This window comes from Nesoenas mayeri (assembly GCF_963082525.1).
Source record: "Nesoenas mayeri genome assembly, chromosome: 5".
Taxonomy (NCBI): Eukaryota; Metazoa; Chordata; class Aves; order Columbiformes; family Columbidae; genus Nesoenas; species Nesoenas mayeri.
The window spans coordinates 53,437,164-53,957,358 of record NC_137548.1 but is presented as its reverse complement, the minus strand read 5'-3'; the positions used below and the strand labels follow the sequence as shown (position 1 = coordinate 53,957,358).

The 520,195-nt window shown below is 42.4% G+C and overlaps 7 protein-coding genes across 21 annotated transcripts; 6 read left to right on the top strand and 1 right to left on the bottom strand.

Moving 5' to 3' along the window:
* Positions 1–71,795: 71,795 nt before the first annotated feature.
* PTPRJ (protein tyrosine phosphatase receptor type J) lies at positions 71,796–147,228 on the top strand (the record flags this gene model as incomplete). The annotated part of the gene is made up of 24 exons (XM_080345454.1): positions 71,796–71,876; positions 121,546–121,564; positions 122,588–122,755; positions 123,389–123,655; positions 124,205–124,471; positions 128,574–128,840; positions 129,477–129,743; positions 130,854–131,114; positions 132,306–132,572; positions 133,483–133,749; positions 135,507–135,797; positions 136,048–136,182; positions 138,651–138,861; positions 139,006–139,124; positions 139,687–139,774; positions 140,841–140,882; positions 141,812–141,899; positions 142,999–143,089; positions 143,927–144,000; positions 144,144–144,278; positions 144,689–144,808; positions 145,578–145,738; positions 146,211–146,346; positions 147,070–147,228. 24 exons carry the CDS (start codon positions 71,796–71,798, stop codon positions 147,226–147,228), a joined length of 3,981 nt encoding a protein of 1,326 aa, XP_080201580.1.
* An 18,180-nt stretch (positions 147,229–165,408) lies between these two features.
* Positions 165,409–346,282, top strand: OSBPL5 (oxysterol binding protein like 5; the record flags this gene model as incomplete). The annotated part of the gene is made up of 22 exons (XM_080346065.1): positions 165,409–165,423; positions 282,507–282,663; positions 288,656–288,729; positions 298,462–298,542; positions 299,200–299,301; positions 300,902–301,105; positions 307,536–307,620; positions 319,856–320,027; positions 325,174–325,393; positions 328,803–328,987; positions 330,404–330,485; positions 331,115–331,213; positions 332,171–332,267; positions 333,210–333,308; positions 334,555–334,652; positions 336,650–336,739; positions 339,468–339,604; positions 342,302–342,487; positions 343,026–343,164; positions 344,266–344,395; positions 345,015–345,117; positions 346,147–346,282. 22 exons carry the CDS (start codon positions 165,409–165,411, stop codon positions 346,280–346,282), a joined length of 2,691 nt encoding a protein of 896 aa, XP_080202191.1.
* A 4,249-nt stretch (positions 346,283–350,531) lies between these two features.
* LOC308040897 (uncharacterized protein) lies at positions 350,532–359,509 on the top strand (the record flags this gene model as incomplete). The annotated part of the gene is made up of 9 exons (XM_080345277.1): positions 350,532–350,661; positions 351,478–351,609; positions 351,834–351,945; positions 352,533–352,606; positions 353,300–353,392; positions 354,370–354,404; positions 357,040–357,375; positions 357,845–357,893; positions 359,214–359,509. 9 exons carry the CDS (start codon positions 350,532–350,534, stop codon positions 359,507–359,509), a joined length of 1,257 nt encoding a protein of 418 aa, XP_080201403.1.
* Positions 359,510–360,138: 629 nt separating this feature from the next.
* CARS1 (cysteinyl-tRNA synthetase 1) lies at positions 360,139–394,461 on the top strand. Of its 3 annotated transcripts, XM_080345683.1 has the most exons (23): positions 360,168–360,208; positions 365,969–366,214; positions 369,083–369,174; positions 370,023–370,111; positions 370,388–370,484; positions 370,942–371,040; positions 372,022–372,171; positions 373,424–373,564; positions 374,313–374,401; positions 375,505–375,626; positions 377,527–377,639; positions 378,165–378,293; positions 378,500–378,629; positions 378,945–379,048; positions 380,057–380,154; positions 381,577–381,766; positions 382,287–382,355; positions 385,240–385,321; positions 389,729–389,809; positions 390,191–390,258; positions 391,610–391,669; positions 392,966–393,049; positions 394,141–394,461. In XM_080345683.1, the coding sequence occupies exons 1-23, from the start codon at positions 360,187–360,189 to the stop codon at positions 394,273–394,275; spliced, it is 2,490 nt and encodes an 829-aa protein (XP_080201809.1). In that variant the 5' UTR covers positions 360,168–360,186; the 3' UTR covers positions 394,276–394,461. The 3 variants fall into 3 exon arrangements, with proteins under 3 accessions (XP_080201811.1, XP_080201809.1, XP_080201810.1); XM_080345685.1 differs by lacking the exon at positions 365,969–366,214 and having other exon boundaries at positions 360,139–360,208; XM_080345684.1 differs by lacking the exon at positions 391,610–391,669.
* Positions 394,462–401,535: 7,074 nt separating this feature from the next.
* Positions 401,536–430,211, top strand: NAP1L4 (nucleosome assembly protein 1 like 4). 13 transcript variants are annotated; one of them, XR_013922169.1, is made up of 18 exons: positions 401,536–401,633; positions 402,295–402,372; positions 403,556–403,596; positions 405,841–405,872; positions 407,097–407,158; positions 408,703–408,802; positions 409,735–409,876; positions 410,004–410,090; positions 411,554–411,679; positions 412,396–412,467; positions 415,960–416,099; positions 418,184–418,329; positions 419,797–419,819; positions 420,448–420,567; positions 420,856–420,885; positions 422,119–422,196; positions 423,349–423,386; positions 428,940–430,211. XR_013922169.1 is itself a non-coding variant. In XM_080345044.1 (18 exons), exons 4-17 carry the CDS (start codon positions 405,859–405,861, stop codon positions 423,352–423,354), a joined length of 1,125 nt encoding a protein of 374 aa, XP_080201170.1. In that variant the 5' UTR covers positions 401,536–401,633; positions 402,295–402,372; positions 403,556–403,596; positions 405,841–405,858; the 3' UTR covers positions 423,355–423,386; positions 428,940–430,211. The 13 variants fall into 13 exon arrangements, 11 of the variants coding, with proteins under 11 accessions (XP_080201170.1, XP_080201167.1, XP_080201160.1 ...); XM_080345044.1 differs by having other exon boundaries at positions 422,140–422,196; XR_013922168.1 differs by lacking the exon at positions 423,349–423,386.
* Positions 430,212–448,147: 17,936 nt separating this feature from the next.
* PHLDA2 (pleckstrin homology like domain family A member 2) lies at positions 448,148–448,546 on the top strand (the record flags this gene model as incomplete). Its single annotated transcript, XM_080345682.1, has 1 exon — positions 448,148–448,546. The coding sequence occupies one exon, from the start codon at positions 448,148–448,150 to the stop codon at positions 448,544–448,546; it is 399 nt and encodes a 132-aa protein (XP_080201808.1).
* Positions 448,547–451,019: 2,473 nt separating this feature from the next.
* On the bottom strand, positions 451,020–512,317 carry SLC67A1 (solute carrier family 67 member 1; the record flags this gene model as incomplete). The annotated part of the gene is made up of 10 exons (XM_080345523.1): positions 451,020–451,207; positions 456,327–456,447; positions 460,164–460,265; positions 469,907–470,007; positions 475,255–475,365; positions 475,854–475,969; positions 506,384–506,516; positions 507,282–507,427; positions 510,065–510,162; positions 512,135–512,317. The coding sequence occupies 10 exons, from the start codon at positions 512,315–512,317 to the stop codon at positions 451,020–451,022; spliced, it is 1,299 nt and encodes a 432-aa protein (XP_080201649.1).
* Positions 512,318–520,195: the final 7,878 nt, after the last annotated feature.

The window sequence follows — 520,195 nt, the reverse complement described above, 5'->3', positions numbered from 1 at the left end:
GGTCTCTGAGTACAAGACAGAGACCCTTTACTACTTGTGAAGGACTGCTGAATGTGTCACATCTACCCCACAGCAGGGCTAACCAAATACATAATATGGAGACAGACAGTCCATCATTGCCTCAGAGACTGTGTCCAATACAGCCACTCAGCCAAAGCATAGCAAAAACATGGAGGGTGTCATGCACGCATGCAGAAAGAAATTCACCTCTAACAAACTGCAAGGACTTTTTTATTTCTTTACACATTCTGCTAATGGAGGGGTCAGAGGTGTATTCTTTGTCCAGATAATACCATGTTCTACCTCCAAGGCTTATATGATTTGTTGTCTATTTCTAAAGCATCTCACACTAAGAGCATCAGGCCAGTCTCATCCAAAGCCCAGAGAAACCAATGCAACTCTCTCTATTGATGCTAACACTTTATTGTCACAAACCCAATCAAGAAGTCTGCTGAAGAACAAGAGTATAAAGGGCTAAATCCTGAAAGTACCCCCTGTTGAAATCACAGAGAATTGACTTAACCAGAACATGATCTTTCCAGTTTTTAACAGGCTAATAAATCAAAGACCATCTAGATACTCAGACTTCAGCACTGGCACTGGGACATGATGTCACTACTGCATGAAGATAAGCACACCTGCATGTTAAAACATACTTAAAAGTAAATCACATTCTTAGAAGACAGCAAGATACAATAAGACAGCATCCAGGTAAAAGCAAGTCAGCAGAGTCATATGTGAAGCACTCAGAAAGAAGAAAAAAATCACCTCAACCAAGGTAGCACATTTTAGCACTAAGCAATCTTCTGCTACCCAGGACAAGAGACTACTGAGTCAAGGGATGCAACTTGCTATAAAGGCCTGGATAAATGCTGTGTATCTCACTTGTAATACAAACATAGTATAGAGGAACTACATAGGTCCAAGAATAAGAAATACTGTCTGTGTACACAGTGTGTGTCAAAACATAATCCAAAAGTTATTCTTAAAACCAGAAAAATCAGGCATAAAGCATACAGATGGTATTTATACTTTTATAGCCACTCAGAAACACCTCTCCCTCCCTCGCAGGAAAAAATGACAACCAATTATTTTCAGCTAGATGTTTTTATTAAGTTTGTTTTCTGATGTGTTTTCTTAAGTCTAAGCTCAAACTCAGAAAAGATGTCTTGCCAGTAAGTCCCAAGGGGAATCAACCTTCTTTTACAGAGCAAAAAACCAACTAACAATACCATAAAAAGATGATGCTGATAGTTCCAAGTCCACCACCAGCACCACCATTGCTCCACTGAAATTTCTGGCGATGACATAATCAGCAGCTCTGTGCAACCATTCCCGAGAAACAGGCTTCGCAAGGCGCTCATTCCACTCCAGCAGCATGTCCCTGAGGTGCAGAACCAAAAAAAACCCTGGATTTCATAAGTGATTGCTACTGGAAAAAAGGAATTGGTGCCTCTTGAATCACTACTGAAGGCCAAACTATAACCCCAAATTACACCAAGCGCTCTAATAAAAGATACTATGGCTATCTGTGCAGCTCTCCTTATCTGTTACCTTGTCTTGACACGAAGGTTTCTGGTACCTGAACAGGTTACCCCAGTATATAAAGTTATTAGTTCTGTTAAGTGGAAGTGTAGTTGATGCTGGATGGTCTCAGTCCAACGCAAACAGAAGACAACATTACTAAATTCAAGCCAGGAAGTGCTTAGTGCCTTTACAGAAGCAGGCCACAAATGGGTACACATAGTTACTGTGGCTCAGCTGATAGATTGTATCTTGATCACACATCTTAGTTTTTAACAGAAAGCTCTTTGCAATGACATCCCCAAATGCTGTTCTTTGACCTTCCTAAGTGCCTGCAGTTCATCACAATATTCAAATGCTGGTATAAAAGTGTTCTCTTTACACACACCAGTGTGCAAGGAACTTGCTATCATGACATTTCCAGAGAGGCCAAATGAATAAGAATTGATGCTGAAGCTGTAGGGACAAAACCCGGATCTCTAGGTCCTTGTAGCTTCTACACAGAATTACCTCTTCCTAAGCTATATGCAACTGTGGCAGTCTGCATTCAGTACAGATGCCCTGTCAGACTCCATAATTAATCCCTTTCTCTACACTGCCTATCAATTCAAACATTTCTCCTCTGCCTCCCCTTTCCCCCATCATGTAACTTAGGGACAAGTGTCACTTTAAACTGTTGAAGGAATCAAGACCATCTATTGCCTAACATGCCCCATCTTTCTGTCTCTGCATGTAAACGATCAGAAGAATATACCTACTAAAGGACTGACAGGAATCACTCCTGCCTCTGAAAATGGACAGAGTCTTATTCTCAATCACCTTACAACTTGCAGTTCTTACCAATGCAAAACTGATGTGAAAAAATATTCAGAGTTGATAGCGTTTTACATCTATTTTACATTACAGAAGAAACATGCTGCCATGTGCCCATGACTATGAGGAAAACTTTGAAAGCAAAGTAGTTTTACAGGAAGCTAGTCACCTTAAACAATAAAGGCAATGCAACTGCATAACCTTGTTTCTAGAACTGTTGCATGTCCTTCGTTATACTGACATGAGCAGCTAAAACCAGTCACAGGAACACTTGCTCATGTGCATAAGTGCCAGCAAAATCAGGCTTTGAGTTAAGAGAAGATTTCAGCACGTCATTTTGCTCTGTGTGGAGCCTCTAAAGGATGTGTCACAGAGGACTGATAAGCAAGTTCAAAACCCCTGGTACCAATACTAAGCAGCACATTCAGACTACTTCACTGGAGTAAGTGTGACTTTATCTTGTGCTCTGTATGAGCAACATTCCGTGTTTTTAAGCTACCAGGTTAATTTTTGCTGAAAATGCTGATATAATCTGCCAAGATGCAAGCAAAAATTGTGTACACAGTTATCTAGATAAATACTGTAGCACTGACAGAGCAGCAAAGCAGGTTAATGTGCAAAAGCATCATCACAGAACAGTAACACAAGTCCAGAGGTTGGAACGCAAAATTATGAGATGTTTTATTACTGTTCACTTTTTCCCTGTTCTGGAAGGACACAGAATCTACTTCAAAGAACATGTCATTCAGGCAATTTGTAGTAATGTTACTTTATAAGATGTTCCCTTGCTCTATCTACAACCCCAAGTCAGACAAAGTATTTGCCTGAAAAGGGACTACGCAGAGCCACACACTGTCCAGACTTTTGTCCTTATATTCCCTTTTCTCCATCTTAAGAATGGACCTACCTGAAGACAGAGCCAAGTCTCCTGAGACAGAGGAATAAACATGTTATTAAAATAGAGTGTGTACATAAGTGGTTTCTGCCTTGGGATTTGAAAATCAAGTTTAATTAACCAGCTGAGTGGAAAGCACAGTTTATATAACGCAGACTACCTGTGGACTCTGACTCCAGTCATTCCACAAAACACAACTCAACTGCTAGTCCACCTAATAGCAACTTCTGATGGTAAAAAAAAAAAAAAGTAACGGGGATGAGGGATCTAGATGCCAACTTTCACAGAGATCAAGAAGAAACAAGTGTTTAAAACAGAGGAAATAACGACCAATCCATATTACACAGGCTACTAAATAGTTCTCCGAGGGAAATACAGCTTCATTGCTTCTTGAAGTCTTAGAAATTAATTTGTCATCAAATAGAAAGTTATTCAATGCTAAAAGGATTTTGACAGTTTATGCCACTATCAATGAAAGAGAGGCCTGGAAAGAGCTGGAAACTTCTCTCTCTCTACCTGTACTTCAGAAGTCTGCTTTCTGAAATATTGTATGCTTATGAGACAAGCTAGTGAAAAGTGTGATAAACTTGGAAAAAGTTTAGCTCTGAGAACAACATAGGTCTGTCCATTGAACACCTGATCATCTGGTTGTCAGGCCACAGAGCTGTAACTGGGTGGTTTGTGATTTCATCTTTGGTTCCCAGTGCCTTCATTTTTTAAGATTCAGCTCAAGAGACTGTCTCCCATTCTATTTTTGCAGAGTTAGCTCAGTGGGTCCTTAATACTTCTCAAGGAATTTAAATGAGACTACCATTTAAAAAACTAACACTTAAGGTTAGCTTCATGTTGCATTTAAGATGATCTGATCTTACACTGCTGCAGAGAGGGGTTTGTTTCATCCTGTTAACTCTCCTCTATTGCATCATACCCATCTATCTTATCTATGCAGCAACAAGGCTGCTGCTTCATCTTGCAGAACTGATGGAAAACTAATTAATTTTGGGGGTGGATTAGTCATCATTGGAGGAGTGAAAAGGGGACTATTTTCAGTGGAAGGTCACTGCTAGATTAAATGCAAAGCTGAACTGAACGCTGTTTACAGGGATTTATGGAACTTCCCTGACTGTTCCGCTCAGTAGTATCTGCATCTATATTTCAAAACTATGGCTAAGCAAGTATCAAATGGAATCCAGCTCCTTTGTTACCACATGCTAATTTTTGTCAAAACCTCATACCAATTTTATTAAAGAAAGAAAAATTAAACTTCAACCAGGGCAGTTAAATACAAAACTTTCCAACAGCATCCTCACTGGAAAAACAAAAGGGTTTTTCCAGCCATTAAAAAAAGGTAAACTCAGATGATTACATATGATATGCAGGGCTATCCTAGTGAACATTTATAGCAATTACTTGAAATTCTGATATCACTCACAACAGATACATCAGCTGGTAGTTTTAAAAACTTGATCGTATATTAAAAACTATGACCAACATTGTTTTCTGTGCATAGAGATAAACATCCTGCTCGAAGATCTGATCTCCTATTTAAAAACAAAACCAAACATTAAGAATAAAAAGCACTCAGTATGGTTCAGAGACACATATGTGGCTGCATTGCATATTCCCTGCCTACACTGACAGTGTGGGAGCTCTGTTAGTCATCTAATGCGCATATTTGCTTGGCACAATGCCATTACTTTCTTATGCAGGCAAGAAAGATGATCACCAATTTATTGTATTCTTACATCTTCCTTGCATGCTCATCAGTCAGTATCATCAGGCCTTCTCAATTGAAACTACAAGCTGTCAGGAGACAGACCTGTTCCAAGTGAAGCCCAAGGACTGGAAGGTTGTTAAGCTTGTCTGTAGAGACAAGGGTGCCATTTTAGATTCATGCTGCTTACACACAATTTTTAGTGAGACCTAACAAAATGTTTATTTTATGAATAAGGGCCTTTTATTGAACAGAAGCCTAATTTGGTTCTGCTTTCAATCCCAACAAAGATCTGTTTACTATCTTCAAGGGCATGAGAGGTTCTCAGTTGGCTTGCTTTAACTGTCCTCCTCTGCCTCCATTCTGGAGGATGCTGAAGCAGAATCTGAATTCAGTTTTCAAGTAAGGCTTTCATAAGAACTCCTTGCTCAGACTACAGCAGAATCACATGGAAACCATTCTTCTGGCATCCCAATTTCATGTAAACCATACAAAACACATACAAGAAAGGTGTGCCTTTTTAGTGTAATGTTGAGGATGAAATCTGAAGAGGGAGGCAGAATTTCCAGGCACCTCAAATGTTGTCAGACCTTGAAGGAGTGACTCTGGTCATTTCCCTGCCCAGTGGCCTTGGATGCTGCAAATTAGTATTTTACCATGAGATACTTCATGGTACAATCTGCTTTGTATAGAATTAACAAAGCACAAATTGAAGTGGTTTCTGACACACAAGGGAAGAAGTGTTTTGAAGGGAGGCAGCTCATGCTGCTTCTTAGATATCTCAGTGGTGAACTCAACACTGACCACTGTATTTATGTAAAGGAGAAGACTCACACTGCCCTGCTCCGCTGCAGATAACTGGTAAGGCTAGCCTTCAAGGGCAGTCTGGGACTGCTTTGTAGGACCCTCTTCTAACTTCTTCCTCATTAAGTGCCTTAGGTAATACAGGCTGCCATGTCTCTGCTGGTTTTGTCCCAGGTGTACACAAGTTTGGATTCCTGAGGACTGCAGTGCTCCAGTGTAATGTCTGCTGACTGTGCTCAGTGTCTTAGTATCTAGTTGAAGGGAACAACTTTTGACAAGCAGGAGTTCAGAACAGGTAAGATCTGGTCTGATCTAGTGGAGCTCTTCTTTCTTTAAATTCTATGATGGTAAGACAGAAGAAATATGTGGGAAGCATCCATAATAATCAACAATCTCAACTTAATTAGCAATTAATTTAGTGAGTTACTGAAGTCTAGCAAAGAAAAATTCTGAGAGATTTTGGTCACAGGTTACCCTGATGTAAATCTAGATTAACTCCTACAGAGAACATCAATCTCCATAACAGCTATTTCAGATTTACACACAGCTACTCTGAATTTGTACACTTGTTTTCAGAGCCTTGTGGGGGATCTGTCTCAACACAAATCAGTTCTGCTCTCCTGCAGATTTTGCAAGGTACACAAAGTTACATTTCTGTAAAAATCTAACCTCAGTGAAATGGGGAAATAGAATTCTCTGCTCTAATGAAGCCTAAGCCTCCCACATAACAGAAAAAAACCCTGCTACAGAGCCAGCCACTACTAGTGGTCACAATTTCCTCCTCAGCGCTGTCTTCACACAGTAAGGATTATTCCCTCTCACTGGATTTCATGAAGCCTAACAGCAAGCATCAAAATTACTACATTCTTCTGCCTAGGATTCTTACAAGTATTAAAAATACCAGATCCACAGAGTTTTGAAACCAGTCTCACAATCCTACAAAAATCCACATAAGTCTTTCAAGGTCATCTTTCTAAGAGGCTAAAGAGGGGATAAACACATTCTGGTCATTAGCACCACTCCGTGTGATACACACTGCAGCTGCATCAAAGAAATTTGATATTGAAAAGGAGTTCTTGTCCTAACACACAGCGCTTTCCTCTTCTACCAGTTCTACTCAGTTCTGCCTCCCTACTGCTGCACGGCCATCACTTCCCCCTTCCTTTACCCCTTAAGCTTACAGCTGGATTAAAATAATATAAAGTCCCTTTCCACCCACATGAATCTCAATCCAAATCATACAGCACTGCTCATGAAATTCTAAGTTGATTCAGGCAAGGAAACAATTGTATGCTTCTGGGTGAGCCACAGTATAGGTCATAAGTAACGAAGAGCAGAAAAAGATCACAGGCAACATACAAATGCAAGTGCTGTAATTCTGAATTCAACATATGTCCAGAGAGCTTGTTAAATGGTTAGTGGAAACATCATGAAGAGATATGTAGAGCTACTTTTGCTAGATGGCTTACATTCACATTAAAAACTTGCATCAAACTCATCTACATAGGGATTTTCTAAGGCAAACTATAAACCTCCCCATTCCAGCCTAACTTCAAAAGAATCATACACATTCTTACCCCCATCCACTGACAATTATGCTCACGCTGCAGATCATAACTCCCACACCTAGTTATATCCTTTGCAGGAACTGGCTACCTGAAGGAGCCCAGGATCTGCCTGCTATTTCTTTGTTTCATGCTGTAAGTGTGGTTGATAGGGTCACTTAAGATAATCCAGCAAGCTCAGAGCACAGTCTTCATGCATTCATAAGGACGCTGTAGAGCTTGATTTCATATTTTTTTCTGCACTCATGCAATATTGCACTGAAGACTGTTTTGGCATTAAATATTAATATTAGTGTGGATTCATGATCTCTCACCATTGAGTCTCCCATCAAAACAGTCTGATCAGCTATGAGCAAGTATCATACGAGCAAAGCATATGGCATGAGTAATGGTAGCCAAAATTTTCATGGTTCCTAGCATTTGTAGTGTTCGAACAGTATAAGCCAAGTACATCTACAAGTCAGTCCACTCACAGTAGAATAGACAGAAGAATACATTATCACTAAATAAGCTATTGTCTTCAGTAGTATTCTATTTTTTTTTTTTTATTCAGTTATTTTCACGGTGAATTCTAGATTGGGGGCACTGGCGGGGATAATTTGAAACTATAACATCACTTGAAAAAGGACAGTCATTTTAGAGAAGCATTTTAAAGGACACGTTAATTCATGTACTCTCACTCTTTTCTTTTTTTAATTATTTTTTTAAAGATAAACAGCCAGGTTTTTACCAGAAAGATAGATTAATTCTCACTTAAGCATTTAAATGAAGCGGCTGGAAAGTATTTGGCAACAAACAACTTGAAAACAAAATGGTAAGTTTTAGGGCAGTAAACTTTCAAAGGTAGTATACAATAGCTAAATAAATTATGATCTTTATGAAAGATGACATTTCAGCTAAACAATTCTACACAAAATAATTTCTTCTACATGGGTCACTTTGGATCTTATAATTAGACCTCCCCAACACTATTAAACTGTTACAAACTTGTCTACAGATACAAGTTATGTCATAGTATGGTAGGATGAGTATTTTAAAAATAGCTATTCCAGAATGATTATGTCCATACATCAAGCTGCTTAGAAAGTTATTGCACAGAGATGTTATAGGGATAACCTGTAGCAGAGAGTACTGTAGCATCCCACAAACCAAAACAATTCAACATTTTTCTGAGATGAAGCAAACTGGCAGTGGGGCACTGGAGGATCTCCAACAGAGCATTGTGGCTCTGTGTCCAAGTGAGAGCAAAATGGTAACAGGGTCCCCAGGGCCACGCCTCAGTCTCTGCTGCTTGGGCTCTGTCAGCTCAGCATTGATTACTACGCCCTCAAAGTATCTACCCATTGAAAAAACAGTATGTGTCTTCTGAAGTCCAGCTCTGTGGTTCAAAAGGCAATGGCAGTCTGTTATGACTTTTCTTAAAGAGGAAGCTGGATACAGTAACTCAGGTCCTAGGTCAGGACTCAGGAGCTGCCTACCACATGATAAAAGACTTCCCACATTAAGTATTTGGACACTACAAGCTACAAAATGCCCATACATATACATGAAACATATACTCAGGTTTGAAAAGGTTATCCATTCACAACGTTAAAACCCTCCAAGTCAACAATCAAGACACTGATCCCAACTAGCAATTACTGATTAGAAATCATAGTGTAACTTAGAACCTTGCTTTTCACACACTGTTGTCTCCCCGGTGAGTGCCCCTCCTGGACAATTTCTCCCTTTCTACAAACAGGATAAGTCTATTAGCATGGTAAGTCAATCTTAAGCAGGATTTGATCAGAGAGCAGACAATGCTCTAGAAACAGAACAGTTTTCTGGTTTCTACCATTGTACCAATGGCATCTTCCTATTCATTTAACAGCTGCCTTCTCCTGTTAAATTGCCCCATTGATCTCAGGGTGCCACACATCACTGAAGGGAACAGAACTTGTTATCCCAAAAGGATGAACACAGCACCTCAAACCATCAGTGTATCTCTACTATATCCATTTAACCTATTGCTGCCACAGCCTTAAAAATTAATGAGTTCTCCAGGGAATATACAGACAAAATGCTCAAAGCAAAGGAAGTTGCTGCCAATACTGTTTTCCTCTCCCTAGATACCACTTCAAGTCAAAGGAGAATAGCAGCTTTTGCCACCCAGCAGAGCATCAAGATCCTTTCACACAGAAAAAAAATACCTATGCTTGTGTGGATGGGCCTTGAAATTTCACAGCCTGCAAGCCATCCCCATTTAGTTTGATCTTGTTCCGTCCACCACCTGGGGGATTTCTGCCATGAAGTTCAACATGAAGAGGAATTAAGCTTCATTTTGGAGTAACTTCTGATGTTATCTGGGTCCAAGTTTTGTGATGATACTAAACCTCGCATAAAAATAATGACCTGCATACAATTAAAAGGATTGCTTAGTTTCTCCAGCTCTAGCACTGACTTGATGTATTGCTTTTGCTTTCCTGTACAGCTGTTAACAACACACCCACAGACATGATACGGCATATACAGAGAAACACAGGTCAGACAAGTTATTTATGTAAGGTCCGTTCTTTAAGGAACTCTCACACAAAGAGGAACCTCAGCAGATGGGGCTCTGCTTCTGCTGCATATTCCTCAAAGATTAACACCTGGCAGGTGTACAACGGATAGGAACAATTGCTCTCTCACCCTTTCCAGCCCTTGCTTTTTGTGGCATCACTGCACACACAAGATACAAAAGAGAAAGAGCTGCTTTTGCCTTCCAATCCTTTTGCTTCCCCAAAATCACTCCCCACGTCAACCAGTGTCACTGAGAAACGATGTGCCAGAAAAAGGTTTAGAAATCTTCACACAAAATGGGTTAAGCATTCAGAATTATCATCAATTGACAGCTCCAAAATGACACCATAAGAGATAAGCACAGCGGATCAGCTTTAAAATTTACACTGACCTAAGGTCTAAGATCAGTTCCTTAACAATATGATCTCAGATTTCTGCTCATCTCTATCTCTGGTAACTTATGAAGCATCAGCTCCTAAAATCATGAAGCAACTGAAAAAGAAAGCTGGCAACCACAAGCACGTAGACACAATCCTTAAGTTCAATATTTCAAGAAATGGCCTAGAAGCAGCTACATTGATTAATATGGCATTTTCCAGGACCAATACTGGTTTCAAAATGGCACTTCCAAATCCCCACTGTGTTCTCAGAATCAGAGAGCATGATGTCCATAGCAATCACTAGCAAAAGAGGAAAAAAAAACTAAAGCAAATTATTATTTTATGTACAATGTAGTGGTGACCATCAGCTCATTTCAATCCACGATAAAGTCCCTTACAAACAAGGCATTATATGTGTGTATGTCCCCTATTACTGACAGGGAATTCTCAACAGCCAGTCCATTACCAGCTACTAACATTCTAGGCTAATTGCCCATAATAAACTTGATCCCAAGGGTACTGAATGTCATGAAAGCAAAGTTAACCACCAATACTCCTCAAAAGGCTTTTTGTCCAATTCTAAATAAGATCTAGAAGTTACTACTGCTGTTACTGGTATATAAGGCTCTAGAAGACTGTTATCAACCTGTGAAAAACTGCCACTAACTCTCAAAACTTACTGGAAATCCTATCCCTTCCAAATGCATCGAATACCTTGCTTAAGAACAAACACACAACAAATTGTAACAAAAGGACTAAAGAAATCACAACAATGCAGTATCTATCCTAACCTACCTCACAGTATTTCCTCCATTCAAAAGGATAAAAATAGATTAATTTTTTCAAAAAAAAAATCGTGTTAGTTGCCAAAACAGCTACTGTGTTGAAGCAACCATGGTAAATATTAGTGGAAAAAAAGTACAAAAAATATTTTAAGCGGCTGCATGCAGTAATTTCTAGATAATCTCCCTGGTTCTAGCTACTTATATATCATCTTTAATTATCTGGGGTGTGTTCATCTGCAGGTCATCACATATTGAACCCCTTTGATTTACTTCAGCTGAAATGGGTAATTAGTTCTCCAGAGGTTTGGAACTTCTCATTATCACTCATTTTTTTGCCTCAGCTACTTGTTTCTGCTGAAGCGCTCAGTTGCCACTAATTTTATGCTAAACAGAGACTTCTCCCAGCTAAGTTGTTCACTAGATTTACGGGCAACTTGCTGCATGCTGTGTCTTCAGAAATTATGAACGTAAGCGATTCTATAGCTTCCAGGGAAAAGCTGCTTCTTTCATACTTTGACAACATCAAACAGAAGCTGCTAATCTGAGAGGATGTAGTGGACAAAGAGGGCAGTTTGCACTTCCTTGCTCTGAAGCCTTTGTGACAGAAGGTTACTCAGCTCTTTGTGAGAGAAAGAGAGATAAATACATAGATAGAGGAGATGACACTTGGGCTGGAGAGGTGACAGACACAGATGGAAAGGATGAGAGCCATGTGCAGAGCAGCAGACTGGTATAGGCTGAAAAAATGAAGGAAAAAAAAAGCTTGTAGACCCAGATAGGAAATTTTATATTCTGAACTGGGATAAACATCCAGTTTCAAGGACAGTAAATCATCTTAGAGATCTGCTCTCAATTTCTACTTCTCTTCAGTATCAACAACCAACGGAGTAAGTGGGATGCCTTAATAAAGCAAATTCCAAACTTACAGCAGACACTATTTCAGCTAGCTTTGGACTGCCTTCTCTTCCCAGTGTAATCAGCAATCTCATAGGCACAACTTTACAAATCCCAGGCCTCCAGATAAATGCCAGTAGTGTCTGACAGAACACAGTAAAGCCAGAGACACTGACAGCAGGACCTGACTTTAAGCAAGCTCACCAAGCAGAAGAGAATCTTTTTCTAAATCCTGAGTACCCAGATAAACGTCTCCTCTGTCCAAACACAAAAACCAGCACCATGCCTGAATCAGTATCTTACCACTGGCACAATTTTTTTGGGTTAAATAAAACCTTTATGAAACATTAAAGTCATGCGCAGGACTAACACAAAGCAGCAGCTCTCAGTTTAATCCAATGCAAACTAATATATTGTAATCTAATCCACTCAAGGATAACAGACTGAAAACTGATGGTCTGAGCTGCACAGAATACACTGCAGATAAAAGATATTATTGCTTAATTGCTGGTTCTCTCATTACTTAGTATCACTACAAAACTTCATAGCACTGAATTTCCATTTGTGATCTGCTGCCCACTGGCACCATGCAGAACGGCGGCAAATGGCCAAGACTATATTCAGTAGTAAGATCTACAGTGTTTCCAATCAGGAGTTTGAGGGGTTAGGGTGCCAGAGAATGCATATGAAATTCAAAGGGACAATGTTTTTCCCTAAAAAATTCAGGACACACACTGTTGTACACAATGCTTAAAGTGCAAAAGAGATACAAGTTAAAAACAAATGGCACTGCCTACTTTGGGGAGAAAATACATAATTAAGAATCTAGAGAGGTTAAAAAACATACATAGCATGAAGAATGTTACATATGCTTGCAGGAATTTACCACTAAGAACAGAGCACTTAAGGTTCTGAAAACATGGCTTAAGACATGGGCTAAAATACACACAGCACTTGGGCAGTCATGTCCTTATGTATGTCATTGCAAGTCAGGCATCATGTAAGTATGTGAGAAGTCCCCCTCTAATGTGAAAGAGAATGTTAACTATTTTAATTATGTGGCCATTCTAAACAGGCTCTGAAGTGCAGAAACACTTAGCAGCAGAAAAAAAAATAGCCATTACATGCCTTTTAGTCACAGGATTTTTTACAATAATTCACAAAGCTCACAGCAGCTTCATAACAAAGCAGTCACATCTGCAGTTTCACAGAAATGATCATGTCTGTGCCAATGTTTCATCTTACAAATGTTTGCAGGCTCTGATTTCCTTGTTTAGAAGAGGACTGAAACAAGCCAATTAGTTAAATTATTCCACCTCTCTGGCTTGCTATTCTCAAACTTAAGGAGCAAACACTTCAGTCAGTGTAATGGAATGGTGGCAGTGATCTGTACTGGCAAGGGAGGCCTTGCTCCTAAAGGAGACAGCTACAGCCAAGCCCCAGGCTGGTAATATGCACTGTTACTGAGACTGAAAATGAGGGAACAGATGCTGTTGGAGTACCAAATGGAAAATGTTATGGAAAAGAAAATAAACAAATCTAGCCATACTCAACAAGTCAAGGTACAAGACGGAAGCAGCAAGTCTCTGTTCCTAAAACAGGCTCCACAGAACCATCAGGAAAAAAAAAAGTAATGCCTGATAAATAAAATGGGTTTGCTTTCCCAGAATCTCTGGACGATGCTAGGAAAAAAAAAAAAAAAATATTCAGCATGTTTTATTTACCTGTATTAAAACAAACAAACAAACAAACAACAAAACAAAAAACCCCACACACACCAAAAAAAAAAAGCCAAACAAAACTAGGCAAGTGTAATTCTGTGAACTGACAGTAAATTCAAAAGTGGTATCATATACCCAGGGCAATGCTTTAAATAACATCTCTGGCAAAACAAGTATTCTCTTAAGAGACACTGAATCAAGATGCCTAGCTTGCTTGTAAGTGTCCTGACTAAACGGTATGACTTAAACCTAGCAAGAATAGAGAAAAATGAAACCTCAAGCCCATAAGGACTCTGCCATTAGCACACCTGCAATAGTCTGCTTTCCTTATTATTTTATGGAAGTATACAGAGAATCATAGAATCTCCTAAGTTGGAAGGGACCCACAAGGATCATCGGGTCCAAGACACCGCTATGAGACACAAAATTTCATTACTGATTAAGAAACACATGGAACACATCCAGGGTGATCCAGCTGCCTGCCTCCTGAGTAGGTATCTACCCAACAGCAGAATTGTAAGAGTAGATCTCCAAGAGTGGCTGTATGGAAAAGCTGGTGCTCGAGTGTTATCATCACAGCTGCACATGACAACTATCAACCTACAACCCATAGACTGCTGGTGACAACCCAGTTTTCAAAGACCAGCTGAGATCAGTGAGCAGGTTCAATGGGCTGTTCTGCTTCCCAGTACTTTTCTCAACCAAAGAACAAATGTCACAGCTCCTGTCCTCATCCCCTTATCAATCACTTACAATTGTCATTCTATAAGTGAAGTAAAGCTGTGGTCCTGGCAAGGTGGTAAGAGGCAGGAATGAGGTTACAAAACCCAACTGAAATTAGGTAAGAATCTGCCTGTCAGGGAAAGGGAAGAAAAAAAGGCTAGTTATTGTTGGTTTAGCCCACCTCAGCTTTTGGAATCCTGCCTTCCAAAAGGATTCAAAGCCTGTTATACTCCAATGGAGCCCTCCCTTACCTCACATCCATATAATATTCACCATTACCTAAAAAAGTCTGCAAAGCTGTTGGTTGCTGAAGATCTCCTGCCATTGGAGCAGTGGGAAGGGAAATAAGGTAGTAATTGGAATGACCTGCTTTTACAGACTGCAATTCATCTATTATGAAAATAGTTATTATTTATAGTACCTGAGAGATACAGCTCAGAACAAATACCTTCAGCATGCAAAATTGTGAGCTTTTTTCAGTAGTTTTGGTTATTAAATGATATCTGAAAAAACTTTCTGCATCTTTGCAAAATGCTACCATTTGTATTTCCTAACAAACTCTTAAGATACCATTAGAGGCTCACGATATCACTGGTGTTACAAACAGAACGTGTTCTCCCACTGAAGAGGAGTAGCAACTCACTGCAGGGAAAAAGGAAATGTTTGTCTCTCAGGGTAGAAACCATAAGGATTGCCACTTTCTGGGGTATGGAATTAGGGAAAAAGTGAGATACAGCCTCATTTTGAAAGTGAGGTACACATTTGTTCAAATGAATTCATGATCTAAGCTGCCCCTGCTAAGAGATGAAATCAGCAGAGAACTATACATTAAACAGTAACATAAGTAGTATTCCGTAGTTTCAATGATGAACGAATGTAGGCACAAACTTAATATTAGTAAATACAAATGGTCCTATAGACTTTGATTGAGTCTTTAAGGATGGGAAATTTTCCAGTTTCTGCATCTAAGAATATCAGAAACAATACAGGTACATTACAAAAATAAAACCAATCCAAAGGAAGTATAGATGAAATAATGGAAGGTAACCAAAACATTCCAAATTATATTTCCTCAATTAAAAAATGCTTTCTAAAGGAGTTCAAATTTAAATTTTAGTTCAATTACAATTTTAGAATATTTTTAAACTCATGGGCTAATACTGAACTTTTTGCAATACTTCTTTTGTCTCCTATTTGCAATGATTTAATAGTCTGATATTGTCCTACAATGCAAGTACTCCACTGTCAAATACTTAGGAGCTTAACAGGAAAAACATAAATTACAACTCCTGTAGTAAAAAAAAATCTAAAATACTTACTGATTTTTACCAAAATCCCTGTAAATAATTTCCTTTCTCTCTTTTTTAAAGGGCAATTTCCTTCAAGCATCTCCTTTTGTTGTTTTGCATGCATCAACAGCTCCCACTGTCCCATGTCTACTCCTTTGCCATTTATTCTGAACAATTTTATACTTTAGTGACTTAAGTTTAGAGATTAGTGCTATTCTTACACCAACTTTCAACATCTAATTTGTAATGACACGTAACACAAGTTATCTTTACCTGTACCCCTTGCATGTGAGGACAGAGTATATATATCCAGACACATAGAGCTCACAGGATCTAGGGAGATTGTGATTTCTAGGTATAATTCTGATTTCAGTAAACATGCATTTCAAGAAGTAACAAATGTCAGAGTCACTTCTCTGCCGCACTAGTAGTACAAGATGCATCATTACCTGAATAAACAGCTACAACTGTAAATAGAAAGTATTACCCTAAACAGAAGTATTCTGTTCACTATACAGATACAGACCAAACAAGGGAGTGGACTCCTAAGAGGACATTTAACCTTAACTTCTCACATTGGGCTTACAGGTTAAAACACAGATTTTTACCAAAGCGCATGTACTTTGAAGATCTTAGTGCTTTTGTTACACTTCGGCTTCATTGTTATTGGGCTCATTTTGTCGTTTATTCTCCTTTAGGTTTAGATATGATTTCAACAACTTCCGCAATAGTAATTTATATCCAAGAGTCTGTCTACACAAGGGTACCTACAAGAATAGCCATTTTGAATATTTAGGGATATACATTTCCATGTTCACAGTCTGCTTCTGTAAGAGGTGTACATGTGAGGAAAATAAGGTTGGTGCACTTGCGTTAGCAAATTTCCATATGTAAATTAGTTTCCCATTTCCCAGTGAAATACATCAACCTCCTGCATCTCTCAGGGTCAGATAGAAATGAATGAAAGAATTTGATCACCGACTACTTATAAGTAGAAATATACTTTGCAAGACTATTTTCTTACAAGAACTGTGCAATGAAGGCAAAAGGAAATGGAAGATGGAGATAAGATTATTCCACTTTTTGAAATGAAAAAAATCCAAGTCCACTGACTTGTCCACTAAAATACCCACTAATATTGATCCCACCCCGAGCAATTATCCATCTTATATCTGCCAATTATAGTGTTATTTTTGTATTTAACATTGGACTTACAACCGTGTAATGTATTTCAGGCACAATGTACAGTGTTAGTGTCCCAGCCTCCTGACCTGTAACCTGTTTCCTACTGATAGGACCTTGTACTGGAATAAAGGTCTCAGTGATAAAACAGACTTTACAAGGGTCTTCGCAAAGACATCATTCACATGAAATATTTTGCACGTTTCATGGCATCAGTGATTTCACAACCTCTGTCAACTGCAGGTACCAAACAGACTTCTGCAAACGAACCAACAACTTTGGAACATGCAGCTTTTGAAACTCAAACTCCTTTGGAGCCAGTAGTTTCAGTCATGCTGTAAAGCTTACAGCATCCATTTCCTAGATTTCCTAACAGTGCTAGAAACAAAGTAATTCAGAAATTATGGGTGCAGATCTCAGGTTCACCAGGGTAAATAAAATTACTTCTTCTAATGTAGAGGGATTAAATTCACACTGACATGTAGAGAAATTCTAGTTGGTCCACAGTCACTATAACTTAATAGAAACAAATGCCATCTACAGAGGTCCCAAAAGCAGACTACAGCCCACTGAAGTTTCTTCAGCACAATAACTTCTTGTAAAGTCAAGGACATCTAGTCCTCCTTAATACTTACAGTTTCAGACTAGACTACGATGCCATCTTATGCTGTCAGTGTCTGCCAACAACTCTGGGGTTCTATCCTCCATCAGCTTCTTTAAGGAACATTCTTATCTTGCACAAAACTGCTGTCTTCAGAGTCCTGGGAGCTCATCAGCACTTCTAATGAAACATGATCTGTGGACAAACAAGCAGTAGAACAATTCTAGCAATACATGAATTACAGCATTTGAATAACTTAAAAAAAGCAGTGTAATTATGATCAGCCATGTCATAGCTTACGCAGTGTAATGAAGTGGTGTAGGCACACAGACATCAGTTTGGATAGTGACATGTCAGCTGCATATGTCACAGTGGGCAAAATTAGCGAGCAGACGCTGCATACCGCAGCTATTAGTAACTTCTCATTGAAGCATTCAAAATCTGTCTGAACCTTTGGCACATCCAGAAGTACCAAATTTGCACACACAGGATTATGAAGATAGGTATCCTCCTAAACAAATTCATACACATGAAAGATATCACATGCAGTTGTCACTCTTCCTAGCACTCATTGCTATTTGAACCCAGCATCACATATTCAATTCTTTTAGAAAAGATGGTCTAAATGGCTTTATTATACTGCGGTGATCAACAAGGATAGTCTGAAGGTGTTTATCTGGTGATATATAAGTGGGATCACAATCTTCCTGCATCTTAACCGAGTTGTTTGTGCCTGAAGGGTGAGAGTTTGTGTCAAAAACAAGAGCTCGCATTAACACTTGCAGTTGTTTGCACTGCTATAAAAATGCAGGTTGCACCGTCTAGCTGTTATACCCATAAGCACAGTAGTAAAACACAGAATAAAACTAGTTATGATAAGGAATCACAAAGAAAAAAATAAACTTTTTTTTTTAAAATGCTAGAACTCTGCCTCTTAAAAGTATGAAATAGTCTGGGCAGCTACCTTTGACCTTAAGCAAGGGTCAGGCTGTTACCTTCTGCTACACCAGCCTCTTAGAGCTGCAAACAGGGATTTGAGCCACACTGCAACAAGTTACGAGACGCTGCTCCTGCCCCAAACAAGTTAGTAGTCAGGTTACATGCAGCAGATCACTAAGCAAGGCAGGGCTAGGAGGAAAAAAGAACATACAGAACCACTTACTATAATTCTAGCTGGTCACAAATCAGGAGTCTTACAATACAGGAGCTCAAATCTGACTTCTAACATGCAAATTAGTACCATACTAGCTCTTTAAAATGTTGCTGAAAACCACAGGTCAGGTTGGTTCCATATCAGTAAGGGATGAGTCTGTAAAGACCCAAAAACAGAATTACTGTGCCTGAGCTCCACAGTGAGATGGTAAACCCTGTCACCTTCCAGACACACGCAAGACCCCCGCCCTTCTTGAATATCATAGCTCGCTCACTATGCCGTAGCACACATGCATATAGCATACACATACCTGGCATCTCTTCTGGCCTTATTCTGCTAGAGATGCTTTAGTACAAATGAGCTCTTCAGTTCTTAACTTTCATGTTTTGTTTGCAGGGAGTCTCAAATATCCTCTAAAGTAGAAACACTTTGTATCTGAAAACTAAAAATAAACTCCTTATAGCGTCAGCTTAAACCAAGAATCCACGTGCTATCATAGGTTGAATCTTGAGTGCCAGTCACACTTTGCTGTGGTCTACACAGAATAAGAAGCAAACCAAAAGAACTGCGATAGCAAAATTCGCAGCGATTTTAGGGAAGATGGGGTTCTGTAATGCAGCTTTCAGAAAGCTATAATGCACTAAGCCTCTTCTACAAAAGCCTACAGGGTTCTAGTCTCCACTGCTTCTTACGCCTTTTGACTCAATGTTCCACAGGACAGAGTGATCTGGTCAAGCAACCAAAAACACCTAGGAAAACTCCGTGACAATTGTGAGGTAGAGCCAAGTGAGCGGAATTCTTTAACACAGTCTGTTAGGCAAAGTTAGGCATTTTATTCTATAAACAGAAATTTCCTAATTTGTACATTAACTTCACTCCTTCCGTTGAACAAACTTAACTTCCTTACCTCATCTCTTCTGTTGAGAAGTCCAAAACAGAGTTAAATGGCTGATCTTTTTAGGCAGAGGCAGAACATCAGTACAGTTTGGTTTTTTTTTTTTCCTTGTGCTGCAAATCAGTGTAATTGCTGCAGCAACATCTGCCTTTCCAGATACTGAGAAAGTAGATACTGGAAAGCATCCTGCTACATAATGGAATTTTGAGATCCAGAAAACAAAATAAATGCTTATAAATAACTTTTCTTCCCTCTCTCCTCCACCCCTTTTCTTTTTAAGCATAAAGCACATAACAGAAAACAGCTCTTCCATTTCAAACCAGTTTAGGTACTTAAAAGTTGAATGTGTTTAATTGCTTTTCTGCTTTGTACCTTATCAATATAAAAAGATGCATGCTATAATCACTCAGACTTGCATTCTTGTTGGTGTTCTACCATTTATCACACTAAATTGTTACTAAATTGATGGTCTTGCTATTTAAAGGCTCTTGTTCTAGTTTCACATCCATGACATCCAGTTGGCAACTCTGCAGTGGAGCGACAAACATTTTAAAGCTTAACCCTTGAACCACAACAATAACACTAAGTGAGAAGTAAAAATAGATAAATAACCCAAACAAACAACAAAACATTACAAAGAAAAATGCCCAGTCAATTATAACAAAATTAATTATACAAGGTAACACGATGTGCTTACCTTCCTGTACGTATCTACTGAAAACACTGAGACTCATATACGAATGTAAAATAAGAGTTCTGGTGTCCATTTTATTCACATTCAAGTCAACATGCTAAATTTTCTCTCAATGGGTATGTACCAAGCCCTGAACTATCTCTGGCTTCAGATATACAACCCTAATTCAAACGCATCAATGAAAACATTAGCAACGGCATTGCCCTGTGGTACTCCAAGGGAACAAATTGGAAAATAAGTATAGGGCAAGTGGAGAGAAAAATCTGGACTTGAAATATTCCATACAGTACAATTCAGCGCTCTGTGATGTACCACACAACTTCGTTTCTTTTGAGTCCGTAATTTCTTGCTCTAATGCAAGTACAGAGTCTGATTCTCAGCTGTAAATCTTTGCCAATTAGGTGACAGCCTAAACTTGCCAATTATGTGTATCCAAACCTCAGAAACTTCATCAATAAGGCTGTAATACAAAGGCTTAACTTACTAAATTTGTTTTTCCTTTCCAAATATAAGATCACAGTCTTACTAAATCATAATTGCATAACAAGCTAATCATGTGTAAAGTTTTAAAAAATCCTGTTAATTGCAAACAAGCTTACAGGGCACATGTGAAGCCTCTTCTGCCCGTAACTCCACCAAAATCCAGCTGCACATAGGTCTCCAGCTTCCCAAGACTATTACCTACAACGCCAACTATCCTGTTCTCAGCACTGCCATCTAGCAGAAAGCGGCAGCGTACCACGGGCTGTCTGTCACATCAGCTCAAAGGCAGCAATATTCCCGGAAAGCATCGCAAAGCTGTTGCTGCTGCTAAAATTTTAACTGCAGCCAGTAGTTAACTACCGACTACGCCAGTCTGAACGCAGCCTCCCCTAAGCCTCCCGGTCCTTCCCGAGCGAGATCCGCTAAGCGCATACACCAGCGTCTGCTTCGCTTATCTTGGCATGTTCTTTGGCGGGGGAAAACGGGGAAAATTCATATCGCGACCACCCAACCTTGCGCACGCCGGCACCACGCCCCGGGCCCGGCTGAGGGAGGGCGGGGAGCGGAGCGGGCGCCCCGGGGGCGTTATCGGTGCCGGCGGAGCCGGGCTGCCGGCCGCCCTCAGCGCTGCTCGCAGGTTCACGAGCAGCTGCGTGGAGCCCAGGAGAGCGGGCACGCACCGCCGGCTGCTCCCCCCTCCCCAGCCCGCCCCTACGCGCATCGGCCGGGCCCATACGGCTTGCCCACCTTCGAGCACCGTCCTTCCCTAGGGGACCGGGCAGCTGCTGTTGCATCTCTCCCCGTGCAGTGGGATGAGATGAGAAGCGGCTGCAGGAAAAGCCAAGCAAGAGACCTGCCCGCCGCCCCCGCCTCCGGCCGAAGGCGCAGCCGCCCCCCACAGCCCCGGGAGCGGCCACCGCAGCACGGCACAGCCTTACCTCCCCTCACTGGCTCCGGGGATCTGCCGCCGCTGTCTACCGTGCCCGCCCCCACCTGCGCCGTCCCTCCCAGCCTCGCACTCAGGTGCGGAGGAAGCACAAAGGCAGAGCCGCCCGCTGCGGCGCGGAAAAGCGTGGCGGGGGGCAGCGGGCCCTCACAAGCCGCGCCTCTCCCCTGCCGAGCCCCCAGCCCTGCTGCGCACTGCACCGGTGCTCCCGCCGCCGGCAGCCGCCGGCAGCCGCCCGCACCGCTCCCCGCCGCCCAGCGCCCTGCCCGCCTCAGCCCGCTGAAGGGCGCGCGCCGGCCGCCCCCCCGCAACCGTTACGACAGTTAAAACCGTTACAACTTGCCCCAGTGCCTCTCCTCAAAACCTTCTCACTCCAGCCCCTGTGGTGCGGTTGGTACCGGGACTAGGAAGCGCCCCTTAGCCTCAGGAAGTTCGCCAGCCCCGGGGCGACCTGAGGAGGACCCACCGCCCCACGTACCCCGCTCCATTGACACACACACTGGGCGCCCCCCGGAGAGCGGCAGGGGCAGGCAGCCCCCTCCGCCGGCGCGTCGCCCACGCAGTCCCCGGCAGACACGTACACGAAGATCGCCACAGCGCCCTGCCTCCTCTGCGCCGGAGGCACAGACCCGTCCGCTCGGCACTCCCGCCAGACAGAGCGGCCGCCGTTCCCCCTGCCCCCCCGCAAGTCGCCGCTGAGTAGGTGTGTGCGGAGGGGAGACAGGTGATGAACGGGCAGGAGAGGAGCCGGCCGGCCCCCCCGCTTCCTCCCGAGGCGGGAAGGTCTCCGCAGATGCCCCCGGTAAGGGCTGCGAGGCTGACAGCGACAACAGCCGCCCCCTCCCCTCAGAAAGCTGTTCTCCCTCCTTCTCCCTCGCTCGCCTTCTTTGCAGCTCGGCCGCTTGACTGACAGGGAGCCTTCCAGCGGCCGCCCACGCGCGCTCCCGTTTCCCCTGAGTCGGAGAGAGAGATGGCGAAGGAGAGAGCATGAATGAAACAGCCAGGCAGCGGGTGGGAGCGCCCGGCGGCGCCCAGAGAGCGGCCGGCCCTGACCCGCGGGAGAGCCGGAGGCGCCGCTGCCGCAGGGAGGCCGCAGGGAGGCCCCAGGGGGCGGCCGGGCTGCCCCCAGTAGGCCCTGGAGGGTAGGACGGCGTGCCGTGGTATCCCTGCGGCCCGGCCTCCACGCCACCAGCCTCCCCTGGGAGTTTCAGATCCCTGAGCCAGGGGAGCCAACAGCCGCAGACTGTCAACTCCTTCCCGCCACCCCCAGTCTGCTCAGAGGGGGCGGAAAGGCCATTTCAAAATGCAGCGAACCCTCAGGGGTTTGTTCCTGCCATTTGGCCCCCAAATTCCTGGGGCCACATCTGAACAGTGGCTAAAGCACATTTGCTTAGTGCAAATGTTTTAGCTAGTGTGACTCTGTGACGAAGTGGGTGAGGAGCATGCCTCTTGTCAGCTCAAGTTTGGATGAAAAGACTTGGGGCAAAAGGTGGAAGGTTGATACCTTCTCAAACCAGAGCCATGATCATGGCCTTATATGTAGGCAGCATGGCTGATTCTGCATCTCCTATAAACCTACTTTGCCTCACCAAAGGCAACCCATTTTATATTGATTAAAACCCGGCACCTAATCCCTTAACTCTAGGACTCTTGTCCAGAAGTAATAGAAGGGAGGAAAGGATCTCAAAGATTACTTCAAACCCACTTGTTTTTTCCAGTGATTACTTGTTACTGTGGGGTAGCTTTGTGATCCTTTTGCTTTTCAGAGCAGTTGCCCCTAATAAGGTTTAACTTGTTAAAACACATACTTTACAAGCTCTGCCTGGAGACCAGAGGTTTTCCCAGTGCTTTGGCATGAACATTGTTGAGTTTGATTTGAGATGTTACAATACTTCTCCTAACCTAACTTACTGGAAAGTCAAAGGAATAAATATTCAGGTAATGGGGTCCTACTAAGTCAGTGGAATTACTTCAGTATCCATTCTCTGAAAGTCAGTAATTCCTCTGAGTTACTTAATATTTTATATTTTTCCTTAATTTTACTTATTGGAATCCTTGATTGGAAGATCCAATAGTATTTATCTATTTATCTAAGTCTTTCCTACATATTAAATCGAAGAAGGCATTTTCCACTTTTGATTATGCATGGACTATTTTGTTATATGCTGTTAGATACATTGCATGCTGCACTTGAGACATATCTGCATTTGCAGTTACGTAATCTATAAACATGGGGTTTCGGCCAATGAATCTAGAATCAGATTGAGCCGTTTTAAACCAGTATGCCTCCACAAATGTAATGCCTGCCAGAAGATTTATATCAGCTAAAATTTTAGCCTCTGAATTTAAAAAGCTGCTTGGGATTCATATGATGAGAAGTGTCTTAGTAACTTTATTTTTTAAATTTTGCATTCGTGAAAACTGAGTGCTCAATAAAACATCATCAAGTCCTTTGCGATAGAATAACAAATGTAAGATTATAATTTAGGTAGGTCAGTGCAATTCTTTATGCATTTGTTTTATAAGGTTCTTATGTTTGTGCTGATAGTTCAACATGACTCACCTACAGTACATATCACTGCCACAGCTGTTGTAAACCTTCTTCTGAGTCAGAGAATGACTTTATGACCCAGAATTCTGTCAGTGAGTACCAGCCCAGTGACTTTCCCCAATTAAGAGAGAATTGCGAGTTGGTATCAGTGCAGGGTGAGTCAGAGGTTGATGTAAATGGCAAAACTGGACTCATCAGTTACTACTGGACTAGCTCAGTATCCTCTTCCCTTTCAAAAGTCAGTGGCATGAAAACCTGGAATGAGCCTGTGATGGGAACTCCTCTTGGAGTTCAGGAAGACTGCAGTGGATCAGAGAATTAGCTCTCCTCAGTGCCAAATGCTCCTAACTACTGTACCAGTCATCTGCTGCTCGCTGCTGTGGGGTGCACAGTAGCTTTGTAAGGGGATGGGGCCAGCAGCAGTAAATAGTTGAGAGGCAGCAGGGCTTCTCTGGTTTACTGTGAGAATTCATTTTGCTTCTTGTGCTTACCAGAATGCAGGAGGTATGACATTAAAATCACATGTGCCCAGAACAGCCTAAACTCGCCCCAGCTGATTTTGAATAGAAAAATTTGGGTACCCTGTACTCTGCCAACTGCTCACTGCAGAGAACATGTTGGAATCAGTCAAGCAGCTACTCTTTGTTAAAATTATGTCAGAAGAAAAGGGGTCAACATTTTGGGTTGGGTATATGGCTGAGCCATGAGGGCATCATGAGCTAGAATTTAGGCTGGTTGCAGTCTGGCTTTAGGGTTTATTCTGGTGTTTGTCACTCTGCCAGTCATGGTCTAGCAGGGTTAGGGCCTGGCTTGAGTCTGTGGAGATCAGTGTGGGGGTAGGCAGAAATCACTAGCCTACCACAATTAGGAAGAGTTTAAGTGTGAGACTGGGTTGAGGTTAACATCAGATACAAGGCTGAGGGTGAAGGTTAGAGATTCAATGACCACTCGGCTGAGTTTATTGTCAGCTATGCTGGGCACTTCAGTGTTGACTCTCACAGCAGCTTTCTCCTGGGCAGGCAGAAGTTGCTGACTTAGGGTTATAGCTGGGATCAGGGTTGAACTTTGGGTGAAGCATAGCTGATGAGCCAGGTTTGAAGTAGTGTTCAGAAGGTGCTACATAAATTTTGGAGCATCCACTGTTATGGTCATGGAACAGATGCTAAAGCTGAAATTGGGGTTAAAGTTTGGTTTTGCTGGGAGTGAAGCACTTACACTAAGCTGGGTCTGAGGCAGTTCTTGGAGGAGGTAAAGGATCCTGGGTAAGGGTTGAGGTAGGAATAGCTGGGAATTTGTAACATTTGAAGTTGGTGCACTGCTGTATTTGTGTCCTTGTTAATGCTGTATGTCCATTTGATCTTGTGGCTCAGGACGTCATTAAAAATCAAGTCCAGCTGGTTTTTAAATGACTTTGTTTTTTATTTCCTTTTTGTCCTTCCAACTGATCACAGCAAAGAGCAGTCAGGGCCTTAACAACATGCTTCTTAATTGAAATTCCTGTTAGTGGATGAGGGATGTGGGTTGACACTGCTCTCTGGGACTGCTTTTGATACAGGGGTATATGTGTATATATATATATATGTTTAAACCTCAAGTTCTTAAATGCAAATCAGCCTTCTGGAAGTAAAATGTCAGTGAAGGTTTTAGTTTCATGACACAGTAGACACAGTGAGGTTAAAATGTTATCTGGAGTGCACCGGTGAGGTTGCTTCCTTTCACTGCATTTCATCTGCAGCAAAACAGCCAATCTACCCTAGCAACCATGACTTAACACCAGCCCAGTTCTCCTTAGATGTAAGAGCAAGCCTTGTGGAATCACAGACACCATTGTGAGTAATCTTTGTGGCATTTTTTGAGGATTTGTGGCTTGAGAAAGTAGGAGCAGCTTTCTGCAGCAAAAGCCCCCTCCAAAGACCAAGGTGATGCCTTCAGAAGAATGATGAGCTGTTCAGCTGTAACTCTCACACTTCTTATTGCCAGTGAGTTGTTCCTTTTTAAAAGAGAAGGACGGTCCCATTGACAACATAGTAGATAAAACAACAGTCCCTAGTGGACTTGCATTGTCTTGAGGGAATGTAGCAAAGTAGCAGTTCATACATAATGCAACAGCTCTGGGCCTTGCTCCCAAATGGCTCAGTTCTATTAAATTAGTCAGACCTGCTGCATTTGTGTTGATACATGTAGACCACATTTTTTTTTTTTCCCTCTCTTTTCCCCACTTTGCAGTGTAAGGAAAGGATTAATCCTGTTTCCAGTTGCAAAAGTCCAGTGGAACTCAGCAAGATTTTGTATTTTTTTACCCTCTCATGGTTACTTCAGCCTATGTCTTCTTTTAAACAGGACAGATCTCAAACAGAAATGGTGGAATAAAGGAGGCAGAAGGCTAACCAGAGATGGCAGAGAATGCTGATGAAGTCCACTTTACACTGATGGCAGAAACGTTACCAGCGTAGTTTTGCATCAGGTATGTGAGGTCATACAAAATGAACATTTCCTTATGGCTTCTCTGCACCATATTAGGGGCAGCTTACATTTGGCCCCAAGTCGAGTGGCATCTCCCCATCACTTCCCTATCCTGAGGCAAGGCAAGGAAGAAGTGACGGAGATGGACTTACTCTGTGTAAGTATCCTCAAACTACCAAGAGCAGGTTCTTCAGTGATGAAGGGTCAGTTGTTTTTTGTTCGGTTTTGTTTTTTTTTTCTACAAGAGGTTATTCTAAAAATTCTGAACTGCGGCATATATAGTTTATTTATTTATTTATATAGTTTATTTTGACTTTGACCTGTGCCCTACTATATCTGTTGTATTTTTTACAGGTTTACCTTTCATATAAAAATATCTATAAATAAATGTTCACGGGACCAAGATGCATCTAAGGGTGCTGAGTTGTTTACATCAGTACAGAGCTGCTTTCTCCTGTCTTTGAAAGGTTGTGGCAACTAGGGGATGTCCCTAGTGACTGGAGAAAGGCAAATTTGAGTCCATCTTCAAAAAGGGCAAGGAGGAAGATTTGTGTTACTGCAGGATGTTTGGTCCCACTGCGGTCCCTGGGGAGGTTATGGTGATTTGCCTGGAAACAATTTCTAGACATGTGAAAGAGAAGATAGTAATTGGGAACATCAAGAATGGGCTGACCAAAGCCGAATCATATGTAACCAGTCTGGTTGTCTTGTATGATGAAAAGTTTAGTTCAGGGAACAAGAGGAAAGCAGTAATGCTGTTTACCTTGACATTAGCTAGGTTTTTGACTTAGTCTCCTATAGGATCCTTGTAGACAATTGGGGAGGTATGGAATGACAGGTGAGCTTGCAAGGTAGGTGAAAAATTGCCTGAGCCCCAGGGCTTGAAGGGCAGTGGTCAACAGTTCAAAATTTATCTGGTGATTTGTTGTGATGTTCGTCTGGGGCTGTTGCTGTTTAACATTGTTATCAAAGACCTAGATGAGGGGAAAGACTATACCCTTGTTTCACAAGTGAAAGCAAGTTGAGGCTTGCATTCATAGAAGTGTCAAGAAGCTGAGGGATGGAATGACAGAAACTTTGTGATGTAAAGCAAATATAAAGTTTTGTGCTTTTGTGTGAAGTCTTGTATTTTTGTACTGTATTTTTTTTTATTGATGGAGTAATCTCATGTGACAGCACAAACTGGGTGTCATCTGGCCAGAGAGCGGTTTTGCAGGAAAGGATGTGGGAGTCCCAGTGTATGACAACTTGAACCAGAACCAGCAGCATATCCTTGCAGCAATGAAGGCCAACTGCATACCAGGTTATAAAGCATAGTCAGCAGTTGAGGGAAATGATTTCTCACCTCTGTGGGGTATTCATGAAGCTTCATTTGGAGTTCTCAGTCTCCCTGTACAGAAGAAAGACTAACTAACTGGAGAGAGTCTACTGAAGGGGTCCCTAAGATGGTTAGAAGTGTGCTGCTTGCTGCTGCAAAGAGAGCTTGAAAGCACTGAAGTTACTTTTTTTTTTTTTAACCTGAATAAGAGAAGGCAAAGGAAGGATCATAGTGCTGTTCTTCACCTGCCTAACAGTGAGTAATAAAGACAGAATCAGACTACAAAGCAAAAGAACAGGAGGGAAGTGCTCTTAAGTTGTAGTGAGAGCTACATTCTGACCAGATATAAGGAAATTGTGACTACTTTCACAGTGAGCATGATTAAAAACTGTCACAGGCTCCCCAGGGGGATTGTGGTATCTCCATACTTGGTGGTACTCAGAACTCAGCTGGACAACACCTTGAGCAACCTTATTTAACTTCCAAGTTCATCCTGCTTTTAGTAGGAATTGGACCAGATGACCTCCAGAAGTCCCTTCCAGCCTGAATTATTCTGTGTTTTTAGAGGGAATCTTTGCACTTAGCCTTTGACAATGATTCTGTATCCTGATTTTCCGATAAGCAAGTATAAGGTTAAGGCAAGGAAACAGGAAGGACTCTGTGAAACAGTGGGGTAAAAGTCAGGTAGTAGGTACTAAAAAGGGGCTATACTAGAAACTTTATGGGCAGAAGGTTTAGATTCTGGTTACAAGAGGAAGGAAATGTATGTGAACCATCTGCAGAAACTCACTTGGGTTGATGTGGAAACATTTTGTTAAATGGGCACAAACCAGGGAGCTTTGTATGAAGTGCTGCCTGCTTAGTTTGCCACTTTATTTTGTAGTACCCTCCATGTCTTCCCCACTGACCACTTTTCTTACATCTGTATGCATGATATAAATCAAGATAGCTTTATTGAAGTGAACAGTGCCACACCACATTTGTTTTGGTTAAATGTGAAATTAAAATTAGAGGGTTGTTTTCATGCAGTAAACTTGGTAGGAGCATAAGGAAGAAATGCAACTTAAAATAGCATTTGGGAAGTATATATAGCAAAATGAACAAACAATATGCAGTGAGTCATGTCCAGCGGTTCTTGCAATAGAAGAAAGAGGAGCTTCTCTGAGGAAACTAACTGGGAATAGCTTTTGCTTATCTGAAGCTGAAGCTACCCTCCGGGTACAGCATTTTGGCAGTGCCTTTTTGCCCTGTAGCAATGGAGTGTGCTGGCCCCAGGGGAGAGTAGCCCTTGGTGTTCCCAGCAGTCAGACTGATGGTAGTGGTGAATCTGAACTAAAATCTGAATTGCCAGCACTCAGGAGCACTCATAGAGATGGATCGTGTGAAATTGAGTCACAGTGCTGTCTTGAGTCTGGGTACCTGTTTCAGCACTCTTGTCCTGTAACAGGCTGGGTGTGGTGCATCTCAGCACTTAGCTAGTACCCCCTGAAGCCAGTAGATCCCTTCATGGGAACAAACCGCTCTCTGGGCAAAGGTTATTGCAGCACTGGACCACAGACAGTCATGCATTGAGATACCCTGCATAGGTTAGCAAAGATATCTTCTAGCACAGTTAAGTAAACATGATTTAAAGTCTGGTTTGTCTGGTAAGCAAAGATAAAGAACAGCTATTTTAAACATCGCTAAAGGCTGTACTGCAGTATGGCCTAGGGACATGACAAATGCCACTGTCTCAGGGGAATCTACTACAACACAGTTATCCTCTTAGCTGGCTGCTGTGCAGACTTACCTTATAAGCTAGTGGCACTACTGCCCTGAAGCAAAACAAGCTGTGCTAAGGTGGAAGGCAGCAGCACAAAGCAGCTTTGCTTTTACAAGCTTTGAAACCCAAGTGAAGACAGTATAGAATTGGCCAGGCCAGGTGGCAGCAGTTTGGCCATCTCTCTTAGATACAAAACTCAACACACAGCAGAGAGAATGGGCTCTGATGACACCATTTCAGCTTTGTTCTCATGGTAACCATTATGTCATCAGGATACCATGGTTACTATAATACTCCTTATATTTCAAATGTTAAAAAAGGCAGGAGAAAAAAAAAAAACAAAACAACAACTTTCCCAAAGTTGACAAAGAAATGCGTTTATTCAGAATTAAGTTGTCATAAGGAAGGTTTAAACAGCAGTTGTTAATACTTAATGGAAAAGCCATTTTGAAACCATGGAGAACTGTTTTAATTAGTAATTGCTGTTTCTCCTACTGTCCCTGTCACCATATGGTGCATGTCCTGGGGTTTCCCCTCTCTCAGCTTGTGTCTCCAGCAGCTATTTTGATAAATGCACACTTCAGAAGGCTAACGTGATCATATTCAAAACTTTGGAAGCATAATTTCTGCTTGAGGTAAAAACCACAATTTGCACAAAAGTCAGAAATAAAAAATCCAAAAAGGGTTTTGGGACTGTGGGCTTATCTCACTTTAGAAGTTCAAGAAAAGCAAAAGAAGTCTTGGCTTGGATGCTTTCAAGATGCTGAAGCATATGGCTCAGAGGAAATCAGAAAGACAACTTGCTATTCCTTGTTTGAGGATAAAAAGTACCCTGATGGCAGTGTACCTGCAGAACTCTATGGCTACAGCATGGAAGATACCTTTGCTGAAGGAGAGAACTTATGCTCTGATACTGTGAGAATGTATTTCACAATTTTGAAAATGGTCTGATAACGAGAAATGGAAGAGCTTTAGACCATTTGATGTATGAACATGAGAAGAAACAAAAATCAAACAGACAATTCATGTATTTTCAAAAGCAGTTGGAGTTGGTGTTCACGGACGCACTGGCATTAGTAACTGCTCAACTTAAGACCGCTTAAGAAAATTGGTGGGAGTTCTGTGCACTGACAGTATCAAGACATAATTCACAAACACAGCGCATTTAAAATTTCAAAATCACTTTTGGAACTCTTGTGAGTTTAGGATTGCTCAGTTGGTACAAGGCTGATTTTGAAACAGTAGAAAAGAAGATTAACAAAATATTAGGTATTAAGGTTTAATGGAGAAATTCTAAAATCAAAATTTTGTTAGTTTCTGTAATTGCTTGATCTTATTCACCTGTATTGTTCTTTCTCCATTTTCCCCTGATATTTTTTATCACTGATTAAAGTATCTTTTCCTGAATTGGTTAGTAAATTCCTGAGGCCAGGATTGTAGTTTTCTACACCAACTCAACAGGGCTCAATCATAACAAAGCAAGTGAGACTTTTACAAAAGCGTGAAACTACACAGGCTGCATTTTCAGTGCTGAAAGACATCCTATTTTGCAAACAGAAATGCAATCCAATGAGAAGTACAGTATGTCACATATATGTATACATACAGCTCATGAAAATTTGTTGTATTAGCCAACAAGAAAAGGACTAATGGCTGCCGTGGAAACCTAGCAGAAATAAATCAATTAGTTGTATACAGTTGACCCTAAAGTGTTGCCCTTTAGTACACATCAAGCTTCCCAAAGCATTAAAGTACCTCAGGTATCCCTGGATTCATTTGACCTCTGCAGGATCCCTTCTGTCCACATCTGGAATTCAAAATATTGGCTCTACATGGTTTTGCATTCTTGCTGTTGTATATTTTACATAGAAATAGTCAAACCACAAAAGTTTTGACAAAACCAACAGCAGTCAGGAGCCAGATCTCCCTATATGTAAAAATCCATAGTCTAGCCTCAGCTGCTGTGATTTCAGGGGAAACAAAGGGGGCCAAAAGCACAAATCTGAAAGGAAAGTCTCTCACTATAGAGAATATTGCCTCTTGACTATAAAAATTTCCATGCCAGCAAACAGCTAACAGTGTTGCTAACAAATTCTCTCTCTCGATTAAGCAATCAGCTGCCCTTTCTTAACGTTCACTGTAGCCTAGCTGATTTTGTACATCTGTTGTACTCTTGCAAATATTAGTAAACATGCATTTTGGAGCAAGCATTGCTGCTAAGCAGAATTGATAGACACTTGAGATAGCTGAAGTCTGTCTATATAACTGAGTATGGCTAAAGATTTTTACATGTTTATCTCTCTGATTTAATACTCTTCTTGTTCCACGCTGAAGAAAATTGATGTCAAGAATCAGCCTTGAAAACAGAAATACAAGCACCGGTAGCAGGAGACTGCACGTACATTTGGTCCAAGAGTCCCATAGAAGGCTGTTTTATAGAAAGTATCTTCTGACTTGGAATAGTCCCACGAAGGTTAGAAATATTTGAAAAAGTGAGATTTCAGATAACTCGTTCAGAAAATAATAATTTCAGTGATAAGCTTTCCACGTGTCTGGGATAAATAAATATCCTTTGCTACTGAAGTTCATTCATTGCCAGTATATACCAGCAATTATGGCTGTACAGATACTTGTATATGAATGTGATGTACATGAACAATGTGGCCCCAAGGGATCACCATATGGCAAACCAAAATATTAAACCAGGGAAGCCAAACTGATTTGGGCCTTATGGTCAATACCTTGAGCAGAGTTAAGTTTGGTATTGGATTTCTAAGAGATTTCCACCATAGATAATTTTTTGATTTTTTGATTTTAAGAGTATCTTGATGTCTTAAAGAATGCTTTCAGTGTATTGGAAAAAAATAAGATTTTTCTCTGGTTTAATTAGGTTTCAGATCATAAAATCAGCTAAGAATTTTAACTTATATGTCATGGCAGGTAACGTAAAAACAAGATAAATATCGCTTTGCTGAAAATAACTTGATTAAGAAACCAAGGACCTGCATATTGTATGTAGTCGTCAGAAGTTGGCATATGCTCTGCAAGACTGCTTTGTCTGGCACCTGAAGCTGTTTTCAAGCTTTTTCTTTGAATTCTTCTAGTTGGTATTCATTCCCACTCTTGTTGTCACTTAGCATGACTGAACTGCCAGCAGCAGCAGCGCCCTTTCTTTCTGCCTGTTTTGACAAAGCCTAGTTCATCAGGCAGCGCTCAAAAGTTACTGCAAGTTCTGACTTATGGGATCTTATGACTTAAGTTTTCCCCATTTGAAAAATATTAATAATGAAGAATGACAACAAAAAACCCCCTGAATAGTAGTAGCCTAGGTCAAGTGAAAGTTTTCTAATGCAACTTTGGCATTATTCTTGCATAGATACTCCTTTTGCAGTAGATGAAACTTACTGGTTTCTAGAATGCTATTTACAGATTATATGCAGGAACCCATTGTTGATGTCACCAGTCTTCTTGATGCATGCATTTATCTCTAATTCTTAGCCTGTTTTTGTTGTTACAAAACCTATTTCTGCACATATAACCATCTGACTTACTTTCAGTTGGAAAAATAAAAAAGGAGAGTATAAATATACAATTTCAAGAGTACTTTGATTTGCCTCTCCTTTACTGAAACTAAACAGTTGGGAGTAACTGTCTTTGAAAAGACTTATTGCTACTGCTTAACAGTACTGTCTGCCATGTAATTTTGTATCTCTCTACATGCAAAATATGAATGCTGTTAAAGTTTATATACTGCAAGAAACACAGAATTTTAATTTTATATAATAACCATTTGAGAAAGTAATAAGCAATTTCCGTTATTTAGTGCTTGGGTAATGCTTACCAGTTGATGTGTATGATATTCGCAGTAGGAGTAGCTGACATAGAATCCATATGGCACTCAAGCATAGAATTCATCAAGAGAAACTGGAAGGTCATCCAAACTGAAACTGGAAAGTAAGCTTCATCTTAAGAAAAAAAATTACCTGTGGCCAACTGTTATATCACTATATATAGTGGTATAACACCTATATCCCTACTCTGCATCTATCTTCCTACCCTGTTGCTGTGTCTTTTTAAAATGAAGTGGAGGGTGAACTGTCATAGGCCTTCTGAAGAGGAGGTAAGAAATAAACAGGTATTATTAAAGAAAGCAAGTGCACTTACTCCAAGTTATATAGCTCTGACAGTTACAAGTTGTGCCGCTTTTGGCTGGGATAGAGTTAACTTTCATCACAGTAGCTAGTATGGGGCTGTGTTTTGGATTTGTGCTGGAAACAGTATTGATAATACAGGGATGTTTTTGTTATTGCTGAGCAGTGCTCTCACAGAGTCAAGGTCTTTTCTGCTTCTCACACCATCCCACCAGTGAGTAGATTGGGGGTGCATGAGAAGTTGGGAGGGGACACAGCTGAGACAACTGACCCCAGCTAACCAAAGGGATATTCCATACCGTATGATGTCATGCTCAGCACATAAAGCTGAGGGAGAAAGAAGGAAGGGAGGGATATTCAGAATGATGGCATTTGACTTCCCAAGTTACCTTTACATGTGATGGAGCCAGGCTTTCCTGGAGATGGCTGAACACCTGCCTGCCAATAGGAAGTAGTGAATGAATTCCTTATTTTGCTTTGCTTGCCTGCACAGCTTTTGCTTGACCTCATAAACTGTCTTTATTTCAACCCATGAGTTTTCTCACTTTTACTCTTCTGATTCTCTTCTGCATCCCACTGTGGGGAGTGAGCAAGTGGCTGTGTGAGGCTTAGTTGCTGGCTGGGGTTTAAACCATGACACTGTCTGTCATGTTTCATGGTACTGGCTTGTGACCATGTGGGTCAGGTAAAGACTTTTCTTAGAAAAGTGGTGAAGTCCATGGCACTGAAGAAGGTAGATTATTCCCTCCCCGCCTCCGCCCCCCGCCTTCTTTTCATGTCCTCTTTTTGAGCATTCTGTAGAAGACAGATACAGAGGCAGGATTCAGAGCAAACTGGGCTGTTGCTCTATTCCTGAATGGCAATACTAGTTACATTTCATCTTTCCATCTATTTCCTGTATGAAATAATGTAATCTGAACAAAGAAATAAACAAGCTTGAGAACTGTGAGTAGTGGTCATTAGGGCCTATTGCAAAGTGCTTCTTTGTCAGGGAAATGGAGCCTGATTAATTGAAAATGGGCTGTTGAAAACTTGTTTTATTTGTTTTACCTGGCTTGTAGATGTCCACCTGACAGCTTGGTACTGCAGGAGAAAAGGGAGGGATTCATTTCAGCACGGTAGCTCTTAGCTATTACTTGTTGAGAAAAGTCTCCCTCTGACTAGAGCTGTCAAAGGGAGAAGCTGAAGATGTAGCAGACTCTGTCCCTGGGGACATAGCTTGACTTCACCGTAGTGCCACCAAATCCCTGTGAAGATTCAGACAAATAGCAAAAGGTGCTTAATAAATCAGTGTGCTCTCAGACTTTATCAGAGAGGGACCCCGACAGGAGAACTGACTGGAAACCCCTCTGTCATTCTTCAGGCTTGACTACCTACTTTTTTCCTCCACATAAATCAGGTTGTCAGGTAAAGAAGACTGAGAAAATACCACCTGCCCAGGTAACAACTCAGCCTGGAGCTGGGAGATTGCCAAAGTTTGCATCTGGAGCATGGAGAGGGGGAATGATCTTGAATCTTAATCTCTCAGCATATCATTATTTTATCTGTGGAATAGTGATGAAGCTTTACCTCAGAAAAGTGTTGCATTGATTAGCTGTTGATGTGAGAGGAATCTTTGTGCAGAGGTTGTTGCCCTACAGGAACTGCCTGGGAGAGAGGTATTTCCGTGAGTCAATACTTGTCATATGATGGAGTTCAAAGGCAGTGTCAAGAAACTGCAAAATTTTACTGCAGGTATGGAAGCATTTGATGCTGTTATGGCTAAACTATAGCTACATTGAAAGAATCATAACTTTTAAAGTAAAAATATTTTTTTCTCCTGGTTCAAGTCTTAAAGGACCAAAATCCAGAAGAACAAAAAGAACCACAGTTCATTATTTTAAATATTTGGGGGTTTGTTTGCTTGTTTGTTTGTTTCAATTTGATTTTTTTTTTCTGCCATTATAATGGTTTTGGATTGCATGGTTACAGTGAAACATGAGACCAAAATTTAAGTAGGACAGAAAAATAAAACATCAGATGTGACTCTCATTGTATTAGCATAAGTTTGGCTAACTCTTCTTTTAATGGAATGCTTTCAATCCTGCAAACTTCAGAAAGGTTCCACAGCTGTAACAAACAGCAGCATTTATCCATGGATTCTCTAGTCTGAATAAGGCATAATGGCAGAAGCAAGAGGAGGTATAGGAGGTAGTCAACTGTAAATGGCAGAATTAAGTATCCTGAATCTAAATGTATGTGATTTAAAACAGTATGAAAAGGACAAGGTGTCAGCACTTTGTAAGTATTGCAGTATCCTTGTATTGTGTTCTGCATGACCCAGATTGATCCTACTCTGATTGAATGTTTACAGATTGTCTTTCTTTTGCCTCCTGTGCTAGTTCGACTGAAATAGCATTCATTTTCTTGATGCAGTTAAAAACTTTTCACTCTGGGATACAGTTAATGTTTTCTCCAAGTAGCTTTTCAGGGTTTGGGATATGGTATGAAAAGAATGTAAGAACTCGTTGATGTCTTGTTGTTGCCAAGCGGACAAAGGACTTTCCAACTGACCAGCTGCAGGTGCAAAATAGCACCGAGGAGGACCAGATCCAGGACAGCTGATCTGACCAACAGTAGTATTCCATACAATGAACATCATGCTCGATATATAGGCAGGAAGTTGCTGGGGACTGCCCTCTTTCCTCAATGGCTGCTGCCCAGGATGGTTCTTGCTCCTGTCCCTGCTCCTGACACCTATTCTGATCTCTGTGTTTTTACTGGACTTGCTGTGCTAGCAGTGTCCCTCTGGCATTCAGTGCTGGGAATGCATGTTCCAGCAGCTGAGTATTGCGTCTGATTACTGTTTTGGCCACTGCCAGGGCTAAATGGTGGTTAACACCTCCCCGCAATTCATTCCCTCTAGATCTTATGTCAGGCTCTGGACTATCTAAGAGAGCCATTTGGCCTCTCAGGTCTAACAACAAGGTGGTGAAGGAACTGGAAATGGCTGTTTTTCTTGGAATGTTCCTCCCTCTTCTCAGTAAAGTTCCAGAGCTTCCCTACCTGTTGGGGCAGTGGCTACCAGTGGATGCCACGGTGTCACAAATGAAGGAACGGTGGAGGGTTGTGGTGAAGCACAACATGTAAGGAAGCAGCAGCTAGAATGCGGTCATTGTGCTGATGTCCCTGATGAGTAGATTTCAGCTTCCTGCAAGATCAGTTCTCTGTGGAGTGGATGGTATATTTGGGAAAAAGGTGTCCTCATAGCCTGGAGACTCTGTCTCATTCCTGGTCTGGAGAGTCAAGATAGGGCATTGTGTGATGCAAGTGCAATTTCATTTTGTTCTTTAGTGTCATTGAAGATGCAAATATATCAACTGAAGTAATAGGAAAATCCTTTCTAAACCTAACTGATAGGTCAAAACTATTAAATACTGGAGTTTCTTGAATTCTTCAGAGCTTACTTTACTTTGAAATTTCATAATTTATTAAGATGGTATGGCTATGGACAAAGCCTGCCTTACAGCCTCCTTAACCTCTTGCCCCCAGGCCCTAGCTTCAAAGGTGCTATTCTGAGCTCATACCTGCATATATTTGACTTGGTATATAAAATAAATATGCTCCAAGGTCACCTTTGTCCATGGCATAAGGCAGGACAATTATTTTTGAAGCTGATTCGAGTTCTGTCTGCTTATATCCAGAGTGGACTACATCTTAAAAGGCCTAAAGCTTGACTTTTCTCTTTCCATGTTCTTTGTGTGACTGGCTAGAGCTGTTTGAATTCAGGTAGCTATTGGAACACTTCGACAGCTGGGAAACAAAAGAGTTAAGAATAAGTTTTTGTTTATTTGCTAAAGTATCAACAGAAAACTCCCTTCCCATTTTTCATTTCAACGTAATGATGAGAGGCTCACCTAAAGCAGTACTGAGGCATGACTAGATCTAGAATATATTTCAAAGTAAATTCTACCTGAGATCCATTTTGCTTGTTAAATTGACAGCATTTTAATTCATTCATTTGGATGTTAATTCTCTGGACATTAACTCTTACACAACATGGAATTCCTCTTTATATTTATTGATGCAGTGTCCCTGAGAGCAGGAGAGCAACAGAAGGGTGACCTTCAGTTTCAATTTAATGCCACCTAGGAATCAAGCAATCTAATACCCCTCTTGCTGATTCAGAGTAGTGGCATGTATCACTAATACGTTGCATTCACACATGAAAGTAACACAAGAGATGCTCTTGCTTGAGTTATTACTCACTTCCTATTTCTAACTTAAGAACGTGTTAGTAAGAGTGTTACACAAACTGTTGTGATACTGTTTTAACAAGAAGAAATATAGTACAATGTATTGTAGGAGTATGGAGTGATACAGTTTTCCTGTGTGGGCTGGAGAAAGTATTTTTTAAAGTATCCAAATTACACAGTCTATATATGATTAGCCTTCTTGTCACCAATTACAGGTGTTCCAACGCCCACCTTCTCCTGTTATATGGTTTTTATCATGACTGACATCATCATTCAGTCATTACAGCAGTGGACAAAGAGTCAGAATTCCTGGCTCCTGAGAGTAATTTGGGTGATTTACCCTTTTTTTGTCCTTGGATCAGTCAGAGTTCAGTCTCTATATGCCTCCATATTTTCATTTGAAAGCAGAAATAATCTGGAGGTTGATATGTTTATGGTTAGGATTCTATCCCACTCTGCAGTAGAAGAGCAAATAAACGTAAGCATTTTGTCCCACATGAAATTCTGTTATGTGAAAATTTGTGTTTATCAGGAATTGGGCCAAACATGATAATACTGATATGTTTTCCTTTTTGTCGGTTGCAAAATTACAATAAAAGCTGGCTAGGAAATGGAGGCCTTAGATATTTCAGTAGTCCCAAAGTGAATTTGTTTTATTATGTTTCCTGAACAGTAAAGGAACATTTTGGTTTGAATTCAGTTTGACTTATCTCTGTGTCATCTAAATAATTTGGGATGTCATGCCAACCCCTGGGATTCTCTAAATTACCTATGATCAGATGAGTCCCAGGGCATATTGTATTAATTGCTTTACCTTGTGCCCATTCAGTATCAACAGGAAACCTCAGATAGCTGGGACGAAAGGGAAAAGCACAAGGCAGCTGTACTGCAGTTCATGTAAGGCACCACAGCAGCAGACATGTGCAAATTAACATTGATTTGACTTGGAACCATTCCAGTTTGGTTTACCAAGCTGATGTTTATTGGTGAGAGGGAGCAAAAGCCAGGGCATGTGGCGTCAGAAGGCTGAAGCAATCCCTTCATCCACTATGTTTGTGTAAACACTAGTGATGTCAGGTGGAATCCAGTAGAACATATGGCAAAATGCAAAATATGAAAGAACAGTGCTAATATGAGTTTGGAAACCTGGATGGGGTGAAATGGTTGTGCCTTGTGAGGGAAAGAATGGTTAACATAGAATTCCAGAAGGCTGCAATTCTGTCACAGGCTTTGGTGCAGACCCATGGTGTAAGTGGTTCATGATGCCTGAAGCTAGTCTGTATTCTTAGCAGAAGAATGCCTTTCAAAATCTAAATCAGTGAATTTAGCAAATCGTCCCCATCCTCCTAAGGGGGAGTTTGTCATCAGTTCAGACATGTTTAGATAGGTCTAATAAGAGTAAATTCAGTGAACCTTTATGTTGTCCCAATATTTTCCAACACGTCAAATGCAGAGACATTTCAAAAAGCTTGCTTAGAATACACAAAACCTACAGAAAACACTCTGGGTCTCCAAGAAAACAAACTAAGGAGAATATGAAATAGGACATGATTCTCGAAGAAAACAGTAGTGTATTTTCTTCCAGTACAAGGTTTAGTCTTTAACCGCCAACTTGGCTGTAGAAAGGAAAAGAATTGCAACTGGAGTGGCTGAGATTTCACTGGGATGTGTTTGAAAATGAGTTCTCAGTTCCTGCCTCCTATCTGAGAAGGGCTGTAATCTTGTGTCCTGAGGCACACCGTGCATGCCCAGCTCTCAGCTGCCCTGCCAGTGGGGTGTTCTAAACCTCCTGGTTTGTACTGTCTGCATCTAAATGTCACAGTTTCCTCTGAAAGCCACTTAAAGCACTTCAGGAATACTCTTGCAAGGCAGCTGTCACCTCCTGGGAGATAACAACATCCTCCAGTGAATGGCACTGGATTATTTGAAAAGCTTTATTAGGAGAGGGAGGGGGTAAAGACATCCGTCAATGTGGTGTTGTTGTTGTTGTTTTTCCCAGCATGATATTCAAGTAAATGATTGCATCTTGTGTTTGAGTATCGTTGTATTGGGTCAGAACAGAGACTCTGAAGTTGCCATATCCCTGTTACTTTTAGGAGCATGAGCAAGAAAACGGAGCCAGAGAGGGGTTTTTATATAGAGTTGTTGATACTTATGACCCATAATGTGGAAATTGCTTAGGCTTTCCAGGTTAGAATTTTCATTCAGTGGTCAAGAAAAATTGCTGTTAATTTTTTATTTGCACAGATAAGCCACATTCTGGGTGTTCCAAGGACCTGCTCTGTGATAGTCATAGGACTTGACCTGAGTCCTTCTACCCTGTCTTTGTGCAGAATTCCCTGGTCTGTTGTGATTCAGTCGCAAGTTAGTAGTTGGCAAACTCCAGGGCTTTTGGAAACATGGCTCTTTCTTAGTGTGTAATGTTGGGCTTTTGTTTTTGTGGGTTTGTTGTTGTTGTTTGGGGGGTTTTGTTGTTATTGGGGGTTTTGTTGTTTGTTTGTTTGTTTGTTTTTACCCTGGGTGTCTGGATATTCTTCCTGTTTCATATTACTCTCTCACTTTTGATGTAGGCTCTAAGCAAAGGTTGCTGCTGTGTGTGTCTACTTGTTTTGTCTTTCTGTTATGCTGTGCTTTTAAATAATCATCAGGATCACCTAGGGCATAGGATGGGCACCTTTCCCATCTGGTTTTACAAGTATAAATAAATACTTATAGAAAAGACAGCTGTGGCAATCCCTCCTCTTCTCTGATAGATCTCTCTTCAAAGCTGTGGATCAAAAAAGCATTGCAAATATTCAGCAGCAGGGACCATGACTGAGGACTGGCACAGAAGAGTCACACGTGAACTTCTAAGCCTGCATAAGTAACCTTCCAAAACACAGGTTGAGAAAATAATAAACACCCTTATCTTGCCAGCAGGGAAAGAAAGTGCCTCCTGTCACTCAGATCAACTCTGAGGCATTGCAGTCATGTATGGAAGCTGAAGGAGGCCTGAGGCCGGCTGCCTTCAGAAATGTGACAGAAATTCAAGTCAGCTTTCACTGAGACAATAGAAATGGCACTGCCGAGACTCAAGAGATCTAAATTAAAATTCCAGCTCTGACACAGACTTTTGTAGCGTGTGAGCAAATTACCATGTGCCTCAGTTCCTACTGGTGAAAAAAAAAAAAAAGGATGGCAGTATTCTCTCTGACACTGCCTTGTAACAGAGTATCAGACCAGGACCATTTCTCACTAAATAGGTGTATTGGAACCCCAGCTCTCCTGGGGCAGCTAAGCAATAAAAATAGAAGTAAAAATAGTAGTTAATAGGTAAATAAGTGATTTCTAACACCTTGGAATTAATGTGGGATGTCCTGTTATTGATTTTATATACTAAATAAGTAACATTTATCTGTTTATTAAGATGGGTGAGCTTTTATTGAACAACATAAAACTTGCCTGAGAGACAAGCAAGTAAATAGATTTGACTGTAGACAGCTGTGTTTTTTCTATAAAACCAATGAGGCAAGATAGAATTTTATAACTGCATATGGTCTCCAAACAGCTCATCCACTGTTCTGTCTTTAAACCTAGAGGAAGATCGGTAAAGAGAATGATCACTAACTCCCAGATTTTACTGTTATGCTCCCGATTTTGTTCTTTTTCTTTCCATAGCTCATTCCAGCATGACTTTGGATATCAAAGGTTGATAGCAACAATACATCTGCTGCTGTCCTGAAACTACGTTTCTTGTTGGTAATAATTTCTTTGTTTCATTAAACTTGTTTACTAAAACTGGTATTTTACAGTAGAGAGTATATCTCCTTCTCAACCAATATTCATCACTGATTTAGACTAAACTAGCCTGGTTCTTCACTGTCTGTCTATTCACCTGCAAAGAATATTTCTTAAAAAACTGTAAACTAATCAGGCAGGATTTTGCAGTGACATAAATAAATGTGTGAGGCAGTACAGGACAACAAATAGTCAGACTGGTGTTTTAAGTGTGGAATCCCACATTGCATAAAGAGCTGTTTCTCAGCCTGAATGACTGAGGAAAGTGAAGGGCAAAGGAAACTGCAGTAACTCGGCAGCTCTATAGATGTCACCAGCCTTTCACTCAGCCTTCTCCAGCTGTTTTCTGGTTGGTACCTATCTCTCTCCAAGCATTTATTTTGTAGCCCCAGAGGGACTGTTGTTTGGATGATGAAATACTGCATAGTATAAATTAAGAGCTGCCAGCAGTGAGCTGTGCCTGGACAGGAGATACAAAATGGAAAATGTAAATGGTAACACAGTACTTTTTCAGTTACATCTTAAGCAAACATGCTTACTTACCAGAAGTCAGAGAACAGTGTGAACTTCTTTTTAGATATTGCCAGCTAAATCATTATGGCATTTCCTGAGCTTTGTTTAAAATGATTTATGGAGGCTATTTGCAATATTTCCCCTTCTCCTGGAATTCTCATGTAAAAATCCAAACCACATAATTTCCGTTCACATAACACCCACAGCAGGCATGCACTGTTCTCTGTAGCTGGGAACTTGTCTGCAAAATGGCAAGGACAGTTCCAAAGAAGGGAAAAAACAAACAGCTACCACCAACCACCAAACAAAACCCAGCAACAGTACAGAAGGAAAATGACACCCTTACCTCCTCACAGAGGATGACTTAGGTCACATAAGGAGCCAAAGTTATGAAGACAGGACAGATGGGAGGGGAACAGAGAGCAAGGAAATGAGTTTGCTTGTTGAAGTGAGCTTTTTGGAACATAACATAGCCTTTTAAATTAACTATTCAATTTGGATGCTCTACAGTAACACCCCAGCGATTTCAGGTTTGAGTCCCAAGCTGTAGCTGCACTGGAGAGGGTGACTGTGTGTTGGCTGTGCTACTGTGCCATCACACATACTTCCACTTGGTTATACTGGTCATCTGTTGCCTCCTGTAATCAGTCCCAGGAAAGCATTTCAATGCAGGCTTCATTTGATCCCTACTTGAGACTTAGTTTCGAGACTGCCCCAAACAGTGGTACTTTCCCAGTTTTAAGTTTAAGTAAGGCACAGGGAGGAGGATGGAGAAATCAGAGACAGAGATTAGGAGAGGGGCAGGTCGTGGTTGGGCTTTTCTGGCTGGGAACAGCAAAGTTGTCTTTTGTGCTGAGCTCTGAAGGTAGAAGGCAGCAGAGATCCCATATAGTTTCAATGGTTTGACACAGAGGGCAGAACAACACAGTGACTGAAAATGGAGCTTGTTGATGGACAGCCACAGAGAGCTAGTTCACTCTGTTCTCTTGCATACAGTCCAGGGAGGTGTCCTGGGACTATTCTGGACCACTGCTTTCTGAACAGGATACTTCCTTTTTTATGTGCAGTGATGCTTGGAGATGGAGATAGGCACATATGTGTACAGAAAAATCACAAATTATTCATAGCTGTCTACATATTTAAACAGCAGAAGAAAATAAGCTTTTCATATCCCTTATCTCAAGAAACAGAGTTCTTGTCTACTTTTTTTATGCAACTTACTAATGAGAAGACAAAAAGTCTTATATACTATGTGATTGAAAAAGGAAGCATTATTTCAATTAGTTACACCAATCATTAATTATAACATAGTTTTAATTGAAGTGAAGGGAGATTCACATGAATATCCACTGCATTAATCAAGATGAGACGTATTGCAATGAATACTGAATGGATAATAATGAAACACCAAGAATAAAATGTCACCATTTAGAGATATTATATCTTAGCTCTTCCACGTACTAGACTATCAGAATTAATCAAACCAGTGCAAAGCTTTATGGCTAGTGGCATATTCATTGTGCTTAAAAGGAATGAAAGTATAGGTGTGACCTAGCCCATTTATCCAAAACAGATTCATCTAGAACTTGTTACAAAACTTGGCTGATTAAGTTTTCTGAATCAGTTTTTCCAGTTGCCAGTTACAGTAGAGTGGATCCATCTTCGTTGGATACTCTTATACCACAGTTCATTAGAAGTAAACATGGTTGTCTGAGAACACATAAACAAACATTTACAAACTACATTATTTGTTTGGAGAGAAATATATGTCTTTTTGATGAGAAAAAAAATAAAACAACAAAAAAGCCCTAGCTCACAGGCTTTGTAGGAAGAGATTATGTGCAAATGAATCTTTGATATGACCATTATTTATTTTGAATTTCCAAGGCCATACTTTTTTGCAGAGAGAGGCAGATGATTTATGGTTGATATATGATTTATGTCCATCTCCTGCAAGCTGGCTGGAATCTTAAGTGGGATTAATGAGCAGAAATGCAAAAATAAAACAAAAATGTTGAGGTCACAGATTTTGCCTGTAAACTAGGTTCAGTCTTGGTTATCCAAAATCACAATGCAGAGCAAAAGTATTCATTCAAAAAAGGCAATTAATTCACTTGTATTATAACCAGTTTAAATGAGCTAATGTGAATTTGAAATGATGTGATTATACCAGCAGATGATGATTATGAAAATAATGAAATTTGAATCTTGCATTGCAAGCATTTACACTAAAAGCTTGGTTCATGTACCAACTTGAGAAACAATCATGCAGAGCACAATTCTCCCTTTATTTGCTCTGACTGTTACAGATTAATAAAATTAAGAACCAGATTGAATAGTATGCTCTCTAATCACAGACCATAGACTGCTGTCCTTGCAGTTGGCTTTGTGTGTCTCACTAAAACACAGTCTGCACAAAGCAGACATCCAGTTTGGGCTCAGAAAATGGAGAATCTGCTGCTTCCCCTGCTAGTCTGTTCCAATGGTTAGTCACTCTCACTCCTAAAAATGTGTTACTTATTTACCATCTGTCATCCAGATATGGGAATGTGTGTCAGAATAGCTCTGCTGACTTTACTGTGCTACTTCTGATGAGAAGAGAAGCAGGCCTGAGGTCTGTTTGCTCCTGATCCTGAATTGGAGAACCCATTAGTGCTACAGGTCTGAGCACTTGATGCCAGCTATTCCAGTCAGCAAGCTGGGATGCTTGTTACTGTCCTGCTACTTTCTTCTGTTTGTTCCACTAAGTGAACATCTGTTCACTGAGTCAGCCCTTGTATGTCTGTCCTACCCACTCCTTTTTTCCCCTTCTCCCCCAGTGGAGAACTGTTGCAAAGTACAGTGATGCAGTGTCTGCCATTTCCATGAGCAGGACAGGAGTTCATTCTGCCCATTCAGAAGTTATTCCTACTCTTTGAAACACACATGCACATGCAAAAACATGAGCAAATCCACTCAGAATATGTCTCAAAAACTCCTGTTGAAAGCTGTCATCCACACTGAGGTAACTTCACTTTTAGTCTTTTAAAGGTCAAATCTATCCCATTACAGAGCATCAGAAAGTCAGTGTGTATCAGATGAGGCAGTTGCTAGAGAGTGATAAAATTTTCATTTTAGATCAATAATGATATATTAAAGTGTCTAGGTAATAATTTTAACACTTCTACTAAAACATGATTTTGTGATATCACTGTTAATCTTGTAATTACATCGCCACCTGGTGCCTGCTAACATCGTACACCAAGCTGCAGAAAATGCAGCGTTTCTATGACAATTTCTGTAGAAAATGCTGTGGGTTTGGGCTTGAAAGGTTTCTTGTGAGAAGGGTGGGATGGGTACAGTTGACACCAAAATGCTGGAGCCCAGGTGTCTGACTTTTTTTGAATATGCTGCTTGCCAGAGTTCTCACTGCCGTTTGTAAACCCAGTATAACCCTGTAGTTTACTGCAGTGGTGGGTCTCCTGGGGGACACTGAACTGGTGGCTTCATCTCCTGTTACCACTGTGCGCTACAACCTGTGCTGCAGACCAGTGCACTGGCAGTACCTCTTCACCCTCTTCATCTCAGTATCCAAGAAAACTCCTGATTTTTGAATATTCTGCAACTGCAGAAGAGTTCCTGTTTGTTTATTTTGCTTTGGTGTCAGAGGGAAATTGAATCACTAATTAAGAGCCATTTTCTGCATCCATTAAAGTGAATCTGTTCTTGGTCATGGGAGAAGTCCACAAGGTTCCAGAGCTAGGATTTACCCTTTGCTATACTGCACATACAATGAAGGAAGTGGGACATAGACCTTCAGGACAGCAGGTAGTATAGTATGGTCACTCTAGATATGCTGTACAGATCACACCTACAGAGCTGATTTTATTCTATAATTCTATTTCATGGCTTAGGATCACCTCCTTGTAGGCTCAATACAGAGAAGACTCCATTTCCATGCCCTAACGTGCTGTGAAGCCTGCACCCACACCAACCTGGCTAAGGAGTCTGTGCTGCTGTGACAAGCAGCTCTCTTCCTTCTGAGTCAAGGGAGTCCTGGAACAGGCTCTTCCTCACATCTTCTCTGCACGTTGTCTTGAAGAGAACGCTTCTGGAAGACACCCGGACACTATCCCATGCTGTGCTACAGTTTCACAATTGCCTTCCTGTGCAGAATGGAACCAGGAACTTGGCCACAACCATTTCCTAAGCTCCTTACACTGCGCTGTGGTTTTCAAGAGCATTTGTGTCCTGGGCCAAGTGGAGGTGCCAGCCCACCCTTCTACCCTAAAATGCATGCTTCCAGCAAGAGAAGCATTCCCCTGTGTCTTGCTTCCTGCTGCCACCACCAAAAGCGTGGGTAGCATGAGGCCATATGATGTCATGGGAAGGATGAGCAGGGCAAAGGGGTGGGTTGTTTGCTGGCAGCAGGGAAAGGTGGGGCAGCTAGCAAGCCTGGAAGAGCAGGAAGTCCTAGAGCCATATGACTTTTTTCTAGTGGGCTTTCTCCAGTCAAAGAAGAGTGGGTCAAATCAAAATGTAGAAGGAAGAAGGTTGATCAGCATTGGGAACTGTAGTGGAGGGATTAAGTTGGGGCAGATGACAAGTTCAGTGCTCAAGGGTCAACTCAGAGAGGATCTGCTCCTGAAAACAGAGCTTGGTTCTTCACATCCTACATTCCCCTTTCCCTCATAGAGTATGCCATGGGGAAGGAGAGTAGCACTATCTAGCCCCACCAAGACCTTTTCAGAATTTGTGTTGCCCAGCTGTCATACCAGCCATGCTCTGTCCACAGATGCAGGCAGACCTTACTTCCAGATGCCGATTGCCATCTTCATAGCAATTTTTCTTCTTTTCCCATTCCCCAACATACTCCACGTGGAAGAACTGTACTCCTGCGACTTCCTATGCTGGGTCCTGCAGATGCACTCTTACCTGTGTAGGTGGCCCCCTCCAAATAATCAGTTGAGGAGGGGAGTCACCCTTGGGCTCACCTCTAGTTATTTCTTTATGCTTTATCCTGGGTAGAGGTCAGTGCTCAGCACTTCTTAACTTCCTGCATCATTTGTTCCTCATCATTCCACAAGTAACTCTGTTCCAGCTCACAGGGCCTGTGTTTAACCTGGAGTACATCTCTAGCCAGTTAGGGCACTAAGTAAGAATCAGTGGCACTATATGGTCCCCAGACCTGAATTTCAGAGGTACTAAGTACTTGCAGATTTGATTGAGTTTGTTGGGAGCTGCTACAGGTCAGGAGTTTGGCCACCAGTTTTCCAATGAATAAACCAATGCATCCAGCCAAACCTGAGTGTACATTCATCAGCCAAGGGAAGGGAATGGGGTATATTGACACCAGATGAGAATCTGGCCCTAAAATATCTGTAAGGCAAAGAATGGAAAACAGGGAAAGCTTTCATAGACATTCCATTTAATGTTTTGTAAACTTTACTGCTATGTTGCTAGGGTGATTTTAATACATTAATGCATTTAAAATAGGTCTCAGTGAGATGTTTGAAATAGGAGCCAATTCGCCCCCTGCTCCGAACTTCCTTATTGTTCCTGTCACCATTTCAGCTCTCTCCAGCCTGGAAATGCCGTCTTGCTGACCCACTTCCTGCCCTTGTAGGAGTACCAGGTACTGCACAAGGAATCCTTGTTTTACTTTGCTTCAGACGCTGACATTGCATTTTACAGCTAGCCAGGCTTCATCTGGAGAGTATAGTTCTTGTGTTTCCTGATGTGAGTCAGTTGTGAGGAAAGTGTTTAACCTTTTTGTCAAAGGTTAAACATATAAAAGGGAAATGTGAAGCTCTTGTATTCCTGTTGTTGCCACATTAAAGAGAACAGCTTTCATGGTTGAGCTAAATCTAACTTTTTGGGGTAAATATTTCTTCCTGTATCCAATTCAAAGCTGCAGTATACTGCACTTGTTAAGGTAAAGTGTATGTTTGAATGGGAATGTATGATGAAGATCATTCATTGACTGTTTCCATTGCTTTTTTCTTCTTATAGCCCTCTCTGCATCTCTCAATGGATTTGAAAAGGCTTGGACAGGCATTTGTATTATGTGAGCCAATTAGAATTTTTCAAAACGGTCTGTTTCTGTAAAATATAAAGAACTTCAGAGGAAAATAAATAGCAAGCATTCTTGTGCTTGAAAGCAAAATAATTTGCCCTACCTGTTCCTACTGACACCATATTATTTTAATCCATCTTTCTCCACTGCTCGGCTGTTTTCTTATCTGTAATTACCAAGACTGATGACTTAGCTATGTTACCTATAGTCACATGCCTCTTCCCACTGACTAGATACTTAATGACATACTCTTGTCATGATCCAGATGACTGTCAGAGAGCTCATTCCAGTTTTACTGTGTGTTTGGGCTGTCCTTTGTGAAGCATAGGAACACCTTTATTTTTGTTTGGAGACAATTCCACAGGTGACCTGCTGGTTGTTCTGCACCAATGGCACCACTGATAATTTGTTGATGTTTATCTTTATGGCTGGGTCTGAAATACCTGATTGTGATCAATTGGCAGTGGTTTTCCAGTGAGTCTGTGAGAAAGCCAGGAACAGTCTACAGTAGCCACTAACTGCAGGCTTACTTTTGAATCTCGGTTGCTCACGGCCTCCATTCTAGTGGATAATTAGATTGTTCTTGCCTGGTCTGGGTTCTTCTGCAGCTCTCTAGGATTGTGCCATAAGTAGACAGCTCCAAATGGTTTTGCTGGGCTGGAAAGATATAGTCTTGAAAGGGAAAAGAGGATAAACAGTAAACAAAAGATAAGGAATAAAGAAAAATTAGAAATGTCATTCCCAATGGAGTGTTCCTGACAATTTGTTAACTTTTCATTGGTGTATTCATAACCACTTCCAAAAAAACCCACAAACTCTTAGCAGAGCAGCTTGAACCTCTGCTGATGAATTGTAGGAAATTTGTTCTAAAGAAAATACATCACATAAAGTTAACCCACAATACTGGATCAGCCAAAACCAACACCATGGAACAGGAATTCCTTGAGTTTAACAATACCGTAATCTCATTGCATGCTGAGCAGTAATATTAGAAACTGCACAGATAACACCTTCCCTTACAATTGAAATTTGGCAGTGATGACTTTTAAAAAAAAAACCCTAAACCCAACCTTAATCTTCAGCCTGGTTGCACTTGTTTGATTAAGGGGATTTATGAGTCAACCACTTATAAAGCCAAATCAAAATACTGTTAAGATTCCTATATTTTATTCCAGGCATATAAATAATGTGTTATTCAAAATACACTACAGAATAGTTCAAAGTTGACACTGTGAGTGCTTCACTGCATGAAACATGGAGGAGTGCTGATTTTCCATCATTCTGTTATGTGCTTCAGTCACTGTAGTCTCCTTCTGCAAGGCAGACTCCATCTGACTGTGCTTTTCTTAATTACATCACTTTCATTGAAAGGGCAAAAGTAACCACTGTGAATCATGCTGTCAAATACCTAGGCACCACCTTCCATACTTCTTCATTTACATTATAATTAAATGCCTTTTGCTAGGGTAAAAGAGCTCTTTGTGAGGAGTTCCTTGGCTCAGGAATTAGTGGTGATACCATGTTATTGCAGAGAGCAAATGCATGGTCATCACCACAGCTCCTGGCCTGCAACCATAGCTTTGACCTCCTGTGTGTTCCTCTGTGGAGGGACTTTGAGAAACGGATCTGATTGCAAATCAGCAGGACAAACACAGACCTTGGGCACGCGACAGCTTTTGCTGTTTGCCTGCTACAGAAGGAATCGCTGCACCAATATGTGCAATTCCTGCACTTTCTGCAACTCCCTGGCATATACTTGGCCTGGGATTTGTTTCATCTAACTGAATGAGTTAGGAGTGCAGTAACACCAGGCTCTGTAGATTAATGGTTCAAGATGTCATGAAAATCTTCTACAACATAGATTCTGTGATATTTGTACATCTTTTGGGTGAGGGGCTAGTGAGGAGCAGGAGCAGGAGCAGGAGCAGGCTGTTTATTTGAGCAGGGATCATTTCTCACTTTCTCCCTCCCTGCTCAAATCTCCCCACTGCCCAGCCAGGTCTTGAGATACTGAACAAAAAAAACCAAAACAAAACAAAACCAAAAACAAACAAAACAAAACAAACAAACAAGCAAACAAAAAAAACCCAAAAACAAAACAAAAAAACCACAACCCACACCCAAACAACAACAACAAAAAGACAAGACAAAGAAAATGGGTTCCAAAGGTATTTTTCTCTTGTAAATCTCAGATTTGTAGAAACCTGGTTCAGGCATTTTGAAGATAAAAGGCTGCTAGAATGACAATAAGTTGGGGGTTATATTTGCGAAGGGAGAAGAAGGATGGCAAAACCCAAGCCATTATTTTCTCTAGGACAGGAGGCTTCACAGGGAGAGAAGTCTGTGTGAAACAAGTGACTGCTTCTGCTTCTATCACTCTGAACAGTGCAGGCTGTAGCAGAGCCTCCACATGCATTCAGCTTAAATAATAATTTAGCCTTTCCATTTGCAGCATCAGTACCTCCTCCTGTGTTTAGCCAGAGACTACTAAAACCCTGTGTATTAGTCAGTGACATGGACCTTTTTTCCCTGCAAACACAGGACAGTTTCCAATCCATTTCAGAAAGAAAGATGAATTGGAATTAGATTTTAAATGAGACAACCTGGGCTCATTTCCCAGCTCTGCAATGTACATGTTGCAAATCTTAGCTCTGTCTATTCTGAGCTATTTGGGGCAGGCACTTTCTCATTTGCTATGCATACATGCAGTGCTTAGCACAAAGGGGACTCCAACCACTCATGAGTAACCAGTGAACAGATGGTAAGTTGTCAGTGTGACTAGGTATTCCCACTCTGATAATTTTTGTAGCAAATTTCATTTCTTAAAAAACCCTACCAATAGGCCCAATCTAGGGGATATGTAGAAGAAAAATTAAATGAAAGACTCCATTTTCAAAATATCTCTCTCCCAGCTCTTAAAATATGTAAAGGACTTTCCACTCTAGGAACTGAGACACGTTGGACATACTGGCAAAGTCCTCTTAAAGCCAAATGTCAATGCCGTGCTTAGTTAAATCCATGGTAAACTTGTCATTTTGACTTCCAGAAATGGAGTAAAGAATTCTTTTGGGCCAGATATTTCCTTAATCTCTTACTTGCATTCACTAAGATGAGCTTTTTACAATTAGGAGTTTCCCCGTTTGGCAATATTTCTGCACTGTCACAGGCAGAGATGACATAATGAACTACTCTTATGCATATTCTTGAGCTCTTCTGAGTAAAAATAGTGACCCTCAGCTTTAATCTTCAGAACTTTGCATCTCAGTGCAGCTATTCTGATGACAAGGGTGAGCAGATCTGGCTAAGGCAGGAAACAGATGTATCCTCTTATTCTTAACATAAATTTGGGGGGTTTATTTTTTTGTTAGCTGCAGTCCTAATCTCACTTTTGATCGAGTGCAGAGGAAAAGAGTAATTAGTGAAGTATTAGTGTTATTATTATTTCCTGACATTAACTCTCCTGCTACTTGTCCATCCTTTTCTCAGGCCCAGCAAAATGGTGTGTGGGTTTAACAGCCGAAGAGCGTTTTTTATTGATGGTTTCTCTCTGCACTCTGAAGTCATAACACATTCACTCTACTGAGGTAGTAAAAAAAACTACTTCTACTGAATGTGGCCACAGTTACGTGGGTGGTGAGTGCCTTATAACAGTATAGGTTATACAGGCAGGAGAATATGTTTTATTAGTCTAGTTTTTGTAGTTGAAGAACTGTTTTCCAAATGCACTGTTTTAACTTCAAAGCAGATAAAAATATAGCTTATAACAACTATATTATTACGTAGCAGCATATAATTAATATCTATTAGTATGACCATTTGATTTTTAAATTAACGATTCATTATTTTTAACATGGCTCTTTATGTTAAAAAAAAAAAATCTGTTTGGCTTAAGCCAAGTGCAAGTGTCCGAGGCACAAAAAGAGATGAGTTAATTTACCAAACATCACAGCGAGGCATCTCATCTTCTGAAGGTGAGACCTACAACCAAGCACAGGAGTTTCTTCCTCCACATTGACTTGAGCATGAGCTCCTCACTGTTTCTGACACCTCTTTACCTACCCTATTGAAACGAGCACAGTCCTTGTGTCATTTGTTGTGCAGTAGGCTGTACAAACACATCCTTCCCTCCTAACATCTGGTCTGGATAGATACCCCAGGGACCATGAGGAGATGCAGAACGTTCTTTTTTTCTCCCTTTCTCTTTCTTTTTTTTATTTTTTTTTTTTATTTTTTTTTTTAAACCTATTACATAATAGTTGATTTTTTTGGCTGCTGTAGTTTTCCCTGGTGAAACGTTTTACTTCCCTAAACAGTAATGATAGTACTTTGGGCCATATTGCAGACATTTATGTATTTTTTTCATACAAACCTGCTATATGTATACCTTTTTAGTTACTGTGGTTCTCATTCTCAGTATATCATAACTCCACAGCATAAGGTAGTTGTGAGAAGATATCCCTCCTATATTTTTCATCCTCTTAAGAACCCCAAATATTTTCAAGGCAAGATTTTCTCAGACAGACAGACTTTTATTGAAAGTATCTGTGTATTCAAGCAGAGATAATAATTCAAGAGACAATCTAGTCAACTCTTTCAATCTTTCTTCATCATATTTAAATTTGTTTTCATTGCAATCAGCTGCTTTTAATGTATTTTGACACTTAATTTAAAACCCACGATTACAGGTTAGAATCATTATGGCCACTGAGGCAAGTCAAGTTCTGAGGCAAGTTCAGTGAAAATCAATGTAACAGGGCGATCATACATGCCTCCATCATTTCTGAATTTTTACTTGCCAGCACCAGGGCAAGACCCAGTAAGTGCTCTGCTAACAGGCTGTGGCCTGCATGTGGTGAAGCGGGAAGTGCACAGCGGTATGGCTGTCTGTGCACAGTGCAGCAGCCTCCCCTGGGAGGCACTGTGACTTTCATAGCATAAGTGCATATTCCTCTCTCTCAGGCATCTGGATGAGCAGTGTTGAAACACGGAAGCTGAGGAGTAGCTGAAAAATAGCTGCATACTACCAATTACTATCATTTCTTAGGCTGTTGAACAGGAAGGGAAGCCACCCCCTTCCACGCTTGCATACATTTTGTTATGTTCATTGCTCAGAGATGTATTGCAACTCATAGTTAATCTTTCCAATCTCCTCTGTCCCCATGGAAACTTTGGATACCAGAAAATAATGGCACGATATGATACAAGTTGCTATATTTGATAGTGCTGACCAGCAGGCTAGTTGTATGCAGCCTCCCCATTTTTCTTACTTTTCTCCCTCCTTTTGAACAGGAATATTGAATATGACAAACAATGCTGAATTAAAAATGAAGCTTTCAAAGGAAACTTCTATGCAAATCATTTTGTTTAAAAACAAATCTGAAACTGTTCAACTAATCCAGGTATTTTAGTTTAGATCAAATCCATCTAAACTGATTCAGGAGACCCATCCAAAGGACCCACCCAGTGCTATAGCCATAGTTTTATAGAGGAACTCTGATTTTTCAAATGAGACATCTCTAGGAGAGGCAAAATTTTGGGGATCAGAATGTGCTGTTATGTTTTCTATAAGTTTGTAACATTCACAGCATGCACTGTATTTTAGGGGTGTGATAACAGTGACACAGATTGGAAAGACCTCATGTTACATCATCTTTGGTGATTGAAAATAAAAATTCTTGAAATGGGTGGAGAAAGAATTGTTACAGTTCCCTGCCACTCTGAAATGATAAATTCTTGGAAAAGTCACAGAATGTTATTAAAGTGCCTAAAGAAGTAAATATTTATTATGCGCACAAATCTTGTGGATCTGTCAGTAGCTGAATTTGATGATTCTTATGTTGGTTTCTATTATTTGACTGGGTATTTGTAGACAGATGGCCTCTTGTAGTGTTAATAAAAACAACTTATGTAGAATGATTGGGCTGTGTAGTAATTGGGGAAATACTGAGGGATTAGGAAAATGGATAGCCTGCCAAAACCTGGTTTCTGTTTATACACATTTAATTCCTTCTTCCAGCAAATTAAACTTTCCTTCTTCAGGCATGTTCAGTTACTCTGATCAAGTAAGGCTAGAGTTTGGGATGCTGAGAAATTGAGGTTTGTAGGTCAAACTCATCTTCCTGTGACGTTTCACTGATATAACTAAGAAAAGTGTATTTTTCAGTTGCTTTTAAGAGCTAAACTCGCTATACTTCTGAACATGAGCCAGCAAATCTCTAAAATGCTATGAACTCCAGATGATGCAAGAAAAGCTGGGAAGGGACTGAGTTGTGAATAGAGCTGACCAAAAGACAACTAAATTTCTGTGCCCTGACCATTTTTTTTCACTGTGTATTGTTCTCCCATCTACCTTTTGCTTTGTAGTGTAGCATTCACAGAACTTCTGTTCCTTTAAGATCTTCTTAATCACAACTGTCATCCACTCTTATTTAGTTAAAAATGTAACTAGGGAAAATTTAACAAATATCTAAAACAGTTAAAACTTTCTTTAAAAAATCGGAACAATTGGTGAACTTTACCAAAATGCAATCTTTTAAACTTGTTGAGAACTTACAATGTGAAAAAGCTCTGCTTTTTCAATAATGCCATCAGTTGGTCCCCCTCTTCCTTGGGGGAACATATTGAAAAATATGACCAGCTTTCTCTGCTTTAGGTTTTTAGGCAATTCTTGAATGAAGATGCAAAGTTTGTCCTATGAGTATAAAGCATTTTGAAACACACTGATACAGTTACAGCAGGGGGAACAGAGAAGCCTCCTCAAGCCTACCGTGGCAAAGACATTTATTAGCCTAGAATTGGGAGAGAGAACTGAAAGTCAGATTCTTCCTTCCTGACCACAGAGATTTGCTGTGTGGCTGTCTACACCTCAGCTAATTCTCTGCACAGCCTTAAAAATCAGTGCAGAGAAAGAGGCACTTTTAGGCTGCTGACTGCCCAGCTGCTTGCATCAAATGAGCTGCACTGTGCCAACTAAGTAGCCTTTTATCTCTGCAGGCAGTTAAAGGAGCATGCAGTGACTACTTCTGACATAGTTGCCCGCACTGCGTGTACCTCTGCTTGGTCATCTGAATCCCATCCCAGCTGCCTGCTCTTTGATCGTGGTTCTGAATACCACAGCTCACTGACTGCAGTACACTGATACTTGTGCTGAAGCAGACGTAGCTCCCTGGGCTAAGTGGCTGTTGATGCTGAGACAGAATGCATCCTGTGATGAAAGGAAAGCATGTACAATGCAGTTCAAAGTATCAAAACTGTTTGCTGAGCTGGCAGGAAATTTAATTTATCACATGGGACTTAATGCTGCAACGATTAAATGTTCTTATTCCGATGAGAACGAAAGCCTTGTGATTGCCTTATCAGCTGAACCATGTGTAGGGCTTCCAGTCACCAGGCCATAAAAGCACTGATATACTTGTGCACATTGCCAAGGTCTTCCTAGTCCTTCCTCTTGCTGCTCTGAAAGTGATTCAGCTAAGACAGGATGACTGCCTGTACCATCAGCATTATCTCACCTAGTTTGCAGTTTACTATATCACTGATACCAATTTAGCTCAACAGGGTCAAACAGGTGGGAAGCAGACAAGGGAATATGAGACCAGGCCAGGCCGGGAAGTTCTATCTTTCTTGCTTTTTAATTTATTTTTCCATAAAATTCTCCAGCCCCTCATCAAATTATTCTGGTATTTATAAGTCTGAATTAACTTTTGAAGAAAGAAACATCTGTATTTTGATCCTTGATTAATTGTGTTCTTTCCCACAAAAAAGCATCAATGTCAGGGTCCAACCATGTAGTTGTAGATTCCTTTATCTTTACATCCCAGAGCTGTGAGCCGCAGATTGTTGGATGCTGGAGACAACCTGCCGGAGAGACTGGGAAACCATTACTACATGCTTAGAATGCTGTGATTCTCTTCTCTTTTTATTCCCTAGGCTTCTGCTATTGGCCACTGTCATTTACTGGGTAGTGGGCTAATGGGAGATTTGATATCATCTGTCAGGTCTCACTTCCCGCATAACACAAGTACTTGCCATGATAGCAGAGCTGTCACTATTCACCTGGTTGAATTCCAGTGTGGCCAGTCCTACTGAATGTCTCGAATCCCAAGCAACACAGCACTGTGGTGGCGTGACACGGTGCCTCGACTAGCAAGGCAGGCTGGCTTGATGCTTAAGTGGAGAGAGTCAACTTGTGGACAGTTTACTCAAGTAAGGGCAACACTAGCAATGTTCATGAGACTGAAGAGCAGGAGAGTTGCCCCTTGGGCAGAAACAAGAGCTCCCACTCACTGAAGTCCTCGTAGAGTCCTGTGACAAGTGGGGTGGGTGTCTGTGCTCAGGTGCTCAAAATTCTCTTCTTGCCATTACCTGAGTGTGCTTATGTAGTAAGGGTCTGTATAATGCTACTTCAGTAAAAACTCATAGAGGAAGATAATACACAATATTCCTAACAGAATATTAATCAGAGAACATTAACAATATTTATAAGGGTATTAAGAATAGCCATGGAATTTCCACTTTTCATAAGAGCTCAAACCTTTTTCAGAGTGCTTTATGAAGTCAGCCTGGCATAATTTTCCTGTTGGGAAGTTAAGAACAGCCTCTGTAGGCAAAATATAGAAAGCCGAGTGCCCTGCATTATAGTTTAGAAGATCAATAGGTCCCTTTGTTTAGGGATCCTGATGCTGAAAGAAGAAACCTCTTGTTTATGTGCTGCCTTGGCCTATTAGCCATGGTTGTTACTAATAAAAGTTCTTTCAGAGCACTCTGAGTGATCAGCATCCTGAACAACTTTCCATAACCACCAAAAGCATCAGATAGGAAAAAATAGACGAGAAAAAGCCTCCTAAAGTCTGCCGTTCTACAGGCAATGTGTCTTTGGGTATAGATTTCAGAGTGGGTAGGGAACACATTTCTGCTTGGCATGGAAATATATACCAACTGGAAAAAAAAAATCCAGGAAATATTCTTAGCTTATCAGTTCTATGGGCGTATTAGCAACTTAGATGAGAATAATTTTCATGATGAAAAGTTAATTGTGCATGCTTCTGAACTGTTATTGCAAAATTAGAGGAAGGGGGAAGTTTAATAACTAATGTTTTGGGTTGGGCCTTTTTCTGTGCTTTTACATATCTTTTAGCAGCTGTGGGCAGGGGAGCATGAAGCGGACATGTTTCTGTTCTCAAATGGAAAAAAATAACCTTCAGAAATTTTCGTTGGACAACATTCAAAAACTAAGAGCATTTAGATTTTTTCCGTAGGCAAAAGAGGCTATTTTGTGAGAAGACAAATTGTAGGAACCACCCAAACAGACCCAAATTTTCAAGATTTTTTTTTCTAGGTTTGTTTTAACATAGTCTTAATTTTCATACCCAAACTATTGGTGGAGTTAGGAAGCACTACATTTTCAACTTTTAGATAATATTTTAGAGGAAGGTCAACATTTTACAAATGTGAACGTCTAAAGTTATGTTAATAAATGTTTAGGTTTAGCCTCCTATGAAGGACTATATTGCTTTTACGTAAGTTCTGGACATGTACAAATCCCATTGGAGATGAGAACAGATGCTAATTTGAAAGTCAAATTACTTTTCTAGAAACTTATATATGGATTCTAACACCCAGATTTTCATTCTAGAATGTGCAAAATCAGTGTTATCTGAGCTCCTAATGCATTTAGACCTTTTAAAAAAAAGCCTTCCTCATGGACACAAACCTTTAACATTCAAGTTCAAAGTCTGTTTTTCTCAAGAGTCCACATTGCTGCTATCTCTCCCATCAGAGCTGACATGGACTGGTGGGAGATGTTTAACAAAAATCTATCCTAGGTAATGCCAGCAAGGCTCATTCTTGCATTTTTGGAAGTACCTCAAGACAGCGGTATAGTAGAGGATTTATTTTGTGTGTTACTCTCCAAGCCCAGATGCAGCCACATTGCCTTCAACTAACTGCTTAAATGCTGCAAGTTAAATAGCTGTGAGGATTCTGCCAGATAAGAGGCTGATAGCAGAGCAAACAGTGAAACACCTGCCAGCTGGAGGCTTTTTCCTCCACTGTGGGGCCTTCTGCCCCACCTTTGTTTCTTTGTTTACCATCCTTTGTCCTAACAGCTCTTCAGTTCCCAGAGCCCCCACAGAAAGCATCAAAACTCTTTAGTGACTGAAGGAGCTATTTGTTTGCCTTTTGTAAGCAGACATGAAGAACTGTGCAATGTGACAGTGCTGACGTTTCCGCAGTCCTCATGGGAAGCCCTGCTTTGCATTATTTTGGTACCATATACGGGTCTTAATTTTTATAAAGGTTACTTTTGGACACTGGATTTCTTGCTAATTCTTGCTAATTTCAGCTGGCTGGGGCTGATGCCAGTTTTCTGCCTTGTCTGACCTCCTGTGAAGAGGAAGTGAGATGATCCTTTATGTTTCCCAACCAGTCTCCAGAGGATGAATTCTCAATTCCATCAGCAGTGCTCTGCAGTGTGATTCCCTCCTGCTGACCTCCTCCCTCCTCTCTTTGCTGTAAATTGCAGGGCCTTCACCATTTAGCTGAAAGCCTCCCTTAGCATCTACCTGTACCTGTGGCAGATAGGCAATATTTTCACATAGCTCTCTCCAGATTTATGAATTTGGCTATGAAAACTTTGAACAAGTGGAAGAACTGTGGAGGATGGGTAGAACTGCTGAAATTGCCCAAAGCAAGGAAGTCGGATGCGCGAGAGAGAACAACAGCAGCACCACGGTGTCAGCTACTAGTGAGTCATCTCCCTGTTGGAACTAAGCACAATGGTGACACTGCCCAGCAGTGACCCAGAAGACTAGGCCACTGCCTTTCTTGCAAATAAGTAATTTATTTTCCACCCTCTGTAAGATAAAGGTCGTCTTTTCTTTAAGCTAATGAAACCACTCTCTTGTTACTGAATTCAGGCAACTTATGTGTATTAAATCACAGCCGAGCTCCTTGGCATTTATGCAATGGGAAAAAATTCAGATGAGTAAACTCGTGTTTTATGACTCAGCAGACATAGTCTCAGTTTCTGTCTCTCACACAATTTCTTTCTGTAACCTCAGGCAAGCTACTTAATTGCTTACTGTGTCATCTGTAAAAACCCTGCTCTTCTCTGTGTCTCCTACTTTATCCATCATCTCTTTGTATAGGTCTTACCAACAAAGGAACTTTGCTCCTACTAACCCCTGGGCATTGTTGAAATGAAGAGTAAAGTAGTATTAATATCTGAGCAATCAAACAATGCCATTTCCTTATTTCAACCTACAGTCCTTTAACATGTCCTCTGGATGACTTCCAAAAATTGCGAAGCTAGAAACTAAAGCACTAATAAGAATGCATCTCCTGTCATGTACTTTGGCTACAGTTTCTACAAATAGGGAACTTTCAATGCTGAAAGACTGAGAACATATGCCGCACCAGTGGTTCTTCCTCCTGTAAGACATCCCCAGGTACAGGTCAAGGAAGGGAAAGGTGAAATGCTCCCTAAAGAGCTGTCTTTGGAGCCTGAGGGAGGTTACAACACATGATATACCATGAGGTACCCTCTATACCTGTGTCATCAATAAGCACACTGCCAAGTAACTAAAAAGTAATTCTTCTGAAATTTAGGCAAATCTGACAGTAACCATATTAATAGGTTTTGAAAAGAAATAAGTGCTAAATGAGTGAATAAAAGAGAGGAGATGTGCATATATATCCACCAAGCTTCCTTCTCAACCAGTTTCAGGTAAGCCAAATTTTGCCACTCTGGTCTCTTTTGGCATTACCTAAGGACTTTATAAGTGTTTGTGAGGCAGCAGCTCCCTGTTTGCTCTGTTCTCATAAGCCCACAGGGAACATTTCTATATCAAGAATGAGGAAATTCTTCAGCCCTGCAATGTCTCCTGCAGCATGAAGTAGCTCTCAGAATTTCCCTGCAGCAATCTGTGTTTCCATATAACAATCTGATAAGCTATGTGGGACAATTCTGCTTATGAGCTAGCCTGGGTTTTTGTAAAAGAGACTAGAAGATAGCAAAGCCTTTCCAGAGTCTTGCTCCAGTTGGAGGGAGGCTTCTGTGGTCTGTTATGAAGTGCTGGATGTTTACATTTAGCTTTTCCTGTCGGAAGAAATAGATCTGGCAAACAGCCAGCAAGCTATTTCTGGAAAACTACTTTCCTAATAATTAAAAGCACCTGGGCAGACTTTCCTTGTCCAAACAGCACTGTCTAGCCAGGCCAGGCCTTTAGGGTCAGAGCTTCAGATGCTGAATGGCTTCAGCTGTGGCAGGAATCTGGGATTTCAAGGTGCTCCTTCTTTACCTTATGCATCTTGAATGTCCATTTGCAATCCAAGGTAAAAATGACAAAGGACTGAATGGAAGTCTGTGACCTCTTAAGTGTCAAAAGCTCCTCAAAAGCCAGACTCATTCTGGTTCTGCCAGATGTTCAGAGATCATGAGATGAACTTAAAAATCATATGCTCTTACCCTCCCCGCCACAACACTGCCCTCTGGGTTATGATCCTTTAGGGAGCTCTTGGATCATGTTTCCAGGCCAACTCCTGCAATCAGGAGGGATCCAAACATCTTTAATTTTAAAGAAAAGCTGTGAGTGTTTCCTGCTTGTGAGGCAAATGCAGGTCCTTCTGCAAGGGAAAAAAAACCCAAACACTGTCATGAGGTTGGCAGTCCAACTGTTAAAGGTGGTGGTGCTGTAGTTGAAGTGAAATGAAATCAGAGAAACTGAGATGACTGCAACTATTTATAGTTGGATGGAAGCAAGATCAGACTTTGCATTGCATTTAGGCAGCTTCTACCTCCTTACCAGCTTTACTAGTCAATAGGCGTCCCTTAGAAAATACACTGTGTCTACCTGATATTTTCTGGGGAGGGAATGGGGACTGGCAGGGCATCCTTAGGGCAAGGTTCTCTGTTGGCTAACAGCTGGCTTCCAGCTTATTCTGCCAGAGCCTAGGTGAGGCAGTAAAGCATTTGCATGGCTAAAGCATGTTCTCTGGTTAGTGGGAGACCAGGAAGGAATATGGACCACATTTGTGGATGAGTTCTAGAAGTAATAGGCCACGTACAGCAGTCTTCTGTGTCCAGAAGATGAGGGCAGAGGAACAAGGGGAGACAAATTAGGGCATCTACTTGGCAACTACGGTCTAGAAAAGAATAACACAACCACTGACTGCTAAATAAATTTCCCATCTCTTCTCTTATAGCTGTTGCTTTTATTTTGTCTGTGCATGCCTTAACCTCTACCTCAGCCCATGCTTGTATACAGTGTCCCAAACTCCAGTAAAACATGCCAGAGAGGTCAGTTCCTACAAGAAAGGGAGGAATCACTGCACCAAACTAAGCAGATTATTTACCTTCCTATCTTAAATCCAGTAAAGAAAAATCTAAATGATCTCTCTTAACTATAAGGCTTGTTTAGGAAATCAAAACCTTTAACAAGCATGTAGACAGCAATCAAGATTAATCCTTGTGTCTCTCAAGACCTGGACAAACTAAAGCCTGAGGACCTCTTCAGGAGAGGGGCAAACAGAAGTTTTGATACTTAATCAGAATCTCTTGATTACTGACATCAACATAGTTATAGCTTTAACTTCAATTTTTAATCTTCTACCTTTAGACAAAGAATTGTTGCACCCTGGAGATACATTACTTCCTGTAGAATCAGAACTAGCTAATAGGCTAGGTAAAATCAATGCTAGGACCAATCATTTAAAAAAATGGATCATATTTATCTCACCAAACCATATATTAGTAGTAAAGGCAAGATCATGTTCTGGTGCAGAAAGAATATGCTTTCTAAAAGAGAAACATAATCAGATTTATTCCCTAGATTAATTAAGTATGCTGGTTATAGGAAATGAATTAATTGTGCAAATGCTCCATTATGATTCCCTCTGATAATCACTAAGAAGCACAAGCACATCCTCCATTATCTCCTGCCTTCCTGAGCTGCAGGGATTAGAAACATTCTGTGATTCTGTGAAGCCTCTCAAAAGGACATACCACCTTGAAACTACAAGACACCCACCTGCCTGGGACCCAGGCAAGGCTGGTCAAATTGCTGTGGTAGACAGGCATGGCAAGTGTTCTCATGACAAAGATTTTTCCCCTGTATCAGTTGTTAAGTGTCCCTCTTAGACTGGATTAAAGCAAAGGAGCCAGAGACTGAGAATGAAGAGCTTAGTCCTAGCAGAAAGCCTCAGCACTGTCTAGTTTGTAGAAGATGACAGCAGAGTCTGACAGAAAAGTCATGCAATGTGTTTACGGCCACTTGTGCTGTGCTTGCAACTACAGACTGAGTCCTACCTCTACTTAACTGATGGTGCAGCAGCAGCAATGCTTCTTCAACAAGAAAAAAACAAGTTTCAGTGTTTCCCTGCTTTTGACTTGCTGCTTTCATATTGAGGTTCTGGACAGTTTCATTTGTTCCTGGTCTGTTGCTTCAAATTTTTATTTCCTTGCTTTGGTATCACCTGGAGGTATGACTTTTGTGGAGAAATAAGGCAGTAATTTTCTGCCATGCCCTTGATATCCGTTTCCCACTCACCCTACTCTTCCTGTTTCCTTTCTCCTTGGCCACTGCTATTTCTTGCCAAAAAGGAGTGTTTTTACAGTGACACAGTTAATTTGAGTAACTGTACTGCTGTAGACCAACACATAGTATATACATGAAAGGAGTGTGTGCTTAATCTCCCAACTAACAACAGAGGTGACAGGAACAGCTCCTTAGCCAGTCACTCATGGGAGCTAAAAGAGAGAACAAATCCATTTCATTTCTGGCAGAGAATATAGTCTGCAGAGCCACTGCCTTTCTGTACTAGCTTGCTTTGGAGTTATTCTGCTCTGCAGCAATTAGCAAGGAGGACAAGTATAGAAAAAAAAAAAAAAAGATTGCTTGTTTTCATATCCTGTAAAGCTGCTGCAACAGCATATTTCTGTGTAGCTGCACTTTTGGAAGTTCAGGATCTTTAGGAAAATGGGAGTTTTCCATTTTAAGAGAACAGATTATTTATCCAACCTTTTAAAGCTGTCAGCTGTAAAATTAACTTGGACTGTTGCTGATGAGTATCTATTGAAGCAGACTGAATCTAATCCAGGAGTTTTCAAAAGGATCTGTACCTCCCACAGAGTTTCTTGTTAGTTGTTGATGTGGCTTCCTTGCCTTTTGGACCCTTGTTTTCTTGTGGAGCAGAAGTATTGTTCAGAACAGCCTGTTGTTTAACTGAGGAATTGCAGGTGGAAGCATCACACATGGAAACTGTGCAATCTGCTGGTGTATATTTTTTATTCTTATACTAGTGTTAGAACATGGGGAACGGCAATAGCAATACTTCATTATTTGATCTGTAGCTTATTTCACTTACCAGTGTTTAGTGAGCATAAGGGCTTTTCGCAGTAGCATCAGGAAGTTGTACAGCACTGTTTGTTCAAGTGGTAGTTAGCAGGGAGTTTTTAAAAAACAGGTATTTTTTAAAATGTTATTGAAAAACAGAGTGTGGGATTTTTTAAATGGATGTAAGCAAGCTAGGCACTCAGCTGTCATTGAGAGTCGAAAGACCGGCATTAAGAATTTGGCCAGCTAAGCCTCAGTTTGTCTTAAAGGATATTTAGGGCTGTGGTGCCACAGTAAATAGGTTGTTGGCAAAACATCCTTTCCAGTCAGACAGGACAAGTAAATGAAAACAGATCAGAGCCCTTCACCAGGCATTAGAATTGCAAGTGCAGGGATGCAAATTCAGAGCCAGGGAGCTCAGCCATGCTAGCTGCAGTGGGAACTGATAATTTTTGATGTCAGCTTTTGTTTTCTTCCCAGACAGATGTCTTCTAAGCCTTCTTCTCATCTTGCTTTTCAAGCTCAATTGCTAGGTGTCACTGCCAAGATGCTTGCAACCATCCCAATTCAACCACAGTGGTTTGAGTGCAGTAAATAGGAACTGATACCCACCAAGAGGAGTCTTAGGATATCTTGCTGATCTTGGTCTCTCAGTACTGGATACCAACAGTCCAGGGATTCAGTCTCACCTCCTCCTCACTTTTTGATTTTTTGCTTCCTGACATGTCTTGCATATCTTCGTAAAAAGCAAAAGATGTTTAGCTTAAAGCAGGTATTTGTGCAGGAGAATACTGGTAATATGTAAAACAGGCCAGTTGTGCTCCAGCCAGTAGTTTTATTGCTCAGATACCTGCTTCTCCCACTTTATTACAGTATTGCCAAATGTAAATGGCTATGAAAATAGTCCATGCTTCAGTACCATGTGCAAAATGGGTACAAGAAGATGCATCTACATCACTATTAGGGGCAATCTCTGCAATGGAGCAAGAGTTAAATGACCCTGAAGACTCTTAACTATTCTCCTAGGATATCCATAAATGGTCCTTTCCTGATATAGTATGTATCAAGCTTGGAAGACAGCTTCAGTCTTGCATAATTTCTCCACATTATTATGTATATTTCTTGGGGGTTAAGCAAAACACATTATAAAAAAACAGTATTCAGACTGTGCCTACCCCCTAATTGGTAATATTAGAAGAAATGGAAAAGGAGGCTTAGTCATTTTGTCAAAGATTTCAACATATTTAATTTTTAACCTTTTAATTTGTTCCTTCTGTAATGGACATCTGTCACTTAGGGATGTGAGCAGTCATCTGTGATTCTAGAGACGACAATCCTCTGATGTGGAAATCTTGGTGCTGTTAAGTATCAGTGGTTTTGCAAGTGGTCTCACAGAACCATGGGTTTGACAACAGGTTTCTTAAGCTTTGAGTTCTGAGAGGTGGCAGGATGTGTTGTAGGAGATCATGGCAGGTGGAACTTCAGGACAGTATAAGATGTCCAGCCACTCCGTTTTCCACTGCCCTTGACAGAGGTCAACATCATATACACAGCTGATAGTTTATACTAGACAGGTGACTTCATTCATTCACTAGAGCAGACTCAGCTATTGTAATGTTTTGTAGTACAAGTTTAGAAATTAGCTTGGTGTTATTCGATTTGGATTATATAGTGTCATTTTGGGGACTTAAATAGTAATTGAAAGTGATTCCACTGAAGTTTTATATGCTGAAAAACATCCATGCTTTTCTTTAGTGAGCAGGGAGACAAGAAAAAAAAAAAGGCAGGTGCAGAAGAGGAAATCTTGCTGCCAGCTAAACAGGCTGCCAGCTGCTTCTGGTAGTTCCCAGAATCCTGATAGTCACTGCTTCCTCTTGCTCTATATGCCACCTCAGACCTCTCTCTTTTGTGTGGGGCAGCTGAGCTATGGTTGTGCCCTTTGGTAATCCCTAGAGAGGCTGCCTATCATGAACATCACTTTCCTCCTGCCATTTCTATGGGTTTGAGTGAAACTCTGATGTATATTTGTTGTGCTAGAGCCTTTTGGAACCCATGACATTGCTCTTGGCTGAAGCCTTGTGATTACATGAGAACTTGCATTTGTGCAACAAGCTATAGGACCATGACCTGTTCTCTGCTCTCACTGAGAGTCCATTCATTGCTGTGTAGAAGACAACCTGTTTAAAAGTCTGGTGTCTGTTTGAACTTGAGGCACTTAAAAAAATGTTCTGTCATGTTGGAAGTAGCTCAGGTGTTGCAGATGCTTTGGAGTGTGCTAGTCTGTGGGGTTTTAATGCATATTTTCCCTTCAATTATTATGTCAAAGTTATCCTCCCACCCACTCGCCTTCCCATGCAGAAGAAACTGGCCACTGAATAAGCATAATAGATTGAAGGTGCTACCCACCTTCAAAAGTAGTTTTCAGTTACTTCACTTTGAAGTCCTGTTGAAAGTTAGGTAAAAATCCCACAAAAGCTTGTTTTCAGTTTATTCTCTTTGCTAGCCCCACCATGACAACAAAACCTGTCTTTCCTCCTCCCCCTCAGTCAAAATGAAACCATCCCAAACCTGGCTTAACCAGAACTCAAGTTTACTTTCTTCTAGTTGTAAAAAGTGACGTGTTAACTTTGAATATCCTGTCTGCTCGTGTTTTACCCTCCATCTGAAAGATGACTCTGACAGCAGCTCAATACACCTTTAATTACCTGTGGGGAGCTTTAGTGGGGGGGGAGGGTGGGGGGGCACGGAAAGAAGAGTCCTATTTAGCAGTTAAAATACCACCCAGCAGTCCCCAGCCAGTACCTCCTGCAGCTACAGGCCGTGGAGAGCTTGTATTAGCAGAAACCAGGTTAGAGCCACATCCAACACTTGAGACGTTTCTGCATCCCTTCTAGTGGCAGGGCCATCACCAGAAGCGGTATTTAATCCCTTTCTGCTTTTTCACAAAATCTGCTGCTGAGGCTAGTGTAGTGTTTGCTGTAAATTCTTTAATTTCTGCCTGCAGATTGACACTCCAGGAAGGTCCTCAGCACTCATGAAGGCATTCATCTCAATAACCTTTCCATGAGTGTAACATCTTTTCCATGGACTGCTCTGATCTCAAGGAGGATTTCTAATTTAATGCCTAGTATTTAACATGTCCCCGATGAGCTCAGGCAAAGAGACTGAATTGTGTGCTGTGATCTTCCATTTGAACTATGAACATATGAACCAAAATATATTTGTACCAATTTATGTTCTATTTTGGTACTACTTTTGTGTATGTAAAACAACAACAAACAAAACAAAAACCCTTCTGCTATCAAGACCTTTAGTCAATCATTTTAATTTCAAGTGTGTTTGAAAAGTAGTAGAACTGCATTTACTCTTGGGACAACACTGTACATGGTGCTCATGTACAATTTAGTTTATTCTCACCTCATTCCTCTGTTGCAATGTAAAAAGGGCTTGTAGTCCTGCCTTGTGAGTTGTTCCCAAGCGACTAGTCTCTGAGTTCAGTGGTACATGGAAGCCCCAGGGACTCTCTTGGTGTCAGAAGATGTCGGATAAATAAGAGCCAAAGCAATGTCCCTCAGAAAGATCACTTTGGGCTTACATAACGTCAGGGCACTGAGCAATGATGGACAGTTGTCCATCTGTCATTCTGGGTGAGTCACACAGGTCTCATCTTGTCTGAATCTGAGGACTTGCAATGGCATGAAAACACACACAGCGCATTTTGGACCTCAGTCTGAAATCATAACACAGGGTGCTTCCTTTCTTGTGAAAATAGTAACATGTAGTTTCCTTGCCATTTTACCTGTCTCGCTTACTGAAACAGCAAGTTGATGCTAGCAGATTCGTTTCTTGCTATATGCTTATACAGTACTTTGTACAGCGAGGCTCTGTTTTTGACATTGCTACTGTCAGCAGCTAAGAAGTACCCTACTTGGTCAGACCAGTGGTCCATCCAACCTAGTATCCTGCCTCTAGCAGTGGCATTAGGATATCCCGTTTAGGAAGTTCAAACAAACCAGACTGCTATCTGAGGTACATTCTCAGCATCCACAGTCATCAATTAGGGAAGTTAAAGACTCATCTCTGCCTTTTTCCTGTTTACAGACATGCTGTTTGTGAATCCGTCTACCCCCTTTTTGAACTGCTCGTATTGTTTGCCTTCAAAACCTGCTATGACTACATAGTCTACAAGTTCATTGCCTGCTGTGTAAGAAAACACTTTATTGTATCTGTTCAACAAATCTCTTATTAGTGTTAGTGGAGCAAGTATTTAATTCATCTTATTTCCAGGTAGCCTTATCCTCTCTTAATTGAAAAGTCTCATCTTTTTAGTCTTCCCTGGTAAGACAGCTGCACCATCATCCGCATCATTCTTGGTACATTCTCTTGGTCCACCATGTCCTTCTTGCAATGCTGAGAGCAGTGGCACACATTAATCAGGATGAGGGTGCACCTGGATTTTACGCATTGGCAAAATGGTGCTCTCTGCATTGTTCTCAACACCCTTCCTGATGATGCTCAACAATTTGATGCCTCTTTTGTCTGACACTGCACAGTGAGCTGATGAATGAAACTGTGAATAACTAATGAGAATATGCTATTGTGATCAAGGCTGGCTATGGTATGCAGTTAAATATAGGCATACTGATTTTTTTTTAAACTATATTTAATTGCCAGTCTCAGTGAAAGACAAGTGTTATCAGCTGTTCCAAATTAGACAGCTTTGGGTCACTATATTTTTTCAGTCTCCCCTTTCTCTCTGCCCAGAGCACTAGTACTATACCTTACTGCATAAACTAGAGCACCCATAAGTAATATGCCTGCACATTCTTCTTGTATTTGTGTGCAAGAGCCCAAGGTGACTTTTAAACTTAAGTTTCTTGTCCAAAAACTCGAGTATAAGGATGTGGAAACACTTCTTTCTGACACTTCCTTTTGAAGAGGTTTTATGACTCAGATGCACAAATTAACTTCCAGATGAAACTCTAGTAGAAGCTTTAGCCAGGAGCAACACCTACCCAGTTTTATAATCCTGTCACACATATAGCTTTAATAAAAGCCTGTAGTATAAACAAAACTTACCTATAGAAACAATTAGGCAACAGCAGTTGTAATTTAGGGAATTTCCAGCAGATTAGTAACAAACTGTGAAGAGCCTGTGGCCTGAAATGCAACCTTGAACTTTTAATTCCTAGGAAATTATTCGTGTTGTGATGGTTATTGCTGCTGAACAATCAACACCTGGAAGACTTTAAAAAATCTGGCTTTTAAAAAATTTCTCTTTTCCATTTTCAGTATGTGAAGTCTCTGATTCTGGTATGAATCACAGCTCTTTGCCATCCAGCTCTTCCCTGAGGTTCGCATGGCCAGCAGTCAACCAGAGCATGCTGTAAAGAGCAGAGGCATTGATCCAAGGAAGCAATCAGGTATGTGTATGACTTTTTTTCCACAGAGCTCTCAAAATCTAATCAGAAAAGCTTTTTTGGGACATTCCTCACAAAATTTTAAACAATCTGGGGGAGACAAATATGTCAGCAGAATCTGTACATACATACCAAAAAAAAAAAAAAGTTGATTGCTACCAGTTCTTTCTTTTTTTTAATTAATGAAATGGAAATCACACTTCTGTTTTACATTAAAAAATAATTACACTTTGTAGTGCCCTTTGTTTTCATGGCATTATTTTTTTATTTTTTGTTGCCATCTTCTTCAGCATATCTGAGCCTATTCAAATGTCTGTGAATCTTGGTAGCTCACCCCTGCAGTGCAGGCAGCCCCATGTCCCTCACTGCGTACTTCCTGCGCCCACGGAATGTCTCTGCAAAGGAATTAGTCCTTTCCTTGAGGTCTGGTAACAGTCAGTCAGGAAGACTGGGAGAAGTGGCTGGACTTGATGGTCTTAAGGGTCTTTTCCAACCTAAATGACTCTTTGATTCTATGTACCGTAAAACAGTAACAAACCTTCTATGCTCTCTTTGTGCCAGCTTAACCTACCATGTAAGAAATCCTACTGATGACTGACACTCATTATGGTAATAATTAAAGATATGCATTAAGGTAATTTTATACAATAGTCCTAGACATATTCTGCTTAGTTATCTCTACAAGCAAATTTAATGCAGTCCTTTACTATTTTGGATGCTCTAGAAATGAGAGTGTCTCACAGAACTTCATAGGCCTCCTGGTTCAGGTACTTTTGACACACGAGTAGTTGTGTTGTCTCAGCCACAAGTGTTATATGAGAAAGTAACTAATCATAGATTCCTTGTAGCTTGTATGTGAAAAGCTCCACCAGCAATACCGGATCCAGACAGCCATGGTGTGGTGAAAGTTTAGCTTCCTTTAATCGTGATGTAACTGCCCAGTTGCTCCCTGAAGCAAGGAATTAACATAGCCTGAGAAATACACTGTCCCTTGCTTCTAAGCTCAGTTATGTGACCTATTAAGGAAAGAAGAATGAGTGAACTTGAGAGTCCAGGGACATGTAGAGTCTGAGGATGGCAACATCAGCTTCAAGACACTTATAAATTTGAACAGGTCAGAATGCCACTTCTTCCTGACTCAGTGCATTTTTTTTTTAATTTCTTCCCTCAGGGCTGGCTGCCATTACTGCTTAAATCACTGGAAAGATTCCCACTGAATTTCAGGGGTAACTGGATTAGTTACTAGGTTGGCCTACTGGAAAGGCATGCAATTAGAAAAGCTGTGCTGTTCTCACTGACTTGGAGCCAAAGGTGACCAAGTATAATTGCTCAAGTGCAGCGTAGCCCTGATCTGCCACTATGAAGGCAGTTGGTTGCATTTTAGATGCAAATGAAACCTGGTCTGGTCAGAAGCTGCAGTTTGGCAACTTAAACACACTGGGGCTCTGCCCAGGCTTGGGAAGTCTCTGAAAAAGTAAGGTATGCATATGCCCCCTCATTCTTGTGAGTCTTCCCATGAACTCCTGTGGAAATAGTTGCTTCCATAACGCCATGCATTTGTTTTGAGGGCTCAGGAAAGACAGGGAAATTACAAACATGTGAGCTCAAAACTTTTGAGAGAATTAAGTGTTTCCATAATTAAAGATATGCTTTGTAAACTGATGATGTCTTTTCCCTTATCCAAGATGAATGAAATGTGAAATAGTGCATTAATCCTGGCAAGTAAGTTAAGGTTATAAAAGTGATGCCGTTTGATGGCGTCATGTCCTTTTTGATGACATGGATAAAACATGTCCAAACCAGTGCATGGAGAGGGACAAGAGTTTTGTGGGGAACTGCCTAGGGGTGATGAGTGGTGCAGTTGGTGGATCCATTCACAGCGGCAAAACCACGATCCCCTCCGCCGGTCCCAGCAGCCCCTCACACCCACCCGAGATCCCGAGAGGCCACGTGGGGCCGCGGCCGCCGCTCCGCTCCGCTCCCGCCGGCGGAGCGGAGGGCGGTAGAGGCCCCTGAGGCGGGGGTTAACTTCGTTTTACCACCGACCCTTCTGCTTACCGCCCTCCCCCGAGCGCCGTCTGAAGGCCGGGACAGATGGCGGGGCACACCCGGGGCGCCGCTTCCCCCGGGGTGCGCAAGGAGGCCGGGAAACTTTCGGAGGGAGCCACTTCCTCGCCCAGCCCGGCGGGGGGAGATGTCAGACGCCGGGAGGGAGGAGTGAAGGCGGGGAAGCTCCAGCTGCAACCCCTCCGTTCGCGCTGCAAGACGGCCATTTAAGCCCCAGGCGAGGGGCCGGCGGGAGCGGCGGCAGGGAGGAGGCGGTGAGGCCATGGGCCGCGGCGGAGGAAGGTGACCGGCCTGGCCCTCCCGCGGCCGGCCGGCTGTCCCGCTCTCCGCCCCACGCAGGGCTTCCCCCGCGGCAGCTCTAGCTACCCGCCTTTCCAGTCACGGAGCGCTAGAGGGAGTGGCGGGGGAGTGAGGCGCCGCCGCCGCCTGTGAGGGCGGCGAAGGGGTGGGACGCCGGGCGGTGCGGGGCGCGCAGCCCGGCTATGTCTCCGGGGGAGGCGGCGTTGGGCTGAGCGGCCGTGCGCGCAGCGGAGAGCGCTCTCCGCCACCATGAGGCGGCTGCTGCTGCCCATACCCCTGCCCTGCCTCCTGCTGCTGTTGCCGCCTCTGCTGCTCATACTGCCGGCCGAGGTGAGACCGCGGCGCGGGGGACGGAGTAGGGCGCGGGAGGCAGGGGGTTCCTGCGCCGCGGCCGCTGGCCGCCGCACCTGCCCCCGCTGGAAGGTGCCCTGGCGGAAGCACTCGCCGGTCTGGGAGGAGGCGTGTGTCCGGCGGGGCAGGTGTGCGGCCGGAGCTCGGGCTTTGTCCCGCAGCGGTTTCGCTGGTGCCGCCCAGGGAGGGAAGGGGAGGCTGGGGGGGACGGCGGCGTGGCCCGGCGGAGGCGGCGCTCACCTGGAGCGGCCGCCGGCCGGATCCCCGGGGCCTCGGTCTCCCCGGTGCTCCCCGCCTGCCTTTCGGGGGTCTGAGCCTCCCGCGACCGCTGGGTGGATGGCGGCCCGGGTCAGTACAGGCGGGGATGTGGTGGCAGTATGATCCTATGTCTGCTTTCGGGGCGTGAGGCAGCCCCGGTTGTTTACCTCCCTAAAAACCGCCTTAGGTAAAGCGGGGACGGCCCCCGTCTCCCCACTGAGTATTGTAGCCTGCCCTCGTCCTATTGCTGCTGGTTAATTAGTAACACGTCATTTGCACATTGCCCGTGCTGGTGGTGCACATCACCCGCTGGGTTACAATCTTCTGTAGCACTGTGGAGTTTCCATGGGAAAATCCTGCTGTCTTGTAGGACTGCAGGTCAACAGGAGGCCTCTGCCAGCACACTTGTGTTTGAAACCTCCCTCTGTGCCTTAGCGTGTCGCAGGAGGTTCTTCCAAAAGCACCTTTTAGTGATGTAAATCAAAATAATTTTCCAGGCAACCCACTCATCACATGCTGGCATAGACTTTCACCCCATGCTTTTCTCAGCTACCAGCTTCCTAGGGTTTTTTGTAGGAATGCTTTGTGACTGCTGCGAACTCTTAATGTTTTGAGGCTTGCTGAACTTTTGCTTCCAGACATACCTGCTTGGCCTCTCTGCCTCAATGGTTTCTGCTACAGAAGCACGGTATGGACCAAGGTGCTCAGTAATCTGTGGTGACAGTTCTGCCTGGCCTGTGTTTCAGTCCCACCCTGAGAGCTGCAGAGCAGAACTGTACCACTGCTTTAGATTTTTAACTATTTTTGACCTCACCTTACATTGGCATCAGCTTTTGATTACAGTTAATGGCTATTGTAAACCTTTGCTGCTTCTTCCTTTTGTGTCTTATTCAGTTTGGGTGGCCTTGCAGTGTTTTGTCGTTCCATCTCTGTTTGCTGTTCTACCAAGCCTAGGTTTAAAAATCTCTACCTGAATAAGAGCTAAGATTGATTTAGGAATCAAAGTATTCCAGCATTTTGGAAAACCTTAGGGCGGGCCTGGGTTGCCCTTGGCTATAGCTTTGCAGGCTCACTCAGGCAACAGGAGCCTTGTGTGGGCATGTGGCTCGCACTGACTTCTCTTCCTTGAAGCAGAGAAGCCTTTGTGTGATGATCTGCCAGCCATGACCTCTATTGTGTGTGGTTTCTCTTCTCAAGCAGGGTATGAAATCTTGTGATGTAATGGTCTACTTGTCTTCTAAGTCTGGCTTTTAGTTGTTGTCTAATATGATAAATGATAATACAAAAATTTGGACCCTCTCCTCAGTTACATGTAGTTACATCTATGCATTCAAAAAATTCTTCCCAGAAAGGGTTGTCAGGCATTGGAACAGGCTGCCCAGGGAAGTGGTGGAGTCACCATCCCTGGAGGAGTTTAAAAGGCATTTAGACAAGGTTCTTAGGGACATGGTTTAGTGCTAGAGGTAGGTAGAGGTTGGACTTGATGATCTTGAGAGTCTCTTCCAGCTGAAATGATTCTGTGGGAGCTCCTCAGCTCATGGTGTCATGGTCTGAAAATTCAGAAGACTACAGTTTTTGACAGTCTCAGTTGTGACTTTAGGCATACCTGTGAATATGAAGGCCAGTGCAAGGAAGTCTCCATGCCACCAGACCTCTTAACTGGTGCTGGTCGGTACCTTGTGGAGTTATGAACAATTGGAGCATTTGCATGATCTACAGAGGGAGTTGGGGTGAAAGGCCCCTTTAGGAACTTTCCTCTTAGAGGATTAGAATTTAAACTGAGTCCTCGCTGATAGTGTCATTCTGTAAATTCTTTACTCATTTGGAATAACTGAATTTCAGTGTGGCCACTTGTGGCAGGTAGGGAGGATAACTCATGTAAGGAAAGTGTGTTAGGCTTGTATAGGCCATTAATGCCAGCAGTGAAGATGCGGAATAAAGCCTTGCTTGGAGGGAATGCTTGCTTTAAGCACAGTGATCATGTTGCCTGTTCCAAGTAGTGTTCACACAGTCTTGCTCTATAAAATCAGAATGGTCTCTAATAGGGAACAATTTTACTCTTTGTTGTGGGTTATTTGCACAGCTTAAGGCAGATGTTAGAGTTGTCTGGTGTGATTTGTTTGTGGTGTGGCATGTGTGCAGGTATGGGGACATGGCTTGGGACTATCTGGTGAGATATTTAGCTGGTGTAAGAAGCTTGACAGTCTTGCCAGTTGCTGCCATCATAAGCTGGACTTTGTGCATTGCCCGTAAGGATTATTGCCTCTTGTCTACAGTCTCCCTGGTGGCTCATGTGAGGAAAGGCAGCGAGTCAGGTGTAAGTGGCTCTTGGCTGGATCTGGCCTGTATGCTGCCTTTTAGATGACTGTGGGATCGGTAAGGGGACGGCAGTTCTAACACAGACAGTGTTGTCATATCAAACGCATGCAAGGGCTGGGAAGCATCCTGAGCTGTGGAATGGCTGTGTCATGGCAGCTCCTGGGTGGTGTGACAGGCATATGATCTTCCTGTGGCATCTTTTACTCAAGGATAAGCATCTTCCTTATTTTTAATGAATTACAACATAGTGGCCAAGGTTGGAGTTATTAAAAAAACACACAGTGAGTTTTGTTATTTATGGGAGCTAGTGACTTGAGAATGATCATGTAAGTGATATGACAATACAACATCTACTACTGAAGAGCAGTGGACTTCTAAGCTCCAGTATTTTTGTGCTTGGAGTTATAAATGCTTTTTATATGGACCCAATAGCTTGTCCTCACAGCTTATTGCATGCACAGAACTCCTACTGATACTGTGTGAGTCAATTGTATAGCTTTATGACTTAATTAGTGATATGAATTTCCAGCTGAGGAGTTTAAATGAAGCAACATCATATCTGAAATAGCGGCTTGCCATGTGTGTATGTTGCATTTCTGCTAAACATTGGCCATTGTTAATCATCCTTGTTGATTTTTTTTTTTTTTTTTTTTACATGAAAGAAAAAAGTTAAAAGTAGATACCATTTAATAAAAATGTTTTGCAAATACTTTGACATAGGTCTACATATACCTTATTTAGATCTTTTAAGAAAAATAAAGTTTGAGAAATGTGAGGCTCCCTTGCTGCTACTGTAATACGCTTTTGGGGTAAAGCCTTTAATGACCACCTTTAGAAACAGGTGTGGGCATCACTGATCTGGAGACCTTAGCAGGCCTGAACTCGGCAGCATAGACCAGAAGGGGAAGCTGTGGCTGTGAGCTGAGTTTGCTTGTGTCGGAGGAGCTTAGGAGAAAACTTCTCCTCTGTCAGGACAAGTTATTTTTCTGTGATGACTGATAGTTGATGCTGAAATGCAAAGGCTTTCATTTTTGTTTAAAACTTCAACACAGTTAATTTTTGCATGCTTCTTATGTTCATTCCAAGAACACACAACATGAACACCTTCTGCAGTACTCAATAGATGCTTTGTTTTCAATGTGGCTTGGATGTGTGTAGTGCTGCCTTAATGGCATAGGCTGACTGCACGCTGCAGCACACTTGGATGTTTCCAGTACTTTGATTTTAGTCTCCAGCCAGCAACACACAACAAAATATCATCTTCTGCATGTTTGAGATCAGAATTCAGGCCCACAGTGGAAATGTTGTCTGTGCAAACAACCATGCTATTATTAGTACTTCCTCAATTATGTGAGCTACATGCAAGTCTTTGTTGAGGATTTTCATGGCATGTAAATTTCTTTGGTTGGAGATTCTAAATTTGGGAGAGAGAAATTGCTACTGTTTTAAAATCTTTAGTTGTTTATTATGTAGGGCATAATCCATACAATTTTAATTTATGCATTTCCTTCTTCATCTTAGAATTACAGTGTGTCCATAGAGTGAGCATTTAAACAACATTAGAGAGTGGTTGGAAATTGGCAATTTGATGTTTGTAGGTATAAAGTCTGTCTCATGTCATTTGTTTGGAGTTTTTGCTTGCTTGCTTGAAAGAGGATTCCTGATAAGAGCAAAGGAGAGAAAGACTATTAAAACAGTCAGTGGCTGCACATCTGGTTGTTAGCCTGATGTGACTGCTTTTAGTTACACTCCAAAATTTGAATGTACATAGTACCTTGAACATCAGGAAAGGTTGCTGGAAGTGTAGGAGGAGCTAGTTGATTTTTTTTCTAGCAGAGAGGGCCTACTGCTGTGTAGGAAGGGGAGAATGAAAGAGAACTTTGCCTTAAATGGGGCCATCAGTAGGAAATTAACTTTCAGTGGGGATGACTGTGCAGGGGAGGACATTAATTGTGAGGGAAAAAGACAACTAAGTGTAGGTGAGCATGTGCTAATATGAAACGTTAGAAAGGAATGTGTGGAGGGGAAAGAATGATCAGGCATATGCAGGAAGAGAAGAGCAAAACAGATGCACTGCTCTGGAAGGCTGCACCAAGGCTTTTCTCTGAGTGCTTTCCAGCTGTTCCCAAATGTATCTGCACATAAACAGGCCTCCTGGGGCTATTAATCCAAAATTCCAGGGGAAAATACAAGATGTGGGAAAGGTATTTCTGTAATCCATCAAAGAATGGGTATGTACATGTGGTCCAACCAGAACTGGATTGATAAACTTGTGGCCTCAGTTATCGTCTCTGCCATTCATGGATATTTAGTGGAAAAGGTAGGGCAACATAGAGCAATGTCTGTATCTTTCCATGAATGTCAGTATCTGGCACATCACTGAATGTAAAGGTTGTTTTCCTACCATCACCAGGAAATTGGAAGAACCCTTTGTATTAGAAACCACACAGTCCAGCCATCGTTATTTTCCCTCTGTGATTTATCTGAGACCCCTGGGGCCACATATGAAAGCGTCTTTCTCCACCTGTAGAAATGTAGTAGGAGACAAGGAAAGTCTGCTTTTAACTGTTTCGGAATAGAGGAAATTGCAGCTACAGCTACAAACAGAGGAAGGAATGATGTTGGCATCTGCTGTCATACCAGACCTATACGGTCTGTAACTGATCTTGTCTTTACGTGGTGCTCCAAACCCAGTTGGTGTGTGTTTGACACAAGTCCTGCTTTGCGGAGGAGAGGGGACCACTGGAAAGATTACCTTTAAGCTCTCTTAGACAATGCCTAGAAATCCCTTTCTCTCCAGTGCTGCATATCTGCTGGTTCTTGGTTTCTTTTTCTGATTCTTCTTGTACCTCCCATTTGTTTGGCACTCTTCTGAGTTTTCTCATTGTTTGGTACAATTTTAGCCATACTAAACAAGTAAATAAATATCTAGTACGTCTGGTAAGTTGTGGTGGGGGTGTTTTAAATGTGGGGTTGAGTGTTTTGTTTACTGGAAAGTCTGCATGGGGTTTTGGTTGATTGGTTTGCCTTTGTGGTGTGCAGGAGGATGCCATCTACATACTGTAGTACTGTTTTCTGTTTACTGTGCATCATATGGGCCAGGGAATAATTTGTGTAAACTTCATTGCTGTTTCCCCCACTGAAGGCAAGAAATTTCTGCTTCTGAGACTACAAAATCATCAAGTAAAGAATTGAACATCAGGTCTGGAGCTTTACTGTAAATTACAGTCTGTTTGTTGTAGCCTGGTAAGCAGATGCAATCTCTTACTGTATCTGTGTTGGAGGCTGTAGATGTTTGAGAAAAGGTGAAGGTGACATCTGGTCCTGGCTCTGTGAGTGGGTCTCTTCTGAGGCTGAAGGTGCTGGAGCCCTCTCTCCCATCACAGCCCAGGTGAGAGGAAGGACTCCAGTGTCTGGGAGCTTTTCCTTGTTAGGATTTTATAGTTTGTATCTAAAACACAGCTGGCTCTGTGATGAGGTGCATTCTCGGATTAATTCCTTACTTCCTTTTGGCGATATTTTGATAGTGGTTTGTTTTTTTTTGTCTGCCAGCTTGTAAGGAATTGGGTTGAACTGAGCCTGAATGGGAGTGTTCCCTAAAGAGGGGTTATTTGTGCAAATCAGCTTTGTAGAAGCCCTGCCTGTCCCTAGTCACTGGGGGATCGTAGCTTGGCATGCTCTGACGGGTTTCAATGCATATTTAAAAGCCTCTGCTTTTACTAGTTCAGTGTGTTGGGTGTTTGTTTTTGTTTGTTTGTTTTTTTTCTTTATTTTCTTTTTTAAGAGAGTGTAGCAAGATGAATAATTCATGGTTTTAGGACATTTTGGTACATGGGTGGTAAGAAGACTCATAGCCAAGGTTATGATGTTTTGTCTTGCGCTGTGTGCTGGTGGTTTATGTCTGCAGTGGGAGATGGCTCTGGGCATTATTTTATTGTAGAAATGCCAGTGACTTTTGTTTTAGCATTCTCCATCGTGGTGGAGCTTGGACTGAGCTTTCCCTCCTTATTTCCTTTTGTGCACTTGAATTGTCTTAAGTTAGAGCATTTTTAATAAGTTTCCTTGTTTATTCTTATATACACATATAAACAGGTCACCACTGGCAAGTCTGTTTCTACATATCTGCTTTTGAGTCCTCATTTTCAAATTGCAATTTCTGCTACCTCTGTCCATGAAAATAAGGACAGAATCATGCAAAGGGCAGAGGGTGCCCAGCCAGAGGGTTGGCTTGGGAGCATTTTATTGCCTCGTGAGGCTGCAGGATGCTGCAAAGGATGGGGCAGAAGGCCATGGCCTGAGAAAGGTACAGCTTCATCTTTGGGCAGGCCAGCCTACATCTGCGGCAAGGTGTGGGACCATTTGTGATACTACAGGCTGTGAAAGCTTTCTGCTGCCTCCCTCTAGTACTTTGTTGTGCCTGCAATGTCAGTAGTCCCTGCCAATAAATGGAGGTTGCTTCTTCTTGCTGCCTGTCCTCCTCAGGGCTTCCTCATGCCCAAAGTGGCTCAGCTAACTGATTCCCAGAGCATTCCCTTGAAACTTCGAACTTAATTTTGCCAAAGATGTCATGATATAGAGGGGCAAAGGGGAAAATTATGAGAGTTCACTTAATTTCATCTGACTGCAGCCTGTATCTGCTTAAAGACAGATGACTTTTTAGTTACTGTCTGAATTCATAGTAATAGTGATTGCCTCTTTGTCTAAACTTGCTCTGCTGCTTGTCTTTGTGCAAGGTGCCCTATGCGTTTTGAAGTGGAAAGGGCAGAGAGGATACTAAAGTGGTGAATAGTGTCCAGCTGAGAACAGAAGAGGCCTCCACCACTCATGACATTTGAAACTGGAAGAATAGCCCTGATTGGAAAGGGCACCTGTTTTATGTGCTGGTAGGGATTTGGGGCAAATGAGCTCTCTCTGAGACCAAGATAGAGCTTTGTCTGAGAAGAAGTCATTACCTTCTGGGATGCAGGTGAAAGAAACACATTATTAGTTTCACCATAGCAGAAAGTAGCAGTGTGGAACCATCACAAGAAACTGACTCAGCCTTGCCAATGGTTTTATGACAATATTAGGCGTGCCATGGTTTTGGTGTACTTTTTAAACATTAGAATGTGACTTGTTACAAAAAACAGTGTGAAGGGAAAAAATGGGTGCCTGTGGCTGGCATCAAATTTACATAGGCTATGTTGTATTGTGTTAATAAGGGGTTTTCCTCCTTTTGTGATCATGCTCAGTTGTTTCCTCTGATTCTGCAGGAACTTCATGTACTTATAAATGCCTCAAACCAAGGGAGGAATGAAATGAAGAGTGATGAATTTGTAGGGTCCTTTTGGCTCATCAAGTTTCGTTTTAATTATTTTTCTCCAGTAAAAGCAGTTATGGGAATTCTAATGCCTTGACACTGCAAATATTATAATCATCCATTTATAATCAAATTTGGATTTGGGGAATTGACAGCTCCTGGCTTTCCTGCTACACGAACTATGCTTTCTAAATTCTAGTGTTCTTTCTGTCTCCTTGTAGGATCAGGCACTTCTTCTAATTCTAGGCTTGGAGTTCAATACCAATAAAAACATAGTTGTTCTGGTCAATTCTGATGCAATTTTTTTGCAAAGCAGGCTGTGACTGGTTAACTGAAGTCTTTGGTGGTTTCACCTTCTATGGGTTCATACTTTTTTTTGTAAAGGAGATATACAAGAAGTTTAGCCACAGTTTCCTTCCCGCAGTATTTGTGAATGTGTGTCTTCAACAAAACTGTAAAAAAGAAAGAAAAAAAGTAGGGGGGGGGACGGGGGAAGCAGCACGCTGTTTTTTGGGGGGGAAGTTCATTGTCTGTGGCTCAGTTTGCATAATTCTTTGAGGGGAATTCACCTCTAGGGTCTAGTTCCGTGCAGCTGTGCATTAGGGAGCAATGAGCAGCCCAGCTTTGAGGTCAGGGTCTGGCCTTTTTAGCTGACATACTGTGGGTGCTACCAGCACAGCCTGGTATCTTAAATCTAAGCGTTCCCAATAGATGTTACATCTGACAGCTGAAGAAAGGAGACTGACATAATCTTACATGAGATAAAGGGGCAGCATTAACATCTGCAGAATGAAAAGACTTTTTTTTCAGTATCTCTCTGCAGTTCGAAATCCTATTTCTGGGAGTATTTCTGAGATGGAAGAAAAAAAATGGGAGTTTTTCTGGAAGTTTCTTTTGCATGATGTTTTTTTAAGTGGCTAATAGGCTAGCCATTTATTCTTTCTAATGAACCTTGTACTAGTTTTAAGACTCTTCTTACAACCAACTGAAAAAAATGTGCTTTATTGGTACTATTAAGTTGAATGTGTTTGCTTGAATGATCACTGATAAATGTATTGCCACATCCACATTAAAATAATTGAAACTATCACTAAGTACATGCCAAGTATTAGTAGATCCTGGTACTGTGAATGTGTTAACTGAAATCCAATTTTAAGACATAATTATGGGAAAGGACAAGGCTGCAGGATCTGGAATTAGATCTGTTGGCCCTTTGTCCTTTAATCTCCATAACAATGCAGGTAATTGTGTATATATAATACATCTCAACAATACTCTCCTTTGTCCCTATTAAAGGAAAGAAAACTTTCCTTTGTCTGTAACTTATCAAGGACTTGCATTTGGAGATGTTTAAATTTCTACAAGATAGTTACAAGTAAAAAAGCCAGCCAGCTCATGGAAGCAAATAAAATTTAAAGAAATTCTTTTATGTTCTGAATCCATTTAGGAACAAGCATCTTTGTCAGCTTAACAGTTACAGACGAAATGTTGTTATGAAGTGTTTAGCTGTTCTTCATAAGATAAGCCTTTAATGGTAAATGTCCTCCAGCACCATATCAGTGCATTTTTATCTTCTTGTCATCTTTCTCCACCTGTAATGATTTTTCATTATTGCTGAAAGGTAGTTGATCTAAAATACAAATATCTTAACACAAAGTATCTTTTTGTGTGGATTTGCAACTATGTAATGAAAGTGTAATTGCTTCTGTGTTTTCATTGTGTATGCTCCATTCCTCTGTGACATTGTAATTTCTGAACTCTGCTGTACACTGGTAGTAAAAGATTCACATTAAAGAAGCTAATAATTAGTTTTCTATAGTCATGAAATGGAAAGCTTAAAATGCATTAATAAAGCAGCTGTATCCTTAACCAACTTTAGAATCATAATGTGCTTTAAAAAAAAAATCCCACCAGTGAGGCATTATGCTTTTGATGATTAAAGCATATAATTAGTTTATTGCGCTCTGCATTAACCTACCTTTCTTTTTCAATATTTTGCAAAGTACTGACCCTGCTAGTTGTTCTTGCTCTCTTCCAAATGAATTTTTTTTTTGGACAAAACGGGGAGATGAAAAAGAAAACAGATGTCTTGTGTGCAGATGTTTATTCAGAGTCACAGCTACATGCGGTATTTGTTCACTACTGTGTTCAGATTGCATCAAAGTTCATTCCAGCTACGTTAATCAGAGATTTGCAGTGAAAACTGGTCAGCTGAACATCTAGTCTTCTGCTGTAGAAATGTGTGAAAAAGAGAGAAGATACTGCCGAACTTGAGTTTCCTTTTGAGTAAAAGCCTCTTTTTGCTCTCCTGTAGTCAGGAATTTGCTGCTCTGTCTTCCAGGGAGTCTGTGGGATTTCCAAAATCCTGCTAGAGTTTTGAAGATTAAGTTAGCGACTGAGAAGTTTTACAACTTGCAGTAGGTTGTGCTGTCAAGGTTTGTCTGAGGATGCAAGAGCTGCTCACCTGCTGCCCCTCATATCTTTTCACACTCTTTGTCCTCCTTGCACAGGTTGTGGTTTTTGGCCTAGAGGTTGTAAATGCCATGGGACATTGTATATTTGTACATGGCTAATACTAAAGGAATCGTGATGGGGTTAGGACCTCTGGCAATGAGTTCAAAAAAGAAATCTTTCTCAGGCCCCAGGTGCATGTAGGAAGCCAGCATAGTGCCCCATCACATCTGTTTCCACCAGGATTCAGTTCTGCTCACAAACTGTCAAAAATGAGAGGTTTCCTTGCACAACTTCCTGCATTTTGTGAATACAGTATTCCTTTTTGGTCATGAATGCATTAGAAATCAGACAAAAACTGGGTTGTAGGGTCTTGTCCCTTTATTCTCTAAGTGAACTGGTTAATTCTCGCTGAGTTTGTAGATAGGAAAGGTGTTCCTTACATCAGGCACAGAGCAGGAAGCATTTCTTGTGCTGTGAGATAGACACTGACCTCTAGACATGGGGCAGCCTGTGGTAAACCACTCATGTGGACACTGACCATCCAGAATGAAATTTGCTGTCCTGCTAAATGCCTGCCAAGGACAGCAAATTTCATCCTGGATGCTCAGTGTGTCATGGAGCAAGTCTGAGTTTTGACACAGCTCCTTGGAGCAAGTAGGGGTAGCAAGAGGGATTGGGATGCTAGGGAGCAAACTGTATCTGCGACTCTATGACATGGCTGTGCAGATCCTGCTGAGAAAACAGGGCTGAAGATTACACTTGTTATATTGAAATGGTGCAAAAAATCAGTGTGGTAGTGAAATGTCCACTTTGTAAACAGCTAGCATCAGGCTGTTGAAGCTCCAAACTGTGCATATTGTATATAACTGAAACAAACCTGGCTGTTGCCTTTGATTGCACAGCAAATGCTGCTTTCTGCTGAGGAAGAAAACCCACAGTTTGTTTCTGGATGTCTCATAGTGCAGTGACTGGTCTTGTGGGTAGTCTGTGGTTTATATGTATTGGGTGGTGTTTGGAGGACTCTAATTAGAGATGTTCCTAACCCTGCTTTAATGCAAGGAAAGGAGCTAAATGAGAACCGTGTGTGGGTACAGCTGAGAAGGACATAGAAAAGCAAGCATCCGAGGCTAGTTGAGCTTAGGGCATAAGCACTCTTTCATCATGTCCATCTCTATGAAACCAAAAGCAAAGACAAGTTTCTAAAGAAAAGGAAGTTGTTGGGAAGGATGATGAGTAAACACAGAGTGTACATGGGGAGCAAGACTGCTGCAGCCTACGTAAGTTAACAGTGTGTATAAATTATTGAAGTGGTGCCCAAGTATGTGCCATTTCATTACATAGAGCTGAACCATATTTGTCTCTGAAATAAAACTGACCAGTCCGCCTCCTTCTTTTTAATTAGATCCTGTTGGGATGAGACATCCCTTCCTGAAATGAGAGAAAGGTAAAATTCAGCTCTCTCCTTCACCCCCCACAAGACCTTTGTGCACTTGACAGCTGTGATAATATGACACTATCCCTTGTGATTTGGATACTGCTTAAAAGTGATAAAAGGCATTTCTAGACAGCTAGTATTGAACTTGCAGGCTCTTGCTACATGAGGTTACCAGCTGTATGCTGCTTACAGTGAGGTGATGATAATTGGTGTCGTCTGATGGTCAAAACCATGATTATCTGAGAGCTTAAGGAATGAGCCTGACTGATTCATCTGCTGCACTACACAGTAGTCTCCAATCTCTACAGTTACCACTGTTGAGAGGAGGATGTGATAGGTATTACTGTTTGCTTATATGTATACTTCAGGGTATTGCTCAAAGCTCCCTGGCTATGAGTGGGGTTACCTTGCTTCTTGTGAAAATGCATATGAAAGCAATCTCTGTTCATATCTGTTCTGAAATGCCTGATTTTGTGTTATTTTTAAGCATGCACATGTGCAAATGCACAGTCTGTATTTAAGGAACACTTCTATGGCTGCAAAATCTGCCTCTGAAAAGCAAGGAGGTGTTGGAGTTAAAGCTCCCCATTTGACAGTAATCTGCCCCTTTCCATGGCAGTGCAACCTTGTCTGGTACAGCCTCTACCTCCTGCTGTGCTATCCTGCTGTGCTGTCCTGCTCAGCTCTCTGCACCTATTTCCCCACCTTCCCAAGCACCTTCCTTACATTGTCTTCTGACTATTTCACCTAATTTTTCCCCATGCTTCTTCTTCCCCTGTCTCCCTCTCCTATGTATGGGATGCTTAGGGTTCTTAGAGAGCACCTTTGAGTGCTTGATTTAGTTTTTCTCGAAGTAGCATTTTGCTGCGTTTATTCCTCTCTGCTCCAGTAGGTACAAGTCAATTAGGGCTTTTTATTTTGATATCCCAGATATTTTTGATGTCAGTGAGTTGTTTTTTCCCAGCAATAGCAAAGGCTACCATAGGACTGAAAGGGTCGGGGGAAGTCCATTTCTTGCCAGACTTCAGACCATTGCTGTAAAGCATGAGGACATAAGAAGAAAAAAGGTCACCAGGGTGTTTAGTATGGGCACAGCAACATGTTTTCCCTCATTCTCATTTTCTCAATATTTTAAAGCATTTTGGCTGCAACGTTTCGTAATTAAGTAAATATATTTAGCGAAATCATGACTTGTAGTCTTAAAAATTTCCCTCCAAATTGAAGCACTTGAGGTAAGTTACAAGCCAAATGAGAAGGGGTCTTCTGTTAGGAAATCCTGGGCAATGCTACATTACACCCTGTGCTATTACCATTCAGACTTCTAATTTAACTATTTGGCCTTGATTTTTCTAGAGCATCACCGCCTTCCTCCCTTCCATACAAAACCACTCTTCCTACTTCTGCCTCTCATCTTGCTGCAGGCATTTGTCCCAGCCAGGCTCTGTGGTTTTGGATGCAGTGTGTGTGGGTGTCCTCAGCTGTAGCGGTCACTGTGGAGACGCTTTGGTGACATCTCCAAGTGCACTTGAGAGGGGCTGCCCTGGCAGAGCTGCGTCTCAGCCCAGTGTTGCAACCTTTCCTCCCTAAATTCTCCCTTCTCTAGGCCAGTTCCTGTTGTAACTTAAAGTAGGTGAAGGCTTCACTCATTCTGTAAAATCTTTGAGCTTTCTTAATGCAAGTGAGGATGGTCTTTCTCATAGCGATCTATTTGTTTCTAAATCAAATGTATATAGTTTTCTAAGTCTTCATGCATCTTCACTATTGCAATTTGTCAGTCATTTGGGCTGCAAATCCTTCCCTGATGGCCCCATATTTTACACTGTTCCCTGTTATTAAATATTATTTTAGAAACATGTCTGTATTCATATTTTAGCCTTTTTATCAATATGAAACTTGAGAGTATGATTTCTCTTTTAAAAGTTCTATTTCTAAAATTCAGGCTTACTCTTTATACCTTTATCTTTCCTCCTTTCTTGCTTATACCTCAAGGCAAATTTTACCTATGTGGGTGGAAAGGCTTTAAGTAACATGGGGGGAACAGAAAATAGTGTTTGTTACAGAACTTGGATTGTAATTGTATATGGTATATGGCACAGGGTCCACCCAAATTTTGTCATGCTTGTCTTCATTTTTGCATATACATGTCACAGAATAGTTTGTTTTTAATTTGTATTTATTTAGTTTGCCTTGGAGGAGGAGGGTGTCTTAATTGAATGCTAAAATTCCTGTAAACCATATGCCTCACTTTTCAGTCAGCTCTAATTAAATTTCTTTTTCCTCCCTTATTTCAAGTTCTTTTGTGTGCATGAGAACTTATTTGGGAGATCCCCATCATTGTTATCATGTCACAGTCCTGTTTTATGATCTCATAGTTTCCTCTGTGTTAGTCAGAAATGTTACCAAAGATTGTGATTACGAACACATTTAGTAGGTTAACTATTACTTCTGTAAATCCTTTGATCAGTATTTCAGAGTGATAATGAAGATCAATGTATTGAGCCCACCAGTAGAGCTTCTGTTCATAAATGTAGAGAAAAAGCATAAGGGTCTGAAGTAATGCAGTGAACTCATGACACACAGCTCAGGCTTTCTGAATTTCAGTGCTGCTGTCGAAGCGCAAGAGGACCCTACTCTTGCCAGAAAGTAATTTCTAATACTACTCAGCTTTTGTATAACTATAAGGTACTGTGATACTTTTAGTACTGTTAGCCAGTTCAAATGTGTGTGCATGTGTTTGTGACTGTGTATACGCACCTGTATATATGTATGTGAACAGGAGAGAAGAAATGAGCATTTAGTGTGAAATAATTTATTTTGGTATTTAGTTTTATTTGTTTAGTATCAAGTATTGTTTAAAAGAGGAAAAAGAACTGTGTGTTGAGATAAGCAATAGGAGAATAAAAAAAAAACACTGAATAGACATATACTTGGCTTAAATGATGTCCAGACTTACTGTGATATTTTCCAGGCACTGGTGTTTTCCTTTTTTGTTAAGATTATAAACAGTTGAGTTTTGTTGAGTCTGCAAAATAACAAAAAAGAGCCACAATATTAATACATTTAACTGTCCCCAAAATATGTATTCGAGTGCATTGTTTTACTTGTCCTTTTTGTTTAAAGATGAATCTTCTTGTAGCAATTTTTAACTTCTATGATTGGTTAAGGAACTATTAGCTTTACAAATGACCATATGATTAATTGCAGGGGAAAAAAATATTGATGAACTGAATAGAAAAGTACTTGGATGCTTTCACCTTAGGCACTTAGAAGGAATTTTATAATAGAACATGCCAGTGTTATTGCAGTGGCTCTTCTGTTTCTGTTCAATCGATCTGGAGCAGGATGTCTTTTCACAGGCATTTGGTGTACCTGCATCTCTGCAACTGGTGGAAAAATCAAGGGCTTATTCCAGCGTCAGCATCACTGGTGTTGATGTGGCTGCGTGGTAAAAAGGGCTGGGGAACTGGTGGGGACACTGTAGTGCTGTATATTTGCAAGTGTGGGTTTGACGTGGGCGTTTATGAGCTCAGCCATCCCTTGCTAGGCTGGTGTGCGTCCGGTCCGGATCCTTCTCTGGTGTCAAGTTTACGTGTTGCAGATACATCTGAGTGTGGGGATGGAAAGATGGGGTGAGTTGCAAGGGCTTCAGCACCAGCACTGAAAGCTTTCCTTGCTAAAGTGGAGCCTAGCGGCTCGCTTTCCATCCAGCCCATCTGATGGAGGATTTGGGTTTCTCTAATACCCAGGCTCTGCTGCTTTGGGTCCCAGGGGCTACAGCTGGTTATGTGTTGGCTCAACAAGGTGTCACATACTTTTGGGCTCCACAAAACTGTTCTGTGAAGCTTTTGGTCACATATCTCTTAGTCAGCATTGCTGTCTGGATGATAGCACTGTGAACTTCTCACTGCAAGCAAATGGTTCCTGGAGAAAAGAAGAAATTGAAGAAAAAACTTGATGGATTTTATACTTGCAATCTGAGAATGTCTTTTTCTATGAAAATACAACTTGAAATCTGAGAATGTATTTTCCTTTGAAAATACAATCTATGGAATTCTAAGTCATAGTCTGCTATGACATGGTAAAAAATGACTTATCTTGTACTGTTAGAACTCAAAGAGCACACTTGCCAAGTCTGAATGTCTCCAGATATATAAATAATGCCTTATTGTCTTGTTATGGTCTAGGCATATATTGCCTTCAAAAAGGAAAAATACATAATATTGCTTATTTTAAAATCTTTCTTTTTGAAGGCATATGGCAAGAAGCAGTGTGCTGGGGAATAAGTTCAGTTGTAACTGGAGAATGTTTTTTGGTAGCAGAATTGTTTGTGAATGAGCAGTGGAGATAGTGACCTACAGGGTTACAAAATGTGGGAATCTGCCTGTCTAGCCAGCACTATAAATAAATGAGAAAAGCTTTTGAAAGACTTTTGTCAGCTCAATATACATTATTTTGTTTCAGCAAGTCTACTTTTGCTTCACAAACTCTGTTCTGTGTGTGGTGCTATTTATAAACGAGTGGAGGAAGAGTCTCTGGGAGTGGGCGATTCACAGACACAAAATAGGGCCATAAACAATGTTAACACTGTGGCATAATCTGATAAAATCAGAAACTTGGACAAAGAGTGCAGTGCTGTTCCTCACTGGGGCTGTTGTACAGCAGCCGTTTCTCCCTTTCCACTGACCTTCTCTGACTTGTTGAAAATGCCATCTAGTTTCGTTTTCACAGGGGCCTGACACTGAGTTGCCCAAGGTTAACCTGAGAGCAGCACTGTGGCTCGGTCTTCTGCATGGAGACTCTTGTGCCTGACCCATCTGAGGAGTGTGTGTCACTGCCGGTTTTGTGGGACGGGTCAGAGGAGTGTCTGAGGGCTTCCTGGTAGCTCAGTGACTGGTTCGCCTGCACCCTGGCCACAGGTGGCTGCAGAGAGCTTGTGGTCACAGCAGAAGGTATATCAATGTTCAGATCACAGCCTAGGAGCTGGAGTGATGTGTGTTTGCTCCCGCCGTGTCTATTGTGAGCTCTGGCAGAGGAAATGGGATGGAGGATTTAGCAGAATCTCCTGGAGCTTGCCTGTGACCGTATGGAGGGAGAAAGGGCAGAGCAGACAGGAGTTGGTTTTGTATACTGAAGCAGTATTTTGAGTGTATCCCTTTCCTGTATAGGTAGCTTAGTTACCTCCAGGAATAATATATGTACTTCCTTGTGCTAATTAAAACACTGACAAAGTCCAAGATTAGTTACTGGAAGAGCAGAAAGCAGAAGTTTTGTGAAGAGAAAGGTTGTAATCATTACTGCTTCTATGTGGCAGTACTTGGAGCTGTTATCTGAGCTGAACTTTGAGGCACGGCATACCCTGTATGCGTGTACATTGTCTCCAAAACCATTACAGTCTGTTGGAGAGGAAGTGATTTGTCAAGTTTACCCAAGTACTACATAGCAGAGCTCATCCTAAAACTCCGTACTCATAAGCCGGATAAGGTATGTACAGCACTGTGGTATGTCCCAGTATGCCCAGCAAATAATTTGGTGAGTCACATAGGAGAGGAGCACATGAAGAGATGAAGGCAAAGACTGTGGCACGGGAATTGAAGATGAAATTTGCCTGTGCTGGTGGGTGGAGATCCCAAAGTGTTTCCTGCTCAGAAGCCTGTTTAAAAAAAAAAAAAGCAGAAATATACTTCTGAGCATTCAGTCCACAATGGCAATGAAAAGCACATAGAGTTTAAAAAAAGAAGAGCAAGTCCAACCAAATAAAAATATGCAGATGAAAGTGTGTACCCATCATAGGCAGGAAAAATCCTATCTTTTGCTTTCTCCTGTTATGGGAGGGGTCATTGTTTCTTTTTCTAGTAAAAGAATCCTTTAAAAAAAAAGTCTGTGGGAAAGGAGAATAGTCTGAATTGAGTCTTTGAGATGTTGCATTACAGAGAGTCACAGAAAATGTACTATGCAAATGACTATCTGCCTTATTAGATGCCTCAATAGAGTTCATTGTCTCAATATTGCTATTATTGGAGATGGATGGACACTACATGATTTTACCATCAAGCTGAAAAACTTCAGTGTTACAGTCTCATTGCTAGGGTAATAGTGCACTGACTTAAAGGAGAGAATTGAATTAAGGGGAGTGAAAGATCCATTGCTCTGTCCATTTTAGTTTGTCTTTTGTAGACTGTGCATCTTTTTAGGGGTCGTAACAGGGGGGTTTGTTCTGCACGGGCTTCATTTTGTTCATCTTTCATTGCTAATAGAAAGAAAGCCCTTTTATGGGGAGAAACCCTCTAGCACCTGCTGTGATTTTGCTTGATTACAGTTGTAGGGATGGTGGTGTTGCTGGCCAGTGGCAATGCTGGCACCTTTCTCAGGTGGGTGCTGGCCCTGTACCAGCTTGGTGTCCTCCTGGAGGAAGAGAACCTACTTCTTTGCTCCCTGGTGTCAGGAACTCGTCACAGTACTGCTCTTCTGTTAGCTGGCTTCTTATCTGTGGGACTGCTCATGGGGTCTTCCCTGAGCTTTCATGTACTGCCTGGGGCAAAATCTAAATCCTGAGAGCTGCTGAAGTCAAAATCTATCCAATGTCAAAATCTATGCATCAACAGTGTCTCCCTTAAACCTGCTTTTGAGGTCTTGCTTTGGATGTAGTGGGATGCCTTACAAGCAGACAAGAATACTTCATAGGTCAGGTGCTTGAAATTACAGTTAACTGGTGTTTTGTGGTGTGTATTGGAGTTTGTGTGGGTTTTTTTTTTTTGTAATCCAGCTTCTTAAGGAGACATGGCAGCAGGAACTTTGGCTATGAAGTTGTTAGAATGAATGGTCAGCGATAATTTTTAGGTTTTATTTTGTTCTGGGCATCATCTCGTGTGTTGGATCTGACTACCTTACAGAATGGGAATTTTCAGAGAAAACTTTGTCTCAGGGACTGCATGTTTGCTGTCTCTGGGGCCTCATGGCCATAGTAAGGATCCATCATTGAGTTTTCAGTTAGGGGCTGAGCTATACTGCTGTTGTCTGTGGAAGGAGGCATCTCTCCTAACCAATTCTGTTTCTTCTAAACCTACTGTTTACTTAATTTGCTTCTTGGTTTGGGGAGTAAAACCACCCACTTTCTGTCTCTCTTGTATTGTTTGGTTAATATGTGTGAAAGTTAATGAGTAACTAGAAGAACTACAGGCAAACTGGAAAACAGTAACCTTACTCAGTGTTTGCTTTTCTTCTGTAGCTTTTCAGTTGTGGAGGGGGTGGGGAGGGACCATTACTCATTAAAAGAAGTTCTCAATAGCCCCCAGCACTTCCCCCCAGATAACCAACTGCCTCCCTTTAGTCCTTAAAAGTAGCACCTGTCATGCAGTACTTTCTAATATGAATTAATAATCAGGGATTGCAATGACTGCGTGCTGTGTGAGACAGAGAAGCGCTCAACCTACCAAACATACAGAATATTATTCTGAACTTGGGAGCTTCATTTTGTATGCTTCGTTCTTCTAATATCCTAGTCTACATTCTGCAGCCTCTCCATGTGTCACCTAACACAGGCCAGACATAACCCTGATGTAAATGACAGCAAGAAACCACTCAGCTGAAATCACAATCCTGTGACGTGAGCTTAGGCACTGCCCTGTCCTTTCCTGTCCCCTCACCAGTGCTAACGGTGAGGCTAGTGGCTCTTACCTCTCCATTTCACCAGAGCTGTATGTGTGCTCTGAGCTCTGTGATTGTAGAGTTGGCTAAATCTGGTCCTTAGTTTTCCTTAAAGATTGATGGTAACTTCCTTCTCCGAGTGACAGAGGAGCCAACAAAGAGAGGTGCTATGCTGAACATTGTTCTTGATAAGAAGGAGGGGCTGGTGGGGAATGTGAAACTCAAGGACAGCCTTGGCTGCAGTGACCATGAAATCATGGAGTTCAAGATCCTTAAGACAGCGAGGAGGGCACACAGCAAGCTTACTACCCTGGACTTCAGGAGAACAGACTTTGGCCTCTTGGGGATCTGCTTGGTATAGTACCATGGGATAAAGCCTTGAAGGGAAGATGGGCCCAAGAAAGCTGGTTAATATTCAAGGATCACCAAGGTCAGGTGTGATGGCGCGCAACCAAGAAGTTGGGCAAAAACATCAGGAGGCCTGCATGGGGGAACAAGTCGCTCCTGGCCAAACTCAAACACAAAAATGAAGCCTACAGAGAGTGGAAGCAAGGATGGGTACCCTGGGAAGGAATATAGACAAACTGAGCAGCCAGGGATCAGGTTAGGAAAGCTAAAGCCCTGATAGAATTAAACCTGGCCAGGGATGTCATGGGCAACAAGAAAAGCTTCTATAGGTACATCAGGGATAAAAGGAAGACTAGGGAAAATGTGTGCACTCTCTAGAAGGAAACAGGAGACCTGGTTACCTGGGATATGGAAAAGGCTGAGGTCCTCAGTGACTTTTTTGCCCTGAGCAAGTGCTCTAGCCACACAGCCCAAGTTGCAGAAAGCAAAGGCAAGGACTGAGAGAATGTCAGAATGTCTCATAGGAGATGATCAGGTTCAAGACCACCTGAGGAACCTGAACGTGCACAAGTCCATGGGACCTGATGAGATGCATCTGTGGGTCCTGAGGGAACTGGCAGATGAAGTTGTTAAGCCACTATGCATCATATTTGAGAAGTCACGGCAGTCTGGAGTTCCTACTGACTGGAAAGGGGGAAACAAAATGCTGATTTTTGTAAAGGGAAAACAGGAAGATGCAGGGAACTACAGGCTAGTCAGTCTCACCTCTGTGCCCAGCAAAATGATGGAGCAGATCCTCCTGAAAACTATGCTAATGCACTTGGCAAATAAGCACATGATTGGTGATGGCCAGTATGGCTTCACTACGGGCAAATCATGCCTTACGAATTTGGTGGCCTTCTGTGATGGATTTACAGCATTAGTGGATAAAGGAAGAGCAACTGAAATCACCTACCTGGACTTGTGCAAAGCATTTGGTGCTGTCCTACACAACATCCTTGTCTCTAAAATTGAGAGATGTGGATTTGACAGATGGACCACTAAGTGGATAAGGAATTGGCTGGATGGTTGCACTCAAAGAGTTGTGGTCAATGGCTCGATGTCCAAGTGGAGACCAGTGATGAGTGGTGTTCCTCAGGGGTTGGTATTAGGACCGGTATTATTTAACATCTTTGTCAGGGACATGGACAGTGGGACCGAGTGCACCCTCAGCAAGTTTGCCAATGACACCAAGCTGTGTGGTGCTGTTGACACAACTGAGGGACAGGATGTCATCCAGAGGGACCTTGACAGTCTTGAGAGGTAGGCCCATGCAAACCTCGTGAAGTTCAACAAGGCCAAGTGCAAGATGCTGCACATGGGTCAGGGCAATCTGAAGTGCATATACGGACTGGGCAGAGAATAGATTGAGAGCAGGTCTGAGGAGAAAAATGTGGGGGTGTTAATACATGAGAAGCTCAACATGACCCAGCAATGGGCACTTGCAGCCCAGAAATCCAAATGTATCCTGGGCTACATAGAAAGAATTCTGGTCAGCAGGTCAAGGGAGGTGATTCTCTCCCTCTACTCTGCTCTTGTGAGACCCCAACTTGAGTACTGCATCCAGCTCTGGGACGCCTAGTATGAGAGGGACATGGACCTCTTGGAGTGAGTTCAGAGGAGGGCCATGAAGATGACCAGAGGGCTGGAACACCTCTCCTATGAAGACAGGCTGAGGGAGTTGGGATTGTTCAGCCTGGAGAAGAGAAGGCTCTGCGGGGATCTTATAGCAGCCTTCCTATGCCTAAAGGGGGCTTACGGGAAAGCTGGAGAGGGACTTTTTACAAGGGCATCTAGTGATAGGACAAGGAGTAGTGGCTTTAAACTGGAAGAGTGTAGATTTAAATTAGATCTTTACTGTGAGGGTGGTGAGACACTGGAACAGGCTGCTCAGGAAAGCTGTGGATGCCCCATCCCTGGAAGTGTTCAGGGCCAGGCTGGATGGGGCTTTGAGCAAGCTGGTCTAGTGGAAGGTGTCTCTGCCCATGGCATGATGTGGAACTAGATGATCTTTAAGGTCCCTTCCAACCCAAACCATTCTAAGATTAAGGAAATATTAAATATTAAGGTACACATTTTCCTTATAATTATTTATGAAGAAATAGGTAAACTGCAGAGTAAGACATACTCCACTCTTACTATGTCATTCAGCTTGGGTTATGTGCTCTAGCTTGCAGTATTTCCGTGTTGCTTATGAATGTTTAGTTACCTTTCCTTCCTTTTGGATATATGAATACATGATTGGAAGTTCTCTATTTCACTTTTTCACTTCAGTTTTCCATCGTGATCTCGATTTCTATTTACACTTTTAATACAAATGTGTAAATAGAAAGACATGAAGATATCGGTGACTTTTGTAACTCTTGCCTTCATGTTTTCACAGAAGTTTTGGATCTATCTCAGAACAGTTACAGTTTCTGAGGGTTAAAAATTGCCACTTGGTGTAGTCTGGGGGTTCTTCTGGGGAAGGTCTAATCAGTAACTTAGCCTAAATTCCTCTAGCACCTAATCCAGCAGACATTATGAGGTCATAAAGCAGCAGCTCTTCTGATTTTATTGATTTTTATAATACTTTTCTACTGGTTTGACCCCTGACATGATGACTACTGGAAGCTCTTCGAAAACACAAAACCAGAAACAACTTCAAAACACGTATGTCCTCCTGTTGATTCTGGCAGCATCTTAGCCAAGTCACATCTCCTCTGTGTATTCAGTCATGTTGCATGTGTCAGCCATAGAACAGGAAAGGAAAAGGTACTGTAGGAAACAGTAAGTTATGTCTGTAAACCCAAAAGTCTTCATGGATTATCAGGAATAAACACAGTACCTGAAAATAGTCTTAACTGCTTAAAATGAGAAGTTCCAATTAATAGTGCAGCTTTTAGGCTAAAATTCCGTTTATGCCGGTTTCAGTGAATGTAGGGTTAACTTGTATTTTGCCTCTATCAATAGAGAGAACTTAAGAACATGTTGGATAAAGGACCACAGTAGTATGATTTTTTTGGCTTTTACAGCAACAGAAATTCTGCTTCTGCTCATCAGAAAGGCTCAGTGTACAAGGTAGTGTACTGTTTTGCCCTGAGCTTTCTGTCTAATCTTTAAATGGGTACGTGGCATTTTGCATTGCTTGAATATATTCTGTGATTATACATGAAAAAAAGCACACCTAATACTGATTCTGCCATTGCATTTGTTTTGAACATTGTGACTTGTATGCAACTTCTCTTTTTGTCGTATGACTTCTTTGTATTTTTTTCATTCACTTTATTGAAATAACAGGGAAAACATTCTCAGTATCTCACTTAAGAAAGCATGTTATGCATTTTTTTGCCTGGTTCTGTACAATTCAATTACCATTTCATAAAATGGCTCATAAAGCTGTGAAGAGCTCCAAGGTCATTATTTCCCCCACCCTCTTTTTCTGACTCCCTCACTTGTCTCAGAAGGGCTTTAATCATTTATCGTGTCCTTCCTCTTAGAATTTATATTGTATTTTCTGCATCACCACCTGCCTCAAGTGAAATTTCCGCCCTTCCTAATGGAAGACTGAAGGTCTGGTTGTATGGTGAAGCGAACCCTTAGGCCTTTTGGGTGTTGATGATGGGAAGTGAAATTGTGGCCTGTGACCACTTAGCTCTTCCGACATTTCACTTGCCAGTTCCCTTTCTATGCCAAAGGAAACGAGGGTGTTCTCTGGTGCTGCTAGCTTTGCATTTCTGCATATGACTTATTTTGCAAAGCTGGGGTTTTGTTAATTCTTAAGTGTGGCCTGTTTAATTGTAGCAACTTTCCTGAGTCTCCTTGCCAGAGAAGCAGCGATTTGGAAATGACTTCTAAATCAGGGAAGGTTAAATTATCTCACTTTGCCATTCTTATGGTTTGGGCCCTCCATGTGCACCACAAAACATGAATTCCTTGCTGGGCCTTCACTGGACCATGGAGTTTTTATGGTGGGCAATTTCTGTAGATTCATCTTTCAAAAATGCGTTGTGGGAAGTAGAACTAATGGCAAGGGGGAAATCCTTTGCAAATGCCAACTACCTGAATGACCCTACAGTATTACTGTAGTTAGGTTGGAAGCACAATGTGCAGGAGCCATTTTTGCCAGATGTGAGCGCAGTTCTCAGCAGAATGGTGCCTGGGTTGCTGTTTCTAGGTGTTGCTGAAGTGACAATACATGCAATTTGCATGAAGAGGCAAAATAAAGGGTGTTAAATTTCCTCCTGCTTTTTTCAAGTTCTGCTGTTCTGAGCTGCTGTATTTGTCTTATCTACTAATGTTATTGTATAGAAGGAGGATAGTTTATTTAAAACCAAGTATTTCATAGTAGTTAATTTGTGTGATATTTATAGCAATTACTTGAAGAACACCTGTTATCTTTTCTGTTGTGAATAAAACTGTACTAAGCTCTACTAAGGAGTAGTACAGGTTATCTAATTAAATACTTTGCTTCACGTTGTTCCCAGTTGGTTCATTCATTTCACTGTTGGTGCTGGCTGAAAGATGATTTATTCCTGCTCTGTAAGAATTATCTCTCAGCAAGTGCCTTATGCGTCACAGTAATGATAACAATAAAGTATACCTGGAATATTGAGTGCTTTTGAAAAAAATCTTTTTAAAAGCATGTGCTCATGTCCAGAAAGATACACTGTTATGGCAGAAGGTCCTTGATCTGTGTGACTGTTAAAGAAGTCACTTGCTCCTCTTGTAGCCTTCAACGGGGTCACATAGGCAAAAGAAAGAAAACTAAGACAGGCAGGTAGGGAATGACTGGACTGGAGAAGTGATGCTTTTGAGGTGACCTTCATTTTTCAGGCAGCCTGTAGAGCTTTCACTGGATAGAAAGATAAGCAAATTATTCTGATTACTTCCTTCACCTCATTGAAATATGTCACCTCTGTGAAATGTCTGTTGCTGGCGGAATGTGAGCATTTTCCTGCCTCATTTGCCACTGAGATGGATAAGCTCTAGATCTTTTCCTTTGTGTTTGCACGAGGGTGAGGCTTTATGAAACAGCTGAGCCAATCTCCTGGCCATCTACTTCCTCACCACCACCCAGTGACGTGAGCTGCTCCCATTCACTCAGCTGGCCCACATCTGACCCCGTGTTGGGCTGGGTGAGATAGCAAAACTGGTAGAAAGCTATTCCCATTATTCTGGCGGAGTAGTTTGCTGCCAAATTAGCTCCTTCAACAGATTGGCTGTGTAGTCAGGTGAGTGATGGTGCCTCAGTAAAGGCAGCCTGAGGAAAGGAGGTTATGACTTGCTCCTTTTAGCAACAACCGAACTTGGGTAGGGTTGACTTCATTCTGTAAATAGTAGCAGAAGTTATATTCATGATGTTTTAGTTTCTTATGCAGTGTTATATCATCCATCTCTGTAAACCTAGAATCAAACACTGATTTTGGAGCTAAGTGCCTGAACCATTTTAATAGAGCAAATCAAAGCCCACATGATGGTAATTACAGTACACTGAAGATCAATGAGTTTGCTTCAGATTTCAAATTTTTCTTTACAGCTGTGAAGACAAGAACATATTTCAAACATAGATCAGTTTTCCTTTTTAAAAGCGTTACTGCACCTGTTTTTTGCAGGAAAATAGAAATAACATGGTGGTAATGTTGCTCACCTTTGCAGCAAAGCAAGTCTTTCCTATCAGCCAAAGCAAAATGAGCTTACCAACTTTTTCTGGAGAGTTGTCTGCTACTAGCCATGTGATATTGAGAAAGCAAGTATTAGTATGTGTTTATGCCTTGTTGAACCTGAGATTAGTGGCAAAGGTTAATTTCTTAATTGTTTAGAAATAACCCTCTTCAATAAAATCATGTAGTATAATCTAGACGTGGTATTCTTAACTTTTATTCCAATATTTGTGCCACTTTCACACCAGCTTGTCCATGCTAACTTGAGTAGAGTTATTGCTTGTTAATACTACATGATGGCAAAACACCTACTTTGCTGCAGGTCTCATGTAACTTTTCTATACATACAATGGGTGCAGCTGGCCTTTGTTACTTATTTCAGCATGAGCTGGAAAAAATCCACACATTCAAGGACACTAAAATAGTTCGAATATTTGTGTCTCAAGGCATTTTCTTTTGGCATGGATACAGGTGATTATGCTAAAACTAGTTTTAACACTGAGGTGCAATAGGTTTTTTGAGTACTTGATGCTTTTAAATCAAACTGTTTTTTCCTGATAGTTTTGCTAAACCCTGATAAATTTTGTGCAGAAACCTTTGCAGAAGAAATCAGGCCAGGGGCTCTGAGGCTTTGAGTGTAGAAGGTCTGTGACTTGTATGGCCCTAAGTACAATACTTGCAGTGAGGTATTTTGGCAATGAAGTGTTGCAGCTTTGTGCTGTGGACGTTTTTATTCAGCTGACTTGTGCTTTGGCTGCTTAGCAAAAGTTGGAAGGACTGGGATCCTTCAGTATCTTCCTATGCACTTTCCGTTCTTGTTGCTGTTAGAAATTGCAGACGGGTTACTTAAGGTTCACACAGAGGTCAGAACATGGGAATCTACTGGCAAATCTTTTTTCTTCCTCCTCCAGTTTACATTAGGGGATTAATTTTTGTTTCTTTGTTGTTTATTTTACCCAAAGGCTCTTATCTGTATCCTCAAACACATTTTGTTTCTTTTGAGGCTTAATATTAATGTTGTCTGAGACATTTGTTACATATTTTAACAGAAAGTGATTTTATGTATTTTATGCTGGCAAGGAATTATTTCTAGTAAGACGACCAAGTTTAAAGCCTATTGGTTTTTACCAGTTAGTAAAAGCTAAGAAGCATCCAGCTCCTCTCTCCAGCTCTGACAGTCTTAAGCTTCTGTTGCCACATGATTTTAGTGTAAATGTTATGCCCTTGTGGGTCCACTCCACCTTTCTTTTGTGTTTGTCTGTACCCATGAACAAGGGCTCTGTGGAAGTGATGATGTGAATGTGGATAGAAATACTGTATAATAAACTTTCTTCCATGTGATTTTTGTGCTCTTGAATTTTAATTTGTGGGAACAGCATCATTTAAATCATGATGCTAGTAACTTTTTGAACAAGATTGGTAGGAAAAATGCATCTTGGCTTTTGAGTCTTGGTGTGATGGAAGATGGTTGAGGAGGGATATGAGGTGAGGTGAACCTGGGGCTCTTTTTGTGGTACAGTTTCCATTCCCAGGCTGTTGTTGCAGGTGGCTCCTGAGCTGAGACTGGAGTTTGGGCTATGTTGGACAGAGGGGCCAGGCAGAAGGGATTCTCCTAGCGATATGAAAGGTCCTTTGACAAAATTTGCCCTGGTGATTTGAGATATTGCTTGCCTTGCCTGCCAGGGGCTGAGTTAGTAGCTGGGCTCCTTAATATTTCAAGCTTCCACAGTAAAACTCAGGACTCCACAGCTTGCCCACATCCTGTACCTGACACAGAGTGGCAGGGGAGCAGAGCAGAGGTTTGCAAGGGGCACTGTGTGGGTGGGCAGGAATCGGAACCTGGCAGATAGAGCACCAGCAGGCTGGCTGCGAGGACAGCACTTGTAGGAGTGTGATGTGTAATCAGGAATGGAAAGCAAGCTTTCTCCTTCTCTGTAGTTTCCCACAGAGAGAGGTGCTTGGTCCATTCATGCAGAGCAGACCTCAAAATGCAAACTTTGTCCCTTTAAAAAAGACCAAAATAATAATCACATGTTGGAGTGGGAAGAGCAAAGCTGAAGAGAAGTTCTTTTCTCCTATCCGCTTGCCATCTCGTCACACTCTAAGTGCCCAGCCGAAGTGTTAGAACTGAGCTGATGCAGAAGTAGGACCTACAGTTGTTCGTAATATAAGGAAGCCTATCTGTATGTAGTTAGATGTAGGTTACCAATTTTCATCTATTGGAGGTATTGTTTACCATGTTTTAATTATGACTTTCCACCTGATAAAAAACCACATGAGAGAATAAAAGTAATCTGTACCTGATTTCTTTTATGATCATGAAAGAAAATAATTAAAAAGGCAGCAGAAACCTCTCTTCTAAATATACACAGATGAAATGTTTTGATATAGGGAAGTTTACACACAAATTTAATGATGAGAATCAGTTAGTCATACAAACGCTTGGATGTTTACTCAAAACCAGGGAAGCAAACAGCAAGCACAGTTCCCAGCTCTGCTGCAGCTCTTTCCTTATCAAATTCAACCCTCCTCTTCTTTGCTGTTGCCGTATGGTGCTTTGGAAAGCACAAGATGGTTTGGCATTCCTCTGTGTATTTTGGGAATTCTTGTACTAAAACTACTGCTGTTTCCACCCCCCACCCGTATTTTTTTTTTCCTCTTCTGTCATTGCTCTTTGTAAATTCAAAATTATTTTGGAAGTGATGAACTGCTATCCCCACTCTGCAGCAGAAACAGTGAAAAAGGGCAGGCATGTGTGTAATGACCCATGAAAGCAATAAACCTTGTAAGCAGTTCGTTGTGAAAATAGTCATGTCTTTTATTTTGAGTGTTCGGGGTGATCCAGAAAGCATATGCAATAGGAGAAAGTCTGTCAAAACAATTCTTGCTGACCCTCGTGTATGCGTCAGAACCTGAGCAGCTGATCTGAAAACATGTTTGGGAGCTACTGTCAGATCCATTTTTTGAATGAAAAAGACTTAAGATAGTCAAGTCTGACCATTAATCTAGCACTGCCACAATGTGCAGTGATTAGCCTTCAACTTTTTCATTCATGTGAAGTTTTTTTCTTCAGTATGAAGGTTTTCCCAAAGGTTTGCAACCTTTGTTCAGGAAAGCACTGCAAGCTCAATAATAGTTTTATAACTGATATGTTGCCTGGCTTTATCACTCATCTCACAGATTGTCAGGAAAAAAACTGAAAATTTAAAGCTGCTGCTGCTGATGTCATTAATTGCCATGACTTGTTGAGGTTTAAAAGCTTATTGATTTGTGGTTGCTGATTAGAGTGAATAAACAAATTTTAAGTTGTTGAATTGTAATTTCAGAGCAATTAATAGAATGTATTTTCAGAGGCTTTCTTAGTATTTCCAAAGACAACAAGATTTGACTGTTGACTGCTTAAATAAACTGAAATAAAATACAATGAAGCCTTTAAAAACAAAGCATGGAAGGAAGGGGCAGCAATTTATTGGCTCATTGTGTTGATGACATGCTAAATACACAAGCACAGAACAAGTGACTTCAGGGGCTTAGCTCAGGGTCTAGTTCAAAGTCTTTTCATTTATATGTAATGATGTCCTTAGGCAAAATGAATTCTAAGGTCTGGAGGCTGTCTTAGAGACCTTAGTGCTAAGACCCCTATCTTATCTGGTTAAACACTATTGAAACTGAAAGCTATTAAAATAGTACTAAGTGGTTTTAATGTGATGTTAACTGAAGTTACTTTGCATGAAGATCTTCATGTCTTTAGTATCTGACCATGGCCAGCCAGCCAGTTACATATATTTTTACTTAATTAATTTGCTGCTCTGCTTAACTTTGAGTCATTTCTTCTTCCAGCAATATCATTGTAATATTTCTTCATGTAATGTCTTGCAAGTCATGCTTTTGTAGGCAAGTAGATGAGAAGGGTTCCTAAAAGCAGCTCAATGGAACTATTAAGTAATTTCAAATTGCAGATCTTAAGCAATTAACTTAAAAAAATAATAATAGTTTAAAAGAATTAAAGGAAGAGGTTTGAGTCATACTGGTAACTTCTCTTGCAAACTTTGCAAATTTAATGTACAAATTGCCAAGCCACTAATGGGGTAGAAACCTGTTGCACTGTTTGTAGCAGCCTTCTAAGAACTTTACACTCAAGGCTGTACAATAAATGCTCCATCATTTTTGTCCCAGGGGAATGTTTTCAGTGTGAGACTTTGCTGCTTTGTGTGTTCTGATGTTCCTTTTTGGACAGTATGTATACCCTAAAGCTTAACGTGTTAAATGGCAGACTGTAAAGGAAAAAAACAACCCTTTTTAAAATTTCAAAACTTCAAATTATTTGATTTAGACTGTTGCAGAAAGCCACAAAATTAGCAGAGCAAATAAAGAGGAAATGGTGTTGACAGGTTTTTTCCTTATCATAATAATTAAAAATACTGGCTTGTAAAAAGGCCTGTGAGTAATGGTTATAAAATGCAGCAAGCAAACCTTAACACAAAGAAAATCTTCATCTATCCTCTTGGTTGTTATATGCAGCTGGTCATGGACTGAATGGAAGACACTTCTACAATAAGCCCTATATTATGAGGGAAATGGGTTGTATTTAAAGAATGTATAGCTTTTGGGAAAGGCCAAACAGAAGCAATACTTGAGTATGAGCAGACTCAGTGTCCCAACATCTCAGGCACTTTGTTTCTGGTGCAGTCTTCTACATGCATCTGGATTGATTTTAACTTTTTTTTTAAAGAATCAAAACCTGTCTAACACTTCCATAATTCTGTTGCCTGAAGCCTGTCTGCTTGCTGTGCCCGATTCCTTAACCCAGTGCAACAGAAACTTCACTAATTTCAACCAGTTTGTTAACAAACTGTCTGGCTATGTGTGTTCAGCACTGCAGTTAACTGCCTCTGTTTGTTCCCTTGGTTCTCAGCCATCATAAGGAGGATGAAATGTTTCTAATGTGTAATACTTTCACCTTTTTTTTAAATTATCATGTTCCTTTGCCGCTTTCCCAGAGATCAGCACCCTGCAGATCATGGTTGCTTTCAGGCAGATTGTTACTTTAAGTCTTATTTCTTCTCACCAAAGTTGTAACCTTTAAAACTACAGGCTGTGAAATACCAGGTTACATACTGAAAATGGGGATCGGAGATGTTCTTTGCAGACAGGTTCCAGAAAAGTTCAATTTTAAATGGCTCCCACTCTTACTTGTCCCTGGGAAAATCAAACCTGCATTATATGCTGCTTTTGTCCCTGTAGCAGAAACACTGCAGGGGACTTGGGGGGATTTTCAATCATTTCTGCAGAAATATGCACAGTGGACAGTTTTGGTGAATAGTTCAGTCCTATCATACATGTGTTTTATTGGGGGTATGATATTTGCAGTAGTAGGAGAGACCTAACTGAACGTACACTTCCATATCTTGTTACAGTTCTTGAAAATTGCAGTTCAGCCCACTGGTCATCTTGTAAACCTAAGTTAGGATTGAAGTCTCCTTTTACCTGTAAAAGGAATGATGATTTTTAAAAAAGTGCCCATGTATCTGCTGAATTCACACTTGACTTGGACTCGACTGTGTGGGAATCAAAGCTGCCCAGCCGGCCCCCCAGCTGGCCTGCTCCTCGCTCTCTCCAGTTCAGAGCCACTTCTGGCCAACTTCAAAGAATTTACTTCAAAGGCTTTTGGCAGACACAGAACAGCACAGGCTGAGGTTGTAGCTTCCAGCTTCGGCAGAGCTAATGAAGCCTTGGATTCTTGGGAAGTCTTGTTTTATTTTCCTGTTGTTCATTCAATGCACAGCAAAATGCTAACTGCTTTTCTGGGGAGCATGCAGGCTGGCATTCACCCGTCACTGGAGCTGTGTGGCGAGAGAGGAAAGTGCTGGTGAATGGTAGATATATCCAGCTCTGGCAGAACAAAAGAACTTAAAATTCAGCTCTGGAGAGAAATTCCATATTAGTTCCCCATCTCCCCTGAACATAACAATTGTCCTTTTAACTGAAGTGCAAGCTTTAATCCTGCCCTTTAGGGATATCTTTTTTTTAGCTATCTTATTACAACTCTGGAGAGTTTCTTAGTCTCACAAAACTCTGGTTCCTCTTTTCTGCTTCCTGAGATCTTACTTCCCGGCAACTTCCTGTAACAATGAGCACCACAGAAATAGTGTGCATTGCCTGGAAATTTGCTTTCATTTTTATCTGGAAATGTGCATTCTGGGTGTCAGGTGTCCACTTGCACAAGGGGAGTCTCCTCCCAGAGGCTGGGGCAGCTACGTCCCTCTCGGAGTGAACCCCTCTGCAGTGGGATGGGACCTTGGTCATGCAAAAAGATGTGCTCTGTGCATCTGCCTGCCGTAACATCATGAAACTCTATGTATCAGGTTTTTTGGGGGACAATCCTCCCTCCCCCAAACCCCAGGGGGTATGTCCTGTTAGCTGCTGTTCTTGATTAAAAGCTGTCGTGGCTTCAGGAGAAGCCAAGTAACAGTGGGGCTGGCAGAGCTGCTGAAAAGCCTCTGTCCACGAAAAATAAAATGGGGTGGGGGGAAAGCACCTGGTGCAGCATTTTCATGAGAGTTACTTGGTGTTCTTCAAAAGTAGATACTGAAATATGTCAAGTGCAAGCCTAATCGCATTCCCCATGTCCCTGGGTCTTTTAATATTAGTTTCCTTTAAGACAGTGGCCCTAAGTTGGGGTGTGGTTTATACTACACACTTGCCAGGCTATTTATATATTTAGAGTCTTGCTCTTGCTAGTGGGGGTGGGGAAACTGTGGGGAAAAAAAAACGCTAGAAGTCATGATTTTTTAATTTCCCTTTTATTTTAAAGCAGCTCTTTTTTGTGTATAGAGGCATAAGAGATGCCAGTGCCTGCAAAAAAGAGGTTTGCTGCTTGGGCAGAAAATTAATCCAGAATCAATAGCAGAAAAGGTATCTCAAATACTGTTCATTTTTATTAAACCATACAAACTTCTACATAAATAATAAACGTACATATATATAACTTTTTTTCCCCCACTGCATTCTGCAGTAGCTGTTACTAGAGTGGAAATTTGAAACTGAAATTCTGATCCTGACAAGAACTGAGTGTCCTCCAGTTAGAGCAATGAATGTCTGCATCTCCCCACCCCAGCCTGCCATGTGCCACAGCCTGGGAGTTGCACGCTGGAAGGCATTATCAGACAGGAACTTTTGATTCATTTGCACATACACACACACAAACACAAAAAAAGGCAATTTTGGCTCCCATCATATCACTGAGATCTTTCATTGTCTCAATCTTGTTTTTAGAAGTCTTGATGCTGAGTGGCGATTGAAAAAGCGGTGCTGTAGGGTGGAGGTTTTCCTGTGCTGCTGCCTGGTCTCCTGCGCAAAGGGGCTGCTGATGCACCTGCTTGGGACTGGGAAATAGGGCTGGGGGTCCTGCCAGCCTGGCCAGGTGTCAGAGCAGTGGGTGGGAAAAGCAGTTCACAGAAGCTGTCGTATGGGAGAAATGCAAAACTTGCCTCAACCATAGCACCTGGCTCTTTTTTTATATTTATCGATTTACTTTTCATTGTTGTTAGAGGGTGTTGATTGTCAGATCTATCATAAAGATGCAGGAGATGGGCAAGCTTGGGTAAATGGGCGAGTGTTTTCAACTGACTGCAAGTTTGTGTCCAAAGCCATAGAGCTGAAAACATCCAGTCTCTTGAGTAATCACCGACAGCATCCCTGCTGGTACATAATTGGGTATAATGCCGCATGAAAGCTGTGTGGGTACTGAAAAAGTAGTTTTGTGAATGAATGGCTGCTTTCTAGGTAAGAAACTACACCGGCAACGCAGTATTTTCTCTCCAGTAAGGATATGATTCTAAGATAGTAAAAGGAGCTGTTTGGGCCTATTGCTGAGGACTGGGAATGCTGCCATCAGAGCATGTATTAGAACACAGATTCCCCAAATACCGCAGACTGGAGATTCCTGCTTTGCTGTGTGTACATTGACTTGCCTTTACTGATGTTATGCAGAGCATAGCATCATGGTCTCTCTGCTGTCACGTTGTAGTGTTGACCTGCCCATAACTTTGATTAATTATATGACTTTGGGGTCTAACTTCTTACTATTTTTCCTATAAACAAAACCAGGATTAAAGGGTTCCGACTCCTCCCTCCTCAGGATATTAATTTCAATGAATGTATTATAGATGTCTCTATCTGATATACAGGCTTGTTGAGTAGCATTTAGTCCCACCCTAAGTAATAGGAAATAATGAATAATGTTCTTACCATTGTACTCCAACTGCTTTTGAATGAGGGGAATGTACGGAGTGGCCTCTGATAGAGGAACTTAATGCTGTTCCTCAAATTACTGCTATTCAGTGGGACTACGCAGAAAACTAAACAGAAAGGGAAAAGAACAATTTATGCCCGTCATTTATATTCTGCTGCCTCCCCACCCTGACGTGCAAACAGATGCCTTTCCCCCGTGCTTCCTTTTAACGTTTATTTGTTGTTTTTACAGTATTTTCTGCTCCCAGGGCTGTTGGCCTCTAGGTGCTAATGAAATGTGAATGTTTCCTAGACTCACCCTCTCCTAAGTATACGCAGTTCTGCAATGGCCAGACTTTTTTTGTATAACAAAAAGGAAAACAAAGATCTTCATCTTTATTTTTGCATTTGGTGGCATAGATAGGGGAAAATAACTTTCCTTTTTACTTTTTCTTTCCCCCCACATTTTTCAAGGGGAAAAAAGTGTGGCAATTCAGCCAAGTGTTGTGGGGGAGAGGGGAGATAGGGATGGCAGGGAAGCTGTACAGAAACACAGAAAAGCCCAATTTGGCTAGTTTCAAGTTAATTTTACTGTTTGGCATAACCTCATGTTTGAGTAGTTTAGCTTGGGCTTCTTGCCTGTGTGGTTTGTGTTTTAAACCAAAGAGCCACAAGGGAAGGAGGTAGGGGGAAGGCAGTGGGAGGGGAGGCAGCCCATGTTTTCCCCAGTGGCACATCCCTCTGTCTGCTGTTGAAGCCCTTTTTCCTCTTTGGGGTTTGACCTCAGGTCTCCCTTGCAGCAGGAATGTGTTTATTGCTCAGTGGTAATTAAGGGCAACTGGACACATGGTGGAGGACAGGTCTTGGCCACATGGATGGCTCTTGGAAGGGGAGCTGCGGCCCTGCTCTGCACTTTCCTGTTGCCTTGGTGGGCCAGCGAGCGGGTGGCCCTGCAGCCAGCCCAGCCTGGCCGAACCGCGGACCTGCATAAAGAGGAATTAATCTGTTGGCGAGGCAGTGAGGAGTTTTCAACCTGAATCTACTGTGTGCCAGCTGAGTGCTGTAACCATTTGGCTACTGGGAGCTACTTTCACTCTATTACGGCTGAATGTAGCCCTTTGTTGCCTTGGCTTTTATTCCCCGTGCCCAGCATCTGAACGTTTTTGTCATGATCGAAATAGTTCATTTCGATCTCCAGCACTGGTTTCAATGCAAGTTGGAGGGGTTTGTCCTTGAGTGAACCCTTCTGTAAGTTCAGCCCAAATTCATGAATAGTTTAGTCTTCCCTGAAACTGTGTTTTTAAATGAATAAATGATTCAGCAAGGGGAAGAAAAAAGTTCCATCCAGAAACAGCAATAATAACATCTGCTAGGCCTGCTTCTTTATTGTTACATGTTGGGTTTGTTGTGAGCCGTGTGGATTCAGTTTAGTCGATGAGCAAACTTGACTCCCTCAGACAAGTAAGGGCATTTGTTTGTTTGGATTTTTTTTTTTTAAGCCTATAGCTTTAAAAAGAGAGCTTAGCACCAAAAGCTGTGGTACTGCAGTAGAAGGAACTAGCTCACATGGTAACACAAACAAGATATCTAAGAGGCAACATAAACTCTATAATAATATAGGAAACGATTAGTCATTTTAAATTCATCCTTATTCAAAGCTGTTCTGGCTTTTAGGCATCTGTTCAGTGTTTGAAATAAAGGAGGAAGCTCTGGTGCTTTATTGGAAAAGTTGTTTCTGCAGAAGATCAGCTCAGTTGGAAAACGATGTTTTGGTCTATTTTGGGTCGCGTAGCTGTGTGGGCACCGTGTTTCTGGGGTGACTGAGCTACCATTTACACCCAGCTTTTCTGACACTTGCTATAAATGCACTCTGTGTTCTGTTGATGGAACTGCAATAAAATTTATACTAATGAAGTTAATGGAAGAAACCTCATAGGCTGCATATTATAGACACTAAGACTTAATATATATTGAAGTGTTCCTATGACATGGGAGAGGTGTGTGGAAGAACAATATAAGAGCTTAAAATGTTGCTGTCCTAATATTTGAGAATGGGGGTTCTTCATAAAGTGTATGTTGAAATGAGGTTAGAAGGGTATTGAGAACTGGCAATACCCTTTCAGATGAAATTCTAGTTAAATCAGGATAAAAATTAGAAGGAATAAAATTCTCTTCTCCAGTTGTTTCACTCTACAGTCACCAGTGTGGGTAGTTTGACTGTAGGGTACAAAGGACATTATTCACATAAAACAGTTTCAGTAAACCTGGAATATAAATTCTTTGAGTGAGAGTTAACAACACCACAAATGCAATTCATCATCTTCCATTTAAATATGAAGGTTAAATTCTGATAAGTCATATAATCTAACTCCAGGTTTTGATAAATTGGCTGGGAGATATTCAGTGGTAGTTGGATCAAAAATGTGGAAGATGTTATCAGAGACTTTCCCTTTTAATTACTGCCTTTTACTGTAGTGCTTGTGACTTTCAGTGCAGGATTATTGCTGGGCTTAATGACTGACTGTGCCACCTACTTCTGTCAATAAAAGGTAATTATTTTGTGTTTTTCTTCTGTGCTTGCATTGTCTCTGCTGGTACTGGATTCCTGTCTCTAGAGTAATAGCGTTTGAATGAAAGTAGGTAACTTCATATTCTCACATCCCATATAATGAAACATGGTTGTTTGAAGGACACAGAGTGCAATATTTTTTTTGGCACCTACAAAACCCTACCTACTTGCTTCTTATAGGTTGCTTTAATCTTGAAATATTTTCTAGAAACATGTCCCTGATTTTTAGAGCTATCTCCTGATAAGACATTCTAGTTGATGGTTGGTTTTTTGGGGTACATAGGAGAAAAATAAGTAAATAAATAAATACAAAAACCACCACGAAAGTCCACACCACACAACACTCAACAACCTAGAGATTATCTTGATAAATGGATTACAGTGTTTCTTCCTTCTTATATGCGACATCACATATAATCAGGACTTATCTTTTTGGTAGCCTGTGGCTGAAACCCCTGGGTAACACCCACTTGCTGGTCTCCCCTCTGTTTTAAAACAAGAAGGAAACCCCTTAGTTATCCAAACATTTTTCTGTTTGTTTGGCTTACTTGTAAGGAATGTGCTTTGGTAAGTGTCTTTGAGAGACAGAACAGGGACTAGGCTCTAAATCTCACAGTTTGGATTTAAAGCAGGCTCTGAGCACAGCCTTCGCATAGAAGCAGCATAGAGATAAAACCTGTATGGTGCAGGGGAGAAAGTGTTAAAACAGTGGATTTTAAATGGTTATGAGTCATACAGACAAAATACAGCACTAGAATAGGACAAAATGTCTTTATAAATAAAGTTCAGCCTTTAGGGGTTGTATAGACATCTGCCTTCAGGCCTTTTGGCATCTGGAGGCTTGTATCCCAATACATGGTATTCCCTTCTCTGGGTACATGTCTGTTTTTGTAGCTTGAGTCAGGTGATGGATCAGGCATATTTCTGAAGTGGGGCCTTGTCTGCACTGGTGTATTCAAGCTCATGTGTTTCTCAGTCATTTGAAAAGTCTTTTAACTTTGCACTGGGCAGTCTGGGTGCAGCAAACAGTGGTCTTTAGTTTGACTTGGCTTCGTATGCCTTTAGTCTCATTTTTATGGATCATCTTAGCTGAGTCTTTCATCTCGATAAAACTCTTCCCAGTTAGTGTCTGCAAGATGCCTCCTCACTGATGCTGACACACAGGGTGGGGGTTCTGCCATGCAGAGAAAGGATCAAACCCTGCTGGGTGTAGATCAAACCCTGCTGGCACCTCTTGCCGATAAGAGAAATTGGTCTGAAGTGCCTCTTCTTGTTAGTTTGTTTTCTGCAGTTAAACTGCTCTAATGTAGTTGCTATATGCACTGATAAAGCAGCATCTCCTAGAGATGAGGAGAGGCTGCAACAGCCTGTGAAGGATGCGCTGCTTTGTTCTGGTATGTAATCACACTTAGGAAAGCTTTACATTCTTTATTCAAACTTCTTTTTCAGGTAGTCACGTTTCTGTCAGTGTTATGTAACTCTGATATTTTTGACTATGTCTGGTGGTGGGTGAGGGGTGAGGGAATCCAGCTTTTGTGAATCACTCTTGGTTTAAACCTGGTTGGCAGGTGGGGAAAAAGAGCACAAGGCCAGGAAGGAGGCAGTTCAGGGAATGTGGTGTGGAAGTCTGCACAGCCACATCAATTAAAAGGTACAAGATACAAGGTTTTAGCAGCTGGAATGCAATTAAATTCCTCTTCACTCTTATCTCCCTTAGCTGCACATTTCATGCAGGTGAACAGCCACATGGCAGGTACCAAAGGCCAATTATTTATGGCACCTGACACAAGGCTTTGACTTCTGACTCAGCACCCTGCCTTCTCATGTGTTTTTTTAATGTGCTAAACTTTCAAGACTGAAGACCCCACCCAGCTGCGTGCTGCTGAGTGCTTAAGGTTTGCATATCTCCTATTTTATATTCCTGCTTTACAAGCTTTACTGTTGGCAAGCAGCACTTTATAGATGGTTATAGATGTTATCCCCCTAATCTACGGGAAATCTGGCTATTACGTGAGCAAATACAGTAAATGTGACTTGCGCATAAAACGTGATGCAGGCATGGAAGACTTGGTTTCATCTGTCTTGAAGTTTAATGTGGCTTTAGTATTTGAGTGGAAAGATGAAGCTTTGCCCCATGTGTGCACAGTGAAATGTGTAACAGTGAACTGAAGAGCTTCTCCTCCACCCCTCCATAGTTCCTGCTCCAGACATACAGACACATTTACATGGGTTTTCTTCTTTTCAAAGCTGTGGTACTCCTCAGCCTTAAACATGGAGATGAGAAAGTTTAGAAATATATCTTTAACTTTTTGTCTGTGTGTGTGTTTTTGTTTGTTTTAGCAAATAAATAATATCAGTAATTTTTTTCTCTATCTGGTTTTGTGTATGTGCTTGTTTCCTCCCCAAATATTATAGAGATGTTATACTTTACCTATTGCAAAGTATAAAAAATTAAACACTAAATGTCAGGCTAGATAGAAATATCTCTGATATGGAACTGGTTTTGCTCCAATTTGTTATTCTTTTGGTTGGAAATGCTTTACTACAGTTTATTGTAGGCATTGTTTCATCTTTAGCATGTGAAATGCATACAAACCTGTATGTATATAAATCATAGAGTTCTTGTCCTTCTAGGCTTCCAAGGCATTTATGGTGATGCAGGGAAACTGTTTCTACAGTTTAACTCAAGGTCAGAAAGCTTCTAGAGAAGAAGCAGTGATGTTTTTCAGTTTCTGTGATTGTGGTTTGTTGAGGACATAGGAGCAAAAGACAATACATCTAATGTTTCAAAGACATTGAGCATATAATCACGGTGAAATAAAATCAAATCTAATCTTGTGACTTTCAGTTTGAGTCAAAAGAATAGTTAACTGAAGGAACTGTTTAGGAGGATGAGGAGTTGTGATTGATTCTAGTACCTGCTACTCTTCTTTCATCCCACCATACTGTATGTAAGTATTAAGACTTGTCTGAACTACATTGAGGATACCTGGGGGACATCCCTAGACCTGAATTTCTATCCCAAATATGCTTTTAAAAAATAATTTGACTAAATGGGCTAATAACATAGGAAAAAGAGAGATACTGAGGAAGCCCTCTCCTACCCCAGTCTCTTCTGCAGTGTTGGTGCAGTATTAGTTCTTTTTTAATATCTCACTGTTTCTTTGGCCACAGTTGAGGCAATAGTTGCTACTACAGACTCTGCCAAAGTGACATCCTGCCAAAGTGTGTGGAGGATGGTACTGCACTTGCTGCTGCCCCCTTCTTGTTTGACAGTGTTACCTGTAATGGCAAATGTTGTGGAGGCCTGTGTGACAAAATTATTCTTAACAGTGCACCACTATTTCTAATAAATCTTCAAAGCGCTTTTAAAACATTTTGCCAAGGCGATCTGATAGACAGGAGTCTGCCTGTGTATAAAATATATTTATGTGCCTTCAAAAATGTAACTTTTATATAATTTTTCTTTTTAAAATCTTGTGCTCTTAAAATTTGCAAGAAACATCTTCAAGTGGAAGGTGAATTTCTGATTGAAATAATTTTGCTTCATCATTAAACTTGCTGGTAGTGGATATTCATTTAGTGGCAGTTGAAATCAGTTGGGATTAAATTGGGTAAATTTAAGGAATGTTTGTCTCTCAATTGCATTTTTTAAAGGTTATTTTCAGTAATCTTTTATGAAAACTTTGGATTTGTCTGTTAAGCCCATGCAATGGAAAGAACCATACTTTTGTATTCTGGTGATATAGATAGCAGAAAATCCCTAATTGTAGGGAAATAGGAAAGGCTATGGGAAGCCATATCAGTGATATTGTTGCTCTAAGTGAACAATGACCAAAATGTTGTAAAAATTGAGTTTCAAAAGCTTCCTCTGTTTCTTGTTTCAAGTAACATACAAGGCTAAGCAATCACTGCACCCTGATACAATATACAGGTTATTTGAAATGAACATGTTTTGAGACTCATCGTAAATAATATAAACATATCTTCCTCTTATATTTAAGAGTTTGAAATGAGGTAGGACCTATTTGATCTGTATCAGAGCTAAGCCAAGCATACAGATCAGCAGGAACTCCTTCATGTGTCTTGGAAGCAGAAAGAAGCCATGGATATTATTTTTTTAGAATAAAAAGTTTGCAGCTGGCCGGGCTGCAGTGTCAGGCTGATCTCTGGTTCTGACCCTGCATCACCCAGCCTTTTTCCACCATAGATGGTCCTCCCAGATGGCCATGAAGTTGACCTTTGATAGATGTGTCTGTTGACTGGTGAGAGAGAGCCCGTGTTGTTGTCAGTGAATAACTTCTCATGCAGCCCCAGTGTATTCATAGAGGCGAGTCTGGCAATGGGGTGCTGGCTGAGCCAATTCTCATTCCTGTTTCTATGAAGCTTCTGTTCAAAGAGAAGGAGAAGAGAGACTCTATCAGAGCCCTAGATGAACTTACTGGAGCTGTACAATGAGATCTTTTGTTCTCTCTCAGGAGTACTACTACATGTTTAGATCGCTTGCAGTCCATTTGTCTTTTGCTACAGTTCAAATTCATTAAAGGATTAAATGGGCTGACAGTTGCAGGCAAACCTCAGGGGTATCCCCCCATCCCCAAGTTGCTGCGTCTGAAAACAGCATATGGGAAAACATTGTTTGTTAAATCAAATTGTTTGTGATAATTTGATCCATGTAGAACAGCCAGATCTCTGACTTGAGAGTTGAAAAAGGTTTAGCACCACATTTTTTGCTATGAGGCAATTTTCTTTAGTTTTGAAGAAGTTAATCAAATGGTACAATACAAAACAATGCAGCTGAAAATGCGAGATATGGTAGATAAGTGCTGTGAAGAAGTTCTATGGTCCAGCCAGTAATTTATTGTATAAAATTACTTCCCTCATAACAGGTTTGTGATGCTTGAAGATGCATTAAGCCTGCCTTAGCCAGAACAGCATGGTGTGATTAGTTCCCATGATCTGCATCTGAGCCAGCGTTTACATCTACATCCATACTTCATGCTCTAGTGTGGTCATCCTTAGCCTTGTACTTTCCAGAATATGTCAGCTTTTATGGGAATTTAGGCATATTTCATTGGTCTTAGTCACTCAGGCTGAAGTTTGACGGTTTTATTGGGGCCTCTAGTGGTATCAAGACTGCATTACCAACCCAGAGCTGCTCTTTGGGGGTGGTGAGAAGGGGTTGCTTTTCTCCCTCCTGCTGAGTAGATTTACCCAGCTATGGGGCATGGGCAGTGCTGTACAGGTGACGTATTTGGATCCTAATGGAGCATTTTATGTGGAGTTGGAACTGAACGTGCTGAAGGATCATAAATAAATGGCAATAAACAGTAACAGACCGTGAAGGAAGAGATGAAGGTTAGCGTGAGAGGTCTGTGTGTCGGGCAGTGGTCACAGGCTGGTTTCCCCCAGCTGCACACCTCATTGCTTTGTAAATTAGGAAGCTTCAGGACCCTTTGAAGGGAAAAAAGATATAAACTGTCCTAAGAAAAGTAGAGAAGTAAGGCAGGAAACAACAAGGCTTGTATGTGCCAGCGTTAAGACTGCAACAACAACAAATATTTTCTGTCTAGCAAGACAGTTTTGAGCTCAGTGTGAGCAAGCTTTCACGGGCCATGGTTCTCCTGTTCCCAGACAGGGTGTCATAAATCAAAAACTTGGTCTTTGTTTTCTATGCAATCATCTTTCTTCATGTTGTATTTGAGCTTTTGTGTAAGTTTTTTAATGCCTTTACAGCTAGTTTTGCTTGGAAAAGTCTCAAACCAAATCCAACTTGATGTTGTTCTCCTTGTAAAGTATCTTTTAACACTTTCCTGAGCTAAGACCGTGTAGAGTATAAAGTGTCAGGCTCAGGAAAGTGAAATCTACTTGGGATAAGAAACATAAGTCTCAGTTGCTCTCATCTGAGCAGATCTGAAATAGGGCCCTGTGAGGAAATGCCCCTGATTTTCATGACTGAGCTGCAAGGACCAGGCAGCTGCTGGCTCTGCTGTGTGTTTTCCATCCACGGTGCCTGGGTGGCCAGCCCTGCTGGTTTGGGGACAGTTAGCATTGTGTCATTGCCACACGAGTCTTTTATTTTTTTCTTCTTTTTTTTTCATTGTATCCTGCTTCTTCCAGGGTGTGCCTGAGTAATGACTCAGAGTGAAAAAATAGTGCTGTTAGGCTGCAGGCAGGAATGTGCCTTGTGCACATGAAATAAAGGTTGATGTTTTCTTAATTTTGGAAGAAAATGACTGGCAGTGATAACTGAAAACTCCTATTAAAAGGGGAGATTTTTCAGTTCAGGCATTGCTCATTACACACCCAGCTGCAGTTCCACTGATGTCAATATGATATACAGATCGAATAGGATAACAACTTGGGTTTTACTTAAGTAGTTGTTTTAAATATTACTCATCGCCATTCTCAAGGAAGCACACTGTTCTATCTGTAAACTCCTTCAGCAGGATCATCTCTGAAGAGAAATTACGTGTAGGACTTACTGGGTTATGCGAATAATTTAAACTTGTTGAAACTTTTCAGCCTTTCTCCAGGATGGAGTTTTGTTGTTGTTCTCTGGGTTGGAAGACTGCAGGATGCTTGGAGATAGGCTGCTGAACTGCAAGGTGGTTTGCAGCACCTGCTGCCTATAGTTCATCAGGAGCTGCATGTTTGGAGGAAACAGAGAACTACTGGGTTGCACAGCAAAGTTTTAAACTGATGTTTCATCTGAAAGCCATTGGAATGTCTGATGGTGCTTCCTAGGGTCACTGGTGAGAGAGCTATCGGTTGCAATGCAGTTGTGTTTGGTGTCTGGGCCTTTTATCGGCCTGTTTCCCACCAAACCCTGTGCTGCTTGATCGTGGGTATTTCGGTCGCTTGTTTATTTTCTATGTGGATGGGTAGGTGAATCACTTCCTTGTATCAAACCACAGCAAAACTTACCCAAGAAATCTTTTCTTGAAGGTAGGAATGAGGAAGGGGAAAACAGATCTAATGCATGCAATTCAGATGAGATCCATTCTATGGGTTTTGAAAATTCATTTTGGATATGTTGCCCAGAAAACTCCACGCTCCCAGGCTGGCCATCTGAGAGGCAGATACAGGTAAAATTTTGAGAAAAGTCAGGAAAGGAAGAAACAAATTTTTCCAGGTTGTTTCACCACAAATTTTCACCCAGTATCTCATTTTGGCTTTCCTACAAGGCTTTTCTCTTCTGCAACATTTTTAGTTCACTGGAGGTACTGCACAAACCAGAATCTCCTCATCTGTTTTCATAAAAGCCAGCGGAAAAAATTATATTTGGTCCCTCTTTAGAGAAAAACTTGCTTCAGGAAAGACAGAATTTAGAAATGTCAGGGGGTAAAATATAAATACATGCAAAGTGGAAATAGGCTTTCCTCTTTCACATAACTGCATAATAGCTCGAAATAGCTTGTGTGCAGTTTTGTAGGGCTGTTGACTGTTCTGGGTTTTGTATAGCTTCCTAATACAGTGTGGTGTCCTAAGCCAGGCCAACCCTACCCAATTAATAACAAGCATCAGCTCATGCTTCTTTCTTCTGGGTTCTGGATCTCCATCTGATCCCATGCAGTCTTGTTAGTGGAGCTGCTCATTTAGGGTTAAAAGAAGACTCCAAAGATCTTGCAAAAACTTAGTGTACTGCTTCCAAAATTAGAGCTTTTTTTTCCCCAGGATAAACCCACTTAAACCAAACATTCTGTGAAATGTTTTCTTGTGGATGGGCTGTGACTGCCTGCTTAAGATACCAGAGGGAAAACACGCGATGCTGCCATTTGCCGCAGCATATTTTCAGTTCTCCATTGGAAGTGAATGTGTCATGTTATTGAGGTCATCTAGAGTTAATCTGAATTGAAAAACCTGTTGTGGGTTACAGTTAAAATGAATTTAGCAGAGCCAATATACACTGGAAAAGGAAAAAAAAAACCAAAGCAAACAAACAAAACCCCTAGCACCAAATTCCGAAAGTAAATAATGCTAAATGAAGCTATCTAACATAGCTGAATATTAGCTTCTGACTTAGCCTCCTATTGACTATTTCCTCCTTCACGTAGTAAGGACTTGATACAGGAGGGCTGAGTATTCACAAATGCTGCTGAAATGTGTAACTGAATTGTTAGCGTACCTTGGAGCAAATCTACAGCACACAGGCTTAATCTACATTATCTTTTTTTCTTTTCATACAATTAGCACAGAGGAAAACTCTTGCTTTTCTTGGCTTCACATATCTTTAATTATGCATTAATGTGTATGCATTTTATAATAGTATAACAGTACAATGATTTGTGCATAGAAGTTGTCTGCTTAAATGCAGAGAAATGCTTTGCAACTGAAGATTTACAACATTTTAGGAAGAAGCTAGGAAAAAAGGCAAAATAGTACACAAGTATGCTTGTTCATTTTCCAATATAATATTTTTTTCACCCCAAGCCCAAGAAATTTCCCAAGAAAGACTCGAACTAGGTTCATATAGGTTTAGGCACATAGTTGTATGCCCCAATTTGACTGATCTAATTTTTCTTGCCTGGTGCTGTAAGCCTACAAACTTCATTAATTTGGACATAGTGTGGAAATGAATGAGGTGAAACAGTCCTGAGATGGGTTGCAAGAGACTGAAACATTTCATCTTTCCAAACCCCATCCTGTCTCTGAGACTGGTGTCTCCTGCAGAAAGGTGTCACTCCCTGCTCATTTAGACTTCACGCTCCCAGTGAAGTGGGAAGATGTCCCCAGCTGGAATAGCACTCAGTGCCTTACAAATCCTAGAAAATCAGCAAGTATTGGAAAGCTCTATCGGGCTGTGAATGCAATACCTGGGCAATCCCACTTCCGTTGTTGTGAATTCCAGGGTTTAATTTTCACTTTGTGACCTTGAATAAAACCTTCCTGTGCCAAGTGTGAAATATGAGGTGACAGAGCAGCCTGCCAGTGGCTGAGTTACAGCATCTTTGCTGGTTAATGTTTGTCAGCTGAGCAGCAATGACTGAATGTCTGCAAAGCGAAGCTTGGAGGCTTAAAACCTTTGTGATGGTTGCAGTGTGGTGATTTGCCCTACAGCCCATAGTTATGGATGTGGGACAACTAATGGTAGGTGAGCATAGCAGGAAAAAAAAAGTGAGACCAGAGTAACTTGGACAGTGATCTTAATTATGCTTTTGTGAAAGTGTATTGAAAAAGAATTTGGAGACCACTGTGACAACTTGGTGGTATTTTTGTGGAGCTCCTCCAAACTGAGAGTGCTGGGTGGAAAAGAGATCTGAAGGTACACATGTGAAACATCGTTAGCTTTGAGAAGGGTGTGATTAATTTCCTGGCTTTTTGCATCTGAGTCATGAGGCACACACAGGGGTGAGCACACAAGAAATAGCAGCCTCAAGTAGTGTTCTCGGAAAGGATTTGTGGCTAAGGGGGTTTTTTGGTTAAGATTTTTTGGTTTGCTCACTTTGACTGTTTAGCCAGCTTCTTACCCTTGTATTTACATGAACCAAACCCATGTTGTTTGTTTTGGAAACTGGAGCACCCCAGGCAGGTGGGCTGCTGTTGACGAGGGTTTTCCTCCAGTGCAGGAACCCTGACTTGATTGGCAGCAGAACCAAGCTGATCTGGAGTCTTGAGGCCAGCAGAAGGGGAGATGCTGCCCTCGCCCCTGCTGGTGACCACCTCCTGTGGCTCTCCCAATCAGTGTGTACAAGGGGCACATTTTAAACCCTGCTCTTGAAAATATCTAAGTCTTATCAAATATCAGTAGAATTTGGGCTTCTCTGTTACTTAATATTTTTGAAGATGTTTTCCTACAGTACATCTTATTTCTTCCTCTATAAGATTACCTGGGAGACTAATAATAATAATTCCTCAGTTAGGTAACCAACTGTATAACAACTGCATGTATTACACATACCACCAGCTCCTGGTAAACAATAAACTGCACACATAAGGAGCACAAGACAAAGCTTGTGCGAGTGCAGATGAATTATTCCGCTCCTCTAGAACATACAGTTCGAGCCTGATAAAAGGCTGTGGCTGTGTGACACACGAGAAGATTCATTTGCCGTAGCTGATGACAGTGCCAAGTTTGTGTATACATACCTCTCCTTTGTTCAGTTGACATGTTCAGTGTTTTTGTCTTTTCTTGATAGGTTATTTTCTTGGGGAGGGATGTTCCGCTCTCACCCCAAGATCTAGATTTTTGGTGAAAAAAACCAACCCAACTCTATACATGAATAATGTGGATTTGTGTGATTGGAAAGAAAAGCGGAAATGGCAAGGCTCCTGGTATACTAGATGCAAACACAAGGAGAATCAGGTGTTCAGCACAAATATCCTCTGAAATAATAAACAAATGTTTTGTATAAATAGCATCTCATTAAGTAATAACATAAGGCTGGAGAGCAGTTCAGTTCATGGCTTGTGTTGAAAAATACAGCACGGAATGACTGAGTCAGGCAGGCTGACGCTTGGGAATGGGATCATTTGTTTTGTGTGGTTTTGTGTTTCAGGAGGAGGCCTGCCTGCTGCTGACACGATGTGCTTTTTTGAATTTGGTTTGCACATAGGGTTCTGAAAAGTCAGAGGGGTATTGTTAAGGGTATTGCCAAAGTGTGTGATAAACAAAAGCAAGTAACATGATGGGAAGCTGCTCATCACGTGACAGGAGTTTTAACATAACTGTCCTTCTGTTATTTGGTAGTTGTTAACAAAACCCACACATGACAGTACAACCAAGTTTCTGGTAGCTTGGTAATAATTTGCCATTAGATCAGGTGGCTGTAGCTGGGGGTGAAACAGGAATCAACATGCTGCTTATTTGAGCTGGCAGGGAAGAAATGGGGAGGTGAGAAACAGGGGTGTAGGGGACTTGGCAGTGTCATACCTGTTTCTCAGTCATGATGTCTGTCCTGTTGCTCTGGAAGGATGCTGTGCCTTTGAACCCAAGATGTGGGCAGAAGGAGATTAGGAACTTTGTCATCTTCAGGCAGCTTTACAGAAGATAAAGTAACTGAAGGACAGGCGTGAATTATATCAGGCTTCTGCTGTTTGTCTGTAGAGCTGCGGAAATCACTGTGACTTACTCAGTACTGTGGTGGTTTTTGTTGGTTTCATTCTTTTTTGCAATTTCCCTTTCTTATTAACCATAGCATCTTTTTGGCTTTGGTTTTGGATTGCCCAGCTTTTCAGGGAATCTCACCTGCTGCTCATCATTCAGCACCTGTTTCTATATAGCTTAGCGCTTGTACTCTGAGCACTGCATGGTAGTGTTTTCCTGTCCTAACAGTGGCTTTTTCCTTTGTAGCCTCTTCTTCCTTGGACACTTCTTTGTGAAAGAATACAGAAGGGCTCTTGACCTGGGTACGGACAAACATTTCCTTGCTTCCCAGTAGCCCTGCAGTTTGGCTGGCTCAAATATTCAGAAAGGTTGAGGAGAAGCCTCACACTTGTATGTAGGACGTCTGTGTCCCAAGTAATGTCCTTTGTGTCCTGAGTTGTCAGTAGGACTGTGCTAGAGAAGACCAGGCGTTAGTTCTGTGATGCTGACAAGTGTTCTTTTGCCTAGAAAGTGTGCCCAACCTCTTCTTGGTGTGGCATCAAGACCATTGCAGGCTGGAAGGGGGTCTCTCCACTCGAAGCTGGCTTCTGCTACATTTCTCATTCCTGTAAAGCTGGAGAGGTTGCTTCTAGTGTTGCTCGTAGTCAGCTGGCCTGCATCACCTTTGAGGAGAGTGCTTTTTGGAGTCTTTCATATGGAGAACAAGATGATTTAATGGTATCTTCTGACTATTTTTTGAGGGTCTGTCTGCTTGGGCCTGTGACTGTGATGTGGGGAGGTACTGCTGACAGAGCTACTTGTGGTACCAGCAATATGAGATCTGGGACATGAGTGATTTGGGATTCAAGGTTTGGGTTGTTGTGATATAGCTGCTTATTTTGAATTAGCTTGTGGAATTGCAGAAACAGCTAAGAAACTGTCTAAGACGACAGGGTGGAAAGAGAAAATGAGACAATTTCAAGTACATGAGATAAATGTGTCAACCTCTGCAATCAGCAGGCTTGGTGCATTGTGTGGGTAAGGCACCATCTGTCATAAAGCTAGTCTGGGTTTTCTAGGAGCAACACCATATAGAGTCCAACCAAAGGACCAGCCCTTCTGCAGGTGGTGTTAGCGCAGCCAGGGCTGGAGATATGTCTCTGCCTGCACCCATCGTGATGCCAAACCAGACCCAAAAGGGCAGGGGCAGAAACCTTCTGTGCTTGCAAGCCTCCCTGGCACAAAGCACTGTGACCTGGGGACCTGCCTGTCCATGGGATGTGTGTATCTCTGTATGCTTGTCTTCACCATGTCGTGTGTAGCTTTTTAAGGTGAATCATATTTAATCTCTAATACAATTGCTGAAGTGATCTGTTTGTTACATGACAAAAGTGGCTGCTGCAGTCGGTTGGCCTCAGCTGGCTACCAGAGTCTCAGGGGTTTCAGGAAATCAGAGTTTCCCTCTCAAGTGCCTGCAGATCTCAGTCTGGGGCTTTTATTTCGCTCCTTCAGGAGCATTTTGTGCTGCCATCTGGAGAGAGATGAAGAAAACAATTTCCAGGCCAGTTTGCACACTAACAGGAAGGGAAATGGCTTCTTAGGAGGTAACAGCATAGAGCTGAAAGACTGAAAAACACTTCCAGAGCAAAATTCTGGTGTGCTTGTCAGTATTACTAGCATAGTAGTTTCAGGTTGCACTTAAATGACAACTGCTGATACTTTGTGATATGTACATATATGTAAACTAGATTTCAGAATATATACTAAATGTTCTGGACTCTTACTACACAGAGTTAGTTTCAGAAAATGCAAAACATTTATTTTGTGAGAAGTAATAAAGTTTATACTGCAATAGGAGGAAAGAAAAGTTCTTAGGAATTAAATCTAATTTGCATCTGCGGCTTTTTGTGGGATAGAGTTGAAGTGTCTTCTAACTAAAATCTTGTAGGTTTTGGTTTTAAGTTTATGTAGAATCATACGGTCACTTAGATTGCAAAAGACCTTTAAGATCATTGGGTTCAGCTGTAAATGTAACACTGCCAAGTCCACCACTGATATGTGCAAAATAACCAGCATATATTTTGCAAGCTGGTTTTGTGACAAAATAAACTGGTTGGTTTAAAAAAAAAAAAAAAAAAAGAACGTGGAAACTACCATTTTAGTAGCATGTATGTCATGTTTGTTTCTTCTCTCTAATAGTTTGGTATAATTTTGGTGTTATTTTTTATGTCAGTAGATTTTTAGGTATCTCTTTTGCAGGTTGAAAAGTCTGGAATGCAATAATAGATATTTTTTTTTTCACTGATGCTTTTTCTCCTTCTGTGTGTTAATTAAACTCATCCTTATTTTAATTGAGCTTTAATTTCTACTTTTTTTTTTCCAGGTCAGATGTACAGTTGCCTGTAAGTATAATTCTGTTAATTATATTTTCTTTTGTATGTAACTCTCATTATCTTAATTTCTTTTAAGAAAGAATGAACAGTATCAGCTAAGTATTTAAAAAAAAAAAAAACTTCCTCAAAAGAATTTTTAGAAATAGCATTCAAAAATATTAACTTGCTTATTTTAGTGACTGTAATTTCTGCAGTGCATTTAAAGATATTTAAAGATATAAATGTGCGCTTTAATCTCTTTGCTTTTCAGTTTGTAAAGAGTTCTAGTAAAATCAAATACAAATGTGTGTGCTTTGAAAGACTGGGAAGTGTACTTAAAGGCAACACAAAACAATCCAACCCCAAAACAAACAAACAAAAAAGACACTCAAAGTGATGCTTTAAGGATTTTCTGAAGTGAGTACAGCACCTGCTGTACTTGCCAAGATGACAAGTTTTCATGTGGCAAAACTTTCCAAAAGTGCTTACAGATGAGTTCTGCCTTGATACCATCAGAGTTGCATGAGTTAGCCTTTACACTTCTGGGCCTGAGTCAAATCTCTTTGGGCTGTGCTGTATCTACCTGAAGTTGTTTTCTGTAGGTACACCGGGTCTCTTCCTTCCTTGTGGGAACATGAGGACTTTTTTGCTCGTATACTGAGGGGAAGAGACAAAGTTGCTATGGCAGGTTAAGTAAAGCAGCTGGCTTCTGATCATGCGTGAGGAAGATACACACTGCCAGTTTTGTTCAGTTCTCTTCAAACAACACTGCACTGACAAAAAGAACAGATCATGGTTGTTTTCATCCAAACCATGAGCAGAGTCAATGAATGACCAAAATAATGTGGCAATCTCTTAACCTAATTCAAATCAGCTGAGAGAAATAAAAAGTGGTGAAACCAGGAAATGTGCGGTGAAATCTCTGTAGGAGAATGAACTGGGAAAACAGAAGTGATTGCATGTCTGTGCATTTTTATAAATAACTGTATTTTAGCAAATGGGAAATGCAGAAGTTTTGCAAAGATACTTATTGCTTTGTGTTCTTTCTTTCAGGCACTGAGGGTTGCAGCTCAAATAATGAAACTGAAGAAATGGGAACCAGTATTAATGATAACTTATCAATAAACTTTACCAGTGGGAACAAAACCTATGGAGGTGTAAGGTCATCCAGGGATGTGTCACAGTTCGACAGGACAACAACTGATGAGAACAATGTAATAGGTAAGTGGGTCAGAATGTAACTGGATTGTGAATCTTCAGGGTTTTTTTGCTTTTATACTGTGTTAGCGTTTTAAGCCCGAACTCTAGTGCAGAGTGCAAAGAGCATTGCAGGGGTGTGGATCCACCTCCTTTACTGGACTAGAGAATGAGCTGCAACAGTTCAACCGTACTGTGAGATACAGATTTGAAATACGTATGTAACAGAGCACAGCTGAAGTACACTACCTAGTACAGAGGGTGCTGTATCATGTATCTAGAGGAGAACTATGTGAATCTTGCAGCTAGAAAGACCAGCTTAGGAAAAACTAGCAACAAGTTGTGTGGTTCAGTCTTTCTCAGCACCCTGCATGAAGCTAACAGCTGCGGCAGGATGATAATCACTGCTGCACCTAGATGGTTTTACTCCTTGAGATGAAGAGAAACTTGAAGTTAGGGGAAGAGTATATTGCAGAGATAGCAACTGCACTTTGCAAAATATGAGGATGGCTTGATTATTTTCCCAGGCTGATTACTGTTCTACAGAGATCTGTTGTCTGGGTAGGGCAGGGGAAGAGTGCTTTACGTGTTTGTCAGAAAAAATATTTTAATCTGCAAGAACATTTGTTTTTGTTTTGTTTTGTTTTTCTCTTACAGAGCCCAGATTGGTTTTTGATCTCAAGGCAGAATATGTTGGCATGACTTCTGTGAACTTAATATGGGCAGTGAACAACGCTACTTTCAACTCCTCCATGTACAAGATAGAAGTTGGAAATGGCACGTCTGTTAGGAACCTGATGTCCAATGCCACCGAAGCTGAAATTACTGAGTTAATCCCTGGCACAATGTATAATTTCACAGTATTTGCAGTAGTGAATGATAATGAGACAGAAGGAAAAGGGATATCCATAAGCCTGTATACAAGTAAGTCACAGTTGCTCGCAGTGCTGTTTCTGATGGACTGTGTTTTGCTGTGCAGCTCAGGGCTCTGCCTACATATGTGAGGACTGTAATTCCATACTATTGTGTATAGACATGATATTTTAGTCTTGAAGTCTGATATGGACTATATGCAAAGGATGAGATGTTAGTGTGCAGCAGAAACATAGCCTTGATGTTTTTGTTTTGTTTTTAATTATTGTCCTTCCCCACTTTCCCCTGCATCATCATCTCTTTCCTGCCTACCTCTCCAGACTCCCAAGGGAAGCCCTGGGAGTGCTGGTACAGCACTGACCTGTGCTTCAGCTTCAGGCTGTCAAAGAGAGATGAATCTCACTTAGCGTGACTTTTCTTCAGTTCTCTCTTGCTGCCCAGTGATGCAAAAGCCTCCAAGAGCATCTGGTGATGATGTTGGGGTGCTCCTGCTCTCTGAACAATGAGTGATGTAAAAAGAGTGTGTGGGTGTGTCTGTGTTCCTTCTGTCCATGTCTGGGAGCAAAAGTTCTTGACAGGTTGTTGTCTTGCCTTTCACAGAGCCAAGTCAAGTCCATGATCTCAAGGCAGAATATGTTGGCATGACTTCCGTGAACTTAACATGGCCAGTGAGCGACACTGCTTCCAACTCCTACACGTACAGGATAGAGGTTGGAAATGGCACCTCTGTTAGGAACCTGACGTCCAGTGCCCCTGAAGTTGAAATTACTGAGTTAATGCCTGGGACGATGTACAATTTCACAGTATTTGCAGTAGCAGCTGACGGTGAGACAGAAGGAGAAGGATTGTCCATAAGCCTGTATACAAGTAAGTAACAGTTTCTTGCTGCCCTATTCTGCTGGGCACCTCAGAGCTCTGCCTACCTGTCTGAGGGCTGAAATATTGAACTTTGGTGTATAGATGTGACGTTTTAATCCTGGAGCCTAATTTGGGCTGTCCACTATGCATGGGGTCTTAATGTGTGGAAGAGACATCCCTGCTTTACAAATAAAATAGACAGACAAACCCCACCTTCATTCCTTTCCATCCTCATATGGGAGATGAATTCCTGTCACATTGTCACATACTACCCACAGGTATGGGTGGGAGGAGAGGTGACTGGGATTAGTCTGTCCCATTGGTTGGAAAAGAGTATACAGGATATTTAAGTTCTGTAAACAAAAGCCTTTTGTTTTGCAGCTTGTTCCAAATTGGCAAATGATTTGATGGCAGAAGGATTTATGTTATTTAGGCACAACTGGTAAACATAAAATGTATGCGGCATGTGGGGCTGTAAACCTTATGTTACTATATTACTTACAAAAAGGAAAGCAAAAGAATAGAAATATAGGAAAGAATGAGAGAGAGAAAGGGATTTCACCACCCTTATAGCTCTGTGATGTGTATGATAGGGTTGTAGTCTCAGATCCAGTGGTGTGCAGTATCCTCTAGTGTCTGGTTCAGTTCCTGCAGTGAGCCTGGTGGGCAGAGGAGTCCTCAGGATGATGAGTGTGCTACCAGTGCTTGCACAAGTGGGCTTTTTATAGACGGCTGGATCACCTGCTTGCATCATCTTTTGTGCAGGCGTCAATGGGGGGTGATTGTGAAAGACCAAAGAGTCCTGAAGGGTCTCAGGCGTTCTGGGGTCCTCTCCCTTAGTGCCATCAGAGCATGGGGCTATGTGTCCTTCGACATGCCCTCCACCTCCGTATCAGCCAGCCTGCCTTTGTCTGTGGCTCCTTAGCTTGTTCTTGACATGTAAATTGCAATTCACCATATTGTGATCTCTGGTCTGCTGCTCCTAGTTATGTCCCATCTCCTGTGGCTGGATGTTGCAGAACCGGTTTTGCCCACAATGTTTGAGACATTACCCTTTTAGTCTCATGCACATGTACTCAGTGAGCCAACTAGGAAAGATGTCCTTCTAGACTTGCTATTTGTGAATAGAGGAGGGCACAGAGGAGATGCATCTGCTTCGGCCAAAGTGATCGTGAAACGGTTGAGTTTAAAATTTTCAGCCTAATAAGAAAAAAGAGTTGCTATGCTGGACTTCAAGAGGGCAAACTTTAAGCTGTTCAGGGAGCTACTTAGCGGAGTACCCTGGGAATCTGCTTTTAGGGGCTTAGAGGTCCATGAGTGCTGGTCAGTTTTTAAGAACCACCTTTTAGAAGCATAGGAGCAGGCAATTCCATGGTGCAGAATGTCAAGCAAGCAGGGCAGACCAGCTTGGCTGAGCAGGGAATCACTCGTGGAACTCAGGAAGAAAAAGAAACTGTATGATCTCTGGAAGCAAGGTCAGGCTTTGCAGGAAGAGCACAGAGCTGTGGTTTGTATGTGCAGGGAGAAGACACAAAAGGCTAAAACTTATTTAGAGTTGAAACTGGCCAGTGTTGTGTCAGATAAGAAAAAGCTTTTTAAAGTATGTTAATAGCAAGAGGAGGTCTTAAGAAAATGTGGGACTGATACTTGAAGATGGTCACCTGACTAATGGGGGTGAATTCAAAAACGAGACATTCAGTGCTTGTTGGTTGGGTTTTTTTGCCTCGGTCTCTAATGATGTGGTGAAACAAATAAATAAACTTAACAGCAGAGTCAATTATACTGTTAAGCAGGCATTCTTTATTCTATTGGCCCTGGGGAACACTGAGGATCATCCTCCATAAGTGCTGCAATGACTAGATGCTCTTGCATTGCTTATATTCACATAATTATTCCACATTCATTACAATTTTTGGAAATTTTTAACATGCAATACATCTATACTAGGAAGTAATTGGTAAAGTTAGTTGTAATTGGTTAGTTTCTTACTTACAGTACATCTATTAAATACTGATTAAATATAAGCTAAGCACTCTGCTTCTAAACAATGTATTACTTAATCTTCTGTCTCCCTCTTGTCACACAGAAGGATCTAAAACTTGAAAAATATCCCCTTGTTTTGCAGGTGGTTAGAAAGCATTTATCATGTCAATTGGTTAATGATGGGTACATCTTTTGTAACTTAATCACAGTATACGTTAATTTAGCAGCTTCTCTTCAATGGGTAGACCTTGGGCTATGGGTCCCCTAAGCTGGAGGACCACAAATGCAGGAACAGTGATTTTCCATTTGTGGACACTGAAACTGTAAGGGACCAGCTGTATCAGCTGAATGTTTACAAGTCCATGGGGCCTGATGGGATTCATCCCAGAGTATTGAAGGAGCTGGCAGACATTATGGCAGGACCCCTCTGGATTATCTGCCAAAGGTATTTGGAGCCTGCGGAGGTCCCTCCTGACTGAAAGCTACACAGTGTTATTCCGATCGGCAGAAAGGATGTGAGGGAAGAAGACCCAGGGAAGTAGCCCTGTTATTCTAACCTCAGTTCCTGGAAAAATTATGGAGAAGATCATACTGGTTGCTGTCGAAAGGCATTTAAAGAATAACGCAATTATCAGGCATGGTCAGCATGGGTTCACAAAGGGAAAGTCCTGTTTAACTAGTTTGATATCCCTCTATGAGAAGGTCATCTGCCTAGTTGATGAAGGGAAGGCAGTGGATGTGGTTTATCTGGATTTTAGTAAGGCTTCTGACACTGTCTCTCACAGCACCCATCTGGATGAGTTGTCCAACTGTGGGATGAGCAGGCTCACATTGTGCTGGGTCAAGAACTGGCAGAGTTCAAAGTGTTGTAGTGAATGGGGCCACATCTAACTGGTGGCCAGCTGCTAGAGGTGTGTTCCTCAGGGTTCAATTCCAGGGCCAGTTCCGTTTGATGTATTTCTCAACAATGTAGATGCAGGAGTTGAATGCACCATTAGCAAGTTTGTTGGCAATACCGAACTGGGAGGTGCTGTTGACTTTGAGGGACAAGAGGCCTTGCAGAGGGATCTAGATAGATTGGAGCACAGGGCAATGATTAATGGCATGAAATTTAACAATCCAAACATGGGGTTCTACACCCTGTGATGGAGTAATGCCAGGCTCAGGTATAAACTGGGAGAGGAGTGGCTAGAGAGCAGCCCGCAGAAAGGGATCTGTGGGTGATGGTTGACAGCAGGCTCAGTGGGAGTCAGCAGTGTGTGCCCCAGCAGTCAGGAGAGCAAACTGCATTCTGGGGTGCATCAAACACAGCATAGCCAGCCAGTCAAAAGAGGTGATTCTACTGTATTCAGCCTTGGTGTGGCCTCACATTGAGTACTCTGTGCAATTTAATAAGGATGTGAAGGTTCTTGAATGTGCCCAGAGGAGGGCAACAAAGCTGGGGAAAGGGCTGGAAGGAATGTCCTGTGAGGAGCAGCTGAGGACTTCAGCCTTTTCTAGATTGGAGAAAAAGCTGAGGGGTGACCTCATTGCTCTCTGCCTTTCTGAGGAGAGGACATGGAGACGGAGGTGCTGATCTCTTCTCCCTGGGACCAAATGACAGGATATGTGGGAATAGTTCAATGCTGTACCAGGGGAGTTTTAGGCTGGACATTAAGAAGCATTTCTTGACAGACAGGGTGGTCAAACACTGGAACAAGCTTCCTAGACAGATGGTCAATGCCCCAAGCCTGTCAGTGTTTGAGGCATTTCAACAATGGCTTTAATATATGCTTTAACTTTTGGTCAGACCTGAAGTGGTCTGGCAGTTAGACTAGGTGATTGTTGCTGGTCCCTTCCAACTGAAAAGATGCCATACCCTGCCATACCGTTCTCTTTCCTGCCAACCTCTGCATTCCTAAGGGAAGCTCTTGGAGTACTTTGGACCATCAAAGGGAGATAAATCCCACTTAAGATGACTTTTCTTCAGTGCTCTCTTTTTTGTCCATTGGCGCAAAAGCATCTTGGAGTGTCTGAAAATGTGGCGAGGGTGCTCCTGTTGAAGAGAGTGATGTCATGATGTGCCTGTGTCCCTTCTGTCCATGTATGAGCAGATGTTCTTGACAGGTTGTTGTCTTGCCTTTCACAGAGCCAAGTCAAGTCCATGATCTCAAGGCAGAATATGTTGGCATGACTTCTGTGAACTTAACATGGGCGGTGAGCGACACTGCTTCCAACACCTACACATACAGGATAGAGGTTGGAAATGGCACCTCTGTTAGGAACCTGACGTCCAGTGCCCCTGAAGTTGAAATTACTGAGTTAATGCCTGGGACAATGTACAATTTCACAGTATTTGCATTAGCAGCTGATGGTGAGACAGAAGGAGAAGGATTGTCCATAAGCCTGTATACAAGTAAGTAACAGTTTCTTGCTGCCTGGTTTCTGGTGGGTTGTGTTTTGCTGTGCAGCACAGGGTTCTGCCTACCTGCCTGAGGGCTGAAATATAACACAGGCCTTACCTGGGCTGTCTACTGCGAATGGGGTGTTAACATGTAGAAGAAACATAGCCTCAATTTCTCATTGTTTTATTTGGTCTTTTTGGTTTGTTTGTTTTTAAACACTAAATCCCCTCCTACCTCCCTCTCACCCCAAAACAAAAAATCCCTCACAACAACAAAACCTAAAACCAGTGATCCAAGAAAAAAAAAAAAACAACCCTCTGCCTTCCCCTCTAACCTTATCTCTTTCCTGCCCACCTCTCTCTGGACTCTCAAAGGAAGCCCTGGGAGTGCTGGCACAGCATTGACCTGTGCCTCTGCTTCAGACTGTCAAAGGGAGATGAATCCCACCTAAGATGACTTTTCTTCAGTTCTCTCTTGCTGCCCATTGAAGCAAAAGCCTCCAGGAGCATCTGATGATGTTGTTGGGGTGCTCCTGCTCTCTGAACGATAAGTGATGTAAAGGGAGTGATGTGTGGGTGTGCCTGTGTTCCTTCTGTCCATGTCTGGGAGCAGAAGTTCTTGACAGGTTGTTGTTTTGCCTTTTACAGAACCAAGTCAAGTTTATGACCTCAAGGCAGAATATGTTGGCTTGACTTCTGTGAACTTAATGTGGGCGGTGAGCGACACTGCTTCCAACTCCTACACATACAGGATAGAGGTTGGAAATGGCACCTCTGTTAGGAACCTGACGTCCAGTGTCCCTAAAGTTGAAATTACTGAGTTAATGCCTGGGACGATGTACAATTTCACAGTATTTGCAGTAGCAGCTGACGGTGAGACAGAAGGAGAAGGATTGTCCATAAGCCTGTATACAAGTAAGTAAATTGTGCCTCTCAATTCCACGTAAACATGCAGTTTGTACCAAATTGCCTTGTTTTTTTACCTTGGGTTTCCAACTTTGTATTCTTTCTTATTGCATTGCTCCATGTGCCTGAGAGCATGAGTATCAAGCAGTCTTTGGTAAAAGGGAAAATGTCTGAGATTGTGTGTATTGCGTGGAAAGCAGTTATTTGAGTCAGCTTGGCTGCACAAGTCTATGCAGAGATTCAGCTGCTACAACAATATGATTTTTCTCTACACTTGAGGGCTGAACGGGCCCCCTAAAATGCTTCTGAGAGCAGATTATCACAGCTTATACCAAAGGACCTAGTGTGCAGGGATGTGGTGGCCAGGTTCACAGAGGCTTTTTTTATCTTGAAGCTTGAGTTCTTTGCAGAGTCCCTGGCCCTGGGGTTTCCTGTAGGCTGTGAGGCTGTCTAAGGCCACACTGTCGAATGAGCTGCTGGTTTTGTCCATTTTGTGTCATGGCACCTCTTTCCCAAATTAGAGGGACAGATGGGAGGAGATATTTTTTGTGTGTTTGATTTAGAAGGAGAAAGGAAATAGGCAACACCCCTACAAAGCAATTAGAAGTAGTGTGTCCTGGTGCTGCTGCTGAGAAGATGAACTTGTCTAAGCTGCCTGAGGTGAGTCTTGTCTGCCTGGTGTTGATGCTGAATCAGGCTTGCAGACACAGCCCCTGGGGTGGGTCAACTGTTGGACCTGCTCAAGGAGCCCATTTCTTTCTGCTGGTGTTGGGTAGAGGCTGATCTGAAGGACTCAGACTCCTGGGTGCAATTTTGAGTTAACAGACCAAAATCATGCTACACTCTCCTTCCTTCCCTGATTTCCATGTGTGTCTCTGTCTGGAAACCCACTGTGCAAAGAAATAATTTTAGCAAGTGAAATGAAATAAAGAGCACATATCCCAGAACTCCTGTGGCCTTTCCAGAGATGCTCCAGCATGAACGTCTGAAAGCGGGCATTGATACTGTAGAAGTGCTGCTTGGCTACAAATAATGCTCATTCTGTGTGGAACAGGGAAATGTCTGTGGCTCTTCTTCCTTAATTTCCGTCTTGACAGGCTGTTGTATTGCCTTTCACAGAGCCCAGCCCAGTTCTTGATCCCAAGATTAAATACATTGGTGTGACTTCTGTGAACTTAACATGGACAGTCAGCGACACTGCTTCCAACACCTACAGGATAGAGGTGGGAGATGGCACCTCTGTTAGGAACCTGACGTCCAGTGTCAATGAAGCTGAAATTACCGAGTTAATCCCTGGGACGATGTACAATTTCACAGTATTTGCAGTAGCAGCTGATGGTGAGACAGAAGGAGAAGGAGTGTCCATAAGTCAATATACAAGTAAGTAACAGATTCGTACAGCCCTGTTTCTGGAGTATTGTATTTTGATGTGCAGCACAGGGTTCTGCCTACCTGCCTGACTGTTGTAACTTAGTACTCTTGTAGGCAGAGCTGATGTTTTGGTCCGGGAGCTGGCCAATGTGCCAGGCACGGAATATTAAAGTGCAGAAGCAGCCTTGCCCTGATAGAAAGCTGTTGGTGAAGTTTGTCCCTGAGGCTGACAACTCAGTGACTGTTCTCTGAGAACCTCTGTCTTCCAAATTTGGGAAAGGTGGTTTGTTTTAATTTCCTAGAGTATGGGTGCCTCAGACCATTATTTTAAGAGGATCTCACACAGAGCCTATTGCACCAAGGGAACTTATGTGATTTGGGGGCTGATAGGAGCTATCAGGTTGCAGCAGTAGAGTGAGATTTAGGCAACGCTCGTTCAGGGGAACTGCTTTGGCCATCCAGTACCTGCTGTGCTGAGTATTGAAAGTCTCGGTGTGGTCTTGGAGGGATCACTTTGGAGCTGGCCTGCAAGGCTATAGCCCAGCCTGGTCATTCCATGGAGTGTACTGGAAAGGAAACAGATGCCTGTTTTTGTAATTTGCATTGTCCTGAAGTGTACCTGCATGTGTGCTCCTACCTTTCCAGTGCATTCCCAAATGTCTCTCCTGTGCTGCCTGGCTGTAATGGCTAGTTGCCCTGTTTTGAAGGTGCACAGAGAATAAGGTGCTGCAGAGAGGGTTTTTGATACGGTCTCTCTGCCACAGGAGTGAGCTCAGGGCATGAGTTGGAGAAGTAGCACAGTGCCTGGGTCATCACCTCTGTTCTGCTTCTAGTGATACTGGATGTTCCTTAGCTCTTGCTATGCAGAGATACACCACTGTTTTTCCCCTCTACTCTTTTTTCCTTCCTGCCCACCTTTCTGGATTGCCAGGGTAAACTCTGGAAGTTCTGGCACCATGATGACTGAGGCTCTTGCTTTTGAATGGGAAAGGAAGATGAATCGCACTTGAGATGCCTCTTTCTTATTTTTCTTGTATACAGCCATTGGTGCAAAAGCCTCCATGAGCATCTGGTGATGTTTCTGAGGTTCTGTTGCTCTCTGAACAATAAGTGATGTAGTGATGTGCCTGTGTTCTTCCTGTCCATGTCTGGGAGCAAAAGTTCTTGCAACTTGACAGGTTGTTGTCTTGCTTTTCACAGAGCCCAGCCAAGTCGATGATCTCAAGGCAGAATATGTTGGTGTAACTTCTGTGAACTTAACATGGACAGTGAACAACACTGCTTCCAATGCCTACACCTACAGGATAGAGGTGGGAGATGGCACCTCTGTTAGGAACCTGACATCCAATGCCACGAAAGCTGAAATTACCGAGTTAATACCTGGAACGATGTACAATTTCACAGTATTTGCAGTAGCAGCTGATGGTGAGACAGAAGGAGAAGGGATGTCCGTAAGTCAATATACAAGTAAGTCACAGATTCTTACAGCCCTGTTTCTGGTGGGCTGTATTTTGATGTGCAGCACAGGGCTCTGCCTACCTGTCTGACTGTTGTAATTTCGTACTGCTGTAGGCAGAGGAACTGTGCTTTGACTCTTTGCAGTCAGAGATGTTTGTGGGAAGCAACACAAGGCTTTTTTGAAAAAGTAAAATAAAACCCCTCAAAAATAGTAGTTGTTAAAGGTGGTCACCAAGGCCTTTTACACAATGAACTCTTCCCTAGAGCCTGTCTTCCTGGCTTCCTGATTTGTGTGGGTGGTTTTGCTGCCTTCACTTCTTGCAGGGTGGGGGCATCACACCCTTATTTTAAAGTGCTCCCACAGAGAGAGTAGTGGAGAGCACAGGGAACTTTTATGATTTGGGGGCCTGTGGCTGCCACTGGGCTGCAGCAGGAGAGTGTGAGCTTTGGGTAGTGCTGGCTCAGGAGTGAGCTCAGGGCGTGAAGGGTGGCAAAGCAGCAGAATGCCTGTGTCATCACCTCTGTTCCTCTTCCAGTGATATTTGATGTTCCTCACCTTTTGCTGTGCACAGATACACCACCATCTTCTTTGCCCACCTTCTCCTGCAGCCTTTTATCTTTTCTGACCACATCTCTGAATTCCCAAGTAAAATCCTGGGCGTGCTGGCACTGTGGTGACCTGTGGTCCTGCTTTGGAGTGTCAAAGGGAGATGAATCCTACTTAAGATGACTTTTCTTCAGTTCTCTCTTGCTGCCCATTGATGCAAAAGCCTCCAGGAGCATCTGGTGATGTTGTTGGGGTGCTCCTGCACTCCGAATGATGAGGAATGTAAACAGTGATGTATTGGTGTGCCTGTGTTCCTTCTGTCTGTGTCTGGGAGCAAAAGTTCTTGACAGGTTGTTGTCTTGCCTTTCACAGAGCCAAGTCAAGTCTATGATCTCAAGGCAGAATATGTTGGCATGACTTCCGTGAACTTAACATGGGCAGTGAACAACACTGCTTCCAACTCCTACACATACAGGATAGAGGTGGGAGATGGCACCTCTGTTAGGAACCTGACATCCAGTGCCCCTGAAGTTGAAATTACTGAGTTAATGCCTGGGACTATGTACGATTTCACAGTATTTGCATTAGCAGCTGATGGTGAGACAGAAGGAGAAGGATTGTCCATAAGTCAATATACAAGTAAGTCACAGATTCTTACAACGCTGTTTCTGGTGGGGCTCTGCCTACATGCCCGAGGGTTGAAATACAATATTGTTTCAAGCAGAAGTGCCGCACATGGCCTGCCTACAGTCAGAGATGCTCATGTGTGGAAGGGAGTTCTGTGGGAGGTTTTGTTGCCTTCTCCCTGTAGATGAGGCCCTCTGTCCTTATTTTGAAGGGCTCCCACACAGTGCATTGTGCATGGGGGACCTCCCCCACTAGAGGGGCCTGTGGCTGCAGCAGAGCTGTGGGCAGCACTGTGCTGTGTGGCGCTCAGCTACGCTGCTCTGCTGAGCTCATCAGCAAAGAGGAGAAGGTTGAGGTGCTCCTCTGTTCCTCATGCTGGCATTGTGACCATTTTTCCACCTTCTTGCAAATATGTGCTGCTGTGTCCTTTGTTTTGTCTTGTTTCAACTGAGGTGAAGTGAATCTATCCTCAGTGGAGTTTCCAGAGGTGCCACAGGATGAACCCATTAAGAGAGTCTCTGGTACTGTGAAGGTGCTATTTGGTTACTTACAGTGCTCATTCCTTCCAAAATGTGGAAGCTTGGCTGTGCCTCTTCTTTTTCAGTCTCTGTTTGTCAGCAGATATTTGTGAGCATTTGTGGAGTCTTGACCTTCACAGAGCCCAGCTCCATTTTCCATATCTGGATGGAGTATGCTAGCCTCTGATTTTTCCCATGGAGCACAGATGACACTTCTAACTACACCTACAGGACAGAGATCCAAAGTCATGGTTTCTCCTCTAGAAACCAGATATCCAGTATCACCAGAGCTGTTACTAGTTACTACAGATGTAAACCCTGTAACCTTCTATAATTTGGCCACGTTTGTAGGACTAGCTGACAGTGTTACTGAAGGAAAAGAAATATATATACATTTCAGTGAAATGTGTCCCAGTTGCTCATATCTATCTTTGAACTAATTCTGTTACATCCTGTACAGAATTCTGCTTCTCCTTAGTTTCTTAAAAAATACCCCTTTTAATAGCAAAATAATCCATGAGCCTTTTAACACTTTATTTTGAAGTATCAGTATTTCTTTATCAAGAGAAGAAATAAATTTGCCATGTATTACAATTGTAGAATTTATAAGAGTTTTCATCTTGAAGGCCAAGTCTTTAAGATGTTTAGTTTAGAGGGATCTTTCTTCTCAGTGTTACTGCTACGCTGACTTTTTAAATATAATTTTGTATGTGGTCACAGGGTTGCAATTTTTATATTGTGTTCTATATGACTCTATTGAACATAAACCGACATGTTGTAGTTGCTGCTCTGAGGGATGGCTACCACTGTGCTCTTAATGCACAGACCTTATATCCATTTTCTTATCTGTTGGCCACTAAGAGTTTTACATAATTATACAAGAGGTTAGTGTCAGTCTACATACTACTTTAAAATGTTCTTAGAGTAGTATGTTTGACGGTTGAACAGTGTTTTGAAAACTTTGATCTTGACAGATACTCACCCTACATTTTCTCAGTAAACCTGTCTGCAGAGGAGTTTGCACAGAAGAGGTCTGTGTACTTGGTGTGCTAAATACTTCTCTTTCTCATAAGGTAGCAAGTCTTATAGGCAGTAGCCTCATGTTTTTAAAAGTGGAAAGAAATACTGTAGTTTTACAAACATTTACACACAGAACTTACAAATAGACAGCTTTTTCTATTTACTACAATATTTGATTTCTTACTCCTCTTTTTCTATTATTACTTTTTTTTTTCCTTCTTTTTTATCCAGTTCCTGCCTCGGCAAATTTATTTTGGTGTGAACCAGTGGCAAATCAGTCTTTCCTAATGCTGAAGTGGGAATGTCCTTCTGGTAACAACTCTGGCTTCAGAATTAAAATTCAAATGTCTAATGGCACATGGAAAGAAGAGGAGGCTCCATCCTGCATGAGGGAAGGCTCAGAGGAAACCTTCACGACAGCACCTTTAGATTATTTCAGCACCTATACTGTTAATATTACAACTCTTTCAAATAATTCTGAAAGCCCTTCAGTGTCGAGAACATGTAACACAAGCATTACTGGTAAGCATTAAGATTTGAGAAGGAAAGATATTAATAAAATTAAAATATTAACTTTATGATTGCAGAATACCAAAGTTGATATGCAGGACGTTTATCAGCCTACAGATTATGAATGAAACACTACATTCATGCAAAATCTAATATGACGTGCAATAAATAATACGTTATATGAACAGCATCAGTATTACAGCATTTTCTTGTTTGGAAAACTTTATCAATCATTAAAGTACTAACAAGTATTTGTTTGTAGATCCACCTCGTCCAAGCGAAGCTCCCTTAGTCAAAGCAGTCAGTCACAGCTCGTTGTCTGTTGAATTCTCTGACTTTGAGTCAAGGAAGGGACCATTAAAAGCCTATGCAGTAATGATCACAACAGAAGACGAAGGTAAGATGTTATGATATTATCTTGTAGCTATGCGAAACAGTTTATCACACAGCATTGTTTTAAGCACTAAATAGGCGTTAAATGGAGAGAGAAAATGCTGTCTCAGTTTTTTTAATCACCATTCAAAAATCGTGAGGCAAATAACTTGTTTTATTGAAGTCAGATTACTCCTTATTTTCAGAAAGCTACTCTTTTCACTCAGCCTTTTCCAGCCTGACTTACCCTTGTATATGTCTTGTGTGCTGCCACTGCCGTGTTGCCATCTCAGTTTACCAGTAATTCCTGCCACAAGATTGTGTAGTATCCTTCCAGCCCTGAATAATTGTTCAGAGTTGCTAATATAAGCAGCTTTTCCCTCTCCCTTTTTCAGTTGGAAGATATCTGCAGTAAGATCTTGAGACAGAGAGAGCGCTTTCCTTTTGATTTGACTTAAAACACTTCATTAACTGAGAGAGATGGGTGCAGGTGGAGGGCTTGAATAACATTGTCAGCATTACATGCCATGGGAGGTTGAGCACCAGGGAAAGCTAAAGGGTAGTGTATCAAATTCATCTCTTTAAAGCATCTAAACAGAGAAATACTTTAATTGGTGAATATCTAGTGATAAATCATAAAATTAAGGAGTTTACCTTTGCAGCACAGGTTCTAGTTGAGCTTCTTTTCATTTCATTTTGCCAGTGTACTGGAGGAATAAAGCAGCTGATGGAGATATCTCCCACTTGGGGGAAAACTGACATTCATGCTTATCTTTTGTCTTAACACTGGAAATTGATCTTGCAGCACTTTGTAGATCTTTCTTCTATTGTTTGCCATACAACATATGTCCAAGAAATGCCTATATATATATAGTACATCAGTGCAGAAAATTGCTATCTTTCAAATGCCTATGCAGCTGCCCAGGAGTTGCTGTTTAGAACATCAGTCTCTTGCATGCAGCAACAGCTCTGCTTGTACCTTCTGCCAACCCTGTTCAGTCTTGATGAGATTCAGTGTGTTCTTCGGTGTGGTTTTAATTGCAAGGTATTAAAGAAGGAGGACTTTCAAGATGTGATTGAGAGAAATAAGGAAGGAAGATCACCTGTATTTGTAATAGACTCCAAGTGCTTTGATAGGAGCAGAAAAACGTCCTTATGGACAAGCGTTGCTGCAGGTTTATAGTGTGGACATTGCATTAATATGCTTGAGATGCTTCTCTGTCTTTAGGCAGAAGGGACTTTATTAAATTGTGTAAGCGATGGTGTCTAAGGCTGTTGGAGATGTCCTCAGGTGATATCCAAGACATCCACAAGGAGCTGCAGATATAACTTGGGACATACATCCTTTAGAAATGGAAACTAGGGACCAGAAGGGACATAAATGTATCTCAGGTAGTATTGAACACCCATTTCTAGGCAACTGAGTTAATTGCAATATCGGTGGCTTTTAATAAATGAGCACATTAGAAGAGCTGTCTTGCACCCTGTTCCTGCACAGTTACAGTTGACGAGAGCTTTTCTGCTGGTGGCAGATCAAACCTTGTCTACACAGCTGTAGAAAATTTAGTAGTGCATTTCCACCTTTCAGAGCTGCTGTAAGGCTTCTCCTTTTTAAAGGTGAATTCAATGCTATATCTAGTTTTAGAAGGAGCTTTTAGCTTTGTAAAGGCAGTCAGTAGAGACCAATGTATGTACACTTCAGTCAAATGAGCAAGACTCTTTTTCCTCCTGCAACACTTTGAATATTTACATCAGCTTGCTTGCTCTTGAGTTGCTGGACAACTGGTAACCTGAGCTTGTTTATTACCTCTTAGTCACAGGTGCCTCAACTGTGAAATTTGCCTCAACTTTCTAGGGTTCATTTTCTAATGACAGACACTGTAAACTGATGCTGTTCTGTAGATGGTGTCCTGTTGGTCACTGTTTGACTGTGGTAGCCTGTTCTTCTTGGTCTTTCGAAAGAGAAACTGTTCTGATGACTGGTTCAGTGCTTATCTGTGTCAAGAGAAGGCAGAAATGGACTCATCTCTTTAGGCATAGGTGTAAGACTTCTTGTAAGACACAGCAAGGAAGTATAGGTCAGGACAAGGTTAGTGTCACCCCAAATGAGGCTGTATGCTGTTTGGGTAGCACAATGTTACCAAATACCAGTTGACTTTTTCTACACTGTTTGCATAGTACTCTCTGCATATGTTAGTTGATAGAGTGTGTATATACCTTTACAGAGAAGCTCTACGATACACGGTAGGAGTAAAACTGAAAGGATTTTAAAACAACACTGGGCAGTAGGGAGGTAGTTCAGTAAATTGTATTGCAGTAGAAGAGATTTCTGAGTTTGTCTGTTGCACTCAGCATTTCATATCATGCGGTGTTTATGGAGAAAGGACAACTGTGGTTAATGTGACACACTGTATTAGCATCTCAGCCATTGTGCTGATTGACACAAAATCAGTGGATGATGTATACCACATATATCCTTGTTTTTTCCTGAAGGTTGTGAGTGTTTGAAGTCTAAATTGAACAACACATACAAAGATTTCAAGAAGAAGATGACAGACACCTATGTAACATATGTCATAGATACAGAGCAGGCAAAATCACCTTCTTTCCATTCTCAGAGTGGTACAAACATCGTTCATGTAGGCAAGGGAAACACAATGTATGGCTACGAAAACGGACCATTGATTCCACTTCATTCATACAGGTATTTATCTCAAACTGCTGTTTGCTTAATTTTGCTGCGCTTGAAATCTTAAAGATCATCTAATCAAAAGATTACAGATGTTGCTTAAGGCTGTTAAAACCATGTAAAGTACCTGTTTTCTTTTTTCTTCTCCCTTATCAACAGGGCATGTGTTGCAGGTTTCACTAATATAAGCTTTACTATGGCTGACATCATTGTGGGGGAAGATAGTTATGTATCGTTTTCACCCTGTTCTCAGCTGGTTTTGCTACCCCAGGATCCAGGTATAGTTAATGTTAAATACAGGACTGGTTTGTTTGGCACATACAGTGTGTGGAGATTCCTTAATTATGGCAAGTTTCATAATAACAGCAAAACACCTGTTAGTTTCCCTGTGATGGGCTATTTCTTTGTAGCTTTGCAGTGACACTGCTCTGTAAATTCACACCTTAGTAGTTTTGTGGGTGTCCTCTTTTTTGCATGTATGCCTTCCACTGTGGAAGTAACCAAAAGCTGTGTTACGCATAGCATGCTAAAAGGGATTGGGTCGCACACAGAGGCTTTGGTACAGAAACAAGTAGCGAAAAGTATCTAATGTTCTAACAGTTCTGGTAAATTAGAAGCAGGTCTATTGAAATGCAAATACTGGTCCCTTGATCCCATTTTTTTATTAATTTATCATTCTTGGCTTATTATTCTTAACAAACTTTCAATACTGGTACTGCCAAAGGACACAGTATAACAACATGTTTGGTAGAGCAGAGTGTTCTTGTAGCATGTGGATTGAGTTAGATCATTACCAAAGAGGTAAATCAGTAATGACTAATAGTGTTTCTCTTTTATCAGGGGTCATTGCTGGAGCCGTTATTGGATGCCTTTTAGCTTTATTGGCTGTAGTTGCTATCGGGGGTTTCATATTCTGGAGAAGGGGAAGGTAATGCATGTTCATTATTGTATTTGTTGGGATAAGGAACACCAGCTATTTCACTTCAGTATCTTCTCCTAAAAAGGTGCCTCTACTTTATCCACTTCTGTCATAATGCTTTAAAATACATTCCATTAAAAATGTTATTGGATGTTGCAGATTAGAGTTGATGTATCAAACTAGTTTAATTACTTTGTTCAACCCTATAGTTACGAACTAATGAGTTAAGATTTGTTTTGTTTAGCTTTTCTGAATTCATACACTCTGAAATAATTCAGTTAGAAGAGAGCAAACGTCACAAATTTTTGTGCTAAAAGACATATGTAATTGTATCGTAGATGGTTTTATTTTAAATTATCTATTAATCACACTTTTTAATTGCTTGATGGCCTGTCACATGAAACTTCCATTCTGGAGTTTCCAGGCGCTGATGAGTTGCCAGGGTTTGAGCTGATCTTTCTGTTTCCAGTCTTTTCTGAATAATCTGGGACTTAAGAGCCCACAAAGGCTTTTTCTTGCTTCTGATCATGTGGTACATCCTTTCCAAAGAGTTAGCTGTAGTGCCTTAGGTCCAGTTTTCTTAGTTTCTTCGATTAACTGCTGTTATTTTTGCAAGTGTGTCCGATAGCTGTGGACACTAATGAGCTTCCTTCAAAGTTAGTGACACTTATTTTCATTTAGCTTCCACTTTCAGTACCACTGATACATCACTGTTGAACATTTAGTGTAGGTATTCTGGGAATAAGTTGCAATTCCCTGGAGATGTTAGCTAGTGTTGCTGATCCCTCGGGTGTACTACTTCCACCAAACCATGTACTTTGTATTCAGATGTTATCCTCTGCTTCCAGCAGAAAGAAACAGTCCCACTGCATAAAATCACTGAATGAAGGATGAAGTATTTTATTCTTACTCCAGGTGTAAGGTTAGCTCCAGGAGGGGTTTTTTTGGACAGAATGAAGTGCATAGAAAGAAATTGTTCTGAACAGCCACAGGAAATAGCTGTCATCAGAAATCTCATATGAATTCCATTAAATTCTACTATGAACGTATTATGTTGTTTTCTTTCACCTTATAGGAAAGATAAAAGAAATACTGAAGTGTCCTTTTCTCCAATTAAGTAAGTCCAGATCCTTTCATGCATTGCTTTGTGAGCTCAAGTGATATTTGCAAAACTCACTCTGAACCCTGATACTTGTTTTCTGTGCAGTTTTTATAGTATTTTGCAGTATTAATTCCTTGTGGAATGTCAAGACTCCACCCTGCAGACTAAAAAGAATCATATTGAGACTTCTAGAGTTGCCACAGGGATTTGAGTGCTCCCTTCATGAATCTCTATTAGACACACAAATGCTCCAAGTAGTCTTGAAAAAGAGGATGTTTGAATGAGACACAGGCTTCCATGCACACTGAGGAAACAATCCAAATTGTGCAGAAAGTGCACACAGGCAAAATTCTGCGCTGTGGCCTGAATTTTCCTTTGTTTTATGACTTCTTTGTGCTCAGCCATTCTGATAATGTTGAGAATGTAAAAGCTGTCAATGGGAGGGTAACCACATTGTATTGGAAGTCACAGGCAGTGCAACTGAATCACATCATTGGTTCTTGCACCAATTTTTGTGCTGATGGAAAGGCATGGTCGGAGTGTCCTATGAAGACCTGTGTAGACTTTGACAGCTGACTTAAAAGACACCAGGGCATGGGGCCAATCTGATGGGAGCACAGAAGTGGCTGACACCTTCTGTGATATTCTCTTCCTGAAAGATGTGCTCTTCTCTCCTTGGTTTAACAGATCAGTTAGGTGCTGTGCTTGACATCCTGACCTCTGTAAATGCTCAGTTTTGTGGCTGCTACTAACAGTCATGCTTTCATTCTTAGATTCACATAGTGAAAAATACAGCTGCATGTTTCTAATCAACCTTTTTTTCTTCCCCCCACCCTCCCCTGAAGAGTCAAGAAGTAAGTAAGATACACTTTCTAACGCATTAACTGAATTCATCATTTATTTACCTAATACCAGTTACCAATACATGGCTTTTCTCATTTTAGATCAAAAATGATTAAAGTGGAGAACTTTGAGTCCTACTTTAAGAAACAGCAAGCTGACTCCAACTGTGGTTTTGCTGAAGAGTATGAGGTATGTGTCCTCAGTGGAGAGAGCTTCATGACAAATATTTTGGGAAAGGCAAATTAACATTCCTCTGGAGTGTGAGGCTTAGTGAAGGAGAAGAGTCCTTTACTATAAAGATTAAGCTGCATGTATATTATCCTTCCCTTCCGTGATTCAGCTCCAAATTTAGTTGAAGTGCATGGTACATATTTCACATCTGAACCATTATCTCTACCTGTGAGCTTCCAGCATGGCTGCTGCTCAGAGCTCTCACCAGAGCCAGGATTTCTAGAGTCCTTGCCCGAGTTAGCTAAGGGAAAGTTATTTAACTTCTCTGCGCTTTGTTTTTTTAATCTTGTTTTTGTACAAAGCAAGACAGGTTTCTTGCTAATATCACTGACTCCTTGAATGTGTAGGTGTGATTTGCAAACCACACCTGTGAACAGCTTGAGGAGCAGTCAAGGAAACAGCAATTAGGATTTCCTTAGTGACCGCAACTGTTTTCCTATTAAATGCCCTAAAGCACAATTGTTCTATGGTACAAAAGACAGGAATTGAGTGTCAGTAAGGCTTCTATTGTCATGTCTGCTGTTAGATTATATATATATATATATTTTTTTTTTTTTTTTTTCTCCAACTCCTCGAACCTATTGACTTTCTTCTTTCCAGATCCAATTCTGTCTCTTTGATTTTTACTTTACAGGCTGGTGCTCTGCCCTTGCCTTCCTCACAGATATGGCTTTCTTCAGGCCTTTCATGATGTACTTGTTCCCTTTTTCCCTCTAATGTCTGCAAAGCTTATGCCTCGGGGTCACAATGAGGGTGCAGTTGATGTCCCTGTCATATATTTCTGCAGAACCGTTTCCACGCTTTTAAAGCTCATCTCTGGGTTTTAAACACACTACTATTCCTACATTGTGTATTAATCCCTTCTCTAGCTGGTTTGTCACTGTCACACTCCCACTCTGTAAAAAGCTGATTTTTATTGTCATTTATTCCAGTTTAATATGGCTACTTTTACAGCAAAGGCCAGGAGTGTATGGAGTATTTGTATTGTTTCAGTTTTATTTCTGTAAGATTCCTAAACTAGGACCAGGTGCTCATGAATCCCTTTTTTTTATTGTAGGAACTCAAGTCTGCTGGTGTTCATCAGCCCAAATTTGCTGCTGAACTTGCTGAGAACAGGGGAAAAAATAGATACAATAATGTCTTACCATGTGAGTTGCTCTCTTAGGTTTTGCATCTTCTACTGGTTTTCAGGTGAAAACCTTGGGTTTGGCTAATCTGGCTTTAATAGTACCCAGAGGTTTCAAAGAGGGATTGATGTCACTTTCCAAATAGATGAATTTGGGCTGCTGCTTTCCCAGAATCACTATATAAGCAAACCTAAAGAGCTTTCTCTTGAGAACATTCCCTAAAGTTCCTAAACTTTCCCTCAGGAAAGCTCCTTGAAGAACTTTCCCTTGAAATAAATTTAATTTTCCATTTTTGAGAAACATGCAGTCCCGATAGAAAAAATAAGAGGCTCATGGTTGACTACAGACAGACAGGTGTGCAGAGCTATGAGAAATACTAAGACCCTGCGGGTCACCTTCGCAGATGAACCAAGATCCTAAGCCCTGCCAGGCTGTCTGTGGGCATCCCAGCGTGGCGGAGTGGAAGATGGAATTGAGCGCAAGGAGTGGTGGGTGTTTAGGGATGCTTTGGAGGGAAAACATCAGCTGCCATGGCAGCAGGAGACAAATTACCTATTTTTCTCCAGTAACTAAAACTATAGTAAATTTCATAAATTTGCAAAACCAAACTATGTTTTAAAAAAATAATAATTCTCTGACTATTCTGTGTTTTTATTCTGGTGGCTCATTTTGCTGAAGTCTTTCATTATAAAAATTTTAAACTACTGCTCTGTATGATCCCTTAAGTTATATTCTTGTTAAAACGCACATTGTTCTAAACTACTTCTTATTTAGAAACCTTGCAATAGATGAAGCAGTATATTTCTGAAAAGCTCTGGTTCTAAAATTCATAATTTTCTTTCTTTTGTCTTTCTGCAGATGATATTTCTCGTGTTAAACTTTCAGATCAAAGCTCTGCAACTGATGATTATATTAATGCAAACTATATGCCTGTAAGTTGCTTCATTAGTTGAAATGGAATATAACATGTATTTTTATGATGCAGGTTTAACACATCATAATGTTTAAAATCAGCTTTACATGTCTCATTGGTGCAAGTGTATGTGTCTATATATATTTTATTTTTTCTTCTTAGGGCTATAACTCAAAGAAGGCATTTATTGCTGCACAGGGTCCTTTACCCAATACTATAGAAGACTTCTGGCGCATGATTTGGGAAAAGAATATCTACTCTATTGTTATGTTGACAAAATGTGTTGAACAAGCTCGGGTATGTTTTTATTAGACCTGAATGGTCTCTTTGAGGACAGCTGACTCTTTCTAATTTTGCTGTTATCCTAGCAGGTTGGAGACAGACCACTTTCTTCTAACAATCATCCACTTCCTGGAAAACTGTTTTCTGAATTAAATAAGCCACATGTTTTTAGCTTTTTCCCGTTTTTTGTATCTGCTGGCTACCAGAATAGATCATCTTAAGAGGGTTGTGGAATCACTGTCTTTAAGGGTGCGCTCTTCTCCCTAAAGAATTATTCTGGTAGAGCTCCTCTTGCCTTGTGACAGGCCACTGGGAAGGGTGATGTGCTTTCTAGCCTTGCTTCAAGTGGTGTATGATTTAAAACTTAACCGTCAGCTGCTTCACTGCTGTGTGTAATGTGTCTAACATTTTAACTCTCTTCTTAGACAAAATGTGAGCAATACTGGCCAGATAAACAACCCAAGAGCTATGGTGACATTATTGTGACAATGGTCTCAGAGATTGTCCTTCCAGAATGGACAATAAGAGATTTCACTGTAGAAAAGGTGAGTACCCCCTCAGTTGTTAGTGTATAAATATCTGTAGAAGTGGTTTATTGTATCACTGTGACTTCATATGTCAAGCAACCCTGGAGTGACAGAATGTAATAATTTCACTAAAACTTAATGGAATTCATAGTTATCTGAGGGGAAAAAGGGAAAGAGTGGTTTATTTTAACTTGAGGCTTTGAATGTATTGGTCTGCTTTCTGTCAAAAGTCTTTCTTAAAACCTTTCACACTATGTAGCAACGAGATTTCTGTGTTCTTTCTGTATATGCATTTGTTCATAGGCCCTGGCTTCCCAAAACAGTGTTAGTAACATATCCAGAGGTGGGAATAAGTTGTCAGTAAGACCCTCCCTGTGGCAGAAAGGGATGTGCCAGCGAAATGCAGCCTGCTAATGGGAATTGCTGATTGTCCCATCAGTGATACTGCAGCTCATGTTTCCCTGAGACTTGCACCAAAACTTTTGTTTATGTAGATAATTGTGATATCTCCTAGACTTAACATTTAGCCCCATCTTTGTCAACAAATGTAATGCAGGAGAGATGATCTTGGAGCACATCTTGGTCTAAAAGGAAGTTATTTCAAAGTATTCTCTATCAGAGGAGATGGAAGAGGGAAACTGAAATATCCTTGGTCAAATGACTGCGCAGTTTATAACAAGCATCTTTAATGAAGCTGAGCTTTGCCCAGTACATACGGCAGTAAGCCCAACTGGTGCTCCTCTGAAGTCAGTTTTCTCTCTTTTTTTTTTAATGTATATTCCTCTAGTCCAACACACCAGAGAGCCACACAGTGCGTCAATTCCATTTCACCTCCTGGCCAGATCACGGAGTGCCGGAGACAACAGACCTTCTCATCAACTTTAGACACCTTGTTCACGAGTACAGCAGTCAAAATCCAATTGACTCTCCTACTCTGGTGCACTGCAGGTAGGAACAACTTAACATGTTTGTATTACACATACTGTTATCTTGTGGCTTTTTAAAAAACAATTCTTTTTCAGTGGGGCTGGGGAGGAAAAAGGTCTCTTTTCTTAAGGGTTCACCCTGCTAAATGAAACCCTTTTTCTCATGGTTCAGAAACATAGTAGTGCTATGTAGGTAGCAAAGTACACAATACAGAAGTTCATTAGAACAGACTGTCTCCCCTAGCCTGCAAAACTTGCCTTTTCAAGTGCTTTTTTCTGTAATCTTGTGCATGTGCAAGGCTGGGAAGCCCAGAAGTGTGTCCTCCCTCCTTCTTGGTGGTGTCAAGAACTACCCCTCTGGACTGCAGAGACTTGTAACACCTGTGCCGCAGAAATAACAGAAAGCATCTTACTAGCCTCACTGTCTTTTCATCGGGCCACCAGTGAGCAGGCGATTGAGAGGAAGCAATAACTAGTTCTCCATGTCGTTGCAGTGCCGGTGTCGGGAGGACAGGGACGTTCATTGCCATTGACCGCCTGATTCAGCAGATTGAAATGGAGAACACTGTGGATGTGTACGGAGTGGTGTACGATCTTCGCATGCACCGGCCTTTAATGGTGCAGACTGAGGTGGGGCTGGCTGTCACCCAGCAGCATATTTTTCCAAAGTGCTTAATAATCCAGGAAGAGTGGACTCAAGATGTAGCTCAGAATTACAGGAAAATGAGATATTAACGAGCAACCTGAAATTGTTTTTTATTTAGCTTCCCTCTTTCCTGCCTCATCTCTCTCTGTAGCCACAGTTGTAGCCAGGGGCTGTGATATGTCTAAGCAGTCCCTTCACAGAGTACTTTGTGGGACTGGCATTTCCAGCTGCAAAGAATCAAATCCTGAAGAAGTTCTTTGCAGCTTGTTTTACCTATGTCAGTCTCATCTTTATAGCTGTGAGCCAGAATTATCTTGAGTCAAGTGGTCTTGGTGTGCTGCTTTTCTTTTGTGTTCTGTGGGAACACACGTGTTCATGCTGAAATTATCACTTTGATCCAAGGAAGTGTGTGGATTAATTCAAACTGATTTGGAAACAGCTGTAAAATCTTCATCAAGAAAGTGTAAGAGTTTTTGGCATGACAGTAAATTTGATCCTAGTTTTTTATGGAGGGTGATCAGATGACATCATGAAGTCCCTTCCAGCCCTATTTTCTGTGAACTATGCATACAACTTCTAAAAAAAGCTCTCTGATAACGTTTGCAGTGCATCTGAAAACCAAAACCTATATTCAAGAGCAGAATTACTTCCAAAATCAGGTATTTTCTAGAAATATATTACCCTCCTTTTTCTTCTTCTCCCACCAGGACCAGTACGTCTTCCTAAACCAGTGTGTTATGGATATTATTAGATCCCAGAAAGACAAGAAAACCGATCTTATTTACCAAAACATGACAGCAATGGCAATCTATGAAAATTTCACACCTGGATCAAGCTTCGGGAAGGCCAATGGCTACCACGCGTAACCTGGCAGGAAGGCAGCGTCTCCAGGAGGTGTTATCTGCACAGAGCAAAGGGAGATGTTCTACTCATGTTTCCTGGGATTGTGTGCAGTGTCTCACGTCTGGCTTCTGCCATTCTCTCTGCATTCGAAGATGTGATCTACAGGAGGAAAACCACAATGCTGGCAGAAGCTGCAGACTGATATTTAAAAAAAAAAACAAAACAAAATCACGCAAAACTATTTAAATTTAACACAGGAATCTTGCTTTTTCTTGGGAATATAACAGTGCTGATAGGCAAAATAGCATTTGCAGTATGAACAGTGAACTAGAATTTAAATATTAAAATAATAACACAAAGTTTTTATTACAATTTTATATTATTTCATTTTACAGACACCAGGCTTGTGGGCTGTTTTAATATATTTAAGTTTCAGGAACATATTTTATCTACTGTATCTGGTTACTTAGCTAATAGATATGTGCCTCTTTGATTTATTTTTTTTTGTGTTCCTTTTTATTTAAAAAGGAGTACAAACAGCTCCTTCAAATGGACATTTGTACTTGGAAATCGTGCCTTTTCTAGTTGCTACTCTAGGAAAAAAAAACAGCAGAGATTCTATTTTTGTACTGAAACTCTTAATGAGAACACAGATTTTTAAATAAGGCTTATGTCAAATGTAACTGTAGTTGCACTGTTGGCAGGACTTTCCAGAAGTTTGGAGGTGAGCTTTGTTTTTGCGTTTCACCACAAATATCACCTGCCTTAATGTTTCAGTGCCTCTGCTAGAGGAAAAGGAGTGTGGTCTGCACTCCGAGCTTTAACTATAGTAAAAAAACTGAGCAAGTGAATATGTGAATGCGTGTGCAGGGTTGTGTGTGGGTGTGTATGAAGGACAGAATAGCTCCTCCCTGTTTCTGGCTGGTATTCTGGTTTTTGTACAATTTATAAAGATTTATTTGAAGGTGCAATATATGATTTACTGAATAATGATCACTCTATTCTAATAGTTTTACTCAGGTCGGTGTCTTTTCATCAATGTTGTTGTTTTCCTCAAATATATAAATCTGTGAAAATGTTGAACTAAGGTTCCAAGTGTCCAAGTACTCCCAAACAGATTGAATGGCTTTACTGTTTCTACCAAAACAAATTGCACAACATTCTGCTGTAAAGACCAATTATTCTGTTGTTTTAGCCATTCGAAACTGAGATACATCTTACCTGCCTGCATCTCATTGATCTAATGTAATTTTTTAATAATTATTTGCAATATACTGCTGCTGTTGTTTTAACTGGTCCTTTTAAAAATGGAAGAAACAAGCAGAAAACCCCTTGTTGCTGTGTTACAAGTCAGGGATTAGATTGGCTTTATTTTGCTGGTACATAACTGTTAGACTTATGAAGGCATTACCAATGAAGGACTTCTTAAGTAGCTTGGGGGGGATGTTTGTTGGTCTTCGGATCATTGCACTGGATGCATTGCAGAGGAATATGAAGTTTATGAATAATGCTATAGAATAGCTATAAAGAGGTGAAAATCTTATGAAGGTTTAATAACCAGAGTTCCTTGAATTCTGCTGCTTTTTTTTTTGTTTGGGTTCTTTTTTGGTTATTTGTTTGTTTTAGCAGAGTTGTCAGAAAAAACTACAGATGCTAGGACTATATGTGGCATTGCAGTGGAACATGACAACCTCACAGGATTCACTGTCAGCTGAAAGAAAACATAGGAATTCCTGGTGCACAACTGTAACCTTACAGATATCCAGAGGAACCTTTACAACGTGGTGTGCTCTGTGAGCAAAACTGGAGGACAAACCACAGTGCGCTTCAGCTTTTTTTGTAGCAGCCATTTGTGTGTTCTTGAATATATATTTTTTTGGTCTTTCTCTGAAATACTTGTAAATAAACAAACAAAATGATTCTTCCCAACTCCATCCAAACTGGCAGTCCCCACAGAGTGGATCTCTCACCTGGCATTCTTCCTAAGCTGCTGTCAGATGACACACAAAGATAAACCACTTGGACCAAACAGAACCATTCCAAAGGAACTGGGAGGGGAAGACAGCTCGCCCCTTACAGTCACATTATTTTTTTTCCTCTTAATCTTTTAATTACTGCCCATCTGTGTGGAGCATAGAGCCAGTATTTGCTATTCCAGGTCTTCCAAGAACTTGCTGCCTTAGGGTGGCAAATGCTTTCTTGCTTCAGAAGGCCCTTGTTTAATATAGCACAGAAGAGAGGAAGATGAATCTTCTGTGCTAGATGGTGTCTTTGCGTTATATTGCAGCAGAACATCAGAAAACCAGCTCGAGTGGTGTGTTTCTGCCTAACCACTGCCCAGATACTGTTGCAGAAAACAAACCTCCCTGTCCCATTGGTTTGATGTTGGAAGCAGGTGCCAAATTCTCACTTGTGTCATCATCTAATGATTATCCGTTTTTAATATAACTGTATGCATGTGTTTTCCCAAAACTGACTCATTGTGAGAAGGGACTGAAGTTTGAAGTAAATGACCTGCTGATCCCAGGTATAGGTGGAAGCAGTTGTTAAGGCTTGAAATGTTGTAAACATGAAATTGCCCATAGTGTTGATGTGAATAAGTGGGATGTGCCTCATAGGTCCTCTCTCCAGGAGGACTACAGGTAGTGCTCCTACTACCTTGTGGATCTACCTGGTCAAGATGACTTGAATTCCTGCAAATATTTTTTTCCCTGCCTTCTGATGTTCTCTGTGTTACAGCTGCTGAGATGTCTCTTTGGTCAGTGTTTTCTCTCATTGCTTATCTAAAACTTCTCGGGCTGAAAGCTCCACTGTGTGGCAATTTCATCTCCTGCATTTCTGTTCTACTCTTTTTCCCATTTGGGGCCTGCTTAAGAAGGGAAAAGTGACGTGTTTCAAATAAGTGACTGTTGAATATCTTGAAATGATGTACAAATTTTATTGTTTTCATATTTGTTGTACAGGAAATTTCAGCACATGTCTATAATGTTTTTAATGGTTTGATTTGTTTTTAAAGATATAAAAATAACAATTAAAAAGCATCATCCTAGAGCACTTTCTGTTGTCTTGTTGTTTTGTGGGTTTTTTCCTGTCTTGTCCCTTTCTTGGGGTTTTCAGTTCCTTTTGAATAAAATTAATTTGCCAAAATATAACTTCATTTAGATTGGCTCTAGAATGGATACAGAAAGTGAGCTGCCATCCTCCAGGGTGGCACTTGAGTTGGATTTATATTATGGTCACTGGGACTCCCTGCGAGGGTGTTCATTTATCACTGAGACCTGCCTGGCAGGACCAGGCCTAATGCTCATGTGTTCTGGTGGTTGGTGGTTTAGAATGTTAGAGATTGGAAGGGACCTCAAAAGATCATCGTGAGGAGCTTGGTACTAGTTAAAGGAATAATACCTTGATCAAAAGTCAGTCAAAAGATTTCCACTCACTGAAATAGCTTTGGTGGAGAGCCAGTGTTTCTATGACTCATTTACTTCCAGAAAATCAGGAGTGAGGACTTTTTCATCTCTTGAAGGAGATGCTCTGTTGTCAGGGGGCAGTGATACAAGGGGGTGCAAAAGTATCTTTGTATGTTCTAGCTGGTTTCTTGATTACAGTTCACCTGACTGCTGATGCATATAAAATTACCTTAGTTAAGTTCCTTTCTTCTACAGTTCTTAGTTTCCATTCCTTGCTGCCATCTGAATCACTCTCAAGGAGGATCATGTGCCTGGAGGGTGATACTGGCACTCAGCAGCTCTCCAGTTTGTCACATGGTGCTGACATGTTCTGTAGAATCTTGTGATCCTCCATGGTAACTCTGCTGCATCTGCTGAAATGACTGCGTGGTGAGATGGGCAGAGCAAAGACTGGTTGCCTTATCACCTTCCATTGGGAGCATGTGGCAGCCACAGGATGGTTGTCTGAGTGCTCTTGGTGAGACTTGTGCTGCAGAAGCAAAGCTGTGACAATGAACCTCCCAGTGCATGGCCTGCAGCAGGTGACCACCACTGCCAGGGGCAATCAGCCTCAGGGAGACACAGAGCAAAATTCCTTTTTTTTTTTTGTTTTTTCCCTTAAATCTCATAGGTTTAAAATAATAAAACTCAGTAAAGCCAGCTGTTCTGGCTGTCCTTTGGACTGTTAGTCTGTTTGGGTGGGTAGAGCTGAACCTGTCTGGAAATCGTGTTCTGTACCTAGTCTTGTCATTGACTGGTTTTACTGCCTTTGAGACTAAAAAGGTGGAGGTCAGAGAAGAGAGGATGTAACATTTCTGTCCTGTTCTTTGCTTCATAAATGGGATGTGGTCAGAAATACTGCTGCCCTTGGATGCCCTTCCTGGCTGGGTGTTTTCAGGCAGTGAGTGGAGTTTGGAGATGAATAGATGTAGATGTGCTTGCAGAAGAGGCTCAGAAACAGGAGGCTGGAAGGGAAAAACACCTAAAAACTTTACACATGCTTTTTTTCTCAAGTAAAAACAAAAAGCCTCTTAGTGTTAGGGAAGATGCTAAGTCTTAACAGCTCCTGGGTGATTTGAGTAAAAAATAATTTTAAAATGCAGATGCAGTCACTTTTGTCCAGCAGCAGAATGAATGGCATGCAAATATCAACAATTTACTTCTGAGGTACGCAGGCAGTGTGCTCTCCCACTTCTTATCCCCACCAGAGAAGTTACTGTACTTCCTTGTTCCAGTTACTGTGGCTCTGCTTCAGGGAGTCCCCTTCACCTCTTCACATAAGACATCATGTTGTTGAAACTTCTGGCATTAAATGGTTCCATTTTCAGCACTTTGCAGAAATGTTAATGGAGTTGGTAGCAAACAGTGTCTCTCTCCAGTGCTGTGCTCTGTTCCATTCTCTGTTGTGGTGGGCAAGCTCTTTGCCCATGCCAGCCTCCTGCCTGGGAGGGAGGAGGAGGAAAACAAAGCAGAAAACCTGACTTGGAATCACCAGGAGGAGCTGCTTCCTGCCTTCATTGCTGGCAGAAGGGAAGGAGCTGTTTGTACATCTCACAAGGGGGAGAGACTGGGAGCCCCTCTCAGACTATCAGATCTGAAGAAAAAGATTCATGACCCAGGCCTGTTCGTCTCTGTTCCTGTTACCTGGCAAAACCCCATTTATTCATTCAAGTTGTTTTTCCTGGGTTTATTTCATTTTAAATTGATCTCATCTCCCAACAGCCAGAGCAAAGCCAGCAAATTAGCCCTTCTCATTTAGAAAACAGTCTGTTTTGATCTAAAGAGAGTTACTTCAATTCACGTTTTACCTCCAGCTTTCCAAGTGACCAGGGAGAAGCCAGATTCTTTGGAATGATATTTTGGCTGTAACGCTTGTGTTTCGCAGACATCCCTGGTATATTAATAGTGCTTACAAGAAGATTGCTAGGGTCACAAGAGCTGCATGTTCAGTGTGAGGGACATAGTGCTCTCCACGCACCATGCCATGTCTCTGCCCTTGTTTTAGTGCAGGGCAGGATGGGCAAGAAGTCACAGAATGACAGAATCGAATGGGTTGGAAAAGACCTCAGAGATCATCAAGTCCAACCCTTGGTCCAACTTCAGTCCATTTACTAGATCATGGCACTAAGTGCCATGTCCAATCTCAGTTTAAAAACCTCCAGGGATGGTGAGTCCACCACCTCCCTGGGCAGGCCATTCCAATGCCTGACTACTCTCTCTGTAAAGAGTTTCTTTCTAATATCCAGCCTAAATTTCCCCTGGCAGAGTTCAAGTCACGGGCACTCTGGAAGAAAAATTTGGACTCTTTTTTTATTTTTTCTTCACTCTGGTGGTTTTCTGATGTGGTATTTCCAGCATTGGGAATGTACTATCAGAAGGAAAACAGGTTCTGTGATAAAGGCTGACGTAATGTCAGCTCTGATTAAGGCATGTATCTACCTAAAAGGTGATGGCTGTCTATAGAAAGGAAACCAGCCTGTTCGTTTCTGCTTTAAGCCTCCAGATGGCACATGATACCGCTGTTCTTTCCAGGGAGAGACTTTCCAGCCAGGCTGCTCGATTTTTTGCTGCCTGCCCAGATTCTCACAACCTTCCTCCACCCCATGTGCTGTTTCCCCTCTGCTCCCGCCGCTGCAGGTGCACAGCCTGTCTCCTCTAGCCCCGGCCAAACCCCTGCCTGCCTGCTCCCCAGGAGCTGGGTGCAGAGCCCTGTACACCTCATCACATTACTTTTTTCACAAACACTTCAAGCCCAGCAATAGCCTGACAATGTCAAACAGTCCTTTGCTTCCTTGGGAAGCGCTCTTACACTTGAGTCTTGTTGATATCTAGACATTATCTGATGGTGCACGTAGTCCAAAGTGTAAGGGCTCTGGCTGGGACCAGCCTGGGGCTGGTTTATTGGCTGTGTTCTCATTTCCCAGGTTATCAATCTGCTCTGCAGCTGTTTCTGGCAATAATGGATTTATAGGATGCTGAACACAGTGCAGATACATCAACAGAGACAGCAAACAACAAAGTGCTTGCTCATACTGCTCAATATGTGTAACAGTTAAAAGGCTATTTCAGTTAATGGATCTGTTTATGTGTGTGTGTGTAGCACTAACTGTGATTTTTCTGGGCCTTTTTTTACATAGGTCCTTAGGGAGGTTTTAAATGCACCTTTTAAAGCATCCGGCAACATCTGCTGAGTTACTTTTGGCTTTTTCTGTCTCCAGACTGAAATACAGTGGGATTTGAATGCAAAGCTCTAATGATAGATACATATTTTTACAAGCACTGCCATAGTGGATATGGGTGTGTGAGGGAGCTTCAGCAAATGCTCTCAATCTCCTGGAAGGCGTATCTAAAACTGCTCAGCTTGCAAACCCTTCCACCTTGGAACGAGGAATAAATCAAAACCAAAACTAACACTTAGGCTGAACTAACCAGAACTAATACTTAGGGCTACAAATTTGGTGAAGGGTTTGGAGAGGAAGCCATATGAGGAATGGTTAAAGTCACTTGGTTTATTCAGCCTGGAGGAGACTGAGGGGATACCTCATGGTGGCTACAGCTTCCTCACAAGGGGAGGAGGAGGGACAGGTGCCAAACTCTTTAGTGACCAGCAACAGAACCTGAGGGAATGGCAGGAAGATGTGCCAGGGGAGGTTTAGGTTGGATATTAGGTAAAGGTTCTTCACTCAGAGGGTGGTGGAGCCCTGGAACAGGCTCCCCAGGGAGCTGTCACAGCCCCAAGCCTGACAGTGTTCAAGGAGAGACTGGACAACACCCTCAGACACATGGTGTGAACTGTGGGGTTGTCATATACAGGGACAGGTATTGGACTCGACGATCCTTGTGGGACATTTCCAACTCAGGACATTCTATGATTCTATGACTTCACATCCAAACTTCTCGTGCTCTTATATCAGCACCGGTCCTGTGGAAGTCATTCTCTGAGCAGGGCCTGGTGGGGCTGAACGGCTCTCAGCTGCTGGCCCCAGGCCTGGGTGACGCTCCCAGCACTGGCAGTGACAGGCCATGGTGGCACAAGCAGGAGGAAAGCTGAGCTCTAGAAGCCATTTGTAGCTTGGTTACCAAAATCCTGAGAAAAATTTCTGAACAAGAAAGATCAACCAAACCTTTAAAACCATTGTAATTTAATAATAAGCCATGTCTAAAGCTATCAGACTGTTCTTCCTCTGCATGATGGTCTCCTAAAAGGTGACTGAGATGCCAGCAAAATATATTTCACAGTGTTAGCCGCAGTGAGACCATCAATATTTTCATTTGTCAAGCTCACTGCGAACATGCTAGTACCAGTCATGTTATTTCTACTAAGACACTTGATATTGCCACTTGGTATTTTGAAAATGAGCTTTTTAGAGTTTTAGAAAGCATTGCCTTAAAAAAATGCTACCAAAGATTTGAACAGTTCCACAGTAACTGAAAAAAAATCTTTGTGAAATTATTTCCATTTTATTTTTTCACTGTTTGGACATTTTTAAAAGATGAACAATGACTGTTTCAATCACGATTAAGAGTATATTGTATTTTTGTTTCTCTACAATATGTTTTGTAGCAAGGGAACTGAAATACTGAGAAATCCAAAGAAAGCACCGATTTCAGTCACATGTGGAACATGACCTTAACCCTGCACTGCTACCCTTGCAAGATGGACAAGAGAGAGAACTGAGGCGTACCCAGAGCAAGCATCTTGCATAGGCCCTTTGCAAATCGAGTTTACTTTGGTTTTTTGAGCAAAGTAAGAACCCGGTTAGAAAATGTGGGACAGAGAACAGGGAATCTGAATATATATGGATATCAATCAGCAATATCCCTCTAAACTCTCTGCAGATGGTAACCTGAACAATCTAGAAGGGAAGACAAATTACCGTAACAGTGATGGCTCTCCTGTATGCAGATTTTAGTATTGAAATAGGTCAATATACATAAGATGCATTTTTTCCACAGTATTCTCTCACCTGATTTATAGATTTGAGTCAGGGCCTTCTTCTAAGCAGCTGTGGAAAGTATATGCTTTTTCCTGAAGAGGGTTGCCCTGAGCCATCCACTGTGTGTATTTAGGTACTCAACTTTCCATTTCACAGACAGAAATTAGAGGATGTTTCAAAATTATTTTACCTCTAACCAACTTATTCCAATAAGTAAGTGTGCATGGATGAGTAAGCTGAAATTTTACAAGTCGGTCTGAGGAAAACAAAATGTTATTACCAAACCAGAGCTTTAAGGTGCTCTCAAAGTCACTGACCTGAAATTACATTAGAGGTACATGGAAGTATTAATTCTATTCTATAGAATGTAGCCAGGTGGTTCCAGATGAAAAATGATTGTAGCAGCAATTTACTACATGAAGTGATCAATGTGTTGTAAGTGCTTTTACTAGGTAGAGCCAGAACCTATGTGAAAACACAACCACCAGCACCACCGTCTGCAGAGGCTGCTCTCACTGTGCAACACTGCAATTTTTCCCAGAATTGGTCTTCCACTCAGTGAACATTTCAACTTTCAGGGACTTCACTATTTAGTTTAATTTTGCAAAAGGTAGGATGGCTCTAGGGGAGTCAAGCTGGCTGCCTTCTGGGCTGCGGACAGAGCTGCTGAGGAGTGAAGGGCCATCTCCTGATGAGAGTTTGTAATCAATGACGTGACCCAGGGCAGGAGATAAATATAACCAGCAGCTGAATGAGGTGCAAGACAGCAGTGTGGTGAACATGGTCACCCTAATAAGCAGCACTTGCAATTATCTACCATTTTCTGGACTTCTTAGATACAAAATTTTTCTGAGGCACTTGAAGACAGTGTTGCAAAATGTCCACAAGTAGTTCCTTTCTGGAAAATGGGTGGAGGGAGGTTAAAATCAGAGGAATTCGTGGGCGTTTCAAAGCCCGGACAATGACTGCTGGTATCATTAACAAAGACACACAGCCACCTATGAAATACCATGAAAAGGACTGGCAAAATGAACTGACATCTTCACCAGCAGCTGCACTGTGGGGCTGAACTGCTTTCCTGTGCATTGGGAGAAGCAGAATGAGTTCTTGCTGTGCTGGAGCCGAGGGGCTGTGATGGGGAAAACCTGTGTGTTTCGCTGCAGGTGTACAGCGCAAATGTTTGCAGAAGTGAGGCTGTGGTGCCTCTTCTTGTTTCATGCAACACAGAAGGGAAAAAATAAAGAATTTCCACATAGTTAAATAATTCCATAACAATTAATATAACATCGTAATAACCTGGGACTGTACCAGAAACCAGCAGGCAAACAGCAGGGTGAGATTAGCGTGGAGTCTCTCATCAGCCTCCGTAGGGAAGGCATCACGCTCTAAGCTGACAGAGGCCTTTTAACTCTGCTGGCATGTAAGGAAAATTCTTACATGCTAATAGTCAAATTATGATTTCCCATGATTGAAAGGCAGGAGCTGCTAAGCATGACAAAGCGAGCCTCCCCTGCTCACCAGGACATCTGCCAGCGCTGTGATCAAATCATGGCTTTCCTTGGCCCACAGTCAGGAGCAAACTGCATATTCTTGATCAAAAGCGCAGTCTGCTTGGGTGGAGACTGTTTAATTATTGGTGACAAATCTGACAAAAGTCCTCTGAAGTGACAGTCTCGGGATGGCTCAGTGTTTGCATATCAGAGAATTGACTAATTACAGCAAAATAACCTCAGCAATGAAACCGAAATATAAGGTGGGAGTCAGAGCTCTGCAAAGTCACAGGCAGCAGGTGTGAGGGTGGTCAGGCTGGGGGGCCTTGCGGGTGCTAAAGGCCATGGGGTAGAGACATTTGGGGTAGATCAGTCATCTGAGGATGTGCCTGGCTTCTTGATCTGGTTCTTGCTACGCAAAATCAGCTGAGGAGCCAGCCCAAGAAGTTGCAGTGGCGAGAGCAGCGCTTCACTGTAGAGCCTTGCAAAGAACTGGCAGGGCTCTATCTATCTGCCCATCACAGGCCAGTTCCCAGGAGGAGCCCAGGGCCCCCTGTGCCAAGCAGATCCACGGCACAGGAACCCAGGAGACACAACAGGGCTGCGAAGGGTGGGAAAACCCAGAATAACTCATGCAGTTAACTGAAATGCCAGCTACTCCTAAGTAACTTCACAGCAAAGGCAGAAAGCAAAGAGAAACCATGGTGATGATTAGAGTCTTGCTACACCTGGGCAAATCCCCCTGCCCTGGAAGCTGGCTGGTTTAGCTCCCAGGAAGGGTTTATGAGCAGCTCTGCTGGCAAACCAAACCCAGGCAGCACTCTGAGTGCGGCCACAGGCCTGCTGCCCGTACCGCGTGTGGGGAGGACTCATTTCAAAGGGTGGAAGTCACAGCGCCCAGATGGATTCCCCTTTGGCAGCAGATGAAAGCTGTGTGGTTTCAGAACAAAGAGCTCCATTTTTGCATGTAGGAAATTAAGAGATCAGCTGTATAATGTTATGGAAGCTGGAGGGGAAGCCTTAAAAGTTAAAAAAAGCACATTATACTTGATGCATGTGCTGGTGATGCTGAATGAGGTGTTCTGTGCTAACTGAACTTGCAGCACAGCGCAGGTGAGGGCTTCGGGCCAGCAGAACAGCGGTCACAGCAGATTTATACCTCTCTACAGGGCAACACACCACTGTTACTGAAAGGAGAAAAAAGGGGTTTTTAACAAAAATCTGTTTGTGGCTGTTTGGAAATGGGGGCTGGAATAAAACACAAGCAATGGTATCTGGTACTTAAACTACAGAAGCCAGTAATAATTTCTTACTTTTCCTCAGTTTGGCTGGGTCTATGGACTTGCATACTGGAGAGCTGATTTGGAAGGACAAGGCTGGCATCAAAGGTTTTCTTCATGGCTCCCATGCACGATCCTACTGAGCACATACATGAGATAAGCAGGACTCCTGTGGCACCAGCAGTTGAGAACGGCTTTTAAGATGGCTCACGGAAAAAGCCATTGTGCTGTACACAGCAGTACCTTATTCCATGGGTTTATACATAAGAGCACGGTGAAAACAGTGGGCTAATTTGCAGAGGTGGTTCTGCTGTGGAAAATGTACCTGTGACCCTGAGGGAACACAGCTGGAGGCACGAAGATGTGGGGAATCCAAAGTGGACACAAGAGAGTGAAACACAAAGGAAAATTGTCCATGTTGCTCCAACTGGACTGGGGAGAAAAGGAGATAAAAATCCTGTGGGCTAAAATAAAGGCGGGGAGACTGCCTACCAATTACTGCCATGGGCAAAATGGCTGTTTCTCACTCTCAAAACCTATTTTAGTCCACAATACATTAACTTTCCCTAAATAAAGACAAATTAAAACACCCTTCACTCCAGGCTCACCTCAGCTCCTTCCCCCCAGCGCCGCTGCCCGGGAGGCGCAGGGTGAGCGCAGCGGGGCCGGGGCCGCCACAACGGTCCCTCCCGCCACAACGGTCCCTCCCGCGCTCCCGCCTCCCCACAGCCCGGGCGGCGGGAGGGGGTTCCCGGCTCCGCTGGCCCGAGCTGCCTCGCCCTCCTCCCCTCCGGCGGGGCTGTTCCGCACACCGTTCCCCTCGCTGCCTGGGTGGCACAGGGCTCCGTATGGAGAACGTTACCCGAGGAACCACCAGCTCCCCTGCCCGGCCGGGCGGTGACCGGTGGCGGAGCCGTGTGGAACCGGCTGGAACCGGCTGTCCCGCTCCTCACAGCGGCCGCCCTCGCTGCCAAACCCGGGAACCAACACCCGGTGTGGACCTTCTCTTGTGTCACCCAGCGTGTAGGACCGCCTCACTCAGACACGTCCCTCAAGGTAGAAATGGAGATGTTGCTGATGGAAACACAGAGGCCCATCCCCGGCGAGAGCGCCCTCAGCGGGGCGGGCGGGCTGAGGGGAGGTTGTTCCACCCTCGCACCGCGCTGTCCGGGGCACATGTAGGTGGCTGCACCACCGCACCTTTTAGGAGTACACGCGGCTCTCCCCGGCCCGCAGCATCTGCTGAAGGGGCAGGAGGATTGTCGGGGAGCCCACAGGGATGCGGACATTTCCCTGCAGCAGCCTCCTGTGCTAACACAGCACTCCTTCACCTGCCCGAGGTCTGAACCAGACCAGGCGGTAAACAGGCGGGATTTGGGTTTCTGTGGCAGAAGTTTCCAGAGCCCAGAGCTGGGCCAGGCCCTGGGCTCACACCCTGGAGGGGCTGAAGGGCTTGGGGTGATGAATCGTGCAGATTGATCCTTGTGCAAAGGGGAAGGGGGCGAAGGTGGAGGGATTAATGAATAATTAAACACTGAGACAGAGCAACATACATAATGCATGATAAATAGTCCAAGCGCAGCAGAGGAAGCATGGGTAAAGTTTGTTTCAACGAGCATAAAATTAGATGTGACTAGGTATTTATGCCAGAACAGCTGTTTGTTAAAGTTTTTCATTTATTTATACAGTTTTCCTCCCCCTCACAGTTAGGGGTTCTGCCCAGGGTAGGACAGGAATCAGCAAGTGAACTGGAAAATAAATTGGGTTCCTGCTGTGTCCTAGGCCAGCACGCTCCCTGCCTGGAAGATCTCCCTCCTTGCTCAGTGCTCGGCTTTCCTATTTGATAATCTGATGCAATATTTCGCGTGCTGAGAGTCAGCCTGGTTGTTTGGGCTGCAGTTTGATTGAAGTTAAGGCGGGTAGGATAATGCTCATAATTCCATGGAAACCGAAAGGCCCGTGTTGACTCACTCCAGCCTTTTCTGATCCCAGTTTCCCCAAATGCCTTCTTCCTTCCAAACTGTGTTTGCTGTTACAATATAAATTATTTAAGGTTTTAGATGCTCCATTTGTTACAGATGGTAATGAGACTGCCAACCAGAGGGCATTAATTCTATACTGCAGTGTCAAACTGATTTAAGGGGGGTGTGTGTGTAAATAAAAATCCAGTCCTTTCCTTTGTTTAAACAAACCTGGTAAGTCTGTTCAAATTTGGTTTTCCTCTAAATAACACTAAAGGCCAAAAGCTGCACTGTTAGACTTGCAAAGTCGCTTCATCTGAATTGGAGTTCTGAGCAGTGGGACTTTTTTTTTTTCTCACTGTGAATCACTTAAGGTCTCCTTTCCTGTGTTAACATATAAGCTGGTGTTTGTCATGATAGATCACAGGACACCGTACACAGAAGGTGTTTATTACAGACAGCTGGCATAGCAACTCTGACACACAAAACCCCAGCTCTGACAGAGCTGCACCTGGAGTAGGATTGTGTGAAGCCACCAGGAGCTGAGCACTAAGCCTTTCCTACCACTGCTGTGCCCTTCACACACAGGCTTACCGAAACACCTGTCCTTCGATGTTGTCTCTCCTTCCAGGCTCTGCCCACGCCAAAGCAGCCTCACTCCTTAAAGCAAGAGCTGCTGGGTGTGCCTGCTGACCTGCCTGCTCTGAGAGAGGGTATCCTGCTTCTCACAGGTGTAAACAATACACAGGGAAATAGTTTTCTGTTACTCTCCCCTAGGACTGATGCCTGCTTTCTGGTATGTATTGCAGTTCTTTGCCTAGGGACTGAACTTGGATTTCTCTATGTTTCTGGAGGTGACAGAATAGTAACCTCAAGCAAGGACTGCTTAGATATGAGGTGTAGAAAAAATAGTCTGAGTTCTTCTAATTGTTTTAATTTTTTTTTCTTGTACATGTTCTTTCATCATTCATTTCATCATAGGTTGGGAAATTACATATTACAGAGCAGTGTAGGGGAAAGGGACCTGGGGGTCCTTGTGGACAACAGGATGACTATGAGCCAGCACTGTGCCCTTGTGGCCAGGAAGGCCAATGGCATCCTGGGGTGTATTACAGGGAGGGTGTTTAGTAGGTTGAGAGAGGTTCTCCTTCCCCTCTACTCTGCCCTGGTGAGACCACATCTGGAATATTGTGTCCAGTTCTGGGCCCCTCAGTTCCAGAAGGACAAGGAACTGCTGGAGAGGGTCCAGTGCAGGGCAACAAAGATGATTAGGGGAGTGGAGCACCTCCCTTATGAAGAAAGGCTGAGGGAGCTGGGTCTCTTTAGTTTGGAGGAGATTGAGGGGTGACCTTATTAATGTTTATAAATATATAAAGGGTGAGTGCCATGAGGATGGAGCCAGGCTCTTCTCAGTGGCAAACAATGATAGGACAAGGGGTAATGGGATCAAGCTGGAACACAAGAGGTTCCACTTAAATTTGAGAAGAAACTTCTTCTCAGTGAGGGTGACAGACACTGGAACAGGCTGCCCAGGGGGCTTGTGGAGTCTCCTTCCCTGGAGACATTCAAAACCCACCTGGACATGTTCCTGTGCGACCTCACCCAGGCGTTCCTGCTCTGGCAGGGGGATTGGACTAGGTGATCTTTTGAGGTCCCTTCCAATCCCAAACATACTGTGATACTGTGATTCCTTGCTAGAGAAATTGAAACTTTCCCACTGTCACTTGTGCACAAAGAAAGCGTGAAAGGCTGACTACAAGGCAGGTGTCCCACAAAAATCAGTATGTTCTCTTTGAACATTAGAGGTCATCTGTGTAATTAAAAATACATCTTTTAAAAAACATGCAAATGCTGGGCCTATGAAATACGCAGATGCAGGGCATTGCTGTTAAAGGTCTAAGATTGCACAAGCCCTTCGCTGAGGACATGCTGATGAAGCTGTATATGCAGGTGCTGGAAGGGATGGGGAAGAGGGAAGCAGCTTTTGATCTTTTGTTACAGAGAAGCCCAGTGCAGTTTGAAAAGCCTTAGCTGTGACTACAAAGATATGCCTTCAATTCCTTGAAGTGCCGGAGGCTTCCTGCGTGCTGCTGGGCTACCCCAGTAGCAAGAAAGTAACGTAACTTTCCCAGAAGTAATGTCCTACTTCACAAAGCCATCCTAAGGATAAATGCACTGCACAGAATAAAAATGGGCTATGGCCAAGCAAAGCATAAGCATGCTATGGAAACTCCTCAGTGAGCAGGTTCTGCAGGTGAGCAGAGTTCTGCTTCTTTTGGTTGTTTTTTTTTTTTTGGTAGAGATTTTCCCCCTCAGCTTTTGCAGTGACTCACTGATTTGCATGGCCATTCATGTTATGGTTTCTGAAAAGCTTTGAGCACATGATTGTGATGATGAACTGCCCTGTCAGCCAACTCTAATTTAGTTAGATTGTTTTCTTTCCCTTCTCCTCCTTGTACCTTGATCTAGATGTGCCTTACCACTTTAAAAGTAAAGTGGGACACGGGGATGTGAGAGAGGAAAGGAAAATTTCTGAACTCCCTGCCCTGTTCCAAATTAATTAGAGCCAAAACCACCTCAAATATGTGAAGAAAGCAGCTTAGAAAATGGTCTCCATTACTGCATTTAAACAGTGCAACGAAGTTTGTGATGAATGATAAACCAAATCCCGTGTTTGCAGCTCGCTGTGCAGTTTGACCACACTCCAAATACGCAGGAGGAGAAAGGTAGGTATTTACTGTGTTTCTAGCTCAATGTAACTTGCCACATAAATCAATCTAGTGCTTGCCAGTGGGATGGGAGACCAGCACAGCTGCCTGGCCAATTGATTTATTGGCTATATGAAAATTACGAAGTTCCTGGAGGCAGGCTGCTGTGGTACCCTGCTTGGTGTCCCCCTCTTTCGTATGCCACTGGTGTGGGCCCTGGCCTGCTGCTGACCTTGTGCTCTTTTTCCCAAAGGTGTGGGGGCTCCTCACTTGCTTGTCATGTTTCCTTTAGTTTCCTTAAGACAACAGCTTGCAGTAAGGATATGTCCTGCTCCTCTTTGCAGCCAGGACACTGTTTTGCTAAGCTACTACTCGACAAGCCTCTTTCCACAGCACCGAGACCCCCTCTGAGGGAGCACCCAGCATGTAATTGCCTTCAGGGTGGTGTGTGCTCCCTGCCCAGCACTGCCATTGAATGGGCAATATGGCAGCGTACAGTTGCTTCAGATAAAACCTCACGTTTTCCAAAGATACCAGAAGATTCCCAGCTGGAAGAAAGCCTGTGTGAATTGGCGTGGGTCTGTGCCAATTTACATCAAAGGAAAATTGAGATCATAAATGCTTGCACATGTAGCTTTCTAAGATCAGAGTACAAAGTCCAGGCTGTTGAATTCAGCAAGGCTGTGTGTCTGTGCTGCCTGATTTTAGCACTGTGGCTCTCTAGGAGCCTCTTTTCCAGCTCTAGTGTAACACAGCCTTCAGAGCTCTGGGGATAATGTCTTTTGGTTGTGGTCCACCAAAGAGTTGTAGAATCAACATCTAAAGAGAGTAGAGGTAGCACTGTCTCGCATAAATAAGTAAAAATACATCCATATCAAAACAGGAGATTAAAGGCAATGGCACATGAAAGGAAAAGTGGTTATTTTTAATGACAGTCTTCTGACCCTATGCTAATACAACCCTTTTTTCCTTACCATTTGCTTTTTCATTTTTATTAAGAAACCTTTCATTTCAATACACAGTGTAGCTTTTTGCAAAGTCTTAACTTTCCAAGAGGTTGTCTGCACTACAGACAACTTCGTCCTCCTTCGTCCTCTAATACATGCAGTTGAGAGTATGTAATGTTACTGGTGACAACTGGATGGTATTTGCTTTTCACTTGTGTCAGGAGACGGGAATAAATCTTGCTGGAAACGTGAGCCTTGGCCTGGTCTGCCCTCAGACTGGGTGGTGCGTCAGCTTTGCAGATTAAGCACCTTGGTGCAAAACTTATGTGGAAACGAGTCCAAATAGTTTTTACCTCAAAGAAGTTAGGAGGGGTAAATGCCAGCAAGGGAGCAAAACAGTGTGCAGAGGCCACCTGTGCCATTTCATAGCAAAATGGGTAATCTACTGTCAAAATATGCATTTTCAGACAGATGACATATAGTCCTGGTCTTCCTCCTAGTGTTAATTTTGAAGTAAAGACCTCCTAAGGCTGTTCCTGACCTGATAACATGCAAAACTGAGACAAATACCTGGTCATCTTTAGGATTTGCTGTAGGTTAGCTAACACATACTAAGACTGACTTGTTTTTTGTTTTCTTAGTAAAGACAAGACCCACAGTTCCCCGGATGTCAGCCAGCTGTGACTGCCACCTCTGCGAAGTTTTGTTCCATGCTGGGATATTTTGCTGCTGCTGTAGGACTGGCAGGGTGAAATCAAGGGCTCTTCCACATGTCAGTGAAGTCCAGGATGAGCACGTGGGTCCAAGGACAGGACAGCATCACACAACCACTACAGCAGGTCCAGCTCTGGAAGATAAAATAGAGGTAATATTTCAGTGGTCTCCATACTACCTGCCACGAACAACACCTCTGTCCTTAAGCGAATGCTGAGTTGTTTGAGCAGTGATTCCCACCACCCTCTGCAAAGCTAGGTCTGATGCGATACCCACACCAGCAGTGGGAATTCATGGCTCCGGATTTTGCTATATTGCTTCCCAGCACATGAGGCAACTGCTTGACTGATTTCTTTACCCTTGTCAGTGTTCAGAATAGCTGTGCATCTATTTTAGCCAAGCAAGTCAAGTGCAAGTTGTTTTTCATGCAGGATGACTGCATACGGCAGCACAGGCAGGGGGAAGCTGGATTTTTGGAGAGCAGACCCTTAGTATCGCCCGCACTCTGATGCTGATTTTCTTCTTTATTGGCTGCTCCTGAGCCTGCAGCCGGAGGAACAGTCTCCTGTGGAACGGCAGCTTTAGACAATTTTATTGGCTGATGAATCTGATCTTGCCTGGCCACCTTCCAGAAACACTGACTTGCCCAAGATGAGAGTGAGAGGAAGGTTGCTCTGCCTGAGGCTGTAAACCAATTGTTTTGAGACCAACGTAACACCCATGCCTTGCTGCACAGTAAGTATATAAAGATAGGTCCGTATACACACATATGTATGTATAAAGTGCTTTATAATTGAATTGCTGACACAATTAAATGTGCAGCTCTGGCGGATTGCGTCTCATTTGCTGCTTAGTTATGTGAAAATGTACTTGGTAAATTGCTTGCTGTCACAAAATGCTCAGTTAACTGTTGCAATGACCTAAGTTGAATCACTGCATTTGTCTCCTCTTCTGATTATTTCCTGTGCTGCAAGACATTGATTTAAGCTTTTTGCCATGAGAGAACAAAATACAGCTGCGAGATGTTGATCTTAAAATGTTTTTTTCAGCTTTATTCTTTTGCTAGTGGAAACTCAAAATACCAGAGCTGCTTGCTAGTATTTGCTCAAGTCTTCTGATAATTGCTGATAATCTTTCCCTTTATTTTTAAGGATAACTTCACTGAAGTTTGATGCTATGGATTGTTTTGCAAGTTGTGCTTTGCAACAGAGCAAAAATAGAGCAGAGCTAAGGAAGCTAACATTTTTTAATGTAACCCCCAAAATGTGTGATGCTCAAAGTGGCAGCCTACTGCATTGCACCTACATCAGTTGGAAACAGCTCTCCAGATGAACATTTCTGGAAGAGCTTCCAAAACTATTGCTACCTAAGGAATTGATGGTTGACTCTCAGCACTAGAACAGATTGAAGAAATGCAGCTTTTTCGACTGCAGCAGCTATGTAATATTTAAAGATGTAGCTAATCCTGAGAGCACAGCCTATCTGCTGCTTCAGAAGTACTACCAAATATTTTAAGTTTCACTCTAACAACCTGCAGTGCCCCTAATAGCCAGGTGGAGTCAGAAAATGTGACTTTTGACAGCACTGGGAAACAACCTTTTATCATGGTACTTGTTCAAAACACCTCTCTCTAATATTTCGTCATTCTTTGTTAGGAGAGGTGGGGGAGGAAGTGGGGTGGCAGAGTTTCCTGCAAACATCCCACTGAGCATAGTGCCGGGACAATATAGCATCTTCAGGGCTAAGACAAATTATTAAATTTAAGATGAGTAAAGTTATACACAGTCCCCAAACACTTAGTGAGCTAGAACTTTCTGTACTCTTGGGCTGTGCTTAGTACAACTGTGTTGATGGCAACGATGCTTTTCTTTGTTCTTCCTGAGCACCATGGGGGAACCTGAACAGCTTCATGACTTGCCTTGGCTGGAAGAGCTTGCGGTACCATGCTGGCCTGGGATGCAATGGGTTGCTTAAGGAGCCAGAAATAGATGGAATTGTGCTGGCTATAGCCTCTCAAAATCACCTGCACTACAGCTGCCTTTCCAAGCTGCGGCGCTGTTATGTTTTGAGAACTACGGGAAGAGGTCGGAGTAGGAGGGCCAAGTTTTCCAGGTGGAGGAGAGACATGCTCTAGTTGTAGGGAAGAGTTTCCCCATTATTTCCAAGTAGGGAGGATGGGTGGCCTCATTTGGTGCAATTCCTGGCTGTATTTCAGCTGCAGGAGGAAATGACCTTGTTGAACTGGCTCTCATGACAAGGGCAATGGCAGTATAGGAAGTCATGTAGCTCTGTTTTTGGTTGTGGTTATAAGAGTGAAATAAAGCTTTATCTTAATGAGAAATTATGTGGCAAATGTGTTTTAGTATTACTTCAGTGCAATTGTGCCAGGTAGCACTGACAAACTTTGGTGGTGTGTCTTCTAAACATTCGTTTTGTTGGCCTTGTAAATAGTCGAAACTACTTTTCTGCTTGCTCCTGTGTTTCTGCTCTGCTTCTGCTCCCATTCTCACTGGCTGAGGCTTCCAAGGGAGCCATGGGAAGCTGACATTCATACTCATTTGATTTCAAACATCCCTTCTAGAAATCACAGGCACTGCCATTAAATGGAAGGTGAGACTTCTGTAGAATGCAATCATCTAGTTTTAGAGATGTGTTTGTGATTTCCTGTGATTTTGTTGTGGAGTTTCAATTAGGGCTTCTTTCAGGTTAAGATTTATGTTTAATATATGTGGAAAACGTAGTATTGACATACCAGCTCGGTACCTGTTCACCTTCCTGGAAAATTTCTTTCTCTGAATGTCAGGCATGCATCTGTGAAGTTGTAAGCTGTGGCTGTTGTATTTTTACTAAAAATGAAGGAAAAGGGAAGGAAACTGTCTATGAAGATGTGAATTCTGCTAGTTTTAGGTTTAAATGAGAAGAATTTGAAAGCAACCTGTGGTAGAAATGGTTCTTTCACGCTAAGCAGGATGCAGCTTACCTGGAGGAGGATGCATGGTCCTCTTGAGTCTCCAGAGGGCTCCTTGATACCCTGTTGCCGGCATGCTGCTGGTGTGCTTCTGCCAGACAGCAATCATGCAAAAGCTAAATGCAGGCTGCTCATTTATTTTTTGAGCATTTGCAATAACTCTAGGTGCCACAACAGTTAAAGTGCTGGTGACTTCTGTCACTGTCAAGCCAAAGGTAAAGGTGACCTTACTTCAAGCAGCCATGGAATGGATATCCATTCCTTGTGCCTGTGCTGTGCTGGTGGCCTCTGTCAGGAGTCCCTGGGAGCGAGGGTGGCTCAGGGCCTTGTGGCAGGGCAGGGGAGAAGGACAGGTCACATTGGATGCGTTGCTCTTTCCTGGCCTGCCCCACAGCTTGTAGAAGTGTGAAGGCCACGGCTGCAGCCAGCCTCAAAACAGAGTGGCAGATTTTGGCTGTTCTGCTGTCAGTTGTCTGCTGTGGTGCTCTGCACCTTAGTTGCCTCCCCCAACCTTGTAAATGTGCCAGGATCCTGATCTCTCATTTTTCTTGAAGTAGATAAAAGATAAGGGCAGTCTAGGTGCTGTCCTGCTGGTCACCCTCCCAGCTGCTATTTGCACCTGCAGCTGGGAAGTTGAGAAAGTCCTTGGTCTCCTGGGCAACAGCCAAAACATCAGTAACTCCAAAACACAGTCCAGTAACCAGAAGGAAAATACGAACTCTATCCCAGGGAAAAAGGCTGTTATCATATTATTATCATACTAAATCCAAAACAAAAGACTGTGCTAGCTACTGAAAAGGAGAATAAGGAAATTAACTCAATCTCAGTAAAACCAGCACAAGGTGCAAAATAATTGATTTGTTTTTTGATGGTTAAAATAGCTTTTGTGTAATGCTTTTACAATATGGTGATTAAGTATGTGGACTTGCAAATTACAGTAGTACTGTAAAGTGCTTGAAATTCAAAATGACACATGAACTGACTGCAATTATTTAATTTTTGTCTTGGTTGGTTTTGTTTTAGTTTGGATGTTAATTTATTTTTCTCTATATGTATATAAACATAATCCTATTAACATGTATGTAAGTAGGAGGCTGGCAGGCAATGTCTTTACATATATATCAGCATATTATTGCACCATAATATGAAATATTTACTACCAATCCCCATTCGTAAACCTGACGTGCTGTGAATTCATGCTAGGAGTAATAAGGCAAGAAACTGTTTATGCTCTGTGATACAAATAGCCAGATCAACAATGGAAATGGAAACTGGAATATTGTTCTTCAGTTTTAATTACAGCCTGGCAAATGGTGCTTTCATTTTTCATTGTTAATAAATGGCCCATATGGCATCCTTTGATCACATGCTCTGCAGCTTCTGCAACAGTAAGGCATTTATTTTCAGGGAATACAAAACGTAACATTTAATCTGGGCTTTCTGAGCAGAAGATTGTCTGAGTGAGAAAATGGACACTACCAGGAGAAGGTACCTGAGGTAGCTCAGAGTTTTCCAGTCTGAAGGCTTGGTGCATGTCACATGGACCTCAGCAGCAGGGTCAGCAACTTCTTCATATTCCAAATCAAATGGGGTAAAACCAGGAAGGATTTTGCCCCACCAGCAAATTTAATTCTTTCACAGAATGTGTAGGGATGGTTTTTCCATGGCACACAATCCAGATTCCAGGATGCCTGACATGCAGGGACAGATGAAAACTAACCAGAGAAGGGGGCTTTGTTTAGAAAGCAAAGCAAAATCAGAATTTCTTTGTGTGAGAGAAATATGCATCACAAAAAACAACCCCAACCCAACCTTCCTCCCCTGCTCTTTACACCTTGAAATAAAGACAACCTATTTGCTTTTAATCACAGTATTTATCATACCTTTTAGAAGCAAAACTAAAATCCATAGCTAGGACACCAACTGGAGACGTTCCGGAATATCTCCATGGAAATACCATCTTGGAGAGCAAAGCTTGCTGAAGTTTGCTCATTATTATATTCAGAGCATTGCTGTTGGGGAGAAAACAGGAGCTAGGCGACAACTAGTTTTAGTGGGTGTTTTCTACACCCACTGTCACAACAGATGGATGGGTGACAGGATCTCTCCAGAGCAGCTTGTGTCCTCCCTTACAGTGTAGCTCTTGTAGCTACTTTGATCTGAGTAGGCAGCCAGTGACTGGGACCTTCCTGGGATGTTTCTATCAAAAAATTATACAGATTTTACAAGACTCGTATATTTAATGCAATCTTATGTGTTTACAAAGCATGCCTGTATGTACTCTTCTGTTTCCCTGAGCACAAGAGGTTTCCTCCTTCATAGTTTTCATGTGATCCTTCTGAGGCAAGGAGATGCGGGGAGAAGGAGAGGGGAGAAAGCCAACTGGTCTCCCTTTGAGAAAGCTTTATCAGTAAGACAGCGACCTACGACCACTTGTAATGTGCTGCAACACTGTCAGCCCCCTTAGAGTAGTTTGAACTTCTGAACTGACAGTAGCAAATGATCAAACTGCACAAACTCACCCATTGCTCCATACAGGCAAAGATTTGTGTCCCCTTAACCTTTTGCAAATGATGGGTACAACATGATAGCTTAAAACCTCAGGCAGATGGTGCATTTCCGTACCATGCATCATTTCGTGTGTGTGATGAAATGTGGCTGGCTAAGTGTGTCCAGATGGGTATTGCTCCTTTGATGAAGGAACCACTAAAATGTGGCAATTTGTGGGAATCTAGGCTAAAATAAGCTCTCATGTGGAGTGTTAGTACAAGGCACAAAATTGAAAAAAATCTTTCTCCACATATGGAACTAAAGTGGGGGGAGGAAAAACATTAAAAGATTGCGTGATCATTTAAGTTACTGCTTCATGGAACTCAAATATAAGGGACTTAAAACATTGTGAAAACAAGAGTGTTGTGAACTTTCAGCCAGTACTCTAGTGTTAATATATATAATGCTTCCCCAACATACCTGTTTTTTTCTTTCAGCTGACTTTTTAGGAGGGATTTTTGAGGAAAATGTTCTATCTGATCTTACATGTCTGTAATTTTCAGGCTAGACTACAGAGGGATTATATACTTGTTATTTTGATTTCCCTTTAGAGAGTTCTGCCGTGTTTCATAAATCCAGATGACCAGTGCATGTTTAAGGGAATATGTAATTTGCCATATGGAATGTATGCTGGTCACCACCTCTGTTCTTAGAGGAGATGGCAGTTAGAAAAAATGATGTCTGACAGGGTGTTTCAAACTGTGTGGTCTGGCACCTCCTCAGGTCATCGTAAATTGCTGTAGTTTAAGATCAGAGTGAAATGCTTGAAGTTGTCCAAGGTGGCTTTAAAGCCACTGACTTTCTAATTTTTTAAAGTGGTTTAGATAGGGGCTTATGCTGTTGAATCATGGAAAGACCTTTGAAATATCTTCTAGTCCATCTTCCTTGAATGAATAGAAAGTTGTTTGTTTTTTCTTTTTTTTACCAGAAGTAAAAAATGCTTAACTTTGGCTACAAAGCATTGCTTATTGTGAACTTGCTGAAATATTATTTGTAGGAGTAAAATTTGGAAGTGACTTGCTCAATGGATAAAATTGTCAGGGACAGTAATATGTAAATGCTTCAACCTTTGCAATGTAGATGATTATGTTTGAAACTAAGGATGCGGGAAACTGCACTTGTGTCAGGAGACGAACAGTAAGCACTTGAATTATTTTTCCTTCTTCCAGAATCCATGCCAGAAACAGGAACGTCCTCAAGACATTCCATCACAGATTATTAGGTTTTTATATTAAATATTACTGCCTGTGCTGCAAACCAAACCTCATTCTTCTTGCCCTTATTTAATATGGTGGACATTAATATGAAAAATGAAACATTTAGTCAACTTCTTATCTCTTTTTTTGTGGTACAAGGCTCTGCCTGGTTGGAGGAACAAAGATATGATACATAAAAACATGACTGATTTGTTTTCAAGTTTATGTCTTACATTGACACCAATATGTGGACATCACACTTTTCATCAGAGTATCACAGAAATGCCATGAAGACCCTGTATGGATGGTGATTTCTGCATGAGAGTGAAGGTAACAAATTTGACCCAGTCAAGTCTGTGATATATATAGACACTCACTGCAGCAACTCGCACCAACACAAGCTGTGAGTCTCAGGTCGGGCAGGCGGCTGTGTCTCAGCACTTAGTCCCCACTTCACACTGCAGATAAGCTCCACTGGCCGCTGAGAGGTTATTGCATCTGCATCAGGCATTTGCATTGGTTTAACAGCTGCCTTTCAGGCTTTCTCCAAATGCCGCAAAAACACACCAGCTGGGCCCAGAAATGGTCTTGTCTGGTTGAAGTTTTGAAAAAAGGGAGTTAGGTTTCTGAAAAAATAAAATTAAAAGGGAAGTAACACTGAGTAATCTAGGAGATGTGTTTCCACCCAGGCTTTATTAATGATCATTTCCTACTGTGGTTATTTGTGTACTTTTACTGACCCCAACAGAGCTACTTTCCTTGCTCTGGTTTAGTCTCATAAAATTCCAAAGTATAGAGCTGTCACTCATGCTTGCCAGGAATGAAGTGTTGGTGTGATGTAATTTAGCTATAGGCAAGGTGGCTTAATTAACATTTATAGTTTGTCTTTAATACGCAGGCTTAGGATCTGTGGTTTTGTTTTGTAGTAATTTTCCATTTTTCTTTTCCATCTTTCCTTTTCTACTGTAGCAGTAGAAAAAGACCTGGTGTGCTCTTTATCTGTCATATGACCACGCAGCTCCACAGAGGGACAGGGAGGGCTCTGTTCAAGAAAAGTCAATGTATTTGGGACAGGACTAACTGGGAGGCTGTTCTTCTAAAGGCTGATTTATGCCAACAAGGACATCCTCATTCAGTGCAAAGCAGCACTGCGCTGATCTCAACAGAACTACTTTGTTTGGTGGGGGTTAAAAATCTGGTCCCATGCGTGTGATTCTCTCCTTATGATGATGTGATTACCACCAATGCGCCTGGGAAAGGCTTTGCCTCTGTCTTGTTCTCTCCTCTTTTTATGGCCTAATATACTTACAATGTGTTGTTTATCGCCATGTTTTTTGGAAGGTTATCCATGCTCAGGTAGTGAGCTGCGTTTCTGGCTGTGTTGCTACTTGTGTGAGCTTTGATGCCATGGGCTTGGTGGCAGTGGAGGCACAGCAGCACTGGCTTTGCCGCAGCATTACTGCCTGTGGTGGGGCCCCAGGACCTGGTTTGACCAGCTCTGCCCATGCAGCCAACTCACTTTCTGCTCACTTTGTCTGCCTCCACATACCAGCAGTGTGCTTCCCTCCCTGCAGCACCACACATTGAGGAGGGAGGAGTTACTCTGAGATGTATGTATTTCCCAGGCCAGCAGTGGCTCTGTTGTGCTATATTGTACTGGTTTGCTTTTTACGCATGGCAGCAGGAAAAGCCTGTCCCTATGCTGCTGCTACTGCTTATTTTATATTTTTAAAAGACATGGTCCATTTGACTAGCACTCCTTCTGTGTTTGTAGGTTAGACACAACTCCCTGTGGGTTCACTTTACGTCTTCAGCTGTAAATGTAGGTCAGCTGGCTGCCATGCATTGTGTTCCTTAACCTTAAAAGCACAGGTCCTCACACGCAACTTCACAGCACATTGCATTTTCTTGTCTTGTAAGAAAGCTCATTTCACTCATGTAGCGAGTGGTTCAGCTGCCCTTGTGACATTAGCAGTCCTGCCAGCATGGTAGCAAAGTATTTTTCAGTCTAGGTGTTGCAGATGCATAATGAAAGCATTTTCTGCTGGTTCACTTGAGGGTTTTTCTGACACTTTTTTGGTAAGGAGATCTCAGGGCTGATCTCAGCCCTGTTAATGACATTAATTATTATAGGGTTTGACAGTTGGTGCCTATAAATCAAATCAAGTCCTTCAGTTTTTCTGCTGTGCTAAGGGTCTGTCCCTTCTGATGCCAAACCAAAGATTTGTCCATTCCTGCGTCCTAGAGAGCCCATCAGAGGTTTGAAGTCTAAATGTGAAAGAGATTCTCATGAGCTCATAAACTGGGTTCAGTTATACTGCTGAAGGACCTGCTTTTTCCTTTAGAGCACACATTTGGTTTCCATATCCCTGCCTGCAGAGACTAATCTTAGATAGGATACTTAATATGCTTTGAATATTTTTTAGCCTAGTTTCCTGAGAAGTTGAGGTTTGTGCAGTCCTTATGTGAAGGCAGAGCCCCAAAAGGTTTCCCAAAAAAGGCAGCACACACCAGCCAATGGGTTCATGAATCATAAAATTTATTTTGAGTTGTTTCACACAGACGAAGGTCAGTGGTGTGGAGCTCCCTTTGTCTACAACTGAAGGAACCCTCAGGTGCCTGTAGGATCATGCCAAAGTGCAGAGAAGGTGGATGGTGCAGGGCTTCCTTTGTCAACAGCTGTGGGGACTGTCCAGCTGCTCGTAGGACAATGGCATGGTACAGAGTGGGGCTCTGGATGACCTCCAGAGGTCCCTTCCAACCTTAACCATTCTGTGTTTCTGTTTTTATTGTGTAGTATTAACTTTCCACCAACATTCAGCAGAGAGGTACAGCTCTTGAAGGCAAGCACATTATGACAAGCGTCTGCACTGAGGGGAAGGCTGCAGCTTGGATGGGGTGGTTGGATGTCTTGATTAATATGAGTATGGTTGGACTTCCCAAGTGTTCACAATCCCCCAGAGTCACCTTTGAAAGAGGTTGTCATTCCTGGAAGACTTGCAAAATAAGACCAATAGCTAAACCTTTGGAAAAAAGTAATCTCAGACTTTGAGGCAGAATTATGCCTTGCACCATTCGGTGGGGTGCTGCCAAAAGCAGCCGAGTTCACCGCCCAGCAGGGAACCAGCCCCATGGGCAGGTATCAATGACATTCATTGGCCACTTACAAAGACAAGTGCCATTCAAGCTTCATTCAACTGTAAGTAAACACATAGTACTTGCTGAGAAATTACCATTTTCCTGCAGCAGAAAATCAGGCAATTTGGAACTTTAACCAATTTTCTTGAACAAAATTACAGGAAAATAATGTAGGGCTTCATAATTGAAATGATGTAGCATTAAATATGGATTGTCTGTTGCCTTCTCATAAGAAACAAAATACATTTTGTATCTGACAATAAATGTAAAAACAGTATTTTTTTCCTCATTTCCCTAATCACAAATAACAAATCTTCAAGAGTAACTCTATGTATCTTATTCCAGCTGGGAAAGGAAGTGTTGCTGGTGAGATGTTACAGCACTTTCCCATGAAAAGGTGGGGGGAAGTCTGATCAAGGTCCAGTTGCTGAGAATATATTACCAATCTGGAGGTGTGACATGCTGCTCAACCTGCAGTGGAAGGCAGAGGCAAGCCTGTCCAATTTGGTCCTCCATCAAAAAATCACTGACAGGATTCATGGCAGCTTTCTGCTTTGATGCTCCTTGCTCTGCCAGCCAGGGATTTGGTTTTCCCTCTGCCCCTCTTGGTACAGCAGGATGCAGTCTGCCAAGTTCATCAGCTGCTTCTGGAAAAGCCATTTCTGGCCTGGCCATGGATGGATGCAGAATAAGATTTATCTGTGCGTTGCCAGAGCTGAAATGACTGAAGACAAGTATTTGCACCTTCAGGGAGAGTCCCATATACTGATCTTGGCCCAGCCTTCATCTGCTGGACCACATCCCCAAAATCTCTGGGTTCAGTTATACTGCTGAAGGACCTGCTGAGATGTCAGGAGGTTCTTCTGTTGAAAGTTTCAGTCCTCTAGAAATGCTTGGCTGGAAACAGACCTGTTATTATAATCTGCTAAATATTAGCTAGACTTCATTAGGAGTTTTGATGTGTCTAAGCAGATTCAGGGCAGCAATCAGATTGATCTAACCAAATCTGTCTCTTCTTTTACTCCTTCAGTAACTACCTGAAGTTGATTTGCTTTCATTAGAGAAGTCTATTTGGGCAGCAGTGAGGATGGGCAGAGAGTACATGTTCCGTGAGCAGCAGAAACGAGAAGGAAAAGGCTTTTTTCCAGTGGCTGCTGTAATGTTCTTGAGTAGTGAGAGGGAAGGCACCTGAGCTTTTGTTGTTACTGCAAACATGTTCATGTGGCTGTCAGCTGAGGGTCAGGCTGCCGGCAGCAGACGCTACAGAGACGCTACAGTGGCTGCTTTAAATCAGACTGTGTCAAGGTTTTGGAGGTGGAGGGAATACGCTTTTCAAGCCAGGGCAGTGACCTGGAAGGAAGCAGCAGAAGCGCTGCTGACACTGGCAGCAGATGACATGTGGGTCAGAGGCGGCACGAAACAGAAGATGGTTGCTGGGCCAGGGCTGTCTGGCTCGGCTGGCGGTGGGCGCAGGAAGCAAACTCTGTTTCTGTGTGGCCACATCTTTGTGCTGTGAATGTAAGAGGAGGGGGAGGAGGGAGTCTCCTCAGGCATTTGAACCAGGCAAGGGAAGCACAAGGAGAGAAGTCGGGTGCAGCTGGTTTTTGGAGTCTTCTTACCACAGGCTGCGGTTTGGGGAGGACAGTAGTGGGTGGCTTACGAACTGTCCATCTTGCCTCCTGATGACGCACCAGGAGGAGCTCCTTTCCTGTGACATCTGGCTGCAGCCTGTGGGCGTCTGCAGCATGAGAGGACGCCACACAGGGACACCTGAACTGCTTCCCCTTGTCTTTTTCTGGGTACCAGAAGCAGCATAAGTCCCTTAGCTCAGCCCCAAACCTGTGCTAGTTGAGCCTGCCTTGCAATGAGACTAACTCAGGTGGGGAGCAGTGCCTAGAGGCTCTGCCGCTGTTTGCACTTGACTTATCCCAGCTGTCTTTGCCCAGCACTGCGTCCTGCTGCGGGGACCTCTTATCAGAGACGACTGCATGTCAGAGGCTCTGCTGTCTGGCAGTCAGCACTGCGAGCAGAGGATAAGCAGATAAACATAATCTTTACATGAAAGTGGTTAATCAATCACTGGAACAACTTACCAGTGCTTGTTGTGAGCTCTTCATCACTTGCAACTGCTAAATCAAGACGATGTATGTTCTTTAAAACAGAAAATACATATGTATGAGTGAGTTCAGTGACATCTTCTGCCGTGTTCCAAACAAGAAGCCAGACTGTAATCACAGTGATCTTTTCTGGCCTTAAGAAAATTACTGTATGCATAATTTATAACATTAAAATGAATATTAGATTTATATTATTAATTTTATCTTGAAAGATGTCTGCTCTTATGTCTGGATCCTGCTTCTGACACACAAGTACATTTAATAACAAGTTAGTTCTTCATAGCTATTTAATGTGACCTTCATTTGTTCTGGCATAAAACAACTAACATTTTTCCAAGAATTTCATAATCACCTTGTACAGTTAAGTACAGAAAGCTGAAGTCTTGGAGTTCAGAACTGCCGAAGGACTGAGGACCCAACGTGGAAAAAAAAAAAGTCTCTTTAACATTAGCAGAGTTGAACATGACCAAGCATGAATTTTAGTAAGATTAGTATTTATGTAAATTAAGGGATTTTGAATATGGAGTCAAAATCCACTTAACAGACTGGAGGAGCTTCCCTGGAAGAGGTTTTACCATGTTTCAGGCCCATTAGGTTTCTTGCTTATTTTCCATACACCTGCTCATTGCTCCCTGTTTTGACCATCAGCAGAAGCAGTTATTTTTAATTATGATAGGCAGTATTTTGCTGGGATCTATTATGTGTACATTACTAGAGATTTCAAGGAGGTAGCTCGCTGGGGCTGTTTAGAGTAGAGTTGGATCTGGGGTTTCTGGCATTCTGGTGTACCCAGCTGCTGCCTTCCCAAGTGCCTCAGCAGATGTGAGATCAGAACCAGGCTCTGCTTTGGAGGGCACTATCACTGGCAGCAGGGCTGCCCTGGGTGCCAGCACACCTTGCAAAAGGAGCAGGAGGGCCAAAGGTTTTGAACATTGGGACAGGACAATGTGCCGCAAGTTGGGAGCACACTTCTGCATGGCCTTGGCTCTGCTGTCAAAGAAGTTCATGAACACCTTGTTCGTGGTTAAGTGTGTTGTCTTGTTCATGTTTGCCTCATGGAAGAGGGGCCAGTTGTATCCCAAAGTCAAATACCTTTATTGGGAGCTTTGCAAATTAAATTACTACTTTACTTTAGACTTTTTTTCCAGTTACTGTGAATTCCTTGGAGATGCTTTGCTTTATTAACAAGAGAAGTGTGTGCTCTGCCAGAAGCTGAGAAGAAATAGGTTACTGATTTCCGGAGGATAGGATTACAAAACCCTTAGCAACCACTACGGTATAGTTTAAACAATTTCTGTAAGAGCTTTGCAGGTGCTATGCTTGCCATGTTGGCTTCTGGCCTAAGAATGTCAAACATCAGCTCTCTTACACCAATTTTTTGCCTTGTGGTTTCCTGGTGTGTCCACAGAGGGAACACACCACTCTCTCGCGCTCTGATATTGGTCCCAGTGAAGATCCAAACATGCAAATTTGTGTCTACTGCAAGCGTTTTGCAAAAGCTCTTATAAATTCACTATAAACATGAACCATTGTACTGAAATGATTTCCAACGACTTCAGGATTTATGCCAGGCATAGATAAAGCCTGCAATGTAGTAAATTCAGAGAAATGGAGTTCAATTGGTTTTAGTTTGGGCAACAGAGCCCTTCTCTTCCATCAAACAAAAGATAATTCACTCTTTAGTTGTTTCTGGACATGCCCGGGGGCACTAATATTTTTGCAGCTTGATTTTTAGCTTCTTTTCACCTCATATTCCCTTCGCTTTGAAGAAAAATGTACCCTTAGCCTTGAGTTTTAAACTGGCAACCCTTTTCTCTGGCCTCACACTAGAATTATTTTTATTAGATGATATTTGGCAGTGCTGTAGTTTACAAACTTCATTTTGGCAAACTGCAATCTCAACCCTAGCATGACCATGTGTGCTCCGTGGCTCTGTGCAGTCTCCGGAGGGAATGCAAGGATAGCTGGTCCCAGTTCATGGCAGTCCTGAGACTGCAACTGGGATACCAGCTACTCAGGAAAGAGAGGACCCTGCCAAGGAGGTTTTACCACTGATTCTCGGTGCCTTGGTCAGGATTGAAGAGCTGGCTGTGGGGGAATGTCCTAGAGCAGGTAGGATGGGGAAGAGGGAAAAACTCTACCAACACCCTCTCAGGAATACCTGGCCAGTCCTTATCTCTTCTCAGATAACTGTTTTAGAGGCTGAATTTTTATGTATGTGTGTGTCAACACTGGGGTAAGAATGATTTTTTTAATCTTTTTTTTCAGTGTGTTAAGTGAAAAGCTAGCTTTATCTTGTTTCTGTGATTGTTTTTAGGATGGTAAAGAAGTCTTTGGCATGAAAAGGATGATTTTCCAATTGAAATATAAATTTAGGTCATATACCTGGCTCCTTCTCAGTTGGCTGTCGCTCTGTGCAATAAGGTGCTGGGCAGTGTTGCCTGGTGTCTTGCTGGTAAAAAAAGGCAATCAAACTAGTTTCTGAGTGCTCCCCTTTTGAGGAGTTGCTTTAAGCCTCTTCAGTTAACCAAGGTTTTCTTGTGGAAATATGAAATCTGATGAACCTCTGCATAAAGGCCTTAGGATCCAAGATGGTATCTTTTAGTATGGTTTGTTTCAGACCAAATTAATCACTGGAGGAAGCTCAGCTCTCTTTCTGATAGCTCACCCTTAAAGATCATTGATTTTACACTTTAATATAATGACCATAACATTCTTGAAAGTTTTTGTATTGATGAGAATGTTCTCCCATTGAAGTAAACAATAAAATGATCTTTATTTCAGTGAAAACAAATCTAAAATGCCATATCAGAAAAGCCTTCCGGGCAAATTTTAACTCTACAGAAGTTATTTTACCTTGTCAGACTAGCTGAGGGACTTTTTAATTTGACTTTAGTTAGACTGCTGTTTAGTAGGAATCTTCAAATAGTCAGTGGAGAGCGAGCATTTCCAGAGGGCAAATCATTGTACCCTTCAGTGATGCCCTTTGTACAGCATTAACTACACTGTGAAGATCTGGGTCACTATGCACTGACTGGGGCAATTACACCATTGACTACAGTTGCCTGTAGTTCACTCCAAGTGTTTATTCTTATCCTTAGGTACTTAGAAAAAGAGTTCAACTTAATCAGTTTTTCCCTGTCAAAATGTGTGTATATATAGTTACAGTTCATACTAGCAGTGAATTTAATTTAAAAGAACTCAGATTATCCATTCTTTAAAAGCCTAGAACTTGATCACCTTGACTGTGGCCACATTTCTAGGCAATGAATGCAAATAATACTTTTATTTCTGCTTACATTTCGCTTACACGTTGCCTTCATTACTCAGTTATTTTTCTGGGCGTTTTTGTTTGTTTGCTTTCTCATGTATGCTCCCAGAAGGCTGTAAGCTCTTGCAAGGCAATGCTGGTTAAAGCTTCATGAAATCACATCTCAGAAATTTTGGTCTTAAAGACCTGTAACATGGTGTTGTGACTGTCCCTGGTGCTAGTGCGAGTTATGAACTCAAGTATTGCATGCCTTTTTGAAAATATTGGAGCGGATTTAGTCTTTTAGGGCATATTGTACTTCCTTCATTTCTTGGATGATTTCCATTTCTGAACAATGTGCTGATTTCTGAGTGTTTAAACCATTTGCTGTAGAGAGCAGCAGAAAGAAGCAATTTCCTGTAGTTACTCTGTCATTTCCATTCTAGTCAGCAGTAGAAGTGGTTGAATCTTGTTCAGCAAAAAATGCAAACTGAAAATCAGCAAAACACTTTGAAAATTTGTGTGGATTTTGCAATAGTTCAGGGAGAGAAAAATTTTTTTTCTCAATATACCCCAAATCTTCTTGGACAGTATATCCTTTCTTATTAGGCCTTTAAGTTACCTGTAGACCTTAATGATTTTCTCTGGTCAGGGACATGTTTTTCAGTCGTCTTGATTTTTTTGTTCATCTGCTATGTATGAGAGACCCATTATGACTTCAGTGAAAGCTGAGGCTATCTCTACATGCTACAGCATTGTGCTGGATAAAGATAGCAAGGTGCTTGAGGTACCCTGAGTGCTGGAGCAGTCATAGAGCCATGGCGAATGATGCCAGTGCATCCTTGTTTTCAGCTGGGTGGGCAGAAAAGCTGGATTGCTCCTACATGTTGTACCGCAAGACAGATTTGCTGTTTTCTGGCTAAAACACAGCTCCTTGCCTCAGTACTCTTGTAGCCCTCATAAAATGGCCAACACAACTCAAAAAGGCTCAAGCTTTGTCCTGGAACAACTTCCACAAGCAGGAAGCCAACCCTTACAACCCTTAAAGACACAAACTGATGTGCACACACCCATTGCTAATTTGGGCACAGCAAATACTGTCCTGACACATCTGTTGGCTTTCTCTGCCACTCTTTCTGAAGAACACGAGGACTGCAGCACAGGTTTAATGGACAGTGTTTCTAGCAGGCGAATTAAATGCTTCAGGGCTGCAGAAAAACTAGTCACATCCCCTTCTCAGTACTAAAATTTCTATATAATCCTACTGAAAAAAGAAATACATGAAGGTATAGTTCTGGAAATATATCTAGAGGTAGGCTCCAAGGGGAAGATTCTTTAACATTATTTTTGTTCTTATAATCAGATACCTGAGGAAGCAGGAAAATCTCTCTCTGGAGCATAAAGTGCTTGCCAGCTAATGAAATGGAATCAATATCAGGAATTTTAAGTGACTACATTATGTTCTCCATTAATTCGCTTTGCACACATTTATCTTGAAGCCTCTTAAAAGAGATAGTGATTGAAAAGACATATCTCTTGGAAGTGTAAGGATTTATTCTTGAAAAGCGTCTATTGTTAACAGTCCCATGTGACAACCATCTAATTGTATTGCTGTTAGCACTGGGGTCTCATTTATCTTTTTTTAGTAATTCCAAGGTTTAGTTACATTGGCTTCTATTTGTACTAGTCAATCTCTTTGGGGCTGGAATAATACTTCCTCTCTAAAAATCTCTTTCAGAGAGAAAAGGGCCATAGGGAAAATGAGAGAGCTCTGTATTCTGGGGACACATTTATCTCAGTCCTAAGCCTGGCACAAAGCTTACAAATCTCTTAAACTCTCCCTTTAAGCCTTCCCAACAGAACCCTGACTCTGAACATTTCCAGGTGTGGGTTCCCTGTGTTTCACTGCATAGGGCATTTCTAGAAGATGTGTCCACAAGAAAAGCATTAATGTGCAAAAGTAGCACCTTTTCCTTTTATTTGCTTGTTTTTTTCATGTTGCCTCCAAAATTTTGTGGAAGTCAGGTGTGGTATCTCTAAACATGAGACAGGCAAAATCACTATGATGAAGCTGGCTTAAGGCGAAGCTGTGGTGCAAACCTGACACCCAAGGGAAATGTCTAATAAAGATAAAAAAGGCACATAATTTACCGGGTAGAAGCAGCATCTTAAGCAGAAAGTATTGTTCTCTTATATTTCCAGCACCTGAGCAGCCCTCACACTGGCCACATGTTGGGCCCAGCCCTCAGCTGGTAGCCAAGGGTTGGGCTTTTCCTTCCACTTTGCTAAGTGAGCACCCAGCTCAGGGTGAGCAACAGCCCTCAGAGTGCCTTCCTAGGAAAGATGTCCTGCAGTGCTCTGCACGATTCAGAGAGCAAAGCTTTGTCCAGACTTCATGCTAGGCATTTCTTGAGTGTTTCTGATGGCTGGTCTCCTGGTTCTTTTTTTATTATTATTCCCTTTCTCTGCAGAGCTTTGTACTAGACTATAAAGGATCCAGAAAAGGTTAAGCACAGCATTTTTTCCCCTCTCGGGATGGGGAGACATGCCAGCAGCCTGCAGGCACTTTACCTTAACATTTATTGAAACAGTACAGCTTCAACAGCTCCATGTGTGCCTGTGCTGAACCAGAAGTGCTCAACTAATTTTTTACAGGTGGATAAATGAGGTGCCTGAGTGTGTGCACATGTGCCTGATTTATTGCAACCTGCACTGTAACGTATTAGCTTGAGCCGTAGGTCTTTGTTCCACGCAAGAAAGTGAGGTAGAATAAATGAGTGCAAAGCACTGATCCTCCTGAGATATAGATTTATTCTAGCTAGCTGGAGATCAAGTGGTGCTGAAGCAGACTTCATGCTGCAGGGCAGTACAAGCTTGTCCAAGACTCTGAATACGTAGATACTGAGTGATTATTTCAAAGATTTTACAATGTGAAAAGTTACAGCTGGGAATAGGCAGACTTTCCATCTTAAAGTCCCAGTACAATGTCATACCTACCATGATTTTTATGAAGAATGAAGAGTGTGACAAAACTAAGAGTTATTTTCCCATGTCAGTGGAGTTTTGGAATGATTTTGTGCACAAATACATTAGTGGTGACTCCCATTAACCAAGATAGTTACATATGCTGAGTTTCATCAAGGCTTAATGGCAAATGCCATGAGCTAATCACTATCTTGTGTCTGTTAATTGTTAACAATTATGTTTTCCACTACTACCTGCTTGCGTACACCACTCAGATGCACTAAGGTGTGTGTGTCCTCCTTGCCCACCCACATTACCTTCTCACTTCTCTTCATCTCACGTGTTTGTTTTCCTCCCACGCTCCACCAAGCAGCTCCATGGTGGTTAGTACAGTAAAAGCAGAGAACAAAAAGTAGGTCCTTTCCAGAGCATGGGTTGGACAGACAGGGAGATCTTGAGGTGTGTGCAAGGGGATTTGAAGAGACTGTGGTCAACATGGGTCTTCAGGCAGCGTGGCATCAGCCAGACGTGAAGCTAGCCTAACTTTTAAAATAATTTAGGCTTGAGTTGCTTATATTAGCCTTCCTTCCTCCCTGAATGGTGTCAAGGGAAAGGAGATTTTTATTTGGCTTTTTAAAAAAGGGACAGATCCTGGATATGGAAGGGTTTTGGGGTGTGTGTGGTTTTTTTCCCTGTAGAAAATTCATTTAGGATTTTTTGTTTTGGAGAATCAGAAGTTGACTCACTTGACTGAAGAACGACAAAGGGAAAACAAAGTGAAGATATGTAACAGTGGGTTGCCAAGAAATTTTCTGGCATGCTAATTCTGTAAGCATCCTGTTAGAAACTAGCTGAGAAACAAGTTGTGGATCTTTTTATGTTCTTGACTTACAGGGCAATTTAAACATTGAATGATTATTTATTCTGCCATTCATGATGTTCTTATGAATTACTGTGCTGTTTTTTCTAGCAGATAAAAATACTGAAATTGTCTTTTTTTTTTTTTTTTTTAAAATATGGATTTCTTAGTTATTGCTTCAATTCTTGTAAGTTCCAGAAGTTGGTGTGGTATTCTTCACCGCCTCATAACAGTGTGTTTTCTAATCTCAACTCTACTTCCATGAGAATGAAATAACATGTTGAAGTATTTTGCTGTATTGCCATATTTATGATTTAGACATGCAATATCTGTTCTGATGTTTTAAAGTAAAAAAGAGTGTAAGAATATCTAGTGAGCCTGATTAACTCTTAGGTATTGTCAGCTGCTGCATTTATCTGTGGAATATGGAATCAGTTCATGTCATTCATTAAGTATTTTTGATTGTTATGCACAAATTTTGCTGCATTTTAGCTTTTGTTCCAAGAATTCGGGCTGTATTTTGGCCTCTGATTCCTGCAGGAGTCATTGTCATCTGATGGGAACCAGAGTAGGAAATGGCCAAAAAGACAAATTCTCTTTGTCATAACATAGCACAGTGTAATTTCTTGGTAAAAGGTAACACGATTTGTTCTAACAGCTCATCAGCAGTAGCAATTTATCTTCCACCCTGGAGTATCTGATTTTGACCTCTTACACCTCTTTTATACCAGTGTAGTTTTAAGAGCCTTTGTAGACTTTTGATTTAGGCACAAATGCAGCAATGTGATTAAACACACATTTATTTCAATCAGCACAAAGCCTGTACTTAAAGCTAATTATGTACTTGCATATGCTGCTGAAGATGAGTTTTCCGCTGATTTATGCAAGGGGAAAACTGAGCCCAAAATACATATGAAATAACACAGGTATCTATTTCTTTTGAGATACCATTTCCTAACTCCTCCTCTTTTCCCTGTTTCTCTGTACTAAAAGACTATCTTATTTTTTTTTATTATTTCCAAAGATTTTGATGATGGCTTGCATTTTCTGCAGCTATGCTGATGTCCCCACATTTATACCAATAAATCTAGTCCATATACTTTCCATCTTTCCTTAGCAGTCTCACTAGACCTACAGTAGCTGTTAAAGGAGTTTTGCTGCTAAAACTTCTATTTAGCTTTTCTTTTTTGTTGTTGTTGTATCTTTTGGAAAGATTGATGTCTTCAAAGACTTTTAAATCTTTGGGTTTCTTCAGCCTTTTAATTAGTGATGATGGGGCACTTAGTGCGGTCACAGAGCCTCTGCAGGATGTACCAAACCTGCCTGAGCTCAGCAAACTCTCTGCTTACCGGTACCTTTGTGAGAGCTGCCACCTCCTCTGCTCCGAAGATGTGGAGTAACAAGAGGAGGCCAAAGCCTTTGGGTTTTCCCAGCACACTCTAGTATTGGGGCACTTTACCTGTTTTCCACTGCTCCGATGTTTTCCAAAGCGCAGGGCCTGACCCAGTGTAGGCAGACTGGGAGATCTGCTTAGCTGTTGCTAACTGGTGTAAAATTCAGGTGGTGCTTCCAGCCTGTTCCTGCCTAGGACTCAGTTTCTAGGATTGCTGTTCTGTAGTCACTGCTGCTGGTAGTGGCAAGAGGCCCTCTTGCTGGCAGTTGCCGTAGAGCACCTGCACAAAGCCCAGGGAGCATTTTTTCTGTTTATTTCCAATCATGTTGAGGATTTATCTGACTTTGTGCCTATTCCAGGCTAGTAAATAATACCTCATGGTAAGATACGGGAAGTCTTTCCCCATGCCAGGTGAACTTAGGATCCCTTACACTCTACAATTGTGAAAGATAACCTTTGCCCAGAAGTCACTGGACTGCTATGATCAGGACAGTTTATCCACCCCTTATCTTGAAGTTTATTAAAAATACACTGCCTTTCTTGTTAACCAGTGATAGCCAATCGCAAATACTAACCCAAAAGCTGTAAATCAAAAACATACCCTCTGGCACACTGCTTGATATGTCATGCTGAGTGCGGCTGTAATTCTACCCGAAGTCGTGGTGTTTTGCTGCCATGCCCTTGAGCAACTTGTTAGTATCTGTGCAGAGTGCCTAAAATATGAGCACATTGGAATATGCATTGATAGCCAAATGACACCAGTAGCACACACTTCACTGGGTCCACAGTGAGTGTAGGCACCTCAGCTGGCTTTGTCTGGTCACACTTTTTGTCTTCCCAAGGCCAATGCGTCCCTGCAAGTGGGGCAGAAGGGCACATTACACCCCAGGCTGCCCATGCCACATGCACAGGAGAGAACCTACAGCTCCTTCAGTACATTTACACTTGGGGACAGAAGCGTGCTTACTTCCTGAACAGGTATTCTGGACAGCAGAAAGGGGATCCCTTCTAAGTCATTTGCAAAAAGAAGGCATCACCTGGTTTTGAGGGTGAAGATACCAAAGTGCATGACGAGAGGCTCTGAGATTGGTGCTCGCCAGCCCTTTCTCTGGAGCTCTAACCCATAGCTGTGCAGCTCCCGGTGAAACAGTGCTTCCAGGGGAACAAGGCTGGATGTAGCCTATGGCAAAGATTGCTAGTAAAAGAGTTCTAACAGGAAAATATGCGGAGTCCTTGAGGACAGCTGAGAGCAATTTTTAAAAAGGTCAAACATTAATCTTAATTTTTTGCATTGGAAACCTTCTGCTCTCATGAGCTACTTTCTTTCTGTGTCTGCACAGAAACAATCCAGCTTGTTGGGGCCTCAATTTGGGTCAGGCTGCCGCAATATAGTGAGTGAAGAATAATTGGAAGATCCTGTCTCTTTAAAGTAGAAAATATTCTTACTGACCATTCTCGTTATCATAGAGGTTTACAATTTATGTGGTATTTGTCTTTTAACCCTGAAAAAATTTGTGACAGCAGACCATTTTCAGATGCGCAGATAAGCTCTGATATACTGCAAGAACCCAATACTCTGAAAAAGCTCTCTGTGGCTTCTAATATATGATCTTGCCTAAGAAAAAAAATCAGACTTGTGTCCAGACTTGTGTATTTGGGGATTTATAGGAGGGAGACAATAATACTCTAGTTTGAGAGGGAAGCAGAAAAGTTTTGAGGGGTGGTGTTTTCTTCAGTGTCCAAACCAAGAGCCATAACAAGAGAGCAACTCCCAGACCTGGCCCCATCTGTTTGGCAAGAACTGATCTACTTAGGACCCGAGCACTAAATGATACTGGTTGAAACAATTTGCTTATGCAGTGGTGAACACACACATACAACCCTGTTCTTGGGTTCTAGACACTTGGATCTTCAGGTGACCAGGAAGGAAGAACATGAAGATCTCTTCTCATCTGCTCCAGAGCCACAGGATGAGCACAGATACACAGGGAATTCTCTCCTTTATTTTCTACTTTGTGATAGTGTACTTAGCAGCTCTTAACATTTAGGCAAAGAGCTCAGCCTCTGGCCGCTGCAGAGAAAAAATGAAGGGAAACAACAGTATAGTTATTCTTTGGTTCTCTTTTCTTTTTAAGCTATACATGATTTGTGGGCTATATTAGGGTCCTTCCAGCAGAAGGACATGGGTCATTAATGCACCAGTCCAGAGATGTTCTAAGTGACAGCTTTCTGCATTGATTACACAGAATCACAGAATCACAGAATCGACTGGGTTGGAAAAGACCTCAGAGATCATCAAGTCCAACCCTTGGTCCAACTCTAGTCTGTTTACTAGATCATGGCACTAAGTGCCATGTCCAACCTCACTTTAAAAACCTCCAGGGACGGCAAGTCCACCACCTCCCTGGGCAGGCCATTCCAATGCCTGACCACTCTCTCTGTAAAGAATTTCTTCCTAATATCCAGTCTAAATTTCCCCTGGCAGAGTTTAAGCCCATGCCCCCTTGTCCTATTGCTGACTGCCTGGGAGAAGAGACCAATCCCCACCTGGCTATAACTTCCCTTCAGGTAGTTATAGAGAGTGATGAGGTCACCTCTGAGCCTCCTCTTCTCCAGACTAAACAACCCCAGCTCCCTCAGCCTCTCCCCATAGGTCTTGTGCTCAAGTCCCTTCACCAGTCTTGTTGCTCTTCTCTGGACCCGCTCCAGCACTTCAATGTCTTTCCTGAACTGAGGGGCCCAGAACTGAACACAATACTCCAGGTGTGGCCTCACCAATGCAGAGTACAGGGGAAGGATCACTTCCCTTGTCCTGCTGACCACGCTATTTTTGATACAGGACAGGATACCATTGGCCTTCTTGGCCACCTGGGCACACTGTTGGCTCATGTTGAGCTTCCTGTCAGTTAGTACCCCCAGGTCCCTTTCTGCCTGACTGCTCTCCAGCCACTCTGCGCCCAGCCTGTAGCGCTGCAGAGGGTTGTTGTGACCGAAGTGCAGCACCCGGCACTTGGCCTTATTGAACTTCATCCCATTGGATGAAGATTCCATTGTTGATATTACATACTGCCAACCTTGTCTGTGGCTCTCGTCTGTGCGGCACTCCCCATTTATAATAAGTAAATTCTTCAGGCTCTGATGTGTCATGCTGGATACACCCTCCTTTACAAGAAATCCCCTACCGGTTCAGGAAAATGTGCATTGATGAAAGCAACCTGCGTTGGGCCAGCATACAGAAAAAGTTACGCAGAGCAGCTTAACTTGTCAACACACTAGAGCAGGTCACAGTGATGTAACTGCGACCGCTGACCCTTTGCCTTTGGGCTTGGAGCGCAGTATCTATGTCAGCGTTGCAGTGCTGCCAGCTGCCCTGGGTGGTGAGGATACCCTTCTCCTGGCTCACCTTTTGTTCAGGTCAGATGAAAGCATGTGTGTGTCAAAGTTGAAGAGCATCACAGGTTTTTGAGTCATTTTTTTCACGCACTACATCTTCTCTTCGCAAAACAGTAGCTGCACAAGGCATGAAGAGCTGTTACCGAAGGTGCATGTTTTGACATTAAAAAGTTATAGATCAGTAAATTACTAAAGATGCCAGGGACAGGCAGACTGAAAATGCCAAAAAGTACCAGATGGATAATTGATGGAGCACAATGTGATCAAAGGTAAATTTATGTGAGACGGAGTATGCACTTAGGAAAATCAGATATTTCTGCTGTTCTGAGTAACTGTAAATTTGCACAGTATCACCAAAATCTGGGCTTGTACATGTATGAGTGCTCAAGATCAGACTGCTTTGCTAAATGTGCTCTCTTTGTCAGGGAAGATCCAGCCTATTCAGTAAATTAATTCCCTGCCTAGCACAGCTTCCTTGTCCTCTCAGCATGTTCCCCTGAGAGTGAATGAAGAGGTGCATTTCCCCCTGCGGTTAGGGGACCCTCCCTGTTTGCCCCTCTGCTCTGTGACTGGGGTTGCATGGGATTGGGAATTGCAGCCCAGCCCTTTACAGTGTTTCTGTCACAATGAAATGTAAGTGTTGTGCCGTGAGGTCATCTAAAACTTACCCTCAAGCCAAGATGAGATCACTCTCACAAATAATAGAATATTTTAAAACTCCTACCTTCATCTCTACTGCTCTTACAGGGAGGATCTAGCTCTTCAAGTGAGAATTCTTCCCTCTCAGTTAGCAATTTCAGGAAATCAAAATACGTGTTGGGAGAAGTGAAAGCTTACAGATCTGTGGCCATCTGGGATTCATCTCCTGCCCAGTCATCAGAGAGATGGCACTTTTCAGGGTGCTGCGTAGAGGCAGCTGCAGTGTACTGGGTAGCATTTCTTGTGTGCTCGCCATTTCTTGGGAACTAGCTTCCAAATATTGCATTTGACTCCTACACGTAGGTAAAAACAGCTGCAGAACTGGCTTGGTCTATTTTTGTCCCAGAAGGTGTCACTGAAGAGCTGGGAAAGGTGCAGATTTATTAATACTTGTAACTGAGGTCTGAACTGAAGTGGCGCCTGGAGAAGGTTAAAAGCAATTTGGAACCAGAGATCCCTGTGGCTACTCAGGGGTTGAGATCTGAAGATTTTTGCATCAGAGAGTGAACACCCTGAAATTTGCAATGCTGTGTTATTCCTCAGCTAAGTCGTCCTATGGTTTGTAAGAAAACTAGATGATTCTTGGGAGGTGGTGGGAAGAGGTTCACATGTTTGGAAGTGGTTTTTTATAAGATACCTTTAAGGGAATGTGTTTACCTTCTTGCTTTTCAATTCATGCCTGTTGTGTCAACATTAAAGTGCAACCATCATGCTTTTTGCAAGGTCTTTTTTGCAAAGACTATGTCTTTAGGACTGTTCTTAAGGAGAAGAGGAAGAGCTGGAATTTTCTGTCTGATTGCTTTGCTGTGATTTGTTATGCATTACTGATAGACCCAAAACTAGCACAGATTTGGCAATGATGTAAGAGGTGTTGAGGTGCTTGCAATGTGAATTCAACCAAGAACAACAATTTACACATGGCAAGCTGGGTATCCCCCTCTGCATTTGGAAAAAACTGGTTTGAGTTACTGTTTTAATAGTCTTTTCTCCAATTTTAAATGTCTTATGAGACTTGATCTGATACATAAAGCAAAGAATTTAGGGGACCTACCTCATCATTAACATAACCAGAGTAGAAAACCCTCTGAAAAGGCTATTAAATACCCTGGTTTAAGCCAGTCTCTTAACTATTGAAGACCAGGCCGTGATCTGATGATCTGTGGAGTAAGATTATCCTACACCAGCCTACTGCATGTTGTTATTTCCTTCCCCAGGAACATCTGCTACTGTCTGAGGAAGATAGTGGACTAGATTATTGCATCTATGTTGCCATTCCTGTGCTTTAAAGAGAGTAATTGGAGGATCTTAAAAAAACCCCACCCAAACCAGAGGTTTAGTTGATATTTTGAGCTATATAGCTGGTACACGCCTCACCAGTTCTCTGCTCCTTAGGGTACTGATGCTGCAGATCTCATCCTTTTCTCTCAATTTCCAAAAACATGCCCTCAGCCAAGTGGGTTTATCTTGCCTGTAATTTAATAGGCCACAGATTTTTGGCATGTTTATTAGCTCTCTGAGGTGAAGAACAAAAAAGGGAGACTGTTTAAAGTTTTTCCCTGACTGCCAGAGCTGTGCCAGGTTCATTGCTCCAAAAGACTTCCAAGGTCTGAAGGAATATAGAAAATAGTCCCAAATTCTCTAAAAAGTGTGTCTTATTTGATAAAAGCCACTCAAAATTTCATTTAAGTGAAAACTGAAATACTTTTCCTAGCCTCCTCAGCATTGTTTGAATCATACTGTGGCTGCAAGTGCATTTAATGGCATAAACTCATAGGAATGTATAAGAAAAAGTGTTATTGTTGTTTCAATAAAAAGACAATAAGCTGGGAAAAAAAATAACAACATAGTAGAGTCTACATAGTGACATTCTGCTAAAAAGATATATGGTCACATTGAGGCAATCCAGCAAAGCAGAGTTGTGAGTCTCAGTGCTGGAATTTTGCCATTTAATCTTTCTTCTGGCAGATTAGCACAGAGATTACATAGCCTCTGTGCATTGTTATCCACAGAAATTAAACCTATAAGAGTTTGTTCACCCACATTCCCCACTTATTTATCCATTTTTATTTCAGCCTCTAATCTGCTACGGATTTCAGCCTTTAGCTCAGGGTTATCAGAATGGCATTGTGAGTGGATAACATCTGTTTTAGCTTTCATCCATCTAGAACACAATCATTAATCACTAGAAATGGAGTGTGAAATGGAAAGATGAGTTAAATGCACATTTGATTCTGAATGCTCTTAGAGAAAATATCTTTCAGGATCTGACCAGAGGGAGAGCTTCACCGTGCTACAGCTGGGGTTGCCAGTGCAGCTCGCATGAAAAGCCGCTCATACTATCTGATATAAATTCTTCTTCTTTCAGTTTGCTTTAAAGACACAAAACCCACTTGTCCTGTCTATTTTAAAAGCAATGTTAAAACCAACAAACACTCAAACAGCGCACCTGTTTAGTTCAATTTGGTTGTGGTTATCAGAAAGCTTCTCTTTCCAGGCTTTCTGTGCCCTGATCACCATCTCCAGCCCTTGTGCTGCAAATGGGTACCTGTGGCCAGGCTCCCCTGGAGGGGGTGAAGAAAATATAGCAAGGGTTAGGAACAATACTGGAGCAAGACACAATGGGCTGACTTAATAGGCCTTCTTCATCCAGAGTTAGTAGATTTTCATGAATCTGGACAAGATATGGTAACCATTGATTTTTTTCCTGGTCTGGGATGTCTCACGGTAATAACTTTAAGAACAGGCGCCAGCCCTGCCTTTGTGGGAGCCATAGGCATGGGACACCATGAGACTGCTTAATTTTCTCTCCAAATCCACTTGCTATTGGACATTTAAATCTTTTTTAGCAGACTTCATGTCTAGTCTACCCTTCCACCACACTTTCTCTCTGGCAAAGATTTGCCTTCCTAGCTAGAAATATTCGTCTCAAAAGGCAGCACTGTTGGATGGAACATATAGTGAGTAAATCACTTTTTATGTGATGTCAGTCAAACAGCTACTGCAGAGAGCCGTCCTGTTTCTTCAAGGAGGTTTGTGAAGGGCCATAAGATTTACTCCTGTAAGCAAATTTTTGCAACTATGACCCTCACTTTGGGTTGTTAGTTGGGCTTGTGGCTGACTGTGTGTACTTCTCCAACAGTTACATGGGGAACTTTTACAGCACAATGGGCTGAATTTGCTCCATTTTGTGAGGATTTATGTGTACCAGCTACCCTCTCTGCAATGGAGGATGTGTTGGGTGTTGTGGTGGCTCTGGAAAGCTGGCGGTGGATGACAGCTACATTCAGACCCAGCTGGTGGTATATGTTTTGTATTTATGCCCTTTTGCAGAGGTGATTTCCAATCTTGCTTCTTACATCACGAGATGCTCAGAAAACTGGCAGTAAATATTCTCTGATACCCTCAGAGAAGGCTTCTCACAGAATTCCTCCAAAACCACAGAATATGATTCATCCAGAGCAGTCAATACTACTTACTTCTGTCATTATAAAACCTCATTTTGTTAACGGATTTTGTCAAGGCATAATATCTATGCAGTGCAATTAATTCAGGAGACTGCCTGTCCCGTTTCCTTTTTCATTCCTGCTCCTTGTCATACTTTGAGATAAACTGTTCTTAGCATCTTAAGCTCTAGAAGTCCCTGGAGAAAGCCACTGAAGCTCATTGAAAACATTCCAACAACCCTCCAACAACCCTTGCCCACTCATCAGGTCAGTGCTACACCTCGGGGGGGCGGGGAGGGCGGCAATGAAAGTGCCCTGTTTCCAGAGCCTAAGTGTGTCTCTCTGGGAATAAGAGAGAAATTAGTTAACAAGAGTATTGTTTCTCTAACATTTCAAAGCTGAGCCTACCTCTAACCACTTCTAGAAAAATGACTTCCTTAGGTGCTCTCCCCCGATTTCCTTGCAGTTTCACTATAGGTAGACTTAAATATATTCGTCTTATGCACACCAGCAGCCAAGTTCTGTATTCTTCAAGTTTTGTATTCTAGGAAGTGTTCTGCAGGCCCACGGCCTTTGGTCCTTTGATTTCCTTGTGTGCTTTGTTGAGAAGTGAAATAGTTCATGTGTATTAGCATTAGAGCTACAGTACTTATAAGCTGAGTTGGCATCTGTTCAAGTGAAGGTGAATATCATGCAGCAGAGCAATCAGCTCAGTCTGCCTTCAAACTTGGCTTATTGACATGGGATAGTTATAACAGAAATGGAAAGGGAGAGAGTTTCAATCTCTGTAATTAAACCAGCAGTAGTTCCCAGGAGGACGCTTTGTGTCTAAAATCAAGGCCTGCCCTTTTAATTTTGTAGGGCTGCATGAATTCTTTAAGCTATTCTGCACCTAAAATCAGAGTGTCCACCCTGGTCTAACATGAGCCATTTAGTCAGACCAGTAAAACCAGGAAAAAAAGTCTACATGGACAAGCTCACAGGTATCTATTTATATTCACTCTGTGTTTAGAAAGGTCTCTTCCCATTTTAACAGAACAGAATTTCCTTTTACATGTGAGCTGAGTGCCTGCCAGGCAACTGCCAGACATTGGATCCCTTGGGTTTTCTGGAGCTGCTGCCATTTACCTGCAGTTTGGAACAGAATTAGGAGTCTGCTCCCTCCGCAGACAGCACTATCCTACCTTTCCATCCCCAGCCTCTCTCTCCATTACCAAGCACTCTGCTCCCATACCAAGCAAGCTTTTCTTTCTGTTAAAAAAAAAAAAAAAAAAGGAGAGAGGAGAGGAGAATAGAAATTTGTGGCGTTACACTTTTACAGTGATGTTATTTAGGGTATATCTTACTGGCTGTCTTACGAATAAAGGCATGGAAAGACCTTTATTAGGTTTTATTTCTAGGCAGGCAAGAGCCTAAGCACCAATAGGGACACCATCTCTGACTGATTTGTATCTTCTCTAAAAGTAATTTTTCTTCTTTGCAGGTCCTTTTAGCTTTGGAAAATAATCTTTTTGATTCCAAAAACTCATGGGCACTTTCAGAAACTCCTTGGGCTTTTTAAGAGAAAATCTGGCAAACCCACAGGAAAACAATAGAGAAGAACAATCCAGTGACTGTGTTTCTCTCTACAAATGATAAAGTGCAATACTGAACTGAAATAAAATATTGTTATTTATGTCAGAATATGAGTAATTGCAGTTCTAGGCATGGTAGGTAAGATATCCACTGACATCAAGAATTTAAAGTGTAAGTAAACAAAGTCTGTAGGAAAGATTCAATCCTGCAGATGAAGAACTGTGAGCAGTTAAAAGGTTTGCACGGAGAAATTCAGTAGCAGTGTCCAGAACTGGGATCTGGCCTTATGAGGACGTTATTTTCCTCACCAGGCCCTCCTTTCTTTCCTTTGGGTTCTATGCTTTGTACCAGCTCGCAGAAAAGGCTTTTTGAAGCTATTTAGTATTCATCACAGATGATAGTCTGTGCTTTCGTGAAGAGCAACATCTGTTCAGGGAGAAACTGTGTGTACATGCATAAGCAGGTTTCTAAGACACCTATTTGAGAGAAGAAGAAAAAACAGTTTTGCTCAAATATCCCTAAAATATACCAGCCTATTCGACATCATGCAGTGACCCAAGCTCAGAGCAATCTTCTCAGGTCGGGAAAAAGAATAAACAATGATCTCCAAACCCCCAGCTGACATCAAATGGCATTGCTCCATTACAGATCCAGTCTGCTATGTTTCTGTTAAAAAACTTGCCCACCACTAGCAAATGAAATTTTTCAAAACCAATCTATATGCTGGACTTCACTCTGGCTCTAACCAGCAGAGCTTTGTATCTGTGCTGCCGCTGATTTAAGTCTCCTACAGGCTTTCTGACTGACTCCAGAACTGCTGGAAAATTTTACAGTTTTGAGGAGCACAAAGTTCTGCTGCAGAACCACAAGTGGGCTGATATGCCTGGCACAGTTCTGATGAAAACAGGCTGAACTTTAAGGTTTTAATATCACCCCACACCCAGGAAGCTTCTTTTGGATTCTACTCTGCTTAAAAAACTCTTTTGCCAAGGGTTACTTAACGTACTTTTGCAGAGTACTACAAAGTTAGCTCTCCATATGCAAATGCAATTATTTGTCTCTCTCTGAGATCAGCTAAAGAGAATAGTTTATTCTACTCTTTATTCTACTCTCTCCTTTGTACCCAAGGATCTAATGGGAAGCAGGACAGGGATTAATTGTAGGTCATAGTGTTCCAGAGGGTCTCTTGTTCTGCGTAGCAACAGATCATTGATGGTCTTGAACTGTGCCTGAAATATACCTGAAACATTACTTCCCTAGTCCTGTAGTCATGCAAATGTAAATACAAGTAATAATGCTTTAAACTAACAAATTTTGTATATTTACTGCAATTTCTCAGTCTATGTAACCACATATAGGATTTGTTGTTCCAAACTGTGATGTGTTTTTCACTGACTGCCATTTTAAAAAGGCATCTCTTCTTAGAAGTTGGTCTTGCTTTTAATCCCTGTATTTTTACCCTGAGAGTTCAAAGTGGATGGCTGCTACTTTTAACATGGTTCATCTTCAAAAGACTAGCGTAAAACTGTGTCACCATATGACGGTGGCTGACTGAAGAAAGCAGCCTGTGGCCCCATGCGAGGCTTGCACGCAGTGGAGGCCTGGGTGGAATATGGGGCTGCAGTGCTCCAGCTGTGGGTGCTGCTTCCAGCGCTGCCGCAGTGGGCCAGCTGCCCCACGTGCTGCACAGCTGTCCCCCACAGGTGTGAAGTGGGGACAAGTAGCCCAGCCCTCACGGCCAGGTAGTAATTGAGAGAGCGTATGATAGAAGCGCTGAGCAATGTGTTCCAGGGCTTATACAAACCTAAGGAGCTACTAACAGACAGTAGATAAGGCGACATGTTATCCTAAAATCTGTCTCTTTTTACATTCAGCAGTATTTTTTCCACCAGTATCTGTTTCTTCAGTCAGCAGCCAGCTTATATCACAGATGTGTCACTTCTTTTATTTCAGAGAGATCAGCAATGTGGTTTTGAGGTAAATTTCCAGATTGTCTTTATTTACTGATAGCAAGAGCAGTATCGGAGTACATACACCTGGATTCCCTTTCAGGGAATCAGCATGGGAAGATGTACTCTGGAAGCACACCTAATTCGCTGTAGCTGCTGACAGAGGCTGACTTGGTGGCACCAGATTAAAGCCAGTCCAAAGCCAGCTCTCTGAAATGCAAATAGTGTGGATGTTTCATCCTCACTACTAATTTCTTCACCCTACAGATCCACTCCTGCTTGCTAATGTAGCAATAGCCACACAACACAGCAAGCCTGATTTCACTGTATGAGGAGATCAGGAGGCATAATAAGTGGCAGTAGAACAATGGCTGAAAACAGCTGGGGCATTAATAATTTTATTGGCAAAATGATGGAGCAAATATCTCCACTTCTCTATGGTCACCATCATTCTTCCCAAGCTATTGTTCTTCTATTCCAAGACTCAAATAGTAGCTAAATCCAGCCATCCTCTATGAGACTGCCTTTGTGTTTGGACTTCAATAGCACAGGTATCATCAGTGACTGTGGGATCAAATGAGGTCCTCTATGGCATAAAAGAAATGGATGTTTTGCTCTGGAACCAATCTTTGTGTGTTGCCCTTTTGGGCTGTAAGTCAGAGCATGTGTTAGATCTGTTCTGAGGAAACAAATTTTTTCATCCAGGCTTCACTCTTTAGTGGTTTACATCTGCAATTGTAATTTGTGACAGGAACACGTGACAGGTCTCCCTGTTTAAAGCAAAAAGAGGAAAAAAATATTGGCATCCCTCTGTGCAGACAAACCAATAAGCCAGCTGCCATTCAGCAGTAGCAGAAAGTATTACTGTACTTTCTCTTCCTGATCTCCTTCAAGTCCCTGTGGCAAGCGCAGGCGTCGTGTTCATGGGAGGCATCAGCAATAACTAAGAATCATTAAAATGAATTGTAACAGTCAAGGAGACTTTGCTTGATCATGAATGGAGACAGAAGATGGATTTCAGAGAAAGGAGCAAGAGAGAAGCTGTGAGAGGTTCCATAATTTATCAGAGATGAGCTGGCTGCAAGAGAGAGTCAAGAGTCAGGCAAAATAAAAGGGGTCAACTATGAGAACAAACACCTCCTGTAATGTTTGGAAGCAGCTGCAAGCTGGGAATATGATATAGTGTTATTACAAAGCTACTAATAGATCAGATTTGTGACTCACTGGTCTGAATTCCAGATTAATAGCGAATGTTTGGTGTCAGGAACTAGATTCACTCATCTGTAAGTTAAAATGCCCCTCTCTGGAAAGGATAAAGTAATGAACAAAGCAGAACTAAGCTGTGGCTTTCTATCTGCCTAGATCCAGATCTATGTATGGACAGAATATCAGTCAATAAATAAATAGATATGTGTAGAGAGATTGGTACTGGCCTATCCAAAGATCTGTGTGTCTATGAGTCTGATAATGCATTCCTCGATAGAGAGACGTGTTTATGTTTCTTCTCACTGTAATGTTTCCTGTATGACAACAGCACTCAGTCCAGACAGGTTAAACATGCTGGCCTCTGTTCCAAAGTTTTTCTAGTGCAGGAAGAAAAATAAACTAAGAAGCCCTATCTGTTTATAAAGTTTGATTTCATATGGACATTTCCCATCAATTATTGAGAAAATCTGTGATCATTCAAAAACATGTCAGCTATCCATACTGATGTGGATGTTCCAATCTTATCCAGCCATGCAAAAAGTTCATTCACATATATTTGCATGTATGCATATATTTACATATACATGTATGTTTTAGTTTTATCATTCAAGGCTTTATAACAGCTAGCTTGGTTTGCAATTAGCTTGAAATATGACCAAGAACAAGGGCTATTGCAATGTTTTTGAATAGCAAATTGGTTTCATGTCATGTCTTATCAAGGGTTTTGAAATCTAGCCCAGATTTCACTGGACAGTTTGTCAGATCCTGAATATCTTGGCTGCTTTCCAGCCTGCTGCTAGCTGCAAAGGGAACCTTGCTCACCAGATCAGCTCAGTGTGTTGGGCTGCTCTCTGAGATGAGACTTTGATCTATTTTTCAGACCAAAGCCACAATGGCAGCATTCAGCTTAATTTGCTGTTGGACACCTAGAGAAAAATAAAACAGGTTCATGGTGCTTGATGTGAACAGCCTTCAGATGAGCAATAAGAAATGAGGACCTAAGGTAGTCCTCATTTGACAACTAAACCTCATTTAACTCCAGCTGTAGGAAGACCAAGGTGCGTGGAAGTAGAGTCTTACCTCCCAACACAGACCTTAATCTAGGACTGCTGAGGGTGAACCCCCTTGAGACAGACGTTTATGTTAGTGAGGATGCAGGTTAGGGAAGGTGAGATCTGCCCAAGAAGTCTTGTTTAATCTAAGGTCCCAAGAGGTCTTGTTTAATCTAAGGTACCTGAGATCATAAAAGACCTCTCTGGGATGAGGTCTCGGTAGAAGTAGTTGAAATGGCACTATGTTTAGACTCCTGAGAAACATCCTTGGTGTTAAGGTTGTAGAAGGCAGGGCACCATCCAAGCATACGACCGGTTCTATAGAGAAAACAAAGCAGGTATGAATATCTATGATCTTTTAACTTGTTGCTGGCAGGGCTTTAAAACTGGGTCCAAAGCCTCTGCTGCAACCGATTGCTGGGGGCTCTTTCCTGAAAGCTCAAACCCTCTTTTACAGAACATCAGAGCTCTGAGTGGCTCATGAGCCCTTTGGAGGCTTAGCCCACTGGGTGAAGTTCCTAGCTAGGTAACCTCTTTGCTGCAACCCAAAGCCCAAATGTGGACATTCGAAAAATCTTCTGATCGCAGCGTGTGGGTAAAGAAAGACCCTCAGATTGTTTATGTACTCTGTCTTCTCTAGTACTGCTCCAGGCAGGGAGCATGGTGCTAACATGGCCAACATTCATCATTCACGCTAAATGTCTCCTAAGCTGAACTCAAGGCAGGCCACAGGGACTATTGCAGGTAGAAAATAACACAGCAGAAAAGGAGATGAAATACAGAGCAGCAGGATCTAAACAATATCTTATTATAGAATTGTGTTATCTACCCATCTCAGCAGCAGACTGACAAGAAGAAGGATGGGAGCTGGCCTGTGTTACTGTACAGTGAATATATTAGCCAGGAGAAAAGTTCTCGCTAGCGAAACACTCAGGAAGAATTACCTCTACTAACAAAGGGGAAAAAAAAAAACAACAAACCAGCTAACAGACAGGAGCTACTAAAGTAAACAGTAGCACCGTCTGCAGTATCAAAACGCAGTGGCATTCTGCTGCTTTTGATGCTTGCCCACTGCCAGCTGTGAAGTCTTCACACTGCTGCTTTTATGCTCTGCAATGTGATGTGGAACTCTGCAAAGCTGATACTCCCTGGATCTGTTACTCACCGTGCAGCCTCCTGTGTAAAGCCCCAACTTTCAGCAGTCATCAGCTGCTGAAAATTTTCCTCTACCTTTTGCCAGAAGACGACTCCAATCTCCAGCAGCTCCCAGGCAGACGTTTGTGGTTTTTTGTAACTAACTTCCCCAGAGACCTGTTTTAGCAAACCTGCAATTAGGAACCTGGTTTAGCAGCAGCTCTGTTTTTCAAAATGTAAAATAAGCAAACATGTTTAGCTGTGGACTTACTTTTTTTGAGCTCTAGGCAGATGGACTACTATTTGTTAGCAAGAAACTCCTGCTCTATCCAGCTATGGCATTAAATATTTTTGCTAAGGAACTTTGCACTGGAAAACGCATGCGGGTAAAAGTTTTTTTCTTATCGTTAACTGTATACAGCTGTGTTGAAGCTTATGGCTAATGATAAAGACCCATGTTTAATAACTTCTTTTTAAACTCATTGGTTTTAAAGCTTCCTGCTTCTTGTCTTGCTATCTGTTATAAGCTTAAGGGCAAGTATCTTGCAATGCTAACAACCGTTCATATGATGTCTGATTAATGCAGTTATGGCTATAGTACTAATTATAATGATAGGAATATGATTGTTCCTCTCAATTTCCACTTTAATAGAGGCCAATAAATATATCTGATGGCTTTTATGGTATTTAATAACCTTTCTAGTCATAAACGGGAGCTTGTAGAACAGTTGTAGATGTGTTGTAAGATACAGGAAAGCATAAAATCCAAGTCTTGTGGGCACTGCAAAATGACTTTGCATTTGCATTTCACATAGGTGGGGTTTGATGTCTGTTGTGGGAGAAGAGGAGCTCAGCAGTTAGCAAAAGGTGAAGGATTAAAAAAGGAAGATGTAAGGGAAAGGATTGCAATAATTTCCTAGAGTAAAGGGCAGGCTGCTGACCTGGTAGAACGGATTTATCTGTTGCTGAAGCTTACCTCCCTGTCTCCCTTTATCATAATTTTTAAACAGCACTGATACTGTGTTATTGCACGTCTCCTAGGGTTGTCATAAAAGGACATTAGATAATGTTTTTAAGCATCCATACTATTAAGCTCTCTGGGTTGTGTTATTGGATGGTAAGGACTGGAGTAACACAACTGAATCACTCTTACTTCACTCTCACAGCACTGCAATTACAGCTTATTGTGCTTTGCTGTTTTTGTTACCCTTGCTTAAGATAGAGTTCACACCAATTTACAGGCCCTCTTAAGACAGAGTTCTGTTGCTGTGGTGAGAAAGGTAAGCCTTGCAAACACTGGCAAATGCCAACAGGAAATATTACAGCTGCAGACCCCCTAAAAGAAAGGCTCTTTTCTTGCAAAGGAGAATTGAAGCCAGAAGGAACCTCAACCCTAACTGCCAGGTATATCTGTCAGAAAGCTTTTGTCAAAGGGATAGGTCATATCTGGGGGCCACTGATGAATTAGCTTTAAGCTAGGGATCTCAGGTGGTGTTAAGACCGAAGCTGACACACACAGCAAACCTCACCCCAAATGCAGGGTTGGGTCACAAGCTTTGTGCTCCACAGCTACCCTGTCAGGGTTTTATGGGCAGCTCAGATGCATCTGCATGAACTGCAGATGGTGCAGGCAAGGTAATGATAACCAGCAGAGCCCAAGCAGATGTGCCGTCTCCTGAATGGCTGTTAACAGAAGAGACACTAGAGGGCCGTGGAAAATAGTCTTTGAAAATACTAGTGTTTGTATGATTCAGCTTCCCCTCATTTCTGAAGAGGATTTATAAGGGGGAGAATGGGTCCAGGTCCTGTCTGACAGGCAAGGAAATGATGGATGTCACTCTTCTTGTCTAAGTCAGCGTCAGAGGACCCATCTGGTGCAAGCACAGAAATCCAATTTCAGGACTCCCTGGACCACATCAGAAATGCCATGGCTACACGATGCAAATCATCAGTCTGATGTAAATTTTCTCTGATTATTCAGTTTTACTTACAAAATATTGAATGTTTAACTGGCAAGCCTTTTGCTCTGTGTAGCCACATCACTAACATCATATGCACTGTCCTAGAACACACAGGAAAACATAAAGTATTATTCTTTATTAGGGTCTGTAACTATTTTGACAGGAATGTTTTTGAATGCTCAGTTTTTTATCAAATCAGCTTTGTATGGCAATGTGGCAGTGAACAGATGAAATAATAATAATGAAATGTTTGGCTGAGCAGATAATACTTTAGTGGAAAACTGTAGCCAAAACACTTTTAAAAGAGTTTTACAAACTTTTAAAACAGAAGTCCTTGGGAAGTGGACTCTGAATCCCACTGTGTTTTGTGTAGGGATTCCAGAAACCCTAGATCTCCATACCAGAGTAGCTGAGGAGCCGCTTCTGTTGCTATGGCTGGACAAAGCCAATCTGAATGCAGACAGCAGGAGCAACTTCAAGCCCACAGTTTAGTGAAAAAGCCATTTAGACCAGGCAAGGTGCTGGCAAACTACCTGGCTGCATTCGAGGGAGCCAACCCTAAAAGCAGAAGGGTGAAGGGAACAGAGGGCACAGAGAGGAACCTGGTGTCACCTTGAGCAGACACAGCAGGAGGCAGCGAGGAGAGGGAAAGCCACTAAGAGCCAGGGTTAGTTGCTTCTGCCTCCAACATGGTGGCTCTGCCTGGCAGTACCCTGAGCTAGGGTGACGAGCGGCCTTGGCTCATGCTGGTCCTTGCATCTCTATGCAGTGCTCAGCCACATTGCATGGTACATACAGGTTTGCCCTCAGGGTAAAATACTGGTGAGGATTAAGTCAAAATCGCAACGGACTTGAAGGCAGCTGGAATCATGACAACTCTCCACACCTTGCCGATGATCACGCAAGTGATTCTAGGGCTTATTTAACAGGTAGAGGGGCCTGTTGTGATTCTTAAGTAGCAAGGACAGCTTAACCTGTTGTGTTCTGTTTCTGGTTCTGCTTTGTACTGGAACTTCTAGAAGTGAGAAAAAATAGATGGTGATTTTTATCTTCAGCACAATGCTGTATTCCTAGCTAGGTATAGTGCATATTACTCTATGTCCCACCAAGCTCATTAGGAGTAAATCAGCTAATGCTAGTGGCTAACGTTTGGTATGTTGATGTAAGTGATGCAGAGTGAAGCCTCAAAGTCTGTGGATGGGCTGTAGTTGTCAGGAGGTGAGAGAAATTGTGTCCTGGTCTAAGTTGAGCTTGTAGCTTTGGATGAATTCAGTATTTATTTTCTTAGATCTGTTGCTCTATAGGGTTGGAAGCTGGCTTCCTGGGTAGCATGAGGAACATCAGAGCTGGTGGATCTTCGTCTTGGTTTAGAGGTTGCACACAGTAAAGAGAAAAAGGATCTAGCTTTTTCTGTGAAGGGGGTGGGGGTGGTAGCAGAGCACTTGAAGAATCTGGTTTAACACTTCTGGTTTCAGAGGCGTGAGGCTGAGCTCCCTACTGTGTTTTGCACCGAGGTCTCAGCTGTACATGGGTGATTCAGAACTGATGATGAAAGTCAGACACACATGCTGGTCACATTTACCAAATCATGTGATTTTGTTTTCAGAAAGTTTGGGGTGCTTTTTAACTCTGCTCTTCCAAGTCTGGGTAGACTTCTAGCATTGCTTTTCCCCACAGCTATGAAGAATGTGTGAAGTCCAGCTTGGCTGCCTGTTCTTGGTTCAGTGTTGAACCGTGGGACCTCTAGGGTGTAGAGGAGAGGAAGCAGCAGTTAAATGCGTGTGGCTGGGTAGTTTTCTGCTCATGGCATTTTACTAGATATTGTACTGCCTGTAAACACATGACTCCCCCAAGGGGCAGGCAGGCTGTGGCCAGGGATGCGATGATTGGACTGTCCTCCTTGTCTGGAGGAGCTTAGATACCCGTGCTTGCCATGGGATTGATTTTTCACTCTGGATGTACAGACGAAGCTGGGAGCGTGCACAGCTGCATGTCAGAGCTGCGTATTGCACGGGTGCTTTTGAGTCGATGTCGGGGGAGGCATATGGCTGGATGCTGAGACAAAGTGCTCCTGCAGCTGGAGGGCTTCAGCGTGGTGATTTCCCCAGGTTGACTTTTCTCCATTACCTTTCACATGGTGTCAGTGAACCCCAAGGATGTCTAGCTGCTTGCGCGGGGGGTCTGCATGGTTTTGGTTTGGGGATTTTTTTCTTTGCTTTATTTGCTCTGCCTTGGCTTCAGCCTCTCCCTGTGTCGAGGAGAAGAACGAAACAAACTCCAGGGGGAAAATAACAAACCAAACCGAGCCGAGCCCCAGCCGGGCCGGCGGGGAGAGCCCGGGGCGGTCCCGGTGACGCTCCCGCGGTGCGGGGAGCCGAGCGCCGCGCCCGCTCCGCGCCGATCCCGCCCGGATTTTGCACGTTTCCTTTCTTTTTTTTTTTTTCCTCCCTTTTTGTTTTTCTCCTCCTTCTATTTTTTCCTCTATTCCCCCCCTCTCTTCCCTCCCTCCCGAGCGTTGTTGGATCAGTCTTTTGGTATTTCCTGCTGCCGCCGCCGCCTCCCCCGAGCAGCTGTCCGGCCGCGGCCCGCCGCTGTGCGCTTTGCCGTGGGGGCAGGGGCTCCGCGGGGCCCACGCGTGTCCTCCCCGCCCCATCCCACGCGTGTCCTGGCGGCGATGCGGGCGGCGCGGCGGCGGGCCGCGCTGTGCTGAAGGCGGCGCGGGGGGCTCGGCCGCCCCGACAAGGTAAGACGCGCCGGGCTCCCCCCTTCTCCAGCCTGTGGGTCGGCTGTCTCCGACCTCTTTGCTCCCCAAAAAGCCACTTCCCTCCCCATACCCCCAAAGGCCATCCTCCTCAAAATAGTCTTTATAATCAAATACTTCCCCCCAATTAACCCTCTAAATCCATTAGCCACCCACGCCAGCCCTTCTCCCTGTCCCTCGCACAGCCCAGCTGCTTGTCTTTAAATGTAACGTGGTACCCCGGAGTCATCTCATGAGCGGAGTGAATTCAGTTAGAGGCTGAGCATTGGCAGCTCCGGGAAGGTAACCCGACTACCTCTGCAAATGCTTTGTGCCCAGGTTGTGTGTAGCAGCAGTTTTTACTGTTTCTGTGTGCCTGTTGCGGTTTGGGGTTTGACGGTGGGGGCTGCGGGGTGCCCCCCATCACCCTGGCATGCCTGCATGGCAGGACTGGATGGCTGATGCGTGGCTGGTATGGCATGGAGGATTGCAGGCTGTCAAGGTGACATCGTTTCTTTAGATGTGTGGGCCTGTCTGGTTGGTAGAACCCATTTGCAATGAACTTGTTCCAGGATGGTGAGGAAATAGGCAGGGGACTGTCTGCACTGGTATTAATTGGCTATGTGTAAGTGACGATAGTAATTACCGTTCCTATAGGTACTAGTACTGATACCATTCTGGAGACCATTTGCATTGCTGTCTAAAAACCATACGTGAGTTTGGAAATGCTTTTAGCTTGCACTGAGTGAAGCGAAGCAGCATTCCTGGAGAAATAAATAAATAAATAAATATAAGCACATACAACTGTCTACTGGATCAGAAATCATGTTTTTTGAGTGCTAAGCAAACCTGAAGTGCTGTAGTGTGAAACAGTTGTTTAACTTCAGTGAGGAGGAAACTTCTTTAAGCTGTGTAGTCACCTCCTCACTTCATCCAGCTGCAGCAGTATCTTTGTAAAAATATTCCTTTCTTCTCTTTGCACTGATGCACAAGATAATAGTATTGGGCAATGTCTGTACAGCAGAGAGCAGTCACGGCATTGTGTGTGTCCCCAGCTGCCACCTTTCCTCCTTGGCAGCAAGTTTCCAAAGAGGTGTGAGTGGAGAGGGAGGGAGATAAGCCTCAAGTTGTGCTCTGTGGCAGCTTCCCTTCTGTGCGTGGTAAGTTTCCTTGCTGAAAGTGGAGAACGGATGTCCTCTGCAGAGTGTGAGGTGGGTGGTGACCCTGACAGTACACTCACCCCAGCCTGGTGAAGAGGATGGCTGAGCTGCGCTGAAAAGCTGTGGGGACAGCAAGGGAGTCTGATTCAGCACAAGGGTTTACTTTGTGCTGCTGTTGATCAAGGTAGGGATGGCAACTCTCCGATTCAAGGGAAAAAATGCAGGCCTTAATCCTGCCCGCAGCCTGTTTTGGTCTGAAGTGGACAATGTGAACTTAAGGACTGATTTAATCATGGTGCTACGTGGATGTAACTGAAAGGCGGATCTACTGCTGTAATCTTTTCATGGTACTTAATTTAATTTCCATGTGCTTTATTGCAACACTGATTCATCAGGTGAGTAGGAGGGAGGCTTGTACAGTACAGGTGGCTCAGTTTCTATTGCTGGGTTAGGTATTTATTAAAAGCAAGGTGCTTCCTTGGCTACAGCTGGGGAAAAATGGCTCTGTTTCTGATATGGTGCTGCAGTTTGCAATCTGGGAGACCTCTAGGGAAAGGCCATTTCTGTAATCTGTAATGGGCAGAGTTTGAACTCAGTGTGCTGTATTCAGAGCAAAATTCAGACTCAACTAATTCATATTGTGTCCATAGATCATAAAAAAAAAAAAATTAAGCACATCTGAATTGGGTTAGACTCGCTTTATGTCCAAGGGACTTGTTATCTGCTGGAGGCAGTCGTGAGATTGTCAGTGTTGCCAGTGGTGAAGGTCTTTTAGGGCTGGATCAGGAGATTCAGAGGTGAAAATGAGAATGCCCTGGAGTGTGTCAGCAGGGTCCTGCTGCTTCTGAGCCATGGAGCACAGACCTCCCTCTGCAACTGCACAGATTTGTGCTATTTGATCTCCTGTTTTGTTTGGGAAAAAAAGTTGCATTTCATGTTTCTTCTCCTGACCTCCATGCCTTTGGAGCATTAATAGCACAGTGTTTTCTCAGCCAGAAATGCTGCTCCTCACGCCTCCGCTCCTCAGCATGAGATGTCTCTGGCAGCACACTGTAGGTGTTTGTGCATGCCTGCTGTGGTTACTGAGGTAAAGGGAACACAAGAAGCAGCTCAGGGAATGGGAACAGACAATCCGAATGCCAAATGCGTGTGGGTTTGGGCAAGAATGATGGTGAGCTGCTTCGCCAGCCTGTGTCAGTGTGGGGCTGGGCTTGCTTACTTCTCTTGCAGGCTCCTGATTGTCACTACTGGTGTTTGTGCTGTGCTTTCCAGAGCAACCAGCTTCTGAGGCTGAGCAAACTCCTCCCAGCTGCTGCCGTGTGTGGAGCTCGCTGCCCTCCTTACGGAGCAGTGTGGTTGTGGTTCATTTAATTGTACAGGGCTGTGTCTAAATCACAGGTTCTGTTCCTCATCCCAGCCCCGCCCTACCACTGTGGCTCTTTCTGGCCGTGCAATGAAGGAGGAAGGAGGCAATCATCCTGATAAACACCCTTTTGATAAGCAGTTGCTGAGCCTCTGTGGAGGGCTAAGGAGCAGTGTACCTCCTGCCCAGACCTTCCCACTTGCTGCTTTGTTACTGCAGAGGATGAGTTGCTGAGGACTTTCTCCCATATCCTGAGGGGTTCTCCTCACACCTATCTACATGCTGCCCTGGTTTTGCAGTCTCGTCCTCCTGTTGTCCCTGCCTGCTTTCTTCATGTCTCCCCACCATGGTGATGGGTTACTCTTCAGGAGCAGTTTTCCTGTCTGCAGGATTTACTACCCATGTGCTTCTGCTGTGATACTAATTGGACACAGCACACTGTATATTTTAAGCCAGCCTTCAACTAGTAGCAGCTTTGAGACTCCTTGTTGAAGTGCTTCTGTCCATTGCTACTCTGGAGGCAGTGGTAGCAAAATTCATGGGTGCTCTCTCCCAAGGTTGGAATGTGAGATCAGATGAGGCAGGAAATAGAAAAACCTTCCCAAAATAATACCTGCTGACCAGGAGTATTTTTATCATGGACACATTCAAAAGCCAAGACTACCTCGATAATTTCTGCATTTCTGAATTACTGGAATACTGTTTCAAGGTACAGGGGTGTTGTGCTTGCATCAGGCTCTAGGTACTGTATATGCATCTGTGTCATATGAAAAGATGAAGGGATTAAAGGAGAATATTGGGCATAATGGGAAGCAGCTGACAGCAGGCTAGTAAGAGTACATTTTAAATTGTTTCTGCCCATCACAAAAGGAGAGATGTGAAAAGTAGACTTTTTCTCTAGGTTAGAATAGTCCAGCTGCTTGTGTAGGTGTTTTTTGCTTGGTTGTTTTTGGTATTGTGTGTGCTCCTTTTTTTTTTTTTTTTTAATTTTTGAAACCTAGATAAAAAAATATGGGCATACCCTTTGTTCTCTAGTCTCAGATGGTTTTGTTTTGTATTTGTAGAACTACAGCTGAACTGTTGCCATTATTTCCCCTACACTCCTTTTGGATTGAAGTATTTATGGATGTGTAAATCAAACTCTGGACTGAAAAGGCTCTTTTCTCCTCCTTGTTTAATAAACAGCTAGGTGTATACCTAAGCTTCCTTTTTGAAATGTGTCGCTGAGGTCTGTGCTATGAGGCAATATCAATAACTGTATTGTGCTGGCAGCCTTCTTGATAGTTTTTGTGTTTTATTAAACTCCAAGCCAAGCTCTGACTTCTTGAGAATTGGCTGTAGGGCTGTGTGAATTTGGCTGTTTTGGCAACCTAGTTACCATTTGCATGATTATAGTATCAATGTCAAATTAAGCAACTAAAGGCAAAAGAGAAATACACATGTCCTTAATAAGCTGGGCTTATGTGCAGCTATCCTGGGGTGGGGTGTGGGGAACCCTGGCAGCGGGTCTGCCTGCTTCAATTCTATCTAATCTGTCACTGAATCGATCAATGTGAAACTGTACTCCCAAAGAATAATGTAATAGCTACTTTTTGTGTATTCCTGAAATGGCATGCTACTGTGGTAGAGTCCCAAAGGGTATGCTATCTAAATTGATCAGTAGAGGCTGAGATAAAAGCTGACTTGCTGCTTATCTATAAGATGAAGACAGGTGTTGAGTGATGAAATGTCTAGTTCTATGTTGAGCAGAAAGCTTGAATGTGGACTTGGTCCTTCTGCATCCCAGCACTTTGAGCACAAAAGCAGTGTCCTGCTGACTCTCCTTCAGTTTTCTCACTGCAAAAACACAAGATTGCTCTAAAAGACAAATTAATTTCTATGGTAATGCAGTTTGTTCCAGACAACCGTTTGTGATGTTGCTCCTTTCCACTTTCAGCGCTGCAGAGACGGTTTGGCTTTTGTTACCTGTGTTGTTTGATGCCAGTTAAGAGTGCGAAGCCCACGCTAGCATTGCGCTATTCAGTTGTTTAGATCATTTCTCAGATTATAATGACAGGGAATTCTCTCTTCACAGCAAAAAATTGCCACGTCCCAGTGAGTAGAAAAGGGAACTCTGCTGCATTGCATGATGTGGGTAGCTATTAGTCACTGTGGTTAATCTTGGCAGAATTAAAAGAAATTTTTTTTTTTAATCTTTCCTTTTTGCTTCTTTTTCTTTTTGGTATGACTTTCAGCATCAGGAGAGAATCACTTTTATGTAGTAATAGGAAGTGATGGAGGCTTTTTAACACTTTATCAAACATTGCACAGTTCTCTCAGGGAGCTGCTGCTGCCTTGTCTGTAAAATCCCTGGAAGCTGAATGTGAAATTGCCACTGGAAGTAATGCTAGGTGGGGGGGTTATTCTGGTAAGCTCCTGGCATGGATGCAAATAGATGAGATTTCCATTTTATAAGATGAATCTTTCTGCCTTTTCATGCTGTGGTGTTTTGAAAAGAACCTCACACAATGCTGCAAGCCTCACAGCTGCTGATGCAGTGAATATTTTTTCCCCCTTACCTTACTATGGAAACAAATCTGGATTCGCAGATCATTTCATGACCTTTTATTTCATATGTGGGTCAAAGATAGTTCAGGTCTGAACGATGTAATTTTTTTTTTCCAGAAATTTGTAAATCCTTACTTGGATTACAGAGGCTTTCTGTGAACACTGAATGCACCATATGAATACAGCAGTAGTGGGGAAGGCAGTAATTTAAGCCACCTTCCATGGAGCTCTCGTTTATTGTCAGTCTAGAGCAGGACACAGGTGTGTTAGGTATGAAATACAGTCTTTATTGTTGAGTTTGGTTTAAAATAGATTTTCTCCATTCCATTTTAATATCTGTTAATTTGACGCAACCTCCTTGTCTTGCTCTTTGTTTTAATTCAGGTTGAGTGGATGCAAACCAGGCCCTGTATTTTTTTGACTGATGACACACTCAGGCTTTGTTGCCTGTAATCAGACTGCTGTTACCACCTGAATTTCTCTCTGGACTTCAGGTCATAGGAGGCACATGGTTATACTGCACTCATTTATTCACACATCTGTGCATTGCAGTAGGCTTGGAGCTCTAGTTGTGGACAGGGCTGGAGGCTGTGTAAACCAAGCCCAGACTGTCAGGCATCTAACCTATTTTTTTTCCAAGCTGGTATTCAAGTTCTAGCTTGTGGAAACCCTCAGCCCAGCTGCTGAAAGGTTTCTTTTCCAAGAGGGTGAGGTGTGCTGAGAAGCTGGGAGGATCCCCCAGCCATGAGTGTATCTGAGAAGTGTGGTGTAGGGTCTGCTATTCCTGAGCACTCTGAAAAGGTATGTGGCCAGGGTGTGCTAACTTCAGCTTCCCATGCTTTTTTCATCTTAAGTCTGCTTGGATTACGTGTTCTGTGATGCCAAGGTCTATTTTTTATTGTAAGTTCACACATTGTCTAGTCAAGTGTCATCTTGGCTTCTGCTGGACTGTTCTACTAATATAAATAAAAATAATCCTATTGTGTAAGCAAGATACTGAATAACTCCTGTTAATTGGCTAAAAGAGTGGGTGTAACAGTACCAGTTTTATTCTCTTCTCCGAACATAGAATAATAGAATTGTTTAGGCTGGAAAAGAGTTTTGAGATCATAAAGTCCAACCATTAACCTAACACTGCCAAGTCCACCACTAAAACCATGTCCCTTGAGTGTCACATCTACACATCTTTTAAACACCTCCAGGGATGGTAACTCAGCCACTTGCCTGGGCAACCTCTTCCAAGGCCTGACAATGCTTTCTCTGAATAAATTTTTCCTCACACTCAATCTAAACCTCCCCTGAAGCAACTTGAGGCCGTTTTCTCTTGTCCTGTCACTTGCTACCTGGGAGAAGAGACCAACACCCTCCATGTTACAACCTCCTTTCAGGCAGTTGTAGATAGTGATGATAGTCTCCCCTGAGTCTCCTTTTCTCCAGGCTAAACTACCCCAGTTCCCTCAGCTGCTCCTCGTAAGACTTGTGCTCCAGACCCTTAACCAGATTTTTTGCTTATCTTTGGATACACTGCAGCACCTCAGTGTCTCTCTTGTCCTGAGGGGCCCAAAAGTGAACACAGGATTTGAGGTGGGGCCTCACCAGTTCCAGTACAGGGGGGTGGTCACTTCTCTAAGTCCTGCTGGCCACACTATTCCTGATACAAGCCAGGATACTGTTGGCCTTCTTGGCCACCTGGGAACACTGCTGGCTCATGTTCAGTCACTGTCAACCAACACCCCTGGGTTCTTTTCTGCCCGGCAGCTTTCCAGTCCGTAGTGTTGCTTGGGGTTGTTGTGACCCAAGTAAGTGCAGGACCAGGCACTTGGCCTTGTTGAACCTCATACGACTAGCCTTGGCCCATCAATCTGAACTGGTGCATCCTCATGAGGAAATAAAAGGTAGGTAGGGACCAACTGAGAAACATTGAGCAACTGGCTGTGACTCATAAGCAATTTAACCACAATAATCCCAGCAATGCTAAAGATTCCTTTTCCCAGAAGTGCACAATATGCTGTTCTCTGCTATAAAGCTGTTGTCCACTGACATCATGGTGTTAATGTAAGCTTCGCTGTTATCCACAAGATGCACAGTTAGCAGAGAGCAGTTGTAGTGCCCGCTGCTGTTTATTGCTAATGTTCTCACAATTGTTGAACAACAATATAATAAAGATATTTTCTTCTTAATGTTTTATTCCTGATGGCTGGTATGCTTCCATTGTGTTAAAAATATTGCTCCTAATATCAGTTCAAGTATTATCAAGCTGGTATTTATTTATGAGAACGCAGAATGACCATTAACCAAGAGTCTCTCCTGGATACTTCTTGTAGTTGCTTTGTTGTCTCTCCCCTCCACCCCGAGTAGCAATAGAAATAAATTGCTTTAAAGAGACTAAGCTTTTAGGAAAGATCTGTGTTTGAGATTTTCACATCCTTCCATGGTACAGATGTGAATAGGTATGAAATCTTGAAATTTGTGTCTGCACTTGGTCCTCACCAATGAAACCACTTTGACTGCAATGACATGGACTCACAAAAACAAGTCCCTATTTAGGGCAGTGTTTACAGAACTGGATCTTCCAAGCTTTTACTGCTTATCACTGTATATTAGAAGGTGTATAAATGCACATGGCTTCTTATGTGATCTCCTGGCCTCTGTAGTTTGATCTCTCCTGCGTTGTGTTTGACATCCTGACCCTCTTGAAGTTGGTGTGTTTTCCTGTTGATTTCATGGCAGCCATGTGTGCTTTATCCTGTGTGTCTCTCATAGAAATCACACTAATAGCATATCAGTAGCCGTAGAGAACTCTTGTTGAAAGCACACCAAGACAATAATTTGCCTTGTTATTTTGTAAAATGTATTTTTTTTCCTCATATTAAAAAAAGAAACTTTGAGGTGAATGGATAACTGGTGCTTAAGTACTGCCTCCACAATGCAAAAGAGACTTTGTGCTATCGTTATTGAAGTTCTCCTGTTTTCCCTTGGAGATGTGGTATTGAATTTGGAAACAGAATTTGAACAATTTTCAGCTGAACATCTCGCTTTCCTGCTCTCTGAATAGATACAAACCCTTACTGTTTAATAGCTAGATTCACTTTTAACTGATAGAGTTTCGTAGAGGTAAGATAATAGGTGTGAAAAAGTAAGACTTTTTTCTAGATGCTATTTAATTTACCATAATTGTATTAAGTGCTAAATTGAGAGAGGCTTTTCTCGTTTAGATGAGGATAATGAATAGTTGTGCATTATTACCATAGCCAGGATGGGGGAAGAAAGATTTAAGTTTTGCTCCAGAGAGAAAGAAAATCTGTATCAATGTGGTCCTTAATAATTTATTTTCCTATCTCTATTGCTGACTCCCAGGTTTTGCTAGAAGAGCTTTCTGCCCTTTGTACCTCAGGGAGGCAGCAATTTTGGAAAGGAAACAGCAGGCACTCCAAGTGAAAATAGGTGTGGAAATTGAGTGAAGGAACAGATTGCACCTTCAAGCAAAGCCTGGAGCTCCACAAGGAGGGCACTGCTAGGAAAACGCTGTTGTGGGAGCCAGCTCTGAAGGCACTGGCCTGTAGCAGAGTTCCCTGCGGGCCCTGCTCCCTCTGTGCGTTGCCCATGCTGCAGAGCAAGGTGTAGTTTGCTGCTTGTAGCAAGTTGCAACAGCTCAGGTTGCTGGGCTGGTTGAGTGGGTGCACACCAGCACCTGCCTCTGCTGCTCTGCCCTGACTGGAGCTGCAGGCAGCTTGTGCGGGCGCTCGCTTCCCTCTGGCTCCCTTGTTTGAGGTGTGCAGAGTTGTGTATACTATTTAAAACTCACCAGCTCTTTGTTTTTGTGCATGTTTTGTTGCAAATGAGAATGGTCTCTTTATGCTTTGAATGTGGAACTGCTGAAAGCAGACCCTGCCTCTCCGTGGGATAAAAGGGATTTATTTGGGACAGGATTTCACTGGGTCTTCAGAAGCTGAAACTGTCAAGGGGAAACAAAAGCTTGTTCCCTCATTTATTCACCTGTGTACCCAGGGGTCCAAGACACCACTTCTCTGCAGTGTTCCCTCCACTGGCTTCTCTTGCTGTCCTGCTAGGACTGCTGCCAAGGTAATCCACAGGGACTTTTCCCATATGAGCATTTGTCTTCTGGGAATTGCACTCGGGCTGTTCTCTTACCTCTCAAACTCTATCAAGAGTGCACATGACTGTACTTGACACTTGTAATCTGGGCTGGATGTGAACTCCCGGGGAAAGGCAGTGTGTGAATTATTTAGTCTCTTGAGCATTCCAGTCCCCTGTCTAAAAAGCATTAAGCAATGTGGGGCTTTTTGCTTGATTTATAGAGGGTCTGTGCCTCACCTGAACTTCAGAAGGTTGAGTGTTTTGAGCACTAAAAGTTGATACCCTTTTTCCAAATTCCTTGGACTGCAATATGGGAGACTTAACCAATGGAAGCAGTGTTTGCTTCTAGGTGGGTCAGAAATATTCCCAATAAATGTTCTCTTTTCTTCCCTCCCCCAGTAATGTGGTACTTCTGGATTCAGACAGGTTGAGGCAGTGAAAGTAGGATAATTGTGTGGTTAAGGCTTTGTATCCAGGAGATCAGTGTTAGTTCCTGCTTCCATCACAGGCCTTGTGTAGCTGTGGGGAGGTTGCTTGCACCCCTGTGCCTCTGGCTGCACTGGAAAAATAATGAACAGAAAGTAAGTTTTGGGGTTGGGTTTTTATTTATTTTCCTGTGCTGCTGACCTACAAGACTCTGTTATGAGGGTGGGGAGTGGAGCTGATCTCTTCTCTGGGTTATTTGGCCTTCTCTACCTGTCCTGTCCCAGCCAGAGGATGCCTGTTTACTCTCTGGATAAAGCTAGTGGGAAATCTTCAGGCCCATCTTTTTTCACTGCCGCTTCGTCATCGTGCTCTTTGCTTTCATTTAACGTCAAAATTAAATGGTGAGTTAAATAGCGTAGCTCTTAATAATGTTTTGAAAATGAGCTGAGCTGCACACAGACGGTGCCTGTAGGAAGCCTTGAATTATAGCATAGTATTTTTAATGGGCAATCCTACTGTGCTCTAAGCCATTGGTTCAGTGAGTCTGTCTCATCTCTAGATGAGATACAGATGAGACGCCCAGTACTGTAAATATATGTACCATTTAGTTTTGAGTACCAGAAAATGAAACAGGATATCAAATAATAAAAAGGTTTATTTTACTGAAGACAGTAAAACAATTTTTCCTTAGGCTGATTTGGAGATGGACCCTAGAAGAATTAAGTGAAGAATAAATGCAGTGTTTAGGGGCTAAAAGTGTTTAAAGTGCAGCATGAGCTGCCTGTCGCAGGCTGCCCTGCTGCTTGCTTACAGCACAGCGAGGTGCAGCACTCGGGCAGCCTGGGGAAAAGGCTCCACAGCAGCTGGCACAGTGATCTCGTAAGGTGCTCATCAGGTGAGTAAGTGGGCTCAGGTAGGAAGGCTGGAGTTTGCTTTTTGGACAATTCAGTTTTTCTTTGCATTCTGGATTTTAAAGCCAGAAGTGTCAGTCCTATTGATCTAATTTGACTTTGCACCTGCGAGCCACAAGATTTAAGCCTGGGATTCTTACCTTATATATTGTAACTTATGGTTGAATTACAGCATGTGTCTTAGGCATGCAGTGCATTTCAATTTTTGTTGGTGGTTCTTTCATGCTCTTCATCAATGTGTGCAAAGGGTAATTATCTTTACAATAAAAGATGTGTACTTCCTCTCTAATCTGGCTTTTTTCTAGCTTCATTTTTCCAGCTTTTTGACATCTTTTCCCTCAAAGTAATTGCATTCTATGATCAGGTGATGCTTTAAGTGCCTTTGATTAGTTAAGTAGGTTCAGCACCTTAAGTCTCTCATTGCAGTTGATTTAAGACCTGGTGACAGCCTTGTGTTTTTTGGCTGGGTCCTTTCCAAATTTTCATGCTGCTCTATTTCAGGTGAAGATAAAGATTGCATGTATTATGCCATCAGTGGTCTTGCAGCTGCCACGCACAGAAGTAAGGCTGCATTCTGGCTCTTGCTTTTTTTTGTTCCTTCCGTTCCTTGTTTATGTTTCCAGGAATTGAGCAAGCCCTGTTCACCCACAGTATTACACTTGGCATTCAGATTCTACTAGTTATCTGTAATTCTTTATAAATCAGAGCCATTTTGGAAAACTGAGGTATATGTTTGGACAGAGAGGAGGGGGTGTTTGGGTCTGGTATGTGGCAACACAAGGTTATTTATCATAGATTGTGCTCTCTGCACTTTAATAATCTGCTGACATTTTGCCAGTAATAAAAAGGTCAAGGAAAAAAAGTTACTTTCTACAAATCATGGCATTTTATTGTTCTTCTTATTAAACAGAGCATGGTTTCCTTGCAATGAAATTTCAGCCATCCACAGCTTTGTAAAAGATAAATTACCAGCTGGTACAAATATATTAAAATAAAAGTTAGAGCAGTTTTCCCAAGAATCCTTTGTATGCCACTGGCCCCCGTTCCAGTGATTTGTCTTTTCCTGAAGCAGGATATAGGGAAGATACACAGAAGCATTCCTTGAACGCTGAATACAGTAGTGAAAATAAATGATCGGAAGATGATGCTTGGAAAATGAGACATTACGTTGATTTAAAAGGCTGCTAGGATAAATCTCTCAGCTTTCAAGTTCACAAGATCCTGTATATTCCTCATTTTTAGCAGTGGTTTTCCATGTTACCTATTAACAATCCCCTGTTATGTCCAAAGTACAGCAATTCAGTGAAATACAACATTGCATCCTTTATTTTCCTTGCCTCCAGTCTTCCCTATTGATTTTTGTCTTTGAGATGCCTCAGTTTGAAACTGCGTTGCTGTTTTTCTTGCAGCCCCGAACGGGCCTTATTGATACCGATATCATACTGTTGGGGGCAAGGCTGTGGCTCAAATATAGCAGTAGTGGTTGGGCAGGAGATGAGCGTTGGCAGCGGAGCTGGAGATGCTGGAACACCAGCCATGATCAGGACCTCGGGTGGTGTGTGGGAGCTGGGAGGGAAGGGTGCCAGCTTTTTGCGGGCTGCTGTTTGTGGAGGCAGCAGGCACTTGGTGGCAGGTTGATGAGTATTAGTGCTGCGAATTAGGGTAGTTTGTTGTTTTGCACAAAAAGGCAACAGAGCCGGTATATTTCTGGTAAAGGAAATGAACAAAAGTGTCTCGCAAGGGAGTTCTGGCTTGTTGCTCTTGTAACAGGGCGTTTGCTGCTACCCCTCCTTAAAGCATCTCTGTAGATACCCAAGAACGTGTGCCTAGAAAGCTGAGTTATAACAATTATATGGCTACGGTGGACAGAGGAATTGTGTGCTGCAGTTCCTACTGCCAGCCACCCTCAGGGTGAATTAGAATGTAAATACTTTCAAAAAATGAAATGTTGAAATGTTGGGGAAAGCAGCATGTGTACTCTCTGGATAAGTGAGTGGGGTTTTTTCAGTGTTTTACAGTGCCATTACATAAAAGTCCACTGGGCAGAGGCCGCATATTTTGCTGTCCAAAAATTCAATATTGCTATTAATTGGTGTCAGAAACAAGCCAGATCTGCTTGAAATGGTTTTATTTCAGAAAGTGCTGTTTTGCCATTTGAATTACTTCACTTTCAGGCAACTCAGTGGGTTTTACATTTTTACAGAGCATTGTATGTGTTGGGACTCTGCATGTTTTGGTCCTGACAGTGTCTGCTGCATTATAAAGTGCTAAAATGGGCTGGAGCAAATGACTGGCTGTGTGAGGGCTGAAGGAGCATTCCCAGCTTCCTGCCATCCCAAGGGACATGAGAATCACATTCCTGCCTGCATTTCTAACCTTTTGTATTTAAATGTTTTAAAAGCTTGTCGTGCTTGTGCGGAGAAACAGTGTGTTGCTGTACTTGTTTTCTACTGAACAAACGTGTTGCTCTTCTTCACCCAGCAAATGTGTTCAGGGTGAACATGCTTACTAGAAAACCCCTGAGGGTTTATGTTTAGCACACAAAGTACAAAAACCTTAAGTTTATTTTTAAAGTATATTTCCCTTAGGATGACTTACATCTGGAGATCATTCTTTCCTCTCGAAGGTCATTTCTACTGTAAAAGAGGACACAGAAGGTTTCCCTGTGAAAGCATCCGGCATCGCTATGTTTTGGGTTTGTGTACCGGTCCTTCTGCTCTCTGGAGTACATCTCTCTCAAAATACAGTCATTTCCGCTCCTAAATTCTTTGTTTAGGCAGCACTGTCTTTAGGCAGGCTGAGAGATAAAGGTGGAAACTTTGAATGAGACTGGAAAAATTGTTCCAATTTCAGGAAGGTTCGAGCTGAACAGGAAGGGAGCAGGTGGGCAGGATGCTCTGGGGCAAACACATTGTGTAACATCGGTGTCTGTATATGCAGGACAGTGCTATCTTTCTTACAAGACTGTCTGATCAATGTTACTTTTCTTGTTAATCACATACTAGTGTTATCTCATCCTGGGAATTTCTGCGGCTCGTCTCCACCCCAGGTTAAAATTGAAGTTAATGAGCAGCTTCTGGAAAGTGGGGAATGAAGTATGTCATCGTCTGCCACTATTTTCATTCACAGCTGATTTACTGGGCCTTTTATTGATATTTTCACTAGTTCTTCATAGAATTTAAATGGATTAATAACAAAAAACCCCAACCAAACAAAACAAACAAACAAACACAATAAAAACAAATGCCAAACAAACAAACAAAACCCCAAACCCATCAGATTGTTAATAAATGTAATTCAAGGAAATGTCTCCCACTTGTATTCAAAATATAATAATAAATCAGGCAGCTATGCAAATATCAGATGCCATCTCAGTGGTCACAGAAAAGAAAGATGGAGCCAAGGAAAAGCAGGCAGGGTAATACCACAGCATTTGAAACACTTTTTTGTTTTCATTCAGATATTTTTAGCTAATGGTGATTTTTTCCCTTTATGTGAGTTGATGTGTTGTGTCAATGCTAGAAGCTGCCAGTGTAGATGTCTGTCCCAAGGAAAAGATACCGATTGACATTCAGTACATTCCAGGGACTGCTGGATAAAATGATGTTAAGGAAACATGAGGAATGCTTCAGCAGTTCTCCTTATTACTAGTAACAAAATCCAGATTAAAAATTGCAGCCCCAGTTAAATCAAGATTTAATTAGAATTAGAAGAAGTAGTAATTCATAGTCCAGAGTCTTTGCTTTATTCCTACAAGTAACATTCTGTTCTTTCAGACACCCAACTCAGGTGGGCACATATCTTACTGTCCTTTTTTTGATGCAGCCCTTCCCAGGGGAGATGGTCTAAATGCTTTAAAAGAAAGCGATAAACTGTTTCCCATCTCTCCTTAACTTGAAATGGATTTTTTGGCTTCTATATATCCATTTAGGCCCTGATCTAAATCCCATTGAAGTCATCGGGGAGTGGGGAGGCACAGAACAAATGATGGGAACAGGAAGTAAATGAAGGCCATGGTTTACACTCATGGCATGAATATGTAAAAGCATTATCTTAGTACATATTTGGGCTTTTGGTGTGGTCATGTTTCATGGACTGACAGTGTAGTGTGATGGCAGGTCCCCAACATTCTACAGTCCATGTTTGTAGGTGCAAGCAGGATATGCCCTTTACGAGGAGTTTATTAATTTTCCAGTATGCAAGACAGCAGCTGCTCTAGCAGTATAAAACAATGCAAAACGTGTAAAATCAGGGCAGAGAACCTTCCTCTGTCTCCCCCAGGATGTGCAGAGCTCAGGTACCTTGTGCTGACAAGGCTTTCTTCCAGGGAGCTTTATTTGCACGCTGGTGAGCCCCAGCTGGGCATGCCTTCAGCACTGTCCCCTGTTGGGGCAAGGAAAGCCAGGAGCAGTGATACAATGTCTTTTTTCAAAAAGAATTAGCACCAGGCATGCAAAAAAATCTCATTCCTTGCAGGATGAATGAAGACAGCCCCAAAACTGCTATAATTTATAAGCTTTCCTTTTTCTATGCTGTTGCTGGGGTAGATAGCGGTGTGCCTGCTGGCTGTCCAGAGAACTGCTGTGCCAAAGCAAGTGATCGCGGCACGTGGCAATCAGAAAAGGCACCAAGGAGTTTGATGAATTAGTTTTCCTCCCTCAAGCAGAAAGGAATTTTTGTGAGAAGTGAGTAATTTACTGGGGTTGAAATGGCCCCTTCACTGTCAAAAATTCCCAATTAAGTTGCGCAGCTGAGACTTGAAGAGCTGGTGTAGAAATCACTATAGATAAATCAGGTTGGCACCCAAATGATTGTGGGCCCTGTTCAGGCTCTGTTACCATTTTGTCTTTGGTGGATGAAGTCAGGGAAGATTGCATTGTGTGATGACTAAAATTTCCCCCAGCTCCTTCACTTCCTCTTACAGCTCCCTCAGATCATCTGAAACAAGCAGCTTAGCATGTTGTGCTGCTGTTGAGATTTGATATTGCAGTGCTGTCTCGAAGTCCTTTTCCTTGACTGGGGCAAGATGCTGCTCAGACAGGTCCCAGAGAGCCGGTGGTGGAGGACAGTGATGATCTGGATGGAGACCTGGAGCAGCGATGACCATGAGCGTGGCTGCTGAAGAGCTCTGCAGAAGTGGGAGCAGTTCCAGTCAGCTGTGAGGGCAGATACAGGCTCCTGTGCTGTAGTTTCAAAGGCTGGTGTTTTAATTGCTGCTCCTTGTTTCAGAGGTGTGCTTGAAATTAAGAAAGTACTTTACAATAGCAGCATTTAACTTCTGTCACCTGTTTGCTTTTTAATTGATCTGGGCTGGGATTTACCAAGGGAGGCTTCCTATGCTGTGTAAATCCCTGGAAAGGATGTGGGCTTTGGGTTTCTAACTCTTGGAGGTGATTTGATGTTCTCCCTGAGCCAGGGTGATGTGGCTCCTCTGCACACCCAGTTGTGCAAGCCCATTACGTCCCATGTATAAAATCCAATGACTTGAGCTGATCTGAGAGGAAGCTGCCCCCCCTGCCTTTCTGTCACATAAACCAGGGGACATCCTGGAGGCTGCACGGTTGCTGGATGTAAGGCAAGAGGAGGGAATGTAGAGCTGGAGGTAGAGGGGAAAGCCTGTGTTTGTGCAGTTAGGTGGGACATTGAACTGCAGCCCTTTGAAAATTGCTGGTGGGAGAGTGGGCAGAACTGCCCTATTGCTGAGCTTCTAGCCATTCTTCCAGCTTTTTTCCAAATTTAGATGAGACAGAAACCAGTTCAAGGCTGCAGATTGCATATGACTAGATGTTTAATTTTAAAGCTCTAGTATGTAGGTATAGTCGAAACAGTTGGAACAGTGCTTCTTAAACAGTACTTTGCTCATCCATTTGTCAGGGATAATATTAAATATTCCAGAAAATATTGTCAGTCTCGGAGATCCCAAAGTTTTTAGAAATTGTGAAGCTCAGTTTAAAAATAGAAACTTTGAGGAGGGAAGATGAGGGGTTAAGGAGCCCTCTTTACTGTGACATTTTTAAAATTCTAGCCTGTGTTCCATGCACACTTCCAAGCTTTTCTCTCCAGCCAGAAAAGGTGGCTTTTTTCAGCTTTTACTAACAAACAAACTTATTTTCAAAGCAATCCCCTGAGGTTTAAAAGGGAAAAAATTACTGTGAAATCGATTATGAAACAGCAAATCATAGCAGCCTAGTTAAAACACAAAATATAGCCAACATCTCTTTAGTATTCTGTTTTACAATCCTGAAACCTTTCAAGTTTGAGTAGTTGCTTTAGTGCCAAGGGAAGCCATTTCCTTAGTATGAGAAAATAATATATTGGACTTTACCCCAAGGTAATAGTATGGATGGGTCACAGGCCTCTCTGTTGGCGTGTAAACCACATGGGAGAGGCAGGAGCATGGATATAGGCTTGCCCGTAGGAAGCGGTCGGTACCGGCACACTTACCTGTAGTCTGGAGGTGAGGGAGCTGTGTGTGCCAGGCCATGCTCCTGGGCTGCTGCACCTCATTCTGGGGTGGCAGGTGGAGAATGTAGCAATGCACATAACCATGTCTGGTACTTGGAGCAGCACACTTGCAGGTGTCTTTTATACAGCACTGTGCCGCGTTTCCGTTCCCTTAATGTAATTGGCAGACTTTAGTCAGGATAACACTTGCCAATTGATGTGGTGGTAATTAAAGTCACTGTTATCCATTATGTACTCACTATTGTACATTATGTACTCATTGGAGGAAGAAAGGAAAATAGGTGAGGAAATGCTAGCTTTGAAGAAGAGGAGTGGTTGTGCCAATTTTCTTGGATGAGTTGTTCAGTGACAGTTAATCCATGTGAGTGAAAACAAGTCCTCTGTGATGCTGTGCCAAGGTCGGGAATTTGAGCTCTATTTGGGAAGTGAAAGTTACAGTTTTGCAGATTAAAGCTCCTTAGAAGAAACATCTTTATTGCATAAATAGAAGCTGAGCTTTTCCAACTCTGTCATCCATACAATTTTTTTCCCTTGATGCCCAGAAAAGGACCATGGCAGAGTAGAGCTAAGAGCCCCTCATGTGAAGTGTTCAACAACTCAGAGGTGTAACATGGTGGGTTGGTGAAACTTGTGGGTGTGCCTGTGTGCAAGCGTATGCAGACAGGCTGCAGAGATCAAGCCATGTGTGCACTTGATTTTGTGGGAGAGCAACTACTGCAGAATTACATTATCCTTTGCCATCCGTGGTGACAACAGGGCTGCACTGATTTATACCACCCAGAGTTTCTGCTCATTATGCTGCTACACATTTTTACCAGGTGGAAAATGGTCAAGTTCAGAAAGGTGACTGACTTTATTTTGTCCATGTTTTCTCATTTTGCAAATAGGATTGAGTCAGCACTTGGTATGTTGGAGATTGAGCTACATTTGCAATACAGTTGTCCTAGTAGCTGGTAATTTGGGGTATCTGGTTTATCCATACAAATTACTCTATTGTGCAGAACAAGGTCATTTTCGTCTCTGTTTCTGCCTTCTATCTATCTAACCAGACACCGTCTCATAGGCATTTTGTTCAATATCTGTGAAATCATTTTCAGTTCACTTCATATTTGGGTTATATGTGTCTGACCATGTGCCCCTGCTCCCTTCTCCCCGCCTCCACCACCTTGCCCCATTATTTGCTATCTAGAAACAGACATTTCATTTTAGTGTCTGAAAAATAATGCTATAAATTCCATGATAGACTACAGTTTGTAGGGCATGTGGTCTGTGATGCTAACCAAGGAGATGCCCCTTTATCTTATTATGTCAGCCTTGCTGATATGTAATCACACCCATTTTAGAATGTACTAGTACTGTGTGTTTTAATATCCATAGCAGAGTATAAATACAATACTTTCTGTTTATAGCTTTTTCCTTTAGTACAGTCGTTTTGTATAAATAGTACTGTTTTCATGCAGAGATTGCTGTGTGTTCACTTGCCTATACAAATGAGTGTGTGAGGTCCTGGATGTGGAATCTCATTGACTTCATCATTCACTTATATTGGTGTGCTTGGAGGAACAAGAACAAGTTGGATAGATTGGTCCTTCAAAGATGAGTGCTGCTGGAGCTCAGCACCATTACTACCTCGTAGTGCAGTGTGAAAACAAACACTGAGGCCCTGGGTTCCTTTGCAAAACAGGATTGCTGTGTTCCAGGCAGCCTCGCCAGCAGGTGCCTCCCCCAGCCCCAGGGTCACCCTCCCCTTGCAGCGTGGGTGCTTCTCTCCTCCGCTCTTCCCTGCGCTCTCCAGCACAGCCTGATAAATTAGTCCTTCCAAGTTAATTTGTTGTGGGAAATGGCTCCCAGCAGCTTCTTTCTTTATTGCTGATCCATCCAGGGAAAGTCATTACCACTTGACTCCTTTCTAACCTATCTGTAAGTAATTTCTATTTGTCTCTCAGTCTGGGGCTTTTTTTTTCCTTGCACGTTTGGCATTAACGTCACTGAGGTGTTGTAAGCTTAATTAATATGTACCAAATGCACTGGAAAACCTGAAGGGCTGTATTTAGTAAGGGGCAAAATAGTGCTGTCAAATAGTAGGATTTTTCAAGTGGAAATACCCCACTGTTAACGTATAATTGAAATCAGGCTTTTCCAGGGCATCTCACTTGCACAAGGATCTGCCAGTGCTGGAGAGCTGGAAGTACAGACACACCCTAGAATTGCATAAACACACAATGCATCTAAGGGGGACAAAAGCTATGAAAGTTACATTTTGGAAGGTAGGATTGTTGTTAAGGTTTTGAGATTTGGGTGTGTGGTTTGTTTGTTTGTTTATTTTTTAAACTGTTTGTGAACAGAAAAGTTGCAATTGCTCTGAGGAAGCTGTGTGGTCATCCCTTGGGGGTGATGAGCCTATGCAGTCTTGCAGATGAGACTCAGGGTTCCCTTTTCTTCTGCTGAACACAAAGACTCGTACTGCAAGAAGCACCAGTGCTGGGTGGCATGCACCAAAGCCAACTGGGCAAAGGGCAAGGCAAATCAGAGAAAGCAGGTTCTTGAACAGATTGAGCTTTATGCTTTACTAAATCAGAATGTAAATGTCAAATTCCTTATAAATACCAGGCAGTGCGCAGCTGCATTGAGCTAGCGTAGCTGCTCTGGTCTGCTGGGTGGGAGAGCAGGGTCAAGCTGTTCCCCCATGAGCCAGAGATATGGTGGTTGTGTTTCTCAAAAACAATTATCCGCATTTCCCCCCAGCCTGAGGCGATGGGTCACCCCCTTAGCATAGTGAAGAATGTGTCCAGTCAGCACTGGGGGAAATCCTGGAATTGTCCAGAAGTGCCAAGCATGCAAAGACAATACCAGCATTGGCAAATTGGCATGAATAGCTTTGGAGCACTGTAATGTGGGCTGCAAATTGCAAGGCTGACTCCTTACAAAGACCACAGATCCATCACTTTGAAATGTCAGGCCTTTGTCACCCAAAATAGGCTTTTATCTTCTTTTTCCATATGTGATACACAGAATTTTTTTCGCCCTCTTTGTTTCCTAGTTGCTCGCTGACCGAAGACATGCAGGTCTACTTGAGCTGTGGTTGAGGCAGGCAACCAAGAGGCAGCTCTGGAGACTCCCCATACAGTCTTGGGATGCTCTCCCTTCTCTGCCCACTGCAATGCTGTGTGTGTAGGGTCTAGGAGAGCCACTATTGAGCAGTTATGTCTGAAGTTTGTGTTGTGGTCCAGGCTATCACATTTGCATCTTCAGTGACTGGATTGTGAGTGAGCTTTCCGTCCAACTTACCTGCATGGAGCAGGCATGTATGGATCCTGTGTGAAAACAAGATATGCAGTATTAGCGAGAGGGACCTGTGATCCCCCTCAAGATCTCAGCTGGGGTGATTTTATGAGTCTTGATTAGATGAGTTGTGATCCATGTGTGAGTTACAAACCTCAGGAAAGAAAAAACAAGACTGTAGTTTTACATACATGCTTGTACCACCAGAATTCTAGCATGTACTGAAGTGTAGTACATGCTTAAGGTCTTGTCTGGTTTTGAGGTTGAGGGCTGGTTTGTGCATGGTGTGGTGGGAGGAGGCTCAGGCTGTTGCCAGTAGCATTTTTGTTCAGATAAGGATTGTGCTTTGTAGATACAGTCTCCACTTGTGGAGTAACCTCCACTTCCTGTGCTCCCTTTCATGTTGTGAGGCAGTCCTGGCATATGCAAACTGGATTACCTTCAGATGAAACTAAGTTGTGGTCCAGCTGCTTATGATAACCAGGAGAGATAGTCCAGAGTAAAACCCGTCCTGTAACTTGATTCCCCAATCTGGATTCATCTGCAGTCTCGTTAATTACAGTTCATAAGTTTGGATCTTCGTGTTTATGAAAGACAGGAGCCCATTAGCAGTCTGGGAGAAATCAGCCTGGTGTTAAAGCCATTGGCCCATGTGCTGTGTGGGAGCTTGGAGGAGACAGGTTGTCTGAGGGCCTTTACCAAGCATGATGGAAGATTAATAGGGTTGAAGTATTGTGGGTTGTCACATTGCTCCTAAGTTTGGCCCCAGCAGAGTGGGATATTTTTAATGTGGTCACTGATGTTGTTGATTTCTGACTAACAAGTGTCAGAGCTCAGTTTCATTCTCATGAGTCTTCTGTGTTCCAAGGCAAACTGGAGGGCTTTTAACCTTCTCAGAACTTGAGTTCAATATTTGTGTTTTTTCTCATAGCTAACACCTAAACTTGCAGGAGACAGTAGTCTTGTGCTGTTTCAGTGTAATTAATACTAACAAATATCACAGAGGAAACACAAGATACTAGAAATTATTTTGGCAGCAAAATACGTGAAGAACAGACTTTCATTTGTACATTTAATTTCTAAATATGTTTTTTTCCTTTTAGATTTGAAATCTTTTTCCTATATCAGTTAATTTCAGGTAAGAAAGGGTGGGTTAATGAGGATTTAGTTTTTTGGTTTTGTTCTTATCTTACCATTCTTTTGCTCTCCAGGTTAGCTTTAGGTGCACAAGTTGCTTCTGTGGAAGGAGACCTACAAACTCAACCACCTCCACCCTCCTTTTTATGTATTTTTTTTAAAAAAAAAAAAAAGGTATGAACATAAATGCTTTTTCCCCCGTTACCGGAAGGCAGAGCGTGAGCACTGTGTAACTCTCCAAGTGAGTGGCAGAGGGAAGTGGATGTGTCACTGTTAATGACAGGCTATCCAGCACTGAAGGGCACACAAGAGTAGCTTTTTCTGAGCAAGTCTGCAGTGCCCTTCTTGGAAATGTCATCTGAGGCCCCTTTTCATATGACAACATCCCTTTCCAGTAAGTTGAAGAAAACCCAACAGCTCTTCTTCTGTCCAGGACAAGACATGTGGAAGAAAGAGTGTATTTCTGGGAAGATAAGTAAAAGCCTCATCTCCAAGCATAATTTATGGGAAAAAAAAGGGGTTTTTTCTCACCGTCTCATGTTAATATAGGTTGTAGTTCATTGGCTGTGTCATGTGTAAAGCTTGAAAAGTCTACTAAGAGTCTAATTAGCTTGATCAGAGTTGAATTTGATCAAGCTATTCATACCATACTATTTTCTAATGCATTCTAACATAGTGTCAGAGGCTGTGCCAGTGAAATTAGGCCTTCATTTTCTGGGATATATGAAAACCCAGTGCTATGCCCCTAAATATTCACCTTTGTGGGCCTAACCCTGATATTTTTGCCCCTACCCCAACACTCTCACATCACTGGTGTCTGTGTAAACCCTGTGTAATTCAGTTATAGGTCCAGAAAGTCTCCCCCCGTGTATTGGTCTACAGGAAAGGGTCAAGATGTTCTAAGGTGTGAGCAAAAATCACCAACCAGCCCAAAAGAGAAAATAATAGCCAGTTTGTTAGACTTCTGGTTTGGGGGAAGAGGACCAGCAACAAGTGTGCAATCACTGCTTAACTCTCAGTGCTAATGCATTAGCGTTTGTATTGTGTTTTCTGCTTGGCCTTGGACAGGGAGTTGTTTGCCATGTGAAGCATTTGCTCATACCTTTCTAAAGCCAGAAAGTTTTAAACATCTAATTGTGCCAGAGTTTGAGTCAGCTTCAAGCAACACTTCTAAAACCTTTAAAGGACTCTGAAAGATGGTGAGAGCTCAGCAGCTCATCATCCCATCCCAGGGCTTTCTTTTGCAGGGACGCCCTCTGCAAGTGCATCTCTCCATCTGCTCTGAGGTTATTGCTCCTTCTGGTTACACAGAAGCTGCACAGTCAGACCTCCAAGCCATGGGGCTGGATGTTAGTGTCTGATATCCCACAGGGCCTGTGGAGTGAGGTCCTTTTGGTTGCAGTGAGGCACACAGGTGTTAATGGAACGGCTCTGGCTGACATCAATCCCAGAATTATCTTTTTGTGCTGTAGCTCTCAGCTGATAAAGTCCTTATTGGTGTAAAATGTCATATGGACTGCAAGCAGCTCACAGCTGTCATCTGAGAAGGTTATGTTTCACCAATGGCATGAGTTTCCCTGTTTTCATAATGTTGGTGAACCTGTTTTAAATTTCACTGGGAAACAAGAAATGTGGACTGATAACCTGAGAGCATCCGGTAGCTGCATCTGCATGAGCAGATTTACAGTTAATGAAATGCCAAAGCTTGTGAACGAACTCCAGAGGGGTAATGATGGAGCCTCTCTTCAGCACTCTGTGTATTATGCAAACAATATTGCAAGCAATAGGTTGCTGTGAGGAAACAGTTTGATCCTTTTATTCTTTAATACGATTTATTTATTTATTTATTTATTGGCACTTAGTTGTTCCTGCTGGGGTGGAACAGGATGGTGTAGTCTAAGTTGTTGCTTGTTGACTTATCCGTGTAGTCTAAGTTGTTGCTTGTTGACTTATCCTCCGAGGAAAATGTACTGCAGGCTTTGCTCCATCTGGCTAAATTCCCCATCTTCTCTCAGGCACAAATTGAATTAAGAAAAAAAGCTATTTTCTACAGTCTGGCTGTTGCTACTTGGTCAGACACTGTTAGAAACCATTTTAAACATGGATCTCAAAGTTGATTTCATGTGAGGTACAAATAGGCACTAGAAAGCAATACCTTTGCAGCTAAAGGTTGAAAACAGTGTTGATTTTTCCCAGCTTTGGTGCCAGCTTTGGAATATTAACATGGCCTGTGTCTTGGGCAGACTTACTTGGTAAGAAATACTTCCATGTGTTATTCAGGTGTCTGAATTAGCAGCAGCGCTCTTGGAGATCTTGACTTACTCTTGAGAATTAAAATGTAGAAAATCAGAATCTGAATTTTACGAGTGCATCCACGACCAGCTCCAAGGTGGGATGTGACTCCTTTAGCTTTGTGAATTCACCCTCCTTTGTTCTGTATATGGGGAACTTGCTGAAAAGTAAATCTGCTTTTCCTCAATCTGCATTATAAAAGGAAGCTCTTTTGTTGTGTTTCTGTGTTTGTTTTCTCTGGACCCCTCCAAGCACACAATCTCCAAACTGTAACTACTGTGGAACAAAAGCTCCTCTCTCCTTTTATCTCTTTGTGCCAGCACTGGGCTTTAAGCCCTCTCAGGGTGATAAGAGTGGTGCTGAGCAGAGACACCAGGCACAACCCTAACCTGGTGCCTGGGCTCCCATCCAGGCACTGGCAATAAAGAGCCTCTCCTAAGCTTTGCGGATGGAAGAGCTTGGGAAACAAAGCACTGTTTTAGCAGGTGTATGACTTCAAACGAAATGGAGTGAAACTGTCAGCCCTTTCCCCAGACAGACTGGTGACTTGAGGGCAGTACTGGGTCTGGACACTCCCTTTAGGAGCCTGGGAGTCCAGAGATACATCTCTCAGCTGACTCAATCTGCTCCTCAAGGCTGAGATGGATCTGTTGCAGTGGTAGGGTTTATTGGTTAGCTGCCAAAGTGTATGCTGTTATGTCAACAGAGAGAGGTCCCACATGAAGATATATCATAAAAATTGAATTGCCTCTGCGCTCACGCCACAAAATGTGAAGCTGTTTACCATGGAGCTCTGGGGAAAATGGTTACTGGGGACCTCAGAAATCTGTAAGCTGTGCTGCTGAGCCTGTCAGCTACAGGAGCTGAGAGGTCTGACATCTGTACGGTTGCAAGCTGGTAGGAAGCATGAGACAGTATTGCTGCCTTGGCCTCTCCTGTCATCCCCCTCCATTGCAGCTCAATCCAGTCTCAAGATGAATCCAAAATATAGATACAAACTGACAAATTTCTGAGTGAACAGTGCTCTTCCCTGCAACCCTCTGCTGTTTCTGCACCAGCTTTAAGTGAGAAATGTTTAAATGCATTTAGTAGTGACTTAGCTGCTTTATTTCTTTTCCTCCTTCTCAGAAATAGGCAGCGAGTAGTTGGATCATGGTGTTGCTATGGTGAGTTTTAAGATACACCTTTGATCATAGTGGATAAACGCCAGCCAGCATATTAATTCCAAGCTGCCCATATGGTTCCAAACCAAAATACTTCTCTCTTACTGCTCTTCATTTTGTTGAACGCTTGGCCTGCTAGCTCACAGACTACTGTGTCTTGTTGTGCTGCTCTAAGAAATAGGATCAGGTTTGATTTTTCCTTTTCTCATTGGAGCAGCAGCAGGCAGAATTAAAGCTGAGTTTCTTTTTATTTGTGAGAGTAGTGGTCAGGTCACTGTCTTCCTCGGAGCTGCCAGATCTTTAAGACTGGAGGTAAAGAGTCCATTAGGAGATGGGAGGAGAAAGACTGTACAGAGAAACACAAGGTACCACAAGGGTGGACTTAGCGATTTGAATTGCTTATACCCCTTTCGCTTGCTTTTTCAATCTTCCTGTTGCACCATTCACTCATACTGAAGTGCATGTATTTGCAGAAGTGATTTCCCTGAAATCAGGGGCCTTCTCATGTGAACAATTGTTTGCTGATGTGAGTGAATTGCATAGTCAAGCATTTGTACTGATCTATTCTGTAAGGGTGGGTAAGTGTTGCGCTGCTCAGTATCGACTCCTCTAGCCAATTCAGCAGCTGAATTAATTGGAAGGAAAAATCCTGTTTGATTTTCCTGTGGTAGCAGCTGCAAGAAAGGGCCCCGCTGATAGACACTGCAGTGCATGCAGGTTAGTGTCACACTCTGGTGTGCCCTTGATGTCGAAATGTCAGGAGAGAAAAGTGAAGGCTTTAGAGGGGTCATAGGGAGGAATCAGAAAGTTTCCTCGTTAGACTGTGGGAATGAGTGTTTGCACCCTGAGAGCCTGAGACCCAGGTGGGACCAATTTCCAAGAAATGGTGTTTCCAGATAAGCGAACACTTCATGTTTGGAACTTAAAGCATCTGGTAGCTTCTCAGCGGGAGTGAAACAGCAGGGAAGTGAGGTCGCCTGGCTTAAGATCAGCCTCTTTTTAGGTGAAGCGTCTTAGTAAAGGAGTAACTTTAGCTCAAGACTATATCACTGTTGTCAGTAATGAACATGGGAAGTGCCCTTTCTGGTCTTGGACTTGAGGATTGTTACCAGAGGGCTTTGCTGAGGCAGCTGGCTTCAGGTAATCTCCTGTACATTTAGCTATTTAACATGAACTTCTGGGTATGTGAAATGAGATGCTGAGGTTCCTCTCTTGAATGTCAGTAGCAGAATTTCTGCTACAGACAGAGGAGACAAGGTCAGATGGTTTTGTCCCAACAAGCACAATTAAGTCTACAAAATGATTCAGACAGAAATATGCCTGGAGTGGCAGCTCATCCCATCTGCCTTATTTATGTTGGCCAAAGAAGAGACCATAGCTCCAAAGCTGTACTAAACCACTTGAGTCTTCTCACTGAATTGAAAACAAAAGCCCTGCTGGAGTCAGCGGGGTTTGAACATCACCTGATTTTAGGCAAATCTCAGTTATTAATGTATTTTACAACTTGCCTGTATTATTTGGAGGTGATGCAGAAATGACTGGATTCATGCATAAGTGGGAGCAAGTACTGTAATTCAGAAACACCATCAAAAATCAGCATTTTCCTCGCTGTTTGGGGGAAGTCTGGCCCACTGATGTAGCAATGCTACTCTGCAGCAAGGTTTGGCTGGGTGGCAGTTTTGTGGCCTTTGGCTGTATTTGTTCTGCAGTGGTTAAATGCCTCCTACCTATGAAAATATTCTGCTGTCCTGTGTGGTTTTATACAAATATAACTGAAAAGCAAAGTGACAGGGAATGTTATTTTCTGTGATTTATGCTCCGGTTTATCCAGCAAGGCAGCCTACGTACCCGAGAGAACCGTCTGAATATCTGCGTGAGCAGAGATCAGATAACAGTCTGACATGGCTTGTTGGGCTGGAGCGCTTAATCAGCTATTAGAAGATTATATTAGGAAATATGATTTACAAAGAGACTTTCTTCAGAGGGTTTTGAGTCTTTTGTCAGTTCTAGGAGAATATTCAAGAGGAAGTTTGCAATATCAGTCTAATCCTTTTGGTTTTATTTTTCATTTTTATGTGCTTGTTTTTCTGCCAAGCAATTGCCCACTGCAACTATTTGCTAGGACTTGCTTATCTAGGGTTCTGTTATTATCCAGGTTGAATATTATTATTTACTTGTATGGTAATACCTACAGCTTGTAATCTAGGATCAAAGCTCCATTGTGCTAGATATTACATAGACTTGGTTTATTAAAGGTGAGTATTCACTGTCCTAGGAATGTGTTGGCTTACCTTATGATATCAAGAAGGGACAGAAAAAGGTAGCAGGAAATCATTCACGTGCAATATAATAAGCAATCGTCCCTGTACTCCACCTGTCTTGTTTTGAAATGGCAAAGGTTTGTGCCTTAAAAAAAAAATAAAATAAAAAAAATAAAAAAAAATATATAAAATGGATAGAAAATGTTGTTTTCCCCAGCAAAACAGCAATTATCAAAGTGTTTTCATTTTTGTTGCCTCTGCAAAATATTTGCAGTGCTTTTTCAGAGCAGAATGGATTTTGCTGTTATTTGCAAGACTACAGCCAGCTTCACCAATCAGTGAGCACAAGAGGCTTGTTTAAACAGAAATTAGGAAATCCCAGGTAGGAAGTTTACATGACAAACTTGAGTCAAATGTATAATTCTCTGAATTAAAACCTGGCCTGAGCTTCTAGGAAGTATAGCCCTACTCTATATTCTACAAGCTTCCACATCTTCTGACCACTTCTGGAAAGCAGTTTGCAAAGCTCCCGTTACTGGGCAAAGTCCTGCTTGGCATAAGTCTGCTACAATTGTGTTACAAGAGGTAGCATCACGGACCTTAAATGGATTAAATTGATATAGTTTTTGGATAAATCTGGGTATTTGTCATATGCTGGATGGTAGCATTAGCCAGGCCTAATTAGAGCTGGCTGGTTGATGTGCAGCCCCACCAAGAAGGACTGACCGTAGGGTCACTGTGGACATGATATTAAAGATGAGCTGACATTATGAACAAGGCAAACTACTCTCTGGTCTGCACAATGAGGAGCATTGCCAGTAGATTGAAGGAGATTAATGTTTTCTTCTACTCTTTCATGCCTCCCCCTACCTCAAGGGAGTTCTGGACAAGCTGGAGGAGCCCAAACCTGCTGACCACATTCAGTGTGCATGAAAAGCTATAGTAGTGAGTTGGAAGACTTTTTCGGAGCGTCACAAAGTGAAAGCTGAATGCATCGCAGCAAGCACAAAGTCTTGGAATTTCCCCTCCTGTTGGAATGGAGGCTTTAAACATTGTCTTCCTCATCTTAAATGCCTTCTCAGCAGTTCTGCCTGTACCAGTGGGATTTGTCCATCCAAGTCTGGTGGTGTCCTTGGAAAAAATCGGTTTTGCATAATCAGCCTCAATAGGAGGGTACCTAAAGCACTCTGGGGTCAGGTTTGTTTTGTTTGTTGTCTTGTTTTGGGATTTTTATTTTTTTTTTGAACAACAGTGTGTTTCTCCTGCCAGCAAGGAGGCAAATATCTCTTCCACCTTGGAACTATGCAGCCTGCACTTCTGTTTTTGTGCTGGCTCCCATTCTTGGCTTCATGTTGTTGCTGCTGCTGGTGAGCTTAATTTCAGAGATGTACCAGGCTTAGCAGCCAGATCCAAATTTAGGTCTCTCCGCCTTTAAACAGAACAGAAGGCATTTTTGAGAGTAGCTATTCAGAATAGCTAATAACAGAAACGTATTGGCTGCACATTAGACCACACAGCATCCCTGGGCCCAGCCATGCTGGGCACTTGGCTTTTCTTTTATGCCTTCATTACTTGCTATGGTGATGGCCCTAAGTGACAGTGGTCCCAGGGAGAAGTTGAGAGCAGAAGCCTCCAGCCAGGCTTGATGTGGGACCAGAGTTACGTTACTTCTCCAAACTCTGAGCCTCATCCCACCCAGGCCTATTTCCTTGCTTAACTTATGTACTGGTCTCTGGATGCATCTCCTCTCTTCTTTGTATCCAAGTGAAATGTTGGTGTAGTGAGTTTTCTATTCCAGCCTGGCAGGGAAAGATGTTTCCCAAGCAGAAGATGGCATAAAAGGGTGGAGCAGGGACAATTTCCCTAATGCAGACTGGATTAGTGTATACTTTCGTAAGGACTGTAGCCAGGAGGGCTGTATTACATAGCTTTTAGGCTGCTTTGAATTGCAGAACGATTGAAGATATGAGCGGGGGCATTTTAAGAATCAGAGAGCTATTTCTGGCTTGTTTGGATGGTGTTGAGAAGCAAGAGGGAAGGAAAGAGCTGAAAATGAAAAGGCTGCTGAGAAACCTAATGTGGCATGTAACTAATTGCAAGACAAATGTTGTCTTGTATGTGTGTTAATTATTTTAAAATTGACTGGCAGTTAACTGCTTATTACTTGAAGTACTTTATGTCTTCAGGTTTCACATCTAAACTGTAAGGGAATTCACAGCTCTCTCCAGTTGACTAGAAGCACATTTTAAAAGGTTGCCCGCAAGCCTGCAGTTGCTTAACTCTGCCTATGTTCTTTGGTAATACAGTGATGGTAAATGTATAACTCCAGGAGTCTACTTGTAAGTGTGTCTGGTTACTTTAGCTACTTAAAAATCTAAGAAGAACAAAATAATATTTGAGTAAGAAAAGCTGAGCAAAAGTATTGCTTTTATTGCTTTATTTATATCAAGCCTCCTTCACTTTTTTTCATTAAAGGGCTTTAAGCCTGGCAGCCTGCTCGGTTGCGTAAGGGCTGTGCCACGTGAGTAGCACCCTGTGGCACAGCTGCCAGCTGCTGCACCCACCTTCCTCTCCTTCCAGAACACTCACCTGGCTCTGAAGTGTCTCCATTTGGACCTGGTCCGGGTCTTGTGACAGTTCTTTATGCGGTTTCTTGAATGCACATGTTCAGCCAGAAAGTAATGAAACAGGCTTTGAATCTTGCCTCACATGCTGCAGATCTGTGGGAGGAAGATGGTAGCAGAAAGATTTCCAACATTGCATATATGTCTTGAGTGGAATTAAACTGCTATAAAATGAGCTGCTGCCACGGGAACCATATAGTAATGACTTTGGGGTGCTGAAGGATGGTCAGTCAGGATGTGGGAGAGGAGCCGCCTGGACCTTTACCTCCTGTGCCTTTGTTTCTAGTTTTGGCATTGTGTTCCTGCTCATGGCCTTAACATCAGTGAGTGCGACATGGGAAGGAGCTAAGGATGCTTTTAGGGCTCTGAGGCATTTCAGTGCAGTGATAAATGGCAGCAATGACTCTTAAACTGCCCTTTGTGACGAATCTCACCCTTCTGTTTGGTACCAGTTGGTCTGTGCTGCTGCTTCCTGTGCTGAAATGATTGCTGTTGAGGGTACCATTGTGAAAAGGAGCTGGGATCATGGCTGATTATTCTTTATCAGCAACTGCTCTGCTTGGGGACTTGTGGTAGATCAGATAAAGGAACGGAATCCCAGAGTCTTCCCCCTAAACTTCAGGCTCTTCAGTGAGGTGTGACGGGTATGGGGCTCTTGCTGGTCTCCAGGCATCTCTCAAGGGTAATTCTTTGCAGGAGTACCTGGAATAAGATTTTGTAAATCTGGACCTAAATGTGTCATCTTTAAGCAATCAGCTCCATCCTCTGCCTAATTCAGCAGGGAGCAGAGAAACACCTTTTTTCTACTTTAGGGTCTAACACTGACTTTGCTGGTGTTTCTATCCTTAGTTCATTAAGACCTTAGCCATTCATTAAGCTAACAAACCAGTCATGATTTTAATTTATATGGCAGAAATTTAATTTTGCACAAGCCTGGTGCATAGGAAGCCTATAGACACTTGTGGGATTGCCTTTCAGTGTGCTAGCTGGTACTTATGCCATGATACTGTTATTACTAGCAGGGCCACACTAATGCCTTCCTGCTCAAACCTGTCTAGGAATCTATTAATGGGGTGGCCTGCTTCCAAATTGCAAAGAGGAGTAAAAGCTCATCAGACAACATAAATGGTGATAACTTCAGCAAATGCTTTCTGTGTAAGGAGACTGATATTTTAAGTGTCTCAACAAATTGATAATAATGATCAGCAATTCTTTACCATCCTTCACAAAGAAACAGGTCTTCAATGAAAGAAGCAATTAAGTGCAGCCACCTTCTGGACTAAACTAATGCAGACTTTCCCTGTTGTTCTGTAAGTTAACTATTTGACCTACAAGTCACGTTTAATGAGCTTTCTGCTTCTAAACCAGCAAAGAGTCTGCAATGAAGCTGGGAAAATGTGACCAGCATTTATGTAAAGTGCCTATTGCAGTTTTCAAATTACACAGGACAAAGTTGTGATTTCTTTGTAGTGGAAAAGGGGTAAAGATGAGCAATAATTCTGCAGCAGCTGCTGCTCCTGTTGTGCTGTTGGCTCATCTTACAGGTAGTGACTGCAGAATGAACATCAGCCAGTTCCCTAATGCAACATATGGAAAGAATATCAGCTTGGATGTCTGTGTACATCCTGACTCTGTATTCATAGATGAGAGGAAGAGATCCAAGTTGAAGGTAAAAATGAATGCAGTGTTATGTAGAAGCTTCAGTGTACAGCTCCCTTTACTTTGTTAGAGGAGGCAGTATTAGCGTGGTTTATATGTTGCCTCTGAATAGCTTCACCTGCCCAGCTGCAAGATGATCAGACTTAAAGCCATGATTGAGTAGGGAAATCCAGGCAGCAGTTTCAAGATCCAGTGTCCTGCTTAATAACAAATCTCAGTTTCCTGATTCAGTCTCCCCCTGAGCTTCTGTAAACTTCTTGCACCCATAGTGTCCTTTGACAGGGCAATCCTACTTGCGTAAAGAACAGGGATGCTGTTGGCTTCACTTAGTAGATTCAGGGTCCTGCCTTAGAAAAGACAGAAAGCCATCAGTTGTAATCCACGCTGATCCCAGTGATCCTTTCACAGACCTCTGTTTAGTCTGCCTAAGTCAGGTGTTTTGTAGACTAACAAGTCCCTGACTATTCAGTCATTCCTAATGCAGAGCAATAACTTGAATCATTTTTGGTGTCTCTCCATGAGCATATTCCAGCTCTAATTTATCTTCTCTGAGTTGAGAGGACCAGAACTTCATGTAGAATTTGAAGTCTGGGTTAGCCATGGATTTATAATGCTGTCTTTCCTCCACCAGTGTGGGCTCCTAATGAAACTTCACTGATGTCCTCCTTCCACTGGGAACTGAGCTATCCTATGTTTCCTAATTTGTAAACAATTGTTTTCCTATGCAAGGACTTCCCTTCTTATCCTGCAGCTTTTAGCTTTCAAGAGCTTTAGATGAAAGTCTTTGTCACAACTCTTCTTGAAATCCAGGTTATGCGAGATAAATCACTTTTATCCATGTGGTTGGATAAAATCCTGACATTGCAAGAACTCCAAGAGGCTGGAAAGGCAGGACTCCCCCTTAGAGCAGCTGTGTTTACTCTGCAATGAGCTTGTATTTATGTAGGTATCTGTTGTCCTTTATTAGAGACTTCACAATGTTGCCAGATATAAGCTTTAGTCATATAGGCCTGTAGTTCCCTAGATCCTCCTGAAATCTTTTCTAAAGGCTTCACGTTTTTCATTTTCCAGTAATCCAGCCGTGCCAACGGTGAGTATTCTTAAAATACTTGAGTGAATGCTATCTGGTCCTGATTTGTTACTCTTGCTTTTTCCTGTTGGTACCAGAAGTCCTGTGATCGGTTCCATTTCAGATAGATCCTGGAAAGGCTCCACTGTGAGAACCTCTCCAGTTTGTGTTTCTCTTTCAATTAGATCTAGGTAGGTTTTAATGACTATGGTTTTTATTAATTACTTGAAACAGCTTTTAGATTAATTCCTGCTATAAAGAATATCAAGAGGCTATCTGTGTTTTCCCCTATTTGTCACATTTTATTTTAACTTGTTTTCAATTATCTTTTAAGTATGTGGGGGGGGAACTACATGACACCACAAACCACACATACCCCAAACATCTCACACTTGGGATGTTTTCTGTTGTTCTGGCAAGACAAAGGGATCTTCAGATTTGGAAAACTACATTTATGTCTCTTTACACTGACAGATCGGTGGTAAGCAGTTGTTGCTGCTGTAAATGAGAATCATACCCCATAGTTTTCTTCTGGCAAGACAAAGAATACTTTAATACAGGTATGTAGTATTTAAAATGTTGATAAAAGTCACTCCATTGCTCTAAATCTAAGTGGTCACATTTAAAGAAAAATTAAGTGCTGCTGTTTCCACATTCAAGTCAGCTCATCTAGGTATGACTTATTTCTCTCCTGTGTTTACCCAGTTCCATGTGATAAGATCATCTATCTTTTGATTATGATGGGATTGAACTTTGTGCAGGCAGGCTCACAGCTCACATTGGCACTCTGAGGACAGCTTATGGCTTTTCACTTTGATTTCTCTGTGCCATTATAATCTTCTCAGCTTGTTTTCATTGTTGGGAAGTATGCAGAAATGCAATTGCTAACCTAGCTCTCTGTTTCTAGAAGCAGCTGAAGCCAATGAGTTTTGTATGGAAGTAAATTTCTTTCCATCTCATCTGTTGTAACATGGAGTCTGATGTACGGTTTAGGCATTAGCCTATACCCTGCTAACGCTTCGTGTGCTCAGATACTTGTGTTTTGCTGAACTGGAATATTTAAGCATGCACTTGCATATTTTGCTGAATTATTGACTTAGAAAGGTGGTCTAAATTATGTCATTTCTAAAACACAGCAATGAATACTTCAGAGAGATGCTTCTCTGGATCTTTCTATGCTATCACTTCTGTGGTAGGGGTTTTGGTGTTTTGTTTCTCAAAGTTAGACACTGTGTCACAATATTCTTGTACTATGCTAGTTCCTTTAGTTTTTAATTCAGAGATGGTTTTGGAGACTGTATTCTTCTGTTAAGTGAAATAAAACTTTCATCTATCCTTAGACATTTAAGACAATGATCTATTTTCAGCTGAGGATGTTTTGTTTTGAACTATTGGTCTCAAGGTTTGTTTCCCCATTTCCCTGTCTCCTTTTCATCAGGTCTGAATGCAAAGTCATGATTGTTCTTCTCAGACCCAAATCTTCAGTGTCCTCTCTTCTTGTTTTCAGTTTGATTACAGCTACATCAGGAATACTGTCTTGAAATCCAGGCTCTGAATATGTGGCTTGCTTTCACAGAATGAAGTATATTCTCCTGGGAAATCCAGTGTGCAAATTGATTTCCTGGCACAGTCTGAAAAGGAATCACAAATGTAGACTGGTCAAGATTTTTTCAAATGTCTGTCTAGATTTCAGTTTATGTTAAATCTTTGATATGCCACTTGTAGTGCTGGAGAAGATTCTAGCATGTAAAACATGGCTGCTGAGCTCTTTGAAATGAGGATCTCTTACATTCTCTCCACTTGGAGGTCCGAGTTGCAAGGTGCTTTCCACCACTGATGTAACAAAAATGGCCCATTTTTTTTCTTCCTCAAACTGAGGAACATGACTAGCACTCTTAAATAACTGGGAACGACTGTTAGCTATATTCAAAGAAGTGTGAGGTCTGTTTCAAATTTGCAGTTTATTTAAAACTAATTATTGAAATCTCTGACCACTTTTCTGTAAACTGAGGTGCCTGTGGGATCTGTCTTCTTATCTAAAGGAGGAGACACTAGTGTATTGCAGTGTTGGATGAGTGGCAGAATTGTTACTCATAGGCAAAGAAATTAAACTGTCTATTGTAACTGCATCCTATCTGTTGTGGAGAGATGCCAAATAGTACCAGTACTTGGGGTATAGGTTCATACTACACTCAGCTGATATGAGGGCCAGCTGCCACTCCATTGAACTCCTTTTACATCGCCATTTGCTTGTCACTTTTTATGAACTGGCACCCATGCACATAAAAACAGGTCCTGCAAAATATCTTTTTCTTTTGGAGTAGTTAAACTCCCTGAATCAGCTCACTGTGCCTCTCAGTGAAGATGCAAGAGTGCAGAGCTGCTTTCCCTCCCAGTGAGGAGCAGATGTTCCCCCTTTTGGGAGCAGCTCCCTGTTGAAGCTGTGCTGTTGTGTGTTGAATCCTTCATCCCAGAGGCAAAACATTTGTCTGTGATTCACAGTCCCACCTTGGGATGCTTTGGATGTGGGCTCCAGTGGATGGCCAAAAGCTGGGGAGGGTGCCCAAGACTCACTCATACTATCTCCCCAGTGAATTGGGTAGGAGGGAAGATTGCTGCTATGGGGCAGTTCAGACCAAGGACTGGCAGGTTTTTCTCAGCCAGCATCTGTAGCAGATGGTTGCTGAACCATAAAAAGGGGACCAAGGTGAGTATATTCCCAAACTAAAGCCAGCTTTCATGTGTGCTGAAAGCTTCCAGTGCATGCATTTACTCACCAGCCTTCCAGATCATCCTAGCTGTTTTTGACATATTTAGAGACAAACATCCAGTCCAGCCTCTCTTTCACAGAAGTTCAGTAATTGCTGCAAATCATTGTGCATATAGTTTGGAATTGCAGTTTAGATGGTTCTGAAATGAGCCCTTGAAAATGCTATTAACTGAGGATATAGGCAAGAATGAATCACTTCTGACCCTTTGAACTTCTCTGGGCTGGTTAAAATAGTGATTGGTGTTCTTCTCTTACACAGTCCAGCCATCTTCCTGAGCATTTTACTGAGCTGTGTTGTCTGGATGTTGATTGATGAGCTCTGGATAATCTTGCTACCGCAGCTGTAAAAGATACTGCTCCCTGCTCCTGTTTCTATCCTGGAGATGCTGGACACATAACAGAAACAGCAAAAGGAAACATGTATTAGTAGCTGCAGTAAAAAATCCAGCCTCTCAGCCTAAAAATGCTTCTTAAGCTGCCTCAAGGAAATTCTTCAAAGCCAAGGCACAGGTAGTGCCTCTGTTTAAGATGGCACAGCTCCTGTGTTAATGTTACATCCTCAGATATACCATTGTAAAGCTTGATCGATTTTTCTTAAGCTGGCTATTTTTTTTTTGACAAAGACGGAGAAAAGCCACAGTGGTACCTGCCAGGGCTTTTCCTCCCTTGAGTGTTTATGGGGCATGGAGGCTTCTCTTGCAATCCACATTACGATGCTAGCTGATTTGAACAGACCAAGAGCCAGTCTTTTGTCTCGGATGGGTGTCTTGCGAAGTTGTTGCTTTCCTTTTCCTGCCATGTTAGAGCTGGGGTGGCTGATATTTTCCCTTAGGCCCCGATTCTGGGAACTAGAGGATTGCCCAGAAATGCAACCAGTGCCAAAACATCTTGAATATCTTCCATCTCCTACTAGAAAAACAGGAAGGAAATAAAAGAACAGAAAAACTACTATGTTTTAAAATCTCATGTGTGTTTTATTGTGTGTGTGTTAGCCTTGTGAGTTCTATGGTTTGACTCATGAGTAATAGCACTGTGTTCTGGCAGTCTTGTGAGCACGCTGGAGTCTTCTGGCCATCATGGGAAGTCACACTGAAGGACAAATACAGCCTCATAATTATCCTAGTCTTTCTGTACAAGGAAAATGACTTAGTGTCTGGAACTACATAGTGTCTAAGCTTCTGTGATGCTCCTCCTCTTGTGACATCTCCAGCAGGAACACAGAAAATAATATTAGCAAGCCAGCTACATATTCTGGGCAGATTGCTCTTGCTTGGTGCTATGTAACAGGATGTTGTTTCTTTTCACATGTTGCTACCTGGTCTGCTTGCAGAAGATGGTAGCATCTATTTCAAAAGTACTGCGTACACATGTATCCTTTGTCCTCAGTGTGTTAATCATGCTTCAAGGTAGGAGAAAATTCTCTCTAGGCAGGAAACAGGAGCTGCGTTTTATCATAGAAGATCAAACAAATCTTGGTCATCTGGAATAGAATGCTTATGGGTCTTTGACTTTTTAAATAGGGGCTCCATCCTGCAACCCCTTGTTACTTCACAAAGCAGAGTCATGGCCAAGGATCTTAATGAAGAACTGTCAAACCTGGGCTTGCTGTGATGTGGTATGGAGTTTCTTGACACAGAGGAGCTCTCCTGCAGACTTCCTGCATGTCCTGCACCCCAAGGTGTGGGGCTCCGTTTCTCAGCTTGGTCTTGGCAAATGTTCTCTCTCCTGTGGCTCTTTTCCAGAGCCTATCCCTTTGCCCAGGAAGTCAGTAGCAACACCTATAATCTGTGTTGTTTATTGATTCTGGGGGTGGAGGATGGTGTCAGGGCTCCATATTAAGAATTTGTTGCAGTGTGATGAACCAGGCATCATCTTGCCTCTTAAATCAGAGCCGAGGGAAAATTGTCTCACTGCCGTCTCTTCAGAATGATGTTGGCAGATGAGCTGGACACTTTGTGGCCTCTGCAGACTATGACAACAGCACAAATCATGACCTAGAGGACAATAATTGTAGCTGAAATTATTCCCTTATTGCTTCTATCAGCACCATTTTTCACGTCACAGACACGGCTTTTGTCTGACACCCCTGCTCTCCTTCTATTCTGCTGATAATCGTCACATCTTTTCTGTCTGGAAGCCCCTTTCACATGCTAGCAATGAGTTTAACAATCAGAATACATATTAACAAACAAACAAACAAAACAATAAAAAAACACCCGAACTTTCATGCAAAGACTAACTTTGCTTTTATAACAGATGCCTGTTTGTTTGTCAAGCTAGACATTAGACAGGTAATGACTTGGGATCCTGCCACTAAGCCCCATTCCTCTGCCATGAATACTGAGATAATGTGTTGCAAATTAACTCTTTGTCTTACACTGGTAGATCCCAGGAGAAGAATCTCCAAATGTGTTTGAGTTTGTAAAACACTGTTAATGTAGATCTCCCTCTCTTCACAGAGATACCCATGTCGAGTTATGGGTTTAGGTTTTATTTCTGAATTAAAATCAGTAACCAGGAATAGGAGAGGAGAAGAATTGAGAGTTGGGAGATTTTTCTGGCTGTGATTTAAGAAGGGATAATGGAGCAGATACTTTGGGACAGATAAAACAGACTATGTAGGTTCTTAATTCCTAGTGAAAAAAAACGGGAAAGCCAGCAGCTAGAATCACAGCAACCATTTGCTCACCATCCTCCCTCCCCAAGTGGCGTGGGGGAGACGATAAAAAGGGAAGTGAGAAACTTGTGGGTTGAGATAAGAGCAGTTTACTAAGACAATAATAATAATACGCTAATAACAATATATTAAATGTAAAATAATTATGCACAAGTGCGTAAATATCAGTCCCGTGTAGCTGATTTTGGAAGAGTGGAGATCCAGACAGCAACTCATGCTCGAACAACTGGTCCCAGAAAAGAGAGCACCCTGGTCCTGAAGAGCTGATCCTCGAGGGAGCAAAAATGCAGAAGGGCAAAACAGCAAAAGGCCAAAAACTGAACTAATGAGCCAGAAGAGCTGACTCCAGCTATACATAAAGCATGACACTAACAGTTGGGAGTATTTCATTGACCAGCCTGGATGTCAGTCTAGGTGCTGTCCTGCTGGTCTCCCTCCCAGCTGCTATTTGCACCTGCAGCTGGAAAACGGAGAAAGTCCTTGGTCTTCTGGGCAGCAGCCAAAATATCAGTAAGTTCTTTCTTTTCCAAAACACAGTCCAGCTACTAGAAAGAAAACATTAACTCTATTCCAGGGAAAAAAGTGTCAGCACATTATTGTCAAACTAAAGCCAAATCAAAAGACCGTGCTAGCTACTGAACAGAAAGTGTTCTAACTACTATGAAGAAAATTAACTTGTTTCCAGCTAAACCAGCACACCAATAAGATACAGACCCATTCTAATTAAATCAATGGTAAAACAAGGAATGTAAATAGTCCCTACTCTGGTTTCTGAAGAAAACAAATGAGAAGTTCTCTCATCAAAACATGTTCTTATTGTAGTAACATAAATGAAGATTTGAAAATGAAGTGAGCATATCAGAGCAAAAAAAAAAAAAGAATTTTTCTTCTTTTTTTTAACAAAAGCATCTTGTTACTGGAAATCTCTGTGATAGGTTTCATCCAGGGAATAATGCGGTTTGCACCCCATAAAAGCATGTTCCACATTCTAGAAAAGGAGTCCTTAGCATGGAAATGCTGATCCAGTCCTAAGTACAGCTTTATAAGTAACACATTAATAAAAAGAACAAAACCAAATCTGTTTAAACAAGTCTCAATGATCTGCATTAGATGAATTACAACTGGCAGAAGCAGAAGTATTAAATCTTTAATTGCTTTCACAAGGAAGAGGAGACCTCCAAAGGTGTGCAGCTCTTTGAGGTTCTGAGCTGCTTTTAGGAAGTGTTAATTTAATTTTGACCACCAAGACCTTTTTGTTCTTTCTGAATAGCTGTAACTGGGGCAATACTAAAAGGTGTGTTTTTTCTCTAAATAGCTTGTCTCAAAATTTAGGCTGATGTGATCTTAGCTGAGACAAATATCTTTCTGTGTATATTGAAATACATTGTGAGCTATAGGAGAGAAAATTAATTTCAGCCAAAGATAAATATAAACAGTGTATTTCAAGCTTTAGCAGAAGATATTTCTGGTTTCAGCCTAATAGGCAGCTGTCTCTTGGTGGTTGCAGCGCTGCTTTGGCTTCTGCCGAATGGGTGAAGATGACGCGCTTTACATTTTTTTGCCAATTTTAGGCTCCTGCTATCTCTTGTTGAGCAGTGCACACATATATTCCTGCTTCTTTTGAGGGCACTCTTCATGCAGGTGTCCTGTATTGAGGCTATCCATCAGTATTTGCAGGATGAGAGCAAAAATAATTTACAAATTAAGAGACTGAGATGCGGTACAGTGCTACAGATGTGGTTGCTTGCAAAAGCATCTACTCAAATGCATTTACTTTGCCTGTTGTTCCTGGATTTAATGAACAAAACCTATCATAAAATAAGTGCAAGTAGTAGGCAAATGAGGTTTTTTTGTTGTCAGTTCTGCTCATCTGGAATGTAAACCACCTTTTGGAATGTGTGTGGATAGATCAGGTCCTTGGATGATTGAATTCAGCCTAATTTCTCTGAAATGAGAAATTCAGTGGGAAGACATAAGAGATAGACCCAACTGCAGTTGAAAATTGACACGTCTCTCTGTAAGCTCCTACAAGGTGCTTAAAGCTGCTTAGCTGGTGTTGATGGAGGGCAGTTCTGTAGAAGCCACACATTTTGAGCTACTCCAAATGATGTGAGCTCATTAAAGCTGATAGTCACACATCCTGAGGATACGTACTCAGCTGCCTTGAAAACAAACAGATGCTGTGGGACAAAATACCTTTTTGAGCATGAATATATGCTAGTATCTCTCTTCATGTCCTCTTGTATATGTGTGTACAAACACATACATACATGTATTTACATGTTTACATATGAGAAAAGGGAAGAGACACCATGTACTTCAGTTAGCTTATTTCATATTTGCATGTCTTTGAAAGAGTTGTATGTCAGTGGGTGCAGGAGGAAAGGTTTGAGTTGGGAGCACTGCCTTCGAGATAGGAGAATGTGCAGCTGGTTATTAGATGTAGTCAATTTCAGGTGAGTGAAAATTATCAAATATCATTTTAATACATCTGGGAAGATCACTGATTTGACTCTCCTCTCATTATGTGCCTTGGGAATGGAATCTGTGAGACTGCTGGGATGTTCTCTTATTAGCTTGCCTTTTTATTGCAGCTAAGCTGATGGGCTTACAGTGTTAGACTTTTTTTGCAGGAGATGCTGAATGAACATGTAGAAAACAGCAGTGCCAGAATGCTGCCAGTTCATTACTGCTAGCAAGTGGAGCATTGGTCGTGGTACAGGACCAGCGTGCAGTTGCCTTCAGTTCAGCATGAGTCATGTGAAACAAATATTCTGCTATTCTGAGTGAATGGCTCCTTCCTTTTGCACTTCATCCAAACCAAATCAAAAAGCCACATCATCAACTGGAAAGAAAATGCTTGCAGTCATGAAGCAAGCAGGGCACCAAAAAGGATCTATTTAATAATTTCCATGTGTTGCTAAAGGGAAAATACAGAAAGCAAGTAGCAGGCATTTTTAAGACTTCCACAAGCCAAGGCTTTTTAATCCTTCCTTGTGCGAATATGACTGCACAGTAATTGGTGTCATAACTTTTACTGGTAACTGTCCTGCAGAGAAGTTACAGCCTGTATGTGAGAGATGCAGTTAGAGCTCTTGCCACAGGGAGTTTGGTGTCATGGACTGGACCCAATGTAACATAACCACAGAAGGTGAACAGGACAGAATGCAGAAAATACCATCAGGAGACTTGGGGGGTGACAGCAAGGAGGGAACACTCACATCTTGCAGACAAATATATCTGAAGAGCCATGTCAGACCACTTAAGATAACTGATTTGTAATCATTCACCTGGAGAGCTCTGTAGCCACAGGCTATCCTTATAATGGTGATAGTGATGGAAATGTAGAAATCCTGGACTGAAACTTATATTTGAAGTATATTGAGAGTTCTAAATGTACTTAGAACTATTTTAGAATGTAACAGGTACCATGCACTGCAGCTGACTTCGGGTGTTGCAGATTTCACTCCTGTCTTTGCCGGTTCAAAGGCTGATTTTCCTAGCTGTGTGGCAGCAAAGCCACTCCTGGTCATCAGGTTAGTTGGTACTGGGTTTTTACTAACAAATAACATTACCTGCACTGATCCCAGTAGAGGTTTTCTTGGTCATTTGAAACACAAAGGAAATCCAATATTTTCCTCTGTTCAGTAAATCTCCTTAGGCCTCACCAAAGGGTACAAGACATGATCTCGTTTATCTTATGAAGTACCTATGCAATACCTACTTATGAAATTAGTCCGTGTGGTCACCCACCTTGTGGTCTGGACTGAGCGACTTGGTTAGGTGTCACTGTATGCTTCTACTCTAGAAAACTCTTTTGAAACCCAGAGAAGTCCAAGGAAGCTTTTCTTGGCTGGTCCTTCCCAAACTGGCATTGCTGTGTGTACGTCACGGCCCATGGATATATATCACCATTTGATTGTTAGGGTTCTTTCTACTTTGCAGCAATCATAGCCATTTTCAAGGGAAAACAAAGCAAAACAAACCACAAACAAAACAAACAACAACAAAAAACCAACCACATTACAAAGAGATTTATTTCAGCTTCCCTTTTCCTCTCAATACCTTCTATCATTGCCAGGAACCTCTGTCTCAGGCAGCGCATTGAAATAAAAGCCTAAACTTATCCTTGTAACTGTTCTGAGTGAGCCATTGTGTATAAAGCAGCAGTACCTTTTGCAATAATTTTTCATATCTGATAGCATGCAGATACTGTTTGTTTAGCTTAGTCATTTATGGGAGGCAAGGCTGGAGGGATGTCAGCTTATTTTCTGAAATGCCAGACTTTTCAGCTGAGAGCTCTCACTTTGCTACACGTTCAGAGCTGTTGGTGTATTTGGGAAATGCCTGCTAGTTTGGGGTATTTTTGAATAAATACCTACCTGACAGCTGTTTGTGAAAAATTGCTACTTTGCATAATTTTTGCATGTTTTTTGTCTCATTCATTTTAAACATTAGCTTTCATAGTATGTGTTAAAGGTACAATTCATTTTTGCTGAAGTCTATTAAAATCCTAGAAAATAGCTGTGTGTTTCACTGTAAGAGGTATTTCCCTCTGGTCAGTTCCTGGTGTCTTCTGAAACCAGAGACGTTCCCCTCATGAAGAAGTGGTGGGTTCTGATTTGCTTGTCTTGAAAATAGCAGAGTGCAGGGTGTGGTTTTTGTTTTGCAGCTTCCTCTCTGTGTAGTTCCAAGCTGCCAGGATGCTTGTTTATGAAACTGTGAGTTTGAATATCTGGCTGTTATAAAAATGACAGTGCTATAATTGGGAGCATATGCTAAAAGAACTGAAAAATGTAAGAAAGTCCTTTACATTATTAAGTCCATTTCCTTACAAAGATACAACGGATTTCAATAAAGCTTTTTCTCCAAGGACTAGAGTGATGCCACAGTGATTAGAACCAAAAATCTTCTCTTTCAACTTTTCACATGCTTGCTCACACAAATAATTTTTGAGTTGGAGAAAATATGATAAAATAAGTGTTTGGGGTTTTTTAAGTGACCAAATGATTATTTTCCCTATTCTTGTATTTGGAAGTTTGAGTAATATAGAAAACTTGTCTGTAAAAATTTACATGGCCTTCAGCAAGGACAGACACCTAGAACTGTCTGTAGAAGGTTATTCTGGACATGTGAGATTTAAATGAGAGCTACATCCCCAGTAGAGCAGTGACATTCTTGCTTTTTACACATTGGCCGTGCTGTTCCAGATGGCAGGGGTTTGGATCCTGCATGGTCTCAACAGGACCAGGCACATAACAGAGTCCAAACACAGCTGTGCTTAGTTCAGCCCTCACACATTCAAATGCCCCTGGATGTGCTGTTATGTGTGTGTGAGAGCTGTCAAATACATGCACTGATTGGCTTATGCTTTGTAATCAGATGTGTGTGGGAAGCTTACAGCGACAGGTCCCTCTTTTGCAAACATTTGCGCACTTGAGTAATTTCACTGGTGTGAATAGGTCTGTTAGGCAGTCAAGCACTTAAAGCTTTTTATTTTTTTAACTAGGGAGTTCTAGTTTGAAAGACAGACTGGGGAGAATCCTTCCTTTGTCTCGAACACAGCCTGAATAGGATTCTTTTCTGTCATTTAACATTATCCTTGCAGGAGCGAAGTGAAAAAAGAGAACTTAATATATGCAGGTAGCTGTATACATAAATAATTTGGTAGATTCAGATGTAGCTATAGATGTAGATTGAGCTAAGAGGAATGATCATGGAAATTAAGTTACTCATCAGTGTAAACTCAGGAATGAAAAAAAGATTTGGAGATTCGACCAAGTTTAACAAAATTATTTCTGTGTGCCCTCTTGAAATGCTCTATCTTTGTTAGAACCCCCTAAGATGCAAACTGGCACACAGGGTTTCATACAGACAGGCAAGATGGATGACAGTGTCTCCAGGTACTGAGGGTCCCACCCTGGCTTCTCTTCTTCTGTTTACTTGTATGTTGTTATATTATGGTTAATTCCACCAGAAGAGATCAAGGTTTGTTGATTTTTATTTTTTTTTCCTTTTTCCCAAAATCGTATCAGTCCTCAAAGCTGCTGCTAGCCCATTTAAGGTTTTATTTGTTTCTCTTGCACTGAGTGACTGCAAATGGAGAACTTCCTCCTAAGTAGTCCCTTTGAAAAGTACTGATGTGATTCGTGCCCCTTCCCATGCTCCAGCTGTGAAAATCTTGCTGCTGCTTGGAATGACCCTCCAGGCAGCCTGTCCCTGAGAGTCCATTCTATACATTGTGATGGAAAGTAATGACAAAAGGTAATTAAAGTGGGATTTAACGTGGCATATCAGACATCTGTGAGATGGAGTTTACAGCTGCAGGCTGGAGTGTATTATACCTTCAGCTTGACTATCTATTAATTTTACAAACTTTCTACCCATGAAGAGAGAAACACAACAGCACTCAGTACTGCAGTACTCCATTTATTTGCAGTCAGATTACCATACATAAAGCAGGGACACATACTTTTTTACTTCCTTGCCTTGTACCTCATCTTTGAATTGTGAGGGATTACAGGAGAGGTGGAAGAGCAGATGGTGGATGAAGTACTCAGAACCATGTTCTGCTCCACTGAGATTACTAGGGGGTTTGCCACCAAGCTCAAAGTGAAGAGCAGCAGGTTCTAGACTGTGTTTTTGGAGACTTAGATCTGGTTGCATCTTTCCCTGTATCTTACTCCATAGTTTGCTTTCAGTACACCTCCAGCCTTCAGCATGCCAAGGCCAGGCTCACAGTTGATAGCAGGAAAAGCTCAGCATGGAAAATAAGTTCCTTGTCCAACCTGTGGGTGTTTCTGAGCTGTTTATGACTTGTTTTGGATCCAGTGCCATGTGAGCTAGGTTCAGCTGCCACTGATTTTACCTGACTTCATTTATGAAGTGGCTGCAGCAGCAGTGGACCCCTGAGCCCCTGCAGTGGTGAGTTGGAAGGTTGGCCAAATTTCAATAATTTTCCATAGGAGCAGTGCTGGCCTGTATTTGTAAGTTCCTGCTTCCAGAGAATCGGGAGATGGTTTCAGTACTAAAGTTTTCAAAGATAAGGTCTCTTGGTAGCAAGAAAACTATACCCTGTCTCTACTCATTCATAGAATCACTGATTACCTCTTGGTCGAAGTATCCTTTAAACCAGCCCTAAGGCAGGTGACTAAGGTGCTGAATTTCAACACAAAGAGTTGAAATTCAGTTAAGTAGTAGACCTATTCTGGGAAGTCTTGGGTAGCTTTAATTATAAGACATTGTAGTGATGTTAATAAGTTTGTCAGCCACTGCCCGTGGCACTCTCGTTCTCAGTATGAATGAGTCAACTGAAGCATTAGGAAAAACCATGGAAGTGTAGGGATGATGAGGTGTTGGAAGAGGCTGTGGAGGAAAAGCTGGGCACTTTTCCTCATTGGAGGTCTTAAAGAGCATCCTGGAGGAATACCTGCCAGGCATGACCTGCGTACGCTAGTCTTGCTTTGCACGGAGGCGTGTGGAAGAAATGCATTACAGGACTTTTTGAGATCTCTTTCAGCCTGGGATGGAAGAATAACACATTCATGAGTTAATAACCATTTCACATAATTTTCTTACATGTCTCTCATTTCTGCGTAATTAATGTTGCCTTAAGTGGTAATTTGCTTTCTCTTGCAGCCCCTTATCAAAAAGGCACCATGACTGTAGTTAGTTGGCACTCCTTGCCAGGTGCAGTAGATTAAGGACAGCAGCGAGTGATACAGCTTCAGAAAGCCCAACAAATGGGCTGTGCTCTGCTGGGTGTCCTTGGAGCTTTGTGTGGGTATTGGCAGTTGTGGAACAGGGCAGAGATCGCTATGTTTGAAGGAAGCATTTGGGTTGAAAGCATATCAGCTTGTGTTTGTTGCTGTGCAACTCTCAAATCCAAGTCTTCTGAGGCAGCTGCATCTGTGTGATGATCTGCTGGTGTTCAGGGCTGGTTTTGGTTTTACTTCTGAGAGTCAAGGCAGCAAGCATAGGCAAATGCTGTGCAGCCCCAGAGAGACAGAGTGGTAAACATGCTTGCATTGCATCTTGCATTTATGCTGCACGGCATGCATCAAGAGTCACTGCAGTGGCATTTCTCAAACATTACAGTCTTGCCTTCTGCTCCAAATTCTGCTCCAGGTCATGAGTTGCAAATCTTGAAAACCTTTAGACTTGGGATTCTCCTCTTCCCCTTCAGTATTTCCATTTGTGTATGAGACTTTCACATGCAGCTGTTGCCAGTCTTGGGAGACAGAGAGTAACGCACCCTTGACCCAGGTGCATCCTTATGTGGGTATTTTAGTGGTAGAAAGGTACAAGGATACTTTAAATAGCTGTTTAGGAGCCAAAATTGTGTAACCAAAAATAGTGCACCCTTCCCAAAAAAAGGATTTATGTGAGGGCAATGGAAAGGAGCTTCCGTGCATGTTTTTACTTGCTGCCTTTAGTTGTCTGACTTAAATGTTTGGCCTACGAGTGTAGGGATACTACTGTCCTGCTAAGAGAGGCTGCTGCGTTGAGTGACTCTTGGCAGGAGCCTCTCTCCTTCCAGGAAAAACAGACAGACTAATTTCCTAAATTAGGAGCCGTAATTGGTTACCAGAAATTGGGCAATTTAAATATCAGCACCAAGGATCCTCCTGAAAGAGGAGAGAACTGCTAGAATACTTACCTACTAGATCTACAGTTCTCTGGAATCTGCTGCAGATGGAGCATGATTTACACCAACCGGAAAGCCACCAGAATTACTCTGGGCTTAAATTTGCCATTAGGTATTATCAAAATTAGGCTCCTGTGTTCTAGTGTATAACTGGGTTTATTCTCTGTGTGTGTGTACTGCTTATCTTTGCAAGTCCTAGTCTGCTCCTAGCAGATGTCTGCTTGGAAAGCCTGGGTATTATTTTAGTTGATATCATGGTCTCTCTGCAGGGTTGAGCAATAGTCTTTTTGCTTCTTAGTTCCCCTGCTGCTGGAGTTACGTGTCAGGGATTTGTACAGAAGAGAGCCAGAGAAGAAAAGTGGGGCAGGATTTGGGCTGCTGCTTGTTTTCCATCAATCTTCTTGTTAATGCTATTCCTCCAGGTATAAGATGCATCCTGAGCCCACTCTGTTGCACTTGCTAATAGTTTCAACTCTTTTTCCAGTTTAAAGGTTTTTCTCTTTCCAGTTTTAGATTTATATTTTTATTTGTGAACACAGCAGCCTGAGAGTTGGGGATGTAGTTTGCCACAAAGAAGTAGGGTGAGTGTAAAGAAAGGACTGTTGGTAATGCCTCACGTTGTGTGGCCTGTGACAGCTTCAGGTAAGAGGAAGAAAGCTGGGAAATAAAGAGCTGAGCTACTGGCACACCTTAGCCTGTCTGGGTTTGGAAAGCCCACCGCATTTGGAAAATTATTGCAAGGAATCACTACCTGGCTGATCATTTAGGTGGTGAACAGTTCTTCAGAAAAGATGTTCTTTCAAATTAAAGGCATCTGCACAGCACTGTCATTTTTGGAATAACATCCCTTGTGAACAAGTCTGACAGTAGATCAAGACTTCTCATGAGGTCAGAAACCAAATGCGTTCATGCATTGCCCAACAGGGAGAATGAAAGTCCCCACCCTACATGTTTGTGCAGTTAAACATGGGCTAGAAAACAGAAATGCAGAAGATGTGGGATTTGGGTTTTTATTTTTAACTTCCAATTCGGTGTTATATCCACAAGACCATCAGATCTGTATGACAACATGCTGCATGTGTATGGTCATCTGGATATTCAGTGTCAGTGCTGAGTACACCAGCTGACTGTTCCCAAGTGTGGTTACACTTAAAATGTTCTGGAGCAAAGAAAGCTGAAGTGCTCAGAAAGAAATTGTGAGAGAAGCAGAAGTGGGAGAGATTTTACCGTTGTATTAGAAAGTTAAAGCAAAGTGCTTGGTTTCATTTTTGACTTCACATTATTTCTGGAAACATCAGTCCTATCATGCTGGTAAGAAATTTGAGGAGTGTTACAGGAGTTTGTTCAGATCCTTACTTTTGTACTGCGTAGTAACAGGTTAGTAATATTAATAGATACATTTAGGACAATATAGGCAAAAACATTACTTTTCTGCAAAGTGATGGTGTTAATCACTTCGATGTCCTGTAAAAGCCATTGCGAAAAATTACAGAGGATACTTGTTCTGATCTCAGACCACTTTATGGTCCTGTGTAGGTAAACGTGTAAGTGGCTGCTCAGGGCAGGACATGGACTGTTGGTGGTGGGAGAACAGCAGGAAGTATTAGCTCCAGGATGGGTTATTACCATGCCAAGTGCTCATTTTAGATACTTGAAACTTAGTGACTTGGTATATTCAGTCATGTTCAGCCTACCTATGTGTGTATATCTGTCATTTAAATGGTGTAAGGCAGAGGAGGCAGGAATTGCATTCTCTGCTTATCTAAGAATACTGAATCCATACTGTATACAAGGTAAAAACCCACATTTTCATTTTTTTGATGTAACAGTCTTTCTAAAGATAAGACACAAAAAACATGAGTCAGTTCCCTACATGCCATTAGTCTCATATATGCAATAGGAGAGGGCCATTTCTTTTGATAACCAGAAAGAAATGCATTTTTTATCACATTTACTCACTGTGAATAGTACCTTACTCATCATAACCACCCATTCAGACCAGTCAGGCTATTTGTGGAGTACAGCATTATTCACTGTGTGGGAGATTATCAGAGATTGGTCCCTATTAAAAAAGATTTCTCTTATACTAGAATGTTTCCAGTGGGATCACCTCATTTATTCAGGGAACCTTTGTAAAAAGGACTCCGTGCTGTAAATGAATTGTGATTTCAATGGAGCAGCGTCCAGTTGTGGCAGCTTAGGAACCACTGCTCTGCTCTTAGGTGCATGAGCTCAGGCTGTCCTGGAAAACAAACCTGGGTGGATTTTATGGTGCACTGTGGTTCCAGCTTTCACCAGGGCAGGATCTGAACCAAGATGCTTTGTGAAAATACTGGAATATTCATCCTCACATGTTTCTCTGCTTTTGCTGAAATACTGTATAATACCTACCTTGCATTTGATTACAGATTAGATAAATGGCACCTGCCAATCTATCTCTCTGATACCTGATACGTCGCTCTTTGGAGGAAGCTCCATTTATAACTATTGTTTTATTTGTTTTGATGAAGATGCTCAAGTTTGTTAGCTCCTGCAGTGTTTGATTGAGCTGAATGGTCTGATCAAGGGAAGTTGGAAAGTTACTATGACATTCTCTTCTGCTTTGGTAGAAATCAGCTCAGTGCACAGAGTTGGTGAGATGCCAAGAAGATGTGTTTTTCTGAAGCCTGAGCTCTGTTTTGTGTGGATGTCATGTAAGGACTGTGAGGTGCATTGAGGGAAGCCCTTTTCTCGTTATGAAAATCCTAGCAGTGAATTGATTTAAGACTAGATACTGCTCTTCCATGAGCTGTAGCTCACTGGTGACTCAGGATTGAAGAGGAGCTTTTGCCAGCCAAGTGACTGGAAGGTTATTGTGCGGTGCTCCCAGACAGAGACTGCAGTTTTAACAACAGCCTGCTGTTGGAGCCAGCAGAACAGTTCTGCTATATTTCATTATTGTAACATAATTCCTATGAAATAAATGCAAAAAAAAATATTTTGTAGCCTGTGGCACTCAGTACGGAACAGTCAGAGTTTGGGGCAGAATCCTCAGTCATGCTGAGAGCTTTGTTGGAGTGCTCCCCTGGAAAGGTATGGGGGGCTACACATTCAGTTTGGCTTCGCTTCCTTTGCAGTTTGCATGATTGGGTTCCCTTGTCCCAGCCTGGATGCAGAGCCTCTTATGGACCTGTGGTTCCTTCGTGTCTCAGTAGTGCTTGTACATCTAGAGAGGTGCATGATAAGGAAATTTCCTATTTTAGTTTTCTGAAGGAATGTACAAATTGACATTTACCTCTTGTGAAGGATGAATTTTTGCAATCATGATAGGTTTTCCTGGTTTGATTCTATGACTTCAAAGTTACTTTTAATGCACGTTAATAAGCTTAACTGCGCCTCTCCATACACCATAAGCTAATCTGTACTATTACCTGGCCAATTAAGTTGCAGTGATCTTTTTCATTTATAAGCACAATATTTTGATACACAAGAGTCAACAGACAATAATTGGAATTTTCTGATGCTTTTTGTGCATGGAACTATAGCACTAAACTTTCTCAGTCTTGAGCTTTTTCTTTTGTTGTAGATAATGTATTTACACAGATATTTTTTTTTTCCTGTGAATTATTTTTTTAACGTTTTCCATTCATTGTCCATTAATATCATTTGGCACAAAGACAGACTAATTGAGTGGGCAGGCACAGTGACAGGGATATAAATCTTTCCAGTGACAGTGTCTTGAAATAGCAATCAGTTAAGATATCATCACTGCAGTGTAATATTGTGGGTGTATCTTGCTGCCTTTCTGTGATGATATGAGCATAGTGTCGAATCCATACTTGTGTGTATGCATATATATGTATTGGTGTGTACATGCATACATACCTGTATGTATTGTGTGTGCAGTTGTGGAGAGCTTGTACATACTGATTTTGGATTCGTCTGTCATTGAACCATTACGGTATGGTGGATGTTATCACATAGAGATCTAAGCAAAAAACAGTCTCTGCCTGCTTTCTGTCCAGCTTCACCGCCCTTGTAACACCTCTGGTTTTACAGTGTCAGCTGGTGCCCACAGTGCTCAGGAGGGAGGCAAAGGCCTTGACTGTGAGGAGTGTGATGGTGTGAGCCCAACTGGTCCTGCCTGCAGATCTGGGTGGCTTGAGTACAAACAACACTGAGCATGTTTCAGCCCCGTTTGCTGGTGCTTTTTGCAGATTTGGCTTTCCCCAGGCACCACCTCAGTGCCATGGTCATGCAAAGCAGCTGTTGTCATGCTCTGGTCCTCAGATCATAATGTGGATATGGTCCTCCTAGGCGATCCCAGGCCCATTTAACATCCCTGGAAATCCTGATCTGGGGTTCACCAGCTGTGAACTCAAGATTTGAAGACAGATTTCAAAAGGTTATATGTACATGTGTCTTGTTTTATTTCTTCATTGATTTTCACCAGCAGGTTCCTGATTAGCCGCCTTCTTGCCTGGCCCCACAGGGAAGCACTTTGCTTGCACTATTTCTCCTTTTGTCAGAACCTAAACTGAATAATGACAGTCTGTGAACTCAGTCCACTTATGTCGTGGCTTAACCCGATCTAGCAATACAACCATGATAGCCGCTTGCTCACACTCCACAGTCCATCCCCCCGCCAATAGGGGAGAAAATCAAAAGGGAGGGGAGAAACTTGGACTGAGATAGACACAGTTTTTTAAAATAACAAAATACTAATACACTATTAGTAAATATATATATACAAACTAGAAATAAAAGATACTCAAGGCAATTCCTTACAAACACACTGAACAGCCGGTCCCAGGAAGCTGCACCCCAGTCCCGAAAAGAGGGAAAAAGGGAGAAAAGCTGATAGGCCTCTGCAAAACAGCAAAAAGACAAACTAAACATCCCACACCGAACTCCCCTGGCTGTGCCCTAGGGCAAGCAAGAGCGAGAATGTTCCAAAGAGCCTGAAACTGGAAAGCCCTGACTCCTTAAATAATTAGCATGACATTAATGGGATGGAATACTCATCAGTCTGGATGTCAGTCAAGCTCTGCCCCATCACTGCCCCCCTTCTTTGATGCCTCACACCTGCGGGCAGAGCGTTCAGCGTGTCCTTGACTCTCAGACCAGAGCAATTAAAACCATTAATTCTGTGCTGTTATCTCTTGTTCTCAAACTAAGTCAAAATAATGAGCGTGCTAGTATGAAATAGAAAGGTTTCTAACTGCATGAAGAAAATCAACTCATTTGCAGTCAAACCAGCACAACTTGGAAGAGCTGTGAAATGCCAGGACAGGGACAGCAGTCACAAAGACTACATGGGTCTTGTCTTCCATTTGTTGTGATCAATGCAGGGGGCTGCAGAGAAAGAATTTTTGTGTTGCCCTTCTTCCACCGCCGTGTTCCAGCTATGGAATCATAGCTCACAATCTGTTTTTGCATTCACTGATGTATTCACTTTGTTTAATACAACAAAAAAATCCCCCAGAAGCCAATCTGGCTCAGATGTGTCTGTCAGTCCTGCTTCCCTGCCCTCTTGAGCTGATCACCCCATCTTGCTCATGCTGCCATGGTGCCAATGACAAGACAAGTCAGGGGACTCAGCAGCTCGGGAATCTCTGGGTCACTGATAGCACAGCTGCAGAAAAGGATTTTCTTGAAGAAGAGACTATAACAGGTGTGGTTTCAGAACAAATATAATTTGGCAAACATGTTAATTGCCATTTTAAAAATGGCACATTCTGTCAGAAATGCTGCTTCTGAGCACTCTTGCTTGCTTTTAGATTTAGAGATGTGCCCTTTGGTGCGGAGAGTAGGCTTGGAGCTGGAGGTCCTTTCTTTGGGTGTCCATCCTTCTGAGGGAAAAGCTGTTTTCTGAATCATGGGGCACAAGCCCGACTGCCTTTGTTCTGTCAGAGTTCCCTGCCACATGTCGTGCTCTGGAGCCTCCGGCACGTACGGCGCCCTCCCGGCTGGAGTGCAGGCAGTGGGGTTTCTCTTGGATCGTGAGTCATTCCCTCCTTGCTGTGCAGCCGCTCTGCTTAACCACGGGAGCACGGTTTAAAACCAGAAGCCAATGAAACACATGATATCCAGCTATCTGTAGCATGAAATGGTATGTTAGCTCTTCAAAGACAGCCTGGAGCCTCGTGGTTGTCCTCTCGAACAGATCCTGCTCTCTGCTAAACATAAAAAGACATCGTGTAAATAGCCTCACTTGCATCAAAGTCAGTTCACCAGCTGTGGGTCTGGCTCCACATGTCTGGTATGTTCTTTACCAACAGAGATAATGATATTTAAAGTGACCTTTACTGAGATTTTTTACTCTCTCTGTTGTCTCTTAGTGCATCTGGCTCCATTATTTGCTTTCTAACCATTGCTGTAACATCTTTTTCTTTTGGGGAGCTGTTTTAAAATAAAAACCTTGTAGATCTGAAAGCATTAAAACAGAAGTGTTCAGCAACAGGGAGCAGAACAGGCTGTTTCTGACCCTGGTTGCTTAGAGTTGAATTCAAAAGCAGCTGACACACCGGTCATCTTGTCTGCAGTCCTATGGTGTAAAAAGTCATAATGAAAACAAGAGTGTTGGAAGAAATAAAGTGGTTTACTTTTCATGGGTATTCCTTCCTTCCTAGTTTAATGAAACACTGTGTCCTTATGTAGCTCCAGACAATAAACTCATCTTCAAGCAGTTACAGTTAATGCAAATTAAGCCTAAGGAGCAGTTTAATGTAAGTGCCCAATACATTCAACTAGTCAGCACTGACTGTGCTCAAAAAACTGACCATGTAACAAGTTACTCGTGTAGTCTGAAGTATGTGGTTTTTTGTTGTGTAAAGTAGTATCAAAGTCATGTTAGGAGACATCAAAATTACTTCAGACTACCGAGTTCTCTGATACAAACCTACAAGCTTTGGAACATTTGAAAGCTGAGTTTCTGAAGGTTTGGATAAATTTGTCTTTAGCTGGAGTTTTTTAGATCTGAATAAATCTTACCAAGAAAAGCCTTTTTTTGTGCTTTTTCATCCTCGGTGACCCTGTTTCTTATGAGAGGTCCTCTTTGGTATCCTACTGTATTACATGTTTAGAACAAAACATGTTTGCACCAAGCACTAAGTGTAAATCTGAAAATGGACCAAAGCTGTGGATTCAGTTACAATTCTTGCGAATGAGTGATTGGATTTGGAACAAAATCCTTCCCAAGGTGGGGAGACGTGCTGTTTCATGGAAAGGAGCTGACACTGCTCAGAAGGCAAGGACACGATTTGATAAACAATGCTTTTTCACTTTCTTTTCTCGGTTATAGAAGTCAGTCGGAGTTCAGCACTTGCATGTTAGGCAACAAGGAAAAGCAATTTCCTCTTCATCCCTTTTGCTGACTTTTTCTCACAGTATGATATAAAACTAAGGGGTGATATTTTGATATTTTTTCCTACCTGTTTCAGTAACTAAAGTTACAACAAAATTCAGGATTGCATGTAATACTGATAGCTTAGCGTGTTTAGAAAGTGTTACGTTGCCCTGTAGCAGCCCACATATGTTTCACCATGTGGAGCTTTTCAATGTGAACCTCCTGTTGTGCTCCGTAGCTGTCAGGAGCTGAGGAGGGTGCTTGGGTGGGCGAGCAGCCCCCTTGTCCTGCCCTCACTCTGCTGGGGATTAGTGGGCTCAGAAACAGGTCCCAGTAGCCTCTGCTCTGATTTTCAATATGCTGAGCACCCGGTTTGCCTGGTTTAGTGACCCGTTTGTCCATGGCTCGCTGAACTCACCCAGCCACAGCCGTTTTCATCCAGTTCTCAACCCAGCAGCTTGAGGGGCTGCCAGTCCTCCTTGTCTCTTCCCTACTGGCAAAGTTGGGTAGGTGGACTTGCCCATCGAGTTTTCCCGTGTTTGCCCCCAGTGTGGGGCTGATCTTGGTAGGGCAGCGTTGCTCTGGCAGCACAGTCCTGCTCACTGCAAATAAACCTGCTGCTGTAATTCCCTGAGAACAGAGCGGCTGCTGCAGGGGTTTCTGTGTGTGTGTGAGTCCTCTCAGGGTACATCACTGGTTTCTTGGTACCTTCCAGCTTGGCTAAAGAGCTTTCCTTGTTTTTGTGGGCATGAAACTGCACCTTGTTTCATGGTTCTGTGGTATCTTTTACTTTTCAAAGACAAACTCTGTTCTATTCTTCCTTTCTCTGCAGATTTGCAATCTGCCTTCAAGAAAAAGATATCTACTTGCAGCTTTTGTTTGTTAAACTGTGAAGAAAGAGCAACCCCCCAAAACCAAAGCAGTGTCCTTTATTGACAGTATGGCAGTGATTCAGGCTAACTGGGCGGCAAGCACAAATCCTGTCTTGTGTATATCATGTCTTTTGGTAATATCATTACAATAGTGCACGTTTCACATGGTATTTCCTCAATGTTCTAGCCCTGGAAAACCTCCTGTTACTGGACACTCACCAAGTTGTTAATGGAGAGTTTGGAAGCAGCCATCAAATGTGGAAAGATTTATAAATACACATTAGCTATCTTCTTGCTTCTTCCTGAATCGCTGGACCTAAATCACGTGTTTGGAGAAAGGTTTACGTTTTCTCCTAAATTAAGGCCCGAAGTCCCAGACCTATCCATACTTCCTAGCAAGCTTATTTCTCTGTTCCTAGAAACAGGCACAGAGAATGTAAAAAAGGCGTTTCCAAGATTAGCCTGTTACCCAGAAACATCTGGAGCAGAGTGATTTGCCTAGAGGGATGGGTGCTGAACATATTCTTGCTGCTCTTAATTCTTCCCCATGGCTGCCATTTGAGGCTTCTCTATTATTTTTTAATAGCTTCAGATGCTTTTCTGGCTAGCTGTGCTTTCGCATCTCTCTGACTTCTAGGATCCTTACTTCTTTGAAATGCAAGAAATACCGGCTGTAATTCTTTCATTCTCTCTCTTTTTTTTTTTTTTAAGATGTTTTCAAGTGTCTGTCTATGAACCTCCGAAATGATACCTCTCTAATCTGATACTTTCATTGCTGCTAGTGCATAATGCCTTGCACTTTCTCACTTTTCTACCCTGATACTACAGTGTGTTGCTGCTTAAGTACAGTGGAACCCCAGTGAAGGCAGGAAGATACGGCTCTTCTAAAAGTCAGCTATGTAGTGAAATAGCAAAGCATCACATGTATTGATAGTGGTGGTGGCAGGGAAGTTCCTGGGTTGTATGATAGAGGTTAATACTACAAATCAGCCAAGTTCTGAATTTGTAATTCTTTCAGGTGACTGCATTCACAGAAGCACCCACAGCCACCTTTTCAGACCTGGTTATGGGATTGGTACTGTTGGTAATTCTGTGCTGTGATTCAGAAAGGTTACCTTCTTTACATGAGCTACATTGATGACAGTGGCAGCATTGCTGTTGAGAAGCAGCATCCCATCAAAGCTGTATGTTGCATAAAGCAGCAAGCATGCCTCAGTAACCCACTTCCTGTGGCCCTATTAATTTGCAGACAGAAAAGGGGATATTTAGGCAAAAGGGGCTCTTTAGCATGTAGGACTGTTAGCATAATAGAAGAGGGCTGGCGTATCTCCAGCCTGCTCCCTCTGACCCAGGGCAGTTTCGTTGTGAGAGCACAGACCCTTCCCAGAGGGGCTCCTTCTCCCAGCCGGGAGCACCTGGCAGTGGGCGCCATCCTGCCGCATCTGCACGCTGGTTTCCTTGGCACCGATATAAATCCAGAGTGACTCCAGTGAAGCCACAGACACAGGCTGTTATCACACACAACTGAGAGAAACGGGACTAAATGAGAGAACTGCGAAGTTCAACAAGATCAAGTGCTGGATTTTGCACCTGGGACATGGCAACTCTGGCTGTACATACAGACTGGTGGACAAGATGCTGGAGAGCAGCTCTACAGAGACCTGGGGTTTCTGGTCGACATCAAGTTGAATATGAGCCAACAGTGTGTCCTGGCAGCCTAAAGGGCAACCATGTCCTAAGTGCATCCAGCACAGCATTGCCAGCTGGGCAGGGAGGTGATTGTCCCACTCTGCTCTGCACTGGTGCGGCCTCACCTGGAGCTCTGTGTGCAGGTCTGGGTGCCACAAGATAAAAAAGATATTAAGCTACTGGTGAGTGTCCAGAAGAGGGACATGAAGTTGGTGAAGGGTTTGGAGAGGAAGCTGTATGAGGAGCTGCTTGGCTTGTTCAGCCTGGAGGAGACAGAGGGGAGACCTCATGGTGGCTACAGCTTCCTCACAAGGGGAGGAGGAGGGGCAGGAGATGTGCCAGGGGAGGTTTAGGTTGGACATTAGGAAAAGGTTCTTCACCCAGAGGATGGTGGACCCCTGGAACAGGCTCCCCAGGGAGGTGTCACGGCCCCAAGCCTGACAGTGTTCAAGAAGAGACTGGACAACACCCTCAGACACATGGTGTGAACTGTGGGCTTGTCCTGTGCAGGGACAGGAGTTGGACTCAATGATCCTTGTGGGTCCCTTCCAACTGAGGGCATTCTATGATTCTATGAAATTATGCTTATTGTGTGAAATGCTGTTACTGCTATAGTTTTTGTCAAAACTTTTATTTGGTTTCTACGGCCTCTGTTTCATGCCTATGGTTGTCTTGATATATCTGAATGTCAAATAAAAAACTGTGGCAGCCACTTTAAACAGAGGAGAGGCATGAGATGAGTGTACGGAATTAGAGAAATAGCAGGAGACTGGTTTGGCTGCTGTATTGGTAGAGCCACTGGCACAACCTGTCAAATAGTCTTAAACCATAGCAATAAAAGCGTGTATTTTCTGGAAAACTGAAATGTTACTTTCTATACTTCTCTTTTTTTTTTTTTTTGGTAGGTTATGATAGGGAGCTGGTTAAGACTTGGCCCTTTTTACAGAGCGTCTTGGAAGCAGTTTAGGAAAGCAGATGAACTTATTATATTTGTTTAAAAAATAGCTTTAGTTTGAAAATAGCATGAGAAGGTGCACCACGAAAGCCAGTGTAAGAGTGTTTGAGAACAGCAATTTAGAACCAAAATTTTTTTTCTTTATTGAAATTCTGGATATAAAATGGTTTAATGTGCTGCTTACTAGTAACCAAGAACTTGCCTGTGTCATTCCAAAATGTGCAGTTGTGAAAATGTGCAGTTAATGGTGAGTCTGGAAGCAGTGAGGAAGCACGGACAGGCATACACCAGAAAGCAATTCTTCCTTCTCCATCTCATCTTGCTCAAGGGAAAAGCAGACCTGTAGAGCCTGGCATGTTTCTTTTGTGTCCATGTGTGTATGTTTGCACTCTGCAACCACAGAAGGCGGCAAAGCTCAAATCTCTTTCAGCTCAATGATCTTTCAAGAGGATGCCAGATCTAACATGAGAAATAAAAGTGGTTTCTGGTGTGTTTATGTGCTTTGATTTGGATTTTTTTAGAGCTAGAAATACTCTGTGGAGACCATACAATTGGGAGAAGGCCTGGTAGGCTCAGTCGCGCTAAGCCCTCCTTGCCAGAGCTGCTGGAGAAGACCTCATGGCATCTCTGCACTGCACTGGCATTGGGATCGCTGAAGGCTCCAAGGGCTGCAGGGCTGAGCAGGGACATAGGAGGCTCCTGTGTCCCATTGCCTGGCCAGAACAGGGTTAAGGACTGCCTGTCCACTTGATGATTCAGAGAGATCTGAAGGGAAAAGGTGTGCCTTTTTTTCCAGGAAATCAGAAGACATACAGGGGAGATGCCTTTGGGCCTTTGCTACTTTGGTCATAGGAAGGAGCAGTGTTTTATGTTACTTGGGCATTGTCTTTGGCCGAGTAAGTCATGCCCAGAGGAAAAGAGCCAGTGTAGACTTTGAGGCGGGAGTGTGCTGAGATTTTCCTAGACAGGTTAAGGTTAAGTTCTTTCCAGTTTGTAGTGTCTTTGACTTTGACAGCAGCTTTGCCACTGCACAGTGAGCTGTTGCGTGGGAGCTGAGCGTACTTGCATAATCCAGGCACCAGCTCAGTTGTTTTCTAGTTATAAATTGATCATTGATTTGTTGCAAGCATCAGAATTTAGAGGGATTTTAAATGTGGGAGTCTACCCTAAAGTCTGGTTTTACATTATTAATTTAGCAGCATAAAGCTGCATGTGCTACTTGCCCTTTTTCTAACAGCATTTAATAGCGGTCATTTTGGCTGTTGTTTTGGGGTTGTTTTTTTGTTGTTTTGTTTTAAGCACAAGGTATTTTGCCTGCTTTTTAAGAAGGCAAACAGTTCAGCCAAACTTCTAAAGAAAATCACTTGGTATAAGCTTGGGGACCCAGATGTGCTTTTCCAAGTACAGGAAGGAAGCTGTTGCTTGGCAGAAATGGAGCATAAACAAAGAAAGAAACAGTGGGAATGTGATTACCAAGCACGTGGAAAATGACTTTCAAGCAAGTCTCTTTAAGATTGAGAAGCGTTAAGACTGATCCTGTTCACACTGACCCCAAGCAAGTCACCACTGACCCAAGTCCAGCTGAGCAGTACAAGCCAGGAAGAAAAGCAACCACACACCAGTTTGTAGAAGTGAGTTTTGTTACACCGTTAATTCTGACGCAGGCTGTGTAAAGAAGAGGCAAGATACCTTAGAAGGGAGGTATAATAGCTTCCTTCTGGGAAGAAATTTGAGGATTTCCTCTTGTTTTGGCATGGCTGAGAAAGCAGTTCCCTTCTCCAGATTGTCACACCTTGCATGGAGCCAGCAATTCTGTGGCTGCCAAGGGCAGACCACAGTCCAAAGTGGTTTGTGAGGAGCCTCCAGGTTGCTGTGACATTTGGTGGTTCAGTACAGGAGGAGTTGCTTAGAGCTGCCTCTATATCTGCCTGTTCAAAAATTCCCTGCCCTCTCTCAGAGGTGACTGGCCACAGCCCTGTTGGATTTACTGGTCTTGCTGCAAACGCCAGACAGCCTGAGCAAGTGCCGAACGACTGACTTGCCTTTGTAGTACTGGGTGATGAAAATGTAGGAATTATGAACCAAAGGATACATAGGGCTGGAGGGGACCTGCAGAGACTGTCAAGTCTTTTTCCCTGGCAAAACTGTTCCTGGCACCTTGTTATCTCATGTGCCGTCGAAAATGCCCTGTGCCTTCACAACAAGCATGGCCCCAGGGTGTCCTTCCCAGTCATGAGCCCGCCCACATCCCCTTGTCTGGATGGACACCTCGGACCCTTTGTAGGACCAGTTGTTTGTGAGCCTTTTTCTTCAAATTCATCCCAAATTTTTCTTTTGGCTCATAATACCCAACCACAGAGGGCTCCTTTAATAACTGTTTGAAAGTGAGAAAAACACTCTAGTCTGAACACTGGCTCCCAGACCCCAAATGCACTGGATGAATTTACTGTACCCCCTACCCAGACCAGTTCTGGTACATGCAATAAAAAAAAAATGTTACTTTCAATTCTTTGTGTCATGTACTGCCAGAATTTACTGCAGTATTTCTCTTCCCTCTTAAATAAGGCTGGATGTTTTTCTGTGCACACTGTGTGCCCCGCATAGTTCCTCCCCTGCTCGGTTACCCCAAGACACATAGGCGGTGTCTCTGGGTGCCCTGCTTCTCCCAGCCCCTTGTGGGAGAGGGAATGTGAACCCCTCGCCTTGGCACGGGGTCCCCCGGGGTGTATCATGTCCCCCGAGACAGTGTTCATGCTGCCTGACACATGAGCATTGCCTCCCACGAGGATTTCAACAGTTTCCCACAGCGACAGTGTCTCCAATAGCCGAAATTTCTCATCTAATGAAAAATCTTCATATCCCAGCAGATGCTGTGGCTTCAGCAAACTATGGACTGTCAAGTGTAGAAAGTGATGTTTATGCATACATTTTAATCCTTGTTTGCACAGTACTGTGAAGGTCTGAAATACCTCAGAAATGCTGGCTTCTTATTGTTACTATTATCATTGTCATTTTAATTTTCCATCATTTTGATCATCAGTTATTCATGAGAAATCAGTGCAACAACTGGGAGTTCTTCCAAAGCTTTTTAGTTCATATTTTTTTCAGTCACGTCATGCCAGGTGTCTTGGGGGAATCTGATCTGACATAAACCCAGAGAAGTCACTGTAGAACTGTATACAGAAAGACGCAGGCTGATACACTGCAGCTGGTGACACCAGCAGATACAGATGTTATTTGCAAAACTCTTCCTTCAGCACGGGGGCCAGGGAAGAGCACATGCTGTGGAGAACAGCAGCAACACAGATAGCCTTGGGAGCAAGTTTTGGCTGAGGTGTGTGTCTTGTGCTTATCACTTAATTTAGCAATATCGGGAAAACCCACGCAGGGAAAACATTTGGGTATTTTCCATCTGTGGAATGATGCGGGAAGAAGAGGGGCTGTAGTTAAGCATGCTTGCCTACTGAAATATGTGTACGGTCACTACGGGATACTGTAACTAGCAACATATATAGGGCTATTTTTAAAGCTAAAGCTGTAATTCTGTGCTAGTGTGCCTGTTGTCTGCGCCTGTGCTTGGCAAACCTGCCTCTGCATGGCAGGTTTGTGTCCTGTGCAGCTTAGGAAATTCTGTTTTTGCTGTGCTCAGCTGCCATCAGCTGAGACATCTTTGTCAAACTTGGGTGTATCTGAGCCCTGTGCAGAATGCACTGAGTGATTTCCAGCACCAGCAGCCCACTGTTGCAAAGATTTACTTTATTCCTTACAGATTAATTACAGGGAGTAGTGAACTGGCTTTGTTTGGGTTTTTTTTTTCTTCTGATTGCACGGTGATTCTGTGTGCCAAGAAGCCACTAAAAAGAAAAGGAAAGAGTGCAAGAGATTGTGTGTGACAGGAATAGGGTCTGTCACAGTTGCAGGTTATTTCTTGCTGGCGCTTTGGTAAGTGGCTGCAACTGGCTCTAATTGTCTCGGTGCTGCCCAGCTGCTTTGTTCAGCCATGAAACTGTTAACAGGGTTGACAATTATATTATTGTCGATGAGCATTGCACTTTAAACTTCCCCTGACTAACAGTGGCAGATCACACCCGTCAGGGCTATTGTTTCAGGCTTTCTTGGGATATATCGCCATGTGGAATCACGCTGTGCTTCTTTTCAGGATTTTCTTCCACAGTCCCCATGGTTAGAGAGTTGCTCTGGTTTTCCCAGTGAGAGCTGGGATCGCAGACAGCGCGCTGGCAGCGTGTGGGAGGTGTATTTCATTGCCATGTGCCCCTGGAGCAGAGGCTTTGCGTGCGGGTGTCTTCTCTGGGTCCTGTGCTGACCTGCAGCCTGGAGGAGCGTAGCGTCCAGGAGGGGACCAGGAAGCCTCTGTGCGTTTAGCAGGCGGTGTGGATCTGGGGTAGGGACAGTGGCTCTGAACGCAGGTGTCGCGTGGGAGAGGAGCGATTGCCGTCTGAGACAGCGAGCGCTGCGGTGAGTGTCCTTTCCTCCTCCTTCCCCAGGCTGATCCCAGCCTTCCTACTTTCCTGTAGCTCTTTAAAATCTCCCCTCCTGTAGTCTATTTCTAAACTCCTTACAATCTCTCTTTTTTTTACCTGCCCTCCTTCTCTCATCTCTCATTCTTCTCCTTTCAGTCTCCCCTTCTTTCTTTGTTTCTGTCCTTGTGCCTGTGAGGCTGGACACAGTCTCATGCAAATGCAGTGGGTTCTTTGTAGCCTTATGCTTTAGGAACTGTTGACTGGCAGAAATTGTCTGTAATGGATTGAGAAGTACCTGAACACCCTATTTGCATTTCTGCCTGTCTGCTAAAAACGCCAGCATTCAGCTCCCTTGAGGCTTGAATTCTGCTAGAAGCAGCTGTGACAGTGTCATCCTGTGATTTACTTCTTCAGTTGACATTTTCAGAAATTTGGCCTGATAAATCAAGGGTTGGCCATTTTACTGCCCTTCAGTGCTAAACAACTTAGTTAACTCCTACCTACATAAAGGGATGGAGTCCTCTAGACATAAGATAGACATAGACAATAGACATAGACACTTTATGAGTGAGAACCTACACGAAAGTGTACATCTTCCTTATGTTGTTGTTGTTATTATTATTCAGTGGTCTGTGTTGATTTGTGATATATTCTATTCAGCTAAAACCCTGATCAGCCTAGTTCTGCTCTATGTCTAGATTGCATGTAGAATTAGGAAGTTTAGTAGCAATTCCAAGATCAGGAGCAAATAGACTACAAAATTAGGTCTTGCCTATGTAAAGAAGTTGCAATACTTTAACCACTGTTCTGTAACATTGATATAACTCTGCCCTAGTAGGGATTCAGGTATGCCAGTATGAACATGCTTGTACCAGCGTAGCATGTTGCCCTGTGGGAAAGGAGAACAAGCTATTCCAGCATTGAGCACTTTTATTTGGCTCTAACTACCTCCACGCTTTCGTTTTATTGGCAGAAATATACCAGCAAACAATATTTGTAATTTAACATGGCTGAACTGGTAGAAAATCATGTACAGAACAAGTCTTGGTCTGCAGACTGCCTCGGTAACTCCTTGACAAGCAAGTGTCGAATATACCCTATATTTGTAATCTTTGTGACTGGAGGTACAGTGGAAAGACTTTGTGTTACTGTCATTATGTATTCACAATTAAGAAACTGGGAACTGGTCAGTGTGTTGGCTATAAAGTCATGACTGTTAGTCATGGCTGTAGTTTATTTTTAAATAAAGTACGTCAGACTTTATTCACTTTCAGACTGGTAGCTGACATTTGTTTTTATTTGCAGCATATTGACAGTGTAACAGAGCTGTGGCAGAGATGCAAATTCCAGTAATGCTTACTTGGAAGTGCCTTTGAGCTGGCAGGGAAATAACAGAGGTGTTCTAGCAATGCTGAAAATCTGGGTCCTGAAAAGCCACTTGCATCAGTGAAAAGACAGTGCCTGGTGGGTGTGAAATACTTGGCATTTGTATCTGTGGTCATCTGCCTCAGTCACCGGCAGGGCAGGCCACTCTGGAGATCAATGGGTGACGGGTACAGAGAGAAACTTTTAAAAAATCCTATCAGATAATATAATCTCAAATATGGTTTATTGTCAGATTTTTCCCAGTACTGCTGCTTATCTAGATGATCGGTGTGTGCCTTGTACCAGGAACCATGTAGGAAAGACTCTTGGTGTTTGCAAGCAAAGGAGAACTGCATTTAGTGTGCAAACACTTATATTCAGAGTAACTGGGGGGAGGCAGTGCCGGGACCAGATTAGGGTCTTCTGGAGAGGAACTGACTTAATGATGTATGACTGACAGGTGTCTGAAAACATGGGACCTAACTAAAACTTGTAGGTTTTCTCCTACCGCAGAGTAAATAGAGCGATATGACCCTTTTCTGCTGCAAGATAAGAGATTATTTTAAGGCAGGTAATGGTGAGGTGGAGGAATCTGTGGGGAGGAGAAGGGCTGGTCCTGTTAGGGGACTGTGAAGCTATGCTGGGAGGAATGTGCTTTATTGTGCTGCTTGTTGGCACAGTTACATTGCCAGGCTATTGAGGGAAATAAATGTTTGCAGAACCTAATAGTTTCCTCCTGCGAGTTAGTGTCACCTCCATCTCATTTAATTCCCACCTTTTCTTATTGTGAGTGCCATTTCAGTGCTGCATTTCTCGACTTCATTACCTCCAGACCGAGCGCTGCTTCGGAAGCAGCTTTCCGAGCTGCAAGCGGCTTGTTTTGCAGAGCAAGGAGGAAAACTTTTTGCTGTTTTTTCCCCAAGCTCATTGACTCCCTGTGACTGCGATGATGGTGGAGATGGGTCCCATGAGCAGGCTGAGGCTTGGTGCTGCTGGGGCTGTTGGGGTGGCACAGGCTGGCAGTGGTTGGTAAAACTGGCCCATGATCATCAGGAGCAAGCAGCTGACCTTGGACAAATCTGCAGCTGGGCTGTAACCCAGCCCGGTGTCCAGCTCGCCATGGCCTTTGCTGCTTCTTTCTAGGAGGAAAGTGATCTGTGATGGTGCTTTTGCTGGTTTAAATTACTTCTTTCCCTGGGTTGACTCATATGTTTTGCCTGCTCCTTTTGCATCAGGTGGGAATCACAGGCTGTCAACAGCTGATCTTTCTCCTTAAAGAGTTCAGCAACATTGGCAGCCATGGAAGAAGAGGCAGAGGCATCAGGCAGGTCCTTGCCTGCAGTTCTTGGCAGTGAGGCTTGCATTTGGGGCAGTTAACATTAAATTGACAGACAGAAGCATTTCAGCTCAGCCCTGCTCCCACATGAGTCTGCAGAAGCTATTGGTGAGCAGTTTTGTAAAGCTCCTTTTTATTATCTTATTGCCTCCACTTTTAACCAGACATGAAATTGTTCATTATAAAACACCCAATCGTCCTTACAGCAATCACATCACTGATGTCTGCGGTGATGTGTTGTGAGCTGCACAGAAGTCATTAATATCCATGTTTATACATTTCCCTAAAGATGAAGAGATGACTGCAGTGGAAGATTAGTTTTGCTGGGGAGGACACAGAATGAGCTGACCTATTCAAGAGGAAGACATTAAAATGTTGTGCTCTTTAGTTTTGTCTGCTTCACTCAGACATTAGCTAGTTTGGTCTGTTGCTCTTCAGCAAATATATTTGGTTTCAAGTGCTGCTTGAGGTGATTAGAAACCCAATATGCTTCTTGAGGCAGGGGCAATTATTTACTACATGTTTGTACAGCTCCTAACACTTTTCGTTGCTGTGCCAACTGATTGCTAATTGTTGCGTAATAGTATTTATTACTGGCAACTGGTAATAGCAGTTTGTATTTATGCCCTGTAGGGGAATTCAGTATGTGCACACAGCCATGGGACATTAAAGTTTTTGTACCTTTTAGAGGCACCACAAAATCTGTACAGACCATCTGCCATTTTAGGTGCTCCTTACTTCACTTCAGAGATATTTGTTTATTCCATCCCTTGTTACCCTCCCAAACCTTTCGAATCTTTTCCATCTGGGCTCTTTTGTTTATAAACATGTCTGTGTTTGGAGCTTGTGGGCACCAACCACTTTGAAGCCTACTTTTGTAATACAAACCAAACAGTTGCCAGCAAGCACCATGGAGACTCTGTCTCCTCCGCCCTCTCCTCAGGGCATTGCAGATCTCTGAGGTTGCCTCCCTTCCACATGTTGGATGCCCAGCCCTGCACTCGCAGCTGCAATTCAGCATCACCCTGCTAAGGAGGCCACAAAACTTCCCTGATTTAGACAGCCTGGGGATCTGGGGCAGCACAGTTGCCATTGAAATATTTTCATTTTTCTTGGTTTGTTTCTCTGGAAAAGTCACAGTGTGGTAGCTCTAATTCCAGTTTTGTAAGACCCACACAGCTGAAGCCTGTCACTTTTTTTTGGTGTGGAAAAAGATGAGCTGGTCAGCCCTGAGCAAGACTGAAGTCTGGCATATCATAAAATCTTTCTGTCACCTTTTAGCCGTTCTCTTCGCTGCTTCCTTTTCATAGCGGAGATAATGGGAGTGTTTCCTGCTAACTCCTGTCTCTCTGTGACAAATTGCTGTGGTCTGTATTGGAAACATTGTCTGGCTGCTCTCACCACTGCGATAAAGAAAATGTTGTGAATTGGCTGCATTGTGTTTGGCTTCCTTTCAGCCAGGGCCAGTCTGGACGCTGAGGACCTGATCTTCCTTCTGTGCCAGGCCTCAGCTTGTGTTTGTGTGGGAAGTGGGGGTTTTTGTTTGTTTGTTTAAAGCCACCTTTACACCTTTGACCTGGATCTGGTGAAGGTCAGTGTGATCCATAAATCTATTGATGGGGGTCCGCAGGTGTCCTGTGTTCTCCATATCCTCCTTGGCACTCTCCTTCCTCCCTGGTGCAACGCTAGAGCTGGCGCAGACGTCCTTGTGTTGGTGTTGTGCTGCCTGGTTAGCGCTTCCTCACCCTCCCCGGCTGGGAGCCCCAGCTCTCCAGGGGTGCTTTTAACCTCCCTGTGTTTCCAGTTGTCAGTGCTTGTAGCAAGAAGGGTTTGTACCCGAGCAGTACTGCTTTGTTTCAGTTTGGGTTTTTTTGCTTTGATCTTTCCATTCAGCGACAAAAAAAGCTGGTGTCGGTATAGGTTAGCTTTAAAGTGATGAGAAGAGTCCTCTGCCTGAATTCCATGTCTTTGAAATTTGTTGTCTTTTGTCAAGAACTATATTGTGAGGTTTGCTGCTCACAAGATCGGGAGTCGGATCCTGCCTTGGCATGAACAGGAAGGAATTTCACTGCCACTGTTGGTACTATTTCAATATAAAAGCAATATGAGGGAAAGGTGACTCAGGTCTTCAGTATCAGGTGCTTCCAACTAATCACAATTGAAATGTATTAGATGCTCTTAAAAAGGAAGCTTGCAATCCCTACAGAGCGCATTTTTTTTTTCTTTTTCTCATTGAAATGAATTCAGAGACAAAATGCATACTCTGTCACAACTGCCTTCTTGCTGGGATTCTCCAGGGCTTTAGCTTATGGCTGATAATTCACACAAAGAATTTCTGACTGGCTGATTCCTGACACGCACACGGCTACATCTGGTAGTGGGACAGTTGTACCAGAGTCGTCACTGGCAAAAATATAGGGATAGTATTATTTGAACAGATAGGAGGAGGTCAGCAGAGACAAATGCACGGTTAAATTTGTATGACGTGGGTGTGTTCATTCACCTGCGAGCCTAAGCTCCCTCTGGCTGAATCAAAGGAAAGCACCAGTGCAAAGTGTTTATCCTGTCTGCTTGTTTTCACTGGATAATCATGGATCAACTGGGGAGGAAGGAAGGACTGAGGCAGGGACGGAAACGGTTTCGGCTTGAGAACTGAGGCAGAGAGTGGGTTTTATTGTGCGTGCTACATCAGCCTGTGCATGGCTTGAGTCCTTCGGGCTCATTTAGCACAGCATAAATTCCACCCTAAATGCTCTTTGTGGGTTGTCTAGTTTCCTTCCTCCCACAGAGATTTTTAATTAAAAATCCAGGACCAAAATAACTGCAGTGCCATCTCTTAACTATTGTTGAAAGAAGACCGTGATGCTCTCTTCTCTGAGAAACAGTGAAGTTCATGTAAAAATGCAGAGTATCTTAATTTCCTGTAGAATTTGAGGGAGAACGGCTGTATCAGAGGAAGTATAGGTGGATGCTAAATTTAAACCACTGTACAGCAGATCTTGGTATATACTACAGCGCCCAAAAGTCTGAAAAGCTGAACAGGGGTATATAAGCATCTTTTCAAAAATAGATGCACTTGCTTAAAATTGATTTGGTCTTGTTTATTCACCCCTTTTTTGTGAAGGGCCCTGCAGTTTACGGAGCCCATTTGAATCTGACAAGTAGGAGTGGAAAATTCAGCATGATCGGAGCACCATGCCATGGGATGTGGTCATTTCTCCATCTCTTAACTGTACTAGAGAGGCAGATGAGCCAAGTCAGCTATGATTTACTGGGCTTGGTGTCAAATACATTGGGTGGAAATATAGTTTGTGCTTATACAGGAGGTCAAGGTAGAAATACGCTTCTAGTCCTAAATTCTTGGCATTTAGGATTGTCCATTTCATTCTTTCTAAACATGCATTTGGGATGGTGGATGCTCATGACATAAACAATCTGGAACTGGTTCTGGGAAATCTTTGTGAGATTGAACAGCTCTTGTTTTCTTAGTTGGTTTGTTAACATCTTTTCCTGCCATTACCCTTGCCTTACTACCATGTTGAAGTTCCATTTTGAGCCTGAGTCTGAAAATGGCTCAACAGGACTTGAGGTAGAAGTCTGGGTTTGTTTTACTTTGTTACAAGGGGGTAATATTTCACAAACAAGGGAATAATGTCAGAAGGACACTATAAAGCGTGAATGCAGGTCTTAAAATTAGCTTGGTATTTCCTCATAATTGTGTGGTGGGAGTGTAGCCCCAGGGCTCAATCTTCTATAGATTTAATTATATAAAGGCAGAGGTGGATATCATAGAAAGCCATCAGTGAGGCTTGCAGTAGCCTGGGTTTTTTTAAATGTCATTAAAGCTTGAAGTAGGATCCTTCCATTAAAAGAGAATATGATCTCATTATGTGATTTAGATAGTGGTATGAAACTGTAATGATGCTCTTTAATATGTTCTTTTTAAAGAAAAATATCAAGGCAAGAACTGACCTTGAAGATGTTGCCTGCTTGCAAATGATATAACTGCAGGCTTGTCCAAAGTGATGTCTTCTTGTCATGACTTTAAATCTCTGAGAGCTTTAGCTAAAGCAGCTAAGTGAATTTCTCATTTCTGTTTCAATGTACCTGATACTGTATTTGCCTCACTGCCCTGGGACTCTCCCAAATCCTGTCACGCCCTGCAAAGGGCCATGTTCATCAGAGCCCTCTAGCAGGCAGTGGGAATGGCGGATGCCATGCAGGGCCAGGCTGCGTCTTACCAGGGCTGGTCCTGGTGACTCTGTCAGGGTGACCCTTCCCGCAGTCTGGGGTCTTTAGCCCCTATGGTGTCACTACAAAAACTGGGTTATTAAAAAGCTGTTCTCTCAGGTAGTCAGCTACAGTTTAAAAGGATTTTATGGGAGGTCATAATAATTAGCAAGCATTAAAACTTCAGGGCACAGAGGTCTGTGGGATATCCGTTCCCCAAGTAGCATGTGTACTGAGTTATGGATAATTACTGGAAAGCTCAATGTGTCAAAGGTGAATGTGGTTTACAATTATGCAACTCATTAATACTGTTCATGGGACTCTGAGTCTTGCTTTCTGAAATGCTCAGGCTTGGAGACATTGTGTTCACAGTGTGCCTCAAAAAAAAAAGTCAAGCGATGGGCGAGCTATTAATATTAATAACAGAAATAAAAAGGAAGCAGAGCACTTCAAATCTGCTTCTCAGGTGGACAGTTTTTGAGTCATATGTCAAATCTTCTTTGGACCTGATACTGTTTATATTGAAATTCATAACCGAGTGCTTATTTCCTTAACTAGCACAAAGCTTTTAGCACTGTGTTTTAGTGCCTAACCTCCTACAGTGTCCGTGCTGGAGCCTGAGACACGTGGAGTTACAGGGAGCGTTGCCTTTGTGCTGGGCCTGTGCTGGCAGGTGGCTGCGGGCTGGCCAGAGCTGTGACCGAGCTGCCAGCGCAAGCTGCAGGGGTGCCGGGGTGTTGCAAGTGCGGTGTGATGGTGGCCTGTATCTGCTTACCTGAACACTTGAACAAGCTCAGGGGCAGACATTAGCAAGGATTTCAGAACAATCTGGCCATGTGGTTTTTGCCTTATTTCTCAGATACAATTTTTAGCATGGCTTGCTACTGTGGCCATGCTGTTAGCCCTGCTCCAGCTAGCTAGCTCAAAGGTCCTTTATGTATGTGTGCCTGAGCTGCTCTCATACCTTAATTTACATGTAAATATATCCCCAACAGCCTCTTGAGTCCACTGCCAAGAAGCAGCTGTCATAGCCACGTGAATCCTTGTGTCATCTATATGAAAATGTAATTTAAAGAAGTATATAAATATTTCTAGATAAACAGAAATTTAGAGACACAGATCTGGCTCCTGTTTCACAGTGGATCCTTACTGGAATTTCTTGGCTAGTGTGTTACAAAAACTACATCAGGAGATCAGTTGTGATCTGTGATGACACATTTCCTCCTGTATGTTTTGGTGGGGAGTCTTTGCTAATCCGCATTTTGACTTTGTTTTCCTACTTAAAAGAATGCCAACTAGAGATAGCAGTAACACATATTTATAAACTTTAAGCAAAAATTCAGTAAGGCGGACGAGCATTCAGGTGCTTGGTGTATGCTTAACAGCTGTGATTTGCCTTTTGGTTGTCTTCAGTTGAATATATTAGAACATGGGATTAAAAGGTTGGAGAGGATTCAAAGAAAGCACATTATCTTCCTGCATAGATTGGTGCTTCAAGGAAATGCCTTTGCCTGAGTTTTATTTAGTAGAGATGCCTTCAGAAATCAGGGCCTAGAGGAGGTTATGCAAAGTATGATCACTGAAAATAAAGGAGTAAGACAAAAGTCTGCATTAAAAGTGCTCACTCCTGTCTTTTGTGTGTGCTGGGCACTTTCTCATCCTTCTGGTAGTATGGGTAAAAAAACTCCTTCAATTCTGCACATTACCTGGGAAATAATTAATGTTGATGTATTAGCTGTAATTACAGCAGGTGAGGTATGATCTATACAGTTAGCAGGGGGAAAGGCCAGTGAAATCTCCAGGAGAAGCCCGTCAGTGCTAGTGGGAAATTTAATATGCTTTGTTAAATTAATAACCTTCTGTGTAACAATCAATTTACAGTTCAGAGGGCAGAGGAGGTGAATGTAAAAACCATTAAGCTTTCATTTTGGTGACCCACTTGATATTCTTAGTCAGAAGAAATCTCTAGCATAATGTTTACAGGGTAAATTGCAAGTGTTTTAAGAAAAAAAGGCGTGAGGATTGTGTATTTAATACTTATTGCAATGCCCATTTCTAAACCATAAGGTTTAGAATAATAAACCATAAGGTTTAGATCCCTTTCCCAAACATAACATGGCTTTAGTCATGGGCTGGTATTTGCTCACAGGAGATGTTTATCCAAACCAGAGGTGATTCTAAAGATGAGGCTTTCCTACCTGTCAAATAAAAAAGTTTTGCCTTTTGTGACCATACCTCTGAATTCCTTGGTTCTGAAGTAAATAGGGAGCCCCAAAAGACATGATCTACGATGCTTTTTGCTCAGCGTAGACATTCAGTGCCTGGTTTCACAGAATCACAGAATTGCACAGTTTCACTTGTAGTTGTTCTGTTTGTAGTGTTTGTACATAATGCTCACTGTAGAGAGAGATTAGTTGTGAGAAGATTATGTGTGGAAGTGCTGCTTGTGTGCCTAAAGCTGCAAATGTTCTGGTGTACACAAAGGAAACATTAATCAAGACATCTTACAGAGGATTAAGGGAGGAAATAGTTTTGTCTCCTGATTACTACAAAATTTTCAGTGCCCAGTGCAGGAAAAGGCAGGCAGAAAAGCAGGAGGTGACACAAAGAGGTTGATCTTCTGTTCTTGGAGAGAGCAAGAGCAGATTGCTGGGGGTGGCTGTGGTAGGCATCTTCCACAAAAACAGCATGAGAAAGGCAGCTTTAAGAACTCTTCAGGGCATGTGAGCTTCAAGTTAAGTTGTAGGGATGAACTGACCACATTTCTGAGCTTGCCAGAGAAGCTGAGAGAAATACTTCCTGTTGCACATGATCTTAATATAAGACATCTGTACCTTTAGCTTTCTGTAACTTGGTTCCTTTGTTGCAGATGGGTGTCTTCAGAAACCTGTCATTTTATTTTCCAGCCTGGACTGATTGCTGAGTGACATGGCATGCAGCAGAGGGCATGGCAGTCCTTAAAACTGGAGTACTCCGACAGTATCAGCATTCCAGTGTATTCATGCAGAGCACATGAAGGGTGGAAAGAGCGGGGCTTCATCAAGCTGCTGGGGGTGGTTTGGGATCCAGCAGAGCAGGACATGGTCTAGGAGGAGCATGCCAGGGACCACCACTGTTGAGGAAAGGTCCCCTTACCAGCATCACAGAGAAGCAGCTGACCCGAATAATTCTGGGGAATAGCTGATATTGTCAAGTTCCATTGCTTCAGGTTCCAGCTAACAACATGTCAGCCCAAAACATTCAGTGTCAGCTGTAAAATGTGTGTTTTTCTATATCCCTAATGAAATAACATGGATTAGGTAGAGAAAGAAATTGCCTGCACAGGCATTTTTCAGGTTTTGTTTAACTGTTGTCTAATTAGTTAACTTAGAAATGGGTATTTTAGGAAAAGCTTCCAGAAACAGATTTCACAGACTTTCTGAATTGATTGTGGTTCTTCAGCTGTTGTAAATCACCAGTGCACCACTGAACTAATAATTTACCCTTGTTGAGGATCTGTGCTGCTGTTTTTCCTTGTGAATACTTAGGTCTGTGATCGCTAGAAATGTGTCTGCTAACAATTTGCCTTCTCTTTTCATTCATGAAGTTTTTACCGCTTCAGGGTTAATTGAATCAGGAAATGTCAGTACCTTTAGATTTAATTTTCCTTATTGATGCAGATTCTGGAGTGAACGATGGCTGTGAATACAAAATATGGTTCAATTTGATTTCTGGGAAATATTCAGTGACCAGAAAAAGAAAAGATTGTTTGAAACAAGCCTTGAATAAATTAAGAACCTCCCATAACTAGCACAGCCTTCTTGACTATATGAAACCCCTCATTAACTATTTATAGAGATGTGCATATTTCCAATCTATTTTAAAATGCTGGAAATGAGAGCAAGCAAACCAACTTACCCACCAGTTTGCAGAGGGTAGGGGCAGCATAATGTCTGCACAGTGTTCAGCTGTGTGGTAATTATATATCAGGAACTTAGAAAATTTGAAGATGGAGCCAGGAAAATTCCATCCGCAAAAGCCTCTAGCATGATGCTGAAAGCTGCCACTATCGTCCCAGCAAACACAAAAGGCTCAAAATGCAGAGCAGCTACTTGAAAGGCATTTCTGCACTAACACTGGTCATCTGTAAATGTGTTAGTTGCTGCCTTCACCCAAAACGGCTCTGGTGCCAGAAGAGGAGAGCGCTGGAAGGTCCCATTTGCTTTAATGGCAGCCACAAGGCTTGTTGATAAAATAACTTTTGTTCTTGCCCCATTGCTCTTTCGTTGGCTGTTCCTGAAGCCACCTGGGAGTGAAAGTCCCATTAGGCAATTGCAGCCTGTTAAGTTCAGCACTTTCTTTATTCTGTGTTTCATGGGGGCTTGACTCAGACTTTTCATATGCTATATTTTTCATTTTTAAAAGATAAAGTGATCTCAAAGACAAGGTTAGCAAGAAGTTTATTTCTTGCTGCTGAATTATTTATTCCTATTTAAGCTCCGGCGAACAGCCCACATTTAATAGTCCATTACTGCGTAGAGAGCTGTCAAGGCAAAAGAGGCAATCCTGAAAAATACTGTGTTTAGTGGCTCTGTCAATACCTTTCCTTCATTTTCATGGTCAAGAGCACAGAATAGAAGGCCAGAAATTACCTGAGCTGCAAACTTCAGGGTACTTTAATATACCAAGACTAATAACCAGATAAATTAATGCAAGAGCTAGAGTGAAGATTTTTTGCAATGAAGTTAGCTTCCTAAGAGAGCTTATGGATGGATTCTGCGTCAGTTGATGTCTTCAAATCAAGGCATGATGTCTTTCTTAGACAATTCTGCATCTCATTTGCTGGGTTTGGAGGAAATACAGGAGCAGTGGGTGAATTTGTTGCCTCGTGTTGTTTAAGTGATTTGATAACATAATGGCAATTTTTAGCCTTCTACAATTCTGGCCCAATTTTTATTTTTACCTTCTCCCTATTCCCCAAGCCCCCGCAGAACTGGTTTCTGTGAAGCATCTGCCGTATCCTGAAGCAACCTCCAAAATACTGATTTAGAAGTAAGTTTGTGTTTCAGAAGAACAGTGTTGTCCTCAAATCAGCCATGCAAGATTTGATGCTCAGAAGGACTAATGTCTAGAAGAGCATCTTCTATGATTGCTTATTTCTTGTCAGATACTTCATGACCAGTGAATTTTTGTATGCTTTCTAGACAATCACACATTAGTAGTGTAGAAGTAGATTTTGTACAAGGCTCTATTCTCGGAACTCTTCACACCCTCCCGTCTCACAGAGTTGATTCTGGGCACAGGCTGGGTTATTTACGTCTAAAGACCCTGCTGTGAAAAACACTGAACACACCTCCCACCTCCCTCTCTTACATCCCTTTGGAAAATTGCCCCTGACATCTACCGTTCAGCATCCCCTGCAATTCTCATGAGTTTTATGTAATTCAAAGCCAGTTTGGGCAGGCAGACCCTTGTGGACAGATATAACGAGTAGCTCTGAGTAAGTGAGCTAATGAAGCCTCATTTTCTTATGGTTTTGTGGCTTATGTTGGATTGGTAATAGCTCAGTTCACAGTACTGCCCTTCTTTCAGAGGACAATGGCACAGTTTCTCTCCTTCATTTAACAACTGATTTTCATGTAACTTTTAAGAAGCTAATGGTTTCAGGTTTTCTAATGCCTGTTGGTTTTCTTTGACTTTTGCCAATGGTACAAAAGGGATTAGGAGGGAGGGAGGATAAGACAGTATATTTACAGATGCAGACACACAGAGAGATATCCTGTGTAGCCTCATCTAGGTGTTCCTGCTCCAGCGGGGGGATTGGACTAGATGATCTTTTGAAGTCACTTCCAATCCCTGACATTCTTTGATTCTGTGATTCTCTGATATTTCGGGTGTACTGTAGAATATTAATAGTGTGAACTATGTTATCTCCCACCAAGGAAAAAAGCGTCTGATGTTTATATAAAAAAAAAAAAAAAACAAAATACAAAAAAGCACCCTTTTCTGTGATTTTTGTCCTGCACTTTGCACTGCATAATGAAGTAAAATCTTGTAGACTGAGAGTGTGTGTCTCACTCTTTCTCTGAAAAAAATATTGTAGTAATCTAAGATGTTGGTATCTCAAGGCCAACTACAGGCCAACAGATCTTACATTTCATTTACTTTGGGTAAGAAATAAGTTGAACTGTGCACACACCATGTAGAGCGCTGAAGGAGACACTCTGCTGCTGTCGACTTCCAGTTGGAGTGAAGCCCATAAAAAGCAGATGGCATAAGAGCCAGTCTGAAGGAGGGTCGAATGCAGGAAGGATCTGTGCCCGTGAGCTGGAGCAATGCAGTGTTAGATGATCTGTGAAAAACAGGCTGGGATGCTGGTGATACGGCGCGTTGCGTGGTTACGTGTGTGTGGCTGACAGACACATCACCGGTGCTGCTTCTCAGGGAACTTCAGTCGCTGGAGGTCTTCTGCCAAAAAGGACACAGTTAAAGAGGAGCTTACTCAAATTGATCTTTGTGGCCCAAAAGAGATGAGCTGCTCCTACAAGCTTGTATTAAGATATGAAAGAGAAAAGCCAGAGCAAGTTGTGGAATGGAGAAAAGTATTTTCGCTTGTTATTGCCCAGTGGCTGTTCCCATATAAACAGGCCATCCGGATTTCTTGCTGTCAAGCCCGTGGCTTAATTAAATGTGGGAACAAGAGAGCATCAGCACAATAATTCTGTCAATTATCCTGTGGTGGAATAGTGTAAAATAATAGGTGAGAGAAACATTAGAGCATCAGTCTCTCTGCATACTAAATATAACAGCAGTTGAAAGAACTCATGTTCTGTTATGTCCACCTGGTATACAGCCTGCTCTTGCTCGGTGTCTGGAAGGGTCTTGCCACCGACAGTAGTGTGAGCTGGTTCTCCACTGGTGTGGCTTGTGGTATTGCTGAGACAAAATAATACTGAATGCAGCCTTTTTGTTACCCTGTCAAGAAGAGTCTCCACCACTAGAGAGGCGCCTAAGAGCCGGATGGATAGATATTTTATGTTTGTAACTTGCTTCCCAGCCTGCTCTCCACTGGATGGACCCGGGATTTCTGAACGCCTTCCCACACAGCTGGCTCGGTGTTGCTGGGTCACTGCTTTTTGGGGAGACTACCCTATGGATCTGCTTTTTCTCTGAGAGACTTACGAGCAGTTCCAGAGGCAGAGAGTTGAGATGGCCCTTCTGGGAACAAGGGCAGAAAATAGCTCAGTGTTAGCATTCCAAACCCAGCTGTTTAGGCCTGGATTATTTTTAAATATTTGGCTTTCAGACACGTAACTAGCTGCATTTTCCTTCTCTCTCTCTTTCTTTTTTTAAAGTTAGCTTTTCTTTTGCATCTTCTCCCCACCCAGCTGTATGCAATCAAGAGTATCTATGCAAAAAAAAAGCTTATTTACATTGCCAAATGTTAGGTAGCTAAGTTACCTTCTACTTCAGAGATGCTGTTGGCCGCATTGGGAACCGGGGGACTTTTTGAGCCTGGACATGCATTTGCAGGGGCGTTTTGCTGGCTATTTGCATGGCCAGGAGGCTGGGCAGTGGTGAGTGGAAAGTGCTGCAACCACTCATTTTACCAGTTGTCATTGTGCGTCATTGGCCTGAAACAGTCTCATGTGAGACACTGTGCAAAGCATCGGTCCATGGCAGCCCCATCCAGCGCACCGTGTCCTGGAGTTCAAGTGTGAAGCCTTTCACTGAGAGTCATGTGAGGTGGTTTTGGTGCAATGCTGCTGCTGAAGCTGTCATGTCCTACAGCCACTTCACGGGGGGGGAGACATGAAAACACCTAGAGGTGTTAGGGAACATTGTGCACAGACCTTAATTAATTCTCCACGGAAAATGCAAACCCAACAGGGGACATGCAGCCCCTTCAAACTGTAGTTGCATGGCCATTTTGGGGCTATTCTGGCTGCTAGCCATTACCCCCTTTTTGGATATTGCAGACCCTCAGGTCTGATGGCTCACCCATCCCAGCGTGTTGAGCTGGACTGAGAAAGAGCTGCTGCTCAAAGTGGTGTTGGTAACCCATGCTCATTTTGGGGTCGAGACTGGTTTAGATCAAATTAAGCTTGTGAGCATAGAGGCCATCGCTTGTGGAAAGGAAGGCAGGAAGGAGCAGATGCTTTCTCACCTTGTCAATCACAGCTAGTTTATAAAGTTGATGCAGCCTGATGTGTAAACAAATTTTTAAAAATGCAAAACCCGAAACATTGGGACTTCTGTAGGGTTTATCAGGGCAAGTGGAGAGTCAGATCTCAGATAAAACACAGGAGGAGAGTTTCTCTAGTGCTACCCAGGTCACCTCACATGCTGGTTCTGCCCTCCTGACCTGCACTGCAGCCCTGAGCAACTTCTTCCCCTTTGCTTTCCCAGTAGCCTGAAGGAGATGGGAAAACTTGGAAGCTCTTTTCAGGAAACATGTACCATCCTAGAGTTTTTTTTACCATAGCAGCTGCCCACAGGAGAAGCAGTAGACCTTGTGGTCTGTAATGCCTACCCAAAGGCTGGGTTAACATTTCTTACTGCTATTGAGAGCCCTGCCTCTTACTGCACATGGGGAGAGAATAAAGCTTGTAACTCAGGAAGGAGACAGTCATAATATCTGTTTGTAATGGGTAAGAAAGAACTGCTTGTTGGATGGGTATAAAAGAAACCTTTAATTCCAGCCAGGATAGTCTAACACATAAGCCAAGTGTTGGTAAAGAGCACAGTACCACCAGGCTCTTGTATGAGGGTGCAGGGAGGCTTTTGGGGAGACAAATACTATTCTTTACGCTCACAGAGCAGCAAGGTTTATCTTATTGATTGAACTGTAAGGCTGATCTAAATGGCATTTTAAAGAAGACCAAAATTATTATTATGTGCTGTAACTGGAAATAAGGGCAGGCCTGACACTCATTATCTCTGCTTGCTGCTCTCTGCAGCCAGTGCAGCTGGTCTTTCTTCATGCAGCTCTTCCTCTGTGCAGCTCAGATTAAATGTGGATTTTTGCAAAGATGGTGTCACTCTGCTGACACCAATGGAGTTACGTTTATGAAAAAGACTCCAAAGCATTAAAAAACCCTAAACAACCCGAATTTTAGCTGCTGTGCACTCGACAGACCCAGTAAGTAGCTATTATCCTAGATAGATTCTTGTAGGTAGGAGGGTGTTATACTGCTTGGATTCACCAAGGAGCAGTGTCCTCCTTCCCTGCCATTTGCAAATGCTGGGAGTCAGCAAATCAGTAATTGTAGTTTCAAACTAATATCACTTTCTTTTTTCTTTCTGCATAGCCTTCTGGCACTCTATAAAAAGATCTGGCACACTACATAGGATTAGGTGGCTTTGAAGCAGCAGAGTCATCTGGGTGTGAAACTTTGATTTCCTGTGTCTTGAAATGAACTGTTATTTCTATCTTTCCTTTTCAGAAAACCCCCACAGCTCATGCCATGAAGGAGGAGAACTTCCTTCGTCGCAGGTTCTCCCTCTGTCCAGCCTCATCCACCCCTCAGAAGGTTGATCCTCGCAAGCTGACACGCAATCTGTTCTTCGGGGCCGACAATGACATCTACCCACTCAGCCCAGGTTGGTTTCTGGTGTTTCAGTGCAAAAGTAGCATGTCTCAGGTGTTTGGATGCAAGTAGATAGTTTAGTGGGCTGCCAGGAAACAGTGAAGCCAGTTAATGTGAAAGAGAGAGAAGCTGTTGCAACACAGGTATTGTGGATCCCAGCCAGTACTGCTTTCATGATGCTATTGTCTTTCGTTGTCGTGGCATTAAAGTGGGAACGGAGGACATCAGAGCTGGGGTTCATAACTGTTTGAACACGGCATGGCCTCACTTTTAAAAAATGACTAATGTTTTCCTGAGCATCTACTTTGAGGCACTATATGTGTTTCACCCTAAGCATTGAACTCATTTAAGATTTACTGGCCCTATTTGCAGACGTTTAATGGCAGGTTTCCTTGTTCAGATTTAGAGCCCAGGATAAATATTACAAGAGCAAACTTTCTGTGGTTAATGTTCTGTAAATATCTACAAGCACGACAAGTACCAAGAATCCTGACAGGTTGCAGTAAATGACAGACTGGCTTTAAGTGTTCTCTTTACATCTTTTTTGCTTTGAATTTCTTAGCATCCTTTTTGAAGGAAACAGAGCTCATTTCATTGTTGCAGAATTTTTTTCTTGCAGTAAGCATTCAATTCTTTCCTTGATTGCAGTCTGCAAACAATGCTTTCGTTCCAGTCTGTAAACAAGTGCTTCAGGGAACAACCACAAGTTTGTAGAGCTGTCATGTGCAGCTGCCATGTCAGTGCTAAATAATCAAATCTCACAGCACCTTCATGAACTCTCAAAACACTGATATCTAGAGAAAGAACATAGCATCTCTCAAAAGGTCTCAGTGCTCATATAGATGTAGCACCTAACAGACTCTCTGGGCTTTGCAGATGTAGAGCAATACCTGGTCTGGGTTTCCTGAGCTAATTGTCTTTAAGTGTAAGGTTTCAAGGGTCTCTGATTTCGCAGGTGTTTCTATTTGTGGATGTCTGCTTCAAGGCAATGGGGAGCCTATTTTCAGCAGTGCTGACTAATCCTGACTGTCACTGAGGTTGCTGGAAGCCTCAACAACCTTTGGTAGTCAAATTGAAAATTATTTAAAATGTGATACCTAAAATTTCATACATTTCAAACCTGTGGGGACTTCTGAACAGCTAATTGCCTGTAAGTACAGCCTGTACAAATGTCTGGTAAGTAAATAGCTGAAGTGCTGATTTCTCAGGCTGTAGTCACTTCCCCTTGCTTTGGGGAGGTGGAGAGCTGTAGCTTAGAGTTTGCCCAATTCTTCAGTTCTTACCAGCATTTTCAGTGCTAAAAAAGTTACCAACTTCCTCACAGAGGTATTTCAGTGCTGTAATCTTTCAGAAACCAGGGAAGGCTGGAGGAGGTAGCTGGAAGAGTTTGTCTCTTCCTCAGCTTCACCCATCACCTTGTTTCTCCTTGATACCTGCTGGCAGCCAGACCAAACAGCCTTTGCTGGACTCAGCAGAACAAGCGCCTTGAGCCACACTGGAGCTTTTGTTCTGCTGCACGGTTCTGCCGGGTAACCTCCAGCACTGGCATCAGCGGGGGTGGCATCCCACTGCTGCAAAGGAAGAGCACAGGCCAGAGAGTTGGTAGAGGAGAGAACATCCCTTTTAAACAAACAGAAGTTACGGCTTCAGCCAGGGTTTTTTTTTTTGCAGAGTGTCTGGGTTTTTGTTTACCCTTACTTTTTTTCTCACTCCTTTCATTTCTTTACTGATCCCCACAGAGGTGCCTTGTCTCTTTGTTTTCCATACCTTTCCTGTAAGAAGTATCTGTCACTCTTCACATTCAGTTGCCATTTCATGTGATGGGCTCTCCTTTTGCTCCTTTGCTGCTGCCTTCTTTTCCTCTGAGCCTGGTGTGCTTCCCCCCATCTTCTCCCGTCCCTCTGAAGGATGGTGCTATCACCATAAATAAGCCGAAGTTGTACTTATGTAAGCTGTGTCCAATATTTCTCTGTCCTCCATTTTTTTTCTGTTTTTTTTACATGAACTTTCAGTTCTTGAGGCTTTTCCAGTGGTCTGTGTATTGGTGCCTGATCCCAGCAGATTTTCTTTGGGAGGACACTGGGCTGATGGTGTTGGATGGGTGCTGTGGGCAGTGCGAGCAGCAAAGCCCAGTGATTTCCAGCCAGGAATTTGGTGGGTTGCAGAGTGACTGGAGCTGCAGGTCTCACAGCACCAACACCCAGGATTAGCCCTCCAACAACGAAGGTGTGCAAGTAAATCATTCAGTGAGAAGAGAGTGTCAGAGTTTACACCTCAGGAAAGCCGTGTTGTAGAGATTCAGTTCAGTGAGAGGATTTTTTGTAAAGGAAACATATGGGAAATACAGAAGGCACTACCTAGAATAACAGTTTGGACTTTTTGCTTCTTGCCTGCATACAAAAATGCTAATGATTATGGTAACTTAAGGAAGTTTGAGGAAGACATTTTATTCTTCTAGGAAGGTCATGAACTAGAGAGACATAAATTCATGTTCCTTGCCCATGTCTTTTTTTCACATAGCAAAAAGGGGAGAGAATCTTCCTCTCTTTTCGCTCTCAGAGGGTAGAAAATTTATTGGGACAGTAGCTAAAAGAAACACTCTTTTTGACTGTGCTGCGAGATCACACAGTGGCTTTACATAAGAATTTAGATTAGGCTGTCTGCATCCTCAGAGATACAATTTAATTAATACATGAACTAAAGTTTAGTCTGCATACATTGGGCCATGTGGCTGATACTTTATTTGCTATAGTTTTGCTGCACGTCAAAGCCTGTGTTTCCTCTTGTAGTTATCCAAATACTTCACCAGAAAGTCTATAAAATAATAGTTTGTGCTGCATAGAGCTAGTAATGAATTCTTAAATAACCCAGTTATTTTTCTTCTTGTTGCCATCGGTCAGTCATGCGTGCTGCATCATTCTTCATAAAGGGGAAGACCTCAAGGATTGATACCCACCTCAAGGATTGATACCCAGCAGAAAACCAAAGAAAAGGAATAGTTATTGTTCTGGAAAGGAACTAAGTGTTTATTTTTCCTGTGCATGGCAGTAATGGGTTAGAACAAGGTATCAGTAATTGAACTCTGTAGTTGCAAGGCTGAAGTGCTGGCAGTTTTCTTCGTGCTGCGGTGAAGGCTGTTTCCATAAGCACTGCTGATTCGCTTCCTGAAATATTTTTCAATTATTTTGTGCAAAACTGTTGGGCTACTTTGTGGAGGACCCTTATTTGCATGCCTTGCTAGCAGGCAGCACTGTAAATCAGGAGAGATGCAGCTCTGTTTCTGTTGTGCGCATTATGTTTTCTTGATCAGAGAGATAAGAACTTCAGCTTCTATAGCCAGTTAATATTTAGCTCCTTTTATGTTTTTATGTGGTTTCCTATTTATTTTCTCGAGGTGGCTATGTCTGTTGTGCTTTGAGTGGAACTCTCGCTTTTGGGTTTTCTGTGCAGTCAACTATGTGCGTGGGTGTTTGGGAAACTTGCATGTGGTTCCAATGAAGTTTGTTTTCCAAACAAGGGCTGGCTCTCTCCTTCCGCGCGGCTGCAGCAGGTCTGCTTGAGAGAGACAACAAATAGAGCTGTCGTCCAAAAAAACACCTTTTCTTCACAAGTGCCTATAGGCTTAACGTGTTTGTCATAAGAAACCAGTATAACACTTCTCCATAAACATATTTTGTAATCCTTGTAAATGATACAGCAGGAGTCAACAGTTGAGTGTTCCAGTGTTTCATGATACCCTGTTAACAGGATGGTCCAGAACCTCAGGAGCACCGAATATCTAATTTTTCAGGTACAAGTCCTGAGAGACGGCAGAAATCTCTCACATCCGGGCTTTTAGTATGGATACCAGCTTGGAGTTAAGCTTTCTTTAAGAAATGAAACATAATAAAGGCTGGATGTGAATTCTGTTATGCTAATAGACGTGTTTCCCTCAGAGCAGGCAGAAGCTGATTCCCATTAACTTTACTTGAACTTTAGACCATATGTTACTTTCCCATACATGTGCAGAAAAACCTTTTCATGGGAAACAAGTGCAGCAGCTACATGGCTTTGTGTGTTTGTTCCAACCTCCTCTGCCTCTGTTGGGGGGAGCGGGGGCTGCAGAGGGGAAAGCACCATCAGAGAAATAAAAGGTATGGAGATGCAGGTCCTTGTCCATGCACAGCAGTGCTTATGGCCATTCCTCTTGTCATGGGAGCACAAGGGGACTGGCAAATATCCAGCCACCTGGGATTTTCTCCTACCCATGGACATTAGATTTCTGCGTGCATTATCTAGGGCTCGGTGTTTCAAGGGAAGGAGTGACAATTAAGGAACTGGGTTAAGATATAGGTTCCGTGTTGTTACACCACCTTCCTGTGTGACACCACAGGTCCTCCCTCTGCTTCAGTTCCCACGTGAGCAAGGCACGTGCTGTCCCGCTTCTCCCAGGCTTGGAAGCGTTTGGTGTCTGCCTTGGCACAGCTGTGTGCATGTGGGGCAGCGCTGTGCCCTGGGGTGAGAAACAGCTGAAACCTGCACCACCCTTAGTCACCATGTGGGAGGCTGAACACCTTCTAGGGACAGCTGTCCCACAAAACCTTTTCTTAAATTAAAGAGCTGACAAACCAAACTGCCTGTTAATGCCCGTTAAAAGGACATGGGTTTTGTCCGTTTACCAGTGAAACCCCGTAGCACAGTTGTAGTTCTGCTTATAAAGGGACGTGCTTATTCTTTCTCATTTCTCATGATAGAGGTGCAGAACATGGCTGTGAGGATATTTATTTTTCAGTAAGCTTCTCTGGCTGGCTTTGCTAATGGTGCTTGGCCTCTTAAATGGCTGCTCTGAAAACTCCAGGAAACATTATGGCTTCTGACACATCTGTGACAACTTCTACTGACTTCAAGAGAATCAGGATTTTCCCTTGCTAGTTTTGAATTTCGTAGTGTTGCCAAGACTGACCTGCACAATGTTGAAAAACATTTTTAGGAGTTTCCATGTTTGTAGTGTGCTAGAATTAGATTATATTTCACTGTCATGGTGATTCTTTACTGTGTCCAGTATTCTGAAGCTCTGATCGTTAACAATTTTGAGAAGAAAACTACATTGCAATTGCATAGCAATGACTGTCTTGGCACTAAAAAGCGAGTCTCATCAGGTACTATTTTTTGACTTTTTCAATAGAAGCTCTATGATTTCATTTACTGTAAGAACATGATTACAGTTGGAAAAAATAACAGAATTTATAATTACATTTTATTGCTTGGACAAGGACTACACACACTCATACTAGTATATAATGTGTATAATGTACTGCAAGTTTGGTACATTTGGGTAGTGGTAATGTATCTCTTCAATGACTGGAGATGTCATAGCGTTCATAAATACTACTTGTTAATTGAAAATGTTTCTTATTTTAACAAATAACTTGGTCAGAAGACATTGATCTTCTGCAGGCTTTTTTATTTTGTTTTACTAATTATATCTAGATGCTGTTCTGTCTTCTGTAACATTTTATGATCATAGTTATTATTTGTCAAACAAAGCATGCTGTCAAGTACATCTGTGTATAGTTGCTGGCTACTGACAAAGGAAGATAATGCATTGAATAGCTGCTTATTAACTAAATCCCATTTGTTATTTGCATTGAATGAGGCATGGGGTATGTAAGAAAAGAACAGACTGTGGTAATGTAGTTAAAGACTGCATCATAATGCAGACAGAGAAGGGAGCTGATTAAGGATGCATAAGTAATCTTATTTCTGTTTTTTTCCAGCCTTCATATGCTGGACTTTGCAACCATTGTGTTGGTTTAACACAGTGTTTTCAGACCTAACTTTAAGAAATACTTGTTGCCCAAGTATGTGGATCCAGGTTATTTTAAACTCTGCAAGATCCCTCTTTGTGATCCTGATGTGCATGAGAGCTTCTCTTGCTTGCTGTAGCAGTAACCCTTATAAGGCCATGAGGAGCCATGATTTTGCACAGTATTATTCTGTTTCTGAATCACATTTCTTTGTTGCAGGAAAAGACGTGGAAGGAAACAGCCCGTCAGCACTGAAGGATGAGACACCACAGACTCCAAACTCCATTAGTAAGGTACTGTGGAGCAGGGGCTTCATCCCCCTAGTCTTGCTTTCATTTCTTCTCAGGCTGTTACTAATCATTCTTTTTTTTTTTTTTTTTTTTTAAGTAATTGCGAAAGCCTCTCCCTCCGTTCCTGCAGGAACTGTGTGTGCATGTTTTGAGAGAAAGAAAATGGGTGATTTTGCATGACTGGGATGACAGCAAAGCCCACACTTTCTTCTGGCGTGGTCGCACCTATCATAGAAGAACCCTGTTTATTTGGGCCTCATTTGGCAGTGTAATTAGATATGAATAAGTCTGGTTACAAGGTTGATTTTGTCAGCAGAGGTGTCTCCTGCTGTTCCAGATCAGCAAGGCAATCATAAACCTTCACTGTTTTGGAAGAGAAAGCTGTAATATTGAGCGTATTGTAGAGCTCTGGGAGAGCTCTGGAGTTGGTGTAGCATGAGAAGAACACAAACTAGCCAACATTTCCTGAACACATTTCCATCCAACCTGTTATGGAGAGGTAAAACTGGTTCTAAAGACTCTGGATCTGGGTGTTAAAATCCTGGCTCTGCATCTAGAGCTACTGAGTGCCTGGGTTTGATTTCCTGTAGAGATGGAATCAACCTTATAAATTAGATCTGGCTTTGAGATTCATGTACAGGCTTATTTGACTGCAGCTGCCTACCATGTTTCTGGAGGGTAACTAGAAATGGAAGCAAGGCCTGTTAATAAATTTTTAACTAAATGTATTCAACTGTAAAGCTATAAAATGCAAATGATACCAGCTGAAATGAAAATATAGCATGAAGGAAGCAGCTGCAGACAAGTAATTTCTTATGATACATGAAAATAGGCTCTGCATCTTCAAATACATTTGGCTGTGCTTGATTGGAGCTTGCAGATTGCTCTGCTGGGATGCCCTGGCAGAGGTCAGCACAGGGAGGTAGTGATGAGACAAGCTTTGAGAGTATGCAACAAGGGCTCATATACATCTCCTCTGCTGTTGCTGTAACCTGACAAGCTGCAAACTGATCTTTTTCAGTCAGGTTCCTCATGGGAACCCAGCCTTCCACTTATCCTGGCAGTAGAGAAGCCCAAGGACTAGGTAACTGCACCCAGGGCTTTTGTTTTAAAGCCAGATGTTTTGCGCACCTTACAAGGAGTGGTGTTAAATTCCCAATGAATTAGGAATGTAAAGAAGATGGACATTTTCTTGACAGGACAACTCAGAGCACTGAAATGCTGTCTAAAAAGGAGTTGGATTTCTGAGATGCAGGATGAATGCAAGAGTAGGGATGTATTTGAGAGGTATCTGGGTGAGAGCACAACCCAGCTATGTTTTCCCAGCCTCAAGGCCTGCCTTGCTATTACTCTCCTACAGGTGTGTTTTTGAAAGGAGAGGCACCCTTGGAAGATTGGGGTGCCCATCTAGATTTCTGCTGTGCTTTGTGTGCACCTGGGAGGCATTGGTGGGTCTCTCCTTGACGGCATCAACAGCAGTCATTGAGTGCAGAACAACTGCATCAAATTTGTGACTCAGAACAAACCTGGACCAGAGTTCTGTTTTCACCAACTCTAGACTTTAGTTTTACAATAGTGAAAATTCCTCTGAAGCACCAGTGGACAAAAAACAAATGAGGAACCAAAACACCAAGCTTCAGCTTGCCTGCTCACTTTGGCTACTGAATGGGTCAGAGCTAGATTTTTCTTCCTGAATGTTCTGCTTAGACACACAGTGTTTGATTCAGAGACCTTCTGTCGCATTGCATCTCTGCTGTAGTGCCTGTCATTCTCACTTCAGTCTTCTGCGCCTGGCTATGTTGTATGCTACCTTGCTCTTCTCCAGTCATGTAGCTTTTCTTGTGTCTTGCTTTGCAGTGTCAGTGACAGTAGGGAGTCCCTGTTGTGAAATGTCTTGTAATTTAAAAATTCAGGCAAACTGGTAGTCAGTTTCCTTAATATTTTGTTTTTCATGTCCACTCACCTCTAAGACTATAAAATGGAATCTTACTGTCAAGTGTCCAGAACAGTAAATATGGTAGTGTCACAGTATTGCAGTTTAAAAATAAGCAGTGATTCTACCTACTTGAACCGAAGGAAAGAATGTGCTTTAATTGGGTCATGTTTAGATTCATAATAGCACGAGGGAAGTAATTTTTAGAAACTAAACCGTAGGGTGTGCAGGTTTAATTAATGGATTCAAAAGTAAATGTTCTAGGTAACAGATCTGTGCAATGAATACTTACCCTTCTTTTGGCACAGTGGATGTAGCAGACCTTGTTGGAAATCAGTGTCCCTTCAGCAATGCTGTTTTGATGTACCACACCACATTGACTCTTTTCACCCAGTAATGAGAAGGAAAAGAAAACCAGGCAAGTGATTCAGTCCCTGGACTGGGCCTTAGGGGACCTTGAATTCCTAGCTCTGACTTGGAGTCCCTGCATTTTCCTAGGCAGAATCATTGTGTTTCTGTTTCACATCTTCATCAGTGAGGTGGAAGCTGTTCTGTGTTTCATTCACTCAGGCCGTGTCCACACTGCGTGATGGAGCAGGCTGCAGGTTTCTCAGGTTAGCAGACACCAAGCAGGATGTCCCATAGAAACCCTATAAACGTCTGTGAATTTGTGAGCTGTGAAGCCGTTTAGTTGCAACCACACTACCCTGTGCTTGAGCTCATAAATGGACTGCTAGTCCATGTCTGAGGTGTGAACACATCCCAATTGTCCTGTCTGTACAGACACTAAAATGTTTGATGCTGGAACATTTGCTTTCAGTGTGTTTGTGCAGTTCTTAGCAAGATATATTTCTGATTTCAGCTGTGGCTTCTCATGCCAAATTTTATTAAAGCAAAATTAAGGCACAGTTCAGCTACATATTACATGGCAAACTTTCCTTCAGTGTATTTTCACTATTTCATTTTTCAAGTGGGGTCTCTTTCATCTCCTTTTTCAAGGGAAAACAAAAACAAGCCCACATTATTAGCTTATTTATTTCAGTTTGTTTCTCATATTAGCTTCTCTGGTTTTTAGGGTGCTTTAGCCTTGTTTTCTGGGACCAGTGCTCATAGTGGAGTATGAAGGTATCACAGAACTGTCTCCAAGCCTCAAGCTCGTCTCTGCAGCCAGTTAGTACAGTCAGCATGTGCCTGATAGGGACAGGAGATACCCTTCTCTCATTTTGTGCCTCATTCAGCACTGTTAGCATGCTTTAAGGCACCTTTCATTTCATTATGCAGTGATGCATTTTCTCTTTCTTGCCTTCTTTTGTGTACCTATTTATTTTACTGTCAGGAGAACAGCTGGAGTGTCTTGATATGCATGCAGAGCATACAGACAATCGTGGTGTATTTTAAGGGACGGTCAGAAAAATCTTGAAGCTGCCACTCAGTGGTACCTCACTCTTTTCGGTTCCCCACTGATGCCACAATGAAGTCTAAAATTATCACATTGTAGGAGTGTGGCTGTTGTGTGTACAGTTACACGATGTAGGAGAGGGCAAAGTTTAGATTGCTCTGCTCATCGCGAATGAGGTTTTACATGTGCCTGAGTTGTTGAAGTCTTTATTGTGTGATTTATAATCTGAAATACGAATCTAAGTGGCTACCAGAAATTTCTTTCAGCTGCAAAGTAGTTTGAAAGGCCTCATACTGATCACTTGAGATTTAAGGTGCAACTCCCATGCTGTCTCAAGCTCATCTTAGATCCATGAAGCATGCTCTTAACCTCTCAGTTAATGAAGACTTACACTCAGTTCCTGTGCCCTGGCTCAGGCACACCTTGCTTCTTCAGTTCCATGTGCAGCATTTTTGGGTAATCACTGTTGTCCACAGTGATTTCAGATGAGCAGAGAAGTAGCCTGGAGTATCCTGGGAGAATTGCATAGAAGAGGGCTGGGGTTTTGCACTGAGAGGCAGGAAACAGGGAGCACCCTTAACTTGTGTAGGTGCATACAAGGCCTGAACTCCCAGGTGCCTCACAGAGGGGAACACAGTAGTAACTGTTCATTTACAGAAATGAAGTCTCAAAGTTGATAACTTTGGGTAAGCCACAGCAGTCATATCATGTCACCATGGGTCACTGGTGACCATAATTCCTTACTCTAGTGTTTCTGCTGGGGGAGGTGAGGGTAAATGGAGGTGCTAAAATTGAAATTATTCATTAAACAGTTTTGCAAATCATATTTTAAGCTGAAAGTTTTTCAGTGCTCAATTTCTTGGTTTGTTTAAACTCAGCCTAGGAACAAAAGTTGTGCTTATAGCCAGAGGGGAAATCAAAGCTTTGCTTCGGATTTCTGCTTAGCACTACAACTGTGCCAGTCATGTGAAACAGTGTCTTTCTCAGAGTGCAACTTCCCATCTTGCCTAAAGTGTTCTTTAAATATTCAAAACCTGCAGAATGTTCTTCCCATGAAAGGCACACGTAAATGATCATACAGAAATCCCATGAGATCTATGTCTTTTTCTTTAATTACTATAATCTGATGCAATGGAGCAAAGCATTCCACTACACAGTAGTATAACTTGATATCTGGAGTTGCTTGAATAGCTGAATTTCACTAATTATTTTCCTTAGATATTGCTGTCATGTCAGCTGTTTATTTGTACAGGCTTTTCAATTTGTGCTAATCATTGTGCTGTTTTAGTGTTGTAAACACAGTTACTATGTCATTGTAACATTTTTGCATTGTCAAAATAAGATAGTTGTGGGGGTTTTGTTTGTGGTGTTCTTTTTTTAACTATAAAGTTTTAGGTGAAAATTATTCAACTTGCTATAAAGCAGCATATTAACTAAAGGGTAATCTTTCTAATGCAAAGCTTGTTTGTCAGCAGGAATCATTTCACTGACTTTACTGTGCTTTGGATGAGCTGTTAATTCACAGTAAAATAAAAAAGTTTTTAAAAAGAACTGCTTACAGTAAATTTAAAACAAAATCGCTTAAGCATGGTTGATATCTGTGAATATTCACATCAGTAACAAGAAGCTGCTCATTTCTAACGTTAAACTCAGCTCTTCCATAGTGTTTTTACTACTTCAGGAACTTCCGTTTCATTTATTTTATTTCTGCAGTGATACAGATCTGCAGCAATTTTATGTGGAAAAGATACTGGAGAAATTACATGTGAGCAACAATGTGCCTCCCATGTGACAACTATTTTTGCTTTTGTGAAACATAACTTATGACCCCAGCTACTTTTGTTCTGCCTTCAAATTCCCATCTGATTTCATCTTTCTCTCACTTAGAAACAAAGAAGGAAAAAGAGCGACTTGTAAGCTGTCACTGCCGTTAACATGCCGACCACAGCTTGAGAATGACTTCATTTAGATGTTTCTGACTTGGAATAGTTCTGTCTCATTACACATTTTTTTGTGTTCATCCCATGCAGCAAGGGTTGCGTGTGCTCAACAATAGGATATTCCTCTTGCAGTTACCCAAGGCACGGATGGGCTGCCATCCCTCACACCAGAGCTGATCTCAGACTGTTTCTCTGTCAAATAATGTGGTTCCTCTTGGAAATAAATTCACCAAAAAGACACTGGATCATAATAGCGCTATTGTGAGGACTCCTACAAAGCCTAGCAGAAGTGCAAGGGTATTGTCATAACTGCTAACAATCAGCAGTGGATCTCCAGAGCTATGTAACTGAAATGAAAGGGAAGAGAAGCTTAACAGGGATGAAAAGTATGTCTCTGAGTACAGTACAGCCTGTCATCAGCTGGCAAGGTCATTGCTCAGTCCTGGAAAGAACAGATCTCCTTAGAGAATGAAGAGGGACAACAGTTTCCTACCTCTGCAAGTCCTGCTGTGTACCCTGGTGAAAGTTTTTGACAGGTTAACAGTCTTCCTTCCTTACAATTATGAGAACCATTATATGAAAAACACATGTATTGCTTTCTTCTTAGAATATTCCAGTGGTTTTATTTTAAAAAGGACACCAATTCCCTACCCTCCCATTGTAAAACGTCTCATTCTGGTTAATATTGTTCACATGTTGCTGTAGAGAGGGAGGGCCAAATTCTGATATCCTGCACACGCATTTTCCCATTGAAAGATTTGTTCTGGTGACAAATGGCTTCTCTTAGTTTTCAGCCAGGCTGAGAAAGGCAAAGCAATAGAAGGACATCATTAAATGGTTTTGATGTGTTTTAGTAGTGTAAGGTCCTGCTAATCTTAGGGATCTTTATAGCTGATGGCGCAGGTTTACTGAATCTTACGTATGGCACAAGGTACAATCAAAACTATTAAGACAGATAATTGTAAAAACATGATATCATATTACTTCAAGTCACTTAGCAGGTTAAACCTGGAGGAAGTGTACATTGCTACCAGCTGCATGGTGGCCTGTGTTATGCAGTCCTGGGGCCTTAGATCCCACCTTTCTTGTGAAAAGTCAGGAACTTCAAACCCACAAATGCAATGCTTTTCACTCTGTAGACCTGGAGATCACCTGCAAGAAAACTGCTATCTAGGATCTATGATGGTTTTTCCTCATAAGCATAACAAGAAGCAAAGTCAACAGGGAGAAGCAATCAGTTTGCCTCTTTGACAAATTAACTGGGGAACAGCGTCCAGTTTCCAAAACCAGTAGTCCCAGGTCAGGCACATCTGAAAGGTTGTCCATGGCTCCTAGTTACATGGCTTGACTTTAGTAACATTTTCTCTGTCTTTATAAATCTTGGTCATTCTACAGCCATCTTGGGGAGCTGTGCTGTCACACAGCTGATACATCACAGCTTTTGGAACATGGCAGCATTTTCCCACACCTAGAAATTCTTACACAGGTGATGGGGCACTTAAGTCACTGCTTCTTTCTCATCCATCCTTAAGCCTGCCTTAGTGTGCACCATCCCTGTGGCTGTGTTTCCATTTACAGGCAAAGTCAGCAAATTCAGCATGTCTGGATGTAGCTCAGCCCCAGAGGAGGCAGTGCCGGATGGAGGTAGTGCAGGGGTTCAGGAGCCCACTGCAGCAGCCTCCAAGGCTGTTAATCCAGCTGCATTGACCAACTGAAAGACCAGTTTGTAATTATTTCAGGCAAGTTTCACTGTATTTATTGAGCTCCTAAAGGCTGCAGTGGTGTAAGGGGAGATCAGCCTTTTATCTGCAGTTGTGTGCTGTGGCTACGTGACATGCACAGCAGTACCAGCTGGCGTTGGGCTTGTGGTGTCCTTGGTCACGGAGCTACCAGTCAGCCCTCCTGAAGAGGCGGATCAATGTCTTTCTGTGTAAGCGTCCCAGGTTTGAAGTCTTGTGGTGATTTAACTCTATTTTTAGCATGACGCGAAGAGACTCCGAGGAGGAGGCAGGTGTGGCTGGTAGAGCAGTGAAAGTGCCTCTGTGTGTGTTGGTGCCTGTTCCCCACAAGAAGCAGGTTTAGGGCTAAGGTTTGCAGTGGTTGTTGGAAACCTTTCTGAATTCATCTTCAAGTAAGTTTCCTCAAGCCAAGTGAGCTTAGGGTCCAATCATTTGTTATTTTTATAACTAATATGCTAATATGTAATTGTATAGACAACAAGTGACTTGTAGCTTGTTTTAATTAGTTAAGCAAAAAACATCCATTATATCCTGATGCTTTGCAGACACCTGAGCGGGATTTCCTCAAATCTCAGGGACATCTGTGCTTTTTCTGCTTCACACTCTGGTTAAGGAAGAATAGTATGCAGTGTTTCTCTCTGCGTCTGATCTCTCAGGCTGGAGGGAGTGAAATTACTGATAAGCATTTGGCTCATAGTTGTATCTCAAGGACAGGACATTCTCCCTGCTAATTGGGAGAAAGGGGGAGAATTCTTCTGACCAGTTTCAGAGGACGCGCGTCTCAAATCATGAAAGCATAATCTCCTAGTAATTCCAAAGGATTCTTTCTCAGAGACATTTAAGCACTTAGAAATGCTCCCTCATAAAGAAAAGCTCATAGCATATCTCCCAAATGTCTGCTACTGCCCTTTGAAATGTGACAAAGACCCTGTGGGCACAGTTATCTGCTCAGACATCGTATCAGTGCAGTTGTCCCCATCATAAATCTTGTGTTTTCACAGTGAATCCCATGTGCAGAAATAAAGAATTTGCATCAGAGACTGCACTGCAGGTAGAGGAGGCAGGCTTCGCTTTCTGTTAAAACAAAAATGACGAATATTGAACAGTTACAGGATTCCAAAGCTGTATTTTTCTTTCAGTGGATCCAATGCCGTATTGACTTGTACACTGGACAGTCAGATCAGGAACTTCACTGGTCTTTATGTGCCATCATAGAGTTTTCATTTCTCTATTTATTCTTAAGTGTCAAGTGTACTTTCATTTTCAGTGAAATACTACTAATAGGGTATGTGACAACATTATTGCACCTTCTGCCCTTAATTTCTAATCCTGCATCATCCAGAGTGAGTTTTGCGCAGTTGAGTATGCACCTTTATCTCCCATTTTTGCTCCTGCCAGTCTCTGAAGCACAGTTGATGGCCTGGTTGCTGTGTCCTGGTTTTGCATTTGCATGTTTTGTCTAAGTTATGTGAAAAGGACTGATCCAGCTGTCATTAAATATTTTCCTGCTCACGCTAACATTCAGCATGGTCTGTGGCTGTAGCAGTCAGAGAGGTTTCTGTGTCACTAGAAGGGAAAAATAAAGTGAGTCTCACAAAATTGAAGGTGCTGTAAAACTATTACATCAACTCATGACATACAGGAGAGAGAGTCTGAGAGCCCAGTAGTTTTGTGTCACATCATAGCAGTGAATTTGTAAATGGGAACTATATTTGATACTTTTTGCCTTAGTACAGCTTATTCTCATGTCATACCCATGCAATCAAGGTGGCCAAGGGCTTTTTTTAATAAAACAACCATGCATAAGTGGGTGAGACAGTGCCTGATCCCAAAAGATCATGGTCTGAATGCATAAGACCCATGAAAGGTTGGAAGGAAAAGAGGTATGGAGAGAGAAAGTAACTTTCTTGTGGTCACATAAAAAGTAGCAGGTTCCAGCCTGTACCATAATTCTCGTGCCACTAACCCCACCAAGTTTTGGACAATTTGCTGACAGTACGTATCCAAGGAGGGGTCCTCGCCGTGAGTCGGGTTCCAGACAGCCGTACTCTCTAAGCGTACTCTATTGTAGGAACACTAATATTGTGACCATGTCTAACAAAAGTGAAACATTTTTTCAGCCCATCAGCACAATTAGGAGATCAGTTTGCAGCCTCTGAAAATTAATTTAAACAGCACTGACACTATCAAACATGATTTGAAGTGACTGTATGTTTTGTGCCTCTCTTTGCAGGGCCAGATGATGATGATTTCCTGTATTATCTGTAACATGATTAGGTCATTTCTTGCCCACTCATGTTTCTGGACATTTCAGCTAGGGCAACAGTCATTGCCAATGTCGAGTCTAGTTCTGAAAGATCTATACCCGCCTCCTCATAGTTTTTATTCCAGTAATTGAAATGCTTTCAGGTCTGAAAAGAGATGGACAGTTTTCAAAGGTAGGAAGAAGAATAGAGGGGTTTTTTGTTTTGTTTTACCAAGGCTGATGTCTGCATGGGAGAAATATGAAGAAAATTTGGTTGGGAATTTGCTAACTATGAGTATAAAAAGGGAGTTTGGAGTGCACTGCAAATCTGTGTTTTCTGCACCTGCCTACTGTTCTGTTGCTGAAGTCTGCAATCAGCTCTTGCATTGATTCCTGAAAGATATAAACGACTCTTCATTAGAGCATAACTTGAACATCTTCATGTTAACACATTCCTGTTTCCTCTCTCTTTTTTTTAGATCGAATATAAACTTTGCAATGGTTTTGACAAAGAGTGTGTGTCTCCCACAGCCAAATTCACAAAGAAGGAAACACTGAAGGTATGTGTGAAGCAGCCAAGCCAGCATCAGCTGACTTTCTTTTACAAAACAAGTAGCACCTTCCAAACAAACCATTGGGAACTACTCTGAGTCATTTCCCAAGACCCAGAGAAGCCTCTGACTCTTCTAGGAGTCATTATAGGCCAAGGGCATTTACAGGCTTTATACAGAGGATTAGATTATGTACTGCAAACAGAACAAATCAGTGTAATTATTTCACTCTGTTTGTATGTTCCAGAGCTATTATGCACCTCAAGAGGATTGTAATTCTTCATTGGTCTTGTTAGGAGGGGTATGCCTAGGCACTCTGAGCAAATTATTGCTTGAACACTTGCTTGTCTACCAAACCAAAAGCATAAATAACTTGGTTTAGATGAAATTAGATTTAATATCTTTAATTTGAAGGGCGGATATTCAGCTTCTTTCCATTTCCCCCAAAGAAAAGCCAAATTAGATTATGTTTAGTGAAACTTCAGGAGCAGAGAAAATACCTGTTATCTCATTATGGTTTTGTTCTTCCTTGTGCTCATTTCTGGGGAACCTGTGCTGGGTCAGGTTCTAGCTGCGCTATACATAGCTGTTCTTAATGCATTATGATCTTTCTTCCCCAAAAGAGGCCATGATTACAGCTGCTATATTTTCCCTGTTCTCTATCAGGTACAAAAAAAAAATTACAGACAGGAGAAGAAAAGAGCTACCAAACAACTCTTCAGTGCTCTGAAGGATCCCAGTGTAGTGATCACAGCAGACTGGCTGAAGGTATTTAATTGATTCTGAGGCTGTAGGAAAAAATAAGTGGGAAGTACTTGATATGTCTGAGACTTACTATGCATTAGCACTTTTTTGAGTGAAGGAAGACTGAATACTTTTGAATTGAAGTTGCTCTCAAGCTGTGATTAAATAACTGCTATGAAAGTAGAGTTATGGGGAATATTTACTTTCCATCTTTTAACCTAACTTCATCCATCTGTTCCATGTCCTTAAGTAGCAACAAGGTCTCAGAAAGTGCGGAGTACAAAAGGAAGCGATGATGTTTCTTTATTTTTTCCTTTATGAGTCTGCTGGCCTCTTCCAAAGATGTGGCTTTGTACTGAAGAAGGAATAGACAGAGTAACAGCCTGGAAATGAGCAGATACAGCTTGTTCTATTGACAGTTGGATTTTATGTTGCCACAGCACAGAATGAAACATATTGGACCTGATGACAACTGTAATTTCTCCTTGTGCAAAGACTCAACTAGTGACAGTTTCTCATTGAAGTCCTGAAACTTTGTATGTGGCCAAATAAATTTGTATTGATACTGTTACCTTTGACCCTCTTTTTCTCCTCATTTGGTGCCATTTAGTCTTCTCGACTAATAATGAATTGGTTGCCCCTTTCATAATGGTAGAACTTAGTTTCCAAACATTGCCAAACACACAGCTCTTTAAAAAAAAAAAAAGAAAAAGAAAAAGAAAAGTAACTTAGGGATTTCATGAAACAATAGAATCACATTTGACCAGTGTGAAAAACCTCCAACATTGTTCTACAATCAGTATTAGAGGCCAGAAAAGTGTGATTCTTATGGTTTATTTGAGAAATTAAATTGGCAACAAAGTATTTCCATTGTGTTTAATGTTGATGGTAGTTAAATATTAAGATTATTTTAAATGCAGAAGAGCTGTTGCATGTTTGCTGTGGCTGGAAGTTTCTGGTTCAGCAGCAGATGATGCTGGGCCATAAAAACACAACACCAACAGAAGACTTGGGGTTTGGCCTATGTATGTTGAAGACAAGACCACCTTAGGCAAAACCTAACCTTACTGAGAAACTTCCCTGTTCTTATAGCTGTTATCTTTAATATACGCGGTCAGATTTAATGTCTCCAATACAAGAGAGAGCGCACATTGAGCTTGACACAGAAGTAAACCAGCTGGAGAAGGTGCTTTTAAAAATGGGCTATTTGACAAAACCCATTAATAGCTCTGTTCTACAGAACACTATTAAAATGACTTATAAGTCGAGTTAGACTAGTTATAACATTTTTCTGTGCAATGTTCTAATTGGCATGTCCTCTGTGATTAATAACAAGTCATTCTCACATGGGCCAGCAGTGCTGGTTGCCTAAAAAATTAAGCAAGCTGCTAACACTAAGCCAGTAATAAAAATATGAAGACTAGATTCTCATAGTGAGATTTACAAGGTCTAGGATTTTACTATGAGATCGCTAAGACTGTTCAGATAGTGCAGTATATCTTCTTAAGTGTGACCTTGGGAGAAACGCATGCTGGAAATACTGTATTAACACTGAATAAATGCTGGTTTTCTTTAAAGGAGCAATGTAAATGCAACTTTTTGTTCTTTCCTTTCTCTCCTTCAGATTCGTGGGACTCTGAAGAGTTGGACCAAGCTGTGGTGTGTTCTGAAACCAGGAGTGCTGCTGATTTATAAGACACCAAAGATTGGACAGTGGGTTGGGACAATCTTGCTCCATTCTTGTGAGCTGATCGAGAGACCCTCCAAAAAGGATGGCTTCTGTTTTAAACTTTTTCATCCTTTGGATCAGTCAATCTGGGCTGTAAAGGTAACAATCCTGATGAGTCAAACAACCTCCTCCAGGTCACCAAGTGTCTGAGCACTAGTGTTATCTAGTGTTGATATTATCTAGCTTCCCACTTCTTCACTTGCTGTTAGTGATGGTGAGTTGACTGCATGAAAATATTAAAGACACTGAAGCTTGGTCATATGACATCAAAGGAACATGGTGCCTTGTGATTAGATATACAGATGTGTCATTCTTGGTGTGTAGATGCATGCATAAACTGAGGCAAGGGGAAGCATGTTAGTGCAGGAAAATGATCAATACCTAGAAGCTGTATCAAGCTATGGCCTACATCTTTAAAAAAGAGGTGAGGAATAGATCAAATTAACTGACTTCCCCAAAACAAGAATGCGCAAAGCACGAAATGCTTTGCACAACACTGGAAGAGGGCTGGCAAAGTGGCAGAAAACAGATTAATCATTTGACTTTTTTAGATTAATCATTCGACTTTTTTTCCTAATGCCTCTGGGGTTTTGTGTTTGTTTGCGATGGACTTGGAACTCTGGTTTGCTCAAGATTTGTCTGTTCCACAAAAGTGTGACTTCCCATAGGTTGCCTTAATTTTCTCTTCTTTAAAAGAGAAACAACAAGGTTGTCTCTCCTTCACTTTGAGTTCTTCTTCAGTCTGTTGGTATTCCAGGGGTGAAACAGTCTCTTCCTGTGTACACAGTAAGTCTTGCAGTGACCTCTGGATCTCTATGTAACACAAATGATTAATAGTTTTTCACACTTCTTGAAATAGCTCCGTACAAATTTTAAGGAGCTGCATTTCTTTTCCTTCTTTCCTTTAAGAATAGGCCAAAAAAAGAGAAAAGAATTATCTAATGCCTCTGAGCAAAGAAGACCCCAGTACTTTCTGAGAGGCACCAAGAACAACATCTTTTGGATACCCTGAAGACAAAACTTACATTATTCTTGAACTCTTGTTTCCCCATTAAAAGCAGTGACTCAGTGGAGTTATTGCAGACATAAATTCTCCAGGAGACATCACCAGTGTAAACAAGGTTTTACAAGTTACTGCCTTGCTGCAAGATGGTCAGCAGAGTAAATCTACTTGGAAAGAGTCTTGTGAGAGCGACGACAGCATTTGTCATTGGCATCCGAAGGTCTAACAAAATGGAGGAGAAGCCCTGTGGGAACAGACCAAGCAGCCTCACCTGCTCATCTCTGCACTTCATTGAACAGTTTTAAGCACAGCTATACAATCACTATAAAAAGTCTTGCGATTTTTAGTAAGGTAGGAGGGGAGAATTAAAATGAACTCGAACAACCAGGGTAAGAGTTGCTGTCTCCTGACAGTAGCACAGCTCTGATCTGTGCCAAGATGCACTGCTTTTGCTTTAAATCCCAAAGGTTTCATTGCTACTTTACTCCTTATTCAGTTTTGAGAGCTTTGATGTTTTTTTTATTCAGACCATGCACCCAAGAAGGTTGTGGATTATTTGCTGTCCATCAACAAAAAATTCCTTGTGATTTGACAGGTCAACTGAATTCTTCCGAAAAGCACAGTGAGGAGACCTAGTGAAAAAGTAGAATCAAAACCACAGTCAGGTACTGAAAAGTAGCGTTCCTGACAGTTCTGAAGTGTTATGGCAGAATGCCCTTCCCTTTGAACTGACCAGCCAAAAGAAAGAAGAGTTTTTATCAAGGCGTATATGTATTTGCATGTGTTTATGTATGTCTAATTTTTGTGTCTCTTGAGGAAATATATGACAAAAATAGGAATTAGTGTATTAAATATGAAGGGAATATATCTCTGAAAATATTTGTGTACTAGAGGAATTCCTAAGAGGTATGAGTTTTAAAGTCAAAGCAGTATCCTAAGTCTCTTGAGACATACTTAGAAAGCTGCATTTGAGCTGCGCGGTAGGATATTTCCTGAAACCTGAGTTCAGTCTGGATTGTTACATGTGATAGATGCTTTCAGCCACAAGGTGAACTCCAAAATACACCTGAAGAAGAAAACCACCACTGATGTGCTTGTTGTCAGATAAACTGTCTGCACTCTGACAACAGTTTAAGGCTGAAACCGCTAAAAATACTGTTTCAGTTCATGTCATTTCATGGCCACCTTTTGAAGCAACTGGAGGAGAATTGGCTGATATAAATTGGTTATGTATAACTGTTCAAAGAAAGCCCATTTCTCATGAAATATAGATTAGCCTGAGCTTAAGCAAAATGCCCAGGTTACTATCCATCATGGTAGGAGTAGGATCTGCCTAAACAGCTTTCACTTTTGGCTGAAATGGCTTGTGAAATTTTAAGGATTTTCCGGACTAGAGTTGATGGTCCAGTTTTTTCTCACATCAGTGGACTTCATCTGACTCAGGGTAATTAATGGACGCCTTTGTACGGGTTGGCCTGGCTGCTCAGCAGATGTTTGGATCTAAGTGCAGGGCTCAGCCCTGGAACAAAGGTCTGGTTCAAGTGGTGCCCTAGACACTTCCAGTTGTGCTAGCCTATTAAATACGATGTGCAGTCATTTAACTTCAGTTAGAGCAGGATGAAATTTTGGGGTGCCTTTCAGATGAGAGGTAGGTAATATGTAAGGCCATTGCTTGTAGTGGAAAGCTTAATATATGCAGAGGAAACTGGTTTTTCTGTAAAGCTCTCTGGTTTCTAGAGCTATCTTAGAAGCATATCCCTGAGAGGAGGGAGTTCTTTATTCTACGCTGTTTCACTGGCTTTTTGAGCATTTTGGCCTGAAACTCCTTCACAGGGCAAATAGATTAGACCTCTTACCTTTTTGCTCTGCCCATGGCTTTGTAAACCCAAGGCCAAAACCACCAAGGTCTCCAAATCAGTTGTCAGCAAAAGCAGCAGTAAGAAAAGCTTCCCCCACATGCTCCAAATACTGCTCCAGAGGCACTTTGTCCGTCATGTGAAGGCAGTGCGATCCCACGCTGCTTTCAGGGAAGAGACCAGAGAATGCCAACCTAGTAATGAGTGTGAGGGTGTGAGTGTCAGCCCTCTGGTCTCACAGAGGGAGTGTAGGGCTGTCTGCTGGCAAGGTTTGCCCGGCTGTCCCAAATTAGTGTCCTGGAATAGTTTGCATTTCCCTCTGAGCTTGCTCAGAAGCTAGCTGAGCAGTGTGGTGTGGGAAGGTTTTATTGACTGCAGTTTGTTCTGGCATGTATTTAGAGCACTAAGTGAATCGAGGTCAAACCCACTGAATCTAGAAATATATATAATTTAAATTTTGTTGATTTTAAGAGCTTTGAATTGTTCCTTTAAAGAAAGGAGTTCTAGTAATGGGCTTATGCGGCTCTTTTACAGTTGTTTGTTCTGTTCCATGATACAGCACAGTTACCCATAGTACTGTTTATAAAAGGTTTCTTTTCCCCTTTTTGAAGCTTTGCTTTATGTCTTTCCAAGACTAGATGTCTCATCACACTATCTAAAACAGTGTGAGTCCACTCCATTTCTCAAAGCCTGATCAACCATTGCTATTTGATAATGCCTTTTGAGTCTCAAATCAAATGTAAAGACAGGAATGACCACAAGATGATAATTTCTTGATTGTACTGTCCAGAGGCTGCAGCTGAGCTCTGAGTCCCAGTGTAGCAGGGATAACATTCACTTTTTGTAAGAGATGATCATTGTCTCGGAGGTCTTAAACTGAAAGGCTGGGAGACAGAAAGCGTCATTATCTCACCCGTGCAGATACACAACCTTATTTCTCTCTGAAGATGTTTATGTTTATGGCCTCCTCTCCTTTCTGTGGGAAGCAGACCCCTCCATGTATGAGCGTGCCTTACTGTTGAATATGTTTCCTTGACAGAATGACTTGGCTGCTCCTTGTGTTTATCCACTTGCCTAAATGTCTGTTAAAACCTTGTGTTATTCCCTCCTTCTGCTCTCCTCCTTTTTTGTAATAACATCTCTCTGGATCTGTAGTATTTTGGTTGTAAGGTTATTCCTCCAAGAGAGCAAATATCAATCTCTGCACTGAAAGAACAAGTAGTGGTGTTATCAACAGTTCTTGAACACCCTGCTCAGCTGCAAGCAACTGAAAGGAAAAATGCCGTTGGGAATGATGCCCAATTGCATTAGTGTCACTAGTAATGTCTTGAGCTGCTCTGCTCTGGTTTACTAATCAAATCTCAGCTTTGCCAGTCCTGACTATTAAGCCTTTAAACAGTCTTAATTTTGTGAACCTCTTGTGGGAGAGGGGAGGAAAAAAAGAAGTGAGTAACAAGGATCTCAATGTCTCCTGGCAGCAGAAGAGCCCTGCAGATGTGTAGACAAGGAGCTAGACTGAAGACTTGCCTTCTCAGCACTGCATCTTTGTGGCATAGATACAGATAGAATTTGATACTTGTCTTATGTTTGCATTCTTAATTCTTTCCAAATTTTGGCTTCCTGAGTGGAACTAAATAACAAAAATCCAGATAAAATCACTGTTTAACTACCAGACACTTGTATACAGGAGCAGTTTTCAGTAGCAGTCGTAGTTTCCCTGCTTACAAACTAATGCTAGGGAAAAGGCCTTCTTTCAAGGAGCAGGATGGAATACCATAAAGGACCATGTAAGGGAGGAGAGTCACACTCAAACTGCAAAAATTTCCCTACAGATTTTCAGCATTGTGTGGTATTCTCTAGGAACTCAAGGAAATCTGTGTTTGAGCATCCTGGAGAAAACTGATTTTTCTACCCTGCAGTTGGCATAGTGGTCATGCGAGGATTGGTGATGTTTTCTGCTCTATGTTTACTTCTGACTTGATGTCTGCATGTTTGAAAAATAACCTGCTTTCATGTTGTTTGTTACAAAGTAAGGAAGAGAAGGAACTTGAGGAGGCTGGATCACTTAAAAATGCAAGGGAGGAAGACAAGGGACTTGCATTTATTTCATAGAATTGTAGAATGGTTTGGGTTGGGAGGGACCCGAAAGATCATCTAGTTCCAACCCCCTGCCACAGGCAGAGACACCTTCCACTAGACCATGTTGCTCAAAGCCCCATCCAACCTGACCCTGAACACTTCCACGGATGGGACATCCACAGCTTCCCTGGGCAGCCTGTTCCAGAGCCTCACCATCCTCACATGCCCTTGTAAGAAGGCCTCCAGCTTTCCTGTAGCCCCCCTTTACATACTGGAAGGCTGCTATAAGGGCTCCCAAGAGCTGTCTCTTCTCCAGGCTGAACAACCCCAACTCTTTCAGCCTGTCTTCATAGCAGAGGTGCTCCAGCCCTCTGATCATCTTCATGGCCCTCCTCTGGACCTGCTCCAGCAGGTCCATGTCCCTCTTAAGCTGGAGGCCACAGAGCTGGATGCAGTACTCCAGGTGGGGTCTTACGAGAGCTGAGGGGGAGAGTCACCTCCATCAGCCTGCTGGTCATGCTTCTTTTGATGCAGCCCAGGGTATAGTTGGCCTTCTGGGCTGGAAGTGCATATTGCCAGGTCATCTTGAACTTCCCATTTCAGCCAGGTTGTGGCATGAAGTCTCTACCATGGAGTGTATGAAGGTGTGCTCACCAGGTGCAGGAATTGCTTCTTCTTAACAGCTTCTGGAGCTCAAGAGAAGAGAAAACAGGGAGAAAATCAAGGTGGGAACATGTGGTTCTGCTCAGAGATGTTCCTCATCCAAGATGGACTCTGCTTCTCTGGGAATCATTTCTAGAGGGTCATGCTGAAGGGATGGTGACAAGATGTTTGCAAGACACTATAATCTTTTTTTTCCCACAACTTCTAAACTAAAGGCAACATAAACAAGCAAAGCTTGTTTTTGTTAAAGCCTGAAGAGGCCGTTACCCCAGGCACCACAGCATAAAGGTTCCGAAAGGGTCTGATGTAGAGGTGAAGGGCTGAAACCCTGCAGCACGTGCCCATGCTGGGAGACCTTTGGTCCTCAGCCTGTTGTTTTCCCTGTCTCCTCCTTTCCCGAAGATGGGTTTGCAGGATGGAGTTTCCTTCCTTCCTGTTTCCTTCCAGAAAGTCTGCCATTGCCTCTTTCCTGGAGCACAAGGTGTGGGCTCTGCCACTTCTATGGTGACACATAAAAGGTGTTTTATTGCCAGTGTGTCAGGCTGCAGATGGAATGACTTGGCATGCACCGCATGGAACAGTCTGTTCAGGTGTTGCAAAAAGATGGCTAATAGCAAATATACGACTGTTTCTGTCCCAAGCTACAGGAATGAGATTTTTCCATTCCCAAGGATCTGAATAAACAGAGTCGGTTTGGGCTGAGCATGGGTTAGACCAAGCCCCATTTACGTCAGAGCTCATTACTGCTTTGGAGCTGCAGCAGCAATGTCGTGATTACTAATGAGTCTCTCTAAATTACTCCATCTGCTTCTTCTTTCTTTCCTATCACAAACATAGACACTCTGCGGAGGAAGGTTAGAAAGACTTTGAATGGTCCGTTGCATCTTCTATGCCTTATTTATGTCTTTTTGTCTGTGTGCATTTCCAGGGCCCAAAGGGAGAAAACGTTGGTTCGATCACTCAGCCTCTTCCCAGCAGCTACTTGATTTTCAGAGCAGCCTCTGAATCGGATGGTAAGTTTTGGTCTTTGTTCGCTTTCTCCAGACTGCATACTCTGTGCTAGTTAAGAAGATAGGTTGGTGCAAAAAAACCGTGGTGTCTAAAGGGAAAAATGGCAGCTCACCCAACTTGAGATGCTGTTTGTTAGCAATGTCCAGAATACATCAAGCAAACTACAGGCACATTTCATATTCCTCACTGAAGAGCCACCTTTCTGGCCGTATATATGGAAAATGAACCTAGGCATGTAGCTGGGGAAAAAAAACTAAGTATATACTAAAGGATCAAAGAGCTTGATCCCAAAATTGGGATGAGAGGGGGCTTAACTGTTTTCTCAGTTCAGCAAGGACTTCAGTGGGTTATCTGCCTAAGTCGTACACCAAGTAGGGATCTGACGGAGGAAAATGACATAGTAATATTGAGGAACTGTTGGTATCTGTCTCTCAAGCACCAGAATTTCTTGTTATCTTGTGTCATGGAGATACCCAAAATTCAATTTAGGCAGGCAACAAGCTCCAAACAGACTTTATTCTTGCCAAAACTGTTTAGCAGAGACACCAACCAGAAACGAGGTTTATCCAAATTATTTAGCACTCCAACAACATTATAAAACACAGGCTCAGGTACCGTTTGAGGATACTATTATTGTACAACCATGTAAGAATAAAGAGTATCCACAGCATGCACACACTCATTCACAAAAAACAGAGGCCTCTTTCACTCAAGGGTACGCAGAAGGAAATAATCACTTGCCCCTTTTCCTTTGCAGAAGGAAAATCACTCACCAAAGAGGCAAGGATATTCAGTCCCAGGAAGTCTCCTTAGATAGCATCCCAGGCTAAGGGGAGGGCTCTGTTCGCAGACCTGCTGCTCTGAGAAGACCAATCAGAAGGGGTCTTTGATGGAGCCCCATTTTGTAGCCTGGTCACGTCTGGCTGTGGTCATTATGAGTGTGGTCCTGAAGCTTCTCAGCTTCTCTGAGCCTGGGCACCTCCTTGGCTGAGGACCCTGTCAGGATCCTGCCCCTCCTGCTGCCCTGGTCGCGGAGGTGACTGGGGTCACTGTGCCCCAGGGTGCGGGGATGTGACTGTCCACACCTTGATACCAACCAAGGTACCAACAGGTGGGGCACAAATTTGCTCAAGAGCCATCAGCTGCCCCATTGATCTCGTCAGGGGGATGTGCCACTGCCACAACTTGCTGTACCATGGTTCACACTATAGCAGGCCCAGATACTGGTGACTCCACATGTAAAATACCATTCTGGGAATTCACAAAATTATGAAAGGTAAATTTAGGTCAGTATACAACAGGCATGCTGGTTTGCTATGTGCAAATCTCTATAAATTACTTTAGTGGACCTAAATCAGTGATTTATAAGTAGATAAGAAGATTAAAAACATGTTTTCATTCCATTTGACCTTCAGACTACTGTAATTTTTTTTGACATAGCAAATTAACCCAGGCTGTTCATTTTATGCTTATTTTTCACTTACCCCACCAAGGGTGCTCTTGTAGCCCATATACTCTTTAGGGATGCAAGGATTTTTTTAAGATTTAAGGATTCTCTTTGAAAGCAGAGCCTGCTGATCCAGTGATTCAGTTTTACATACTCCTAAAGGCTGGAAATGGGACAATGCCCAACGCACCTTTGACATGCCACTTAGAATAGGAGGAAACCTTTAATTACAGGTGCTGTTCTTTCTATGACTGTGCAAGGAGGGCTGTTCATAGTGAGGGATACCAGCTCAACATTGAAAGCCGTTTGCATATGCCAGTATAGTGAATGATATGAAAATAAGTGGAACTTGTATAGAGCCGTACAAGCACATCTATTTGAATATTATGCTTTTGTAGCTTATGGAACAGTACAACTTATTTGTGTAAAGGAATACAGGATTCCCACGTGACTCCAAAAATTACCTGCCTAGAAAGGGCTAGATTGATATAATACTCTCTTGGGGGGAAAAAAAAAGTGCTGTTGGGGTAGAGCTACTAAATTATAGGTATTTCAAACCTTGGTTATACAGGTAGCCCACAGAATAGATATACAGAATAGTCCTACAGAGTCCTTAAGCAACCAAGTAGCTTCAACAACTGTCTGTCAAACCAGATTTTCTAAATTATTGTTTCCTTAGAGGTCTGTGTAACTTGTGTTTCCATTAACTTAATTAGAAAATGCACAAAGGGACCAATGTGGTCATTCTGTGCATTCAGGACAAATTGCTGTCTCATAAAGTATTTTTCCTGGCATTTCAGCTGTCTTCTAAATGAAAAGTTTCATTCTGGTGGAAAACTAATGATCAAACCTTACAGCCAGGCTGGCAAAGAGACCTGTGGCTGCGCTTCTACTCTCTCTTTTTGTGAGATCTGCCGTAGGCCACTTATGTGGAGTAGAATAACTTTAGATTTGTTCTAACTAACCTTACCCATAAAGGCTCCCAAGCCAGCAGTAGCTCCCAAGAGATCAGCAGAGGTAAGACTTTTCTAGCTGTGATCTCTCTGTCTGGGTCATACACCACTTGGTGAAAAAGCGCAAAAGGGACCATATCTGACACATGAGAATTTTCAGTATTTAAACGCCTGTGGGAAGCTTTCTGCTCAGTGAGTTATTACATGTCTCTGGTATCATAAGAGCTTAAAATAGAGAGTTCCTGAAATGTATTTTAAAGCCAAGATATTGGCCAAGATTCTTGGGAAGCATGCAGAGGCCAGGCAGATCAAAGTAAAGTTACTTTAGGGTTTACTATGATTTTCCTTTGCTGCTTCTCTACAGTAGAGTCTTAAGGTTAGATGGAAAACTAATGTGATCAAGGGAAGGAGGAAGAACTGAAATACCTGTCAATCAAATATCTTAAATGTGTATATAGGAAATAACTGGGGCCTTTGTTTAGGGATGAAATAATACATGCTCTTGAACAGCACTAGCAATGCCCTTGAGTCACTCGCACAGGTTTGGAGTGCCCACATTATGCCTGGTAGATCCTGAGAGTCTGAGGAGGTGACCGTGACAGTCAATGGGAAATGGAGCTTTGGAATCTGTCCATTTAGTGGTGGACTTCAGAAAAAAAATATATAGTATTACACCAGAAATACTAGCATGCCTTGTGCAGGATGGGGAGGATGTGAATCTCTTTGTGAGTTAGCCTTCCTGGGGGCAGCCTGGGTACATCTGCTCCACTGAGCGGTCTAGATGTACTGACAAATGGCCAAACACATGGAGATGGGTGACTTGGAAATGGTATTAGTGTCAGTAGGTGGTCTAAAACATATGCAGACAAGGACACAAAGAATAGAAACTGCTAAAAAACCCCTGTATAAACTGCAGCAGATTAAGGCTTGTACTTTGCGGTTAATAGAATTTGATTTTAAGCCCAGAAGACACTACTGAAATGGTTGTAGATTGTTATATAGCTTCACTTATTGTAAAGAGGCATCTCCAGGAGGGTGTACCTGAATTTGTTTCATTCCTTCAACACACTGGACAAACGTAGATAATGCAGTTATGGTCAAGAGAGACTGGAGATAAAGGTAATATTAACTAAGCTAGCTGACACAAATAGGGCAGGTGGAATCTGGTTCCTTGCATAATGTTAGTGTATATTTGTAGTATGTTTGCATCTCCTCCATAGATGCGATATTGTATGAATCTACAGCATCTCTAAGGAGGTGTCCTGACTGTGTTCTTCATAATGCAGTTTCCCATGTTAGTAGTGGAAAATGAACCACAGAGGATTTGACAGATTTAATAGTAATTGACGGAGACCTCTTGACTTGTTGGGGAATATTGAGTTGCGGCATATGTTCGATGTGCAGTTCTGCTATCCAGGCAACTATATCATGATCGGCAGCTACATGGCCTACTTTTTATCTCAGCATTTCAGAATCCCATCTGTGACAGGCTATTGGTAGGATTTAAGGTCCTGACTTCTGGACAGCCTGCAGAACCACCACCGAGCTGAAGTAGTGTTTCCATTCACGGACTGCAGCAGCAGTCTGCTTTATGATGTGGTTTAAAGACATCTGGAAGGTCATGTCAGCCCATACAAACCTGTACAAACACAGGGTCTTTCTTACTGGTTTCAGAAAATAAAAGTGATTTTTCCAAAGCAGTGACTGTGTATACATTTCAGCTTTATCTGATGAGAGGCTTAGAATTAGTAGTTTAAACCTGTCCCAAGCTTCCTGACTGGATCATTCTGGGGCTGCCCTTGCAGTCTCCAAACTGGTGCCCCAGACCTCTTAAGCATTTTGACTCACCTGCTTAAATCTCATAGCACAGGTCTCCACCTTGCCACAGGTGCTGCCACCAAAGGGGTTACTGGGGGATGCCATGGGGCAGGTTACCAGGGGTTAAAGACTTAGCAGTGGAACTGTAAACCACACTTACATTTTGTTCCTTATGTCTGTCCTTTCGTTCAGGGGTGCTTTGGGTAGTCTCCATGGCCTGATGTGGGAGTTGTGAAGAAATGCTGATGGTCTGGCTTACAGTGGTGGTGTTTCTTTGCTAGGCATCTGGCCCTTCCCCCCAAACTGATGCTCTGATCTGGGGACGAAACTAAATTATTGAAATAAGGGTCACGCACAGAAGCAGTGAAACAGGAGGAAGATTGCAATTTGAAACCAAGTTGACAATGAAATATATCATTGGATCCTGGCAGTACTGGAAAAAATAGAAATTGCCTTCTTAGCTTTATGTCTGCCCTTCATATTCCTTAGACCTTTCACAGCAGTTTAAAATCCAGGCATTTGCAACCAGATTTCATTTAGTTCAGTGCATAAATTGTACCTGCAGCTGAGAGATCACATCCTTGCATCTTGACAGCTGAAGTGTAAGAAGTGATGCACGCAGGCACCCAAGTGGTACAGCAAAATAAGCAGTCAGCTGAATACGATGACCTTAACGTGCATTGACTGAACCAAATCAGCCTCTTCCTCATCATCCGTGATTTGTGTGCACTTGAGCAGGAATTCATCCTTTCCAGGTGACAGTCTACGTCAGGTTGATTTTTAAAAGCATCTATCTTGTAAGTGTGAGGCACGAGGCCAAAAGCTGGATTACTTTAATAATTCAAGAAGAATAATATTCCCTTAGTGATGCCTCTCTGGAGGAATGTATGGTTACTGGGTGTGAGGCTTTTGAAGTCTTAATTGGCAAGAGATTCATTCCAGCTGTTCTGTAGCTACGGGAATGCAATGGAAAAAATGTGTAGTTGCAGACTGAGATTTCAGTGTGCAACAATGTGATTTCATCTCTAGCAGATTTTTGGTTTTGGTGAGTGCTGAGAGAAGATTGGCTGGCTCCTCTGTGATCAGCTGTTGCAAAATGTGGCGAATAGTCTTGACACGTTAAGTTATGAGTTGTTCCAGGTGAATGATGGTGACTGTTAAGAATTTCAAAGCCAAAAAGCGTAGCAGTTTTAGTACTGCCTGTTTTCTTGGGGTTTTTTGGTGTGTTTTTTTTTGTGCATGTGTGTGTGTTTTGTTGTGAGTGGTTTGGTTTTTTGTGTTGTGGTGTGGGTTGTTTTTTTTTTCTGGGGGATATTGTAAATTTAGATCCAGGTTCCAGTATAAGTTGGGAAATTACATATTACAGAGCAGTGTAGGGGAAAGGGACCTGGGGGTCCTGGTGGACAACAGGGTGACCATGAGCCAGCACTGTGCCCTTGTGGCCAGGAAGGCCAATGGCATCCTGGGCTGTGTTACAGGAGGGGTGGTTAGTAGATCAAGAGAGGTTCTCCTTCCCCTCTACTCTGCCCTGGTGAGACCACACCTGGAATATTGTGTCCAGTTCTGGGCCCCTCAATTCCAGAAGGACAGGGAACTGCTGCAGAGGGTCCAGCGTAGGGCAACAAAGATGATGAAGGGAGTGGAGCATCTCCCTTATGAAGAAAGGCTGAGGGAGCTGGGTCTCTTTAGTTTGGAGAAGAGGAGGCTAAGGGGGGACCTTATTAATGTCTATAAGTATATAAAGGGTGAGTGTCATGAGGATGGAGCCAGGCTCTTCTCAGTGGCAAGCAATGATAGGACAAGGGGTAATGGGATCAAGATGGAACACAAGAGGTTCCACTTAAATTTGAGAAGAAACTTCTTCTCAGTGAGGGTGACAGACACTGGAACAGGCTGCCCAGGGGGGTTGTGGAGTCTCCTTCTCTGGAGACATTCAAAACCCACCTGGACATGTTCCTGTGCGACCTCACCTAGGCGTTCCTGCTCTGGCAGGGGGATTGGACTAGGTGATCTTTTGAGGTCCCTTCCAATCCCAAACATACTGTGATACTGTGATACTGTGATACTGTTTGAAGACTAGGACAAACTCAAGTTATTTCTTGAACTGAGCCTAGGTTAGCAGCATAAGCAAACTTCAGTTGTTTGGGTTATTTTGGTTATGTGTTTTGTGGTTTTTTTGTTGGATTGGGTTGGGTTTTGTTCATTTTGTTGGTTTTGTTTGTTTTCTTTTTTTGTTTGTTTGTTATTTTTATTCCAAGGAGGAGATGGAATTTTTTGTCACTTAGTTTTAGTATTTCCTTTTGCGTGTGAAGAGTCGGTGTGAGCACGTGCCTGCTCCTGTTCAGCTTTGCAGCCTCCAGGTTTCCACGCGGTGCCAGCAGCACCTAGCGACCTGCATGGAGCCATAGTGACTCCCAGTTGCCCAGCTGTACTGCAGGAGTCATCTCAAAGGACCACAAGGTGCTTTTCCAGCGTGCTGAGCCAAAAAGGCCTGGAGAAAGCATATGGAAGGTTTCAAACCATATGTGGGCTGCACATTTGGCTTTGTTTTTGCAAAGTCAAGGCAACACACATCCTGTATTAGCTTTTTTTTTTTTCCCCAAACTTTTCATGAAGGAATAAACTTTGGAACCCAGCTGTATTTAACTGATGTTTCAATGAGTTTTCTTTTTCAAATTGTCACTGATGACTCTTGTCATTTTACCGTGAACACATATAGCAGAGAAAAAAGGTTGCAGGCCTACTTAGGAGTGACAACTCTGTTTCATCTCTCTTTTGTTTTTTTTCAGTGAGCACATCTAAGTGATGTGCAGATGTGTTCCTCTGACATCTCACTTTCCTGGGACATCTGTCACGTGCCAAATGCTGTGATCATCATTTGCTAAAGTGATGTAGGGAGTTGATATTGAAACCCATGATCAGTGCAAGGAAAGAGGTTGCTACAAAAGAGAGCAGAAACCCAGGCTAGCTCTAGCCCTCTGGTAGGACATCCACTTCTGGTGCTTTAGAAACAGCCTTGTCAAAGAGTCTCACTCTTTCTTCATCATTCCTGGAGGGAGCCAAAGGTGGCTGAGCAACCCACCCACCCGACCAGTTCAGGTGCCTAAAAAGGGGTGATGTGGAATGTCCTCTTCGTGCTGGCTGCCAGTATGATGATCTACTGGGCTTTGAACATCACAGTTGGGGATCTTCTCTGGGTGGGGTGTCGTTTCTGTCGATTATTATCCTCACTGAGAACTCTGTTAGCTTGGATGAAAGATTTCTGTTGCTGAGTCTTGTAAACCCTTGTGTGTGGCTTGTGAGATACATGGGAGTGTTATTTTACTTTCTCCCTCTTTCATCCTTCCCCCTCTGCAGCCCAGGTAAGAGCCAGAGCTTACTCTGTGGGCTGCCCCTGTGACAAAATACTAAATACAATGAAGAAAAGGTCAATCTTGGAAATAACATTTGAAAAGGAATACTTAGTTCCCAGCTCCCAAGCAGAAGGAGGTAATGCAGGTGTTTTTGAGACATGACCTCTGCAGAAACTGTGCAAAAGTAATCATTGCAGTGGATAGAGTAATGTATTATTTGATATAAAAAGAGCTTACAAGCCTATGGGGAGATTCTGCCATAGGCTGACAATATACTCTTGGGTTTTCCTTCAGAATTTAGACATCTGCTTGCTTTAAGCCACAATTTGTGGAAAATTATAACCGATAACTGATTGCAATATTTTACATTGCAGTTTTTAAAACGTCCAACCTTCTGAAAGAATAGTGTTGTAACTCCTTTGCAGCTCTTTTTTGTTGTACATATCATGTTGGGCTGCCATTCCTCTCTGAAGGAACCCACATTTTGCATCCTTCACTGATCTAATTGCCTTGTATACAAAAAAACATGACTTGAGACAACCACTCAAAATATGTGAGAAGTAAGGTAACTATGAAGCCTTCATGCAGACTGCCGTGACTATAGATGACAACCTTTAATTATGTGACCACATACATTTTTCCCCTTCTGCAGTTCCTGAGGGAGTGATTAGACTTGTCAGGTAAGCAATTAAGTAATCCAAATGCTAGCATTTCTGTATCATTTTCAGAATAAAGAAGAATATTGCTCAGTAGCAGGATCACTCAAATGTAAAAACATTTTATGTAGGCCCTTAGCAATGAAATACATTTATCTTGTGTGCAATCCCTGAAATTGAGAGGATATAATTTTACGGTGTTGTGCTGCAATTAACACACTGTTGACTTGCAGAAAATGTAACCTTTTCATTTGCAGAGGAAATCCTAGATTTTACATCTGGTTTTGTGGCATGTATTTGTTTGGATTCACAGCACCACCTGATGGCTGAAGGCCCGTTTCTTAGCTTGAGGATTCTGTGCCTCCCTTGAACTCAGTTGCTGTTAGAAATGGAAACAAGGGCAAACTGATGCCATTTCTGTGTTCTATGAGGCACAAGTAACTCTGACTGCTAAAGCATAGCAAGTTCCTCTAGAGCTTTGTGTCTTTGCTTTGGAAAATCAGAATTTTTTTTTTGGTAATTTTGTTTTTAATTTAGGCTCCTTGAATAAGGTTTCAAAAAAGATTCAAGCTACTCATAACCCTTTCCAGGGAGTTACCCAAAGAGATAAAAATCCTAGATATGTTATGGAGAAATTTCCTCTGGTAATGTGGTGGACAAGCCCAAAGGTTTGACCAAGCCTGTACGTACCATGTCAGTACCAGTGAATACCAGTGGCAGTGACAGGGCGACAGCCAGCAGAGACTGCTCTGCCTGCAAATCCGGAGAGCAACATGGCTGAAGGGAACTTTGGGGTCACCCTTGCCACCCTTGTTAGAAAGTGTGAACATAGCCAGTGCGTTTCTGTAACCATCATAAGGTCCTGTCTTTGTGTGAGTGCCCCAGAGGGCGGAGGAGCTGACCCCCATCACAGAATCACAGAACTGCTGAGGTTGGAAGGAAGCTCTGGAGATCCTCTAGTCCAACCCACCTGCTAAAGCAAGTTCACCCAGAGCAGATCACACAGGAGTGTGTCCAGGCGGGTTTTGAATGTCTCCAGAGAAGGAGACTCCACAAGCTCTCTGGGCAGCCTGTTCCAGGGCTCTGTCACCCTCGAAGTAAAGAAGTTTCTCCTCACATTCAGATGGAACCTCCTGTGCTTCAGTCTGTGCCCGTTGCCCCTCATCCTGTCATTGGGCACCACTGAAAGGAGTCTGGTCCCATCCTCTTGACACCTACCCTTCAGATATTTATAAACATTGATGAGATCCCCTCTCAGCCTTCTCCAGGCTGAACAGACCCAGCTCTCTCAGTCTCTCCAACTAAGATGCTCCAGACCCCTAATCATCTCTGTAGCCCCATTACTGCTCCAAAGTGCTCATGCTGCTACAAATCAAGCTACCTATCAAAATACCTGATTTTACAAGCTCATTGAATGCAAAAATATCTTGACATATGCAGCATTTACAAATGTCAAATTATACAGTCCTCATTCTGCAGAACTGGAAAAGAAAAGGTAAAGTTGAAGGAGCTGAGCCTAAACAGGAATGTGCTCCCTTGTACAGAATAACCTGAAATGGGTTTTCATCTTGATGTGTTTGGGGGGAGAGCGGATACGTAGGAGGGATTTGTGCTCAGCACAGCCATTAACTCTAATGGGTTATCCATGCAAATCCTCCTCATGGCGAGAAGAGAATAAATCTCTACGTGTGAAGCCTTAATGCAAGAATATTTGTTAAATACAAAATAGTGTGAAATCAATTCCAACAGCCTTCAACCTTCTTAATCTTTTATTAACCATTATGTGTGATTTTATTATTAAATTGTAAGCTGATGCTGAAGGAATTTATGGGATGAGATTAGAATAAATGACTGGGTTCTGTGGTGCTAGTGGATCACTGTTCAAGTGCAACTCTTTGAAGTCTGGGGTATTCTTCTCTCATTTACTGGTTGCAGCTTTGTTCCAAAGCAACCACTAAAAGATACTCAAATTTTTAAACGTTTCTTTGTAGACATATCACCTGAATTTTTTTTAAAACTCCCATTGATCCTCTTATAGAGCCAAATTTTGGTCATATTGAAATAGATGGGAGTTCCGCACAAGAGAGCAGGATCGCAGTGGGATTTATGCATGCGCTTGATGCTAAGTGTGTGATGGAATTGAATGTAATGGAAGCGTTCCCCAAATGGGACCTCAGAATGTATGTGGTCCAGGGAAAACCTATTTGTAACACTTGCCATTGCTAGAGCAAAATCCTTGTTTTCTTCATTGCCTCTCAAGCACACTTCTCATTATTGGGAAAATATATTCTGAGGAGTGTAATGAAGAGCTCTGTTTTACATGCTTGAAATTAGAGGATAACTCCCTTGATACCTCAGTTCTTGAATGTTCAGCCAATTTGCAGGTGTCTTGGCCTCATTAATGACTGCGCTACAGAAGCAGGCTATTTTCAGATGCTCCTCGAACACAGTGACTCCAACATTGTGGTGATTTGGCTTTTATGCTAACACACAGCTTTGCAGATTTGTATGGATCATTGCAGAAGGAGCCAAGGGTCTGTATGGATTCCTGTGATTTTCCTTTGCTGCCTGCCTGTGGGACCTGCTCAGGCCTTAAAAAAGTCTGGTGAAGCTGTGTGTGGGAACTGTGGTTTGTCTCATCTCTGTGTCATGCTTATAGTTTCTGGTATTGCAAAGTAGACCCTTCAGGTAAAGGTTTTTTGTGACAAGATAAGGAAAACTCATGCTCCCCCCACATTGTCTGGTGGACTGGGCAGGGAGAAGGAATAGAGAAAAGGGAAAAAAATACAGAGAAAAGGAAAAATAAACAGCCTGACAAGCAACTGCCTCTAGTCTTAATCAGTCTGCCAAGTACTGATCTTCCTGGCTCTTGTTCCGAGATATTGTTGCTGCAGCACTACACCCTTTTGGGATGCTCGAGCCTGCTTGTGGTTCAGTGATCCCACACCAGGCAGGGGCCTCTCCTGCACGGCGCAGTGCCCTGGTGTCTCCCTGCCATTGGGGAGTGTGTGTCATGGGGATGCCAGATGCTGAACGTGTTATCGGGGTGTATTGCTTGCAATCATGAGCTGCTAGGTGGTTTGAAAGGACCGTATCTGTACACGTTTCCTGCATTTCAGACTAAATCAGAAAGGGGCAAAAGGAGATGTGAACAGGTTGTGGGAGTTTAGAGGAAGAGACGCTATTAGGGGAGAGGGAGTTGGGGTGAGCTGTGAGCTTCCGTCATGGGTTACCACCAGCCAGCAACTAAACCCCACAAAGCCACTCGCTCTCTCATCCCAGATGGGACAGGGAGAGGGTCAGAACAGTAAAAGTGAGAAAACTCATGGATTGAGATAAAGACAGTTTAATAAGTAAAGCAAAAGCCACGCAGGCAAGCAAAGCAAAACAAGGAATTTATTCACCACTTCCCATCAGTAGGCAGGTGTTCACCCATCTCCAGGAAAGCCGGGCTCCATCACACGTAATGGTTACTGGGGAACGCAAATACTGTAACTCCACACATCCTCTTCTTCCTTCTCCCTCCCCAAAAATACATAATGAGCATGGTGTCATATGATGTGGAACATCCGTTTGACCAGTTTTGGTCAGCTGTCCTGGCTGTGCCCCCTCCCAGCTTCTTGTGCACCTGGCAGGGCACGTGAAACTGAAAAGTTCTTGACTACTTAGGATCAACTAAAACATCAGTGTGTTACCAGCAGTATTCTCATGATAAATCCAAAACACAGCACTAAATCAGCTGCTGGGAAGAACATTAAGTCTATCCCAGCCGAAACCAGGACAGCTTCCCATTGTATTACCTGTGCAGATGTACCACTCATGCAGCCACTAAAATGCACCATTTCTGGCAAGATAACCTAGGGATTATGTATATGAAAAATAGGTTATTGTACACAATGACTTCCTGAATTCTAATGAGCTTTACTCCCAGGCAACAAGCTTTTGAGAAGCAATGAATGAATTGTCTTATTTACTCTCCTGTGCTTAGATAATTCCTTTTGTTTTCACAGGCCGATGCTGGCTGGATGCTTTGGAACTTGCCCTGCGTTGCTCCAGCCTCTTCCGGCTCAGTGCCTCCAAGCAGGGAAAGGATGGAGAAATGAACTGTTCGAGTGATTCTGCACATGCAGGGCTCAACCACCTCTTGCACACAAGCACCATCTCAGACCAGGAGTTCTTCCAGTAAGATGGCATTATCACTTCTTAATGCACAGAGAGCTGTTGCATGGCTCACACTTTGTAATTCTTTTCACTTTAGCATAATCCAGCCAGAGTCCACCAAGAAAACCTGTTTAAAAACCAGCCTGTATGTTCTGCTGCTGCATCCATCACTAGTGGGTTTGGTGCATATGAGGATTGTTGTCACCTGACGCTTGGGCACACAGACTGGGGGGAACTTCAGCTGTGCTCATATGTACATAAACAATTTTCTGCTGTTGCCTACTTGGGCCAAAATGCTGTCTGGAGATGCTGGCATGAAAAATAGCTTTCCTAAGTAAAGACTACAGAATCCATCTACTACAGTAGACCCGTGGTTCCTCACACAATCACTAATGGTGTCTGTTGTCTAGCACATACAGCTCTGGGTCTGATCTATTTTTTAATAATGTGTTCTTTTTTCTAGTAATACTGTGTCATAGTCAGCAGAGTGCACAGACTGCATCCTCAGTTTTATAATTACTTTCTCTCTCTACAGGGGTTTTGAGTGGTTTCCAGTTTCTTCCTTGATGCATCAGATAAATTTTTACATAAGGGAAAAGTGTCCGCACAGCCTTCTTCCTATTCATATTCCTAGTATTACTGCAGCATTTTGGAACAACTCACATCAAAGCTCTGTAAGCTTTAAAAAACCCCAAGCCTTATCTGTTGCTTATAGCTAAACAGGCAACTTCAAAAATCCTTCTGGTGTAGACACTTGGCCCTTGGAGTGGGAGCAGGGAGATGTAGTCTCTTTTTCTAGTTCTGCTGATAGGAATTTGACTCTTAGGGTTCACAGCAATGCACCATTGGTTACACGGTTTTTAAGGTGGTAATTCTTGCACCCCACAAAGTTGATGCCTTGCACAGTGGGACCTCACTTGAAACTGTTTTCTTAGGCTCTATTATAATAACAGCAGGGATCTGAGTCCTCCTCTGAGAGCCGAGGTATCTCTGGTCCCATGGCAGCATTTTGGTCTGCCCTTAGGCTGTGATATTCACAGCAGGTGTTCTCCAGTCCTGCTGTTTGGGTTTTTAGCTAGAGTTTGAAGAAGAGCTTTACTGAAGAGCAATGGTAGAAGAGCAGGCAATCTGATGTGTTGCCAGGGTGTGTCACATAGTACTTGTGCATATATTTCTGTTGTTCTTGGGCTTCTTCTGTAATACTTTATGTTCTAATTTCTTTCTGCCTAAGAGGGAGTCTCTTAGGACTGTACTTGCTGTGCTAATGAATCCAGGAATGCAGTGGACTTGTTTTTCGGCTGGTGGATGTGTATACAGAAATCCTAAGAGCCTGTGGCACTGAAAACATACAGGCAGACTCATGGCTACTGTAAGGATGTGCAGAGATAGAGTTATAGTTGTATTACAAAATATTACAAAATATGATGCATAAATTATGCTAAAATGGTGCCTCTGTTTTACCTCTTAGTTGTTCCACATTAAAAGCCCTCTTGAATGATGGGGCTCAGTAGTAGCACATGTGGCAGCATTTTCAGCAAGACAGAGTACCCACAATTGGAACCAGATTTTTTCTGACAGACTCAGATTTGAGTGAGTCTGGTTCACGTTGGGTGTTCAGCATCTGGTTGTCTGGACAATACACTCTCCTTTCGGAGTCCTACCACTGGTTTTAATATGTACCTAGGCTTTGCCCAGTGCTTAAAGCCCAGGGGAGTTTGATGGCTGAGGGACAGGGAGATGACTTGCTGCCATCCCTGGAGCAATAAAGAACATTTAAAGAAGGGAATACGCAAAACCAAAGCTGTACAAGGGCTGAGCAAAGGTTTTTAGGTTTACCACTGACAGTGGCTTCCTCATAGGGATTCAATCATTCTAATTAAATGCCTTCCCTACAGGGAATCTTACCAATTAAACTGGCACGCTCTTGTTAGGGGGGCAGTTAATTACATTTAACTCTATCTTCAAATTAGCCAAACTGCTCTGTCAAGAAAAGAAAAAGTAAAGGGAGATCATGGATATTATAGGGAGAACAAAACCCAAGGGAGCTGGCAAAGGCGAATCTTCTGTTGAGACAAAGTTGCATTTGTCTGCTGGCTGCTTTGCTCCTTTCCCGCTGGGAAAGAAGTCAAGATTATATAGTGATTTTAAAATGTGTATCTTTAGTAGTGTATAAAAATGAGAGGGAGAGAACTGTGCAAGTGAATCAAAGGCTAAAATACTGTGTAAATCTGTGATTTAAGACAAGAGGCCTTCAGTGCAACAGGTACTCTTCTTTTTAATATGAAGTTGTATTTCTTGTGGCTTCCATGTCTTATCTCCAGCAACCCCAAGAATCTGGCTGGTTTTCCTGATTAACAAGAGCCAAAGGGTTTTTTTGCTTTGTGTAGAAGAGTGGTATCAAACCCAAAGAAGTCCTGGTCACCTACTGAAGTTACCAGGAATGCCCTAGAGAATAAAACTATGGTATAAGATAGCTCCCAATATACTGAAACAGTAAATTAGCCATGAAAAATGCCAAGTGATTCATGTTCATGGCGGAAATCCAGTGTTGACTTTTAGCATAGTCATTCTTTCCCAGCTTTTAAAGCCTGGTCCAAATCCCATCAGAAGCCCCTGAGAAGTCTTCACATTGAGTGTAGTTCAAGCTCATGGTGTGGCTTTTGTTTTTAGAATATCGTATATATTCGGTGATGATTCTGTTTGGAGGAATAGAAGAGCGTGGCTCCACTTCAGCATCTCAGATTTTTTCCTCATACTCAGAATGAGGAGCACCTGTTTTCACTTTGGTTCTCCAGAATGACTCCTTGGCTCTGGATGTGTTAAGTCTTGTCTTGTTTGTGTCTGGTGGGTAATCAGCGCACAGTTGAGTGGGATTTCATGTGAATTTAATTCCCTCTTTAACTAAATCTGAAATCCTTAAAAAATAATAGGAGAGAGCAGAGGAAACTGAGAGAGTCATTTGCTCCTCTGAAACTTGAAATATTTCCCAAGTGTGAGACAGGTGACACTGAAAAACACTCTTCTTACAAATGTGAAATAGAAACAATTACTACTTCTCAGCCATGAACCATAAGCCTTATAATGAATTGTTCTTTCAAACATTTTTACTCCATGGAGAAAACCTGCCCTAGGTAAGGGAGCATAGCAACCACAGGCAAACATATTGAAAAATTAAGAAATAAATTAGAAATAAATTTAAATGCTCAGCAACTAATAACTTCTGGACTTATCATCCAGGAAGTATCTTTGCTGAGGAATCATGGGATAATCTCTCTAGACACCTCTCTCCTCACCTTTTTTCTCCTTTATTATCTTAAACTTATGCATGCGCTGTACTCTGTACTTCCGATGTATTTAGTTATCAGTCATTACACTTGCTAGTTGCTAGCAAAAAACAACAAAAAAAGAAAAGTAACATCCTGGCACTGGAATGATGAAGACATGTAATGTCTGATAGTGAATTATTACTGCTGGAGTATAGCGGTCATTGACTGTCTGATTTATGATCTTAGTTTTGTTTTACAGTAGAACTGTAAATTTAAAAAACTTGTAGTTTATATATATACACACATAGACATATATGCATACATACATATATGGAGTTAAAAGAAAGATTTTCTACAGGCACAGAAAGCTGTAGACGACACTTTCAAAAGAACTCTAGAAACTGAGCTTCTCCAGAAGCTGAGCTGTGACTGTCACAATATGGCTTGCTTGGCGTGTTAAAATCATGAGCTTATTTCAGTGCATAGTTGGAAGTTGAGATCGTCTGAAAAGCTGATGCCATTTCTACGTTCTGAGTCTTCTGTTGTTTGTTGGTTTGGTTTTTAATCTGGCTCTAACTAGCAATGCCTTATTATCTTTTTTTGTTAATTAAAAAAAAAAAAAGAGAGAGGGAGAACCAGGGATGGAACCTTTCAACATTAAGCTATAATCAAAATTGGAACATGGCCAGAATGGCCTGAGAAAAGCCCCATCATGGAGAGACTTCAACCTTGACAGAACACTCCCCTGTATTGAGGAGAAAAATGTTACTTTGAGAGGGAGATGCACTACAGCAGGTAACAATATATATTCACGATCCGGAGCCTGTTTAGATCCTCTGAAACTCATGTATAGCTGGAAATCTTTTCGTATTGCTTTGTCCAAGGGAAATTTTTCCTGAGGACTTGGGTAAGAAATATTCAGAGGAGGGTCAAACTGAGAAGGTCAGCCAGCACCTGCGAGCGAGGCTAGGCCATGGAAGAGGTGATATGTGTGCCAAGAATTGTATAAATAGGGAAAACTGAAGCCCATGCTAAATATCACTTGAAAAAAATGGGCATTTAGTAAATACTTTACAGTGTCTGACCTCTGGCCCATGTGATCATGTTTGCCATCTGTCATATGAACTGCATCTGCTTTTTCAAATGGAGATGCTATAGGCTACTTGAGAGAGAATTTTGGCTTTTTCCTCATTCTATAAAGCCTGGATCACTGAACATGATATTTGCTAGACCTTCTGTGCTTTCTCTTGGATGCTGTTATAATCTGGATATTCTTCTTACATGTAATTGTCCTGTCCTTGCTTTCAGCTGAGTTCTTCCACACAGCATTTTCTGGGGGAAGGACATTCCCCAGGTTACTGTGGGGGTGTGTATGTGTATGAAAAAATACTTACTTCTATTGATTTTTAAATTTGCCTTTTCTAGTGTAGGGCTGACTTAGGACCACCATCTGCTGAAATAAAGTAGCAGTAGTGCTGAAAAGAGAATGTATCCCATAATGTCATTTTTTCCCATATGCTACAATCCACTGCTTTGCTTCTGTAAAGGGAAATATCTTTCCTGATTGACATTTCAGTTCTCTGATCAGCCGTGTACAGTTGTTAGCGTGTGCTCTGTATCCCTCCGGTATGTGGGTTCCCATTGCCAGCAGCAATTCTGCATAGGGGTGGGTAAGTAGAGCAGCTTTTGCAAAGTGCAGTTTGGAGGGGAGAATTTTGATGGAGAATATCCCACTGTTTCTGTGATAAAAACCCTAGTATTCAGGAAATAAATTTCTTAAACTCTCCTTGGCTGCACACCCTATTTTGAGTCCTGGAGGATGTTTTTACCTTATCTAAAAGGCCTAAAGTAATCTGACTTTGTAAACGGAATTGAAGCAAGTAATGAACTGTGTGTTGCAGTTTGAATGAATCAGGCCTGGAGAACCATCACCATTTGGAAAATGATGCTTTTTCGGACAAATCTGAGAGAGACAACGTAGAAGAGTCGGAGAACGAAACACAGGAGAACAGCCGGAAAACAAATGAAAGCGAGAGCGATCAGTCAGAAATGCAGGCGGAAGTCTCTCCAGGAAGGAAAGGGACAACTTATATTGAACAGATCTATGAGGAATTCGGAGAGGTAAAAGAAATAATTTTAATCACTGCCTGTTTCTGTTAAAATGTCTTTGTTCATAGTATCTAGCATTCAGCCTTTTAGATGCATGGCAGCTAAGAACCAGTTTTGTGAGTTCCAGTGTTTTACGGATAAAGCAGTGCACAGCTTTCTGCTAAATTATGTTGAATTATCATCTGCTCTAATAATTATGCATTATGAACAGCGGCTCCGCTACAGCACTTTGGCACGTTTCCAGCATCAGCGATTGCTTTAACCAGTTATTGCATTAAAGAGCCGCATAGCATTGGCACAGTGCTTTGTGGAGCCAGCAGGAGGGGGAACTATTATTCTGGGCATGTGTTCTGGCCAATTAGGATGCTCAGTCTTTGCATGATACAAAATATGATACTTTCATTTTTTTCATTATGCATGGAACATCCTTTTTGTGTGTCCTAAGGGAACATTTGAACCACTTGATTCCTAAATGACAGTTTCTTGTAGGAAAGCCATTTCTCATGTCACTTAACAGCAGGAGGATGCATTTCTGTTCCATATAAGAGCCTTTGTTAGCTGGATGTCACTGTGACACCTCTGAGGAAGGGAGAAGGTGTGTTGGATGCGAATCCATCTGGGCAGGCAGAGGAGGAGCTCTGCTCCAGTGCTGGGAGGGCTCTGGGTGCTCCCTTGCCTATCACTTCGAACAAGGAAACTGAAGTCTGGTTGATGCTTCGAAGAAAACCACATTGCTAGAAAGCTGTTTCTTTCTTAGAATCATAGAACTATTTAGGTTGGAAAAGACCCTTGACATCATTGAGTCCAGCCATTAACCTAACACTGCCAAGTCCACCACTAAACCATGTCCCTAAGGAACCATGTCTGGACATATTTTAAATACCCTCAGGGACAGCGACTCAAACACTTCCCTGGGCAGCCTGTTCCAATGACTGACAACCCTTTCAGTGAAGATTTTTTTCAAAATATCCAATCTAAATCTCCCCTGGTGCAATTTGAGGCCATTTTCTCTTATCCTATCGCTTGTTACTGGGTAGAAGAGACCAACACCACCTCGCTACAACTTCAGGTAGTTGTAGGCAGCGGTAACATCTCCTTTCAGTCTCCTTTTCTCCAGGCTGAACAGCCCCAGTTCCCTTAGTCACTCCTCGTAACACTTGTGTTCCAGACCCTTCACCAGCCTCTTAGGCTCTTCTTTCAATGTTTTCCTGAAAGTGTACTACTAATATTGAGGAAACAAGTAGTTCAATATATCCTAGTTACACTCTGTGTTTCACTGAGTGATAACTTAAAACACTGAGAATATAGTTAGGTGTTCCATGTCCAGATTACGTTACTCCTATTTATTTCTCCACAGACTTCTCACAGCAGGACAACCTACATGAGAGACCACAAAAACTGTCTTTGCCATTAGCACCTTGCAGGGGTGCAGGAGGAGTTCAGTTTTTCCTCCCCCTTTCCACAGCCAAACCAGCCCCAAGAGTACCAGCTCGTGGTCTGGAGCCACCAATCCAGGTGGCAGATGTTTGCTGCCATTTCAGATGTCAAGTGTGAGGTGAAGGCCCCTGCAAACAGAACTGTTGCCTAAAGAGGCAACGAAATCCAACTCCTCTTTTGTGTATCTCTCCCTTTTGTGTATCTTCCTTCAAGATTTGGCACGACAAAATTCAGAGGAGATGCAAACTACCACTGTTAAATTTTCAGCTTGGCTTTGCAAGTTCATTTGAAAGGTTTACACGTGTTTGTGCATCTGTACGCCTTTGAAGGTGTGTGCTTGTGCATCTGATGCTCCAGCTTTGCCTTGTTTGCAATAGGCATGTGATGGCACAGACAGGTGTAAGAAAGACTTTGAGACTGAAAAGAGTTAATCTAGAATATAAAAAACACCTCATTAGTAGGTAGATAGATAACAAAAAAACCCTCTTTTTTTTCCAATCTTTTAGTTTTAAGAAGTTATAAAAAGGGTTATTGAGGGTGATATCTTTTAGGGGGAAGCACACTAGAAATTACTTGAAATTGTTTTCTTCTTCCTGCACCACCTTCTCCTTCCCTTTTCATCCATCTCTTCTGCAATGATTAATTCTAAGTAACAATTTGTACAGCATTTTCAAGATGGCATTAATTTATATTGCCAATACACACACACTTGAGAACCTGGATAAATAATGAAAGTTCTGAGAGACCCATATGTATTGTAAGCCTTAGCAGATGCTGTGGTATTGTGTTCTTTAATGGTTTCCATTTCTTCTTGGAGGTTCAGGCTGTGTATTGCACCAGCCTGTCACAAGAGGAATGGTGTGGTAATGGAAAAGCAGTGAAATGGAAAGAGCTTTGTTGTTCCTCAATCTGAAATTCCCCTCAGCCTGCAAGCAGGACTTAGTGTGTTTCTGCATGACTAGTAAAAGGGCTGATTGGGAGCTAAGAAGGTAGTGCTGGGAATGCTCAGGTGGTGAAAATGAGTGTTTAGTGATTTACACCATCTGCAGATCGTATTGGGATACGCTGTGTGTCCTCTCCCAAACCAAAGTCCATTCCAGAAATGGATCCATGCTCTTTTTCTCATGAAAATCTTTTGCCTAGAAACAGTAGAAAGCCAAAGTATTATCTTTCATTGTTAAATTATGATGCGTTAAAATGACATTCGTGTTTGAAAATTTACTTTCTCCAGTGGCTTGAAAGGCCAAGTCCCCCATGTTAAAGCTTGGGTAGCCCCACTAAATGCAGAGAAACTGCACAGTTATAACTGAAACCACAACATAATCCCTGGCCTTTTTACTGTAACCTGCACTTTTACTACAAAGGGCACTGAGCACCATTACAGGGTGCTGTAGTTTTTGTGCATGTTGCTGGCAGAGGGGCCTCTACTGTACCTACACTACCAATTTTTCTTATTTTGAACTGGGAGGACTGCTTCCATTCTTTGTTAATCAGTGCTTACTTCCTAAATTTTTTCTATGCCTATAGTGTTAAATCTTAGAGTCTCTCGTTTGTTGAGAATGGGACTGAGAGGAGCTTCTCATATGCATCCCACCAGGCCGCAGTGATGCTGTGACAGCCTTGGGCATGTCCACACCCCCTGAGGGACCGCAGCGCAGAGTCCCCTCGGTTACTGTCGGTACAGGTTGGCCCGTTGCAGTCCTGGGTGTGTGGAGGCAGTGTCTCAGGAAGGGGCACAGCACATGTGTGTTCCCTGCCTCATGCCAGCTCTCACAGGGGATCGGGGCTTTCCGTACCACTCACTTCAGCGCTTTGAGGATTCACTTCTGCGACAGAGCTGCTGTCTCTTTGCAGTGGTGTAGCTGAGTATTCACCCTTGTGCCAGGGCCAGGTGTGCCTGGGTAAGCTTGGACTGTCCAGGTAGATGCACCCACAAGAAATGGTTTTCATGTTTCTGCCCTGAACTTCCTTTTTCCCATTGTAGACAGGTGAATCGTCTCAGACAGAAACTGTCTCTGAGGAGAACAAGAGCCTGATGTGGATCCTGCTGAAGCAGCTGCGGCCCGGCATGGACCTGTCACGTGTGGTGCTGCCCACCTTCATCCTGGAGCCACGCTCGTTCCTTAACAAACTCTCTGATTACTACTACCATGCCGACCTGCTTTCCCAGTAAGCAGCACACTGAGCGTTCCCAACATTGGCACTTCTCTTCTGTTTCTGAAACTGAGTTACAGTGTTAGCTTGGTGCTGGCTGGGGTGCATTTGTGTGCTTGAAAGGCTCCCAAATAATACCCAGGTCGCTGGATTCAGTGTAAATCAAGCCAGGCGCCAGCTTCAGTGATCTTTTAAAGATGGACTGCCCCCCAGCGAGGGGCAAGGAAAACAGTTAAACTTAGACAAAACTACCTTTGTACATGCACATGTTTACCAGCATTGGCTGGAGCTGATGGGGAATTCAGCTCTTGCCTTTGAGCGTCTTGCAGCAGAGCTGTGCCACCTTCTGGTGTGCTCGTGTACAGGGCGGAACAGGACAGAGAGAAAACAGAACTGTCAAACACTTCTAGCCCCAAAAGCAATATAATGATGTTGGTTGGTAAACAAATAAGAAACATCTTTTAACAACACTGATGAGAGAGACCTGCAGGGAGCAGCAGAGTAGAAAGTAGAAAATGTTATGCTTGCAAATAGAACCAGCCTCCTCAAAGAGATATGCCTGGCATATTTTAAAATCAGTGTGTGCAATATTCAAATAGCAGCACTAGTTACTCAAGTTTATTCTACTGCTTCTGGGTTATATTAGAATTGTGGTATCTTCAAGCCTTGTTTGTGGTACTTGTAATGTCTGAAGTTAAGAAAATGGTTCTCAGTGCTGAGTTCTAAGAAAACTTCAAGAGGTTTGGAGGTTTTGTTAAAGCTCTTTGTGGTACACATGATCCTTCTGAATGGATTTTGCAAGAACTTATCCAGGTTGATTTTCAAATCTGACTAAATGATTGGAAGAACCTGTAACTCGATTTATGTTTACTTCCCACTTCATCTTTGAGCAGGGAAGGGTTGGATGAAATGACCTTGAGAGGTCACTTCCAACCTACGTTATTGTATGAAATCTCACAGGACTGAATGAGGCTACATAGCACATCAGCTTTAAAGATCTTTTAAGGAAGAGGGAAACAAAGAAAAAGAGAGAAAAACAGTCATTTTTTTATTTTGGTGGCATAAGTATTATTGTTTTTATGACTCACACAGGACTATTAGCTGTAACTAAATGCTAGTGTGAGTGGCAGTGCCACATTAACATACTTGAACAGGCAATCAGACCTGATGCACTCCAGAAATTTTATTAGTATTTTTTCAGGAATGCAGGGCAAGGAGCAACACTTTTTAAGAGTTGTGTGTGTGTTGTATGATGTAGGTTACTATAAAAAAATCACTTGTGTTGGCGGACACTTTTTTCACTGGCAGCAGCACAGAAGTTACTTCCCTTTAGCTCTGGGGAAATATTACTGAAAGTAATATTATGATACTTGTATGCAATGAATATGATGTGTGAACAGTATAAAGAGCATTTTGTGTTCTGTCCTGCAGGGCTGTCCTTGAAGATGATCCATACAGTCGAATGAAGCAAGTTTTGAGGTGGTATCTGTCTGGCTTCTATAAGAAGCCCAAGGTAAAAGAATACATGATGTTGGGGTTGTAACAGGCATTGAAATCTTCTGCTATGGTTGTGTATTTCTTTATTGCCTTTCCTTTGACACACTACCTCTTCTGTTGTTCAGAAGACTTTGACCATTACTTTTAAATGTGAACTTGCATTTGGTTTTGGAGTAGATATTGAGTGCAAAATAGTGTTGATCAACCTCAGAGCCTTTGCACTGGACTGCTAGAAGGCAAAACTAGTCATCAACAAATAACATGTCCTCTGATGCAAGACTTTTCCCTTTGCTGAAAGCAAGTCTCCTTTATCTTTTCAGGCCCATTAGTACCATAGTGCCATGTTTGCACATCACAATGCACCTGCTGCATGTAGTGGCAGAAATAATAACGTTTGATCATCTTGTAAAGCTTTGATCAGGCAGTATCAAGGATAAAGTTGGTGAGAATAGCAGATGAATCTGTGGCTCAGATTACAAGATTAGATTAGGAGGATGTATGTAGCCAGTCCTTCAGTTTCGATTCTTCTGCTTGACTTAGTTTAAAATATCAGGGAGAAAATTATTATGTTTTTTTGTGGCCATCTCTGTAGAGCTGGATCACAAATCTTCATTTGTAGCAGGTTTTGATTGCTTTGCTTTTCAGGGAATAAAGAAGCCATACAACCCTATTCTGGGAGAGACATTCCGCTGCTGTTGGTTTCACCCTCAGACGAACAGTCACACATTTTACATAGCAGAACAGGTAAGTTGCTTTGTTTGGATGCTCAGGTGTTGCAAACAGCATCCTCCTTGAACCCATGTGCTTAGGAACATGCTCCTCATCTCACCCTGGGAGAGAAACTTGGGAGTTCTGTGTAAACATCCAGAGAGGGACATTGGGATAAAACTAGCTGCTGATCTTCTTTTTACAGTAATAATGTGAGCTTTGGTGGCCACTCAAGACTATAAAAGCAGGTGTCCCTCATGAAACATTAGCCTCTTCAATAAAGACCTTTTTCATAGGATTCTGCCTTACTGCTTTCTTATTGTTCATAAAACATGGTTTGTGTTGCCTCTGTCAAAAGGGACATAAAACACATCACCAAATCCTACCTTCCTTTATTTCTAAACTTTCTATAATGATTTTAACAGGAGTAAATTATCTCTATGTCTTCGGGGAAAAATGAAGGGCAGAGATCACAGGGTAACTGGCCTGACAAAATTGAGATTTACAGTGTTAATAGAGAGATCTGAGAACCATGTGGACTTTGGTACAGGGACCCCTTGTTTCATGTACTTTTTTTTCTATTTCATCAGAGAATTTTGTTTTATTTTATTTCAGCCACTGCATCCATTTTATAGAGGTTATTCAGATACTGCCAAAAACTTCTGTGCTGTCATTTATTGTGTTGAAAATGTGACAGTGTGTGTATTGGCCCAAAGTGATATCAAATGCACAAGGACCAGAAAACACGGAGTAGGGGAGAAAGTCTACGTATATAATGTTCTCATATATAATGGTCTCACATATAATGTTCCCTCCTTTAGCACCGAGGTTAATGGTGCGGCTGGGGCTGAGAGGTCTCTGCTCAGTCCTGTGGCCCCTGTGTTGCCGTTCCCCTGGGACAGGTGTAACACCGTGTGGGGCTGCGTGTGCACCCACTGCTCTGCTCAGCCTATACACACCACTGCATGTGACTTGTGCTGTTTCTTCTTCTAGGTCTCCCATCATCCGCCAGTGTCAGCTTTTCATGTCAGCAATAGGAAGGACGGATTCTGCATTACTGGGAGCATTCTGGCTAGATCCAAGTTTTACGGTAAGGTATTAAGCCTGGGCATCCTTTGGGTAACATTGTGGTGTTGGTTTTGGTTTGGTTTTCAGTCGCTCCTGAGTGTGTTGAGAGTTAATAGCAAATAAATGCTTAAGACATCTACCAGCAGGACACCCTAATTCCTTGTCTTGTCTCTCCTGGGTTTTCCGCATTTCCACCAGTTCAGTGAGAAATCATACTTATGTTAAAAAAAAAATAGAAAAATAGATAGAAAAATGGAGAGTTTTTAAAACCTGTTTTTCAGAAAGCAAAGGTTCATAAGAATGTATGGGCAGTTGTTTGTCAGACCACTTTGCGTATGCTCGCCGATGAGCCATTTTATAGCTATGTGATCATCCAACTGTCTTTTGCAAAAGTCTCTGTGTAAATGTAACCATTTATTTAGCTCCCAGATTTCTGAGAGTTGAATCTTTCTGGGATGTTTTAATTGCAATGGAGACAGCTCAACTGCAGGCTCTGAAACAGTGTTGCTGTTGGAAATACTTAAGACAAACACCTCTGAAGTAAGATCGTCTGGTAAATATATTTGCTGAAACACTTGTAAATAGTCATTGCTGTCCTTCTGGCAATTTTATTTGTTATTTGGGATCATATACAATCAGAAAAGTTGTCAGAGCAGAAGGACCTGAAAATCTCCTAAGCATTGGAACTGCTTTCTGCATTCCACTGATGACTCATTTAATCTACTGCTTTTTCTGCAATGGGAGCTAAATGCCAGAGCAAATATGAGCCATACACCAGACTTCATTAGAACTGACTGCCTCCAACAGTAAATGATTTGCAGGGGTCCTGAGTTATTGTATATCTTCTTTTATTAGTGACCTAGATTTAAATGGAAGTGTTTTTCTAAAGTAGGACAAGTGACCAAGTATAACATGCATTTTCTTGATAGATATATATATATGTATTTGTTCTTTTAAATTCTAGGTAACTCACTTTCTGCACTCTTGGATGGGAAAGCAAAGCTTACGTTTCTAAGCAGGGGGGAAGAGTATATAATTACTATGCCATACGCCCACTGTAAAGGTACGTTGTGACTGTTCAAATAGGAAGCAAACAGAATAATGTAATGGTATGTTACTGGCTGACTTTTCACCAGCTCTCTTCTCCCCTCTGGGATACTGGGCGGCGCAGGGCTGGTAATTCCAGGGAGCAGTTGCTCCACACATGAGTCATGGCGCTCAGCAGAAGACGGGTAATCCTCGCTGAAGTCTTTTCGATTTGTCTGTGCAGAGCTGGGGACAGAATTAGGCCCATCTAAGTTAATTTTAACACTGTGTAGAGACAAAAAATATTGCATACCTGCACTGCAGATAAAGTGTAGATGGAAAGAATAAGAGTACATTTCTTAGCTTCTAAGGATAAAAAGTTTTTCTAATGTTAACACTATGTAATATGTTTTCTGATTTTTTGAGACTGAAGGAAATTCCTGACTTCTGATTCCTTTGTTACTCTAATCATTATATTCCTCAGTGTATGAGCTGCCTCAGTGAGGCTAATACCTGTTACCATGTGGCTTTGCTCTGTTGAGCTGAACGTGCCCTGAGGCCAGGGATGGCTGCTGATTCACTCCTGTAACTTTGCATTTCTCCGTAGGATGGGAAGCCTGCATGCCATTTCAACCACAGTGATAAAATCACTCCTGCAGCAGTTTGATCCAATTTTGTTTTTTCCATATTTTTTGTTTTGGCATGTTGACCTCTAAGTTAATATTTGTGGAGGGTCTAGCTACCTGGAAACAGTAGCTTCTGTAAATTATGCTCTCTGTGAACTATTCCTGTGCATAAATATTTCTCTTGTCAATATTTCTTGTTCTGCAAATGACCTTTTCAGAAAATGGTAAGCATGTGTAAAAGAGAATCCCTTACATGACTGCTAGTCTCCCATATTCTGCTGCATCCCGTTGCAGCTCCTCTCTGCCCCATCTACCTTGTGAGGAGCAACCGAGGCTGTCTAAGCACCAGTATAAATGAGGTTGCTGAGCAGTCTTCCTTATTTTCCCTTTCCCACTTTCAGCTTGCCACAGAGGCACTATCAGAATCTCTGAGTCAAGCTGTTTCCTAACTGGTGTAATAAGCAGGGAATAGGGACTCAGGGGAGGATTCTTCATGCTTATAGTAAAGAGTCATTTCCTAGAAACTTTGGTTTCTGTCTTTTCAAAACTCTAAGCCAAGCAGCGAATTTCACAGCATTTCAGTGAGAGCCAGTTTGAGTTGAGAAAGCAGATTACTTCCAGTGGGGCCTCTCTTAAGTCTCTTTTTTTCCATTTCAGGACTTTTATATGGTACCATGACAATGGAGCTTGGAGGAAAAGTTACCATCGACTGTGAGAAAACTAACCACAGGGCAGAACTGGAATTCAAGCTAAAGGTGAGAGACATCGTGGCCCCCATTTTGAATGAGTCTCAGGCTTGCCTCTGTGCTCCAGGCAAGGTTTGACCATACACACTAGAACATTTATGTACCAGCAACATATGCATGTATGATGGGGTGGCCTACCCAGAGAGGAGGCATCACCCTGCAGTCAGTTTTTCCTAGTGCAACTCGATTTGAAGCCAGGAAGCCTGAGTTTTACACATGGCTTGTTCACTGCCAGCCAGCTGAATGTTTGGCAATGACAGCGTAGCTTCTGTTCAGAAAAGTACAATTATTTTTGCTTGCAAAATACAGCGAGGTGTACAAGCTACTTTGAGCCAAGTTAGAATGTGGATCTTCGGTGTACATCTCCAGTAGTCATCACACATGTACTCTTACCTTGCAGGTGTTAAAATGAACTGGACCTTGTGTTTCTTAAGGCTACAGGATCTTGCCTTGGTGGTAGGATAAGAGCCCATTTTCAGGCAGATAATTTTGAGTGGCTATCACACTGATGAGCTGCACTGTCGTTGCCTTGTACTGACTTGTTCATGTAGATATTCCCTCCCCTAGAAAGCCTGGTGATACAGATTTATGGTATGCAGATAAAATTGAGACATCTTAGAGCATTCTTGTAGTTACACGTGTTAGAATTTGGGACGGAAGGTGATGACCTGTAACTTTTCTTGGACAGTTAACTTGCTTTTTAAGGAACATCCATTTCTCATCTGTTCCAACAAACTTGCCTGAGCATAAAATAAAGGATGGAGAACTGAGAGCCTGCAGGACTTCAGAGTTTCAGCCTTAGCTAACATAAATGTGAGAGATTACTGGAGTTAGGGGAGTCTTTTTCAGACTGTGTTTTTCTGGGAACAGTAATAATTTTCTGTCTTTATTTGCCCTTACAAAGTGAACTGTTGCTCCATGTCTTTCCTTGACATTTGCATACACTTCTCTTTAAAACCTCTTCTTCGCGTAGGCATGATGTGCTATGTCAAGGCCAATGGAGTATTTCCCTGACTTCAGTCAGTGTCATCTCAAACCTACAAACACTTCAGAGCTTAAAATGCAGCCCCTTCAATATGCTTAGTCCAAACATGACTCAGAAAGTTCCCTGGGGCATAATTACATGTTCTGCTTTGGATATTTTTTAGCCACCTTTTTTAGTAGAATTGTGAGAAATTAAAGATAAACCCCATAACTTTGTTATTAATTTGGATACATACCAATTCTCTACTGGATTGCATACATTGATTCTTGAGATACTTGTGATTTCTTTTTCCATGGATATTGTGGGAAATTTAGGTTTATATTGTTATTAAGAAAAAAAAAGTTCCTCTGCATGAATGTTATTGGAAAGTAGCTGCCTAAATATCTGAAGAAATGTGTGGTATGAATGGAAAAGCTGGTCACTCTATCACTGCTGTTTCCTGTGTTTGGCAGGCAGGAGGTGAGGGGAATTTTCCTTTGTTCTGAGACTCTTTTCCTTCACTCTGGAAATACCCTTTTTCTTCTTTTGTTTGCTGCTGCTGAGAGCTTCTTCACACTGGAGACTTCATGCAGATGCAGCCGTCAGCAGTGCCACACTGCTCTTGCTGTGCCATAAGCAGGAAAAATCACCAGCTGTGTTAGTGCTGCTCCTTTCCTTTGGACAAGGCTGCAAGTATAAGGCTGCAAACTGCAATGTGATTCTGAACAACGGGAAGGACTTGCCCACATACACTTATCCTGATGTCTAGCTGACAATAAATGTATTTGCAATGAAGACAAGGCACCTGAAGGCTTATCTCCCTTCCTGCAGCTCTTACACTGATTTTTGTATTGCAGACAAAAGGAGGAGGGCACAGTGCTAGACAGTAAAATTTGTTTTAGAATTCATTCTGCCTTTCCCCAGAAATAGTGGAAATCAAGCAGATTGCACTTTCCTTCCCTCCTGCTACATCACCGCATTTGGCTTTCTCCCAATTCTCACTGGACTGATCGTGTTTTCTATTTCTTTTCTCCCCTGACAGCCTTTCTTCGGTGGCAGCGCAAGCATTAATCAAATCTCTGGGAAGATTAAATCAGGAGAAGAAGTGTTAGCAAGTCTCAATGGACACTGGGTAATGTGCCGTAATCGAAGCTGCTGACAGTCGGAGTGCGGGTGGCAGCGGGTGCGTGGGAGGACGGGCAGCCCTTGGCAGGCCCCCGTGGTGGCGAGCGGGGGCTGTGGGGGCCCTGTCCTGCCTCCTCCCACCGTCCCCAGGGAGTGCAGGCGAGCAGAGCCTTCCGGGCCACAGCTCTCAAGGTCGTTCACGCTTCTGTAGTCCCATCCACCCGCAGAGCGAGTAACGCTTGCACGCCCAGAGCCTGGGCCAAAGCTGGGACCAGTGAGGTGTGTTTCTATCAAAGCCAGTGTCACTATTTAGGGTCCCAGGTTTGTGACAAGCACTGATGGAAGGAGACACAGTATGTTTTACGTGTGAGTGTGACAATCATGAGGCTTCCTTTTGTCTTGTGTTTAATACTTCCCCAGCTACAGCAACATCAGGGAAGAACTTCACAAGGTTTTAAATTCATTATTTTTACAGCAAATGGTTATGATAGATGGTTATTCGTCTGTTCATGAGATGAAGGACGAAGAGTCAGATTCTGTATGGGCAGCTCAGAATAGTCAGCAGAGCAGGTAGCACCTTTGCACACCTACTACCCACAAGTGAATCACTCCAAGGTATCCTTCAGCCAAAATCCAGCAAGAATAAAGTTGCACATTGAAGGATGTAGACTAGAGTTTTGGTTGGGAACTCCTGATAACCAAGGCAAAGGCAGTGAGCCCTGGCTTTGGGCTGCGTACTTAGTTATTTATCTCAGCTACATTTAGGCATCTACATCTTCATTATAGTTTAGCTATGCTCCCTTTCCAGTCCACAGAAATTGTCACTGAGACAAGATTTTTCTCATTCTAAAGGAGGTATTTAGAGTAGGTCAGATGAAATGTGCTTGGATAAAGCTCGTTCTATAGTGAGGTCCTAACCCCAGTGTAGGCTTTGGTATTGGACTCATCCACTCAGGCAATCTGTCTTTTTACATAAAAAGCTAATGACTATTTGGAAATTGGGAGATTTGCCCATTCTAGGTGTATATAAGGAGATTTGGTCCCTGTGCCTGGGTGGCTTTTCCATTCTGAGCCCCGTTTCCTGCAGGATGAGCCTTGGCACTTGTGGGTTGTGATGCAGTGTGGAGTACCTTGTCTGTGGTGGGTCCTGCAAACACCATCCATGAGAACACATAATCTGGCTCCCCTGGGGCAATGAGCCACATGGTTGTGTGCTGCTCAGCTTCCACCCTTCTGTGTCTGGGTTTTATCAGCCTGAAAATAATTTATTCCTCCCTTGTTCTTTGTACCGGTTGTTTGTGGTGCACAAAATTAGAATGATGTAGAAAAAGAAGTTTAATGGTTTTGAAAGGGTGGCTCCATAAGCTGCTGTTTGCAGTTGCATGCTGTGAATAGAGTAGCTGCTGTGCAGCATTAGGGACGTTGTTTGTTCTCCGCCCTCCCTGCTGAGAGTATTAGCCTGCTCTCCTGCGCTCTGCATGCTTTTCTCTGGCACCGTCCAGTTTCCTGACAGAAACCCTTGCAGCTGAAAGGCTAATTCTCTGCCTCAGGACCTGAAAACCCACCTGAATAAAGAAGGGAAGAAAATGCTTTTTAGCCCCAGATGAACGCAGCAGTTGAGGGCCTGCATATGTGCTCCTTAGAGATGCACGTAGTGATGTCTGGTAATGTCTGCCTGCCTCCTCCTATCCACAGCTGGGGGAGTCTTGGGGACCTGAGATCTGTCCTAGAACTGGCACCTCAGGACATGCAGAGGAAGTCCTGAGGGAGACTTCAGGGAAGGACGAAAGTCCCTCAAGGTTGAAGGAGTTTCACAGCTGAAGATGTGGGAGATGGACTTTGAGAAGTGCATCAAGGGACCGGACTGTGGCAGGGGGACAAATGCAGCAGCAAATTAGGCAGTGACAGGCAAAGCCTATAGCCATGAGTTAAAAAGGTTTGCGTGATACTCGTCCCGTGTCCAGGCAGCTGAATGGCCCAGTGCTTATGCTGTTCAGCAGCTGTAATTGTCTGATTCATCCCACTTGCAGTCAGCATCGTGCTGTTCACTATGCACCCTGTAAACTACCCTGCCTGGCTCCATGACATTGCTGCATCTGGGAGGCAGCTTAATAATATTGTCTAGCCAGCCTCAGATTGGAGAACTGCTGCTTTAACAGTTGCCAGGTAAATTGGCAAGGGATAAGGATTGAAGACCTCTGGCATTTTGAAATGCTAAATTAAATTCAGGAGCAAAAACCTGGCTAAACTGGAAAAAAAAAAAAAAAACAACCCATGTGTAAGAGTATCTCAGCTTTAGCTGTCCTTTCTAGAGAGGATGGTATTTCAGTAGGCCCTGCATGAGATTTCAGCATTGAGGAATAGAAGAAAGGCTGGAAGAGGAACTAGGGATCTGATTTATGTGTGCTGGGTGGTACTTGGGAGGAACAGTAGGGAAAGAAGAGCATCTTAGTGCTTCTGTGAGTACGCTTGACAGCACTAACAGAAGGAACTGGGTCCCTTTCTGGTTCTTCTCTGATTAATCCAGCCAGTGTTTCCAGGAATGTCTCTCTTCATTAGTTTTAGAAACTTTCAGGAAGTGTTCAGTGAGATTTAATGGGATAGAGGAGAAAAGAAGCCTTCTAACCAAGCCCTATCCCCAGTCATCATCCAGAAGCAGCTTCCCTTTGTCAGGATTATTTTCTGCCTTGTACTTCTGATTGTCTTTAACTTTTTAACTTAATTTTCCTTGTCAGGATGGGGAAGTGCATATAAATGAGGTGAAAAACGGGAACGCAGAAATGTTCTGGAATCCGACCAGTGAAGTACGAAGGCAGAGACTGAAGCGCCATATTGTGCTGTTTGAGGAGCAGACAGACTTTGAGTCGGAGAGGTAAGGAGCTCTGAGAACGCCTCGCTGCTGCTTCCCCACTTGAAGCAGGGCTCTCATCAGAAGGCTCCAATTCCACAGTACAGTCCTGGAAAGGTAGTGACCTGCTTTGCCTGCACATATTACCCAGCCATTTACCTGTTTTTTTCTAGTCTATTAACTCTGGAGTATTTCCATGAAGTATAGCTCTGAATTAGCCAGGAGGCTGGGCTGAGAAATTGTGGAAGCTGTATTTTATCTGCTAAAATAACAACTGTCTCTGAACTCCAGACATCTTGAACAGAGTCTCTGTAACTGGTGGAACATTTTATGAAAGCACAAGATGTCAGTCTGAGGTTGGATGTCTTGTTAAGAAGGGTTATTTCAACCACAGGATCATAAATTAGGTGCAGGAATCAAGTGGAAAGTCCTGGCATGGGCAGAGCAGTAGTTTGAACCACATAACAGGATTTTATGAGAGAATGTAATTAAACAGAAGTTTAACCCTGCCTCATAATCTCAGCTGAGATCTCCAGTGAAGTCTGCACCAGTGTTTTTAGGGTAATCTAGATTACCTACAAATACTGTCCTGGCACACAATTTATCGTCCTGGCACACAACTTAGGAAATGGAAGGAATTTGACTTCCTGATGCAGTGAGCATCCCTGAGCCAGTTCTTGAGCAAGAACAATTGCAGCAACATCATGTGATGTTGGCTTCAAACCAACTACTCCGACCATCTCAGCAACATGCTTTGCCAATACCAGCTAACATCCCAAACCAGCACATGCAATTTGCTGCCTACATTACATTGGCCACTTCCCTGTGGGCATGTAATTTTGATGTTGCATCACATCACACCAAGATTCTCCTTCTTATGAAAAAAGAAAGGGAGTGCACAAAAATAAAAACTCATGAACATTTAGTTTGTTCTGGACTACAGCAGGTGTTATGGGCAACAAAATCTGTATTTGTAACTTACACTCGTCGTCACAGAGCAGAGCAGATGGCATCACATTTCTCTGATAATCTTCTGAAGAAGATTCTTTTAGAGGGGAAGAGAAATCTCAGTCTTGCAGACAAAGAATCTGACTCCCTTTGCTACATCAGAGATTGATAGTGATACATGCAGCCAGGGGAAAGAGGCAAAAGGAAAAATTCTAGAGATTCCTAACAGATATTCCACCGAGCTCCTTATAATGCTGACGATTGCATGAATAAATTACCATCTCATCCAGGTTATGTTCTATCTGAATTGCATAGTCTTTCCTGCAGTGCTGAAAATTGCTTATTTTCCTGAACGCTGGAGAGTCTCTGAAGCTCATACCATTATGCAGCTTACCATGGAGGGTCTCTTCCTCTGACACATGCAGCTCTTGATGGAATAATTTGCCCTTGTCAAACAATTTTGTGTGTGTCTTGCTGAGGTTCCTAGAATTAAAGGACTCTCTTTACACCACTGCATTCCTTAGAAATGACTCTTTACGCCACCACAGTATTTTTTCAGGACGTTATTTTCACTCCTCCCTCCCCTGCCCGCATCACTTTGAGTTTGAATTGAGTTTCCTTCCTTTGTTTCTGGGAGAAAAGATTAATACACAGGAAGATGGGAGTGACGTGTCAAATGTCATGAAAGTGTTCCTCTGGTAATTATCAAAGCGGCTGATTTTTTAGAAGTGTTGTGTTATTTTATGGTGACAGAAATATAAAGAAAGCGTCATTATCCCTTTTAAATTAAGAGCTTCACAGCAAGCTCCAAATTAAATGCAGTAACGTATTAATCTTCTAAATGAAGGACTGGTGTTTTTTGGAGCTGGGAATACTAGAACTGCCTAGATCTCCAGTGCCTATTCTAAGTGCTAAACCACTCAGTAATGTTTTGGGAGGGCTAGCTGCTAATCTCAGAACTATTTCCAATCTGAAATGAAGATTAGAGTGCTCTGATTAGAGGAAGTGTGGAGAGGGAAATCACAGCTTGGCTATAGTTAAAAATAAATAAATAAATAAATAAAGGTAATTATTTTTCTCTTGTAAAAGGCAAATCCTCTCCTCCGGGCAGAGACTCAATGAGATATCATATGAAAGATCACATATCTTTTGGCATCTGACAACAAGTGCAAGTGAATGCTTACGTTCATGCTTACCATTTGTGAGCACAAGTACAGATCCATTTCTTGCAGATTGAATCAGCTTCCTACAGATCTGTTTGCTAATCCTATGTCTAAGTACAACACTGCATGTGCAGCTGCAAGCTGTGCACATGAATTCATTTGCCAGTGCTTCTAAACTCTAAATATAAAGCCTTTGTTTCAGGGATAGACATTAACACAAAGGCTCCTAAATATAAATGATTGAAAGGGCAAGGAAGATAACAGATTCTCCATTACACATCAATCACCTCTAAAAAGGCCACTGACCTCAATGAGCGTAACTATGTTATAACTCCCACAGACAGCTCTGAAGATTTTGCTGAGTATTGTAGGTGATGTTATCGAAGAGAAAGTTCCCCTGTTGTTCAGTAGATCGTTGTATACAGCATCCAGAGTGTTGCCATGCTCATAATGTTCCTTTAATTTACAAGCCAAAACTGAGGCTGAGCAGTCCTGTTACAGTTCTTCTGGAGTATCAAGAGAGCAGAAAAGTGTCTGCTCCAAGGTTCAAGTTGGCAAGATACATTGTCAGTTTTAAGGTGGTTTCTCTTGCTTCCCTGTTTATTTCTAGGCTTTGGCAGCATGTTACCAGTGCCATAAACAAAGGAGATCAACACAAGGCGACGCAGGAAAAATTTGTGCTGGAAGAGGAGCAGAGGAATGCCGCCCGGGAGCGGAGGGAGAACGGCACAGAATGGAAACCGCTGCTCTTCAGGCACGACGCCGCAACTAACGAGTGGCGCTACAAATACGAGGAGTGAGTGGTGGGCCTGGGGGGTTATGAGCAGGCCTCACTGCTTGAGTCCCCCGGGATGCAAGCAAAATTGCAGACCCATAATTTGAGTCCTGCCTTTCCCCAAACTGTGCCCTGGGCTGCTTCTTTCTGAGCTCCGTCTCATTATTAAAATACATATCGCTGATGCTATTTGGGAATAGCTGGAAATGGGGGCTTGGCAGTGGAAAATCTGCTGTGCCATTGGTGGAAATCCCTATTGCTGCAGTGAAGTGTGGAATCATTTTGCAGACTTTTTTTACAGTGTGCGAGCAGAGTTGACAACTGCCCTCTCCTCCCCTGGCAAGAAGGGTGAAGCCTCTGGAGACTGAACTCCCCTTATTTATTGCTAGGAAATGTGAACATAGGAGAAAGTATCTGTTACTCCTCACACTGCATCTGCAGAAACTCTTGTTGGTGTTAGAAGTGAATGCCCTGATGAATGTGGAATTGGTGCATTGCTCTTTACACACCTGGTGGTATTCTTGCTTTTCTAATGCTTTTTTTCCTTTGGTCTCAAAAGTTTAAGACCTTGGGATCCTTTGAACGACATTGCCCAATTTGAGAAGGATGGAATACTTCAGACCATGGAAAGACACTTATCCACAAGGATGTCAAACCACAAAACAACATGCATAAACAATCAAATTACACGGCACAAGGTAAAAAGCCTGCTTTGGGGAATATAATATTCTTTAAGACTGTTTAGATACGGAGCCTTTTTCTGCAGCATTTTCATGTAAGCATGGCATAGGCTGAAAGGTTTGTTTTGGGTAAATACAGCTCTAGACCTGCAGTGTTATACCATCATTAACTGCAAATCATTGTAATTCTTGGTTGACATATCCTATCTGTTTTGGTATTTTTCTTCCACTCAGTGTTAGTGACAGTGACTCTTATAATGGATTTTGCACAACTGAGGTGAACTTTACTGTTTGGTGTTTCCAAAGCAGAAAACTTCCCATAGTGAGGGTGTGAGCAAGGTTTTGGAGTATACAACTGAGATCCTGCAACTTCAATTTTGGTCTTTGCCATCTGCCTTTACTACTTACTTCCTCTTAGACAAGACAAGAAACCTTCCTCCATCCTCTCCCTTAAACAGGGATGATACTTTCTTATTTCATTGCATTTATCTTTGAAGTAATATATGTCATTCAGAAAATGCTTTGTAAATGTCAAACTGCTGAACTAGCTAGATATAACCTGTATTACACTGAGGAACTCGTATCTTATTATGAACATAGGCTTTTCTAATACCCCGAATCTGAACATCTCTGGACATGTTTGGTTTACCCATTCAGGAGGCAGGGAGAAACTTTCCAAAGTGCATCAAGAAGTTAGGTGTAAAAGTTCTGTGATGTTTAAATGTTCCCAGCACCTTCTGAGGAATCTTCTCCAGGAAATTTTATTCTAAATTTTTCTTCTTTTCATCCTTTCTCTTATGTATCTGGTTGGTGGGTACGCAATTCAGCAAAAAAACTACAAGATTCTTCACTAATATGCGTCAGTTAAAGCTACAACAAGAATAGCTTGGATGGGTGTCTTAAGGATGTTATTTGAGGAAATGCTTCTGTACGGGGCATGTGTGTAATATCCTTAACTGGCTGCCAGGAATCCAACTACCAGGAGTTGCTGAGAAAGCAATCAAACTTCACAATCTCACAGATACTCCCCAGCACCACAGGTTATTTTGCTTAAAGTCAAACACAAGAGTCTTCAATTTGACTGTTGACTGAGTCTTTTTTAATCCCTGTTTTATTCAGAGGTCTGCCAAAGACTGCAGGCGCCGCAAAACCAGCGATCAGCCGTCTAACCACAGCCAGAACACAGAGAGCAGCTGTTCAACGCCTGAGTCGGTGCAGGAGCTCTCAGATGATGATGGCAAGTATTTGGGTATCACTGGGTCAGGCTTTAATGTTCTTCCCTTGGTACCTTATTCCTTGAGCCAGCCCTGGGACATTTTGTAGCCCAGTTAATGTCATGGGCCCATATCCCATAGGCAAACACAGATAATGTTTTGCTTTTCTGTTCTGTTTACGTACTTTTTCTGCCTTATGCTATTCATGCCAACAAGGGCTTCTCAACTCCTGGCACAAACATGTTGGAAAAATACACTGAAGTTCCAGTCAACAGAGAGGAGGCAGGCTTCATTTCTCATTCCCTTTTCTCAGCCTTTTTTGGTGGTGAACTTGAGTATTTCAGAGATGAGGACAGGTGTGAGCACTCCATTCCCCTGCCCTCAGCTGAGAAGAATGCTGCAAAAATTGTTTACTGAGAGCCAAGAAGGAGCCCCAGGCCACTATCACAGGACTTGTTCAATTGACCTGTGTCTTTGGGGTGGAAGAGTATGTCCCCAGTCTCCTTCTCCCCAGGTTTCCTCCTGTAAATGTTCCCTCTGGCTGTGACAATTTGATCACAGCCAGCCACTTGCTGGGTGAACCTAGTTTGTGTTTCATCACCATCACCAGAGACAGTGATGCAAAACACAGTGTCCTTCAATATTTTGCTGTAGGGTTTGAAAGCCTGTGCGCTCAGTGCGGAAAAGAGATGAATCACCTGAAGGAAATTCATTCAGCCGTCTTATCCTTACAGAGAGCCCAACAGGACATACACAGGTAACCCTTTTCTCTCATCAGATGAATCATCCTAATAGGCTAAAAATAACCTGTGGCCTTTGGAGCGTCCTTATCGGCTGCAGTTAACCGCTGTTTCAATATGCAGCCTATTAACACGCCTATTAACACACCGGAAGGACAAAGCCACTCCCTCCTTAAAACAGTGAAGAAATCTCTTTCTCTTAAGACTGTCTTTATGGGACAATAAAGCATCACCTCAGCGTGTTAAGCTGTCTCTTGGCACTCCTAACTGCAAAACAGCTGCAGAAATTGGGAAGGGCTCAGCCAGATCCTGGCTACACATAAATCTCTGCTAGGCAAGAAGGTGTTCGGGTTGCCCTTCTTAGCAAGCGTGGTATGAGTTTGCTCTGGTTGCTGCAGAGATGCAGGCATGCGGTCTCAAAACTGGGCTCCATGAGTGCAAAGCACTAAATTCCTGCTTTTTGTATAAAATGCTATTTGCTGTTTGAGGTAAGTAGTGAGCACACCTGTGTAACATACTGCTAGCAAAGGGCTTTGCACCACAGACTCTTGTGGGGACAGCAGGGGAAGTATTAATTGCTACATCTGCTCCAGTGAGTCCTGCTGATTCCCCTCTGCATGAGTATTATCCTGCCCTCTCGAGGCTTCAGTAGGGTGGGATCACTTGGGGCCCTCCATTTCTGGATGTTGGAGCCATTGGTGATAGGGCTTTAGCTTTTCTATGCTGCTCTTGGGGGTGTCCAGGGCAAGTTCTTGTATTTGGGAATGTTAGGGCATAGGTTTGTGAGTGGGTGCTGGATGAAGAGATTTATTGGGGTTTGTGCCTTTATGCCAACCAGCACGCTCTGCCTAATCCAGTGTCAGCCAGGAGTACTTCTCTTTCTGTTCAAAGCGGGGAGGTGAAGTCTGCAGGGCACAGTGCTGTACCCATGAGGGTGTCTCTGAAGTGTGGGGATCCCTCCCTGCGAGGAAGCTCTGGGTACGCACACATGTGTGAATGCACACCACCCTGTGACACCCAAATAAACATACTGCTTTCTTTTCCAGAAACCTCAGTGCTCTGAACAAAAAGTCCTTCCACAGGAAGGTCTCTTCTGAAAGCTTCCTCCTGGACTCTCGCTGTTGGTTTCTCCTCTGCATCTTTCTTACGTGTCAACTATTCATTAATTATGTCTTCAAATAAAATCACTACGTTTGGCAGCAATAATGATTACTGGCTGCAGGAGGGGGGCCACTCACGCAAGGAGCCCAGCGAGGCACCAAAGCACTTTAGAACCAACGCGACAGAGGTGGAATAAAGTCGAAAAAGGAGGTTAAAAAGGGACCTAGGAACCTGCAAAACGTTGTTCCTGCAGATTATGTCATTTTTGCCTTTTACATGTACATCTTCAAGGACCTCTTAACCTGTACGGGCCTTAATGCTGAAGCCAAATGTAGCTTTAATTGTGCAATTTGTTTTCTATGTCTTGTCATTTTCTGATGCAATTAATAATTAGCAGTATTGATACCCCCAAAATGGTAAACTCCCCAGCATTTTGGGAAGATCATGCCGGCCTGGTTCTTAGCTCTATGAGTGAGGGAGTGCAGTTGGGGAGCTTTAAAGAACTGATGTCCACGGTGCCTATCCGGCTGCATTTAATTATGGGAGGGAGCATACTTGGTCCAGAAATTCCACCCCCCAGGATATTATATCATGATCTGTTTTGTCAGCGCACACACAGAATGGGACCTCAGGATGTGTTTTATTTTCCATTCCATGGGAACTGTAAATATGCACAATTTCCTAGAGCCATTCCTCTTTAGGAAAGGGGAAGTATTCAGTGAAAGCTCCTCGTTTGGTTACGGAGCTGACTGGTGTCCTGGGCCCATCAAGTGTAACCTCAGACACGCCTTGTTCGTAAAACCTGGTCACTTACTATTGTTGTTATTATTTGCTATATGGCTGTTTTATAAAGTCACACACTAGCATTGTAGAGAGGAATCCACTGCTCCAGGATAGGTGACGACGGGAGTGACATAGGTGTACGAGTGTTTGGTCGTAGGCACATTTAATTGTCAAAGGTCAGGAAGGAGGAAGGTTTTGCCACTGCATTGTTCAACTCTGTTAATAGTCTTCCTATTTTACACCATTTTTTAAAGATTTGCAATATTTTCTGTAGACTGCGGACAAAACTAAGCCTTTCTTTTCTGGCCTGAAGTAGTTCCAAGTGGTAAGTACTGCTATATATACAGCCTTAAAATACTTAGTGGTGGTGCCAGTCTGGACTATCTTTCAATGTAAATGTTTCCAAATTTTTAAGTACATTCCTCGTCATATTCCCCAATTAGGGGAAACCTGTTTGTGCTTGATATGTTGAAATAAAACTACACACAACTTTCAGTAGCAGTGTATCTGAGAAATTATTTGTGTGTTTGAACTTGGTTTTGTGTTTTGTAGCATTTTACATGTAAATAACTCTTAGGCCATGCTTTTTAGAGGAAAAGCTACAGAAGCTACAGAATCTCAGACATAGGCCGTAAGTTAGAACAGCAATAGCGTTTTTATGCCCCTTGGACTCAAATTGGCCGTGTCTTCCATTTGTAACAAGTTCCTCAAAATAGAAAGAAAAGTGGTTGCTTTGATTTTCACTGTTGTACATGGAAATGCACAGACTTGCCTTGGACTTAGAAAACCTTTATATTGAGGAGGTAACTTGATGATAGAGACTAGATAGTTCCATGGTGAGAACCACAGCTCTCTGGCACAGACAGGATCAGAGCCAGCATCCAGAAACTGACATTGAAGAAATAGATCACAAATCATAAAAAGGGTGAGAGTGACATCATTATCAGCAAAAGTCTTCAAAAAAACAAAGGATTCTTCATCCTTGAGGTATCATCCTTGAAGAAAGTCAACATTATCAATCCAGATTGGATGCCTTTTTTGCGGTGTAAACCTTGGTGAGAGGGTGTCCCCCTGACCTCTGCCTGTGAGAGACTGTCCAGACGCTAATAATGCCTGCCCGGCTATGCTAAGTCCTGTATGCACCTTGAAAGTGTTCGCTCCTCATGCTGTGCAAACACACCTGCTAATTTCCTGCCTAAATCTCCCCTTGAATGCATCAGCAAGTCAGCACATCTCTGTCCTGTCAGCACAGCTGTCCTCATCACACACATCCCCCCTTGAGACCATGGACTGGAGTTAATGATAGAGCCTCTCCTCTGCTGTGGGGATATGTATGTCTCTTGGATACAGATGTATTCAGGGTTTGAGGAATAGTTAAAGAATCCCCAAACTCACCTATACCAAAGAGAAGCAGTGCTGAGCAGGAAGCCTTCAGTAGGTGTAAAAGCAAGCGCCTGAAAGTCTTTGTATTGTTTCCATTTTACCAAACTACACACCCACAGGGATTCACTGGAACTTGTTGCTGCAGTTAAATAAAACAAATGCTGTTACCACAAGAGGAGCAGTTCAATGAAAGAAACTATTAACCTACATAAACTAATTATGCACCAGCAGATGAGGAATGTTCAACATCTACTGCTGCTGCCATAGGGGATTAAAAAATAATCCAAAAAGGAATAATCTATAGATTGTTGTGCCATTAATTTTAACCCAGTTTCAACATCTGGAGGTGAATGTCCCTACATGCCAGTTACGTGCAAATGGAGGATGACAGGTATTATTGAGGAAAATCATGGCCAGAAATGTTATTTCTCTAGAAGGAATAGCTGCTGTTGAAAAGTTGGGAACCTTTTTACCGCCGTAGAAAACCCTGTAACGCACCCAGTTGGTGCGGTTTGGGAAAAATTCCCCTTGCATCCTTTGCCCCTCCTATTTGTGATCAGCGACCTACAACACGTGAGCTTTCGGTGGGAAGACACCAATCAGGCCATTTCCTAATAGGGTTTCCGCCGGCTCTTCGCAGGTGCCGGGCGCGGCACCGGGGCACGTCCCACCGCGCGACCTGGATGTCCCCGGCCCTGCGTGCGGGCAGGGGGCTCTTGGGGCGCCCGCTCTCCGGTTGTCCCGCTGCTCCCCGAAGGACCCGCAGCCGCGGGGGGCGGGGCCGCCCGCCCCGGGGGTGGATAAAGCGGCGGCGGCACCGCCCCGGGACGTGCCGCTCGGAGCGGGCAGTGCTGGGTTGGTCGCTGCCATGGGAGCCGGAGAGGTGGCAGGGCTGCTGGTGAGTGCCGGGGTCGCTGTCTGTGGGTAGGGGCTCGTCCTCCGGCTGCTCGTCGCGAGTGAGGGCTGGCACCTGGCCACAGCCAGTCCCCAAATCCCTGCTTTTGAGAGGACAGGAACTTCATTCAAATTCGGCCTTGCGGGGTTTTCTACCATGCTCTTCCTCGACAGACTTTAGTAACTTCCCTTAGTTTTTATTTCGTGTTGCCTGAAGTTTTGGGAATCCTGAGTTAACGCAGCTGGCCTAAACCTAAAAAGATAAGGAAGTGGAGCTGTCGTGGGGGTGAACTCAGCCCCGGTTTGCGGGGAATCCCCCGGAGTGGGGGGTTGGGGCAGGTGGAGCCTCTCCGAGTCTCTAGCGCAGTGGCTGCAGCTCGCCCTCTCGAGAAAATTACAAGTCGGGTGTGAGTTCTTTAATACTCCTCACGTTATCTAATTGTGAAATTGGTGGTTTTCTCAACTCCGCGGTTATGAGAAAGACTTTCAGTTCTCAGGGGAGAGTTGAAAGTTCACGGCAGCCGGGGAGTGAGGACTCTTGATTTCAGCTTAGAAGTTGGCAGCTGATGGCGATTAGCGACAGGGAGCTGCCGCTTCCCCTCCCCCTGCCTCTGTTTCACCACTTTCTGTCGCGTGTGTGTGCTAAGTGAGGATGTACCTCCGTGGGCCGAAACCCGCTCTCCTCCTTGCGAACACCTGGCTGCCGTGCTGGCGGCCGTGCAGCTGGTCCCCGCTGGAGGCTGTGCCGCCTGTGCCGCCTGTGCGGCGTTGCAAGTTTCCCGGAGGCGGGGCGTTTCTAATGTTAATGTTCCGAGGGCTACTGTAAGTTATTTTTGTTTATGACTCAACTACTTGCCTTCTGATGAAGATTACTGAGCCAGCGAGAAACGTTGGATGAGGTCTCTGGGACATTTACACCATTTTGTTGTAAGAAGACTAACACTGGCCATCGTGAATTACCAAGGTGGGAGGAGGAAGAAAGGAATCCCTTGCACAAAGGCAGACATCTTGGCCTCTGAAGTTCAATTACAATGGATTGTTAAAAAGAAAATAGAAGTTTAAAGTGGATCTGGGGCAACAGTTGACTACAACCCATCAGCTGCTGCACGGTGCTTCTCTAACCCCAGCTTTGTGATTGTAATTACCGCTGTGAGCGGCACACTTAGCAGAAATTAGTTTGAGTTTCCTTTGTGGTTTCTATGAACTTCTGCAGGTGTTTTCAAGTCTTTGCAGGAACATCTCCCTGAGATGGTTATCGTGTCCTGGGAGGATGAATTGCTCAAACACCTGTCTGTCTCTGCTGCAGGTTACCCTGCTGATAGTGCCTGGAAGCGGAGCAGAGGGCTGTGGGGAGGGAGAATACTTGCACGAAGGTCGCTGCTGTGTATTTTGTCCCGCAGGTAAGACTTCAAGCAGTTAGAGCTGACAACAGCCATGTTTTTTTCCCCCATGGAGATGACTGCATGGTTACTGGGTTTTTTACATTACATCTGGTGAAAGCATAACCCCGTTTGGAGCTGTGGTGGCTTCCTGGTGCTGTCAAGGCCAGGCTCCATTTTGAAGCGAGAGCCACTTATGCAATAGGTGATAACTGGGAGAGGTACCTTGGCAGCAAGTCAGGAAAATGTTGCCTGTAGTTGAAGATGAAATGTTCAAAGTCAGGTGGTGATTTGTTGTTTGGTTTTATTTATATTTAGTTAGCACAAAGAACAGGCCTAGGGGAATTTTGATAATTTTGTATCTGTAGGCAAGACTTTGGTTTGCCTCTTCCTTGCTCAATGTGTGCAGAGTTAATAAGCTTTGTGCCAAGAAGCACACTGCCCTTCGATAGTACTGGAGGGATAGATATCAGATTAGAGATAATTCAGGCAAAGGAGAAGAGAGGTTGTTACAAGCAATTCTCCGTGTACCCGCCGTGTCCCTTCAGAGGAGATGGTGGTGGCCCCATGGATGACTCTGTGTTGCCATGGTGAGTCATCCTAGTTCTGACAGAGGCCTGGTGGGATGTCTCTTCTGCCACCACTCCCTGTCTGGGGGGGGAAGCTGTAAATGTGCCTCCCGACTTGGCTGCGCTGCTCGGTTCCTGTGGCACACCGTTTACTTGTGAGGAAGGGTTGAACTTTAACTGAAAATGACTTTGTGTTGTAACATCCTGCTGTAGTCCTCTGGCTGGTAAAGGATCCCTTGAGACTGCTGTGGGTTCTCCTCTTCCACAGGTACTTACGTTGATCAGCACTGCAGCGCTCCGCATTTGAGAGGAACGTGCCTCCCTTGCATCGAAGGAGAAGGTTATACTGCTCATGAGAATGGCTTGGAAGAATGCTTGTTGTGCAGACAGTGCAAAGATGGTACGAAGCATGATTTTGATGAAACCTTAACCCTTTTCCCCTTTTTTAATGTGGAAAGCCTGGTCTTCTGGGTTTTTTTTTGTTGTGGTTGGTTTTTTTGGACTTCCAGTCATTGAAAATATTGAACTTACAAATAAATTGCATTTATGGCTTGAGTTTATTTTTTGCATGGTGGCAGGGAGTTACAGCTCTTATGTTCACTTTCTGACTTATTTTATTTTTAGATCAGATAACTTTGAGAGCCTGTACTCTGATGCGTGATACTGAATGCCAGTGCAAACCAGGGTATTTCTGCCCTGCTGAGGGCTGTGAAGTATGCCAGAGATGCAGTACAGTGTAAGTTTGATAATTAATGTAAGCGACTCTTTTCCTTCTAGGGAACACTAGAGCTGTGGCCTAATCTGTGCCTACACATAACATGTTATTAGGCTGTAAATAATTGCCCTGAAGCCAATCTGCATTATTCATGCTTTTAAATTTTTGGTGTCAAATTACATGAGGTTGAGATCTAGGAAGATATTTTGGTATTGTTGTACTTGTTGCTTATGGCTGTAAGCTTGCACTTTAATGTCTTCAGTTTAGTACTTCCCCACAAATGCACTTGAGTGAGCTTTGTAGAAGCCAGTCCAAAATTTTGGGAGGTGGGACCACCTGTTTAAGGAAACAAACTGCACATGAATAATGCATCTACTCTGTGGGTTTTTTTTCCTCACCACTTAAAGGCTAACATAGATGAGCTTTATCTGTTTTACTTCCATCTAATCTTGTAGTATTATCTTGTTTAAAGGTGTACTTCTAACAAAGTTATCTGTATGTGTGTTCTGTTCATGCCTCTGAGCTCTACCTGAAAAAAATCAGGCCCGGGCGGAGCTGCATATTGCTCTGGAAATGTCAATACAACCATGTGTTGCTATTTGTTTCAGGTATCCGGAAGGGAAAGAAACTCTGCAGAATTGCAATGCTACTACAGGCCTAGGATATGACTTACCTGATCAAGGTCTGGCACACTAATATCACTCTGCTTGGTTTGTTGGGTCTGTGGCCTCAGGCTAAAAAACAGCAGTATGAGAAACAGTGGTTTGAGCTACTGTAACATGTTTAAGAGCTTTTTTATTTTGATTTGGGAATTATTTGCTGAAGACAGTTTCTCAAAGGGGTTGGAGTGACAAATCATGTTAATAGTGAAAAGCTACATATATTGCCAGGATTTTCTAAGTTGCAACAGTGACACTGAAAGTTACAGATAATGCAAATATTTCTTTCACTTTTTCTGTGTCTGAGAACCTGCACAGGGAGCGGCTGTTTCTTCTGCTGGTTAGGTAGCTTCTGCCAGACTAGAAAAAGAAGAAACTGATCTACCAGCACTATAGCACCTGAAGCTTGCTGTGATCCTTTGCGTTCTTGTTTCCATTTCTTCTTAAATCTCTCTGCAGAAAGCCTTGTACAAGTTGTATTGCAGCTCTGTACAGAATCCCCTGCTGCCTTTGGGGTAACAATGTGCAGTGTGAATGAGTACTTGCACATTCAGGTCACCTGGTAGTCCCAGCGTCTTTACCAGGACAAGCTAGCTGGGTCATTGTACTAGTGCTGAGCTTGGGTTGGTCTCTAGGATGGCAGAAAAGTCTTGCACCTCAGAATATCTTTTTTGGGAACTGCTTCACTACTAATTGTAGTCCTTGTTCCTTTGCAGGAAGCACAGCTCTTGCGTGGAGTATTGTGATTGGTTTGGGTTGTGGTGTTCTGGTGCTGATTTGCGTCATTAGAAAGCTGAAGAGTGATAAAGGTAACTGTTTGATTACTATCCATAAACTTTCCAGAACTAGGCAAAGCATGCACCAAAGCTACCCCGGTTTTTGTGTTACCTTATGGGGACCTGTTTAAGCTCTAGCTTATTTACTATATGATTCAATTAAGTAACTCCTGTATAATGGATACCAGTTTTGTTCAGTAAACAGAAAGCTCATAGTTAAATTTGACAGATTTTTACTTTGCTGACAGATGCCTTTTCTTCAAAGCAAGATCAGCATAAGGTCCTTAAAAGGACTTTTCCTATCTACTTGCATTGTATTGGCAAAGAGTGAGACAAATCTGCATAGGCTCAGGGACATGATGCAAGAAGTAGCAACTAATTGGATCATTAATTACTTTCATTCATTGCGTTAGATTGTGAAGATTTTTGCTAGAAATTGTTGTCCTTTCATCACTTGAGCCTCTTAACCTAAATGTTAGGTTTAGGTCCTCTGTGAATTTATTTTTTTTAGTGGAAATGGAGATGTTTTCATGATAAACCTTTCTTTCCACTACTGCATATTAAAGTATTTTTGCAACTAGTTTAGTTAGAATAATGTTGAAAATTATTCTGAATTTTGGATGTTAACTTTGTTCAAATCATATCTTAAATATTGTATTGCAGTAAAGACAATCTCTGCCTCCTTTGTATTGCAATAGCCCATGAAAATGCTAAGAAGCATAAGCTGGGAGGGGAGGTTGAAAGAGTGGCTTAAAAGCCAAACTGTATCTTGCGATCTATATATTACTAGGCAGGACTCTTCATCCCCCTGTATGGTGTTTGTGCTTTGGTGCAAACTAAGGATAGTACTCTCTTGCAATGTATTTCAGGTTAAGGAAACGGAATTGCTTGTATTAGAGCTTTGTTTGTGTTACAAATGAGTCTCCTGCATCTAAATCTTGTGTCAATTAATATATGTTCAAGTTGCTGCAATTCCTGAAAGGTTCTTAGACATTTATCTTGTTTTCCAGCTCCTTCAACTGTTAAAGATGTGGAGAAAGGTCTGGTAAGTATACGATAGATCAAATATTTCATCTCAGTTTTGTGCAGCTTAAGTGTGCAGTGCTTGATTGTACCTGCTACACAGCTCTCAGTTTCTGTCCTGCTGTATACCTGGGGTAGGATGCATTCCTGGGATGCAACAAGTTGTGATTCACTCAGGACCAGGTGTTAGCAAAGGCCTGATGCATTCATCAGCTGCACGTGTCCCCTGCAGCTGGCCTTTCCAGTGTGTCCCTTGGAAACATTGCAGAGCCTGTGGCCAGGATGTTTTGAAAGTGGGAAAAAAAAAAAATAGGCTGAGTGCAAGATTTCTCTTCAAACTGTCTCCGAGTGGTGCCTTGATCCAGTTAGTTCTTTGCCATTTCATGTGTGTATTCCACATGGCAACATCAGCCATCACTCTGCACGGTGGTGTTCCAGCTTTCCTTGCATTTTGGTGACGTTATTTCTTTAGAAGACTGACTTCTCTTGTGCCAGCAAAGTGACTGAGCCTTTCTGCCTTTGGACTCATGTCACAAGCTATAGACCAGGACCTGGCAGCCCAACTCCTTGGTGCTAGACACTCCTTGGTGCTAGGCACTCGTAAGAGGCTCAGGACTCTGAGCGGGGCACTTGAGAAGTACATCCCTGAAAGGGTTTTATCAAGCTAAGACTGGCTGCTGGCACATGTTCCACTTTAAAGCTAGGTTCACCCTGGCCTCCTGTAGTCAAACACTATTTTAGAACCTTACTGCTTCAGTCTCAAAAGATTATTGCTAGTCTTGCATTTTGCAAGATAAGTACAAGACTATCTTGTATTTTAACTAGTCTAGCTTTAGGGTCTCTATTTAGAAGTTATACTCGTAACAGCATGGCAAGGCAAAAATGAACTCAGTCTTCGCTAGTATAGTTAATTATTTGTAACACCAAGCTGTAAAACAAATGTTTGTCTTGATGAGGAATTAAGAAAAGCATCCAGATTCCTTTTGTAGCACATGTGCAGCACCTTCTCCCTGCTGCCTTCCTTGTCCCCAACCCAGTGCATATACTACTCACCTGCTGTGTAAGCTCTTGTCTAATCTTACTAGTTAGACATTTAAAGTAATGCATTGTAATTATGCCACAAATACTTGAAGACTGAAGAAACAGAATTGAAAGATCTGTTAAAAACGTCACTTTAAACTCTTTTCTTTTTTGAAGGTCCGTAAGTGCCTCAAATATGTGAATCACCCATGGGTTTTTGTTGGGTTGTGTCCTCCCCCACACCCCAGCCAGAATTGCAGCGCTTCATGTGTATTCATAAAAGCTGATGAAGAAATACGACAGAAAACCTGATCAAAATGCTGTAGCATAGGAATAGGCAAATGTAACATCTCTTTAATTTGAATAAAATGGTAGCAGAATAGTGCAATTGCAAATGGTGCATGGCAATGCTTAGCTCTGATGTAAGGGTTGTTGCAGGCATGAGTTGTGATGTCTGCACACTTGGAGTGTTTGTGCTACTGCAATAAATGTTATTTGCTAAGGAGAGTTACACTGCAGTACTGAGACTAGATGTTTTGGCACCAATACACTGTCCTATCCAAAGCACCAGTGAACTTATACTGCTGAGGAGAAAAACAAAACAAAACAAAAGCTGAACCTGCTGATACTTTATTTCATTCCAGAATGGAGCAGCAGCAGCTCTTGGTCAGTCCTACTGTGTACCTTCAGTCACTCGGTTACCTATTTAAGAAGTATTCTGTACAAATAGGATCAACTTGTTTAACCTGTTTGCATCCTTAAACAGAATATGTATTCAGTGAGGATGTTGTACAACTACATGTGTAATATGTAGGGTGGTTCCCCTGACATCCCTGCCTACGCATGTTAGTCACATGGTGGCATCACACATGGGTCACTGGCCTTGTACAAACAGAAGTCACACTGACTTATGCTTGTGGGAGAACTGTACCTTAAACACAAGAGTTGGAACTATGCTCCCTGTCATATGGTTGCTGAACATATTGACAATGCTAGAAATGATGCAGCCCTCCTCACTTGCTTTCATCTTTGTCCTCCCACAAAAGCTATGCAATGTGCACCAGTGCTTACTGGCTTCTTTCAGCTGGTTCTAGTTTGTGAATCTGCCATAAAAACTAATCCAGCCAAAAAAAGCCCAAGCTAGTGTGCTTACATAGAGCTGACAGGCTATCATCAGCTTGGCAAAAGCTCTGAGCGCGTCATCCTTGATACAATAATAGGCTGGAAGCCCCTGTTGCTGTTAAGCCAGCTCAGGTGCAGCAAGGCAATTTAATTTCCTCCTGCCTCATGAGGGGTGCGTACCTTCCACACTTAGAAAGGAGCAAGTAGAGATATGTGCTAGTGAAAACATCAGGAAAAGCTGCCTGTGTTTGTTGTGGAGGCAGCCTGTGTGTCTTACCCTGCAGTCCAAGGGGAGCAGAACAGCCAGAGAAACAGAGAATTCAGGCTCTGAATTAATTTGGAGTCCAAGTCTATAAAGGATGTAACTTTTGTGTGTTGTAACTTCACCAAATGAGCTGCTCTCCTATTATTTCTCTGACATCTGGTGACTTCAGGTGTTCTGTTTTCTTCCTCCATGCTGTCCTTGAAGGGATACCTATGAAGCATCTCTTAAAATACATTCTTATTCTTTACAGAAGTTGGAGGGCAGTACTGAAAGCCTCATTTTACCAGAAGTGGAGGCACCTGCAAATAAGGCAGCCAAGACAGAGGGTGAGAACTCTGGTGAGAGCCCAGAGGGCCAAGCACAAACCAACGTTAACCTGGAAGTGAATAACACATCACCAGAGGAAAATGGTGGTGTGCTTTCTGAGCGGGCTGCCGTCCTGCGTGGGGGCTTGAGGCGCCACATGGGAAGGTTCTGGAGGAGGATCGCTATGTCTTCGCTACCAGCAAAAGCTGGACACAATCCTGGTTTTCATCAGAATGCCCGGTCTAACATACAAAGCGGCAGGATGCCAGCAAATTGTATGGTAAGTGTGGGTGAAATTATGATCATATTTTCTATGATATGCGTGACTTTTGTTGAGTTCATAATTACTCCTTGAGTGATAGATGCTGTTTTCAGATGGAACAACAGGAAAGAGGAGGCTTTGCCTTAAAGATGTAATAGAAAGTATACAAAGTGACATCTCAGGAAAGCAAACCTCAGTCCCTCATTTAATGTGCTCTGTCTCTCATCCCCCTGTTCAATATGTACACAGCAGCTAATATTTTGCAATAGCAGCAAAAGTGTTGCCTTGTTGCTTCACTTTAGAGCTAGTAGGATGGCTGTTCCAGTATGTAATTTTCTTTACTCAAATACTTTCATCTGTACTGTGAAATCTGCCCCTCTCCCTTATTAGAATGGATGCTGTGGAAGCAAACTGTCCAGTAGCTCAGGAATAATCGTGAGTGAAGCGCCCTGATATGTTGGAGTAACAGTCCAATTTTATATTACAGGCACGGGAACCAAAGTTTCAAATAATTGTTAAAGATCTCTCTCAAAAAGGTAAGTATTCCATAAATTGACAGTACTTGGAATTTCATGTTTTGTTGTTGTTGGGTTTGTGGGTTTTTTTTCTTTTTCTGTTGACTTCAGTCTAATTAAGGAATAGCACAGGGGATGCTAATGAATATTGCTTAGAGCTACAAGTCTTTCAGTTTATTGTAAAATATGCTGAAACAGGATTATTACTGTGGTTGAGAGAAGTTCTAATCCTTGCCATGAATTGTTCTACTTTAAAGCATGGCTTTTTTGCACAGGACTTAGTGCAGTCATGCTTTTAAGAATCATAGAAAATGTTTTTTGTATGTTTTAAACAAATCTGCATTGCAGCAGTCTACTCTGCTTTAGTGAGTGAGATGTAGGTCAGAGCAGGAGATCTTTCTGTCAAACGTCTGCTCACATGGTGCAGACCGCATTGATTCCCCACACATCTACCTGTACACAGCAAGCTGATGTGCTGGATGTCCAAGCAGTGGATTTTGCTCACGCTGGTCTCCTGTGACAAACCTTTACCGGTAGAACAGTGAAGTGGTTCAAGCCTACTGCTGAGCAGCCCTATTAAGCTTAAGTGAAGACATGCAGGCCAATGAAAACTTCCTCAAAATTATCTTTACTGAATGATGTCTTATCTTAAAAGACTACTTTTGAGATAAGTAGACCGATACCTCTAGCTTCTTTCAGCATCATTTAGTAGGAAACATATTTTTTCTGCTGTAGGGAACTGCTGGAGAGGGTCCAGCGTAGGGCAACAAAGATGATTAAGGGAGTGGAGCATCTCCCTTATGAGGAAAGGCTGAGGGAGCTGGGGCTCTTTAGTTTGGAGAAGAGGAGACTGAAGGGTGACCTTATTAATGTTTATAAATATATAAAGGGTGAGTGCCATGAGGATGGAGCCAGGCTCTTCTCGGTGACAAACAATGATAGGACAAGGGGTACTGGGATCAAGCTGGAACACAAGAGGTTCCACTTAAATTTGAGAAAAAACTTCTTCTCAGTAAGGGTGACAGACACTGGAACAGGCTGCCCAGGGGGGTTGTGGAGTCTCCTTCTCTGGAGACATTCAAAACCCACCTGGACATCTTCCTGTGCGACCTCACCCAGGCGTTCCTGCTCCAGCAGGGGGATTGGACTAGGTGATCTTTTGAGGTCCCTTCCAATCCCAAACATACTGTGATACCAAATGGGGCCTTGCTGCTGCTCTTTGGTCTGTGCATGTATTGGCTGAAAATTAATGGGAAAGCATGTACGTTAGCTTAAAAAAAAAAAAAAAAAATCTGTATTTTAAAACCTAAGCTGATGTCTGGTGTTTGTTTTTTCTTTCAGAACTGAGAGAAAGCTTTTGGGCCTTTATAAATGAAGTACCACCAAACAAATGGAAACGGCTTATGAGAACTCATCTACAGGAAAATGATATTTCTAAAATTATTTATGACTTTCCTAAAGATAGAGAAGAGCAGTATTATCAGATGCTTCTCACTTGGAAAAACACACTGGGAGAGAAACGGTGTATTATTAAATTACTGGATGAGTTAAGGTATCTAGATACCAAGGCTTATGATAACATACTGAACACTTTAAAAAGTAATAACATTATAACTAAAATAGAAGCCACAGATTAATGTTTACTATGAACTTAAAAAAATGTTTCTGTGTACATATGTATGTTTACAAACCTCCTGTAAATGAGGACATCCACAAACTGGTAGTAAAAGCCATGGCATGGACTTGATATCCTCCTCACCCTCCCGTGGGGAGCTGGATGTGACCTAATGCTGTTGCTGTTGACATGGACTCCGGTTGTGAGGCTCACTAAGGGCTTTTGAGTTGTACGATATTAAACTCGGGCGCCAATTTGAGCGTGAGATGCTCCAGCTCGCAGGTCCCTCCGTGTGCGGCAGGAGCGTGCTGTCAGACCCTGGGCAGCAGCATGAAGAGGCTGCTGCTGGTTTTGAGGAGACTGCCACGCTTTTGTTTCTGAAGCAGTTACGTTCTGTATCGGCATGCTAGGAATTCTTTTGTTTGAAGCGCGGCAATAAAAGCCCGGTTGAGCCTGAGGATGCGGTTGGCTCTGGGACCTCTTTGTGCGCGGGTGCGGTGGGTGAGCAGAGCCCGGCCGCGCGCTTGGCGGGAAGGCGCCGTGGGCGGGAAAGGGGGGGGGGGGGGGTGGTGCTCCCCCGTTGCCGTGGTGACGCGGGGCTCCCGTCGGAAGTAGCGTAAAGGCGGGCGGGGCGGGGCGGGGCGACGCTTCCGGGCACGCTGTTGCATCAGCTCGCGAGCGGGGGCAGAAGGCAGCAGGATGGCAGCGGCCGCCGAGCAGGGTAGGGCAGCGACCGGCGCCGGGGGGGCCCGGCCGGGCGAGGCGAAGGGTCCTGTGGGGTTGTCACGGCTCGGTGGGAGAGTGGTGTCACGGCCGCGCCGCTGTCACGGTGTCAGGTGGGCGTCGTGACGTCAGGCGGCGGGGGCCGCCGGCCGGCTGCCCTGTCACGGCGGCTGAGGCGTCGGGGCGGCAAATGGCGGCCGGGGGCGTTGGGGCGGCGCCCTGGCGGCCTCTGCAGTGTGCTCCTGGGGGCCTGTGCCGGCGGGATCCCCGAAGGGGTGGGTCGGGGGGGCCCCGCCGCCGCAAGCCCCTGAGGTGTGAGACAGGCGGCCGTCAGCCATCACCACACGTGTGGGGCAGAGGTGATGTGTGGAAACAGTCCCCCTCACCCGCTGTTGGGTGGGTGTCCCTGGGGAGGTCACCTGTGACCCTCAGTGGCAGGTGACACGTAGGCAGCTCCTGATGCCAGTTTAAAGTGTATCATGTGGCTGGGTTGGTGTGTGTATGGAGTGGTGGGAAACGTGGATCCACAGGTGCCGGTTGCACGTCTCACACTGGTGCCTATGGATCAGAGGACCTCCGGTGCCTTGCAAAGGCCATGGGAGGTGATCCACGTCGTGCCTTGCCTCTAATGTGAAGGCTAATGATGACACATGATGATGTGTGAAAAAAACTCGGAGCTTCTCAGTACTGAAGTTTGGAAACAACTGTTTTCCAGCTTGATGGGTTCGAAGAGACAGCTTAGTCAGTTGTGTGCTTATCACTACATCGTCTGCTCTCTTTCCCCTGCTTCTGTCTCTCTTACTGTTCTTCCTAGTCGTCTATGCTCTCCTTGAACTCATGTCTGAAGCTTTTTACTTTTCTGGACTTTTTTTTTGTGCTTGTGTCTCAATGATGAGTTATGCTACAGTCTTCCATATGGAAGGAGGGCCAGGGTAGTCCTATAATTTTTGGCATTACTGTAGCAAATAGAAACTTGGAATACCAGTCATACAAGTATGAAATACCATTATGGTATGTAAGGGGTTGGAAATTTCTGTCATTCTAGTCAAGGATCTGTAGATTCAAATTTTTTGCCCCTTCTTCTTTGTTACTCAGAGTTACTTTGCTCTTTATTTATCACAAGTAACATTCCTCTGTAAGAGAGTCCAGAAACCTTTATTGTTGTCAAGGGACTGGCTTTTTCAGATGTGTTTTCAGTACCTTTGTTAAGGTAAGGGTGGGGTGAAAAAACTCACCAAAGTCTCAGTTCAGGTGTGCTTTAAGAAACTTTTTAGTTATGTTTATGATTGGGCAAATAGTATTTGCCTTTTACTGAAATTGTAATCGTTACTTTTGGTTTCAGTTCAGGAAAAGTGGAAGTGGAACTTACAGGGCTAAAGTGACTAGGAGTGACAAGCTCTTCCTTGCTGGGATACTCCTGTCTTAAAAATCTCTTCTCTGCTAAAAGCCTCTTGATCCTTTTGTCTGAATCTTGAAAAGTCTTTGGTCTCTGTGTGTGTATGCTGTCTCCGCATAGCTGGGATAGCTGCATTGGTTCCATTCTTCTGAAATATTTATGGAAAAGGATAATTCATCTTGGCTGAGCATATAGCTGGATTTCCAAAGCTACCAGAGTGACCAGCCAAAATGATAAATGGCCAGTTTGGAGCTTTATTAATGTTATGTTACACTTACCTTCTGTGAGTTGTTTAAATATGTGAAAGCCAAGTTAGAAAAGAAATTACATTTTAAAATATTCAGAAACATCTAAGACTTCTCAGAAAATGCCCATGCAGAAATCCTGAAACATTTCAGTTGTCATCTAATTATTACTGACAAGGTTAGCAGGTTCAGGGAAGCCCAGGAAACCTGATTTTTCCCTCAAGCAAAGTAACTCCCTGTTTTTGTGTCAGCTAGCTTCCTGCCTACTTTATGGCTTTGCTGTACTTACTTTGCTGTCAACACCTTCAAGGAATGGAGGTTTTTGTTTTCAAGTTAATAAAAGTGAAAAATTTCCATAAAATTTGATATTGTGTGGGTTACGCTTCTTGATTAAACTTCAAAGGTATTTTGTGTTCAAATAAAATGTAGAAGTGATCTTATGCCTTTGAGTCTCTGTGTTACTGCAGTCTTGCAGACAAATTCCCCGTGTCCTTGAATAGTCTCTGAAGCACCCCATGATGGAAAGAAGAATGTGTGACAATTATATCTTCCACGGAGATCATACACTGGAAATTATTATTTGAGAAGTGTATTTATTAATGTCTAGAGTGCATTTTTTTTGAAACAACTTTTTAATGCAGGAGTAGTGTTAAATTATAAACATTTATTCTTGTGATTTTTCAAGGGTATTTTGCTACCTCTCCAGTACTCATGCTCAGTGCCTGTTTTCTGAACGGAGTTGCTCTTGAGCGATATGATTTGATGTCTATGGATCATTCCATTCACATGAGTTAATACTCAGTGTTTTGCAATAGCTCTGTAATACTGCTGCGTTGTTTTTTTTTGTCAAGAAGACACTTACTAGTGCAATTGAGTAGTAGCAGCTGTAATTTTTCTGTTTTGGGAGGGTAAAAAGTTGCAGTCAGAGAGAAGAGATATTTCTTAGCCTGGTTTCCTAAAGCAGCAGGGGTGAAACAGGTCAAACCTATATATTTCCATTTGCCCCAGTGGGCTGTGCCTTGCACACAGTTGGCAGACTGAGCAAAAATGGGTTGGAGCTGTACAGGAGGATGGGGATCCCGAAGGGTGTGGGAAGAGAGGATGAAGTGCTTAGGAAGTACCTGGAAATATTTTGGTGGGAGTGTGTGATGAACTAAAGGCAATGCAAGACACTAAGGAGGTGAACTAAGCATGCAGAACATAAATCACAGACAAACAAGATTCTTTAGATTTATTACTCTTATTTTTAGTAGTGATATAAAGGAAATTGGAACAGACTTTTATGTAAAGATAGTTTTGACTGATTTCTTTTGCTTGAAAAGAAATGGTCTTCTGGTATACTGCTATCCAAAAGACTGTTAACATATACATTCTTTCTTCCCAGGAGAGCACCCTGTGCTTCAGGAAAAAAAGCTTTTGTTTAGTTAGTTCAGTCCAGTTTGGAGTTACTCACAAGAATGCCAGAAGTGAAAGTGACATTATCCTGTATGTATTGCAACAGGATGCTCAGAGGTATTGCAGAATTGCACTGATCATTCAGTCCTCGCTCAAACACAGCAAATTTGTTTGTATTGCTGCAGTTGTCTGCAGCAGAGAGTAGAACACACCTGTGCTAGCGTTAAGCTAGCTGTCGTGCTTGGAAAAGTGCCTGTCAGTCTAGAAAAGGAAGTTTGGAACTCAGCACAGCCTGTGAAACCAGTGTAGGACACTGGAATTGGTACAGTGAGCCTGCTGGGCGCTCCAGACTGCTGTGGCTCAGCTGCTGCTGCTGTGCCCCGAGCAACCCTCTCACCAGCTGCTCAGGTGTGTTCATGCTGTACTGCACTTGCTGTGGTGTGCAGGCATGGATTGAGTTTGGGCTGAATTTGAATCAGTGATCAGTCTCAGCATAAAGACATCCTCCTGCTAGGTCCCCTGGGCTAACTGGTTTCTTTGGTGTGTTATACTTTCAAGGCTGCTGTTGGTCTTGCAACTAGAAATAACGTCAGACTTTGTAATTTCAAGTATCAATGTGCGTGCCAAAATTGTTCAAAGTAATTTTGATTGCTCTTCTTATCAGGGCTGAGCTGGCACTGACATTCACAGGTCATGTTTTACATCTTTCCTTACCAAAATTAGCTTGTATGAGTTCTGTCATCCTTGTTGTATTTATGTGTAAGTTTGTGCAACTTCCCTTTTAGATTGGTTTGCAGATGTGGTTGGAAAGCACTTATACTGTTTCAGATACACTGACTTGCTTCCCATTAGCAGCCCAGTATGTGAATAATGGCCATAATAACCTTAATAATACTTTGCAAATTGAGTGTTGCTTTCCTTGCAATAGATCTTTAAAGATCTTTCTTTGAGATATAGTTTCATTTCTACACAGATCATTCCTGTAATACTTTTTTTTTGGGCCTTCTCCCTCATGATTCATGGATATGAAATGCACATTCAAGGAAGACTTATGTCTTAGGTTTCCATAGTTAATGGACATAACTATGTCCAACTATTTAATGTGTATAAACATCTGAAGTTCTATGAAGATAAACATCAGTATTTAGGAGCCCGAAATGTTTATAGTAAAATTAACTATGTGAGCTGAAGCTGAATCCCTTTCAGCTGGGTGAGGCAAGCCTATAAGGTCTAGTTATGAACCATTATTTATTTGTTATCCTTATATTTACTGAACAATTACCTGTATAGCCCTTGAGAGTGATCGAGAGTTTACATGAATCTGACTTTGCTTTTCTGTATGAATTTTAAATATCTTTTGTGACCTTTGTTTTTTTTAATTATTATTTTGTAATCACAGAAAGGAGTCAAACACAAGCATACTTGATATCTAGCTGACATTTCCCTGTCATCCTGAGTTCCTGTTGAATATTTTAGTAATTGACTTCCATGTAGGAAATAAGCTGCTCATAAAATCTTAACTGATGATATTGGAAAAACTTTTCAATTCTGCAGTTCCCCACATCCTCTCCTAGCCATGACTTCCCCATCTCCTGTCATCCTTCCCCTTCCACGAGTGTTGGTCTGTCAGCACCTCCAGTGCTTTGGGAACCACTTGTGCAGAAGTTGTTCAGTGACCGTCGTCTCTGTCAGGGTTTGGCAGCAGGGACATGTGTTCTCATGCTGCCTCTCTCACTTTATTGCACTATGCCCTTTAGTACATCTTAGACTACCTTCTTGGCTGACTACCTAAGTGGATATTGGTTCAATGTTTATACAGTGCTTTGAATATGAATGGAGTTACAAACGTTGAATCATTGTAGGAAGATCTGAATGCCAGGTTTACCTAATGTCAGCGCTAGCCCAGATGCCTTATCCCCCGCAGTGCTCCATACCTACTGGCTGGCACAGGGCTTTCTGTCACTATGAGCATCCTCACTGAGTGCCAGAACCCTTCCACTGCTTCCTCCCTGTGTTTGCAAAGATGAGACATAATTGAACTTGGTTTGCCTCTATACCAAATAAATAGTGGAATAAAAAAATTGTGAGGGAGGAGCACAGCCTAATATCCTTTCTGTTCATTGGAGTAGGTCTTAGTCATATTAAATAGTATTCGTATGCCTGAGGAGAGGAAGTGGCATAGAAGTTTGGGAATATGCAGCAACAGCTTAAGTTTTGAGTTGTTCGAGCAAGTTGGAGTAACTGAGCATCATGCTGGGAGTTTGTGTGTGGGCACCAGCCCTGCAAAGATTTAAAGATACGCTAAACTTCAATAGATGTATTCACAGCATATCCACAGTGTATAAAATGAACCATATTTAAATATTTGCAGGATGAGTGTTTTAGCAGCATGAAAAAGAGTGACTGATTATGTTTGCTGTGTGTGAAGTATTTTCTCCAATTTCAAGTAGATAACATTTCTTCATGAAAAGGACTTGTGCTTTTGTCCTTATTGCTCTTTGTAAAGATGTCTCCAAAAAACTTATCACAGCGTGAGCATAATCCTATTAAGAGGAAATACATAGTTTTTCAGTAGCTTGTATTAAATATGTTTTTCTCAAATTTCTTGTCAGTTGCCAGAGCTTATTTAGAGGGGAAGATGTATAGTATAAGGATATATTTTGGTCCTGGGATCTCCTTCTTCTTTTGATGCTGACCAAATATCCTGTACCTCTCTTTACAGCTTCCAGCTACAGTTTTATTCTGAGCATTAGTGAAGAGGAAGCCAGGGTGAAGGCTTTGAATGAGTACCTGAGCACTCGTAGTTATATCCAGGGGTTCACATTTTCACATGCAGATGTGGAGGTATTCAGAAAGTTTTCGAGGCCACCTGTGGACCAGTATATCCATGTTGTCCGGTGGTACAGACACATAGAAGCAATCTATGATGGCAGCAATGAAAAAAATGAGCCCTGTAAACTTCAAACAAGTGAGTAATATGAAACTGGTGGGCAGGTTATAGACTAGCTGACATTGTATTGGTTTTTATTGCTGAGAATTTTTACAATTTCCCTTCCATAAACTCTTGCACACTTTTAAATTTACTGTATGAACTTGTGTTCAAGGTCATTAAATTCTATTGGCATACAGTTACTGCGTGATTCATAGATACTGACCTATTTGAATGTTAAAGCTCTGTTTCCACATTTCTTTAATTTTAGAATTACTCAGTGTACAGAATTTGATTATGTGTATTTTATTTAAAAAGCTAGCCACTGATTGTAAAAGAATATGTGGGGATTGGCTTACTTCCTAAAATATCAGGATTTGCTCAGTCCACTTTTTTTATTTTCCACTGCAAGGGTAACTAAATAGTTGTTGTACATTATACAAATTCAAAATAAACTGAATACTGCCTCTTATGACTGTGATTAACACTGAATGTCAAAAAGAATGTTTGGGGTTCTTTTTATTAACCCTGGCAATTTAGGCATTGCTGATGATTTGAAGAAATAGTAACCAGTTAATCTAGGTCATTATGTAAGCATGAGTGCTGGCATTTTTGGGAGATGCATCACTCTCTTGAGTTGTTTTCCAATGAGCTACTCTAATTTAATTGCTTTATAGTGAGATCCTTGCTCAGGGAGTCATGAAATAATTAATAACACAGAGCTGTTGTATAGTGCTTGCAGTACCTACAAATGAATGCATGATGTCTGTCATTTTTGCTGATGGTTGTTGACTAATATTACTCCAATGCCATCTTCTCACAACCTCTCATCAGATGTGTTTTCAATTCCTAGCAGACCAGCAGTTAAAATCAGACTGGTGCAAGTAGATGCTGCGTATGTGTGTGTGCCTGCATGAGTTTAGGCTGGTTATTGATTTCCTTTCAGCAGCGAAGAAATCTCAGCTGTATCGCTGGCTCTAATGGCAGATTTAATGCTACTAACTACAGTTTGTCTGCATACTTCTGTGGGTCAGGGCGGAACAATAAGAAAAAAGGTTTCTGTTTTCCTGTCCACAAAATCTTTAATGTTAAGTCTCTCTTTCTAAAGGGTTATGTCTTGTTATCTTCATGATCAGTGCACATGCATCAGAAGTCCTGAAATGGTGTTCTGCAGTGTTCACTGTGGAAATTACACATGAATCTGCCACATTTCTTAGGCCTTGGATATTTTATCAGTGTTTTTTTTGGGTGTATCAGAGAGCTCCAGGGGTGGATTAGAGCAAATGAACTTTAGTTCAACCAGGGGGAAGACTATATTTGAACAGACTAAACAGTATGCCTTTTCCTTTGCCCTTGGTGTCCATGTAGTGGATATAACGTGACACCTAACTCATAAGCTGAGTACAGTATCTGGGTTTTTTCTTATGTTTAGTGTGGTTGTAAGTAAAGAAAGCTTTACAGATTTATCTTTTATTAGACTAACCCACACAGGCTTCTTTCCCTGAGGGAAAACGTTAGCCGCAATTAAGCATGCCGGCATAATCTTTGTAAATCAAAGAGTAAACACAACCATACCTGTGTATATGGTCTGGTTTATGGATATACTGCTCTTGAACTTGAGGTAATCTGTTCAGGGAATCTCGTACACCAAAATGTTTAGAATAAACACATATTTCTGTGGATCCATAACATGGAGATTAAATTGATCCCATTTTTGAGACAGAGTACTATGGTTAATGTATTTTTTTTCTTATTTAGGCAGTTATTCAAAAAAGGAAGATGAGGAATATATTAAATTTTTTATACCATGAATGTTTGCATTAATTGAAGTTTTTCAGCCGAAATATTCATACAAAGATATCGGGGGAAGCAGAGTTAATGACGAGCAGCACCCTGAGACACAGGATCAGAAAGCAATTTTGTTGTCAAAACAAATAGTTTGTGTAACATTTTAGTTGCAGTTAAAATGCATACCACGAGAATTCCTAAAGACAGTGCTGTGTGTATTAAGCTGGAAACCTTGCTGTGTTTTTGAATTTCCTGGTTTGCTTGAATTCCTAGTTAATGTGATAATTAGTTTAACATCATTATGGCTGTAAGCAGCCCTGTGCATAGCAAACTGCAACTCTTCAACAGATTACATACTCATGCTTTTGTTTGAAAAAAACAACATTAATTTAACAACTATTTTGCTTCTTAAAAATTTAAAAGAAAACAAATGCAAGAGTAGTGTCACTAATATTACACTGGGTTTTGTCTACTCTCTTTAATGGTAAAATGTAGCCTTTTGCTGAATGGAGCATATTTGTGGTAAATGAATGTGCTCAAAAATGCCCTGTGTACATAGCAACAATGTATGATTAAAAGCTGAGGTTCTCTCTAAACCTTTCTGTCTCCCCTCCCTCTCACCTTGAATACACATACTCTGTCAATATTGGCTCTAGAGACTAACTCTGGTCTCGGGAGATTTTTTGCAAATTCTGTATGAGATCTATGTTATGCTGGGACAGTAAAATCAGTGGTGTTGCAGAAAGGCCAGAGCTGCTATAACACTTTATTAATAATTCATTAAATTTCAAAGCTCTTGTTAATGCTTTAACTGAATTACATGCTCTCACTTACATACCCTCTTCCTTCCTTTTACTTGGATCAAAAATTAATAGGAATAGGGCATCAGAGAGTAGAAAGTAAACCATATTGGAATAATTTACTTTGTTTTTAGTGGCTTTGTAGGATGCTTTAACAGAAGTAGTTGGATTAGTAGGGTTGGAGCTGCTTTCCCTAATTATATGTATTGGTTTTTCTTTTGAAATAAATTAATGATGTGATAAGAAGAAAATGTTATATTGCAAATCTGTTTGTGAAAAGTGTCTTTTCAGTTCTCTTCAAGCTCCTTTTTTCCCCTAGGTAAAGGCAAGCGTGTGCAGCCTCCCTGGTCTCCCCCTGAAGGGACAAAACATTCTAGGCTCTGCCTCTACAACAGCCTGACTCGCAATAAGGTGACTAAATGAAAGAGAAGTGGAAATTTCCATAGAAACACAAATAGACAAGTCATCAAATGTTTGTTTCTTAAGTGTTTACCCTATTGGTAGACACATTGCTGGGTAATTTTGTGGAATGTTAATAAGCACGTGCCAGAGATGCTGTGTCAGTGAAGCGTGTTTGCTGCACAAGTGTTATCATATACACAATAAATATACATCTACTACAAGTGTGTGTATGTATATGTAGATCGCATAATAGATGGTTCCCCATTGCTAGTTATCATCATGTAAAACAGCCAGGGGCTCAACTGTAATACACATAAGTAAAGGCAATGTGAACAGAACAAAATCAGAGTTTCTTTCTGTAGATTTTGTCTGTGGTGAAAAAAAAAAAAAAAGTCTTGCCAATTGTATTATTGTCATATAAACTGGTAAAACTTGTTGTGGTCTTGTTTCAAGATCCTTGGTGAAAGAGAGGAAATATTAAGAATAATAATGTCATATGGGATGTAGTATCCAAGTGTATGTGAAATTATTATACTCTGTAGCCTTTTTCCATGCAAAAGCAAGCATGATCTTCCCTTTTATAAATACACCTTCAATGCCCTGCCTAGTCCAAGTCTTTGTAATCTGATATCTTGATTGGTAAAGAGTACGAATAACATAAGCAGCCACACTCTGTTATCTCTCTTAAATGAAGAAGCTAGTGGTGATCTTTTCTTATGGTAAACCTGGGAGTGACTATTATTTTTTGTAATCATAAGACGTATTGTCATGTTCTAATCCCTAAATGTAGTGTTACTGGCCTGAGATCTCATTCAATTCAATTTCATCTGATCACTGTACTTTCCTTTTCAATTAAGGAAATATTTCAGCCTCAGAATGGAAAAAAGGTCTTGTGGTATTGCTGTGGTCCAACAGTTTATGATGCTTCTCACATGGGACATGCCAGGTACTGCAGTTCCTTATTTTGATATAGGTGATAACAGTGCCTATTGGAAGCAAAAGGTTAATAGAAAAAGATACTTCATTTAGATGAGTGTGTTACTCGAAAATAGTCTTGTTACTCTCAACACTTTAGATTTAAGATTAAAAGCATGTTATACTGTGTCACTGTGTGACTTAAAACTTACTAGTTGACTTCCTGAGATTAAAGTTGGTTTTGCATAGAATAGAAATAGACTTGAGCTGTTCACTAAAGACACCCCTTTATCTTTTATGTTTTTAGGTCATACATCTCATTTGATATCCTGAGAAGAATATTGAGGGATTATTTTAAATATGAAATTTTATATTGTATGAATATTACAGATATTGATGATAAGGTAAGGTATTTTTAAATTGCAATCTAAAATACTGTACTTTGAGTATGGAAGTCAGAGTCATATGTAATGGCCATTTGATAAGACAAGATAAATCTTGCACTTATTAACTCAGACATACATTTTGTACACAATCATTGAGTTTTCTCAGTTTTGTAGCATTCTTATGATAGCAAAACCTGTATTCTTGTATATAAATGAGTGTTGTCATAAATAATGAAGACTAAGCATTTTACAAAGATAATGTGTTTTATTTGCATGTTGTTGAGATACCTAATTAACTCTGAGGTGGCTGATTAACTGTGTATGGTATGTTTCATTTGTATTACTGAGTGTAATTCTTGTCGCTTGTCAAATGTATAGGGATTCTGAAATACCTTTAGTATGTAATAGATTTTATTTGCACTTTGCTTAACTTTCTGTTGCTTCACAAAAATATTTTTGTGTTTCTGCTTTGTAGATCATCAAGCGAGCAAGACAAAATTACCTTTTTGAACGGTATAGAGAGAACAAATCAGCACCAGATCAGCTACTTGAAGACGTTAAAACTGCCTCAGAGGTAGGTGTGGTATTTAATACCCTCTAGTGTCTTAGGTTCTTACTCAATAATGTAACAAAGCATCTAAAAAAAGCCTCTGACTTTGCTACCTCCTTAAAGTTTCTGCTTGTTTCAGTTATTCTGTTGAACTTGTAATACACAAATTAGAAATGTTATTGGAACTGCACACCACTTTGATTTTCCATTGGTTTAAAATTGACAAGATCTATTTGTGTAAAGCCACACCTGATTTTATGTCCATAAACTGTGAGTGCATGTATGCTGCTGTTGGGGTACTGGGGAAGAAACTCAAAATGCATTTGGTTGTTTGTGTGTTACAATTCAAACTTTAAAAATAACCTTTTAAAATATTTTTAAATGGTGCTATGTCCATAATCTTTTAAAGCTTCCGAGAGTTCTCTTTTTTACCATTGATGGCCTTGGAAAGAGCAAAAAGGCTCCAAAGCTTTAGTGATTTACTAAATTGTGTATGCTGGACGGAAGGTGGGGGAAGCTGATTCTTTGATCACTTTTTAGAACTGCATATTACAAAGAGATTATTAGTCTAATGAATTTAATACAGGCCTGGGAATAGGAGGCCTGGAAATTTTGCCCAAGTATCATTGCCTGACATACTCTCTAAGCATAGCATTTAATCTCTCTGTTTCGCATTAAAGCTTTTCCTTTTCAGATTTGTGATAATCAGCTGTGTAATTAAGATGATAACTGCATAGAAAATAAAAATTACTAAACAACAGTAATGATCATGTAGTAATTGATAATCTTTCTGAAAAACTGAATTTTCACATTCTTTTGAAAAACATTCTTTTGACTTCACCTTTATTTCTGATGCGGAGTGTATTTCAGTAGTTTAATATCAAAGCTTTTTATGTGGCATAATGTATTATTCATCACTAGCAAGGTACTATGTGGCTAAGATAATATATTGGAAAACAGCACTACTGTACTGCAAGTTACTTTCTAATTTTTTTTTAATTGTAGCTCTTTTCAGTTAAATTAAATGAGACAACTGACCCAGATAAAAAACAAATGTTGGAAAGAATTCAGAATGCAGTGAAGTCTGCTTTTGACCCTCTACAAGAAGCTGTGCAAGCAAAACTCCCTGCAGAAGAGATCAACAGATGTCATGAGGTCAGTTTGAGTTATTTATTATAACTTTATTAGTAGTAGTATTAGTATTATTACTTTTTAAGTTATATTTGGCTTATAGTTGTTAGGGGTTTTAAAAATAATATTTAGCTTATGGTAATTGCTTGCAACATTATGGGAAATTTTATTCTTAAAAAGAGGGATGGTGGGCTTGAGGACTTTAGTACTTTGTATTCAATACAGAAAATTTGATCCTTAAATTCAACTGTATATTTTTTGGATGCTCTTTTTATCAATGACTTTTTTTTTTTTTCCCTTTCACTGTGATAATTACTCAGTTATTTTTATCTTTCCAATGGGAATTTTTCTCTTGCATATATTTAGACTTTCTCTTTGACTTTTTTGTCTTGATGAATTAATTTCAGTCTAAATTACTGACATTCCAATATCGGTGACAGTTTTCTACACAAGTGTTTCCATCTCCTATCAGAGAAGAAAATACATCCCCAAAATTATACTCGGGATAGTTTTTATCCAAAGACCATTACATTTAGTGATAGTAGTCTTCTTGACATTATTGGGCTTTGGTACTGTCCCAGTAACCAAGTAGGTCAGTATAACTATGGTCTTTTAGCAATTGGTTTCCACTTTCATCTTTTCTTGCTTTCAGAGTATTTGTGGTAATTACTATGGGAAGCATAGGGTGTGTAGTCCCTTCTTGAGAAAACTCTCAATTATCTTTTGAAAAAAAAAGTGCACCTATTCTAATATCAAGTGCCTTTATAAAAGTGTATACTGACCTACAATTTTAAAAACAATCAAAATCTAAGCAATCACACCTTCTGGGCTATAATGTATTGCAAAAAAAATGTCATCTTTTAATATAAGACTGAAATGTATCCTTGCCAGTGTTCAAATTAGTCTTTCAAATGCTTCTTAGCAATGTGCACAGTAAGGCTTCTGTTAGTATTATCCAGTAGTAATGGGGGGAAACAGATGACATGATATAACTGCAGGTCCCATATGGTGTTCCCAGTGTAAATTCCACATGCCTATTTAAGTAATTGATATCAAAACAGATACCACTTATCAGTTTATCTTCTTTCCTCTGTTTGCTTAATCCATATTTATGAAGAGCAATATGATAGTAATCTGGTAGAATCACAGATTACTCTGTATTCATATCCAAGTGTCTTTTCCTTAAGCAAATCTCTCTGTTCAGAATAGGATCTTTCTGCAGAGTTTGAACAGGGCAAGTCTTCAATCAGCTGCATTTACAATTATTGTTTTATAGATACTGTTGGAAGAAGCCAGAGATTTGCTGTCTGACTGGCTGGATATGAAATTTGGCAGTCAGGTGACTGACAATTCCATATTCTCAAAGCTCCCCAAATTCTGGGAAGCAGAATTTCATAAAGATATGGAAGCGCTCAATGTAAGTAAACAAACTGTTTTCTGTTCTAAAAGTGTATGTGCCATGCCTCGTAATATCCAGAATAAAATGTATCTCCTTAATAGCTTTCAAAAACCTGGTATTTTAACCTTAATGATAAAGTATTTCCTTTAACACAAATAGGTACCTTTTCTGTTTCAGTGCCAACAGTCTTTAATTCATTGCACATGTTACCAAAGCTTGTTAACTGGTGATTGAGTTTCACGTGTGCCCTCCATCCCTTCCCCTTGGTGTAACATGGGCTTGTAATCATAAACTGATCCAGAAGTTTGAGGTAGAGTCTGTTAGCTACACAAGAGCGCCCTGCCAACCTCAGCATTGAGACTGACTACTTATCAGTCTTCAGCCACTAATAAATTATGTGATAATAACAACCAAGGACAGTGTTACCGATGAAATGCTGTGTCATATGCAATGGTTCAGATCACTGAAGGTTTATTTGTTTACCTGCAAATCAGAGGGACTTATTGCCTGTTCTGTCGGAAGTGCAATAAGTGGAAGAGCTGACATCTCCTACAGGAGTCTGTTATTAACATTGCCTTAAAGGCTGAGGAAAAAGTGGCCACAGCACGTTGTTTCTGAGCACAAAGCTTGAAATGAGAGTCTTAGATTCTACTGACACTTGCTTTTGAGCCAATTTTTAACCAATGTAAACATATATCTAGTGCATATTTGCATATGTGTAAACATTTATATATAAAAAATATAAAATTCTACTTTTTATCCATAGGTTTTACCTCCAGATGTTTTAACACGGGTTAGTGAATATGTGCCAGAAATTGTGGATTTTGTGAAGAGGATTGTGGATAATGGTTATGGGTAGGTTTGCTACTGGATGCTTTTGTTTACCGCTTATACTGTATCAGAGCTAGAATAATTGCTTTCAACATTAAACAGTGAACTTTTTTCTTGGTTTCCATATGCAATAGTAGTCTTCTCCAGAAGTAGTGTTTCATCAAATAAAGAAACTTTAGGTTCTTTTGCAAAAGACCTGTTATTTCTCACCTGATGAAAATGTGCTATTCTATGCTTATTATGATGTCTTACAAAGAGAAGTGATAGATTATTTAACCTATCGTGTGAAATCCTCGTTCATTAAAATAAATAGTCTAAGTCCCATTCACTTGAATTGTGTTTGACTCCTGGACTTCAGCAAGGAGTTTCAAAAGTGGATACCTGAGTAGATGGCTAGAAATCACTTGTAAATAAATAAGTTTAAAAAAAAGTAATTGTGAACTGGTTTTCTGCCATTGTCTAATATTTGTGAAAATCATGCTAATACTCTAGAAGTTCCTAAGTATCACGATAGATTCCTGTCTGAAATTTTGGGGTTATCTTTCTGATAATAGCCTTAATTTTTCGGCATGGATGTATTTTTATTGTGAAGAAAACAAATCTGTTATTCAATCTGTCATAATTTCTCCTGCATGTTTTTCCTTTAAATCTACATTTTAGAATTTTCTTAAAAAAGAAGAAAAAGGGGGCCAGTTCAAAATCTTTTGCACTGAATTATCAGCATTCCTGGTGATCCTGAAAATTTTGTGCCAGAGTTTTTATTGTGGCTGTAGTGGGAAAAAATTGGCAAAGTGAAGGTGGACAAAGTGGACTGTGAGACAAACATGATTCTTAGAAGATATTCTCTTGGACAGTTATCTGACATCTCACCTCTTAAGAGTTTAACAAAAGATGTTAGTTGTTTTCCCCTTGATCAATTTTATTATGACTTTCAATGATTTGTTTGAATTCTTTATGGTAAGGCCTTCAAGCTTATGCTCACCTAAGTCATCTTTACAATACTGAGCAGTACCATACTGTATATGGTTTCACTAGAGAACTTAAGTTTAAGACAGTGACTTTTTGGGGATAGAATTCAGTTAATTCTTTGTAGAAAGTTAACTAAATAATGATCTTTAACTTTTCAGGTATGTGTCCAATGGATCTGTATACTTTGATACTGTGAAGTTTGATTCCAGTGAAAAACACTCCTATGCTAAGTTGGTTCCTGAAGCTGTAGGTGACCAAAAAGCTCTTCAGGAGGGTGAAGGTAAATAGGGGAAATAAAATTTGATTAAGTTGCTGAAGAAACTCATGATGTGTTGATATTTTCAATTGATTTCACTGATATTTGGATCAAAGTTACTGTCAGAGTTGAATGGTTTACCTGCTGCACTTGCTTTACCAATAGATTTCTTTTCCAAGATTTTGTAGCTTGAACCAGCACTTTTAGAAAAGTTTTTAATTGGAAAATACCAAGAAACATTAATTTTGGGTTGGTTTTGTTTGGTGGGTTTTTTTGGTCAGAATTGTGAATAGCTCAGTCATTTGACTATAGACCTGTTATATGGCTGTTCATCTGGTTCAAAGGAGGATGAGTAAAGACTAGAAGTTGGGTCTTCCACATGCCAGGTGAAAGCTCTCCACACCAGGCTGTGGTTATTTCATTACAAATATTTGAGTACCTCTTTTGTACTGAGGACTCTTTTTACTTTGTAAACCTTGTTGTGTTAAAGAAAAAAAACCCTACATTTGGATTTAGTTTTGTTGTTGTGGTTTTGGTTTTTTGGGGTTTTTTTTTGTTTTTTTTTTTTTTGAGTCGAGCCACAGCAGAGAAGTAGCTTAAAATGCTCAGTAAACCACACTCATTAGTTATCTCCTCCTAAGGTGGTACAGTTTTAGTAGCAAATCATCCACAAAGTCTATAAGAAGAATATTTAAAGGTTTTGTATAACAGTCATGTTAGGTGAAATTAGGGTACTCACAGTAGGTGAAACTAGCAGTATCTGAGAGATGCAACTTAAAATGGATATAATTATTTATTCCTTCTTTAATGCAAACCCTTATAGCTGAAACCTTCTTTATGAAACAAGAGGTGCCAGCCTAAACCACAGTCTTTGTGGTAACATGAAAGTATCATTTCCACCACAGAACTAGTCAATTTTGTTGAATTGTTGTGTCCTTTTGGAAATAGGAACTGATGCTGAGTGATTAATGTCACTAACCAAGAGTACACATACCTCAAGTTATTGCTTGTCAGCTTAGCTGCTTTGGCTCATTTGTGATGATTGTCCTTAACCTGACAGATAATGTCATTCTGACTGTTACAGGCAGCAGAAATGCTAAGCTTTGAATATGGCAACTAATGTAAATAAAAGCATAATACTTTTATATTTAAAGTGCATAATGTTAGATATTCTAAACAATTGAGACTGCAGGTATCTCAAGCTGTACATCAAAATTAAATGACAAGTTTAAGCTTGACAATTTTGTCTTTAATCTGTCTTGGATTCTTTTGTGGTGGTGGTATTGTTAATCACTTTTAGTCTTTGACAGTACTGCAGAAGTGGTAAATTCCTTGTGTTTTAAAGATGATGTAATGACAGTAACACCTAAATGATCCTAAGGAGCTAACAGCATATCCTGCATAACACATTTGTGATGGTATCATAACAGTAAACATAGCTATTGAACAAATACCAGCCATTCTGTGCAGCAACTGAGATTAGAGGTGGAAGAAATATCCTATGATCACGTTGTGCATGCAAAAAAGACAATCTTAGTCTTAATTTGGATCCTTCTAACTTTAGAGTGAATTTATTCTGCAGACATATTTGCCTATGGGTATAGGAGTTTTTGTTTCTATATTTCTTTTTCTGTAACTGAAATACTGGAATTGTGCCTACAGAGAGAATCTAGATAAATCCCATGTTAAAACTTAGAAGGCAGTGCAAGTGATACTTGTCACATTTTCTGCCAACCAAACATTAATCAAAACCCTAAAGTATTATCAAGGTTAATTATGAGGGATTTTGAGGACTGTTTTAATTTTTTTTATTTAAATTTCTTATTTTTTTAAAATTAACTTGATGTGCGGTACAGTGAGGCAAAAAATCAATACTGCTGGTGTTTAAATAAAATGTATATATTTACATTTTCTCTTTTGAAAGGTGACCTGAGCATCTCAGCTGATCGCTTACGTGAGAAGCATTCTCCAAATGATTTTGCTTTGTGGAAATCCTCCAAGCCAGGAGAGCCCTCATGGGACTCTCCGTGGGGAAGGGTAAGGACATTATAAGCAGGATTCTACACCTTATTAGATAGCATGCTACACAAATACTTTGCCTCTTCTCATATTAATAATGCATAGATTATGGGGATCTTGTATTCCATTATAGGTTCTGTTGTTATGTCAGTTTAATAATTTAGAATATGTATCCATCTATCTGTTTGATACTTTTTAAACAGAAATCACCACGTATGCTCATAATGGCTGTTACTGGTCATTTGTCCTCTATTTATCTACAGGCTTTATCTGCAGTAATTTCTATATCCTTTTTTTCCCTTGTGATCAAAAATATTAATGTAATTTTTAAAAGAATAATAAACAGATAAAGCGTCACAGATAGATATGCCATGTTTGATCTTTAAATTCAACACTATATTTTTATGCAGCTAAGACTGAGAATCTTTTTCTTGGTAACACTATCATTTTTTCTGCTTAGGGGCAGAGCAATGAGGGAATGATACACAGGCAGGAGAGAGAGACAATTAACTAAGCAGCCAAGTCATGTCTTCTTCTTAACAGGGTCGTCCAGGTTGGCATATTGAATGTTCCGCCATGGCTGGATGCATTCTAGGAGAGTCGATGGATATTCATGGAGGAGGATTTGACCTCCGATTTCCCCACCATGACAATGAACTGGCACAGTCCGAGGTGAATGAACTGGCCTTCAGTTTCTGCAGTGAAAAAGCAACATGCTTTGCTTTGATTGCATAAATCAATCAACTAATTTTTAAAACTTTTTGTGTGTTTTATATAAGCATAACTTCAGTTCTCCGGTTCTTATTCTTAAATTATCCTACTTCATGGTATGTATATAAACAGTGTTGTGTCTTTGGGGTTTTTTGTTTCTGCTGCAGGCATACTTTGAAAACAATCACTGGGTTCGGTATTTTCTGCATACTGGCCACTTAACAATTGCTGGCTGTAAAATGTCCAAATCTTTGAAGAATTTCATTACCATAAAAGATGCACTGAAGAAACATACAGGTAAAAATTACTCTGAGTGCTTTTCATGTACTTTGAGTGATGACTGTGGTAATTTTATTATTCAGATATATAATGGAGTTTCCAAAAATGACTAACTTCAGGTGTCATTCTTCTTCACTAACTTTAGAATGGCTTCCTTGTTCTTCTGTTCCTTGTTGGTATTATCTGTATGGAGGATAGTGTTCTTGCTTTTTTGGTAGATGTGTTGATAGTAAGAATATTGAAAAATATGTTCTTAGCCACTGCAGTGTTGAAGGCCATAAAAATACTTTAGATTATTATTATTTTCCTTTTTTATTTTGAAACTCCTAATAGCGCGACAATTACGGTTGGCTTTCCTCATGCACTCTTGGAAGGATACACTGGATTATTCAAATAATACCATGGAGTCAGCTATTCAGTATGAGAAGTTTATGAATGTAAGTAAGCTTTCCGTTCCTCCTCCAGCTTTCTAGGCTTTGTGTTGTCCTATGTGGTTCAAGGAATAGAACCCAAGGATGTATAGGCCATATCCACAGACTGAGTTTGCCTTCTGAGTTCATCAGGTGGGATGTCACAGTATTTGTTTAGCTACCATTGAACGTTCAGTTCCTGTAAATTCCACAGACAGCTACATTTCTCTGCAGCTGGGTGCTCTCTCAAAGTTCTAACATCTCTGAGCAGCTTGGCACTTATATGCAAGATTAGTTTCTCTATTCAGCTTGCTTATAGGACTCAGTCCAATAGACACTTTTGTAACATGTCTACCAGATCAGACTTTACACAAATATAGCCAAAGGGGAAGAAGGAGTGTCCTTCCTACCTTGTCTCCTCACCACATATATCAAGCATTTGCCTCTATGCTTTGCGGGCGTACGTGAGGGGTCAGGCACAGTTCCTTTCCCTGTTTAGTTTGGAGCTGTGATTTAAACCCACATTTCCTATGAGAAGGCTGTACATCATTTTGAGGTCGTTGCTGTTGGTCTCTCCAGCTGAAGCTATTCTGCTTTCTATATCAAATGTTTGGTTTGTGCCACAGAATAAGTGAAAAAGGACTTTTCACCAAGCTGTTGCCCACATAAAATAGGCCCTTACTGTAAAGCCATTTTTATTTTTCAGCTTCCATTGCTAGCCACACATTAACAATCTGCGATAAGAACTCTTGCCTAAACTTTTAAAAAATGGTATTGTATTTGAGCAGTTTCAGTTTCATAGTGTATTGTACAGTGGCAGAGCCAAGAGATAGAACTGAATTATAGTCCAACTGTGATTTACAGAGTTATGCAAAATGTGTGGGTTTCCTTGTTTTGACAGGTATCAAGTAGATCCTGGCTGAAACTGTTGAAACCATAAAATTTAGGAGGCTAATTAAGAAATAATTTCTTTTTGTAGTAAATATTGGTTCTGTCTAATTTAAATGTATTTTTAGCTATATTCTTCTTTTATAGGAGTTCTTTTTAAATGTGAAGGATATTCTTCGAGCTCCCACTGATGTGACAGGCCGGTTTCAGAAATGGGAAAATCAGGAAGCAGAGCTGAACAAGAAGTGAGTGGAATGTTCTTACTACTCTGTGAATAGCCATTGTGTAGCTATGTGTTTAAATTTTTTTTCTTACAAAATTACTTACTCTGTATATAGTGATATTTATAAGTCCATAGCATTTCCATGGAGTTCCCCAACTCTATACAAGCTAGGGAATTTAATCTTGCCACAGCTTTCTGAAGGATATATGAAATTGTTAATTTCCTTTTCATTTATGCCCTGCTTATGAAGGGAAAGAGAACTTTTTTTTTTAGATAGCTGTTATTTTCCTCAGTACTTAAAATGCTGTCCTTTTATCTGAGAAGTGACTGATAATTCACAGTCATTAAAACTGGAAAAAATAGTATTTTATACATTTCAAAATGCAGTGACCAAACTGAGTCAAACAGAAGTTAAATGACCTGACTAAAAGCACAACAGATCAGAGTGCCAATGTTTGAAAATGTGTTATTGAGAGACAGTGATATCAATATTGCAGTCTTTCACTTTTATAACAAAACTACATTATCATTTGTAATACAAACAGTTTCTATATGACTTCTATTATGAGTGAAATTTAAAATAGAAGCCTCTATATTGCAGTACTAAAAATGTTCCTAGTTCAGTTCACTGTTGTGGACAGAGATGTTGCCTATTGAAGGACCAAATGCAGTTTAGTGATGTCCTCTAAAATTTCATCTTCAATTGAGGATGGTAGAGAGAACCCTTTTACTAAAAAAAGAGAAAGATAGTAAGTAATAGAAGGGTCAAAGGGAAGGGACAAAGGAGTGGGAAGAACAAAATATATGCTTCATGGATGTTTGGTTTTGTCTTCTTTCTCTACCACTTCTCATTCTCTTTTCTATGGAAAAAGGATGTTGTTTGAAACAGCAGTACCCTTTGTGTGATGAAATGGTACTTAATATACTTTTTAATCTATTATGCCTATTCATGAACATTACAAAGGTTTACATAAATTTATTCATTGTATTTGCTTGTAACAGCTTCGTAACACTTCACTTTGTGGTAAGTTAATTTCCAAATTGATGTTCCTCACTGGAAAGTTACTAAACAGAGTACTTGGCTGGTACATTGGGATATGAGAGCAATACTATTTTAAAATATAGTAAACACAAGAAGGTACCAAGTAAGCAGTTTATACTGCTTTTAAAAACTGGTATGAAAAGGTCAGTTGCTGGAAAAAGTGTTAGATATTTGGATGGTTGTTGCCAATTAGATTATCCTGACTACCTTTGGCCATAGCTGCAAAACAACAGCATCGTGATAATGCCTTTTTCTCACTCATCTGTTTTCCTTCAAATATAAACTATGACCAACAAAACATTATCTCACTTTTAGGTCCCCTTACTCTTCCAGCAGAAGTTCTTCAGAGTAGGTTGCAGATGCTTTTGCCGTCAACAGTAAAAAAAATCTTTTTCTTCTTAGTTTTTACGACAAGAAGGCAGCAATTCATGAAGCACTGTGTGACAATATTGACACTCGCTCTGTCTTAGAAGAAATGCGTTCGTTAGTCAGTCAGAGTAACTCCTATATTGCTGCAAAGAAATCTTCCAGACAAATGCCAAACAGACTTCTTTTACAAAACATCAGTTCCTATCTCACTCAAATGCTAAAGGTATGTAATAGCAAGTAGTAACGTTGCTATTGCACTGTGAAATTATAAATGTTGTATTTTTCAAATATGTAGGGATCTGTACAGTTGTTATTTAAGTCTTGTAGGAAACTAGAGATCTTCCACACATACCCCAGCCAAAACAACCTCAAATTGCAGTGCATGCTGCAGCAGGAGCAATTTGGAGTCCATTATTTTACATTATAATTTCAGCTAATGTTTTGTCGAATAGCAGAGAGCCCCTAGTACATGCAAAGAAAATTAAACAGTAGAAAATATATGAAGTCAGAATGTCAAATCTGACAGCTTTAAAGTTAAATCTGAAAGCAAATGCTTAGTATGCTTTATCAATTAAAAATCAAAATATCATCTTATTAAAGCAGTGAATTGTGGGTTAAATGAGAACTAGGTGGCTTCAAAACCCTAGTACGTGTGATTTTGCTCATTTTTCATAAACCTGGGACTTGATGTATGCAATCTCTTTTTTTCTTTCTCTTTTTTTTTTTCCCCTCCCCTTGACCAGATTTTTGGTGCCATAGAAAGTGATGACACAATTGGTTTTCCTGTTGGAGGGAGCAGTCAAAACATAAATGTAAGTGAAGGACAAAGTATACTACACGAAATTACTCTGTGTCCTTTGAAAGCTTAGGTTAGATAAAGTGATTACATTACTGATATGTAGCTGAATCGCATTCTTTCTGCATTTAACACTTGAATCTGAAGTAATTAATTGGCTTAGGAAGCAGGATTTTTCTTTTATGAGAGTCTGAGTTTTTATAGGTTTGTTTGATTTAATGACAGACAAATTGTATAGCAACCAGAAAAATAATTATCTTGTCTTCTGAATGATGAGTCTGTTTAAGAAACCACGTTAATGACAGACAGCACACGCTACTGTGTAAGACTCATTATAAGTATTTATATGTTAAGTAGTTTCAAAAATATAATGACACTGATTGAACTTCCTTGTGGTACACCAGAAACCAACCTGGAGGCAGCTGGAGTTTTATCTGCATTTCAATCTCTTCTGACCTCATTTGTAGCCACAGTTTTTATCCGGCTTTTGAACGCTGTTTTGCTTTGGTCACCCACCAGTTCCACTGTCATTCATAATTTTTCTGGAAATACTTAGGAGATACCTGATGAAAGTGCTGATGAGCCCTGTAATAACAGTAATGCTTTGTGGTGCAGGCAGGAAAAATAACTTCACATGAAAGCTATCCACTTTGCTGTCTTTGTTCATGCAAAAAATTTGACATGGACAAACCAGTTCTGGTTTTCACCTATTTTTCTGCATTCAAAGATGTGACCATATGTCCCTCTGTTCCTCGTTAGAAGGAATAATTATTAATAAAACATTGTGGTGTAACAAAAGAGCTAAACTTTGTATTCATCAAAGGAAGAGGAAAGCTTGCTTGTGGTTGAAGAATGTGAAGGAACACTCATCTGATAATTGCCTGTGCAAATACTTACATTACTGTGCTGTGGAAATCTCCAGTAATGCTATAACAAGGATAATAAGAAAGATGCTCAGTATTCCATACCAAACCCCATCAACAGTGAATTTAATTTAGCTCAGAACTATTTTGAATTTAAGAAGAAAGGCAGCACCTTAACACTTATCTTTTTAGAGAAAAGGAAAAATCAAATTTCTATTTAGCGTTCATTTAGGTAGTGTTTACAACAGATGTGCTTTATGGAAGGATTTGCAATAGTTTGGAACAAGAAGCTAAGGCCTTTCAGTCTTTTAAAATAATGTTGCCAAGAGTAGTAGAGTCAGAAGAATCTTGTGCACAAAGAATCCTGTGCTAACATCTGTTAGCACACTTGTTCGAAGAATCTTGTGCTAACACCTGTTACGCATAGGAAACTTCTGGTTTTATCACCTAAGACATTACCGGTTTTAAGCATTATATTATAAAGATGCATAATATCACAAATGTTTTGACTGTTTCATTAAATATTAAACCCTATTTCAGTCTTCCGTGCATATACTTATTTTTCTTAGCAAAAAATACCAGGCGAACGTTCAAGATTGGAAAACTTCTCATTAATTACAGAAGGCTGTAGATCAGGCCTTTTGTTTCTTTGTCTAAATTGGAGATGAAGGAACTAATAGAGTCATTATCTCCAGAAAAGGCGCAATCATCTTCAAAAGCTTTGAAAGAACAACTAGCTTAATTACCATGGTTCACTAATTTACTTGAAAGGGGACAGAAGAGATTTGGAGTCAGAAAACCTCAGGTTCCATAGTCTCATTTTCCAAATGCATTAAGTGTTGCTGTCAAATTAGTTATTTCTGGAAATAAAAATCTTTCATCTTTAACTGGCTGGTGAAGTAGTGACAGTGCATGCTTTCCTGACACCACTTCATTTGCATGTTGAGCTGGTTTCAGTGTAGAGGGTGTAGTGGGGTTGTGACTGTTGCTTACTTTCCATAGACTGTTCTTTCTGCCAAACCCGTCAGCAATGGTTCCAGTTGTGAAGCTTTTTGCATATTATTCACATTTATGAAAAGTTTTAGCAGAGCCCCTCAACTCCTTTCACATGGGCACTTTTAGAGCACAACAGACTATCCTGTCTGTTAATTGTACAGAAATTTGTCATGGAGATTAAACAGCTGGGAAGGACATGTGGAAACTGTAGGGGAAACAAATGTGCATTTTTTTTCTTTCTCTTCCCCACCCTCCAAAGTAATGACACTTTTAATTTAAGCAGTCCCCTGGGTGTCTGGCTTCTCTTGGGATTCCAGAGCAGTGTTCGCAGACAGTGCTGATTTCTAGTTGTTTTTTGTAATTGCTCACTGCTGTTCTTCACTAACTGTTTGCTGTTGCTATTCACTACCATTGAGAGCAGGATTCTCAGGACTTTTTCTTTGAGCTTTCATGACCAGCATTTACTTACATCTGAAATAATTCAACAGTAATCTCTCCCCACTTTTTGTTGGGGAGGGAGTCGTTAAGAATACGGACAACTGCACTGTATTGGAAGTAAATCTGATTAACATAAGCTAACATTTGAGGAACAGATCTATGTTCTAATGAAAATAAGTCCTAACATCATTTTCACCTGGTATTATGTTTGACAAGCTGCTGGACCTAAGTAAGGCAGCACAGAACATGAAGGGACAAATTTGTCTGGATGCTGTTTTTATTGCTGTACTGCGTTATAGTTAGCTGGACTATAGTTAGAATATCCATGTGGAACTAATATATATCTGTAACCAAAAGGAGACAAAAAAGGAAAGGGTAGAGGCAGAAGTCCACAAATTGATTTTATCTGCACAAAAGGAAAATTGTCAGCTAATGCAAATTGTCATCTATCCTTTGACATCAATAGTGCAATTACAATTTTTATTGATGTATATCTGCCCTGAGGGTTAAGTTCCATCCAAGAGCACATAAATATGAAGTGGGTAAGGACATGTTTTAGATCTAAATGATGATTAGCTAACTATAGAAATAATTATCCTGCAGATTGAATCTACAGTGATGCCATACCTACAAGTTCTTTCTGAGTTCAGAGAAGGAGTGCGACAAATTGCCAGAGAGAAGAAAGGTGAGAGTTCACTTTTTCCTGTATTGTTGTGCCAGAGACTCCGCTTGTAAGAGTCAAACTGGGAGGATGAGCCAGCTGATGGTCTCTCTTTGCTTAGAGGCATCTTAAAAAAAAAAGGCATCCTTAAATCAGAGCAGGTTTGAATATCTGAATCTCTGCTACTTGTTTCTTTAATTTGAGAAAGTTTTACAGGCTACTAAAGTAATTTTCTTTTAATTTCCTAAAGAATCTGAAAGTTCTGGAATGATGAGGTCTAGTTGTTGTTTCTGTAGATTATGGGACTCCCTGCTTTCTAGGTATTAAAATACCCATGATCTCTACCCCAAGGGAGCTCAGTTCTTTTAAGTGTAGATTGCTACACAATGGTACTGTCTGTGTAAATAGCCTGAGATTTTCTTAAGTAGCCTGATATATTCATTCTTATTTGTTAGTATAGTTGGAATTGTAGCTCCCCTGATGGTAATTGAGTGTTCTCCTTAGAGAATTCATTTGGGAGTTTGCTAGGAGTTGTTTTGGGCACTTTTTTTTCCACCTCTGAAAAGCTTTGATCATGCTGTATGTGTTGGCAGCAGGACTATAGAGTGTTAAAAAGGTTGTTCCATTAAGCCCTTTTTGGTTTTACCAGTTGATTAGTTCTAAATGGTGCTCTTACTATTTTCTGCTGTTCCCTGTAGAATTTTACATGTCTTCAATATGTATTTGGTTCTTGTTTTCTTAAAACTTTTTACATGGAAATTTGTACTTGAAGGCAAAATAGGGCATTTTAAAATACATAAAACATATATAAATAACCCATATATTATACAGAAATATAAAATTACTTGTAGTGTCTGGTTGATAACCTATTCAGTTGGCAAAGAATCTGAAACCTAATTCTGCTACTGTTTTGCATTCTTCTAAGAGCTAACAAGTTTACCTTAAAAGCACAAAACTGTATTTCTTAATTTGACTACTCAGCTGTCAGACTCCTATAAGTCTAATTGATGGTGAGAAATAGGCTTATTAGTTCCAACAGCAAATACTTGATGTAATTTGAATTAATTCAAGAAGTTTGTGTGTGTATCCTCAGCTAAAAATGTGACCTTTGGTCTTTCAATATTTAACATAAATACTCAATTTATGTGAGGCTTTTTTCCCCCCTTGCTTTCTGATGGTTGAGCTAAACTGATCCTCACTCTTAACAGTAATAAGGTTTAACTATCACGTGGCTTCTTGTAGATCAATTTTAGAACATACTTAGCACTAGATTGCTTACTGGCACATGAGTTTCTGACTTGGAAGGTATTGATTTTTTGCCTGAAGTAAATTGGGCAGTAAGAATAAAGCTGGACCTAGTTGCTATTTGGTTGGGGTATGGAACGATCTGCAGTGGGACCAGGGAGGCACCTTTCATTAAACTACTTGATATATGGAAGCTGAATGGTGGTTGGCAGGACCTGCACTGACATGCAACTGATTTGTTTCCCTGTATCCATTAAATTCTTGCATGCAGAACGTGTTAAATTACTCTAAAAGTTTTTCGGATTAATGGCTGGGGATATTGCCTCTACATGGTTCTAAGTAAAGGGGGTTTCCCCATCATAGTCCACAATCTGTATTGCTTCAAGTATTCGTAGAGGTTAAATAAAAAGTATGCTGTGTCTGTAAAACCTGCAGAGTAATACAAATGTCCCCATTCATATGCATATAATTTTTAAAAATGTATCTATATTTACAAAATATTTCTCAGCCATTTGTAAAACTTTTCTTTTTGTAAGAACCAAAATGTATATACTCTACAAAAATTTTACCATCGTCCAGAAAGCTAACATTCAAACATATTAATAACATTAATTCTCTATTTTGTAAGCTTATTAGTATGCAACTGGAGATCTGTACTGATCATTTGCAGTTGAGTCTTGACTTAATTTGTGAGCCTATCTAGCAGTGATGGTACACAGGAAAAAGCTGTGCTAGCTGTACAAGCAAAAGAAATACAGAAAATCTCTGCAAAAGACATCAGTGACTGGTTGGTCAGAACATCTCTATACAGCACAGCTTGACGTTTTACTTGAGTACTTGACCAGCTGCAAAGACCCTGTATGATTGTCTCTGCAAAGATGCACAGTGGAGCAGATCTGTGCTCTAGTACAGCTCCTAATGCTTGGGAAGAATTCTCATGAGTGACAAATCATTACTCAGATGTTCAAAAGGAGCAAGTGTCTTCAGTTGCTTAAATTGACTGCCCTGTGGTAAAGGTGTCCATGACTGAACTCTGCCTGCGTCTTCATTTCAGCCATGGGTGCTGGTGCCATGTGGTATCTTACTCTAAGCTGTTTCTAGGACACAGTGGGAAACCCTCTGCCCTCTTCCTGAAGTATCATGAATTGGCCAGAATTGGGACAAACTTGTTCATTGTAACTGTGCCTGCTCTTGTCTTTTGCTGCCAGTCTTAACATCCAGCGTTCTCAAGATACCTCAAGCTCCTCCTTTTCCTCTCCCATCACAGTGTTCTCATTCACAACAGCACAACATCTGCTTGACATCTGAGGCCCTTGGCTTGAAACTCACAGAAAATATGAAAACAGGCCTGGGAAACAGTTACAGGCTCAAAGAGTGCTTAGCTACCAGGGCGTTCAATGTGCACTGGTGATGAGATACTATCCCACTGGTTTCCTCAGTGAGGATAAAGGCTTATATCTTGAGGCAGCCCATAAACAACCCCCTGCCCAATCCCTAAGTACCTGTGCTCTGGAGATACCACATGCAAAGAACAGGCACATTTTAGCCCTAAGAAGCATGGTGCTGACTCGTCTGGATAACGGGATTGATCAGATGATGTGTCCTTTCATAAATAATACATTTTGTTATACATTTCTCATTATTCTCTATCTTGATGGATGTCTTCTTCTTAAAGTTCCAATTATTCATTATTTCAGACAAGTAAATATTTATAACTTAGCAGACACTGTTTTATTGAATAAGCAGTAGGTATATCTTATACATTCTTGGTATGACATGCAATTCCTTTGTCTAGGTTAGAGTCAACACCTTTTAGTATTAACAGCCAGTGAGGTGATCTTATCCCTCATTTATCTTAATGGCTTCTTTAGAGTTGCATCGAAAATGAATGTGGTTCACTGTGTATAACTGTTCTGGATTAAGAAAAATAACTACTTAGTTGTGGCACACAAAAGAGCTTCTATAAAATGAAGTGCTTTCCTATACAAAGAGAGTCACAGAACACTTCCATGCAATGAAATAGGGAGGCTGTTCCTTTTTATAGGATTAGGATAGTCGATGCTATTCACTGTTCAGCTCTCTGAGGCTCTAAGAATTACGGAAGAGATGAAGGCTCAGGGATGGTAGTTTTATCTACTGATATGTGCAGTGTTGAGTACAGTGTCTGGATGGTACCTTCTACTGCCAGAATTATTACCTTTGAGACCCCTATTACTTCTTACATTTAACCAGCTGAGAGTTGCTGAAAGGGAGAACACTTGCTTATTGCAAGCACGTAGTATCATCTAACTCGAGAATTTATCTTGTCACACTTGGTAAGCATTTCCTCTTAAATACAAGACCATCTATAAAAAATGCCCCTGAATTAAGTTCACAACAGCAACATACAGGGTCTTCTTGGTGCATTTAATTCCTCCTCACAGTTCTGCTAATTCTCAGCTCATGATACAATTTCTCATCCAGGTAAATAACTTGTACGAAGATCTGTTTTTCTCTTAGGACTTGATAGCATCTATTTCAGTAACATCTTGAGTTCTTAACCATTTGCCGTCGTCAAAGGCTCTCTAATAAGTTTGCAAGGAACAAAAATGGTACTCATGGCGTCCTGATCACCATCCAGAAAGCCAAATTGAAATTTTCTGTTCTGCTACAACTTGTTTGCTTAAAAAAAGCAGCTTAGTCAGACTAGATGAAACCTATTCTGTACAAACAGGAGATGTTTGGATTACAGTTGCTCTGACAAAATATGTGTAGTTATCAAAACATCAAAATCATAGTCCTTCAGAGGCACTGTTAGATGTAGCTTGGGATATGTTAATCTGTGATTTTTCTAAAAAAGGCTTCTTAACCCTTCTTACTGGAAATTCTACAGCAACCATTAGGATCTTCCTAAGTCGTATATCTTTCCACTGTGTTGCACCATTCCTGAATTGGCTTGGGTTTTCGTTCTGTTCCCCTTCAGGAACAATGAGGGTATCTTGGAAGAAATTTGTGAATTTCAAGAAACATGCTGCTTCTCTGTACAGCTGAAAGAAGGCAGAACTTACTTAAAAGGTTTATAACTTTAAAACAAAAGACCTTTCTCTGGGCTGTGTGAGTGGTGATTTTTAATTGTATTTAAATAACTAAATAACTATACTTTTCAACAAATCTTACTTTACTAAAAGTACTTTTCTTCCTCTGTAGTAACTGAAGTTCTGCAGTTGAGTGATGCTCTTCGAGATGATATCCTTCCTGAACTTGGTGTTCGGTTTGAAGATCATGAAGGTACCCAATGATATGTCTTGCAACTTTGTAGGTAGCTTAATCTTACTATTTTCATAAGAAGCAGGAAAACAACCTGTCAAAACTAATCTGGAATAATCCAGCATACTCAAGGCCTGCAAAACTATAGCATATAAGATTTCTGATGTATGTATGCATGTATATTATAAATCTGTATATTGGAATATATGAACGGAATATAAAAATGTACATTGCAATATTTTTGATATAATTGTAGTACCTAATTTCTTAGTAACTTTTGAGTAGTTACTCAGTTGTATTTGCACTCAGCTAGCAAAAAGAAAACAGTTATCATAGGGTAAATACATTTACCTCTGACTATTCAAGCATTGGAAACTTATTAATCTGTTTTTGCTTCTTCAGGACTTCCAACTGTGGTTAAATTAGTGGATAAGGACACGTTATTGAAAGAAAGAGAAGAAAAGAAAAAGGTTATTATTTTAAGCATTCTATATTTTTCAAATTTAAAGTAATGTGTAAGGTGTGGATACTTTTACATATCTGATAACTTGTAAGAAAAATTTTAGACTAACAATAAGGAAAATAACAGAAAAGAATTTGCACTAAAATTTGAGTGGTGTTCAGGAAAATAGTTTTTGAAACAGTAGCTTCTTGAAAATGTTGTATGGGACCTAATGAATAGCCCTAAGGTTTTTTGTTTCTTTTTAAAAAATCTTCATATAATTAAGAGATGTGGAATGTTGCATGCACACTATCTTGTCTATCTGGAAGAACAATTCCAATGAGAAGCTAATGGGGACTTTTTTTGTCTGTACAAATGAAGTTGACATTTTCCATAGAACTAGACTGTATTTATCTGATACGTGAGAACAAAATGCCCTGGCTAAATCTTAATTAATGTAGTATGGATGAGTGAGATATTCAGAATGTGGGGATAATAATTCACATGTTACTATATAAAGATTGTGAATCCTAATTCAAATGCACAAGATCTGCAAAGAAACCCTTCTTTTGGCACTTCCTAGCATTAATATGTGACTTTGTAAAATTTAAAAGTAACACTTCATATGTCTTTCTTCAGTTTTAATGAATGATAAAATGCCTTCATGACTAGAAATATTTGGAAGACTTTCCAACACCTCTCTTTCCATGTAGATGTTTTTCAGAAAAGGAAGAAGTAAAATGTAGTTTCAGCCAATTACAGATATTTTCATCAAAGAGACATTTGAAGGCAGTTTGTATGTAGCTGCTGCGTAGAACCCAGAGTACATTTTCCCTGGAAACAGTACTATGTTCAGTACTGTCAGAACCCTTGGTCTCTCCTCAGCAAGTGCAAGATGAGATTTTTGTTTTTCATAAAGTTTTGTAAGTTGGCTAAATTTGGATAGTTGTTTCCGTAGGAACATCAAGCGGTACAACTGCTTCTTGAGAAACTGTAATGTCTTCACAGTTTCAGGCAAGAGCTTAAAATATCAGTGAAATATGGTCTTTTTAAAAAGTCATTTGAAAAACATTTTTCCCTGTGAAATGGCAGGACTACTTCTTCTGCAGGCTTTGTAGGTTTTCTTTCGTATGTATGCAATCTGCATGCAAAATGCATTCTCCTCAGTTAAAACTGGTTTAACTGTGAATAAAAGCAAATGAAATCAAAGTCGTACAGTGGAAAGGATCAGACAATCCTAATTATAAGGCATAGTGATTTTGCTGCAGGTCATGCTGCCAGTTCTGCCTGTAATTAGATATCCAGGGGAGCTAGCTGGCTCAGATTTCTAGAAAACAACCAAGTAGTTACCTTTTGCTCATTAACATTGCCTTTCATAGATTGAAGAAGAGAAAAAAAGGAAGAAAGAAGAAGCAGCCAGGAAAAAACAAGAGCAGGAAGTAAGTGTTCAGATCCTTTTAATCTGGTTTTGAAGAAAAGTGTTAACAGAGATAGTCACGTGCAGGAAAGATTATATTAGAACATAGGCTCTCTGCCCGGCCTTAGCTGGGCCTCCATTTATTTTTTTTGTCTCCAGTTTCCTGCTCAGAATGACTTTGGCTTGCAGTTCCGATTTGAATATTCAGGTCCTGTTATAGGGAAACCATCTTCGAAAACATAACTACAGACTGCAAAGGCTTCTAAGAAGATCTTCTAGCACATATTTCAGTCTATAGACAGTATTACTTCCTTAATTCCCACAGCAGTTTCTTACATGCTTGTTAGAGAAGATTTTGCATGTGTCATTTATTATTTTCTTCCCTTTCCAGTGCTGTAGGTATGTGTGAAAACAGTTGCTGGTTTGGTTGGTTGGTTGGTTGTTTTCTCTTTAAGAATCCACCTGTTCCTTATGATTGAACTCCGAAATGTAGTGTTTTGTAAAAACCACATTTTATCTCTGCAGTTGGAATTGAGATAGCTCAAAGGTTTTAGGCTTTGGATGAGGAGTAGACAGCCAGAGGAGATGGACTCACAAGGAGAAGAGATTGTTTGCTATGCTGATGACTCTAACAGTACAGGAAATGCGCTCCTGGCTTAAAAGAGGAAGTAAACTTTGAGAGAGCACTGTGTACAGAGAGACAATCAGATAAATAGTATTTATTATCCACAAATTCTAAGTAGCTTTTTGCATTCTTTCAAAAAATTGATTCCCTTGCTTTGGGCATAAGTTACTTGGAAAGGATTCCAAGATGTGTTTGTTTACGGATAAGATGAAGTTCAGTTTATTTTCAGTGCAATTACTTGCATCCTGATTCTGGTGTGACATGCAGAGAAACTGTTGCTTTTCAGCAGGAAACTGTTGATAAAGGTGGTTCCCTTTGCAGTGAGTTAATTGCTGAATATTCTTTACTCACGGCAACTATTCACTTTTGTGTTTATACCTAAAACTTTAAGGAGCCCAATCAGCAAAAATCAGATGTAGTTTTTGACCTATATAAGTGAGTTATTTTGAGTTCTGCTATATATCTGTTTTATTCAGTTGTTCTCTACAGATTTAAAACATTTTTTTCCACCATACAAGCACAGCTAATACTTACTGAGTTGTTCCTCACTGGAAGTTTATTTTCAAATGATAAATAATTGTGAATTAAATGCTCTTTGATTTGTAAATTATAGTCTACTTTTTGTTTTGCATGTGACAGGGGGTCAGTAATGAATGTGATGCTAATGCAGTTAATGCATGCTTTATATTACAGGCAGCAAAACTGGCAAAAATGAAGATTCCACCACATGAAATGTTTAAATCAGAACATGACAAATATTCTATGTTTGATGAAAACGTAAGAGTCTTTTCTTTAGATAGGGAGTAGTTTTCCTTCCCCAGTGGTATGTAATTGTATGTGTACCTGGCTGATCTTGTTCCAAAACCTCCAGGGTAGTGCTATTAATGTAGTGGGTGGAGGGAAGGAGAGAAAGAAAAAGTGATACATTGATTTTATTGCACATACTTTGCATTGAGGAGCAAGGCTCTCTGTTAGCCATCATTTCAAGGGTATTTTAATTGTCCACTGGTCTCCTTTGGGCCCTCTCATTGCAGAGAAAATTTTTCTGTAGATATTGTGGGTAGGAATATATATGATGTTTGTTCATGGATTACCCCGTTGCAAGGCAAGGAATTCACTTGCATGTACAAACTCCCCAACTCTGCCAGAACTGATGGAGACATCCATGTTTCTCAGAGAGCTCCTGTGCTTCCTTTTTGGTTCTGCCCACTGTTTTGCTCTCTCCTGGCAAAGCATATCTCAAGGGGCTGCAGAGAGAACTTTGCTCGATTGCTCCCCTTGAGGATAAAATTGTTACCTGGAAAACATAAAGCACTGCTTTTTCAGCACTTCATCCATGACATTGGTCATGCTTCTCCCTGTCTTCTTCACCCATGCAAATTCAGGCCCTGAAGGCCAGTAAAAATGGAGATTGTAAATACTGGAAAAATTCCCTGCAAGTCAAGGAGAAATCCATAAAAAAACTCTGATCATACTTTCTCCATCAAGAATGCAAAGCTCTTACTGCTTCTGCTTTAAACCTTGTATTCAATATTCTAGTATGATTAACAGTGGTTTCTTAACCATCTGGTTTGGGATTAGTCATTATTCTCTTAAATGTAACCATCTAGAAGTTAGTTGTCTAAGCTTCCCTTACTTAGTACAGGACAGAAAACCAATACACCCCATGACCCTTCATTACCTAAAAAAGGAAAATACACAAACAGTCAAAGTTAGTTGTCAAACTTTTAGGTGACTAAAATTAGCTAAGATGCACCTCATCCTGACAGTTTGTCATGTCATTATTCCCCTATCTTAATAAAACACGATTTCATAAGGAGCAAAAGAAATCCAAGAATTTATCTCTTTTTTTTTTTTTAATGTTTCAGGGCTTTCCCACCCATGATACAGAAGGCAAAGAACTCAGCAAAGGACAAATTAAGAAGCTAAAGAAACTTTATGAAACCCAAGAAAAGCTATACAAGGAATATCTACAAATGGTTCAGAATGGAAGTGCAAATTGAAAACAAGAGGACTTTTTTTTTTAAAGGCGAGTGCTGGGTCACCATTGAAGAAGTGAGCATATACTGATGCTCAAATTCCTGTTTACACTTTCTATTAGGTGCAAAGTAAAAATCCTGTTTACGTGGATTAATAATGTCATCTGGAAAGTCAATAAAAATCCATTCTTAAAAAAAGCCAACCTGTAAGAACTTTCTTTGCAACAACAGTAGCAGTTTGAATGGTTGCCAGTTCTATTTGGGAAGGTGCTGCTCAGTCAGTGAATCCACGTAAGGATTCCTGTTTCTTATAGCTGTCCAGGCTTTGGTTAATTTGTCCTGCATACTGATCTCTATCTAAACCTCACTGTAGCTTGCATTCTTTAATATATCACAGTCAGCAGAATTTATTACTAAATGGGAGCTGAGTAATTTGTCCCACAGTAAGAACGGTATTTTCCAGATGACTTTAGTATCTTTACATAAGCAGGAAAAACTGGATAATTCCGTTATGATACTTACTCTAGCTGCTGTTATTAAAAACTCTCGTAAGTATACTCAGAACACTTTGCACAGTAGAAACTAACAGTCCCTTTGTTGCAAAAGGGAACAGATACTCACCTTTGCTCAACCTGCAGTTGAAATCAAGTGGAGGAGAACAAGGCAAATGCACCTGCATTCAACAAACAGTTGGGGAAGACATGAAGGGCTAATGGTGGTGGGTGGTGCGTTCTTGGAGCCAACCTTCCAAGGAAACAGCAGTGCTGCCAAAGGACTTGATACCTGTTCAGAGCCAAGGGGAATTAACAGAGGGTCTCCTACTGAGATACGGTTTGTGGATTGGTTTGCAATTAGGAAATACAGCTATAAGTTGCTTGTTATTCAAGACTGATGTTTTTAACATGACAGTTTAACCCTGCTTCAATAATCTTTCTGATGTCATATGGTCACATGTCTGCAGGGACAGTTCTCTGTTGCCTAGTAATGCATTTCACTGGCAGTAGCTACTTCACAAAATCCTAAAAAACATCTCACCTACTTCACAACTGCATATAACAGCTATGTGTCTGATATGCAGAACTATATTAATCAACTAATAAACCTCAAGGTGACTTGCGGAAGGTTATAGCATGACATATCTGTTCTCTCAACTCTTAGGTCCATGCTATAACCATTAGGCTATATTCCTGTCCTTAATTAAAACATCTTTGCTTTATCTTTTTTGTATTAATATTCCTCCTTCTGAGAAATGAACATATTTGGAGTAACAGAAAGGTCTAGTAGGTTTTTTTCCCAGTTTGTATTTGCCTTTGAAAACAATGTTATGGTCAGTAAAGCACATGCGTCTTGTATGCAGGTAGTATTATAAAATCTGTTGTGAAGTACAAGTTCTAGATGACCTTTGTATATTGGGAAGAATGTAGATCTTTATGCCACAACCATATTTTTGAAATTAAGTTTACAGAGCTTTTCCTTTAGCTTGCTATTACTAATTTCATTTTGCATTCAGTATTTTATTACTCTGCTGATTTTTAATTAAATGTATAAACACATTTAAACTGCACAGTTGTACTTTAAACAGCTAGCCACAGTCACAGGGTCCACTTCTCCATCCTTTGGTCTGCGAACAGAAGAAGATCAGTTGCGTTTTTACACCGTTCTAGATTCTAACCCCTTTCAACATTAGCAGCTCATTTTCTTCTGAACATGCTCCTCCAAGACACTCGTGCACTCAGGACATCCATGAAGGGATGGGATGTGCCTAAGCTGCAGTCACAAGATGCTGCTTCTCAGCCAGATAAGGTTCTCCAATTCCAAACTCCCCGCAGTCCTCGACAGATTCCAGGGTTAGTTCTGCAGACTTTACAGGAATCCTAGACCTGAATCATTTCTAGGGACAGCATAGACTTCACTGCTCTACCTACCTTTCTGACCATGAACTGCTTCTGAAGTTGCTACTTAATGTCAAATAGTGAGAGTAATTTGCTTACAGAAATTCTTTTTTGGTGATCTGAGTTACCAGTTGTTTAAAGCTATTAATAGTTAGCATGTCACTACTGAGAAGCCACTGTTAATCCATCGCTGTCTGGGATTCTAGTTTATTCAGGACATCTTCATGATAATATACTGGCTTTCCACCTACCACACGCAGTTTTTTCTCTTCCTGCTGTGTTTTTAGTAGCACCTCATTCAATTCCATGGTTTATCTACTACTTCAGTGTAGAAACTTTTTTTTAAAATAGCCTTTTCCCTTCCCAAATGCTTCATTTTGTTTCTGGGGCAACTCTCCTTGCACAGATCTTATGAACATTTCAGAGTCATATTCTTGAAAAGTTATAATCCGTTTTTTCTGTATGCTTCCCATATGCACATACTCCTTCTGCGCTCAATATTTTTAAAAAATTCATAGTTAGTCATGTCAGATAAGGACCTCTGCTGTATTTACTGCTCCATTAATGTCGTCTTCTACCTGCAAAATTATTTTGCTCATGCTTGCCATTTCTGTGTTTTGTCTGATTGTCAATTTGTTTTAAACTATGATGATTCGAAAGAATCCTTATCCGAAACATCAGTGCTGCTAAAGCCATCTTCTGCTACAGCAGAAACAGCATTCCTGTCTTTGAATTCTCTTTGAACACAATCAAAAGTCTCCTAAAATTAATGGTATTCTTTTCATAGACATCACAAGGATCAGAGCCTTTGAAATCCTCTCCTCTTCAGGCTCACCTTGTGTCTTGGGTGATCATTGCTCTTCAACACAACTACTTATTCTCCCCTGCTTTTCATAGTCTTTTGCTATCTAGTTCATGCATTTTGAAGCTGCCGCCTTCAAGCAAGCTTCTCACTTGAATCCTCCAGCAGTAAAGCCCTCAAAATCTTCCCATACTTGAACGTGTCTTCCAATACTTGAACTGGTTTTCCATTTAAAATTTTTCTCTTCCTATCTGTTTCAGCTATCCTTGGAAGTCAGTATTGTCAGCAAGGAAAATGTCTGGTTCATGAAGCATCTATGAGTTAGTGGACTGGACTAAGTATTTTTTATTTAAAAAAAAAAAAAAGGCACACAAATTGGCAACTCTTCCTGTAAAGAAGCTGCTAAGATTTTACTTAACAGCAAGTTAATTTGTGCTCTCCAAATAAAATCAGAGTAAAATAATATTTTGATTACTTTTTTTTTTTTCCTCCCCAAAAACACCAGGATAATAAAAACAATGACCTTGGCAAAGAGCCAAGAATGTGTAACCAAAAACAAGTTGCAGAGCTACTACAGATTGGTTCCCTCTCTGGAGTCACAGTTTAGCAAAAACTTAACACTGTGCCAAAGGTCCTGGTGAAGGAAAACTTGGTAACCACCAAAGAACGCTGCAGTCAGGACTGGATGCACACTAAGCTGACTACTCGGTGAAGGTGTTCCAGCTGATCTGTGTGATCACTGAAATGCACAGCATAAGACCTCTTCCCTGTTAATCCATCAAGGTGACACTTAAGTGAATTCCACTGCACTTGCCTAGTGAGACTGACCTGGCAACCAGAAGAGAATGCAACAGCAATGATCTGCATTCCCTGTCTTAGTCACCTGTCTCTCAGCAAGGCAAATGGAGAGAGGACTCCACAGTATTATATTTATTTTATTTCATTTTACAATGTACATGTATGAATGCACTTGCGGGAAGCTAGTCTGGAATATGATTTTCTAAGCATTATGAAAATTAAAGTTCCCACAGCAAAATCTTGGAATTTTTGGAACACAGACCTCATATTGGTCTGTAAAACATGGAACTTTTTATTTTCCATTTATCAAAGAATTTATTGAGAGATGGCAAGGTAAAAGTGTGGTGCTTCTGTTTTTAATTGCACCCTTGGCTGAAGGCCAAACTTGGCAGCAGCAAATTTTCTGTATTTTGCTCAGAGCGTGCTTTTCAGCCTTTCCAATGTGAATATTCACATTGATGTCAAATGTCAATACTGCTCCACTGAAGAGAATAAGTTCTTCCATCACTCAGTTTGTTCAGATACTGGTAGAAAAATCTGTGAATTGTTCACCCTGGTCTTGTTGCCTCCAATTTTCTCAAACACTTTTAACTAATGAGTGCTTAATTACATTTATGATACTGTCTTTGACCTCTTTATCCTAATGTTTGTATATGCTGTCTGCTGTGCAAATAAGCAAATCTCTGCAACATACCGTACATTCCTTCAGCTTATTTTTCTACATTATAAGCTAACACTTTCTGGTGGTGGTAGCTGTTGGACCAACTTTAGCTCACCCTTTAATTACACAATTTCTACCAAACAAATATGGAAAGGAATTTTTACTCGTCTCTCTGATTTCACAGGGCAATTTCTATACAAGTCGCTGTACCACATGCATAGTATTTAGCATGCATAGTACTTAATGTGTCTCCTGGGACAGAACAAATTAATTAAGAAGCACATTAGCTATTTAGTACCAAGACTCCACTTAGCGATGATCAAAGTTCTTCCTTCAGAAAAAGCCACTGACAAACCAGGTCTTATCTCTCAAGTTAGTTTGTGAATGTCTGGCATCTCACTGAGAGCAGTTTCCATTAATACCCACCCAAGGGCAGAAGCCACAGACACTTTAATGCCAGTTTCAGATCTCAGCCTAAGCTTTCTCTGCAGTGTCTAGTGCATCTGTTCAGCAGCTCTGCCATAATCCCTTCTCCCAGTTTTGGTTCTCCCAGCTCTCGGGTATGCTAGGCTGCCTGTTTAAATCAAGCCAGGGTGATTCAGCAAATATCTTTTTGCAGCTCTCTGCAGGGTATGAGCACCTGACAGCAAGATGACTCCACAGATCATGCCTATCTGTAGTCCTAGTGTCCACCACCGTGCTACGAGAGGTTAGACAACAGTCAGCAAAAAGCCCTTGCTGATCATGGGAGATTAATGCCTTTGGAGAGGGGCATTAAATGGAAGGATGTAAAGTAATTTAAATATATGCGTTCAACTTACATCAGTGGAGGAAGAAAGCCAAATACTTCCAGCACTCTGGACTGTTTCAAGGTTTTAATAATTGGTCCAGAAGAAACCCAATCTACTTTTACAAGACCATCCTAGTTCTAATATAATTCATGGTTTGTAGCATTTATGAGAACTGCATTAACAAGATGGTTAACAAGAGGCAAATGCTACCCATGCCACAGAAGATACAGCAGAGCAACAGAAAGTCTGAACAGGGCTGCAGTGCATTCCTGCAACAGCAGAAAGGTGCATCTAGATCTCAAGCAAAACTCAAGCACAACCTCCTACGTCTCCAAACATCTTTTGGGTGGAAAGGAGAAATAGCTTTTAACAAACTGGAGATTGACAGGAAAAGCTTGAAAGAATAGTTAACAGCTGTGAACCAGCAGCAAGAACAAAAGTGTGAGGCAGGAATACCTTCAGATAAATCTTCCTTTCAGAGTTCATTATGCTCCTCTTTGGAAGACTGATAATTGTGGCCACTGTAATGATTAAAGTTGTCCCAAAATAAGAATTCATGAAAGTATGAAGAGGCCATTAACCTACTGATGTTAGAAGAAGGTCTGGTATGGAAAAAGAGTTGGGAGCAAAGAAAATAAATGGAAGAACCTTCTACTGAGCATGTCGTCTGGCCCACCCAATCTGCTTGTTTGTACAAGTGACTCTACATTCCTGCAGTTCTTTAGCTGTTTGTTACATTACTCAAAATTACCTTATTCCTTAGTTACAGTATTGGTACCTATTTAACTAACTATTCCTTAATTATTCCCAGCACTAAATTCCTACAAAAACCTGAATTAATACAACATTAATCTATCGCTTGGTTGTTAATTAATAAATATTGGTTTCATAATTTCCAAATTTTGCCCACAATTGTGATAAATCCTAGTCATTAATTACCGAAATCCAAGACGAAGTTGCAGACCTGCAGAACACATTTTTTAGAACGAGGGAATCCAGTGACACAATAAATGGGTAGGGGTTTTTCCTACTGAGTGAAAGATTACTAAAACTCTTAAGTGGCTTCAAATGCTGAAATTGCACTGTTCTCACATCATGCTACACAGCATCTGCTGCTTACAAGTCACCATACAAAAAGAAGCCGGACTGTTAGGGGATTATTGTTTTGTGGTTGTTGTTTTGTTTTGCTTCTTTTTTACAGAAGAGTAAATTACATCCGTATCTATACTAAGAAACAACGCTGGAAATGTGAACATCTGCATTTTCAGAAAGGTGCTCAGTCTGAAACATCAGAAAGGGCTTTTCAATAGAAAGCACTCAGGTCTTTGATTTGCCTATCAACTTTGAAACTTTAGTCTTATCCATGCAGATTACATACAGAGCGGTTATTAAAATCATTATCAGAGTATTCATCTAGTTAAAATGCAACCCTTCCAACAGAGGTGCATGTACCTGCTAGGACAGTAAACCTCACCCTGCAGGTGACTGAGCAGCAGACAGGCATCGCCAGGTCTGTCTTGGCAGCTGAAGAAACTGGAAAGCAGCACCGCGTCCCAGCACCCAGGCACTGGCGCCTCAGAAACCGCGTTTCCCAGCCCCCTGCACGGACAGCCCGAAGCACAAGGCCAGGGCCCGGCACAGCTGGCTGCGTGCGGCTGCCACATGCAGCAGTTACGGGCCCTCGGCACCGCAAACGCGCCTTCCACCCGCCGCCTCCACCATCTGCAGGGCGCACGGGGCCGGCCGCTCGGCGCACACATCCCGGCCCTCAGCGCTTCACCGCCGCGGCGGCCAGCACGGCCAGAGCCCGCCCCCGCCCGAGGCCCGGGCTGAGCCAAGGGTTCACGCCGCGGGAGCCGCGGCACCGCCAGGGGCGGCTGAAGAACATCTGGGAGCCGTAACACGAACAGCGGGAGGTCACCCCCTGCGCCTGGGCGAGGCGGCCCTCGGACACGGGGCGGTCCGGGGCCTGCCCCAACCAGCCCCCAGGGCCGCCCGCCGAGCGCCTTTCCCGGCTGGTTCCGAGGGCGCGGCCTCCAGCGCGCAGCAGCGGCCGCCGCGCGCCCCCGCCATGTTGCCACCCACCCCACTCGCGGCCGCTGTCGCTTTAAGGACGAAGGCACGAGGCGCCTCACCCCCCACGCCCCCGCGCCGCATCACGCGCTCTCCCCGCGCGCCGCCAGCCCCGCGCGCACATCGCTTCCGCGCTTGCTCTGTGATTGGCTGAGCGCCGCGCCGTGGTGTAGTCAACATGGCCCGCGTGCGGCGCAGCGGCTGTGGCGCTGCCAGGGCCAATTGGCGGCTGCTTTGCTGAGGGAGGCGCCCGCGCTTCAGCCAACGGGAGGGAGCTTTCTTGGCGGCGGCGCAGCCCGGGTGAGCCTGCGAGGAGCCGAGCGGCTGGCGCTGCTGCCTCTGCGGGCGTGAGGGGGCGCGGGCAGGTGAGGGCTCGGCGAGGCCGCGGCGCTGAGCTCCCGGCCTTTGGGCAGCGGGTGGCCGGTGGGACCAGCGGAGGGCCCGAGCTGGCCGCCGCGGCTGCAGCGCGGGGACGGGACGGGGCGCGCGTGCGGTAGCCGTTAGGGCCTGCTCCGCGGTGGAGCCCGGTGGTGGCGGGGCCGGCTGGAGCCGCCTGGCGGACAGGGGCGGGCCCGGCCCGGTCAGGCACCATCTTAAGGTAGGTTTGAGAAGTTTGGACCGGGAGAACGGGGACTCTGTGTGGCTCTTAGTGGCCCTGGGGGGACGGAGCGGTTCTGGCCATATCTGTGGCCGCTCTGGCCCGCCCGGGGTAGCCTGCCAGTGAGCCCTCCCTTCCCCGCCCTCCCGGGGGAAGTGGGGGAGGAAGAGGGTGGGAGAGCTGTTGTTTGTGGTGAACAGTTTCTCCGTCTCTCTCACCCTGCGGTGCCCTACTTGAGGCAGGCCCGTAGCTGCTTCAGTCAGGCGCGGTTCTTTCGTTTGACCTCAACCGGGGTTCCCTCAGCCGGGTGTGGGAACTTGGGCGCTCAGTTTTCATTTCGAGGTTTCCCATCTCCCCAGTGAGGCCCTGTTTGCAATTTTTGCTGCTGCGGCAGCTGTTTGCTATATATGTAATACCAGTGTTTGTAGGATTTGTCGGAGATTTGTCGGAGTCCCTTCCTGTAACGTCTGCCTGCAAAGCTTCAAAATAAAAACGTAGAGAAGCAGGTATGTAAGGGGTGGCAAACTCATTTTCACTCGGGGCAACATCAGCCTTGCAGTTGCTTTCAGAGGGCCGAATGTAATTTTAGGACTGTATAAATGTAACTACTCCTAAGTTGTAGGTAAACCACAGCCACTAGTCAAATTTTTATAAAGTCATATCTAACCAAAATAGTATTCCCTCCAGAAAACTTCCAAGGTGAGATTAAGCATTGCTAATGCTCAGGACTTGTGCACAGGTTAATGATTTTTTTTTCCTCTTGACTATTTTTTTCATTATTTCTTCTCATTTTCCTTACAAAGAGTATCAGACTGTTATGTTTGTGGCTTCCCACAGGGTTGCATCCCAGCAGCTCTCAAACGGAAGTCATGACTTTCCCTTCTGATTTGTTGTAGTTACAAAAAACAGTAACAATTGTGGGTAGAAGTCTTCCTGTGAGTTCAAGACTCCATTAGTTTCCTGTTTCATATTCTAGTTGTGTTTAGAAGGTTTGTACAACAAAATGTAGATGGTTTTAGCAGAGAATATTTATTCTTGTATTTATAAATATGTCTTGCCATTAAAAGGTACAGCCATTTTCTTTAAAGTTGCATCCATCAGGACATGTCCTTATAATGAACTTTTACTGTCTCGGTGTGCATCAAGCTTATGGTTTCCTGCTGTTTTAAGTGACTAGTGGTGTGTGACATTTGTGCTTTGCAGCAGTCAGCTTTGTGGGACAACTGGTTGTTGTAGTCCGCTCTTTTCCAAAAGCCTAGTAAACGCATTAGTTATTTGAAAACAGTGAACTGTCCAGCAGAAATAAGATATGGATTTGGTCCCTTATTTGTGGTGGCAGCAATAATAACAATACCTTACTTTGTGTTTTTCTTGGAGTTCTGATAGCTTTCTCATGCCTTGTCTGTAAACTGAGCTCACTTGCTTGGAAAACAACTAAGGCAACAAGTATGAAGGGTCAGTGCTTTGCTACTGTACTTTTTCAACTAGGTGTCTGCATTTAACTTTGTCTGTCTAAAATCACTTTGCTCTCCCATCCCCTGTCCCCACCAGCTTTTACTGAACAGTTTTGTTGGTAACTTGGCAGCAGGTAAGTCTTTGGAGGAGACAGCTGTGGTGCAGTGGGTATTCACAAGTTGTTTTGTAAGAAAGCTTCTTGTAATTATTTATATATTTCTTTTTACTTTTTAGTTACCAAGGGAGCAACTTTAAGGAGCAAAACAAGACTTAAAGTATGTATTTGCATCAGGGAATGATGTGTTTTTGTTGTTGCTTTTCTTGTTTCTTAGGTGAATGGCTTTTGTCAGAACATGTCCAATTCATGTCTGTTCCAGTGGAGATTAATTCAACTACTGTTTAAAAGTTATTCAAGTTATGGGAACTTTATTCCATGTTTTCCAAACACAAATGAGAATGGAACAAGAATCTTGTCTTCCCTGAGCAGAGTTGAGAAGTAATTCCCTGCAGGAAATACAGCACAAACAACTAAGCAGAAGAATTTGGATGTGGAGTGTATTTTTTTCCATTAGCTCTATCACTGGGCCTGGGTTGGAAAAGACAAGTCTTTGAGGCTAATTTTCAAGTAATGCGAGTCTGTATTTTTAGTTGTTTATCATTGCTTGCTATAATAGTGGGTTGAATTGTACAACTTTTTGGATGAACTCTGATATTAGGTCAATTTGCTATATATTACCTTTATCGTTATCTTTTTTTTCTTTTTCCTGTCTTCTGTCTGCTCTGGAAGGAAATACTTGTATGTGCTCCTTTATTTCTTCAGCTGTAGGATAGCAAAATTCTTCTGTTTTGGTCTAGTGGAAGGTTGCTGGCATTGCCACTTTCCCTTGTTACATTTAAGGCAAGAGTGTTAGCAAATAAATATGCCTGGGTTGCTGAATAAACCTAGTCTACAAGAAGCCCCTTCTGTTTCTTCCTGGACTTAATCTATAGGATAGGCTCGTGCTTATTTGGTAGATGTCAAGCAGATTTACTTTTTGTGAAATAATATATAATATATATATATATACTTTTAGTACTTTTGTAAGTGAACAGAGCTTTTCAACTCTATGGAAGTGGTTGTGAAAGTGTTACTTCTCTAGCTTACAGCAGGAATCAGTGTTTTCCAGATGGGAGAGTGCATGCAATCTCTGGCCCCCCGCTTTGGCTGCCACTCAAGATGTCATTAGCACTTAAGCTCTTCTTTGGTAGCCGTGTTTTGGAAGCTGGGCTAAAAGATCAGCCTGCTTGGCCTTTATAGAATCTAAGAAATCAGATCGGTTGACTCTAATGAATGATGGAAGGTACTTTTTATTCTAAATTTGGCTTGCAGACTAACATCTGCTTTCTTGATAGCAAAAAATACCACCTGTGCCTATCTATGGTATGTAGTTATTACTTGTATTTGTAATAAACTGTTCAGAATTGGGGGGAAAAAAGCCAACCTGTATGACTAAAATACAGGCTGTTTTAAAAAGATGGACCCAATTTGATATCACACATAATTTGAAATTGGGTTTATCTTTTTGGAACACCCTGTAGATAATACAGGCTTGAATATTTTGCCCCAGTAAAGAAATAACAGCAAAATAAGTTACGTAGTTTGGCTTCCTCTGATTTCTCAGGAGAGCTAATTTAGACCTTGGAGCTGGGATAGCTGCACTAAACTTGGTTCCAATCATTACTAATACCGAAACTTCAGTTTCTACGTTTCCTCTTTGTTTTCTCACTCCTAATAAATAAATTCAAGGCAAAGCTTTGTATAAGGGATCCTGCCCTTGTAGCTGCTATCAGAAAGCCTTCTCTCGTTAGATAATTTTCTTTCCTTCAGTGTTTTGCTTCTCTTTATCTAGGAACAGTTTTAGGTTGTCATTCAGTATAGTACAGCAGAAGCAGCTGTTCACAAAAATAGCCCTTATTAGACAGACGAGTGGGCATATTTTTCTGCTCAGGTGACAAAAAAAGCATTCTGATGTTGTTGTAATTCATTTGAACTTTTATTGTTTTCAGATCAGGCATAGTAGTATAGTATACGCAGAGATTAAAAATTCATTATGTACTGTGATACTGTCAAGGAATTAGAAAATAATATATTTATTTGTTTCTCTTTCGCTTGTTTTTTTTTTTTTCAATAGAATGCGGAGCTAGTTTAGGAGTTTGTGACACTTGTTTGCAGACTGAATGCTTATGACCTGGTAGAAATGGGTTAACATCTGAAATACCTAACAGGAAAAAAAATACATATAAGAGGGATAAAGGAAAGCACATAACAGACTGTTTGAAAACTATGAGCAAGTTCCAATTTGGATTGGGTATTATGGGAGCTGTTTACTTCAAGAGATTGTGCATGATGAATTTCTTAGCAAAACCAGCAGATATTAATTTATATTGAGGTTTTAAACAAGGACCTGTTCTATTTTCATATTCTCTTGGGGTAAATAAATTACCATGAAAGTATTTTTAAACTGTATTTTATCTTGCAGGTGGATACAGGCACACAGATGGCAGATAACAGGTATGTTGGACTGTTTTCTTGAAACCTGATCTTCTGTGGGAGAGTACCGTTTGCCCATGAGGAATAGATTACCAAATTTGGATAAGAATAATGTTATAATATTTTCTCTAACTAGGCTGTGTTCCCATACAGCAAGGACAAAACACTGTTTTAGGTATAGAAGCTGTATAGTGTATTGGATACAGAATTACTCTGTTCTTGGACTAACGTAATTTATGTTGTCTTGATTCAGTTTTCAGTGTTCATAGTTAAATGCTCTAAAGACTTGAACAGTGATCCTCGGTGTTCCTCTGATCTGTATGATTTAAGCATGCAAAAGGCACTCATATTTTCTAGTTTTTGTAGCGTTTTTGAAACAAGTAACAGTGTTAAACTGGTGTAAATACGTATGTGATGCTGGACTTTCAAAACTTGCAGTGCACCAGGGTAAGCTGGATGAGCTAGTCTATCTGGTAACTATCCATTTGCATATGTGATATCTTTTTCCTTTTGTATCTGAGGGTCAATTTCAGCAATACTCAAGCTGTATTTTGCAACCTATAAATTGGCAAGGAGCACAGGGAAAGCTTGCTGGCTGCTAGCTCATTTTTGGGCCCTCTCCAGCACAGGAAGTGTGATAGAAGACATGGCGGCAGAGAGGTGGAGAGGACAGGAACATTGCCTTTTAGTGTAGAAGCAATTGTTTCTACTTTTAATCAAAACAACTTGCTATAGAAATTTGAAACAAAGAGCTTTTATCTCTTATTTATCTTACTTTCTTAACTCTGTCTGTTCTTGTGTTTTTCTTCATCACTTACACTAAAAGGGTATCTTGTATTTCCACTTGTGAGTGTTAACATTTTCCTGTCCAGAGGGACCCAGTACAGACGAAAGGCCAGCCATTTGCTTAATGAGATGAATTTATCTGTCACTGCTTTTTGTTTAGGGTTTTTCTGTTTTGTTTTGCGTTCTTGGTATGTTGATAGGTGCTTGTGGTGTTTGGTTGTTTTTGTATTTGTGTTTTTTTTTCTCTCCTTTGCATTCTTTTCATCTTAGGAGAACTAGTTTCATATCCAGACTCTTAAGTTTTGAGACGCTTGAAGCCATAAATACCTTTAGTGGCATACTTGTTTATAGAACTTGTCCTGTAGTAAACACTGAAAATTCAGAATATTTTTGTTCTTAAGTGTTAACTTTTTTGTAAAGTGATGCCTTTTTAGTATGTTACATTTTTAATTCTTTTAGTAAAACAGAAGATACTGCTTCAGATTCTGTGGAGGCCGCTAAAAATGCAAGTGACAAAAAAGGTAAGAAATACATGGTAGCAGCTAGCATTAAAAAGGTGGAATAAGCCTATTGCCTTGTGTATTGAAGCTTCTTTATCTACAGGTCCAAAACCTTTACAGTGAAAACTACAGAGATGTTCACTATTGAAAGCAAAGCAATGGTTTCTAGGGTACCTGTTCACTTTGATGTTTTCCATGTTTATTGCAGCCAAGAGCAAAATAAAAGCTATATTTTTGTAACAGTGAAAGTATTTTTGCATATGTTGTGACTGAGATGCTATACTATTGTGTGAAATAACACTAGATGCTCGCAATAAGGCCTGTGTAGACTAGCTTTTAACAACATGTAATTTTTATCAGCATGATTATGAAATGAGCACACCTGTATGTATGCTAGTGCTTTAGTATCTTGTTTGTAGGAAAATGCATGTCTATAATATGTCCTCTTGAGGCTTTTATTCTTTCTTTGGAAGGTCTGCAGAACTGCTGAGTAATGCTTTTCAAATTAATACTTCTGTGCACAGAAAAGTTACAGTTCCGTTGTTATTAACTTGAATGATCAAATTTATAAGTTATAATGAAATATGTTTCATGTATGTGGTTACTGAACATTCTTTAGGTCTCACTTTTTAAAATTTATTTTTTAAGAAAGTCTTTGACTAGCAATTGGAAATGGCATATAAACTGGTAGACACCATTGAATAATTCTTATAGTAAAGTTGGATTAAGAAAAAACCAAACCAAAACAAAAAAAACCCTCCCAAACAAACACAAAATAACACACAAACCCACCTATATAAAAGCTTCATCAGGTTAGCATGTTCTGTGCAATTTTTTTTTTAAATGTCTGGAGAGAAGAGCAGTGAGAAGGAATGGAAAGATTTGAAAAGCAAATGTCTTCCCACTATGACCACCTGTGCAGTTATTAGTAAGAATTTTAACTGCTATCAGAAGCATTTTAGTTCTGATGTCCTGTAAAAATAGTCTTATGTGAACTGTTGTGATGACTGAGGAGCTTTAAAGATTATTAAAGTAAAAAAATTGATGTAAAAAAATTAGTAGTTGTCAAGGAAGTGGTTGTGGTGCTATGCTGCTTTGTCATACACAAAGTTTTTGTCAGTTTTTTTTAGGAGTGAGACTGAGAAACACTTCTACAAGTGTGTTGGATGTATAATTCAGTGGTTCTTCTCTTGCAAATATCTATGTGGCATATGAGCTACATCTAGTGTAGGGGGAGGATGGGGAAACTCCTGTTTTGCACTTTCTTACATAAAAGGGAAGACATTAAATTTGTTTGTGTTGTCAATGTGCTACTTGCTTCTAAAAGCAAATTTGGTATATTTGCAGAGAGAAAAGTGCATTTTTTGTGATTTTCCAATTTTATCTTTCTGAAATCTGATCCTGAGGTAATTTTGCTGGAATTATTAGTTAACTATTAATACAGTGGTGCTATTTGAGATCTGGAAGATAGTTAGTACTTTTACTGTGACTGCTCTAAGACACACAGTATAGTGAAAGTGCTATGTATTCAGACTTGTGTTAAAAGTGGGTTTCTGTCTTCATAGAAAAGCTAGCAGACCAAGTGATGCAAAATCCACAGGTCCTGGCAGCTCTACAGGAACGTCTTGACAACACAGCACTTACTCCTTCAAGTTACATTGAAACGTAAGTACAGGGCATAATAAAATTCTTGAAAGACTGAAAGTGTAATATAATGTTATTATTGTAAAATTAAGGTAGGAAATTAGAACAAATGATTCATGAAGAAAAGTGGTTGGCTTTAAGTGTGATTCATAGTGGCCTACTTCTGGAAGGGTCAAGTTTTACATTATTTACACAAAAGCGCAAGCAAAATTTTGTCCAGTTCAGTATGTTCCCTGGCTGTTATTATTTTGGTTAGGAATAACTCACCTTGCCCCCTTTTGTTTCTTCTGTGACCCTTATTCTGTCAGAGTATGTGCTGCATTGATGGATCATTTCTGTAAGATTGCTGTTCAGGATATAGTGGAAAGTTCAGGACTTAGAAATACTTAGTTTGGAGCTTAGTTTTATATTAAATTTAGAGTGGACTTAAAGTTCTGAATTTTGCCTTTAGTAGATATTTGTGCTTTTATTTCTTGACTGGGAATAGCTGGTAGACCTCTTTTAAAAAAAATGCTAAAAAAAGTTATTTTTACTGACTTTATATAAATGCTTAATAATGTAAAGTACAGGTGGGCAGTTGTGTACTTTTCTGACTACGACCCATGAATCAAAACTTTCTTCTGTAGAATGCATGATTCTTACTTTTCATAGATGGATCACCATAACTCTAGTCGCAAAGATTAGGTGTAAACAAAGGTATTAATTTCAGATCTCTGAACTACATGGGGAGGGTGGTGGCCCCAGGGAATGGAACAGAAGATAACACTTTTGAGAACAACTTGGGTAGGAGAGGATTCTTTCAACTTTTTGAAATAGGTTTTGAAGAATTAGGTATGTTTGATAGAAGTTTATTTAAAAAATGCATTTAGTTATAAGCAACCTATTCCACAGTGATATGTTAAATAATGCTGAGGCAACTAACTTCTAACCTTAAAAAACTGTTTGTTTTTTAGTTTACCAAAAGCAGTGAAAAGAAGAATTGATGCCTTGAAACAGCTCCAGGTGAAATGTGCCCATATAGAAGCAAAATTCTATGAAGAAGTACACGATTTAGAGAGAAAATATGCAGCACTCTATCAACCCCTTTTTGATAAGGTGGGAAGACTGTGTGTATGATTTTTGTCTCCTCGTAGCTGCATCAGTTCCCATTTTACATCTCTACATACATTCTCTAATTTTACATCGTCAGTTACATTATTGATTTATTTTTTTTTTAACACAGAGAAGAGAGTTTATTACTGGCGAAGCTGAACCCACAGATGCAGAATCAGAGTGGCACAGTGAAAATGAGGAAGAAGATAAACTAGCTGTGAGTACAAGCTGTGGGTCACGAACTACAAATAAATCACATATTCACAATTAATTCCTCTACGGTGTTTTCCATTGAAAAACTCATGGGTTTTTTTAGTGTAACTTGAGTGAATTGAAAAGATCCCTTTGTTTGCACTGTTCGTAATCTGTTAACAGTACCTTTCTGATAACAGGTTCCATTCCAGTGCTACATGATACCCCAAGATAACAGAAGGCTGGCTGTTTGTCTGCCTGTCTCCTTTATTGTGGGGGACATAGTTAGCTTTCATTTTCATAGATAACAGATTAGACACACGGATGTCACCTAGTCATAAAATGGAATTTACCTAATAAAATGCATGCTGGCCAGTGGATTACTACTTGCCTGTTGAGTAGGAATTGCCTAGATTTAGGAAGGATAATATGATCTGTAGGATAGGATGCATTTTACTCTCCTATCATTGTTTTTGGAGAACTGTACTCCTGGTTTGCTTCCTTTTCTTGGAGGAATGACCTACTTACAGTGCTGTGTTTGCCATTCTGTTGGGTTTTCTTTGCATTTTTTCCTTGACTTGTCTTCCTGCCATTTCTTTTGCACATTGTTCTGTATACAAAGTGAATTGTTCTTTGATTTTGCTGATGTCATCAGATTTAGCATCACACTGTACTCTGTGTGCATAAGCAAAAAAGGCTTTGTGTAAATACAATATTGATAGGCCACGTTCCATGCAACTATAAGATCAGAAACGTGTCTAGATGGCAAGTAAACTGCTGTTTCATGTTCTTGGCTGCTAATAACCAAAATAGCTGCTGTTCAGAAGCTATTGCATATTTGCTGCCATCTAGTGGTAGAAAAGGGAAGGTGCAATACAACGAATTCAGACTGAATTTCTTGGGTTTTTTGGGGGGATGAAGTGACTTAGTAATTCTTTTTTTGTAACATTTGATGTCAGTTATATGTAAGGAATCCTGTAGCACAAAAGATTAAGAATTGAAGACAGTGTAATAATGAAAAATAAGCATGAAAGCCACCTTTTCCAAGTGTTCTGCAAAATTAGGAAGCTAAACCTGTATTTCAAAGGGCAAAGTTAAATTTTTAGATGAAGTACTGTAAATGGTACATGAAGCTATAGGCATGAGATAAATTAAAAATATTTCTATTTGTAGAAAGGTAGAAATGTTTTTAATTATTTCTATTTGTCAAGGCAGTGAAACTGTCACTTGGTCTGTTTAGTCATTGTACAGAAGAATTCCAGATGAGTTGAAAGTAAATCTAAATTAAACATACATATGCTTAGTTGTGTAAATTAAATGAACCTTATGTCTCTTAACTTTATTTATGGAGAAAAAACAGTATAAATTTTAAACATTCCTTAAACTCAGCTTCAGAGAAGCAAATGTGTTGTCCATCTACCACCATTTATTGAATATATTAAGAAGTCATTGTTTCATTTCTTAAATTTTTCTGTATTTGTTTCACAGGGAGACCTGAAAAATGTAGTGGTAGTAGAAGAAAAAGTGGAAGCAGAAGAGACAAACGTCAAAGGAATTCCAGACTTCTGGTTTACTATCTTTAGGAATGTAGATATGCTAAGTGAATTAGTACAAGTAAGTTTCTCCTCTGAAAAGAGTAAATTCTGTCATGTGCTAAATGAATTACTACTTTTTCCAGTTAATGTGCGTGAGAGACCAAATCTTAGTCTTCAGAATTTTTAATATTCCTGAAGATGCATGAAAGGCTGGTAATGGACAAGCAGAACAGCTGACCCGAGCTGCTAAATACTGTATGGATTGTTTAAGAAATTATTATGTAACAACCTTCATAGATACTAAAGTGAAAGTTTATGCACTACTTACAGTAGCTGTTCCCCTGTAGGTTTGCTAATTCAGTCCATAAAGGATTATTTTTACAAGGATAATATAAGCGTTCCCATGGATTTGTTGAATTTGTGTTAAATAGCTTAGATAGTTTTGCCATCATATATTAATTGCTTTTAATGCTGTCAAGGAAGAATTGAAGCCTTTCTGTGAATCTCACCAGCAAAAAGTATCCTGAATGAAGTTATTTTGTTTTCAGTAATGTTCATGCAGCCTAGAGTGGTAGCAGCTTTATTTACTGAAGATGAGGCTTAGCAATTGAGAATTTGGCTCATGGTGTTTGCAACTACAATTAGGAAAATTAGATCCAAATCTGAACTTTAGCTGAAATTGTTGAATAATTACAAGGTTTGGTTCTTTTTTAAGAACAGGTTAAACTAACAAGCTCAGTTAAAATTTGTTTTTCTACATATTGCCTGCTGAATAGGATTTTTTTTTTCTTTTAGGAATATGATGAACCGATCTTGAAACACCTGCAGGATATCAAAGTTAAGTTTTCTGAACCCGGGCAGCCTATGGTGAGTTTTCTCTGGTTCTTTCTCATACAGATTGTAGTAATGAAGTGAACAGGATTTCAGAATTTTAATTCCATTCTTTTCAGCTGGAACACATGTGGGTGATGTCTTTCTAGGCTAATATCTTCACGCTTTACCTTTTAAAGATTTGTCTTCAGCTTTCCAGTGCTTTTGCTCTTTCATCCTTAGCCTGGCTATCTCTGATATCATTGTAGTTTCTAGATTCCAATTCTGTCTAGTTATCACTTTCTTTTCTCTCTCAAATTCCAGATTAATTTTCTTAGTAGCCAATGTAGCTACTTTTGTTTGGAAAATGAATTATGGAAGAAATTTTGGTGCTACTTACTGTATTGAGTATTTCATCAAAAGAAGAGATGTGATGTAGTAATAAAAACCGGTGATGGATACTGTGCCTATTGAAAAAAATAGAAAAACAGATGGTCTTTTAGGAGTGTATATAATGAGTAATTCTTAGAGTACAACTTTGCCTTCTTTGGAAATTGTATTCTTGTTTAATGTACTGAAACAGATACTGTGGTTGTCAAAAAGTTGTTCTGTTGCTTATGGAGACTATACTTATTCCTTGAACTCCCTTTGAGGGAAAGGCCTTTTTCCCTATGTTTGGTGGTTTTTAGTTTGTCTTATGGAGTTGTAATCTTCTGACAAAGTCTAAAATAAATGCAATAAATGCTTCATTGGAGATTCACGTAAGAAAGATTGAAGGACTCTCTCGAAGTACCTCTTAAAGGCTAATAACAGCTGAAGCAAAGTTGTTTTAGTCCTCCTTGTCTTTCTCCTCTTAGTACCAAAAACTTGAGCTGTTAATAGGCAAGGGAAGTAGTATGAACAGAGAAAAATTGGGAATTAAGTTCCTAAATATTTCTAGGGCTGAAGGAGAGGATACGAGTTTTATAATGAAAATAAATTGTTTAAGCACAAAGTAAAGTATTCTAAGAAGTTGGTGTTTTGATGTTGTGCATTTTTTTGTGGGTTTGTTTTGTTTTTTTTTAATCTTGAAGCATATCTATTCAGTGGTGTTTGGATGATTTGAGAACAGTTTTTGCCCACAGCATATTTGTATTCAGCTTTGTTTTACAGTACTTTAGATTGAGGAACTGCTCTTAAAACATCATCTTGTCTTGCACTGTTCGTAACCTCTTGACAGCATATTTCTGTGAATAGGTTCCATTCCAGTGCTACATTAAATCCATTAATGGAAGGCTGACAAATTCCATGTCCCTTCTGTATTTGGAGACAAAAGGATGTGTTCCTAACTACTTAAGTGAAACCTGTTCTCCAGTTGTGTTGACTGTCTTGTCTGAAATTCTCTGACTATTGAAAATTGCTGCAGCAGTGGTAGCTTAGTGCTGTAGAAAGCTCACATAACCGGTGTGTAATAAATAAGCTAATTCTGATGGGGGTTAGGTTTTGCTGCTAAGAGAAATACATGATAGTTAGTAATTTTCTGATATACCATTGACCCAAAGTGATTAACTAGTTGCCATCCTCCAGAAGTAGATTTATCTGGCTACAGTAATGGTACTTACAAAGTTGCTATAGCCTGTATATATAAACTTTTATCTGCATGAAGTATAAGTGATTCACTTACTATTTGCTTTTAGTTGTATATAATCATATGAGTAAACTTACATATGTTTGTATAAATACAGTTTTTACTTAGATATCTATTTGGACATCAGGATCCTTAGCTAGCATATTCAGACTTGGATGATGTGTCTGGGTATAACTTAAGTAAGTAGCTTAAAATAAGGAAGTTCTCGCTTCTTTTGAACTTCATGAGAACATCTTGTACTTGAGGGGAAATCTAGAAATGCATGCTACAAAGGTAAGCTGATATCAAAAGCAAAGCCAGCCACATAAAGACTACTGGAAAGATTATTACAGCTCTTCAAATAGTATGTGAAACTTGAAGCCTCTTATTATTGTCTCCTAATTGGCAGGTATGGAATGGAATACCAAAATGCAATCTCTGCAGATATTTTTGTCCTGCTAGTCTTTGGGATCCTGCATGCTAAGTGATGCCACTGGCTACCTATTTATAACCACAGTGGCAGTTTGTGGGATTATTTGAGTATGAATGCTAGTCACTGGTAGTGGATAAGCTGTTTGTAACTCATCCCTTGAACATCTTTGTCTTCAGTTAAGGCAAGCCTCACTTGCAGCTTCCGAACCATACTAGCTGTCTTGAATTGCTTTAAAAAGGAAGTAAAGCTGAAACAAACTATGTGAAATGAATACAGATATTTCAAGGCATATCTGGTTCCCAGTGGCTTCCTTTCCTGAAACTGTGAGCGCATGAGTTGAGAAAGCTGCTGTTGCCACCAGTCCCCATCACTCCTTGACCACTGTCTTTCCAAATTTCTGTCACATTAGGAGATTCATGTGATCATAGAAAGGAGAGGGTGTGGAAAGACTGAGAGGCCTTTGGGAGATGAGTGAGGGATAAATGTCTTTAATGAACAGGCTGCTGTCCCCAGACTTATTTATCCTGTCTGTATGGTGGGCCTTTAAGAAGAGGGGAAGCCAAGACAGCCTGGGGTGATAACAGGCCATTTTCTGATCTGAGTCTGTAGGATACCTGGGGAAGTATATCCATGAGCTATGCAACATGCAAGGCTAGTGTTTTTGGCAATTATCTATTTCACATGTGCACTAGGTCTAGCTCTTATGGCATATTGCCAGGGTAGTAAATAAAATATTCAAGGTAGTAGTTACGCATGCTGTGGCTGTGTGCAGTAGATATGGTGATGTTAGGGATTTTGACTTTCAACCCTTCTGTGTTGTTGAACTGACCTACCTAAGCAGACTTTTTCATCCTTCAAGTAACTAAAGCAATGCTGCTGAAATCTTGTTTCCCCTGTTACAAGGTAGTTTGAGTTTTGTTTTAAGTATTTCATAGTTGATCTCGAGTGTGAGGTGGGCATATATAGTATTGCGCAGTTGATTTTGAAAGTTTTATATATTTGATAATTTATGGATTGTGTGTGCTGCAGTTTTCTATGACTGGAGCCTTTTGTTCTCCATGTCAGAAACTGAATTCCTGCAGTTTTCAGGTGCTACAGGAGGGGTGAACTCAAATATAAGCAGAAATACTCTATTTTGGTGATACCCTGTTAAAACAGAGGTGATGACAGAGCTTCCACAGAAAACTTAACCAAGACTTTTCTCAAAGTACCTGTTTCTGTGGTTGCTTTTAAGAAAGCAGTTCTATATGTAAATGTGAATGAAATCTGCTAGATTACCTGATTGTCATTTGAACGTTAATATTAGCCAAGGTTGTTCTAGTTTCTTGCATGTTCAGAATTAGTTGATATTATTCATTTCCTGCTTCGCCTATAGTTTGAAAGATACGCTTGCCATCAAGTTCTTTCCCCACCACCTATTTGGAGTTTGTTCAGTGGTAGTTCTACTGATGCACTATTTCAAAGATAAGAATTAGTGGTAATGTAAAACTTTAATGGAACTTTTTTCCAGTCTTTCTCATTAGAGTTCCACTTTGGGCCCAATGACTACTTCTCTAATTCAGTCCTGACGAAAACATACAAGATGAAGTCGGAGCCAGACAAGACGGATCCCTTTTCATTTGAAGGACCTGAAATAGTTGACTGTGAGGGGTAAGGAAAATTTGAAATTCAAAAAACCTCCTGAAGTAATAGTCCATATATTCCAGATGCTGTTTTTTCTTACTCTGACAATGATTAAATGAAGGTAAAGCTTTTGCTGACTTAAAAACTGGGAATGTTTGTAGGGGTGATGGTGATTTTAGCCTCAGTATGCAGATGTAGCAGATATATAAATACATTTTAACATACTGTGTGTTTTGAATCTTACACCTTTCAAATCTAATACATTATTGATGAGGTAACACGTCTTTTACTTCCAGATAGTTGGGTAAATTGATTTTAGTTGTTATATTTCATAGACCTCACCCACATTCTGATAAGTAGTCTTAGACTCTCTTGCACTTATGTCCTCAGCAATTTTTATTCCAGCAGTACTTTAGAATCTGGCAGGAATTGGTTGTATGTAGGATCTGTTCTTACAGCCTGTTTTGAGGCTGGAACGTACTGGCCATGCAGTTCGGTTCTGGCAGTTGTGACTGTACTTCTGAATGAACTCAGAACACAGCAAATTTATTGGCTAAATGTGTTCAGAAATTGTCTGTAGGATGCTGAATTCTCATTTCTGTTCTGGAAGTCTAGTGAATTGGACACCATGTTAGACTTTGTGTAAAAGATGGCTCTGTCTTACATAATCTTTTCCAATCCGTGATCTCTGCTCTATGACCAATGTCCAGTGCCACACCAGGCCACCTTATTTATTGTTCCTTATTTTTCTTAACTTCTTCATGTTTGGGGTTGGTTGGTTGGTTTGTTTGTTTGTTTTCCTCTTGGTTTCCCCCCACCTTCAAGGATGGGATGTAGGGCTTTAGTTACAGGGTTGTTCTGGGGGTTTTTATGTGATGGTTTGGTGGTGGGTTTTTTTTCTGGTTGGTTTTGGTGTGTGTTTGGGTTTTTTTAATGTGTTTTGAGGTTTTAAAAATTATTTTCTGTGGGGCGGTGGTATTGTAAACTAACACTTAAGATATGCCAAATACTTGGTTTCTTGAAGGCACCCTGACAACCTCAAAACCATTGGCTTTTAGTGCTACATGTTGGCTTTTGAATTCAGTATTCACCCACAGTGAGGCAAAATGTCCACTTGCATGTTTAGTGAGAGTTGTGTCTACGTAAAAGGCTAGTCCATTTTGAAGAAAATATAGTTTTAGTTAATTCCAACAAAATGTTTTATGTTTAAGTCTTACAGAGGAGGAATCCCTTTCTAAAATTGCTGGTATGTCAAAATTTTGATTTCAGTTCATGTTGCCTGATGAAGGTTATAGATACTGGAATAAGTAGAACAGAAAACATTTTTCTGTGACTTTTCATATTGATGAGCTATAAAACCATTGACGTTGAGCTTTTGTCTATAGGAGAAGATATGTGGTGGCATTTAAGGGTCACTGTGATGCCATTCTTTCCATTAGAAGAAAACTAGCTGTGTTGACTACTCATTCTTTGCCATGTGCAGTTCTGGGTAAAACTGGGTGGATGGAGAGAGACCCTTAATTGACATAAGTGTCAGTTTGCACAGTAGCAGAAAGGAACTGAGAAGTAAGCTCTTTCTAGCTTGCTGTACTTGACTGCCAAGTCAGCCTCAGCACTCTTCTTTGAAGAGCTGAAATGTTCCTCTCCCTGGCCACTCTTTGTGCATTTATTTTTAGGGTAACTGGATGCTGCCTTGGCCTGTAGTGAGAGGACATGACATATTGTTTTCTACTGGTCTGACTGTTGGAAGAATAATTCTCAACTGTGGAGATTTTTCTTTTAATAGCTTAATCATGTCCTCAGTTACAAAACTGTAGTAGTTGGGGCAAAGTAGTATTAAAATATGGGTGGGGAAAGTTATTACTCTGAGAAGACAATTTAGCTTTTTCATGTAGGGAAATATTTGTTATGTCTAACATATGTATAATCTGATAGACAAGACGTCAAGTAGATGCATTGTAGTGCTAGAGACTAAGTTGCCAGTGTCAGTAAAAACTAGCTTTAGAGAATGATAAGCCATCTTTGCCTTGATGTCTGTTGCTCTGATGCTTAGTTTTTTATTTTCACTCATGTCTTGTCTTAAAATGCTGTTTCCTACATTTTGTCTCTAGGTGTACTATTGACTGGAAGAAAGGAAAAAATGTTACAGTTAAAACAATCAAGAAAAAACAGAAACACAAGGGTCGAGGCACAGTTCGGACAATTACTAAACAAGTACCTAATGATTCTTTTTTTAACTTCTTCAGTCCAATAAAAGGTAAGCTTGAAAATCGAGAATTTAGGATTCTTAAAATTTGTCGTGTTTTATTTGTGCGTTTTTGTATTTATACAGCTTAAACCTACAAACTGTTTATGCTGCTGCCTTGTATACTTTCTTCTAACTAGAGGAGGGTAGCAAACGGCCCATCCAAACAGATCACATCATCCTGGTGGTGTTCTGTAGAGTCTGATCATTAGGTGTGCCACGTAAACAGAATTCATAGTATGGAAAGAGTCTCATGCAGAATCTCCTAAAGAAGTTGACTTGTTTTACCACAGGATGGCTCCATGCGTCAATTTGAGGTTTTTAGCATGCAAAAGAAATCTCCTCTAGGGTTTCATTTAGGTCTTTGTGTTAAGTGATAGAACTTCCTGTGGTTTCTTCTGTGATTAATTAATGATGACTAATGCTTCCTAATTCTCCTAGTTATCTCAAGTCAAACATGTACTCACATATTTAAAACAATTTAGATGAATTCCAGAAACATTATTTCTTCTTGATACATCTCCCATTGTCGTATTTTTTCAAACATGAGTGGAAGAAGCAGTTTACTTTGTGGACTTCAGAGATGTACTGAACAAAACAGATGCTAGTTCTTGATTCAGTCATGGGCTGTTATGAGCTACCTGTCCCTTCTAAATACCACTCCAAATGCCTATCTACATGGGGATAAAAAACAAGTGATAAGCATTTCTAGAGTTGGAATTTGTTTGTTATATAACATTGTTCTTAAAGAACTTTATCTTTTTGTTACAAGTAGTTGCTGCTTTCAGAAAGGGAAAAAGATTTGTTTGCCTCATCATGGCTTTATATTAGATTTTTAAAGTACTCTGGAGGTAGCTGTATAAAACAAATAAGACTATGACATCTGCTGGTAGTTGATATTTGCATTCTCAACTTGAGAGCAGACTGGGCCAAATTACCACTTTTACAGTAGGATCACAGTACTATGGCACCCAAGTACGGAAGGGAGACCTTTGGTTGGTTGGTTTGGTTTCTTTTTAACAAACATAAAACCCTACCCTGTTCCTTACTGGTTACAGTTACAGCACCATGCCTCTTGTTAACAGTGCTTTGCAAATTCATGACAAAATGCTAATCTACTTCATATCACCTAAGTTTGTGGAGACAAGAGGGTTTGTACTGCTCCAGCAAAATAAAGTTACTGTAATTACAGCATTAATAAACAAAATGTATTGTTCCTTTAGAGGAGAAATGTGGTCTACATGCCTTCTGAACCCATCTTTATAGAAAGGGTATTTCCTGTGCAAAATCTGGGGGTTTAATTTAGGATGAATATGAATAGTCTTTAAAGGTTTAATAATTAGCTTCTGGAGACTTTATAACCCCAATGTTTTCTGTTATGAGAAGGTCTCTATTTATATTGCATTTTGTTATCTTGAATGTTGAGGTGCGCTAGACTATGAAAACTTTTCTTAAATTTACTGTCGTTTTTTTTTTCAGTATCTGGTGATGGAGAGTTGTTGGTGAGTTTACATTTCTGAAATGGCATGATTGCTCTTTGCCATATCCTTTTTGCTAAACATCTCTATAGTGACTATTCAGATTCTTTCATTAAGTACTGTGTTTTTTTTAATCATTATTTTGGCTTTTGCCAAAGCTGAGCTGCTTCTTGATAAAATGAAACACAGTAATCTGTTGACATGTTGCTGTTACATGTCTTGCTAATCTAATACATCCATAATGATCACGGCTGTGAAGAGGTCATCATTTTCTCTAGCCTCTTAGCTCTACTGTGTGGCTGGTATCTGACTTACATAAATCAATATGATGAACAATTCTGTGACATCAGGTGTCAGAATCAGCAAAGTCTTTGTGAAACTTTTTAATTAATAAAAGGTGTTCCAGCAGGCCAGTAGCCTATATGTAGAAAGTAGGAAACTTCTAAAATAAATCTCAACTCTGCAAATCTGGAATTAGACTTGGAATATTTCTTTTATTGTTACGAAGTTAAATATACTGAAAGTACATGTGACCTGAAGGTTGATGTTGATGGCAGTGTGATGTTTCTCAAATGTGTATTTTTGAAATACTTTTGCTCCTCTGTAGCACATCGCCTTTTTAGTAGAAAAATCAAACTGACTTGCTTTACAGGATGAAGATTCAGAATTTACTTTAGCAGCAGATTTTGAAATTGGACACTTCTTCCGCGAAAGAATAGTCCCTCGTGCTGTGCTTTATTTCACTGGAGAAGCTATAGAGGATGATGATAACGTATGTATGCTGTCAGCATTTTCTTAGTCACCGTGTAGATAGAAACATTCTCCTCCTTCCTTGATTAGACTAGTATGTAGTATTAATGACATGAGAATAACAAAAACCTGAATAGATTCCTGTGACTTAGCATAAAGAAAGAATTGTACAACTTGCTATGAGCTGTTAATCTGCCCTTCTGGAAGGGGCTTAGTTTCAGTTACTGTGTTTGAATATACTAGCCCTGTTGCTGCAAAGATTTTGCGCAAATATTAGTGAAGCTAATAAGACTTTGGGTTTGTTTTTCAGTTTGAAGAAGGTGAAGAAGGCGAAGAGGAGGTGAGATGCACACTGTGTCTTTTATAGATAACTACGTACTGCATTTGAGTTCCAGAAACAGTGCTATGTGGGACAGAAAATAGTTATTCATGAATGCTCTTGTGTATGATATTTCTTTCCAAAAGAGTTCGGCGTTCCTGACTTACAAATCTATGCCTGTTCTTCCTGTTCACAAAAATAGTTTCTGCAAGAACATTTATGCATTTTTTTCTATTATTTTGAAAGCTGCTTTCTGACATGACTCAAAAATTTAAGACAAGCTTTTTTTTTCTTGAGGGTTGCATGGTAAAAGTATTTAGTCTTATTTTTAAATATCTGCCACTGTGGCAGTACTGGAATTCACTTGTCAGCTTTTAGTTGTCATAAGCTTGAAGACTGGGCCTTGCTAAATATAAAGTAAAAAAGGGAGAATGTGCAAATGTTCAGGATAAAGGCTTGATTTAGGCTAGAATTTTTAGTATATCAGGAGGTCCATCTATAATACTATTGTATTATACTATGTACTATGAACTAACGCCCTTTACAGATTATTTTTTTTATTCTACTGTGTTCTTACTAATTGGTTAAAGATACATGCTTGACTGTCATCAAGTTCACCATAGCAGAGTAAATGAGAAGTTACCAAGCTGGTGGTCTGATACGAGCTGGCAGCCTTCAGCATGCAGTCTCTTTTCTCTTTGCAAGTTGTAATCCAGACTTCCGGGCTCAGGCTGTTGAGTGTCTAAACATCTTATTTTTTAAGATGTGTCTTGATAGAAGTGTACATGTATTTTTAATCTGTCTCGAGTGCCAGATGTTACTACTTGGATGTAGGTGTGTGTACAACAGAGTGAAAATACTGTAAAATCCTGTGCAGGAATACATACCCTGTCTACAGTAATCCAAATAAATAGAGACTCTCTAGAAGGAAGTCAAAACAAAGAACAAAATCTGACTTGCATTCTTACTGCCAGAACTATAAAATTCCAAAATAATATGTTAGCAGTTAAAAAAAATTGCTGTGAGACTGCAGCAGCTTATGTAGAAATGTTGCCTTAAGCCATGCTGAATCTTTTAAATCTGTGTTTTAAATCTTCTTTTAAAGATTTTACTTTAAGGTTTTTGAAGATGCTGAATTCTTTTAAGTCAGCCCAAGTAGTTTTAATGTTGACATCTGAAACACAAAATAATTTATTTTGGTTTTTTTCTCCATTACAGAAAGTTGCACTTTTAACCTGTTTTAATTTCTGTTAGTTTATCTCTATTTTGTCATAGGAGTTGGAGGGGGAAGAGGAGGGAGAAGAAGAAGATGATGCAGAGAGTGATCCGAAGGTAAGAAATTTTTGTCTGCTTAGTCATAACACAAACTGTAATGATGAGCAATATAACTGAGGTTATAGTAGTTTGGGAAAAGATTGATAAATTATTAAAAACCAAAAAACAAAAACCCCACAACCCCTATCTTCTGACTGCAATGTTTTCATCATCTTTAGCACTCACATTGCTCTTAAAAGAAAGGTTCATGTTTCCATAAACTGAGAAAACGCAGGGTTTTTTTTTCTTCCAACGTATATCAAGAAAAAGATAATTTCGGAACTGTTTGCCTTTTCTCTTTAATGGTATTGCTATATAATAATGACAAATATTTTTCCTTTAGAAAGGTCTTTCTTCAAAGATTCTGTGACTGGACTTCAACTTAGAATTAGTCTGACAAGTCTCAACTAGCTTGTTTATTTTCTTAGACTTGTTCTTTTGGTTGTCCTGATGGCTGCAGGTTAGATTCCACATCTTTGTACTCAGCTAGAAATAAAAAAAAGTCCCCAACTTTGAATTTTAAACTTTGAGACCTTGTTTAAAATTCAGCCTTAACAGTTAATGCTTCTTCTGATAAGTGTTTTTGAGTCCTTCCATCATGGTAAAGTTAATGCTTACATTCAGTGAAGCTGGGACAGTGATAACAGACTTCTTAAAACATCAGCTTTTAACTTTTATAAAAGCAGACGAAGAAGTGAAAGGTGTGCACAACTGCTTGATCTTTCAGTGACAGTCTGAACAGCAGCTAAACATGTCACTCTTTTGACATAGAGCTTATTATATACATCATCATATCACTAGTAAATGCTTTTTATCATCATATCAAGAATGATTCCTTTAATGAGGAATACTGTATACTAAAGAAAGTCAGTCTTGTGGAAAGATTGCTCAAACAGGTTTAGTGTGGTCGAAATGGGTATTGTGACTCTGTTCTGCAGGGTCAAAATTCAGTGGTGGATCTCTGATGGGAAAGAGTGGGACAGGTGAGAAAATTGTTAGCTGTGAGTCAAAGTATATTTGTGTTAAGTATCGAATATGCCTTTAAAGGATTTGGTATTCTATAGAAAAAAAAAGGTATCGTGGAAGGTTATAGTTGTTACCTCCTGTATTATTTTGTACATCTCACTTTTCATTCATGCTGACGGTTCCTTTCAATTTTTTCCCATTTAGGTGTAATTTAAGTCTGTTTATCATTCATACATTTCTAGGTAAGGTGGAATTCTGTTCATACCTAACTTCCTAGAGTCCCATTCATAGCCATGCAATGTAGTTTGTTTTGTAGGGCTTTCTGGTGTTATGGGTTTTTTTTCCTTGTATGGGTAAAAGAAATGGGGAGAAGGTGACTTCAGAGTTTAGGTTTTATTAGTAAAAAAATAGGAAGAAATGTGTGTAGAGATGAATGCCTTTAAATCATGTGATTAAATTAGATTTTTTTTTTTTTTTTTTTTTCAAAATGACCTCTCTACCATCCTGGCACAACTTCTTTGCTTTGCCTTTATTGCAGTCAAACTGTATTTTATATGCACATGATCAAAGATACTGATGCTTGTCAGACTTTTTTTCCTTGTTTCTGATTTGATGTTGCATCTCTTTAACTGTTTTTAGTGTAATTGCAAATTATTTCTTAAATATCTCCTTTGCTCTTCTTGAGAACTCTTGTAAGTCATCAGCTTACTTAGTGTCTCTTTTCCAAAATTATTCTTACTTATGCTGCCTAACAAAGGCTGTCAGTCACTCTTAAAGACACTGATTCTGATCAGGTATTGCTCTCCTGCTCATCTGTCTCTTTATTTAAATGAAGAAAAAATTATTCTGTTGTATACTGTCCTCTTTCACCTTTCATCCCGTGCATCATAGAGAACAATGCCTGCAACACACTCCATACCTTTTCTCCCTATACTTTAGGTTTGCATCTTTTTTCCTTTGGTTACTTAGGAGAAGCTGTAGTCTATCCAGCTCATTCCCTCTCGGCATAGATAATGCCCCTCTTTGCCTTTGTTAAACTCAATTGATGTGTGTGTTTTTAAATTATATTATTTCTAATCTGATGTGCTTTGAGAAGCCAGCCACCCTGCCTCAGCATACATGCACTGTTTATTCACCTGCAATAGTACAACATCCATTTGTCACAACAGTTTATATGTAGTCCTGCTGCACTATGTTACGCAACTGTCTTCACTTCTTACAATTAAAAATTGTTAGCCAGGCTCCGGTTTTGCCAGTCAACTTGGAATTCTGTTTTTTTTGTCTTTTAAGACTCATACATCTGATCCTGTTTTTCATTCCTTCTGTACATCCCAGTTTCTGGTCCTGTTTCTCCCAGTCCATTGCCCCTCCTTGCCTTTCAGTTCCTGCTCCTCACTTTTCCCTCTCCACCCCTCCCACTTTTCTTGCATCTAGAATAGTTTGCATGTACACAAATAATTGTTCTTTGGTCTGTTTTCCTTTCAAATCAAATTTCTTCAGTTGCTTCCATATTACTTCCTCCTTTATTGTCTTACTGCATTTGTTACATAAATGTCAACACTTTCCACTTTAACTTTTCCTTTTTCCTTCCTTTCCTGTCAGTTTTAAGTACATTTGAGTTGTTCAGTTAGAACAAAGTCATTATCATCTCTTGCACAAAGCACTTATGCTAAATATAAGTTGTGGCTTTGGAAGACTGAGCTGATGATTTGAAGTAGCTTCAGAAGGTGCTATGAAAACAGATAATGTAGCTTGTTTAGTATATTTTTGTGTGCTTGCATGCCGTCTTCCTTTAGCTGCCTTTATTTCACGTTATTGATGCTAAGCTTTAATTGAGAAGTAGCTGACAAGATAATACAGAATGCTGTTTTGAATGATGAACTAAGAGGCTGCTGTGGGGAGAGACTGCATGGGCTTCAAGATGCTTATTCTATCTTTTAAGTACCAGTGGCAGAAGGACCTGTTAGCAGCAAATTAATTTTCAGAACCTTTGACGTGTTCCATCCAGTTGTGGCAGAGGCAGTTCAGACCACTTGCTTGTTTAGCTCTACTTAGATCTTAATTTACTTCCCATGTATATATTTGATATCCTTGCTTTTCCTCATTCAATAACGTTAATTAAAAAATGAACAAAGATAAGGTTTAGCGTTAGAATCCCTAACTGGACTATTGCGTGGTAGGACTATTGAAAGGCTTTCTTCCTTCTCTGCTGGAAAGGATATCAGCTTTAGTGCCTGCTGTTTGCATTGATCTCACTGTTGGCAGCAAAGTCTGTCTGGGAGTCAGATGGCATCTTGATGAGCTGCCTGTGCCTGCACAGCTACTTTAGCAGATGAGAAGGTTCCCAAGAAGTGATTTGTAAAAGTAAGGAGGTAAAGGCTTGATTGCTCTTTGAGTCACCTAGAAATGTGTCCTTCCTAATCTGTTTAAATATTGAACATGAACAGAAATTCAGTGTCTCTTTCAGCAGTAACTTTATGTGAAAAAGATTGGTTTGAAAGGATTAAATTGCTATGATAAATGTCACAGATACACTGTACTTATGCCCCCATCCTCCAGGATGTTGGGTTAATTGGATGGGTAGAAGCAGTGGGCTCTGTGTGTGAAAGTCATGAAAGCAACATTATTTCAGACCTGCTTTTCTTCTCCATGTTAGTGCTATGATTTGGTGAGTTTTAGGTGAAATTTCCCCTCTGAATTTGATGCATGTCCTCTGTCCAGAAGCAGCTGATGCACTTCAGCTGATGTAATTGATATCTGGGCAAGTGGTCTGTATGTGAGCTAATTAGCTCGAGTTTCTTGCATTGTTCCCCTGGGTAATCAAGTGCCAGGAGAAAAATGTTCATGTACGTTGTGGCAAGAGGGTTTTTTTTTGTTGTTGTTGTGTGGTGTTGTTTTTTTGTTCTGAGCAAGTGATGCAGTAAATAAGAGGCAGTGGAAAAAAAGTCATATGTTGATGCTTATTAGCAAAAGAGAAAAAAAGGTGGGAGTGTAAACTTATTCAGCTTGTATATCTCCATTGGAACAGTGTCTCAAGCTGGAATCAAAGGCCTGAAGTAGTTTAAATTTGTTGCCCAGAATAAGTAAATATTATGAAATAGTTTACAGATGTAAAAATTAAAAAATACTACAGCTTTTCATATGAACTTAAATCATTGCTCATAACTACTATAGAGAATCTCTTTAAGACAAGAATTTTTACTGGTCTCTGTACCACTGGTAGGGAACATGTGTTTGCTGCTAAATTTATTTTAAAATAAGATGCAGTTCCTCTTCATCTTTGCCATTTAAAGTCTCTCTAGTCTTTATTGCTTGGCCGATGCATTTCATTGCTATTTCTAAGATATCTTGGGAAGTTAACTTTGGGAAATACAGCATGAATGGCAATATTGCTAGAATGGGGAGATATATAGCACAGGGTCTAAGGCCAGTAAATGGATTGGTAGTAGCTGGCTGACCCGTATCACCAACAGCCTGGGCACCATGGAAAGGGCAGGCTCAAACTTACTAATAGCCTTGCCTGTGAGACTATGAAGGTAGTATCTCAATCACACTTGCAGCCTGGGGTCTGGTCTCTGATCTTACAGGAGCCGTTAGAGGCCAAAGATTAATTTCAACATGCGTGTGCCTGATGTGGCAGCTGTAACTTGAAGAAAATTGTGGTCATCTACCTGTGTTGTGGTCATGTTGGGATTAGGCTGAGATGTTTTATGTGAGGCTGACAGGTAACAAAAGGCAAGGTGGAGCTAATGTGCAGGCTTGCTTGGCAAGAGTGATGCTGTGCTCTTGAAATAGTGGAAGAAAATTGATTATGTTGGAATCTGGATCTGAGATACTGCCTTTTTACTTGTGCCCTGCATATCAGTCTTGGCAATATAAATGTTTATGCCCTGAACTGTAAGCTAAAAATAGCATAAACTAGCAGTATTTCTCTCAAAATTCTCCAACAACTGACTCATATCTGAGAAACCCTTAAACTGTGGGTATTTTTTGTCTGAGAGCAGTAATAAGTACTGAAACGGCCTTAAGAATGAACTTTGTAATCTCCGTGACTCAGTTTTTACAGGATAAAGATTTATATGCAATAATATGATTTAAGTGTTTACAGAAATAAAGACAAGTATAAACATAATGAAGTTTATTAGAAAATATAACAGGAGCTTTGGTTGATCATTAAAATTTGGCCAGAGTGGTTGCAGTGGTCAGCCTAAATGTGTCTAATATAACAGGTGAATAGGAAGGAAGGAGGAGATGGAAAGAATTTGAAGTATTTTCTAAATAACAGGTTTATTACTTGATTATGGCTCTTGTCCAGAGTGCATGATGGTGGGGAAGTGATGCTGTGCACTATGCTGTGGCCATGTTTTAATACAAAGCAGTTATAAGAAAAGCAGTCTTTGAAAGCTTTTTTGATAAAAATGTTGGCAGTTTTTGTCTGCCTCTAAATGTAAAGGAATAGCATGCAACTTATTATCAGTGGCAGGCAGATTTTTTTTTTTTGAGAGGGATGATGATAACTTTGTGTTCTGTGTAAACAGAGGGAATTCATACTGCATTTAGGCCCATATCTATGAAAATGAATTTACATCAGTGTTCTTTGGAACCCCAAGCAGATGAGAGGGTGCAAGGCTTAAGTCAGCTTGGGGTGCTGAGGGAGGGAAACCACAAGGAAAAAGTCTGAAGAGTCTTAGGCATATCTGTGATTTACAGTGGGAATGACAGTGACCACTGTAAACCTAAAGCATTTTAGGTGAGGAAGAGAAAAAACAGTCTGGGTTTAGTGCAGATTATCGAGGGTACTTGTTCCTCACCACAGGCAAATGCTTAAGCTGTTTTAGCTTGTGGTCCCTTGATGTATAATGAACAAACATCTTCTTACATCTTCTTTAGGATGGTTTCTAAGAAACATTTTATTTGCAGTCATTGGTGTTCAAGTTGTCATATTTTATGCCTGTATTTTACTTTACTAGAATTCAACAGGTTTCAGTGACTGCTTTGGTTTACAATAAACTAGGGAGAAACTAACAGGAAATACACTGAATAAATTCTTCTGCTTTCTAACAATTCAAATTTTACAACAAAAAAGCAAGAAGTACTGTGTAAAACCTGAAGTTCTTAGCTGTTTGAGTACATGTTCTCCTTTACAAATACACTTCCTTTTGCCAAAGGGGAAGTTGTTTTACTACCTAATGAAGGTGTTTTTACTCTTACATATTCAGATCAACATGTGGACTTCTTGCCCAGTGTTAAACTGTTGAATAGTTACCTGCTGGTGATGCAGAACCTAATAAAAAACAACACATTAATTCCATTTTTATCACCTTAGCAGAAAGGGCAAGGCTTCTAAAGGAAAAACTCAAGCGTGCTGTGGAATAAGCAGCCTGCCTTCCTCCCTCCTCAGAGTTGCTGAGGAGGTGGCAGTTGATTGTGAAACCGTTTTAATAGGAACTAACACTCATATTGAGCCTCTCATTGGGGGGAGTAGAAGGTGGTTTGCTTTCTTGTTTGAGCCTCAGGCTATTGGATGGCATGTAAAGAACACAAACGTAGTTTAAAAATATGATTGGATACCAAGCAGTTGGGGGTGAGGGGAACCCAGTAAATCTGGTGGCTGCTGTTCAGACCTTTATGATCTAGGTTGAGGTTACATGTAGCTTTTTTGTATGTGCTGATGATATCTCTAGCTAATTCAAAACTGCATAGCAAATGTCTTTTATTTGTTCAAGTATTTTCTTGTATGCCATTTTGATTTTTTTTTAACTTTTTTTTCTTTTTTTCTTTTTCCCTTTATACAGAAAGATTCCAGCCAACCTGCTGAATGCAAACAACAATAATAAGGAAATACCACTTGGAAGTGATATTTGAACAACTTGTAACAAATATTTGGATACCTGGCCTGCAGTTCAGGATATTCCATTGCTGCAGCACAATCTTATTAACAATGCTTAAAATTAATTTGTTTTAAAATGCATGATTTTCACTAACTTTTCTTTATTGCTTAACATGTACAGTGGCAACTTCAATGCATTTGGGAAATATGAGGTTTAAATAAAGCACACTCTACAGCCGTTGGTACACTGTAGCTAAGTATGTCAGTAGGCCTTTAGAGCCTTTTGCCCTATGCATAGGGGAATAGTCCAGACTACCAAGTGAGGATTATCCATTTTCTTGTTAAACATTGAAAATTGTGGAATAGCAATGTGCTGAGAAGCTAAAGTAAATGGATTACATGTATGGTAGCTGAAACGGATAGAGCAATATGACTTTTTGCTAGTTCCCTCCCCCTTTTTTAATATTTCTTGCAACCTACAAATTGAACTAGTGCTTGAGCAGCTTTAAATGTCATATTTATTATCTCAGTAAACCAACTGAAGTAATTTTACTTCATTGAAGGGGGTGTCATATTTGAGACTTAGTTGTTCATCTTACTATTTATTTATTCATGTTTGTAAGTACTTTGACAGAATTAGTGCTTTTTAATAGTTTTTAATATACTTGAAAAACTTCTTCCTCTTTTGCATACAATGTGGGTACTTGTAAAACAAATACTTTGAATTGGTCTCAAATGTAGTAGTCTAGACAGAAGAAACGAACTTGCATCAAAATGACAGCTCTTCTGGATGAAGATCAAAATACAAAGGCCAAACTGTTGCTGTTGATGGAAGTGGGTTGCAGCCAAAGAACCAGAAAATTTCCAGTAGTCTTATTGCTTAGTGTCCAGCATGGGAGGACCTTTCACTATGAACACAGCAACTTACAGAAATTCAATTCAATAAATCTGAAGTTTTGGTGTCTTACTTGCAACACTGAAATTATTCCATTCCACAATTTGTTTTATTTTAAGTTCTGAAGTCTTCAAAACTACCTTTTGTTGTGTGGCACTTCAGGTATATGTTTCTAGTTTCAACATCCGTTGCCAACCTCTGGCAGCAGTTGAATAGCAGCTGTATCAACACTGTGACCAGGCATGTAGAGTGCTCCAGCCTTACCTTACACATTTGTAACAATACAGTGTTTTCAATTTGTACAGACTAGATAGAATATTCTATTAAAGTTGTGAAACATGATTGTTGGTGCCTTTCTGCTCCATAATACTTTCTAGGTAAAATGAATATTCCTTTAACTTTCAGTAGGGCTAAAGCAGAGGCCTGCTGGCTCTTTTGGCTTCTTGTCTGAATGTCCTGCTCATGTACTTTGTCAAAAGCCAAAGAAAATGAGCCCTCATAAATACTGCCTTGTGGAGTTGTTTGATGTGAATCAGAACCAACTTGCTCAATTTGCGAGTGAACATTTCCCTTAACTTGTAGCTGTCTGGAATGTTTCGTAGGAATTGGGTTTTTTTGGTGGGGGGGCAGTCATTATCAAAGATGCAATGTGATCTGTGCAGTTTTGTCATGGACTAAATGAGATGTTGGGGACTGGAAATGGCTTTATGATGTTACGATATCCCCATGTCAATACCTTACAGTCAGAAAATGCATAGCACTAATTTTCAAGTGACAACGTTAAGGCAGGAACAAAGGAAGCAGGAGGTGGTCAGCAATAGCAGTAGGTTCTGGGCTTTAAAGGCGTTCTGGATGATGCTCGCAAATGTGCAAACTGGGTAATTACAGTGCCAGTGATGTTAGGCACATCAAATAGAGGTATTTGACCAGCTTTTTTTTCTTCTTTCTACATCAAAAGTGGGATGATAGTTCCCTCATCCTAAAGAAGAACTTTCCACTACATGGTTAAACACAAGTGCTGCTAGCTGGAGATAAACATCTGCAAATTAGCACACATAAGTAATTTATGTTCGGGAATCCTGAAAGGCTAACTTTAATTTTGAGAAGACGGGAAATTCCAGAACACAGAGCAAATGTGCCAGCATTCAGGGAGCGCAAATGAGATGGGTGGGTAGCTGAAGCTGCCTGGCGAGATGTTCGTCCCCACAAAGGCGATGGGAAAGCTGAGCTGGGATTTGTTAAAGCAGAGTTAACACCACTTGCCACAGCTGAATGGAAAACAGGTCTTGTCAAAGATGTTGGTGTTACGGATCTAGCTGATAATGGCAAAGATGGGCATTTCACAGACTTCTCTGTTTTCAGATGGTTATTTATAGACTTTGTCTATGGGAAAAGTAACTAACAGGTACTTGAACAGCTCGACTTGTTCTTTCAGCAGAAAGGAGTATGAAGAACTGATTGTTTAATTTGCAGAATGTCACAGCTGGACAAATCCAGGCTGGATGGTAAAAATAGAGAGTGAGGATGTGCAAAAAGAGGATAACTGTGATTAACAGTTGGAAAATAAAATTTTAAAAAATCAACATCGGTGTTTTCTGAAGACTGGGCCTTAAGACAAATAAGTTGAGGGCCTTATGCAAAACTATGGGGGGAAGTTCTAAAAATGGTGAGGTGATACTAAAAAAGTGAATCTGCATGCATACAAGCCTGATTACCATCGCAGCAACATGATAAACTCTAGGTTCAGTCTGTGGGAACACACTCTTCTGATGCAATCTTCATGTCGGGAGCTTCTCATTTGAGGAAGAAAAAAAAGTGTTCCATTTCTGGGTTTGAAAGTTGAAGCAGCGGGAAGCGCTCCAAGCGAGACTAATTTGGCATGTCACCTACTGGGGCTGCAGCATGATTAATAGCTTCTCAGTGCCTTGGTTGTCTAGGAAGAAAGCCTTGGAGGTACTACCCTGCTGGCCTATCTCATACAGGAATAAATGCCAAATATTCTGCTTCCAGCTGAAAACTGGGGAAGGGTTGTGGTTTCTCAGGAGCGTTTTGCAGAGCGCTAAGGAACCTTCATGGGAGCTTGGTTTTTGGGATAACCAGGAGCTGTAGGCTTTCAGGCCAACTGCAGTTAAGTTCGGTTATCTGGGATTTGCTATCTGGGTTAGGACTTGTGGTAGCTGGAAAAAATTAAAATTGTCTCTATGCGTTTCCACTCTCCTTATTGAACAGGCTTTTCCTGTTCTGAACTAAAGGAGACTCGTAATAAATTCATCCTTGGTTAAATGCTGCCTTGACGGCAGTTCCTCAAGCAAATGAGGTTTCGCCGAGGAAGCCAGCTCAGCACAGCGCAGTCCGGAGGAGGCCACGCTGGAGAGGAACACGTAAGAAGAGGTCAGACCAGTAATGGCACGAGGAAATCGCTTGTTCCTGTGAGCTCGGCGATTCAGGAGGTGACTCTAAGACGCGAGACGTGCTCCAGCTGGCTGATGTTACACTGAGGTAGCACATAACCTTATGAACTTGTTCTTGAAATTTGCACCTTCTCAAGCATCTTAGCTTGACCTCTTTTGGAAACAATTATAGCTCAACCAGAAAATAGGAGAAACGTCATTTCTAGTTGAGCTTAAAGGCACAAGTAGTAGATGATGCAGCTGGGTGGGAGACCTGCTGCTTGAGCAAGTGCGGTCCCACAGCTTTTTATGTCCACCTATGTGTGGCTTCTAGAAAAACATGAAGTTTACTTGGGCTCCTCCAAATCACCTCTTGATAGCCTATTGCAAATGGCAATCTAATAAAAAAGAAAAAGGTGCTGCATTCATGCTTCTTTATCTTCTGCCCCTTCCCACAGATATATATCTGTATTATTTCCCAAATAAAGTCTGGAAGGCACTGTTTTCTGGCAGTATAGTGTCTGTTCAGGCCTCCTTCCCTGAAGCTGCAGTCCTCACATTTTTTACCTTTTTTTGCCCATGTTTTTCACTACAGCCAGTGTGCAAACAGCTCTGTCGCTGTAGCTGTCACCTGTGCATGGAAGAACCTTCATCCTCCCTTTCCCAAACAGTTCATAGCCATCACACTAATGGCAGGCAGAGCTATTTTTTCCATATGCTCATATTGCTGTCCTAAACACCTCCAGTCTCTCATGGGTCAGGAAACCCAAACAAAAAATGCTGTAAATCACACTGGTTTGACGAGCATTGAAAAAAAAAAAAAAAGGTCCAAGCCTTTACGCTGTTTGTGAAGTATTGTATGAATGGAGCCTGAACTGCTTGCCAAGTGCCAGTTTTTGTTTCCAGACTGGCTTTCCTCTCTGCTTGTTCACCTTGCCATTACACAAGCAGAAGGCACGCTCCACCCAGCAGCGAGCGAGCCTCTTGCACAAGCCGCCTTACCCTCTGGTTTTTACCGTGGGAATCCGGACACCTTGTGGGGATGCCAAACCAGGTTAATACAACCCAGTGAGCGTGTGCTGCAGTTGCCAGCGCAGCTCTGCACAGCCTCCCAGCTTCTACAAGCTTTCCCGGTAACAGACCCACACTGGAAAAATCACCTCCTAGCAAATTTTCCTTTCCCAAAGGAGTCAGCAGCAGCAGCACAGTGGCCTCTCGCTCACTCGCTCTTGCTTTGCTTCTTGCCCCCTAGCATGGGCAAGTTAAACATAACCCATACCAGACCCATCCCAGCTTAACAAAGGGGCTGGAGAGAAGGGAAATGATACAGAAAGGAATTTAGTCATTATGCAACATGACCCAAGGTGGAAGAAAAAAAAAATCAAAACCATAAAATAATAATTTGCACCTGTTGGGGTAGAAACCAAACAGCATAGGATGATACTGGAAAAGAAGGACTATTGGTCTATCACTGATGCAAATCTTTGCACCATGCAAATATTTCTTGTGAGCTGATAGCAAATTCACTCTGGCAGTTATTGAGACCAAATTCACTCACCTTTTAGGAGCAAAGGAGGAACTTTCCTCAGTGTTTTAGCATGAATGCCTATTTGACCAAAGTGGTCATGTCACACTTACAAGGAGTTTGGGATATTTTTTTTTCTTCTTTTATGTTATTTTTTATTTCGCCCAATTATCTAGTTTTCCTTCTTTCTTTTCATGCTTCTGACTTAGGGCACATTTAAAACTCTTTTATTCACCTGATCAGAAATAGCTTGAGAGAACGGGGGTTGGGTACAAAATTAGTATCAGAGCCACTACCAAAGCAAACTCCTCCAGTTGACAATGGGATATAACTTGTTAGGGGAGTTAAAGCACTTGCTGTAAAGATCACGTAGCGCTCCTGCACACAAGTGAATAGTTCAAGGCGTTTTGATGCAGAGAAAAACCAATTAAGATATAACTGCTGCTGACATTCCCCTAAGCCATTTAATCTCTTGCCGCTTCAAAAAAGCAGGGAAAAACAAATTATGTACTTTCAATCTGACATTTATATGGGATGAATTGTTGCTTAGCCTATGAAAAGATCAAAAAGGAGATGTTTGAAGACAGATTGCCTACAAAGAGCACTGGACTGTTATTATACCAAAAAAAGGAGGTTAATAAGCATGGTTCAGGTCAAAATATAGACAAGTGCATTGTGTGCATCAAAGTGTTCACAAGAGCTGCTTGCTCAGGTGTTTCAAAGGCAAGCAGCAGAAGGTAAATCACTGAGCCGGCATCTTGAGCAGCAGCGCTGCAGCACTGCACATGTATTTGGCTCTGCACTCGTAGGCTTGGCAGAGCTTCTGTGACTGGAAACTCCTGCGGTCACAGAGATGGCCTGGCCTGTGTTGGGATCTCCCAGCCAAGGAGAAGAGGGCTAGTGCCCTCACTCCCACTGCCCCAGCTTCATCTTGCGCCTTAGGGGGACCAGGAGTTTCAGTTCCTTTAACCCCAGTGAGGCTGAAGAGGCTGCAAATACCCTGTTTAGTCTGGGACTGTAACTCCTGTGAACTCCTTGCTGTTATGGCTGGGGACAGCAAACGAAGAGCCCTCTGAAGACACATCCCCACCTGGCAGGGTGAAGCCACTGCGGTTCCTAAAACCGAGCAGGGGTGGGGACCACCCGTGTGGGTGTTCCTGACCCCAGCGAAGAGCTGCTGGCAGCTTTGAAGAATCCCTGAAAGACGGAGACGAAAAGGCAGAGCTGCAGAGCTGTAGGCATGAGCCCAGCGAGCCCCCAGCATGGGAGGCTCCTTGGCCAGCCATGGAGGAGTCTTTGTCTCCATCCCTCATCCTCCCGAGCATCCATCCTCTGCACTTGGCCCCGTCTTCAAGCGCAGGGTGGGAGGAGGAGGAGGAGGAGGAGGAGGCGGAAGAGGAGGAAGAGAAGGCAGCCTGGCCTCCCTTTCCCACTGTGGCACGCCGCAGCCTCTCCCAGCAGCTGGCCCGACCAGTACGCGGGGTTTGCTGGGTGCAAGGAATGCACCAGCGCTGTTTCACCTGGGGTCCGATTTCAAAGCCAACCCTGATTAAGACGTTGGGTGAAGGCAAAGCAAACAGATACCATAATTGCGGTGTGTGCTTTCTCATCTCCGCGGCGAGTTGCAAAATGTGCCGCCTCCTCCCTCATCAGCCGGGCTTTAATTGGCTTTAATGAAGAGGCAATTACACTATTTCAATTTTTAATTAAAAGGGGTGGCAGCGCAGGGGAGGGGAGGACTGGCCCCCTTTGAGTGTGTTGGTGGCACCATGGGAGATCTCTGGGCATGGTGTGCAGTAGGGTTCGGGGGGCTCCCCCATGGAACCCCGGGTCGACAGGGCTTTGTGGGGGGCTCTGGGGTGACTGGCGCAAGCAGATCAAAGTTGGCTGCCTCCTGGCCATGCTTCTGGCACTTTCAGATCCTGCCCCAGCACCCCTGGGCAAACTGCAATCAGGTTTTTGGTGTCGGAGCCAGCACATCAAAGGGACAGCGAACAGCTTACAAAAACCCCAACCCCAAAAAACCCTCCAAAGCCAAACCAAGCCCTCCGCACACACTGCACCAGCAGAAATGCCTTCTGGATAAAATGCTGGGTGGTTGTCGGCAGGGGGAGGAGCTGCTGGGATGGGATGGGTGTCTGAAAGCAAAAAGCAGAGCCACAGTTAGGAGCTCACCAACTTTTTATATATATATATATATATATATATATATTAGATTTTATTTTATGCCTGCAGGAGGCAGCTGTACTCTGATAGAGACACCCTCCCATGACCCTGCACAGTGAGCACCAAGGTGGGACTAACCCTCTCAGCTCATGTGTGCAATTTTCCTGTAGGCATCACCTTGTATGTCTCTCCTAGTCCGTGATTAGGAAGGGATAAATAGAGGCATGTGGTAAAATCTCCCTTGGGAAACAGTGATAATTGCAGGGACCAAACTGCCAGCTTAGTCCCACATTGCTTCTGCATTTTATTGCTCTTTCTGGCAGCCAGGAGGCCAGAGCTTTGGCCTTGACTCGGTCCCGTGAGCTGGGATATCCTCCCTCCTCCTATTTCAATGAGACGTAATCGCTTTACGACTTCCTTCTACCAGAGATAAAAAAATAATTAAGAAATAAACCCAGCGGCTTTGTGGCTGCACTGTGCCCTCGGTGTTCCTCCAACCCTTGCTGCTGCTGCTGGGCTTGCCCTCGGCTGGCAGGGGGCCCTGGGACCATCGAGCTGCCTGCTGCGGCAACTCGGTGGCCAACACGTCGCTGCCTGCAGAGGACCAGCTTCGGGCAAGAAGGGAGCTGGTGCTGCCACCCAGCCGGAGCCACTCAGAGAAGTGTGGCTGCAGGGTGGGGAAGGGACAGAAAATGGAAAAAAAAAAAAGGGAAAGGGAAAGGAGGAAAAGTCCAAGGTCTTTCTGTGCAATGATTGATTCACCTGCTTGGCAAATATAGCCGGGGCTGTATGGCAGGCTGCTGCGTGGGCAGGCTGAGTCACCCCACTGCTGCCAACCAGCCGCCCCAGCCCTGTGTCAGATGGGGGAACAAGGTTGCCTTCAACCAAAGAGAAGTGAAACCTGCTTATTTAAACACCCGGGTGGGAGCAACATGCAAGAGCTGGGCTGGGTCCAGCAGTACAGCCAGCAGCCTCCTCTCTTTGAAGATCAGGACGGAGGTCCTGCTCCAGGCTCCCTGCCAGCCCCCATGAACACAAACCTCCTCCCTGCCTTCCCCTCCCTTTGCCCTGGGGTCCCAGATGCTCAAAAAAAGCTCATTGGCCTTGATGCCTGTAGCAATCTGTAATCACAGCCTGATTTTTCAGAGGGGTCTTTTTTGCCATGACCAACAACCAATTGATCTCCCAGAGAAGTGCAGTCCTGCTCCCGCAGGGACAACTGCATCAACATCCCAGTGCCCAACTTTCTCACGAACTTAAGGCCTTTTCTCCCTTCTTCCCTCATTGCTGTCGGCTGAGAAATCACTTATGATTCAAGATGACTTGCGGCAACTTCTTGTGAGGGATGGAAAGCAAACCACCCTTCTGCAATTCAGGCTGGGGAGCAAGGTGCTGTGTGTCAGCGATGCTGAGCAGCCACCCTTCCCTCAGGGTAGCCTCATCCTCATCCTCATCCATGCATGGCCATCACCTGTGGCCAGCATGCTGGTGTAGCCATGGGTAGACAAGGGGGTCTCAGGCTCCCTTGGGGACCCCAATGTGTACATACACATAAACAAATAGCCTTAGGGAGAAGACAAGGCTGTAAGAACCTGGAAGAAATATAAATCTTCCCCTCTTCCCCCCATCATGGGCCAGTAGCTCACCGGGAAGATGCCACTGCTGGGAGGGTGTTTCTCCTCCATGGCAACACACCACCTCACACCTCCTGGGGGCCAAGGTGCTCCCAAGCATCCTACCTCCAACCTCAGGACCTACCTTCCCTCCTCTGAGAAACACCCAAAGTTTCCAGTGCCACAAAACTAGGCAGCATGTCTGTGTGTCCCCATTCTCGAAGTGACAGGAGTGTGGGGATGAGCTGCTCCACATCACTGGGACACCCAAAGATGCCTTTCATGGTTTGGGAACGATGTGATGATTTTGGCCACCCAAGACCTTGGTCACTTGGTGATGGCATAAATAAGAGAGGATTTTTATTTTTAATGAATAATCATGCCAATACAATCACCATTGAGTTCTGAGCAGTGCTCCCTGGCACTACCATTATATCCTTGTGTTACACCATGAGAGGAGCAGCAGAAGCAGCGAGAGAAGCACCACAGGGTGACAAGTGATTGAATGGCTGTGGCTAAAGGGGATTTCTGGGTGCACGTGTGGCTGTGCTTCTCCTGCCCCTGGTCAACACTTAGGAGCCTTTCCGTGGAGCAGGCAACCAGCCATTGACACGCAAGTGAAGCAGAAGCAGCCGTGAGTCACCAAAGATAAAGGTCTAGCTCCTTCTCTTATCAGCCACAAGCTGTGCAAGCAGGTGAGGCCGGGCTGGGTGTGCTGCAAAGAAATGTGCTCAGAGGGCAGCTGGAGCCAAAAGTCCTATTGCCAGGGAGGGGTCTACCTGGGGAACCAACCCAAGCGATGCCGGGGCAGCCGCCCAGCTTTCTTCTTCCATCACCTGTTTCCCAGTAACTTCCAATAAGGATGGTTTTCAGTGGTGCTGTGAGCCACGCAGCACCAATAAGGTGGTTAAATAAGCTGTGGGTGGTGAAGCAACTGCACAGCTCCACACGAGGTGCTCAGCTGTTGTCACGCATTGCTGGAGTGGCTGAAGATAAAGCCCCATCTGGAAGGGAAGGCCAATATTAGGGAATGAGTGATCCTGGCAACGGCCAGGCAAACAATGGGCACTGCCACATCCCTCCTCCATGGCTGGAGGAGGAGAAGGAAGAAAGGAGATGGACTCCCTGAAATTCAACGTTTCTCCTCCTGCTCTCACAAAGCTTCTCACTTCAGGGTCTCATAAGAAAAGCTAAGGATGGAAATATGCCTGTGTAAGCCCAAAGAGGCTTTTAGAAAGACCTTGGCAATGAAACGAGGCCGGCAGTGTCCACATCAGAAACTCCAGCCTTGTCTGCCACTATTTTGGGCAAATGTGTGATTTGCTATTTCTGGTCACTGGTTTGTTTCTGCAAAGCACCCGTGTTCATGGACACGCATCTCCCTCCTGGAGCTACCCTGCCTGTGCCCACCCCGGGCACTTGCAGCCCACTGCAGCCTCTGCCTCAGCCCCGGATCCCACGGTTCTGGCCCACGGTTTCCAATTACAGGGAATGCATCCAGCTCCAATTATGGGAAATGTCTCCGGATCCATGACGTTGACTCCTGCTCCAGTAAAGCTGGAAGAATGACTCAGTCATCCCAGCTGCCTGCCAAGGCATTTAACTCATTTTGCTCCTTTTGGAGGTTATTTCACTGCTTTGAAGGCTGGCCAGCCAGCAGGACTAAATATATTGAGGAAACAAGGAATTTGAAGCGTTTTATCCCTGCTGTAGCAACCTCTGTGCTTACGACACCTCCAGAAAAGCTCCGATAAACCTATTCCAGGGTGGTAAATGCCAGTTAGTGCTACCTGTCTTTGCTCGCAGAAGGGAACCTTCTTCTGAAGGACACTACTAATTTGGTATTAATAGCTAAGATTTTCTGACATTTGGTGCAGTGAGCACTCAGAGATTACACCACATTCAGGGGGATTCTGTGTTTTAAGCTATCACACAGCATTAGGAGGGTTTCTGTGTTTTCAGCTCAATGAAAATAACTTTTCCCTCCACAGCTGTACCAGGCACTGGACTGGAGTCTGACTGAGCTGACGGAGGGCACACGAAGGGGACAGTGTGGGCACCAGGCTGCTGAGAACACCAGCCCCCCTAAATCTAGTGGGGCACCCTTGGCCAGGGGATACACCTCTGTGCCCCCAGTATCCTGTGTGTGCCCTGGCTGCTGCCCCCACATCGCACAGGGACTTCAACCCAGGTGCTGACTGCCCTGGCTCCAGGGAAATTTATTTTTGGCTTGTCCCCGGAAAGCAGAGCCTGGCCAAGGTTACATGCCAAACACCCTCATTTCCTCCCCTTAACTGCCTCCCTGCTTTATCACAAACTTTGTTACTTCATCTTTTTTTCCACTCATAAAGGCTGCAGTCACCAGTGCCTCCAGCACGACCAGCACAGGCTGCCGCTGGGCCACTGGACCACCGGGCCACCAGACTACTGGGCCACAAGGCTCATACCTGCCTCTAAAAGTGCTGGCTTCAGCTCTCTGCACAAAACATGCAGAGGTTTCTGCAAACCTGGTTCTCCCTTCCACCAAATAGTGGTTTCTTTAACATAGTGAGAAAAAATATCAAATCCCCAGGTTTTTATAATTTAGGATTTCCCTTTCCCATCTCCTGGTTCAGACGAGCGTCTTGGGGACCTTTAGGAGGAGAAAAACAGTGACACTGATGCTCGCTGCTTTCCCCAGCCCCAGCCCTCAGCCCAGTCCGAGTGACAGCAGGACAGCTGCCCCCGCACAGGACCCGAGGCTGCGACATGCCCTCAGCTACTTATTGCAAATATTTGCCGAGGTGGGGCCAGGTGTTCAAACATGAGGCAGGCTGAGTAACCGGCAGGAAAAAAGAAAGTTTGGCTTTGCATTTTAGCCCCATCAACAAACATTAGCTTGGGCACCACCGAGCAAGCAGTCTGCCGTTAATCCCCGCCATACGACCCAAAAGGCAAAGGGCAGGTACAAATTTAGTGGCACCTGGAGTTAATACACACCAAATTCTATGGCTCAGGGCTGTTGAACTCACCCCATACTCTTTTATTTGGTTGTGACAGGTTAGATTTGGGAAAGTCGATCATAACAGGAAAAATACACATTGCTGATTCCCATTCTCTTTTTCATCCCATAGTTTTAGGATTTCTTTTTCCCTCCCATGTTTTTTTTATTTCATTGAAGCACTTGAAGCTGATGAATGAAGTGCTTTTTTTAAAAAAAAAATCCACTGTATCAGACACCTGTTTTCCTCCAGCAAGGAAACGTGGCATCCCCAGCTCCCACTGGCTGCGCTGGTGGAGAGCTGGCTGTGGGTGCGGGTTTCGGGGGGAGCAGCAGGGTAACAGTAGCAGGTGAAGGTCACAGCAGTGGAACCGTTGGCAAGGAGGCGGAAGGCCTTGGGAGAGGACAGCTAGTGCCAAAAACTGCTTCCCTTCATGCCTGCCACAACACAGTGTCCTGGCTTCATAAAGAAAATTCGGTGTCCAAAGGGCAATGTGAAACGTGACATCAGCACTGCTACCAGTCCTCCCATGCACACCAGCTGCCCAGGAGGGAAAGGATGCTCTTCCCTCTCCAGCTGCTCCCCACAGTCTGGCCCTGGCCACTACAGGGGATGATGCACTGGAGGGTTTTGTTTGTGATAGCTCTCCAGCCTGCCTGGAGACAGGAAACAAATCTGGACAGTACCATGATGTCATCTTCTCCCTCAAGTTTGCTGATGTTGTGGTTAGGTGGTCCTGCAATGGCTTTCAGTGTTTACTCCTAACATTTACACACTGTTAGTTCAAAAGAAAAATGGAGAAAAGCAGAAAGCAGGGCCAGAAGGATGTGTCAAGCAGGGATCTCAATCATCTGCTAGTGGGACAGCCAGGCTGGGACGCTGGGACACACGCCACACTGACGCCAGACAGCGCAGCCCAGCGATGCGCTCGGACGTGACGCAGGACATCCTGCTTGTGTGCGCTTGTCAGCGCTGGACCTGCCAGAGTCTCCACACCTACATAAAAATGGGAAAAGATGATTAACAGCCGCTTCACAGACCTCTGCAGATTTCAAAAGGACAGGTTATCTGGAGTGGTGACCTTCAGCTCACTGAGTGGTGTCAGCATGCTACTACAAGGCTGGCCCTTCATAATCTCTGGTGAATGTTACTGCTGTAGCACACCAGGGTAATAAAAGGCTGTCCAGTAGCAGACAAGCAATGTCAGGCTGAATGGTATGAGCTGTAATCACCAGAGACTTCATATGCAAAGAGCACATCAGCAGCAGTCAAGGCCAAGGTCTCAGACATTTATTACTACTACTGCAAAATAAAGATATCCCAAGTATTTAGCTTTCACAGACTTGGTTTGGGAAATTGAATGCTTTGGAGGGAGGATTTCCTATCATTTTAAAATAATGAACTATAGCCTAAACCATCTCCAGAGCTCATTAGACATGAGAAAATGTCCATGGCATTCAAAGGGGCCAGTAAATAACCACATAGTTCAGGGCAGCGCTTGACAAGCCGCTGGTCTTGGCAGAAGTCTTTATTAAAGGGGAAGTACTGAGTCACCATGGGTCCCTCGGCAGCCACGCAATGGGGCTCTTTCTTTCCTGCTGGTATAAGTTTCAAGGTATTAGTGGATCCCCCTATGATGACCAGCAACCTGCTTCATGAAGATGGTCATGAGAACAGGCTGAATCCACGGCTGCCACTGTTTAGACAGCCCTGGACCAAACCAACCTGTTGGATCAACAGCTCCCTTGTGCAGGTGCCCTTGAGCAGGAAAGCAAGCTGTGCCCCACCACGCACGGGCCTTGCAGCAACTTTCCATCTATCACCATTCTGCCATAAACCAAGAAAATCAAAGATTCATGTATGAGATGTATTAGGTGGAGGACCACAGCGGTGAACTGCATGAACTATGGTTTGAGAGACAGGAAGATTGAATAATACAAGGCTTTTTTTTTTTCTTTTTCTTTTTTTTTTTCTTTTCTTTTCTTTTTCTTTTCTACATACCTACCCGATGTCCAGGACCAGGGAACATACTACACATACAGCCATGCCCAGGCTGCTGGGGAAAGAGAAAGCAAAACCCACACACCCCCACACACACACCCTCCCCCCCTCAGTTTTTAATCTCAGTCTTGAAGTTCAGTGCCTGAAGTCCTCCTAAGCAGGTTTGAGTTGGCACATACCTACCCTTATTTGACTGTCTGCACAACCAATGTCTGGATTACTGGAAATGACATCTTTTTTTCCCAGCCCCTCACGCCTGCTCCATGACTCCATGCAGCATTTTACAACATGTAATGGTAACACACTGAGTCAGTATGATGAGACATTTCAAGCTGCTTAGGGAAAAAGAGTCTTAGTCAGATAAATATTAGTAAATTGAGTAAGCGGGGCTACGTGATATTGCTGATTAATATACGACTTGCGTATAGCTCAAAAAAAATTCTCACAGATTGAGCAAATATGCTTCCGCTGCTGCCATTGTTTAAATTAACCCCAAAGCTCCAGCCTTGCTGTGTTTCATTTGCTGTAATCATTAAACAAACAGCCTTGGTGGCCTTTATCCCTCTGGCTGAAACCTTTCTAAGTGAGCTGCCTCTAAGATAAGAACTTCTTCACCTGAACTTGGCCATCTTGGAGTGAAGTACCTGACCTCCCTCTGTGCTCATGGAAAGACCTGAACGACCCTCACACGGTCTCTCTGTCTTGGACACCTGCCCCTGATGGGTTCCATGTCACCCCAGGATGTCCTGCTTGCAGAGGGACAAGCACCTACCACCTGACCTGTGGGGTTCGGGGGGACCCAACGGTACCAGTTAGTCTCAGAGCACTTGTGAAGGAAAAGAATAATAAGAAACTATAACTAAAAACCTCTCAGATATATTCTGGAATATTCTAATAATAAAAACCCCATACATTTTAAGGAATATGAACATGTGAAAAAAAAAAATTGAAAAAAAAAAATTGAAAAGAAATGAAAAGTGTGGGAAAAACTCTGTTCCTCACAACTGTTCTGCTATAGCAACCCACACCCTTTGCTTATGGTTATTTAGGGTTTTTTTGAATACAAGTTTCCTAGGAGACCTGGTGGTCACTATACTGAGTTGTAGCTACTCGTCCTGTGGATATAGCTACACTTTACTAGAAACTTGGAGGGTAACAATTTACAATGCAAGAGCATATGTTTCTGCATTACTAATTGACTTCCGCTGGCAGGATTACAATGCCAGTTCCATAAACCAGTTTTTTTTTTCTTCCAGATGTCATGTTTAAACCGAAGGAAATCATTATAATAAAACAAGTTATACAGCCTTGAGTCTCCACTTTACTGCTGAGATGCCAGCGTAATGCCAGAGAAATCAGGGGTCCTTCTCCAGGGACAGACGCCTTGGAGAGGAGATGCTCTTCTCCAGGATTACAGAGTGACAACAGGAACAAAAACAGCAGCGGGAATGCTGGTGTCCCGCAATGGCTGAGAGCTGCAGTGGGAGATCCGGCATCTCTTGGGAGGGAGATGCAATGCCAGGGCCAGCCAGAGACCTTGGCAGGCTAAACGCTTTGCTAAATCCTGCAGGAAATCTAGCAGGTCCTGCCAGTGGGTGTGTGGGGAGAGCTGCAGCGGACATAAATCACCAAAACCCAATTTTTTTGCATTTTGCCTCCGTGTGAGCTCTGCCCATGCTCAGTCTCGACCTCAGATGGTGGGCTGGTCCTGGCAGCGTCTGTGTGGCTGCTGTGCTGTGTTACCATGACTCAAGTAACTAAGGCAACCCAATGTTGCCAGCAGCAGGATACGTGATGTCTCACACTCTGAAACGATGGTCAAATCCCTTCTCTGGAAGAAACACTCACTTAAGGAACATGTGCTGTGGCAGAGCCAGTGACCTAACCTGCAAAAGCTGGCATCACCAGACCATCCATTGAGGTGGAGTGTGGCCACCCCATCCCACACCCATAAAAGAAAAAAAATAAAATCCCTGTACGCAACGCACACGTGTACAAGCATCCCTCTGCAGTGACCCAAAGCTATTCCCTTTACCTGGGAGAGGGCTGAAGCTCCTGTTTTGTGCCAAATTGCCACGTAGGCTTTAAAAAAATGTTTTACTAGAACAGAAATTGCTTTGGGGTGAAGCAAAGGGTGGTACCAGCATCCCTGGTGAGTGTGGGAAGGAGACGACGGCCGCATAGGACCGATGCACCAGTGAATGAATTTCAGCGCATTTCCCAATTCCTCCCCCTGGCGAACACTCCCCACTGTGTTCTTTTCTCCTGCTTTCTAAGAAGAGGGACAGATTCTTAAATTATCAAGTTCCTGTAGATTTCTTGGGTTTTGGGGTGACGAAGGGCTGATGACCTTTTTTAATGGCAGACAAGGCAGTTGTATTTGGGAGATCACACACTGCCGTAGCACATGCATGGTGACATGGTGTGTTGCAAGAAAAAAACCTCTTCTCTTGCCCTCACTGGTAACATAACTAAAACAAACTAAACTAAACCCGAACTAAAGGCAGTGGCAGGTTTCTCTAGCTTGGAAAGAGATAGTAGCAGTCACATGGACTGCAATCACCCAGAGCTCCTATTAGCTAAAGCTGTGCCATGGCCCTTAATTATCAAAGCCACCCACTACCTACACGTACTCAGACTTCCCTGTGACACTCGTCTTCCCATGCTTGTCCCAAGCTTTGGTGCCAGGGTATGGTGCAGGGCTGCATCACAGCTCTTACCTCTCTCCCCAAGTGTACTGGAGATGAAATTAGCCATCTGCTGTCAGCTCCTCACCTAAGTTGTTAACCTTTTTTATTTAAAAAATAAGGCAATGTACATAGATTTTATTTTTTCCAAGCAAAGCTGGTGCTATATACTTGTAACAGTAGTGACCAGCTGCCACGGCATGCACTAGGATAAGGGCTGTGCTACTTGCTTATAAGCAATTGCCATGTGTTTCTCAGGTCACATTGCTCTGAGCTCCTTGAAGCTCTCCATTCTTTTCTGAGATGTGTCCTTGTAGGAGACTGCCCATGTTTCAACTTGGCTGCTCAAATTGGATTCAGCTAGAGTCACCTTTGCTTTCTGCCTCAGTAAAGGTAAAGAGGCTTTAAAACCATGGTCACAATGCCAGCGACCTAAAATTATGGTATTTTCATGCACTGGACCTTCCTTTGATGTGGTTATCCACTCAACAAGCCCATGCTCTGTAAAAAAGTGGACCCTTCCTACACTGGAAACTGGGGTCCCAGTTCTATAAAAACCTACCTTTTTCTGCACTGTGAGCAATTTTTTCACATTTTTTTCCTAATAATCTTTAATTTTTCTAGCGGTTTTCTAATTGGGCCATTGCTTAGACAAGCTGACTGCAATGACAGCTGGGGGAGGCTTTGAGTTTTTCAAAATGATGGATAAATGCATAAGAAAAATCACTTAGATGAAAGCAAAAGTAGAAAGACAGAGACTAAAGCTGGCTGCTGACCCTGCATATGCAGATGTGAGTTTCATTTAAAAGGAAATTCTTTTTTCTTTCTTTTTTTTTTTTTTTTTTAATTTTTACTGGACCTTTTGAAGCAAGGTGTGCACAAACATGCCATGTCCTGCAGCCTTTCCACACCGGGAGCCTTCCTCCAGATGTTCCTTCTGTGCTCCTGACTTGCTGCCTTGTTTTTTTGCTCTTTTTGAAGTGGTGTCCCATTTCCTGTGTACAAAGACCATTCCCCATTGTATTTTGGGGCCCAATTAAAAATATCATGATTTCTGCTTAAAATCCAGCTCTGGTTCTGGACTGATTCAGCTCCTTTATTCTCCTGGAGTCTTCTGGACAGGAACTTGCTGTTTTACAGAGCAGATGAACATTTGTCCAGAAAATGTAGCTGTGCAGCCTGACAGTTAGTCAATCAGAACAAACTGTATCACACTGAAAAGTGAACTATAGTGTTGGCTTTCAGGGAAAAGACTACAGCTTTTCAGGCTAGGACACAGCCATACCTATGGTCTGCAGCCACTCCCCCACTCCATGAGCAGTGATGGCCAGCGTGGTCTTCCCAGAGTGGTCACTAGCCTATCCCACCCTGAGAAGCTCAGTCAAACTGTTCCCAGCTCATTCATCATCCTTAAGAGCATCACAGAGCTCCCCACCTTTATTCTGGCCCTCCCCACAGATATGCATGCTGCTGTGAATTATCAAAGCACAGCCGTATACTCCAGCCAATGTGTGATTTGCAGCGGAAATGGGTTTGGCTGTAGCTCTAATTTGTTCCCGGGAACGGGCTTCTGACCCTGCAGAAGTCCCCGGGAACACTGCCAAGATCTTCAAAGGGGCCAGGCCTCGCTTTGTAAACTCACCTCTGGGGTTTGGCTTGCACCTGTAAGAGGTGTTGGTCATTCAAGAAAAATGATGGAGGGGAAGAGGGCTCAAAGTCCAAAGGGTGATGCTGCACAAAGGACGTAGCTGAGCAAATACTGCTTTGGAAACAGTGTGAGTAAGTTCATTAAGTGCAGCCCTGCCCTCGGCTGCAGCATCAAGGTAATGGTTGGGAAGCTGGATCAGCCTTGTGTCAACTGTCGTAAAACAGCGACAAAATGAATACTGTACAAAAGGAAAGGATGGTAGTCTTGCATGCACTTCTTAAATACCACCTCCAACTGCCACTGCCTTTACTGGTTTCCCCATGGTGCTGGGCACTCTGATGCCTTCCCTGGGAGGAGGCACTGGGCTGGGGCAAAGAAAATGGGTTATATCTCGTGGTTGCAGGTGACAGCAAAAAAGATAAGGGGGAGCAGTGTTAATGCAAAACTGGAGAGGTGGGGTGCCCTGAGGAAAGGATGCAGGCTGATGGTGACAGTGCAGAGCCGACTGGATATGGGGGCCTCAAATGGGGCTGATGGGATTAGCCAGGTCCTGCCTAAGCCTCTTGGGGCAACCAGGGGTTAAGGCCCAAACCCAACACCATGAGATGCCTGTGGAAGAGGCCAGTGGCCTGCCACAGGTGGGGCTCAGGACCTTCTGTGCCAGATGGAGGTGATGCCGGGACAGACCCAATGTGGCAGAGATGCCGAGGCCTAGGACCTCAGTGATGTGGTTTTGGGAACATTCTTTAACCCAGAGCAGACCTGAGGTGTAGCAGAGATTGCTCAGAGGGGCACGGCAGCCCCATCCTCACTGAGGGCGGCTATCTCTGCTAGGCAGAGGAAACACAAGTGGAGGGACCAGAACTGGGGACCCCTCACGGAGTGGCTGCTCTCCCCTTGCCCATGGCAGCAGCTGAGAGGGGGGCCCTAGGGGAGGCATCCACCTCCCCACACCCAGCCCGCCCGCCGACACGGGACAGCATCCAGAACCCTCCCGTTTGCTCCCGAAGGACCAACCCCAGGCTGACCCCCGCTCCCCACAGCCCAGCGCCGACGGGCGGGGAGCGGGGCCCGAGGGGGCGGGCGGGAGGCGGGGCGGGGAGGGGGCGGCGGGCCGGGCTCCCCGGGGGAGGCACCGGAAGGCGCCCGGCGCTGATTCATCGCAATAAATTGTTCCCGTCGCGGTGAGGCTCAGTCATTGCCGCCGAAGCCGGGGCTGCAGCTGGATCGACTGCGGAGCCGCCGCCGTAGCCGCCAAGCAGGGAGGATGAAGATGCAAGCCGAGGTGATCCGCGAGGGCGAGCTGGAGAAGCGGAGCGACAGCCTGTTCCAGCTGTGGAAGAAAAAGCTGGTGGTGCTGACCAAGGACAGCCTCAGCCTCTTCCCCGACGGGCACAAGCGGGCCAAGGGCAAGGAGCTGGGCTTCGGCTCCATCCTCAAGGTGGACTGCGTGGAGCGCACGGGCAAGTACATCTACTTCACCATCGTCACCAAGGACCGCAAGGAGATTGACTTTCGGTGCCCGGACCAGAGCTGCTGGAACGCCTCCATCACCATGGCCCTCATCGACTTCCAGAACAAGCGGGCCATCCAGGACTTCAAGAGCCGCCAGGAGATGGAGCAGGCGGCGGGCACCCAGGAGCGGCGGCTGGCCCGGGCGCCCTGAGCCACCGCCGTTCGCCCCGGCCGGCACGGCCCCAGGTGAGCCCCTCCACGGCCCCTAACCCGCTCCTGCTTGAACTTTTTATTTTTACAATATTTTTATTATTTGTCCCCCACGCCTACTTTGGGAAATCAGAGGGGGACGGGCGGCAACCCACCCCGTGCATCGCTCACCCCCTGTTTTTCACCGGAGGGACTCCCGGCCTCCCGGTCCGCTGGGGTGCCCGGCCGCAGCCTGGGACCGGGGCCCGCTGCCTGGCCGCTTCAGCCCACGAGTTCCGGGGCTCGCTTCGTCTTTGCTGCTGTGGCGCTGGGAATTCTGGTGGGAGCCGGGCTCATGTGGGGCGCTGAGAATTGCGGCTATTAGGTGGGGAAATAAGAAGTGGCACCTGGCAGTGCTTTCCTTACAGAATTCGCTAAAACTACAGTATCTTCTAATATATGTGCTGAACGCTTACTGTTTCTTTAAAGTCACCTCTTTTTTTATTTTTCATTTTCTTTTTTTTTTTCCTGCCCCACTATCCTGTTCGTTTAACTAACCTGCATTCTCTTGCTACCTTTAGAGCATACCACTGGATGGTAAACCAGATCAAGTGTCTTGGACTGAAATGGGACAGGGTACCAATGAAGGAAAGCGAAGAAGAGAGCTGGAAACAGCTTGGTTTTCTCCAAGGCCATTGAGGCTGCTGAGCAAAGAGCCCTGAGCTTTGCCTGAGATGCATTTAAAGAAAAACCAAAGACTTTCATAAAGGACTTGTAGTGAGGCGTCCACGTGTTTTGAGTGGCACAGCTTTGCGAACTATTATCTTCTATTTATGAAACGCAAGGAAGATTCAACACTTACTGGTGGTGTTAAACACAATTTAAATTATTTGTAGTATCTATATTTGTATTTATTTTGATGTCTTTCAGCAGTTACTTGTCTTAATATTGCTTTTGCATTAATATGTCCATTCCAAATAAATTACTTGAAATGTTCACTTTTTATACTTCGGGCTGCAGTAACTTTTGTTGATGCATGTTTGTGGAGTGGGTAGTGGAGTGGGTAGCTTAAAAAGAGTAGGTAAGCTCAGATTTTTGGTGCCTTGGACTGGGCAGTGTGAAGTGGAAAAAGCCCTTATAACACATTTGTGTTTGACCTTGTCTCCTGATCAGGGAAAGAAAGTGTGTTGAGGTCCAGTTCTGGTCACTGGTGGAAATAGAAAAGCCTAACACAGCTTGGATGAGTGCTCCTTTTGAAGCACTCTCCCATGCAATTGGGTAATGGTGACTACAGAAGGTGAAAGAGCTCCCTGTGACAATAAAACTCTGCTAAAACTCTGATGCCTGTTAATACCCTGCATCTTTCCCCTGGCCCTCATAGCTGGTTTCTTAATTTTGGAATAACAGTGCCAATGCTCCATGGGATTCCTCAGCTTCGCAACAAAGCAAGCTGAACTCCTCACTCCTTTTTCTTTTTTCCTCCACTTCAGCATTCGCTAGATTGAGTTAAATTTCTATAGGAAAACTGGGAAGAACAGAGATGACCAGACTTAGAAGCTTGGAGGAAAAAGCAGCTATTTTGGGGGGATAAAACTTATTGAAGTTTTATTGTGTGAGTCTCAATTATCACTAACTAGCCTGGGCTTCCTCAAGAGCAATGCTGCAGCACATGACTCGGCTCCGGCAGTCAGGACTATGAGCTTAGCAGGCAAATTTGGCAATTTCAATCAGGTAATTTCTCCCTCCCCAAATCACTGCAATTCTTGCAGGGAACTTTGTGCTAGAGGAAGTTGCAAAGTATGTAATTATAAGCAGCCTGTAGTAAGTGCAAGAGAGACTCAGAACTGCGGGGGAAAAAAAAACCTGGAAGGAGGATTGGTCTTGATTTCTGGAAGCAGCAGGGAAACTGGCACTGCAGCGTGCTCCACTGGGCCTTTGCATCCTCCTTGCATGCTGCTGGCAGCCATGCTGCTGCCCTCCAGGCTTGTGCAGATGCAGAGCTGCACATGATTTGAGTTGTGGATGTAACAAATGTTTGGTCATAGTGTTTGAAAGCCTTTTGCCTCAGTTCCCCTCAAGCACAAAAATGCCAGAGGTGCATTTAATTCAACAAAATGACACTCAAAAGCAGATGTTTTACACTGATTTTCCTTGGAACCATAGTAGGGGATGAAATAAAAGGCCAAACCAGAGCAGAAGCACTGGCTTCTAATCCCCTTAGTTTTGGTGACAACAGCTGAGGATCTGGAGCTATTGCCTGCAATGACAGTCACTGCTGCAGGCAGGAACCTGATAGCTCCTGGGGTCCCGTGGCTGCCAGCTGCTTCAGCACTGCTCCAAGGCTTTGCAAACTGATCTGTCCCTTACTCTAGATGCAAATGTTGGTGAAAGGCAAGGTATCGTTCAGGTGGTTTTATGCCAGGTTTATGAAATCAAAAATAAAACTCAACATCTTTATTTCTATGGAAAAAGTGGGTTACTTTCTTGCAGCTGAATTATTGGCTTTTCGTCTCTGTCAGTGGGATTTTACTCCTTATGAGGTAAACAAACAAACCTATATTGACAATTAGCTGTAAATAGCCAAAGGAAGAGACTCCAAATTGTTTGTACAAAACTCCGCCAATGGTGGGGCCCACTGTCCGGGTCAAGGGCTGCACTGAGGCACAAATCCCAAGCATGGTACCTAGGAGAGATGGCAGAGACGCAGACGTCAGGGTGAGGGCAAGTCTTGGGATGGGAAAGCAGAGAAGAATATGCGGAAGCCCCTTTGTCCCTGATGGCATTCTCTTGCAATAGTAGCAAATCACTTCAAATAATCTCTTGCATTAATTTATAGAGGGCCAATTATGGTTTGTTAAGGCTAAAGACTCCTGGAGGCATCAGGACTAGTTTCCACCATGAAGCAACTAAGCTCTTTAGTGAGCGGTCTGGACGACCGTAATGCTGCCCAAAAGGCAAGTCAGTGCTCACCACTGCCTTCAGCAGGATCCAGGGATGACTTTGGTCCCAGAAGATGCTTCTGAACATTGCACTCAACAGGGCTGGTAACTACTGCGTGGGGTTATGGATGGAGAGGTAATTTCTAGTGTTGTATTCGAGACTTCCAAGCAAATCACAGGTTCTTCCAGTATCATAATTACCTAAGAGGGGCCCATTCCACCTGAGCTGCTATTGCCATTTATGCTCTAGTGTGGGACAGAGGAACACCTCTCGAGGGCTTAGCAGGTGCGAGAGGCTTAGGTCTAACTAGGTCTTCAAGAATAAATAAATAAAACCACAGATAAAGACTGAACTCCCTTGAGATACTCCCCCACCCCCTTTGCCAAGAGAACAGATATTTCAATTTGGATGGAAATGTGAGCCCTTCACCCGGCTGGGCCAGTTCGCCCTCCAGCAGCTCTGCCATTTGCATCGTTAACAGGAACCTGGTAGATGGGGAAACACCTCCAGTTTGGCAAAGGCAGATATTTTTCCCCCCCTGTGCAGACGGACAGTCAGGACGTCCCACGGGATGCAAAGATGTCCTGCATACACCCATCGTGATCTTTGCTCTGTGGCCTTCATACAGGACATCTAACACACTCAGGGGAGCAGAAAATACCCAGGTGGCCAAAAAATTATTATTCCCCCAACATCGGGAGGAAGGACAAGCTGGCAGTGCGTGCAAGAAAATCGTGTGCCACTCTGAACCAATGTTTGCAATTATTTATCTGACTACTGGTATGATTATTTGGGCTATTGGCATCAATTTTCCATCAAGACACACGTTGAGGCATTGTTTCTGCACAGGGCCAGCAGCATCTGGTAAGAGAAGGATGCTGTCCTGCATGCAAGAAGATGTGGAGTTGAGTGCAACATTTAACGTGGGCAGCCATGGGGAAACGATTCTTCACTCCAGGAGAGAAGAGGCAGCCAGGTGTTCGCATAATGCCAGCCAGAGACTGCTGGGCTTTTATCAGCATGCTTAAAATACTTGTGCAATGAGCCTGAGCCGAGGGCGTAGCCATGCAGAGAGGGAAATCTCCCAGGAAGCGCTGCCGAGCGCTCCTCCTGCGCATGGGAACACAAAGGCGATGGGTGGGACCTCGCCTTGACCCTTTGCCAATGGGAACCATCCCACAACCACCAAACTTTCTGAGCAAGTTTTGCAATTAATTTTTCCCCTCTAGGTAGTTGAATTAAACTAATTACTACATACAACTGCCAAACTGGCTCTTATGATTTAGGAGGCACTATTTTTCCTTTCCTTTTTTTTTTTTTTTTCTTTCAGAACAGAAATCCATCCTCTTAAAAGGCTGGGTTCTCCCTCTGCAGTTCTTCAACATGTTGCTGAGAAAGATAATTTCTATTTAATGGTCTTAAATTAGATTCCTCGTGTCAGACGCCCTCGAGCTTTGGGATATGGTAAATCTCAGCTCAGCAGCATGACCTTAGCTCTGTTGTAAAGATGCACATGTGATGGATCTCATTTAAGAAGAGACTTTTAACTGGGACAAGTCACCACATCAGCAGAAAAATTCCTGCGTCGCTTCACGCAGCTCTGTCAGCACACATGCTCACCTTCTTCATCATGGTTATCCCACTTTCTGAATATTCCTTGCCCTTTTTGCGTCCCTCCCCAGCCTTTTTCCCCCTTTTCCCATACCTAGCATGACCCATCCTCGCTGGGTGCTCATCCTCCCTCCCGCCCCAGCCTGCCTCTCCTCCCGCAGGTTTCAGGGTTGGGTGCTGGTGCTCCCCAAGCCGGGCGGCTCCGTCCCTCCTCCCACCCTCCGCTGTGTTAAGGCACCTCGGCTCGCCCTCCTTTCCAGCTCACATCCTGTTGCTGCACTCGGATGATGGTGCTGGCCCAGATCAGCCGCGTGCCCGCGGGGCAATCATGGGGCCTAATTTAATGATTAGGTCATCACTCCCAGCAGCCGCTTTCAAACCAGCAAAGCCCAAGAAAAGCTGAGGGGTTCAATGCACTGAGCCCTGCCTGGCTGCAAGCTCTATTCCTAAGGTTTTGCATCTGATGTGCAAATACAATAACAAAATGCAGGCCTGTTATACAGGGAGGCTTTGCTGGGCTTCCTTCCTTCCCTGAGGGCGGGGGGCTCTGTGCAGAAACAAGACCTCCATTCTTGGGGAGTGACTGGGGTTGACAAGGAGTGTTTGTGCAGATGCGAGTCCCCCTCAGCTTGGGGCTGCCCTCCCACCAGCTCGCATGCCCAGATGAACAGCTTGTGTACGTGGGGCAGAATTTTCCCTTCCTGCCTTTGAAGATGAGGAGAGGGAAAAAAAAAATCAAAGGGAAACAAATGAAATCATTTCCGCTATCTTCTCTTCAGTGCAAAGCCCTAGCCATAAGCAAAGAGCAAGTGCTTGGTAGCTCATCAGGCTCAGCAGGAAGTGACCTTGGATCGGTCCTGAAAGCAGGATGATTGGTGCAAGGGATGGTGCCATCCTACATCCCTCTGCTCCCTTTCCGAGACACCTATTTAAAAGGCAAGTATGGGTGACTCAGTGTCCTACAAGGGTGGACAGGTTATTCTCCTGCAATGCCCCATCTGTTCCAGCCCCATGATGAGACGGACACCTGAGCTTAGCCCAAACTCCAGCTCCTTAGAAAGCTTCTCCCTGGCCCAAAGAAAAACTTCCATGGGCTCTACCAGCCCCAGGCTGGCAAAAACATCAGGAATACACAGCAGCAAGGCCCAAAAGTGATGTTTCCAAAGGCAAATTCTCAGTGTGTGATTTCCTTGCATTAACTACAAGTTTTTGCAAGCTAGCACTCGGATTTTTGATGCAGCAACAGTGAGGCTTTTTCATAAAGCCAGATTGTAATGCTCTTGGAAAAGAGGAGATTTCTAATGTGCCACCAAAATCCTGGCTTTGCAGAGCTGGTCTCAGGCTCACACAGGAAGGAGCGAACTTTTAGCTGCTGTACGGGTGGAGCAGCCATTGCGGGGTGCCACCCACGGCCAGAGATGGATGGTAGGCATTTTAATAGCGGCATTTCTCTGCGAGACACCCACGCCATCACTGCTGCAGCTGCCGTGGAGAGGCAGCTCACTGGCTCTGCTGTGTCAGCCATTCCTGCCTTCGCCCAGGCCGTGCTTGGGTGCATCCAAAACAAGCACAAAACCCTCAGATGCCCCTTCTCTCGGAAACATTGCAAGGAGAAAGCGTGGTTTGAAAGGCAAGGGCCAGGGAGGAGTGTCAGAGATAAGGGCTTGCCCCAGCGCTGCGATCCTCCATGCCAGCAGCATCCCTCCTCAGTATGGCCAGTTTCAAGATAGCCATAACTCTGCAATTTGTAGTAGTGCTTGGCATGGCATCAGCCCAGGATGGACGTGCAGGGAAAGCCCCAGATAGCCCATGGCTCCCCCAGTGTCCTGCAGCCCCCTCCTGACCCTCTGCACCACTCTATGGGCTGCCTCCATCCTGCCCTGCTGTCCTGTCCTGCCATGCAAAGACCGCCCGTCCTGCTGAGACGCAGGCTGACCTAACAACATAAGCGAGCAGGGAGCAGGGTGAGGCAACTAAACCCATTTTCCTCTCTGACCAAAGTTTGCCTCTGGGCTTTTAAACGCCAAGCAATGCTCTGGTTTTCCTCACAAAGCCCCTTTGAGAAGAGCCTGGATGAATTCCAGTTTGGCTGTACATCCTAAAGTTGCTTGGTGCCCTTCCCCCTAGCTCTCCCTTCATGCATGAACATTGCTCCAACTCATGAAACAGCACATTTTCTTCCTGGCCAAGCAGAGGGGTTGAGACATTCCCAGTCCTCATCTCCCCAGGAACAAAGTGGTCCTCCCAGGTACAAGTATCACACTCAGAAATTGCAAGCTCCCAGCATTTGTAGGAGATGCGGTGGTCAGCTCTACAAATAAACTACTGAAGTGACATTTAGAAAAACTCTTAATCCAGAAGCATTTCAAAAGTGCTTTATAAACTTCACTAATGGGCTGTGCAAACTGTAACCCCCATTCTCGGTATGGTCTGTGCAGAGTATTGGCTCAGACGGCTGCTAGGGAAGATGAAGGGTGTAGGCTGGCATCCCAGAAAGGTTCAGCTAAAGCAGAGACACTTTTGGGTACTCAGTGAATGCAGTTCTGAGAGAAAACCCCGACAAAGTTTGAGCAAAAGACACCAAGCTGAGTTAACCCAGTTTCATCTTGCAACAAACTCAGGAAGGCTCCCATGACAATAACATAGGCATATTTCCTCATTGACAGAACTAAAAACCCAGGTATAAAGATTTGTGTGTCCACCACTGCATTTCAGCTGCCTTGCACAGAAAAATACAGTAACTCTTTCACTGAAACACGCCTAAAACGTAGAGAGGGGCACAATTACTGCATCAGGCAAAGCATATTTCCAAAGGCCGATCCAGAATACCCTCCTGAGAAGCTCTAAGTTAAAAGGTATGAACAAACAGCCCTTTCAGTCACCATCACAGTGGAAAAGCAGATTTTTAAATTTTTTTTTTTTTAACATGGCTTGGCTTTCCATGGAAAGTAGAGTTTGGGAGAGCCTCCCCTTACTGCACCCACCACTATGGATGCCAGCACAGGACTGGGAGCACTGGGTTGCAGGATGATTGCTTGATGTTGTTCAAGCTCATCCCATATTAGCATCACCGGTCTCTGTTCATCTGCTCTGCTGACACCCATTGCAGGCAACTGCCAAGCCAGATCTGCAGATCTGGGCTTTTGCCATGAATGTGCCCCAGCACATGATAGTGGTGGTGTGAACTGGGAAGCACCTGATGGACTCAAAAATGAGAAAAAAAAAGTCTGATCTTTTTTGATATGTCTTACCAGTGTCAGAGGCAGGGACAGACCTGGTGAGGATGCTGTCGGTGATGGTGGCCAGCATGCTGAAGGCAAATACCAGCGGCACCGCAACGATGCAGTAGTGCCACACAGTCCTCATCAGAGCCTAAGGAACAGGACACAATGGAGCACAGACCATTACAGAGCACAAGTGGTGACTTTCTGGCAAGAAACAACCTAGAAAAACATCACAAGTTAAACTCATGACTTAGGTAAATTGTGGGAGCCACAGCTGATACATGATGGTGTGGTTTTGGCCATTGCAGGGTCTTTCATAGCCCACCATTTGTCTGCAGTGAATTATTCCAAGCATGCAGAGCAAGTAGCAAACGATACCCCACTATCTGGCAGCACGTTTCTCTGGCACTGCTGTGGGTATTTTTAGTGTCTGGGAATTAGTGACGTCCCTGCACCCTTCCCCCCATCTTCTGTCTCTTGTCCAGCTCCTGAGGAAATGTTGAATGGCAGATGCATGTGGTGTACTTCAGGAAGCCTCTATTACTTATACAAAACAGCCTAGAGAAGGCATTTCAGTTCATTATAATAAATAATTAAAACTAAACCAAGCTTGTCAAAATAAATTATCATGGTGCATTATGTAATGTCGTACCTTTAGGATTTCTTATCCTGTTCTGCTGCTTCCTTGCTAATAAATTCACCGAATTCAGTAATCCGGAATAGGTCTTTTGGCCATAAGTGCACACTAGCGAGCATAATTACGGAGAGTAATGATTTTTGTATTGCACATATTCTTAGTGGAGACATCCCTCCAGCTGTTTAATACTGAAACAAAAGTGGTGAGGCTCCCTAAGCCATGGGGCTAGAGTGGCTCTCAGCTCATTCACAAGCCCTGCTGGTCAAATGAATGGATTTCTCTGGGGCATGAAAAGGAAATTCTCCCCTTCTTGCAAATCTTCTGCCCTCACTCATGTCTCAAGGTGTGTTATTGTGGCCACAAAACATCCCTGTCACTGGTTTAGCCAGAAGTTTCATTCTCTGGAGTTCTGTCTCCTAATATCTGGTCCCTGCCTCTCGGCTACAGAAGATGGAGAAGCCCAGAAACACTGCTCAGTAATGACTTGGAAATATTGAGGTTTATTCCTAGTTTCCCTCTAGACTCACACACAGCTAGGTTTCTCTCCTCAGAGAGGCTCTTTGTCTACATTTTGGTTAAGATCTAGAAACTTCTGACTAAGGAACTGGAGAACAAAGACAGAGGAACAGGTAGTTGCTACATAAACATCCAGACAGAGGGAGAATAATTCCTTGCTAGGGCAAATGTTATTGCAGGACAGCATCGCAGAGCTCATAGGAAAAAAACAACTTTAACCTCCCCTGCCTTGCATGAATCCCCTCATGGGCTGAAGGAAGTGAACCACATCTGTGCCTTCTGTAAAACCAGGGGAGATGGCTCCTCACTCCCCTGGGACTTCAAAAGGACCAAGCCAAGCAGAGCCTGGTCTCCATTACCCCTCAGCTGGGTAGGTAGCAATCTTTTTGGCCTGAGCAGATCTGAAGGCATTTTTCAGGTGAGAGAGGCAGAACCAGGAGTTTCAGCAGACAGACTCAAAAAGCAAATGCCTGGGAAATGCAGGCAGCAAGGCAGGATGAGGCACAGCCGAGCCTTCAGACAAAAACTTCCCCCTTGCAACCGCCAAGCCCTCCTACGCCCCCGCCCACGTGCTCCCAGCTTGTATCTGCAGATCAGACAGGAGCTTTCTCCTCCTTTCCTTCTCCAGGTGTTACTGTCGAGGTCTGAGCCCACCCCTTCCCTTCTCCAGCTGCCAATTGCTGGGAACATCCCACCACCTCTTCTAGTTGCACCGTCATCTGTCAGTCTGTCTGTCTGCTGCCATTGGTGCCTACCTTCTAAAACCACTTCAGCCCACCTCCCAGAGAGATGAAGATGGGTTTCAGAATGTCTTTTATTAACAGCTATCTTTTCTACTCACTCCCACGCTTTGGGGAGAGGATCTGCTTTGTTTGGAGGCCAGATGCAGCAAGGGCACAGAGGGCAGGAGGCTTCTCCACCAGCGGCTGTGCAATATTAAAAGCTTCACACATTAATCTCTGCATTTGGGGTCTGCTGCTGTGATGGCACTCATCGCCGCCAAGACAGATAGCTATCCCAGAAACGAATGTTTTCTCGGCAGCTGCTCGAACAGAGTGCTTTTTAGTAAGGCATCCCCAGCGAAGAGGATCGCAGCTGCATTTGCCTATGAATAATTATCATCGAAAGGGTCATTGCTGACCCTTGTCCCCAGGCCCATGCTGTCAGGATGTCCACAGCCCTCTGGGCTTGGCGTACATGCCAATTTTAAAACAATTTCCCTTGCTGGCTTCTCTCCCTGCACAGCCGATGTGAGCCTGCCCACACTGAGGCATTAGCCACTAAAGCTGTGCTGCTCTGTGTAACCCTCTGCTGCCATCAAGGCTCTTCCTCTCCTACATCCAGCCTTGCCTCTCAGTGCACAAAAGACATTTAATCCATGTTGTCCCTCTGCCTGATTCCTATGGGACCAGGCTAGTCCTAGCAACACCCTGACCTGCGCCTGCTTGGGAGTGCTCCCGATGAGTGAGGTCCACCTTGGTCCCACCTCATTGCTCCCTCCCATGACCAAAAACCAATGGTGATACCTTCAAAGATATTCATGGGCCATGCTCAGCAGCACCAACCCCTGTGCAGATGTCCCATGCTAAGGTAGCACATTACTGATACCAGTCAAAAACACGTGATACCAGCTGGGAGGGCTCCTTCTCTGGCAGCATGTCTACAAGCTCTGAAATCCCAGAAAAGGTGACTGTGCTCCATCTGCAGAACCAACCCTTCATCAGCATCCATCCTTCTTTCCCAGCCTCAACTCGGACACACAATTTAGCATCAGGTTAGCAAAGGAGCGTAGGTGCCTCATCTCATCCCTGTAGCTGGGAACCACGAGCCTCAATACCCTCCAGGATTTGGCCCTGACCTCCTCGTGGCTGCAGCATGGCTGTGGGAACAGCACCCATCCTACCCATGCCAACCGGAGCACCAGCAGCCCAGCAGCAAGGCTCAAGGCCAGATCCCACAGGGAATGTAGAAAGGCTGACACAGCTCAACAGTCCTTCAGGCCCATCTTGCTGATGGGGACCAGTGCGCACCCTTCCTCCGTCCCCATTGCCTGGGCAGAGCTATTGGTTCCCTGAGTGCAGCTTATCTGAGCAAACACAATTACTGGTAGAGTTGCCTGTGTCAACTCAGTCTTCCAATTACTGTTTGAGATTGGCATTGACTGTCACCCATGCAGACATAGTCGGCAACAGGTAACATCACTCATCCCAAAGTGGAGGAACAAAATGATCGCCTTGCTGTCTCCTTCCACAAATACTATCCTCTGGGGAAATCAGGCAAGGATAAAGCCCTAGAAGAAGAGCACGCAAATTCCACTGTCTGGCAGCAGTGTACAACCACAATGATTTCGCCCCCACAACCTTCATTTACTTTCTGGGTAGTTCAGGAAATACAGTCGCTGACAAGACTGAGGACAGGATTTCTGTGTAAATCCAGTGACTCACGAGGGACTTACCGAGTTTCAGCGTGAGATTAATTTCTTTTAAATCCCCGTAACTATTACTCATATGGCTCCTTATCATTATTTGGTGCTGTGTTTACACTGAGCATGGCTCCGTTTGCACAGAGGCCAAGGACAGCAGTCCCCACTGAGGACCACCCAGCAAAGCTGGTGGTGGCACTTCAAGGGGCAGAATTTGCGTCAGGTCTCATAGACCTCATGCTGCTGTGTTATTAAAAGACACTGTGGATGATTTGATGTCAAGCCTTACCATGCCCAGGCCCACGCCAGCAAAGATGAAGACACTGAGCCTGAGCAGAGTCCTCTCTGTGCAGTAGTTAGTGAGTTTTCCAACAAGAAGACCCTGGACAACCTGGAAAAGAAGCAGACGAGCGACATTAAGCCTGATGTATAACAATTTAAACAAGTTCAAAAGAGAACTGTCATGGTGCTTCATGGAAATGAAAGGCAGCAAATAGGTTATTCCATTGACTCTTTTTTTTTTTTCTTTTTTTTTAAATGAGAAAAAGAGACCTCACTGTCATGGTAAGTGGCTGGAGAACACAATCCATTATTGTAAGCATTTTGCATTCCCAGGATAGAGCCATCCTGTCAGCTGAAAATCTTTACCCACGGTGCACACCTGAGTTTACCATCACTGCCTACTCACCAGCAGTGGTGGAAACTTCTAAAGATGCTTGCAGATACAAATGAATTTTTCTGAGTAACTGGTGAGTTTTTTGTGAAATACAATTAATAACTAATTTCTCCATTCTTGGCAAGTCCTTGTACATTTGTATGCAGAGGAGGAAAATGCCTCCTTTCCTGTACCTTTTCTTTCCATTATTTTAAACTATAAACATACAAATTGGGTGGCTCATCTTTTTTAGACAGGAAACAAGTATGACGGAGATGCTAATATCCAGCCCCAAGAGTATGCACAGATCTAAGGGATAGGGAACTGGTTTTACAGATTTTTAAATAAAAAATGGGAAGAGGGGGAGAGAAGGAGGAGCAAAACAATTTAAATCCCAGGAAGCATTTGGCTTTTCCAGCACTTCGCAGAGCAAAGATTCCCTCTTGTTTCTCTGCTCATCATCTCCCATACTTCAAGTGACACTAGCCCAAGTGGACACTAAGGGACGGAGGCTGGAAGACATAAGTTTGAAAACTAACCCCAACCCACTGAGTTTCAGGGAAGGGACAGATAGGAATCTACAGAGTTTTCCCTGCCTTGAAAGGGTTTGTTTGATCGAAGCAAAAACCTCTCTGACTTGAAAGAAAACTTTACTTCAAAACGTTTCAATGGCAGCCCAGCCTGGGGAAAAACTTTGTGCTCTGCTTGGAGCTAGAATGATGCTACACCAAGCTTAACCTTGTTGTGTTAGTCCTAAGGGTGAAAACCAAACTCAACTGAAAGGAAACAAGTGCAAAATGCATAAGAAAATTATTAAAAAGAAAGGAAATGTTAATCTAGGACAAGCAGGCCAGAAAAAGCAATTTAATTATTAAAATGAAATTAAAAAATCAAAAAGTAAATAGTAATAGAGTGAAAACAAAGCTGATGTAAAGAACAATAGCTACAAATGGTATATATTTCCCATAAGCTACAACTTAATGGAAATTTGACCCTTCGCTTTGCTTCAGAGGACAAGTGATTTTTGACACGAGGGCACATCTCACCAAGCAGACATTTTGGTTCCCAGTAAATGCTATTCCTGCCTCCTTTTTCTGCCCGTCTCAACCCCCAGGCAGGGCTTGAGAGCTCGGCTCATATGTTCCCAGCTGCCATGTGACAGTGGCACAGGCTGAGCAGCCTTGGGGACACTAGCGGACCTGCCACAGTGCAATGCTGAGATGATACATGGGGTGACCTGTTTCATCCCGGGTGAAAGCCCTGCTGTGGACACGGGAGGAGGCTGATACCAGCCCTGGTGGCTCCTACTTGGGGGGTGGGTGGAGGAGCCACTGAGTAATGCTTTATTAAGCTGAGCACTCCTAAAACGAAGAATCGTCATTAACTTTTTGCAACTTCCCAGTCCCTCCCATTGGCTCACCCCAACTGGGGCTGTGCTGAGTCACGCGGGACCGGGGCTGAGCTCCGTCACAGGGCATGGTTTGACTCAGTGGTGGCATCATCCAAACCCCAGTTCGGCTCTGCTGAGCCACCAGAGGAAACGTTTCTCAATTTGCCTGGACTTGAATGGTGTATCTAATCGGGAGGCACTGTGCAGGCACAGCTTGGTCCCTGCCCTTCCTTGAGTCATTGAGGTAGATCATCAGCAGCGTCCCAGAGCAGCCCAATCTGATGGCCATGAGAGCACCTTACCCAAAACACCTCTGTCACTACATGTGAGCACCCAAGTACAGGGACCAAGGGCTGCTGCAGCAAAACCAGGCTTTGAGCAGGCAGGACCTGCAGACAGGCAAACCAGAGGCCACCAGGGCTGTCCCCAGAGTGAGTGGGGCAGAGGGACACTCCTTGTGCCCAGCTGCATGGGAATGCAAGCCGGCATTCAACATGCGCTTCCCCATCACTTCAGCTGAGCAAACCAACTTGGGAATGGGATTTTTTCCAGGAGCAAGCATTAGCCCAAGTCACCCGCTTTCCCTTTGGGGCTGAGCAGCCATCCTTAGGCTATATGGTCTGCATCCTCCCCACTGGTGATCTGGGCTGCCAGACTCCCTTCCCAGCACGGTCATTGCCGATCCAGCCATGAGTCCCAGGAAGGCAAGACCCACCATCTTGATTTTGGACGCTATCAAACAGTCTGAGTTTAGACCTGAAAACCCATTACCTTCAGCCTGCACCCTAGGTGCACAGTCCCTGGGTTTACACGAGCGGCAGCTGCCTGCAAAGGCACATTTGGGAAGGAGAAAGCAAAAGGTGCTTCGTGTGCACTCTGCTATGTAAGGTTTTGGACATATGCTGCTATTGCCAGGGGGCAGCGGAAGCATCCTGGATGACTTGGCCATCACCGCTCCCATGGACCAGCCCTGGTGGCACTGAAGAGGCAGCAGTGGGATTTATCACTATTTTTATTCCTGCTGGTACATTCTGGACTTTTCTCTTGCATGCAACTTTTCCTTGAGATTGACTGCACTGGGCCTTCCCCTCCTGCATTTAATTTTGTCTTGGTGGTGCTTGTCTTTGTAACCTGACCTCCTTTGAAGTCGGGGAAGAGCCAGTGTACCTGGCTGGAATTCCTTCTGTCATCAATAAACAAAAGAGAGAGGAAATTGTTTGCAAGTGAAATAACAAGCACTGCCTGTGGCTGTGTACACATGTCAGGATAAACCAACTCATCTTCTTTTTCATTCCCCCCTCCTTCTTTAAAGGCAAATAAGTCTCCCAATAAATGCATAAGAACAGCCAAATCTCTCCTTGTCTTTATACCAGATTTGTCAAGCTGAGGATTTGTTACATTAGCTCAGCTGATCACGTAGAAACATATTCCCTAACTTTATTACTGTATTTGATTTCTGGGAAGACAGCAGCTCCCATTTGCTCAGAAGAGCCAATTGCCTATTTTATTGTTACCCTCACTAACAAATTTCAGGATGGAAAAGACTGTTGCTGTTTGAAGGTTTAAAGTGCTGGTTTTGGGAAGACTCAAACAGTGCAGGACTAGCCTTGTTGCACGGAGTTGCTGCTGAGCAGGACTGGCATCTGCAAGTAGCTAACTGAATCAGTGGGGGCTAGAGAAGTTATGCAAATGCTCGGCTGGTCCTCTGTGCTCAGTGGACACTGGACTGCTTCTACAGATTTTTCCAGCAGAGCCCAGCAGCAAAATAAATTCCCTTTTACCCAATAGCCTGGAAATTAAAAGACAGGAGAAGGTTGGAGAGGCAGGCGCATCAGGCCAGGTAAGCTGGTACAGCCTAGCAGAGAAGATGCAGGGCCCCATCCCTAGCACAAATAGCATTATTCACATCAGAGAGAGCCTCCCACGCATCAGACCCGTATCTCTCGCCTTTGAAATTGTGCCCGGCTGGTGGTTCCCAGGGCGAGCGCGATGCCGGCTGGGGTGACACGCGGGTGGGCACCAGCTGGGGCAGACCACAGCGGGCAACAAAAATCACAGGGCTTTTCTGCACCAGCTGAAGGTGCTGCCAAAGCTTGGGCAGGGCAAAAAGGAGTTGTTTTACTGACATGGCAATGCCAGAAAGTGCTTGAGGACTAGTTCAGATCTTGCAGAGGAGGAGCAGAGCGGTGGGACTAGAAGGAGAGCTGACGGTGAGGACCAAAGTGCTGAAGGCAGCACTTTGCCGAGGGGGAAGAGGAATGTGTGTTTTGCAAACTTCAGTCTAATCGCTTTCTTTCCCCCTCCAACCTGCCCCCCTCCACAGATTTAAATCCTTCAAAGCTAGGAAACTGGAGTACTTTCTGTTTGTTGTTGCGAGGTCCTTTCACCGAGTGGGTTTTCCCCCTAGGCATACCTGGCTGTAATTAAATCCCTGTCTCTTTAATCATCTCTTTTGCTGTGCAGGGAAAAAAAAAAGTGAGAGGGACAGACTGGTGATAAGATGATAGGCAATGTAAATCTCTCCTCCAGGAATTTCTCTCATCTTTTCAGGATCACTCCGTACCAACTTGTCCCTCCAGAAGCTGCACAGCTAGAGGTGGAGTTTGTACAACAATACAAATTTAAACACAGTAAATAGAACAGATGTCTTATGATTTCTTCATCCTCAGGATAATAAATATCTACCCCTTTGTCCCACCCAGAGTTTTTGTTTGGTGCGTTTTGCTTTGGGTTTTTTTTGTTTTGTTTTGTTTTGTTTTTTGTTTTTGTTTTTGGGTTTTTTGTTTGTTTGTTTATTTGGGGGGTTGTTTGTTTTGGTTTTTTGTTTGGTTGGTTTGTTTTGTTTTTGTTTTGTTTTGTTTTCTTTTCTTTTTTTTTTAGAAAAAGTTCTTAAAGTGAAGCTTTCCCCACTCCCTCCTGTGGTTTGAAATCTAAGCATCAGATGTGACTTTAGATATCAACCAGGGACTCCAGGGATATCACTCGCTTAATCCTCTAGTGGCATTTTCCAAGCCAGATACTATGCCTGGAACAACTTCATGCTATTTAGCTTGCAACTCCAAAAAAAAAGCCAGACTCTAGGACCACTTCTGCCCATTATGCAAAGTTATATTATTTCAAATTATCATGAAATCAACTATTCTCTGGAGGGAGATTGAATGGCATCTCACACTCCCAGGCATTTAATTCACATGGCTTCTGAGATGAGAGGACTCTGGAAGCCCAGCCCCGGAGGACAGAGGGATTGCGTCCCTGACAGGCTCTCACACCTCTCGCCTGGAGACACACTGGCAATCAGATAAATATGCTTCAAACGCATCATGAGCAAGGGAATCTCAGTGCAGAGGCACCCGTCCAGCCTTCTCCTCCTCATTTCTTTATCTCTCATCCGACTTCTCCTCTTCTCCTCCTAGACTTAGGCTGTGACAGTCTCAGCTCCTCAGACAGCCCCATGCTATCAGGGTTCTTCAAGTATCACTGTAGAGCCCTGGATTGCTTGAATTATCCCTCACTTGATATTTTCACTTCCCCATCAGCCCACTCAAGGCTTGGTCATATTCCATTTTCTAAGCAACGACTTTGTTTCCTCATCAGACAGCTATGACACAGCCTTCTCACACACCCTTCTCTGACCTCATTTGGCTCTGTTCCAACCCAGAAGTGAGGCCCCATCCCACCTTCCCACCCTGACTTTCCAATATCCTCTGCTATTAGACGATGCTCTTTGCCTAACCACAAACAGAAAATCGGCACCAGCTCCTGGGCCAGTGCTTTATACAGAGAGCTGGGAAGCCCACGTTTACCACACATAGGTACTCTCATGGCAATTTTTACAAAAATGCATCAGCAGACCTATTACTTCGGGCCACTCAGGTCTCAATGAGAAAGGCTGGGAGCAGCAGTTAAGGCAACCTACATCCCTCCACGTAGAGGTACAAGTGGCAGCAAGGACATGGACCATAAGCGCTGGGGTGAAAGCTGACCATGCTGTGGGCAGCCAACTCAGTAAAGAGAAGAGGGTGCCAAGGATGCCCCATGCCATGAGTGGTGGCCGTTGGTGCTACCTGCACAGCGTTGCAAAGACAAAACCCACCACCAGCACCAGCTGATGCACTTCACTGCTGGCAAGTGCCATGAACCATTCCCATGTGGACAGAGCTGATGCTCAGTAAGGGAGCAACCAAGGGAGGTGCTCTGCGGAGTGGCCAGCCAAAGCCCATGAAGCTCCTGGGCTTCAAAAACCAGCCCCAAATCTACCTTCCAAACCTGCAAGGATTCTCTCAGGCTTGGCATGGGGCACCTCTGCAAATGTTGGGGTCATGCAGGGTCATAAGCTGATGAGATGGTAAGAAGCATGATGAGGTGAGGCTGGGGAGCTCTGGATGGAATCCCTGAAGAGGGCTGTCTGAATTAGCGGGGTGGCTAACTAACATCCTCCATCTGCAGAGGTGGCAAACAACCCTCGTGGGGTCAATGTTTCTGTGCTGATGTCCCCATGCAAACACCTGTTTGAGACACAGATGATGAAGTACTTGAGTTGCCTACTTAAAATTAGGTGGACTGACCCAAAGCCATTCAAAATATCCTCTCTTGGTGCTCTGCAGCTGGCTTGGATGGGAGGAATGGTGATAAAAAGGTATATTTACAGTGCACTGACCACTTTTCACCACAGTAGGTTAAATGAGGCTAAGAAGCTGAAAAATTAGATTAAGCAACTGGAACATAATATCCCCATGGTGGGAGATGAAAGTGGAAAGAGATCATCACTACTTGAGTCATCCTGGGATTGGTGATCAGGCTGGAAAAGGTGGCTGCAACATCACCTTCTGTGCAAGAGGAAGATGTTTGTTTTGAGAAGATTTCATTAAAAAATAGAAACTACGTGACACAAAGGAATACTGTTACTACAAATTGCCAGGAACTGGCAGACCAAGCAATGCTTTTGTCAGCTTACGACTTTTGAGGAAGAGCTGAGGAAAGGGCTCAGCTAAACCTTGTTCACTGTGCTGCTCCCTGTGCACACCTAATACAAGCAATGTGTGCTGGGAGCAGGCAAGACCCTGAGACACGGCACTGGGCATACCAGCCAGACATGCTGTGCAACCGCCCAGGCACTGTGTTCAACGTCTGCAGGGAGGTTTAAAGTAAACAGGGCATGGTTCAATTCTTATTTTCCCCTTCATTTCTGTGGTGTCCGCTCCCATCTTAAAAGTCCTTAAACATGATCCACTTTCAGGTCCAGGGAGAGACGCAAATGGGGAGGACATGTTTTCTCTAACAGGTGGGCTCAGAGCAACTCCAGGACAATGTGAAAACCCTCACAATGTTTTACGGAAAGGCAAACTAAGGAATGAGAAAACAAAGCTGAGGATCTGGTTGCTGAAATTCATTGAAAAGGACATTATATTTCTTATGAATAAAGCCATAATTTACTTAGTGAAGTGGGGAAGCCAGTCAGCAGATATTAATCACCATTCTGCCCTCCAGACTGGTGGAATTTGCTTGCACCTTAATCTGCATTTTTATCTCCAGCAGTATCAATTCACTGTATAGCAGAAACAAATGCATCTGAAATGGCAGCTTAGGCAAGATGAAGGCACACAAGCAGCTCTGGGGCTCAGCAGGGCAGAGCTGGCACACGTTACATTCCCTGTATACATCTTCCATTGGAGGAACCCCAATAGAAAGCAGTTGTAAAATATTAACCCAGTCACTATCTGCAAGAGGTATCTTGGTGGTTCTAGCCAGACACCTGTAAAGACATAAATTCTAATGTTTGAAAATAATTTAAAAGTCAGATGGTGAGAGTATCATTTGGACCAGTTGAGGATCTGGTCCTGCATGAACCAGAGCAGAGCTTGGAATGCCAGTCATAAAGTGGAAAGAACAAGTGACAAAGCAGAAAGCAGTGTTTTGCAAGCTCTTGGTGCTTTGCTGCTACCAGGAATCAGGTGTCCTGGGCTTTAAAAAAAAGATGAAACCTTTTTCCCTTTCCTCTTTAGGTATTCTGACAGCAAACCCCAATGCACCATCATGAAGAAAAGATTTGTACCGTAAGACCACTTCACTCCTATATTTCCCATGTCTAGAGTCATGTGCTGTAGAATATGTGTAGCAACACAGAGAAGGACTGCATGGATGGATGAAAGAAAACTGCCTGGCTGACAAAAGCTAGTTTCTGTGCTCAATGTCCTGAGGCAAAGACACCCCAGCAAAGTAGACCTGAGCCTGTAGGCCACCGCTGGGTTAGGGCGTAATAGGTATGATTGGCCTCCAAGGGATGAAACCCTGTGACTATGGGAAGGATCAGGTCCCTAATTAGCACTGGCATCTTATTATTCATTAGGAAGCAGAGTGAACGCTATAATTCCTGTATCTTCCAGGGCTGTTCCTATCTGTGGGGACCACCAGCACAGCAGTGCAAGGTAACCTTATCTACAGTAGTTTCAACCAAACTAACCTCAAAAACTACAGTAGTGAAGGCAGACACATCCCACACATAACAGCAGTGTCCATCTAGCAGTATGAAGCCACTCCTGCTCCAGCTGTTGCTGCCCGTGTTACCCAGCTCAAAACAAGCACACCACAGCCATGCTGCAACCCCAAATTTGATTTCAGTGTGTACATACATAACAGGGATTTAAACTGATATGTCTAAGTTAAGAGCACAGTTTTTGAGGAGTCCCTCTGCATTCAAAGGGGGAAGAAGATATCAGAAGGAGACTCGGCCCCTCTAAAACCTGAGTGTTTCCTGCAGATCCAGGTCTAAAAGGGGTCACACAAAGACTAATATAGGGAAAGCCTCTGTTAAAAATGGATTTGGATCAGAAGCATATTTTGGAAAGCAGCTGATCACCCCACTCATCACACTGTTTCCATGCTGTGGAGCAGCAAACTGGTTTTCTTTCTGACAAGACTGGATGGGAAGGTGCATCCAGCTGGTGAGAGACATCGAGCCCAGGGGACCAAGCAACAGCTGGTCTGAAGCCACCCTCCCAGAATGGACATGGCACAGGCACCAGCCTCTCAACTCCAGCTGGTTTAGCCTGCAGACTCCACTTGCTGATGTACAGCCATGCTCAACAGCTGCTCTACCTAGGTGCCTGGATTTGGTGAGGCCAGGGCTGAGCCCAAGCAACTGGTAACACTGTGCCACATCCAAATCACAAGGGAAGGAAGTAAAGCTGCCATTTCCCAGATGAGAAGCTTCTCCAGATCCCACAGGAACTCTGTGGCAATGTCCAGGAAATGAAGGCAGGTTTAATAACAAGACCACCCTCCTTCAGGATATTGCTTAACTTACATTCCTACCTTGAGGCTTGCTTATAACCATCTGTTGCTCTTTCTGCAAAATTATTAACCTCTTCCTCCAAAAGAAAAATTCTGCTATAATACAGCATCTTTTTTTTTTTTTTTGGCCCTGTTACTGTCTAATTCAGCTGATTTTTCCCTTTTACCCATTTCACACATACCATTGCCCACATTTCATTTTTTTTGAAAGTACAAGCTTGCTGTGCTTATTTCCACACAGCAGAAATGAGTCCTTCCTTGACACTGAAGGCATCTGTGAAAATTACAGTAAGATGGTCTACTTACATAAATTTACAGGGTGCTACTAAGTAAACGTAAATCAGCTAACCTGCAGCAGTGAAAACTTTAGTCAAGGTACTTCAGCTACAGTTTAAGTCTCGTTACAAAAAACAGGGTGACATATCAGTCCAAAGAAATTTTAGCTCCTTTTAGCAGTTTAAAGATCTGCAAGGAGGGACAATGGGGAGGCAGCTTTCAGGGCATTCCCAGTTATGGTTTCTTCCTATTCCAAGGAACAGAATAAACCTGAAGTCACTTCTATTTTTTGAAGCCAAGTGTCTCATGGCAGAACCAGGATTTGCCTGTCAATATTATGCCTGGATTTGGGAGAGTGGGTGTCAAAAAAGTAGCAAATTAGATAAAGATGTGGCAAGAGGGGGACTTCCACTTCACTTACCATTTGAAGGACACCAAAATATGACATTAGATATCCAGACTCCAATGCTTCCAAGCCAAAGAAATCCACAGAGATGATGGAAAACATAATCAGGAACAAACCTAGAGGGAAGGTTAATGAAAAGCATATATCAATATACTTGCACTGCATATAGACACCCAAACCCTGCTCCAATCACCCCCAGTATGAGTCAGTAGCTCTCCCTGGGGTTACCAGGACTGGATATAAACACAAGCAGAATCCTATTCAAAGTCAGTGTAATAATTTAATCTTTAAATGTGACTTTTTATCCCTCTTGCTTTCATCTTTAAAATAATGTGACTATGTAGGCTGTAGATTCAGCTGTTTATTATAAACTGGTAAATATTTGTATCACCGAAGCCAGACTAACCATTAAGGCAGCAAGAAAACATTTGTTCAGACAAGACTGTAACCAGAAAAATAATCTGATTGGATTCCTTGCCCCTTTCGCCTGACTTCAGATTTTCACCATGGGGAACGCTGCCTGGGAAACAATCCGGTGACATCAGACTAAACACAGCAGTTTCACTGCACACCTCAGTAGTGGTGTTGGCGGCACATGAAATCTCTGGCTCTCCTGGACAGATAGTGGTGACACATGCAGCTGGAAAAGTACGGACAGAAAAAGCACAGGCTGGGTCTGCTTTTCAATTAAGGAAATTTCTGGAAAGCATAACGGAAAATGCCCACTCACTTAATCTCACATAAAAGTACAATAGTGTGTGTTTCCCCCAAGCCAAACATACACAAATACAGACATGCATACACATGCTCCAATCGTACACAAAGAGCTATCAAATTAAAAATACTATGGCAAAACATTGCTCTCAAATAGCTGGTATGGGGTAGGAGGCTGCTGCCTCCCCTCATGTCCTGTGCACCTAAGATGTACCAAGACAGTAGGAAATGGGGACTCTGCACACAAACGTCCCCACAATGTGCCTGTTGGAGATCACGGATCCTGTTGGGGAGAGGAGAAGTGAGCGGATGACCTTTAGGGGTCCTGTCCTTCCTCGTAGGATTCTCTGAGGTACAAAGACTGGGTAAACAGGGAGCTGTGGTCCTCTCTTTCCTGAAGAAAACAGAGCCCGGGAGGCAATGCGTGACAACTGAGAAGACAGCTTGTGGCCCGGCAGAGTCACTAACCCCATGGCATGGGAAGGATTTGGTGGCATTTCCCGGAAGCATGAGGAGAGTCATCCCCAATTGCTGACTGAAATGCTGTGGAGGACTCGCACCCTAACAAATGAGCACAACTCCACCGCACTCAGCAGCCCGACAGCGCTGTTAGCAGTGGAGCACCTGCAGCAATGAGGACCTATCTCCAAGCACCCCAACCCTTTGCCTTGAGGGACCACCACCCTCCCACCCCAGGACCAGCCACAAAACCTTCCTGAACCCCACCAGAGACACCTCTTCCCCCTTAATGGGGATAGCTTCACCCCAGTTGGCCACATGGTGTAGGGGGTGAGAGGCAAGAAGGGTACCCTGCTCTGCTACTTTCTGGATATTTGGAGAAGGTGCTGGGGAGCTGGGGCTTATGAAGATTAATGGCTTCGCCACACCCTTCTGCGGGGAGCACCCCATCCTTATCCAGTTACTTTGAAATCGCTCTTAGCTCAAGCCAGCTTAAGGTAACATGCAAATAACAGTATTTACTCACAACATCCAAACCAGCAACAGAGTTGCACACATTTATAAAATGCACACGTGAAGAAATGAAAGAAAAACCACACTTTGTTTCACTTGAAGGAAGATTAGATCCAAGTGGGCACTTGCCCTTCATCCTGCTACCTGGCTGCAGGTACCACCTAGGAGGGGTCTGACCTTCCTACATACCTGACGCTTCTTCCTGGTACCTCACGCCAACTTCTACAGCTCCTCTCCCCTTTGAAGTCCCTCACCATGTTAAGCCATATTTGGATCTTTCTCCTCCAAACGAGCTGATTTCTTTTGGAGCAGGGGGACAGGCTGTGCTCTTTAATTGGTGTTACATATTGCACAGCTTCCATTGAGATGGAAGCCTCCTCTTCTTTAGAAGAGCATCATCTCTCCCTGCCTGCATGGTCACTTAAAGCTACTTGGACAAGGGAGACCCTGCTACTCCCTCTGCTTCCAACAACTAAGGGTGTCTCTGAACATGCATAAGCATTTCTTACAAAAATCTCAGCAGGTCCAATCTGGCTAGGCTGCAGGTCGGCTGTGGGCAGCCATGTGAGTATAATGTACCCCGGGAAGGTCTCTTCTGGGAACACCAAAACCCCACACAGAAGCTGCTGGAATAAGCTTCAGTCCACACTATGAGGCTCATGTTTTCAACAGGAAAAAAAAAGGAAAGTAGCAAAAAAAATCCTCAAAAACTCATCTTTTTGAGAGGTGGTCTCAATAAGGGCTGAACTCCTTAGAAAACGTGGTACCAGAGAGGTGAGCTACTAGGTTTATACAGCAGAAGGCAGGTAAATGGTTTGTGAGATTTGATAAAGAGAAAGAAAAGCATGAAGGAGACACAGGAGTACAAACTGTATTTAAAAAAAAAAAAGACATGACATTTATAAAATCAGCCTGTGGCTTTGGGAGGGCCGACTTAGCAATCTTTACCATGAGCCGCTGTGAAAATGCAAGTACAGCCTCTGGGAGCCTGTCTCAGCCCTCCTACGCTGGATTGCAGATGCAATGGGATGCAGAGCCCCAGGGCCCACTGCAAAATCCTGCTCTGTGTGAAAGTCCCTTTAAAAATGGGATGTAGGTGCTAAAGCGATTAAAATCAGGTTTTCCAAAGGGATTAGGCAGCCAAAGATTCATACAAGCAGCTACTTATCAGTATTTTCAAGGCCCCGGTGATTTCTGTTCTGCAAGAAGTATGTTTGACATTTTTATCCTCATGCTTTTTTTCCTCTCATCTACCGCAATGCGATGAGACTCAATTTCCCAGGCCACTTGAGGATGTAATTTGGCCATGCTGGAGCAGTCTGCTGCCCATCCATCCCTTGGCAGCTACCCTCCTGCAAGAGGCACGGAGCCCATGTCTCTGCTTTTATGCAACAGAGGGAGGAGGTTCCCCGCCCTGCAGCCCTCCTGGGGACACTCTTTCAGACTCAAACAAGCTAATTTTAGAAAACAATGAGTTCCTCAAGGAACATAAGATTTCCTTCTGTGTATATCACAAACCTGTTCACAAAGTAAATAGAGAATGGTCTGTAATTTGGGTGATCTAATTAATTATACAGTTGCAGCCAGGAGATGAAAGGTAAATGAGCTCACGAGGAGCTCAGCCTCCAGCTGTGAGCTGCAGAGAAGTACATGATGGCCAAATCCCCTTTCAGCTGCTATTGTATGGTCAGTAACCTGAAGAGAGACCTGCAGAGAGAAGTGACCAGGATTGTGATCACTCCTCACAATCGCTATACTTGTAGCAGGAGTTCCTCAGACAAACTCTTTCCTACTCTCACTGAAGTACTTCCAGCCATTTCAGTGACAGACTGTTAGCCCATGGCCTCCCTGAACTCTCAGTTTTGCCGTCTCCATCCTCTTTGCAGTTTCCCTTGCAATTTTGGGCAGGTGATGTTTATTTTGGTTGGGTGCATTTTTTGCTGTGCAATGGTAAAAGAAGAATGTCTGCTGCAACAGGGAGGAATTTGCATTTCTGCAGGGATGACTAAAACAAAGTGCATCTCACCGAGCCTTTGGAAAAATGAGAGTGCACAGGAAATCACAGAGTGCAGATTGCATGCATGCGGTCTCGGGATGGCATTTTTAAACAGAGAAATGAATGCTACTTTAAGCTGAGAAATAAGCCAGAATCAGCAAAGAGAACCCTCTCAAAACATCACTTGACTATCTCATTCTGTGAAACACTGTGATTTTATAAGCACTTTCAAAAATCCAATTTTAAAGGTTTTGGGTTTTTTTTTTCTGGAAGAACCTAAAAAGTGCATTATTAGAGCAATCCACCAGTTCATCAAGACCATATCCTGTCTCCAATGGAGAGGTAGGACCAACTGGCACTACTGATCTCAGCCAATGCCAACTACACACAAAAAGAAAAAAAGAAAAAGAAAACAAACAGAGGTCCTTTACTTCCCTGCGTGCTATTCTACAGCTCCAGACGGACTTGTTCCCCCAGAGCCTTAGCAAGGAATAACAGATGAACCTGGCCAAGCCCAGAAATGCCATTGCCTTCCGATTCAGCCACTCTCCACAGCCAAATCTACCTTCATTTGTAAGTTGAATTTACAGTTTACAAATTAGAATTTAATTTGTAGACTATGCTTCACGTTATTTAAACTTCAAGGGCTTCTCCAGACACAGATGGATTAGAAAAAGATGCAAAGTGTAAAAGCTAAGGTACCTTAAATCCTCTCTTAGGATCCTTGTTCAGAAGAGAATTACCTTAGTTTGTTCAGATGCATGATGTGCACATATTTTAATGTGTACAAAATTCAGTCCTTGAAACTGTAATCAAGAGAAACTGCACTTTCACATTTGACCGTGAAAACAGCCATATAGGCTCTCCATGCAGACATCAGAGAACATCACCTTTTCCTTATACCACCACTAACAAGGCTGACATGCTGGCCTGTCTCTAGACAAGCTGGGGGTAAAGAAACCAGAGGGCAGGCAAAACTAAAGATTATTAAATTGTGACCGAGGACACGTACAACCAGACAAACTGGGAGACATGGACTATGCCAGGACATAAACTGACTCAAAGGGAGCAGGGAAACAGGCAGGTTTGGGATGGGTTTCAGATAGCAGCAGGTTCCTACCACAATACAAAAAAAAATAATTAGCAGAATATATAAAGAACAAGCACCAACCTACAAGACAAGAAACATGCTGCTGCTCCCCTGTGTGCAGCTGACAGAGCAGCCAAGGCCTCTCATCGAGCAATAGTCTTCAGTTGTTGGGAAAAAGGTTAAGGTACACATACCCCTTAAAATCATTAAGCAGATCAGGAAGGACCTCAGTGTTTCTGGCAGAGTACAAATTATTTCCCCCTGCTCTGAAGAGGTTAAAGCCTAAACAGAAATGACAGACAAGAGGGGAAAACATTTACAGCCAGGGGGATGGAGTAGAAGATTAAGTGATTTGCCAAAAGTCACAGAAGCAGCCTGTGACAAGAGGCCTATTTTACATTAAATCCCAGGGTTTTGACCCTATGTAGCTGAGAGCATTTGAAAGCACCCAGCGCTAACTTAGGAGCTGAATCCTCACTGCTCTGTGATCAAATGCAACGTACTTTCAGTAACTTGAGACAAGCCTGATCCACAGTGTATGTCATCTTATTTTATATACATCAGCAATCATGGTTAATGGGTGAGATTTACCAGTGGGAAGTCCAGCAAAGACCTTGATTATGAAAACTTCCATGACTCCTGGAAACTTCATCAAATGTAGGATTTGTCTGATGCTAAACACACTGCCAGACTGCGATGTGCCTACAGAAGACAACATATAGATTAATACTCAATTTATACAGGTTAGAGGCAGGATGCGAGGAACTCTGGGACTGCCTGCTCAGGTTCACCACCACCTTTGCAAAAAGGCAAGTCTCTGAAGCACCAGCTTTCTGCTGATGGCAGAAGGTTGGGAGCTAGTGTTGGCTTTGCATGAAGAAGAACCCTGTGAGACTGCAGGATCACTTTCCATTCTGGGCCAGCTATCCCCAGCAAAGGGCCCACATTCACCTTTTCTGAGATGCAAAGCAGGCACTGAGCTGGGAGCCTGTGATTCTGCACAGCAGAGTGGTTGACAGGTAGGGAATAATACTCTTCCACAAGCACAGCTTAGGTATTAAAGTGCCAGCATTTGAAGGTTGGCACCTTTTTGCTCTTAAATGCAACCCCAAGTTCTTTAGCAGTCCTTACAGCATGCCAATCTACTGTCCCTATTCATGTGCTATTTATCAAACCCACTAAATACTTACCATGCTCTGTCGCACGATGGTCTGACTTTGGTTTAGCTGGCAAAGGGATCCAAAACATTGCTATCATGGTATTTATGAGATTTCCTACCAGCCCAACATATGCAGGAACAAAAATGCTGCAAACAGAAAAAAAAAAAAAAAACAGGTAGTGGATAAATATTATAAACAAGACATTTATATCTTTATCCTGCAAAGGCTTGGGCACTTGGATGGGGAACAATCCCTTTGAAGTTGCAGTACAAAAGGCTATAAAAGAGCTCACATCCTTTCATGGGGACTTTGGATATCGTCACAGTTTGAAATTTCACTAAAAGATGGGTATTACCATCAAGATAGTTTATAATTTGTATTAGTAACAGGGTATAATATAATGCTTTAAAATGTGTGTAAAGGGAAAAGACCCCCTCTTTGTTTAATAAAGCTTAGAAATCCTACCATGGAAAGCACAGCAACTGCTTGTTAGGATCCATCTAATCCCCAGTCTAATGTCCAGTTTCATTCAAGTATCATCTTACTCCTTGAAATTTCCCAGCAAAATCAGATGAAGTGAAGAAAGTATTTGAGATGATTAGGGGTGGTAGAATACAGCCCAGCCTACAAGTGGAACTGAAACCACCAGTGATGCAGTGCCATTTGAATAAGAGCCACTAAAAATAATAAACATGAATTACAAAACCTTCTGAGGAGGTGAGTAAATAGCACTTTGATTGATGCACCTATGTTTCTCCAAAGGTGCCCAAAACCAAATCAACAACCCTTCAACTGGCCATCTGAGCCCCAAATGCTGGATCTGCAACAGAAGATAACATCCTTAGATACAGATACAGTGAACAGCAATTATTAACAATAGTTGCACAATGGTAAAAAGGAACAATTAGAACTTATCTAAAAAACCCAAACACAAACCACGGAAAAGTCAACAGAGTCAATAATAAGTCTTCAGTTATCACTGTCCTCTTAAAAGAGAAGATTAGGAAATTACTCCTCCTAGGCTTTAAGGGTATGTGGGAAGATTTCAGACTCTGAAGGGCTTTAACTCTGCCAAACACAGGTGGAGCAAAGTCCAGGGCTGGAAGACTGAAACTCAGGAGAGTCAAGATGAAAACAAAGGGAGAAGCATGTTTTATTTTCAACAGTGAGAGCAATTATGCACTAAACCAGCTCATTAAAAGTCTCCCTTGTCATGGGAACCATGTTAGTCGAAGGGTTTCATAAAACATGCACTTAAAACCACCACAGGACGCAGGTTTGCAGTGGGAATGCTCGGCAGAAACACCAGTGGCTGGTATCACAGGGGACACAGGGTAAGTGATCATCGTGGTGTCTTGGGGGCATTGGAACTTAGGCACCTTGGACTTCAGCCAAGTGATGCCTGGATTTCCACAGAGAAGGCATTGGAATCATGTAGGTCCGTGCAGACTGGGAGGCGACTGCACCATCCCTGCATCCCCAGCAACCTGTGCTGCCAAAACAAGACATGAAATTGAGTTGCAAGCTGCCAACTTATGCTCCCTGTGAGTCTGCTGATAAACCACTGCTTATTGCTTGGCTTTTTACTGCTGCTTTCCTTGTTGGACCATGGCATAGGTTTTTCACGGAATAACCAGCAGCACTAATTGTAAAAGCCTCAAGTTTCCTCTGTGCTAAACAAAGGTGTGGTCTGAATAATTTCTGCAGTACTATTAAAGTCCCAGAGCAAGACGGTCAAGGATTGAGATGCAAACAACCAAGAAAAGCATCAAAGAGCAAATATATATACACACATATGTATTCCTGCTAATAGAAACAGGAAAAAATCCCAGCTGAATCTTTTAAGTCTCATTATCATTAATAACAAGAAAGTCAGATAATATCTTCCTGCAAATGGACTTAGTGCAGTAATTTAGACGTGCTGCCTTCCATCCGCCAAGCTGCTCCGCTAATTACCCTGGATCACAAAATTAGTCATTTACTAGATCGCTATTTTTTATTTTTAGTGCTGCAGATTGCCACTTTCTGATGTAAAATCATCTGCCAAACAGTTCCCAAACTACTGAAATCAACTATGTGGACCCAAATCTTTATCAAAGAAATTCGAAATCTCTACTTTGCATTGCAACATGAAGTAAAAGTACTAACAAAATAGAAAGTATATGATAATCAAAATAAGTAGCTGCAGCTGGCTTAATGTTGTGTTCTGGTTTTGTTTATTTTTTAGGGGGGTAGAGGGGATTTCTATATTTTAGCTTTTATTCTGATGTGGGAAAAAACACATCAAAAAAATTTAATTGGATGGAAAAGCTTCCTTTCCATTTTTCTAGAATTCCACATGCCAATGTAAATATGTTTTACTCTTCAGATCCAAGAAGAATTACAGCAAACAAGGAGGTAAGGATCCCCCTATAAAACTGGTAAGCAAAGAACACACTACTTCACTGCAAATGTATGACTGATAATTCATTGCTGTGAAAGGAAGAGGAGAAACTTGACTTTGTACATGTTTGGGAAAACCCGGGCTTGCTGTAATGGATTCACGGTGTTTGTATGGCTGGACTCTGAAGTCAGAGAAATCCAAGAAAATATGGAGCTCAAAATCATGTTTCTCAGACAAGCCTGAGGCATTCAAAATAATCTGAAAATCCCTTTTCTTAACCACAGCTTCCTGTAAGTGCTTCATCTTTTTCCAAATATTAAGCATTATCATTTCTTGATGGAGAGGTGATGAAGGTACACCCTTGGGTTAGCTGATCCGCTGTCTCATCCTTTGCTATGGATGAACTCTGGAATTGGAGATAAGGTATCCGTGTCCAGGAAATCACCTCTTGCATTTATTTCTTTACTCATTTAAGAAGGATGAAGTGAAGCAAAGGGTCATAAAAACGCCACATTGACAAGGCAGGTCATTTTTTTTTTTCTGATGTATCTTCATTTCCTTTTTTTTTAATGTTTCCATTACAACCCATGAATTACGCATATTGACACCTCCAGTGCCACCCCTCTGGTACAGCATCAGTGGGACACATCCTCCCACTCCTATAGTGAAAGACAACTGTTTTACAAAGCAGCAGCACAGGGCAGTTTCCTGACACATCATCATCTCTGAACACCCCCTGTGAGGATTGCTCTGGGACTTGGGTAGGTGATGGATTGCACACATTGTCTTTTCCTGCTATAGGAAGACACACAAATCTTTACACTGTCATGTAAAAGGATAGGAGTGCTAAGACCAGTGTGCAAGTGCTGAATCATTATTTCTGGCAGCTGGAAATACAAACACCAGTGGGTTGAACTGACAGTATTCTTTCAATAATGCTGACGGGAGACTAGAGGCTAATGCATTTGCTGGGGAAACTGGTGAAGTTGCAATGATGCTGCCAGGTCCTCTGCTAGAATGTCACTGGCACTGGGGGAAACTCTGCCCTTGGATGGTGCTGGGAGGGCAGCTGCAGCCCTGCAGAGATGGGGGAGAGGGAGGTGGTGGTGGTTTGCAGGAGTCCAGCAAGCAGCAGGAGGGCAGGGAAGGGTCTGCACCCCACAACAGCCTCGAGGAACAGTGCTTTAGCAAGGGGTGCAGTGATGCTATTGCCACCAGCAGAGACAATAGCCAGAGGTTAGCACTGGGAATCCCTCTGCTGTGCTCACTGGATCTTTTTTCTGCATGTTAAGTAGAGGAGCCAAAGCTAAGCTGTTGCTTTTATTTCTTACTGGTCTGATGAGAAGCAAGTGGTACAAACCAGACCAGCTAAGCTAAAGGTGAGACATCTGGACCCCTCAGTGGAACCAAGGACTGGGGGTAAGAACAATCACTGGGTTTGCAGCTCCTGCTGCGCAAGTCTTGGCTCATAGGTGCTTATTTTTTTCTTTTTTCTTTTTTTTTTTTTTAAGATTTAAGCATGAAATCTCATCTTTCCTGATATCAGTGGAACTCCTGCATTTAATTTTGCCTGTTTGGCTTATCAGAAGGAGGTTTTGCCAGGAAGTGATATAGTGGCACTATTAAGACAAATGAGGCACATTAAGCAAGTTGCTCCCACGGGACCTTTTCCCATCCTCTTCCCCTTCCTGCCCTTCATCTCATTCCTCCTGGCTGAACGCAAACCAGCCATGTGGAGCCAGATCAAGCCCTGCCAAAACCAGCAGCAGATTTCCTGAGCAGGGTGGAAGAACAAAGGACACAGACAGGACTAATTCAATTAAATTAAAGGGAGTAAAAGGGTGCAGCAGCTTTGGCAGCTGAGATCATTGTGTGGCCTCTTCCAGCTTCTTGCTGATTAATAGAGGTTAAGAGTCTTTACTATCCTGGGCTTTATGGTCAAAATAACTTGGGTAATTTTATCTGCGTAGTTCAGCACGTTACTTGTAATTCCTTTGCTTCTCTTGCATCTGGAGAGAAAGCCCCTTGCTGACTTCTGCCAGCAGCCTTCCTTGCTATTTCCTGGGCTTTTCTGCTCGCAAAGCTCCTCTCAGGCTGTCATCTAAGACCACAGCTGCCCACTCTTCTTTGTATGTTTTCAGCCTTGCATGAAAGGGAGGAACAAAATGCATAGTCCTGTCCTGATTGGGACTGATGTGTCCCAAGGTGCTGCTGCCAGGAGGGTGCAGATCAATCGTCTGCAGAGAGCAAACAGCTGAAATTGGAGAAGGACTAGTTTTTGCTAGTTTTTGCCAAAAGGAGCAGCCTCATCTTGCCCTGACTTAAGACTTTCAGAGGAACAAGAAGAAAACATGAAGAGAGGGACCTGGAGGCCAGGAGTCTGTAACATTAGCCAAACGCTGCTTAACAACATAACAAAAGCCTCTTCTTTTCATTTTCCTGAGGCCATTAGGCAAGTGTGATGGATGCATTAAAAACATTCATTAAAAGAGTTTAAAAGGATTTCAAAAATCAGGATGGAGAGCCGAGGGCACACTTGCCATGGGACTGATGGTGTGGCCAGGAACAAGGCTCACTTGGTAGCCTGTGGCCATGAATAAGGGACACACGGCTGACAGCTAAGATTGCCCATCTGGAAACTCCATCCTTAATGCTGGTGGGAAAGCTGAATTGATGATGAAACCATTAATAGTAATGTCATGGTAAACAGATTAAACCTAAAGAAAATATTAGCATTCAAAGCCAGTTGGAGAAGGGTTGCATTTCTTCCCATTTAATGCTTAACCAGCCTTTGGTTTTACTTGCAGGAAACTGTAAATCCCAAAGTGCAACATGCTTCCCAGATGAGGCAAAGCAAGGATGAGCTCTATGTTACTTCACAACTGTTTCCCATCACGGTCTGTTAGTATGAGGAACTGAGCCCAACCCGGGTTCAGCTTCTGAATCAAGATGTGCTGCAATAACACAGGTGACAGAAAGGGCTCCAAGATGGTCTCCAAATCCTGGAAGTGATCTTTCACGGCTCTGCTTTATGTGTCACACCTACCTGCTGTCAGAGGTCGCACACACAAAGTATCAGAAAAATCTGGCAAAGTTTACAGCTAATGCAGCTTTTAGGAAGCAGGGCCTGGCCAAAAAGGTATGGTTGGGTGTATCTACATATATATGTACAAAGACGAGCACAGCATTTCCCAGTAGCTTTGAATCAATGCTTTCAGCAAAACTTCAATGAAAAATTCGATTCCACAAAGGTGTGCACATGAGCAGGAGAAGCCACTGAGCAGGCGCTTGCAGGCAGGTAATATTTTCAGCTCACAGATGAGGACATCTGAACAGAATCCCTGCTGGTACCTGCCAGCTACAGCCCCCAGGCAGTGCTGCGGAGGGATGGGTGCCACAGCCTCCTGCTTCCACCAAGGAAGGCCACAACAAACCGATACGGGATACAGTTTTGGGCTCCATCCCAAATTCCAGTCCTTGCTCTGACCTTGCTGGGCTGTGATTCCCATCTTTGGTTTCCTGCCTGAAAAGGCTGGGACTGACCCATGAAGGTATCTAGGGGCTGCTGCCAGCCAGGAGGCTGCATTCAGGCTGTGTGTGCTGCAAGATCGTATCAATCACTTTCTGATTAGCATTCCAGCCACAGAGCCCTGCTCTGCAAAGCCCAGGAGAAAAACGCATGTGTGTAATTGCACAATTAAATGTTGCGTCAATACAGCGATTCTTTCAAGAAGGAAGCACTTCCCAACAATTCCCTGAGGACTAAAGGATCAATGTGTATTTCGGCAGTGAATGGGATTGTGTTTGTTTTCTTTCTCTTTTTCTTAATAAAGTCAAAGTTGAACATGGAGAGAGCATAAATTGTTTTTTAATGACTCACTCCTACTTCAAAACAGCACCGCATAAAGCCAGCATTCAGAGCCAGCCCAGATTCCCTAAAGAGGTCTGAAAGGACTCTCAAAATATTTCTTTGATTGCAGTCCGGCCACACTATCCACTCATCCACTTGCGCCCTTAGAGGGGCAGCTATGGGTGAAAAACAGCTGGTGAGTTAAAGAGAAAATAAAAGCAAAAAACTGACATTAAAAGAAAAAAAGTTCAGGTGAAACCATGATACCAAACCGTGCTCTCCAGTAAACAGCTTTGGGTCCGTAAGAAAGTGAGCAGTGGCCACTGTGCTCCTGATGACTGAGTGATACATAAACTCTGTGCATAACTTATCGTAAATTAGTGATGGTTTCATTCAAGGAACTTTGTTTAACTGCCTTGACAATGCTTGCTGAATGTATCTCATCTTTCACCCATCATGGTCTGGTCTATGTTGTTGAGATTCCTCCTAAAGACCAAAAAAAAAGCAAGCACAAGATTTCACCAAAGCTTCTTAAAGAAGCAAAGCCACAAAAGCAAATGGTGTGTAAAGCAAACAGCACAGGGTAATGCTAGCTGAAGGAGCATGAAATCCCAAGCGGGAACAAATGCGGCCTCCAAGGGACATATTTCAGAGAAACATGCCTTTTTGCACTTGCTTACTTGTGGTCAGGTAGAAAGTACTTCACAAAAGGTAGGACAAATCACCTGGGACAAATCACCCATATTTCACTGTAGCCCCTCAGTGGGACTCCTTGGTTGCAGTTTCCCCATTGTTTCACTGGGATCCTGGGATTTCTCTAGAGACAGAATGTAAAACCTGAGCAGATACCCACCTCCACCCATACATAAGCAGGAAAAAGAAGGCGTTCACTGGCCTAATGCAGCTGGAAACCATGACCAGGGTGTCCTTTTTGCCACATATGTTTTAGATGAAGAGTAGCAGAAGTGGGCTGGTGCTGCTTTGGAGAGAGCAGGAGGCTCTTTTTCATTCTAGTGAACCTGACATCATTGCAGGCTGTCCAAGGAGCTGGTGAGACTTTGCATCCTCACCCTCTGTATAGCCCCTCACAGGGCGAGAATGAGTCACTCACAGACAAGTGCTCATTCAACTGCCTATTTCTAGTGGCAGCCACATCTGGAAAATTTGGGTTGTGGGAAAGGAAAAGAAGATGAAGGGGGATATGGTCATCCTGCCTCACCCATTTTCATCAAAACTGAGCGAGGGAGGGATGCTGAAGATTGGCACTGGTGCATAAACAGGGCAAAGAGCCAGGAGCAGCAACAGCAGAAGCACGTCAGAGCTACTGTGTGCTGGGGACACCAGGCTGGGGACAGAGCCAGGAGTTCACAGCCATCCCCAAACCCATCAGAGTCACCTGTGGCTTAACTTCTCTTAAAGGACATGTGCTTCTGTGTGTGTCACTAGCCTAGCACAAGGAGGGTTGTTGGTGGAACCTGACACTCAACCTTGCAGAAAAAAAAAAACACTGTAGGTCAGTGTGGGGCATTAAATAAAAACACTTGGGCCTCTTCCACATGGAAAATCCTCCTTTGGCAGAGTTCCCTATGTAAGCGGTGCTCTGTGTGAATGGATAAGGCTGGCTGCCCATCAGAGCCTCTGCAGCAACAAAGCCATCTGTCTCTATGAGCGCCTGCTGCAGAGAAAATCCCAGCAATGAAAGGCATCTTGAACTAACTGGCCCCTGCCACAGTCCCAGCTTAAGCCCGGCAGATCCTACTGCCGGGGCGTGAAGGGGATGCTAATTCCCAGGCAGCTGGAGCAGCCTGCCTGCGCCAGTCCGTCCTGCTGCCTAATCCAACACAACACTATTCGGAGGAACCCAGCTAATTGCCGGAAGAGGCATATCAGTTACGCTTCAATAAGACGTGGGTGGATTTGCATGCTTTGCCCATAATCCACTACTAATTTTGAGTGTCATTTATTTTTGTGTGCTCTTTTCTGGTTAAACACCCTATTTCAAAATACTGCACTTTGCTAAATCAAAGCTTGTGCTTGTATATGTGATTATTGCTTTTCCCTGTTGCATGGCATAGACAATCCCACTGGCATCTCAGGGCACCGAACACCTGCACATTTACATGCATTTATAACAAATGGGAGAATAAGCTGCACTCCCCAAAAGATTTTAGCCAGCTGGCTGGCTAAGGCATGGCTTGCCTCACGCTTTGCGGTATCACTCTGTACGTCTAGAAATGGAGGAGTCTAGACAAGGATCAGGTCTCGGCTGCACTCCCTGAATGGGGGCTTGCAACATCTGGCTTTGATCCCAGCGGCACTAATACTGGATGAGCTGGGCAGGCCAAGATAGGCATCGGAAAGTAGGTGTAAGAGGTCAGTTCTCGCAACAGAGGCATCCCACGGGTGAGGCTGGGACATATGGTGCTTGATCTATCTGTGAATGATCTGGAGCAGCACTGAGGTAAGAAAGTTTGCTGAGGATACACAATTAGAAGAGTACTGGGGAAAAGAGCAGTCAGTGGGGAATTGCATACAGCCCTTACAGGGCTGAGGGGTTGCTCAATAACATGGCAGATGAAAATCAATGCAGATTAAATTTGAAGTGATGCATGCAGGGAAAACAAGTCTTAAATTCATAATGAAATTATGGTTTCTGAACTGCTTCTTTTCACTCAGGAGTGAGACCTTTGGACTGTCATAAACTATTCAACAAAACCATTGGCTCAGTGCTCAGCTAATCAAACATTAGGGATTACCATGAAAGAAACAGCAAGTGAACAGAGAACCTCATTAGACCACTGTTGAGGCTCCTGGTTCACCAGCACTTTGAACAGTGCATGTGGTCCTGGTTCCCCCCTCGCAAGAAGGTATCTAAGGAGTGGGACAGACTCAGAGGATGGCAACAAGGACAATTAATGCTGACCAGCTTTATGCCTGAGGAGGCTGAGAGTCTTTACCCCAGGAAGAAGATGCCCAATTGACATCTAATAAAGGTCCACAGGTTTGTGAGGGATTTGGAGCAGGGGTTTAGGAAGTGGCTTACATGGTCATTTCTACCACAATAACTGGGAAGCACCAAACAAAGCTGTCGCAGGCTGGTTCAAAACAAAGAGAAAGACCTAATTCTCAGTAGAACGTGTAGAAGGTTGGCAGAGTTTGTTTTTACTGGTGTTGTGGAAGCAAAAGGTTTAGACAGGTACAAGGAGACCGTATAAGCACTTGGAAGAGTGATCCACTGAAGGTTACTAAAGAATCATGAACCACATTTATTCATGTCAGGAAATCCCCTGAGCTGAAAATAGTTGGGGGCTGGAAAAGTAATCAGTGAATTATTATGCAAGTTTGTCTCAGTCTTTCTCTTCCCTATGCTTCTTACTATGATTTTTATTGGAGAAAGGATACCAGATATACACTGAGACACAAGTGCAACTTCCTCCTCTGCAGCAGGAAACAAAACAGTGTCTCCCATCACCATCTCCCAAAAGCTCATTTTTGCTCATTGCCTGGAAAATGCTGTGCTTTTTTTTCCTGCAGTCCTTAAACATTGCAGATAACAAGTAAGAATAACCACTTTGCACTTGGGACACTTAGTTGGGAAAGTGTAATACTATATTTCCATCCAAGTAATATTCATGTATCTTACCAAGCGACTGTTCAATATAACACAAAGATGCAACCCCCCCAACTCTTAAACATGGATTTTCCTCAGGTTTTTTCTTGGATACTCCAACCGTACAAAGTAATAATAGTTTTTTTGGATCCCTCCCACCTTCTCCTTCTTCATGGTGGAGGTTTATCTGACCTTCCAAGCTCAAAATGTGGTAAATTATTAAAATGCTCAGTTTGGGTGTGTCGCTGGGTAAGGACCCCCACGCACAGACTGGTTAGAAGGTGAGCAGTGCTTGCTAGACTACCCGGTGACTCATCACCAAACACATCATTAATCATATGTTACAGCATGTCTGACTTCATAGAGTACTGTAGGTGGTGTGAAATAATCTTTGAACGAGTTCAAGCTTTTTCCAGCTTTTATGAGATTACAACGCTTCAGACTCCAAAAGACTCAGCTGGGCAGGAAACTGTTGAGGATTTGCTATAGGAACCTGGGCTGCACTCCTGGCACGTTAGGTCTCAGCTCATAGCAGTGGCTTTAGGGCATCGACAAGTCTGGCATCAGCTGGAGCTGTTACCTCTTACCAATCGTGATACACTCATTTACTCAGAGGTGGCTCAAAGCAACACGTGGGCAGAGCTGAATTTTGCTGCCCAAGGATGAGGGGTGGGGTCCGGTTAGTTCCTGCGAGGGGAAGGATTTGGCTGGGAAAGAAAGCACAAAGAGAGCTCTGGCAAGCCAGGACCACTGCTTTTGCTGGCACTAAGGAGACATGTGATGACTGCTGCTTCCAAGAGGACCTCTCCCACCTTTCAAAACCAGACACTGACACCAGATGCTCTGGTTTCTTCAATAAGCATGCCTCCTCACCACTCTGGCACGGGCAAGTAGAAAACAGGACTGCGGTCACTACCTATTTTGCCAATGCTTGGAGATGTCCCAGCATCAGCACACCAAAGGACTTGAGCTTCTTCCTCTGCCAGTTCCTTTTTGCAATCAGGGCACTGGTGAGGCAACTGCAATGATCCCAGAGAGAGTCTTTGTGTCATGCAAAAGGAAAGGCTCCCTCTATACCCCATACTCAAAGGCTAAGGAGGTAAATAGCAAAGTCATCGACTGGCCAAGTCTGAAACTTAAATTTCATCTCTTACCAGGACCGTATCCACATGAATGACATTTTTAAGCTACGTAATCCCTGGCCAAACAAGTTACTTCTTCACCTTGAGGTAAGTAACTGTAAATGCAGCATGCTACCAGAGGTATGGCACAGGCTGATCTTGCCTTGGAACAAGTAGTGGCAGCCAACACCTCCTACCTCGAGGTGTGAAAAATCTTGCCGTGCTACATCAAAGGCTCCAGTGCCTTTTGTCTAATAAGACCTTCTAATAAAATAGGACACATTAGGGTTAATTTTGTATGTAAACCAATATTGGAACACTAACACCCAAAAGTCACAACTAAAACACTTCACACACCAGGTGGAAGACTTCCCAGCATCCCACTCCAACCTCTTTGGTTGCACAACAAGGCCCTTCAAAACAACCCTTTCTCCAGCAAAGACAGAGCCTGAGGGCTGTGGTGCAGCTGATTTGATTTCATGAAGAGTTTGTCCCAAAAAGGAGGCATCTGCATGAGAAGAGTGAGTCACTCCATTTCAATAGTGGGCAAAAGAATTAATTAACGGTGCACAGTTTGCTTGCTTGGGCAGGCTTCGTGTGCTCAAACCAGGAGTGGTCTCACTGTTACTATATTTACTGAACTCCCACAATTAAGTCTTTTGTTTCCCTCACCCCATAATGACAATGGTTTCTTCATGTAAAATATATTCAGAAAGGAGGTTGCTCTGTGTTTCATATTTGCAAATTGTAGTAGTTTTCTCCCCTACACCGGTTGTAGGACAAATGCTAGCCAAGGAACAGCAAAAAAACTTCACACTGAATGATGTATTTTGAACTATGTTGTTCAGCATAGTAGAATCATTTATTTGGGTTAAAAAGGACATTCAATACTAACTGAAGCTGCTTGCACTTTCTGGAGCAATGAGTTGAAAACAGATCTAATGTACTTCATACCAGTCAAATATAACTGCCCTCTATGCATCTTGCATATTTCTGTGGATTCCAGCATTGCCAAAGCCCTGAACAAGAATATCCTTTACCTGCAGACCTAGCGCAGTGGTTGCACTTTGAGCTCTGCCTAACACACCTTTGCTCTCAGTTGGAGGCGCTTCATTCATTCTCCACACCACGTTTCATCTTGGCCCCGCTACTGAGACCACCTACAGGGCTGCCAGTTAGTATCAGCTGCATTACACTGAACTGGTATTTACAGAAGCGCTTGGTGGGAACCACATCTTAGGCAGCCTCACGGGCAGCCGATCCACCCAGCCACACACTTACAGCAGAATCCTGCTCCATTCACCATCAGATGACAGCAACTGCAAGCTACCTGACGGACTCGCACAGAAAACTGTGAGCCGAGTGTTTACTGTATTTTCAGTTGGGTTTAATTGCAAATTAGCAGCTGGAAACAAGGAGAGGTGAGCAGTGTGTGAGCAGCCAGCTGTTTGTAGAGGAGTTTGGAAACCTCCGATTGTCCATTTCTGTAGCTCCAGTGTGCAAAGTACTGGCCTGCTGTGGGCCTGGGGTTTGCTGTACCTAGAAGACTTATATTTCAAGACATCTGGTGTTGCAAGAGCCAGAGGCCATCTTGCATCTTAGGGAACACATGTATTGTACAAAGGTAGATAGGGAACAAGGACAGATGCTACAGCCAAGTAATTCAGGGCAGCAATGGGCCATGTTCTTTAGTGGCCAGCAGCAACAATGATTTTAGACTGGTGCTTGTGATATCTCAGAGCCTTGCAGAAGCTGGCTGCTTTCAGTGCAACAAACGCATCTGTATAAACAGACAAACTGGTTGATAAGGAAATTAATTACCCTTTAAAGTGACTAGTGGGCTGGATTTTTTCTTTTCAGTGCACAATGAAAAAGAACTGTGTGTTTTCGTTCCACTTCAACTTTATTTTCAACAGGGGAAAAATATGAAACATGGACTACAAAGCACCGCAAAGCCTGTTGGACGTATGTCTGTATAGCACCAGGTAAACACTGAAGTGTCCAAGGTTTAAGGATCTCCAGACCTGGATTTACATCATTCCTCGTAACAGTGCTTACATAAACTTTTCCTTTCTTATATACACAGACAGACTTGATAGCAGCAGCTGAAAAACTCACACTTTAAATCTCACATCTTATCTTCATAACATCCCCATATGGGTGAGGGTGGTGCAAACACCCCCGTATGTACTCACAGGGAAATGAAGCACAGAAAACCTCAGTACCCCAGGTCAGGTCCCATAAAGAAGATGCTGGCAAAAAAAGCCGTAAAAATCATGTTTAAATCATGCCAGTTTAGTGCTCAGACCAGTGGACCACACTTTTCCTCTTTTCTTTTTCCTTGGATCCCGCCCAAAGCCTTTTCTGCTGTCCTTGCCACAACACTGATGCAACAGGAACCCACAACTCGCTGCTGCTCGCAGCACCCTGACAATACAACACTGGCACTGCATATCACAACACTACTGATGGGAGAAGCGCACATATGTAGATTTTAGAAGTGTGTGACATGCCTATTACTGTTTCAATAATTCCTTCTGAGGAGCTTTGCCATCACACGCTGGTGTCGGCTGGGCCAGCTCCATGGGAATCAGCCACCCCAGAAACAGGCTTTGCCCTGGGGACACATCCTGGAGCCCTGACTCAATTAAAGCACAAATTTGAGTCAGTGGAAACTTGTCTGAGGAAGCACTGAGTAAAAACCACAGGGTCAAAGTGGATCCTGAGGAATTAGTGAGAAATTCTTGCAAACCCAGCTGCACTGCAGGCATCATGGAAACAGGGTTGGAAAAGATCAACTGGGGTCATCACGGGAAAGATGCTAAAAAGGGTTTACAGGATCAGGCCCAACATCAGCAGTGTAGATACAATGGCTGCCAAAACCCATCAATATGGTGGCACCCAGTACCAAGAGGCCAGCCATAGAACAGTGATATGGATTAGCAGCAGGAAAGGACTTGAAATTCATTTTTTAGTAAGTCATCAGGTAGTAGCAGTTGAGAAAAAAAGATGGTATGGGTTCAGTACCAACACCGGTATCATTAATCCCTGCTTCAGACCAAGGCTAGTAGTTAAACTAGCCTCAGACAAAGGCAATTTTTTGCTAAATGACACAAACCAAACACAACTTATTGTATTTACTGATATAGCAAACAAACCCTGTACTTCAACTACACTTATAACAAGATTTCCTAAAAGCAAAACACCAAGGTACTTGAAGACTTTAGGGCTGTTCTTTTTGGGTTGCTTTAAGTCTGGTTAATATTTGCCTTTAATTTCTTCCACAGACTTAATTCTTGTAAAAACCAAACATGACCAAAAAGGAGAAAAGCGTACTGAAAGATCAGTAAACATGTGGAAAAAATTATCCCAGAGGGAACATGAAAGCCATCTTGCCTGAGACTCCCTCTGCACTTACTCCATAGGCATGAACAGTGAGAGACAGATGTTCTGGTGACAAACACAAATAAAGTGGCGAACCCTGGTCTTTGCTGGCATCAAAAGAAACCGCACATCCAGCCATCCATAGATGGTTTAGCTAAGAGCATATTAGCCCATAGGCTAGCCAAGACTTTATCGGTTGGAAAATCCCAATCATGAATGCTAGCTGCAAGGGAGGGAAAAAAAAATAAAACACAACCAAAAAAACACACCACAAAAAAAACACACAATGAAACAGGGAAAGACTGGGCAGGACAAGCCTGAACATGTTCAGTTTGTCCTTCCTATGTTACAATTATATCCTCATTCCTCAGAGCAAAAGGCAGTTCAAAGAGACAATAAACCCCTTTTTAGTCTTAGCTTTGCAGGAACTGTCACTGAATCGGAACTGAAGTGGTTCCCAGAGATAAGACAACAAAAGAAATTAAACCCTTCCTTATAGCTACCCTTTGGTAAATATCAGCAGAGAAATAGAGGTACCGCTTCAGATACAACTATGGCATTCATCTGAGGAAATAGGACTTACTTTAGTGGTTTCAAACTGAGATGAATGTAGTACACTACTTCTCAAAGTCTGCAGCTGCTTCCTTCCTTTGCATTTCAGGAATATGAGCCTCTACGGCTCATGCTAACTACATTTTTTTTGGATATATAGTAGTTTACTGTCAGGAAACGTGATTCTCTTTTGGGGCACAAGTTAATAAAAGTTTCAGTGTAGGTCCCAATAAATTTGGCCTGAAGCAGTGTAGCCCACAGAATGGGTTTGGAGTGGACAAAGCATGAGGGACCAGTTAGAATAGCCACCAAATGGGGTTTCAACCACTTTTCTGTAACCTTCTCATTTGGGCCCAAAAGACATAGGCTAACAGAGGGTCTGCTTAGCACGACAAAGAAATTGAGCTGAAAGGCATGGCATGAAGCATGGCACAGGATGGACCTGGGAAGTCTCTGAGGGTGCATCCACCCCATCCTGTCTCACCCCTAAAGAAAATCAAGCAAAAACTAAGGTGCGGGGCATAACGATACCACAAGGCAAAATTAAGTGGCAAGGGGAAAATAATTTGACTTGCAACTAAAATCATAAGACTTTAAACAGCCCTAAACAACGAAATAAGTGACAGCTGCAATCCTAGACATGGATAGGACAGGCAGAAATAAAAGTCCCCATCCTCTATTACCAAACTGCCCAGAAATCATCAAGCGCTTACGTTGAAAGGTTACTATAAAGTTAAACAACAGCTTTTTTTAAAAATTAATTTTTAATCTACTTCACCATTATCTTTATAGAGTATGGAAATTGCCCTGCTCATCACCCCAGCTCTGGGGTCTCATTGCTGACATACATTTGCATAACGGTAGCAAACGTCAGCCTGGTATAGGACAGGCACCTTTTCTACCCATATCCAAGTTGCATGAGAAATTAATTACCAAACTGGAAAGCCATAAATACTTCAGACTGACTCAGTTCGGGTGTGCTGGATTTTTTCCTGACTTTCATTGCGTCAGGGAATTTCTTTCCACCCTACAGCCCTTCAGAAAGGGGCACATGGCTGAAGGCGTCAGTGGTCATGAATAATCAAGGAGGGACTTTTCCAGAACAAGGCAGTAATGTGAAAAAGTCTGTCTTCTGGGGTGACATTTGCATGACTGATGGATGACATAAGTCTGCAAACAAAAAAGGCTTTATACCCCATGGCAGCTTTCAAGACCTCTCCATGCTCACTTGGTCCTTGCATTCCATGCAGAAGCATCACATTCTGGGGGCAGGAATTTAAGTCCCATGTGCACCAGGCCAATTGCCGTCTCTAGCCACGGGTTTATCTCATTGTTTCTGGCAAACGCAATCCCATGACCCATGTTAATGATGCTATTTTACGGGCCAGGATGTTTTGCTGCGGTACTGAAGGGATTTATTTCTGCTCTGGGATGAAGGACTAAGAGCCAAGCAGAGCCCAAGGAGACAAACCATTTTGCATAGGAGGTCCATCAATGTACCGCTGGAGGCACCTCCAAGAAGCAAGGCCAGTGCTTGAACACCAGCATACAGCAGCAGAGCAGAAAGAAGAGTTACAAACAGTATTGCTAGAGAATGAGAAAGCAGCAGCATGCCAAGACCCACCCCCCACAAAAAAAAAAAAAAATCAAGCCCCTGTTAGACACTTAGGAGCTGCTGAAAGAGCCAAATTGAAAAGGAACTGCTGAAGCACAGCCAGAGGAGCTGTGTGCCAGGACACATCCTTGTGAAGGCAGCCCAAGCACTGTGGATACCATCAGGGCACCGAACTGGTGCTGGAAACCCAGCCAGGGTGTAAAAACATGATGTGGATGTTCAGATTGAGGCAGAACTAATGTTTCACTTCCAGTATGGGCAGTTTGCCAGATGTGGACCTCTGCTGAGAGTTAACTGAAATGCATTTGAAATCTGGACAAAACCTTTTATTTTGCAGGTCATTTGTTTCCAAGGAGAGAGCTGAGCAGTGATCTAGCGAGTCAGGATCAGGTAGTCCAGACACCTGCAGAAAAGTGTCTGGGGACTTTCAGAGCTGTGAAGCAGGCGCTACAGGAATGATGGATGCTGGACCAAGCCCAGCCTCCCAGGCCTAAGGGGATTTGCTCACGCTGCTGGGAGCGAGGAAACTGTTTCTCACCAGCACAGGAAGTCAAGCGCTTGGCAACAAGGGAGGCAGCTCTCCCACAACTCTGGTTACGCAAACAGCTGCCTTCTGCTGGGTTTCAACATGCTTCGCTGCTCCAAAAATAATTTCCTGCTTGATTTGATACCATTAGCAGGAGCACAGAGTGCAGCACAAACCATCATGCCGCTTCACACTGGATCCAGCTAGCCACTGGTTTCTAGCAAAAGCCCAGATTTCTTTTTTTGGCAGAGAGGAACAATTACGCAGGAAGAAAAGGTAAGTGGGTGATGGTGTAAGCCCTCTCCTCTTCCTCCGCAAAGAGTTTTGACGCAAGCACCTGCCACCTTCATCCTTTCGGGCCTCTTTCCAGAGCTGATATTTCCCAGCCCTTACAGCTCGTAACAGTTATGGCATACAACCAACACTCAGCAGCCAAGCAGGAATCAGAGCCAACATGAAGTTCAACAACGAAGTCACTGCATGTTCGGTGACTGAGAGCTGTGGCAGTCCTGGACAGAGTTGCTGAAGTTCCCCCGTGGCACGAGCAACAACAAGCTAATATTATGCTTGCTTTCATTCCTTACTGGATGCCTTTGTGTCCCCTTTGGGGGCTTGTTGGAGTAACCCCATTCCAGTCCAGTGCTTTGGGAATAGCAGCACTTTCTGTTCCTAGCTGGATTGGAATTTGGATAGCAAATTTTGCCCCAAGGTGCATCTGATTTCCTGTTCCCTATTCCCAGCCCAGGCATCTGCATGCCCCTTCCCAGAGGCCTTTACCAACAGTGCTTCAGAAACCTCAAGAAGTACAAAAAGTTAGAGATGCCAAGGCCCAGCACAGCAGCATCACACTCCACAACCTGTGGACCACCAAAAGCACAGTACACCAACCCTCCCAACCCACGGCTTTACACAAAGTTTAGCTGCTATCTTCCAGATGCAGTTCAAGTAATGTTCAGCAAAGAAATGAAGCAGCAAAGTAAAACTCAATGTTGCTCAGTAAAACAACAGTGGGATTCAGAAGCTGACAGCATGACCACAAAAATCAGTTTACTTTAAGGCAGTACAGGGTGCACATTAACGTGAAGGTGGACTCCCCAGCAAAGTCTGAAGATCTGTTTTATTGTTTCAGAAAGCTCTGTGTGGTTTTCCAATACTACCTGGCTCAGAAGAAGAAATCTTTGACAGTATTAGCCAAGTGATTTTGTGCTGCCTTGCTCCTCCTCCTATACCTTGAAATCAAAGTTGTGCAATGGCACTTATTTATGCTTATATGTTTTAAGCCCAAGTACTCCAAAAGGGACAATTTAATCTGATCTGCACCACACAAGATTTACCAACCTTTTCTTTCCAAAACCATTCTTTGAGCCACAGAACAGGTTATGAAAGACACCCTTCAGCCATGATTAGAAGAGTATAAGGGGTGATGAACCTACCACTGTTTTTAGGGAGTTTGGACAGAAACTAATCTTGGAAGGTAAAGCCATGAAAAGAGAGGAAAGGTCCCATCAGCAGTTGTGCACAGGACATAACTCCAGGATCACACCCACAGTTTTCACACACAAGGCAAAACTTGCATCTAAGCTGACCCAGATGCCAGGTGGGGCCCATTTCTATCACCATCACAATAAAAGTGAATAATCCTTTTGAAAAGGGGCCTTCTCAGTTGCTGGAGGACCTGAGCTGGGCAGGAGGACAGGACTGATGGGAAGAGTGTGCAGACTGGTTTCCGTGCTCAACTGACCCATGTCTGCAGCTGCTGCTGCTCCCACAGCCTGAGGGAGCGCAGATAAGCAGCAGTTCAGCTTTTCCAGACACAGCACAATTCCTGTTTACAGCCTCTGGGCTAAACTTTTCAAAAGAAGGAGCTAGGTGTCTATTCTTGCAGGAAACCAGGTGTGTAAACAGTTCAATTAATATACCCAGCAAACTGTGCTCTAGCATAGCAAAGAGGGCTAGTGGAGACAAGCCAAGAGCACAGGAGCCGAGGAAGGAAAATACTTTTAAAGAATATGCCTAATTATAGATGGGCCTGAGCCAGAAGTTTGTATTTGAACACCTGGAATAGCCCTGGGGATCAGAATTGTAACCTGAACCCAGATCCACATTTTGTAACTCACTCTTCTCCCAAATGAACTAAAACCCAGCCCCAGACCCAACCATCACACAGTCTGAGCTGCAGGTCTCCAACACCCAAAGCCTGCAGGTCTGGCTGAGTTTTGGCCAAGCCATTGTGCTTGGCTGCTGGTGCCCTCTGTCTCGCTCGCCTCACATAGCCAGTGCCCCACTGGGGGCCCACTCCACCCCACTCCAGAGCCAGATGTTGCCGCTCAACCCTGGATCACTGACTCAAGGTGGAGATGTCCGTGCGGTGTCTCACAGCATGCCCCTATTTGCTCCAGCAGCCATGGCATCCCCAGCACTGTGACCAAGCACTGCCTTCTCCCTGCCCTCGCAGGCTACAGCTGCAGCTCCTGGCCAAAGCAAGAAGCACAAAGTGGCTCCAATCATGCCTGCAAGCCAAATATTGACAGCAACCATCAGTTTTGTGCCAAAGCTGCAGAGTCAGGGCTTGTTTTTAAGGACACAACCTCCAGGGTGGGAAAGCCACCCACACTTTTTATGAGTCTTTACAGAAGTGGTAGAGTCCCTTTTCTCCCTTACAGTTCTATTCACTAGGACAGAAAGCGAAATTTCACCTACACCTTACTAACTCTTTTGAATATTGATTTTCTTTATAGCAGAATTACTTTTTCCAAAGAAAGCTCAGCCCCATCCCCATAAAACTGCCCTGTCACAGGCATGTCATGCATTTCAGACAGCTTGCAAGGCTGACTAAACATTTACTTTGGATGGTTCATTTCCAAAGTCCAGAAATAGATCCTCATTTCCAATTAAAGAGTGGCTGGGTGTGCCATCAGATGGCTTCATTGCCCCGTTACAGCATGCCATTTGCATTCCTGTGCTTTGCCCCTCACTGGGTGCCACCACTGCCTGGCACCGAGTTCACTGCCACGTTCCCCATCACAGGGCAGACCTGCAGATAGGCAAGGACTTATCTCCTAGCTGGATTATTCTTGGTAGGTATTTGGCAGTCATGTTTGCATCATCTGACCTTGGCCTTTGTTAAGCTGAGGTAAGTGACTAATGAACATGGCTCTTGATTGCTTTCCCTCTCCTGGTGGGCACCTGGCATCTCACCATCACAAAACGGGATGAATTGGCACAGATGGCAAAGGGCAAATGGTATTTGCTCACACTAGATGCTGTAACAGTCAAGGCAGTGTTTATGTTTTGGAAACTTTTCTAATAATTCAGCTCCATGGCTATTCAGAGCAGCTTTGCACCATGAATGTACTTTTCTAGCTATTGCAGACTCTTCCCTGCCATGGCTGAACCTCCATCTCCAAAAAATAAAACAATTGAAAAAATAATAATCAGGCTTTATAAGAAAGCACATGAAAAAATTTATGAATCCTTCAAGGGCCAAGAGACTGTCTGAAAAGTGCTTGCCACACAGCACCCTGACAAAATCAAAATGATGCAACTTTCGGTAGGGTGGACAGATTACAACTGGGCAATTAGACATCCCAGACCGTGTAATCGCATGCAATGAGAACATGCGTGGGTGTAGTGTGAGGTGTGAGCCTGGTGTCACCAGCCACAGGCTCCTCTGGTTACCCTAAAGGAGTTGTTCAACAAATGGTTTCAAAATTTATGTTCTAAACATCAATAGGTCCACCTAGAAGTAGGTCTCTTTCTATCATGAACAGTGATTCCTGGAAGACTTGGAAACATCCAGGACTACACTAGAAAACATCAGCCAGCAGAATCGGCCCATCATCTGTCTCGCATCCAACTGTATCTGTACAGTCAGAAGGGGGAGAGGAAGAAAACCATCTCACACAATACAGATAATCTGTTATAAAGCTTTATATCAGGAAAGAGCTTCTGTAGGAAGCACACTTAAACATCTGATGCATGAGCATGCTCAGCTTTAATAACCATTACTTTCTTTCATCCTCCCTTTTTTTAAAGCCTGAGCAGCATCTTAGACTTTGGCCTCTTGTCAGCATTGCTCAGATGCTCCCCAGATGGCTTTTCCAAGAGGATTTCTAATTATCTGGATTTTTAAAAGAAATATCCTGCAGAAATCTTTTAGCTTTCTGGAGGTTTCCTTCCTTCCTCTACAAATTTCTTTACCCAGAGCTCAATTTAAAACCAAACTCAAAGGAAACTGACTTCAGTATGTCTCAGATCACATACCCTGGGGTAAAAGAGAAATGAATCAAATCCCATAAAAACAGAGATGGGGCAGATTTCAAAAGGATTCACAGAGAAGTTTTGTAAAGAAGTAATTAGTCCAAAAGTTTCAGCCTAGAATATCAGGGAATAATGGAACATTTAGCAATACTAAAAAAGTTAACACTGCAGACAGACCACAAACGATTAGATGTATAATCCCCTCCCCACCAAGAAAAGAAAAATTGAAGCAACAATTGCTGTAATAACAAGCAAACAAGAAAACCTCAGATGCTCAAAAATATTCAAAGTTTTCAGATTCTGAACTACCCTAAATGGACCAGATTCACCAAAATGCTAAATGCCTATCCTCTGAAAATCCACATTAGATATCCCCAAGCCAGAGATTGAAAGAAAACCCCAGTCATTTCTGGAACACCTGATCGCTGTGCTGTTGCTTTAGAGGACAGTTGGAGAGCAGAGCCCCTTACGCACTTGTAAAGGAACACAAATTATTCTAATGAACATATAGAGTCTCTGTCTTTTCCAAGCTATTGAAGCCACTTCCCAAGCAATAGTTAATTACAAGCCATGCTACTCCTCCAAAGCTGCTGCTCCATGTTCCCCTAAATGGGACACAACCCCATAGGGCATGTTGCCCTGCCTCCTGCAAATGCTGGCTGGGCAAACACAGAGTGCTTCTACATGTGGTATGGCACAGACCCACTTGCTGGCTCAATGCACAGGTGCTATGTCCCGTGTACTGACAGACCCTCACCATGGTGTCTGCCCTCTTGGATCACACCACTAGCACTACTCTCCTCTTGGAGAGTGCTTGTCAGTGGTGTTTAAGGACATTTGCTGCACCACTTGGCACAGCGCAGGGAGCTTGCAATTTGAACACTGCAGACAACGTTTCTGATGCTGGAAATACCTTCTCCCTGGGTTGCAATAACCCATGATTTGTCAGGTTAAAGAGACAAGCCTCAGCAGGCACTGGGGTTAGCCTGGAGATGGCCATTCAGAAACTCCTTTGCCCCCTGGCTGTGTTCACTGCCTGGATGCTTCACATACCTTTGGCTCTCACAGGCTGGCAGAGTGGCTATGAGCAGAGTTTCATAAAGAGACTGCAATGAAACGAAAGCCCTGGGTGGGGCCACAGAAGCTGGTATAGTTCATGGGAAGGTCACACCCCTTTTTTTTTTTTTCCTTCTGAGCATCCCATCTGAGCCACCTAGCCTTCACCCAGGGCTGTGGTGAACCAGCACCCTAAAACAATGGGGTGTTGGATCTCCCCATCCACCCAGCAGCCTCCTGCTCATCCCATCCATCCAGCAGCAACAGCCAAGAGGAGCACCAGAAAGGGTTTAATACCCCAAACCAAACTCCTCCAAAAGAGCTGCTTTTCCACCCATCCTCTACAGCAGCCATATTTCAGGCAGAAGGAAAACAGGGGAGAGCAGCAGCAGAGGATATGCTGTTCCTTTTTTCTCCACCATAAATGAATGTCCATTGGAAATGCTACTTCCTTCCAGCCCAAGTCCCTTGCTGCCCCAATCTTGCTGCGGCAGGTGCCCCAATATATCTAAAAGCACTAAGCCTTTCTCCTGCAGAGCTTCACCCCCCAGTTTCCCAAGTCCTAATTCTTTCCAGTCCATCTTTCACATGCCAAATCAGCACATTTCCATTCATCCCAACCTCACCTTCCTCCCTTGTCTGACAGTCCTTCCCACTCAAGCACCACATCCTTCCTGCCCTCAGCTCACCATAAGGCTGGGTTCATTCACTGAAGCAGATCAGAATGAAATATAAGCATAAGCATTTGATTCTAAAGGATTAGGAGATGTAAAAGAGAGAGATGTTGATATCACTGTGTGTGTGCACAACTAGGGGAAGGCTATGCCACCCCATGTTGCTCTCCACTAGCTCTTGCTGGGCTCAGCTCAGCACTTCAGTCCCTATCCTCTAGTGGCCCCACCACCACTGAGTTCTATGGCTGGCTGAGCTTCTCTTTTTCTGCTGCTCTTCTGAAACAGCAAAAGGCTGGCACTTGCTTTTAATATATATATATATTTTTTTTTAATAAATTAAAAAAAGAAAAAAAAAAAAAAAGGGATGATAGCTGTGCTCACAATGGCTCTGCCTGCCCAGAACACCAGGGGATGAAGAAGAGGATACATCCAGGAAAAACTGGATGTTTTCCCCCAAGGTAGTAGATATTTGCATGAGCACACCTTGTGATAGACAATCTGCATCCCAAAGGCTACATAATCTAAACGGCAATGTTGTAAATGTATTGGGAGAGGGAAGGAAAAACCATCTTATTGCCCCATATTATGCATGAGGAACACCAGTACAGGGGGATGGGATGACTTGCATCACAGGAAAAACATGGCAGAGCCAAGTCCCAAATCCCAATACAGGGATTTAACCACAGCCTACTCTGTGTTTTCTATTTTCTGATAACAAAGAAAACAGTATTTCCCCAGATTTTGATTCCCAGTGATACTGTTGGATTTGTTGCCCAGTCATGAAATATTCCAGGAGTGGGAAGAGCAGATGAAGCTCCAGTGAGTCATGAGCAGACACTGCCTTATTGTGCAACCTGCATGGCAAGGGTCATGTTCAGCCTTCCGATGCTGCCTCTGCTAATTAAGGCAACCCAAAATACCTTGTGCCTTTCCATAAGATTCCAGTTTTGGGGGGCTGTATTTTTCTTTCATTTTTTACACTTATTATTTGGGGCTGTTAAGCCAGGCTTAACAAGAGAAATGAGCCAACACTTTGATGCAATCTTGCAGGAACACAGCTAACAACCAACCAGGCAGGGCACTGCGCCGCACAGAAACCCAGTGCTTTCAAAGCATTGGCTGAGAATTGTTTAGAAGAGGTAACTTCGCAAACACACACGCTTTTGATTGCAATCTAGCCACCACGCACACAAAACAGGGTTTCGTTCACCCGCCGCCCCCTCACTTTCTGGCTCCAGGCATGGAGCGGTGAGGCAGGGCAGCCTCCCCCAGGCGCATAGCCCTGATGAAAGCTGGAGGAGGCAGAGGGGAAACTTCCTTAACTCCCTCATACATATTTTTTTCCTCCTTTAATTCCTAACTGTCTGTTTGTCTGCTGGGGTAACCACTATCAACTCATGGAGGGCACCAGACCAGGGGTCCCTCTTCCTGTGGCTCTGGTGCAAGGCAACAGTCTGCAGCCCCCAAACCTCAGCTCTCCATCCAAGCAGCACAAACCAGCCACACAAGCAAGTTCTGGATACTTTCTCCTTTTTCTTTTTTTCTTTTTTTTTTTAAATTTCCTTTTGATCATGGTTTCCCTGGGAAGAGGAAGCAGCCAACTCAAAAGGGCAGAGATGGCAGGGAGGAAGGAGGGTGCTGGGGGAAGAAGGGGCAGGTGGGCATCCCCTGAGAGCCAGCACAGCCACACTCACAGCCCTCCCACCAAATCCCTGCAGAAAGCTAAGCAGGAATGAGGGCTTTGAAGGAAAATGGGGAGGTCCTGACAAGGCTGAGGAAGGGCCTTCCAACCAACACCCCATTAGCTCAACCCAACCCCAGCCCTCCCCAGCCATAATCCATACACTTGAGGGCAGCTCTCCCTCCCATGAGCTGCTGGGTCCTGCCCTGAACCCCACTCTTCCTCCCTTGGGAAAGGGCCCCACCTATGGGTCAAGGACCAGAGGAGCTCTTGGCCCCATTATCATTCCTCAGTCTGCTGAAGTTCAGACCAAGGCTTGGAAGGAGAGGATGGAATAGCCAGGTTTACTGAAGGTGCGCAAAGGGGGAACAAGGGCACATTTGCACTGTGAGTGTCGTCTTCCAATGCATAAACAGTAGAATGCCAGTGGACCCAAACCAAAAATTGGTGGCCTAGGAGTGGTAGGTGGTATCAGTTAAATGTTTATGGGAAGGAAGGACTGGGGACCAGCTTAGTGCAGATCTGTCTGTTCCACAAAGGCAGCACAGACAAGAGAAACTGCTCACAACCTGCATCCTCATGACGCCTGGTATGTTCATGATCCAGCATCAAATTCCAGGACTGTGACCACAGGTACAGTGTGTTGATAGCCAGAGCTGGTGCTTTGGGACTTTGATGTTAAGCAAGCAGAAAGCTTGCAAGGCAGACTGTTTCCTGAGCTGTTTCAGGCCTGCTTCATGAGGACGTAAATGGTGCTATAGAAGTGCTAGTGTCTCTCCATCAGCCACACAGAGTCTGAACAGCATATTCAGGTGTAGCTGTCTCGGATTAGGTCAACTCCACCCAAAGTGCACTGAGGCATTTCTCAAGTTCAAGAATAGGTTAAAGAGGTACACGATCCTCTATCCAGACCCAGTTAACATAGACCTTACAGACATAGGCTTTGGGACCATGTCTTCCAAAACTAAGATTGTTGTCATGCAGAGTAAATGCAAAAAAGAATCTCTGGATCCTGTTTTGGTTTATTTTTCACAGGAGGCCATAACTGAGGCCCTCTGCACCTTCCCTAATCCATTAGCTCCTGGAAAAAAAGACTGTTGACTATCTCCTCCTCGTCTCTCCCATAGCACCACAGAGCTTGACCAATGGTGACAGACCACATTGCAGCTTGTGGATGACTCACGGGTAAGCAGACACCACCTCCCTCTCCCCAAAGTCCCTTGATACAAAGGACAAAGAATGCCTGTAACAGTGTCAAAAATCCATGCCACTTGGCTGATCAACTTCATCCCAAGGCAGAGAAATATCACGGTTTCTACTGGAAGGGAGCGGGAACAGCTCCTGACAGCAGAATGCCCCGCTTTGTCCCCAAATGAAGCACAACCCTCCCTCCCGCCTTCCCAGATCCCAGCCTTCAGCCCTTTCAACGCCCACAGTTTTTCCACTCTGCTGCAAAGCGATAAGAAATTCTATGCCAGAGGACATTGCTCAAATGGTTTATTGAAAAGAAATGCAATTCCCTGCTCCAGGCAAACAAGTTCCTTTTCCCCTTGAGGAAGAAGGATAATAGCATGGCCAGAGAAAAAAAAAAAAACAACAAATCAAGCATCCCCAAAGCCTGCTGTAATAATATTAAATGAGAGACTATAGGAGTTTTAACAGGAAAATCCCAAGTTCAAAAGAATAATTGCTCCAAGAGATTTAAGCCTACAGCTGAGTCATTAAAATGAAGAAACCTCTCCTTGTCCATAGAAAGCAAACATATCTTGGGTCATGCAGCAAAACTTCTGTATGTCCTTGTTAGAAAGAAAGAAGAAAGAAGCCAAGTGCAATTAATCATACTCCTAGAAGAAAGGATGAAATCTCTGTAATTAGCTACCTAGGCTCATCTTTCTACTTTTGAAGACTAATCCAGCCTTCTTCTTTCACCCTTCACTCACAGAGCTGCCACAAAAACCTACAACAAATACCATAGAACTTCTCTCCAGGGGTACACACTCACCTGCAGCCTGTGGTCCCCTACCAGTAAGTGTACAGGGAGGGGGAAACATGTGCAGAGAGCAAACAGAGCTCCTTCTCTTAGTCACATTTTGTGGATGAGCTCTGATGGAGTTTGCAGACTCACTGAGAACCTGGAGAACTCAACTGAACTACAGGAGTTATTTTCAAGCTAGGTATTTTATATCCACAGTCCCGACCCAACTGATCAATGACCAGAAACCACCAATTAAAAAACAAACAAAGAAAGAAGCATACAAACATGAAAACACTTCCCAAAGGGTTAAGATTACAACTGCTTGTGTTAAGACATTGGCTTATACCTGATCCTCATTGGATGGCCTGACCATCACCCTGCCCATAGAAAGCATGCTTGTCACAGCTGTACACAATGCTTATACAGAGGTGAGTGGACAGAGCAAGATATCCAGCAACTGAATTTGGTAGGGTGGAGCCAGTTGAAAAGCTCTTTGATTTGCAAAAGGCAAAGCCACAGATAAAACATAACCAGATCTGACTAGAAGTCACAATTCCTTTTCTACAGCTTCATTCAAAGTTTTCAAAAACATGGGGGGAAAGTGTAGTACTTCAGAAACAGGAAGAGGAAGAGCTGGAACTGGTGGCTACAGCTTAGGAGTAGAGGTCAGGATCCAGCAGCCAAAAAAATCCTATGCGAATCAGAACAAGCCATTCAATTTCCCTGGGGTTCCCTTAATGAATAAGAGTTGACAAATATTATTCCAACAATGGAAAACACACAGACCAGCTCTTTAGGTCAAGTACATCAATGGCAAATGCAATACAGTGGAATAATACCAAAATGACATCAGCTGAGGAACTGAGACTGATTTCTACTCCCTCTCTTGTATACAAACCACTACTAACATATGAATAATGCTGTCAACAACAGATGGGGAACGCTGGCCAGCTTTGTGGTCAGGGAGAGTAAAGAATGCAGAGTGGACAGAAATCTGCAGCTTTGCTCTTCCATGACATGGCAGAAATGCTTATTTTCAAAGGAAGAAGACTGGGCCATTTTTCTGTGAAAAAAAAAAAAGGAAGCGATCACATAGCTTCAAGTACAGCTGGAGCCTTTCTGTACAAATGTGGGAAACAGGGAGGGATGATCAACTGCCGGTCTGTGGGATACAGCAACAGGGCCAGAGAGCCTCCGGTATGTCCATAGTGCAACACCCACTTCTTTCCCTCCAGGTCAGTGCCACAGGCACAGCCAGAGGTACTAGGGATGCTACACAGGCTGTTGCATGGCTCAGAGTTGTCTTTGCTCGCAGGGCTGAATTACCACTCACCATCAGTCTCAGCCAAAACACTGAAAATGGGTGGATTGCTCCCCCAGTCTTTGCAGAAATCTGGCAGAGGAGCTGAGCACAGTGTCAGAGCAAAGGTGGGATATGGCTGCAGCACAGGTGGCTACCAATCACCCAGAGCAGTCCTTGTGCAGTCCTTGAGCCTGGAATTGCTGTTTATAAAACCAAATCAACCATATGCATGTCAGGGTGGTCAGAATGGTCCTGCCAGCACGCTGGGGTTTGTTTGTCCCTTGTTAATGGGAATTCCTATCACCCTGCCGGTGGGATGCACAGATTCTCGTGAAAACCCAAATGCTGCCAGCAGACAGGCTGCTTTCCCCAGGCCGACTATGGGAGGGAAGAGCATCCTCACAACCTCTGTGATGGGATGCATCAGCAGCCAGGCACAAACTGCGAGTCGAAGCTGCCCTCCACCGGATGCATGGGAAACAACCCCTGATGTAGGAAAGGCAAAAATTTTTCAGATGCAGGTCCCTTTCCCATAATTATGGACAGCATTCACTTTTCTCCTCAGTGCAATGTTGCAGGCACAAAATGTAAGAACCAGAAGCTGGGGAGTCTGGAAGCATCCTGTTGTCTGACAGCACCAAGCACCAACATCCAAAAGCCAGACTGCATTCGAGTGTCTCTAACTAATTAACTGAAACAGGGGGTTGCCTTCCGTTGCTGATCTGTCTACTAACTAGCAACCGATGCACACACTGGAAAGTGAAACCTTAAACATTTTTGCTAGATAACAATGCTGCTTGTATGTTGGTATTCAAATATGGACATATAACCAAAGATTAAGCTGAGAAACTAGATAACATTTACTTTTAGACAATTAACACACAAAAGGGATACAGTCGCCATATTTGATGAAAAATAACACTAATTTAAAAAATCATTCAAGTAGCAACATGTATAAATACTTTGAAATCCTGCATTAGTTAATCTTATGTACATCCCAAATCGTCATTTTATGTAACCATATAACAACTACAAAACCAATCCTTCCAGCCAGCCTCAGATCAAATAAGCCAACACAGAAGAGGCACCAATCAGAAGAGAATTAAAGAAAACCTTTTGAGGATTCAAGTGAGAGGAAGAAAATTGCCTAGACTGTCTGCAGCAATTAATTTGGCCCAACACTGCTGCCAAGGTACAGTAGCAGAGTTTTCAGGGAGTACTCCCTAAGACAGCAAGGTTAAAGTCTTCTACTTAATTAACCCTTGCAGAGACTTGAGACACAAAGTAGCATCACTGCAACACCTGAATGCACAACAGGATTCAGAATGCAGTGTATGCTGCCCAACAACGCAACTGAGTGTGTCCTATGCAAAATGCCCTGGGACATAGCACCATATGTAGTCCACAGTGCTTATGTCACTAGGAAAAGGATAATGAAAAAAAAATCAATAACATTTGACTTAGACGTCTGTAGTTCATGAAAACAGAGTTTTAATGAGATAGTGTTGCCCTACGAATGAAGGGAGGTGGGGCACAGGCTGGTAAGGTGGCCCTGGGTGGCTCTGACGGTGAGAGGCAGCTGCAGGCAGCACTGGCCAACCAATGGTGACACCCAGTGGATGCTGACACCTTCCCAGACAAGCCCAATTCCTGAAAACCAGAGCTTCCCCTAATGATCTTTAACCTGTATCCTACACTGTAGAGCAGCTACAACACTCACAAAAGTTGAAAATAATTATTTCCATGCTAACCTGAACTGCAGAAGCAAGTGTCCATAATAAAAGAAGTAGAGCAAAATAAACGTTCAAAATTTCACAAGGGATTTTTTCTCCCCCACCAGAGAAGTGCTGGGGAATCTTCCAGGAAGATGACAGCCATGTGCACTTACTGGCCTGCAAAATTCTCTGACACACCATGCTCTTTGAGCTTTCTTTACTAATAATGAACAGAGACAGGTAAATTCAGTAAAATCAGGCATTCATTTCCTGTTGCAGCACGTAAGAGAAGGTGGCAACCTGCTACAGCATGCTAGGCTATGGAAAGCAAAGTGAGAAGTGGCAGGCACATGCTTCATCTTGCTGTGACAGGGCTAGACCTCCTCATTCTTTTCCTCCACTATCCTAGACTTACTTTCTCCTTTCCCAAGGTCTTGTTCTATATCGAGCATCCCCAAGCACACCAGTTTCCCCACGAGTTTCATACTACTCCCGATCTCCATTTCTCAGTTGTATAACACTGTTTCTTAAAGGCAGGGTATGCAGTGTCCACTGCTTTTCAGCACACTCAGCTCCAAAAAGAAGACAACCAGGAGACAGACTCCATTTCTCACTTCAGCTTGTTTTTAAATCCATTCAAGTAGACAGAAGATGAGATTTTCAACAAAGTCTCCTTAAAAACAGTGAGAATCATTCTTTGTAGCAGTACAGAAAGCAAAATGTTGAGTTCTGGTATGATCCTCTACTGCCACCAGCAGTAAGATATCACCGAAAGCTAAAGAGGAGGCAAAATACCCCTTAGCAGCTCCCTCAAGGGCTGCAACAAGGCCAACACCGAACAAGTGGACCACTCACCCAAATTTGGTGGAAAGAACACCTCCCAGGGCAGAGCCAATGATGATGCCTATTCCAAAGCAAAGACCCAGCTTCCCCAAAGCATCAGCACGTTGGGAAGGTGTAGTCAGGTCGGTAATAACCTTCTGAGCACCTGCAGTGAAAATAAAAATCCTTTGAAAAAAGCTCACCACAGGATCTGAGCAGTGGGTATACAAATTTTTAGGCCACAGAAACAGTGCCTGCCACAAAACAGTCCTTGCAACCCCAGGACAAACACTCGTGCACACTGCTGAATGTAATTGGTTCAGCTTGTCAGTTGCAGGAGACAGACCCACTCAAACAACCCACTCCACAAGTGGCAAGAAGCAGCTTAAGACCCAGCCAACTTGATTCCTCTTGCATGAGTTACATGGACTTCTAGTAGCTAAAGGTTGTTTATGGTTTTTACTAGAAACATCTAGGAAAGGGCAAATAAAGCAGAACAGTTTGGTGGGCAATGGAAGGTATTTTTGTAATTGCATTTCATTTTGACCGATATGCCTATTTTGCCAAGTGAAAGGGAAAAGCTCTCCTACAAAATAACCTGTTTGCAAGAAGGCAGATGAGAAGATTGGGATAGCACTGTTGCCAGCAAGTGATCGTCATCTGTGTCCATATGGCAAAGTACAAGCAATTTGCTTCATACAGGAGGATGGACCTGGGACTACAGGCTACTAGTCCTGCTTTCCTGCTCCTTTCCATAACCAACACACCTGCAGTTACATGTTCTCAATCTTTCATCCTTGATGACCATCAAATGTTCCTCCTGCCTTCCTTCATGCTGTTGAACCTGTTGACTTGCAGCAACGTGAGTAAGAAGAGAGGAATCAGACAATAAAAGCAATTTGGAAAGCCACTCAGCCCTGACCAACCTTACCTGGTAGCCCATGCATGAACACTGATGGCAGCCTGGAGAGGAAAAGGAGGGGGATGCTGGTGGAGATGGACACGAGCAAGAAGAAGGCACTTCCAGATGCACAGGAGAGAACTAAGGCTGCTCGGGTGCCAAATTGATCTGCAAACCTGGTACAGAAATGGTACAAGGTTGTCAGAAGTGGGACTGTGCATGTCATTCCAAGCATGATGCACCCAGATGGACAGAGCTGCACAGCCATCTCACTCTCCTTTATCCAGCATGGGAAGCACTGATCAGATTCTCAGAATTGCTCAGTTCTCACCAGAGGACTAGACATCCAGAGGACCTCAGCTCCCTGGGTCTGAGCACCGGACAGCCTCTTTCCATTGCTAACTACCAGAAATACAAAACTTTGCCTTGGAAAAAAAAACAACAACAACAACAAAAAAGTCGAAACAAGGCCCCCAGAACTGGAAGCTTTGCCTGGAGGAGGAGAGCAAGGACCAGTGCTGAAGCACCAGCTGCCCAACCAGGAACACAGGCACAGACACTTCAGTGTTACATGGGAATGCACCAACAGCTGCCACTGCTCAGCCCATTTCCAGATCCCTCGTAAGCACAAAATAATACATGCTTGTTTCAGTCTCCTTCACTGGCATTTCAGTGTTTTATCTCAGAGCTGCTAAAGACCAGGCAGAGGCATTTACAGCAGCTCAGCTCAGTAACCCATTCAATATTATCACTTCAGAGTACGTAACACTCTCAAACTTTACTTTGTGACTCAGAGTTGGTTCAGACTAGGGAATTAAGCTGGCTAACTTTGTAGTCTAGGTTCACTGGCAATTGAAATTATTCCAATGTTTTTCCAGAGGATGTCAAAAGCAATGTTTGTCATTCAGCACCACTTAAAAGAAAATAAGTAGATAGCTTTCTGTTTAGGTTCAATAAACACTTCACAATAGTGACTCAAATTTGCTTCTATTTGAGGTAAAAAATTCAAAACAGTCACATGAGGTTTTGATTGAGGTTTTATTCAATTCCAAGATACTTTAAAAACTGAAGTTACACAAAGTCAGCACCACAAAAAGGGTTCTAAGTAATTTGGTTTAAGATGACCATAAACTAGGCCTCAGATGAAGTTTTTCACTCTAATTTCTCTTTCCTTCTGTTTACTGAAGTTGCATATTACAGTTAGCAGATGACTGTTACCTGGCATAGCAATTAGTTGTGCTTACACTAAAAGAAACAACCAAAAAAAAAAGCAAAGACTGGTCTACAAACCTAAGCATAAGTAATAAAAGGGGTTAGTGTTGAGGAAGAAGTATAGATCAAAGCTTTTCTGTTTACATGAACATCAGGAAAGTTTATATTAACTGTTTGTAACGTAAAGACCATGATTCACTAGATAGTCCAAGGCTTTTTTGGTTTTGTTCCTTAAGAGTAAGTTCAGTGCTTCATATTCTCACAGCTGTTTAGCAACATCAGGCAAGAAGAACAAGGAAAACTGACCTAGGCTACACATTTTTCTCTCTCTTATCACACTCCTTCCCATTTTCTCTTTATCTCCCTTCAAGGTGAGATCAAGGCAGCCTCACACCCAGAAAAATCCTTTTTATTTCAAACCTACATTGCAAATTTTGGCTTCAATCTGGCAATGTGCACCTTCAGTACAGTCTACACCAATGGGAGTCCAGGCCCAGATGGATTCTGGTTTGCTATTTTCCTTCCCTTCGGCATCACTTCTGGACATTAGTGAATTACATGCATAGAAGAAAACCAGATTTCAGATGGCACCAGGTCCAGAACAGATACATTACTCTAGTTTTGTATATTAATAGAAAGAGCATTCAATTTGGGCCTTCTGCACCATTTCCATTCTTAGGAATGCATTTACTTCCAAGCCTCACTGGAGAATTTATTGTTACTGTTACTAATTTTAAAACCTGTGTTATGGTAGAGTCCAAGTGCTTTTAGAGATCAGATCCTTGAAGAGCTATACCTCATGTACCAGGGGATCTTGTAAAGCTCACAATCTAAATCAAACAGAATGGTAAATGCCATCCAGGGAAACTGAGGCACACACCAGCTCCATATGTGTTTATTTCTTTGTTGAGCAGTACCAAGACTAAGAAGAAAGGCTAGCCTTTCTCAGCTTCATTTTAGTTTCTTATCACTGGATTACATAGCCCTGCCATTTTTTTGGGGGTGAGGGCTGTTTACATTTCATTAGGAACAAAAGTGTGTGTTCCATGAGGTAAAGAGGCAGAAAGCCTGAGTCTTTTCCACTCTTTTCTTATTTTGATAGATGAGCTTATAGATGCATAATTTCTTAAAGATTCGTGCAAGTCTAGCTTTGTACTAAACACATACAGATACAGTGAGATTCAGCTGTAGAAATAACACGACCCTCGATTATTTTCTTTGACAGCTCTACTTAACACCAATAAATACGCTCTTTTTTTGGTTTCCCAGTCACAAGACATTTATAAGGTTACACATGGCTGTAAAAAATTTGCAGGATTAAGCTGTTAGGACCTTGGGCTCCAAAGACCCTGATGGTGCAAGCCCATTCCCAGTACATTGTTACACTTAGATGTGTGTCATTAAAACATAGCTAAGTTACTATAAAGACTGCTTCTATGTTGTGGTATTTCCATGTATAGTATTTATTTTCCCTTTGCACATTTATGAAAACTTCAACATTTCAACAGAACCACAAACCAGAACTATTTGATATTTTTACTAAAGTATAAAAATGCCTGGCCTTTTTCAGCTATGAAAAGGGTCATGAGAATTGTTCTCACCTTCCGAAAATCGGACCTCCCACAAGCTGGAAGACACCAAAGGTTGTCTGAAGGTAGCCAAACCCCACTGAATCCAAACCTAGGCTCTTTGCCAAGTACTAAAAAAGAAATAAAACAAAACAAAACAGGCCATAGGAAATGAAGTATGTTATATTTTTGAATAAAGAGCTTAATGTCTGTGTGGAGGAGACTACAGCTCAAAAAAGCACTTCCTTCAATTCCCCATACCTAGAGATGAAATCTTCATTGGGTCAGACACTGGGTGCTTAATAAAGACCAAACCCCTCCATCCCACACCATCTGCTAAGGAAGATAAATGGAAGAAATCAATTTTGTACAAGGTGACAAATCTGAATTGCCCTTTACCTTTGCAGTCCAATGCAATATCCTGCTACTGCTAGGGGGAATGAGATACCTGGGGGAGCCTGAGCACCACTCAGAAGGTGACTTGGAAGGTCTTGGAGCTGTTGTTTAATTGAGCAAGCTGGAATCAATGCAAGCACAATATCAGCCTTTATGTATAATCTGGATTATATAGCCACAACTGGAGCTTGTAAAAAACCACCACTGCACATCCTGAAGATCCACAGTCCTCTGAGGTTTTTTTTATTTAAAAATTGTATACTCAAGGGACAGCTATTTCTGATTCACATTTTTGTTTTGTGCTGTCTGCTAAGAGTTGTTTAAAACTCTCAGCCAAATTCAGCTCTCAGGAGGTGTGGAGGTGCCCTAATCTTGCCTGCTTCCCTAGTACATGATCTGCACCCAGGTCCCCAGATCGCCTGTAATCAATTTGTGATCAAATACACCAATCTCCCATAAACAAACTTTCAGCCTACAGGCTGAGGGCACCATGGACTGATTTAGCCCCCAGGGTAAGGAGCAGTTTGCCTCTGGAGGCAGAAAACCAGTAGAGACAACTCCCAGAAGGCAGGGGCTTATCAGAGACAGGGGTGAATGTGTATCAGATCCATGAGCTCACAAGAGCAGCAAAGCTGCCTGGCAAAAAATAACCTGGGAGCGTTGGTCAACAGTCAGCTCAACATCAGCCAGCAGTGTGCCCAGGTGGCCAAGAAGACCAACAGCATCCTGGCTTGTGTCAAAAATAGTGTGACCAGCAGGACTAAGGCAGTGATCATCCCCCTGTACTTGGCACTGGCAAGACCCCAGCTGAAATACTGTGTTAAGTTTTGGGCCCCTCACTACAAGAAAGACATTGAGGTGCTGGAGAGAGTTCAGAGAAGGGCAACAAAGCTGGTGAGGGTCTGGAGCACAAGTCTTGTGAGCAGCAGCTAAGGGAACTGGGGCTGTTGAATATGGAGAAAAGGAGGCTGAGGGGAGACCTTATTGCTCTCTACAACTACCTGAAAGGAGGTTGTAATAAGGTGTGTGTTGGTCTCTTTTCCCATGTAACAAGTGATAGGAGGAAAACAAATGACCTCAAATTTCACCAGAGGAAGTTTAGATTGGATATTAGAAAAAATTTATTCACTGAAAGTGTTATAAAGCACTGGAACAGTCTGCCAGGGGGAGTGGCTGAGTCACCATCCCTGGAGGTATTAAAAAGACATGTAGACCTGGTACTTAGAGACATGGTTTAGTGGTGAGCTTGGCACCGTCAAGTTAATGATTAGACTCTATGATCATAAAGGTTGTTTCCAACCTAAATGGTTCTGTGACACCAGACAAGAGTCCAGTAAGTGAGAAGCAACAATTCCCATGCACAGCTGGTTTATTATGTCCTTATTAAACCCACATCTGATCTGAAATCCCTCATTTCTGCTGCCTGCTTGTTGGATCACTCTCCCACCACCAGCAAGATGACACAAACTACAACATCTTCACCCCAGGCCATCAGGCCAAGAAAGGGCTCTAGGTGCTACTGCAGTACAAATAACAAACCAGCTTTTACTGCTTGGGAACACCTGGGAACACAGTCATAGCTTGCCAGCTAGGCAGGAGTACACTTTTCCCTCTCCTGCTAGAAACTCTCTTTTGACTTTGCTGGAAAGCGACATAGATTGGCATTGAATGCAAGACATGCTGTGAAGCAGGACAACCCATACTCACAGGCATGACTCCAAACTGCATGAAGAGGAAGGTCAGCTCTAGAGTTGCAATCAGGTAGGCAATACGGATAGCTTGTTTCCTGTTGATCTCTCCCAAGCGGCCGCTCTCACCCAGAGTCTTGCTCCTCATTCCTGAGGCTTCTTCCTCACCTCCAGAGATGGCTTTTGCATCCATAGTGCTCATGGAGTGACTTACTGCAGGACGACAGGCTGGAAGACGACACAAATGTGCTTTGTAGCTGGGAACACAGAGCACAGGCAAGGTGCAGAAGCTGTGCAAACAGTTCAAACTTTACAGTGCTGAGTCAGTGTGTCAGGGATTTCCTTTTTCTTTTCTTCCGTTTTTTCTCCTCCCCTTTGCTTACTTGCCAGGCAGGATCAAAGGTAACTATGCATCAAGCCATGGATCTCATTCTTCAGCCTCGTCTCAGGTGGGCTCATTGCTTCAAGGATCATCACAGCAAAGACAGGCTTGAGAATCCCAGCATGAGCGAAAGTGGACATTGCCCCAAACAAGAGCATGTGACAAACTCTTAAACTCTTTTAACTGTTTGATTTCTTTCACTTTTATTGCCTCTAGTGGCTTGGAAAAAAATGACTGTTTTAATTCTTCATGAAAGACACTTAGATTTTGTTCTTGGAGGTTGCAAGTGAAGCTTATAACAGAACAGCTATTTCCAAGTCCTCATGCTTCTAGTAGATGTAGACAGATCCTGAATCAAGCATAGGCCTTACACACAGTTAGAACTGTTCTCATCCACACCTCTAGCTAAGCCCTTTTCCTTCACTTACCAGGTGCTGCAAATTTATAGAGGCCAAGCTAGCAAATGTTCACATGTGACTCCACTCAAGACTACAAATTACCAGTCAATGCAAAAAACATTAAAAAAGAAGAAGAAAAAAAAAAAAGTAGTATTAAATCCATATAAATCATGAGACTGATTACAGACTGGGGAATTAAATAAACAAGACTCATTTGTCCTTTGAGGGTTTTGCTAGTTTGTTTGCTTGCTTGTTTACTTAGGATTTTATTTGTTTGCCTGCTTGCTTGCTTGTTTGCTTGGGGGTTTATTTCTTTGTTTTCTTACTTGTTGAATCCTGGAAGTCTGGTTGAGCATTGTCTTTAAAATAAAGATAAAAATAAAGAAAAGATGTTAATGCCCTGATTTTGTAGAATCACAGGACTTTGAGTAGGATGGGACCTCAGGAGATCTCATCCACCCTCCTGCTTGAACACATCAGCTCGGTTGTGGCTTTTTCTAGATGAGCTTTGAAAATCTCTCAAGAAAAGATATTTTCCCCCCTCCTTAAATAGCTGAGAAATAAGTTTTTCCTAATGTCCAGTCTGAATTTCTCAAGCTGTGGCTTGTGGCTGTTGTCCCTCATGGTGTCAGCTGCCACTACCAAGAAAAATCTGCAGCATCTCTGCAGTTGCCCTTCAAGTAGATGCAGGCTTCTGTTAGATCACCCCAGCCTCCATTTTGCCAGGCTGAACAAGTCTAATGCTGTGGAGGGGTTGCTGTTAGATGGAGACTTGTTACTGAACCAGCCAGGAATTTCAAGGCCAACTCAGAGCAGTAAACAGGACCTGCTGTGAGAGAGAAGCAACTCCGCAATAACAAGGCCCCAACGTGGTGCAAATCAATGGACCTATCAGCAGTGAGACCTCAGCGCGTGGACAGCTCGTGAACATAGATGATATCCAATTAGCGAATGCATGCTTGGAGCGTGGACGCGTGATCAGAGAATAGTTGCATATATAAGGAGGCTTGTTTCTGTAATAAATGGCTCTAGCGTGATTCACATTGAATCAGAGCGCAGACTCCTTTATTCACTCCAACAGAATGCCTTCCACCTCTTTCAAAGATTAAGTACTCTAGACCCCTGACCTTCTTGGTAGCCCTCCACTAGGTCCAATCCAGTTTGTCCACAACTCTCTTGAACTGGGGGGCCCAACGCTGGGTCAGCCTCATTACCACCAAGCAAGAAGGAATAAAAACTTCCCTGGACATCCTGGACATGTTCCTTGTCAAAAGGCCCATGATATGGTTTGCCCTACTCCTGATGATCATGCACCATTGGCTCACACAGCATCGCCATCACCCATGGTCTTCATGGAAGGGTTGCTACGTGTCCAGCTGGTCCTCAGCTGGCATTGATGGAGGTGGATATTCTGCCGCAGGCTTGGGGAAAACTGTCACCCCTTTCAACTTGTTGAAAACCTTGAGGTTTTGGTTGATCCAGCTCTCGTATTTCATGCCTCAGCCTGAGGCTCTGTCATTGACCATGTCAGCCAGTCCCTCTAATTTAGTAACACCTCTGTTCAGAAGTGGAGGCTTGACTCACTGTGAAGGCCAACACAGGCAATACAATTATAGGGACACACACAGACATTTGCTGGCTTGGATCCCAAGTGGCTGTCAGGGCTTCCACGTTTCCAACCAAGCCCAGGGAGAGGGAACTGTAAGATCCCCAGACATACCTTTTTATTTAGCACATGTCACCACAGAGCCCCAAGATTTGGTGGAGGCTGCCAGGCTCTATCTCCTGGTGAAGGAGGGGGAAGACCAAAGGTTTAATGTTTCACCAGGGGCAGGTACAGTGTCACTGGATGCTGGACAGAAACAACCTTTTGCAAACTCAGTCAGAGCATGAGTAAAAAAAGCACCTTTAAAGAATGACTTTCCTATTGAGATACAAGCACTCAAACAGACCCAACTCACAACACCATAGAAGTTGTATTTGTTACCAAAGAAGGAAGATTACCCAGCATGTATCCTAACTTAGCAAAAGATCAGTGCTCAACATTAGGTTCATTTCAGCACAAAACAATGGATTTGCCTACACTTTGGATGTCCTGTCCCTCCCTGGTTTGCACTGGATAGGCACAATGTACAAATTACCAGCATTGAATAGAAGAGTAAAATTAATGACTCAACTCTGTTTATGGAGGTTTTGAGACAACCAAAAAAGCAACTCATGCAAATGCAATGTAAAACACTGCTTACGGGAAGCTTTGCTGACTTGGACTTGAAAAGCGTCAATATTTTGACTGGTGAGTTTGTCTCAGCAGCAACTGAAAAGAGATTCCAGCAAGGCAACTGACAGAAGCAATGACATGCACCAAATATGAGCCTCGTCCTGCCCAGGGCATACAATGCAGACAGCTAACCAGCCACATGCTCTCACTCAGACTTACATTCTTTTTACCGGCATTGACAAGGGAAATAGAGGGTTTTGTGGTTGTTTGTTTTGTTTGTTTGTTTGTTTATAAAAACTTTAATTTTCAGTCTCTAGGGCAAAAGATACAGTTCTGAGAATTGGTGACCTAAACTCGGTGCCTGGTGTGATAGCAACCTCTGGGAACGAACTAAGATCACCAGTGTCATGCGTAAGTGGGTACCTCTTGATGAGCACCCCAGATGAGACAGCAAGTAAGCAAATGCACTGGCCAAACTCAGTGATCCTGTTTTAGCACTAGTCTCATTGGGCAGGATTATTTATCTCCCCATCCCTTTTCTTTGGCACTGATGGGGCTAAGGGAAGAGGGTGGCAGTCTTAAGCCACCTTTACAAGCCATGAGCAAAGCCAGGTCCATGTTGCCCTGGCCCCAAGGATGCAGGGATGAGCTGTATTCTCCAAACTCAGCCAAGACATTGGCAGCCCTGAATTATCACAGTGTCCTCCCACAAGGTCTTCTGCACAGGAACTTGGACTTTCTTGACTTTCAGCACCTGATTTTTTAAGTCTTGCCCCATGAATTAGTCTAAGGGCTAAATGTGGCAGCATGAGCACCAATGGTGCACACAGCCAGTGTGACCAACACCAAGTATACCCTTCTCCTCCCCTGAGAAGTCTGTCTGAAAATGTCTGCAGGAGCCAAAGTATGATTGAGATTAACTCTGTTCCCAGCTACGCCATGCTGAGCACTGCATTTGTAGCCATCCAGCTAGGGGGTGTTTCATCTCCATCTGTAGTGACAATGCACAATTAATGACAGATGGCATAGGCTGGGATTGCATTTTTATTTAAGGGCTGCTTCTGGCTCAGTTATGGACTATACCATGGGTAGCACTCGGTCACTGACAAGTCATCTTTAAAAAAATAAAGATTAATTTAAAAACTGGAGAGGAATAGGTTATGCATAGGAAATGAATTTTCTTGGGTAGGATAAATAAACTTTAAATGGACAGATATTCCAGGGAGACTTCAGTGAAAGCAAGCAAGGAGACAAATGTCTTGTGATGAAACTGCAGATTAGGCCATTAGCTATGCATTAAGCCTTGACACTTATTCTCGACATTTTTCAAGTATTTATAGTTGCCTTCCCTGGTACATCTTTCCTGAGGCCTATTTATCTGGTGATCTCTAGAAAAACAGAGTGGGAAACCTGAGAACATCTTTTTTTAAAAAAAAAATGCATAAAGACTTACTGTTTATGTTACTTGGGCAGAAATCTTTTGTTAAATCACTGGAAATGGGAACCAAGGGCAGCTCAAAGTGCATGTGCCTTCGGAGGGGAAATCCACCCACAGCAATACCAGCAGTTGAAAATGTTGGTTGAAAAAGGATAAATTGTGGGGAAGTAAAACCCAAATCCTTTTCTCAACCTGCATTTTTTCACAAAGGAAGCTTGATATGATACATAGCAATATGAGGTATTCTGAGTGGGATTCACCTGTCTTCAGAAGGTCAAAACAAGCTTCACAGCCTCAAAAGAGCCTTGAGGAAGGACAGAAGTGCAGACGTGCTGCCCAGTGAGAAAGGGGATTTCTCAGGTCTCAAATCCCATGGAAGTGCAAGCTGGCTGGTCTCTCCAGCTACACAGAAAAAACAGTGGGATGAAGCAACTCCTGCTCCAGCACAGATCACACACACATCCCTGCCTTTGGGGGTACGCACCCATACCTGTGGCGAGCACAAGAGCTGGCTGGGAATGCCATGGTAGGGGATTGCTGCCTCTTGGGTTCCAGCAAAGTTTATTTTCTCCTTGCAAAGAGAAACTGCATTTCTATGGGCTGTGTGCTGAGGGGTGCCAGGAGGACCTGACCCAAAGGGACATCAGATATGAGATGAATAGTTATGAGCACACCTTCCCCACCTTGTGACAGCATCATGAGGCCACCACACCGAAACCAGCGAGGCATGCAGATATTTGGGCAAGGAGAGACACAAAAACCTTTTATGGAGACACAGCCCTCAGGGAGCCATCATCCCGGTGATGTTTCTTAAGCTCTATAATACAAGAGAGGAAAGAGAAGAAATATGCCGAAGCGATTCCCCAACAGTGGCAATGCTGAATCGCTGTAATGAGGGAAACCGCTCGACAGCAGCCATGGTCAGCGGGAGCCGTCAAACGCGCAGGATCTGGCCCGATCCCTCTCTTCCCCTGACCCCGACACTGAGGGAACTGGTTTAATTTGTAGTCTGGTGAAAGATTTACACATTTAAGCAAATAAGAGCATAGATGGCCTGGTATTGCCAAAATTAAGTCACATATTTGTTGACTGATTTATTCCTTTGTCTAATTGTGTTCATGAAAAAAGCATCTCACTAATGAATGGAAAAAGACTCCACATGGCCAGCAAAAAAAAAAAAAAAAAAAAAAAGTTTCATTTACAAAATAGCACAGTCTTCAGGGATTTTCATAAAAACTACAGAGACAGTCCAAATCGGCAATGAAATCAGAATCCCGGTGGCTGCTGAACTCTTTTGGCTCTTTCTATGTGTGTATTAAATTGCAAAAAGCAATTATTTATAATTTGTTTTTATAAAAATGTTGCTGCACTTATCTTGCCTGGCAAATCATTTTGTGAAATGGAAAAGGCTATTGTTCATTCTTTTGGTAAAGTCTTTGTTACTTAGCATATTAAACTGCAAATCAAATTTTAGCTGAAATATAACTGGTTATTATTAACTTTTTAATGGTAAAGCCCCAAAGCTTCATCTAATAGTGAGGCCCTGCTTGGTGCCCTGCAAACACAAAAAAAAGGTGGAGAATCAGACAAGGGAAAATAATTAGATCCTCCTTGTCTTGGAGATGGGACCTTAACAGACAGAAGGGTTTAATGACTTGCCTGAAATCACAGGAAGTCTGTGGAAGAGCTTGGAGTCAGTCTCCATCATCCTTTGGAAGCCAGTCCCATCGTTTAACCACAGGGCAGTTTCTCCTCTCTAATATTCTGGAAAAATTAAACCAAATGAGAACATTTCTGAATGCTGGAATTTGACAACAAAATATGCAGATGGGGCAGAGACTGTGTCAATTGTAAAAAGAGTTTTGGAAAAATTCTGTGGTCTGAATTCAGGAGAATTACACTAAGAATAATATGACCTAATAGGAAGAAAAAGCTCAGTTCTTTGTACCCCTCCAGTCTCATTGGCTCCAGCAGGACCTCACCGGGGCAGAAGCCTCTTGTGCCTGTTCATACTGAGTGGCACCTTGATTAGGATACATTTCAGCTCAGCCAGAGGACTCCCCTCCAGAGTTATCTCCCAGGTGCTGCTGTGGCCATACCCACCTCTACCCCAAAATCTCTCCTGGGCAAGCAGAAACCCCTCAAGTTTCAATGAGCTGCAGTGAAGAAGGGCTGCTGGGCTGCTCAGAGAGTAGCTCCGACCTTTTCCTTCAAGCAAAGACATCAAAAGACAGAAAATGCCATCAGCCTCCAGCGGTCTGCTATGCTAGGGCATTGAAGAATCGGCAAGCAAAAAATTACTCTTCCCTTAGTGAAATCCCAGATCTGCTGGGTGAGCTCTCACCTGGGCAAGGGATGATCTTCTCCAGACTTGCCATTCTTCCTAATGCTCAAGCTACACTTGTTTTAAGCAAGCATGACATGGCCATCCATTAAGGAAACTGTGATTAAAGGATTGGTTATACCATCTGCTGCTGAGCAGGGTCCAGACAAACCCACACATGCTAATAAGTGATGGTGACAGCCCAGAAGTGACGGATACTTTTGCCGCCTCTGTGGTTGTGTGTTCAGCTTACTGGCATGTTGGCATGACTGACTTTCAGACAACTTGCTGCTGGATAATTGATGAAGCCCTGGGCTCCAAGATACACAGAGTGCATTGGAAGTCCAAGTTTTATAGCCAAAGAATATGTTAGACGTAACAAAAACAGATACACACAAATAAAGCCCCATACTTAGCCTGCAATATTGCAGGCTATATGCAATATTTCATTCAGCTGGTATTATACAGCCACCTTCTGGAATCACAGCAATGTCTGGAACGCAAAAGCTGTTTATCATTTCAATCACATTTAAGCCATTATAATTTATATGAGAATTGTAACTGATTTGGGCTGTATGGAGCTTGTTGTTGTGGGTTGCTGTAGGAATGCTGCAGATTTCCTCTGCACACATCACATTCTGCACACAATGGGAGCCCCAGACATTTTCAGCTTGTCTCAAGCCTCCTGCATTTACCAAAACATTTTCCTGTGTCAGAATCAAACAATTGCCTGATTTATAAGTCTTAAGCATTCAGGAGACCACCAGCAACACAATGTAACAAAAATCTCTCTGTTGGTTAGCCTTCCAAAGCAGCTATACAGAGCACAAACAAAATACGGATGTGTATTCAGTGTTTCTGCTCATGCATGTTTCTGCATAAAGCAACTGGAGAAGGGCAAAGCACACATCTGTAAAATCCTGCACATCCTGGGCACAGCTTTCCCACACAGAGAAAACACATATAACTGTGTTACATCCTGAGACAATTCCTTATCTGCTCAGGGCCAGAGAAGATGCGTGTCCTCTCTCAGTTTTGCTCCATTTGGCTGGCTGGTATCTCCATGTGGATTTACGACCTGTGTGGAGAAAAGGGGACAGCTGACCTCATGTCCACCTGGCTCCATCAATTATGTGGGTGGAGGACAACCCTATGTTGCAGATATTGACTGCCTATGGATGGAGGAGGTGGGATTAAGGTATCCATAGTCATACAGGGTTGGATTTATCAGCAGCTCAGAAGTGGTGAAACCGCAAATGTGTCTGGATACCTCTTGATCAATCTGGACTCCAAATGCCTTTCAAAGCCTCATCCAAGGTTT

What these genes read in the sequence shown, in the direction of transcription:
- CARS1 (XM_080345683.1), top strand. Translation starts at nt 360,187, where the DNA reads ATGGCAGCGGCCGCCGAGCAGG. An exon ending in GCCCTGTAAACTTCAAACAA is followed by an intron (nt 366,215 to 369,082) that starts GTGAGTAATATG and finishes TTTTTCCCCTAG; the next exon opens with GTAAAGGCAAGCGTGTGCAG. An exon ending in GGAAAAAACAAGAGCAGGAA is followed by an intron (nt 391,670 to 392,965) that starts GTAAGTGTTCAG and finishes TTTATATTACAG; the next exon opens with GCAGCAAAACTGGCAAAAAT.
- NAP1L4 (XM_080345043.1), top strand. An exon ending in GAAATAGTTGACTGTGAGGG is followed by an intron (nt 416,100 to 418,183) that starts GTAAGGAAAATT and finishes TTTTGTCTCTAG; the next exon opens with GTGTACTATTGACTGGAAGA. An exon ending in ATGCAGAGAGTGATCCGAAG is followed by an intron (nt 422,197 to 428,939) that starts GTAAGAAATTTT and finishes CCCTTTATACAG; the next exon opens with AAAGATTCCAGCCAACCTGC.